At 35.0% G+C, this 532,857-nt stretch overlaps 11 protein-coding genes across 33 annotated transcripts in view; 6 read left to right on the plus strand and 5 right to left on the minus strand.

The window, feature by feature from the left end:
• The window catches only part of LOC136026510 (ubiquitin-conjugating enzyme E2 J1-like), a 27,715-nt gene extending 450 nt beyond the window's left edge, over positions 1 to 27,265 (minus strand). The window contains exons 1-5 of one of the 2 annotated variants that reach the window (XM_065703141.1): positions 27,140 to 27,265; positions 20,155 to 20,360; positions 18,075 to 18,265; positions 3,652 to 3,757; positions 1 to 356 (exon numbers count right to left, since the gene is read on the minus strand). The exon at positions 1 to 356 is cut by the window's left edge and continues 450 nt beyond it. In XM_065703141.1, the coding sequence (XP_065559213.1) occupies positions 1 to 356; positions 3,652 to 3,757; positions 18,075 to 18,265; positions 20,155 to 20,360; positions 27,140 to 27,164 (884 nt within the window). In that variant the 5' untranslated portion in view covers positions 27,165 to 27,265. Of the gene's footprint in view, positions 357 to 3,639; positions 3,758 to 18,074; positions 18,266 to 20,154; positions 20,361 to 27,139 lie in introns of both variants that reach the window. The other variant, XM_065703140.1, reaches the window with a different exon arrangement.
• Positions 27,266 to 33,444: 6,179 nt separating this feature from the next.
• LOC136026511 (probable ATP-dependent RNA helicase pitchoune) lies at positions 33,445 to 78,802 on the minus strand. 2 transcript variants are annotated; one of them, XM_065703142.1, is made up of 11 exons: positions 78,674 to 78,802; positions 75,564 to 75,659; positions 72,846 to 72,905; positions 63,963 to 64,070; positions 53,926 to 54,186; positions 51,200 to 51,349; positions 46,869 to 47,033; positions 46,258 to 46,398; positions 42,764 to 43,077; positions 38,949 to 39,297; positions 33,445 to 33,883 (listed from the first exon to the last, which is right to left on the minus strand). In XM_065703142.1, the coding sequence occupies exons 2-11, from the start codon at positions 75,649 to 75,651 to the stop codon at positions 33,735 to 33,737; spliced, it is 1,785 nt and encodes a 594-aa protein (XP_065559214.1). In that variant the 5' UTR covers positions 75,652 to 75,659; positions 78,674 to 78,802; the 3' UTR covers positions 33,445 to 33,734. The 2 variants fall into 2 exon arrangements, with proteins under 2 accessions (XP_065559214.1, XP_065559215.1); XM_065703143.1 differs by having other exon boundaries at positions 33,536 to 33,883; positions 63,963 to 64,067.
• Positions 78,803 to 86,826: 8,024 nt separating this feature from the next.
• Positions 86,827 to 126,094, minus strand: LOC136026519 (carboxypeptidase B-like). The gene is made up of 7 exons (XM_065703161.1): positions 126,032 to 126,094; positions 118,744 to 119,090; positions 108,529 to 108,765; positions 100,588 to 100,684; positions 98,297 to 98,443; positions 94,576 to 95,208; positions 86,827 to 87,071 (listed from the first exon to the last, which is right to left on the minus strand). The coding sequence occupies exons 2-7, from the start codon at positions 118,873 to 118,875 to the stop codon at positions 86,902 to 86,904; spliced, it is 1,416 nt and encodes a 471-aa protein (XP_065559233.1). The 5' UTR covers positions 118,876 to 119,090; positions 126,032 to 126,094; the 3' UTR covers positions 86,827 to 86,901.
• Positions 107,012 to 429,604, plus strand: LOC136026520 (annexin A7-like). Of its 11 annotated transcripts, none has more exons than XM_065703164.1 (9): positions 107,012 to 107,072; positions 403,931 to 404,179; positions 414,444 to 414,635; positions 418,229 to 418,469; positions 420,750 to 420,829; positions 423,241 to 423,313; positions 426,707 to 426,874; positions 428,517 to 428,692; positions 429,414 to 429,604. In XM_065703164.1, the coding sequence occupies exons 2-9, from the start codon at positions 403,970 to 403,972 to the stop codon at positions 429,474 to 429,476; spliced, it is 1,203 nt and encodes a 400-aa protein (XP_065559236.1). In that variant the 5' UTR covers positions 107,012 to 107,072; positions 403,931 to 403,969; the 3' UTR covers positions 429,477 to 429,604. The 11 variants fall into 11 exon arrangements, with proteins under 11 accessions (XP_065559236.1, XP_065559237.1, XP_065559242.1 ...); XM_065703165.1 differs by lacking the exon at positions 107,012 to 107,072 and adding an exon at positions 389,513 to 389,686; XM_065703170.1 differs by lacking the exon at positions 107,012 to 107,072 and adding an exon at positions 389,586 to 389,605.
• LOC136026512 (abasic site processing protein HMCES-like) lies at positions 146,456 to 189,738 on the plus strand. 2 transcript variants are annotated; one of them, XM_065703144.1, is made up of 5 exons: positions 146,537 to 146,587; positions 158,025 to 158,140; positions 164,337 to 164,574; positions 172,523 to 172,723; positions 186,126 to 189,738. In XM_065703144.1, the coding sequence occupies exons 1-5, from the start codon at positions 146,552 to 146,554 to the stop codon at positions 186,510 to 186,512; spliced, it is 978 nt and encodes a 325-aa protein (XP_065559216.1). In that variant the 5' UTR covers positions 146,537 to 146,551; the 3' UTR covers positions 186,513 to 189,738. The 2 variants fall into 2 exon arrangements, with proteins under 2 accessions (XP_065559217.1, XP_065559216.1); XM_065703145.1 differs by lacking the exon at positions 158,025 to 158,140 and having other exon boundaries at positions 146,456 to 146,587.
• On the plus strand, positions 194,814 to 225,925 carry LOC136026513 (proteasome subunit alpha type-4-like). The gene is made up of 6 exons (XM_065703146.1): positions 194,814 to 194,920; positions 201,385 to 201,590; positions 206,513 to 206,679; positions 217,768 to 217,898; positions 220,136 to 220,259; positions 225,721 to 225,925. Exons 1-6 carry the CDS (start codon positions 194,918 to 194,920, stop codon positions 225,873 to 225,875), a joined length of 786 nt encoding a protein of 261 aa, XP_065559218.1. The 5' UTR covers positions 194,814 to 194,917; the 3' UTR covers positions 225,876 to 225,925.
• Positions 228,068 to 239,197, minus strand: LOC136026518 (nuclear receptor 2C2-associated protein-like). Its single transcript, XM_065703160.1, has 3 exons — positions 239,105 to 239,197; positions 230,928 to 231,018; positions 228,068 to 228,351 (listed from the first exon to the last, which is right to left on the minus strand). Exons 1-3 carry the CDS (start codon positions 239,140 to 239,142, stop codon positions 228,076 to 228,078), a joined length of 405 nt encoding a protein of 134 aa, XP_065559232.1. The 5' UTR covers positions 239,143 to 239,197; the 3' UTR covers positions 228,068 to 228,075.
• LOC136026515 (methylated-DNA--protein-cysteine methyltransferase-like) lies at positions 238,946 to 269,948 on the plus strand. Of its 3 annotated transcripts, XR_010617327.1 has the most exons (6): positions 239,205 to 239,353; positions 244,726 to 244,893; positions 247,840 to 247,979; positions 250,595 to 250,693; positions 265,441 to 265,576; positions 269,652 to 269,770. XR_010617327.1 is itself a non-coding variant. In XM_065703150.1 (5 exons), exons 1-5 carry the CDS (start codon positions 238,992 to 238,994, stop codon positions 269,822 to 269,824), a joined length of 618 nt encoding a protein of 205 aa, XP_065559222.1. In that variant the 5' UTR covers positions 238,946 to 238,991; the 3' UTR covers positions 269,825 to 269,948. The 3 variants fall into 3 exon arrangements, 2 of the variants coding, with proteins under 2 accessions (XP_065559222.1, XP_065559221.1); XM_065703150.1 differs by lacking the exons at positions 239,205 to 239,353; positions 265,441 to 265,576 and adding an exon at positions 238,946 to 239,029 and having other exon boundaries at positions 269,652 to 269,948; XM_065703149.1 differs by lacking the exon at positions 265,441 to 265,576 and having other exon boundaries at positions 239,206 to 239,353; positions 269,652 to 269,948.
• Positions 287,100 to 346,759, plus strand: LOC136026516 (uncharacterized). 8 transcript variants are annotated; one of them, XM_065703156.1, is made up of 7 exons: positions 287,150 to 287,255; positions 292,718 to 292,878; positions 315,063 to 315,212; positions 324,621 to 324,723; positions 328,041 to 328,094; positions 331,842 to 331,925; positions 345,456 to 346,759. In XM_065703156.1, the coding sequence occupies exons 5-7, from the start codon at positions 328,092 to 328,094 to the stop codon at positions 345,984 to 345,986; spliced, it is 618 nt and encodes a 205-aa protein (XP_065559228.1). In that variant the 5' UTR covers positions 287,150 to 287,255; positions 292,718 to 292,878; positions 315,063 to 315,212; positions 324,621 to 324,723; positions 328,041 to 328,091; the 3' UTR covers positions 345,987 to 346,759. The 8 variants fall into 8 exon arrangements, with proteins under 8 accessions (XP_065559223.1, XP_065559224.1, XP_065559225.1 ...); XM_065703151.1 differs by lacking the exon at positions 292,718 to 292,878 and having other exon boundaries at positions 287,100 to 287,255; XM_065703152.1 differs by lacking the exon at positions 292,718 to 292,878 and having other exon boundaries at positions 287,100 to 287,255; positions 315,063 to 315,196.
• LOC136026514 (large ribosomal subunit protein uL18-like) lies at positions 350,634 to 386,554 on the minus strand. Its single transcript, XM_065703147.1, has 6 exons — positions 386,496 to 386,554; positions 383,524 to 383,844; positions 379,139 to 379,341; positions 369,794 to 369,950; positions 355,617 to 355,711; positions 350,634 to 350,802 (listed from the first exon to the last, which is right to left on the minus strand). Exons 1-6 carry the CDS (start codon positions 386,496 to 386,498, stop codon positions 350,685 to 350,687), a joined length of 897 nt encoding a protein of 298 aa, XP_065559219.1. The 5' UTR covers positions 386,499 to 386,554; the 3' UTR covers positions 350,634 to 350,684.
• A 57,581-nt stretch (positions 429,605 to 487,185) lies between the features above and the next one.
• LOC136026522 (annexin A7-like) overlaps positions 487,186 to 532,857 on the plus strand; it is a 216,870-nt gene continuing 171,198 nt past the window's right edge. Inside the window, exons 1-2 of the mRNA XM_065703180.1 lie at positions 487,186 to 487,402; positions 504,334 to 504,582. Of these exons, the coding sequence (XP_065559252.1) occupies positions 504,373 to 504,582 (210 nt within the window). The 5' untranslated portion in view covers positions 487,186 to 487,402; positions 504,334 to 504,372. The remainder of the gene's footprint in view (positions 487,403 to 504,333; positions 504,583 to 532,857) is intronic.

Raw genomic sequence — 532,857 nt, forward strand, 5'->3', positions numbered from 1 at the left:
ATAAAAAACCACAAAATTTTGTCAATAAGTCCCGAACGCACTTGTTCACTAACATTTTGATGTCCATTTTCAAACATAACTGGTTGAGGTAGATAGATAGCATTTCGTTGTCGCAGCTCAGGTTCGCTGGTACCAGCTAGATCATGACCATCTTCAGCCCTCGGTTCAGGATCAGCACCTTCTAAACCAATCACAGAAAAGGCATTAGTAGAAAGGCCACCAGCAACAGCTTTTCCCGGCACTGTTTCTTCACTAAAGCTGGTAGCAGTAGACTCATCTACACCCTCTGATGACGCTTGAGATACATGATTGGCAACGATTGAGGTTGTGGCACTGTCTGATGGTGATGGTTTAACCTTAATAGAACACCACACATAAATTGTCACCTACTAATATTAATTATAGAACAAAAGATAATGTCACGCAGTAATAAGGAGACATAAGACGAAGTGGATGAAATAAACTCAAATGTGGGTAAGTTATAAAGGAAAGATGGGTTCAAAATACCTTGGATAGTCTCTTTGCACTGTTGTTACCCTAAAATAAGAAACACCTACCAAACATAGAGTAAAAGGATAGAATAGAAAAAAACGTGCAAGCATACGGGGCTATCAAAACATGAAGGGCTATCAAATAAACTCAAATGTGGGTAAGTTATAAAGGAAAGATGGGTTCAAAATACCTTGGATAGTCTCTTTGCACTGTTGTTACCCTAAAATAAGAAACACCTACCAAACATAGAGTAAAAGGATAGAATAGAAAAAAACGTGCAAGCATACGGGGCTATCAAAACATGAAGGGCTATCAAATAAACTCAAATGTGGGTAAGTTATAAAGGAAAGATGGGTTCAAAATACCTTGGATAGTCTCTTTGCACTGATGTTACCCTAAAATAAGAAACACCTACCAAACATAGAGTAAAAGGATAGAATAGAAAAAAACGTGCAAGCATACGGGGCTACCAAACATGAAGGGCTATCAAATAAACTCAAATGTGGGTAAGTTATAAAGGAAAGATGGGTTCAAAATACCTTGGATAGTCTCTTTGCACTGTTGTTACTAAATTGTATTATTACATTTTTAATACTAATTTTTAATACTAATTAATTAATTTACATTTTAATTAATAAATAAATTAATAAATTAATTTATTAATAATTAATTATTAATAAATTAATTAATTTATTAATTTATTAATTAATTAATTAATTAATTAATTTATTAATTTATTAATTATTTTTTAATTAATAAATTAATAAATTAATTTTAATACATTTTTAATACTAATTAATTGTTAATACTAAATTGTATTAAAATGACGGTTTTGTTTAGTAATTGATAGTCTGTTTGCGACATTTCTTTGCTTTCGTAGCCTGATGTTTTGAAAACAGAACTTTATAGGCTACTAGATTACCCATCGTGCATTGCTGCGATCTTAAAAGAATGGAAATTCTAGAAAAATTTCATCTTGTCGGAAACAACCCACCAAGTAAAACTACCCCAGTGGAAAATAGTCCCTTCTAAAATTTCCCCCTGCCACATGAAGAATTCCTAAGTGCATTAATAACATTCACTAGTAATCGCGATTGCAAAATCCAACCGTTAAAACTAAGAAGTATTTGATAACTTTCACCCGCGAACCATTCTTCTCTCATAAAATTCCCCCTCCCCTCAAAGAAAGTTCCACCCGAAAAAATCATACCCATCTCCCCTGTGAAAAATTCCCTTTTAATGGGGTAATCAGCTCCATAAGTCGAGAAAAACAACAATGCACTGAATCGATAAATACAAACGTCGATTTTTTCCAAGTCGCGCTTTTCATAATAGAGCCAATAAAACAATCAAACAGGCATCAATAAGAAAACATTCAGCAATCGTATAAAACATCAAACATTCCATTCTGAGTGAAGTTCTCTTTTATCCTACATTTAAATAAATTTCCAAATTAACTTATTTTAATTACACGCAAAGAATCTTCGCCGCCGGGCCCTCAGCATGGCACGTGACAGGCTACTATATATGGATTCTCATTGTCCCTTGTGTTCTAACCACAGACAGTGCTGGGCCCCGGCGGTTTCGCCACCAGGCCCCATCATGGCACGCTTCTATATATGGATTCTCATTGTCCCTTGTGTTCTAACCACAGACAGTGCTGGGTCCCGGTGACTTTGCCACCGGCCCCCGCGGGTGGATTCTCATTGTCCCTTGTGTTCTAACCGCAGACAGTGCTGGGTCCCGGCGGCTTCGCCACTAGGCTTCTATATATGGATTCTCATTGTACCTTGTGTTCTAACCACAGGCAGTGCTGGGTCCCGGCGGCTTTGCCACCGGACCCCGCGGGCCCCAGCATGGCACGCGGCAGGCTTCTATATATGGATTCTCATTGTCCCTTGTGTTCTGGGTCCCGGAAACGCTATGTCATTTTTGGATCGAATTGATGACATAAATTGGTTTGGTTTTCTGTTTTAAGGTTTTCGAATTGCTTTAATCCATTGTCAAAATATGTAGAAATATTTGAGCAATCGCTAGTTTTTTTACATTTTAAGTAATTTAGTAATAATTTCTTTTTGACGTTAATTGACACTTTGACAAATTTTCTTTGAGCAGCAAGCATTCTAAACTTCAACAATTTCTACTAAACTTCAAACTTTAGGTTTTCTGTTTTAAGGTTTTCAAATTGCTTTAATCCATTGTCAAAACATATTGAAATATTTGTGCAATCACCATTTTTTACATTTTAAGCAATTTAATAAAATTTAAAAAGAGCTTCGATTTTTTGAGCTCGTGTAACGGTAATAACGGTAATGTAACAGACGGACACTACATTTTTTTCTCAGAGGGGTCGGAGTTGGACAGTCACCTGGTGATAAAATAAACACGGTTTGATCTATATTTGTAGAATTAAAATTTACATTCCTGAAATTTATGGAATATGGTGGTATTATAACTTCTTCAAGAGGAAATCCTCTTATTTCCTTCTGCTACAGGAAAGAATTTCAAAATAATTCTGATATATTCAGGCAATACTACCTTTCAGTGTATCATCCCATGAGCCATACAAGAAGTCTCTGTAAGGAGTGCTTAAGGAACCTTACTATCTTAATGGGTGGTGAACTAACAAGTACTTATTATTAGCGATTCCCGCGCCTCAGCTTAATTGAGACCAGAGGCCAGTGTCGTATCAAGGACTTTTTCGGAGGAGAGGGGTTAAAATATTTTTGGGGAGAGGTGGGGGGAGAACGAAAAAACATTAAAAACGCATCAAACATGTGTTTATATTCATATTTTTTACGATTTTACGAGTCAAAAAACATTTCGGGGAGTGGGATTCAAAACTCCTAACCTCCCCTGGATACTCTCTTGCCAGAGACAGAGGACATCAAATCCCTTCTTCCGCTATTATCAAGAAGACTTAGACGATGTAGCCTTGAAATTATTCTACAGTTGTCAGGACACTAATGGTCGCTAACACACTAAAGACATCTTAGCTGAAGTACTGACATGGATTAACCTTGCAAAAAGGGACTTATGAGAGCTGTTTTAGGAACTATTGGGGACCTTCTCTAGTCTTAGGGACTTTAGGGACCTTGTGAAAGCCCTGCAATAGCAACCGCCAATATAAGAAAAGAGCAAACTAACTTTCATTCCTACTTGCATGCCCAGAACTTTAGCTTCTTCTGAATTCCTTGATGAGTCTGGTTGATCACGCAACAACTGATGACAAGGTCCACAGAGACTGCATGACCAGGATAGAGATCTGAAAACATTTTTTTAAGTAATTTAAAGCAGTCTAGATTAATTACCAGATGAATGTTTAAAAACTATCTTAATAATTAAATAACTAAAGTAATAATTTCTGCGACAATTTTTAAGGATAACATAGCAGTGGAATGCAATAACGGTTGGTGATTCTAAAACATTTGTATATTTTCAGGCATACACAGGCACAAATGGCGTTGAAGAAAGGCAGATTACCCTCCAATTTGTTTAACCTCAAAATAGTCGCTATAGCTCCAAATTTGTGATCGAAAGATCCAATCGCAGCTTCAAGGATCAATTGTATATGCTGAGGCATAGGGAGCAAATACATGAGAGACGCCTGACTATAGTCATCTATGAAAAAGAAAATTGATTATATCAGTCATATTCACCGATATCAGTCATGATGTGTTCAAATCGGGATTATGTCTAAAATTTGTCCCTATTGCAAGGCCTTGAAATTCAATGGTGAAACAATGGGAATGTGTTGCGCCTAAATAAAAGTTAAACTTCTTGAACTGGCTGCACCACCAGAGCCATTGAAGACTTTGCTTACTGGAACTACGTCAGAATCTAAGCGTTTTTTATCACAGATCAGAAAATATAACTCATGTTTCCAAATGACGTCGTTTGGTGCCCAAATCGAAAATCCAGATCAATTTATGCCTACTTTCAAAATAAAAGGGCAAATTTATCACAGAGCAGGGTCCCTTCTACCATTCTCAGGCGAGAATCATAAATTTTTACAACTGTACTTCATCAGTGATAGAAATTCTGAATTGAATGCACGTTGCGAAATTTTTCCCGACGTTGAAAGGACAATCGTTTCCGAATTGCAACATCTTTTCCACGAAAATAATAATTTAGTGCGTCTGTTCAAAATAGCCATCGATGTGATGCCTACTGATACGTATAAAATTGTTATTTCCGTAGACAAAACGCCTCCTGGCCAACATGTGCGTAGATACAATGCTCCAACTATCGATGAAGTGGCAATCGTTATGGTCGGTGATCAGTTTTTACCTCGAGATATTATTCTTCATAAGCGAAACGCTCAGTTGGTAAGAATTGCTGAAACTCATCGATGCTACGATGCCCTACAATATCCTATCATTTTTTGGGATGGAGCCGTAGGCTATCACTTTAATATTAAATTGATAAATCCAGCCACTAACAAAGAAATGAATAAGAAATGCAGCGCAATGCATTATTATTCCTATAGACTAATGATTCGGCAGGATGAAGACAATTATATTTTAAAATGCCGTCAATTGTTTCACCAATACATCGTTGACATGTATGCAAAAATTGAATTAGAACGTATGCTATTTATCCGTCTGAATCAGACCAAACTCCGCTCTGAACAATACATTCATTTGCGAGATGCAGTTGTAAATGACGGTAATACCACAACCGTTGGAAGATTAACGATTTTACCTTCGTCATATGACTCTGGCTGAGATTACAGAGTCAAACCACCGACCTTCCGCTCCAAACCAAATAACCAGCGATACCCGGAATCAAACCCCTATCTATGGCTGAATTAAATTTTATGGCTCAACTGGGTTGTTTCAATTGCTTAAAATAAAACTATACACTCTTTGAAAGAGAGATGTTCAACTGTGTGATAAATATTTTACCTTAGCTGGAAAAATAACGTTTATAACATCTTCTAACAACACTTTTTTGTGAAATTTTACTTGAATTGCAATTGTTATTGAAAATAATTAATTTGTTTAATTTACTAGCTGACAAATCGATTTTGTTTTGTTAATTACTTTGCTATTTAAACTTAAACTATTTAAATTTAAACTTAACTATTTAACCTTTTAGTTCATCCACACTATAAACATTTTAAAACAGAAGAGAAGAGTCGATTCGTTTAAACGCCCAGTACTCCCTTCGAATTCCGATCTGGACACTTTTTTTTCAACTTCTTCAAGACGAGGTGTTTGTTACGTAAAATGGTTTGTTTACTTCAGGATGTAAATGTACGTAACGTAATACGGTTTGATTACTTTTGCAAATGATTTTTTTGGATGTTTTGCTTAAAAACCTAAGGATGTAGGGGAAAACCTTCGGGGCCTCCTCCCGCCAAATCAAATTTTTTTGGTTCTTACATATTAGGGGTTTTATTACTTATGAAAATGTTTTCTTTGGATGTTATGCTTAAAAAGCTAAGAAGGCCAGGAAAAAACCTTCAGGGCCCGCTAGTCAAAATACAAATGTAGATATTACATCATAGTTTCTATGATGGTTTAAAAACCCGCGAGGGCGCAGAAAAACCTTCAGGGCCCCCCGCCCGCCAAATCAAGATTTCTTAGGTTTTTACGTTATAGGACTTGTTAAGAGTTCAAGATCTGCTAGCCAAATGCAAACGTACGCGTTACGCAATAGTTTCTTTGATTGTTTAAAAAACTACGGGGACTAGGAAAAACCTTCAGGGGTCGCTAGTCAACAAGGGAGTGTTTACTCTAAAACATTATTTTTACTTTTAGACATTTTTTCAAGACATTTCAAGATACTTTTGGGACTTTTTTCTTTAACACTTATTTCAAGACGTTTAAAGACATTTCAAGAAGTTTTTAAGTCATTTTTCTTCAAGTTTTCAGTCTTAAGTAATAAGGAGTGTTTACCAGTATTAAGGATGACGCATTCTCGCGTAACTTGTTTCTTCAGAGCCTGTGGAGAATCCCTACTTGTAACTGAGGAGGGCTAACACGCCGGATGTCACGTAATAACAATGCACACGTGTGATGTTACATTGAATTTTAAGTTTTCTCTTCAGTATTTCATCTTTCTTTCAACGCGTTTTTTTCTTCACAGGGTTTTACTCAGGAAACATTTATATTCATAATATTTTGTCCGCATTGGGAACTGAAAGAGACTTTCCCTCAATGGAATGGAGTGCTAGACATTTGGACCAAGCTTTTCTAATATTTTAGTTAGGGGAACACTTTCCAATGGAAAATTTTGAAAAATCTATGGATCGCATATTTCCCATGTTTGCAATAATTAACATGCAGGGGGCGATTAATCGATATTGCTTACATTTAACAAGCACTGGCTTGTTCAGTAATACTTTAGGGGATAATATCATATAGTATTGAGGATTGTTCTTAGAATATTTTTGAGTAATAGAGTCTCTTACTCTATTGGAGCTTGAATGCACAATAAGAGGTGAAATAAAAGAAAGAGTATCATTATGGCTAGAATAGAGTACACTTTCGTATATAAACATAAGATCGTACACTTTCGTATAAGAAAAGTCTATCTTTTCCTGTTCATTACACAGAATTTTACACTTAAATTAGTGGCAATCTTGAAAAAGCATACCTATGTACGTACATGGGCTGCAAGATTGTTAAATTGCATTAGTTAAATGAATTGAAATTTTATCCCGGAAAGAATAAAAGCTTTTTTGTAGATACAAGTTTTATTAATAAAAGCAAACTTACAGGCACTATTAAAACACTTTACTTTTAGGAAACGAATTTTACACTCAAATTAGAGGCAATTTTGAACGAGCATACATATGTAAACAGGCGACAAGATGCTTACATTCCGTTAATGAAATATATTGAAGTTTTATCCTGGAAAAAGAAATCTAAAGAATGAAGGCTTTTTTGTAGATAAAAGTTTTAACAATAAAAACAAATTTTCAAGCATGATTAAAACACCTCTTTCTAAAGACAATGAAATCAATATTATAGAGGAAGGAGGGAGATTTTTTCAACTAGAAAGTCGTTCAGTCAAGGATTATGAACACAAATGCAGAGAAATTTGGCATAAGTACATACCCAACATCAAAAATATAATGCTGCATAAAAACAATTCATTTTAACAAATAAATCTATATCAATCGAAAAGCGGGGTTAACTTATCAGAGGCAAATTCAAGGGGGCACAGAACACGTGACTTAATTCTATATTTTGTTGTTATTTATGTTGTTTTCTTGCAATTCCGGACTTGCCACACTTTGGCAAGCATTATCACACATATGGCGTTTTTCGGGAATTTTTCTGCAAAAATATCCGATTACACTACAACCGAACGGTTAAACTTAATGAAAGATCTAAACCAGCGGGGCACAATGTATCACCCCAATGATACCTTCTGGCGCACATTATCACACTTAAGGGTTTCTCAATCTTTTGCCAACAAAAACAACTTTATAAACTAAAAATGACCATTGTCTTTATTCAAACAGTGGAAACTTGCCAAGTCATTGTTAGATTGCAACGTTTAAGGGTAATTCCCAGCTTGTGACACTCAATGGCTGACACACGGCACCCTCGGGCAACCGTTATGACACATATGGCATTTTCCAGGAATATTCCTGCAAAAATATCCGTTTTTTCTAGAACCAATCGTTTAAGCTTAGTGAAAAATCCCCAATAGCGTTTCTTCTGGTGACTCCTGGCAATGACTCCTGGCAATTGAGGTCAGCATAGCACAATGTACCAGACCAATGACGCTGTCGGGCACATATCACACATAAGGGGTTTTCAACCTATTCCCACAAAAATAACTCAGGGGTTTTTCAATGTTTTTTGTGAAAAATACTTTATAAACTAAAAATGATGATTGTTGTTCATTTGAACGGCGGAAACTTGCCAACTCATTGTTAGATTGTGATGTTCCATGGCAATTCCCAGGCTGAGACACACTGCACCCTCTCGCAAGCATTATAACAAATATGGCATTTTTCGGGAATTATACTGCAAAAATATCCGTTTAAACAAAAATCAACAGTTTAAATTTAATGACAAATCCACAATAGCGATTCTTTTGATGACTCCTAGCAACTGAGGTGAGCATGGTTTACAATGTCTAACATCTCACACACTCTGATGCGTATTATTACGGCTAAGAGTTTTTCAACCTTTTCCCCATAAAAATAACTTTATAAACTAAAAATAAGCCTTTGTTTTATTTTAACAGCGGAAACTTGCAAATTTATTGCTATATTGCGATGTTCCATAGCAATTCCCAGCCTGTGAAACTCAATGGCTGACATACGGCATCTTCTGGCTAGCTTTATTACACATATGGTATTTTTCAGGTATTTTCCTGCAAAAATATCTGTTTACTCTAGAATCGATTTAACCCTATAGATGCAATTGTCGTAGAAAAACAATACTCTATTCTTCGAGTTTAGACTGCCATCTTGCCGTAAAAAATAATGCTTTTAGCAGCATCTTTCGATGGGGCGATTGATGCCATTGGGAATCTGCTGTGTGACGCGTGGCCTAAACAGTGAGTCACCAAACCAAAGGATAAGACAAACGAATGAAAAGGTAAGCAATTTCTAAGCTAGAAACTGGAAATAAAATGAAAAGGTGGGAGATTCCTTGTATGCCATATGTGCATAAAATATATACAATTTACAATTGCCGCAGTTGAAATTCACGAAGTGTGCAAGAATTTGGATCAGTAGCAAGATACACTTCCTTATGTTGTAAAAATACAACACCGGACGATCGTGGCTCAAAATTGTGAAACGAATAACTAATTTTTGTATTCTTTCTAGATGCAGAATCTTATGACAGACTAAGAAAACGAGCTCAAAATCGCTAAATTGACGCAGAAGAGGCTGCCAAGTATATTTTTGACATTCCAGAAGACATGTTGTCGGACTTGTCCGACGATGATGATGATGAAGATCCAGACTTCCTGTCTCCAGAAGATCTTATCGATCTACTGGACAATCGCCACTTCTTTTCGGAACAAGATGACGTGGAGGCTAACACTGAACCCAGTGACAATGACTCGGTGGAAACTCCACCCTCCAGTCAGCAACAGCAACCGGGAACAGCAAGTACTGGAAAATCAAAGAAGAAATCGAAAGTCTAAGAAAAATTCGGCTGGAGAAAAGTAGAGATATAAAAAGTTGATCTGTCTTGGAAAGGATAGCCTCGCCAAGTTCCAGGCATCTTGGAGACTCCACTGAGATACTTACACAAATTCTTTGACGATGAACTTCTTGAGCTGATAGTTGAACAAAGTAACGTCTTTGCACCTCAAACTGAGGTATGCAGCCTCTGCTTCACTGCCGAAAAGCTAAAAGTTTTCACGAGCATTATTCTATTTTTGGGGTGATAAGAGTTCCCTATCATCAAATGACTGGGAAGCAGCTACCAGATACCCTCAAATTGCCGACAAGATGGGCCGACAAAGATTTGACAAAATCAAACGTTTCCTTCACTTCAACGACAACAGTAAAGCTAAGAAACCTGGAGGACAAGGATTTGACAAGCTATACAAGATTTGACCCGTCCTGGGTCATATCCGTTCCAAGTTTCTTGAAGTCTCTCCCGAGGAACACCATTCAATTGACGAGCAAATGATTCCTTTCAAGGGGCGAAGCAACCTGAGACAATATCTGCCGAAAAAGCCGTCGAAGTGGGGAATAAAAGTTTTCACAAGAGCTGGTGTGTCAGGTTTGTACATGATTTTGAAGTTTATCAAAGGAAGGACACTCTTGTTGAAGATGACATAGAGCAAGATCTTGGCGTCGGAGGCAACATAGTTTTACGTCTGATGAGTACCTTGCCAGAGAAAATGAACTGCAAGATTGACTTTGACAACTGATTTTCGAGCTTGAACTCATGAGTTTGCTCAAAATCAAATGATTCCCTTGTATTGGTACGTTGAACAAAGCGCGACTGAGGGGCTACCCGCTCCTCACAGATGGTGAAATGAAGAAACGAGAGAAACATGAGATTACAGGACTGACATTCATCTCGGCGTTATTGTAGTGAAATGGTTAGATAACAACACGGTTTTCTTGGCTTCGACGTATGCAGGAATAACACCGAAGGATACGTCCAGACGCTGGAACGTCAAGGATAAATCCAGGGTTGAAGTTTCAAGGCCAGCCATTGTTTATGAGTACAACCGTCATATGGGTGGCATAGATTTAGCAGACATGCTGGTGGAGATGTGTCGAACTCATCTTCAGACACGGAAATGGTATATAAGAATCTTATGGTGGCTTATTGACACAGCAGTCTGCAATAGCTGGCTTCTTTTCAGGTCAGACGTCAAAGCGCTGACTTTAAGGAGAGACGAACCGATGATCTTGAGAGCCTTCAGGTCTGAAGTTTCTGCAGGGTTGTATGCCTCGGTGCGTGTGATGCCCCAACTTAAACGTGGTAGACCATCCTCAGATGTCGAAGTAAGTCCCAGCTCCATTCGAAGTCACAACCGAATCCGACCGGCAATATCTGCTCAAGCCGATGGACTTGATCACTGGCCAAAAAAGACTGACAAGCAGAGTCACTGCAAAGAGTGCAAATCAGGATATACCACCTATGAATGCAGAAAATGTGACCTTCCACTGTGCCTTATTGCCAAAAGCAATTGTTTTAAAGCATTTCGCACCAAGTGAAAATACCCCCTTTTTATATACTTGAGAGGCTAATTTTGTAATTTTACAACGTGGTCTAAAATTGACAATTTTGAATAAATCATACAAAAAAAAATTTTGTCAGTAGTCTGACCTAGAGATCACATGGGATGCACTGGAGATTTTTCCTGGTATTTGTTCTTATACTGGCCTGAATAGGGTTAAACTTCATGAAAAATTCCCAATAGCGTTTCTTCTTATTACTCTTGGCATTTGAGGCCAGCGTGGTACAATATACCAACCCCGATGAAACTTTCTGGCGCACATTATCGAGCCTCTGGAAATGTTATTCTCGCCTATCCACCATTTTGATGGTAGAAATTCTTGGGGACTCTAAAGAAATTTAACACTTTACTGTCATGACAACGGACGTATACATTTCAAATAAGGTCCCCATTACTGTTTTTTCCATAGTTCAAATACTGTTTTTTATCAGCATTCAATGCTACAATAACTTTATCATAAACAAGCACGTTCTTCAAATATTTTCTCTTCACTTCTTAAAGTAATATGCAATTGTTTATCTTTCCACTGTACAAATGATACTGCTCGAAAACATACAATAAACAAGCTATTGCCGATGATGAACCATTGATTACCATGTGGCAGCCCCATACAAAATCTTGGAATCAGCGAAAGGTTGAGAATGTTACAGGAATGGTGATGTCTATCAAACGGATGCCAAGGGAGCAGGCACATATTTCCACGGTGGCGTGAATTGGCATGGTGTATCACGAGGGGATGGCTTGAGAAAACAGAAACCAATCGATTTAAAGCATAATATTTATCATGAAAATATCTGAAAGATGTGTTCTAAAAAACATCTCTACAAAAAATTTTAAGAAGGACTTTTTCTTATATTTTGAACAAGTTTATATCATTCTCTAAAAAAAAACATCTATAAAATTCTCTAAGTAGCACTATTTTCCTATGTTTTGAACAAGTTTATAACATTGTCTAAGAGAACATCTCTACAAATTCTCTAAAAAGGACTGTTTCCTATGTTTTGAACAAGTTCATATCATTATCTAAGAAAATATCTCGAAAATTCTCCCAAAATGTAGCTCATCTCTCTAACTTTGATTAAAAAAAAACCTGCCAACCCAACTTAGACTCCAGTAGATCCCCTATGAGTCCGGTGGTCGTACTTATATCTCTGAAACTTCATTTTCTTCCCTCTCTGACTTTCAAATAAAAATCCTAAACATTAGAGTTGTAAGCGGTTCCTAAAAATAATAGAACATAACAAAGTAATAAAATAAAAAATTTGTATTGAATTAATGGCATGTGTTTTTATTGAATAGTAATAGTTTTATTGAATAAATGGCGTGTTTCAATTCATCTTAGTTTCCTTGTTGATATTGTCTGTCAATGCCCTTTTTATTTTACTTGCCGTTTCACTGTCTATTAAGACACTATTTTTACAGTTTGCAGTTTCAGTACATGGATAATATAAGCATTATGACGCTGGTTCTGTAGTAGGCTTGTCTTCTTTTGAATAGTAATACCAGAAAGATGGTGACAGGATCTATCAAAGGTAATATATTAATAGCAGCAGTACCAAGAAGTTGGTCTTCGTCATCAACTAGAAGTTTTAGGTTATAATTTTCTTTGAGCACTATCATCTCTAGAAATGCTACTCGGGCTATCCACCATTTTGATGGTAGAAGTTCTCGGGGAATCCAAAGGAATTTTACACCTTATTATCATGACAACGCGTGCATACATTTATAATAAGATCCCCATTAATGTTTGCTTCATACTTCTAATATTTCTTTTTATCAGCATTTAATGCTACGATAACTTTATCAGAAATGCAAACTTTCTTGAAATATTTCATTTTTAATTTTTAAAGTAAAATGTAACTGTTTATCTTTCCAATGTGCAAATGATACAGCTCGCAAGCGTACAATAAACTAGCTATTGTCGATGACGAAACACAGATTGCCATGAGGCAGTCGCATGCAAAATCCTGGATAAGCGAAAGGTTGAGAATGTCATAGGAATGATAATATGTATGATAGGGATACTATGGGAGCAGGCAAATATCACCACGGTAACGAGAATTGGCATGGTGTATCACGAGGGGGTGGCTTGAGAAAACAGGAACCAATGGATTTAAAGCATAACTTTAATCATGTACATTTCGCCTTGGAACATTTCATCTGTAATTTTTAAAGTAAGATGTAAATGTTTATCTTTCTAATGTACTAATGAAATGATACTGTACAATGTACCATGTACAAATGATATTGCTTGAAAACACACAAGAAACTAGCTATTGTCGATGACGAAACATAGATTACCATGGGACAGCCACATAAAAAATCCTGGAATCAGCAAAAGGTTGAGAATATCATAGGAATGATAAGATGAATCATAGGAATGCCAGGGGAGCAGGCATATATCGCCACGGTGGAGAAAATGGACATGGTGTATCACGAGGGGGTGGCTTGAGAAAACGAGAACCAATGGATTCAAAGCATATTTTTTTTACCATAAAAATATTTGACAGATACCTTAGGAATGATACCACAGAAATGCCATGGAATAACCAAATATTGCCAAGGTGGCGTGAATTGCTATGGAACATCGTAATCTAACAATCAAATGGCAAATTTCTGCTGTTCAAATAAAAACAATGTTCATTTTTATAAAGTTAGTTTTGTGGGAAAAAGGTTGAAAAGTCCTTAGGTATGATAATGTGCACCAGAGGGTGTCATCAGGGTTGGTACATTGTGCCACGCTGGCCTCAATTGCCAAAAGTCATCAGAAGAAACACTATTCGGGATTGTTAATTGAGCTTAAGTGATCCATTCTAATGTACACGGATATTTTTGAAGGTAAATGCCCAAAAATGCCATATGTTTGACAATGCTTTCCAGACGGTGCCTTGTGTCAGCTATTGAGTTTCACAGGCTGGTAGTTGTCATGGAACATCATAATCTAGTAATGGAATGCTAAGTTTCCTCTGTTCAAATAAAAACAATGGTCATCTTAGTTTATAAAGTTATTTTTGTGGAAAAATGTCGAAAAATCTTTAGTTGTGACAATGTGCGCCAGAGGTGGCCATATGGTAGCCATTGTGTGCTACGCTGACTTCAATCACCAGGAGTCATCAGAAGAATCACAATTGGGAATTTTCATTTAGTATAAACGATCGATTCTAGTGTAAACGGATTTTTTTGCACCAAAAAGCCCGAAAAATATCATATGTGTGATAATGCTTGCCAGAGGTTGTTGTGTGTCAGCCATTGAGTGTCATAGGCTAGGAATTGCCATGGTATATCACAATCTAACAATGAATAGGCAAGTTTCCGCTGTTCAAATTAAAAAAATCATTATTTTTTTTTTAGTTTATAAAGTTATTTTTGCTGAAAAAAGATTGAAAAACCCTTAAGTGTGATAATACGTAAAAGGATCTTCCCTTGGAGAAATTTACCCTTCCGAAATTTCAGCTTTAAATTAACCTTAGACACTACTAGATGGTGACCTTTACTTTTAACAGCACTTCTATATACCCTAGTATCTTGTTTTGATCCTGCCAGTCTTTGGTGTACAATAAAATAATCTATAAGGTTTGCTGTCTTACCATCACGTGAATACCACGTCAACTTATAGGCCATTTTATGACCAAACACCGTATTGGTTATAACTAGGTTGTTATACCTACAAAATTGCAGAAGTATGTAGCCATTACTATTTTCTTTTCCTAAACCAAATTTACATAGGCTAGGATACCATCTATCCCTATTTCTACCGACCTGGACATTAAAATCTCCTAGCAAAAACACCATATTTCTACCTGGTATCCTTTCTATTTGTTCCTCTAACTGTAAGTAAAACTCATCTGAGTCACTACTATTTCCGTCAGTTGGTTCAACAGGGGCATACACTACTATAACTGATACCCTGAAATTTTTAGTCATAAAATGAGCAATTAGTATTCTATTATTAATACCTTCCCAGCCTAAACAAGACTTAGCAGCTTCCTTATTCATCTTGAGCCCTACTCCCTGTCTCTCCCTGTCCAATCCTTCCTAATACAAGACTTAATGCTCGTAGAGCTTCAAATACCCAACTTGACTTGTGTCCCCAAATGCTGACAATGAGGTACAAAAACTCTTGCGTTCCCTATTTTGTTTCGCATTTTAATAATTGATTTAACTTTGTAACTATGTTTATCCCTTAACATTTATTTTATCATTCTAATTGGTCTGACGTGTTTATGCAAGCATCCTTCCTACCTGAGTAAACAAATTCTATGTCACCTAATTTTACACTTTCTACCTCTGGGATATGAGTTTCTGAAACTCCTAATAAATCCAGTTCAAACCGTCTGATTTCGTCAGTCAAAATGTCGATACGATAGTCATTTTTTAACATCGTAACATTCCAAGTTCCAATTTTCAAGTTCTTTAGATCATTGAAATTATTTTGGCCTCAGGAAAAGCAATTATCCTGGATACCAGTGCAGGACGGGGACCAACACATCTTCTAAAGTCTACACCGAAGCGCTTAAGCGGGCTTAGAACTGGACAGCAAGAAGTCCCTGGGACCTCCAGTAAGTTGGAGGCTTTGTGCAATCCTGGGCCCATCTTGGTTACAACATGGTTTTCAGCACTTGGCGATGCTCTTCTATCTACAAGAGTCGAAATCCTGCACAGACAGTCCCAAGCCTATTACCTCCGACTCATTATATATTCATACCTACAAATATTATGCTACTATAATATTATGCTACACATACTTCATAAAATTAGGATGATTTTATTGTAAGATAGGTCGCAACATACGACTTGGACCTCTATAATGCAGTTTAAGCATTATGGATGTTATAATTAAAAAAAAATTGTACTTAAATGTAATATTGATCTAGATATCTTGGTAAATACACCATAGGTTGCTGGTTTTCCATCCAACTTATACCTTCCAAACAAGATCGCTCAAAGAAAACCCTCCTCCACAAAAAATACCAAATATTGGTAAAATTTTTGGTTAGAAAAAAAAACAATGGTCCAGTAGCCCCCCTCCCCCAAAGGTGTATCTTAACTTGTGTGTATCTATACAAATACAAATGAATAATTCACTTCAAATTCATTCCTAGAAACATTCAGTACAAAAAATAATATTTACGAGAAAAATCCCAAAAAGATAAAAGGTTCTCACGCTCCTTTTATGTAGTAATTAAGCGGTTTCTGTTTCTAGGCGTTTACGGATAATGGTACTGTACCGGATAAGGATGGGACCATAGCCACAGTATTGATGGCAACCATTATAATGAACCAGAAAAATACCAGATACCAGAAAAATAATGAAGAATCTTTGAATGTAGCAACATTAATTAAGCATTTTTTAGTGCGTTCGGAAGAGTCTCATTCAAGAGGAGAGACAAAGGAGGAGAGACAAAGGAAAGTCTTGCGACTTCTAGACGGTCGGGTCTAATGCCCTCCATCCGCAGTCTCTACCTTATCACATCAAACAGTTCGTGGTAACGAACTATAGTAAGGAGCGACCCGGCTCAATAGTAACCGAAACTCTAAAAAACGGAATTTTTATAACAATAGTTACATCACAAGAATCTATTTTAATGCTGATTGTAAATATATAAGGTTCATTAAGTGTAGAATTGCCCATCAAAAGTTATGAGCCTGAGAAAATTTGCCTTATTTTAGAAAATAGGGGGAAACACCCCTTAAAAGTCATAGAATCTTAACGAAAATCACTCCTATCTACAAAAATGTGGAATTTTGCATTTTTTGCCACAAGACAAATCACGGATGCGTGTTTATTTTTTTGTTTTTTTGTTGTTTTTTTCCAGGGGTGATCGTATCGACCCAGTGGTCCAAGAATGTCGTGACAGGGCTGATTTTGACGGAAATTAGAAGTTCTGTGCCCTTTATAAGTGACCAAAAAAATAAACTTTGACCTGTTTTTACAAATAGTAATGGTTATTGGTAAGTGTACAGACGCTTTCAGGGGATTTTTTTGGTTGTGGGGGACGGTTTGAAGGGAGGGGTAACGTGGGGGGAACTTTCCATGGAGAAAATTTTTAATGGGGGAAGAAAATTTCCATGAAGGGGGGCAGGATTTTTTAGCATTCTTCTCAAAGAACAATGAAAAAGTAAATATGAAAAGTTTTTTCAACTGAAAGTAAGGAGTAGCATTACAACTAAAAACGAACAGAAATTATAATCGCATTAACATATGAGGGGTTCTCCTCCTTCTAATACCTCGCTCTTTACGCTAAAGTAATTTTATTAAATTCAACTATTTATTCTACGGCCTCTGTGATTCAGGGGTCATTCTGAAGGAATTAGGACAAAATTTAAGCTCTTGTAAAGAGCGAGGCATTTTTTATTGTTTTAAAATGTAGAGTTGAGAGAAAGAGTCAAATTTTCGCATAAAGAGCGGGGCATTGAGGGGAAAACAACCCCTTTCATATACGGAGTAATTTCTGTTCGTTTCAAGTTTTAATATTGCTCCTTACTTTCAGTTAAAAAAAAACTTATCTATAAAAAAAAAAAAAACCATCTATTCTGGGTGGGGGGAGAGGGGAAGACTTCAACAATGAATGGCAAAAAAAATACTAAAGTTATATGGATAACGATAAAATTACAGGACAAATCTACAGTTTTGCAAAGAAGCGGTTAGGCATGGACAAAAATCTGTCACTTTGAGTATGATTGATTTAAATAATTAAAAAAATCCAATAATGAGAAAATATTGACTGAGGCTTCGACTGAGATAAGAGTGACTTACTAAAGTAACTATGAGAAACTGAAGAAAAACCGAATGAAAGAAACCATAAGAAGCTAAAAAAAACTATAGATGAAAATAAGAACTGAAATATTAAGAAAAATTAATGAAGACTAAGAATAACTTATCCTAAAATAAGACATACTTGACTGCAAGTTTGTGTCTTTCTTCTTTTGGAAAATCCAACGAGCCGAGAGCCCCTCGACCTAAGCTTGGCATAAACCCAATGATGGCTAGTAGGGCAGTTCGTATTGACCAAGACGGAAGCCAAGATTCAGGATGGTAGCCTGATATGCTAAGGCAGATTTTCTTATTTACTTCAAACCTTCCATTAGGCTAAAATTTATAGAATTATTAAGACATGCATGACTTGACCTAGAGGTAACTTTAACAACATAGGTTAATTTAAGCACAAGTTACCTTTCAGTTCAATATTTCATGGGCTAATCTAATGACACATTTCTATTTAATCATCTAAATTTGGCCCCAAAAGTACTTGAAATACCATGTTTTTAACTGCTCTATACAGAAATATCACCCTGAACCTTGGTTATTGTATTTTTTATGTCGTCACTGCATCCACTATCTTTACTAATAATACTATCCCGGTAAGTGAAGCTATTTAGGAGTATTTCTGGTTTTAAACTGTAAAACACTAGATGATACATTGATGGACATCTGATGACACATTTCAAATTAATTAGGGGAAGGAGAGGAAGAAAATCAAAAATATGTGAACACATTCCACTCTTATTGTATGAAAACGAGAAGATGATGTTACAAGACGAAAATAATACCCTCTGTTACTGCTATCTTCAAAAAGTGATTTATCCTATTCAACTGCTTTAATAAAAAAAAGATTTTTTTTTTAATCTCGTCCAGTGACAAGATTAAAAACTTCTGCTTACTAGATTTACTTCAGACTGAATTGACATTTTTTTTTTTTTTTTTTTTTTTTTTTTTTTTTTTTTTTTTTTTTTTTTTTTTTTTTCTGAAATGCAGACTATGAGGAGTCTTTCCACTTTAGGGAAGTATCTGTCAAAAAAGGCAATTATTAAAAAACTCCAATTCTCTTAAAGGGAGTTATAATTTTTTGCCATTTCTTTGGGGTGATTTTTCACCCCAAGAAACCAATGAGACTTTCACAAAAAAAGTATTGCGGTATTTCCTGGAATCCGAAATAAAGAATGAATTCCAGGAAAAACAACAAGATTTCCTCTTAGCAGAATTTCTGCATACAAATAAATTGGGATACTTATAAACTAAAGGTAAATAGAACATTTTTAAGCCACTCCTTATAATACTGGACAATTTAATATTATAAAAATGCTTCTTGGTACCAAGACAAGAACTGCAAGAGCAAAACAAGTTTTGTTGCCAATTATGTTGTCATCATATTCTAGATTGGATTCCAATAAATTAGGTGAGAAAACTCACTAACAGTGGTATCAATTAAGAAAATTTAGGTTTTCAGGGTAAATTTAGTTTTTTTTTTAAACTAGGGAACGGCAAATTCGACATTTAGTTAATTTTTCAATGAAAAAAAACTAAAAAAGGCATTTTTTAAGATACAAATATGTAAAATAGCATCGTGTTGCAAATCCTTTGAGAGTTTTCACACTGCAAGACAAGAAATTTTTAAAGGCGATTTTCGGGGCGGGTTCTTAATCCTGGACCTCATTTCTTGCTTTTGTGGTGTTTTTTTTTTCATATTATTCATTTGAAGTCTAGGTTTTTTTTTTTTTTTTTTTTTTTTTTTTTTTTTTTTTTTTTTACATACACAACAACTTTGTTGAGCCAGTTTATCCCGAAATTGGAAATTTGCCCAAGAGAGAATAGAACTAATCTTATATAATTTTTTTATTAATGGTTTTTTCACTATTTTAAATTTGACATTATTTGGCAGTAGTGGCATCAATTTTTGACACAATTTTGACAACTATTGATATAATTTGACAATTTTTACGTCAATTTTTCTACAACTTTGACATTACTGGTTTTTTTGACAATGTAATGTTATGTAATAGCTTTAAACTTCCATATGTTTCTTATTTAATTTAGATACCTAGATAAAATATAATTCTGTTAACGACATATTGTAAAATAAAAAATCAGAAGAATTGAACAAATGATTTTTATATATTTATCTTTAAGTTGGAATATTTACTTTGATTTTAACGTTATTTAATTTCCAATTTTGTTTAATTCATGAAAAAAAAACTTACTGTCAGGAAAATGATGTTTGGTGGTTTGCATGGGTAGTCTGCAGGAATCAGTATTCTGCCATGATATATTCCACCTTCAAAATCAGAGTCTGGGGGTCCTCTTATAGTGAAGTGCCATTCAAACAAATTTTCCTCTAATGGCTGAGCATGATATTCATACGTTGGCTCCCTCAATTCTAGAGCCTCCCTCATCAATCGTTTCACAGCTATTAAAAAATTAACACTTATTTATAAACAATTAACAGACTTTAAATTAGATTAGAACACTGAAACGCAAGCATAATAACACAAGCTCTGGTGTACTAATCATAAAAATAAAATTAAGGTATGCATAAGGGAACTTATGTAGGGGGAGAAGAAGGGGGGCTGTTCAGACTTCAAAAACAAGGTGGATTAAACAAAACTATGAACATTTTGCGAATACTTTGCATTTAAAGGGGGGTGGAATACAGGTCTGATGCCTCCTCTAACATGAAATCTTCTCCTACTTATTAATGTAGATGATCTGTAAACAACCAAAAAATTCTTTCACCTTCATCATTTTCTGACTGTGATATTAATTCGTAATAATGTCTGTACCTAGTGAGATACAGCTAACAGCAGATTCTAAAAACAACAGGAGAGTATTAGCTCAAATATAGGGCTGTCAAAAAGTCCCTAAATTCGAGTGAAGGTCCCTATTGGTTCCTTACATTGATAAAGGTCCCCAAAGTTCCTTTTCTTGCTTTAGTTTAAAGCTCCGTATCCCGAAGGCTACCAATACCTGTAAGTATACGATTTTCAGTATTTTTGTTTTGATTGAGATTCTTGGAACCTATTTTGGCTTGTCAAGAAAGACAAAACTTATTTTAACATAGTCTACAGCGTTACTGTTTGGAGAGAGCAGACTTATTAGTAGCAAAAAGGAGTGACACCTTTTACCTCTGGAATCAACAGTCTAGGAGGTGGCGGGGTTCCGTTGGCATAGTTAATCACTTGAAAAACTCTCTTCTGGGTGTCACTATTACACACAGAGGGGGGAATAAGAGAAAGGCTAAAATCACAAAATAAAAAGGAGCCAGTGTTAAAAACCCAGTTTCTTCCATGATTTTGAGCTTACATATGTTTCTTGAACTATTAGACTCCTTCCTACTGCCCATTTTTATTTAAATACATTTTTCTGGTAATAGTCCATATATTTTTCTTCTACCTCAATTCTTTTTAAGGTTTAGAGTTTGAAGCTTCAGTTTGAATAAGAATGGGAAGATAGAAATTCAAGGATACTGGTTTGAAAGAGAAAGATGTGATGGGACACCAAATGAAACAGTGGTGTAGAGCCATTCCGGCAGATGTGTTCTCTTTCTACTCTTCTATCTGCAATACATCACTTGTCTGCCATAAGGTTCCTATGCTTTACTGCAGCACGTCAGAACTGCTGGACATAAGAAGAATGTTACCATAAAGCTGACACCGAATCAGCTTTGTCTCTTGGCAGCATCTTCCATGGAGAGCAGCGAACTGGTAAAACTACCTGTGCACCTAGGTGCTTATGTAGTGCGGGATGAAACAACAGTTGAAGGAATTACATAGGCTCTGAAGATGATTGAGTCTGACTATTCTGGGAAATCCACAGACAGAATGATAGACGAATTTGGATAAATGCTCAGAAATACAGCGGTCAAAAACTTCAGGCGAAATTAGTTAGCTTATTTAACCGAAGCTCTTGGACCTCATTTCTGGAAGTTGAACCGTGATGGAAGTCAGCAACAGTTATTATGTTGTCAAGTTTGACAAAACCACAAACTCAGAAAGTAAGAAAAAGCTTAAAATGAGGATCGGATTCTGCTCCAAAAAGATGAAACGAGTGGTAGAAAGACATTTGAAAAATGCGTTTATAGTGGAACCGTGATGGAAGTCAGCAACAGTTATTATGTTGTCAAGTGTGACAAAACCACAAACTCAGAAAGTAAGAAAAAGCTTAAAATGAGGATCGGATTCTGCTCCAAAAAGATGAAACGAGTGGTAGAAAGACATTTGAAAACTGCGTTTATAGGATATGCATAAGATGAAGACTTGTAGTCAGAAATAGTTAGAACGATCTATGAAAAACGTTTATCTATCTTTAAACTTCTAGCACTTACTGACGGTCTGAACATGAACAAAACATTTCTGCTGATTAACAGGGAAAAACGCGAATTTACAGGTAGTAAAGGTCTCCTTTACTAGGTCTCCTCTACAAGAGTAGATGTCAGCTTTTAGTTTACTGTTTATTTAAATTAATTTTCCAAGCTCTACAAGTTATGGAAAGACCACCTAATCAATGATAAAAAGTTTGGCTGCACAAATTAAAAAAGTTAATGGGGGACAACATGAGCTGATTCTTCATGGCATCAAATCCCCTTAATATGAGAATACAAGTGAAGTCAGGTCCAAGCCAATAGAGAGGCATAAAAAAGCTAATAAAGTCATTTATTTTGCTAATATGCTTGGTAGTACAACTTTAAATTGTTTTCACTAACACAGACTATAAGACTACATTTCACCTCTCATTGTGTAGGCTCTGGTTCAAGGACCATTCTTTTTTCCCCTATTCAAGAATACCCTTACCTTCCCTTGATACTTCCATGTAATATATGGAAATCAGCAGTATATAAAAAAATGGAACAGGGCAGGAGAGAACCACTGTTGCTCCTGCACCAGAATCAATGCATTATTTAAAATTTATAAATATCATATATATGTCAGGTGCTCCCAAAATAAATTTCATATAATAAACAAAATAAATCTGGTAGATTAAAAAAAATCATGTTTTCTATTGAATGTTAATCCTTTAATCAAAAACCGGATTGAAAAATGCTTTTCAGTACATTATGACATGGGAAATATTGCCACTTGACAATTTCTTTATGATCCTTCCTTTTAAATTTGACACTACAGGCCATGGTTCATTATTTACTAGGTTGCACCTTCTGATGTAACTATAACCTAAGTTTTGATAAATCAAACTTGAGCTCAATTAAACTATATCCTATATATAAAAAAAAAGGAAAACTTAAGAAAATAAACATGATCTTATCTAAAAAAAAAATGATAAAACTTTAACAAAACATGATCTGATAAAATGTGAACAAAAATGAGTCATTTATTTTTTTATACTTTCGTCTTTATAAAAGAGAGAAGTCATTGCCAAAGGGAGAAGAAACTCATATTTGTATAAATTCTTTTCAGCTAGCCTCTAACTGCTCCTAAATACTTTATGATCCAGGAAAACATCAAAAAAACTGTCTGGCAAATTAGAATAATATTCATATTATATCAGAAGAAATTTGGAGCTTTAACCCTATAGTAGATCAAAATGGTATTCTTGGAGTGGATTTGGCTTGTCATTAGTCTAAACTAATCATGGCAAAAATAAAATAAAAATATTTGCTTTGCAATACTGCTGCTGCCATGCCATCTATGACTGTTTCAAACTTCCAGGAACATTGCTACTGCATTGGCTTATTTTCTGCCAAAATGGATTATTCTGATGTTGGCTGGGGTAAACATTCTTCTAACTGACTTGTGGCTTGTATCATTTTGATCTTCTTTTTCGGCATTAACTGTTTTTTGGAAATAAATTATTTTCATTAATAATCCTTATGTCACTTGATTCCAATAATTTCCATGTCATAAAACAAAACTTTAATCCCTGTATGCACAGAATGCAGGAGCCACAGTCACTTTACTGCACAAATTCTTCAGTTAAAACACCAAATCAAGTGCAGTAGAATTTTCAAACTCTTGGATACATGCAGTTTGAGCTTAACACCTTTCAGTGAGAAATCTATTCAAGAACTGAATCATATTACCATAGGTGAAGGTACAGCATATTTACTGTTAGGATAAAGGTGCAAATTAGTTTCCTCTGATAAAAACAACTTATTTTGTAGTGTAGGCCTATATTCTTCTGTCTATTGGGCTTTAAAGTTTCACAGATACTGTCCAATTAATGTAGAATATAAACAAATCACATCTTGCAGTATAGACTCAGGAGTCTATTGCTAGTACATCTGCACACTACACTACAGTGAAACTAATCTCTATCCAAATCTATGAACTGGAATAAATAGTGGAATATGAACTACCTAACTTTGGTATAGTCCTCAGCTTGGTCTGGATTTTGGGTAAAAGGCTACCCCTACCCTCAATCCTGCAGCCCACCCCTGAATCTCTTTTGGTCCCCAAAAGGCTTGATGCATCAAGTCTAAGGGATGCAAAGAATTCCATCAACCTTTCTTGATTTCATAAGGGAATTTTCACAGGAAATTATTTTTATATTCAGATAGAGAATTAAAAAACGATTTCAACTAAAAAAGATTTCAGTGAAGATGTTTAAAGTCAAATAGCAAAGGCCCAGGGTGTCTTTTTAATAGTTGAAATTTTGAACAAATAAGTCCATAAAGCTTTGGAAGATTTAATAATGACAATGGTCAAATATTGTTCTGAAATGTGGGCACTCCACAAAAAACAGATGGGATTTGTTAGATGTTTTTCAGAGGAAATGTCTATGGCTTTTTTTACATACCTGCTTGACTAAACATGTTTCAAACAGTAAGCTGCATAAAAAATGTGGTTCAATGAATGAATGATACTTTAACAACAAACAAACTTTCACAACATCAAACTGCTAAATTTGCAATTTTCTGTCAGGTACATTATAACAAAAAAAGCATATAACATTGTTCTATTACTGAAAATCCTTAAGTTGGCATACATAACTTGGGTTAACTATTGGGTTCTAGTTTGGTAGTTGATCTTTCCAGAAGAAAACTATAAAATTAATTACTGCAATTTTGAAATTATAAAAAATCCTACTTATACCATTCAGTATCTCACTTTAATTACCTCTCAACTCTAATGGGTAAAAATATCCCCTCAATTATGCATTCTCTGTTAATTTTCTGAAGTTTGCTGTGGCTTTCAAATAAAGGTAGTACCATTAGATTCTCCATTTTGTAATATTTCTTAATATTATGGTTGCTGCTCTGACAATGTATCTCTCCCTTCTCCTGTGGTCTGGTATTGCCCCAATAATGAGCTAGCCTATTTCCTACATTACCTTTAACAGATCTCTTTGTACAATATTAATTCTTTAATGAAACAGGTTTGTGTGATTTTTATTGGATAGCATTTAATTTTATCTGAGTAAGAGAAATGGAATTATGAATAAAAACTTTGAAAACTTTTTTAAGAATTAGATTAGTATATCACAGAAATATCTTCCTGTGATATACTTTAGTCTGTAGACCCATTCCCAAAAGTACATTTTCATAGCATAAACCCCTTCCAAGATAGCTTGTTATTGCAATTAACAAGGTAATTGTTAATTGTTCAGAAGACACTCAATAGGTGAGAGAATACATTAGACTTGCCATAATTTATCCTATATATTTGCACATTAGGGAGGGTGGGGGTAAAGTGTTTGGACAGCATGAAGTATGAAAACAATTTATAATACTATATAATAATAATAAAAGAATAAGTACTTATATAATAATAATTATACAAAATTAGTTGGGTATCAAAAGGATATATCTCCATAATTATAAATAACTAGAAGAGCAAAAAAAAAACCCTGAAAACTTCTTTATTTCCCCTCTGATAACCATAAGAAAAAAACTGATTATTATGTAAGATCAATATATATCAATCCATTTTTGTTTTATGATTATTGGACAGGAAATAAAAAATTTGTGAGGCTCTTTTCTACTCTTCTAAAAATTTACAATTATAGAGCCATGTCCTTTTGATACCTGACAGATGATGACTAGCCTACAATACATCCTGTTGTCTATCACTTGTCTTTGTGGCTATCTAATCTTATATTCAGATCAAAAACTTAAGTGTGTTCTGAATAATTAACAAGTACCATAAAAAATAGGTAAATATATGACTGTTCATATCATTGTCATAACCTACCAATAAAGTGAACATACCACTCAATACCCTTTTTATGCTCTTTATGAATATAATAATCACTTCTATTGCAAAATTCATAATTAATCAGTTTTTGAGCTCTTAAAAGTGAAAAATTTTCAAATAATGTATGAGCTATCAGTCATTTTCTGACAAAAAAGTACCACATTTTCTTAGTGCTGTTTTCTCAGTTGTTTTTTACAAAATAATATTATATTTTCTCAGAGCCAGAATTATTTATAATAAAGTTAGTTTAGGTTAGGTCAAAAAGTGCTTAAATTTGAATTTGCAATAGAAGAATTTTCACTTATATAACACACATATTTTTAAAGGTCATCAAAGGTCAGGGCCCTCTAGAGGGAGATGGAGCAGTGGTAGTTGCTTTAAAATACCTTCCTGGGACATACTTTAGTTTGTTGATTCATCCCTGAAAGTTTCATTTTCCTAACCTAAACCCTTTCTGAGATAGCAAGAAGTCAGTTAACTAGAATTTTACCAAAATTATTATATTTGTAGAGCATAAAAAAGGCTTCAATTGGTATGTTCGCTTTATTGGTAAGTCAATAATATGAACAGTCATATATTTCCAAAAAAAAATAGCTGCTTCTAACCAGAGCCTAGACCATAGTATGTTTTAGAAAATCCATGAAAAATACATAATTTGGGCTACATGTTCAACCACTAGAGGGGAGGGGTAAATTAAAGTGAACCATTCTTATGAATGATATAGCCTATGCTAAGTAAGCTTAAGTAATTTTTTGAAGTGGTAATCAGAATTTTTGATTTTTCCTTCTGAAGGGCCTAATCATTATACTAGAACCTATATTTTTCAATCAGGGAGGGAACAAAATTCATGTAGGGTATGCATATAGGCTAAAAAATAAAGCAGGATTTTAGGACTTTTCAAAGCAGTTTCCACAATTTTACAGTGTCTCCCTATATGGGAGATCTGAAGCAATGGAAATATAATGAACGCTGGGCGTACGATTGTTTACTGAAGCAGTGTAATATTTCTACCTCTGATTATATTTCTAATGTCAATACTTACAAGGAATTTTCAAGTTGTAACCCATGTCGCGCTACGCCAGTTTAAAATTTTAGCAGAGAAAATGAATTCCTTAATTTGACGCCAGGTTAAGAAACAACTGAGTTCCAGAACCTAATCTTTGACAAATTCGAATCTATAATCAATAAGTAAAAAAAAGACTATTTGTAATTAATTTGATATTCTAGATTACATGAATACGATTTTTGTATTTTTAATTAATTTTCTAGGATATGCCAAGTATTTCAGCGGAAAAAACGATAAGGTAAATAATTAGTATGGAAACTTAACGCGGAAAAAAATTAAATAGCAGAATTTCACATTTACTTTTGCTACTTAAGATCAATAACTTCTGAATCGACGAGTGACTAATTACGAATGATCAGGGGGGGGGGGCAATTCATGCCTTATCCAGATTTTCAGAGGTTGGTTGTACTGATAAAATCATATCAACGAAGTTCCTTTATATTTCGGAATCCTTTGCATTGAATGTGTTAAAGCATCTTAAAAGTCTTGGTGGTTTCTGCCCAAGTTTCTGTGTCATAGAGTAGGACTGAGCCGACAGACGCATGAAATATCCGCATCTTTGTAAGACGGCTGACTGTTGAGATAGTTGTGGATTGATGAAAATAGTTTTTGTTTTGCTCCAGCAAATGTTGAGGACAAGCTCGCTAGCTTTCTCTCTCATAATTTTCAGTGCTGCTCAATGTTCTTCAAGGGTATTTGTCATTAATACTAGATCGCTAGCGAAGTCATCAGCGCTTAAAAGTCTGTTACCGAACTTCAAGCCAAAGTTCAGTCGGATAGTGGCACTCGTAAATACGTAGTCAATGACGCAATTAAATAGTTCAGGACCCATGGCACATCCTTGATGAACTCCAGTAAGAATATAGACAGGTTTAACTGTAATTACAGAAGGAGAACAAAAAGAATTTCAGACATTCACCGGCAAATGCCTCTAGTAATCAAGCCGGCACATCCAATGATAATATCAAATTTAACTCAATATCAAGTTCATCACTAATTTATTATGTCCAATAGATCCTATCCAATTTTGACAACGAGTCAAAATTGAAAGTGAAAAACAAAGAAATATCCGGTTAGAAGACAAGCTGCAGGGAGGTTTTCTGCCGTCGAAAAAAAATCTCTTTGTCTTAGTTCAAAAGTTGACTTTTTTGCCGTAGGCCAAGTTTCTAACGTCACCACCTAGAAAGGAGCAAATGATAAACTCTAATTTCTTTAGGAATGAGAGAACTTTTAATGTTTAAGAGGTACATCTGATACCATTTCTCTACCACAGTTCCATGTGCGAAAAACCGAATGATAAACTCAGCTGAATCACGAACAGAAATGGGTAGAAATAATAGATGGCAGCACTTTCGGTCCTTACTTTTTATTTCTGTAATTTTTATATTTGTCACTCAAAGAAGATATATTGGCTGTGGGGCCGGGTAACTGCCGCATATATTTAACACTTATAGATTTTAGTCCATCTTCAATATAAAATTGGTGCCTGCCTTCTAGAACAGAGCTTTCAACTCGAAAGCAGAAACATGGTTTGATGAAACGAAGGCTTCACTACATAACTTCAGGTAGTTCTCTCTCACATAGGCTATAAAACTCTAAGTCACTTCACACACTATATGCTCTTGCTTACTCTTGGATTGGTGTATTGTATTTTGATAAGCATCCCCGACAATGTGCCTTGAAAGTTTCAAAATTTTAGCATCAGCCATTCCCGGAATATTGCAGACCTACTTTTGGTAATCTGGATGTTTTGATTAAGTTTTATGTTCCCTTAATTTTCCCTGAAAGTTTTAACTTAATATCCTATGCAGTGACTGAGACATTGCATCTACGAGTCATTTGAAAACCTGAGTGTACTTCAACTACTTTGATTTAGTTTAATACTAGCGGTAATAGCACTCATAGTAGTAGCAGTATCTGTTGCTGAACGAGTAGAAGTAGTGGTTGCAGTCATACACACAAATACAGTAGTAGAAATTGCAGTCGTCAGTAGTGGCTCTCGCTAGTAATCACAGTAATTCTTAGTCCTAAGAAGCTTCACTCGCAGTCACAACTAGCCTTGGTTGTGAGCACTCATGGTGGGAGTCACAAGCAGCCACAGTAATAAGTAGTTGTATTCACTATTCTCTACGGTTGCAGTCATAATTATTTAACGACACAAGAAATAACAGCTGGAGTCTTAGTCGTCGTCACAATTGGGTCCCATTGCAAGTAGTTGTAAACACAATAGCAAGTAGCCACAGCCACAGTAGTCTCTAGTCCCTCGCATATTGGTGGATTCCCGAGTCTCTTAGTGCGGTGGATATGCAAAGCTTAATAGCCGCCTGTGAGAAAGCTACAAAATATGGGAAATCACCTGCCTTCAAGATATTAGACAAAAACAAGGTTTTTTAACTGAAAGCAAGGAGCGATATTAAAACTTAAAACGAACAGAAATTATTCTGTATATGAAAGGAGCTTTCCCCTCCTCAACGCCCAGCTCTTTAAGCTAAAATGTTTAATTGCTTTAAAAAGTAGAATTGTGAGAAAGAGTCAAACTTGGGAGTCAAACAAACAGACCTTTATAATATAATTCATAAAACTCTCAAAAGTTGTGGATCACCTTTACGCTAAACACCTCCTACATGGAATCTCTTTACTTCTTTCCCCCCTTGATCTACTTTCCCAAATGGTTTTCAAAAAATTTATAGTTCCTACCTCGTTTTCAACTAGCCGTCTAACTCCTGTCCCCATACCATTTTGGGTTCCAAAAAAGAATAGGGTGCACTCATGCACTGTTGTCAGTTTCGATTGATGCTGATAAATCGGGAGAGCCACTTTTTCTAGTGAGCCATGATAGTAATTGTGCTTTTTGATTCGATAATTCACGCACATATCCTTTTGATATTGAACAGTCTAAGCGCGGGTCAGTACTTGTGTTATTCATTCTTTGTATGACATGTATACTCATTTAACTGTCATATTTAATCTGCGTAGCAGAATGATTACAGATATGATCATAGCTGTTTGCCGTGGAGTATGGCAAGGTGCCCTTACATCCCCAACCACTTTTTATAACTGAATTCTGGACGAAGAGTCTCAAGCGGCTTCCACTTATTTTTTACAAGGGATAGATGCATCTCTTATTGCTCATGCGGATGATGTATTCAGCTCCAGCTGAACGGTACTGGCGTTTGAGAATTTTTTTTTCTCAAATTCTGAGTCGAGAATATTCAAAAATAAATCGCAAGTTTAACGCTGAAAAGTCACAAGTTTAACTGCTCAAATGGGACAAGGTCCCGAAGGTTATAAAGTCGAGAGTATTGGTTGCTCCTAAACCGAAAATGAAATATCTTGGCCTCCAAATCGGTGACTCTCTAAGAGCAACTAGAAACTAGAAAGGGCGCCGGAGGTCCAGTGCCTACAATAGCACGGTAAACTTTGTTTTAATAGTCGGCTACTAGCTTTAATCACCAGCTACTCCCAAAGCCGACGGAACTACTGCAAAGAAAATTCCACAAAATGAGACCTGTAACGATCTTTTGCGAGAAGCAAGAAACTGAGCTCTCAATTTTAGCGAGGGGTAGAGGTGTCAAAAATAAACACCAAGTGTTCATAAATATACACAATATACTTATGCGCAAAAATTAAATCTCTAAATTGTAGCACATAAAGCATAAATGACGAATTTTGAAGAAAAAATATAATGCATATCAAAACATTATACAACACTATTTCAATCCTCAGTTTGCAATCGTCTTATCTGTGCGATTGTATTATCTATTTTAATCTTTGGTTGTGACAAACCCCATCCCTCTTGGTTTCTGCTCATTCTGAGTTTAACTCAATTATTTATTTAATTCCTGTTCGTTTTGAGTTTGTATAACTCGATCCAAATCACCAAAAATTATAAATACCCTTCCAAATTTTTTGTACCTTGCACCTTTTTGGCGTACATTTTCGGCAATGGAGTGAAAGCAACTTCGGCAAATATATTTCCGGTATGCTAAATATCTCTTCGACCTTCCGCTTGGGCAAATAATGCTTGGGTCAATAGGAGATACGGTATTATAGACCCTAATGCTTCCATTGGGAGATGTATTGAAGCCTACAATACCGGAATATCACTGGACATCGGTGTTCCCTATCAAAACAGCAAATGCATCGCGTCTCTGTTTGTTGTTGTTTTTTGTGTGTAATTATTGTTCCTGTTATGTATACTGTGTAATTACTTGGTTAATTATTGTGCTCTTGTGCTTATTTAATGAATTTAAATTTTGTTTTATTTTTCATTTTCCATCTTTTTCATTTCTTTGTTTTTCTCCTCTCTTATACTCCGTTTGTTATTGTGTTTATATCGGGTCATAAATAAATTCAATTCAATTGCAGTAACAAGCACAAATAGTCAAAGTCGAAAGAAGTCACAATCGTTAAGAGTTATAGTTACGACTAACCACAGTAGTAAAATTAGTTACGACTAACCACAGTAGTAGTCGTAGTCAAAATAGTCTATGCAAAAAAAAGGCGTTAAAATAGTCATTTTCAAAGAAATAGCTTAGGCCTTATGACATAGGTAGTAGTCTATCTTCTCCTTGTCACTAGAATAGAAAAACTTATACCGGGGTCTCACAATAGTCACATCTGTTGAAATATTCCTTGATTTCAATTGCTGCACTTGTGCTAAAGAGGCAGAAATGGAAATGGCAACTTAAATAGCATCAAAACGCCAACAATGAGAGAATTCTGAAATGCTAAATTAATTGGCATAAAATAAAATCAGGATCAGCTATTATTTCGGTCATTGTTGGTATTACCTGAACAATTGTTTTGGGTCATGAAATTATTGTTAATAGATGCGTTTTGACTTTTTGAACATCTTTTCTCTCTTGCAAAACTACCGCAAACTCACCGTTATGGAGTTATTATATATTTGCACGTTGAGGGGTGGGTAAAGCATAGCATATATTAAATACAGCAATGGTTAGTTTAGGTATTTAATATATGCTATGCTTTACCCCCCCCCCCACCCCTAATGTGCAAATATATAGCCAAAATTTGTTTCTAAATTATTACAGATTCGCGATTTCAAATATCCGATCAACGAAAACGGAAATGATTGTAATTCTGTATGTGTAAATACAAGAATATTTGGGCCGGAACAACTCCATAACAGTGAGTTTGCGATAGTTTTGCAAGAGAGAAAAGATGTTCAAAAAGTCAAAATGCATCTATTCACAATAGTTTCATGACCTCAAACAATTGTTAAGGTAAAACCAACATTGACCATTATTTCTATCATAATTAACATTTAGTTTAGTCTTATGCCTCTCGCAAGTTTCTTTTCATGGGTAACTCCAATCTCGTTATATCACTACTGTCAGGTTTTTCTACTTCTTGTATATTTTCTTAGCTAAATAATCTGGCTAAAACGTAGAAAAATATGAACAAGATGTGGTGAGATATCAAAGAGATATGTTACATATTGTGATGATAATTCTTGGGATAAATACGTTAAATGAAGGGCCTCACGAGAAAGGTTGAGAGTAACTGCGTTGTACATTAGGTCAAGGTTTGCCACCTTTTAAATTCTTCTAATTCTGAGCTTTTAAGTTGTTGCCATTAGATATAACAATGTTTTGGATTTTTTTCATTTATTATGTTTCTGTTAGAAAATACTTTTTTCAGTTTGAGTCTACCTGAGAATCCAAATTCAAACGGTTTTCAATTAGAAAACAAGAATTTTCAATTAGAAAACAAGAAATTTCTTATTATCTTCAGCCAGGTTCATTATAAAGGTCAAAGAGCATGCATAACTTACAAGAGTGGGAACTAGCAAGAGTGTCGACGAAAAACACACAACGCCATCCTGCGTTTGAAGAAACTTGAACATTTTTTTGTCTTCAGTGCGAATAGTTAATTTAATCTGTGCAGTTGGTAAAATTAGTAAAGTAACAAGCGCCTGATCTAAGTTCCTGACAGAAAAACGGTTACCAAGTTTAAAAGAAATGCCAATTGTTGCCAAAGGCTAGATGGCATTTACAATTTTTTTGCGGAAACTAGCGCCTGTTTCCATTCTTATCAATTACCCATACTCTTTAATACGAATAACCGCTGTTTCATATTTTTAGAATTTCAAAAATTGCACTTCAAATCTTCACTCTGATTGGTCAACAGTAAAGTTTATGCTTACAAGGTACACAATGTTCAACTCAGTAGATTAAAAAGGGGTGTAGATACCATCCTACAGTAGTAGATACCGCCCTATAGTAGTATAGATACGATAACACAGTAGTTTTACATAATTTTTATTATAACCAACAGTTTGGCTATAATGTGACTTGAATATATGGTCTTTGCTAGGTAATGTTAGATTGAATTAGTCATTGCTTCCTTCAGATACCATTGTCCAGCTGCTTTTATCAACTAATGATGTTGATAATAATGATTATCAACTGTTTACACCATTCATGACAAGATAGTTCAAAGCATAATTTTGAATAAATTAGAAACAGCACTTGCATGACCTATGAAGGACCTTCACAGAGAATTTTTTTTCGGCCGTTTATTCTTAAAAAAAAATCGGATAAATAAATCACCTAGAAAACTGTCTATTTTTCTTATCTTTCCCTTCAACTTGTCGATACATTGAGGTTTTCTTGAATTTCTTTTCTTGTTTGTACTGTCCAAAACCACCACCTCCTTGACGTTTCCTTGGTCGAGCCCCTTTGCTACTGTGAACATCTATAATTTAAAATGAAACATTTATTAGTGCTGGAAAAAGACAGGTAGAATAGACTAAAAGGTGCTTTAACGAAGACCAAAAAACCTGATCTCAATTAACAGTGTTGCCAGATACCTGGTATTAGGTATAGCAGCGATAAAAGCGAAAATGCACCAAAGCATCATTTTTGAGCGAAATTATGCTAAAGGTAAAACTTTCATAAAAATTTGCTTTAGACACGTAGTGGATTGAAAAACTTCATGCAAAGTAATAAATAAAAAAGGTCAAATCAGGAAAAAGTGGTCTTAAAAATATTAACAGGAATTAGTAACCAGATTCAAGAAAGATAGACAAAATTGTGTACTTAAGCCCCCCAAAAGACAATGTATGCATAAACATAATATGTAAGTAACAGTCTAAACGGGGATAAATCCTTGTATTAGACAGTAAAAAAAAAAAAAAAAAAAAAAAAAAAAAAAAAAAAAAAACTTGATATTTCGATCACATAAACAATGACCTGTCTTCAGCAGATATTCGAAATCGACTATCTTTAAAATTCCTACCACATATACAAAACATAAATAAGAACATAAATTAAAAACATCATTTAATTTAATGAAACTTTTAAAAAAATTAAAATTTTTTTAGAATAATAAAATTCTCTTTCAATAAACCAATTTTTTTAGATATTTCACTATACAACAGATAAATTGTGGGGATGTACTTTTTAAAGACATCTGGAATCAGCATTTCATCCACAACATGCTTTTCCTCATAATAGAAAGCCCCAGGGACCAGCTCGAACAATATACCAAAGCATCCTCTTCGGAAAGCAGGCAAGTGTACCGTCCTCCTTACAACTTTTATCAGTCGCAGAAGCCAATTAGCCCTTCAAATTCAACTTCAAAACTTCTGTCCACAAACTACCTGACCGTGCTTATAAAAATTACAACGTTGAAAAATTCTCTCCCTCCTCACTCCATATCAGCGTCATTTGTCTTCTACCAAAAACTTAGTCTCATTTTTCAAATTTACATGTATATCGATGGGCCCTCTACCTTTATCTCAGATGAAGGGTAACACAAAATTTTCCGAAATAAAACGCATTTTTCTTTCTTTGTTTAGTCAACTAACGAGAATAAACAAGAAGCCGTCCAAACACTGAAACTGAAACATTTCTTTAGTGTCTAGGTACTTCTTATTCAGATTACCAAATGAAACTTATTTTTTCCATTGCCCATCCCCCCAGAATTAACTAGAACATCTAAAACATTTCTCCCGACTAAAGTAATTTTTCATAAGCTGCCTTAAATCCCCTATCACTCTGTAACAGAACCATACTCAATCAAAAATAAATCACTTGAACTAGTCAGTAATTTTTTAATGGCAAAAACTGAGAATAACGTTATTCGCAGCCCAAACAATACCCTAAAGAAGCCAATTAATTTTTTTACAGCTGAACAGCTTTCGTATCTCCTCAATTTCTGCTTCATAATGAAGGATTAACAATATTTTCGACTGAAAACCCTTTTCTTCAAACAAATTCTTCACTTGACCTAAGGTGTATCTGAAAAATTGTGAATATTGCTAAAAACACATTCTAGCCCCCCCCCAGATTTGGGAAAAGACCTTGTTACTTCTATGTGCTAAAATGGATATGGATAGATTAGTCAATGATTCCCCCAAGCAGCGAAATTAACGCTTACTCCTGTTTGATGAATGATTTCTTTTACTTTACTAAAAAAGCCCCCCTCCAACATTTTGTAGATTGGCGCCATCGATGTTGCCTGAAGTAAATAGTCGTAAATCTTCATGTATAATTTATTCATGATTAATTCCCTTCCGTACCACGTCCTTCTTCGCTGGCCTCCTTTAAAGACATCTTATCAAAATTTTGAAATAGCCATTTGTTGAAAATGGTCTAAAGGTCAGATTTCTTAAAAACGGTCAAACAACTGTGCCTCTAAGGATGACATACCATCCCTCTCCCCTGAGGCACGGGCTGTAAGTTAAGCACGTTTCCCAATCTTTATAAATAGTTAATTATTGCAAGTGGGAGGGGGAGGAGGACAAGTTTGATCCTGGGTCTCCGAGAACACTTGGGGCAACAAGACAAATTTCAGGGAGTGTTGAAGACTGTATTGAAAAGTGGTGAGAGGGCGACCACCAGCGCAATTTTGGTCTTGTGAATAGCACTATTAAATTTAATTGTGTTTGTCTGGTATATCACACAAGGATAAGACTTTCGGCAAAGCTCTTCTATCGGTCGAATCAAACGCTTGCTCATAATCTATAAAGCTGATAGGGTAAAAACCAATATTATTATATATTAAACATTCAGTTTAGTTTCACTAATTCTTCCCAGTCATCTTGACTTTTATTTTCCATCGATGCTTTCTAAAATGAAAGCACACTGTCCAAAAATACATGCAGTTTTCACTAAAACATAAATAACGCAGTAGGCTTTCGTAGGTTTATGGTTAGGGGAGGTGGATAGCAGAAAAACACCCCTCTGTAGCAATCCTTATTCCTCTTAAGTTAAATATTAGTATCTCTTACTTTATGTTTGATGTGCTTGCTCATTTTAATTTCTTTTCGTTTTTATTTATTCTTTGACGATAATTTATGGTCATTTGAACTAATTAGCATTGATTTTACAGAATTTCAGGAAAGGAGATATTAATCATTCGATTCTATTTTAATTTATCCAAACTAATAGGATAACTGCTTAATCATATAACTCCATTTTACAAAACAGAAAACAATAATTTATACTTTTATAATAATTTAAACAAGTTTTATCTGGATTTTTTTTTCGTACGTTGCGATTATACGTCACCATCACTCAACGACATCTTAATGTTAGACTTTTACTTAGGAACTCATTAATCATTATTATTTTACCTCTTTTTGATTCATTTATTTTTACTTTTGCCGCAACAATTTAACGTACACTAGGTGTTAACTCAGACAGGATTTTATTCCGCTTTCATATTTTATATTCGGCTAAGTTATTCCTAGGAAAAATACATATTTATTTCTGCCTCTGACACTTTTTTACAAAGAGATTTTAAAGTTTCAAAAACTGTACAAAGAGATTTTAAAGTTTCAAAAACCAGATATGTTAAAATAGGAAGCGACTATCAACGGTATAAATAATAGTGAATCCATTTAAATCTTGCATGATGAACAAACAAAACCTTGCTCACTAAATCCTACTATTTGTACGATAAAGCAGACATCACAGCTCCACATATGATTTTATGAATCTCATTTACTATCTATTTTTTTTTTATTTAAACTTAGCACCGATCATTCAATTAAAAACAAGTTTTAATCTTAACTACCCCTGAACTGTTTATAACCTTCTTCAAGGGCTTGACGCACGTAGTATTTTTGGGGAACTGATTTCAACAGAGCGGTACAAATACAATAACCTTTGCGCAAGATTTTCAAAATCAAACATCATGGATGATATGTTATATCATTAAAATATGTCAGTGAATTAAAATTTTTTTCATTATTGAATTATGACGTTAATTTATTATTAAATATCTAATTATTATTATTAACTGGTTCTTCTGATTTTACTGGTGAAGAGAAGGAAACGATGGAGGTTTTTTTAATAATCACGATGAAAATTGCCACCGTTTTTGTGATCAGCACCAAAAGCTGAAAAAAACTTTTTAAGACCAAATTGACGCTATTTTCTTTACAAATCAGTAGAGAAAAAGTTACATATGACCCTTTAATTCAAATTCCATTAATTTACGAAATAGTTTATCTGATGCCTATAATAGTGAAAATCAGTACCTTTTTTGACAGTAACTTTTTACCTTTTCCGTACCTTAACCTCTTTCGTTTAGCTGGCTTGATGAGTTGAAACTTTAACAGCATTTCTTTTAGGAGGGCAGGGTGGGTTTCAAATTTGAAGCCGCTGGGAAGGAGATATTTTTTTATTATTTAAAATATCGTATAGGATAGATAAGATATGGCAGCATATTTGAAAGCAAAAAAGTACGGCCATGAGCACAAAAAAGCACAAACCGTATGAACGGGCTTCAGCAATCTCTACTCTTCAAAATTCTTATTATAACGAAAACAGTAAAACGAAACACTATATTACTTAATAAAACAAGGATTTTCTCTTAATGCACATGATTTCTAGATCCGTCGTTATTCTACAGATAAAATGTGACGACGCACTATTTAAGACATTTAGAATTATCAACTCAGTTTTTCGAATATACCTTCTCTTAAAAGCCCCTAGCACCAGCTCAAGTCATGCACCATATCATCCTCATCTTTGCAAAGCGGGCAGTAAATTAATTAAAGACGCAAATGTATTCAACGCAAATTCCAAATGGTTCATTTCATTTGGTCATTTTGAGAGTCTTGAAAGGTGTTTTATGAAACATACATAGTGGAAATCGCTAGACAAGCACTTAGAAAGTTGGCAGAATTCTTGCATGGTCAATGCAAGATTGACCAATTCAAGTTGAAGGAATTCAGGCCTCAATGTGAAATATAGAAATTCAAAGTCTCCATTTCGATATCCTAATTTGCCTTCGACTGCCCCTTTTCACTTTTCCCCACGATTAAGATTTTTTACTTTTGTTCTTATTATTATTATTACTGTTTTTCTTATTATTATTCTCACTAGGCTCGTACTTGTAAAATTGGCAGAAGAGGGTTTAATGTTTGGACGAAAAATACCTTCTCAGCTCCTTCGACCAGGAAGTTTCCCGACTAGATTTGTGTCACTCAGAACATAAACCATATTTGAAAATTTCTATTTCTTAAGACTAACCATTGGCTAACTTCTTTTTTTCTATAATTGCTTTTGTCTAACTTATTGCACGGGATATTACCTTAAGCTCTATTTTTTTGCTGGTAATAGACTACTGTAGACTCTGCTTATTGGCACTAATTGCAAGGCAATTACCCCTAAGCTGCATATCCAACTATCTTTTATTTTCCATGACTCAAATCTGACAGTCTTTTTGGCAAGGAAACAAGAAATAGCCCTACTTAAAGCAGAGGTTCAATGTATTTGAGCAAGGGGGAAGACGGAAGAGAACTTACTTAAGTCAACAGCTGGTGGTACTTTAAAGCCAAATGAGTTAGCAACTTTAACTAAATCCAATGTGTTGACGTCATAGATGTGTTTCAAACTATGCGAATCGTAGGCTCTAATGTACGATTTGAATGCATCCTTGGCAGACATATGCAAAAAATAATTTTTGGTAATTAATTTCTCCAGTTGAGGTTGAATGTCAGCTATTTTTGACCAGGAAAAATCAAACTCATTCAATGGGACCCTTTCTTGCTTCAAGTAGCGGAGGAAACCAAGCTCTTCTGGTCGGAGGATAAGGAGAGCATGCCCTTTTCCACCTTGCCCACGGGCGGTTCGGCCAACACGGTGAATATATTCCTAGAAAAAAACTGTAAAGTTGCTTAAGTCTAATAGCCATTAAGAGTGAAAATTTTGAATAACAATATCACTACCCTAATGAGGAAAGATAGGGATGTCTTCTCACCTGACTTTAATTGCGAGAAAACACACAATTAATTGTAAAAAAGGCAATCGGCGTTATCTAAGTGCTGAAAACTCTAAAGAAATTCCAGGCACCGAGGGATAAACTCTCCTAACATTAAATCTAAGAGGTGTAGTTATTTCACATCGACATGAACTTGCAAATTCTTGGAGCTATTGAATGTAGCACAAAAATCAGTCCATTAATATAACATGCACATCCTGTTTGGCATTTTGCCAATCCTATTATGACAGCCTGACAAAGAAAAAAGTGATACAATACAGAAGAGATCAGTACAAATCATCTAAGGAGGTCCCGACTGTCTTACTCTTTTAACCAATAATCATTTGGACCTCAATCACTTTTAGTCTGCCGTAAGAAACTCCCCGGTATTTGGCCTAACCCCCGTCCCCTCTAGCCCATCTATAAGAACTTCCAATTCTTAGATCCCAACTCCCCAGAGAAGCAGAAGTGTACGTTCCAAAACTGAACCGGTTGACTCCAGGTCGTGACCTCCAGTGAACCAGCTCAGTTTTGGAGACTCCCTTGCAGCCAGCTCAGTTTGGAAGACTCCCTTGCAGCCGGCTCAGTTTTGGAGACTCCCTTGCAGCCGGCTCAGTTTGGAAGACTCCCTTGCAGCCGGCTCAGTTTGGAAGACTCCATTGCAGCCGGCTCAGTTTTGGAGACTCCCTTGCAGCCGGCTCAGTTTGGAAGACTCCCTTGCAGCCGGCTCAGTTTGGAAGACTCCCTTGCAGTCGGCTCAGTTTGGAAGACTCCCTTGCAGCATAATGACGTCTTACATTTTCCTTCTTTTTTTGCCACGTTTTACTTAACTCGCTGACTCTGTCTTCAAAATTTGAAATGTTTATTTCGATCCCTTCCTTTCATCCGATTTGGCTCAAAATTTATATACAAATTTGCTTTACCTAATATTTTAATATTCTGATATATCTGAATATCAAAAATATTTATTTATTCTTTATACAATTATTGCTTTATGTTTATCTTATTTCTATACATTCTCAAGGTAAGGCGCACATGGAAAGGAAAGTCTCCTCGATTATTGGTATGAATATCTCCCTTAAAATAATTGAAGAATAATTGCCTAAAATACACTTTTTCTATTCACCCCTCCCCCTCTCACATGAAAAATACTGTAGCCCTTATTCATCTGGAGGTTAGACTGTAACGGCATCCTTAAAAAGCTGACAGGTTCCGAATAAAACTACAAATAAGATACTTAACTTGCTTTTACTTTTTATTCTAGAAGACCTTTTAAAAGGTAGCAGAGGTTACAAGAAGGCGGCAGACAAATCCTTATCAAGGCAGCTAATGGCACAAATGCGAGGTAATCTGCTAACCGAGAGTTCAGAAGTTCACAAAATAGTGAACTTAATTGGCCAGAAAGAGAAAACTGATTAAAAAATAGAAATATTTGTTCTAAGCAGTTTTACTAGCCCCCCCCCCCCCCCAACAGGAAATAAGAATCAAACTGAGCATAGCAGATACAAAACTAAAAAAAACATGTGTTGGGTTTTTTTTTTGTCAATCAATGAACAAACTAAATGAATTCTGTACTTATCTGGTAGTAGTATTTCAACTATATGTAAAGGTGGTTCTGCTCTTCCATAACAAGATGTAGGGGGCTCTGCTAATGTTATGGCCGAAAAATTCTTTTTATCAGGCATACCATGTAATATCAACCGATGGCGTAAATCCTTTGCTCTTCACCATTACGTGAGATGTCACCTATTAAATAGCCTATTGCTGTACATCGCACATTTTTTTCTTTTCCTCAGTGTTAGTATACTTTTTACAACATAAATAATGTATTTTAATTTTTATAATTTTTTCTTCTCAGTATATCTGTAGACACTTGTGCAGTATATCTAAAAGTACGTAGAGTGCATGTGAAGAATATATCAGGGTATATTCATCAGGTGTATTACGTAAGCTGTATTACATCAAGGGTGCATTACGATCAGGGTATATTCATCTCTAGTAGTTAAATCACCAAGTTAAAGGAGTTATTAAGGTTTTATAGATATTGAAGTCAAGGCTGGGCACTTCATTATGTCTAACTTACGCTGGGTTTTATCTGATTATACTTGCCTTTCCCCCCAAACAAAAATAAACATCACATTAGCAGCTAATGAACATCAAAACAAGGTCTTAGACAATTAAATACTCTACTTGATGTACTGTTAATACTGAATGTAAAATTATTATTAATATTAGTCCATATTAAAATCAGTTAATTAAAATTAAACACTGAAAATATTATTGATAATCCGAAATATAATACAACAAAATACGGAGAATACAAAGAAAAGAAGAATAGGACAAATTATTCTCACGAAATATTGAAAATAACCGAAATTGATATATAAGATATAAAAAAATGAAGAAAAAGCGCAATGTGCGCAAAAGTGCTGCTTACTTACAGCACAACAGTACATAAATATAACGCAACAAATGCATCATAATAGACCTCAAACCTTTTTTTTTTTACTGGGGTTTGCCATGGATGGGTGGTTCAAGTATTGATCTTCCATTAATCATATACATTCAACGAGACAAATACATCATCTTCACAAATACAAAATCTTCCGGAAAAATACATTAAACGAGATGAGGAGTGAGGTTATAATGAACAACCCAATTGATAACTGGTATATCTCGATTTCTAGCAGCCAAATCAGTAAAGAAATTCTGTTTATATAATTGTCAAAACAATAGATATCTTTTTTTGATTGATCACATCTTCTTTTGAATTTGGACATCCGAATTCTTTCTTTTCCAGCTACGTAGGCATAAGAGTTTTGTCAATAATATACACTTGGACATGAGCAAAAAGAAAAAAAAAATCATCGGATGGGTGCTCTGATACCCTTGAATAGCTACATCATTATAAGTCATAAGGCTTCAATATTTTATTTTTCCCAGAGCTACCTCAACAGGTTTCAATGTTTTATTCTTTCTAAAAAGCTATTTCAAAATTGGGGGGCGGGGTTTATTTGATTAAAAATTCAAAGTTCTAGTGTCTCATTTAAGACTGAAAAGTGATCCAAGGACAAAAAGCCCCACGGCCACACCAAGTGTCAGTGATTCCATTGGTGGCTTTGAGAAACTTGGACATAGATGGTCGGCCCAGTGGCTCCCGTTCGCAGAGCAATTGGCCGCAAATCGTGAAACCTGGTCCAAAGAGGTCAAAAGGACCCTGGATGCCGGGCGAGAGGGAAACGCCTGACTACCACCACAACCACAAGTATATATTCAAGGATAAAAAATAAAAAAAATCACCCAGACTTAAAATTATCCACTACACACGAGTACCAAAGCAAAAAAAGAAGAAAAACATACTCTTGGATCATCGGGTGGGTCATATTGAACAATCCAATCCACAGCGGGGATATCTAGACCTCTAGCAGCCACATCAGTACACAGCAAAATTCCAGTTTCAGCATTACAAAATTGGAAGAACGTTGTTGTACGCTTCGTTTGCTTTTGCTTGCCATGAATACACATAACTGGCAAGTCAATATAATTAAAAAGTTCATGGTGATATTTTACAGAGAGGCATGAGCTGAAGAAAACCATCACTTTCTTCTTCCTGTTCTTCTTTAAGAATGAAAAAAGTAAAAGCAGTCGCTTTTCGGAAGGACACACTACATAGCCTGGAAGTAAATAAAACAAAGTTAGCAAATGACACCCTCCTTTATGGGCCCTGATCTCCTTTATAAGGCATACACCATTTGCGAGGATATGTACCAAGAACCTGTCGAATAATTTTTGCTTTCTATTGAAGAGTATACATCCAATCTTGATGGTGAATGTAAAAAAAAAAAAAAAAAAAAAACGTACAATACAAAGTGGCAGAAAAATAGCTACAACGAATTGATTTTTAAAAAGGTTTGCTCAAGGAAATGCCCCTTTCTTATTTATTTTGGTAAAAAAAAAAAAATCATAAAATACAGTGAGAAAAAATAGCTATAACGAATTGATTTTCAAAACGGCTTGCTCAAGGAAATGCCCCTTTCTTATTTATTTTGGTAATAAATAACATGCAATACAGTGAGAAAAAATAGCTATAACGAATTGATTTTCAAAACGGCTTGCTCAAGGAAATGCCCCTTTCTTATTTATTTTGGTAATAAAAAACATGCAATACAGTGAGAAAAAAATAGCTATAACGAATTTTCAAAACGGCTTGCTCAAGGAAATGCCCCTTTCTTATTTATTTTAGTGAAAAAAAAAAAAAAAAAAAACAACGTGCAATACAAAGTGGAAAAAAATAGCCTGAACGAATTAATTTTCAAAAAGGCTTGCTCAAGGAAATGTACCTTTGTTATTTATTTTAGTAATTATTTCAGTAAAAGATTTAAAAAACGTACAATACAGTGGCAAAAAATAGCTACAACGAAATGATTTTCAAAAAGGCTTGCTCAAGGAAATGCCCCTTTCTTATTTATTTTAGGAATTGAAAATAACTTGGTTTTTTTTTTGCCGTCACGAGAAAATTTCAAGAAACTCGGTGCTGACAGGTACCGAGACAGTTCCTTAAAACGTCAGAAATGTATCTCAAAGAAAAAAAATCCTGTAAGTTCACTGAAAAAGTAACTTAGCAGCAAACTATATTGAAGTTCTTCAAGGGTCCAACCCAAGATAGAGTATTTGCATTTTACTCCACTTCAAACTGACAGGTTTTTTAAGAAGTTTGGTCTGTTTTTAAGTGTGCTTCTCTTACTTACTTACATCAGTAACAATTTAAAAATGTTTTGCAAAAACAGGAAATTTCTATTACAGCTCAGCGTTGCTAATTCGTTCAGTATGCGTTGATTTTTGAATTAAAAAAAAGGAATAGTTTTAGGAAAAGTCAAAGTCATGGCCAATTGTAGAAAAAGCCAACACAGATCGTCCAAGTAAGTGGGCATCAAGTCAAAATTAATTTTACCCCTTTGATTGAATCAAAATATTGGAAATACTTTCTTGAAGAATTGGGAGAAACTATCCTATATTTTAAAGATAATTTAGCAACAAACTGCGATCAAACATCTGAGATGTACAAACCAAGATGAGCATTTTATAGGAATTTCATCTTTGTCAACGACTTTTAAAAATACAACAACGAATTACATAGAAAAATACACAATTACTTTATTATAAATATTATTTTATACATTAAAGTATATTAAGTACACAATTATACAAAAGGATTAATAAGCATAAACAACTGTACAAAGTTTTAGCATCTCTGTATAGAGGAGATTGTCTTATACTATAAAAACTTTAGAAGAGACCCACTTTACAAAGCTCAACCTAATAAGACTGGAGAGTTAAAACTATTTGTAGCTTCTCTGTTTTATTGTGAATTATTGTTCTTTTATCAAATACGGTTATAAATTCACATAACAGCTAAGTACGAAGTACAATATCTCTCAAAAATACCCACTTTCTATTTTTTTGCCAATATGTAGCCATATTTTTGGCCTACATCGATCTCTCAAATGGTTTCCTCTTTCCATTTTTGGTTTCTATTTTTTGCCAATATATTAGTAATTTTTATGCCGATATCGATCTTTCAAATGGTTTCCACTTTCCATTTGTGTTTTCCCTTTTTTGCCAATATATCGGCACATTTTTTGCCAATATCGATCCTTCAAATTGTTTCCACTTTCAATTTGTGATTTCCATTTGTTGCCAATACATCGGCAAATTTTTGGCCTACATCGAACTCTCAAATGGTTTCCACTTTCCATTTTTGCCAATATATCGGCAATTTTTTCGCCAATAGCAATCTTTCAAATGGTTTCCACTTTCAGTTTGTGATTTCCATTTTTTACAGATAAATATTGGCTCGTTCAAGATTATTTTTCATTACTTCATATGGAATTTTTTCGCAGTGAAATGGGTTTTCTATAAGCAAAACGACTACAATAAAAAGGTTGGAGTTGAGATAAATATTGGCTCTTTCAAGATTTATATAGTTAGAATTACCCTTTCTATCCGAGAAAAAACTAGCTCAGGGGCACCCGGAACTTTGAAGAACTTCTTTCTCTTTTTCCAATGATTACCAAATACGTGGCCGATAAGGCATTCACTCGAAGTTGGTAAGCCCAGAAAGTATTTCAACTTCATAGCGCAATAGAATTTTTAGAGGAAATAATTGTCAGAAACACCTCCCAGAACGATTCCTCCAACTCAAATTAACTAGGCTATGCCTTAGAGCAGTATAATCTGTGACGAAATCTATAAGAACCTTGGGAAGAGATACGGAACGCCCTAAAAAGAATTGCAGAGGACGAAAGACGTTTTTGCTATTAAAAAAAAAAAAAAAAAGAAAAAAAACGCAGAATATTACAAAATAATTTGAATTTGATAATTTGAAGCAAAAAGTCGACTTTCTAGTGACCTTTGAACGGACCATAGAAAACAGTAAAGTTTCATTTAGATCATATGGATAATTGTAAAGAAATCAATCAAATTGCAAGATATTCGCCAGAAAAAAGTTTGATGTAAAATTAATCAATTTAAATTCTTTGATTTCTTTTCTTTCTTTAAGACACATAAGTAAGAATTGGTTTAAATTTCTCTGATTTAATGATTAATTAATAAATTGATCAATGACTGATCAGATTGATTAAAACTTCAGAAGTCAAATTTAACCTCTTAAACTAATTAAACAAACAACCTCTTAAACAACTTAGTCAATTTATAATTTAGACCCATTTATAATTTGACATTGAAGCTTAAGTCAAATTTTGCTAAATCATGCCCTTTAATAAATTGTAAAGAAAACAGGAAAACAGTGCGGATAGTTTTAAGAAGTTAGAAAACGCACGGAAAGTGGTACAAACCTTGTTCTAGGCCTTCTACCGTTGCTTTGTCATGGTTATCATCGACGCCCACAAATATGGGTTCCTTTTTTAGAGCTAGCCGGGTTAATGCTTCGGTTTTTTCCGTTGAGGTAGCACTGAAAAGCATTGTCTGACGTCTTTCTGTAAACAAAAGCAGATAAGAAACATATTTTTCCTTATTGACTTGTAAAACTGGAAACAAGAACATTGTTTACAAAACAGATTTCGAAAAAATAGAAATAGGGTGCAGAAGAACCAAGGGGGCAAATAGAGAAAAAAGAGGAGGATATAGAGGAGTAAAGAGATAAAGAGAGAGGGAGAAACAAAAAGAGGAATAGAGAGGGACAAAGAGAAGAAGAAAAAGGGACAAAGAGAAGAAGAGAGGGAAGAAGAGTGGAAGAGAGGGAGACAAAGACGAAGAGAAAGGGAGAGGAAGAGAAAAGGTGAGCACAAAAGCAGGATAAAAAAGACTTGGTTATATGTAAAAAAAAAAAAAAAAGCAAATTAAATGGTAACCAAGAGTACCGTATTTACTCGTAACCAAATGGAAATGTAAGGGTAACCAAATGGCAACCTTAATTGTAACGGTAACTAAAAGAATTCGTACTTACTTGGAAGAAGATTAATAATTTGCTTCATCTCCTCTTCGAAACCAACTTCAAGAATTCTGTCAGCTTCATCAATAATCAGAGATTGCAAATTTTTAAACATAAAGTCTGGCGTGTTTTGGAGATGGTCCAGTAGTCGTCCAGGAGTAGCCACTAAAATGTTGACTCCTATAATCAAAATAAATTGATAATTTAAAAGTCAATCCGTAATCAAAAATAAAATGGGGGCCACGAATAATAACTAAACAAATTAAAGGACCTGGATTCTATAGAAATGTAGAATGAATTCAATAGAAATGAGACTCCAAACCAGGGATTTGCAGAGGAGTTTATTTGCATAACCCAACACCACCCAAACCCTATCCACGGGAGTCGAAGTTTCAAATACTGGATGAAAGGAAACTATTTTTTTCGTTTCCTAATATAGTATAAGTTTCGTATATATAATTTTATCTATTTTTGTATTTATGTTATATACAATAATTAGTTATTGCTGTTGTCAGGCCATTCTCTTGCCAGATATGATTTAAATCCATTGTAGGGTAGGAATCGCTCTCTGTCAGGAGTACAAACTGAACCACAAGCGCCCACCTTAGTCTACACCCTGTGTGATAGGCGTTTCCAAATAATGCTCAAGTTAAGAGAGTCCATCCTTTCCCCCAAAAGACACTGTTCACTATCCCCTCCACCTGCACCAGTCAGTATCATCACCCACCATAAAAATCAATTACTACCACGAAAAAGGAGGACGAACATTCATTCTAATTCTTTTACGTCTTTTATTGTCAGTAATTTTGACCATTAATTCGTAAAAAAAAAACAAGCGTCATTTAGTCTGGCTTCAATTACGAGTATAATCGCTGTTTTGGTAAAAAATTATTCTGATTCTAGACGGCAGGGGACACATCAGCCTTTCCTTCCTCTAACACTGCCAGTGCGTTCGCACATCCAATCCAACTTGTCAGTTTAACATTTATTTTATTTTCACTATGTGATTTTACACGATTTTTTTTTCCATTTTTGAATTTTTGATTACTAACGACATCACTTACTCTCAGTGTATAGTTGGCGTCATTGTCAAATTTACTTATGTTCAAAGATTTTCATTTTAAGCTTTAAATCTGACGTGCGTGGGATCAAGAAAATGTCTTCTTGTTTAGAATAGTATGGAGACGGTTTGCATAATCTCCTCTCGGAATGGAATGCAAGCTATAGGGTGTAGCAGCAGTTGAGTTCAAGCACTTGATCTCGTATCGCCAAACTGAGGTCAAGCCCATGACACCACTACGGGGCATAATTCTTTTTTATCAATTTTGTTCTTTTATCTACATTTACAGAGAGCCACGTGCTAGTTTATTTAACTTGGTTTAGAAATTAAGTATATTTGACTTTCCTTTTTTAAAGGTGTCTTCAAGTTTAAGGTATATGTTTGTTCTGGAACAAACGATTTTGTGACAAGCCTGAAGTCGCAAAATAATATAATTTTATTTTAATAATATAACTAATATAATATAATTATAGTGAACATTAACTAGTCATTGAAGTAAGTATTAACTAGTCACAGACCTATCCATCCACCAAGCCAGAATTATCATGTTACTTCTGAACCATCTAGAATTATTATGAACCTTCTTAGAAAGTTCTAAGTTTGATTAAAAAAAACTAATAAGAAATTTGACTTCTTTTCAACCAATTGTCAACGTACCTTTTTTATAAAAAAAAACCATGTACAACAGAGTTTCAAATTTAATCTGGTAGATAGATAAAACTGAACCTCAGCTATGGAATGATAACAAAATTTTTGCCTTTCTTTGTATATTAAAACCATGAATGAGCAGTCAAATAGCATACCAAATTTTGCAGAGGGATTATAAACCTTAAGGAAGATGTCTTGTCAAAATCGGTAAGTTAGGATAAGGTAGTAAAGTTATTTTCAGGGGTTTAACATCCACTCAGTTTCACCAAACATACTACCCGTCTTTAATACGTACCCGTCTACCCGATTCTTTAATATTGAAGCTGTAAAGCATAAGAAAAAAAATGTTGATAAGAATTTTCCATTTCCAAAAAAAAAACAATAGTTGAACTGAAGAAATTTAAAGAATCGAAGTCTCAAAAATTAAGACCAACTGAAAAACGAAACTTGGTTTTATGGATATTGGTGACTTTTATAACTTCAAACTAAATTTTACATTAAAATCTTCGTTTTTGAATTGAAAAACGAATTAAAAAAAAACTAAACTAAATAAAAATAAATCAATAAACGAAATCGATAAAAATCAATTTTTAGATAATTCAATATTTATTTTCGATAGTGGCTATCAAGCAAAACTTTGTGCTCGTTTAGGCAGAGGGCTGAAACTGCCTTCCCATGGTTATCATAGCCGCTAAATTATACCATGACATTGTTACAAGATTATACCTCGTATTTGTTAGGAATAAGATAGTATTAGATCCTTTTAACACAGTACCTTTTTCAAACTTTAGCTTTTTGCAATTACATTAACAATTGACCTGTCACTCTTTACTTACTTATACAAACATTCATTTCTTTACTGTTACTGAGAAAATCACTGAGCAAGCGACCTGAGTGATAACAGGTATATTATATTATATTATATTATATATATATATATATATATATATATATATATATATATATATATATATATATATATATATATATATATATATATATATATATATATATATATATATATATATATATATATATATATATATATGTATATACATGAACTTTGATTGTTTGCCCTCCTTGTTGAATGAAAAACGCCGAAGAGCTCCCGCAAATAGAGCAGGCGCAGGACTGTTATATCCCCGACCCGTTTTCTATAAATTAGTTATTAAGTTCTTTAAAAAAAAAACATACTCAATAGTTTTATTGGTAAACTTCTAAATTAAAAAATCCCTGAATTTACAAAACTAATTAGTAGAATTTATGCTGATTTTAAACTTCAATTTTTATTTTTATTTACTGTTGACCCCGTTAAATTGGACGAATCTTCTTTAAGATGGATTAAAATAACTGTATTATACAAAGGCTTTTCGAATAAAAAATTATAACTGTAACTGACAATTTGAAAAACTTACAATATTCAGTTAAATGTCCTAGCAGTCCAACATTTTATCTAAGACAAGCAAATCCGGGACATTTTGGCAACTTTCCCAGACACAAAAAATAACTCAAACTTTTTTACATGCAGACCAATGGTCCGCGTAGGCAGGCACCGCTTCTCTCCCTTCGGTTTGTAGTGCTAGACGTGGTTGACGGCAAATTATCCAAGGCTTCCCTTGATTTATCCCCTAGTATTTCAAGATACCCATTTGGAGCTGGGTTGACTCTGGCTGAGCACAAGGCCCATTCACAATGAGAATCAATTAATGTCAGATTTAGGTAGCAATCCTTAAATTCAGTATCATCCCATTTTTTTTTGGGCATAAGGTCACCACTAAAAGATCTATCTCACATGGATCCTTGAGACGTCAGCGACGGGCAACGTGATCTTTAGTAATAGTCAATTTTGTACAGGATTTTTTTTTAAATACTAAAAACAAGGAGCAGTCAATTTTAAATTTGACAATAAAAAATAATTCACTAATATTTCGACGGATGAGAATTTTGTAATATTCCCAAGGTTGACTTGACAGTTAAACAAGGAACGACAGCCTCAGCGTTAGAACCTGAGTCCTGAATGTAACAGGAACTACGAATTACCAGCAGTACGAAGTACTTGAATGCAATCAAACCAGCTTACCAGCAGTACGAAGTACTTGAATGCAATCAAACCAGCTTACCAGCTACCAGCTTACCCGCAGTACGAAGTACTTGAATGCAATCAAACCAGCTCACCAGCTTACCAGCTACGAAGTACTTGAATGCAATCAAACCAGCTTACCAGCTACCAGCTTACCAGCTACGAAGTACTTGAATGCAATCAAATACGCCTAGCGGTCTTGAGACGTAAACGTATGACGTTTGAGACGTAAACAGAGTGCAACATGATCTCTAATCGATATGACTTGATATAAGATTCTACAAGCATCACAGCTGATTTCTTAGTCTTCCCGAGACTGAAATGACAGCTAAAGAAGGAATTACAACTTCAGCTGTAGAATTGCTTCAGGAATTCAGCTGTTCTGGAGTTCAGGAATTCAACAGCTTCAGGAATTCAGCGGTAGAACCTGTATGTAACAGGAACTATGAAGTACCTACAGAAGACTTGAAAACCAATCAGATACACCTGGTGGTCTTTTTCTCAGCAACATAAAATAATCGCTTCAAACCTAGTTTAAACATATAAATAATCACAAACCTTTCCCAAGTTTTTGGGATTCAGATGCTCTATTAGCTCCGCCCATAATAAGGCCATATGTATGATTATGATGACTCATTAACTCCTTTAGTACACCAAATGACTGCATAGCCAATTCGCGGGTTGGAGATATTATAATGACACCGGTGCCTAAAAAAGAGCAGTACATGAATTATAAAAGAACTCAAATGATACAAAACAAAGCACTGCGTCTCATAGGAGAATTTCAAAACTGTCAGAATACTGCGGAGTGTTTTAGAAAGAATGATATTTTGAACATAGGCAAGCTACGTGATTACCAGCTAGCGATTATTTTTTTTCAAAGTGCAAATAAGGTAAGCCCTGAGTACTTTTATGATTTTTTTATAACTAACTCGTTTTATCGCCCTTCCCGGAATTCGGAGGATTTGACTCATGAGAGAAGAAATACAACGAGAGCAGGATTTGTTCTCAGGAATATAGATGTCAGCGTCTGGAATGACCTTCCAGAATCGGTCAGAGCGGCAGTAAGTCTGGCATCATTCAAGGCAATGGTTAAGTTCCATTTTTTAAAAAGGAATGAAGTGTGATAAGAGGAAAGGGTATTTATTTATTTAGTATTTAATATTAATTATTTTGTTTTTTTACCCCCCCCCAGGATTTTTTTTCTTATTTTTTTGTGGGTGGGGGAAAGAAATGAATAAATGATTTAGCAGATTCATGGTGGTTAGAATTGCGGCCACAGTCAGGACTCTTATGTCTTAAGAGTGGCTGTTAATGGTAAATTGTTTGTTTAATTTATATGTTTTGGATGAAAATAAAAAAATGTCCTATGTCTATGACATATTACAACGACACTAGTAAGAGAGAATTCAAAGAGTGCAAGGAAAAGATAATAAGAAAAAGAGAGTGAAACCTAAATATTTAAAGAAAAAGAAAAATTTTCAGGCATTGAAGGGACATGGGGCGTCATTCAATGTTTCAATTGCTAGGTCTTTTTTTTACAAGGACAGGTGGAAAGCATGTTGCCCAACTTTAAAGAGGCAAGAATAGAACCACCTGGCCCAAAATACTTATTCCCATGACCAGGATTCTAATGTAGATGTCCAGTGCCACAACGTGGGATCCTAACGACTCAACAACTACGACGTAGTGATACTTAAAACGTATAATAAACTGTTCTAATAGCTCGGCCACTGTGAATGTAGTGAAATGCAAATTTAATTCCGATAGTGGAAAAAGGCTTCAATAAGGATGAAACTTTAATGATTCTAGCCAGAAATCTCAACCCCCCGCTCAAATCCTTGACTTTCTCAAATCTATGAGTATTTCTTGTTTGAACCACCAAATTTATTTGTTTTTTATTATTGCCTATCCCTAGAAGAAAACATCTCGCGTACGTGCCTGAGTGTAAGCCAAGTATGGTGCAAATTTGGCTTACTGTAATGAAGTATGTGTTTCAGCCTTCAGGCTGTGAGATCCTACACGAGAAGAAATGTCAGCAGCGAAGTTAAATAAAAAACCTTGCAGCATTCATTCAGTGTGGAATTGGATTTCGATCGTGCTGCTTCTCAGACGGCAAGGTTAAGACCGGGGCGGTAAGCTGTATCGTTCCATATCAGTTTATTCTTATTATCATCTTATCTGTATTATGAAATATCAGTTTAATAATAAATTATAGGCTTTGTCTACTACCTTTGGTGATTGAATGATGAATATGGAGGGCTAGACACCCACTTGGCCGTCCCTGGTCTGTTAGGACCAGGAGCTACTTTAATATGGTAGCAATCAATTGGCTAAGGGATACTTTCAGTTTTAAGTTTGATAACCTAGAGGAGTGGCTTTATACTAAGGGGAAGTGTTCAAAGCCGGAAAACCCGGTGTGTATTCATGTGCCCACGTTGTTCTCAAAGGAAAGTTATTATTGAGGTACATATATCTTGAGAAATACATTGTTTAACGAAGAAATTGCATTGCACTATTACTTCCAGCTCAAGAACTTGCGTAAGTGTATATTTACTACCATTTAATGGTAGTATATATTAAATGGTACCATTTAAACCCTTTAGAAGTTGGGTAATTGAGTAATAAATACGGGGCTGTGATACAACAATCTTGAATCGCATGCTGTAAATACAAATCTTACTATTTAAGGGAGAATCATGGATTTAGTCATGAAGGCCATTACATTACCTTATTCAACAAATGTAACGTTTAAACTTTTTTTCTAGACTCCTATGTTCATAATAATCAAAAGAATATAAAAATTCTAGTTTTTTTTTGTATTCCTAAAAACAATTAATTAACCAGATCTTCAAAGCATCAATTGTTTTAGTGCGCTAAAAAAAAAAAAAAAAAAAAAAACAATCATTAAAAAACGCCAAACGGAACACACCCAATATCACCATTATAAAAACTCACCATTTCTAGGCATGAACTTCAGTTTGTAAATCAGTTCCACTGCAGGTATTAAAAAGGCCAAAGTTTTCCCTGAACCTGTTTTGGCTTTGCCTACCAAATCACAGGCTTCTAACATATAATGATTAACAAACTCACATTAACCCATCGTCTATAATTAACTCACCATTTCTAGGCATAAACTTCAGTTTGTAAATCAGTTCCACTGCAGGCATTAAAAAGGCCAAAGTTTTCCCTGAGCCTGTTTTAGCCTTGCCCACCAAATCACGGCCTTCTAACATATAATAATTAACAAACTCACATTAACCAATCGTCTATAATTAACTCACCATTTCTAGGCATAAACTTCAGTTTGTAAATCAGTTCCACTGCAGGTATCAAAAAGGCCAAAGTTTTCCCTGAACCTGTTTTAGCCTTGCCCACCAAATCACGACCTTCTAACAGATGAGGAATGGACTTAGCTTGAATTTCGGTCATCTGGTTGAAACCCATATCTTCAATTGCTTTCAAAGTTGGTTCAGAAATCTTGTCCGACAGGGAAGAAAAACTGCGATCTGATAATATACTGACGCCAGTGCTTGTGCCAGGTACTAGAAAAAGTAACAAATAGCTATTTAATCTTCGGGTCTAAATTCAGAACTTTAGGGATATTCTTCGATTTTTTAATTAATATCACTTTTTTAGCTTACTTTACTAATTGTTTAGCTAGCTTTAGCTCGTTTGTTAATTCAGCTAAGGTGTCCCTAAAAGGATCTTACTTTGGCATCAATAATAGGGCTAAATATGTTGAAGCATTCAGCAATACGGACAGTTAGCTATAAAACTAAACAAACATTTTTAAAATTGATGAAGAACCTGGACAGAAATAAAAAAAAATTGACACAAAAGAAACACCAATTTATTTTTCAAGTATAGAACAGACTCTAGTGGCTAATTTGCCACTCTAAAATGAACAAACTTTTTAATATTTCAAATATGAACCCAAAAATTAAGAAATATAGATTTAGGTTCAAAATTAAAAAACCCTATTCAAAAATTGCTCTAAAAGGAAAATCAAAGTTTTGCAGTTGAAAATTTTCGATAAATTAAAAACTGGACAACGAAAAAGAAAAAAAAGAAAAAGGGAATAAAGACGATACTCAAGAGACACATATTCAGAACTTCAATAACTTCAATTTTATTTTTACTGGCAGTTTCTTTCCTCATTCACCGTAAATAAACTCCTTTGTTTATTACTACTACTACTAACTCACCGTAGCACCAAGCCGCCTTAGTCCCTCACAGCTAAGCACACTCCACCTCCAACCCAATCTATTTAACGCCTCCCTCTTTACACCCTCTCAGGATATTCCCATTTCCTTTAAATCTTAATTTATGGCATCATCCCACCCCAGACGAGGACGACCTACTTTCCGTATAGCCCCAGACGGTTGGCCAAAAAGGACAATCTTCGGCAATATGTCATCCTTCATCTGCAGAACGTGGCCTAGCCATCTCAACCTTTCTCTCATTATAGCCCTAGACAGTGGGATAGAACTTCATTTTTCGCATTGCCTGCTGTTTGAAATACGATCAGTAAAAGTAATTTTCAAAAGACAAAAAAAAACCTTAGAATTCATCTTGCAGGATACTAAAGTTAAAATCGTCAAAATTTGAGTGGCCACTGAGCGCACCCTCCTACACTACATACTTCCTCCATTGAGGCAACAACTTCCTTTAAAAAATTTTTCTCAGTCTCTTCGCCCCCATTCACAATTATCCAGCTTCTCGTTTTAACCCCAGGAGGATGCCACCAAGTTCAGTTCTTGAGAGCCTACCGTCCTTAGCAGAAGGCATAACCAGGATCAGAGTCTCAATCATTAATCATTTTTCGTTTTTATTTTTACAACTATTTTTAGGTAAAAAAAAAAAAAAAAAACTAGACAAAAGAGGAAAATCAAGTTTTCCAGTTTATTTTTTTTTTTTGTGGGGATAAGTTACAAAACAGACAAAAAGGTCAAATAAAGACAGAGATTTAAAATGTCCAATACGAGAGATTTCAAATGTAAACGGTATCTGCAGAGTTCTTGCACTATCTACTCCCTGAGCCAGTGAGAACCCTGAACAACAGAACTCAACACATGTAGATATAAATATGGCAAATTTTCGCCAGCTACATACAAAATGATTGGTCTGGGAGTCGGAGTTTTGGAAACATATTAAACGCACCCACAATCTCCTACTAAAATCGATGCGTAACACTCTTCTCATTATTGACGTTAATTAAACCAGATTTCCGGGCATAAATGAAAAAAGATATTGACGAGGCAATCTTGTTTCTGAGGAATATCAAATAAATGTGATACCTCCCAAGTATTATAGCTCGGAGTCAGAACAATCATATTTAATATTCCAGGATTCACAGTTTGGAGTTTGAATCATAGTCGATTATAGCTCATAACCGACTTCAAGCCCTGGTCTTAAAGGCCTCAGTCCTATACTATCAAACTTGCAAAACGCAAATTTTGCGTTTTGCCCACAATGCCGTGCATAACCCCCTTAGTACTTCTCTTTTACCTAGTGATCATTTACCTCCCCCCCCACCCCGAACTCGCCCTCCACGTTTTGCTTCAAGAAAAATCCCCCCTCTTGCCGCAATAAGTTTCCACTGAAAGATATAGAAGAACATTCGTCCCTTACATAGTTCAAATTTTAGATCAATATCCCCCCCCCTTCTCACTCAACTTTTATCTTAGAGTTTTAGTGTTTATTTTTCAATTGCGTACTTTGTAATGCTTGCTAGATAAACATTTGTTTAATTTTGTTTTCCCCTGTTTTAACTTTACGAGTTTTTATCGATTGACTTTTTATTGATTGTAAATCTACAATTTTGTACTGACACTAAAGTGCGAATTCGGCCCTTTTTGGGCTTGTGATAGCCGTTTTTTTTAAATAAAATCTTATCTTATCAAACAAAAACCTTCGAAACAACGCAACTTTGATTTATACATATCTAACTTTCTAAGGTTCTTCATAACCACAGCCCACTGTGCAAAAAGTGAGGTAGCTAATGCTACCTCAATATTTAGACCTGGTATTTTACCAGACCAGACCAGGTTACCAGACCAGGTCTGGTAACAATGCTACTTTCCAGTTTTCATGACCTGGTGAAATTTGTCGATAGGTTTTGTCTAAAAACACCATTTTTACATACAAAAATACTTGTGCTGCTGTAGAGTTAGCAGCTTTTGGAATTCTATCGAATTCTGTTCGAAGCTTTGGAAATTTTTCGATTCTGAATCGAAGCTTTGGAAATTTTTCCATACCTGGCCACAGCCTATTAACAACTTAATCAACATGCCAAGTTTTACTAAATGTTTATCCCTAGATAAAATAAATATCCCTAGTTGTGACTCCAACTCTTTGCCTTGCATTGTAAATTCCTTGAAAAAAAGAATTGTGCCTATCTTACACATAATACTACCATTAGAACAGATCTGATTTGGTTTTTAAAATAACTGAAAAGAGAGCAGGACAAAAACAAAGGATGTCAGGTCTGACATCGAAAAATTCATAAACAATTGACAAGGTAAAAACTATTCCAGGTAAAAACAAGGTATAAATATAATTGAAGAGAGAGCAGGACAAACACAAAAATGCCAGGTCTGACATCGAAAAATGCATACACAATTGACAAGGTAAAAACTATTCCATGTAAAAACAAGGTACAAATATAATTGAAGAGAGAGCAGGACTAACACAAAAATGCCAGGTCTGACATCGAAAAATTCATACACAATTGACAAGGTAAAAACTATTCCAGGTAAAAACAAGATACAAATATAATTGAAGAGAGAGCAGGACAAACACAAAAATGCCAGGTCTGACATCGAAAAATGCATGCACAATTGACAAGGTAAAAACTATTCCAGGTAAAAACAAGGTACAAATATAATTGAAGAGAGAGCAGGACTAACACAAAAATGCCAGGTCTGACATCGAAAAATTCATATACAATTGACAAGGTAAAAACTATTCCAGGTAAAAACAAGGTATAAATATAATTGAAGAGAGAGCAGGACAAACACAAAAATGCCAGGTCTGACATCGAAAAATTCATACACAATTGACAAGGTAAAAACTAGTCCAGGTAAAAACAAGATATAAATATAATTGAAGAGAGCAGGAAAAACACAAAAAATGCCAGGTCTCACATCGAAAAATTCATGCACAATTGACAAGGTAAAAACTATTCCAGGTAAAAACAAGGTACAAATATAATTGAAAAGAGATTAGGACTAACACAAAAATGCCAGGTCTGACATCGAAAAATTCATATACAATTGACAAGGTAAAAACTATTCCAGGTAAAAACAAGGTATAAATATAATTGAAGAGAGAGCAGGACAAACACAAAAATGCCTTATCTCACATCGAAAAATTCATGCACAATTGACAAGGTAAAAACTATTCCAGGCAAAAACAAGGTACAAATATAGTTGAAGAGAGAGCAGGACTAACACAAAAATGCCAGGTCTGACATCGAAAAATTCATGCACAATTGACAAGGTAAAAACTATTCCAGGTAAAAACAAGGTACAAATATAATTGAAGAGAGAGCAGGACTAACACAAAAATGCCAGGTCTGACATCGAAAAATTCATATACAATTGACAAGGTAAAACTAGTCCAGGTAAAAACAAGATATAAATATAATTAAAGAGAGAGCAGGAAAAACACAAAAATGTCAGGTCTGACATCAAAAAATTCATACACAATTGACAAGGTAAAAACTATTCCAGGTAAAAACAAGGTACAAATATAATTGAAGAGAGAGCAGGACTAACACAAAAATGCCAGGTCTGACATCGAAAAATTCATAAACAATTGACAAGGTAAAAACTATTCCAGGTAAAAACAAGGTACAAATATAATTGAAGAGAGAGCAGGACTAACACAAAAATGCCAGGTCTGACATCGAAAAATTCATATACAATTGACAAGGTAAAACTAGTCCAGGTAAAAACAAGATATAAATATAATTAAAGAGAGAGCAGGAAAAACACAAAAATGTCAGGTCTGACATCGAAAAATTCATACACAATTGACAAGGTAAAAACTAGTTCAGGTAAAAACAAGGTGTAAATATAATTGAAAAGAGATTAGGACAAACACAAAAATACCATGTCTCACATCAAGGAATTCATACACAATTTACAAGGTAAAAACTAGTCCAGGTAAAAACAAGGTACAAATATAATTGAAGAGAGAGCAGGACTAACACAAAAATGCCAGGTCTCACATCGAAAAATTCATATACAATTAACAAGGTAAAACTAGTCCAGGTAAAAACAAGATATAAATATAATTAAAGAGAGAGCAGGACAAACACAAAAATGCCAGATCTCACATCGAAAAATTCATGCACAATTGACAAGGTAAAAACTATTCCAGGCAAAAACAAGGTACAAATATAATTGAAGAGAGAGCAGGACTAACACAAAAATGCCAGGTCTGACATCGAAAAATTCATGCACAATTGACAAGGTAAAAACTATTCCAGGTAAAAACAAGGTACAAATATAATTGAAGAGAGAGCAGGACTAACACAAAAATGCCAGGTCTCACATCGAAAAATTCATATACAATTGACAAGGTAAAAACTAGTCCAGGTAAAAACAAGATATAAATATAATTAAAGAGAGAGCAGGAAAAACACAAAAATGTCAGGTCTGACATCGAAAAATTCATACACAATTGACAAGGTAAAAACTAGTCCAGGTAAAAACAAGGTGTAAATATAATTGAAAAGAGATTAGGACAAACACAAAAATACCATGTCTCACATCAAGGAATTCATACACAATTTACAAGGTAAAAACTAGTCCAGGTAAAAACAAGGTATAAATATAATTGAAGAGAGAGCAGGACAAACACAAAAATGCCAGGTCTCACATCGAAAAATTCATATACAATTGACAAGGTAAAACTAGTCCAGGTAAAAACAAGATATAAATATAATTAAAGAGAGAGCAGGACAAACACAAAAATGCCAGATCTCACATCGAAAAATTCATGCACAATTGACAAGGTAAAAACTATTCCAGGCAAAAACAAGGTACAAATATAATTGAAGAGAGAGCAGGACAAACACAAAAATGCCAGGTCTGACATCGAAAAATTCATGCACAATTGACAAGGTAAAAACTATTCCAGGTAAAAACAAGGTACAAATATAATTGAAGAGAGAGCAGGACTAACACAAAAATGCCAGGTCTCACATCGAAAAATTCATACCTTGTGTAAATATAATTGAAAAGAGATTAGGACAAACACAAAAATACCATGTCTCACATCAAGAAATTCATACACAATTTACAAGGTAAAAACTAGTCCAGGTAAAAACAAGGTATAAATATAACTGAAGAGAGAGCAGGACAAAAACAAAAATGCCAGGTCTGACATCGAAAAATTCATGTACAATTGACAAGGAAAAACTAGTCTTACGCAGTCCCTTGTCAGTGAGCTCTTGAAAACTGTTTGCCCAGGGTTCTGGCTTGGCTTTTTGCGCTGCTGATTGACAATACAATACTAAAAATAATCTTCATATGTTTTTCACAATTCAAAAGCATGGTCAAGTGGCAAATACGAACCCACTACAAAAATTTTGTTTGCACGAACCTAATTGATAAAGACAAGTTTGTAACGATGAAACTAGGATTTATGCCCTTACTCTCCCCCCAACAAAAAAATCAGATTTTTTTTTTAACATTCCAAATATTCCTGGAATGTTCACCTTATTTACCTGCATAGTGTTCTTACATGCGCATTCCCTCCTTTTCTCTAAATATGAGACCTCCGAACTAAAGCAATATGCAAATGCCTGTCAGGGATCTTTGTTATATCGTCAATTGGGCATTAAAAGAACAAATCTCCATAACTGTACATTTTGAGAAGAGCAAAAAAACTCATAACTTTACTTCCCCTCCGACAGCCGTAAAAGAAAAAAGGATAAATCCAGTTTTTTATTTTAAGGTTATCACATCAATCCGTTTTTGTTTTAAGGTTATCAGAGGGAAAATGAAAAAAAAAATTGTGAAATTTCTTTTCTGATCTTCTGAACATTTACAATTATGGAGATGTCCTTTTCATACCCGACCGACGATATTTTGAGAGCCAAGTTTTGTAAAAATTATGAACTAACTACGATGTACGGATGTAATTTTCTGCTGACATAATGACCACTGACATTCTTTCTTTTAGACACAAGCAATAGATGAGACATATATGGAACGGTAAGCCCTCTGAATTCATACCTTTCTTACCCCCCCCACCTCGAAAAAAGAAAATCATGTGTGTGGGGCTCTTTCCCAAATTTTTCTGTGATTTTCACGTTATTCACCTGCTTCCGGATTTTCCACCAACATCACCCTCCCTCATTCCCTGGTATGGGGCCGTGATATAAATACATATATATGTAACTATCACTAATTCGTTGTATGTTCAGAATCTACTCTCCAGAAGCTGTATATATATATATATATATATATATATATATATATATATATATATATATATATATATATATATATATATATATATATATATATATATATATATATATATATATATATATATATATATATATATATATATATATATATATATATATATATATATATATATATAACTTGAAAGTAACCCATATAAAATAACTTTGCCTTATTTTTGTTTATTTTTACTGAAAAATAAATTGTGTCTTATGTTGCATGTAATATTAATAGAATAAACTAACTTGGTTTTGAATATAGCTGTGGATGGAGCAGGGCCAGAAAGCCCTCTCCCTTCAATTGGAGTAAAAAAAAAAAACTTTCTGTGCATATTGCTTAGGCTTCTATAACAGAGCTGAAAATATTGAGGCATATGGAAATACGGTAAAGTTTATTACAAGAATTAAAATTGGTATTTTAAAAATCTTTGACAGACCTGAGCAAATAGAAAGAAGAAAAAAAGGGTATATACATATAGAAGCAATAAGATCCTGACGGACGATTTGAAGCCCAAATGTGGATTCTTTAAAGGACATTTTGTACAATATTCTCTTATGCAAAAAGCTTGATTTTTTATACTATTCCTCAACTAAATAGCATATTTTAGTTTAGGCCTCTGAGGATACCTATATGCTATAATAGTTTTATTCTCCAAACTACAGAATTAACATATTAAAGCTAATATATTAATTTAGAATAATTATATTTTAATTACAATTAGTCCATAATTAAACCATATAAATTATTTCGACAAAATTTCAAATATAGAATTCATCATCATTATATCAAAAAGCCAAAATCATTGAAATTTTCAACAGCAACAAAATCCAAACAAAGAAATTGCCAAAAAAAATTAATGCATAGTATCAATTAAAGCTTTCATTATCATCAATGAAAACAATAAACATACCAAGTTTTATCAAAATCTGAGTCCTTGGGTGCCATGGCCTGGCTTAATATAAAGTAAGAAAACGACCAAAATTCTTTTTTTTAAGGCCAAATGAGAATACTGAAAAAACACAAAGCGCAAATTTCGAGAGGACAACCGCCTCTCTTCAGAGCAAACAAAATAATAAATTCAATGAAAATGCCAAAGAAAAAAAAATCAACAAAACAAATGGAGTAAGTCACTGTGAAAAAATCAAAAACCAATGAAAAACCAAATCAAAGATTAATCAAATTCAATAAAAGGGAAAAATTATGAATTAAAACTAAATCCCTAACAACCACAAAGCAATTCATTCACCAATACCCACGATTAGCAAAAAATCCAAAAATTAAAACTGCCAGTGACAGCATCTAGATCTGCTCTCAATATCCTAAGAAACCCCAACTTTGGAACACTGGGCATTCACCTACATCAAACCAAAGAAAACCTAAACAGCCTTTGGAGATTAGGCTTTGCTATTAAATTTCAATATATACCAAGTCATCTAGGTAAAGAAGGAAATGAAAAATCACACAAGGTAGCAAAGCAAGGAGCAAAAACCCTAATGGAAATAGTGAAACCCTCTAACTATAAGGGATATAACTAGATTACGACTGAAAACATTACCTAAATTAAAGCCACCAAATTTATCCCCCTTTCCAACCAGGATACAATCAGTTTGGTTTCATGGTCTGTGTACAAATACAGCCAACTTCAACCACTATTCCTTCACATATAAAGTACAGCAGCCAATTAGAAAAGTTGCCAATAGCCCATTTTGCAGGTAATGCAAGGACATGAAGAAACCCCTGAACACATTAATGAAAAAATACTGAAAGGAAAACAAGTGAATCTCTTGGATTTGAAAATTAAACTAGGACTGAGTTTAAACCCACTGATTGATGTCAAAACTTTAGCCTATTCTCCAAAAAGAGATTTTTTCATACATGCCTTTAAACTGTTAATAGATCAAAACCTACAACATCATATATAGCAAATTGGATAAATTCTACAATGATGTTACCACATATTTTAACCTAATTAGCTGATCTACATGTTTACATATTCATCCATATTTTGAATATTCATAAGCAGTGTTTACAATAACGCCATATAGTAAAGTAATTTTTGCGACTAGAGAAACTACATAGTAAGGCAACATCTCATTCAGCCACAATTGAGTTGTCCCAAGAAGGAGCCTAGGAATTCATCATGAAAAAGAAGAACAATTCAAAGATTGGGATATTGTCAACCCGACTCAGAAAAAAAAGCGGTAAATGATCTGATTTTCAGGACACATGCCTCGATTATCTGCAGTTGATTGATTGACGGATACTAGCAAACAACTTCACTTTGTGTGTTTTTTCAGTATTCTCGTTTGGCCTTTAACAAAAAATCAAAGCCATTTTTGGCCTTTAAAAAAAAACATTTTTGATCGTTTTCTCTCTTTAAATTATGGCAGGCCAATGTGGTTTAAGAAATTATCTTTGGCCTGACTTAGTTTCTATAGAATAACCCACTGGTATTTTCCATTCCAGGAACCCATGAAAGCAATGAATTAATTACGAATACTTTGTTATTATTAGCAATCATAAAGTGATGTGGATTATACCAGAGTAAGGATAATTTACTAGATATGAAACCGGCACACTAACGACAAAAAGAAAAAAACCTCAACACCATTTAACGTTTGGCAACGCTTGACTTTTTTTTAGTGTAATAATAGAAATTTTAAGTCTTCTAGTTGGTAAAATAAGAGTGTCCTGACAGAAAAACGATTACAAAGCTTGAAACAAAACTAAATTTTACCAAAGATGGCTTTGATTTTTTTTACCGACTCTTGTAAGTTTCCACTCTTATAAGTTACCGATACTCTTTGGATTATACCTTAATTTCCCGTTCAACTTACATTCTTCGCGTAGTCTTTCATTTCCTTTACTAGTCTCCTCTATGCAAGATTCTTCTTTCACTTCTTCCCTTTGTCTTTTCACTTTTGGCTGTACAGTATCAACAACTTCTGAAAATAATTAAAGCTTACAATGGACCTTTTAACGTAAAAAAAAACAACAATGCACGCTCCTCCTCCATCCCAATCCAAGCCACACTCTTTATACCCTTTCAAGAAGTTCCCATTTCCCTTAAATCTTTCCCTGCGACCTCCACTTATCCAAACCAAGGACGACTGCTTTTCGTTTAGCCCTAGACAGTTGGTCAAAAAGGACAATCTTTGGTAATCTGTCATCTTTCATCCACATAACGTGCTATAGTCATCTCAACCTTTCTCTCATTATAGCCCTAGAAATCGATTGAACCAGACTTTTCATACACACTTTAGTTTGAAATACGGTCAGGCAGTGAGGTACCCAAAACAATCAATCCATAAGCAACTTCTTTAGAAACATCAAAGCAAATCTTCCTCCATTTTTCAGAGCACCCATACTTGACTATTGCCATCATTTTAGCTGATGACAGTGGTTAGAGTAATATAATTGTATAATAATATAATTAGATTTATAATTATGTTACTCATTTACATTACGTAACATTGCTATTCTGCTTGAAGGCCGTGTCTGGGTTTTTAATACTTCTGAGATATTTGCCGAAACTATTCACTAAGCAGTCCTCATATCAAATGATTAGCAGGGCATTGCTAGTTCCGTCATGGCTCAATCCTCTTATTCCAGGTTGTCTGCTGATTAACCCTTTGAGAACAGCTTAGCAAAACAGTATTAGTAATCACATCAAAGTGCAATGTATGACATAATTGAAGTTATAAAACCAAATGATGACGCAATTTAATTTATAATACCAAATGACATAATAATGCCAAGTATGACGTAAATAAGCTCTATGACTAGACGAGCATGATGTATACATGATGAATAAAAAAAAAAAAAAAAAAAAAAAAAAAAAAAAAAAAAAAAAAAAAAAAAAAAAAAAAAAAAAAAAAAAAAAAAAAAAAAAAAAACAGGTCATCTAACTATTTTTGATTATGCAAACTTAGTGTACAAATGAATGGTTAACAATAATCTTCTGAGGAACTAATTGAAGTGAAATAATTTACACAATGGACTTGCTTAAAACAAAGATACTGGTGTTATTTTTATAAATCCTATTCATAATAACCAGATTAAAAGATTTGTAAATCACTCCTTCTCACAACAAAAGACAAATTAGTCTGGTCCATCCAAAACAGAGCAAACTGCATTATCAACCATGGATAGAACTGAAAAATCAAATTTTTGAATGTTCATTTCATTAATTTTTATTATTTTTTGACGTCAGCTCGTTGCTTTGTACTTACAACGTGGCTCTTTGTGCTTAGTAGGATTTGTTTTTCATTTATACTTTTTTTTCAACTTTGAAAACAGCTTGGTGGAGATCTTGACTCATTGAAAAACGAGCTATTGGGCTATGACTGTTCAGAAATGGGTCATTATCCATTAGGCAATTATCGAGGGTTTTATTCTGATTCAACCCCACCCCCTAACTCAAATCCAAAAAGTGTTGTTACTGTCTTGTAGTAGCCCTAAAAAATAAAAGAAGAATCAAACCAAAAAAAATATAATACAAATATATATATGAAAAAAAAAATGGTTTAAACACATAAAACCTAATTCATCATAAGACAAAGCTAAAGCTTTTGGACCTACACATTACATTCAATTTGTATAAAGAGTAAGCACCATTTAGGAGTTGGTTAGGAGAACTTTTGGAAAACAGTAACTTTAATTTTTCTGATACAAGTTCGTTCGTTTTTCTCTTTTTCTTTACTTGCATAGCGTTTCCACCTCTTTGTTTTTTTCAGTGATATCATCTCTTTTGTTACTTTCTTATATATTTTAGCTGTTTGGTTTAATTCTTTCGTCTTGTTTTTTCCTTGTGCTGCATTGCGTCTCATCTCTTTTGTTATTTTTGTACATGTTTTTGTTAATTAGTCTACGTTTTTTTTTTAGAAAGGCTACCAGACATGAAGCCAAAATATTTACTGTCTGAACTAAAAATTCTACCCCTTATTTAAACATTTTTATTACATCTTCTTCATAAACTTCAATGTTACATTAAAACCACTCATGAAAACATTGCTCAAAAGATGAAATTCGATGTATCTTACAATGGCATCTAAAGACTTCACTAGGTGGTGAACCCTCAAGAGTCACAACAATAGCTGTGACGCAGAAAGGGATCTCCCTCTTATTATTTTTTCCAGTCTATTTCTTTGGAAGTGGGGGTCATAAATAATTAGAAAGGGGCCCATTTAAACGAAAATTGTAGAAGAAACCGGAAGAAGAAAAAATTAATTAATGAAAATCCATGTAATTGATTTCATTTAATTTCTGAGTGAAAAGAATTAAAGCGTTTACTATTCCTTTTGTTTGAGAAGTATTCTTTTGCTTTTTCCTATGAGTTTATTGCGTGGTAGGAGATTCTGGAGTTTTCCTCTCCTTAACTTAATGTTTCCTAGTTCTTCTAGCCCCCTCAGGGAAGGGGACCAATCATCTAATTGGTTATCGGAAGCTGATATTCCTATTGTTATATCTGATATCCAATGATGATAGCCTGAATGATACCATGATTACTGCCTCAGAGTCCCCAGTCTCCAAAACTGATACCGAGCCAAATGATGATTTTCAGACGGTGGGTAGAAAACGTAAAAATAAATAGCTTTCTATGAGTCCTTCTGAAATAATTGGAATCTCAAACTCAGTCCCAGCTATGGAAATAAAGGACAAACCCATTATCCTTTTTAATCCAACAGTAAAAGACCAATCTTTTTCTATCAAAAATACTGCTAACATTAGAATGAATCTTTTCAAAACTTTTTATCGCAGCTTCGCTGTGAATGTAAAAGGAGATGGTTCACTAACAGTTATGTTCCTAGACAGAAATGAAGCCTGTAAAGCGCTTACCCAATATAAAATTGGCAATATCTCTGTTACATCAGAATGGTGGAAACCACCTCTGAAATATTCAAAGAAAATAGTGTTATATAGCATACCATTGGAACTGTCAACTGATGACTTGAAAGATGGTCTTATGAACAACAAGGGGGGAATGCAGGAGGTTCTTTAAGTTCATCGTATAGGCAAGCCAGATTCTAAGGAACTAAGGAGCAGTAAGAGGGTTATCTTTATCTTACCTGTCAGTTCCCAATTTGACTCGGTTTTCCTTTTTGGTCAGCTAAAAGTTCATAAAATATACCAAGAAAAGCCTCTCCAATGCTCAAAATTTTTTAGGCCTGGTCACTCAACTAAGCACTGTTCTTCATCTGAACTAGGGTGCCCTAATTGCCTTGGTAATCACTCCTTGTCTACCGAAAGTATGTGTACTGAAGTTTCTAAATGTACATATTGTGATGGTAGTCATCAATCAACATATCACAATTTATGTCTTAAATATGTTCAACGAGCTTAAGTTTTAAGGATTGCTCATCAAGAAAAGGTTCCTTTCCCTGTAGCTGCAATGGAGCTCGCCAAGCTGTCCAAAGTACCATCGGGTCAAAGAGCTAATGAGGCTAAGGAAGTGAATTTAGCCCTTCTTCCAAACCCCTGGCTACAGGTCCCCAAAAACAACCAAAATCAGGCACTTCTGCCTCCTATTGAGACATCTTGACCTAAGTTGGTTAAGGAACAACTCAATGTTGCCGAAGCAAGTCCAGCCCCCCACAATCCTAGAACTAATCCTAAATCTTGTTCTGAAAGAGTGGCAGCTTTTTCTAATATTTCTACTCAAACCAACACTATGCAAGATAGAGAAGGACCTCATATTATAAATTTAATTAAATATGTTGCATCAGTGGACCAAATCTTCCAATCAAATTTGACCAAAGACAAAAAACTTGTACAACAAAAGAAATTGCAGAATACCACTTTTCCGATTCTATTTTCAATGAAATAGGAACAGAATTATTATCAATTCTCTCAAAGTATCATACATGTCACCTATTCAACTTTTCCTGTAAGCTAAGCTGCAGAACCTACAATGGAATTGCGTCTCTTTAAATTCAAATAAACCTGCAGATCTTATTCAATGTGCAAATGATAATGGAATTGGGATTATTCGCCTACAAGAAACTAATCTTCATCAGTTCAAGGAAATCAAAATGCCTGGGTACAAGTGCTAGAGGAAAGATAGATCAACTAATAGAAAGGGAGGGGGTGTTGCGATCTCTGTTCATGATTCAATCCAACATTCCCCTCAACCCTTAACTATCTACAGGGATGAAACAGATGTTGTAGGTATAATAATTACCTTAGCCAATGATAACCATCCTACCATAAAATCACTGTATAATCCATGTCGGAACAAGGACATACAAATTATCTTGGAATCAGAACCATCAGGTAATAATACCGTTATTTCTGGTGATTTTTAATGCCCATAGCCCTCTCTGGGAACAATCAGCTGGTAGCAAAAAAGCGGGAAGAGGAATCGAGTACATTTTGTCTAATCTTCCAGACACTTTGATTTTCACTCCATTTAACTTTCAGATCAGACATAATAATCATCTAACTATTTCTCAACTATAGATTAGCTTCTAGGTCCTTCTTCATATTATGATCTAGTTCAGATGGTAAAGGTGTCGTCTCTGCAATCTGATCAATCTGAAATTTTACATCATTTCAAGATTTATACTATTCTCCAAAACCCCACATACCTATATTTAATAACTCCAAAGGTAATTGGTCCCTTTTTCGTGAGACATTAAAGGAAGTAGATTTCCCTTTGTTTCTTCCAATTCTGACATTAATTACATTGAGTCTAATTTGAAATCAATCCTGCTGGAGTCAGCTAATTGGCAATTCCAATGACTAGGGTGCATTTTTACAATGGCTCCAGAAGATCCAACAGCTGGTGGAATGATGAGTGTAGGGTTGCAGTTCTGGCGAAAAAAGAAAGGGTCGTAAAATGTTTCAAAAGCACCCATCTCAGTCAACAGCAATTTCTTATAAGCAGTCATGTGCTAAGGTGAAACTAGTTTGTGGGAGAGCTAAACAGGGTACTAATTAGTGGAAAGCAGCCTATTGATGACCGTAGATATGATATCGTTCAAGATGGTTATCCTATTGTCTCAGATAAAAAGAAGGCAGATATGTTTACTAATATCTTTAAAATGATTGCTCAGATTTTCATTCCATCCGCCCTCCTTTTTGCAATCTGCCTCTTACCTGTTCATATAAAGGCACCCTGATGAAACATTTTTCCCAAGATGAATTCTGTAGAGCACTTAACTCTCTTAATATCAAGTTTTCCACAGGTCATGATGGTATTTATATGAAGTGGATTCTTGAGTCCCCAAAGGTGGTTCATATAGTCCTCTTAAGTCTTTATAATCTATTTGGTCAAGCCAAAAGTTTCCACACGCTTGGAAGATTGCTCAGGTATTTCCAGCTTTAAAACCTACTTACTCATCTAGTGATGTCAAGTCTTACCGTCCTATATCGGTATTACCTGCCATTAGTAAAGTTCTGGAAAGGCTTTTCTTATCAAGATATGATTGGTTTTCTGAAGCCAACAATCTCTTTCCTAGTGAACAAACAGGTTTCAGAAAAGTACATAGCTATTTAGACAACATTATCCGGCTAGAAATTGATGTTTGCAACTCTTTAAAATAAGACATGTCACAATGGCTGTTCTGTTCGACTGGTCAGATGCCTATGGAAATGTAGTTCACAACAAATTATTGGAACTTTACTTCCCTTGGCTTCCCTTATTCTTGCATAAGCTTTATGAAGTCTTTTCTAACTGATAGATGTTTTTATGTTCAAGTAAATCAGTCTAGTTGTGAGTTAAGTTCCATCACAAGAGGTCTTCCTCAAGGTGCAATATTGAGTCCTCTTCTATTCAACTTGTATGTTTCTGAATTGCATGTATCTCATGCATCGTTTTGTCTTTAAGCAGATGATTTGATTATTTCGAAGCCTGGAAGGGATATTGGCCTTCTTTAAAGTCTTATTCAACAGGATATAAGATTAGTCCAGAGATTCTCTTTAAGCCATTATATAATCATGGTACTACAAATCTTCCTAATCCACCGACAATTTTCTTAAGGGAGATCCCATATTGCAATTCAGTGAAGGTACTTGGTTTATTTATGGATTCTAAAATGCAGTGGCATGAACATATTAGTTGTTTGAAATCTCTCTTTGAAATCGTTCTACTGTTTCCCAACTAGTAGTGATACACGACTACATCCAGTCTGCCCTGGACCGTGGGATTCCAATAGATATTATCCTAATCGATCTACTTAAGGCCTTCGACCGAATATCCTTACGAAAACTCATCCACTGCCTAGAAGTCTTTGGAATCAAGGGACAGCTAAAAAATTGGCTCTCAGCATACTTGAATGATAGAAAAATAGCAGTCAAGGTTGAAGACACACTATCCACATGGACAGATGCAACCAGTGGAGTCCCACAAGGTAGTGTTCTCGGCCCAGTCTTGTTCATCATGTACATAGACATTTGCATAAATGTCACTTCCCAAACCAACTTCGGCCTGTTTGCAGACGATACGAAGCTCCTGGGAGAAGCTAGTGCATCATCACAAATCCAAAGCGAATTTGACGCCCTGACGGAGAAGCTCGAAGTATGGCAACTTTCACCAAATGTAGCAAAATGCTCTGTCGTCCATCTTGGCCGCCAAAATCCGAAGTACTCATATAAAATTAAAGGTATCGACCTGACAAAATCTACCTGTGAAAAGGACCTAGGTGTAATTCTGAGCTTGGACCTCAAACCAGAAAAGCATATTGGCCTGGTTGTGCGTAAAGCATCAAATACTCTCTGACTACTCACTCACTCCCTACGATACCTTGACATTCACTCAAAGATCTCAGCATACACAAGCTACGTCAGGCCACAGCTTGAATACGCCACTGTCATCTGGTCGCCATATCCCAAAAAGGATATTGACAGAATAGAACGAGTCCAGAAACACTTTGTAAAAGAACTTCAAGGGTTCAGAAACCTTCCGTATGACGAAGCTCTAAGAAGGCTCACTCTCCATAAACTTGAGACAAGAAGAACGATCTTAGACTTAAAAACCCCCTTCCAGATAGTTCATGAGAATTTTGGGAACGTAAAAGACAAGCTTGTTCAAATAACTCCCCAAAGCAACACAAGATCGCACAGTCTGCAATTGGAGCCTATGAAGATGAAGATTGCAAGATCTAATTCTTACCATCATTCTTTCATACCCCAGGTCATCAGGATCTGGAACAAACTACCATTCCCAGTCGAAAAGATGAAATCACTGGAAGTCTTCTCCAATAGCCTAAACATAAACATACCATATCTCAATACTTTCAACGTAGGAAGACTTTAAATGACAATCGTGCCGCAGTCGATCCGCTCTTCGCCCTGCCATAACATTTTTCTTTTAAAAAGGTGTCAGTTATGTGGAAATTTTGTATAGAGAAGCGTGAGGAATAAAATTATTTATTTATTTATACTAATTATATATTCATTCAAATCTAGAATATGGGATTCAATTTTTCTCAGCTCTTTCCTCATTCTCATTTAAAATCCTTGAATCTTTACAAAACCCTCCTATTTGAATAGCTTCGGGTGTGTATAAGCATACTACTCTGTCTAAGTTGAAAATATTATCAGGATTGGTGTCCCTAAGTGAAAGAAACTAGTCTAAGGATTAAATATTTCTCGCAAATCCAGGCTTAAGGAACCAAGCATGCTGTATATGCACAAACCTTTGCTGGGAAGTCAGCCTGTCCCAATGCCCATTCATCATGGAATAAATTTAAACTAGAATCAACACTTTCCTTATGCATATCCCTTTACTGAGTCCCCTCCATGAGAAATGAGTCCACCAGGTTGCCAGGTAGAAATTATCTTTATCAATAAAGACTTGATTCCTAATTATGAGATACAGACTATTTTAGCTGATCAGATCTCAAAGGCGTACCCTAACTATAGAAAAATACATACAGATGGATCTGTCCAGAGGGAGACAGCTGGAGCAGGAGCATGTATCTCATCCCTGAATTTGAACATCTATTCTCCTCTCCCATTGGGATGTTCTATCTTGTCTGCTGAATTATGTGCTATTTGCCAGGCCTTGGATGCGCTTATAAATTATAAAATAGAATCTGAAAATATACTCTGTCTCTCTGACTCCAAATCAGCCTACTGATTGCCCACCCTATTGGCCTTAAACTACTGGGGACATGTAGCTCAGGTACCCGCACTTCCCACAATCAATAACAGTGTACTATTGTATATAATTGCATGTGTTCATTGTTTGCTGACGGGAGGAGAATAGTACTTCCAGTGGCTAGTTTTTCTGAAGAAGAAGTCAAGAGGTGAAAGGACTTGTTGTTAGTCCATATAACTCCCTACAATTTTTGGAACTGAATGCCTTCCTAACCAGCCTAAAATGATAAGAGGCCATCCAGTTTCTTTTCCCTTAAGGCAAGTTTTGAGGTCACAATTTTGCTAAAGATAGTGGAAAGGTCCAATAAATATATCTCCAGGAAGGATTTGATTGATGCAGCCCTAGATGAAACAGCCCAAAATTGCGCACCAAATTTTGATGTTACCAGATGTTTCCTTAAATTTTTTTTTTTTACTAATTATAAGAACTAATCTGAATACACCCTTACAATTAAAAAGTTAAAACTTCCAACATGGGGATCCAGTGATAGGTTACAATTTTGGTTGTAAAAACAGCATATATTCAAGATATATACTCATCCTGAAATACAAGAACAGGTTAGAAAGAACACTTTGAAGATGGGAGTTATAAAATAGAAAGCAATTCAATTGCGTCATACCTTCATTTGAAACTACTTCTACACCTTCCTGATCATCCCTTTCTTCATTTGTAGGTTTATCTAAAATTATAAGGAAACAAAAAAGGTATTAAATAGAAAAATAACTTAATGAGCATACAGCGTAGTATATATTAGCCAAAGGTATTCTTATCTTTTTGTTAATAAAAAAAAAAAACTTTAATGTGCAAAAAGGCTGAACCCAATTAGTCATCATAATCCAGGAGGATTTAAGAGCAAGGAAATTTATGTAACCCCTGACTAATTGGGTTGACTGATGACTAATTGGGTTCAACCCAATTAGTTGTCATAATCCAGGAGGATTTGAGAGCAAGGAAATTTGTGTAAAAACGTGACAAAACATTGCATAGACACTAAACAAGGGTTGAAACTAGAATTGCACAGACAATTACGTGGAGACAGTCTTAGGATCAAAACCTTTCTTCTTTTCTGCAATAAAAAACAAACTACATTAAAAGCCGAATAGTTGATCAATTGACTATAAATTACATGAAAATAACCAGTATCTTCAAGTTGGAGACTTGATGTGAACATAAATTTTCCTATTTGCATAGCAAACATAAAATATGTTATTCTATATGAATTTAGTGAACATTATTTTATTATCAATCACAATACATAAATTAGGGATTAAACAACATGATTAGACAACCAACTGCGTTTAGCAAAAAATTAGCTGTTTCTGATACACCTAATTACATAAAAGAAAGCTCAGTTAAAGCAAGTACTTTACATACTTATAAAAACACCTACTAATATCTGAAATATCAACAATGAAAAGGTCTAACTATTAGCCAAAAGATCTTAAAATCACCTCTCTGCATAGCAAATCTATAAGCATGTAAGGTCTACATCAAAGGTCGTTTGGTACATATTCCAGCAGAAACATCTGCCAGCACTCTTTTCATTTTATATCCCCTGAATATTAATCTAGATCTAACTATTACATCTATTAATCTACATTAATACTACATCTACATGAATAATAATCTACATCAAAAGGTCGTTTGGTACCTATACCAGCAGAAACATCTGCCAGCACTTTTTCATTTTTGATCCCCTGAATATTAATCTACATCTAATTATTACATGTATTAATCTACATTAATACTACATCTACATGAACAACAATCTACATCAAAAGGTCGTTTGGTACATATGCCAAGACTCTTTTCATTTTTGATCCCCTGAATATTGATATACAACTATTTATTACATCTATTAATCTACATTAATACTACATCTACATGAATAATAATCTACATCAGAAGGTTGTATGGTACATATGCCAGCAGAAACGTCTGCCGGCACTCTTCATTTTTGATCCCCTAAAAATTAACCTACATCTAATTATTACATCTATTAATCTACATTAATACTACATGTACATGAATAATAATCTACATCAAAAGGGCATTTGGTACAAATGCCAGCAGAAACATGTGCCAGCACTCTTTTCATTTTTGATCCCCTGAACATTGCTGGAAGCTCCCCTGCAGAAGACCCTAGCTTTGATGGAGAGACACCATTAGCCAGTACCTCTTAATGATTTGATTTGATCTACAAGAAACAGTCATGCTTGCTCAAGGCAGTTCTGATTGGAGGTGAAGAGTCACATTTCTCTCTATGCTGGACCATCAGCAGGGGCGTTAAATCAAATTAATAAGAACCAAACATTTTTGTAACTTCACAGATGGCAAGTTGTGCATTAAACATCACACCAGAAATATAATATATATAACAGACAGTAGCATAAAGTTTCTCCAAAAATGATACAACATCAAAGTGTACTAATTTGGGAAGGTTCCTAAGCCATAAGAGCAATAGGTTCAGTTGCTATTTGGCTTTCCATTGGATCAGATCATAGCATTTATCATTGCATGTGCACAAGGGTGGAGTCATGAAGAGTGGCTTAGGTTAATGTGTTTCAAAAATCTTTAATGTAGAGTATAAGACTTTTTGCTACAGTTCATTATTTCTATTATAGCCTTTTTCTGCTGTGAATAAACATATTTTCTTATTTCCTGAGGTCCAGCAATTATCAGTGTGAAATTTCAACATTGCTGGTGATCTTTTCATCAAAGGGTTTCAAAATTTCAATGAAGTGTGAGATCTTTATGTAAAAATAACATAATCCTTTTTACAATGTTTACTAGAAACACAAAGGAAAAAACCTTTTGGCTTTTTCTTAGCTAGGTCAGAAACAAAAATAACACCAAACATGTACAAGTCATTGTCAGTGAAGACACAGCAGCCATTTTACTCTTTTTATAGGTTTTGTTATGACAAATTACACCATAAACATTGCATATTCAACAAGTATTATATTTGCAAACTAGGATGCAGCAACTTAATATGAATTTCATTGGAAGCAGCAGCTCAAAAGCTTTCATAGTCTTATAAGCAAAAATTTTTTTTTTATAAGCTTGGGCCACATGAAGAAGATTTTTAGTACTGTTAAAATTAAATTTACCTGCTCTTTATGCTAATAATCTTTTTTTATAGAAGCTTCATTGTTATTATTAACTTTTATTGGAAAGAATATGGTTTTTTATGTTAATTTAGTATGTTGCAATTTAAACACTCATGCTGACAATTTCATATCCTTGAACAGTAATTGACTTCTGTAAATTATGGGAAAACAGCCAGAAATTGAATTAGTTCCAATTCAAAAAATAAATATATAGTAATTGAACTCACTTGACTTGTTTTTAACCACTCTCATCTTATTTTTCTCATGTTTTTTCAGCTTCCTCATAAGAATAGCAGAACTTGTGGGCTGTTTCATATTGATATCTAAAAATACAAAATATATTTACAAAGTAAAACTCTTTAAAAATATAAATGATAGATTAGATTGCTTAGTCAGGTGTCTAATCAGTCATAATCTTTCCAAATAAACCAATTACTTGAGCCCTTTAATACAATGGTTTGTTTATCATTTTTTTGTCAGAATAAAATGGTTACAAAAACCATGAAACTGCCCCAAAACAAACCTAAATTCTTCCATATCTCATCCCTAAAGTCCAATTACTTAACATTACTTACACCCCTCCCACTTATCCCTCTTAGCAGTGCAATATGTATCCTACTTTCTATATGTATCTCTTTACCAATAGCAAAACTCCTTCATGTTTTATTATTTTACAGCAAAACAAACAAATAAAAAATTTGGATGATTGTTTTAAATCAGTTCAACAATTTTTGGCAGTTGTTTTGTACTGGTACACAATACGAAATGAGATGTTCCTTTAAGACCTCAAGATAGAAAGATCTTCAATAAATTTAGAAAGAGTTTGAAAAGATGCAATGAGTTGTGAGTTCACCTTCTACCAACCAAAGTAATCTAAAAGCCTGTAAATTCACCCAGACCTAGTACTAACAAGATAACTCCTTTCCCCCATATTGGATTTATCCTTAAGGTTTTTGATACTCTAAAGTTAGCAGTTAAGATATCCATGGGAATCAAACCCCTTCAGAGGATTTTGTGAAAGCCTTTATGAGTTATGATTAATCCAATATCCATAGTATAAGCCAAAACACTCCACTTCAGGGATGGGCAATGACCAGGACAGGCAATGGCCAGATGATGAGTGAAATAGCAGTAGCACATCAGCCCCTAATTATACCACTACCCTCAGCATTACTACAAGCATAGTCTTATCAATACCTCTTCCCAGAGTCTAGGCTCTGAAACCTTCATAAAGGTTTCCTTTACCAAAGTCAACTAAGCTACTTTAAAAGACATAAAAAACATTTTTAGAATTTTACCACCAATTCAGGCTGCACCTTGTAGCCTATGATGATAAGTGACCTTTTCAACAGTTAAATCACTGTAAGTTTGTTTTATACCCCTTAAAAAGTGGATTATTCCTCCATTGAATTTGTCCAAAATTTTTCTAGCCTAATAAATATGTCAATAGCTTGAATAGTTTAATCATAAACAACATTAATGATTTAACTGCACTGATGGTCAAGAATAGAGCCTAAAAATGGACTAACACTTTAACTTTGAGCTAAAACACAGAAAATGGGATACTGCCCAATCTTTGACATTAGATTTTAAAGTTTGAACAAAGGTTACCCAAATTATAGACAATTGTGAATACATTAAATCTAGGGTTAGTGTTGTGAAGCAGAATAATTGTGTTTAAAGAGTCTAGGATGTAGGAGTAACTTTGGCTTATATTTATATGTAAAAATAATCTTAAATTTTAGTCAGCAAATCCTAGCTAGCCAATTCCTGTCCATAATCAGGACTGGATAAAAGGCAATTGGTCCTACATTACCATCAAAATGAACACAAAAAAAAAAATCTAAATTATATCTATTTAAAATTTGCATTGCTGGATGATATTTATTAATACATTTATTATTATATAATATTATTTTTATATATATAGACACACTTTATGATGTAGAAAACTGAAACCTGTAAAAGTTTGTGTCAAATGGATTGAAGGTAATTGGATAGTCCTATTAAAAAAATGAGCTACATGCATTAACATCTTTACATATGTTAACTATACATATGTTATACATGTATCTGCATGCTTAACTAGTTGTTCAACAATACCAGCCATTGGTGGTTGTATAGCTAGTATCAGGTGTAAATTGTTTCTTATATTTTTATTTTTAAGTTCTTCTCATTGGTATAACTATTTTGGAACTATTTTTGGAAAAGTTGTATTTTGGAACTACAAATACTAATTGTTTAACAGCCCACTAGGGGGAGGAGTAGAGATAGGTATTTCAATATACCTCCCAGGGACATACTTTAGTTTATAGAACCATCCCTGATTGCACATTAGGAAGTTGGGGATAAAGTGAAGTGCTTTTAGAAATGATGTAGACTAAATAAATATGTTTTTAATTTTTCAGAATCTTAAAGTGTTTCCTTCACAAAAGCTCCAACTGTGAACTGACATCTAGATTTTTACAGCTTACTAGATTGTAGATATAAAAGGCCTATACCTAGACTATCTAAATTCTGTTAAAAATGTTTCACCTAAATTTTGATATTTCAATTTTGTTGTCATTGGCTTTTAGGAAATTTATTCCTCTTACATCAGTAGAAATATCAGACATGACCTTTGGGTTTTTTTTCTCTAAATTTAACTAGGCCTAAATATTATCTAAAAATACTTGGGCCTCATTTGGAGCAGAAGCTCTAGTTTACAAAGTTTCCCTTTTATAGCACAAAGAATGGTATAAGCCTAAGGTTTTACAAGTACATGAGGAAAACAAGTACAAGTAGCCTACATAATGTTAAGAAAACAATTCTTAGTTCATAATATGTAGAATTATCCTAGGAAGTATATATCTGAGGGGGAAAACCAGTAAATTTACAGTTGGTTATATAATTTAGCTAGGATGAAAGCAAAAACATCATTTGATGCCTTTTTAAGGCTTTTCTATAATCTAATAATTGCTTCTAGGGCTAATTCCATCTGGAGCCCTTAAAGGAACCCCAAGGTATTTCATTTTTGTAACTATACAGAGAGGTTATCAATGTTAGTTGCAGCATTGAAAAGTGGTTAATAACACATCATGTCTCTACTTCAGTTGTAAAACATGGACTAACGTAAATTTGAGGGGGAAAATTTGGGACTGCTTTTTAAATTTCCAGATCATCCGATTCAACTGTATGTACACTTGCAGAAACAAATTTATTGACACATTAATCCTAGCAAGATTTTGGGACAAATATCACATCTCATTTTAGAATTTGATTCCATCCAGATAATACACGGAGAGCAAAAATCAAGATACAGGAAAAAGACCTTCACTGACTCCAAATTAAGACACACCTATAAAGAAGCTTAAAAATTCCTCTTTAAGTACGATTAAGACTGATAAACAATGCAGCTGCTAATATTCGATTTGAAAAAGTTCTTTTTCTCCTCTTTTTCTTCTAACAATGTTTACTAACGCCCAGACTTTCCTATTGCACACGGAATACGTCATTTTCAGCCTCAGAAAAATTATGTTTTCTAGCAAAATTCTTGTTTGTAAGAACCAAAGACAAAAAATTTATGTAATGAACATCGACGCCATACCTTACGGTGATGAATAGCTGTTATTAGAGGAGATTGTAGTGTACCGCTAATTTATTCTATTAGGGAGGAGTTTCAAATGTTTTCAAAACAACCCAAGTATAACATCCCTAAATTTGCTTAGCCTCCAAATCTAATCAGCTCTTAACGGCTAATCCAATTACTAACAGTGCTCGGAAAACTGTTTGAAGAGATGCTGCATAGTAGGTTAGAGTGGTTTGTGGAAATTGAAAGAACTACATAATTCCCAGGCTGGCTTTTTTAAAGGGCAGAATACTGTAGATAATATAATCTAACTTCAAGCAGCAGTATGAGACGCCATTAATAGGGTTGAGGTTGTGATAGTAGTATTAGTTAACTTTGTATCTGCTTTTGGCCATGTTTGCTAGAACTTCATTTGCCAGATTCTAAAACGGATGAATTTTTCTGTTGAATTTATCGAGTTTCTTTTTGTTATTTATCACAAAGAAGCTATTAAGTTCGGTTACAAAACGAGCTACCCAGTATTTCAGCATCGTATTTTGGGCTCCCACAGGGTCCAAAAACAGTCCACTTTATTTATTAGTTATAAAAGAGCTTCCGTTTAGCAGTAATTCAGTTTCCAAGCTTGAATTTGGTTCTTTGCTTGGTTCTATGGTTAGCAGGTAGAGACATTAATAGTATCGCAGCTAGTGTTAATTTATTATTAAAGTAGTTAGTCTCTGACGCATTTTCACTACCTATCTCCAAGTCTAAGACAAAGAAATCATGTATGCACACAATACCCTTTTTTATTAGTTATAAAAGAGCTTCAGTTCAGCAGTGATTCAATTTCCAAGCTTGAATTTGCAGATGACTTGGTTCTATGGTTAGCAGGTAGAGACATTAATAGTATCGCAACTAATGCTAATTTATTATTAAAGTAATTAGTCTCTGACGTATTTTCATTACCAATCTCAAAGTCTAAGACAAAGGAATCATGTTTCAAAATAAGAAGTATGTCATGCCACCAAATTTTTTCCTCAAAAATGTGGAAATTCAATAAAAATTCCTTTTTAATTACGACTGAAACAGATGAACAATACAGCCGCTTTTTCACTTAAAATGCGATTTTGTTAATTTCTTTCTCTTCTAATACAGTGTTTACTTGCACCTAGCGTTTCAGTATTGCATATTTTATATGTCATTTTCGACCTCAGAAGTACTATGTTCCCCAGCAAAATTGTTGTTTGCAAGAACCACAGGCAAAAATTATATATACTAGACAAGGATGCAACACCATTTTTTTATTTCGTCGACGAAAAGCCGATTTTTGGAGGAAATGACAGCGCGCTCCCGATTTATCTTATTAGGGAGGAGTTTCAAATTTGTTCAAAATACCACCATTAAAATATCCTTAAATTTATTTCATCTCCAAATCTCATCAATTCCAACCAGCCAATCTCACTACTACAAGTGCTAGGAAAACTTTTTGAAGAAATGCTGCATAAAAGGCTAGAGGTTTGTGGAAATTCATAGAATTCTACCTAATTCTCAAGCTGGCTTTTGTAAGGGGTGGAATACTGTAGATAACTTAATTCTACTTGAAGCAGCTGTAAAAGACACAGTAAATAGTGGTGAGGTTGTGGTAGCAGTATTATTTGACATTGCTGCTTCTGACCATGTTTGCTAGAATCTCGTTTGTCAAATTTTAAAACGGATGGATTTTTCTGTTGAAGTCTTAAAGTCCCTTTTTAATTATTATTCAAATAGAAGCCATAAAGTTTGGTTGCAAAATGAGCTATCCAGTATTTCAGCATCGAATTTTGGGCTCCCACATGGGTCCACACTAAATCCTCTTCTTTTTTTTATTAGTTTTAAGTGAGCAACAGATTAGCAGTGATTCAGTTTCCAAGCTTGAATTTGCAGATGACTTGGTTCTATGGTAAGCAGGTAGCGACATAAATAATATCGCAAACAATATTAATTTAGTATTAAAGGAGTTAGTCTCTGCTGAATTTTCACCAGCTATCTCCAAGTCTTAGACAAAAGCAATCCTATTCCAAAACAAGAAGTAAATCGTGCCATCAAATTTATTCTTCAACAATATGGAAATTCAATAGGTTGTAGCTTCTTAATTTTTAGGAGTAAGCCTGAATCCAAACTGATTTGACAAAATCAAATCAAATGTTTCAAAAATTCATGTATGTAAAGATTACTTATCCTTAAGCGACTGGCAGGGTCAATGTGGGTGAATTCCCAAAAAATACTCTTTGATTTTTATAAGAGATGTATTTGTTTTAAGATTAAGTATACCATTGAAACATTTGGATAATGTACTAAAACCAATCTTGTCAGATTAGAAACAATTCAAAATATGGCAAGCAAAATTTCACTAGTGCTTCATGCTCAATGCTCCTCTAACAAAGTGAAGCCCTAAACTTGTCTGCCATCTATTTTAAAATGACTGAATATGATGATTATCATATATTACAGAGATATAAGCAAACTGTCATGAGCTTGATATTTTTAAGCTTACATTTGCCAATAATTGTATCTCGTGTAGTTTGACATTTATAAGGTCATGGAAAACATTTAACGAGGTTGTCTCATTTTGGAAGCTTGACTACCCTGTTTTGGTTATTTTTATGTCCCTCCAGGATGGCAAATTCATCTCCAAGTGTTTTACTAGAGTTAATTCCCTTGCAAAATTTAATTTACCTGCCAATCCAAATTCAGGCACTTTTTCATAAGAAAATGATCACTTTGTATCCAAATTTATCTCTCTCTAAATTTATAATCCAATCAAGCCCAATTTGAGGGCCCAACCCTTCAGAGTCATATTCAAACCAAGAGTTCCTTAAAAAAATACCCCTTCCATCCTTATTCCATCAAGGGTAGATAATATTCTTTGCTATAGAATTGAAAGCAACTCTTTGATCCTGAGAAATCTGGAGTTTATTTTGTGTAAACGAAGTGATTTGTACTGCAGAATTTGTGGTTCTATTCCGGAGTCTCCAAACCACGTGATTTTTGAATGCAAATTCATCCAGTACGAATCAACCAATATTAGGAAAATCTTCACTGCGACAAACCTCCAGTCTGAAATCAACGTGTTGCTGGTCTCAAGCCTACCAGGTAATGCTGAAAGACAACTATACAGAAGTATAGTCATCTTCCTGCAACACAACAATATCATTGCGTCCTTACCTTAGACCTTAGATCCTCCTGGGCCACCATAGGCGCCCAGGCTATCTGCAAGAAGCCACCAGTCATTCCTCATGTGCACTGCAGCAAGAACATCTTCCCACGTCGGCTGAAGGGAAATATTTATGTTTGGCAGGTCCATCTGATAGGTGCACTTGAGTGTATTGCACGGCCTGCCTCTTCTTCTTCTTCCTTTGGATTGTCTCTGGAACTTCACTTTTGTTACCCAGGATTCATCCATACGAACTACATGCCCCAGATATTTCCACTGACGTTTCCTAATTACATTTTTCACTATGGGTTGTCCGGTCATCCATTTCACCTTTTCATTAGAGATATTTTGTGACCAATGGATGTTTAACATTCTCCGAAGACATGCATTCTCGAAAGCTCGAATTCGCCTATCTTGTGCAATATTCATATGCCAGGTTTCAGAAGCATATAACAGGGTGGGGATGACGTTGCTACTGAATAGACGAAGCTTGAGTTGGAGGGAGAAAATCTGCGAATCTCAACCGGTTTCAGTCAATTGAATTTACCGGAGGCCTTCTCGATGCGGCATGATATATCTTTTTCATTAGAACCTGTATTACTCACTATGCTCCCAAGGTATTTAAAATCTAGAACCTACTCAATGTGCTGGTTATTGTATCTCAGGTGTAAAGGTGAATCCGTTACTGATGTACTTTTTGTTTTGTCAGCATTGATTCTTAGTACCATAAATCAGCCTCTGTCCGCACAGCTTCTAGTAATTCTTGTAGTCTTTGTTTACAGGGCTCAATGAGCGTGATATGGTCGGCAAAGTCTAAATCATTAATTTGGTGTTCTACATTTAATTGTATGCTTCTCGTGTCAGTGCTACAGAGCAAACAGTCAATAGCTAGGGCAAACAGGAAAGGTGACAAGACACAGCCTTTTTAAACACCAGAAAGGACACAAAAGTGTTTTGTTCTTCCTTCTGTCCTCTTAACACAACATTCAGAGTCTTCGTATAGAGCCATTATGAGGACTACCAACTTCTCAGGGAACCCCTAAAAGGTTAGTAGTTTCCATAGAGTCTCATGATGCAGCGAGTCAAAGGTATTTTCAAAGTCTATAAATGCCATGTACATTTTGTTTTGCCACTCTCTAGTATCATCTATTAAAATCCATAGAGTGAAGATCAAATTTGTACAGGAACGTCCTGGTCTATAGCCATGTTGCTTTTCTCTCAAGTACTTGTCGAGTGGAGTCTGCATTCTTTGGAGGATTATTAGTGCAAGACGTTTACCAGGTATGAATGACAGACTAATGCCTCTCTAATTCCCAGGTAGTGCTTAATTACCTTTTTTGAATAGTTTTATGAGTGTGCTGCGTTTTCAATCTGTTGGTGCCTTTTGTGTCACCCAAATTTTTCGGAATAAGGACAACCATATAGACATTCATGAACTATTGGATGCCTTTGCCAACTTCGTCGTGATCCGATCTTTGCCTGGTGTCTTGCTGTTTTTTAATTTTGTTACGACTGTCTGTAATTTGCCACGAGTTTAGGGTTCTGTATTGATTTCAAGCTTGAGGAAAGCTATAGAGGTTACGTCTAAAAGCTTATCAGACGGTGGTCCATTCAAAGCTTTTCAAAATGGTTTACCCATGTCTCATCAATAGCTGATCGCTCGGTGATGAGAATGCCATCAGAATTTCTTACAGGTCCATCTTGAATCGGTTTCTTGCCTATTATTTCCTTCATTAGTTCATAAAAGACGCTAGAGCCCCCTCTCTTTATTGTATCTTCAGCTAGTATTAATTTTTACTCAGTGTCGTTTCTCTTATCTGCCCGTGCACTTTCCTTGATTTCTTTGTCGATCCATTCTTTGTCGAGCCATTTCCTATTAATGAGACAATGATCAATTTGGTTTCTTATTCAACAATCAGGTGAAGTCCAGGAGTATTTATGGATATCTGGACGAGGAGGAAAAATACTTCCCCTTACCACCAGATCATGTAAAAGAGCATGTGTCGACCAAGTTTTCACTCTTAGGTTAATAATTAAGAAGCCCCTTCATTGTCAAACACCTTTGGTCCTCAGTTTTATCGATTATGAGCAAGCAATTCTTGCACCAAGACAGACCCATTGGTTGTCCCTTCAGGCCTGCATAAAGACGCTTATTGAGCACCAGATTGCTCTTACTCATTACTTCATAGAAACCACGTTTGACGACCCAACTATAACAAATGACTTTATCTTGTCATCTTTACAAAGCAAGTTGACAAAGCCATACCTTGAATTTATGGACTACTCTCTTGGCCTCTCTAATGATTTCAACACCGTTTTCAATCTAAGCTTCCACTTCTTCATTCCCTAAAGGCAAGTGTCAGAAAACTTGTGAATGATGTTGCATCTAACTTCATCGAACTAGACTATATTCGCAATTTTTCTTGTTTACCGAACTGAATCCTTACCTTTCAAGTGAGTATTTGCCTTTAAGCCAGACACATGTGGAAATAGCTGCAACCGATTCAGTGCAAGAACTTGTAGATGATCAAGAGCCAAATGATAATATTGATCTCTTTTACCAGTCTTGTCAAAGCTATTACATAGTCCTAACCAAGCAGATTCAAGACCGTTTCAAGTTTAAAGACGAAATTTTAGACATTTTGGCATTGGTTGAACCAAGGAATGCAAGAAATTTGAAGCAAAAACCTCAAAGGCCACCATTTTCAAGATTTCTGGTTCTAACACGAAAGTGTTGCATCCAAAAAACGGACTAAGAATGGAGATCTCCGGCAATGACCTATGTCACTGAGCTTCATCTGAGAGATCCCAAATTGAAGACCTGTCAGTTGAGCAGTACTGGATGAAGATACTTAGCCTGAAGACTCGCAGTGGTGAAATCAAGTACCCAGAATTGCGGAAGTGAATATCACTGATCTTTTCGTTACCTTTTAGTAATGTACCAGCTGAGCGTTTGTTTAGTCTCCTGAAATTAATCAACACAAACATCCGAAATAGTTTCGAGAACGTCAAACTAGTCTCGCTTATTTGAGTCAGTTACTGGTTAAAAAACGAAGATAAAACTTCATCAACTGTCATCATAACGAAAGTTGTTGCTGGCGTCAAGACAAAAGAAAGCGATACGTGCGATGAAATGCGTGAGATGAATCTTACTTGAACTTTTTTATGTGTTCTCGATTGTGTAAAAGATTTATGTTTATCGTTTTCTGAAGTAAAAAAAAAACAATTGTTTGATTCTACGTTACGGTTTTCGGATAGATTGTATGGAAATCTAAGGCAAAATATCTCTTTTTTCTAGGCAGAAAAATAAGGAGAAATCAGATCTAAAGACAAGGAATTGTAGGGAAAATTGATATAAAAATAGGAAAAATTGAAACCGAAAAGTGGAAGCCCTATGCATAACATATATTGTGTTTTTCATTTTTTTTTTCATTTTTGAGTGATGGATGATAAGGCTATTATTCAATTGATAGAGCTGAATGTTCACAGGTTTTTAAAGCGAATAATAGATATAGCGTACTTGCAGCAAATTAACTAAGAAAAGTTCAAAGCTCCCACAAAATACAAGTTTTCAAGAAAATTTTCAGCGAGGATGGAATTATTTTGGAGGAGGGGATATTTTGCAGGAGGAACTTTCATGGGGGGTATTATCAATGGAGAAGAAATTGGATTTCCCGGCATTCTTTAAAAAATTAAATACAAAAGAAGTTTTTCAAGTGAAAGTAAGGAGTAATATTAAAACTTGAGACAAACTGAAATCAATCTGTATATAAGGGAGGATGCCCCCTCCTCATTACATCACTCTTAATGTTAGAGTTTGGATTTTTGTCTCATTTCTTTCACAATGACTCCTGAAAGACAAGGGCCATTTAATCAGAATAAGAAATTTTCTACAGTACTAAAACAACTTCAGCGTGAAAAAACGAGGTAAGGAGGAGGGGGAATCCCTCTCATATACGGAATAATTTCTGTTCATTTTAAATTGTATTCCTGCTCCTTACTTTCAGTGGATAAGAATAATTTTTTCTATTAATTTAAATTATTGTACAACCTGTGCTTAATCGGTCGATCAGCTTCATCTTGGGAGCACAAGCAGAAATAATTACCAGCTTTATTTGAGAAAGCGCAGAATGGGCCTTAAGCATACGTTTATTCTTGGGTACACACTCCAGAATATCCTCTGCACTTGCTTGCTAACGCCTAGGAGAACGCCTTCTTACTGTCTCATGTATTTTCCAGAGAAGAACATATCATAATTGTTAACAGACATTGATCACATCCAGTCAATCTACTTTCAGAAAGATGGATTTTTCTATTTTATAGTACTGGAGAGCTATTGCTTCACACTCGGGAAACCTGGCTGTGTCTCAGGATCTATTGTGTGTTCATTCTAAAAGGCAAGAAGAAATGTTTGGTTTGTTGTCAGAAATAGTGTTCGGGCAAGTTCAAGTTTTTACGGAGATAGGTGATTAATCTCTCAGCCTACTCTTCTCCTTTCCCAAAGACCCGATAGGACATGTACCCCCTGCAGATAGAATTCAAAAACGAAGACTGAAAACCATCCTACAAGAAAAACCTTTAAAATCCAGTATATCCTAGTCAGAGAATTCAAGTATGATGAAAAAAATAGACAAAAGAACTGAGCAAGAATGAGGTTTTTTGTTGACAACTATTGGCTTGACGCTGTGCCGAGTTTGTAACGACATTAATGAGGGATTGCATTTTTCATTAATTAGTATTCCACAATAGATTCAAATAGCACCAATTTATTCAAGCAAAAAATTTAAATAAATTATTAAATTAATAAAAGTGATGACTAGAAATGTTACGTAACAAGTTCATTTGCACATGCCTTGATGGCGTTCCATGTTTCTTCTGCAGTTGGGAGTATATATTTTGGTGGCAGTAAAAAACCATAGTAGCCTTTATCTCGCAGTTCCAGCGTGTAAGCGTACTTAATTCCAGCAACTCCTTTTGCCCAGTCATTGGAGGACCCTGAAATAAAAAAAAAATTATTCAGATCACTCGTGAACTTAAAGCTTATTATATTTTACCTGTAACACTTTCAAACAGCTATTGGTAACGAACTGTAAGTAAGAAGCGACCCAGCTCAATGGTAACCGAAACTCTAAAAAAAGGAATTTTTATACCAATAGATGCATGAAAATAATTAGATTTGTATGCTGATTCCAAATAGATAAGTCTAATTAAGTTTAGTCTTACTCATAAAAAGTTACATGCCTGAGAATATGTGACTTATTTTTGGAAAAAGAGGTAAACACCCCCTAATAGTCTTAGAATTTTAATGAAAATCACACCATCAGATTCAGCGTATTAGAAAACCCAACTGCAGAGGTTTCAGGCTTCTATCTGTAAAAATGTGGACTTCTTTACTTTTTGCCAGAAAAAAGATCACGGATGAGTGTTTATTTGTTTTTTTTTTCTCCCTTTTTTCTCTTCCCAGGGGTGATCGTATCGACCCAGTGGTCCTAGAATATCGCAAGAAGAGTCGCTCGAACGGAAATTAAAAGTTCTAGTACCATTTTTAAGTGACTAAAAATTGGAAGGAAACTAGGCCCCCTCCCACGCTAATATTTCCCCATAGATACCCGATTAAAATTTTGAGATAGCCATTTGTTCAACATAGTCGAAATATCTAATAACTACGTCGTTGAGGATGACTCGATCCCCACAATCACCGGGGCAAGGGCTTCAAATTGTGAGATTTATCCATTGTTTACATAGGGTATTGGTTATTGGGAAGTATACAGACGTTTTCAAGAGGATTTCTTCTTGTGAGTGGTCGCAGGGAGAATATTAAGTCGGAGGATCCTTCCATAGAGGAATTTTCAAGGAGGAAGGGAATTTTTCATGAAGAGTGTGCCAGATTTCCCAGCATGATTTAAAAACGATCAGAAGTTAAACAAAAACACGTTTTTTCAACTGAGAGTAAGAAGCAACATTAAACATAAAAGGAACAGAAAATATTACTTATATGACGAGGGTTACCGCTCCTCAATAGCTTGCTCTCAAGTTTTTTTTTAGCTTTTAAAAGAGGCTATTATTCTAATTAAACAGCCTTTGTTATTCTTAAGAATCATTTCCTATAAGAATCATTCTTATATAACTGGAACAAATGTCAAACTGAGGTTATTATTAGTTGAAAAAAGCAAAATTAAAATGCAAATTTTGCTTTAATTATTCATGTACGGTGAGCAGTCTTTGAAACCTGTATTAATTTAAAAACATTCAGAAATTATTAAAAAAACTAAGATTTTTGTTAACTGAAAGTAGGGAGAGACATTAAAACTTAAACGAACGGAAATTATTCCGTATATGAAAGGAGCTGCCTCCTCCTCTGCATCCCACTCTTTACGTTAAAGTTTGACTTTCTCTCACAGCTCAACTTTTTAAAACAATAAAAAACTTTAGCGTAAAGAGCGGGGCGTTGAGGAGGGGACAGTTCTTTTCATATACGAAATAATTTCTGTTAGTTTTAAGTTTTAATGTTGCTCCCTACTTAAACTTTGTTGTTGTTTTTTATATTTAATAGTCACGAGAATTATTAGTTCTTGTCACAAGAATCCTTCAGTGGTGTATGAGATAAGTCAATTAAAGTAACTAAAGCTATGTAGACAAATAATATTGATGTAGGTAAGTTTGGAAGTGAGGTTAGTAGAATTTTTGGTTTTTGAATTAGGGGTTGGACAATGTTATGTCCTATATCCGTCTATATAAATTATTTTGGTGAGCATTGTCCTAAGAAACGTGGTAAAGGCCACGGGAAAACATAATATCAAATAGGAGTGAAAGTTTCTGTTATACCTAAATTATGCAGGTGACGTAAGTGTCATGCTAGCAACATGAATGAAATTTCGGAGTTTCTGTAAGTTTAGAGGGCAAAAAATAGGCTATATGGCAGTAAGAAGACTAAGTCACTGGGCCAAAAAATAAATGAGGTAAAGAGATGATGTTAGATAACTGAGAAAATCAATCACATGGATAGCCTCACTTACCTGGGAAGCATTATTAGTAAAGACGGTGAATACCGGGAAGAAGTAAATAGTAAAATGCCCAAATAGTAGAAGTAAATAGTAGTTGCAAATAGTTCCCTTATGGGACTGATCGATCTTTTGTGTGTCGTCGAGCCGAAATGAGCAAGTATTTTTGAAAATGGAAAGCCTGTTAGTTGTTAAGAATGCAAAAGTTCAAAATTTTGTTCAGAACCAGCACAAAAAGGAAAAGATATTGTAGCTTCTAACTCTGAGGTGTCTTAATCTTTACATGTTTTTATTTTTTTTTCGCAAAATTTTGACCAAAGAAAAGGCACACAATTAAGTGTTATCTGTGGTTTTTGGAAAACATCTTGCACCTAGACGAGAATATCAAAAGCAACAATAATGACAGGGGTTAAGCATGACTCCTAAACGCGGGGTATCGGAAGGCTAAGAGAGATATGTTAAAGTTTTTTTTCAAGGGAATTTCCTCAGGACGACTTAACGTATTCGTTCGGCTGAACGTAAATGAAAAAAGAAACTTTTTAGCCATCCATCTGAAGCCAAACGAAAAGCAGGCTATCCCCGAATAACATGTGAATAACTCATAAGGAAGATTTTAAAGGAAATTAAAGCTTCATGGGAGGGTTAAAAGAGTAAAATTTGAATAGGTGTCGAGAGGAGGTGGGACTTCAGTGAGTTGTTGTAATTATGCAATTATGCTGTAGTGTAGCAAAGGTAATTATGTGATATATTCTACTTTAGATTGAACAAGAATAGGGATATATAAAATTCTTGAGTTTAGAAACTAAATTATGATGTGTAGGCTCATATAAAACTTGTTTAAAGTAGCCTATTACTCCCAAATGTGAAATAACTTGTTTTTTATTTTTGCAAGTTCGTGCTGATTTTAGCTGATATTAAACCTCCAAAACCATTCTTTGACTGCATCACTTTCTTTTTAAGTGCTTGCCTAAACGGTGAAACTATTTATAATGCAACATAATTTTCTTCTTTGTATCAAAATATAAGTTTCCCTAAGATTCCTAAAATGTGGAAGAGCTTTTTAACACTTTACGGGGTTCTTCCCAAAGGTTTCATGGTTTCTTCACAAACATTAGGCTGCTTCACACGATGCAACCTTCATCAGAAATATTTGCTGGTTGTTTGCGCAACAAAACTCTCCTAGTTTCAACCATCACTGCGAACCGATACTTTTCTCTAGTTTTACACCATAGCGTAACCAACCCCAAATATCCAAAGATATCATCGGAAACAAATTCATCTAACTAAATCATGAACTAAATAGGCTGGCATATTTAAGATGTAGAAAGAGGGACACAACGATACTTTTCAAATTAGTCTTAAACTCTGCTCTTTAGGTGGAGCAGAACCCCTCCCCCTCTCTCTCTCCCTCTCTCTCTCTCTCTCTCTCTCCCTCTCTCTCTCTCTCTCTCTCTCTCTCTCTCTCTCTCTCTCTCTCTATTCTTCTCTCTTTTTCATGCAGAAGTAATAAATACAAAGACCTGCAAACCATTTTTGTCGATGTTACCAAATGGGAACATATTAATATCTTTTTTTATTTTGCTGAAAGAAAGTTGCTGAATGACTGAACAACTAAACAATTACGGCTGTGTAAGCTTTAGTTTTCTTTGTTTTATCAAACAGTTCGTGAAACTGATTCAAAGTAAAAAGCGATACTTGCTAATAATAATCGAAACTCGAAAAAGTTTTTATGGCAATATAAACTTTAAAGTTTTACTGCTAATTGAAACCATCAACTGTAATCGACTTTTAGTGTGTAAAATCATCAAGTTCAAAGCGGCTCATCAAAAGTTAAGAACCCGAGAAACTTTGCTTGGTTTCAAACAATTCGTCGTAACGAACCGTAGTAAGGAGCGACCCGGCTCAATGGTAACCAGAACTCTAAAAAACGGAATTTTGATACCAATAGCTATCAAAAGAATTGTATTTTAATGCTGATATTAAATATATAAGTTTCATCAAGTTTAGTCTTACCCATCAAAAGTTACGAGCCTAAGAAAATTTGCCTTATTTTAGAAAATAGGCGAAAACACCCCCTAAAAGTCATAGAATCACACCGTCACATTCAGCGTATCAGAGAACCCTAATGTAGAAGTTTCAAGCTCCTATCCGCAAAAATGAGGAATTTTGTATTTTTTGCCAGAAGGCAGATCACTGATGCGTGTTTATTTGTTTGTTTGTTTTTTTGTGTTTTTTTTCCCAGGGGTGATCGCATCGACCCTGTGGTCCTAGAATGTCGCAAGAGGGCTCATTCTAATGCAAATGGAAAGTTCTAGTACCCTTTTTCAGCGACCAAAAAATTGGAGGGCACCTAGGCCCCCTCCCACGCTAATTATTTTCTCGAAGTCACCGGATCAAAATTCTGAGAAAGCCATTTTTATTCAGCATAGTCAAAAAATCTTACAACTATGTCTTTGAGGACGACTTACTCCCCCATAGTTCCCTTGGGAGGGTCTACAAGTTACAAACTTTAACCAGTGCTTACATATAGTAATGGTTATTGGGAAGTGTGCAGACTTTTTCAGAAGGATTTTTTGGTTGGGGGAGGGGTTGGGAAGAGGGGGATATGTTGGGGGAGCTTTCCATGGAGGAATTTGTCATGGGGTAAGAAAATTTCCATGAAGGGGGCGCAGGATTTTCCAGTATTATTTAAGAAAATGAAAAAATAAATATGAAGAAGTTTTTTCAACTGAAAGTAAGGAGCAGCATCAAAACTTAAAACGAACAGAAATTATTACGCATATGAAGGGTTCACCTCCTCCTAATACCTCGCTCTTTACGCTAAATTATTTTTAGTAATTTCAATTATTTATTCTACGGCCTTTGCGATTCAGGGGTCATTCTTAAAGAATTGGGATAAAATTTTAGCTTTAGTGTAAAGAGCGAGGTACTGACGAGGGGGTGAACCTCCTCAAATACATAATAAAAACAGGTAAAATGCAGAAGTTCGTTACGTAAGCTAATTTGCAAGTTACGTATATCTTTTACTAATAAAAACGTTCGTAAAAAATTCAAAGTTCTAGTTGCCTTTTAAGTAACCAAACAATTGGAGGGAAACTAGGCCTCCTCTCCCGCTCCTTTTTTCTCAAAATTATTCGATCAAAACTATGAGAAAGCTATTTAGCAAAAAAAATTGCAAATTTCGGTTTAATTATTCATCTGCGGAGAGCCAAAATCAAAACATGCATTAATTCAAAAACGTTCAGAAATTAAATATAAAAAAAAACAATTTTTTTTAACTGAAAGTAAGCAGCGACATTAAAACTTAAAACGAACAGAAATTACTTCGTATATGAAAGGGGCTGCTTCATCCTCAACGCCCCGCTCTTTACGCTAAAGTTTTTTACTGTTTTAAAATTAGAGTTGAGAGAAAGTGTCAAACTTTAGCGTAAAGAGTAGGGCGTTGAGAAGGGAGCAGCCCCTTTCATATACGAAGTAATTGCTGTGCGTTTTAAGTTTTAATGTCGCTCCTTACTTTCAGTTAAAAAAACTTGTTTTCTTTTAATTTAATTCGACAAAAGAGCAAAACATCCCCAAACGAAAAATTTTGACACAAAATCACCAATGAATGTCATGTCAATGTCAATGTCAAAAGCTCTATCACCCCTCTTAATTAACAAAAGAAATTGCACCTCGGCGAAGTATCTTTTTCTGCTATTTTGTAGCACCAAACAACAATGGCACCAAATCTTCCATTTGGCTCAAAAAGGGCCAAAAAGCTTGCGAGCGGGAATTCTGATACTTCAAATTTAAAACTACTAAAAAGTTATACAAAGAGCCTCTTAGTTTCAGAAGCGCTTTCGCCTAACGTTGGCAGATTTGGTCCCGAAAGATACACGTAGTCTCTACAAAGTAAACGGTTAATATTCAGATTTATTTTAAAGCTTCATTTAACCAAGTGGATCCATTTCAGGATTAATCAAGTTATTCGCAGTGAGTTATTTCGGCATACCAGCTATAATGGAGAATTGATAATGGATATGTGTGTAGGTGAAGGGAGGTGGAGGAGTATGCCTGAAGGTGAAGGGAGGGGGAAGAGTATACCTGAAGCCTTAAAAAAGGAGAAAAGTTTGTTTAAAATAAACCTGCGAGTTCTTCTTCAGTTATTTAAAATTCCTGTTTTTCACCACATGCATTCTGTATTTCTTTCGTAATGATAATCGTTTTTTATTGATAATTATTTCTCCTTTGCCATTTAAAAGGGGACCTAATGTGGAGTATTTTGTTGGTATGACCCTTAATTTGAAACTGCGATGCGATGTACGATAAGTTCATTGCTATTATCCCTGGAGAAATGAAAAGCCAATTCGTTAAAACAGAAACAACCACAATGAAAAAGTTCCTGGTCAAGATCTAATTTATTAACCAAACTATTTAATTATATGTTATTTTCAAATGCGCCAACTAAATTTTGTATAAGGGAAAGAGGTCTCATTGGAGCAACTCCCACAATAATAGATCTGTTTTCCGAATTTTAAGCTTTACCTTAGCTGTACATGGGGCTTTAACGTGTTTAAATTTCAACACTTCTTTTTTAATGTCCTTGCATGATGGATGACTATGGGGAAGGTTTTCATTGTGTGTTATTATTGTTTAATCAACAAGGCACTATCCTCTTGCTAATTTTTCTACAGATCATGAATGATGAGTGGCACTTCTGCATTTTTATTTCTCCCTGTATTTCTAGCCAAAGAACTTTGAAAGGATAGATGACGCCGTTGTCTGTTATTATTCAGATTTATTATTGTATTTATTGGGCAATAAATCTATTTATAGAATTGGTTTTTACCTTCATGAGAAATATTTTTATTTCTCCAGGTTTAATCTGGTACTGGAAATAACTTTTGCCTCAATTCTAAGAAATATTTACCCCCTTCATTTATCGATCATATCCCCCTCCTCCCAAATACTCATATGAATGAGCTTCCACCGATATTTGAAAATTGCTTACCCAAAAATGTGCTTTTTAACATTTCAAAAAACCTCACTCCTCATGGAAATGGAGACCTAGTTTTCTGTAGCAGGGAGGAAAAGTAGGTTCAATACTATTGTGTATTTTTACCTTCACTTGCGACTTTTTTTGTGAATTTTGTCACCAAAGGCACAGTAAAAGATGTTGTTCGTGGTGTCAACAATCATGTGGCTGGACTGGAGTGTCCAGGAATAAAGAATGATGACATTGTTCCTTATTTTCTGTGGCGACAAGTTATTTTAATTTATAAGCCTGATTAGTTTTAAAACCTCATGTAAAAACTTTCAAGCCGAAAAAGAGAAATAATTTAGATTCCATCCGGTTGGTTTTTCTGTCTGAAAATTTAAACAGCTAAATAAAAAGGAAAAAAAAGATTTTTGCCTCAATTTTTTTCAAGTAAGAACCAATTTTGTGTTGGAAATTCAAATACTAATTTTTTTTTGTATATTTTTTTCGGGTAAATAAGAAAAATGAATAAACTTTTTACCTGAAGCTATATATAGTAACCCAGGGGTAGTTCCTATTCTAAAGTTTGTACCATGGACAGAACGAAGGGCCTCTGCACCAATCTTTGCCAAACGTTTAAGGTCAGCAATATCCTCAGGAGTGTTCTTCGTGTATCCCCATGGAAGTAGCCACATCTGTGAATAAGAATGGATAGCAAAGTAAGCAGTAAATTTTCCAGACTCTGTATTCTTTAGAATGTACTCAGACAAAGATTTAGTTTCTGGCTCTGAAAATGCAGTAGAGCCAGCATAAGTTTCGGAACAAGAATGAATAGAACTTCCACCTTCCCTCCAATGGAAGTCCCAGTTGCGATTTCCGTCCACGCCTAAACATTCAAATAGTTTTCGATAGGACGCAACTGTGCGTCCTTTCTTTTGTTTCACGGAACGGGCCATTTTCCCTGTTTCCTGAAAGATTTTTGAGGCCCTTGATCCTGATCGAGTTTTACGCCACAGTCGATTTGTAGTTCTTGAGTATTCGTAGCCATCTGGATTTGTAGATGGGACGATGATCCAGTCAAAGTTTTCTCTTACGGCAGTGTTGTTTTCGTGAAATAGCTGATTTATTATGTATGTTGCTGTTGCAGGGGTTATCCACTCACGTGCATGAATACCTACGAATTAAAAATAGAATTTTAAGTTAATTTAACTTTGAACTTAAAAAATAGTAATTTTTGTGGGTATTTTATTATCACTAAATACATTCGCGTCATTAATTATTGAGTCCAAAGAATTTGTAAATGTTCAATCCTACTTTTAGTCGATAAGTGGACTATTCACGATAGCCTACGACTATGGTAACACGCACGCGCTGGTATTCATTTGTCTTAAGATAATCTACGGAAGCTATATCTTGTAAATATTTATTCCACACGTCTAAATTATTTTTTCATAACACCAGTATAGTGAATTATAGATTCTAAAAAAAAAAAAAAAAAAAAAAAAAAAAAAAAAAAAAAAAAAAAAAAAAAATCAGATCTACTGTCAATTTGAAGAAAAAGAAGAAAAACAAATAATAAGAAAATAGTTGAAGGAGTCAAGCAGAGGCGATCCTGGTGGAGTACTCCTGAAACACAAAAACTGGCAGCATTAACTGAAAGGCCTACTCCAAACAGTGCGGCTGAAAGAAGGTCAAAGTTGGCAACTAGACATCGTTTTGTGCGGCTAAGAAGCAGAAAATCATCAGCATAAGCAACGTGACTAATGCCCAAACTATTATTGCAAAGAACTGACGGTTGAAGACGTCGGAGATACGAAGCTAAAACACACTTAAATAAGCACGGAGACAACAAGGCACCTTTCGTAACGCCTTTTTAACAGACCGCCAACGGCGCCAATGATACAGTTAGGTTTAAGACTTTTACAGTTAGGGAAGGAGGCAGTATCCATACTCATCTTTGAATGGATTCTTGTTCGTTTCAATCTTGATTTGCACTTTTATTAAAGCTTTATTCGTATTAAGGTTTATTTATTCATTTATGTTAGTACATATTGTATGTTTGTTTGCTATGATTGTTTATTAAGTTTCAGATCGTTTTAGGTTTCATTTATGCTACAATAGTAAAAATTTTTTGGTTTCGTTTTAAGTTTTATTTACATATTCAATTTTAGCTGAACCCGTTTTAAGATTTGTTTATTCATTTATGTTAGTGCAACAGAAGAATAAAAACGAAAGCAACACGAAACAGCAAGAATGGAACAACAAGAACAGTGAAAGAAGAAATAAGAAAACTAGAAACAATATTTAAAAAAAAATAAAACCAAATACAATTGACGCCCCACTAGCCTACTGATATATTTTAAAGAAATAACTTATTCCTCTTCAGATCATTTGAAACTTCAGAAGAAAATATTCCTTTTCAGGTTACTTATGAAAAGGAATATATTGTAAGAAATATCGAATCATTGGCGCAATGATTCGAGAATAAATGTACGTATTTAGTCTTAATTTATTTAGAAGATACATTTCTAACACTTAAACATCATACACGCTTTTTATGGCACTTGGCATTCACCAAGTGACATATAGCGATCGCTAATTCTGTTGGTCTGTCCGTCTATCGGTCTGTCAGTCGGTCCCGGTTTTGCTAGTTTAGGCACTTCCAGATAAGCTAGGACGATGAAATTTCGCAGGCGTATCAGGAACCAGACTAGACTAAATTAGAAATGGTCGTTTCCAGATTTGACCATCTGAGGGGGGGGAGTGGGGTATGGTTAATCCGGAAAAATTAGAAAAAATGAGATATTTTTAACTTACGAACGGGTGATCAGATCTAAATGAAATTTGAAACTTAGAAGGATATCGTGCTTAAGAGCTCTTATTTTAAATCCTGACCAGATCCGGTCACGTTGGGGGGATTTGGAGGGGAGAACTTAAAATCTTGGAAAACGCTTAAAGTGGAGGGACCAGGATGAAACTTGGTGAGAAAAATAAGCACAAGTCCTAGATACGTAATTGACATAACTGGAACGGATCTGCTCTCTTTGGGTGAGTTGGGGGGAGGGTTAATTCTGAAAAATTAGATAAAATGAGGTATTTTTAACTTACGAAGGAGTAATCGGATCTTAATGAAATTTGATATTTAGAAGGATCTTGTGCTTCAGAGCTCTTATTTTTAATTCCGGCCAGATCCAATGACATTGGGGGGGAGTTGAAGGGGGAAACTGGAAATCTTTGATAACGTGAATATTGAGGTATCTTTATCTTACGAATGGGTGATAGGATCTTAGTAAACTTGGTATATAGAAAGATCTTATGTCTCAGATTCTCTATTTTCAATTTAAATCGGATACGGGGACATAGGGGTTGGAGGGGGAAACAGAAATCTTGGAAACCGGAAATCTTGAAAAACACTTAGAGTGGAGAGATCGGGATGAAACTTGATGAAAAGAATAAGCACAAGTTTTAGATACGTATATTGACATAATTGGAGCGGGTTTGCTCTCTTTTGGGGAATTGGGAGGAGGGGGGGTGTTAATTCGGAAAAATTAGAAAAACTGAGGTATTTTTAACTTGAGAACGGGTGACCGGATCTTAATGCACTCATGTCTCAGAGCTTTTATTTTAAATCCCGACTGGATCTGGTAACATTGGGGGGAATCGGAGGGGAAAACGAAAATCTTAGAAAACGCTTAGAGTGGAGAGGTCGGGATGAAACGTGGTGGGTAGAATAAGAACATGTCATATATACGTTATTGACGTAACCGGACTGAATCTGCTCTCTTGGGGAGTTAGGGGGTCCAGTGCTTTGGCGAGTTTGGTGCTTCTGGACGTGCTAGGACGCCGAAAATTCGTAGGCGTGTCAGGGACCTGTAAAAATTGACTTTATAAAGTAATTTTCCCCGATTCAATCATCTAGGGGGCTGAAGGGAGAGGAAAACTAGAAAAAATAAGGTATTTCTAGCTTACGGGTCGGTGATCGGATCTTAATAAATTTTGATATTAAGAAGGACCTCGTGTCTCAGAGCTCTTATTTTAAATCCCTATCGGCATTAAGCCTCTGATTTTCCTTTTAAATCAATCTATTGATTCTTAGAATTTTGTCAGAGCTCATGCCATATGGATGCCATATGACATGAGCTCATGTCATACGAGCTCTTAGCTCTTGTTTTAGAATAGCAACATTCTTTCTCTACCCCCCTGGATACATAATTGCCGATAAGTCTAAAACAGAAATTAGAGGACTTTCTACGGAAAATTACCTGCTTCAATGAAAATAGCCTGTTTAGCTTTTGGAGACTTGATTTTAAGTGCCTTAAGAGGTCTTCCCTCACTTGATGTCCCATAAACTTCAACTGATGCAACATCATCATTAGCCTCAGCAACAAAATCCAGATAGTTGTAGATCTCTGCAAGTATAGGATATATCATAGAAGGTTTTACGTCATTGAAGTCACTGTATTAAAAAAGTGAGGAAGAATCCCATTTTTGTTTTTGCCTTATTTTCACATATTTTCTTCTTTTTGCACAAAACAGCTGTAAGCAGGATCATGTCAATGATTTAGTTTCGGAGAGGATGGGGCTTACCAAGAGAGAGAAAAAGACGGGGTTTACCTCCCGTTGGTTTTGAATGGTAGGTTTTGAAACCCACCTCCCGTGGGTTTTGAGTGGTCCAAAATAATTTTTTTTTACCTGGATTTTAAAGACCCTCTTTCGTATATGAGGAATGTTTTTAAGTTTTTAAGAAAAACATTTTTGTTTACCTGAAATTTAAAGAACAATTTACGAGTCAGATAAGTTGGAGATAAGTAAGTAGTTGGAGATAAGTAAGTAGATAAGTAAGTCAGATAAGTTTGAGAGGGGCTCACACTGGGGAGCCTCCTCTCCTTGGATATAGACTTGGCTGTGGGTGGCATATCCAAATTCTTCTATTGCTTGTTTGCTTGTTGTTGGGCTTAGCTCAATTTTACGGTAGACGATTACATTATCTAGATGAAACTAAAGGTCTAATGTTTAAATCATTTAAATTGTATATTCCTTGTTAAAGTGAAGGAAACTGAATGCAACCAAAGCGAACTGAATTACGCTTCATATAGCGATTTAATAGTGAACATAAAAGACATATTTGGTCAATAGAGAATCCAATCACAGAAATACAGTTACACAAAATAAACCAGTAAACTTGTAAATCTAACTATAGAAACTATAAAAAATAATATATAATAGGAAGGAAAGCCCATCTACTTATTTTGTTCACCAGACAGCCATGAATCAAATTTGTTGGGTTCAATTGGTTTCAAATCAAATTGGCTTCATATAGGCAATTTCGTGTAATAACACCGAACAAAAACCTGTTTTTGTTGAATTATAAGTAGTTCAGGTAATTGCAGGTAATATATATTATAGCTAAAAACCTAATCTTACGAAGCTGTAAACATCTTTTAGCGTTGGGGTCAGGGTTTGACAATGGTATTACCAAACAATATAGGCCACTTACTTATTTAGACTTTGGACTTCCAACGGCGGTTGGCGCATAAGGTGGCAACGATTCTTCTCCAGAATGACGTCTCAAGCGTCTTCAGCCAAAGTTCATCAAGGGATGCTCTTGAGAGCGCTGCGTCTTTTTCTAGGCATCGTCCAAATATAGCCTTCTGTCGTCCGCGCTGTCGAGCTCCTGGAGGAGTCCAACACCAAACATCATGAGGCAAACGATTGCTGTTAATTCCAATTTTGTGTCCACAACATTGCCACCGACTGCTTATAAGTTTATGAATAACGAGTGGCTGTTTAGTCTTCTCTCTAATGAATGAGTTGGTAATTTTGTCCATCCAGTTGATTCTGAGAAGCCGTCGAAGACAATTATTTTCAAAACTTTGGATTCTTTTCTCTAGCTGTTTTGTCAGCGCCCGGCTTTCAGAACAATGCATTAGCACTGACAAGACATTACTATTGAAGAGCCTCAATTTGAGCTTCAAAGAGAAAGTGGCACTTCTACAAATATTTCCTAACTTATCAAAGACAGTTCCTGTGAAAGCGATACGTGTGACATTTTCATGCTCATGGCTTCCATCTGTACTCGCTAGACTCCCAGGCTATCTAAATATCTCTAATTCTTCATTTTCCTTTGCTTTAATTGTCAGAAGCTCAGCAGGTAGTTTATCACATTATTGCGCATGATTTTCATCTTTTGCTTGCTTATTGCCAAACCTATTCGTTCACATACTTTTGAGAGTCATTTATGTTATACTGAAGCTCCTCTGTGTTATACGTGAGAAAGGAGCGTTATATCATCTGCGAAATCTGCATCAAATAAAGTGTAATATTCATATGGGTCACTAACGAGAATGAAAATTGACGCTGGTGTTGTCAATATAATTATTAACGCCATCCAGCTTTTGGTGTTTCTTGGCATTTTACCTGCGCTACTCAGACCTTTGAACAGCATGAAGAAAAGTTAAGTAAAGATAAGACCTCAAATAACAAATAAACTTAATTCAAAATAGTCAAATAAATAAAATAAAGATATAAGAATAGTGAAACTGCATCAAAATACCTTCGATACTGTGGTAGCTCTCCCAGTTCATTTTCTGGCCTGTTCCGTCTTTAAAACCTGCAATATTCTCATCAGCCTTTTGTTGGTCAATTTCTTGCTAGAAGACACAGATTGTTCAAAAATTCACAAGAAACTTACTTCAAAAAGATTTTGAGGTTGCAGAAAAACTTATAAAAATTCTTCTTGGTATTATCATTGAAAAAAAAGTCCTTACCCAGGATTGTGAAAATACATTTTGACCCTCTTCCCTCATATTTTCGTGAAGTGACACTCCTAGAATAGAACCTGACCTTCAATAAATGAAAATTTGGAATTTATACTGATTTACACTAGTGATAATTCACAGTTTTTCTGCAGATTCTTAAAAAAGTAACACAATGAATATAAACAAATTTTCGATGCATTTTTAAAGCCTTTTTCAAGCCCTCTCGAAAAAATCCTTTTTAAAACCCTCCTCCCCAAAAAAAAAGAGAGTAGCCAGAGTCAATTTTTTCTCAGATAATCTGAAGAGAGTGTATAATGCTCCTGATAATTCCATTCTAGCTGAAAATTCCACCCAGAAAATTTCTTGCGGATGAACTCGGGTGAAAAATTCTTCTTAGCGCAGTTTCATCTGAAATTTTTTTTTATTTCTGATTGTTTTTAAATAAATGCTGGTAATGCCCTCCTCCATAGAAATTGTTCCAACAAAACGTCAGCAATAAACTATTTCCCAGCAAAGGTCTTTTTTTGGAAGGGGGAGGGGTAAAAGAGAAACTTCAAAAAGCGCATCAAAAATGTGAAATTGATATCTACTCCCTTGTGATTCCTGGGAATATTTCTCGTCTACGCTGTTATTATGAAAGTAAAGAGTAACATTAAACCCCAAAATGAGCAGAATTTATTTTGTATAGTAGGGGGACTGCCCCTTCCTCATCCATATTTCAGCCTCATGGTCAAAGAAACTTATTTTCATCAGGGCAATTTTCCGAGGGGATATTTTCGGCAGGGGATATTTTCCACGGGGTTATTTCCAGGGGGGAGGTTATTTTTAACCGACAAAATTTTTGTGGGGGTATTTCCCTGGGAGGGGGATAGACACTGGCCACCTTTTATGTAACCTCATGAGTGTCATTTGCCTTTCAAAACTTAAATACCTCTTAGTTCACACTTCTAATAGGCTAATAGATTACCCACTTGATCTGAAGATCAAAGAAAAAACTCTCCTTTCCCTCAAACACAAAATACTAATTTATCTAACCCCCTCAAAAAAATTCCTGTACTTTTCAACTCGATTCTTGGACCTGAGACAAAATAAGGTATAATTGCCAACATATGTATAAAATTTGTCACGTTTTGATGAAGTCTACGGGATGCTTATAATCTTTATCAGGTTTAATCGGCTGCCTTTAAGCTTCACTTTCTTTCGATTATCTGAGAAAAAATGATTCTAGCTATAAAATTACTCCGTAAAAACAGTTACTGTAAATAACTTTAAAACAGGGTCGTATCCAAGATTTTTTTTTCGGGGAGGAGGGTTTAAAAAAGGATTTTTTTTCGAGGGGGTTTAAAAAAAAGGTTTTAAAAACGCACCAAAAATTTGTTTGTATTCATTTGTTACGTTTTTAAGGATCGGAAAAAACATTTCTATGGGGAGTGGGGTCAAACCCTCCAACCCCATTGGATACGGCCATGCATTGCATGATTATTTTTAAAGTAGTTTTGGCTGGGTATTTAGGACCCCCTACCAATTTTAAAGAGTTGGAATTAATTTGATATTCAAAAAAGTCTTATATCCCTCTCTCTAAGTTTTTCTGCAACCTTAAAATCTTTCTTAAGTAAGCTTAAATGTGCTGTTTTTCTTTGAGCTTCAGATCAAGTGGGTAATCTATCATTATAAGTAGATGTGTGAACTAGAAGGTGTTTTGGTTTTGAAAGGCGAATGACACTCATGGGGAGACATGAAAGATGGCTAGCGCTTACCCCCCCCCCCAGAAAATACCCCCTACGGAATTAATACCCCATAAAATACCCCTGCTGAAAATACATACCTCTGCAAAAAAACGTGTGGAAAATAACCCCCCACGGATAATGCCCCGCCCTGCAAAAGGTGGCCCCCTGAAAATACCCCCATGGAAATTAACCCCCACGTGGATGACTGGTCTCCAATCCCATTGGACCTTGTTAAAAAGACTAGAACTCTCAATTTCTGTTCTAATGACAATGCTCCGAAGTTTCTGTGACCATAAGGTGGAGATACGGATGAGAAAGGAGAAGTCCCTCTCCTATAGGGGATAAATTCTGCTCATTTTATGGTTTAATGTTACTCTTTACTTTCATAATAACAGCGTAGACCAGATATATTCCCAGAAATCAGAAGGGAGTTGATATCAATTTCACATCTTTGATGCGTTTTTTAAAGTTTCTTTTGTACACCCCCCCCCCTCAAAAAAAAGAAATAACTTTGCTGGAAAATACTAATTTTCTGACTTTTTGCTGGAAAAATTTTCCACGGAGGAGGGGATACCGGCATGATTTTAGAAACAATCAGAAATTAAAGTATTTTTCAAATGAAAGTCCACTAAGAGGAATTTTTCATCCGGGTTCATCCGCAAGAAATTTTCTGGGTGGAATTTTCAGTTAGAATAGAATTATCTTGGGGGATTTCCCTGGTGGGGAGTGTGTTTTACGTGAAAATAACTTTCCACAGAGGAATTTTTTGTAGGGGGGAGAAATTTTTTATGAAGGGGGAGCGGGATTTCCTGGTATTTTTTGAAAAGGATCAGAAATTAAATTTCAAAATAAGTTTTTCAATTGAAAGTAAGGAGCAACATCAAAAATTAAAACGAACAGGAATTATTACGTATACGAAATTGGTTGCCCCTCTTTAACGCCTTGCTCTTTAAACTAAAGTTTTAAATTTTGTCCTAATTCTTTAAGAAAGATTCCTGAAATACAACGGTCGTTTGATTAGAATAACAACCTTTTTCAAAAAATTCTATAAAATTTTATATGAAGTTCTTTTGATAATCTTTTTGATAAGGCAAAAAGAGGAAAACTAAAAATAAGAAAAAAAGTCTTACTGCATTGGACCCAACAAGCAGAAGCTCTAGCCAGATGGCAAGATGGCAAGATAGACAAGTTCTTTCCTTTCTTTTTAAGGGAGGTTTTGCTGACCTTTTTATTCAATAAGATTCAAGTTTGAGTCAAAATTAGCAAAAAAAAAGTAAAACCGGCACTTCATTAGGTTTAAGAAAAACTGATGTCAGTTTTTGCACAAACTCTCCGAAATCCTTTGGGAGGAGGGTGGCCTTTCTACCCCATGTAATACTTTTCAAGACAAGGGCAAAACTAAAGTTAATGAATTATTAGTAACCTTGAAATCTACAATCTAAGGCCCATTTTTTCTGTTTGTTAAGTATTTCTAAGCAAATAGACGATTTAACTGAAACTTGCCACGTATGACCCCATTTGATAGGAACAATTAACTAAATCTACAGGCTTTGAAATCCATACTACCCACAGTAGTGCCCATATTAGTCTATTTGATAAATCTATCAAACAGTTCGTGGTAACGAACTGTAGTAAGGAGCGACCCGGCTCAATAGTAACCAAAACTCTAAAAAATGGAATTTTGATACCAATAGCTACATCAGAAGAATCGCATTTTAATGCTGGTTTTAAATATATAAGTTTCATCAAGTTTAGTCTTACCCATCAAAAGTTACGAGCCTGAGAAAACTTGCGTTATTTTAGAAAATAGGGGGAAATGCCCCCTAAATGTCATAGAATCTTAACGAAAATCACACCATCAGATTCAGCGTATCAGAGAACCCTACTGTAGAAGTTTCGAGCTCCTATCTACAAAAATGTGGAATTTTGCATTTTTTGCCAGAAGGCAGATCACGGATGCGTGTTTATTTGTTTTTTTGTTTCTTTTTGTTTTTTTTCCCCAGGGGTGATCGTATCGACCCAGTTGTCCTAGAATGTTGCACTAGGGCTCATTCTAACGGAAATGAAAAGTTCTAGTGCCCTTTTTAAGTGACCAAAAAAATTGGAGGGCACCTAGGCCCCCTCCCACGCTAATTATTTTCCCAAAGTCAACGGATCAAAATTCTGAGATAGCCATTTTATTCAGCGTAGTCGAAAAACCTTATAACTATGTCTTTGGGGACGACTTACTCCCCAACAGTCCCCGTGGGAGGGGCAACAAGTTACAAACTTTGACCTGTGCTTACATATAGTAATGGTTATTGGGAAGTATACAGGCGTTTTCAGGAGGATTTTTTTGGTTTGGGGGAGGGGTTGAGAAGAGGGGGATATGCTGGGGGAACTTTCCTTCGAGAATTTGTAATGGGAGAAGAAAATTTCCATGAAGGGAGAGCAGGATTTACTAGCATTATTTAAAAAAAAACAATTAAAAAATAAAAGTGAAAAAGCTTTTTCAGCTGGAAGTAAGGAACAGCAATAGAACTTAAAACAAACAGAAATTATTACCCATATGAGGGGCTCACCTCCTTCTAATACCTCGCTCTTTACGCTAAAGTATTTTCAGTAATTTCAACTACTTATTCTACGGCTTTTGTGATTCAGGGGGTCATTCTTAATGAATTGGGATAAAATTTAAGCTTTAGTGTAAAGAGCGAGGTACTGACGATGGGGCGAATCCCCTCATATATGTAATAAAAACATGAGAATACAAAAGTTCTTTACGTAAGCTAATTTATAAGTTACGTAAATCTTTTACCAATAAAAAGATTCGTAAAAAATTAAAAGTTCTAGTTGCCTTTTTAATTAACCAAAAAATCGGGGGGCAACTAGGCTTCGTCACCCGCTCTTGTTTTCTCAAAATCATTCGATCAAAATTATGAGAAAGCCATTGAGTCAAAAAAAAAATGCAAATTTCGTTTTGATTATTCCTCTGCGGAGAGCCAAAATCAAAACATGCATTGATTCAAAAACGTTCAGATATTAAATAAAAAAAAACAAGTTTTTTTAACTGAAAGTAAGGAGCGACATTAAAACTTAAAACGCACAGAAATTACTTCGTATATGAAAGAGGCTGCTTCCTCATCAACGCCCCGCTCTTTACGCTAAAATTTTTTACTGTTTTAAAAAGAAGAATTGAGAGAAAGAGTCAAACTTTAGCGTAAAGAGCGGGGCGTTGATGAGGAAGCAGCCTCTTTCATATACGAAGTAATTTCTGTGCGTTTTAAGTTTTAATGTCGCTCCTTACTTTCAGTTAAAAAAACTTGTTTTTTTTATTTAATCCTTTAAAGAAGGACAATTCCCAGATCCATTGAAGCTAGCGAAAATTGTCCCGTTGCCAGAAGCGGAATTGCTTACTGACATCTCAAACAGGGGACCCATTCCGATTTTGCCACTTTTGTCATAAATTTATGAAAAAGCAATGCATAAAATACTTTATGAGTACTTAATGAAATGTGGATTTTTATCAGAGACACAATTTGGATTCAGGACAGCTCATTCAACGACTGTCTATGCTCTGGAGGACCTGATGGATGCTGTTAATAGTGAACTAGATAAAAGGAATTTGTTTATGTTGATTTTTATAGATCTTAAAAAAAGCTTTTGATACAGTAAATTTTAGCATTTTATTGAAAAGATTACATTGCCTAGGAATAAAGGATGATTGTTTTAAATGGTTTGGATGTTACTTGAGTGGAAAGTTTTTAAGAGTGATATTAGATTGATCGGTATCTAAATTTTATCCAATTAATTGTGGAGTTCCGCAGGGCTCAGTCTTAGGTCCGTTATTATACCTTATATATTGTGATGGTGTGTGATTTTACATACCACGAGCCAAAATCACTCCATCAGGTTCAAAAATATGCACCCAGAGCATATTTTTATAGGCATTAAAAATGCCTATTTTGGATGATGAATGATCAAGATTGTGAAGAGAAGCGGATTTAATGAGAGTAGGCTATCCAGAATATTTCAGACCTGAGTAATTGTTTGAAATATTGTACTTTTTTTCTCTTTTTTTTCTTTTCTTTTTTTTGTGTATTTAATGAGTTACTATTACTGATGATTAATGTAACAGAAATGTAGTCGCTATTACAGGCCAGGGTAAAATTCTAGTTTAATTGACTTCTTGCTATCTCAGAAAGGGTTTAGTTTAGGAAAATGAAACTTTCAGGGATGAATCTACAGACTAAAGTATGTCCTGGAAGGTATTTTGAAGCAACTATCTCCACTCCTTCTCCCTCTAGTGGGCCCTGACCTTTGATGACCTTTAAAAATACGTCTGTTATAAAAGTGAAACCTTGCAAAATAGATCTTTTGCTTAATTGAAATACAGCAAACTTGTTTTAAGCTTCATAACTTTGCTCAATTCCATTTCATAAGGTTTTAAAGATATGCAAATATACTTCCTAAATTTTGGAAAAAAATTGATATGGCTCAAAATTATACTCAGATAACAGGAATTGCATTTTGAGAACTAGAGGCAGAGAAAAAGCAACTAGTAACTGAAAATTAAGGTAAAATGTTGTTTTGTCAAAATTTCAATAGGTGATCTGTCAAGTAGGCAAATTTCAGGACCCTCTATAGGGAGAAGGAGTGGAGGTGGGTACTTTAAAATACCTTCCTGGGACATACTTTAGCCTGTAGACCCATCCCTGAAAGTTTCATTTTCCTAACCTAAACCCTTTCCGAGATAGCAAGAAGTCAATTAACTAGAATTTCACCCAGGCCAGAACGGCCTTTTTGTGACTAATTGGTATGTATGTGATATAAAGGTTTTAAATAAAATCTACCTACCTACCTACCTATCTTTTAAGCGTAGTATATCTCATCATTGTGACCCATAAAGAATGTATCTGACATTTTCACTTGTCTAAAATAACTACCGAAAATCGTTAGCTAAGCCACTCCCATGAGGACAACGTAGATCAAGAGTATAAAATGTTTGCTGAACATACATACCGTTCTGATCATCGCTTTGAGAACCGCTTAGCAATTAATTTTTTTTTGAAATTGTCCCTGAAACGCGAAAACATGACACACAAACCATAAGAGTGACAGTGACAAAACCATTATACTGTCACTTTACTGTGTGTTTGCTTCCCACTTACGATTTTGAGCAATGCTTAAGTCACACCATAGTTGTACCTGTTGAGAAAAAAGCCAATATTTTCAAAAATATATGAATGCTTCGCTTTTCTCAATTTTAGCGTCATAGCTATACTATGGTAGCAGGAAACTAAAATGGAAAGGGACTGTTTCGAAAAGGAATTGTTTCCTATGTATTTCCTGCTAACACCACATCTTCGTAGCTCTAGCCAGATTCATTTTACAGATACGAAAACTGTTGTTCCGAAATCCCGTCTTTTCTAATTAAAAAAAAAAAAATATTCCCTTAGTTTTTTTGATGGGTTAACCACAAATTTTGTACTTTCAAGTAATTAAATATTCTACTTGAGTAATTACGAGCGTGATATATTATTCGGGCTCTAAGCTAGTCATGCATGATTTTAAATTAGTCAAAAATTATGACCATAGTATAACCCAGGCATAACTAATTGATCATTGCTTGTTGACAGTCCAAAGAACCGATAAAATTAAAGGGCAAGGGCATGTTTCAACTGCCAAATTTGAGAAACAACTAAACTAAATCTCCTTCTAGAAGTATACCCGACTTTAAGTTTTAATGGCCTGGTGGCTGCCATGAAAATGGTCATAAAACCAAATATTCAAGAAAACTACTGTTGGTGATCCTTTGAGTGAGAGGGCAAATATTTACAGGAGAAGTATAGCCTAAGCGTTGGCTAGTGTTTTTTTTTCTTCACTCAGTCCCTAATTAAGAAAAACAATTATATTATAAGGGAATCTGAAACTATTCAAAGAAAAAATTTCTTGGAAGTAAGCAATATAATACCCCAAGGTTGATCTATTACATGGTGACATGGCTTCTTCTAAAAGGGAACCCAGAATTACCTGAATATCAGGAATCAGGACGTCGTATTTTAAATTTTCAGTCTTCCTCAAAAAGTTGTTCAGTGTTTCTTCAGCTTCAGGAGCCACTAAGACATCAACTGCCTCTTGCTTCGGGTCCTCTTCACCATCAGCTTCGGCTATATATTTGGGGTCGGACCAAAATTGGATGCCTTCATTGTCTTCCAAAGGCAAGAGCAAACTTGTCTCGTTAATTGCATCCACTTGTATTCTAATTACCTTCAAGCGAAAAAATAATAGGTAAGTTGATGCTTAACTACCTAAATTCAAATGTTTTTTAACGGTACAATGAACTACCCCCTTCCAATAGATGGTGTGTAATTCTTCCTTTTTGATATATTGTATGTATGACTGTGAACGAATATCCCACGACACGGTAATATAGCTTTTAAAACATGGAGCCTATGTTAAAAGATTACGATCATTCTCGACCAAATAGCTATCTCAGAATATAATTCAATAATATTTTGGCTTTAGTCAGGCTAACATTGTTGCTTTGCTTAAAAAGACCAAAGAACTATGGGCGCCCATAAGGGTGACGGAAAGCGCCAGCCCCCCTGGTTTAATGACGCTGCCTTATATTTTTATGTTTTTGTCTTGAGATTTCTATTATAGAGCAGTGGAAGTGGTGATTAGACTATGCAAGCCCCTCCCATAAAATTCAGCTTACTGTCGCCCATGTCCAGAACTTTGAATTTTTGTCCAGAAGACCCCCTCCTGATATTTAGGTATCACTGGTTCCATGCGATCATCTTTCGACAAAAAAAGGAAATCGTGGCCAAAACCACCCTCAGGAACTAACCCTTGTTTTGGGGCATGCTTTCCCCATTTCCAAATTTGTGTAGATTTTCTTGTGCTGAGTTAATTTCTAATCAATACATTCAACAGATTTGGAATCAGCGTAAAAGCAGATTCTTTTTATACATTTGATGTAATCAAAATTTCTTTGTTTAAAGTTTCTGTCGGTATTTGTAGAGGTTGCTCTTTACTTACGATTCTTTAGTACAAATACAAACTATTTATAGACATGATTTTTTTATTAAATAATTTTTTGTAATTTAACCTTTTATAACTCTAAATTTTTTTGTGCAATATTAACACATTTTCGAAAAAAAGTTTAAATGAAATAATTGTGCATTGTTTGTCATATATATTTTTTTTTGGTCGGGAACGCATAGAATTCCACAGGAGAAACCTCGAATTTTAACCAGCTTGTGGGAGTACAAGGAAAAAATATAATTGGGTGTTTTGATTTATCTTTAAAGTTTGCATTAGAAAATCTTTCGTAAACAATTTTTTTTCTCATTTCAGATGAAAAAAAAACCGCCTGGTCAGTTTAGTTTCTCGTAAATATGAAATAATGGTCAAGGCCCTATAAAAAATAAGGATACTTTTTTCCTAGAGATTAAACGACTTGGCTAGAAGACAAATAGATTCAGCGTTGAGGTGCTGGCACAAAGACTTCGTACACCACTGATCCCCGTCCCCATACCAAATAATTGGGCAAACTAGGGTTCGAACCCTTTCCCTCTCGAAAAAAGGATCCTAAATCCAACGCATCAATCCACTCGGCTAGGACGGCATTGGACATTGTCCGTCACGTTTCAATCCAAAATCAATCCAATTCTTTCATCCCTTTGTTCCATACCTTAGTTTTTGCCTTAGAAATGACGCATGGACGGATGATAGATAGACTTATCTATCATCAAATTGACTGACATTATTAATATACAATCCTGATAAGGGGTTAATGCCAGATTTGCCTCTCACTCACTTGGTCTATCTGTCTTGGCTTTTTCTACAATTAGCCATGGCTTTATGCACAAAACTACTTGATTTTAAAACATCCTTATGAACGTCCTTATAGACTTTCTTAGAATTAAAGATATTCGTTCTGGTGTATTTTGGGACACAAGGAGCTTTTGCAATAAAGAGGGCCTTTAGAATGGTTTATATACAGAGGTGAAGACTAACAGTAGTTAGTCCTGTCTTTGCTTTACTCAAGTCTTTTACGCTTTAGATTGTAAGTATAGCGAGTTCCGTTCTATTTCTTATTTTTTTATAATGTTAAATCATATCTAAGGGGTTAAACCAAATTCAGAAATAATATTATTATTAGCTTAATTCAATCAGGAACATGTTAATCTTGCCCTATTAAAAAATGTTCTCGCTTTTCAGTCATAATAATGATATTTAAGTTTAGCTTATACCTGAACAAGAATTTGGTCGACCTTTCAGTATTTGTGAAATATGAGTATTTGTGAAACTTTTAATTTTAAATGAATAACTTAAATTAAAAGTAAAACCCTTCGTTGTCCAATAAAACTCTTAGTTTTCTATATTTGTAATGATGTCTTTCATATTTTGTTACTGTTTTTGTACATTTACGTCTCTCTCTCACTTATTTTAACTTTTTCCCTTGAGGCCAGTGTATTGTGTAGTCAGGTCTCATCGATAATTTTGGACGTTGTGATCTTCTCCTTGAAATTATGTCCCTTTTCGCTTCCAACAATTATTAAAGAGATTTCATGAAAAGTATTATCTAAAGTTATATTTACCACTTAATTATATTAGAATTTAGATTCAGGTAGAAGCTAGTTGTCTACTTCTTCTAACAAACTGGGAGATTTTAATTTTCCAAAGAGGAGGCGAATTTGCCCACTATATGGTATCTCGGGGGATGAACTGGGACCTTTTCTTTTAGGGGCAGTATTTTGCCAATATAAGGGGAAATTTGCTTATGGATGGAAATGATGGTTCTAGTTGTTTGCCCCATCGAAAAATAACCTCCAAGAAAAATGCCCCCCCCTGGAAAATACCCCCCCGTGGAAAATAAGGCTTTCCAAATTTGAGAATTTTGTTTAAGTTTTTTTCGTAGGGGGAAGGGATTTTGGTATTTGTGCATTATGTGCCACTCAGTCAAGTTTACACTGTGTAAAACTCGAGAATAAACCGGTTTCTTCGTTAATTTGTTTCAGCTTAGCGCGAGAAAAGACAAAGACAAGTGACAGAATAGATGGAAAATATACAATTTGGGCTATATATTTTCATATAAGGAGGAGGGGGGTAAAGTGGTTGGATAATTTTAAGTCAGAAAACAATTCTCACTTCATAATAGGCAGATTATAGTTTCCTCACTTCAAACTGTCCAAATACCTCCCCCCCCTACTTTATCGATATAGAAAATGTAGTCCCAAGAAAACAAGACGAATTTACAGGGTGACCCAAAAAGATCCGTACCCATATTTTATTCGATAAAAAAAAAATCCATTTTTTAACAAATATCCTTTCTGTTGCAGGACATGAAAATTGAACCTTTGGATGATCGTTTGCAGCTGTAGTCGCCCCAAAAATGTTTTGGACCAATCAACAGAAGATATTCTCCCTGGAGACCTATTTTGCGACAAAATCATACCAGAGTGTGCAAATTCAGTTTCGAAAACTTGTTTCATTGTCGCAACTTTCCACCAAAATCACGATTGTTAGTTGAGTTACAAAGTTCAGTGAGCATGGGACTGTAGTAGACTTATTTTTTAAGCCACAGGGGGAACTTTTTCAGGCAGGAAAGAGAGTGCAAAGTAAAAAAGAAAACATTTCCATAGTGAGGGACTACACTGTCTAATTAAACGTGAGAACACGCCACAGTCACTCCCTTGTCATTCTGAGTTCTTGGCTGTGTCTACGCACTGATTTTCTAGGGCTACGTCCTACTGAGTCCCTTACTGCAGCAATTTTTTCTTCTGTCCTTGCACTCCCTTGTCATTCCGAGTTCTTGGCTGCATCTATGCACTGATTTCCTAGGGCTACATCCTACTGAGTCCGTCACTGCAGCATTATTTTCCTCTTTTTCCAGCCTGAATAAGTTCCCCCTGTGGCTTTAGAACATAAGTCCACAACTATTTTGGAGACATTCGTCCAAAATAGGTCGCAAAATAAGTTGCGACAATGGAACAAGTTTTTGAAACTGAATTTGTACACTCTGGTATGATTTTGTCGCAAAATAGGTCTCCAGGGAGAATACCTTCTGCTGATTGGTCCAAAACATTTTTGGAGCAACTATAGCTGCAAACGATCACCCAAAGGTTCACCTTTCATGTCCTGCAACAGAAAGGATATTTGTTAAAAAATGGATATTTTATCGAATAAAATATGGGTAAGGATCTTTTTGGGTCATCCTGTATAAGGCTCCCAATGGTCTTTCAATAGCCATGATGTCATGGTATACAGTAAAAATTCGGTAAACAGCTATCTTAATTTTCAGTAAAGTGCTAGTTTTTGGAATTCTACAGATATTACAAAATATCATGATCCAAAAAGCTATTGTGTGAAAATTGAAAGCTATTGTGTTAAAAGATGTTCCCGAAAGAAATTCAAACTTTAGCGCAAAAAGTGAGGGGGTTTTGAGGAGTTTTTAAATAATTCAAGGGAATCTGGCTACGCCTCCATGCAAAAATCATTTATCTCGACAGATTAATTCTCTAGACAGTTCAATACAGATAACAATTTATTTCGTAAAATTACCCTTAACATTTTCACGAGTAAAATTAAGTCGGTGATGAGAAAGTAAGACATAAGAAGAATCCTGTATAAGAATTCAGGATAATTCCCCCAGTGTAAAACTTCCCCTGAAAAATTAAACCCTGAAAACTTCCCTCCCCATGAAGAATAATCTTTTTTTAAATCCCACCAACAGATAGTTCGACCCCCCAAAAAATGTGTGGATACTTTGCAATAACCAATACTATACGTAAACAATGGGCAATTGTAACTTAAAGACCTTTCCCAAGGGGATGTGGGAGGGTCATGATACCCACAAAAGCATAGCTATTCAACCTTTCGGATGTGTTGGACAAAATAACTATCCCTCCAATTTTTCGATCACTTAAAAAGGACACTATAACTTTTAATTTCCGTCCAAATGAGCCCTCTAACAATATTTTAGGACTACTGGGTTGATACGATCATCCCTGGGTTAGAAAAAATAAACTCGCATCCATGATCGATTTTCCGGCAAAAAATACAAAATTAAATATTTTTTTCAGATAGGTGCTTGAAACCTCTACAGTGGAGTTCTCTTACATCCTGAATCTAATGGTATGATTTCCATTAAGAGTTAATGATTTTTAGGAGATGTTTCAATGGTTGTGGCAGAAAATTTACCAGGGGAGGGGAGGGCAGACGCCAAAATAGCAATGGTTGCCGGGTGACAGTTTAGGTGGTTTAGGACACCAAATTATGATTTTATCCCAAACGGGGCCAATTTACAATCAATTTAAAATCATGAGAAGCTATTTCATTTAAAAGTATCAATAAGTAAATTTTAGGCTTCCAAATTGCAAAAGAAGTATTGGCACGCAGTGCAGTACTGGATTTAACCAAGTTGATCCACTTTGTTTGTAATGAAATTAGGCTAAGTTTGGCGATACGCAATTGCGTATCAGCTACAACAACGGGGGAGGGTGGGTCATTGTTTAGTCATGTGGGGTGAGTTCAGTTAGTCATGAGACAGGGTAGATTCTAGTGGACACACTGCTTACTTTTTGTACAGCTTCAGATAAATGTTGAAATAGGTATGGGGGGTGGAGTAGGAATTAATTTAAATATGTTTCTTTACAGCTAAAATGTTACGTTCCCGTATCTACTAGTACAGAGGTGGAAAAGACAAGGCAGGTCATCATCAGCCCTGCCAGGAAATTTCTCTCGGGTGGCAAATACTGCAATGAACCTACTTTCAAGTAATTTCAAATTACCAATTCGAATTTCAAATTCAAATTACCACCATCCCTTTTTTCTCAAAATTGTTCGATCACAACTCTGAGAAATCCAATTAGAAAAAAAATTATATGCAAATTCTGTTGTAATTATTTACGTAAGATGAGATAAAATCAAAACATGCATTAATTCAAGAACGCCAAGAAATTAATTAAATTTTTTTAACTGAAAGTAAGGAGCAACATTAAAACTTAAAAGGAACATAAATTATTCTATATATGAAAGGGGCTGTCCCCTTCTCAACGTCCCGCTATTTACGCTAAAGTTAGGCTCTTTGTCACAGTTCTACTTTTTAAAACAATAAAAAAACGTGTTGGTTTTAATTTAGTTTCCCCATTTAATTTATGATCCCCGTTTGCACTTGTTTCGTAATGCAAATATTCCTCTTGCTCAGCATTCAATTTTACTACAACGGTATCATCTACACAGGTCTTATTGAACTATTTCATCTTCACCTTTTTACAAAAAAATAAGATTTAGATGTTTATCCTTCCCATGCAGAAATAATACTGAAACAAATCTAGCTAGTCACGCACGATTACATCTCACTTGCCTATAAATAATGGGATGATGTAAGAACCATGCCCTTACTCGAGGGAACACCCTTGCAGGTTTTTAGACATAACAAGCAAACCCTGTGACTTAACATCCAACGAAATCAAAGAAAATCCAAAGGCCCTCGTATGTTTTAAATCATAACACCAAGGAAATCTTGATTTAGCTGGGTCTTGTAGGTTTTTGAATGAATCAAAGAAACTATTGGGTAGCAATGTTAAAAATCCTGGAGAAAAGAAGCCATGAAGGTTTTTTTAAGAGCAAAGAAACTATTAGGTAGCTTTTGCATCTTGACTAGCGGATCCTGAAGGTTTTTTCCCTGGCTTTTTAAGTTTTTTTTTTTTAATAATCAGAGAATCTATTAGGTAACAAGCGAAAGTTACCTAATAGTTTCTCTAATCCCTATTACGTAATTATCACCTGCGTCACCCTATTGCGTAAAATGCATCTGTGTCTTGAAGAAGTTTAAAGAAAGATGTCTGGATCGGGATTCGAGGAGATAGGGGCCTATTGGTGTCAAAATTCACTTTTTTAGAGTTTCGGTTGCTATTGAGCCGGGTAGCTCCTTACTTACAGTTCGTTACCAAGAACTGTTTGATATAATGTTAACAACTAGTTTTGTACTGAATCAATTGTTAAGTAGAACTCTGTTCTATTCAGTTTTATTTGAATCATTTTGATGAATCTTTGAGAGAAGAGAATGAAATGAGGAAATAGAACTCTCCTAGACTTAAATTTTGCGTATTACTTGAGTATTCTAGACGGAAATGTTAGCAAATTCAGTAATTTTTGAGTTTTTAAATTTCAGAATGCAGAAACATGTTTAAAAATGAATTTTTTTTAAAGAAGACTAAGTCGCTAAGACTGGGAATAAGTGAAGATGAAGAGGTAATAATGGGTAACTAGAAGATTATCAAGTGGATATATTCAACTTGCCTTGGTAATATTATTAGTAAAAATGGTGGATACAGTGACCCAGGGTGCTTTTTCACCACTGAAACATGTCCAAGGTTGGAATATCGTAAGTTATAGTTGTGGTCAAATATGGTTTCGAAACGTAGGTGTCCCGAAAACTGGAGAAAGATTTATTAGATGTTTTCCAGAGGAATTGGAACTATGTGTAGCTGTGTTGGTTTAGGGTGACTTGGTGCTGCAGTGTATTTCTAGTAGTAGTAGTTGTTGTAGTTATTATTAATTTTTTTGACAAATGTAAGTTTTGTCAATTTATTTAGCAATCAATAAACTTAATAAACTTGTCATCTGTATAGAGGCTCGTTCGAATGTGAACCAGAACTGATAAGCACAAACCACTGAGCCCGAGTTTGTTTGAAGCATCAAACAGTTCGTAGTAATTAGCTGTAAGAAAGAAGTGACAAGGCCTAATATTTAGCCAAACTGTAAAAAATGGAATTTTAATAGCAATTTCTACATCAAAAGAACTGACTTTTTGTGTTGATTCTAAATATATTCAATAGAAAAACATTTTTTTTCAAATGAAAGTAAAGAGCAATATTAATACTTAAAATGAACAGAAATTATTGCGTATATGAGGAGGTTTACTTCCTTGTTAATACCTTGCTGTTTACACTAAAGTTCAAATTTTGTTTCAATTCTTTAAGAATGACCCCTGAATCGCAAATTCCGTTTAATTAGAATAAATAGCACTCTTGAAAGTACTAAGAAACTTTAGCGTAAAGAGCAAGGTATTTACGACGATGGGGGAACCCCTTCATATACGCAACAATTTCTGTTTGTAACAAGTTTTAATGTTGCTCCTTACTTTCAGCTGAAAAAACTTATTCTTTAATTTAATTTCTGATCGTTTTTTAAATAATACTAGGAAAGCAGGCACCCCCTTAATGGAAAATTCCCTTCCCCATGAAAAATTTCTGCATGGAAAGATCCTTCCAAATAAACCCCTCCCCATCCCTTTCTCCCAGAAAAATCCACCCTGAAAACGCCTGTATGCTTCGCAGTATCCTATATTATATTATGAAAAGAGAAACCACCAATGCAACAGCACAAACATATTGAAAAAAAAAAGATACAGAAGGAGGAAGACTGTTTTCCTAAATTAGTGATTAATATAGACCAGCACTTGAACGAAGCCTTAACCCTACTCATCCATACAATCACATAGGTCAAACAGCTTAGCCATACACAATCAACCACAAAGAATAATCCATGGACAGGCAGTCATGTCGTCAATAAGTATAAGTCGTCATTTACCAAACAATAAAACAATAAAGACAAATAATTCAGAGGCAACAACCCAACACAAGGGCTCATCAGGAGAATACACTTGCCTATAGGGTTTCGGCACTTTAAATTCTCTACCCAGTCAAGTGTTGTACCTACCACAGAATATCCATGGCATCAAACGATGTGCAAAGTTCACAACTTGCAGCCCTTTCCTCTGGGACTGTGGGGGATTAAGTAATCCTTAAAGACATAGTTATTAGTTTTTCGACTAGGCTGAATAATATAGATGTCACAAAATCTTGATCAGGTGACTTTGGGGAAAAAATGAGCATAAGAAGGTCCCTTCTAATTTTTTGGTCACTTAAAAAGGGCATATAAATTTTATTTTCCGTTAGAATTAGCCCTCTTGCGATATTCTAAGGTTACCGTGTCGATACGATCACCCCTGAAAAAAAAAATAAACACGCGTCTTTGATCTTTCTTTTGGGAAAAAATACAAAATTCCATATTTTTGCAGATAGGAGCTTAAAACTTCTACAGAAGAGTTTTCTGGTACACTAAACCTGAGGGTGTGATTATAATTAAGATAAAATGAGATTTTTAAGAGTTGTTCATTAAGATTCTTGTTTTTTTATTTCAGTACTATTCTTTTAATATCTTTTTTTCGAAAATAAGACAAAATTTATCAGGTTCGTAACTTTTGATATGTAGGACTAGACTTGACTAAATATTTGATATCAACTTGAAAATCTGATTGTTGTGATGTATCTTTTAGTATCAAAACTCCGTTTTTTAAAGTTTCGGTAACTATTGAGCTGGATCGCTCCTTGCTTACAGTTCCTTACCAAAAACTATTTGATAAAGTTCATTAACTTTAATGTTACCCGTCAAACACTACCCTGAGAAAATATGCCTAGTTTTTTAAAAGGGGGGGGGCTAAAAATTAAGTGATTTTTATAAAAATCACACCATCAAATTTAGCCCATCAGAAAACATCTGTAGAGGTTTCAAGTTCCTATCTACGAAAATGTGGTATTTTATAGTTTTTGCCAGAAGAAAAATTACGGATACTTGTTTATTTCTTGTTGTTTTTGTCCATTTTTTCCCAGAGGTGATCTTCTCCAGCCAGTCGTCATAGAAGATTGAGAGAGGGCTCATTTGAACGGAAATCAGAAGTTCTAGTTCTCTTTTCAAGTGAATGGGGTAGGAAAGGGGATTCCCTAAGATTGATTTGAAAACAGTCAGAAATTAAAAAGAAAAAAAAATAGATTATTCAACTGAAAATGAGAAGTAGCATATAAACTCAAAACGAACAAAAATTACTTCGTATGAGAGGGTAGGGCTACATTTTCCTAACCCTCGATCTTTCCACGAAAGTCATAAAGTTCTTTAATAATATTTCACATAAGAATTCAATGGCCCTTGTGTTTGAGTAGCCTTTCTTAAAGAATTGGGGGGGGGGGAGTTCAAACTTTAGCGCAAAGAGCGAGTACTCAGGAAACCTTGTTTACCTATGCAGTGTCGGAAAAATGTTTCCACACAGTTTTATTGGTTGATTTTCGTCAGTAAAACGGTAAGTTAAAGTGAAGCTTAGCTTACTATGTTTCCAGAGTCTGAGAACATGCGCGACATAACTTAAATAAAATGACAAATAGTATAAAGTGTTACCTTGTATCCAGTAAAATCTGCAATAATCTCATCATCAGTATCGATGTCATCAATTACAAAACTTTGGATCGGCAGAAAAATACTGCTTATAAAATAAAAAACATAAGCCAACAAAAAGCATAGTCTTGTCATTTTTACGAGTAGTTCCGCATTGTAGTTCTGTTTTTCAATATTTACTCTAGATGTAGTGGTATAACTTGTTTTTCTTCAATGGCAAGTTTACCAGTTTCTCTTTTCGTAACAATAACAATAAGGTCACTGTGCCACATAAAAAAAGAGGGTTGCGGTCAATTGCTACTATAATAAATGTTACATTCGATCCTTCGGTTTGATTTACAACGATCAACCTAGGGAAAAAAGGATTAGGGAAAAAAGGACTAGGGAAAAAAGGACCAATATGTGATTAGGCTAAAGAGTTACCTGTTTCCAAAAACGCAAACAACAGTTAGCATGCGCTCTGCGTTTCGAAATCGGGTGCTCAAAACCTCATAATTAGATTTTAATTCATATTGTAATATAGTAAATCCTCATAAAAGCCACCAAAAATTATTTGCAGTATTTAAAAGAATTTTTATTTAACTTAAAGCTGGTTATTAATCTGGGCTGCAGCAACTACAAACACACATTTGTACCCGGAATAGTTTTATTTTACACTGAAAAAAAAATTTACCGATCGGATACGCTGGATGATTCAAAAGGTGCTATGTAAAGAATGTACCAATATTTAATATAAAAGCAATAGTCACGGTAGTGAATGGTCTATTTTGAAAAAATAGTTTTGATTGGGGAAGTAAATGATGTTCCTCTTTTGTTGCTACGATGGCTAGTTCAGAAAAGGAATCTTGTACCAAAATAACCTTCATTTCTTTTACTTTCATCAAGGTCTCTCCCTTTGGAGGGGTACGGGAGAGGAAGGGATTCTCATCCTTTTTAATATATTTTACATTACTAAAACGAAAATGTTGCAAAGTAAGGTGTAAGTATTTCCGTTCATGGCTTAATGACGTGTGGTGGAATGTGCCGCGCGTCGTGCTCTGAAGCATTTACCAGATGGCAAATAGTGGACAACACCTTGGGTTACGCTTATCTGAAAACTTAACCTGGTGTCTGATTATTTGGTTTAATGATAATGATGAGTACCCCGAATTACCAAATTTGCAATTTAGCATTTTTTTTTTTTTTTTTAGCCATGAATTGACTCTTTTCCCTTCCATTTCCAAAAGTAAATCAATTCCTAATAGCCTCTGTTTAGTCACCACTATCACTCACCAAACAACTTTGCAATTAATTTAAGTAATTAAATTAATTACCGAATTGCTAAACGGATAAAAAAACAAACAAATTGATATTCCTTTAAAGAAGCTTAAATTAGAAGGATTAAAAAATGTTCTAGGAGTATGAAAAGACTTCTTATAATAGAGCCGAAAAGGGTAAATTTGTCCAAACTCTAACGCAATAGTAACCCTAAGCTCTTCATAGGCGAATTAAGTAGACGCATGTAAGAAGTATCATAGGTAGCGATGTACGGCTGCCTAAGTAAAGAGTGGTAAGACTTTTACTGTATTAGATAAAAGAAAGCTTTTGTCAACTGAAAGTAAGGATTAACATTATAACTTAAAACGAACAAGAAATTATTAAATATATTAAGGGGTTTCCCCTTCTTCAACATCTCTCTCTTTACGCTAAAGCCTTTTAAGAACTTTTAAAAAAGCTTATTGAACTAATTAAAGGTCCCTTGTGTTTCAAGATTCATAGTTAAACAATTGGAACAAAACGTCACACTTTAGCGTAGAAAGCAAGGTTTTAAAGAGGGGGCAACCCCCTTATATATATATATATATATATATATATATATATATATATATATATATATATATATATATATATATATATATATATATATATATATATATATATATATATATATATATACTAGCTGTTGGGAGGGCGCTTCGCGCCCACCCCCCAAGCCCCCCCGCTCACGTCATTACGCGCCATATTAGTTACGCGCCATTGTAGTTGTGTCCCTGTGTCCCACCTGTGAATATAGATAGATATATATATGTTTTTAACTACGTAAAACTTGCGATTATACAACATTTTTCGATGTCCCGTTGTCTGTGCATATAAATAGATTGTGGTTTACCGACTCTTGAACATGCAACATAAAATTGTCCATGGGAAAAACAATCCGTATTCAGATCTATACCTCATTATTCTAATGATTGCCCTTCAGCTTTGTTGATGGTGATCGCTAATCGAACATTCCCTGTGTCCCTGTCGTCATTTATATATCCCCCTGTGCCCCCGGCATCCCCGTTGTAGTTGTGTCCCTGAGTCCCGGTCGTCATTTATATTCCCAGTATCCCGGTAGTCATTTGTGTCCCAGTGTCCCAGTCTGCAATTTCTCTTTGAGCGTCCCGGTCGTCATTTATATTCCCTGTGTCCCGGTGTCTCGGTAGTCATTTGTGTCCCGGTGTCCCGGTTTGTAATTTATCTTTGAGTGTCCCGGTCGTCATTTATATCTCCCGGTCGTTATTTGTGTCCCAGTGTCCCAGTCTGTAATTTCTCTTTGAGTGTCCCGGTCGTCATTTATATTCCCTGTGACCCGGTTTTTAGCTTTCTTTTTCACCTTTATTTTTCAGTTTTTTCCTTTTTTTAGTTTTTTTTTCTTTTTCAGTTTTTAGTTTTTTTTTTAGTTTTTTTAGTTTATTTATTAGTTTTTAGTTGTTTTTTTTTTAGTTTTTTTGTAGTTTTTACCTTTTTTTAGTTTTTTTTTGTTTTTTTTTCTTTTTTAGTTTTTTACCTTTTTTTTAGTTTTTTTTAGTTTCTTAGCTTTTTTAGTTTTTTTAGTATTTTCTTTTTAGTTTTTTTGTAGTTGTTACCTTTTTTAATTTTTTTTTCTTCTTTTGTATTAATGCTAAAGCCAAGGTTCGAACCTGGAACCTCTCGGACCTAGAACCTGGAACATAACGCTTTACCAACTCAGCTACTTCGGCTTGAATACATTCGTTTTTGAATTGGTATATGATAAATAATTCAGACGTCATATGCGGACATACAGACAGACACACAAACAAACAGCTTATTTTTATATATATAGATATCGTTTCAAGTTTTAATGTTGCTCCTTACTTTCAGTTGAGAAAATTATTTTTTTTTCATTTGATTTCTTACCTTTTTTTGAATAATATTGGGAAATCCAGCTTCCCCTAAATAGAAAATCTCTACCCCCACGACCAATTTTCCCTGTACAGAACCTCCTCCATAAAGTCGCTAGAAAATCCCCCCCGTAGAGTATCTGTATACATCTAAATAGTCAATATTTTTGTAAACAATGGTCAAAGTACACAGGCTCAACCCCAATCCTCGGGGGGCTATGGGAGGTCAAGTCATCCTCAAAGACATAGCTATTAGATCTTTTGAGTATGCTGAATAAAATACTACGAATATTAACTACTACTACTGTGACTAGTACTCCTATGGCTACTAATATTACGAATGCACCCACTACCGATACCATTATTATGACTACTACGGCAACGACTATTACTGCTCCAGCTACTACTAGACGCTAATCGTGGTCGTTCCTTGCGTCGAGCACTCGCCCGTCTTTATGGTCTATTTTGTGACCACTCCGTTTTATTGTGTTGCGAAAGCAATACTTTGGTTTTGTCGTTTTTTTTGTTTTTTTTTCTTAGCGCCCCGATTTCAGCTTATTCCTAGAAAGTGGTAAGGATCTAACCTCTGCGGTTTTACGGATAGTGTGGACCTTAAGCCAGATTGATGAATATGACTTCGCATTTTGGCAACCTTCATAGAACTCTTGCCTGTGGCTAAAAAGGATAGTTTTTGCTTGTGTTTCTAAGCAATTCTGTTCGTGATTTTAGCTGAATTTATCATTCGGTTTTTCGCACTTGGGATTGCGGTAGAGAAATGGTATCACATGTGCCTCAGAAACTTTAAAAGTTCTCTCATTGCTAAAGAAATTAGATTTTATCCTTTGCTCCTTTCTAAGTAATGTCGTTAGAAACTTTGAAGTTCTCTCATTGCTAAAGAAATTAGATTTTATCCTTTGCTCCTTTCTAAGTAATGTCGTTAGAAACTTTGCCTACGGCAAAAAAGTCATCTTTTGAACTAAGACATATATTTTTTTTGAAGGCAGTCGATAGCTCTTGATTAGCTGAATAAAGTATATGCCATCCATTTTTTGGTAGAAAAATTCCTTCGCGAAATATACCAGTTTGAAAGTTTAAAGGGAATGACAACTTCAGTAGTAAGATACACACTGAAACCAAAAATAGGCCGATACCAATTGTGAGACATATAGGGAAATTTTAAGCAACAGTCGGCTGTTAGCTCATAATCATCTTCGGCAATGAGGGGTTCACAACTTTTGCTATTTGGTGTATCTATTATTTTTTTCCAATGTATTTGATGGTAAGACCAATTTGGTTCCAGTGGTAAGATATGTAGGAGAATTGTAAGTAATAATTGGCTCTTAGGCTACAATTATCTTCAGTGATCAGGCGTTTGCAACTTTTGCGAGTTGGTGTACTTAGTGCTTATTTTAAGATTCTTACAGATTAACAACTTCAGCGTTTAATCGAAGCGAGGAAACAAAGCCAAAGTGTTGCTCTCACAACACTACTCGGCAAAGCCGAACAAAGGTTGCCACAACTCCTCACGTTGCCCATGCAACGTAGATCTTATTTATGTCTGGTCTTTATCCTCTGCTCCAGAAGAAGCATCTAAAATCAATTTGAGTGAAGTACTCTCGGCATCTAAAGTACCTACTTTATCTGCCTCGTTCTTACCGTAATCACGTCATTGTTAGTAAATACGGTGATACAGCTATTACTGAGTCATTTGAAAGATTAAATACTACTACAACTAATAAAATTACAACATCTACAACTACTACCATGACTACTTTCATTACAACTACTGTCATTACTGCTTCTAAGAACACCGCTACTTCGACTACTACGCCTACTACTAATTATTACTGCGACAGCTACTATTGTGACTACTACTGCTGTATCTACTACTACTGCGACTACTACTACTATGACTACTAATACTACGACTACTATTACTATGACCATTAATACTTTGATTATTGCTAGTTTTTCCCAGTTTCCGTTAAAATTAGTAATTTCTAAGAGAAATTCAGCTTATATCCGAAATTTGCGATTCTCTTTTTTAGTTATTGTCTTTTTATCCTCTTTTTTGCTTCTTCAGAAGCTTAGCAATGCTCACAAGACAAATTTTTGAAGAAAATTTCTTAGAGAATTTTTAAGAAAAATTTTACCTTCTTTTTTTCTGACAGTACTTGCACTCAGTAAAAAAACTAAACTTAATAATATGAACTTTGAGGTGGGATAGTAATACACCATTAGAAATATTTCTCAGTCTATATTTTGGTCATCAGTCTAGGCTTAAAAAGATTTACAAATGACCTTTTGAATGTTAAATTGTTTTTACTGGTTATGCGTATGCCTACGATGATAACCCTTATGCTACTATGCCCTATGAAGAATACAAGAATATGCATAAGCTGTGTCGAGCTGTCAACAAAAAAATTGCGAGTAAAAAAAAGGGTGTCTTCACATCCAAATATTCAACAGGACAGAGGCGAATTTAGATTACAAATCCATTTGAGAAAGAAAGAATTTTCCTCGTAGGGATCTACATGAGGCTTTTGGTTTTAAAGATCGTACTATTAGAGCAAAAAATTTCAACGACAAGAACCATTTTATCTATGCAGACTTTGCTCCCGGCTTCTCCTCGGAAAAACATCGAGACTCGGCAATACCAATGTCGCCCTCTTACGTATTCTTGGACGAAAAACCAGTCACGAGGACATTCACCATTACAATACACAGCACCTTAAATAAATCCCAGACTCTATTGGTAACAACCAATCTTTATGATGTAACATCCAAGGAAATCCTGAAGTAAAGAAACTGGCTCTCCTATGTTTTTTAAAGAATTAAATAAAAAAAAAAGTTTTTCAACTGAATGTAAGGAGCGACATTAAAACTTAAAACGAACAGAAACTATTCCGTATATGAAAGGGGTTGTTCCCTCCTCAACGCCTTGCTCTTAACGCTAAAGTTTGACTGTTTCTCACAACTCTACTTTTTAAAACAATAAAAAAATTTATAAATTCCACATTTTTGTAGATAGTAGCTTGAAACACTACTATAGGGTTCTCTGATACGTTGAATCTGATAGCGTGATTTTCGTTCAGATTGTTTGACTTTTAGGGGGTGTTTCCCTCTATTTTCTAAAGTGAGGCAAATTTAAACTTGATGAAACATATATTTAGAATCAACGTAAAAATGCGATTCTTTTGATGTAACTATTGGTATCAAAATTCTAGTTTTTAAAGTTTCGGTTTTTATTGAGCCGGGTCGCTCTTTACTACAGTTCGTTACCGCGAACTGCTTGATTAAGGAATCTATCAGGTAACAAGCAAACCCTATGATGTAACACCCTGGGAAATCTATAGTAAAGAAGCACTGGCTCCCTTAGGCTTTTCAAAGAATCAAAGAAACTATTAGGTAACAAGTAAACCCTATGACGTAACTTCCAAGGAAATCTTGATTTTGTGGGGCCCTCATAGGTATTTTAGAGAATTTAGGTTAGAAAACATTCCCCATGAAGTAACATGCATCGGCTGGCTGTCGTGGGGATGACAGGATAGGGGATGCGTTTCAACCTAGGGATGTTGAGGAATGACGGGATAGGGATGTTTAGGGATATTTTGGAATCTAAAAAGAGAATGATACTCTTATCCAAGAAGATATCTTGGAAATCTGCCATATCCTCTGCCATAGCTTAGGATTTTTAATTATTTTTGAAGCCTTTTATATTTTTCATATGAATCTTCTAATTTTGAGGTTTATTGAGCTTGGGTTGCCAGAGTAATCGAACTCCCTCAATACAATGCCTATGTTTATGTCAGATTAGCAAATATACCATACAAAAATACTAGGGTGAGTAGACTAAATTTGTTTAAAAAAAATTATAAATCATTGGGACTAAAAATGCGGAAAGAATGCGAGCAGAAATTGGCTTTTAAAGAAAGTGCATATTATTGACAGGAATCTAGTTATTTTTTAAGTTTAACAGTGAAATTATTTGATTGTAACACATGCCATTGGCCCAAAATTATGTTCAAAATATTATTGCACAATGAATTACGGTTCTTCTTAGAGGCTAACGTAAATTTCAAAGGTATTTGAGTATTTGTGTAAAATGTCTTTCCTTAGAAGTAAACCTGTCAGCGTAGAGCACGTGTCATTGTTAAAATAAAAGTAACAGATTTTCACTATTAGTTGTATCACAAAGTTTGACTAAATTACTACTAACTGTTTTAACCAATTCAACCAGTTAACAGCTACAAACTTTCGATTTAGCAGATTTCAAGCAAATGAAAGAATAAAGTCACGCAATCACACCTGCAAATTAATATTTTTCTCTAAGATATTCCAGCAATTAAACCTTTTTATTAGTTATTTGCATGTGGCAATTAAGCCAAGGTATATATGGTATTATTAGGGCTGAGTGTATTGGCTAATATTCTTTTTCTTGCATTAATTGAAACAACAAATAACTTTTCACGAAAAGGGTTTTGCAAAGAAAAGTAACCTATATATTAAACCAATACGGAGAGAAAAAATCAGATAAACATTCAAGCTAAAAACGAACATGAATCATCGTTGTTGTTCCTGAAAACAAAATTACTTTTGTTACGCTGATTCGTTCCTGAAATATATCCTTTTAACGACCTGGATGCATAGAGTATCTTTTGATTTAGTTGAAAATTGTCCTTTTAATCCCAATATAGTCCTTTTGATCACCTGGGTCCAAGTACTATCTTTTCATTCAGTTAAACATCCTTCTTAAAAATTATCTGTAAGGTTCAGCTTAATAAGCCATTCCTGACATTTAAAGATAATAACTTTTGACGACCTGAATGCACATCGTTTTTCTTATTTACTCCCAAATCACTGAAAGTTTAAACTTAATACAATTAGTTGCTCCTGAGCTATTGTAAATACGCCCTTTTGATTACCATGTGCACACAGTTACTATTGAATTCGCTCAATATCTCCCACAACATTTTCTTAAACTATCAGCCTAGAAGACAAAACTTTTCTTTAAAAATTGAAATTATGTCCTTTTGATAACAGTCTGAGGCTGTTGTCTTTCTATTTGGCTCAACATCCCCCTAAACGTTCCCTGAAAGTTTTGAGGTAATACCCTTAGATGTTTCTGAGATATTGCATATACATCCTTTTGACCACCTAGATGTACATAGTGTCCTTTTATTTAGTTCAATATCCTTCTTAATATTCGCCGAAAGTTTCAACTTTGATCCCTTTAGTCGTTCCTGAGATACTGAAGACACAGTCTTTTGACAACCTGTATGCCCATAATACCTGTTGATTTGGTTCAATATGTCATAAAAGTTGCGGTCTAACGCATTTAGTCGTTTGTGAGAGAATGTTGGTCCGCCTTTTCGAAAATCTGGCTGCGCATTGTGTCTTTTGATTTGGTTTACTATCCTCACTGATATGCAGCGAAAGTTTCAACCTAATACCCCTAGCTCTTCCTCATATATTATGCACACTCCTTTTAACAATCTGGAAACGCACGGTGTTTTTGTGTGTGCTGTTGCATTGGTGATTTCTTTTTTTATTATATAAGTTTCATTAAGTTTAATATTACCCATCCAAGGTTACGATACTGTAAAAATTTGACTTATTTTCGAGAAAAGAGGGAAAAACCCCATTTAGTCATAGAATCTTAAAGAAGATCACACCATTAGATTCAACATGTTAGAGAACCCTGCTAAAGAAAGTTTCAAGCTCATATCTGCAAAAATGCAGAATTATGCATTTTTGGCCAGAAGAGAGATCACGGAAGTAATACCCCCTCTTTGCTTTCTATGACAGCCCTATCCATCCATTCCAAGATTGCCCTACTTTTAATGATAACCCTATCCCATCATTCTATGACAGCCGACATTTGCAAGCTACGTCATGGAGAATGTTTTCTAAGAGATACTGATGTCTGTTACACAATAGGGGATGTTTATTTGGTTGCTATGTAGTGTGGTTTGGAGTGTCACATAATAGGGATGTTAGAGACTTTTAGCCGAGCGAGGAAGTCCCGGTCGTAACTTAGGAAGGCACACACGCGGGTGTTACGTAATGACAGAGCAAACGTGGTGTTACGTAATGACGGTAACATACGTAGATATTACGCAATCTTGTATGACTTGATAGATTTATTTGGGGTGAGGCTGCTATTCAGTCTCTGACCTGTTAAGCATTCTCTTAAAAGGATTAATAACCAGTTTATGAACAAGCGTGGAAAAAGGATTATATTCTGAATCAATTAGAGACTAAATTTATTCTGTTGTAACAAAATATTACCTGAATGAATTCGACCGGCTAATAATAGCCTAACGCGTGTCCGTACATGCCTTGATGTATTTTTTGTTCATTTACTAGCCAAGATTGATCGGAAGATTAAATAATGGAATTTTCTATGACAAATTGAAGAAAAAGGAAAAGAAAAATCGAAGCTTTTATAATAGTAGTGCTGGACTGAGATTGATTAAAGCTGCTTACCGTGGTTAAGTTTAAAGCTTAGATAAAGCTTTTTAAGGTAGGCGATTTGCAATTTTTGGTTCCCCTTCAACGCCTTTTTGTTGCTGTATTTAGTATTAAGAATGGTTGGAAAAAGGAAGAAGGTCAAACGAGGAGAAGAAGCTATGGTGAATATATCGGTATCGGATAATTCAATTTTGAATGACTCCAGCTCGCCCTATTCAAGAGGAGTAGAAAATATTTCACTTAGGTCGTTAGCTAGCAATATTAGCACAATTTTGGCCACAATTCAGTCAAATACTGAAATTCTGAATGATTTATGTGGATCAGTTAGGTCCATCGAATCTCGATTATCACACCTTGAGAATTCTGTTGCTACCTCCCAAAAGGAAGTCTCCGAATTAAAACCTAGAATAGCTACTGTTGAAAGTGTCTCAAAAATGATAAAAAGTAATTTATCTCTATTAGCGGAAGAAAATGTTCGTTTAACATCTGAGTTATCTTTATTGAAAGGGAGAACTATGAGAATAGAAAGCAGAGATACTGAAAAAAATTTATTGCTTTGGAATGTCCCAGTTAATGATGAAGAATCAGCTAAAAAAATCTTTTAAAAAGTAATGACTGATGGAATCGGCTTGAATTTGGATTTTGAATATTCAGTGGTAGACATTAACCGTGAAAAACAATTTATCAAAGTGGAAGTTGCAAGAAAAGAAGCCCAAATTCTTATATTGAAAAACGCTAGGATGTTGGAAAACAAGTCAATTTTAGAGCATTCTAATATCTTTGTGATGGATGATGCTCCGCAATCGGTCCGAGAAGTTCAAAGAAAATTATTTGCTGTGAGGTTAAAATTACTCAACAGTGGATTTAATCGTGGGGATTTTTGGGTGACGAAATCGATCCCGCCACTTTTGTGTATACGCCAGTGTCGAATCACTGAGCCTCTAAAAGTGACTGCTGACAAAGTAAATAAGGATTTTATGGATTCAGTTTTGGCGCATATCCCTAATAGAGCTGACATTCATAGGGGTGGATTTGGAAGTTCTATGGAAAAGTGAAATTTTTTCCTTTTTTCCTTTTTTTTCAGTTATTTTCTGTATTTGATTTGTTTGAAGGTTGGGTTGGACGCGCGAAGGGATAATTTGAAAGAAATGAAGGGTAGTAACAAAATTACGAGTGAAGAAAGTTTTTTGTGTGTTTTTTTCTTTTTTGTTCATTTAGTTGTGGTTTGGAGAGAGTGTTTGCTTGGTTGCTGCATTTTGGTACTTACAGTGTCTGTGGATTCCCGTGTTGTTTTTTCTTTCGTATTTCATGTTGAATTATCTATGAGTTTTAGTGCTTTTATTTTTCAGTGGGGGAGGCATGGGGGGTACTCCTTGGCGTAAGGTTAATGCACAATAATGTCAAGCTCATGGGATCCCTGCATCTAGACTGGAAGAATTTGAAAGAAAATCAGCCCTCTTTAGTAATGTATTCCAAACGCCTCTAGCCCATGATAATAATGAAATTTTAAACTCTATTTTAGTCCCCCCCCCCAAATAAATATTTGTTTTCTCGTGAAATACATCATAAAAACCAAAATATGAGGAGAATATCTTTTTGGAACTGTCAATGTTGGAGGAGTGGGCAAGGTGCGATTGAAAATTTTTTATTTGAATCGGGCACGGATATTCTTGGGGTTTGTGAAACATTTTTAGATGAAAACTCGGCAAATACAATTAATATTAGCGATTTCCAATTCTTTCATGTAAGCAGAAATAAAAAAAAACAATGTGGCTTAGCAATACTAGTTAAAAATTATATTCCGGCGCGACTGAGAGAAGAATTTCTATATCTGAATACTGAGATGGTTTTTGAAAGCTGTATTGTTGAATGTTTTTTACCAAATAATGAAAAAAATTTAATTGCTGTAATTTATCGTCCTCCCTCATCCAGCATGGCAGACTTTATTGATAAATTTGAAATATGTTAAGCGTGATATCAAATCTTCGAATGTATTTTTTTATCCTTGGGGACTTCAATATTGACTTAATGGGATGCCTCCCATCAAGCCTGCAAAGGATTGACCGACATGTCCTTCAGTTTTTAGAATGTAACCTTTCACATGGTATGAGCTCAGTATGTTTTATTCCGACATGAATTACAAATTCATCTTTTTCACTGATTGATAACATTTTTGCACCTTATCCATGTGAGGCTACATTCGGGGTTATGGAAGATGCGTCTGATCATTGTATTTTAATATCTGACTTCAGAGCGCAAAAGATAGCCAATAAAGAAAACCCTATGAAAAGGAGAAATTTTTCAAAAGTAAATATGAATGAACTGAAATCTAGTCTAAGCGATATAGATTGGAGTGAAGTTACTAGCGAGAATGATTCAAATACATCTTTGGATGTATTTTATCGAATTCTGAACGAAAAACTGAATGTTCATTGTCCATTAGAGCTACATACCGGAAAAGAAACTCGCCCAAAAAACCTTGGATAAGTTTATCGCTTTTAAGATCTATTAAGGAAAAAAATTGACTCTATAAGATAAAAATGAATTACCCCTCAGCTCATAATGTACAGCAATTCAAAAATTATAAAAAATTTGCTGGTTAAAATTCTTAGAACAAGTGAACAAATTTATTATGAAAATTCATTTAAAAAATCGGATTCACCTCGGACTACATGGAAATTAATCAAGGAAAAAATTGGAATTAATACTAAGACATCACATCCTGAAGTGATCATAAATGAAATTGGTGTTGAATTGAATGGGAAGGATGTTGTTGCAGATTATTTTGTAATTACTTTTCCCATTTTAGTGCTATTGCTGATCTGAAATCCCCTGAATCTTTATTTGGTTCATATAAAGATTATCTACCGTCATCCGAAAATTCTAGTATGTTCCTGGCCCCTGTTACTTTCGGTGAATTCCAGAAACTAATCACGAATTTAAAGAATTCTGGGTGCTTTTGTTCATTGCCCTGCGAGATTTAAAAATCTGTCAGAAACCCAAACCTTATATATTTTTCTCAATATACTTAATCTTAAACAATTGAAGGACGTGCATACAGCAATGTGGTATTATGATATCCAATCCTCAGCAAATTATTTCCATGATTTGGGTATAATTGGGACTCCCACTTCTCCTGCCCACTGCATCCGCTCCAAGAAGTATCGCCTTCCGCCAATCAAATCAGAAAGAGCTAGATTCTCAATCAGATACCAGATTCCTCATATTGCAAATAAACTTAACTTAGTAGAAATGTCCCGTAGTTTCACAAGTCGATTTTCTTTGAAAAAACATATTTCAAAATTAATTCTTTGCCTGGATGTCGGGATTGATTAATAATAGATTTTAGTATGTATTTTGCTGTGGTATTCTTGCGCTAGGGTGGCCTCCTCTATGACCTCCTACCTTGTATGTTTTTTTTCTCTTGTATGTTTTTTTTGTCTTAGTTTTTTCTCTCTCTCTTTTTGGAATTATTAGTATGACGAGACGTTGTGTTTTTTTATGCATTTGTGCTGCCCCAGCCTTACGAGCTCTGCTCTTTGTTTGGGCATAATATTATTTTTGTATATTTTTAATTTAAATTAATAAATATTGATTGATTGATTGATTGAGGTCATCTTACGTGAGGAAGTCCTGGTCGTAACTTAGGAAAGCAGGCACGCGGGTGTTACCTAATGACAGAGCAAACGTGGTGTTACGTAATGACGGTACATACGTGGATGTTACGCAATCTTGTATGACTTGATAGATTTATTTGGGGTGAGGTCATCTTACGTGACTTGGCAGATTTACTGGGAATAACATAATGGCAGCACACAAATGAGACGCTATGTATTGACGATTGGACGTAGGATGCTACATAATACTTTAAGAGATATTTTTGATTGGAATTTCATTTTCTTTCAAAGCAATTTTTCTTAGGGATCTCATCGTCTTTCAAGGCGTTTTTATCAGGGAACATTTATTAACTGAAGACTTTTGCCCACATTAGGCTTTGAAAGAGATTCCCCCTCAAGTAGCCCTAGACAGCCGGACCAGCAATCTATTCCTAAAATTTTGATTCGGCTAAAACCTATTGCACGCAAGTAGAATCTCCAGTTTGTGCATACTTGAATGACTAAATGAATTGCGTGTTCTCATGTGATTGCAATAATTGACACGCAGAGAGAAAAACCTATTACTAGAAATTGCTTAAATTTGATATGCACCAGCTAGTTAAGTAATGCTTTAAAGAGCGGTAGCTCGTAATATTACGGGTTGCTCTTAGCGAAAATAGTCTTCTATCCTATTGGAACTTGAAAGCTCTATCAGAAATAATATTAAAGTGAGAGTATAATTATGGCTAGAATATACCTTCATACAAGATGAAAAATATTTCCTTCCTTTTCCATACACAGAAGTTTACACTTATGTTAAAGGGTATTTTCTTGCATGAGCATACCAACGTGCAAGGGCTACAAGCTTCTAAAATTGCATAAGTGAAATATATTAAAGCTGACCAATGTGCAAGGGCTACAAGCGTCTAAAATTGCATAAAATTGAAATATATTAAAGTTTAATCGTGGAACAAGAAATCTAAAGGACACAGATTTTTATACAGACAAATTTTAAAATTAAAAATAAATTTTACGAAGCATTATTAAAAAAAAACTAAAAAGTAGTTAAACTCAACAATGGAAAATTAAACCTAAAAAAAGCTTATAATGGATAAAATATAAGCAAAAAGAGCTATGAATTAAAGAAAGGTGAGGATCCTAGCAAGGAATTCCAGAGTGAGAGATTCTATTAGTGGTAAATTTTATCCAGGTTAATAGCTATTTCTTAGAACTATTAATAAGAATCCCACGTGTCTTTGAGCCACGCCTATGCTTATTCAAGCAACCATAACAACATGTAGCCAGCCCACCTATCAAGCAACTCCAGAGGGGGGAGTGTTGTTATTATATATAAATTCAAGCAACACTAAGAGGTATTTGTGAGAGGCCCTGGCAAAAATCCATTATTTCTTTTGACTGAGTGATAGATTTCCGTCTCCTCACCGCCAAAGAATTCGCTTAACACTTCCCATCTTGACTTTAAGCTGTAGAACATGCTATTCCAAGCAATTTAGACTACCATATTAATAATGTGGCTGGCCCGTAAAACACAAAATAAAGCAATTCAAACTCGAAAATAGAAAAATAACAAAACATGAAAAAAGCTTATGAAGGATAAATTATAAGCTAAAGGACCATGAAATGCAGAAAAGTTGGGGTACTACTAACCAATTCCAGAGAGGAGGGTTTATATTAGAGGTAAACTCAAACCAAATTCAAATGTTTTTGATGGCTTTTAATAAAAATTCCTCGTTCCTTTAAGCCAAGACTAAGCATTCCTGGTTGGCAAGCACACAATTTTTACGATCCAAAATCAGCCAGTAAAAAGTTTCTTGAAAAAAAACTAACACACAACAAGTTCCATGACCAAAATCAGTTTCACAAGGATAAAAATCAATGTACAAGTTTCAAGAAGAGAAAAATCAAGGTACAGCAAGTTTTATGAACAAAATCAGTACGTAACAGGTTCCTCAAAATAAATCTGCATGCAACAAGTTCAATGAACAAAATAAGTTTCACAAGGAGAAAAACAGATCTAACAGTTTCACGAAGAGAAAAATCAACATGCAATATATTTCACGAACAAAATCAGCAACAAACTGGCTCTGCGAACATAAATAAACACACAACAAATTCCATTAACAATATCAGTTCGACGAGAAAAAAGATCAATGCACAAGTTTCAAGAAGAGGAAGATTAACATGCAACAAATTTCATGGACAAAAATCAGCAAGCAAAAAGCTCCATGAACAACAATTAACACGAAACAGATTCCATAAACAAAATCAGTTTCATGTGGGAAAAAGTTCACTTGTTTCACGGAAAATAAATCAAAATGCAACGAGTTTCAGGAATAAAAATCAGCACGCAACAAGTTCCTGAAAAAACAATCAACAAGCAATAAGTTCCATGAATAAAATAAGTTTCACAAAAAAAAATAATGTAAATGTTTCACGAGGAGATATCAACATGCAAGAAGTTTCACGGACAAAAGTGAGCGCACAAAAAGTTCCTAGTCCATGGACTTTCCAAAAGGTCCATGACTGATTTTTTCTTTAATTTTTTAAACTGATTTTGTTATAGGAACTTGTTTCGTGTTGATTTCTATTCGTGGAGCTTTTTGCATGTTAATTTTTGTTCTTGAAACTTGTTGCTTGTTTATTTTTCTCTTCTTGAAACTTGTACATTGATTTTTTTCCTCTTAAAACTGATTTTGTTCAAGGAACTCGTTGCATGTGGAATTTTGTACATTAATTTTGCTCCTTGTAAAACTGATTTTGTTCATGGAACTTGTTATGTGTTGATTTTGCTCTTAGAACTTTTTGCGTGCTCACTTTTGCCCATAAGACTTCTTGCATGTTTATTTCTCCTCGTGAAACTTTTAAATTAATTTTTTTGTGAAACTTATTTTGTTCAAGGAACTTATTGCTTGTTGATTGTTTTTTCGGGAACTTGTTGCGTTTTGATTTATTTTCCGTGAAACTTGTGATTTTTTTTCCACATGAAAGTGATATTGTTCATGGAACTTGTTTCGTTTTAATTGTTGTTCATGGAACTTTTTGCTTGCTGATTTTTGTTCATGAAATTTGTTGCCTGTTAATTTTCCTGTTCTTGAAACTTGTACATTGATTTTTTTTTCCATATGAAACTGATTTTGTTCATGGAACTTGTATTGTGTTAGTTGTTGTCCCTGGAATTTTTTCCATGCTGATTTTTGTTCATGAAACTTGTTGGATGTTAATTTTTCTCTTCTTGAAACTTGTGCATTGATCTTTTTTCTCTTCGAACTGATATTGTTAATGGAATTTGTTGTGTGTTTATTTATGTTCGCAGAGCCAGTTTGTTGCTGATTTTGTTCTGTTTAAAAGTTTTCCAAGCTTTTTTTATTTAAGACCCTCTCCTGTTTATCCCCATTGAATACTAGCAACAGTGACTTTATGCGTTTACTAGCCAAAAGGAAATGGCTTATTTTATCATAGTTTCCAATGGGAATAAAAGCTTTTAATTTCAGATTAGTGACCATGAATGGTGTCCATACCCCGAAAATTCTGACGTTGTGGAACTCACATACGACTTCACCAGTAAGTATAGAAACTTTTCCCCTATTTTAGATGATTACTTTTTTGTCTTCTACAAGGTCAGCTTTCTTGAATCTCGTGGCTTTTATGCATTAGACCTACCACCCTGTGAATTTATTTCTTTCTCTCTATCCCTATCGTTTTTTTAACCCTTTTTTTCTTTACGCGTGTCTTCATCTCTTTCTGTCTCTTCTCTCTCTGTAGTTCTATCTCTCGTAGGAATTAAAATAGATTTGATACTATTTAAAAGCAAAAAAATGTTTTCAGCTTGAATATTTTTTGTTAAGTGTTTGTTTTTTATTGTCTTTGTTTCCCATTCAAGAATTCTTATTTACGCTTCAATTTGTACGTTTAATTGACGAAGATATTAGCAATGGTAGAGAGACAAAGAAACGCGCAGACACTGAAACACAAAGTCAGACAAATGAGTCAGACATTGACTTTGTGTCTGACTTTGCCTGACATAAAGTCAGACAAATGAAGAAAGAGAGTCAAACACACAAATAACACCAATACAGACACAGAGACATGCAAACAGGCGCTCAGTTATTCAGCCATGGTGGGATGAAGACCAAAAACAGACAAAAACAAAAAGTAAGACACCCAAACAAACAAAGTCAGACATACAAGCAAAACACAAAGACAAACACAGAGACATGCAAACAGACGCTCAGTAGCATAAGCATGGAGGGAGAGAGACAACAAACAGACATGATAATACAAATAAATACGGAAATACACACAGTGTCAGACATAAAAAACACAAAGACAGACACAGAGACATGAAAACAGACGCTTAGTCACCCAGGCACACTGGAAGAGAGACAAAAATCACAAACAAAAACATAAATTAAAACACGCAAACACAGATTCACACACACGCAAAGTCAGACACACAAAAAAAAAACACAAAGATAGATAAAGAGAGATGCATACAGACGCTCAGTAACACCAACAAGGACGGAGAGAGACAAAAAACAGACATGAGCAGACAAACTCAGACAAATGTACACAAAGATTCAGACTTACAAAACACAAAGACATACAAAGAGAGATGCAATAGATGCTCAGTCAAACAGGCACGATGAAAAAAAGACAAGAAAAACACACGCACATAGAAAATCTCTGTTGTGTGCCTATTTTTCTTCTTGAACCTTGTTACATGTTTATTTTCTCTAAGTGAAACTTGTACATTAATTTTTTTTTCTTAAAACAGGTTTTGTTCATGGAGCCTGGTGAGGGTGGATTTTTGTTCTTGGAACCTGTTGTATTCTGATTTTGGTTTGTGTAATGTGTTGTATTTTAATTTTTCCTTCTTGAAACTTGTACATTGACTTTGCTCCTTGTAACACTGATTTTGTTCATGGAGCTTTTTGCGGGCTTATTTTTGTTCGAGAAATTTCTTGATGTTGATTTTTCTCTTTGTGAAACTTTTACATTAATTTTTCTCCTCGTAAAACTGATGGTGTTCATGGAACTTGATGCATGTTAATTTTTTTCCATGAAACTTGAAAATTATTTTTTCCACATGAAACTGATTTTTTTCATGGAACTTGTTTCGTGTTAATTGTTGTTCGTGGAACTTTATGCATGCTCATTTTTGTTCATGAGTTTTGGTTGCATGTTAATTTTTTTCTTCTTGAAACTTGTATATTGATCTTTTCCTCTTAAAAATGATTTTGTTCAAGGAACTCGGTGCGTGTGGAATTTTGTTCGTGGAGCCTGTTAAATTCTGATTTTTGTTTGTGTAACATGTTAAAGGTTGATTTTTTCATCGTGAAATTTGTACATTGATTTTGCTCCTTGTAAAAATGACTTTGTTCTTAGAGCTTGTTACGTGTTGATTTTGTTCTTGGAACTTTTTGCCACTGATTTTTGTTCATGAAAGTTCTTGCATGTTAATTCTTCTCTTCGTGAAACATTTACGTTAATTTTTCTCCTCGTGAAACTGATTATGTTCATGGAACTTGCTGTGTGTTGACTGTTGCTCGAGGAACTTATTGCGGGCTGATTTTTGTTTTTAAAACTTGTTGCATATTTATTTTTTTTCATGTAAACTTGCAAATTAATTTTTCCAAATGAAACTGATTTTGTTCATGGAACTTGTTTCGTATTAATTGTTTTTCGTGGAACTTTATGCATGCTGATTTTTTGTTCTTGAAACTTGCTGCTTGTTAATATTTCTCTTCTTGAAATTGTACATTGATTTCACGCTGTGTAAAACTGATTTTGTTCATTGAACTTGTTACGCGTTGATTTTATTTTGGAGCTTTTTGCTTGCTGATTTTTATTCGTGAAACTTGTTGTATATCAAATTTTCTCTTCTTGAAACTTTTACATTATTTTTTCTCGTCGTGAAACTGATTTTGTTCATTGAACTTGCTGCGTGTTGATTATTTTTTGAGGCACTTGTTGCATGTTGATTTTTTCCCGTGAAACTTGTGAATTATTGTTTTCACTTTAAACTAATTTTGTTCATGGAACTTGTTTCGTGTTAATTGTTGCTCGTGGAACTTTTATATACTGATTTTTGTTAATGAAAATTGTTAAATGCTAATTTTTCTCTTCTTTAAACTTGTATATTGATTTTTTCTCCTCTTAAAACTGATCTTGTTCATGGAACTTGGTGCATTTGGATCTTTGTTCTTGGAACCTGTTACATTCTGATTTTAGCTTGTGTAACATATTGTATGTTGTTAGTTTCTTCTTGAAACTGGTACATTAATTTCGTTTCTTGTGCAACTGATTTTGTTCATGGATCTTGTTACGTGTTGATTTGGTTCTTAGAAAATTTTACGTGCTGCCTTTTGTTCTTGATACTTCTTGCATGTTTAATTTGTCTTTTCGTGAAACTTTTACATTAATTTTTATCCTTGTGAAAGTGATCTTTTTCATGGAACTTGTAGCGTGTTGATTGTTGTTCGAGGAACTTTTTGCCTGCTAATTTTTATTCTTGAAACTTGTTGTATGTTGATTTGTTTTCCGTGAAACTTGTGTAATATTTTTTTATATAAAACTGATTTTGTTATAGGAACTTGTTTCGTGTTAATTGCTATTCGTGGGACTTTTTGCATGCTGATTTTTGTTCTTGAAACTTGTTGCTTGTTAATTTTTCTCTTCTTGAAACTTGTAAATTGATTTTTTCCCTCTTAAAACTGATTTTGTTCTAGGAACTCGGTGCCAGTGGAATTTTGTACATTAGTTTTGCTCCTCGTAAAATTGATTTTGTTCATGGAACTTGTTACATGTTGATTTTGTTCTTAGAACTTTTTGCATGCTCATATTTGCCCGTAAACTTCTTGCATGTTGATTTCTCGTCGTGAAACTTTTACATTAATTTTTTTTGTGAAACTGATTTTTTCATGGAACTTATTGCTTGTTGATTGTTTTTTCAGGAACTTGCTGTGTTTTGATTTATTTTCCGTGAGAATTGTGATTTTTTTTCCACATGAAACTGATTTTGTTCATGGAACTTGTTTCGTGTTAATTGTTGTTAATGGAAGTTTATAAATCAGTAAAGAAAAAAATTAATGTAAAAGTTTCAAGAAGAGAAATTTGACATGCAAGAAGTTTCACGAACAAAAATCAGCACGCAAAAAGTTCCAAAACAAAATCAACGCGTAACAAGTTCCATGAACAAAATCAGTTTTATAAGGAGAGGAATCAATTTACAAGTTTCAAGAAGAGAAAAATTAACAAGCAACAAGTTTCAAGAACAAAAATCAGCATGCAAAAAGTTCCTCGAGCAACAGTCAACACACAGCAAGCTCCATGAACATAATCAGTTTCACGAGGAGAAAAATTAACGTAAAAGTTTCACGAAGAGAAAAATTAAAATGCAAGAAGTTTCATGAACAAAAATCAGCACGCAAAAGTTCCAAGAACAAAATCAATACGTAACAAGCTCTAAGAACAAAGTCATTTTTACAAGGAGCAAAATCAATGTACAAATTTCACGATGAAAAAATCAATCTATAGCATGTTACACAAACAAAAATCAGAATTTAACAGGTTCCACGAAAAAATTCCACACGCACCGAGTTCCTTGAACAAAATCAGTTTTAAGAAAAAAAAATCAATGTACAAGTTTCAAGAAGAGAAAAATTAACATGGAGCAAAAACCCATGAACAAAAATGAGTCTGCAAAAAGTTCCACGAACAACAATTAACACGAAACAAGTTCCATGAACAAAATCAGTTTCATTTGTAAAAAATAATTTGCAAGTTTCATGGAAAAAAAATCAACATGCATGAAGTTTCAAGAAAAAATATCAGGACCCAACAAGCTCCTCAAAAAAGAATCAACACGCAACAAGTTCCATGAACAACATCAGTTTCACGAGGAGAAAAATTAATGTAAAAGTTTCACAAAGAGAAAAATCAACATCAAGAAATTTCTCGAACAAAAATAAGCCCGCAAAAAGTTCCAAGAACAAAATCAACACGTAAAAAGCTCCATGAATAAAATAAGTTTTACAAGGAGCAAAGTCAGTGTACAAGTTTCACGAAGAAAAAATTAAAGTACAACATGTTACACAAACAAAATCAGAATGCAACAGGTTCTAAGAACAAAAATCCACCCTCACCAGGCTCCATTAAGAGCAGAAAAAATTAATGTACAAGTTTCTCTTTGAGAAAATCAACATGCAACAAGGTTCAAGAAGAAAATCGGCACACTACAGAGTGTTTCTGTGTGTATGTGTTTTCTTGTCTTTCTGTCATCGTGCCTGTTTGACTGAGCATCTATTTGCATCTCGCTTTGTATGTCTTTGTGTTTTGTAAGTCTGAATCTTTGTGTACATTTGTCTGGGTTTGTGTGCTCATGTCTGTTTTCTGTCTCTCTCCCTCCTTGTCGGTGTTACTGAGCGTATGTATGCATGTCTCTTTGTCTATCTTTGTGTTTTTTTGTGTGTCTGACTTTGTGTGTTTGGGTTTCTTACTTTTTATTTTTTGCGTGTGGTTTTTATCTGTATCCAAAAGCCACAAAAGTATGTGATTTACATAGTTTCGGGTATAAATTGGGCTTGTGGCTATTATAACAAACCTCTTCCATTTTCCATATCGAGATTTTCTCAGAAAAGTAGGCATGCTGCAGTTCTCAAACATAACTGTTCCCTGATCTTTATTTGATCAAACAGCTGGCGTAATGAAGTTTAAGAAAAGGTATAAGTAATAGCAATAGATATATCAGAAGAATTGGCTTTTTCTGGTAATTATTTAAAAAAAACATTTCCCACCAAACAAGTTTTTTAAAGAAAAGTAAAGAGGTCTACCATGCCAAAAATGAGTAAAAATCAATTAAAATAATCTTTCAAGTGTAACGGCTTAAATGAAACTTGAAGGGAATATTTAGGAAATGCTACCCTAAATCAAATAGGTCTATTTGCATTCAAGTTGTCAAAAGGGCATATCTGCAATATTTCAGGAGTAGCTATGGATATTAATTTAAAACTTTCAGGGTATACTAAGGGATAGTGTTGAACAGTATCAAAAGGTACTATATATATCCTAGCTCTAACATGTGCGTATCAGCAATATCTTATAACGACTTAAGATATCAATTTTAAAATTTCAGAGAATTCTTAGAAAAATAATGAGCTAGATCAAAATATTATATAGGTATCCTGGTTTTCAAAAGGGTATATTTGAAGTATCTCAAAATCAACTAAGGAATCAATTTGACACTTGTAGGGAATATCTAGGAAAAATGTCAGAGAATAATTAGAGAACGTTGAAGTAAATCAAAAGACACTATTTGTATCAAAATTATCAAATAGATGTATCTACAATATCCTATGAACGGCTATAAACATTAAGATAAAAGTTTCAGGATTGAAGCTTTTGATGTGTTTTGAGATAATCAAAACACATTATGTCCATCGAGGTTATCAAAAGGAGGTATTAGCAAAATGTTAGGAACGGCTAAGGATACAATTTGAAACTTTCTGGGAATTTCTAGGAGGATATTAAAGTAAATTATAAGGCACAATGTGTATTCAGTTTGTCAATAGTACACATTTGCAATTTTAGGGGCTTTTTGGAGGTATTAAGTTGAAAATTTCATAGAACAGTGAGAAGAATACTTAACAAGATCGAAAAACGCTATGTGCGTCATTTTGGTCAATAGGGCATGCAACCAATGTCTCAGAAACTTCTAAGGTGAGTATGTTAAATATTTCAAAGGACAGTCACTAGGTTGTTGAAAAAAAAAAAAAATCAAAAGACGCTCTGTGAGTAGTAATGGTAGCCGTAATGAAAGTAGCAGTGGTAGCAGTATTAGTAGTAGCATTTACACATTGCCTTGTCGTCAATTGGTATTCCCCTTTATGCATTCTTTGAAAGTTTCAACTTTATACCCAAGCCCATTTTTGAGATACGCCCTTTTGACAATTTTCATGCACATAGTATTTTTTTGATTTAGTTTAAATTTCCGCCAAATATTCACTCAAATTTTCACCTTCGTAAGCAAAGCTTTAATAGTACTAGTACAATAGTAGGAGCAGTAGTACCAGCACTAGTTGTATTAGTAGTACTTCTAACAGTACTAGCAGCAGTACTTTTAGCCTTTGTAGAATGTACATGTTTCTTTTTGTAAATTGAACGTCTCCCTCATGATATTCTGAAAGTTTCATCTTGACACAGTAAGCCATTCTAAAAATCTTGCTCAGACGCTTTGATGACAATCTGTATGCACGTAGTATGTTTGGATATATCTCAATTTTTCCCTCATCATTTTGTCAGATCGTCGGTTTCAAGCAGAAACCATGTATCTCTCTTTTTCAAAATTTTCCAGAAGGTGAAAAAAATATAATAAATTTTTCTCGTTAGTAGTTGTATGTTGGAACGTTTACATTAGATAGCAAACTTTTTATGACGGATCTTTTGGGACGAACCAAGACAACTCAACTAAAAAAGTTCTGACAGAAGCACCAACGCGTGGTTTCCACTTGACAAAATTTCTAAAAGCCTTAGGGCATAGTGTCAAAAGAAAAACGCGTATCTCAGGAAACAATACAATTCAGTTAAACTGTTTTTGTTAAAAACTCGAATACAAAAGGTACAGATTTTAAATATCTCGGCCATCGGCTATTCTTCAGACGATTCGTCTTCTTCTCTCGCTTCTTTATCTTCATCAATCTCAAGAAGGACCTCTTTCACACCCTTAGAAGTTTTCAAAAGTTTGTATTCATGATGGAAAGGCTGTGGGATCACTTTTTCTAGCAAACAGCCACAAGGTCTTTCTTTTCACTTCCGAAACAGATATTTCCTCAGCGTAACTTGCCTTTAGCGCTTGCTTTTTACGGCCAAACTCAGCTTGCCTTCCATCTATTTCCTTGAAGCCAGTGTGAAACTTTACAACTGACGACTTTCTTGTGAACTTTACCGATCTCAGTTTATTCCACGGAATTTTAAGTTTGTTTATATCCCGCATTGCAGATGGGATGATGGCGTCTTGAGCTGCCTTCCAGTTTACAAAGTCTTTGAACGTCAGTACCTCAACAATATAGGGAGCTCGATTTCTCCTTGCAGTTTAAGCAGAGTCATCCATTGACTTGGCGGGTAAACTGTGATTTCTCTTCGACTGTTTTCAATCACAGAATTCATGCTGTCCACATTCATTAGCGAATGACCAGAAAGAAGGAAATTCAGCTCAATTATCTGTATGCTTTTACACTGCTAAAGAGTTGAAAAAAGCATCGGAGGCATTTAGCGGTTTCTGTTTTGACCACCGCAGCAGTCACAGGACAGGCTTACTGTCTTGACAGTACCTTTACTATCAACTTCTCTAATCCACCGTGAAAGACAAGTTGCCATTTTTTTGCCCCTCGGTTTCCGTTCGTCTGCTCCAAGAAGAAGCAGTATCCATTCTTAGTCATTTTCTCGTCAACTGTAAAATTGTAGCAAGCATATTTTCGAGAGAATCCAATAAACTTTCCTTCTCTGTTTGGTGTGCTAAGTACTTTTTCTATATCAAAGCAAGCATTAACTTGAAACTGGTCAGCTTCAGCACGTTGGCAGGTGGCTTCCATATAGTGCCTGGTTTTTCTTTTTCTCTATTATGTGGTTTGTGTAATCCAACTTTTTAGTTTCTGTGATATTCTGGGCAGACTGCACCATTTCACAGAGCACACACTTATCATTCCTCATTTTATGGAAGCTGAAGTCAAACTCATTGAGGGTTTTAATGAAGGCTCCACGCAAAAGGACAGGTTTTTTAATCACAACAGTGTTTGGTGTACAGCCTGAAAAGGTTCGACTTATTTTTGAAGTTTTGAGGCAGATACTTCTTGGTTGTAGAAGAACGGCAGCAATGAGATTCCACATCAGGTGAGTCTTTTATCCAATTTCTTTCATGCCTATAGACATCCCTGGGTATCTTATTTGGAGGGTCTGATTTCTTATTCTTTCTTCGAGAAAATCCCAGATCATCGTTCTTAGCTGCGTTTCTGACAATAAACTCCCCAAGACCAAGGGTTGCACGAAAGAATTTCAGACAAACTTTCTTCTTGTTTCCATTGTCATGGGGCATAAAGAACCTAACAGTGTTTTTTCTTCTTGTACCTGCTTTTAGAGTCTGCTCTCAAACAGATTCACAATGAAAGTGAGCACACAATCAATCTTTCTGTCTTTTTGTATTGCCTTAATAGCTTCCAATAGGACACAAAGATTTTACTTTTTTTTTCATCTGAGAAAGTTTTACAAAACTAACACCTTAATTTGCCTGAAAAACAAGGGTTTGGCCTCATTTCTCTTGCATTAGTTTTTCCTCAACCTTTTCTTGGCTCTCTTTCATATTCTTTTTCTTAAGCTCTCGAAATTTTTCTTCCCATGCTTTTCTTTGCGCCCTTGTTTGAAGTGAAAGACCTCCCTCACTTTCTGAATCAGATTCAGACACTTGGTCTTGAAAAGGAGCTTCTTCCTCGTCTGAGACTGCCTCTCTGGATTAAGGCTTCCAGCTGGTACCTTCACCACTAGAAAGACTAACTTCAGGCATTTCTAATACTGGTTGCTGATATAAATCCTTCAAAACGGACTGAACAGCCTTGGGTTTTGGTTCAGAGCTCTTTGGTACCAGTTGAGGCACCTCAGCTTCGTCGTCACTACTAGGAATATGTCGGATCCTGAATAATTAGAGCTTAAATCTTTGTCAGTCCCCATCAGAGTCTTCAGCTTCGCCTCTGTCTCTTTCTTTTTGACGTCATAGCCACTGAAGAAAAAAGATAACTTACAATCAAATTCAAGTAAACAAAACACAAATGTAACATGCTACGAAACCAATTTTATCATTAAGGGATTCAAATTTCTCTGAGCAAGAACTCTAAAAGCGACGAAATGCCCCATTTCTAGCAGGATATATAATACAGTCTATACTATGAACCTAGAATTTTATTCTAGGCTGACCTGTCAGATATACAAAAGCTATAGTATTATTTATTATTATCAGTATTATTTTGAATTAAAATGGAATAGTTGTGTTGAAGTTCTACCAAGGTATTCACGCTCGGTTCTTCCATTATAATGGAAAATAATCCAATATATTTGATAGTTGCGAAATATATTGGATAGTACATCGGAAGAGCGGAGAGATTTAAATGTGCTTTATGCTTGTACATTTGTCGGTACCCCATCTAGATGTTTGTGAACATAGAAATATTACTATTTATAGTGTTTTTATTATTTGTTTCCCTATTATTACTATATACTATTGGGTGCTTTTCCTTTTTCCTAATCAACACGCTTGCCTAAAAATGTGTTAATTAACGTTAGCAATTCAGTAGGAACAATAATTATATTACATATGATTGTGTTATTGTTGTTTCACTGCTAACGACTCTTTTCTTCTGGAGGCAACTTATGTCGTGCGGAGGAAGCTACGAGATATGTGGTTTCTGCTTGACAGCCTCCTATTTTAATCCAAGGTGCGGGGTTTCCAGCTTGGTTGTATCTCCCTAACTATGAGTCGGAGGCGATCGAGACACGCACCGTTCGACGCAGAATCTTTCGTCGAGTAGAACTATGTCAAAAAGTGGAAATCACAAATTTGACCGTACGTGGTTTCCGCTTGACACCGACGAGATGTTCATTTCAATATCATCAGCCTTGGTAGTACTTGTTACAGAAGCAGCAGTTATAGCTATAGTAGTGGTTGTAGTATTAGTGATAGCAGTAGTGGTAGTGGTGGTAGTTGTACTATCAGCTTGCAAATATTGCCTTTTCGATCAACTGATCATCTCCTTTATTATTTCCAGAATGTTCCATATTAACATACCCAGTTATTCCTAATTTATATCCCTCTGACTCCTTTTACGGGAATAACATCTTTTGACTTAGTATAAAACTCCCCTCAACATTTTCTGAAAGGTTCATCTGGATTCCCGTTGCCATTTTGAAAGGAAAAGCCAATCATGTTTGATTTTCTCAGTAGCGTATACTGTATGTAAAGAATATTCAAATTTCTAGTTTACAGCTCTTATTTTGAGGGCAATCGTGTAGTTGACATCTCCAAATACTAAGTTACTTAACGTTTTAACCATGCTGAAAAAATGACTGTTTCAAAATTTTGATTGTATGTGTTTGGGAAAAAAATGGTCTTGGGGGCTAGTGGCCATTCAGTCAGTTTTTGTCTTTAATTTTTGATCTAACAAGCTCCTTTTGTGGTTTCTACTACAACTACTTCTATACGAATTGCCTTAGTGTAAAAAAAGTAATAAACAAGTAATACATTGCACTCACATCGCTTTTCACTTATGCAATGGTATTGTGCTGGTTATCATAACATTACCTCAAAAAAGTTATAGGTCTTAAAAAATTATTGCTACTTCTGCCTATTCTTCGTTGTTATCCAGCTAGATTTTTATTTACACTTTTATTCAACGTTGTTATTGAATACTAGATTTTGCTAATATTTGTCTTGTCGATATTAAGATATATCCCAGAATTTACTGACTTTGCAAATATTGGCAACAAGACTAAACTTTGAAAATTTGAAGACTCGACATGCTTCTTGGTCAGAATGTGTGGAAGAATCTCTTGGTATTGCTTTTAATTTCTTATAAAAATATAACTAGTATAAACTTTATATAAAAACATAACTAGTCCATAGAATTTCTAATGTTTTCAATTGAAGAATGTATTTTGTGGTTTACTGTTAGGGCTTGGCTTAAGGTAAGTTGGTAATTCATCCTGGAAAGTAAAATCAGCTAGCAAAAAAAAATGGAGTAAAATTCGGATTTGACGACTTATCGTTACCTTGGAAAGGAGTTAGCATAGGAAAATTAGACTCTAGTTATGAGTCCAGGGCCAAAAACATTCTGAAAAAGTATTCCCAAGGTTCCATCTTAAACCTCTTCTTATCTCTAGGTCTTAGAAATTTCTTTATTTGATTGACAAATATAGCCTATCTGTTGTTGTTCTACTATACCTGTTGAAATTTTGACCAAAAAAGCTTTTTATCTGAATCTTTGGCTTGGCTATCAGCTTCTTTTTCTCTGGTTTTAAGCTAGTCCTGAAAAATGCTATTCCTATTATTTGAGTAGAGCCTATTTACACAGACTATTTATCTAATCTCTTAAATTGAAAATAACCAAAGCTATGAATCTAAAGAAAGCTCTTGTACTTCATTTAAGCAGAAGATTTGATTTTCAAGGTTTCACTTTCATAACATAAGACTTTAAAAGGTCATCAAAGGTCACTGCCATCTAGAAAGAGAAAGGTGTAGAGATAGGTACTTCAACATACCTTCCCAGGACATACTTTAGTCTATAGACCCATTCCTGAAAGTCTCATTTTTCTAACCCAACCCCTTCAAATATAGTGAAAAGTAGCTAAACTAGAATTATAAAAAATAGTATGGTTCTAGATTGAACTGCACAATGGTAGGGCTGTTGTCAAGATTGGTTCAATATAAGCTAGGCCTACACAAGATTCTATAACTGACATAGGGACAAAGTGAATAGCCCTTAAAGGGGGCCCAAAATATTTCTTAATTTTGCCATCCCAACACACTACCTGAAAATGGAATTTCCCCTAGAATCTATTACTATTTTTAGAAGGAGCATTAAAAAAGAATCAAATGATATATTTACTCTCATCCTAGCTAAATCACACAAAAAGAAAAATTACCATAAATTTGCCCCCTCCTTTCCCTGATGGTCTCATTAATATATTTTTCTGTTATCTCAAGGTAGTCATATGTTATAGCTCCAAGTCTGGAATTTATCTCTGTTTATGATTGAATGTGTAATTTACCATTCATCATTAGATGTTTTTAACCACTTTTTAAACCCCCTATCTTGCAAGGGTATCTTTTTTGTATAATTACAAAAATTAAGAAACCTTTTGGGGCCACTTCAGGGGCTTAAAACAGAATTTCTTGGGAAATCTATTATTATACTTGATAAGAGCATGAAAAAGGATTTATGGATGGATTCAATTTCCTATTAGCTAAATTATATGAAAAAAATGCTGCACGTTTCTTGTGGTAACAGAATGGTGTCATTAATGTATAATTATCTTAATGTAGTCATATGTAACAGCACCTATAATAAACCACTTATCTTCTCAGTCTGGAATTTATCTCTATATTTGATTGAGTATGTAATTTACCACTTTTCATTTGAAATGATTTTAAAAAGTAGATAGCTATGAAAGGTCTAAAGGAAACATACTTAATAAATGAAAGTAGTACCATTAGACTGCTTATTTTATGATCTTTCAAAATATCATGATTATTTTCCTGACAATGTAATCCATCCCCTTGATAGCCCTATATATATCAAGCCCTATATATCAAGTTGATTTGGGAATGTCTTCAAAACTTGACAATTATGAATTGAGCTTCCCCCAATTACCCAAGCTGGCTTCAGTGCTAGATTCACATGCAACAGTTATTGTCTCAAAGGTTCCAGACGTCTTATCTGACCCTCTTAAGCAAAAAGCTGCTATAGACCAAATTACTGGACATGAATTAGTACATAGCATAAAGCCCATCAATGACAAGTGGTATAAATATGGACAAGCCAGCTATGGAGGACTTCTGCTCGTCAATCCAGAACATAATCTAAAGTACTACAACAAAAGTGGTTTCCAAGTGGTTTTTTGGTATATCCTGTAATATTTCTACCAAAGTTGACATTATGGTACTTGGAAGCCAACACGGTATCATAGATGCTAAGAGATTGGGCCTATCTAAGTCTGTGAAAATCGAGTTTTTGGATTCTATTGCACAATCTACGTTTTTCAAGCATGGCCTCAGAGTGGGCTATGAAATTTTTCCTGTTTACGAGTTCAAGGACCTACCCAAATGCTGTTTTAAATGCCAATCACTAGACCATCTACAGTACTCCTGTCCCAGCGTTCTCCCGAAATGTGCTCGTTGTGAAGGGCCACACATTTCAACAAAAGACGAGCCATGCATTGCTGATCCCAATTGTGCAAATTGCAGCCAAAAACACCCTTCCTATAGCTTTTCCTGCCCTGTTATTAAGAATCAAATAAAGTGCAAATCCACCTTTCAACCATGAGTGCATCAATCTCAGTTATTTCATTCAATATAAATGGCACCAAAGATAAGGATTCTGTTATTGATGAGTTGTATGGTTCCTACGATTTGGTATGTTTCCAGGAGCATCTTCTCACTGCTTCAAGTTTGAATTTTTTGCATTGAAGTCAGCATCCTACTGCATTCCTGATTCCAGCAAAAGCTACTTGCGGTCACCCTTCCGGTGGACTAGCCTGTGTCTTTAAACAGGATATTCATCTACCCTTCCCAGTACTCTTCTACTCCAACGAATTTTTTTTGGCTGTGCGTGTTGGCAGTATTGTATTTATAAACTCTTATCTCCCATATGAAGGATACTCGATCAGATCCTTAACTAAATTCGGGAAGGTGTGTGGTCTGCTTAAGAATCTTATGAATCAGGTACTGTTAAACTCTCTACAGTATACAATAATTGGGGACCTAAACACTGATATTAATAGATCTTCTGTGAGAAGGGAACTGCTTTTTGAGTGTCTTCCTTCATACCGTGTTGTGCCCAAATCCCACAATTTTTCATATGTTCATCATTCTGGAAGCACAAGTGATATTGACCATATTATTTGCTCGCCTGGTATTATCTCTTCTTCTGCTTCTGTTCATGTTAACGAGCAAGATACTGACCACATGCCAATTTCAGCGACATTTACAATCGATATTGATCTATCAGAAATCAATTGCTTGCAAGAAAAATCGAAGTGGTTTGAAAAAAGTAATTGGAGCAAAGCCAATATACCACACTACATCTCTACCTTGACAACCCTTCTTTCTAACATACGTGTTCCATATCATCTTCTTCAGCGCCAGGTACCTACGAATGGTAAAGCCGATATTGACTATTATTATAAGCAACTTATGATGTGTATGAAAAGGGCAGAAGAAGCTGCCATACCTCGACAACGTATTCATAAAAAACACAAAAACCTATCTGGTCAATTGACCCTTGTTTAAAGTCGATAAAAAATAAAGCAAAATTATGGCTCCAGATATGGAATGAGTGTGGTTGGCCAATTTCTGGGTGTGTCGCTGATATCAAACGTAAAACTAAAACCAATTATAAACGTTATCTTAGGTCGGCACGTTACCGTGGTATGGATTTCCCTGTATGTAGGGAGGATTGGCAAAAAGTGATCAATTCTGACAAGATAAATGATGAAACTATGACAAGTAACTGCCTTCCAACTTCAGCTTGGTATAAACATTATTCTTTTATTTTTTCAGTGATTAATTATTCAGTGCATTCTGTGTATACTCGCCTTCTTACCCCCCTCTTTAGTACAACGTTTTTGCAACGCCATATAGTGCCCATATCTTTTTCTTCTGTAATTAATGCTGTTAAAAGTTTAAAATCTAATTCAATTGATAAGGATGGTATTTCTAAGATGTATATGCTGATTGAATGCACCCCCCTTATATATCACTTTCAGCTTCTTTTTCAAATGTGTCTATGTACTTCATACGTACCTGAGAGTTTTCTGTGTGGCACTGTTTTGTCAATTTTAAAAAGGGGAAAGTCACCAATTGATTGTTCTTGCTATCGACCTATTACTGTATCTTGTAATATTAGTAAGGTTTTTGAATATATCCTTCTACCATTTTTGACTAAAAATATTATTGAGGATGAGAACCAATTTGGTTTTCAGAGTGGGGTTGGTTGTCAGCATGCGCATAAGATTCTGTCTTCTCTATTGGCCGATATTTCTTCCAAGGGAAATGGTCTTTATATTCGTGCTTTGGATCTTTCGAAAGCGTTTGATAGTGTGGTCCATAGTCAGCTCATTTTTTCTTTGTATAATTCTGGGGTCAATCTCTCTATTATAATGCTTCTTAGGTTTTGGTATTCAAATTCGTTTCTTCAATTAGGATCTGCACCAGACACTATTATAAGAATGCAAAGAGGTGTTAGGCAGGGTGGTGTTCTGTCCCCTACGCTTTTTAAGATTTGTATTTCTAGTGTGCTGGCTAAGATTTCAGGTACATATATTTCTGGTCTTGCGGATGTTTCTTATCTTGTGTATGCTGACGACTTGCTTCTGATTAGCCGTTACAAAAAGGGTCTTTCCAATATGATCTCTATAGTTTCTGATGCTTTCTCTGATTTTGGCCTTTCAATTAGTATAGATAAATGTGAGTTTCTTCCCTATAACTGTATTAATGCTACTCCCCTTCGCTGTAATAACTTCACTATCCCTCTTGTTGATTGTATTCGTTGGCTTGGTATCTCTATTAGTAATAATTTTTCGAGCTTACGTCAGCGTACTGTTTGTGATATAAGTAAAAAGATTCAGATTGGTTATGCAAAAATTGTTGCAAATAGAGGGAAGTATAATAGACGTGCGCTGGCTAAACTTTATTCTACTTTCTGTGATCATTCTGTCCTTTATGCTTCAGGTCTTTTCCCCCTTCTTAATAATGGTAATTTAAAAAGAATTCGGATAAATTATTTCAAGTTTTGCAAATTTCTTTTGTATCTTCCTCCTTGGACAAAAAACTGGACTCTTGTTAAAAAATTCTCAGTTCCTGATATAACTTTGAATTTGGAGATTCTTCACAGAAAACTCTCTAGTACAGCTTCTGCGCGCCTATCCCCTCACCACCGTCTTATCCGTTTTTTTCGTTGACTATTTGTGTTTATTGTTTTTCTTTTTGTGCTTTTTTTATATTTATTCTTACTCCACCATATTTACCTTATGTATCGTGTGGGTGAAAAATAAAATTAATTAATTAATTAATAGCCCTTGGAATATATAAAAACAAACTAAAAGAAAATGCTAAAGCAATGGAATTCCCACTTTATATAATATGCATTATGTTTCTATTGTTCAAATTAGGGCTATTGTGTCTCCTTTTAGTTTTATTTTTATGATTAGAAGATTGTTTGACATTATTTCTGCTCATTTTTGGTTTAATGGAGCTCCTTACTTTTCTCTGAAAAACATTTTTTGTAACAAAATTTTTATATCAGTTTTTTCTGTTTGTTTTTCATTAACATAGTCTTTTTCATTGAAAAAAAATGTAAATCTTTTAATTTTTTTTTTTTAGTCCATAGATTGACTTACTATTTGTATGTTGAAGAAAATTGTTCAGTAGTTTTTAGTAACAAACACACTTTTGAAAATCTTGATGCAATTAGTATTGTTAAATTTAGTTTTATGCCTTCTCAGGTTTAAATGAAAAATAAAACTCAATACCATTCCCAAAAAATTGTATCTTTGCTCTTTCACAATCTGTACAGAGTTATACTCTTTTGAATTGGTGAAATTGTAAGAGGAGAAGTTGTAATAATAGTAGCCCTGAAAGTTTAAACTTAATAGCCTCATTCATTCTTAGGATATTGCTGAGATGTCTTATTGGCAACCAGCATAAGCAGTGTGCCTTTTGATTTAGTTTTAAAGCTTAATGGACAAATTACATAACTATGGGGGGTTGATATATGCAATAACCCTAGAGACATAGTAAATGGACCATTTGACTATGTTGAACAAAATGGCTGTCTCAAATTTTTTTTGAATACGTTCAGAAAATTAATGGGCTTGGGAAGAGAGCTGCTTGCCCTCCAATCACTTTTGACTATTGAATAGGGAAGTAGGTGGAACTTTTAAGTTCCAATCAGATCATCTCCTTTAAAAATTTCTACTTTATGGCTATCTATGATAGTGCTGTACTGCCTGTAATATTGCATGTATGCCCTTTTGAAAATTTGTATGCATATAGTTTTTATTTATTTGAAATTCCCCCTAAACATTCCAGTCAATTAGTCATTGCTATTACATTACTGATATGCCATTACTTAATACTCATAGCAGTTGCAGTAGAAGCAGTAGTTGTATTATTAGTGGCAGTAATAGTAGTAGCAGCAGTATTAATAGCAATAGTAGTATGCACATGTTGCCTTCTGGTCAGTTGAACATCCCCCTCATGATACCTCAGAAGTTTCATCTTGATACAGTAAGTCATTCCAAAGATATTGTTGATGTACCCTTTTGATGTCTTTTTGTCTTAAATTTCTTAGCCTTATAAGTAGTTGCAATAGAAGTAGTAGCAGTTAATGTAGCAGTGATAGTAGTATTAGTAGTTGCATGCACATATTACCTTTCAGTCAACTGTTCTTCCTCTTTAACCATTCTCTGAAAGTTCCAACTTAATACCCAAATCAATTCTTGAAATACACCCTTTTGACAATTAGTATGTACATAGTGTTTTTGGATTTAGCTCAGATTATGCCTCAATATTCTGTAAAATTGTCACCTTCATATGCTTATTCTCATTAGTACTAGTATCATAATAGTACTTTTAGTAGAAGGAGCAGTAGTAGTAGTAATAGTGTTGTATTAGTAGTAGTAGTAGTAAGAGTAGTAGCAGCAGTATTATCATTCATAGTAGTATGTCAATGTTGCCTTTTGGTCAGTTGAACATCCTCATGATGCCCTGGAAATTTCATCTTTATATGGTAAACCATTCCAAAAATATTGCTGATACGCCTTTTTGGCAATCTGTATGAACATACTATGTCTTGATTTAGTTCAGGTTTCCCCTCAATGTTCCATCAGATGTTCATTTCAACATTTTCAGCCTTGTTGACATGGTATTCACGTGATGGTAAGACAGCAAACCTTACTGATTATGTTATTGTAAACAGAAGACCAGCAGGATCAATACAAGATACTAAGGTGTATAGGAGTACTGTTATTGATGTTAAAAGTAAATATCACCATCTAGTAGTGTCTAAGGTTAATTTAAAGCTGAAATTTCGGAAGGGTAACTACCTCCCAGAAAGTTATGATGTTAGTAGACTCCAGGATGAAAATTTGAGAAAAAACTTCCACGAACAGTTGAATGCTAAACTTGAGAGTTTAAAATTTGACAATGTGGAAGATGGATGGAATAATTTCAGAAAAACAATTTGAGAAGTTGCTGATGGTGTCCTAGGGAAGAGTGCTAAGACTGCAACTAGGAATATTAGTGAAAAAGCTTTAGGTTTAATAGAGAGTAGAAGGGGTTTGTATAAGAATTATCTGAGTGATAGGTTGTATGAAAGCAAAAGGAATGTAAAGAAAGTGGAGAAAGCGTTAAAATATGAACTAAGGAGATGTGAAGTGGAGGCCATGGATAAAATTGCTAAGGATCTGGAAGATGTGGCTAGACGGCATAATAGTAAAATATTATACTGGCATGCTAATAAATTGAAAGGGAGTAGCCAATCCGGACTAGTCCCAGTTAAAAATAGAAATGGGGCCACAATTAGTGATAAGGAAAAAGTTAAAGAAAGATGGGTGGAACATTTTGAGAATGTGCTAAACCAAGATACAGTTGCAGGAAAAGATATAGATGAAAATGAAAAGGTTTGTGATACCTTGGATGTGAAGGAAGATTTGTTTAGTGAGGAAGAATTAGCAACAGTACTAAAAGGATTAAAAAATAATAAGGCTCCAGGTGCTGATAGTATGATTGATGAGTTTCTTAAATATGGTGGCTCTGAGGTTAGGAATAAGCTACTGAGGATTATGAACATAATTTTTGAAAAAGGGGAAGTACCCAAGGATTTTAGCAAAACCTTAATTAAACCACTGTATAAGAAAGGTGACAAGAGGGAGTGTCGTAATTATCGAGGCATTAGTCTGGTCTCTGTAGATAGCAAATTACTGAGTAATATGATACTTTTTAGACTGAGAGATGATGTAGACAAAGTTTTAAGGGAAGAACAATGCGGTTTTAGAAAAGGTAGAGGATGTTTCTACCAAGTTTTCACTCTTAGGCTAATAATTGAGAAGTCCCTTCATTGTCAAACACCTTTGGTCCTCAGTTTTATCGATTATGAGCAGGCTTTTGATTCTGTTGATAGAAGAGCGTTAACAAAGGTCTTATTGTTATATGGTATACCAGAAAAATACATTAAAGTGATTTGTGCTATGTACGAGAATAATACTGCTCTGGTTAAGGTAAGAAATGAGGTTAGCAACTGGTTTTGTATCAAATCAGGAGTTAAGCAGGGTTGTGTTCTATCCCCCTTTATATGGATCATTTTGATGGACTTCGTCTTAAGGAGCACAGGAAAGGCAATTGGAGACCATGGAATCAAATGGGGAGGAAAAACGCTCCTGGACTTAATTTCTTTTTTCATTATACCCTCTATGATCCATTTGTTAAGTTCTAATTTCTTTTAACTCTCTTTGTATGTCCTATTCCTACCCTATAATGATATCCTGCTTTTTCTTACCAAAAAGCATTGTTTTCATAGTTCTACCAGCGTAGTAAAAATTCACAAAACAACTGGGGAGGGGCAATATTTTTTTTTATCTTTAAATTAACCATAGGCAGCAAAAGGACGCTGCCTAAGTAAAGAGCAATATTTGCACAGTGCGTTATTTTTTTCTGACCGAAGTATTGTGTATAGGAGTTGTTGTAGAAACTTCGAAAGAAGCTCAGTCGATTGGAAATAGAAATTTCTAGTGCCCATTTAAGTGTCAAAAGTGAATGGAGGGTAACTGGCCCCCTCAGAGCCTTTATTTCTCCAAACACATCCTATCAAAAATTTTAGATAGTCATTTTGTAAAGCATAGTTTAAAGCTCCAGTAACTACGTCTTTGGGGATGTCACCCCCCCCCCACATACCTCAGGGCAAGTGCAATAAATTGTGCTAGTTACACATTACTTACAAGGCTTTAATGAAAGGAATGATCATATAAGCTTCAGAGGGACCTCATTTGATTGGAAATTGGAAGTTCTGGTGCCCTTTTTAAGAGTCAAAAGTGATCAGAGACCAACTAGCCCCCAACACCCCGTTTTCCCCAAATGCAACCAACCAAAATTTGTGATAGTCGTTTTGTTCAAAATAGTACAAAGACCATATAACGATCCCCTCAGAGTTTACATAAACCCCCATAGCCTGGGGCAAGGGTTGTAAGCTATATACCCAGGGGCATATAAGGTTTCCATGGAAGATATGGTCATATTAAGTTTGAAGGAAGCTCATTCGATTGGAAATAGAAAGTTCTAGTGCCTAGTCAGATCTAATTGGAAACAAAATAGTCCCCAAACCTTCTTTTCCACAAATACATCTCATCAAAATTTTTAGATATACACCTTGATCAAAGTAGCCCAAATATTATATAAAAATACTTCTAGTGTTGACACAACCTCCAGAGCCTGGAGGCAAGGGATGTAGATTATGCCCTGTGGGCAAAAAAGATTTTTTTTAATGGAAGGGGTGATTGTACAGATCTTGTAGAAGATCTTGTAGAATTTCTAGTTCTCTTTTAAAGAGTCAAAGGTGATCAAAGGGCGACTAGTCCCCCACAGCCTCTTTTCCACAAATACCTCCAATCAAAATTTTAAGATAGCCATTTCATTCAAATTAGTCCAAAGATCATATAGCAATGCCTTCAAGGTATAACTTACAACTTTTGCCCAGGGGCAAAAGTTATGAGTTATACCCCTGGAGCACAGAAGTTTTTATATTGAAATCAAAAGTTCTAATGTCATTTTAAGAGACAAATGTGACTGAACCCCCCCCCCCCCCTATGCCCATCATTTCCTAAAACACACTAAATCTAAATTTTGAGACAACTATAAATAATTTCTTAGACCCCACTGATTTTCCTTTTATGAAAATTAAGCAAAGAGGAAAACGGTTTTAATTTCGACAAAGCAGTGAACAAAAAATAAAATATAAAAGCAAAACTACACTTTAACTAATAAAATTAGAATACTCCGAATATTTCGAGCCCACGTCCAGGAGCCTTTCTCAACAACAACAAAAATTACAAACGACAAAAAAGAAGAATTTTTTTAAGACATAACATAAAAAAAAGGAAGGGAATTAGTTTTTACAATTGAAAATGAAACAGAGAAAAAGTTACCGTTTCTGGATATTTGGATCCTTAGAAATAATGATGATTCTTAGAATGAATAAAAATAATAGCTTTTTCAATTTACCGTAAACCAACTAACAACAACCGTTATTTGTCTTTTGCATCAAATCACCCGGTCTAAGCAAAAAGGGCAATTATTTCTTTAGTTGATAGAGAGTTAAAATTAGCTTCACCAGAATGAGTAGTGAATTAGTTTTTATTAAGGAAGTTCTAGTAGGAAATGGATATCCCAAAAATGTGATTTCTCAAATAATTGAAAAAAAGAAAAAAAAAGTTAATGGAACCTGTAATATCAGAAGAAAATGGGTCAACTCAAAAAACAAATTGCATAACTTTGCCTCATATCCCAATGTTGTCACAGAAATTAAGGAGAGAATTAAAAAAACATAATAGAAAAACAGCTTTTAAATTAGGACAAAATATAAGCTCATGGCTAAATAGTGGAAAAGATAAAGTTCCAAGAAATACGCAAAACGGGGTATACAAAATTCCAGGCTCTTGTGGTAAATTTTATGTAGGTAGGACACAGCAGAATTTATAAAATAGGCTACAGCAACACAAAAATATTATGCCATAGATTGCTCGCTAAGACATAATAAAAATCATGAAACATTTGAATCCGCTATAGCGGAACACGTGTATAATCTTTCTTATCACATTATTTTATTTGATCGGACAAGAATTGTTGACATGTTTGCAGTATTTTTACAAAGTTTAAGAGAAATTATAGAAATAAACACAATTATCTATGGGGATATTAGTATTAACAGGGATGAAGGGGGATTTTAAGATAAATTCAATTTATAATAGTTTAATTAAAGACCAGTTAAAAACTTCAACGAGTATTGATTTACATAATTGTCCTGAAACAAGTGATAACATTGCGAACGAAAGTCAAAGCAAGGTCAATGCTGTGAGAAGTCAACGGACTGCGACTAAACTAGCAAATAAAAAAAATCCATTCAATTTATAATTCATAAATTTGTTTTATTAACCTGTAAGATTCTTTTTGGACCTGGGGTTGGGTGAACTTCTTTGTAAATATAATTTTCACTTTTAATAGATTCACATTTATACACCAGTTGTTACAGAAGAAAGGAACCCATGCTTTCATTATAAACATTTGCTTTGGTTTTGTCTAAAGTTATTACCATCGGTGCTGGGAGTTTTGTTTATAATGTGAGTTGTTCTTATTTATTTATTGTTTATATTTTTTGTGGTGTTTTAGTGGTCGTGTTTTTTTTTTGTCTTATGTCCTAAAAAAAAAAATTTCTTCTTTTTTTGTCATTTGTAATTTTTTTTTCCGTTGATAAAGGCTCCCGGACGTGGGGCCGAAATATTTGGAGTATTTTTATTTTTTTAGTTAAATTGTAGTTTTGTTTTTATATTTTATTTTTTGTTCACTGCTTTGTCGAAATTAAAACCCGTTTTCTCTTTGTTTAATTTTTCGAGACAACTATTTTGCTCAGCATAGTTAAAAGGTCCTGTAATTATGTCATTGGGCTGTCAACCCAACAGCCCTCAGGGCAAAGACTGTTAGTTAGATAATTTGTGCATTGTTTATATATATAGCATATGTTATTCAGAAAGGCGGATCAAAATTCTGAGATAGCCATTTTGTTCCGCATGGTCGAAAATCATAATAACTGTCTTTGGGGATGAATTACTCCCCCACAGTTCCTGGGGGAAGGGCTGCAAGTTACACACTTTGACCAGTGTTTACATACAGTAATGGCTATTGGGAAGTGTACAGACGTTTTCACAGGGGTTTTTTGATTTGGGGGTGGGTTGAGGGGAGGGGGATATGTGGGAGGATCTTTCCTTGGAGGAATGTGTCATGGGGGAAGAGAAATTCAATGAAAAGGGCGCGGGATTTTCTAGCATTACTATATAAAAACATTGAATAAATACACATGAAAAAGTTTTTTCAATTGAAAGTAAGGAGTAGCATTAAAAATTAAAGCGAACAGAGATTATTACGCATATGAGGGGTTCTAAGAATACTTTAGCATAAAGAGCGAGGTATTGAGGAGGAGATAAATACCTCGCTCTTTATGCTAAAGTATTTTTAGTAATTTCTACTATTTATTCTTCGGCCTTTCTGATTCAGGGATCATTCTTAAAGAATTGGGACAACACTTGAGATTTAGTGTAAAGAGTGAGGTATTAACGAGGGGACAAAGCCCCTCATATACATAATAAAAATATAAGAATATAAAAGTTTGTTACGTAAGTTAATTCTTAAGTTACGTGTATTTTTTACTAATAAAAACGTTCGTTAAAAATTAAAAGTTCTAGTTGCCTTTTTAAGCAACCGAAAAATTGGAGGGCAACTAGGCCTCCTTCCCCACGCCTTATTTCTCAAAATCGTCTGACCAAACTAAGAGAAAGCCATTTAGCCAAAAAAAAGAATTAATATGTAAATTTCATTTTAATAATTAATGTGCGGAGAGCCAAAATCAAACGTTCAGAAATTAAGTAAAAAAACTAGTTTTTTAACTGCAATTAAGGAGCGACATTAAAACCTAAAACGAACAGAAATTACTCCGTATATGAAATGGGTTGTCCCCTCTGCAATCCCTCGCTCTTTACACTAAAGTTTGGCTCTTTGCCACAATTCTACTTTTTAAAACAATTAAAAACTTCAGCGTAAAGAGCGAGGGATCGCGAAGGGGACAACCCATTTCATATACGGAGTAATTTCTGTTCGTTTTAAGTTTTAATGTCGCTCCTTACTTTCAGTTAAAAAAAACTAGTTTTTTTTTATTTAATCCACATTTAGGACTTATACTACTATCACTGCTAACAAATCATTGCAGCATCAAGCTCTCAGAGGCTAACGTAACTACAGACACTATTTCTACACTCATTCTATTCTCTCCCCCCCCCCACCTATAAAATTCTGTAGCTACGCCTCTTTATTATATATATATATATATATATATATATATATATATATATATATATATATATATATATATATATATAGTGCATAAAATCAAGTGAATTGATCAAGTAAAGTATTATTTTCCAGAGATGAGGTATCATCATGTATGCAGATGAAACTTAAGTTCTTCCAGGCATCGGCGTTTGCTCAATGTTTTGTATAATAAATTTGACAATGCAGTTTCTGGATATCAAATATTTTCTCAGCAAAATCTGCTAGCCCAAATTATTCCAAAAACAAATATTCATGGTATTTTCTGAACTCCCATTGGGCTAAAGAAATGGTCAAGGTAGATTTAGAAGAACAAAAAAAAAGATCAACAATAAAATAGGTGGGTTTGATTCATGATATCCTATATTAGAAAATCATCCAATTGCAAGAGGTGAAAAATTTTATGTAGTTTTTGGTTAAAGGAGAATTTTTCGGTAAACAAAAATGTGGTCCCTAACAAATTCATAAGATGATTATTTTTTTAACCTTACCTTATTCTTTATATAGGCAAAAAAGGTTGGTTCCATGTGATACATCTGCCAGTGACAACTTCAAAGTTTGATTGAGGATCCTTTACTTTGTATTTTCTCCATTTATTTGTTATGGAAACCGATATAGACAAGTAATTTTGTAACATGTTTTAAAAAAGTGCAAATCTTAATGTTAAAGTTATGGAACTATTATCTGAATTTAAAAAGAATATTATGTTGGATTTATCCCAATTCATCACTGCCAAGATACCTTTTCTCATATAAGTGTAATAATATATACTTTTGAAAATGTTTTTACCTAGAATAGGGACCATGATCAGCATTATAGAAGAAATGCGGATAATATAACTCAAGGAGTCCAGGAGGATTTTCTAAGCATCTGCTGTAATTAGTTATTATAGTCTGCATGTTTGGGATATACTGCCTGACTGTACAAAATGCTCTTAGTTTTCTGGCTTTCAAGTAACAGAGAAAGAAGTTTGTTTTATCTTGGGGTTAATATGGTGAACATGCTGCTCTAGGCTGCTATTGGGTCCAAATCATTGTTCTTCATTTTTTATTGTATTTGTTCAGTTTCTAGTATTGAGTCATTGTAACTGAATAGGCCAATTCACCTTTCAAACTTCGTTGCTTTATCTGACAGTCCTGATGTGTTTATTGTTTGTTTCATCAGCAAAAGTATCTCTATCTTATTTTGTAAATGTATCTCTATCTTGAGGTTGTCATTGGGTTCAAATTAGTATTCTTTATTTTTTCCTTTGTTTGTTCAAATTCTAGTATTGAGTAATTGTAACTGAATAACCCTCTTCCCCTTTCAAACTTCGTTGCTTTATCTGATAGTCGAGATGTTTTTATTGTTTGTTTTATCTGTAAATGTATCTCTGTTTGATTTGGAGTGGACTGTAATTTACTCTTTAGACAGGTTTATTAGAATTTATGTCAGATTGTAAGCTGTGGTAGGCTATATTTGCCCAGGAAATGGAATGAATTGTGAATTCTTGTCCTCAGCAATTTCGATGCTATGAAACAGCTACTTAATTTGAAAACATAAAGATAGACTAAGTAGGACCTACAACAATGAGCAAGGAATCCTTTGCATTCAATTTAGTTTTATTTGAAGCATATGAAAATACCAAGGACAACAAATTGATTTAAGTGGAAACTGACGCAACTATATGTGTCTTTAAAAATTAGGATTAATCAGTAGTTAAATTTTTTAATCCAAAATACCTGCATATGTACCTATTGCAGTTTTAGCAGTAGTGGGAACCTAATTTAACAAAAGGAAACATGGGCGAAAAATCAGCAAAAAATAAGCTATAAGCATATTCAGAACATATTTAACATACATATTTAACAAACATATTAACAAAAAGAAACATGGGTGAAAAATCAGCAACAAAATAACTATAAACATATTCAGAACGTATTAACATACATATTTAACAAATATATTTAAACTATCTAACAAAAAGAAACATGGTTGAAAAATCAGCTACAAATAAGCTGTAAACATGTTCAGAACATATTAACATAGCCTATATATTTAACAAACATATTAATAAACATATTTAAGCTATTTAACAAAAAGAAGCATGGTTGAAAAATCAGCTACATATAAGCTATAAACATATGTCACCAAAAAACTGAAGAAGGTGTAGCTTTCTTTGAAACTATTTGTCTTTGGGAATCAGTTGATTGTTATTGTTCAATCCTTATGGATTAGTTTTCCTTATTTATTTTCCCGGTTTTGTGTTGCAACACTAACAAAAATGTGTTAGTGTCGTAAAACCTTCCTAGTTTTGATTCAACAAAAAAAAGGCTTAGAACAAGCCTAAAATTGGTCAGGGGGCAAAAAATGCTTTTATTTCGACGTCCTTGGAATCAGTGCTGTTCCTAGGGTTGGGAGCGCCCAGGCAAAATTAACTATGGCACTCTCATCTCGACTTGAACACAGATAAAAAGCCCCGGATGACCCCCTCCCCCTCCTCAGTCATGGCACCCAGGCAGCTTGCCCCAATCGTTCCTCCCTTGACTCTTCGTGGGACTGCGTGGCAACAGGACAAAAATATGGTACTGATCTAAAACCTTCCTAGTTTTGATTCTACCAAAAGAAAAAGTCTTAGAACATCGCAGCTTTTAGCTAGAATAAGCCTAAAATTGGGCAGGGAAAAAATTCTTTTATTTTGATGTCCTTGGAATCAGGGCTGTTCCATGGGCTAGTAACATCCGGCAAAATTAATTAGGGCACCCTCGTCTCGGGTTGAAAACAGATTTTAAAAAATCAGATGACCCCCCCCCCCCCCCCAACTAAGCAGCTTGTCCCAATCGCTGCTCCCTTTGAACGGCTCTGCTTCTGACCGTATCATAGCAGTGACATAAATATAGAACTGTCCTAAAACTATCATTGTTTTGATTCTACCAAAGGAAAAAGTCATAGAACATTGTGGCTTACAGCTAGAATAACCATTAAATTCGTCAGAGGGCAAAAAATTCTTTTATATTCATTGGAATCAGGGCTGCTCCTAGGGTTAGTCGCGCCTGGGCAAAGTTGATTAAGGCGACCCCTCCCTACTCTAACACAAATAAAAAAAAAAGCCCCAGCTGGCTTGAACGGCTCTCCTTGGAGCTTCAAGGGAACTAAGAGGGACTTACCCTACAAGGGCTTTGATGCAGAAAAAAGAGTAATCAGCATTTGAAACAGTACTAACTGTATTGTCATTTTATCTTTAGTCAAGGTTGTATCTCTGACTGGAAAAAATTCTATGTCTTAATTTCCAGCAGAACTATCATTTGTCATTGTGATGGATTTTGTCTTAAGGAATACAACAAAGACTATTAGAGAACATTACAATAAATGGGGAGATAGAAGTCTCCTAATTTTGACAATGCAAAACCATTGAGCCTACAGGGTTAATAAAATATGAAAAATGGATGAGCTTTAGGAGGCTTAGCAAGTACAAAAGTAGGTCTGAAAAATAAAGTAAAGAAGGCTTTTAGTAGGGCTGAAGAGGTGACAATAGGTGCCGAGAAAATTAACAAAATGGATAGCCATAGTCACCTAAGTAGTTTTATTAGTAGCAGCGAGAAGATTTCAAAAATACAGCATCCAAGACAAAGTGTATTTTCCAAGTCAATTCCAAGATTAACATTAGGAATCACAGTGCATAAAGTTTGAAACGAAGACCAACATTGCCACAATCTTTTTTTCCAAGAAAGTAGTTTCAGATACTTGCAGTAGAATCTTGTTTGCTTTAGGGTATAATTTTAGACTCCAACATTAGAATTCCATTTTAACATTACTAACTTAAGATTTTGAAAGGATTGGGCACTCTAAGGATACTCAAGTATATTTGACCGTAAATTTTTCTATCCTGCATAATTTTTTTTTGTAGGCCAAATATTTTTCAAATCTTCTGCACTTCTTCACTTGTGCATAATTATTTCATCAGTAACCTCCCTTCAGTTGTTTTTCCTCGTACCTACTATTTTAAACAATAATTCATGATCTGTACTTGATATATCTGGGTCCAAAATCTAAGATCCAATTTCAATATTAGTATCTTTACCTTTGATCCCTATGTGTTGGTAATCTTGCCTGAGACATGGGTCTGTTTTTCTGTTTGACATGCAATAGGTATTCAAGGCAATAGGTATACATATAGGTATTTTAGGTTTGGACATAATTTTTCTTTATGTAAGAATTGTGCATTGTAGTTTAATACACATCATGCTTTGTTGAATGTACAAGAATCTAAAAGAGTTGTCGAATTTTAAAGGAGCCTAAAACATTTATAAATCAATGTGCACCTTTATTTTAAACATTTTATTATATTATCTCTGTATTACATTTATTAAATTATAATTCATTATATTATTTATTCTATTATTATATTGTAATTAATATTATATTATCAAGAAGGCTGATTTTCAGTTTTTACTTTAGTACATTAGACCCAGCTACTATCTGTAAAGCATGTGCGTACAAGGACAAAAATGGTAAATATGTCAAAGCTGATTGGTACACTGGAGATAATTCACCTAACTTTAATCCTTCAGTGAATTTGGCCCCGACAATGGTTTGCCCTATTCTTGTCTCCAGAAAGCATTTTATTCCTGATTCTAGCTCCACAGAATTCATTGTTAAACCAATGATTTGGGGGCTGATTCCCCCTTGGCATAAAGTAAGTTAATTCATTATTTCTTTACAGTAGAATGAACGGCCCTGTAGGTGGGCTTTGACTAAGATTATAGCCAAAACAGTCAATATTCAGCAGAGGTATTTGAATCTTTCAAAAACCAAGGTCATAATATAGTTTCAAAGAATGTTTTATGCATCTAGATGCAACGGATTCAATGTAATTCAGAATCAAACCGAACAGTAGGAATTTAAAAGTAATAGTAAGTATTCATAATTAAATAAACAATATAGGCTAAATTTGTAGGCCATAATTAGAAAATATAGGCCATAATTAACATTATCATATTAGTAAGAAATAGCTAATTAAAGCTACTGCTGTTGTGATCCATGTTACTTATCTGTTAATCGCTGTGAATTATGTGTTAATTGATGTAATATTAATTATGATAGTAATCACACATTAAAAAATAACTGTCCTGACAGATCAGATGAGTTTAAACTCAATGAGATCAATTAACCCCAGAAGGCTATACTTTAGTTTCCTTCAGGCAATTTTTCTAATACCTACAACAGTTCTAATACTTAAAGAAGAATTTGTTAAAAAGAAAAAGATCTTTTTCAGAGAAGCATTTGATTGTATTTACTACTTACACATTGAAACAAGGAACTTGGAACCCACACATTGGAATATGTAGGCATAAGACGTGGAGCTCTGGATTCGTTTAGCTCATATAGTATTTCCAAATTTATAAGGAAGAAGGTCCAGTTTTGGATATATTTCCTATTTGGAGTTGTGTTGTATAGAGCCGGGGAGGGAGTGGTGTAGAAAGGTCTTTTGACATCCAGGACGGAATTTTAACTTGATACCCCCTTTCCCCTTTTTCTTTTACTTCTTCCCCTAACTTGTGTAACATTGAATTAACAAAATTCATTTATAGCGTTCAATTTATGAAAACTAAAATGTCAAATGTAAAATAAATTGTATGTTGTAAAGAATTTGCATGTAAACATTTTCATATAGACAACTTAATACCTAATAAAGTATAACAAAACACAGTATTTTTAAACAGTAGTTCTATTAACATGATTATGACATGAATGTTATAATTATTATGGTTATTATGTATGGTGAAATGATTAATGAGCTATTAAAGAGTGTGTTAAAAAAATAGCTAATGAAAGCTACTACTGCTGTGATCCATGTTAAGTCGAATAGGAGATAGTAATAAAACTATTTTTAAAGTAATATTCTTTAACATAACAAACTGACTAGCTAACAGGAGAAATAGAAGAAAAAGAGCTGTTTTTTTAGCAATTTTCGTCACTCCCCACAAAAATGACACCAGGGTTGTCCGCCCCTCTGCACCCCCTTTTTGCGTCACCGGTGGCGTAATTGACAGAGAGTTTTGTGGTCGCACAGATTTAAGAACTTAACGCTCAGTAGCTGATTTAGTTATTAAGTGGTACTATAACTATTTTGACAGTTCTATATGTTTAAAACGTGATATATTCACACATGGATTTAATCACGCCTGGTTGCCATGTCTTTCGTTTGAAAAATTGGCAGTTGTTAATTATGTAGTATAAACACAATTTAGTAATTTTGACATCAGAAATTATTGTAAAGATATTTTTATTATGCTTTAACGAACCAAAGCGAGTATGATTTTCACTTTTTATGGCAAAATTTTGTCACAAAAACTATAAAAAATTCAAATTTTGTTCTCAGCTATGAGATCTCAACTTATAGCATAGAAGTATTGACTTGTAATGGACTACATCCATGGTGCCCGGTTGCCATGTCTTTCGTTTGAAAAATTGGCAGTTACTATTATGCTTTAACGAACCAAAGGGAGGATGATTTTCACTTTTTATGACAAAATTATGTCACAAAAATAGTAAAAAGTTCAAATTCCGTTCGCAGCTACGAGATCTCAACTTATAGCATAGAAGTATTGACTTGTAATGGACTACATCCATGGTGCCCGGTTGCCATGTCTTTCGTTTGAAAAATTGGCAGTTACTATTATGCTTTAACGAACCAAAGGGAGGATGATTTTCACTTTTTATGACAAAATTATGTCACAAAAATAGTAAAAAGTTCAAATTCCGTTCGCAGCTACGAGATCTCAACTTATAGAATAGAAGTATTGACTTGTAATGGACTACATCCATGGTGCCCGGTTGCCATGTCTTTCGTTTGAAAAATTGGCAGTTACTATTATGCTTTAACGAACCAAAGGGAGGATGATTTTCACTTTTTATGACAAAATTTTGTCATAAAAACTGTAAAAAGTTCAAATTTCGTTCTCAGCTATGAGACCTCAACTTATAGCATAGAAGTATTGACTTGTAATGGACTACATCCATGGTGCCCGGTTGCCATGTCTTTCGTTTGAAAAATTGGCAGTTATTATTATGCTTTAACGAACCAAAGGGAGGATGATTTTCACTTTTTATGACAAAATTTTGTCATAAAAACTGTAAAAAGTTCAAATTTCGTTCTCAGCTATGAGACCTCAACTTAGAGCATAGAAGTATTGACTTGTAATGGACTACATCCATGGTGCCCGGTTGCCATGTCTTTCGTTTGAAAAATTGGCAGTTACTATTATGCTTTAACGAACCAAAGGGAGGATGATTTTCACTTTTTATAACAAAATTTTGTCATAAAAACTGTAAAAAGTTCAAATTTCGTTCTCAGCTATGAGACCTCAACTTATAGCATAGAAGTATTGACTTGTAATGGACTACATCCATGGTGCCCGGTTGCCATGTCTTTCGTTTGAAAAATTGGCAGTTACTATTATGCTTTAACGAACCAAAGGGAGGATGATTTTCACTTTTTATGACAAAATTATGTCACAAAAATAGTAAAAAGTTCAAATTCCGTTCGCAGCTACGAGATCTCAACTTATAGCATAGAAGCATTGACTTGTAATGGACCACATGCATAGCATGTAGTCCATACATGCAGTCCATGTATGTCCATACGTATGTCCGTATGTCCATACATGGACTATACATGTAGTCCATACATACATCCATGTAGTCCACAACTTATAGCATAGAAGTATTGACTTGTATTGGACTACATCCAATATGTGTTTATGTAAGCTCCCTGTACTACTTCGTCCATGCCACTATCAAAGGTTTTCTGTGGCTTATGGTTTGAGGATATGGTATATCGTTTAGGGAATAGGGTATATGACAGTGGTTTCCAAACTTTATGTTAATACGTCTCCCTTAAAAATACTTAATCATTTTGCGGCCCCCCTGAAGTTCTCATAAAATAAAACACGAACATTTTTACTCTTCTAAAATTTATTCATGCAAACTAGTGGTAAGTGACATTTTATTATTGTTTTTAATGAGATGGATGTGCTTGTCTATTAGCACAAAGTTTATCAAATCTTTGGTGTTTGTGATGATATAGCTACTCGTAGCTCTTTCTTGAACTAAGCGGGTTCAATATTTGGATTTCAATGAAGTCAAGTCAGAAAAGCCCGTTTTGCATAAATATGATATTGCGAACGGTAGCAGTACTTTCAAAGCTTTGTGACAAAGCTTTGACAAAGTGTTACATTCTGTGGTGAAGATTCAACCAGAATAAAACCAGAGATACAGTCTAAGATTTATGTTTTAATGTAGCATCATAGAATAATCCAATCAATTTTTCCTTTTCAATACTTGTCAATCAAAATTCATTGTCTTCTTTGTCGATAAATGGATTCTGTATTCACACAAGCTGTGTAAAACCAAGATCATTGAATTACCGAATTCGAAAGTTGAAGCAACAAACCATTCAAGTGTTACACAGAGATTTTGTTTGTTTCTATGTTATCTTGAGCGTAACGTGAAGCCATGTCAATCTTATTTTTTTTTTTTTTTTTTTGCAAAGTTGATTTCCATAGCTCATAATTTTAATAAATGCTTTCACTTTGTATTTTTGTATAAGCAAATGCATTTGCGGTCCTTGCATTGATTTATTAAGAACGCTCAATTTTTCAAAAATGTCAACCAAATATGTAAGTACAACAACAAAATTATCATCCCTAAGCATATTGCCGTCTTCATTATGATTTCCCTCGAGAAACATAGCAATTTTTTCTTTGAGTCAAGTTCCCTTTGAATCATTTTTGCACAAGATAGCCAGTGCACTTCACAATAGTACAGAAGTGACGTGTAATTAGCTCGCAGTGCGATATAAGAATAAGATATGTGAGCTTGGCATATCTTCACACAGTTTTGCGAACAACCTTGCTTTTAATGGGCTGTTTTTAATGTAATTTATAACTTTCGTTACTTTTGTAAAACATTGTGAAGTTGCTCGCATATAGTTTTTGATACGAGAGCTGTTCTGTGGAGCATGCAGTTCGTCCAGAGAACCTCGGTTGTTTTCATTTTAACTAGTGTTTGAAGGTCAGTTTTGTGTTCCGCGTCAGTACATAGCCCAATGCAATTATTCCTCATTATGTTGTTCTCATTGAAAAATCTGTCAGTTAGTTGAAAAATTTCATTGGATGTGGATCCGTCGGGAATTGTTCTGCAAAGTAAGATATCATCAATTATATTCAACATATATCTAATTGTATGACGATATATGTATGTATATATGACGATATATATGATATTGTCAACATATGAAACGTATGCAGTTTAATAGGCGTCTTTAGCTAGATCAATAGCTTTATCTACTTGTATGGAGAATTTTGAACAACGCATCCGACAAACTTTTAAAGATTTTCAGATAGATCATTAATTCTTCTGCCAATTGTATTAGCAACAAGCGGTATTTTTCGAAGCTGATTCGAATAAGATTGGCCGAACGTTGTTTTGACCATATCAATGCGCTCCTGAGAAAACTAAAGTTTCTGCTATTGTGTGGGTTTTATTTACATTGTGCGACTCTGTACAACGCTGGGCATGATGCTAGTAAGGTATTTGATGGAACATGAACAGTTTTTTTAAAATTTTGCTTGTTTTTATATATCTCATCCAAATTCCTTTTAAAAACACTCTTGGGGCTTACCAACATACTCAAAATGAATCGTTTCAAGGTGCCGTTTCAGTTTGCCGGGTCTCAACATCAGCAGCCAAAATTTTGGAACACAAAAACACATTGGTTTTTTTCACATTATCGTTAATAATATTAGTAAATCCGAACGATAGCTAGGATAAGTCGTATTTCCTTGTCTTCAGATATGTAATGAAAGAAAGAGGTGATATCGAACTCTCAGCTGCCATTTTTGGAGATGTCCAATAGTTTATAAGTGACTTTGACCTTTTGGATATAAACACTCAAATAAAAGACAACTCCAGGAACTGGTCATTGGTCCCTAGGGCCTAGATGTAGCTCCTGGAGAACGTCGAGTTTCATAATAAATATCACTGATTATTGACAGAACAACATAGTGTTAAACTTTGAAACACAAAGAATTCTGAAAAATGCACTGTGTACTAAAGAAAAAAGAAAAATATTATTCATTTGTATTGAGAGAAAGAAGAGGGTTTTTTTATAATTTTATCGAAATGACGGAACTGAAACAGAATCTTTTATTTCGACGGAATACTGCTCCATTATTTTCGCTCTAGCGTATTCTAAGATCAAGATTTCTAAGATCATCCCAGGTCAGTGCCATTTGGAGAGGGACAGGGTTGAAGTACATAATTGTGAAGAGCTACTAATCTCCCTTTACATATCAAACCCCCAAATCTCCGGCATAGGAGCACATTTATTTTTTATATATTTACCATAAATGATTGTGTTACCTTTCACAGCCTAGTTGCAATATCGCTGTTTATAATTTTTTCCCAGAACCACCAACCCAATGAACGGCTCTGTGTACAGTTACAATTAGGCTAAATTAGCTTAGAAAAAAAGAGGTATGTGTACAGTTACAATTAGGCTAACTTAGCTTAGAAAAAAATGAGGTAAAAATAAGGTATTTTTAACTTACGAATGGGTGATCGGATCTTAATGAATTTTGATATTTAGATGGGCATTGTGTCTCTGAGCTCGAATTTTAAATCCCGACTGGCATTAAGCCTCTGATTTTCCTTTTAAATCAATCTATTGATTCTTAGAATTTTGCTAGAGCTCATGCCATATGAGCTCTTGGCTCTTGTTAATAAGGATGCCATGTCTTGCGTTTGGCTATGCTGACAAAAAAGGTGTCAGGGTATTATGCGGATATCTTATCTTGATTTGGGCGGTAAAAATTTTATTTTGTAGGAATGTTGATGAAGATACGGGCGGAAGGTATATAGTTTATATGGTGCAGATAACACCAGTTATTTTTATGTCTGATTCTCTATTATTACCACTTTTTCTAGACGGCTAGTGGATGTTCACCTACTCGTGTATTGCGACACATTTGTTTTAGCAACTCTCACAACAGTTTTAAAATTTAGAAAAAATTAAATTAAAATTAAGATAATTTGCCCAATATTGTCACAAGTAATTTTGATATCCTCTTTATTATAGGCTTAATTTATCCAATTTTTCTGGAACCAGGGAACGCTGCTTTTTGTAATTTGGTTAAAAATATCAGATAAAGGCTATAACGATTTGCCAATAGGAGTCTACGAGCCTGCTCGTACGAAGCTTAATCGTAGTCGTACTTTGGCTCCAGGCACCTTTGTTTTGACGAAGCATTGTCTCTTGGACCGACTCTTATCCAAGACATCTCTATTGACACGGGCTTTGTTCAATGGAGAAGTCTAGATCGGTCAAAAGAAACAACACTTCATGCGTTCACCGCTTCAAATGGAGCCTGTGTTAATTCAGAAGTCTGGTGCAGCACTTGGTCCAAGAGACAATGTTTCATGCCAATAGAGTGGAAACACAACCTGGCAAACTACGAGTATGACTAAACTAAGTGAGAATAATTTCTTAACAACTGTAAGGTGGACATACACTACGAGCATGACCAAACTACGTGTGAATAATCTCTTAACAGCTGCAAGAGGGATGAGTCTATTATGTTGCGAATTTTATCGCCAACGTCTGAACCTGAAATAATGGGGGAAGTAAGAGGATTGAAAACACTGGAGGCCTTTCACGCGCCTTTTTCTTTGTTTTTTTTTACTGCACATTGGTGCAGTATGCTCCCCCCCCCAATAAGCTGGAGATTAAACTGTAATTCGGTAAGTAACTTTAAAACTGTTGCTCTTTTTAAGCTTTAAATTTGCTCTTTACTTCGACCAGATTGAACAATTGAAGATTGTTTGCTGCACTAAGTTTTTCAAAGAGTCACCAATATATGGCTTGTCCTCGAAACAAATTTTTTCTTTCGTTTCGGGAGAATAAAATTTCAAAACTCCCTTTTGTTAAATTTTAATTCGAGGGCCTTTTATTTAAATATCGTTTGCATCATAGACCATTTCCTGATTTTCATTTGTCATCCAAGATCGAAAAACGAAGATTCTCGAATTAGTAAGTAGCCTGTTAGCACGTTTGGCAATGTCACAGTTACTGTATGTTTGATGAAATGAAGATGGTAGCAAACTTAAAAGCTAATTTTTCGAAACGAAGAAGGGCTGCGAAATACTTATAGAATTCTCATATTGGCGTAAATTAAATCTAGAATCGGCGTATTTACAATTTGTCTTTTTGATGAATTCTAATATTAAATGTAAAAATTTATTTGTCGAAAGAAAAGTTTTTGACAGCTACTTAGGTTTGCACTAAGGGTATTTACATTTGTCCTTTTATTGGTTGAATCCTGTTTGTTATTATTTTAATATAAATTTATAAAGAGTTAAAGTAAAGTGGAAAATCGCGCCAAATCATAGAATCTTTTCTTTGGATGGGAGGGCGGTAGGTCCAATACCCTTTTTACCAATATATTATTCTGTCTCCGAGAGAACTGTACTCTAACCTTGCATTTTGACCATTTTTTGAGAGTATTCAATTAGTAAAAACTGAATTTGACCTTCAGCACCTGAGGTTGGATAGTAACTTCTTATCGAAATAAAACTTTTTTCAGGGGACTCAAAAGGATCATGGATTGACAACAAACAACTGCAGGGTTGAAACAATTCAGAGCAAAAAGCTTTATAGCACTCCTCTCAAGAAAGGAAAGCGTTGTGTTGTTCTCTGTGATGGTTTTTATGAATGGAAGGCCAAAAAACCTGGTGACAAGGGGCCAAAACAGCCGTATTTCATCTGTTTTCCACAACCAAAATCGGTATATTTTTGTGTATTTATTTTTTCAGTGCCTACTTTTTGATGCGTAGAATTTAGTAACTTATTAAATAATCGCATTGGCTGTCTTAGTATTTATCTTTTTTTTCTTTTAATTAATTAAAAGTGAGAGACACTTTTTGGATAGAAATCCAATGCTACTTTCAAATCCGCTTTAGAGTTTTTAAAATCACCCACAGCTTTTTTGCAACAACAGCTTGATTTTTTCTCTGGGGGAATATCTGATCTTTTCTTTATTTCAAACACAGATCATCTTTTGGGGGGTTGGGGTGTAACAAGGGTGTCGAAATGAGACAAAAGAATACTTTTGTTTGCTGTTTTTATTATATGGGAGGGTGTGTATTACAACATTGAAAAGATTCTGCTGGGTAACAAAATTCTTAAGCTGGATTTGACAGGTAATAGCTAGTTGATAGTACTTTGATGAAATATTTTTTAGTTCAAATTATGTTCCGTAACATTGACTTCTTTTAATCCACAAGCCATGGATGGTTCAAAATAAAATATGATTACATATTTAGAACTCTCTAGAAACCCTTTCTAAAAGGTGAAATGTCCAAAAGCCTAAATTTCGCAGAAAAAAAACTTCAAAAATTTTGCCAAAATTACTGGTGATGGAGCAATATGGAACCTTTTTTTTTAATCTACTAAAGTACTACTAAAGAGACTACTAAAGTGCCATTGTTTAAATCAAAGTTGCATAATTTTCTTTTAAATCATTAGTAATTATTTATTCAAATCAGTCCGATATCTTAATAGTAGTTTTAGTTAATAAGAAATAGAAATTTTACCATATCAATTCAACCTTTAGGAAATCTGGTTCAAGAGTATTGCCAGTAGCAGTATTGACACAGAATATTATTTGAGCGTCTTCCGAATTTTAGCCGTGGAAAAGGGAGTTTCTTATATCTTTTTTTTTCCATTAGACAGACGAAAAATGTTGTTGTTTTTTTTCATTTTGAAGAGGAGGATTTAGTTATGTATTAAGAAACGTTCTCCGCTTATTCTGTTGAATTTTTTACCTAGAAACTCTTAGTAATTTATTTCCCTTGGTTGGCCAATCTTTACCAAGTATAGAATAAAGAACACTAATTGCTTTTGGACACAGTAATAATCTCTGAAGACAGAGAGAGGAAAGGGGGAACGTACAAGGGCTTAATTAGAAAGGAGATCTTTTCTTTATTATCTTTCTCTTTACTAAGAAGCGAAATTTTAGGCCTGTTACTTCCATCGAAGAAAAATGTATCGTAACTATTTTGCCAATACAAACAAAAAGACGTCCTTAGTAAAAAAAAAAAAAAAAAAAAAAAAAAACAGTTACAATCTAAACACAATGCAGACTATAAAAAATTTCTCAAGAAGTTGAAGTGCAACAAAAAATATCAAGCAAACTGTTAAAAATTACGAAATAAAAGTGGAATGATTAGGAGAAAAGAATAAATGATTAGTAGAAATGTAGAATAAAAGATTAAAAGAAATCAAAATATGAAATTTGATTGCTGCTGTCCTATCCAAAAACTATAAGCATGTACCTATTGCCTGATAATTTGTTTCACCAGTAGAAAACTTTAAAAACCAAGAAAGTTATGAGATTAATGGGAAGTCAGCCCCCCCCCCCCTCCGTTCGCGTTCTTGTCTAGTCTTCAAGCGTGGTTGAAAGGACAAAAATCTTAACAATTTTCCTGACAAAATAACACATTTTTTTTTCGAAAATATTTCTATGTTTAAAAAAAGTATAAATATAATTGTATTATAGGCCAAAGAAGGCCTTATAGTACAGTACCGTATTCAATATGTCCTATCACAAAAGTAATAATAAACAAATTTAACTGACTGTCCTTTCTTCACCACTTCGTTAACATATTTAAGAACTTGAAAAACTAAATTTTGGCACATTTGGCCAAATAAATTAAATAAAATGAAAATGTCCTAAATAAACAAGAGCAACTTAATTTGATATTGTAATCGTGCATTTTTTTTTATAGTGGTTTTGCGTGTTGTTGATAATTTCTTTGGATTTTTTCGTTATTTAGCTTAGTGGTTTTGTTTCTAAACTACACATTGTCTTTAGATTTTCTTTTTTTCCTTTTTTTCAGGGGTAGCCTTGTAGTTCACACATGGGAAATATATGGAACATATTTTCTTCTTTCAGTTCCACTTGAATGTCCTTGTATATTATTTTTTTTACTCTGTTCGTTGCACATTTGATGATGCTTTGATTACCTCAATTTAAATTTACAAAAACAAAAACAAAAAAAAACAGAAGAATGTTGAAAATCTGAAAGCCTGTAAAATCATTACCGATTATACCGGATGGTTAATATGTCTATGAAATAGTAGCGCTATAAAAGTAAAAATAAGCCGAACACACTATTTCTCAAGTGAAAATACCTCTAAGCAGTATTTTTTTTTTTGCAGAAATAGGTTTGAAAACTGCTTTTATTCGATGCGTTCAATTGTCGCAGATGCTAAATGTCGCAAATGCGACATTGATCAAAATGACTGGGATAGGCATCACAAGAAACGGAACTAGAATATATATTCTTTGTTCTTCTTGAAGTTCTTCTTCGATCCTTTATTCTTTGTTTGATGGAGAAGATATTCTTTTTCATCTCAAAGGCCTTGCCACATGGATCGCAGATTGGCAATCTCTTCAACAGTATTATATATATGTATATATATATATATATATATATATATATATATATATATATATATATATATATATATATATATATATATATATAAATCACCAATGCAACAGCACAAACACATTAAAAAAAAAGGACAGAAGGAGGAAAGGAAGACTGTTTTCCTACATTAGTGATTATATACAATACAATGACATAGGTCAAACAGCATAGCCATACACAATCAACCATAAAGAATAATCCATGGACAGGCAGTCATGTCGTCAGTAAGTATAAGTCGTCATTTACCAAACAATAAGAAAAAAATGACAAACAATTCAGAGGCAACAACCCAACACAAGGGCTCATTAGGAGAATACACACTTGCCTATAGGGTTTCGGCACTTTAAATTCTCTACCCAGGCAAGTGGCGTGCCTACCATAAATTCCCTATAGTATCCCTGTGTTAGGTTTTACCCCGAAAATATATGCCTGTGAAAAAACAATCAAATGTAGAACAACCAAGTAACACCAATATATATATATATATATATATATATATATATATATATATATATATATATATATATAGCTTTTGTACTGCAAGGATCCTCTGGGAAGGATTACCTCTACTTTTGCAGAAACTCCTGCAACAGGTAAATCTTTAATTGCCAGTTTTGGTCGTAGTTCAATCACTGAAGTATTTAATAAGACAGCAAAATTTTCTGAATACTAGTCAGTGGATAAAATAAAAAATCTCTTTGAGTAGGTTGTACCATTTATAAGGAAAATGAAAATACTGAAATATTTAGAAGTGAATAAAACTTTTAATTTAGGCAATGACTTAAATAAGAAAAAAAAAACAAGAATACCTTGGTTATCCGTTCAAAAATCTGGATCAGCGAAAAAAATTAATAAGGTCTTATTTATAGATGACAAACTGTATGTGTAGTTCCGTAAGTACATCCATTTTCGTCTCATGGCAAGGGGATCAAGTTGAAACTTTTTTTTTGGGTGGGAAGGTGTAAGAGTACTTATGATTGTGTGTTTGTGGCAATTGTACAAAATGTTTTTCTCTTGCCCATAATGGGTCTTCTTTTTTGACTGTGTTCTGTGGATAGTTATTATATACTTATATATATAGTATTTTTAAACAAATACAACGTAGAAACAATAGGGAAAGTTTTTTCAAGACAATGGAAATTATTTATGTAGATATTTCGGCCCTATGTCCAAGGGCCGTCTTCAGCACAATACAATACTATATATATATATAAAAGAACTTACATCAAATTGTGAGAATTAAAACTGAATATAAAAACACTTATTAAAACAATTTTTTTTAAAAATATAGCCCTAGCATCCTTACTTCAGCGAAGTTCAACCAGGACTGGCGAAAAGAATGAAATGAAGAAATATAAACTCATTCAAACTAAAGAGAATAAAATGATTAGATGCAATTTCTTAAAGCTAATCTTGCTTGTTTAGCAGCCTGTCTCAAAGGCCTTTTCGTAGTTGGTTCAGTACTATTATAAATTGGTTTAGTAAAATATTTTGTTAGATCATTTTTAATTAAATTTGAGTATAAAGAATTTAGTGAGTATTCCCCCAAGTCCCTGTTCAAAGAAATATTTTTATTGATTTTGAGATTAATTTCAATTGATTCTCGAACCACCTGTTTTATTCCCAAATCATTACTAATGAGTGAAGAGTTTTCAAAAAGTATTATGTGGGACGGATTATTAAAAATATGCCAACCTAGAGCAGAATCAAAGGAATTGTTGGAACCATTTGAAATTAAGGCCTTGTCTATGTCATTTTTATGCTGATGTAACCTTTTGTCTAGATTCTGATGGGTCCTGCCGACATAGTATTTTCCGCAATCACAGGGTATTGATAGACCCCTCTTTGGCGAGTAACTGGGGTCTTATCTTTACCCGAATTTAAGAAATTGATGATTTTAAAATTATTAGTAAAAACTACGTACAGATTATTTTTTGTGCAAATATTTTTTAATTTTGTTGTAATCTTTGGGATATACGGAAGATAGACAATATTTGAGGGCTTATCAATAGCCTCACATTGTGAAGTATCTTCTTCGATTTTACAAGAATGTCTTTTTATTCTACGGCTAATTATTTTATTTACAAAAGGAATGGGGTATCCATTACCAAAAAGAATATCTCTGATAAAATTTATTTCTGCATTTATATATGAATGGGAGCAAATATTTAGGGCACGATCAATGAGGGAAATTACAACTGCTCTTTTAACTTGTGGGGGGTGATTTGAATTAAAGTGAAGATATCTATTGTTTTGTGTTGGCTTTCGATATATAGTAAAATCCAGTTCATCAGCTTTACGAATAATTAATACATCTAAAAACGGTAGTTTATTTTCAATTTCAACTTCAAGGGTGAACTGCAAATTTCGGTCATAAGTGTTAAGATGATCTAAGAAGCCCCGAAGTTCAGCTTCCCCATAATTCCAAAGTGAAATTACGTCATCCATATAACGACCCCAATAGACATGTTTTAGAAAATAAGAATTCAATGCCCAATTCTCAAGATTCTCGACGTAAATATTTGCTAGTAGCCCGGATAAAGGTGCCCCCATGGGTAATCCATTTTTTTGCTGATAAAAAGAATCGCGAAATTGAAAATACATAGAAAACTTATTACAAATTTTAACAAGAGTCATTAAAACTTCACAATCAATTCCTGTCGCTGAAGTCTCGATCAAGTGGTAATTTTCTTCTATTTTGTTTTTTAATAATTCCTCTGAAATAGTTACATCTATATTTGTGTACATGGAAACAATGTCGAAACTACTAACTATTGTGTTTTCTGAAATACTTGTGTTGCTAAGTTTTTTAATCAAATCTGCCGAGTTATGAATATAGGAATTTTGAGAATACAATAAAGGTTTGAAAGCTGCACAAAGCCATTTTCCAATATTGGCAGCGGGAGCTTTAGTACAAGCCACAATAGGTCTTAAGGGAATACCCTGTTTATGTATTTTTTGTAAACCGTAGAGTTTAGGACAGAAACTACCACGGGGAAAAAATTTATTGTATAGTTGTGGGGTGATTTTACCATTTTGTTTTAGCTGCTTTAATTCATTTATAATATTATTAGTGAACTGATCAGTAGGATCATGAGTTATTGTTTGATATGTAATTGTGTCATTTAAATGCGAAAAAATTTTGTTGTCATAGTCTGTTGTATTCATGACAACAAGTGAATTGCTTTTGTCTGCTTTAGTTATTATAATAGAAGGATCTTTTCGGAGATTAGATAGTATTTTTATGTCATGCAGATTTTCCGGTGTGGAATTAGTAGGAGGCTTAAACTTTTTTTGGCTATTATAGAGGATATTTATTAGACCAGATCTAACTTCATCCGGGTTAGAGACAGAAGGATAGTGTTTATGCAAAGCGGACTCTAGAGAGGAAACTATATCTGCCACAGGAACCTGTTTCGGTAGAAAAGAAAATTTTGGACCTTTTTCTAGTGTTTCGATTTCCTGGGGTTCCAATGTTTTAGAAGAGAGGTTAACGATAGCAGGCCCAGGAGTGAATCTTGGAGAATAAATACGGTTTCTCATCGAAGATTCATTTCGTAAGCCCTCTAATTTTTTATAGAGGCGTTCCTTGGACAAGCGAAAATCGTGGCTAAACAAATTCCTTTCTAATCTAACAACTTGAGCAAAATCAACGGTGGACAGGTTTTCCAGCAAAAAAGTTTCCAACGATTTTCTCTCTGAAGAAATAATATGTCGTTTCTGTTTTTTGTCCTTAATAATATGGACTAGGGTTTTTAACTGTAGTGTATGGGCAAATTGCGCTTCTTTTCGGGTATTTAAATGTAATTTATATCTTAAAGACTTGGGAATAAGGTTTTCCTTTCTACAGGATTCTAAAAATTTTTGTTGATTGATAATATTAGCATGTTTTTTACCTAGACTAATAAAATAAAAGATATCATAGGTCAACTGCTCCCCATAAGCTAGACGAAAATAGCGACGAAGACCACACTGCCTTTCCATAACAAACAAATACAACGTAGAAACAATAGGGAAAGTTTTTTCAAGACAATGGAAATTATTTATGTAGATATTTCGGCCCTATGTCCAAGGGCCGTCTTCAGCACAATACAATACTATATATATATATAAAAGAACTTACATCAAATTGTGAGAATTAAAACTGAATATAAAAACACTTATTAAAACAATTTTTTTTTTAAAATATAGCCCTAGCATCCTTACTTCAGCGAAGTTCAACCAGGACTGGCGAAAAGAATGAAATGAAGAAATATAAACTCATTCAAACTAAAGAGAATAAAATGATTAGATGCAATTTCTTAAAGCTAATCTTGCTTGTTTAGCAGCCTGTCTCAAAGGCCTTTTCGTAGTTGGTTCAGTACTATTATAAATTGGTTTAGTAAAATATTTTGTTAGATCATTTTTAATTAAATTTGAGTATAAAGAATTTAGTGAGTATTCCCCCAAGTCCCTGTTCAAAGAAATATTTTTATTGATTTTGAGATTAATTTCAATTGATTCTCGAACCACCTGTTTTATTCCCAAATCATTACTAATGAGTGAAGAGTTTTCAAAAAGTATTATGTGGGACGGATTATTAAAAATATGCCAACCTAGAGCAGAATCAAAGGAATTGTTGGAACCATTTGAAATTAAGGCCTTGTCTATGTCATTTTTATGCTGATGTAACCTTTTGTCTAGATTCTGATGGGTCCTGCCGACATAGTATTTTCCGCAATCACAGGGTATTTGATAGACCCCTCTTTGGCGAGTAACTGGGGTCTTATCTTTACCCGAATTTAAGAAATTGATGATTTTAAAATTATTAGTAAAAACTACGTACAGATTATTTTTTGTGCAAATATTTTTTAATTTTGTTGTAATCTTTGGGATATACGGAAGATAGACAATATTTGAGGGCTTATCAATAGCCTCACATTGTGAAGTATCTTCTTCGATTTTACAAGAATGTCTTTTTATTCTACGGCTAATTATTTTATTTACAAAAGGAATGGGGTATCCATTACCAAAAAGAATATCTCTGATAAAATTTATTTCTGCATTTATATATGAATGGGAGCAAATATTTAGGGCACGATCAATGAGGGAAATTACAACTGCTCTTTTAACTTGTGGGGGGTGATTTGAATTAAAGTGAAGATATCTATTGTTTTGTGTTGGCTTTCGATATATAGTAAAATCCAGTTCATCAGCTTTACGAATAATTAATACATCTAAAAACGGTAGTTTATTTTCAATTTCAACTTCAAGGGTGAACTGCAAATTTCGGTCATAAGTGTTAAGATGATCTAAGAAGCCCCGAAGTTCACCGACATTGTTTCCATGTACACAAATATAGATGTAACTATTTCAGAGGAATTATTAAAAAACAAAATAGAAGAAAATTACCACTTGATCGAGACTTCAGCGACAGGAATTGATTGTGAAGTTTTAATGACTCTTGTTAAAATTTGTAATAAGTTTTCTATGTATTTTCAATTTCGCGATTCTTTTTATCAGCAAAAAAATGGATTACCCATGGGGGCACCTTTATCCGGGCTACTAGCAAATATTTACGTCGAGAATCTTGAGAATTGGGCATTGAATTCTTATTTTCTAAAACATGTCTATTGGGGTCGTTATATGGATGACGTAATTTCACTTTGGAATTATGGGGAAGCTGAACTTCGGGGCTTCTTAGATCATCTTAACACTTATGACCGAAATTTGCAGTTCACCCTTGAAGTTGAAATTGAAAATAAACTACCGTTTTTAGATGTATTAATTATTCGTAAAGCTGATGAACTGGATTTTACTATATATCGAAAGCCAACACAAAACAATAGATATCTTCACTTTAATTCAAATCACCCCCCACAAGTTAAAAGAGCAGTTGTAATTTCCCTCATTGATCGTGCCCTAAATATTTGCTCCCATTCATATATAAATGCAGAAATAAATTTTATCAGAGATATTCTTTTTGGTAATGGATACCCCATTCCTTTTGTAAATAAAATAATTAGCCGTAGAATAAAAAGACATTCTTGTAAAATCGAAGAAGATACTTCACAATGTGAGGCTATTGATAAGCCCTCAAATATTGTCTATCTTCCGTATATCCCAAAGATTACAACAAAATTAAAAAATATTTGCACAAAAAATAATCTGTACGTAGTTTTTACTAATAATTTTAAAATCATCAATTTCTTAAATTCGGGTAAAGATAAGACCCCAGTTACTCGCCAAAGAGGGGTCTATCAAATACCCTGTGATTGCGGAAAATACTATGTCGGCAGGACCCATCAGAATCTAGACAAAAGGTTACATCAGCATAAAAATGACATAGACAAGGCCTTAATTTCAAATGGTTCCAACAATTCCTTTGATTCTGCTCTAGGTTGGCATATTTTTAATAATCCGTCCCACATAATACTTTTTGAAAACTCTTCACTCATTAGTAATGATTTGGGAATAAAACAGGTGGTTCGAGAATCAATTGAAATTAATCTCAAAATCAATAAAAATATTTCTTTGAACAGGGACTTGGGGGAATACTCACTAAATTCTTTATACTCAAATTTAATTAAAAATGATCTAACAAAATATTTTACTAAACCAATTTATAATAGTACTGAACCAACTACGAAAAGGCCTTTGAGACAGGCTGCTAAACAAGCAAGATTAGCTTTAAGAAATTGCATCTAATCATTTTATTCTCTTTAGTTTGAATGAGTTTATATTTCTTCATTTCATTCTTTTCGCCAGTCCTGGTTGAACTTCGCTGAAGTAAGGATGCTAGGGCTATATTTTTAAAAAAAAATTGTTTTAATAAGTGTTTTTATATTCAGTTTTAATTCTCACAATTTGATGTAAGTTCTTTTATATATATATATATAGTATTGTATTGTGCTGAAGACGGCCCTTGGACATAGGGCCGAAATATCTACATAAATAATTTCCATTGTCTTGAAAAAACTTTCCCTATTGTTTCTACGTTGTATTTGTTTGTTATGGAAAGGCAGTGTGGTCTTCGTCGCTATTTTCGTCTAGCTTATGGGGAGCAGTTGACCTATGATATCTTTTATTTTATTAGTCTAGGTAAAAAACATGCTAATATTATCAATCAACAAAAATTTTTAGAATCCTGTAGAAAGGAAAACCTTATTCCCAAGTCTTTAAGATATAAATTACATTTAAATACCCGAAAAGAAGCGCAATTTGCCCATACACTACAGTTAAAAACCCTAGTCCATATTATTAAGGACAAAAAACAGAAACGACATATTATTTCTTCAGAGAGAAAATCGTTGGAAACTTTTTTGCTGGAAAACCTGTCCACCGTTGATTTTGCTCAAGTTGTTAGATTAGAAAGGAATTTGTTTAGCCACGATTTTCGCTTGTCCAAGGAACGCCTCTATAAAAAATTAGAGGGCTTACGAAATGAATCTTCGATGAGAAACCGTATTTATTCTCCAAGATTCACTCCTGGGCCTGCTATCGTTAACCTCTCTTCTAAAACATTGGAACCCCAGGAAATCGAAACACTAGAAAAAGGTCCAAAATTTTCTTTTCTACCGAAACAGGTTCCTGTGGCAGATATAGTTTCCTCTCTAGAGTCCGCTTTGCATAAACACTATCCTTCTGTCTCTAACCCGGATGAAGTTAGATCTGGTCTAATAAATATCCTCTATAATAGCCAAAAAAAAGTTTAAGCCTCCTACTAATTCCACACCGGAAAATCTGCATGACATAAAAATACTATCTAATCTCCGAAAAGATCCTTCTATTATAATAACTAAAGCAGACAAAAGCAATTCACTTGTTGTCATGAATACAACAGACTATGACAACAAAATTTTTTCGCATTTAAATGACACAATTACATATCAAACAATAACTCATGATCCTACTGATCAGTTCACTAATAATATTATAAATGAATTAAAGCAGCTAAAACAAAATGGTAAAATCACCCCACAACTATACAATAAATTTTTTCCCCGTGGTAGTTTCTGTCCTAAACTCTACGGTTTACCAAAAATACATAAACAGGGTATTCCCTTAAGACCTATTGTGGCTTGTACTAAAGCTCCCGCTGCCAATATTGGAAAATGGCTTTGTGCAGCTTTCAAACCTTTATTGTATTCTCAAAATTCCTATATTCATAACTCGGCAGATTTGATTAAAAAACTTAGCAACACAAGTATTTCAGAAAACACAATAGTTAGTAGTTTCGACATTGTTTCCATGTACACAAATATAGATGTAACTATTTCAGAGGAATTATTAAAAAACAAAATAGAAGAAAATTACCACTTGATCGAGACTTCAGCGACAGGAATTGATTGTGAAGTTTTAATGACTCTTGTTAAAATTTGTAATAAGTTTTCTATGTATTTTCAATTTCGCGATTCTTTTTATCAGCAAAAAAATGGATTACCCATGGGGGCACCTTTATCCGGGCTACTAGCAAATATTTACGTCGAGAATCTTGAGAATTGGGCATTGAATTCTTATTTTCTAAAACATGTCTATTGGGGTCGTTATATGGATGACGTAATTTCACTTTGGAATTATGGGGAAGCTGAACTTCGGGGCTTCTTAGATCATCTTAACACTTATGACCGAAATTTGCAGTTCACCCTTGAAGTTGAAATTGAAAATAAACTACCGTTTTTAGATGTATTAATTATTCGTAAAGCTGATGAACTGGATTTTACTATATATCGAAAGCCAACACAAAACAATAGATATCTTCACTTTAATTCAAATCACCCCCCACAAGTTAAAAGAGCAGTTGTAATTTCCCTCATTGATCGTGCCCTAAATATTTGCTCCCATTCATATATAAATGCAGAAATAAATTTTATCAGAGATATTCTTTTTGGTAATGGATACCCCATTCCTTTTGTAAATAAAATAATTAGCCGTAGAATAAAAAGACATTCTTGTAAAATCGAAGAAGATACTTCACAATGTGAGGCTATTGATAAGCCCTCAAATATTGTCTATCTTCCGTATATCCCAAAGATTACAACAAAATTAAAAAATATTTGCACAAAAAATAATCTGTACGTAGTTTTTACTAATAATTTTAAAATCATCAATTTCTTAAATTCGGGTAAAGATAAGACCCCAGTTACTCGCCAAAGAGGGGTCTATCAAATACCCTGTGATTGCGGAAAATACTATGTCGGCAGGACCCATCAGAATCTAGACAAAAGGTTACATCAGCATAAAAATGACATAGACAAGGCCTTAATTTCAAATGGTTCCAACAATTCCTTTGATTCTGCTCTAGGTTGGCATATTTTTAATAATCCGTCCCACATAATACTTTTTGAAAACTCTTCACTCATTAGTAATGATTTGGGAATAAAACAGGTGGTTCGAGAATCAATTGAAATTAATCTCAAAATCAATAAAAATATTTCTTTGAACAGGGACTTGGGGGAATACTCACTAAATTCTTTATACTCAAATTTAATTAAAAATGATCTAACAAAATATTTTACTAAACCAATTTATAATAGTACTGAACCAACTACGAAAAGGCCTTTGAGACAGGCTGCTAAACAAGCAAGATTAGCTTTAAGAAATTGCATCTAATCATTTTATTCTCTTTAGTTTGAATGAGTTTATATTTCTTCATTTCATTCTTTTCGCCAGTCCTGGTTGAACTTCGCTGAAGTAAGGATGCTAGGGCTATATTTTTAAAAAAAAATTGTTTTAATAAGTGTTTTTATATTCAGTTTTAATTCTCACAATTTGATGTAAGTTCTTTTATATATATATATATAGTATTGTATTGTGCTGAAGACGGCCCTTGGACATAGGGCCGAAATATCTACATAAATAATTTCCATTGTCTTGAAAAAACTTTCCCTATTGTTTCTACGTTGTATTTGTTTGTTATGGAAAGGCAGTGTGGTCTTCGTCGCTATTTTTTTATAGTATTTTCCTTTTTTGTTTTTTGTTTTCAGAGTATCTTGGGTGCGAAATCGAAATGTTCAGGCTTCATCATTTATTTAGTTTAAATTTTAGTAAAGTTTGACCCGTTGCTATCCATTGTTGGATATATATATATATATATATATATATATATATATATATATATATTATATATATATATATATATATATATATATATTATATAAGTGGATTTGGAGTAAAAGCAAGGTAAATTTGCAGTATACAACATAATTTAGCAATGATAAAAGTGAATGTGTCACTGGATACCTTTTTTCTGCTCTTTCAAAATTCAATAATCACTTCTGGGGCTATTACATCTTGACCCCTTAAGGGAGCCCCAAAAAGTATCTTATCTTTTAAGTTATCTTATTTATTTTCTTATGTCTTATTTCTACCCTGCTAAGTTTTTCCAGGTAAAACCGAATAGCAGGAGACATGGGAAGGCAAAGCTAAATAATTTTGATTTGAACGAATCTAAACATTTTGAGATGGCTGAATTATTTGTAAATTAACGAAGTTGCTAAAATTTAAAAAATTCAATGGATTAAATTTAATATTTCTAAGTTATATATGACAAAGTTTTATTTTTAGAATATACATAAGCCCGACGACTATATTTGAAGCCTGGTTCTTTTTTGGCAGTAATCGTACCTTCATTGCATTTTTTCCTCTATTTTGATTATCGTTGTGTCGAGAGAAAAAATTTATATAACGATTCCACCCAGTTAAATTTTTCAGATAAAAATAGAAGAACACGAGACATGGGAGGGTAAAGTTGAAGAATTTTGGTCAGCTGAGAAAGGTTGGACTGGACCGAAGCCATTCATGATGGCTGGGCTTTTTGATAAATGGATTGATCCATCAAACAAAAAGCCTGTGTACAGTTTTACTGTAGTTACAATGGAGTCAAATCCTCTTGTTTCTTGGATACATGAACGAATGCCTGCGATTTTGGAGTCAGATGAACAAGTTCAAACCTGGCTGGATTATGTAAATATTGATGAAAGTGATGCTCTTTCGTCGTTGATACCTCCGTCTAACTTGTATATCCATCCTGTCTCGCCGTTGGTAAATAGCGTCAAAAACCAAGATCCAAGTCTTAACAGGGAGATTGAATTGAAGTAAGTGTTCATGGTTTGGGTATCATCTTGATTGCAATTTGTACCCAAACAATTTTCGGCAGTACCAGGCACGACTGTAGTCAATACCGTACAGGGGTTGAATATCAAATTTTAATCCTTTAAAATTGCATAACTCCGAAAGTAGTTATTTAAATTCTCATTTTTTTTTTTTAATTCAGTAAATATCTTGTTTCTACCGGTATGTTTTTGGTTATTGGAGCCGCCTTATTATTATTGAACAAGCTCTGCTAAGCCTGGATAAGAGATTCATGTCGTTGATGCGGAGAGGCTAGTCTTATTTCCCTTGTATTTTTGATAATGCTCATGCTTAACGCTTTTTACGTACAAGGGACTGTGCGTAACAAAAAATTATATTGACTTGTTTAGTTTCAATGCCTAAATTAAACAGTTTTTTGTAAAGTTTATCGTACGTTGGTTACATAAGGCTTATCGATTAATCACAAAACTTTCCTTAACCCTAGGTGCATTAAATTTTTTTTTTTTTTTTGGTTAAATAAAGACAACGAAAATACTGACATGGCATCTGATGAAATCTCGAACTTGTCCTTTAATTGCAGCAGTTTCGGCGACTCCTGCTGTCATCTTGCAGATGGTGTCGCAATTTTCTATTTGGTTAAATAAAGAGCATGAAAATAGTGACACGACATATACCAAAATCTCAGTCTCGTTCGGTAAATGCAGTGTTTTTACTGACTCGTGCGGTGATTTTACCTATCAAACTCAAAACGTACATTATGCTAATTATTGATAAAAAGCAGTCGGTAAAATTCCTGCCCCTCCCCACAAGATTTAGGCTAGTAACGATCCTGCTTCTCACACATAGCAGATGCTGAAAAGCACAGAAGATCTATATCAAATCAGCTTTTTCTACGTATTCCAGTGCAAACGACGAGACTAGAAAACAACGAGTTGATTAGAAAACGTGTATTTTGTTTATTTTTAACAGATGCACTTTTCGACAACCCATTCGAAAGGTTTCAACCATGGCGTTGGACCGTCATGAAGCATGAACTTTGGCGAGAACACGACGAAGTATGATGGAAAACGCAAAGTGACGGTCTTTGTGCGAAAAACAGCCGGGGAACTTTGGGTAATATATAACAATCAAACAGCAAAATAGAGATTAGTCTACCATCTTTTACCACATTTACTACTTTATTACTTCTCCCATGAAATTCTAATCTCATTCTTATGGCCTCTCTTAATCCTTTCTTATGACCTTTTCCCACTTTTCCTCTCTTTCTCTCTCTCTCTCTCTTCCTCCTCTTCCTGTTTTCTTTTAGTCTCAGAAGGATGACCAAAAAGCGCAGTCTTTAACAATTGGTTATTCATAGGTAAAAATTGGTCTAGCCATCTTTATACAATACAATTTTGGGTAATATATAACAATCAAATAGCAAAATAGAGATTGGTCTACCATCTTTAAACAACCTCCAACGTGATTTTGTATTTTCAACATTGACCCGTTTTGAAAATTTTTAACTCATTTCAATTCTTTTTATTTTAACCTACTATAACTCACTGCAGTGCCAAGCCACCTAAGGGCGACATAGCTGTGCATGCTCTTCCGTCACCCCGATCGATTCAAACCTCCAATCTTTAACAATTGGTTATTCGTAGGTAAAAATTGGTCTAGCCATCTTTACCTTTCTTTCATGACAGCCCTACATAGTGGGATCAAGAGAACAATTACCTCTTATGTCAAAGGAAAAAGTTTCAAAAGCGTTTTAACTTCATCATGTTACGTGAAACTGTAAGATTTTTCGTCTCCACTTTTTAGTTATTCACGGTGCTACCTCCATTTTTAATAATCGACTAAAAAGGTGTAAAAAAGGACTGTTTTTCTGTAAATATTCTGTTTTACTGAGTATGTTAAGTCTGTGGGTGAGAATATTCTATTCTCGATCTTTAGTTGTTTGAGTCTACTTCTTAGATACAGGTTTCCGACCTCTTTTTGTTTCACAACAGTATCTTATTAAAGAGGTATGCAGATGCTAGACTCTGTCTTGGATCGAATCTGGAGCTCAAATTTTAACAATACAGAGCGCTCTGACACTGAAAGTGGTGTCTACGCTAAGCTAAAGATTGGACATCATTTTTGAAAAATGGTGTAAAGTTCTTATATGAGAGAATCTGTACTTGGGTGAAAACTTTAGTTTTTTCACCTGACAATATTTTGCTGAGTGTCACAACAGAAAATATAATATTCAAAGGACCTATGATGGAGCTCCAGTACCAAATGCTTGTTAAAAAGATCTGTAATCACACATTCTGTTGATTTTAGAATTGTGGTATTGTGATTTGCCACGATGTTTTGAAATTGTGTGATATGTTTTTTCACATTGTGATAGTCACTGAGCATTGCAGAAAGCTCTTGCTGTTTTTACGTGCCTCGAGCTTGCTGTTAACGCCACATAACGACGTTCCAAAACTTCTATAATATTGAACACTGTTTCAAGAATGGGTTTGATAACTGGCGATTCGTGTGGAAAAGCCTTTCTTACTCAATTTTCTACATGGGTTGACAGTTATCTAATCAAATTATGTCTTAAAAGGACGTTCAGCACTGTCAAATTTTGGAATTTTGGACTCGTTCCAAGATTTTGTTCAGCTTCTAAATGCTGCTTATGCCTATTTTTGACCGCAATGTATAAGTTGTACAGTGTAAAGACGCTATTTAACTTGGACTAGAGCCATAAAACATTAGTTTGAAAAAAAATTTCTTGTTTTTAATCGTTGTCTGATTTGGATTATGGTTATTAGATAGGAGTTTGAAGACGACAGCAGTACACTTTGACTGAGATGATTGTTGATTTGAAAATTGACATCGATGCAGTAAATATGGATGGAGATGAAAATTTCCTTAACAATCTCGTATTACAGCATACCAAAGACCAACGATTTCATGATTTGATCATTTATTGCCAATATCAGTTTTCATTTTTTTTCATTTTTTCTAGAGAAAAGAAAATCAAAACTGAACCAAAAATGGAGAAAGAGGTGTAATCTGGAATGAGCTCTATTTTTAGATCTGTTTAAATGAGTTTCTTTTTGTCTTTATGTATTTGAGAAAATTAGTTAAGAACAAGTTTAGATTGGTCGCAGGAAGTCTTAAATGAAAGTAATGTTGAGAAAATTAGTTCTTTGACAATGTAATTTCGTGTTAATTTTATATTTCTTATGCTTGTATAAACTGATGTTTGATTGTTTGTTCACGTTTTCATGTATTTTTTTTTTTAGAAAAGATTAACGTTGTGGCCTCAGGTCCAATTTGGCTCTCTATTTCATGAATCCATTTTTTCTTTTTCTTCTTTAAGCTTTGATGTAAATGAGGTATGTAAAAGGTGCTGATTTTGGACCATGAAGTCCAAGGTATTGAGATGTGACATACAATCTGAATCAATAAATGCTTTTATTGTGTGAATTCTGCCAAAAAGTATTTAAAGTAACGGCATCCCTTACATTTTAAATATTCCTGGTAGTTCTTACTCAGTTTTCTAGGGGTGTGGAGATATAAGCCCCTAATATGTATGTGAGGATTTTTCCCAGGGGTTTGGATTTTGAAAATTTCGGAATTTGAAACTACCCTTTCGGATTCCATCCAACCAGTCTTAGCAGAAGATATTTTCCCTCCTACCCTTTGCGGTTAGGTATGTCCCTAACACCTGTTGAAAACTTCATATCATTCTAGACTCGGCATCTTCAACCAATAATCCAAGCTACCTACAAGGTATAATCAGAAGGGAGCTTGCCTCTCTTTCGTTCAAAATCTAAATTTACTATAGTTTATTGTAGTTCTGCTACGTCATACACATATTACTGGAATGCTGTCTTTTCATTTTTTTACTTTTTTCCAGATTTTATGCATGTTTTAAAGCTGATTATTTTGGGGGGCAAATCTAGTGTGTACTTAAACTGGATCGCGTCAGTTTAAAAGCATTATGAATGAAGGTATTTTATGGCCTATCGAAAACATGAGATACGGCGATGGAATGCAACAAAAAGAAAGAAAAAAGGCACACATACAAAAACAGGAGTAAATATGTACAAACTAAAAACACGAATAAACCAGAATTTTCAAAAAAGTAGACCGCTCCAAGAGTGGCAAATCCCTTTCGAGGAAATCTTACATACAAATTATCAAGCTGCACAATCGGGTTTAGGACTCCTTAATACTATTTCAGTTCGGTGTGACAAGACCATATCGAAAGACTCGGGAGAAACTTCCTGAAACTCTTATGTGATACATATTGCAAAATATATGTTTACAGCTCCATCTCAATATTGCCAACTTTATGGTTGGCCTAATCTCGTCTCTCCTGTCTTTTTTGGCTCTCAGGTTAATTCGAAATTTTAATGTGTTTTAAAATTATTTTTCCTTAACCTTGGAAACAGCTGGGAAATGGTCCTTGATAACATTCAAAAACATGGATTTTTTTTTAAAGTTTTACTACTTGGAAAAGTGAAGTTACCGTGAAGTATAATATAGTTGTTGTTGCTGTGAAGTTACAGTAGTTTCATAGGAAAGCGAAGTTACCGTGAAGTATAATATAGTTGTTGTTGCTGAGAAGTTACAGTTGTTTCATAGGAAAGTGAAGTTACCGTGTAGCCGAAGCGTCGTGTAATACAGTTTTGTTGGTTGCTATTGGCATATCTTCTATTTACTTATGCTTTAATACAGATACTGTTTGTCACAATGTTTGTCACTTATAAAATAAGTAAACTTAGGGCAACATAAATCACGAAACTAGATGTAAGGATATGAGATGAAAAAGAGAAAGAAAAATATTTTTGGAAAGAAACAATAGACAAACTTGTTAATATGTTTTGACAGGCTTCCCAGTAACAAATTGATCTTTTTAAATTGTAGGATAAAAACACAATTGTTGTGCTACCGACCATTATACTTGAAAATTTTGTAGTGAGGAATTCAATTATGCTGTTCTTTTGTTATTATAATGTGTCCTTAGATCTGTAGTAATGCAGTATCAACTGAATATTGATGATCTAGCGCCTTTTTTAAGTCAGAAATAGATCTTGCTACAACAAATACACCTTTTGTACGAAACAGTAATTTTGACGAAATAGGGCCAAAACTAGGTGTTCTCCCCTTAAGCCGTCCAAAGGTCAGAGCGTTATTTCAAATGTGGAAATATAAAAAGCGCAATGTGACATGGTGGCCGGCATTTACCCTTCCCCCCTCCGAAGCATACAACTCCGTGGAGAACATAGAAAATAATGGAGTCTAATAGAATAGGATGTAATTTTTTTCATGAAAAAGACTATGTCAATGAAAAACGAACAGAAATTAATTAAAAAGTATTTTTCCACAAAACAAGTTTGCCAAAGAAAAGTAAAGAACTCCCTTACCCCAAATATATGTAGAAATAAATTCAAATAATTTTCCAAGCTTAAAAATACCGTAAATCACCATCAATAAATAAATAAAACCCAAAACAAACAAAAATTACAATTAATAACCGAGTCAAACTCAAAACGAGCAAAAATTAAAAAGAATAGGGCTGACAACCCCCAAGCCTTCTCATGACCAGAACATAATTTGCAATTTATTGAAAACAAAATAAATTTTAAATATTTTCACGTTGTTGAATTTAATAAACAAAGAGGTATTAAGACTTTAAAGAATAATTATAAGAATATGTATATTAAACTGACAATCGACGGTTATCATTTTTTTTTTTTTTGCAAAGTGCAAATTATGTTCTGGTCTAGAGAAGACATGGGTGTTGTCAGCCCTACTCCTTTCAATTGTTGCTCGTTTAACTAGGTTATCTATTATAATTTTTGTTCGTTTTGTGTTTCATTTTTTATTAATGGTGATTTGTGGTAGTTTAAATTTGGATGATAAGAATAATTAACTCGTAAAATTTGACAACGCTTTCGTCTGTAAAAACTTAAACAATAAGAATTTCTCGGTTCACAAAGCCACCTATGCTTTCAAACGAAAAACAACCTTCTTAAACTTTCTGGTGTCATATGTTTTTAGCTTAATTTTAATGATTTTTTACGCACATTTTTTTCTTCTTGTATTTTACCTTGACGCCCGCTACTGCCAAAAATTGCAGAAGTTCATATGGAAGTCTTTTCAACAAAAATGGATTTGCGTTTTTTTTTCTATGTTTTTAAGATACTTATGGTGTGTAAATTTCTCTTTTTTTTTCATTTTCCCCAGCCCTTCTCAACGAAACTAAATAAAAACACGATTCAAAGAGAATTTCTAAGTTTGCAAAACACAACTTTCCGAAGGGGGGGGGGGGTATTTTCTGGGGAGTAAACGCCTAGAAACATTTGATGGTTGACCTATCAGTCAAAAATTGAGTCATGATACCCTATGATCAAGCCCTTGCTAAATTGAATTTATCTCCACTTAAAATCCGGCTAGAATACCTTATTCAGCAATTTGGAAAATCCGTCCAAGCCAATAAGAGCCATCAATCAATACTACCCGAACCAGCCCCTCCCAATAGTCGAACTCGGTTACAAAATAAACTTCTACCCCCTAAAGTATGAACTAATCGTTACTACAACTCATTTGTGCCTTTCTTCACATCAATTTTCAATGCTGAGTTGTAGTGTGTGATTTTTGTTAAAATGTATGATTTTCTTTAAAAAAAAACTGAATTTAGCTATGCTACAATAGTTTTTAAATATACCGATCTCTATCGATCGATTGGTTTAGTCAGAATTAGAGGTATCCGCTGTTGTTCTCGAGACATTTTCTATTTTATAACCCACACAAACACATTATAACTGGACTTTGACCAGTTTTGTATACCAATAAGTGAACGACTCTTCCAGAGCCATGAGGGTTGTCACAAAAAGCCCACCATGAGAGATTTGATGGCCAAAAAACCACAATTGGAGCTCAAGAAATATTTGGAGGCATATTTATCAAAACAATTCGTTGCTTCTCATGATCATCTTGAGAAATTTCACTTAAACCTTTTGTATTTCTATAGATAATTAGCTCTTTACTCAACCTTATTTAGAGCGGTGTATTTTGCAGACCAAAATGCTCTAAGTGAACGACTTTTCCAGAGCTATGAAGTTTGTCATGAAGAGCCCACCATGAGAGATGAGATGATCAAACAGCAGCAACATCAGCTCGAAAAATATACCTAGACATATTTTCCAAAACAATTTGCTGCTTCTCCTGAATATTTTGAAAAATTCACTTAACACCTTTGGTATTTTTACAGCTAATTAGTTCTTTACTCAACCAAATTTAGAGCGATGTGTCTTGTCATAAAATCGCCACTACCCAAAAATAATATCACAAGGCTGACCAAGATATACAAACAACTGTGTTGTCACTCACACACCCTCTCTTAGCCTCTAAACTGGTTGACGGCCATTCACGTTTCAGTCGAAACAATATGTGTTTTGAACAGCCGGGTTTGTTTGTTAAAACATTTACAAACATATCGATATTTATGGGGGTGTCGAAAGCTCTAAGGTTGAATAAGTGTAATTAATACTTACCAGGGTAAGCTTTTCCTCAAGCAATACTATAAGCAAACGAATACTAGCTTTTTTGCAAAACAAAATGTAAACTGATGTTTTTAAATTGCAGGATAATGTCTAAGACTGATGAAAGAAATAGGATTAACGCTATTAATCCCTTTTGTAATTTTGTAGGCATTAATCGAATCTATATACCCTTTTCAGAGTGGAAGGGAAGGGTTTAGAGCATTGAGGTCCTTTGGGAGTATGAAAGATTAGAAAGATAGGGAATCATTTTAGTGACTAGTCCTCTTAACTTTTTATTTAATGTCTATTGGTATTATTGATGGGAAACCGTTTCGAAGGGTAATATCTAAGCAGCCCTCTCCTAAGCAACAAAAGATGTCCAACCCTCGGCAAAGTTTTCAATCAAAGTGGGTTGCACCAAATAAGCTCAAGCATTCAATTTATCCAGTGTAAGGAATCATACATTTGAATGTACTTACATACTTAGATTTTTAGTCATATCATAAGGAAACAAATTAAGATCATTTTCCGTAGTAATTAAATTAATATTAATTTGAAAATCTTGTGTAGTAGTATTATGGTCCCCTATATTGAGTAACAATGAAATTCCTTTAAAGAACCACAAGAAATTGATTAATTTAAAATAGACAACATTCTTTATTTACATTTAGCAAAGTAACACATTATTCTCGTGCGACAAAATTAACGAACAAATTTATTAGGCGATCTTTGCAGTGTGGAATTTCGTACTCTTGTTCGTTTTTGCAGGAAAAAAATTCTACGTTACGTACGTATTGGCAACACCAATAATTTTACTTGTATAGAATATAGCCAGCGCATACTGACAGGCATTTCTTTAAAAGAGCCCTTGACTGAATTTTATCAAAAGTACATAAAATGGTAATTGATTTCTGATAAGTGTTCTTTTTCCGTTTTAGAAAAGGGAATTTATGATAAAACAGGTTAAAGTATAATGTCAGGAATACATTTGAAGGAAGCCCCTCAGCTAGCCCACTTGAAAAAAAATCATAAATGGCCTAATTACTTATCTGAGTAAATTCTATTTCAGCTACTTTTCGATATTTTGGAAAGGGCATAGGTTAGGAAAAATGAAACTTTCAGGAATGGGTCTACAGACTAAAGTAGGCCTATGTCTTGGGAAAGTATTTTGAAGTAGCATACATACCTCCACTCCTTCCCCTAGAGGGTAGTGACCTTTAAAATCATTGAAGATCCAATGCTTGAAATTATTAATTTATTGACTTAAATAGAAGCAGGGTTCTTAATAACCAAAATGATTAAGGGAGAGAATGGATTTACCAGCTGGCTGGTCATTTTGGTAAAATTCTAGTTAATTGGCTTCTTGCTATCTTGGAAAGGGTTTAGGTTAGAAAAATGAAACTTTCAGGGATGGGTCTACAGGCTAAAGTATGTCCCAGGAAGGCATTTTAAAGTACCCACCTCTACTCCTTCTCCCTCTAGAGGACCCTTAAGTTTGCCTACATGACAGGTTTATACCTATTGAAATTTTGACAAAACAACATTTTACCTTAATTTTGAGTTACTAGTGGCTTTTTCTCTGCCTTTAGTTCTGAAAATGCAATTCCTGTTATTTGGGTAGAATTTGGAGCCATATCAATGTTGTTTTTTTTTTAATTTAGGAGATGTATTTGCATATCTTTAAAACCTTATAAAATGGAATTGAGCAAAGTTATGAAGTTGAGAACAATTTTGTTGTACTTCAATTAAGCTGAAGATCTATTTTGCTAGGTTTCTTTTTTATAACACATATATTCTTAAAGGTCATCAAAGGTCAGGGCTTTCTAGAGGGAGAAGGAGTGGAGGTAGTTGCTTCAAAATACCTTCCTGTGACATACATTAGTCTGTAGATTAATCCCTGAAAGTTTCATTTTCCTAACCTAAACCCTTTCTGAGATAGCAAGAAGTCAATTAACTAGAATTTTACTGTCATTTTTACTGACTGTTTTTGTCAATAATTAGCATATTGTCTGTTTTGACTACAATATGAAAACACTGAATGAGTTGGTAAAACTGCTTCATTTACCAACTGAGAGTCAGATTTCAGAACATATCATGTCACTTTTTAATGCTCTTTATTTAACCAAATAGAAAATTGTGGCACCTTCTGTAAACCCACAGCAGGAGCTTGTAAAACTGCTACATTTACTGACCAAATTTGAGCTTTCTGTAGTTTGAACTTCCAAAATGTCAGTATGTTCATGGTCTTTATTTAAACTAACAAAGAATTTTATCAGAGTTGAAAAAATCATGCCACTTTGCATCATGATTTAACTGACTAATTATTTTTTTTTACTAAGTAACCAAAAAGGATTTAGGGATCCTCCCGATACATGATATTCCTGTCTAGAAAGACCTCTTTTTGGAAATGCCAGTTATCCTATTTTGATGTACATATCCTTTTGGTGTTTCAGTTTTATTTGCATATTAACAAAAAGCTGATTTTCTTCTGATTCTAAAAATGTAACTGTTATTGCTTGACATTTATTCTATATAAATCACAAATATTAAATATATTTTTCTTTCAAATTGCTTGTCAAAACAGAGACCACATTTTGTATTTATGATGGCAAATTGCTCCCTCTTTGCTGGCTCCATTAAGAGGCAATTGGGTCTACACTTGTATTGTATCATGCTATTGTTATATAGAGGAATTCCAAAAACCATCTCTGTTTTTCTGGAATGCCAAAGGAAAGTGATCTTTTCCAAAAAGAGGTTTTCTATCCTATACTAATTTAGGAAATGTATTTATACACTAGAGGGGTGGGGGTAAAGTTCTAACTTACCTCTACAGACTTGCAACCTGAATTCAAATTTAACATTCATTTACATAAGACATTAACTTTACAACTCCTCCCTCCCTTGCTCAAGCTTCAAATGTGTGACCAAGATTAGGCTCTACTATTGTCAATGAGTATATTTGAAATGTATATTGTGTGTGTTGTATGTGGTTAATATATTCAAGCTAATCACATGCTTGTTAAGAAGATTTTGATGCATCCAATAGTGGACAAACCACTTTATGTGCTATGATAAAAATTTTAGGATTATTTAGCTATACACTCCTGTATTTACACCTGCTGTATAGAATTGTAAAGAAGATTACAAGTTACCAGTACTGATTGCAATGGTTAAGAGGGTATGTATCTGATCTAAATTGTAAATGCTAGTTTGTTTACATTATAAAACTTGAATATCTGTGGCCTGTCTGAATTTATATCTATTGTCTTTGTGTTGTGCATTGAAGAGATCAATGCAATAGTATTCTACTTAGCAATGCTGAAGCTACTTAGTGGAACCTGGCTCACAATCCCTATGTGAACACCATGTAATTGAGATATTAAATTGAAAGGTCAAGTATTTGAAGTTAATGGTGACTGCTTGGACTGTTTTGTTCTGCCATATTTACCAAAAAATATGCTGACAGGCTTCTTCTGTTGCATGGCAAGAGGTACATCATCTTTGTAGAATGTACTCAAGGTCTGGGGCTTCTGTACATCTAAAGAACAAATTTGACCAGCATCTACCTTTTCTCTGTTACTTTTAAGTTCTATGAAATTGTCTTCAACCTGAAAATTAGGATTCCTATTGCATCCTTCATGTTCATCTGCTAGATCTGATTAATCTTCTTCCTCTGCTAGTTACTTGTGGCTACTCATTTGGATTTCTGAAAAAGTAAGGACTAAAATGGAAAGGCAAAGTTGGGTAAAAATATTCACCTTCTTTGCAACAAATGCTTTTGGACCAGTAGGAACCTTATTTCTTGCTAAAAAGGTTGAAAGACCATTGTTATCTGTATATAAGAAAAGATAAATTATGGAAGCTGTACAACTATTGTTTATCTATTGAATGTTGGACATTCAGGCCCTAAAAATGTTAGACTATTCAGGTAGCTAAGAAATAAACGTACCTCTATAGTTGGAATTGTACTTAAATGAACTTTACCCCTACCTCTGCAAAGGATAAAAAACCAGTATCCATTAAAAGAACAAAAATTATGTAAGACTCAAATCTTCACATCTTTTTACCAAATAGGAAAATCTAAACTATGCATCAAAATGGTTATTATTAAAATTATTTATGATCAAACACTTGAAATTATTAGTTTATTCACTTAAATAGAAGCAGGGTTGTTAGTAGCCAAATTGTTTAGTAGGGAGGGGGAGAAGGTATTTTACCAGCTGGCTGGTCATTTTTACTGACTGTTTTTTTGTCAATAATTAGCATAATGTATGTTTTGATTACAATATGTAAAATCACCGAATGAGTAGGTAAAACTGCTTCATTTACCAACTGAGATTCAGATTTCAGAAAATATCATGTAACCTTTTTAACACCCTTTATTTAACCAATTAGAAAATTGTGGCACCATCTGTAAACCCACAGCAGGAGTTGGTAAAACTGCTACATTTACTGACCAAATTTGAACTTTCTGTAGATGACATGTCAGTATTTTCATGGTCTTTGTTTGACCAAACAAAGAATTTTATCAGAGTTGAAAAAATCATGGCACTTAGCATCATGATTTTAGTGACTAATTTTTTTTCCAAGTGACCAAAAAAGATTGGGGGGTCCCTCTTATACATGATAGTCCTGGCTAGAAGGACCTCTTTTTGGAAATACCAGTTATCCCATTTTGATGCATATATCCTTTTGGCGTTTCAGTTTTATTTGTATATTAACAGAAAGCTGATTTTCTTCTGATTCTAAAAATGTAACTGTTATTGCTTGACATTTATTCCATATAAATCACAAATATTAATTTTTTTTTTCAATTGTTTGTCAAAACAGAGACCACATTTTGTATTTATGCTGACAAATTACTCCCACTTGGCTGGCTCCAGTAAGAGACAATTGGGTCTACACTTGCATTGCATCATGCTATAGTCAAAAAGGGGAATTCCAAAAAACCATCTCTATTTTTCTGGAATGCCAAAGAAAAGTGGTCTTCCCTAAATAGAGGTTTTCTACCCTATACCAATTTAGGGTATGTATGTACACATTAGGGGAATGGGGTAAAGTTCAAACCTACCTCTATGGAATTGCATCTTGAATTCATGTTTAACATTCATTTGCATAAGAAATTAACTTTACACTGCAACCCCCCTATTTTGCAAATATATAGCCTGAATTGGTATATATGGGGATGGGAATAAAGCCCATTTCCAATGCAAATGAATGTTAAATTTGGATTCGGGATGTAATTCTCAATAGAGTTTTATTCTCGAACAGTCAATTTAACTACCCAAAAGTTATCATCAGTCATTGTCTGATGATTAGGACTAAACCAATTGGGTGCTTGGCTACAATCTTAGAACACATCTGGTCTTTCAACATTTGAGTTTAGTCAAAAGTTACCTTTACACCCTAGCCTATTTAAATAGACTACAATCATTCTGTTGCAACTTATTGCAAAGTTTTGAAAAAAAAGACCTCATGAGGTTACTTAATTGATTGCCCTATAGTCATAATAATCATGCTAAATTAAATGAAAATACTTATATATTAAGAAAAAATATGTCAACAAATTATCACTCTTTTATCTAACAATAAGGAAGAAGTAGCCTACATCAGTTTTTAAACTAATTGTAAACCGCTTGTAGGAATCTTGGAAAGTTATATTATATATTTTAGCCCACAGAAAAAATTCCAGTGAATTTCATGATCTATCTGTTATTTTTGTTGGACTCTAGTTATACCTTAATTACCTTAACTTGCGCTTCAGTTCAAAATTAAGGCCCATACTGGAACTGGTATGCTCTGATACTTTAATACTTGTATAGTGTTTTCTGGACTAGACTTCTCAACAGTCTTCTTTGTCAGATCAAAGAAGACTGAAAGCGCTGGACGATTGTCTTGTAAACTTGATTTTAAAAATATCTGGTATCTGTTGAACTATTGGTCCAAAAAGTGTTTATTAATCTTTTTAATGCATACTGGACAATAACCCAAGATTAGACTTTAGGTACAATATAACTTCTTCTGGATCATCATCACTTACATGACCAATCAAAACATCCATAAATAATATGGTATTGGAAAAGTCAGCACTGAAGTTAAAGTCTGATGTGCTACTTGAGCTTTATTTTGAGTGTGTTTTCTAATTTGGGGTTTTATCTGAAGATCTAGTGCTAATACTAGGCCTAGGATATGTATCAATTGTAGTAGGCTCTGATTATCTTAATTTTCTAGAAACTAATACTTTTCTTGGCTTTTATGGGTAACTAGTTATGGAAAAGTTCCAAAGCTGTCAGTACCTGAATTTGACAGAATTTCAAAAGCTGCCAACACTTTAACAATGCAGCTTGTGTTTTGACAGTTTCTCTTTGAGCAAAAAGAATTTTTGTATGTAAAAATATATTTTCAGAAAAAATCTGCCAACAAACTTGAAAACTGCCAAGTATCATTGCTTCTTTGCTACTCAACTTTTTGCACAGCAATGGGTAACTTTGTCTGCTATTTTTGTTACTTTTGTTGTGGACCCTGCTACATTTCGTTCTGTGTTTCAGCTGCAAAATTTTGTATTGTGTCACTTGATTTTTCAGGTCTACTGTTCCAATTGTCCAGTTGTTCATATTGGTCTTGAGGTGCTGTTACAGCTCTTATTGGGAATGATTAGAGCAGTATTTGGCAGTTTCTTTAGCACTTATTCTGAATTTAATGGTTTTACACCAGTTAAAGCAAAACCCAACTTTTTAATTTTTACCTTTTTTTCAAGTTCTAGGAAAGGTTTATTTTTCAGAAGCTTTAAAATATTTTCTTTTGGGAGGAATTCTGTTTTGCTTCCAGCTGCAGTTTGCTGCTTTCCCAAAATGCTATGCCAAAGTTTCTTCATAGGTCTATAAAAGGCAATACCCAGTGGCTGTGTTATTTATATAACAGTTATTAAGTGGTTTGTGTTATTTGGTATTAAGTGGCTGTGTTATTTATTGTATGCAGTAAGACAAACAAACAAAATATTTATTTATTTTTACACTTTTTCAGTACTAATGTGGAGAAACTTAAAGAAAAATTGTCCCAAATGGCGAGATTTGACCCCTGAGTAGACTTAGCCCCGGGGAGCAGGATTGTGAAAAAAAAAAATTTTAAAATAATGCTGAAACAAACTAATTGCTCTTTGTTCAGTTGTGCTGTGGTCCTGGAGGCCCTCCTTCTGTCAATGTACCACAAAGTGCCAGAGCTTTATATACAGTACATTATATTAGGCACATGCCATTATTTGTAATAGCAAACATTGGGAAAACATACCCCAAGATTCCTCTATCTATGTTTATGCCAGACTTAAGTATTGATGGTTTATGCCTTGTTTTCAATTTTTTTTTCAGGCCAGGAGGTATGATACAAGAACAACAATATTTTCTCCTGAGGGTCGCCTCTACCAAGTTGAGTATGCTATGGAAGCAATTGGCCACGCTGGAACATGTCTGGGAATTTTAGCACAGGATGGAATAGTTTTAGCTGCTGAAAAAAGGAATACCCACAAACTATTGGACGAAATCATGTTCTCTGAGAAGATCTATAAGCTAAATGAGTAATAGCAATATATTCCTTTTATATTTATAAACTATTCTTTAACCTAAAATTCAATTTCTAGTCTAGCCATGCGTGGGTGAAATTTTTCTTTGAGGGGGGGGGGCTGACGCTTGAAATAAACCTCAATAAAAGTAAACTGAAGTGCAAAAAAACTTGGTACTTGAGGTTCTTGATGCAATTTCGCTACTTATCACATCTAACATCATTGTAAATTTTGATGCAATTACATGCTTTCTTGAAGTAGAAGCCTTAAAAGCAAAAATTTCGTAAATATCAATGTTTTTCTTGAGACTTTTATGCTGGGAAAATATTGTTTTTTTTCTTCAAAATGCTTTTTTTTTCAGTGCACACATGGATTATCTTTTTTTGGGGGGGGGGGATTTTGAAGAAAATTATATTTGATTTCCAAACGAAAAATGGGTTCTTCAAAATCTTTCCGAAATTGTAATGTTTGTTAATGCACAAATATTAACACAAAATACTAATCCTTCAGTTTTGCTAATGTTAATTTCCAGAGAATTTTTTGAGAACCCATTTTTTCTGTTCAGAAAATTTTGAGGATAGTGGAAAAAAACTGATTAAAATATCTCCTTAATTGTTCCTCTATGTGAGCAAAAATGAGAATGAATTTGCATTTTGAAATTTCATTTAAATTTATAGACTAAAGCATATCTTCAAAAATTTTTCTTCAAAATGCCTTTTTTGGTCAGTGCGTTATCTTTTAGAGATGGGATGTCTAATGAAACACGAAATAAATTTAAAAAATACACTGAAATTTAAAAAATTGGGTCATTTTAGACTCTTAAATATACTTCTGCTAAACGTTAAACGAAAGAGTATTGTGGAACTGATACGAGAAGAAGATTTATTATTGTCGTATATTATTTGTTATTTTGTTATATCATTTATTATTTTTTATTATTGTATTATGTCATTATTAGTATGGGCTGACTCAACAAACCAAGTCTCAGGGGTGAGGCCATGAAAGTCCATGGACTCCACACTTGCAGACAAAACCTAATTATTGGTGGTTGGTTGAATATTTAGTTTTCCAATTCTTACCACATATTTTACCAGCTGTTGAACATTACCACCCCTAACGATAGTCTTCAATTAAATGTCTAGACTGTGAAATTAACTGGTATTTAATCCCAGTTGCATATTCTTCGCATGACATTGATGTGTCATGAGGAAACAATATCCCAATTGATGATCACCAATTTTTTTCCAAGCAATGTGCAAACAACTTTGCTTACTGACACTGAACCTTAATCATACTACAGAGGGGGCTCTTGATAAGTTTTTAGAAATAACTTTTTTGGGGTCAAATTTACGTTATAAAATCGTATTTTATATCTTTTAGTCTTTTAAATCTTTAATTGGTATTTAATTTATTTTGTATAAAAGAAAGAAAAAGGTATAAAAGAAAGAAAGAAAATCATAAAAGAAAGAAACCGCTGGGTCGATACGATTACTCATGGGAAAAACAAACAAATAAACATGCATTCATTATCTTTCTTCTGGCAGAAAATAGAAAATTTCACATTTTTTTCAGATAGGCGCTTGAAATTTCTACAGTAGGGTTATCTGATCGTGTTATTTCGAACTGTGCATTTTAATTAAAAAATCGTAAGTCTCATTGACCCTTCAGATAACAAGAAGATTTATTATTGTCGTCAATATTATGGGCTTACTCAACAAACCATGTCTCAGGGGCTAGGCCATGAAAGTCCATTGACTCCACACTTGCAGACAAAAACTTAATTATTGGTGGGGGCTGAATATTTACTTTCCTAATTCTTACCACATATTTTACCAGCTGTTGAACATTACCACCCCTAACTAATTATTGGTGGGGGCTGAATATTTACTTTCCTAATTCTTACCACATTTTTTACCAGCTGTTGAACATTACCACCCCTAACTATAATCTTCAATTAAATATTTAGACCGAGAAATCAACTGGCATTTGATCCCGGTTGAATATTCTTTTATTGGTTGCCTTCTTGTTTCAATGACCATCACTCAGGGCGAACTGGGAAATTAGCCCTTCCAAGAAGAAACTCTAGCACTTTAACATATATTTAATAGGAACTAGAAAATGGAAACCTAAAGAAGGGGTGCCATATGCTGTCAAAATGGAAAATAGAAACTTAAAGAAGGGGTGTCATATGCCATCAAAAAGATGGTGAAAATAAGAAAAGAGACTAGACCTTGATGTGATGGATACAGTGTAAGATTATATCCGGAATTATGTTTTAAAATGTATTATTACTAGAAATCTTTTAAAAAGGTAAAGGATACGGCATTAGACTTTACAGTCCGTACCGGCGGTGCTGATCTCCGTTTCTTGGCCCTTCAGCCAGGAAGTGCAATGGGGGGTTGGGGGCCAGCCATCCTCTGCTTTCGCACACCCTTCCTGTTTACCTTCCCCAGATTTCTCCAGGTACCCATTTAGAGCTGGGTCGACTCTGGCTAAGCTTACAGAGTCACGGCACTGACCCCCGTCCCAAACTGAAGAATTGGGTACACTGGGATTCGAACCCACGTCCTCTCAGACAAAGGATCCCGAATCCAGCGCACCAACCCACTCGGCCAGAAATCTTTTAGAAATATATCAAATGTGGAAATCATAGTTCCTGCCTAATATGTAAAAAAAACTTTCTTTTGATATTTGTTTTTCTTTCTTTTTTTATGTGTCACCTGTACAATTTACGTTTTGTATAAAAAGGTGTACAAAATTTTCCTGCATTTTTTTTTTTTACATAAAATGGTGGCTAGAGAGTTGATCAAACACTTCGTGGTAACGAACTGTAAGTAAGGAATGACTCGCCTTAATAGTAACCGAAACTCTAAAAAACGCAATTTTGATACCAAAAGAGACATCAAAAGAATCAGATTTTTATGTTGATTTCAAATTCGTAAACTTGCCTAATTTTCAAATTTAAAAATTGCCTTACTGTCGGAAAAAGAAGGAAACAACCCTAAAATTCCTAGAATCATAATGAAAATCACACCATCAGATTCAGCATATCAGAGAACCCTACTGTAGAGGTTTGAAGCTCCTATCTGCAAAAATTTTGGAATTTTGTTTTTTTTCCAGAAGAAAGATCATGGAATTGTACTTAATTTTTTTTCCAGGGGTGATTGTATCAACCCAGAGGTCTTAGAATATCGTGAAAATACTCATTCGAACGGACGTAGAAAGTTCTAGCGCCCTTTTAAAGTGACCAAAAAAATTGATTGGTAACTAGACACTTTCACGCTCATTTTTTATTGAAGTCATCTGATCAGAATGTTGAGATAGCCATTTTGTTCAGCATGGTCTAAAAATTAAGAACTATGTCTATGAGTATGATTTTATCCCCCACAGTCCCTGGGGAAAGGGCTGTAAGCTATGAACTTTACCCATTGTTTACATATAGTATTGTTTACACATTGTTTACAAATTGCTAAAAATACTTAAGCGTAAAGAGCAAGGTATTGGTGAGGGAGCAAAACCTCTCATATACGTGATAATTTCTGTTCGTTTTGAGTTTTAATGTTGCTCTGTGCTTTCAGTTGAAAAAACTTGTTTTTTCTATTTAACAGGGATTAGAAAGTGCAATGATATTGCAGGATAACCTAACAGAACTAGACAAATTTGACACAAGCTTCATTTAATTAGTTAACTCTGGCTGAGCTGATAGTTTCACGCCTCTTACCTCTGTTCCAAACCATATAACCGGCAACACCAGGATTCGAATACCTGTTTTCACGGACAAATGAATCCAAGTCTAGAGTGCCAACCACTCGGCTAGGATGGAGTTTTTTATCAACACATTCTCCACATAAAACAGCTATGGGGCTAAGTTAGCATTCAGAACATAGGCTAGTTAGAACAAATGTCAGGAAATATTTTTGGCCCAGTTTGAAATAGAACGGAAAACAGAAATAACTATTCATTTTCATCAATTTTTTTTTAAATTGACTTTACAGTTTCCCAGTTTGTTGTTGATGCTGTTACTTGTTTTAATTTTAATTTTTTAGATAAATTTGAACTGCATTTATGATTGCTAAAATTCTATAAAACTAGAAAATTTAGTAAAATTTTATGATAAATTGATACTTCTTATGCTGACTTAAAATTCAAAGCTGACTAAAAATGTGAAAATGATAATACAGACTTAAAGCTATCATTAATCTGGTATAAGATCACTTAAAACGAATACAAAATGACAAAGGGTAAATAAATAACCATCTGCTCTACTTTTTTGCCTCTAATCCTGATCAGATAAAAGAACAGATTGTTTATCTATTTTTATGGGCCATCAACACAAACAAAAAGTGTAAGCTCTATTCAAAACAGTTAAATGATGGAAAAATTTAAATACCTCTAACAGGGGAAATAATTGGTTATCCCAAAAAGTAAACACCCCCTACCCTATAAAATGTGATTTGATTGTTTTATTTATTTTATGGTAAACGCAAAAAATAAGAATTTATAAACTTCTTCAATCTAACAAGAAAAAGAAACATAATTTTTGAAAAATACAATTCTAAAAAAGTCCATTAGCCCCGTAACTGGACAGAGCCATTGGAAAATTATATTTATTCCCATTCAGGTTGACTATTTTAAGTCTTGTATCGGCAGGGGTGGATACAGAACAATCATTTGGGGGGCACTGATAAAAATCTGGCTCCCCATCGGTATTTTTCGCCCTTATGACCCTGTACTCAGACCATTGACTCTTTAATTGGTGGAATTTTGCTATTTGGGGGAAGGGGTCGCTTGCCCCTAAACCACCCTGAATATACCCTGTATACCAATTTGGTCAAAGCACCGACAATTCAATTTTATTTAGCCTCCTAGTTTGTATATCTTTGTCCTCCTTTGATTAGAAAACTATGGTGAGCATAACGCCCTATTTTTTTTTCCAGAGATATGGCCTGTAGTGTGGCAGGAATAACATCAGATGCCAATGTCCTGACAAATGAGCTAAGAATGATTGCTCAGAGGTACTTGCTCCATTATGGAGAATCAATCCCCTGTGAGCAGCTTGTTTCCTCTCTCTGTGATGTAAAACAGGCGTACACACAGTATGGAGGTGAGCCTTATTTGACTCCAGTATGGTGCAATAGTTAACGCAAATATTATTCATATTAATGTCATCGATGCGTCACTGTGTTATTAAATTGGGTGTAGAAGAATTCAATATGGGGAATCAACTGCTATTAAAACTATCGATACTACTATTATTATGATACTATCGATACTACTATTACTACTATCATGAATTAATATTATTCATATTAATGTCATCGATGCGTCACTGTGTTATTAAATTGGGGGTAGGAGAATTCAATATGGGGAATCAACTACTATTAAAACTATCGATACTACTATTATTATGATACTATCGATACTAATATTACTACTATTATGAATTAATATTATTCATATTAATGTCATCGATGCGTCACTATGTTATTAAATTGGGGGTGGAGAATTCAATATGGGGAATCAACTACTATTAAAACTATCGATACTACTATTATTATGATACTATGGATACTAATATTGCTACTATTATGAATTAATATTATTCATGTTAATGTCATCGATGCGTCACTGTGTTATTAAATTGGGGGTAGGAGAATTCAATATGGGGAATCAACTACTATTAAAACTATCGATACTACTATTATTATGATACTATCGATACTACTATTACTACTATTATGAATTAATATTATTCATATTAATGTCATCGATGCGTCACCGTGTTATTCAATTGGAGGTAGGAGAGGGGGGATCTTTGTTATTTAGCTGAAATTTACCCCCCCCCCCTCCTTGAGAGGTTACAGATGTTACACTCAGTACGAAAGTGAGAATTCAATATCGATAATCAACTTCTATTAATACTATCGATACTACTTTCATTGATTCATCAGTAAGTGTTGAAATTTGGAAAGGGGTCTTCCCTTTGCTATTTAGTAAAAATTTCTTCCCACCCTTGTTGATCTTAAGTTACATCCAGTATGAAGGCGAAAATTCAATATAGTGTACCAGCTACCACTAATATTATCAATACTAATGTCGTTGGGGTATCACTATGTATTGAAATTTGGGTGGAGAGTCTTCCCTTTGCATTGTAGCTGAAATATCTTCCCTCCTTTGGGGGTGTAAAGCAAGTACACCCAGTATGAAGATGAGAACTCGGTAAAATGTATTACGTACCTTTAATATTAACAGGACTAATGCCATTTAAGCATCACCGTGTAATGGAATTGGGGAGGAACTTTCCTTTATTTTACTTTGCTGATATTTCTTCTCTACATTTGGAATTTAAAGCAAGCATGCACCCAGTATAAAAATGGCAACTCAGTATGGTGCACCAGCTACCACTAATATCATCAATACTAATGTCATTGGGGTATCACTACGTATTGAAATTTGGGTGGAGAGTCTTCCCTTTGCATTGTAGCTGAAATATCTTCCCTCCTTTGGGGATGTAAAGCAAGTACACCCAGTATGAAGGTGAGAACTCGGTAAAATGTATTACGTACCTTTAATATTAACAGGACTAATGCCATTTAAGCATCACTGTGTAATGGAATTGGGGAGGGGCTTTCCTTTGCTGATATTTCTTCTCTACATTTGGAATGTAAAGCAAACATGCACCCGGTAGTAAAATGTTAACTCAGTACGGTGCACCAGCTATCACTAATATCATCAATACCAATGTCGTTGGGGTATCTCTATGTATTGAAATTTGGGTGGAGAGTCTTCCCTTTGCATTGTAGCTGAAATATCTTCCCTCCTTTGGGGGTTTAAAGCAAGTACACCCAGTATGAAGGTGAGAACTCGGTAAAATGTATTACGTACCTTTAATATTAACAGGACTAATGCCATTTAAGCATCACTGTGTAATGGAATTGGGGAGGGGCTTTCCTTTGCTGATATTTCTTCTCTACATTTGGAATGTAAAGCAAACATGCACCCGGTAGTAAAATGGCAACTCAGTATGGTGCACCAGCTATCACTAATATCATCAATACCAATGTCGTTGCGGTATCTCTATGTATTGAAATTTGGGTGGAGAGTCTTCCCTTTGCATTGTAGCTGAAATATCTTCTCTCCTTTGGGGGTTTAAAGCAAGTACACCCAGTATGAAGGTGAGAACTCGGTAAAATGTATTACGTACCTTTAATATTAACAGGACTAATGCCATTTAAGCATCACTGTGTAATGGAATTGGGGAGGGGCTTTCCTTTGCTGATATTTCTTCTCTACATTTGGAATGTAAAGCAAACATGCACTCGGTAGTAAAATGGCAACTCAGTATGGTGCACCAGCTATCACTAATATCATCAATACCAATGTCGTTGCGGTATCTCTATGTATTGAAATTTGGGTGGAGAGTCTTCCCTTTGCATTGTAGCTGAAATATCTTCCCTCCTTTGGGGGTTTAAAGCAAGTACACCCAGTATGAAGGTGAGAACTCGGTAAAATGTATTACGTACCTTTAATATTAACAGGACTAATGCCATTTAAGCATCACTGTGTAATGGAATTGGGGAGGGGCTTTCCTTTGCTGATATTTCTTCTCTACATTTGGAATGTAAAGCAAACATGCACCCGGTAGTAAAATGGCAACTCAGTACGGTGCACCAGCTATCACTAATATCATCAATACCAATGTCGTTGGGGTATCTCTATGTATTGAAATTTGGGTGGAGAGTCTTCCCTTTGCATTGTAGCTGAAATATCTTCCCTCCTTTGGGGGTTTAAAGCAGGTACACCCAGTATGAAGGTGAGAACTCGGTAAAATGTATTACGTACCTTTAATATTAACAGGACTAATGCCATTTAAGCATCATTGTGTAATGGAATTGGGGAGGGGCTTTCCTTTGCTGATATTTCTTCTCTACATTTGGAATGTAAAGCAAACATGCACCCGGTAGTAAAATGGCAACTCAGTATGGTGCACCAGCTATCACTAATATCATCAATACCAATGTCGTTGCGGTATCTCTATGTATTGAAATTTGGGTGGAGAGTCTTCCCTTTGCATTGTAGCTGAAATATCTTCCCTCCTTTGGGGGTTTAAAGCAAGTACACCCAGTATGAAGGTGAGAACTCGGTAAAATGTATTACGTACCTTTAATATTAACAGGACTAATGCCATTTAAGCATCACTGTGTAATGGAATTGGGGAGGGGCTTTCCTTTGCTGATATTTCTTCTCTACATTTGGAATGTAAAGCAAACATGCACCCGGTAGTAAAATGGCAACTCAGTATGGTGTACCAGCTATCACTAATATCATCAATACCAATGTCGTTGGGGTATCTCTCTGTATTGAAATTTGGGTGGAGAGTCTTCCCTTTGCATTGTAGCTGAAATATCTTCCCTCCTTTGGGGGTTTAAAGCAAGTACACCCAGTATGAAGGTGAGAACTCGGTAAAATGTATTACGTACCTTTAATATTAACAGGACTAATGCCATTTAAGCATCACTGTGTAATGGAATTGGGGAGGGGCTTTCCTTTGCTGATATTTCTTCTCTACATTTGGAATGTAAAGCAAACATGCACCCGGTAGTAAAATGGCAACTCAGTACGGTGCACCAGCTATCACTAATATCATCAATACCAATGTCGTTGGGGTATCTCTATGTATTGAAATTTGGGTGGAGAGTCTTCCCTTTGCATTGTAGCTGAAATATCTTCCCTCCTTTGGGGATGTAAAGCAAGTACACCCAGTATGAAGGTGAGAACTCGGTAAAATGTATTACGTACCTTTAATATTAACAGGACTAATGCCATTTAAGCATCACTGTGTAATGGAATTGGGGAGGGGCTTTCCTTTATTTTACGTTGCTGATATTTCTTCTCTACATTTGGAATGTAAAGCAAACATGCACCCGGTAGTAAAATGGCAACTCAGTATGGTGCACCAGCTATCACTAATATCATCAATACCAATGTCGTTGCGGTATCTCTATGTATTGAAATTTGGGTGGAGAGTCTTCCCTTTGCATTGTAGCTGAAATATCTTCCCTCCTTTGGGGGTTTAAAGCAAGTACACCCAGTATGAAAATGAGAAATCGGTAAAATGTATTACGTACCTTTAATATTAACAGGACTAATGCCATTTAAGCATCACTGTGTAATGGAATTGGGGAGGGGCTTTCCTTTGCTGATATTTCTTCTCTACATTTGGAATGTAAAGCAAACATGCACCCGGTAGTAAAATGGCAACTCAGTATGGTGCACCAGCTATCACTGATATCATCAATACCAATGTCGTTGCGGTATCTCTATGTATTGAAATTTGGGTGGAGAGTCTTCCCTTTGCATTGTAGCTGAAATATCTTCCCTCCTTTGGGGGGTGTAAAGCAAGTACACCCAGTATGAAGGTGAGAACTCGGTAAAATGTATTACGTACCTTTAATATTAGCAGGACTAATGCCATAGTCCTGTGGGGAGGGGCTTTCCTTTGCTGATATTTCTTCTCTACATTTGGAATGTAAAGCAAACATGCACCCGGTAGTAAAATGGCAACTCAGTATGGTGCACCAGCTATCACTAATATCATCAATACTAATGTCATTGGGGTATCACTACGTATTGAAATTTGGGTGGAGAGTCTTCCCTTTGCATTGTAGCTGAAATATCTTCCCTCCTTTGGGGATGTAAAGCAAGTACACCCAGTATGAAGGTGAGAACTCGGTAAAATGTATTACGTACCTTTAATATTAACAGGACTAATGCCATTTAAGCATCACTGTGTAATGGAATTGGGGAGGGGCTTTCCTTTATTTTACTTTGCTGATATTTCTTCTCTACATTTGGAATGTAAAGCAAGCATGCACCCGGTAGTAAAATGGCAACTCAGTATGGTGCACCAGCTATCACTAATATCATCAATACCAATGTCGTTGCGGTATCTCTATGTATTGAAATTTGGGTGGAGAGTCTTCCCTTTGCATTGTAGCTGAAATATCTTCCCTCCTTTGGGGGTTTAAAGCAAGTACACCCAGTATGAAAATGAGAACTCGGTAAAATGTATTACGTACCTTTAATATTAACAGGACTAATGCCATTTAAGCATCACTGTGTAATGGAATTGGGGAGGGGCTTTCCTTTGCTGATATTTCTTCTCTACATTTGGAATGTAAAGCAAACATGCACCCGGTAGTAAAATGGCAACTCAGTATGGTGCACCAGCTATCACTGATATCATCAATACCAATGTCGTTGCGGTATCTCTATGTATTGAAATTTGGGTGGAGAGTCTTCCCTTTGCATTGTAGCTGAAATATCTTCCCTCCTTTGGGGGGTGTAAAGCAAGTACACCCAGTATGAAGGTGAGAACTCGGTAAAATGTATTACGTACCTTTAATATTAACAGGACTAATGCCATAGTCCTGTGGGGAGGGGCTTTCCTTTGCTGATATTTCTTCTCTACATTTGGAATGTAAAGCAAACATGCACCCGGTAGTAAAATGGCAACTCAGTATGGTGCACCAGCTATCACTAATATCATCAATACCAATGTCGTTGCGGTATCTCTATGTATTGAAATTTGGGTGGAGAGTCTTCCCTTTGCATTGTAGCTGAAATATCTTCCCTCCTTTGGGGGGTGTAAAGCAAGTACACCCAGTTTGAAGGTGGGAAGTCGGTAAAATGTATTATGTACCTTTAATATTATCAGGACTAATGTCGTTTAAACATCACTGTGTAATGGAAATGGGGAGGGGCTTCCCTTTATTTTACGTAGCTGATATTTCTTCTCTACATTTGGAATGTAAAGCAAACATGCACCCGGTAGTAAAATGGCAACTCAGTACGGTGCACCAGCTATCACTAATATCATCAATACCAATGTCGTTGGGGTATCTCTATGTATTCAAATTTGGGTGGAGAGTCTTCCCTTTGCATTGTAGCTGAAATATCTTCCCTCCTTTGGGGGTGTAAAGCAAGTACACCCAGTATGAAGGTGAGAACTCGGTAAAATGTATTACGTACCTTTAATATTAACAGGACTAATGCCATTTAAGCATCACTGTGTAATGGAATTGGGGAGGGGCTTTCCTTTGCTGATATTTCTTCTCTACATTTGGAATTTAAAGCAAGCATGCACCCAGTATAAAAATGGCAACTCAGTATGGTGCACCAGCTACCACTAATATCATCAATACTAATGTCATTGGGGTATCACTACGTATTGAAATTTGGGTGGAGAGTCTTCCCTTTGCATTGTAGCTGAAATATCTTCCCTCCTTTGGGGGGTGTAAAGCAAGTACACCCAGTATGAAGGTGAGAACTCGGTAAAATGTATTACGTACCTTTAATATTAACAGGACTAATGCCATTTAAGCATCACTGTGTTATGGAATTGGGGAGGGGCTTTCCTTTGCTGATATTTCTTCTCTATATTTGGAATGTAAAGCAAACATGCACCCGGTAGTAAAATGGCAACTCAGTACGGTGCACCAGCTATCACTAATATCATCAATACCAATGTCGTTGCGGTATCTCTATGTATTGAAATTTGGGTGGAGAGTCTTCCCTTTGCATTGTAGCTGAAATATCTTCCCTCCTTTGGGGGTTTAAAGCAAGTACACCCAGTATGAAGGTGAGAACTCGGTAAAATGTATTACGTACCTTTAATATTAACAGGACTAATGCCATTTAAGCATCACTGTGTAATGGAATTGGGGAGGGGCTTTCCTTTGCTGATATTTCTTCTCTACATTTGGAATGTAAAGCGAACATGCACCCGGTAGTAAAATGGCAACTCAGTATGGTGCACCAGCTATCACTAATATCATCAATACCAATGTCGTTGGGGTATCTCTATGTATTGAAATTTGGGGGGTGTAAAGCAAGTACACCCAGTATGAAGGTGAGAACTCGGTAAAATGTATTACGTACCTTTAATATTAACAGGACTAATGCCATTTAAGCATCACTGTGTAATGGAATTGGGGAGGGGCTTTCCTTTATTTTACGTTGCTGATATTTCTTAACTACATTTCGAATGTAAAGCAAGCATGCGCCCGGTAGTAAAATGGCAACTCAGTATGGTGCACCAGCTATCACTAATATCATCAATACCAATGTCGTTGGGGTATCACTATGTATTGAAATTTGGGCGGAAAGTCTTCCCTTTGCTATGTGGCTGAAATTTCTTCCCTCTCTTTATGATGTAAAGTAGGCAGACACGCTGTGTAGTGGTAAATGAATAAATAAATAGTTTTATTTAAAATGATTAATCACAAGCTTAAATGGCCGAATTGTGAAGTAAATATAAAGATTGAAAATAACATGGTCAAATGCTATAGTAAACATATGGTCAGTGGCCAAATTTACGTTCTTGTGAAATACAAATAAATATTTAATTTATACAATAAATACAATAAACATTTATACAATAATTATACAAATATACAATAATTATTAAAATTATTAAATTATTAATTAATTAATTATTATCATTAAAATTAATTATTAATTATTAAATTAAAATTATTAAATTAAATTAAAATAATTAAAATTAATTAATATAAATTAATTATTAATTATTAAAATTATACAATAATTTATACAATAAATACAATAAATATTTAATTTAACGTCTTCGATGCACTGTCAGTCCAAAAACAAAGTGTTGCAAAATCAATACTTGCCCATTCTAATGAAATCTTAATGTGGGTCGGCTCATTCAAAGTCTATTTGAAACGTTGTTTTTATCTCATGGAAAAATGCTCTACTAAAGTACTAGAAGTAGAAATAACCCTAGAATGAAGAATTAGATAAGAAAGGGGGGGAGTAAATTGGTATACAGCATATAAAAGAGAAAACATAGTACTCATTGCGTTCCTTATTAAAGTATTCAAGAATCTTATTGAATCGTAAGATTCATCGTTTTTTTTCTCGGAAGCAGACCTGCTTTCGAATCTGCTAAATCTGCAGATTTAGTTGAATTCTCAGCTTTTCAGCTTTGATTGCATGCAAGTATTCCTAGCGATCAAAGTTTAATTTAAAGAAGATGGCGGCATGTTCGCAGCTTTGTTAAAAAATTCGCATTGCAATTGGACATTTGTACTTCAGTTTACGACTGATTTGACTTGCCATCGGTTTGACGTGTTATTTCCAAAGTTATTTCTCCTGGCAATCAAACTGCTTTCTTTCACTTCACTGACGTATGCCTAGTTTTCTATTTAAAGAAAGCATGAAGACTCCTTCCAGCTCTCTCTTAGATTGTTTATAAAGAACCCTCCCCCAGAGGAAAATATAAAATACTGGAAAAAGCCGCTTTTTTCCAATTACTTTCAATTTCTAGCGTTTCCCATCCTCGATTGCTTTCCGTCTCCCCATGTCTATGCTATCCTTCCATCAAAATGTCTTCAAATTACTTCAAATGTCTTCAAATTTAAAATGTGTGTTATATTGCTAAATTTCGCTTTGTGAACGTTTCTTTCACTGGGTAATTTTTGTTGATCTTAACATACAATATATCCTAAAATATTCATTTGTACCTGAAAAAGTAAAATTTTTGTTTCTCTTTAATGTTTATGTGTACTGGGTGCGTGAGTGGCTATTGCGCAATCGTAGTTTCACAGGGGGAGATAGAGAAAAAGAAATTGCGAAGGAACTGTTCAAGAAATGCTTGTTTTCTATAAAAACTGCTTCCCTGCAAGGGTTAGGCCACTTGCATGTTCTAATAGTAATTGTGTGATCAGAATTTTCTGCTTATGGTTAGAGTCTCGTATTGCTTTCCATGTATACTTCATAAGATGCCACAACACCTGCCATATCTGTCCATGGTTAATTGTGTATTCTTTACGGTTGATTGTGTATGGCTGTGCTGTTTGACCTATGTAATTGGATGGATGAGTAGGGTTAAGGCCTCATTCAAGCACTGATCTATGTTAATTGCTAAAGTAGGAAAACAGTCTACCTTTCTCCTTGTCTTTTTTTTTATGATGTATGTTTATTTCTGTGTTTGTGCTGTTGTATTGGTGATTTCTTTTTTAATTATACTCATTATGTTTAGTGTTCCTTATTATGTTTACTCTGGCTATTTTAGCTGTCTGGGTTAAGGTTGCTCTGCTTTACTACTGTTACTTGCAGAACTATTTCAAATATATCTCAAGATGGCCTTGACATTTACCAAGGGAAAATTGAAAACATACACAATTAGTGGAATATTGTTAAAACAGTAAGTTATCTCAAGGAAACCTTAAATAATCTGTGACATTTTTCTTCCTAAGTTCGTGTCGTTTCATCGTTAAGCACACAGAACCGCCTAATTAAGAGAGAATGTGGGCACAAATTCAGGAAAAATTATGATAATGATAAAAAACATACACAATCAGTGGAATTTTGTTAAAAACTTGGGAAGCTTTACGGAGCTGAACCTATCTCTCTTCTCTCCTGTTCATTATAGTTAACTCTTGTTCTTGGGCCCTAATTGGGAACCCCCTCATTAAATACTCTGGTATGTTTCCGGATGACAGACCTTGACGTGGATCATCATTCTTAATCTATTGTTAGTCATTTCATTGTCTGAGAGTTTAGATTTTGTTTTTGCGGAATGGGGTGGGGATATTTTTTATCCGATAGTTTTACCAATTGTGTTTCCTTCAGCTTATAGAAACTTGTTGACGGTTTTGTATGCAAAAAGCGAAGTATATAAATACAGCTTGCGAATTCCTTCATTTAAGAAATAACTATGGACGACTGTGGTATTTAAAAGTTTCTTTTATGCTTGTTCTGAATTCTGAGGCGGTGTTAATTTTTTTTATTTTGTTTGTTACCAATTTTTGCTGCTGTGAACCAGCAAAAAATGGTTAGTAGCAACTGAGACAGTGGAGACTTAAGCCTTCCCTGCAAACCAAAAAATTTTGGTTGTATATTTCTATTGAAACCAAAAATTTTGGTTGTATGCTTCTATTGAAACCAAAAATTAATGCAGTTAAGCTGATTCAATTTTGAATAATTGTGAGATTAACTCCACACTTTGCAACAGCACTAAGAATAACTAGAGCTCAGAAAATAAAACCGCAAATTAACTTCTAAAGACACAAAAAAGACGACATATTTATAAGAAAACAAAAATTAACGCCACATGAAAAAAAATTCAGCTAATGGTATCTACTGCCATAAATACACAAAACCAAAATGCTACAGAATCAAAATCAAAAACCAAAGATGTTGAAATATGAGTATATACCGATATACCAAGATAAATTACCGAAATATCAATCGGTTTGAAGCGCCGCAGTCCACCGAATTTTTGTCCCGAATCAAACTCCTCTATAGGTGGTTGAAAACTTCCCCCTCTGAGAAAAGCTCAAATTTTCCATTTCTTATGTCCTAATGCATAGACTTTTAAATAAGGCTGCACATTTTGATTGTTCTCACCTTTTTCAGTTGAAATAGTTACAGTTTAGCTAAGAAAAAAGTTACAATCAAGTTGTAGTTACTTAAAGAATTTCATTTAGTCAAAAAGATAGCTATAATTGCTCTAAAGCGGCTAAGCTTCATCAATAAATTGCCGCTCTAAATGAACAAATATCATGCAATCTATATCCAATGTTCCTTGTGACAAATAGGAAATATGACCAGTGGCTAATGAGCCATTACATGAATTAGATGAATTTTTCTTACTTTCTAATTGATAGTTGAAAAGACCTCAGTTACGCGCTTTATTTTTGGGGCATGATGATTTGAGAACTGAAAGTAATTTATTTAAATTGTTTTATATTTAAGTCTTATTTGAAGATTGAATTTACATTTTTATTTTGTGTAAAACCTTGAAATCGACCTAAGGGAAACTTTCAGTCCCCGTATTACCGCTATCACGATTGAAAGTCGTATCTGCAACTTTATCACTTCTAAAATGACTACTTAAGTCTTTAGCTAAGCTCTTGTCAAAGGGAGGATCAGATCATTTGCATATGCAGACTAGAAGAACCAATATGGGCTTGAACGCACGTTGTTATGCTCATCCTCCCCTTGAGAGCAGCTTAACTGATAGTTTTTGGCAATTTTCTTAGAAGTATAAAAATGTTAAATACACTTTAGGCATGACCGTGATGATGAACGCTAATTTTGTGCTTTAATAATTTAATATGTTATAAATTAATTAATTTAATTAACTAATTGTGAACTTATTAAGGTAAGCGGCCGTTTGGAGTATCATTTCTTTACATTGGTTGGGACAAACATTATGGGTTTCAGCTCTATCAATCCGATCCCAGTGGAAATTATGGTGGCTGGAAAGCAACTTGTATTGGAAACAATAGCAGCGTGAGTTTTTTCGCCTTCTTTTGCAAACGCTCTCGTCTGTTTAATGACAAGTACTACTACCATTACTAAGAACTTACCGCAGCACTAAGCCGCCTGAGGCCAACACAACTACGCACGCAACTCCTCCATCTTAACCTGTTCCAAGCCTCCCTCTTTACACCCTCCCAGGAACTTCCCATTTCCCTTAAATCTTTCTTTACGACATCCTCCCATACCAACCGCAGACGATTTGCTTTCCATTTAGCCTTAGACGATTGTCCGAAAGGGAACATTCTTTGGCAACCTGTCATTCTTCATCTGCAGAACGTGCCCTAGCCATCTCAAACTTTCTCTCTTTAAAGCTCTAGAAAGTGGGATTGAACCACACTTTTCGTACAGTCTACTGTTTGAAATACGGTTAGTCAGTCGGATACCGAAAAACAATTCTTAGGCAGTTTCTTTGAATTATTGTCATATTACGTGGTTTACGATAATATAATGTTTTAATCGTCTTGAAAACTTTTTTCATTTATCTGAAAAATTCATCTATTTAACTTTCACGCTTCCAAAAATTTCAAGAAGCTGGTGAGCCATTTCTAAAACTTGGGAAATTTTGAAAATTCCAAAGCGTACTGGCGTTGAATTATCCTTAAAAATATCATTGGTTTTTTGCTGAAGAACCTTCAGGTTTTGGTTGTATTGGTTTGTTTTGTCCAGTTCTTGGACACAAGTTCGTTGTTGGCGGTGAGAAAATATCATTTATCGTGGCCACGCAAATATATTCGTCAATCCATTCCGCCAAAGGATCCCCGACTCATACCTAACTGTAGACGCCTTGAGATTCGAAAGAAGTGTCACCGTAAAAAAAGAAAACGTATATTAAAAAAGCCTACTAAAAACTTAACAGTCCAACGAACTAAAAGAAGAAGACTTATAAAAGCTCAAAATAGAAAAATGGGAGACTGAAAACTGAGAAACTATTCAGTTTCTTGACTTCACAGTTGATGGTATGCACAATACTCAACTTAGTATTTTGAATCTTTTCAGGGTTGTTTTATCTACCCGAGAACCCATACCCTCAACCCTCCCTATTGTTGGGACTATCGTTCAGAAAAAGGGGCTTTTAAAGGTAGGGAAAAACGACAAACACAGAGGAACTTTACTTTTATTTCAACACTCTGTACGGAACTTTGTCAGTTTCAATCATTACATCAAATACATTTGATGTAATGAGGGTTTGTTATATCAAATAACAGAGAACCATTTAAGATTAAGAGATTAAGAGCATAATAGAGAAACAGATTAAAGGTTAGGGTACTTGTCTGTTATAGCGCCTGTGTTAAATTCTTAATCCTTTGACGCTTTGTAGAAACGGTTTCTGCATTAGTTTCTTTCAGCTTAGCGTGAGACAAGACACAGAGAAGCGACAGAATAGATGGGAAATATGTAGTTTGGGCTATATATTTGCACAATAGGGGGATGGGGGGTGTAATGCATTAGGATGGTGTGAAGTTAGAAAATAATTCTTATTTTATAATATGCAAATTAATTATACCTAGCACATTTTGCATGCAGACCCGCTATACTTTTACCCCCACCCTAATCTGCAAATATATAGCCCAAATTTGTTTCTAAAGTAATATATTTTCATTCTCTTTCAATACAGATCGCAAACTCATTGAAAAACAGTTCTGCTTAGCTTCTGTATACATAGGCGCTATATATATATATATATATATATATATATATATATATATATATATATATATATATATATATATATATATATATATATATATATATATATATATATATATATATATATATATATATATATATATATATATGTATATGTATACATATTTTTTTTATATTTTATAGAGAGCGTATCCAGGAATTTTTTCTGGGGGGAGGATACTAAACAACTTTGGAATGTGCATAAAAAATTTGTCAGTATTAATTTTGTCGCGCTTTTACAAGTCGGACTAAACTCGGGGGGGGGGGTCAAACCCAGTAACCCCCCCCCCCCCCTGGGTACGGCCTTGATATTTATATATAGATATGTATGTTTATGCATATTTTCCACTCTTTCCCTTTCTGTTTTGTATCTTTTCTCTCTTTCCCTCTCTTTCTCTCTCTTTCTCTCTCTCTCTCTTTCTCTCTCTCTCTTCGGGTCTTTATCCCTCTTTCTTCACTTTTATTACAAGTATGACGCTGAAACATTTTTGGTTTATCTATTGATGTATATATTTTTTCAGGCTGCAGTTAGCATCTTGAAACAAGAGTACAAAGAAGGCGAGAGCACACTCAGTGAGGCTCTAGCACTTGCTATTAAAGTTTTTGCCAAGACACTAGACATGACCAAACTGTCGTCGGAAAAGCGTATGTCTTTTTACAATTCAATTCGCTGTATCGCATAGGGTTTCTATTTGCTATCAAATTATGCACACGATTTCCACTAGGCAACCCTGTTTATAGACGTTTTGAGATTCTTGTATCGTCTTCATACTCTTATTACGGTCTAAGTCCAGAAATGCTATACCTACCTCAAAATTATTACCATTTTTCCTCCCTACACTCACTTTTGTCTCATTTCAAACTTTTTTTTGTCTCCTTTGTTCTATTTAAATTCAAGGTTATTAAGATTGACAACACAGAGAGAATTTATTACTTCTGATTGGTATGTTTTAAGTATTAGGGTGTTAACATAGAGAAACAGATAATAGATGTAAAAACAATTGTGATTCAAAAACTTTTCGTTCTTTCTACTGGTTTAAGTTTTTATAAAAGGTAACCAATCAGGTAGATTTTCAATGATTTAAATTATAGTAAAATTGTAATTGCTTTAATTAATTTGATTGGTCGTTTTGGATTTAATTAACTAAAATTTATATTATGCTTTAATTTTAATTAATTGATCATATTGGCTTAAGTTTTCACACAGGAGAACCTATAAGATAGAATTAAACTAATTATACAATACTGAAATATTGATTAAATTCATGTATTTATTTGACAATTTAATTAATTTAATTAAGTAAAATTTATATTATACTAACGTTTTAATTGATGAATTATACTGCTTAAGTTTTTACAGAGAAGAACGAATCTGGCAGAATTTCAAATAATTATATTAAATTTTATAACTAATTATAACTAAAATTTTAACTAATCTAACTATTTAATTTTTGTTTAACTACCTAAATTTATATTATACTAGAATTTTAATTCATCAATTGAATTGTTATAAAATTTTACAAGGAGGTTGTAAAACCAATCATGCTTGAAAAGGCAGGACTGGTTGTTATTCTAAATATAAAAACAACAAAAGATCTAAAGCCGAACTGGCCTACCAAGACAAGACAAAGAGAGATAAGTCTTAAGAAAAAACAAAACAAGGGGTCTGTGGCCATTAGACGACGAATATTTAGCCTGTATTAAACTAGGCATCTTCAGCGTTAAGAACAAAAATAATCTAAAACATAAGAATTTAAAAAAGAAAAGGGTCAAAATCGAGAGTCAAAAAGAAGGAAACTAAAACGATATTGCATGATGAACATAGCGTAGGCAATATACAATTAGGAAACTGCCCCATTAACACACAAAAGCAACTGGAAAAATATAAGAAAATAAATTGAATAAATTTTTTTTATTCTATTGGGAAATGATCTTTTTGTTGGCATCCAACCCTTCTATTCTTTTTGATCTTGCATTTAGTTTAGTCCCCTGGTTATTTTGCACTACCTGTTTACGATTGTTAACTATGGGCCCATTTTCAGGGCACGATCTACGAGAGATATTACGACACCTCTTTTAACTTGTGGGGGTGGTTGATTCAAAATGTAAATATCTATTGTTTTGTGTTGGTTTTCTGTAAATAGTAAAATTTAGTTCATCTAAGTTACGAATAATTAGAACATCTAGGAATGAGATTTTATTTGGAATTTCAATTTCTAATGTAAACTGTAAATTCCTATCATACGTATTAAGGTGATCTAAAAAAAACCTAAGTTCATTTTCCCCATAGTTCCAAAGTGAAATTACGTTATCCATGTAACGTCCCCAAAAGATATGATTAAAAAATATGAATTTAATGCCCAATTTTCAATGTGCTCTACATAAATATTCGCCAGTAACCCGGAAAGAGGCGCACCCATGGGTAAGCCATTTATTTGTTGGTAGAAAGAATTACGGAATTAGAAATGCATTGAATACTTGTTACAGAGCTTAACCAAGGTCATTAAAACGTCGCAATCTAATCCTGTTGCTGAAACTTCTATTAAATCATAATTTTCATTTATTTTATTTTCTAATAATTTCTTGGATTCTGCTACATTAATATTTGTATACATAGATACAACGTCAAAGCTACTGATAATTGTGTTTTCTGAAATATTTACGTTTTTGAGTTTTTCAATTAAATCGACCGAATTACATATATAAGATTTTTGAGAAAAAGGCTTGAAGGCTGTACATAACCATTTTCCAATGTTGGAGGCGGGGCTTTCGTACAAGCTACAATTGGCCTTAAAGGAATGCCTTGCTTATGTAATTTTGGTAAACCATAAAATTTTGGACAAAAGCTGCCTCGGGGAAAAAATTTGTTATATAGTTGTGGAGTAAATTTACCATTTTGTTTTAGATCTTTAAATTCTTTTATAATTTTGTTAGCAAACTGATCAGTATGGTCGTGGGTTATAGTTTTATATGTAGTTTTGTCATTTAGATGTGCATAAATTTTTGTGTCGTAATCTTTCGTATCCATGACAACCAAAGAATTGCTTTTATCTGCTTTAGTTATAATAATGGACGGATCTTTGCGGAGATTGGATAGAATTCTTAGGTCACGCAACTTATCTGGTTTTATATTGGCGGGAGGATTAGCCTTTTTTTATTATTGTAAAGTGTATCAATAAGACAAGCCCTAGCTTCGTCTGGGTTGGCAATAGATGAATAAAATTTGTGCAAAGACGACTCTAGAGAGGAAATCAAATCCGCCACAGGATCTTGTTTTGGAAGAAAAGAGAATTTTGGACCTTTTTCGAGAGTTTGAATTTCCAATGGTTCAAGCGTTCTAGAGGACAAGTTAACCACAGCCGGTCCAGGAGTGAATCTTGGGCATAAATAGAGTTATTTATCGATGATTCCTTTCGTAGGTTTTCCTATTTTTCCATAAGTCGTTCCCTTGATAAGCGGAAATCATGACTAAATAAATTTCTTTCCAATCCAGCAACTTGGTTAAAATCAGCAGAAGACAAATTTTCGAATAAAAACTTTTCTAGAGATTTCCTTTCAGAGGAAATAATTTATCTTTTTTGTTTTTTATCTTTAATAATGTATATTAATGTTTTTAATTGTAATTTATGAGCAAATCGCTCTTCTTTTCGGGTATTTAAGTGTAATCTGAATCTTAAAGACTTGGGAATAAGATTTTCAATTTTGCAAGATACCAAGAATTTTTTGGTGAATAATATTAGCATGTTTTTTGTCTAAACTAATGAAGTAAACTATATCATTGGTCAACTGCTCCCCATAAGCGAGACGTAAATAACGACGAAGACCACACTGCCTTTCCATCACAAACACCAAAAACAAGGAGAACAATAGGGAATTTTTTAAGACAGTGGGAAACAAATTAGAATGAATATTTCGAGAAGTAGTTCGAGAAGCAATGGAAATCAGACTTAAGATTAATAATAATATTTCCTTAAATAGGGATTTAGGAGAAGATTCACTGAATGCTTTATGCACAAATTTAATTAAAAATGACCTTACGAAATATTTTAAAAGACTAATATATATTAACACAGAACCTGTCACGAATAGACCTATAAGATCAGCAGCGAAAAAAGCTAGGCTGGCATTAAAAACCTGTTTTTAAATCATTTTCTTTCCTTTCATTGAATTGCGTCGTTTCATAGCAATTTATTTTTCAGTCCTGGTTGAACTTCGCTGAGGTAAGGATGCTGGGACTGTTTTGAAAAACTGTTTTATTGATTTTATACTCTTGTAAGTTGTTTTTTCTTATTTGAATTGCTGAGGACGGCCCTTGGACATAGGGCCGAAATATTCATTCTAATTTGTTTCCCACTGTCTTAAATAATTCCCTATTGTTCTTCTTGTTTTTGGTGTTTGTGATGGAAAGGCAGTGTGGTCTTCGTCGTTATTTAAAGGATAAAATATAAGCAAGAAGAACCATGAATTAAAGAAAGGTGGGAACCCTAGCAAAACTGGAAATCTTGGAAAACGCTTAGAGTATAGAGATCGGGATGAAACTTGGTGGGAAAAATGAGCACATGTCCTAGATACGTTATTGACATAACTCGACTGGATCCACTCTCTTTGGGGGAGTAGGGGGATTTGCTAGTTTGTGCACTTCCAGATAAGCTAGGACGATGGAAGTTGGCAGGCGTATCAGGAACCAGACAAGATTAAATTAGAAATAGTCTCTTCCCCGATTCTACCATCTGGGGGGGGGGGGGAGTGAGTGTACGAGATAGTTGAGACGAATTTTATTTTCCGATAAAACAAGTGGAAGGACGGTTAATTCGGAAGTATTTTTAACTTACGAGCGGGTTATCGGATCTTAAAGAAGTTTGATATTTAGAAGGACCTTGTGTCTCGGAGCTCTTATTTTAAATCCCGACTGGATCCGGTGACATTGGGGGGAGTTGGAGGGGGAAACCGGAAATCTTGGAAAACGCTTAGAGTAGAGAGATCGCAATGAAACTTGGTGGGAAGAAGCTCTTGGCTCTTCCGACCTCGTCACAAGTGCCATATGAGCTCTTGGCTCTTGTTTTTAATGTCGTGACATTCCAAGTTCCAATTTTCATATTCTTTATTTCTTTGAAGTTATTATGGCCTCAAGAGAAGTGAAAGCACCAGAATAGTGCAGGACGGGGACTAACACATCTTCTTGAGCAATCACATCCAAAGTGGCCACTGTGGCCACTGCAGAAGATATTTGTAAAAACGGGATAATATAGATCGAATTTTCTTCAGATGCTATGAAAAAATTCAACAATGGGACCAAGAAGAAGACATCTGGGTCGAAAAAAGCGTTGTAAAGTCTGCCCTGGGTTGTTTTGTAAAACTGGCCTTTAACTCGAGCAAGCAGCCCGTACGATTTTCTAAGCTTCTCTTTCAACGCCGAACAAATGTTTTAGTAACATGAAAGGATTCCATAGATAAAACGTCATATTTGCGAATGTGGTGTTCGTTTATTTTGCGTATATGGCCACTTGCCTGGGTAGGGAATTTAAAGTGCCGAAACCCTATAGGCAAGTGTGTATTCTCCTGATGAGCCTTTGTGTTGGGTTGACGCCTCTTGTCTTTTTATAGTTTTTAATATTTGGTATATGACGACTTATGCTTACTTACGGTACGACTGCCTGTCCATGGATTATTCTGTACTGTTGATTACTGAGTACTGATCTATATTAATTACTAAGCAGGAAAACAGTCTTCCTTTCTCCTTCTGTCTTTCTTTTTTGTTTGTATGGTTAATTTTTTTATGGTGTGTATTTGTGCTGTTGCATTGGTGATTACTTTTTTCATTATATATATATATATATATATATTTGTTTTTTAACTATTTGATTTCATATTATATCATCTCAGCTGTTTACAGTTTCAGACATAAGATTTTGATATGATGTCGATTAGTTCGAGTTACTTCCAATGGCTTTCACACGAAATTTTAGTAAATTTGTTGTTTTTGTAGTTTTAATAGATTTGTGTATAAATGCGAAATCGAATATCACCCTGCAGTGGTAAGATCTAAAACAATTTGGGTGAGCCTTAAAATATTTTCTTGCCTTTCCTAAATTATATATTTTTCCAGTTGAGATTGCAACACTGACTCGCAATGATGGTAAAACGGAAGTGCGTATATTGAATAACAAAGAAGTTGAAGAATTGATTGCTGCACACGAAGAACTCGAAAAGGTTGCTGAAGCTGCAAAGAAGGAAAAAGAGAGGGAACGTGCTGCTCAGTAGATTTGATACTTTTTTATGATTATTTTCCTTCAATTACAATTTTCAAATTACTCAATTTAATATAACAACTCGTAAACACCTAGCGAGTCAATAATGACCATTCTTTGTTCCACAGAGAGTAGCTGCCAAATTATTTATGGGAATGAGACCCATTCCTCATTTAACACTTCTAGGAAGGTTTCCCTTCTTTGAAAACTGAAAAATGTTATTCTATGTCTCTTAAATCCTTTTCTGGTTATCAAAAATTCTGTTGAGAAGAGAGCGTAATATGGCTACTATAAGCCATCCTCCCCGCTCGTTAAATTTCAGGGTAGCTCTAGCTAGTGCTATTGTTTCTCTTTGAATAAACACTAGGGCTGGTTGTGTGACTGCCTCCTCTAAAAGGCGAAAAGGGTAATATCTATCCCTGATAAAGCTAAATTCGAAGACGAAGTGCAGATTCTTGTAGTATCTTAAATAAACTTGTAGCTCATTGCAACTATTTTTAATCTACGAAAATCGACAATCATTCAATTAAAATTCATTTGGATAGAATTGCTTGCCATTGTCGAAACCTTTTGAAATATTCTTCATTCAAGATAAACGTTACTAACAATTATAGTCGGATAATTACCATGTGTAGGTGTGATCGATCAATAACATTGGCTGTTTTTAAGTCTTGACTTTTGCCTCACCAGTTGTGACCTTGTGTCATCAGGAGTCTAGCGTGAACATTATTTAAAACAATATCTGATTGCGTAGGTTAAGTTGATGAGTCTCTTTTGATGCGTGAAAGTGTAAACATCTAAGAGCTAAAGGATAAACCCTATTTTTTTTTTTCATTGTATACTAAGTGCTATTGCTTTCATTGGTGTGTAAATTTAATTGCAATCTATGCTCCTTGATTTACAAGTTACCAGTATCTTTCTTTTAAAGAAGCACAGTCTTGAAATTCCTACCCTCCCCTTTTCGTGGGGAGAAGAGATCAACCAATATTTAATTGTGTGCTGGTTGTATTTGATCGGTTTCCGTTAGTTATTCAGCTAATATGTTAACTTCAACGATATGTTAAACCTGACATTCACTTGAATAATGCCCTCAAAATTGGATAATTTCAATGATTTGAAAGAGTTGTTCAGGTTGACATGTCAACTTGACAACTATATAAACATGACAACTATATATATGAACATGTCAGGTTGACAACTATATAAATGTTAACTTGAATTGTTCACCTGAATGTTACGTCTAAATGATAATTTCAACCTGATAAGTTAGCTTGAAGGAAGATAAATGTTAACCTGATATGAAATGCACAACTAGCCAGACATATAAAATCCAAATAATTTTATCATTCTTTTCTAATTCTATCATAAAGTTTGCTGTCACCTCGTGAAATATGATTTATAAATTAAATAGCAGCAAGGCCTGTCGGAAGAAAGGCGTAAAAAACAACATAACAAATATTTTTTAGTTAAGATGTAAAAGAGAACTTGTTCTGTCCCCTTCCAACACCAAATGTTGAGTTGCATCCCCCCAACCCCAATAAAATTGCCACGAAAATGTCAATTCGATTGCCATGCCGTGAGACAAAACAGAGAAGAGTTACCAAAGTCGTAACTTAACTCCTTTACAAAGAGGTAAGATCCCCCTTCTTTTATATTAAATTCTTTATCCATCTGACCGCATGAAATAGTCTAATATCATCCAAAATGCATACTTTCCCTATAAAAGAACATATTCCCAACATTTTACTTTTCTCCGACATAAGCATAACGTCGACGTAAGCATAACGGATATAAGCGTAACGTCGTAACTGAACTCTTGATCCAGAGATTGCGAGTCAGATGCTCAATCATTTGAGTTAGACAGGCTCGGTATTTGGTTAACACTTTTAATGCATGAATATATACAAATAAACGGGTTTTTCGAAAACATGTTTTCTCTAGAGTTACATTCACTTGCTACACATTTTGACAATTTCCTAGACCAAATTCTCTTTCAATTTGAGAAAAATGACAGTATGTAGACATATAAATCACGGGTAGCTTTAATTGAGAGAGTAAAAAATAAACTAAAATGCCCGAATTATTTGGCTTCGCTTTTGTAAGCCAAAATACACAAAATAAGACTAATTTTGTAATGTATTTATCACTGTCTGAAAGTTCTACCCGTTATTTATACTGTATTTATAAATTTTATAAAAGAGAGGATTGATTATTTATTCCAGTTTATTCCCAAGTAAATTCATTTTATAAATAATAATTCGTCCAAAAAAGTCGGTACTCTTCTCTATTATCAGCTTGAAACTTTTTGATTTTATCTCAGGTATCTCAAAATGTTGCAAAGAATTATTATCCTTGGGATAGAATCGACATTCCTCGCTTTCAGCTGTCAATACACACTCTTGCCCAGCAAACCCTCCTTGAAATTGAATCTCCATTGCTTTCAAACACACTGGACTCTCGAATTCGACCCATACCCATTGAGGTAGACCCTAAAAAACAAATGTATCAGCATAATCAATTTCATCTACATAACCACAAATATATACCTGTTTGACAATAAGCGGAATCCAGGCATGCATCTTTGATGCCTAAAAATTTCACTGTAGTGAATAGAACACTTAGAAAAGTTGAATCCTCGATCATTTAGCAGATTATTAAGCGACTATTAAGGAGGTAGGGATTAAAAACCACTAGTGCCAAGAATAATGTAGTATCTAGCAAGTCTACGAAAAAGTAGAAAATTTGATATTGATATAATTAATCTGGAACATAATTTGGTTACAAGAATTATTTTAAGGTAAGAATCTTGCCTACTCAAATTAGACCTAAGTTAGTTTCGAAAAAACGTGGCAGGTTCAATAAGTTAGTTGATTTAAGTCTATTAGGTCTACAGGTGAAATAGTTTTTTGTTTACCCTCTTCAATATCTTAAGGTACCTGAAAAGATAAGTATTCAGCAGTTTAGGATAGGATAAAAAGAAAGAACATCATTTATACTATGCGACACTGGGGATTTTTGACCTTAGCACCCATTTCCACTATTTGGTTGTTTGGTACTATTGGTATATTTGGTATTTTGGTTTTTGTATTTTGGTACTTTTTGGTGTATTTGGTTTTTGTTGTTTGGTACTATTTGGTTGTAATGTTTGTTAACAAAAGTAGAAACGCTGTACAAAAGAAACAAAGAAAATGGAAAACTTAGAAAATGTGATTTTTTGACTAGTCAGCATGAGAAGGTAGAGATTAACAACTACTAGCCCCATGAACGACATGGTGCTTAGCCTCTTCATTAAAAAAGTAGAATACCTCAAAGAAAATTGGATAATAGATACAGTTAATCAATCTCTAATTTAAAGACATCTTCCACCGGGAACAGGCTAGTTGGCCATTGACAGTAATCTAAGTCACTGACTCAGTAAACTGAAAACAAAATTCAAATATTCCAAATTTATAACCTTAGATATGACCGAATCTAGAATTTAGGGGGGGGGGTTACGAAAATACTTATTATCGTTACTTTTATACGAGGCAGGACAAATATTTCAAGAGGAGTGGTCAAACCAGGTAACCCCCCATCCGCTGGGTATGACAGATAAGCCAAGGAAATAAACATGGTCCATTATTGTTTGTTATTTTTAGTAAAAATACATCCAATCACCTTAGATGGCTACATTCTTAAACGCTTACCAGTTTTTCAGTGTTTGATTCGATAACAACATAGCTCTTATGAGTAAAAAACCAGATGGACTAGCCAAATTGAAATTGTCTTTAATTGAAAAACCGTTTTCTCCAGATTGTCTTGGCTACTATAGCCTACTTTTCATTTTATCCCAAGAAAGCAAAATAAAGACAAGACTTGCATCCATTCTGAGTAGGTTACTTAACGATCAGAACCATCCAAGAATCAGTTTTTTTCCGTTTTCTATGACATGGGTAGACAATATCTCATAGTTAAGAGGATGGAGGGATGAGCATCTGGACTTAAGTGTCCCAGAACAATTATATTTTTAATATGTTTTTCGATACATTTTTATTTTTAATTTAATGATTCGCCAGTTATTTTTTTCCGTTTTCTCCAAAATAATAACAATCTACATACGTGGCTTCCTCTATGTTCGGCTTGTATAAAAAATGGGACAAACTTCGAAAATTTTACTGCAGACGTTTGCTCCGACGTTGGAATTTTGCCAAAATTGTCTTTGAAAGAAAATAAATAGGAATATTGCAGGCTAATTTTCATCCAACTGATAGAGGGTGATAGTCGTGTGCTGTGGAGCAAAGCTAGCTTCGCTTTCTGCTGGTATTTAAGACAAGCAAACTCGGATCTAGTGAGACATGGACCGACTTGGAAAGTGAATTGAGTGGAAAGCATTTTTAACTATTTGTTTTTAGAACCAAATTTAAATATTATCCTCATGGCATAAGAGGTTGTGTAACTTGCAAGTTTGGGAACTGGCGCTAGAGTCGACAAAATGCCCTCAACGTCATCTAGCGTTTGGCGACACTTGGCATAGGAATAATTAATTTAATTTGTGTAGTTGGTAAAGTTAGTGCAATAATAAGTGTTTGATTTCAGTTGCTGACGAAAAATCGATTATAAACCTTGAAAAAATGCCAACTGTCGCCAAACACTAGATGGCATTGATTTTTTTTTGCTGAAACTAGCGTCACTTTCCATCTTATGAGCTACCCATAATCTCTGCTTATGGCTTAAAAAGCCTATGACTTTCACTGTTTTCTTTATTTTGTAAATCAAAAACTCAATGAAATGAATTGATCTTTTGAAAGTCTTGCGGAATAATAACTGACTGATTAATGATGCCTCATTATTGAGATAAATTAATTAGAAATATTGAAGCATGATGAGCTTTCAAATAATGTGCTTTTTTTATATTCAAGACAATTTCCACTAGACATTCTTATAAAGGACGATCCGCAACTTTCATCCACGACTTGTCCCGAATATTCCTCTTAAATTTGTCAAAGATTCAAATAAATATGGGGCAAGTACCTACGGAATATATATAATCTCTGAGTCATGAACAAAGTCAACAATAGATTAGTACCTGATCAGAATTCCAACAAGTATCATCTTTGTCATCAAACAGATATTGTTTACCATATTCTTTTGTATTCCTTTCCAAGACGGAACTAACCCTATAATAAGTTAGAAATAGATAAATTAATAATAAAATAATTACTATAATTATAGTATTAAATAAATAAACTAAAATAATAAGTTTGGAATAAAGGAAAAGTAAAAAAAATTATTGGCTTTATATAAACTTAAAGAAATAAACTATAGCAATGTCCCCTACAAGTCGCCTTGGCTAGGGGATTCAGCATAGACGAGAAATAAAACGAAAAACTGTCTGATCACAGAAGACAGCTCTACAAAACAGGAAAAAAACTAATCAAAAAGAGCCAACAGGTTTAAAAAAAAAAAATCAAAACCTAACCAGGAACATCTAACAACCCTGTTTTCACTGTGATTTCCGTCTAGAGTAAAATGAATACAGAAGCTTAATTATATACGCTGTTATATGCTGCAAATATAATGTATACACTTATAAGCAGGATCGTATCCAGTAATTTTTATTATGGGGGGAGGGGGGTTACAAAAAACTTTTAAAACGCACCAAAATTCGTTTGTAATAATTTTTGTTACGTTTTTTACGGGTCGAGCAAACGTTTCGGGGGGGGGGGGTTGATCCCCCCTGGATCCGGCTTTGCATATAGATCTATATTATGTAAGTGCTATACATGAATACTGTATATCCATTACTGTATCTGCTATTATAAACTAGGTTTATAATTCATCATAGATTGGCAGCGGTAATCCAAAAACCGTCATGTGACACTTTCTGGTAAAATTAGATTTGCAGCCTTTATTGCTTCAATAAATTAAAGAGGTTCTATCGATTGGTCCAATCCGTTTCTTCTAGGTCTTGGTCTCTAACTTATTTATTACATTTACTCATTTATTATATTTATTTACATTTTTATTATATTTATTTCTATTTACATGCAATATTATTTACATTATATTTTACATTTTTAATATTTTTTATAGTTATTTACTCACAAGGTACTTATTGCCTACTTTTTTTGTACAAAATGTGCCAAAAACTCTTTTCTCGCTAAAACAAAATTGTACTGAAATTAAACTGACATATCTTGATCGCCTAAAAAGCTTCCTTGCACAAATAACTGGTTCTTAATGACATTTCGCTAAGGCTTTTCTTTCGCTAAGAAGTCTCCAGTTTTATCTAGTGCTAACTTATTTTTGTCCAGTCTGTGGATATGAGGAGAATAGCTTAATTAAATTTGTGGGGTTTGGTAGGAAATCAAATGGATTGAGGGTGGAAGTTTTTACAGGGTGGTCTCAATTATATTAAGTAATGGAATTGTTATAGGGATTAAAAGGTTGGGAAGGCTTGGTCCTCTGGATATGATATTGGGACCTCTTCCTTTGAATTATTTTTATAGTTTTAATTCAAGAGTGTATTTGTGCTGTCAAGTTTTTGTTGTTATATATCGTTATTAGTTAAGTTGTATGTTTTGTTGTTGTGAATTTCATATTAACCTTTAAGACCACCAAAAGGTCCTAAAGGCTTTTAGTGGTAGTAAATATCATGTCATACCCCTTTTGAGCTACCTAGGCTTATCTGCATTCTGCTTATTCATGAAACGACCTAGCTTTAAAAACCTTCTTTCTTAAAACATTTCCTTAAACCTTTCTTTCTTTTAAACCTTTTTCTTAAACCTTCTTCTTTAAAAATATTTCTTATTAATTATATCAAGCAAATATAATACAAAAAACAATAAGAAATTATTTTAAGGCAACGCAAATTGTTTTTTCTAAATGAATATTATGGCTCTATATCAAAGGGTATCAGCAAAGCAAAAATGAATATAAAAGAGGACGTGCAATAAAGTACGTGACCATTAAAACTGAAAAAGCCAAAATCAAAAATTTATTTAAGCAAATATTTCTTCTCATGGAATTCTTCTCAGATTAAACGCAAATAGCTCTGACTTAGTAAAAGAACGTTTCTCTCATATATTCTATTTTTCTGATCTCAGCATCTAAAATAAATGAACGTAGAAAGTTTGAGAAGAGCTCATTCGGTCACAAATTCTGAGATCTGATACCTTTTTTAAACAGCGAAGCAGTCAGATTGCATTCAGCTGCAATACGTCACGTTTGTGTCTCAATACACCCCTAAGATCCAGTGTGGTATCAGGTGATAATTTTGAAATAGGCATTTTAATGAGAACTAGTCAAAATGGTCCAGAGGCACTACGACACGTGCCGGTCTCAAACAAAGGCCCCAAATAAATTATCCATGGTTATTAAAAACGCAGTATTCGGGCATCAAAGGTGCGTAAAGAAATTCGATATAAAAAATTCCATTTTTGAACTATTTTTACAAATGAGGAAGGGAAATTTTAGGAATTCTGGAAAATCACCTAACAATCTTGGGAACCAAAAAAATAAATACGGGGAATAGATACCTAATAAAACTGAGCGTCCTGAGTTTAAAAATAATAGCTACGAATTAGCAAGACAAGTCATAAAAAATACAAAATGTCATTTAGGCTTAGTACATTCTGTATTCTAGTGCTCGAAATTGCATGCTTTAAAACATAGGTTCGATTCAAAAAACAAAACTTAAATGGAGTTAGAATTAACCAAAATAAGCGGGATATTCTGCTAGTTTTAATATCAAATTAATCATCGTTAGGGAACTAATTACCGTTATTTGAAACTGAGGAGCTTTTATAATACAAAACTTCCAAACAACTTTTTGAAAATTATTAGATAGATAATTGAGCTATCACAATCAGTTACGTCTATTTTAGAGTTTTTCTACATTGTATTGTATTTGATCAACCATAATGGTCTTCTGAGACTTAGCCAATCTATTTGAAGAAAGAAGCTTAAGGGAAATCTTTAATTTTTTCGCGATTAGCTTTTAAATGAAGTCTGACAAATTCTAATAACGCCACTGCCTGAATCCTAGCAGTAACAGTAAAACCATCAGCGCATCATTAGCTCTATTTTCAGGCCATTTACATCCAACGTGGTGTTCGACACGAGTTGGACAATTTATCGTTTTGACTGCCGTGATCAACGCGGGTATGAGTCTTCTCAGAACCCGTGTTCAACCATGCTATTCTGGCACGTTATAATTTTGAAGAACCTGTGCCCAACACATATGGTAAGGATCTATGTCAGGTTATGGCTGTTTGTCCCTAACTACAGGATTTGAAAAAAAAAGGAATTATTTTCTAATAATGTGGTGCCAGTTAGTGGTTAGTTTCGAAAAAAGATGGTTTTAGGGGGCAGAGGGGGCGATTGCCACAGGCACAGAAATATTAGGGGGCGCAAAAATTTCAGATCATTAACCTTACCGTTGAAATCATTTTGTAATTTTTAAAATTTCATTTTTATTAAAATAAAATACAGGGTGCACTTAATAGATGAAAATGATTAACTAATTTTTCCTAGTTAATAAAAATTAGTTAAAAATTAAATCAAAAATAACAATAATTAAAATAATTAATAATAACTAAATAATTTAAATAATAAATTAAAAATAATTAAAATATAACTTGTTAACTAATTAATAAGCTGAAAATAATTTTGTTTATAAAAGAAAATTTTGTTATAATTGGCATGAAAATTCTATGGGGGAAAGGGAGAGGGGAAGGGGGCTAATCATTATATAGCCCCAGGCACAAGAGAGGACAAACCGCCACTGAGTTTTAATAAGGGGATCAAATGACTGTGGGACAATAAAACCATAGCAAAATATATAAAATATTTTTAAATATATATTTTTTATATATATTTTTTATATATGTATTTTTTATATATAAATATATCCTTTATATATATATATATATATATATATATATATATATATATATATATATATATATATATATATATATATATATATATATATATATATATATATATATATATATATATATATATATATATATATATATATATATATATATATATATATATATATATATATATATATATATATATATATATATATATATATATATATATATATATATATATATATATAATATATAATATATATTTAATATATAAAAAATACTTAATAGTCCGTAAGATGAAAAAGCTCTAAATTTTGGCTTTAATGCCAATTCGTTTTCATGGAGAACCTGAAAACGATTTTTGTCGAACTTGCTCAAAACACGCTTCTAACCCGGTACTTGAAAACATAACTCTTGATTCCGATTGATTAACAAAATAACGCTACCCAGGAGGGGGCAGTTGAAAATAAAGCGACAACCAAGTGATTTTCTGAAGTATAATTTTAATGTTTGTGTTGCAGCAATAAAACTAAGTGTAATAGATATAAATTAAGAATCTACAGTTTGCCAAAATTCAAATCTCTGCATCAAATTGTGTTTTTATAGCAGGGGCATTTCTGGGAATCGGCAACTATTTTCTACACATTGTCAAATGAAAGCATGATATAACAAAATCCAGAAGCAATTTCTTTAAAAACAACTCTTGGCTGACCCGCCCCCAAAAAAGCAGATCTACTTTCATCTTCAATGTGTTATGTTTTTACTTAAAAATCAAAAATAGCTTTATTTATTAAACTTCTTATATTTTTTTTTCTAGGTAAATTAAGAAATATAAAATTCAGAAAGCAATCTTACAACACTAAGGTTTTTCTATTTGTGCAGAAACATCAAAACGAGATAAAAATGAATTTTACATCCGACTTTGTTTTAAAAAAAAAGCTCATACCAGCCAATCTTTCTTAATTTGAGTATTTATCACAAGTAATTAATCTTTTAGGTTAAAAGATTATTTAATAAAGCATGATTGAATTTGTATTTATTTGTGAAGAGATAGCAGGTGGTAGGGAGGTCTTTTGGATAGTAGGGAAATATGGAGATAGGAGGTACAGGCAGGATTGTTGGGATTTTTTTTCATGGGGGGATATTGTCAAAGAGATTGATCTTTTTTTTGTATGTTTTTTCTTTTTTTGTTAGCTCTATTTTTTGTTAGTGTATTACTTTATTTTTTGGTGGGTTTAGAAAATGGTTAATTTTTACTACTGCACGCCAACAAAAACGTATGTTTTTCCATCAGTACAGTAGATGTGTAATGTAAAGAGTTATAATTGTGTTTATTAATAAAGTATCGTATCGTAAGTACAAGCAAAAAAAAAGCCCAAATTAACTTGACGTCAATCTTTCACCAATTTAAAAAAAAAAAGTAAAATCAAATTTGATTTTAGATATTATTTCCTACGATTTTCACTAATTTCATTCCTTTTTAACAATTCTTTTCGGACATTAATCTTTACCATTTGTGACAAAGCCATTATAGTTTTTTTTTTTAGAAATTCATATTTGTAGATGAAGAAAAGCTTGTAGAATAAGAAGAAAAAAAGAGATTTCCTTCCGTAGAAGAAAACGATAATATTTTTACATCTACTACGGTTCTATTCTAAATTATAATTTAAACCGTGTACATTTTATCTAAAAAAAAACCTATCTCAGTACAAACACGCCTGAGCTCAAAAGAGAAATGTAAAGACATGCCAGCTTCGTGGTTGTGTTTCCCTCAAGGTATGCCCCTTCTTGAGGAAGGAGACGCTGTAAGATGCAGATTTGAAGGGTATTCTCCAGAGTTTTCAGACAAGACTTTTTATGCGTTGTTTTCAAAGCTTATTTTTTACCCCTACAAAAATATAAAAATTTGTACAATTCCATGTTAAAGATAAATAGTTTTTCGGCATTTTGGGTCTTTCTAAGTAGGAAACTACATAAAGTAACTATAGTCTCTTTATAGTAGGAAAATACAAGCCGTCAAAATTGTTTTTCTATACGAATTTGAAGCTTTTTTTCGCAGTGATTCCTTATAAAGTGACGAGTGATTCACATCAGAACTTTAATGACTTAGAAAAACCTCTTTGAAAGAACTTTAATGGTTCTTTTATGACTCACCGGAGAATATACTGAGAATAAATTGAACAATTTTTGGACGATAATTTCATCTTTAATACTATTTAGTTCTGAACTAACAAGCATTCAGGTATTATTCAGTTAACTTATTGTCTTTAATACCCCTTAGCATTGTCGAACACAAACAAGGCAAAAATATGATAAAATATGATAATTTTTCTTGCGCTTCAACAGCGCAAGACTGCAGTACTAAGGCATGTTAAATACAGTTTATGATCCAATTTTGGCATTTCAGACCCAATCTGAACCTCTAATTCGTAGGTTTTACGATTTGTCTAGTTCGGTTCAGAAGTTAATATGTCTAAGTGTGTTTAGAATATGTATAAACCTTGAAAAACCGTTGGCCTATAATCATTCAAGGATATTATTGCAATGGAATATTCTGGAAGCTTCCAGGACACTAATTCACAAAAGTTTAACGAGGGGACAAGGTTTTGGTTTCTCTTGATTGCTTCTGAAGATCTTTTTTTTTTAATTTAAGGGGCGATTAACCCCTGTTCCAGATTGTTGGATAGCCCTTGGAGGTTCAAGTCATTTCCAGATGACTTACCAAGCAGTCAACTCTAAAGAACCCCTTTGACTTTATTACAGATCAAAATTTGGAAGAAAATTTACCTAATTTTCACGTTACTTTGTGGGTTCTTCTAATACAACCAGTCCTTAGTGGGGTAGGTAGGAAATTCTTAACAGTCCTAAATTTAAATAACGAGACTTCGTGACATATTGAAACCTGACTTATGTCTACAAAAGTTTGCTGGAACAGAAATATGTGAGCTGTAATGGCAATTACAGCAGTGGGGCAATCCCCCCTCACCATTCGTTAGGTACCCCTAGGGTCGAATTGACGTAATTATTCATTGAGCAAGAGCTAACTGAAACCATTGACCTTAATGGTTTGGTTGAAACATTTGTCAAAATGACAGCCGTGCGACAAGAAAATTCGATTCTCTTTTGTTTTTGGGTTCGCAAAGTTAAACATTTAAAACATAACTTATTTATGTTAAACACATACATTTTTCTCTTCTGAACTATTTGAAGAGACAAGAGAGCCAGGGGGCGTCATTTTGGGAGCGGGCAAAGGGGGACAATTGCCCCCTAATAATGTGGAGGATAAATATTATATATCCCGTGCCCCTTGATCATCCAGATATGGACCCCTCTTGCCCCCCCTCCCCCAATAAAAATAACAGAGACTCACCCCTGGGGGAAGACTTGTTCTTTCCTAGGAAAGAACCCAAGGCTTAAATGATCCATTAGAGAATTATTTTGTAATCTGCTTGTACTTTGCTCAATTTTGCCACATAACTTTGCTCAATTCTGATTTGTAAGGTTTTGAAGATTTTAAAATCAACTCAAAGGTGGATCTAGAGCATCGCTTGAGGGGGGGGGGGGGGATGTGAGAAGGACGTCAATAGTTGATCAAATTGAAAAATGTATTTTAAAAAAGACTGAAAAACAAAAACAAACAGATTGAGGGCCCCAAAGAAAATCTTGGGGTGAGGAGCATTGTCACAAGAGTGTCAACAATTGACCAAATTGACCCACTGGATCCGCAAGTGAATCTGCTAATTTCATTCAGGAAAAAGACCTTGATCTGCCTTTAAATTCTGTTGAATAACAGGAATTGAATTTTAAAACTTAGAGCTGGTCGAGAGATTGACATCCCAATACTAAGGTAAAACGGTTTTTAAGAATTTAGATAGGTATAGACCTGTCATGTGTGCAATTTGAAGCCCTAAAAATCAAGAAAGGTTAAAGATAGTACTTTGGTAATAACTTTTTGTGGTATATTTAAGGCCCTGGTTTTTTCTTAGAAGTTTCATTCCCCTAACTCAGCTACTGTCCAAGATAGAAAAAGCCCCTCAGCTTGAGCTTTTAGCTGTATTTGAGATCATACCTCAAATAACGGATGCTACATACATATTTAATATCCGTATTACATAAATATTTTATAAAAACATATGTTACAGACATTTGTAACAAAGACATGGTATAAAGGCAAATATTACCCAAGAAGAAACCAATTAGTGCCAATTTGCGCAGAACTTTTGTGTCTTAACGCCATCTATAAAACAGAGGTAGTATTTTAACCATTGATGTTTATTGAGAACCTTGTGATCCAAGGACAAAGAAGGTAAAAATATTAAATTTATTGAAGATGCCATTCATTTATTCCATAAAATGCTTAAACAATTTAAATTTAACTTACTTGGTAGTGGTTTTCAATTGCCTAGAAAGATTCTCCATTTTTTGTTAGTTTAATGCCATCTATGCATGAACCAATTCAAAAATTCAATTTTTTGTTTAAATAGTTTTTATGCTAGATTTTATGAATGGGTGTTATCATACTTGACATTTTGGGTTTTAGTAAAGGATCTTCAGAAGCATCCAGTATGCTTCATTATCTTAGGCCTAGTAGGACCTTCGAATGTATTTCTAAATGTCATGTGATTTTACGGTAATTTTATGTTAAAAAATGATTTGACTTTATTTCTGCTCCTTTTTGGTTTAATGTAGCTTCTTGCTTTTGTTTGAAAAACTTATTTAATAGAAAAGGTTTTTTTTAAGTTAATGACAAAAAGACGATTTTCTGTTGTTTGTAAGTTTGGAAAGCTGAACATTTAGAACATGACTTAATTGCATTAAATACCTGGACATTTCAGGCTGAACTATTTGAACCTATAATGGTACTTCTGTAATAGTTTTTCAAATCAACCTAAAATTAATTTGTGTTGTCGTCCATTTTTTGCTTTATATTACATCCCCTATCAAAGGATTTCCAGACGCCTGTAGTCTACTTCATAATCTTAGACCTGATAGGAACTGCAAATATATCCCTAAATGTGATGTGGCAAACTAACTAACTACTTTCAAAGATACGAGTTTAAATACACATATTGTTCTGTGTATTCCAAGTGCTACGCAAGTTCCAGATGAGGAAAGTTATAAAAACTGGAGCTCATCTTTAAGTTAGTACTACATGAGTTTTAGCTGAATGAGTACTCACTGCAAGATTTAATTATAAGCGGTATAAAATCATGCATAAACATATTTTGCCTCTTTAGATCTAACTTTTTGGTCTTACCTTGCTGATTAATAATATTGCCCAGTGTGTACACAAATATGATAATAAAGCATAGAAATAAAAGCTCACAGACTTTTCACAGGCATATACCTAACAAATTTGTGAGAAATTGGAGCAAAGACATACTTTTGGCCATACCTTCAGTATATGAACTGGATTTCTCAAGCCTGACAAACAACGGAAACGATATATCTATATCTATATCTATATAATATCTATATCTATATATATCTATATAATAGATATATCTATTTTGATGCTGAGTTTCAGCTCATAGCAATTAAACGGAAACGATATATCTATATCTATATCTATATAATATCTATATCTATATATATCTATATCTATATAATAGATATATCTATTTTGATGCTGAGTTTCAGCTCATAGCAATTAAACGGAAACGATATATCTATATCTATATAATATCTATATATATCTATATCTATATAATAGATATATCTATTTTGATGCTGAGTTTCAGCTCATAGCAATTAAACGGAAACGATATATCTATATCTATATAATATCTATATATATCTATATCTATATAATAGATATATCTATTTTGATGCTGAGTTTCAGCTCATAGCAATTAAACGGAAACGATATATCTATATCTATATAATATCTATATATATCTGTATCTATATCTATATAATAGATATTCTATTTTGATGCAGAGTTTCAGCTCATAGCAATTAATCAGATCGAAAGCCATTAACTTTAAGAAAAGCAGCTACCTGTGACAAAGTTCTCGAGTTGTGCTCGAAATAAAGCGAAGACCGAGCACGCATTGCTTCGGGTGTTTGACTTGACGTCGCCGTAAACTGCTTTCTTCTGATCTATTTCAGGCATAATCCTCCTTTTCCATATTTTCAGGGCTTTTTGGTAGGGTGGAAGTTGGGGTCCTAAAAAGACAGTGGAAGGAGCTTCTACTGTGAGAGAATGAGCCAGGTGAAGGAAAATGACAGTTCTGGTGTTCTGTAACTTGGTGACTATTATCAAGGATGGTGTTGGAGATCCTGCTTTTACTGATCTACCCGTGATAATGAAAGTTATATGTCTTTACCTTACACTAGCACTTCAGCTTAACGCTAGTTTTAAGTATTGTAAATTGAACCAGAAAGGATTTCTAATGTTATGCATGCGAAATGCCAAATTCTGTGTGCAGAAGCCTCGAAAGTTCCTGCACAGTTGATTTGAAAGGCTAAACCACTTTTTTTTAACTGTCTAACTTTATGGCTCCCAAATATTTTACTGTGATTATTCTTACCCTTATTTTAATGACCGAAAAAGATTTTTCGTGCAGTTTGAAGGGAATTAACACATATATTCTTTGGTTCTCTAACATTTTGTCATGAAATAATTTGGTTGTCGTTTTTTTCCATAGATTTTTCTGTCTTTACCAAGACCATCATAGGTGAATATATCATTAATTTCTTTTCCATCGGACAAACTTTCATTATTGTTTCTTTTCATCATATAAACTTTTTTTTTTTTTTTCTTGTCATCGGATAAACTATTATTGTTCTCTCTTGTCATCCGATTGACTTTTGTTGTTTTATGTTCTTTTTTGTCATTGGACAAATTTTCGTCGTTTTCATTTGCCTTTGCACAGATGGTCATTGATTTTTATTATCATCAAAAATGCCATATTGTTACTATTCGTCAACGGACAAAGTGACAATCTGTCATTAGACAAAATTCCGCTGTTTTTCTCTCATTGAACAAATAATCCTTAGTTAGGTTTCAACATGTTCTTGAGGACTTCCTCTGCTGGTCTTTAGACTGACTAGACTTGCTTACAAGGTGTTTTCTTGGGGGATTCACAGGCAAATATCTAAGGGCTCAGAGAGAGTAAACCCAATTTTTTTAACGGCTATCTAATAAAGTATGAATGATTTTGCTGATTAGAAAATATTCTTCAATGAATAAAAAAATAGAAAATCCCACATGCTATCCAGCAATCATTGAAGAATTGTATCGGGTTTGCTAGGGCAGCACTTATTCTCCATGTTGTGTAGTAGTTGTGCTGTATGAACTTTCCAGACCTTCCAGATTAGAAAGTGTTCTTCAAGGGATAAAAGAACAGAAATTCTCACATGCTATCCAGCAACCATTGAAGAATTGTATCTAGTTTGCTTAGGCAGCACTAATTCCCCATGTTATGTAGTAGTTGTGCTGTATGAACTTCCCAGACCTTCCAGATTAGAAAGTATTGTTCATTGGATAACAAAAACAGAAAATCCTAAATCCCACATGCTATCCAGCAACCATTGAAGAATCGTATCAAGTTTACTTAGGCAGCACTAATTCTCCATGTTATGTAGTAGTTGTGCTGTACGAACTTGTATCAAGTTTGCTTAGACAGCACTAACTCTCCATGTTATGTAGTAGTTGTGCTGTATGAACTTTGTATCAAGTTTGCTTAGGCAGCACTAATCATCCATGTTATGTAGTAGTTGTGCTGTATGAACTTTGTATCAAGTTTGCTTAGGCAGCACTAATTCTCCATGTTATGTAGTAGTTGTGCTGTATGAACTTTGTATCTAGTTTACTTAGGCAGCACTAATTCTCCATGTTATGTAGTAGTTGTGCTGTACGAACTTGTATCAAGTTTGCTTAGGCAGCACTAACTCTCCATGTTATGTAGTAGTTGTGCTGTACGAACTTGTATCAAGTTTGCTTAGGCAGCACTAATTCTCCATGTTATGTAGTAGTTGTGCTGTACGAACTTGTATCAAGTTTGCTTAGGCAGCACTAATTCTCCATGTTATGTAGTAGTTGTGCTGTACGAACTTGTATCAAGTTTGCTTAGGCAGCACTAACTCTCCATGTTATGTAGTAGTTGTGCTGTATGAACTTTGTATCAAGTTTACTTAGGCAGCACTAATTCTCCATGTTATGTAGTAGTTGTGCTGTACGAACTTGTATCAAGTTTGCTTAGGCAGCACTAACTCTCCATGTTATGTAGTAGTTGTGCTGTATGAACTTTGTATCAAGTTTGCTTAGGCAGCACTTATTATCCATGTTATGTAGTAGTCGTGCTTTATAAACTTTCCAGATTATCAGAGCAGCACTAATGCTCCATGTTATGTAGTAGTTGTGCTGTATGAACTTTGCATCAAGTTTGCTTAGGCAGCACTAATTCTCCATGTTATGTAGTAGTTGTGCTGTATGAACTTTGTATCAGGTTTACTTAGGCAGCACTAATTCTCCATGTTATGTAGTAGTTGTGCTGTACGAAATTGTATCAAGTTTGCTTAGGCAGCACTAACTCTCCATGTTATATAGTAGTTGTGCTGTATGAACTTTGTATCAAGTTTGCTTAGGCAGCACTTATTATCCATGTTATGTAGTAGTCGTGCTTTATAAACTTTCCAGATTATCAGAGCAGCACTAATGCTCCATGTTATGTAGTAGTTGTGCTGTATGAACTTTGCATCAAGTTTGCTTAGGCAGCACTAATTCTCCATGTTATGTAGTAGTTGTGCTGTATGAACTTTGTATCAAGTTTACTTAGGCAGCACTAATTCTCCATGTTATGTAGTAGTTGTGCTGTACGAAATTGTATCAAGTTTGCTTAGGCAGCACTAACTCTCCATGTTATGTAGTAGTTGTGCTGTATGAACTTTGTATCAAGTTTGCTTAGGCAGCACTAATTCTCCATGTTATGTAGTAGTTGTGCTGTATGAACTTTGTATCAGGTTTACTTAGGCAGCACTAATTCTCCATGTTATGTAGTAGTTGTGCTGTACGAAATTGTATCAAGTTTGCTTAGGCAGCACTAACTCTCCATGTTATGTAGTAGTTGTGCTGTATGAACTTTGTATCAAGTTTGCTTAGGCAGCACTAATTCTCCATGTTATGTAGTAGTTGTGCTGTATGAACTTTGTATCAGGTTTACTTAGGCAGCACTAATTCTCCATGTTATGTAGTAGTTGTGCTGTACGAAATTGTATCAAGTTTGCTTAGGCAGCACTAACTCTCCATGTTATGTAGTAGTTGTGCTGTATGAACTTTGTATCAAGTTTGCTTAGGCAGCACTAATTATCCATGTTATGTAGTAGTTGTGCTGTATGAAATTTGCAGATTTACTCGCTTTCAACCCTAGTGCCAACACAAATTGCGTCGATTTACTGTGTAACATGTGAGTTATGGAAATTTGGCGTGAAAGCATCTTCTTCTCAAAATGTTTTTCTATAGTATTAGTCCAAAGGTAGGAATTTAAATACTTCGGCACGTGAGACTGAACAATCGCAAGATCGTATTAGGGTAATTTAAAACTGGAACCCATTCCTCTTTATTATCGGGAGTCGTCTTAATCACAAACAGTTGAAAAAAATAAACAACATGCAAAGAAAAAGATTCTTCTTCATGCTAAATTAAAATTAAATTATATTTTTAGGCCTTGTGCTGTGTTTAGGTTGATAGATCGAATCTTAGATGACGGATCCGGACTATCCTCGTCAAGTCATTCGTTAGGGGCTTGTCATGAACATCCGTCAAGAGATTTCATTCTCCTTTATATTTCATACTCCGTTCGACACTTTCATACTCTCAGGGTAATTGCCAAAATTCGCTTACTAAGCTCTCATCAAAGGGAGGATCACCAGGAATATGAAGTGAATCTAAGTTCGATTGAAAATACACTACCCCGATGATTTTCCCTTTGAGAACAGCATAGCAAAGAGTATCCCTCAATACCGTTTTAAGGGTTAAATAATATCTGTATTTTTCAGGTATTTTATGTGCCCAGATAACTTCATTATGGTACTCAATTGCAACACAAAGGATGTATTGTATAAAACACCTCTTGGACCTCTGTTAATGAAAGCCTGCAAGAAAGGGATTCACTGCCTTAACTTTATGGAAGAAAATATTGATGAGTCATACTCACTAGATTTTACGTAAGATTTTTTAGTTATTTTTTTTACATTTTCTTAGTATTTCTTTTGGTAAAATTTTACAATACATTGCTTGGTACCTTTCTTATGAAACCAAGAAAAAGATCTATAGCCTTAATTTTATAGAAAAAACATTGATGAGTCATGCGTGCTATATTTTAGGCATGATTTTCTGAGTTAATTTTATTAGTTTTTCTCCGTTTAATTTTCTTAAGATTCTGTATGTGACAGATATTCAATAAATTTGTATAAAAATTAAATTATCTTCAGAAATTAAATTATAATCCAAGTTCTTTTTTAATTGTTAGAAGTAATTGGAATTGCATTTGTTTATTTTTTTGTCATTTTCTTAGAAAAGGAGGTGTAAAAGGGGTTGAACCACGCATTTTATATAGCTGGATAAGACGAACTATGATTGAGTTGGCCCTTTGTCAAGTCGTTTAAGCTATTTAATTTTATTCAATTTCACACATTCAATTTTATTTTATTTGATTTTAAATATATAAAAATATACAAAATTTCATTTGTATCAACTTCTATCACTTCCGTACAAAAGAGGCTGAATTGCCTTTTCTATTTATATCGTTGACCTAAGGAGGGTTGAGGTGATTGAGGTTGATAGGATTAAGGGTTGAATATAAAAATGTTGAGTGGCATGGGTTTTTGAGTTAAACAGGGCTTGAGTAAAATGAATGTTTAGATGCACGGGGTTAAATTAAAGGGGGTTTGATTTAAACAGGGACTGAGTTGAACAAGCGCAAATAGGTTGTAATTGAGCGAAATCTCGCTGCACGGGAACCACTGCCTAAACACAACACATTTTGGGAAATATTTTCTCTTTGTTAAGAGTTGCTGGGGAAAGAATGAAGCAGTTTCTAACTAGTCACACTTCCCGGTGTCCGTTTATAAAAGCCCCCTAATCTGTAAAATTGATATTTTCTCAAAAACGTGGTAAATTTATACTGTTAACGTCGTCGACTATATTATGACTTGACTTGATTTATTGACAAAATAAAAGACAATACACACACTTATTCCCGTAATGCCAATATACCAGAAGCTATAAATGGCCGTTACGGGAATTTGAGAAATCAATCATTCGATAAAAATATCATAAAATATTTGACAAAAATATCATAGAACAACAAGTAAACTTTTTCAAGTAAATTAAACAGAAAAACTAAAGAAACAAACAGAGACTAAACAACAGAAAATGTAAACAATTTTTTCCTCTTCTTAATGAGATATTTTTATTGAGCAAGATTAGTGATGTCGATTCTTGAATATATTTGGGCAATATACGAGTATCCCAAATATATGAAGAAATAAATCATTTCACAAGATTATCGCATCAAACGGAACACATACCTTATTCACAAAACATTAAACGGAAAAACTAAACAAACAACTTTAATCTACTTAATAAGATATCTTTTTTACATTCTTCAGAACGAATTTTATATATTTTTGGAGCGAAATTGATTCCTTTGTATAGTTAGGCAATATATTCCATACCTCTACACCAACATATCTGAATGAGAGTGCACCTCTATGACTGTGGCATATTTCTGATATGAGTAAAATTATTTTTAGATGTGATTGTTGGGTATAAATGATATTCTGAAGCTTTTGAAACGTATTAAGTAGTCTTAGTCGTCGAAGTGGTGCTAAAGAACTAATACATGAGTAAACTAAACTTGCAACTTGGAGCATAGCTAGTTTTTACTGTTTTAGAAAGTAGACTTAAGAGAAAGAGTCAAACTTTAGCGTAAAGAGTGGGGCGTTGATGAGGAAGCAGCCCCTTTCACATACGAAGTAATTTCTTTTCGTTTTAAGTTTTAATGTCGCTCCTTACTTTCCATTAAACAAAAACTTGTTTTTTTTTTATTTAATCACTAACAAAGACACACTGACGGAACATGAGAAAAACAAGTAGGACTAAAATGGCCACCCATAAAAAAAAAAAACGAAAAAAAAAACAACAAAAACAGAAACACTAATATGTTTAATTTTTAAATAATCATTCTTTCATCCATTTCACTAAGGGTTAGGGAATGCCATGTGCGCCCATTAGCCGAATTTTAGGCCACCGATTGAATGCCACTGACGACAGGCCAGATCGACTGCCATCAGCGTTCTCCTGACTTTGAATTAATTTGAGCCAATTGTTTATTGTGTCAGCCATAATTTCGGAGCTTTTCTTTTCTCGGGTGGGTAAGGATTTCGAGTTCCCTGCTTAGAGACCCAGTGCAATTTTCGAAGTTAAGCAAACAAGTGCCTACACAAATAGTTTGCAAAAAATTCCTTGTGATTCCAGAGTGAGTGTTTATTCAGCACTAGTTCTTGTAGCACATCCATTGAATTGACAATTGTCTTTGGAACAGACACCAGACATAATTCCAGGTAGGAAGTTGAGGTTTAAGCACCACTCTATTTCAAGACACCTTGGTATAGCTATCTGCCTTAATAAATGACTCGGTTTCTCATTGGACATCTATTTTTTTAGTCACACATTATGTAAAACGGAAGGATAATTGTCTTCTTTAGAAAAAAAACGGGGTTAGTTTCCTTGCTAAGCAACATGAAATAAAGAACAGGCATAGACGTAAGAATTAACCAATGAACAAAGATCATTTCATTCCAGTTAAAATGTCATCACTTCCGACGAAACTGACTAAATTACATCTTCTAGTCATATTGCTGATTTAAAAAGGGTGGGACAGAATGAATATAATTTGATTACAAGTTGATTCAATCGGTGTTTGGTTAAGTGGAGGTTGAGAGACATGAAGGTTGATAAATTAAGACCGTACTTCCAGTTTGATATCTTGGCCCCTTGCACGAGTTGAATGTCCACTTTTTCCGAGGTAACATGAGTAGAGTTTAGTCTTCCATATTCTCTTATATAATTATTTTTAAATGTTTTTAATTTAATATTGTTTTTTCTAGCTGTGACGTTACATGGAGATTTGACGAAGAAAACTGGATTCAAGAACTAGTTGGAAAATGGCTTTCAACATATTTTAGAAGTCCTAAAGATGTTGATTTCATCGATATGAGCCACTGCTTTTGTTTCTCTTTGCCTGAAGGTATATTGAGTCTCTAATCCTTAAGTCTCTTAAGTCTCTTAAGTCTCAATCCTTAAGTCTCAAGGTATTGAGTCTCTAATCCTTAAGCCAAGGTTTGACATGAGATCCTTTAGAAGCTAGTTTTTACGTCGCTAGAAACAAGATTCCAATTTCGTGTTGGTAGCTTGTCTTCGTATGGGAAAAATATTTTATATGACGTGAAGCGTGCGACTGACGCGTCACACCATATTAGCCAAAGACAGTCAATGACCTGTTGTTAGTTTGAAGAGAAGTAGGTCGAAGTTTGAAGAGAGGAATTGGAAATATTGCTTTAGATTGTATCAACTTGGAATTTGCAGATTAATCTAACGCTGTAGGTAGCTGTTACCATGACATCTTGTAATAAGAAATCACATATATAGTTATTGCGGTGCACATTGGCTCTCTTTATGGTCTATACCACTTTGAAGTGTTTTGTCTATATGTTACCATGAATATCCGAAATTGGTGAATGTCGGCATTCACCGGTGAATGTCCGAAATATCTTTTTTTCTCTTTGGAGTTAGTCAGCGTTGCTAGTAAACTTTTTTAGTTTAATGCAAGGTTTGATGATGACATTTTAGGCTGTAACCTAAACTCTAAGAAAAATGGAATTTTGATAAATATAGAAACCTCAAGAGAGTTGTTTTTTTATGCTGATTCCAAATGTATAAAATTCATCAAATTTAATATTGCCCAGAAATAGTTGTGAGCCTGAGAAAATTTGCTTGATTTCTGAAAAAAGGGGAGAAACATCCTTAAAAAGGTAAGGAATCTTAATGAAAACCCCACCATGAGATTCAGTATATCAGGAATCTCTTCTGTAGAGATTTCAAGCTCTCATCTACGAAAACGTGGAATTATTATGTTTTTCTTTGCCAGAAGAAAGATCACGTACGGATGCACGTTTATGTGCAACAGTTGAAAAGTCTAATAACTATGCCTTTGGGGATGACATGACCCCCACAGCCTATGGGGTATTAGCTGCAAGTAATAAAATTTGCCCATTGTTTACACACAGTATTTGTTATTTAGAAGTTTAGAGTTTAGAGAAATTTTCGGGGGGAGGGATTTTCTGCGGTGGAGTTTTTCATGGAGGATTTCCTTTGAGAAGGGAAGTTTCCAAGGTATAGTTTCAAGGGGAAATTTTACAAGGGAATTTGCCTGAATTCCTGTATGAAATTCTTTGTATTTATCTTACTTTTTCTTTGCCGGCTCAATTTTACACTAGGAGAAGTTCCGGAGGAATTGTCCAGGGGAAATTTCGAGCGGGTTGGAATTATCTGGGATATTTTTCCGCGAGGGTGGGATTCTCCTCTCTTCGGGAAAACTCCACCATGGGGGAATTTTCTGTGGGAGAAATTCTCCATTACAATTATTCTGCATTATAGATTTTCCGGTGTGAGACAGGGTATTTCCTGGAAAAACTATCCGCGGGTGGCGGATTTTTGGCATGACTTGAAAAATGATCAGAAATCAGGCAAAAGAAATCAAAATAGCCTTTTTCAAATTAAAGTAGGCCAAAGCAAATTTTCCAGGCTTAATTGTTCGCGGGAAATTTTCAGGGAGGAGGATTTTCATTGAGGATGGAATCATTTGGAGGAGTTTTCTAGGCGAGGTGACTTTACTTGGAAGGAGCTTTTCGTGGAGAAATTTTTCATGGTGGGATTTTCCATCGAGGAGGCTGGCTGATTTCTCGGTTGAAAGGTTTTGAAGCTGAAAATAAAAAGAAACATTAAAATTTAAACAAACAGAAACTATTATGTATATGAAGGGCTGCCCACTTCTCAATATCTCCCTCTCTAAGCTAAAGCTTGACTTTTTGTTCCAATTCTTTAAGAACGACTGAAACAACAGGGCTATTTAGTTAGACTAGATGCCTTTTTAAGGTCCTAAAAACTTTATCTTATAGAGCGAGGTATTGGGAAGGGGGCAGCCCCCTCATATCTGTAATAATTTATGCTTGTTTCAAATTTTAACGTTTTCACTTGTTTTCGATTGAAAAACCTTGTTTTTTTATTATTTAATCTATAAACGAGTCTGTTTTGACCTTGCATCAAGTGCGTATTATGTATTACCAACGCATACTACGTGTCTGTCTGTCGCTAGTACGTTGTGTGTCTATTATACACATATAAATATGTAAATACACATGATAAATGGTATATGAGAGAAAAAAAAAGAAAAATAAGAGAAAGGTGGAGAATCACAAATGAAACAATATCGAAATTCATAGCCTATTGCAAGCGTAATAATAAGCACAAATAAAAACACGATTTACTGCTTTAAAATGCAAAACCGTTCATGGGTGCTCATTGATTTATGGGTGCTAAAATTGGTGCTCATTGATTCATTTATTATATACTTCAATTTGAGAAGCTATAATAAAGTATGAAGATATAGAATGTATACAATAGCATTTTCTTGTTTATTCTAATTCACCATTGACACAAGTTTGGATTATCAAGAATTATAATATTTGTCCATTTTTTGTTCAAGAATTTTTGCTATTCCAGTTGAGTAACTTTCCATCCTTTCTTCTCTATATCCTTAGCTGTTATCCTGTTTAATAAACTTTTATTTGATTAAATTTTCAGATTCTTTCTACAAAAGAGTATATTTGGAGCTATACAAAGGAACAAAGTTTGGAAATATTATTAGTTACAAAGAATTAGCGTCAGTCGCTGGAAATAAAGGTAAAAGTATTATTTCTATAGCTGTTATTCGATGTAAGTTTTTTTTTACCTACGCATAAACCTCAAGCTTATATTCATTTTCAACCTAATTTTGCCATCTGTGGAAGCAATTGGTCAGCTTCAGCATCCGGAAGTCAAAGAAAAATGTATACAATACAGATGTCTAACTGAGGGATCTTTTAAGCTGGGTGTTGGTGCTCGTCTGTCTTCAGTTTCTTCCAAAAAAGCTCTCAATGACTGTTACTTGTAAAAAGCAGGCTTATTCAGAACACTTAAAACTCAAGTAATCCAAGCGAATTAAATGCAACTTATGAAACAATCATTACTTTCTTTGTGTTGATTTCTTAAACAATTTGTCTTTACATGTATGTCACCGTCATCGAGAAGAGTTTCAAGGCACGCTTAATGCTTAAAACGCCTTTTTAACATTGCAGTACGTTGCCAACGTGGTACAATTTAACCGTTTTGGTACGATTTAGAGGTCTTGGTACAATGCGGGACATTTGAAATTTATCCGGCAATTTCCAGTTTCCCAGGCAATTCCGGCAATTATAAATTTCTCAGGACTTTTTGGTTTGACTTGCCCTTTTCTTTCTTGGATACCTGTTCAAGTTTTATTTCATCAGAAATTCTCTTCCTGTTACGTTAAATTTTTGATCTGCAGTTCAAATGGTTCAAATTGTCATGTGATGGAATTTTAGTCGGAAAATCGGTACAGTTTTCTTCAAAGCACCAGCAACGTTACATTGTAGCATAGATCCGATGTATGTCCGTTTTATATACTTTTTGTCTTTATATACCTTTTGTCTTTATAGATCCGATGCATGCCTCTTTTATATACCTTTTGTCTTTACATACCTTTTGTCTTGAATTAAAATCAAGTAGTTGAGGGCATCAAGCCATGGCTAATTGTAGAAAAACCCAAGACAGATAGTCCGAGTGAGTGAGAGGCAAATCTGGCATAAGCGCTTTTTAGGATTGTATATAAATGATGTCAGTTCATTTGTTGATAGATCGTCCATCCATACGTCATTACTAGAGCAAAACTAAGGTAGATGCTTCGTCGTTTATTGTTACTGGAACCATGAGGTGTTAACAGTTCAACATTCTCAACTTGAATCTTACCAAGACAATTTCGAAGAAGCTGTTAAGAAAAAGATCAAAGGAATAGCAAATGCATTCAGTGCAGTTGCTACTTTTCCAGATATCTATTTAGAAAAGCTAAAATTGGAACATGCTTCTTTTGTTTCTGTCGTTGATAGCACACAAAAAGACCTAGAAAATCTCCCAAGTGGTCTGCGTAATGAAATTGAAAAAAGAGTACATGATAGCCTGTGCAGGATTCCTCCCTCGGGGCTAGACTCTTCAATCGTAGAAGACATAGTATCCCAAATCTATTATGCTTTTTTAGTGGAATATTCAGCAAAATTTCTCGCTTTGGACAAATTGCTGTCTGGACTAAAAAATCAAATCGGGTCATTGGAAGACTGAATTGAGGTAATTGAATCAAAAATAGATGACATAGACCAGAAGACAAGAATGGGCACGCTTATTTTTAGTGGGGTAAAGCAAATACAAGGAGGTAGTGTTGAGACGGCGGTTAAACAAATTGTCAGTGATAAAATCAGATTTACAGAGATTACAAACTCACGCATATTGAAAACTCATCGATTCCAATCTGCATCTGATACAGCCTCCAACGTGCCTCCCGTAATTGCTGTGTTTAGTAATACAGACGCTACAAAAACCGTGTTCTTGGCTAAATCTAAGTTAGCGCAAACAGTGTCTAAGTACCTTACTAAAAACCGGAAGCAGCTGCTTGACCTGCCTCGCAATAAGCACGGTCCGAAGAACGCGTGGTCAGTGGAAGGAATGATCTTTGTTAAACACGGTCCAAATATAAGAAAACACTGGGGTGCTAGTGACCTTATCGGTCAAGGATCAACAACTTAAAATTTTTATTTATTCGGATTAGTTTTGATTCTCATGCACATCTTTTGTTAATGTTTCTTTCTCTCTTTTTTGTTTCCATTTTTCCTTTTGCTAATTTTACTCTTAAAATTATATTTACTTATTAATATTTACTCTTAAAATTTCATTGCATTTACTGTTTGTTCTCCTTAATCAATATTTTTTTAATCTGTTTGTTCATGTCAGGGTGTCACAATCTTTTGAAAAATTTTGAAAAAATAGGCTAGTTCTAGATGATATGTTTTCGAACTTGAGGGGTCGGATTGTAAAGAGGGTCTAATAAAATCTGCAAAGAATAGTTCATATGTTCAACTTGAGAGTCTTTTTCAACGGGATGCTAATAAAGGTCACTCTTTACTTTTTTTAGAACTGTCAAGGGTTTAGATAGGCTAAATCGTCGCTGCTGTCGGCAATAGAGTGTCTCAAATCCCAACTTTTGTTTTTAGGGCTATGTGAAATTTTCGTAAATGGTGAGAACGTGAATGTAATGGATTTTTCTATTCCATGGTATAAAGTTGAATATAAACTTTAAACTCTGGCCTGAAGTTAAAGTTTAAACCTTATTTATTGAAACACAGACTTCTGGCCCAGAAAAGTTGTTATTGGGAATAGTATATAAAGTACCATCATTTTTGGATAAAGATTTTATAGATGCATTGGAAGAAAACACCTTTGAGAATTTAAATTAAGAAGGAAACTTATTAGAAACCCTGCTAGTACTGCAAAAGTAGACCTAAGTAGCCAATTTAGCCTGTTTGAAACATCTCACAAGCCAACACGCTATAGAAAACACCTTTGATAATTTAAATGAATAAGAAAACTTATTGGAAATTCTGCTGGTACTGCAAAAGTAGACATAAGTAGACACACACACACACACATATATATATATATATATATATATATATATATATATATATATATATATATATATATATATATATATATATATATATATATATACACAGGTGGGACACAGGGAAACAACTATTCCATTAGGTACGTTAATGTCCCACTGGGCTCTAAAGTTAGTCACTTTTTGCACGCATGAATAGTTTTTCAATTAAAGAATGTATCGTCTTTTATGGCCGTTGCCGTTGTTCGGACAAATTTTCAAAGAAACTTCATAATTGCCGAATGAAAATTAATATATATATATATATATATATATATATATATATATATATATATATATATATATATATATATATATATATATATATATATATATATATATATATATATATATATATATATATATCATGTTCTGGTCTTCAGAGGACAGGGCGGTTGTCAGCCCAGCTCAAGATGGTTTTTTGGCGTAATTCAAAGAATATACAAACCGGTTTCCAAGAATTTTGCGAATTTCAAGAATGATGCTTTGTCTGGTATTGCGCAATCATTCACCTTCTCGGTTGTACAAAACAGTGAGCATAAGCGGGCCCATATCCTAATTTTCGAGAATTTCTTGGCAAGCTTCCGAGAATTTCATGAATGATGCATTATCTGGTATTGCTTAGTCATTTATGTTGACAGTGAAACAATACAACACGCTCTCTACAGCCCTCGCGTCTGGTCCTTTGAAATAACAACTTTTGGTTCTAAGCAGCTTGCCATTAATTTTGTGAAATTTATGTTTCATGCATGAATCGAACCTGAGACCCATTATTTACTACGGTAAAGGAACGAAACGTTACTCTACTGGGCTAACAAGTCATTGATGATATTATGTTCTTAGAAATTCAAGACAATCAATGTATTGTTTCTGGGACACTAGCCAACTGATTTTAAGCGTCACAATATAGTAACCAGTTATTTGTGCAATCGATTTCTCAATTGAATTTTCGGTAAGTGTTATCAGTGATCTGTGTCTGGGAACTTTTTTTTGGCATCATTCCTAGAAATTGCATAGCACAGTGATTTGAGTTGCTTGCTGGACAGACATATTCTTTTGAAGGTTATTGAAACTTGTTTCGATCTCCAAAAAATTGTAGTGACTATAACCAGCTTGGTGTCATCTTTGTAATTTAATGGTCCCGAGCACAGGAGTTTTCTATTACAGGGGCTTGCGCAGAAGTTTGGGTCCCCATATTCATATCCAGGGCCACATCAAATTTGCACTTTTACTTTGAAAGTAGGCATAAAATGACCTGGATCTTCGATTTGGTACCAGAAAAAGTAATTTAGAAACATAAGTTATATTTCCTGATGTTTGATAAAAAAAAACGGTTCGATTCCGACATATATCCAGTAAGCAAAGTCTTAAATGGCTCTGATGGTGCATCCAGTTGAGGAAGTTTAACTTTTCTGAGGTGCAACACATTCCCATTGCTTCGTCATTAAATTTCAAGGCCTTGCAATAGGGGCAAATTTCAGACAAAGTCCCGATTTGAACATCTCGACTTAAGCTATAATCATCGGATGGGCAGTACCTGAATGCCATTGCCTCCAATTTTTTTGGTCACTTGAAGAGGGCACTATCATCTTTTAATTTCCCTTAAAATGAGCCCTCTCGTGATATTCTAGGGTAGATACGACCACCCCTGAAAAAAAAACGCGCATCCGTGATCTATCTTCTGGCAAAAATTACAAAATTCCACCCTTTGCAGATGGCAGCTTGAAACCTCTAGAGTGAAGTTCTCTGGTACGCTGACTCTGATGGTGTGATTTTCATTAAGATTCTTCAACTTTTAGGGGATGTTTCCCGTTTTTCCTTTTTTTCTCAGGAAACATTTATTAAATATAGTTTTTTGTTCATATTAAGTCTCGGAAGGGATTTCCCCTCAATAGAATGGAGTTCTAACCAGTTGGATCATGAAACTGTTTCTAATATTTTGATTCGGGTAACACATTGTACATGATAATCTATAGCACGAAGGAGAATCCCCTGTTCGCGCATACAAGAATAATTAAATGGTTCGCATGTTTCCAACTCTTTCCATATGAGAGCACAAGTATTCCCAATGCTATTGATTTTCGCTATATTAGATGTACCTGTTTGCTACTTTCTATTAATGTTCTAACGTGACCTAGACAGGTTAAGTTATATAGCAGAAGTTACATAGCGTTGGCGTTACATTTGTCATTACGTAAGTGATTAAGTATTGAAGTTTTGCGTTAAAACAAGAGTTCTAAGGGACACGGACTTTTGTACATAAAAATTTTATTTATAAAAACAAATTTACAAAGCATTGTTAAAACACGAAAAAAGAACAACAATGGAACAAACGAAACCTGAAAAAACCTGACATAGGATAAAATGTTAGCAAAAAGAACCACAAATTAAACAAAGGTTGGTGTCCTAGCAAACAACTCCAGGGAGGTAGATATCAGAGGTAAATTTAAGCCCTATTAAGAGCTATTTCTGAGTGCTTATTTCTTGAGTGCTTTGCGTTTCTGCGTTTCTTTGTGCCAAGACTATGCATATTCACGCCACCATGACAATATGTCGCCGGCCCACCCCCTAGCAAGCAATTCCAGAAGGGGGGTTTGTTAAAAGAGATAAATTTAAGCTTTATTAAGAGCTATTCTTGAGATATTTTAATGAAAAGGACACGTTTCTTTGAGCCAAGACTATGCATAGTCACACCACCTTGACATGTGGCTGGCCCACACCCTAGAAAGCAATTCCAGGGGGTTTGTTATTAGAAATAAATTTAATCCGTATTAAGAGCTATTTTTGAGGGCTTTTAATGAAAATGTCACGCTCCCTTAACTCAAAGCTATACATATTCACGCCACCGTGACAAAATGTGGCTAGCCAATTCCAGAGGGGGAGGTTGTTCTTAGAAATAAGTTTAAGCAATATTAAGAGGTATTTCTGAGAAGTCCTAATGAAAGTCTCTGGTTTCTTTCGACTGAGTGTTAGATTCCAGTCCTGCCTCCATCGCCGAAAAATCCATTTAACACCTCCCACCTTAACTTGAAGCTGTAGAACTTGTTAGTCCAAGCACTTTACGCCACCATGGTAATATATGGATGCCTCATGGCACCCATGTGGTGGGTATTATCATTCCTAAGACATTTTTACCAGAAAATTCGTGATAAAAATATGATGTAAATTCAATCGTTCATGTTTTTGCAAATCAACCTTAGCTTGAAACACCATCTGAATTCAAACCTCTGTGTCAGACTATTAGTGACCCTCTGACACCCTCTCATCATTCTTAAGACATTTTCCAGATATGTTCATGATAAAATCATGTATTAAACTCAACGTTTCGGGTTTTCGCAACTCAACACTCTGTGATACACCGTCTCAATTGATAAAACAGTGCCAAACTATCACATCCCCTCTCTATCACCCTCTGGCACCACCCTCATCATTCCTAAAGCGTTCTCCAGATATTTCTTGATAAAAATCATGCATTAAACCCAAGGGATTATTTTTCCACAAGCATACCTCCCATGATACACCACCTTTGTGTCACGCTATGACTCCCCCTTTAGCACTCTCCAGCACCCCTTCAACATTCCTAAATATTTTCCAGACATTGTCTCGTTATAAATATGTTTTAAACTCAATGGTTCATGTTTTTTCTGGCCAACCCTCTGTGATACACCATCTCAATCCACGTCAATTTGCCACACTAGCACTTCCCTCCTCTAGAACCCTTCGGTACCCCCTCACCATTCCTGATATTTTTCAGATATTTTATGGAATTTATCAGGAATGATGGATGGCACACCACTTAACCTAACCTATTGTGTTTAGGTTAGGCTAACCTAACTTAGTAGCACGTAAGGAAAAGGCTATTCAACCACATTGTTTTCCTAGCTGTGAAAATAGGTCAGTCGCATGTACCCGGGGTGGGACATGTTGGTTGTGGGTGCTTGAGTTAGCTGTAGGTGGGTCGTGGGTACCCATGCTGTTGGACGGGTTACTTTTAATAGTCAAGTGTCTGTTTTTTTGTGTTTGTGTGTTTGACTCCCTGTTTTTGTGTGTTTTTTGTCACTCTCTCTCACTGTGCCTGTGTGTTTTGCTGTGTGTTTGCATATCTATGTGTTTTTGGGTGTTTTTTGTGTGTCTGACTCTGCATGTTTGTATTTTTTTCTCTCTCAACGTGACTGTGTGTTTAACTGTGTTTGCCTGTCTCTCTGTCTATCTTTGTGTCTTTGTGTGTCTGACTGCGTGTTTGTTTGTGTTTTTTTGTCTTTTTCTCATCGTAAATGTGTGTTTTGTAGTTTTTTTGCATATCTCTGTGTCTATCTTTGTGTATTCGTGTGTCTGACTCTGTATGTTTGCCTGTATTTTTTGTCTGTATCTCTCACCGTGACTTTGTTTTTAATTGTGTTTGCCTGTCTCTGTGTCTATCTTTGTGTGTCTAACTCTGTGCATCTGTTTGTGTGTCTTTTTGTCTCTCTCTCGCCGTGCCTGTGTGTTTGGCTGTGTCTTTGCCTGTCTATGTGTCTATCTTTTTGTGTTTGTTTGTTTGACTTCCTGTTTTTGTGTGTGTTTTTTGCCACTCTATCTCACTGTTTCGGTGTGTTTGGCTGTGTGTTTGAATATCTCTATGTTTTGTGTGTGTGTTTGCGTGTCTGAATCTGTATGTTTGCGTATATTTTTCTCTCTCTCTCTCTCACCGTGACTGTGTGTTTAACTGAGTTAGTATGTCTCTTTGTCTGTCTTGGAGTCATTGTGTGTCTGACTCTGTGTGTTTGTATGTTTTTGTATCTCTCTCATCGTGACTGTGTGTATGGTTGTGTGTCTGCATATCTCTGTGTCTATTCCGTGTGTTTGTGTGTCTGACTGTAGGTTTGCGTGTATTTTTTTCTCTTTCTCTCTCACCGTGACTGTGTGTTTAACTGTATTTGCCTGCCTCTGTGTCTATCTTGTGTCTGACTGCGTGTTTGTGTGTATGTTTTTGTCTCTCTCTCTCTCTCTCTCTCTCTCTCTCTCTCTCTCTCTCTCTCTCTCTCTCTCTCTCTCTCTCTCTCTGTGCCTGTTTGTTTGGCTGTGTTTTTGCCTGTCTCCGTGTCTATCTTTGTTTCTTTGTGTCTTTGACTTCCTGTTTTTGTGTGTGTGTTTTTGTCACTATCTCTAAGTGTGCCTGTGTGTTTGCATATCTCTATTAATTTCTGTGTGTTTGTGTGCCTGACTCTGAAAGCATGTTTGCGTATTTTTTGTCTCTTTCTCACCGTGAATTCGTGTTTAACTGTGTTTGCCCGTCTCTGTGTCTATCTTCGTGTCTTTGTGTGTCTGACTCTGCGTGTTTGTTTGTGTGTTTTTTGTCTCTTTCTCATCGTAACTGTGTGTTTGGTTGTTTGTTTGCATATCTCTTTGTCAATTTTTGCGTGTTTTTGTGTCTCACTTTGTATGTTTGCGTGTAGTTTTTGTCCCTCTCTCACATTAGCTGTGTGTTTAACTGTATTTGTCTGTCTCTGTGTCTATCTTTCTGTGTCTAACTCTGTGCATTTGTTTGTGTGTATTTCTCTCTCTCTCTCTCTCTCTCTCTCTCTCTCTCTCTCTCTCTCTCTCTCTCTCGTGTTTTTTTGTCTCTCCATCTCACTGTGCGGGTGTATTTGGCTGTGTGTTTGTATATTTCTGTGTTTTTTTGTGTGTTTGTGCGTCTGACTCTGCTTGTTTGCGAATGTTTTTTGTCTCTCTCCTCACCCTGACTGTGTGTTTAACTGTGTTTGTCTGTCTCTGTGTCTATTTTTGGGTCTTTGTGTGTCTGACTCCGTGTGCTTGTGTTTTTTTTGTCTCTCTCTCATCGTGACTGTGTATGGTTGCGTGTATGCATATCTCTGCGTCTAGTTTGTGTGTTTGTGTGTCTGACTCTGTATTTTTGCGTGTATTTTTTGTCTCTTTATCTCACCGTGACTGTGTTTTAACTTTCTCTTATTTGCCTGTCCCTTTGTCTATCTTGTGTCTGACTCTGCGTGTTTGTGTGTGTGTGTTTTTTGTCTGTCTCTCACTGTGTCTGTTTGTTTGGCTTTGTTTTTGGCTGTCTCCGTGTCTGTATTTTTGCGTTTGTCTGTCTGACTCTGTGTGCTTGTGTGTGTCATAGTGTTTGTCTCTCTCATTGCTGCTGTGTGTTTGACTATGTGTTTTTCTGTCTCTTTGTCTATCTTTGCGTTTTTGACTCTGTCTGTTTGTTTGTGTGTTTTTTCTCTCTCCCGTGCCCTTGTGTTTGACTGTATGTTTGCCTGTCTCTATGTCTGTCTTCGTTTGTTTATGTTTCTGACTCTGTGTATTTATGTTCTTTTTCTGGTCTCTCTCACCGTGCCTGTGTCCTTGATTATGTTTTGGCCTGTGTTTGTGTTTTTTTTCTCACGCTCCTGTGTGTTTGACTGTGCATCTGCCTATCTCTCATGTCTATCTTTTTTGTCGCATGACTCTGTGTGTTTATTCAGGTGTTTCTGTTTATTTCTCACCGTGCCTGTTCGTTTGAGTGTGTTTTTCTCTGTCTCTATGTCTAGCTTTGTGTGTTTTTATGTCTGACTCTGTGTGTTTGTGTGTTCTTTTATCTCTCCTCGTCATGCATTTGTGTTTGAGTATGTGTTTGCTTGTCCCTGTGTCTATATTCGTATGTTTGTGTGTCAGACTCTGTGTGTTTGTGTGTGTTTTTGCCTCTTTCTCACCTTGCCTCTGTGGTTGACAGTCTCTGTCATCTATATGTGTTTGATCCTGTGTGTTTATTTTTGTGTTTTTGTCTCTATCTTGGCCTCTGTGTCTTAGTGTGTTTGCCCGTCTCTGTGTATGTCCTTTTGTGTTTGTGTGTGTCTGACTCTTTGTTTGTATTTTTTGAAGTCTCTCTCTTACCGTGCTTAAGAGTTTGAGTGTGTGTTTCCCTGTCTCTGTGTCTATCTTTGTGTATTTTTGTGTCAATCTGTGTGTTTTTGCGTGTATTTTTGTCTCTTTCTCGCCTTGTTTGTATCTTTGACTGTGTATTTGCCTGTTTCTGTGTCTATCTTTGTGTTTTTGTGTGTCAGACTCCGTGTTTGAGTGCTCTCTCTCTCTCCTCTCTCTCTCTCTCTCTCTCTCTCTCTCTCTCTCTCTCTCTCTCTCTCTCTCTCTCTGACTCTGTGATTGAATGTGTGTTTGTTTGTCTCTGTGTCTATTTTTGTCTGTTTCTGTGTCTTGCTCTGTGTGTTTATGTGTTTGTTTTTGGTCTCTCTCACTGTGCCTGTGTGTTTTACAGTGTTTTTGCCTGTCTCTCTGTCTAAATTTGTGTGTTTGTGTGTCTGACTTTGTATATTTGTGTGTATGGGTTTTTGTCTCTCTCTCGTTATGTCTGTTTGTTTGAATGTTCTGTGTCTATCTTTGTGTGTCTGACTGTGCGTTTTTGTGTTTTTTTCTGTCTTACCTTATCGCTGTGTTTACATGTTCCTGTGTCTTTCCTTGTGTGTTTTTGTGTGTCTGACTATGTTTTTGTTGTTTTTGACTCTCTCTCAGCTTGCGTGTGTGTTTGACTGTCTATTTGCCTGTCTCTGTGTCTATTTTTGTGTGTTTGTGCGTCAGACTCTGTGCTTGTGTGTATTTTTGGCTTCTTTCTCTCTATGACTCCGTGTTTGAGTGTTTGTTTGCTTGTCTCTGTGTCTATTTTGTGTGTTTTTGTGTCTGATTCTGGCACTTTGTGTTTAGATGTTTTTGTCTCTCTCTCACCGTACCTGTGTGTTTACATGTCTCTGTGTCTATCTTTGTGTGTTTGTGTGTCTGAGTATGTGTGTTTGTGTATGTGTTTTTTACCTGTCTCTTGCGGTACTTGTTTGTGTGCCTGTTTCTGTTTAAGTCCTTGTATGTTTGTGTGTGTGTCTGAATCACACTGTGTTTTTTTTTGTTTCTCTATCACCTTGCGTTTGGGCTTGACTGTGTATTTGTCTGTCTCTGTGTCTATCTTTGTGTGTTTGTGCGTCTTACTCTGTGTTTGGGTGTGTTTCTCGCTTCTTTCTCTCTCTCTCTCTGACTCTGTGCTTGAGTGTGTCTTTGCTTGTCTCTGTTTCAATCTTTGTGTTTTTATTTGTCTGTTTCTGTGTCTTTTGTGTATGTGTTTGTGTCTCCTCTCACCGTGCCTGTGTGTTTACACGTCTCTGTGTCTATCTATATCTGTTTGTGTGTCTGACTCTGTGTGTTTGTGTGTGTATATTCTCTCTCTGTCTCTCTCTCTCTCTCTCTGCCTCTCTCTCTCTGTCTCTGTCTGTCTCTCTCTCTCTCTCTCTCTCTCTCTCTCTCTCTCTCTCTCTCTCTCTCTCTTACTGTACCTGTGATTCTGACTGTCTCTGTGTCTATCTTTGTGTGTTTATGTCCTTCACTCTGTTTGTTTATGTATGTGTTTTTTGTCTCTCTCTATCTGTGCTTATGTGTCTCAGTGTATATGCCTGTTTATGTGTCTTTCCTTGTGTTTTTGTGCGTGTCTGACTCTTTGTATGTATTTTTTCTGTGTCTCTTTCTCTCAGCGTGCTTATGCGCTTTTTTTTTTTATCTTTTTTCACTCTGTCTGTTTATGCGTGTATTTTTTTGTCTCTCACATTATGTGTGTGTTTGACTTTGAATTTGCCTGTCTCTGTGTCTATCTTTCTGTGTTTGTGTATCTAACTCTGTGTGTCTCTCTGTGTTTGTGTGTATTTATGTTTTGTGTTCTATGTGTCTATGTGTGTGTGTCTGTAGATTTTACAAAAATCTGTCTCGTCTCTCTCTGACTGGTAAGAAAACCCTGCTAACCTATGTCATAATCTAGTAGATCCCTATATGAGCCTGATGGGAGTACATTTGTTCCTGAAATTTTTTTTCTTGCATCTCTGACTTTTGAATAAACATTCGAAACGTTGGAGTTGTTATCGTACCCTCAAAGATAACGAAAACAAGACAGAGTAATGCAATACAATATTTTTGTTGAAATAATGGGATGTGGAATCTCAGAAAGAATGGATGCCTTAGATCGATCCCATAAAATAATTTATCATGTTTTCTCTTGAGATGTCACATTTCCATTTTGGGGTCAAAACAACTTTTAACAACTGCTTCATACATTTCATCGTTGATAATATCGAGTTCATAGATTGCATCTGTTGGTAAACCAATGATGGTAGCAGTATTGTTCGCTGGTTGTTTTGTTTCTCATCGATTTATCGTTGTATTCCTTGGTGATATTGTCTGTAAAAGCCCTTCCTATTTTACTTGTAGTTTCATTGTCTATTTCTATAACATTTTTATATAGGTTGCAGTTTTGGCAGTTCGATAAGACATGGGAAATAACATTGGTGGTGGAGTAGGCTTGTCATTTTCTTGTCTTCTTTCAAATGCTAATGCTAGTAAAATGGTGTTAGGATCTATGAATGGGTTTTATTTTACCTGCAGCAGTAGTAAGAAGATTGCCTTCGTCATCAACCAAAAGTTTTAGGTTCGAATTCTCTTTGCTTGTTATCAACTCTGGAGATCTCGTTATCGCACATCCACCACCACTAGTTATGTTTAATTTTTTTTGGTATTCTAATGGAATTTAACGCCTTACTGTCGATGACCAGCCATAGATTACCACGGAGGTAGCCATATGCAAAATACATAGAATTGGCAAAAGGTTCAAAATACCTTAAGTTTGATAGTGCACGCCATTGGGGTGTCATCGGGGGAGGGAGAAGGGACACACATTTTACCATATTGGTGTGAATTGACTCGGTGTAAAAGGAGGGGATGGCTGGCCAAGACACGAAGCAATGGACTTTAAGCATAATTTTATCATGAGAAATATCTGAGAAGATGATGGTATGAATTACCATGGAGGGCATCACGTTAAGGGATGGTATGCAAAAACACGAACCGTTGGATTTAATGCATAATTTTTAACAGGAAAATATATAGAATAATGTCCTAATAATGATGAGTGGTTGCTAGAGGGGCAGTCATAGTGTAGCAAGGCGGCAAGAATTGACATGTTGTACAACGTTGAGGCTGACTTGCAAAAAAAAGAACTATTGGATTTAAATCGTAAATTTGCAAAAAATATCTGGAAATTTTCCTGGGAATGATGAGGAGAGTGTCAGAGGGTGCTATAGGGGGGCAGTGATAGTTTGGCATAGTGGCGTGAATTAAAATAATGTATAAAGGAGGGTTGGCTTGTGAAAAAATGAACCATTGGATTTAAATACTATTTTTAACAAAAAAAATATCTGAAAGTGTCTTAGGAATTATAAGAGGGTGTTTGAGGGTGCTAGAGGGGGCAATGATAGTGTTCAAGAGCTGTATGAATTGAGAGGGTTATCACGGGGGGTTGGCTTGTGAAAATATGAACTATTGAGTTTAATGCGTGATTTTTAACGAGAAAATTCATGGAAAAGGTATTAGGAATGATGAGGGGGGTTAGAAGGTGCCAGAAGGTATGTAATAGTGTGAAACAGTAGTATGAATTGTGATGGTGTATCGCGGAATGTTGAGTTGTGAAAACATGAACCATTGAGTATAATGCATGATTTCTATAAAGAAAATATTTAGAAAATTTGTTTAGGAATTAGAGGAGGATACCAGAGGGAGATAGAGGAGGGACTCTGATAGCATGGCACAGTGGTGTGAATTGATGAATGATGTATCACAGAGTGTTGAGTTGTGGAAACACGAACCGTTGGGTTTAATGCATGATTTTATCATGGACATATCTGGAAACTGTCTTAGGAATGATGAGGTGGGGTGTGTCAGAGGGTGCCAGAAGGTCAGTAATAGTGTGACCTGGAGGTGTGAATTTAGATGGTGTGTCACATTGGGACTGGTTTGCAAAAATATGAACCATTAGATTTAAATCACAGTTTTATCGTGAAAAGTTGTGGTAAAAATGTCTTAGGAATAATAATATTTTCTCAGTTGTTTCTCAATATTTTTAACCACTATGACCCAGATATAAAGTTCACCCTTGAACTTGAAAATAACCAAAAATTACACTTCTTAGACGTTCTCATTACAAAACGAAAAACTAGGTGTGACTTGAGCGTATACAGAAGACCAACTCATAAGGATAGATATTTGAGATATCACTCCTATAATCACCCTATAGTCAAAAATTCTGTAGTCTATTCATTGGTTGATAGATCATTTATAGTGTGCTCCTCTGATTTTGAGTTGAAGGCTGAACTTGATCATATAAAATATGTTTCGATAGGTAACTGATACCCCCCAAAAATACTTGAAAGGATTATTTCTAAAAGAAAGATAAGTGAAAAAACCAAGAGCTCTGCCCCTAAGATTAAAGGAGATAAACTTATTTTTTGTCATTGCCTTATATTAAGGGTATTGCTGACAATTTGAGCTCCAAAATCGCTAAGCCTGACTTTAAGGTGTTTTTTCCTTCTGGAAGGACTATCTCCTCCTTCCTGAACAAAGGCAAGGGTAAGATTACTTCAGATCCACCAGGGGTGTATGAGATTCCGTGCAGCTGCGGTGATACCTATCTAGGTCGTAGCATCCGATTAAAAGAACATTCTGATTCCATTGATGTCTGCCTTAAAAAGACAAATCTTAAGGAGGAAGATAGTTTTTCTGCATTGGCCCATCATATTTTGAAAACCCTTCTCACTCCATTACGTTTGATCAGGTCCAATTTATTGCTATTGTTCAACAAGTTTTAAAGCAGAAAATCAGAGAAGCTCTGGAAATTGCTAAAAATAAACTAGACATTAATCAATGTTGAGTTCCACATTAGTGAAATTTGGGAACCCATCACACATTGACTGAAAACTCACAAAAAAAACAGCCATCTCCTGCAGGCCAAACCTCTTTAAAATCTACTGGGATAGCGGCCATCAATGCCTCTACCATAATTTGGGTCATGTCACAACAATAATTCCAGGTTCAGCTCATTATTGGCGTTTTCAGTGATTTTAATTTCTGGCAGCAGATTTGAATTTGAACCTGATGATGACAGGCACAGGTACTGTTGAAATGATCGTTTGAAGAAAATCAATCACCTGACATCCATAGCTTAGGTAAGCTTAATACCATCTATCGTTACTATCACAGGGGTGCCATGGGGCAGCCGTATATTGCCATAGTGGTGTAAAAGAAATGAGGAGTCTTCATTAGGACCTCTAAAATATACCTTATAATATAAGGGGCGGATCCATTGGGGCCGGGGGCCTTAGCCCCCCAAGATTTTCCTGGCGCCCTCATTCGCATCCCGTTCTTTTTCTTTTCTTTTACTCTTTTTATAAATACACTTGTCAATTTGATCAATTATTCGTAGGTGATTTACCCAATTAACAACATAAAGCAAAGCAATGTAAAGAGGAAAGTTGAAACTTAAAACGAACAAAAATTAGTTATCTTCAGCCGGTTCAGTATGGATATCTGCAAAGTTGGCATAAAAATCTTTGATTGCTACAAAGACTTTTCTACGAACATGGAACTTTCCCCTATTTCATGAAAATAGAAACACCTGTTGAAGATAATTCAGCACGTTTCATAAACGTTTCATAAACGTGGTAACACAGTTATAGCTATTTGTCTATTCACAATGACATATTGAAAAGTAGCCCTGTAGCTAAAAGTTCAAAATGGATAAAAATAAAACATCTGGACACGAGCATAGAATGGATAAGAGCCGAAGGCTAATGGCTGAATGTGCAAGGGGATCGAAGGATATTTCCAGATATTTTGGTAAAATATCCGAAAATACCCGGAAATCGAAAGGTAAGTTTTAACTAATAATAAACTCTTCCACCCTCGAAAAATCCTTAATTTTAGTTTTGTAACTAATTAAATAGCGAATGGGTCAATAGGGTTTTCGTGTGAATAAATCTATCTATTTTTTTAATTATATTGCTAATTTGGTTGAAATTAGATGAATGAAATTTAGGCCAGGAACAGATACATGAGGTTGGAGGGGGCGACCCTCCTACTAAGACACTTCTGGCACACTTATTCCGTTCTTTTTTCTTTATTAATCTTTTTAAAAATAAACTTTTTAATTTGGTGCCCACCTCGAGTCACATTGATGGCCTTGGTTCAGCAGCCTCCTTACCCAAGATTTTACTCTTGATCTGTTGGAGATTCAGACATGAAACTGCTCGCGCGATCAGTTTTCGAATCATTTCGTAGTAAAGTTATAAGATAGACCTCGTTATCACGAAAAATTAATCATATAATTAAACTTGCTTGCTAGATCTTCATCTTCATAATGTCTTTTCTTTTTTCTTTTTTTTTTGGCAGATTTGTTTTATTTTCTTTCTTGAAAGCCCGTCGATTTTGGGTATGATGTCTGGACTTCAATGATGGGGATATGACAAGGCAACTTACAACATTAATGTATGTTAGTAATTCTTTTGAACTGCCCCTGTTCATTCCCCACTCAAAAATTTTTTTTATTTTAGTTTTGTGCCTAATTAAATAACGAATGGCCCAATAGGGCTTTCGTGTGATAAATTTGTCTATCTATTTATTTTAACTATATTGCTAATTTGGTTGAAATTAGATAAATGAAAGATTTGAAAGCAATTTAGGCCAGGAACAGAGCCATGGGGTAGGTGGGGTGACCCTTCCCCCAAGATATCTCTGGCGCCCTTATTCTGTTCTTTCTTTTAATCATTTTTAAATAAACTTTTTAATTTGGTGCCCACCTCGAGTCACATTGGCGCCCTTGTTCCAGTACCCCCAAGATTTTTTCTAGATCTGCCCCTGCTTAATATTGCTTAAATTTATTGCTATTAACAACTCCCCCTTTTCTGAAATTGCTTGCTAAGAGGGCTATCCACATATTTTCGCGGTGGCGTGAATTCGCATAGCCTTGGCTCAATTAAACCTGGCATTTTCATTAGAAGCTCTCAGAAATAGCTCCTAATATGGATTATATTTATCTTTAATAACAAGTTCCCCTGAAATTGCTTGATAGGGGGTTGGGCCAGCCACGTATTGTCATGGTAGCGTGAATATGCATAGTCTTGGCTCAAAGAAACGGAGCATTTTCATTAAAAGCTCTCAGAAATAGCTCTTAATAGGGCTTAAAATTATCTCCAATAACAGTCCCCCCTCCCTCTGAAATTGCTTACTAAGGGGATGGCCCAGCCACATATTGTCACGGTGGCGAAAACATGCGTAATCTTGGCTCAAGGAAACCCGGCATTTTCATAAATAGCTATTAATAGGGCTTAAATTTACATTTAATATCAACGCCCCCTCTCGAATTCATTGCTAGGACCCCCTAGGGCTCTCATGCAATGGCAGATAAGGACTCTCGTAGGATCCAGGAATAAAGATGTTGGGAAATGGCTCGATAGGGTTGTTGTGGAAGGTATTATGACGTCACTATTTATATTCATCCAGTTCGCCAAAAGACCGTACTTGCATTATGCCAGCAACACCTAAGAGCATCAACTTAAAACTGTCATGCTATGTTAAACGGAATCATAAGACACTGCGTGCTAAAGAGCACTTTCTATCTCAGAATTCAAATTACTAACTAAAGTATGTAAGAAGGAGGAAGTCCCTTTTGAATGGAATAAAGGTGTTATTGTGAAATTAATTGGAAAAGGAATAAAGATGATATATGGTAGATTGTAGAATGAAGCGGACTCTACAATAGGGAACGAACAGCATGGCTTTTGTCCAAATCGTTCGCTGTCATTGGGATTTAGCTTACATGTGCTATTAGAACAGTCGAATTAATGGCAAGTGTATGTTATTTTAGTCTACATAGACTTTTTGGAAGCTTTCGACTTCGTAAACCGAGAGGCTATGTGGAAAGTTTATAGCTTATGGAATAACTCAAAACATAATTAAAGCCTTGTATATTACACAAGTGTGTGCAGTACAGATGGAGAGTGATATGTAGTAGTGGCTTCAAGTCGAGGTCAGCGTTTGTCAGTGATTTTTGCCATCAACAATTTTGTTCGCAGTACTTATTGGCTCTGTGATTCGATCTTGCTAAGTTAGCTGAAGTATTCAACTAAGTCTTGAGCGTCAAATTAATTTATATTTTGTAGTTTATTTTTGTAATTGATAATAAACTTTCAATTGATAATAAGCCCCATTGAAGTTAACTTTGAACTTGAACCACATGATTACGGGTTGGCCAACGATATTTCTGTTGCTGCTTACTGCCAGGATGACATTCTACATAATCTGAAAGAAGCAGTGGCGGAAGCTGCGCTTACTGGCCTAAAAAAAAGTAGATAAAACAAAAAGTATGTCAAATGGACTTATAATAACCCCGGCTAAAGAATCTCAGTACTAGGGCGCTGATATTGATGAGGTAAGAAAATTCAAATATCGTGTTAGCAAAGTGATCAAAGATTGGAACTGTGACGGAGAATTCATGCTGCGTATTGCTTATGCAGGTTTAGCATTTTCTCAGTTGAGTAACGTTTGGAAATCCAGAAACTGCTCCCAGAAGCTGAAACTCTGCCTATTTGGAAGTAATGGGCTCTCTGTGGTTATGTATGGATATCGGTCTAGGAGCCTTTCAAAGAATGCAGAGTAACAATTACTTGGCTTTGGAAACAATTACCTATGTAAAATCCTTACAGTCCACCATTAGAGTGGTAAATGCCCAGATAAGAACAAGTACTGAAAAGCCACTGGTGACGATCTAGACCAGAATAAGGAGATGGAGATGCTGGGGGTACATGATTCGCATGATTGGAGGATGCCTTCCGCACGATATATGGTGTTGGCACCCCATCCGCTCTTTGAAAAGCGGGAAGGCAGTGCAAAACACTAGGTTTGTTTCTAGAGAAAGAGGTAACACTTCTTTTAACTACCTTGTATAAGATCTAGTCCAAGATTGACTGAACTGAAGGTCCACTGCTGCTGCCTTTTGCACCTCAAGGCATGGGAAGGTAATTCTAAATGAAAAGGAGAAATGTATGATGGAGCTTGAGATACCAGATAAAGAAGGTAAGGGCCCTAAGCCTCCTCGTCTTGTGTACGAGCTGGTTTTCATCATTAATGAAATTAGATAAATAAATAACGGAAGTGCCCTCCATATGGATGTTTTTTTTCATAATTATTCTAAAGTTTTAAAAGATTTTTTTTATTTAGCTACTATAGACTTTTTTATCTTCCTAGGAGCAGTCCGTGCAGTTGGTACGGCAATGGCTAAGAATCCAATACCCCTCATAATTCCCTGTCATAGGGTCATTAGATCAGATGGTAGTTTTGGTAACTATTCTTCTGGAAAAAGGAACCCTATCAAAAAGTGTCTGCTTAAATATGAAGAAAAGGGACTTAAGGATGAATGAATGAGTTTACTTGTAGGATGGCAAAAAGTGCCTGCCAAGAGACATATTCATCTAGGCTAAGATATCAGTACTTATTTTTCGTATAAAATTATATTACTTGTATTGAATTAATTTTGTACTTTCACGTCTTTTGTCTTTATTTATATCTTCAATACTCAGGGCATGAAACATAAAGTTACTAAATGAAGCTTATTATAATTTCAAGTTCTGAATAGGATTTTACTGATCAAATTCTGAAGATGAACTAGTTTGAATTTTATTTGACAGCGCAGAGGGCGAATTTATTATTCTTTGTGTCATTTGTGATATCTTTTTGGTTACTTAAAAAGTGTAAATTAGGTCGTTCGATATTTTGAAGAACCACCTTATTTCGTCCACTATGAATTATTTTAGTTCGTGCAGCTCCAAATAAAACCAGAAAAAAAGAAAAAATAAAATAAAAGTTCTCACCAACTTTTCCGGAAAAAAATATTTAGCTTCTGGTTTGGTATGAGATGTTAAGATATTCAGATTTAATGTAGCTTACATCAATAGAAAGCGTAAATTTTGTTTTCTGTTAAAATAGAGCAGACTTTTCTCTTTAAGGTTCATTAAATTTCCAAGATTCTCTTTTATATTTTAAAGGTTCCCTAACGTTCTTTTTTAAGGTCCCCTAAAATATTTAAGTACGCAAGCTTTGAAAACATTAAAAATCAGCTCAAAAGAACCCATTGAACAGTTTAACGCTTTGGAAGTATGCTTTCGCACTAACTACCTTGATTGAAATCTTTCCGAACAGAGGTTGCTCATTATATACTGTCCACACATTGATTAGACGGTATTTTATTTAACAATTAGTAAGAGATTATAGGCTTCCTTAGTTTTAAACTAACCTCTCGTTAACTTTTCAAACTGTTGACACGCCTTAAAGTCCCCCATTCTTTTATAGTAAAATAGCACCGGAAACTCTATGTGTTGCTGAGCCAATTCTCTAATGGACCCTATGTCTTTGAGTCAGTCAGCCGACGCAGATACTCGCAAACTGACATTTTAGGTTTTGGGACATCTCCAAACTTCAAATGTTCATTCGAACCAACATTCTTTCAATAATCTGTGATTGATAGTTCGATATGCGCAGCGCTGGGGATGAAAAATATGGTGCCATTCTCCTCTAACATAATATCAAATTTGTGTTTCTTAGGTGGACGCAGGATAAGCGTAAACTTCGAGATACATTGAATTGTTTTCATCAAGATCGCATTATTTTTTCTGGGCAAATTAACCTCTATTTCCGAAACTATGCAATTTTTTTGCTAATAGTATTTGATGAATTCCTCTAAATTGAACAAAATTGTTAATGTTAGTAGTAAAAGCCTCCATGCTTTATACAAAATAGATGGGCCAAAACCTTCCCAAGTGTACAAATACGGCATTTGTAATGGGTGTATGATGCCTGAAATCTGGTTAATGTTGACATTCACCGGTGAATGTTTGAAATTCCTCTGCTTGGTGTCAATTATCTTTGCGAGTCAGCGTTTTCAGTCTTATGCAAGCTATGATGGTGAAAGTTAAAGTTAGGTTATGTTAGTTTAGATTAGGATATATTTGGTTCTAAATATCAGAAATGGGAAAACCTAAACTGGGTAATGGGTGAACCTAAATGGGTAACCTAACTTAAGCTAACCTAAACCAACATAACGTAGTCTTACCAAACCTGATCTAATCTAACCTAATGTGTCATCATCATGCCTTGCATTAAATTTAAAAAACTGACTGCCAACACCGACTAAATCCCAGGAGAAAAAAAATATCAGGAATCTACCAGTGAATGTCGACGTATACAAAATCAAATAAAAACAAGAAGAAGAAGAAATCGATTACTGTACTAACTCTTGTTATAGCAACAATATTTACGGATAAAAATAAACCATGAATTAGTAACAAATATAAAAATCACTGCAGGATAAAAGCTCATAACACAGAAGCATAAAAATACAAAGTTTTGAACAAGACGGAGCGAAAAAGAGAAAAAAATAAAAATAAACAAACAACAACAACATAAGTAAAAAATAACATAAAATGCGAAATAAATAATACAGAATATCACTCATGGGCAGTCATATTCACTTTTTCATTGTGTTTAGCTATTACTCTAGCTACTGCAATGTTCGGGTAAGCAATTTTAAACTGACGGACAATTTTTGTGTTGCTTTTCCAGGGTGGAAGGTGGAGTAAATATTTTGCAAAACTGAAGAAGAGTGAACGTACTTTAGTTCGGTTAGCATTAGTTAACAGTTTCCAAAAGGGGGAAATATATAGATTGTAAGGGAGAGCTATTGCATTGAAAAGGCTAGCTAGCAAATGCCGGTTGAATCTGAACTTGCAGGAAATTATTGACGCATAAGAGGCGGAAATGTGGCGGGTTAGATGTTCAATAACGAGGTACTGGGTGTGACGTATAGATGAACCTATAGGGAGACCCAATACACGATGTGATCGAAAGGTTGAGACGAAGAATTTCCAAGTTTGATTGTATTTAGTCGATCGTTCTTCCAGTTCACTGTTTCTGATTTGGAAGAATTGAAATGTGATCAAACTTAAGGTATTCTGCTTGGAGGATAGAAAAAACTTCACTGACTCGTAGCAGGGTACGACTAAGATTAAGAACATCATCGGCAAAACAAATTAGTGAAAAGTCATGGAATCTTAACGAAAATCACACTATCAGATTCAGCGTATCAAAGAATCCTACTATAGAGAGTTCAAGCTCCTAGCTGAAAAAATGTGGAATTTTGTATTTTTTGCCAGAAGAAAGATCATAGAGGTGTGTTTATTTGTTGTTGATTTTCCTCGAAGTTGATCGTATTGCCCCAGTGGTCCTAGAATATCGAGAGAGGGCTCATTTGAACGGGCATTAAAAATTGTACTGCCCCCTTTGAGTAACAAAAGATTGGAAGGCAACTGAGCCCCCTCCTACGTCCGTCGTTTCCTTAAGATTATCTGATCAAAAGAGATAGCCATTTTTTGAGATTTGAGATAGCCATTTTTTTTTTCAGTATAGTTAAAAGATCAAATAATCGTGTCTTTTGGTGTTAAAATGACCCCTCATAGTCAATGAGGAGAAAACCATAAGTTATGAAATTCGCCCACTGTTTGCGTAGAGCATTTGTTATTGGGAAATATACGGACTTTTTTGGGGTGGGGGTGTGTGCCTGGGGTGTGTGTTGACTGTTTACTAAAACTGAGACACAGGTGCCGTTTAATTAGAATTGGAAGCTTTTTTAAAAGTGCTTACAGCTTTAGCGTAAACAGCATGGAATTGACCATAGGTAATCGTTCATATATGGAATAAATCTGACAAAATTAAAATGCAAATTTGTTTCAATTTTTCATATACAGTGAGCCAGATTCAAACCTGCATTAGTTGAAAAACTTTCAGAATTAAATAAAAAAAGTTGTTTATCTGAAAGTAAGATGCGGCATTAAAACTTAAAACGAACAGAAATTATTCTGTATTAGAAAGGGGCTGTCCCCTCCTCAACGCCTCGCTCCTTACGGTAAAATTTGTATTGTTTTAAAAGGTAGAGTTGCAACAAACAGTCAAAATTAAGGGAAAAACCGAGGTGTTGAGGAGGAGCAACCCCCCTCATTTACGTAATAATTTCTGTTCGTTTTAATTTTTAATGTCGCTACTTTCTTTCAGTTAAAAAAAACCTTTGTTTTTTTATTTAATTTTCAGTAAAGCGCAAATGATGATCTAGTCAAACAGTTCGTGGTATTGAACTATAGTAAGGAGCGACCCGGCTCAATAGTAACCGTACCTCTAAAAAACGGAATTTTGATACCAATAGTTACATTAAAAGAATTGCATTTTAACGCTGTTTTTAATTTTTTTCTGGTTTTATTTGGAGCTACACGAACTAAAATAATTCATAATGGACGATATAAGGTGATTCTTCAAAACATCGAACGACTTAATTTACACTTTTTAAGTAACCAAAAAGATATCACAAATGACAAAAAGAATAATAAATTCGCCCTCTGCGCTGTCAAATAAAATTCAAACTTGTTCATCTCCAGAATTTGATCAGTAAAATCCTATTCAGAACTTGAAATTATAATAAGCTTCATTTAGTAACTTTATGTTTCATGCCCTGAGTATTGAAGATATAGATAAAGACAAAAGACGTGAAAGTACAAAATTAATTCAATACAAGTAATATAATTTTATACAAAATATATGTACTGATATCTTAGCCTAGATGAATATGTCTCTTGGCAGGCACTTTTTGCCATCCTACAAGTAAACTCATTCATTCATCCTTAAGTCCCCTTTCTTCATATTTAAGCAGAAACTTCTTGATAGGGTTCCTTTTTCCAGAAGAATAGTTACCAAAACTACCATCTGATCTAATGACCCTGTGACAGGGAATTGTGAGGGGTATTGGATTCATAGCCATTGCCGTACCAACTGCACGAACTGCTCCTAGGAAGATAAAAAAGTCTATAGTAGCTAAATAAAAAAATCTTTCAAAACTTTAAAATAATTACGCTTTCTAATCAATGTGTGTAGAGCATATACATTGGTACCTCTGTTCGTATAAATATTTCAATAAGGTAGTCAGTGCAACAGCGTACTTCCAAAGCTGTCAAACTTTTCAATAAGACTTCTCTTGAGCAGATTTTTAAATGTTCTCCAAGCTGGTATACTAGAAAATTTTAAGGAACCTTAAAAAAAGAGTCTTATGGAGTCTTTATGATATTTAAGAAAACCTTAAATATTTAATGAACATAAAAAAGAAAATTCTGCTCCGTTTGAACAAAAAACATGTCTAAACTTTCTAGTGATGCAAAACACATTAAATCTGAATACCTCTACATCTTGCACAAAACTAGAGAAGTTATCTCTAGAAACTAAAAAAGAAATTTTCTAAGATTTCCAGAAAGGTATGTGTTGACTTTTAGTTTTTTGTGTTTTATTCTGAGTCTAACAAACTAAAAAAAAATATAATGGATGATATAGAGTGATTCTTTAAGGACGATATAGAGTGATTCTTTAAAGTGTCGAACGACCTTTATTGCGCTTTTGAAGTAACAAAAAAGGTATCTCATTTGCCACGAAGCTATAAGATAGAGAATAATAAATTCGCCCTCTGCGCTATCAAATAAAATTAAAACTTGATCTTATTCAGAACTTGAAGTTATAATAAGCTTCATTTAGTAACTTTATGTTTCATGCCCTGTGTATTGAAGAGATAGATAAAAACAAAAGACGTGAAAGTATAAAACCAATTCAATACAAGTAATATAACGTTATACAAAATATAAGTACTGATATCTTAGCCTAGATGGATGTGCCTCTTGGAAGGCACTTTTTTGCTATCCTGTAAGTAAAATCATTCACTTATCCTCGAGATCCCTTTCTTCGAATTCAAGAAAACACTTCTTGATAGGGTTCCTTTTTTCCGGGAAGATAGTTACCAAAAGTACCATCTGATCTAGTGACCCTATGACAGGGAATTATGAGGTGTATTGGATTCTTAGCCATCACCGCACCAACTGTTACGAGCTGCTCCTAGAAAAACAAAAACTCTATAATAGCGAAAAAAAATCTTTCAAATCTCTAAAACGATTATCAAAAATATAAAAAAAAATCAATAAGGTGGGCACCACCTTTATTTAGCTATCTAACTTAATTATTAATAAAAACGGCTCTTGCACTAGAGGGGAAGGGGCTTACGTACCTTACCTACTTTCTCTCGAATATAAAGCTCCATCATAACTCTTTCCTTTTTTGTCTAATTCCCGTGTTCTTTATATTATCTCCAAGTTCCTACAATATCCGTATATACTTTATTATTTATTCAAGCTCCTATCTACAAAAATGTGGAATTTTGCATTTTTTGCCAGAAGACAAATCACGGGTGCGTGTTTATTTGTTTGTTTTTTTTTGTTTTTTTTTTCCCCAGGGGTCATCGTATCGACCAAGTGGTCCTAGAATGTCGCAAGAGGGCTCATTCTAACGGAAATGAAAAGTTCTAGTGCCCTTTTTAAGTGACCAAAAAAATTGGAGGGCATCTAGGCCCCCTCCCACGCTCATTTTTTCCCAAAGTCAACGGATCAAAATTTTGAGATAGCCATTTTGTTTAGCATAGTCGAAAATCATAATAACTATGTTTTTGGGGATGACTTACTCCCCCACAGTCCCTGGGGGAGGGGTTGCAAGTTCCAAACTTCAACCAGTGTTTACATATAATAATGGTTATTGGGAAGTGTACAGACGTTTTCAGGGGGATTTTTTTGGTTTTGGGGGTAGGGTTGAGGGAGGGGGCTATGTGGGAGGATCTTTCCTTGGAGAAATATGCCATGGGGGAAAAAAATTCAATGAAAAGGTTGCAGGACGAATCTGGTCACGTTAGAAAAAAAAAAACGTCAAATTAAGAGCTTAATATACAATGCTGGGTGTTCGGAGCCTCTCTATTATGGAGTATAATTTTAAAATAACACAACTATACGAGCGATAAAACATATATACTACAGCCATAACTCAACTAACGAAAGAACTGCTAAGAGATAACACAACTATAAAGCGAAAACAGGTGAAAACTAACGGGAAAATAAACGAACTAAGAGGTGGAAGGGGCCCAGAGAAAAAAGGAGAGGGAATTTTCAAAATTTTTCAATTTTGAGCCTAACTTCCGCAAAGGAGTAATAATGTCAGAAGCCCCGAAATACCGAATTATTTTCTTTTCAAACAGTTCGTGGTAAGGAACTGTAGTAAGGGGCGACCCGGCTCAATAGTAAACGAAACTCTAAAAAACGGAATTTTGATGCTAAAAGATACATCAAAAGAATCGAATTTTTACGCTGATTCTAAATATATAAGTTTCAATTAATTTAGTCTTTGTCATCAAAAGTTACGAGCCTGAGAAAATTTGCCCCATTTTGGAAAAAAGGGGGAAACATCCCCTCAAAGTCATAGAATCTTAACGAAAATCACACTATCGCATTCGGTATATCAGAGAACTCTATAGCAAAAATTTCAAGCTCCTATCTAAAAAATGTGGAATTTTGTATTTTTTGCCAGAAGACAAATCACGGGTGCGTGTTTATTTGTTTGTTTGTTTTTTTTGTTTTTTTTTCCCAGGGGTCATCTTATCGACCAAGTGGTCCTAGAATGTCGCAAGAGGGCTCATTCTAACGAAAATGAAAAGTTCTAGTGCCCTTTTTAAGTGACCAAAAAATTGGAGGGCAAATAGGCCCCCTCCCATGCTCATTTTTTTCCAAAAGTCAACAGATTAAAATTTTAAGATAGCCATATTGTTCAGCATAGTCGAAAACCATAATAACTATGTCTTTGGGAATGACTTACTCCCCCACAATCCCTGAGGGAGGGGCTGCAAGTTACAAACTTTGACCAGTGTTTACATATAGTAATGGTTATTGGGAAGTGTACAGACGTTTTCATGGGGATTTTTTGGTTTGGGGGTGGGGTTGATGGGAGAGGGCTTTGTGGGAGGATCTTTCCTTTGAGGAATATGTCATGGGGGAAGAAAAATTCAATGAAAAGGGCGCAGGATTTTCTAGCATTACTATAAAAAAAAACAATGAAAAAAAAAATATGAAAACGTTTTTTCAAATGAAAGTAAGGAATAGCATTGAAATTTAAAAGGAACAGAGATTATTACGCATATGAGGGGTTCTAAAAATACTTTAGCATAAAGAGCGAGGTATTTAGGAGGAGATAAATACCTCGCTCTTTATGCTAAAATATTTTTAGTGATTTCAACTATTTATTCTACGGCCTTTTTGATTCAGGGGTCATTCTTAAAGAATTGGGACAAAACTTAGGATTTGGTGTAAAGAGCGAGATATTAACGAGGGTACAAACCCCCTCGTACACATAATAAAAATATAAGAATATAAAAGTTTGTTATGTAAGTTAATTCTTAAGTTACGTATATTTTTTACTAATAAAAACGTTCGTTGAATATTAAAAGTTTTAGTAGCCTTTTTAAGTAACCGAAAAATTGGAGGGCAGCTAGGCCTCCTTCCCCACCCCTTATTTCTCAAAATCGTCTGATCAAAACTAAGAGAAAGCCATTTAGCCAAAAAAAATTAATATACTAATTTCATTTCAATGATTTATGTGCGGAGAGCCAAAATCAAACATGCATTAATTCAAAAACGTTCAAAAATCTAATAAAAAAAACTAGTTTTTTTAACTGAAAGTAAGGAGCGACATTAAAACTTAAAACGAACAGAAACTACTCCGTATATGAAATGGGTTGTCCCCTCCGCAGTCCCTCGCTCTTTACGCTAAAGTTTTTAATTGTTTTAAAAAGTAGAATTGTGGCAAAGAGTCAAACTTTAGCGTAAAGAGCGAGGGACTGCGGAGGGGACAACCCATTTCATATACGGAGTACTTCATGAAACTTCATATTTAGAAGGACCTCGTAACTCAGACCTCTTATTTAAAATCTCAACCGGATCAAGTGTAATTGGGGGGAGGGGGCAGTTGGGGGACCGGATATCTTAGAAAATACTTAAAGCGGTGAGATCAGGATGAAATTGGATGGGAAGAATAGAAACCTGTCTAAGATACGTGACTGACATAACCGGACCGGATCTGCTCTCTTTGGTGGAATTGGGGGGGGAGGGTAATTTTGAAAATTGAGGTATTTGTAACTTACGAAAGGGTGACCAGATCTTAATGAAATTTGATATTTAGAAGGATCTTGTGCTTTAAAGTTCTAATTTTAAATTCCGACCAGATCCTGTGACATTGGGGGAGTTGGAGGGGGGAAACCAGAATTCTTGGAAAGCGTGAAAATTGGGTATTTTTATCTTACGAATAGATGATCGGATCTTAATGAAATTTGATTTTTAGAAGGAATTCATGTGTCAGAGCTCTTACTTCAAATCCCGACCAGATCTTTTGGCATTGGGGGGAGTTAGAGGGGGAAATCTTGGAAAAAACACTTGGAGTGGAGGAATCGGGATGAAGCTTGGTGGATAGAATAAACAAATGTCCTTGATACGTGATTGACAGATTCGTACTGGATTCGCTCTCTTTGGGGGAGTTGGGGGAGGGGTTCAGTGATTTGGCGAGTTTGGTGTTTCTGGACGTGCTAGGACGATTAAAATTGGTAGGCGTGTCAGGGAGCTTCACAATTTGACTTGATAAAATCGTTTTCCCAAATTCGACCATCTGGGGGATAAAGGGAGAGGAAAAATTGGAAAAAATTAGGTATTTATAACTTACGAGTGGTTGATCGGATCTTAACGAATTTTGATATTTAGAAGGACATCGTGACTCAGAGCTCTTATTTTAAATCCTGACCGGCATTAAGCCTCTTATTTTCCTTTTAAATCAATCTATTGATTCATAGAATTTTGTTAGAGCTCATACCATATGATCTCTTGGATCTCAGCTCTTCTCGCCTCGTCACAAGTGCCATATGAGCTCTTAGCTCTTGTTTGTCTTATATTTGAACTATTTTTAACAAAATGGTTATCTCACAATTTTTATCGAATGTGTTTGGGGGAAAAGGGTGGGGGAGTAGTTTCCCTTCAATTACTTTTGGCTCCTAATAGGGGTACTAGAACGATCTCAGCTTATTCCTGGAAACTGGTAAGGGTCTAACCTGTGCGGTTTTTACGGAAAGTGTGGACCTCTGGCCGGATTGATGAATATAACATTATATTTTGGAAAGCTCCGCAGAACTCTTGCCTGGGGCCAAAAAGGATGGTTTTTGCTTGTCCACGAGCCAGAGCCTATGGTGTGCGAAGTGAAGTGGAGTTATATAGCCTATGTCAGAGAGGAGTATCTGAAGATGTGCAGCCAAGCTTTTGTTTCATCAAACCATGTTTCTGCTTTCGAGTGGAAAGCTCCGTTCTAGCAGGCAGGCACCACTTTCAAATTGAAGATGGACTAAAATCTATAAGTGTTAAATATATGCGGCAGTTACCCGGCCCAACAGCCAATATATCTTCTTTGAGTGATAAATAGAAAAATTTACAGAAACAAAAATTTGGTGTTTTCCCACGGGTCCCAAAGTGCTGCCATCTATTATTTCTACCAATTTCTGTTCATGATTTCAGCTGAGTTTATCATTTGGTTTTTCGGACTTGCGGTAGAGAAATGGTATCAGATGTGCCTAATCAACTTTAAAAGTTCTCTCATTGCTAAAGAAATTGGAGCTTATCCTTTGCTCCTTTCTAAGTGGTGACGTTAGAAAGTTGGCCTACGGCAAAAAAAATCAACTTTTGAACTAAGACAGATAGAATTTTTTCGACGGCAATCGATAGCTCTTGATGAGATGATCAAAGTCTGTGACAGCCATTTTTTGGTACAAAAATTCCTTCATGAGGTATACCAGTTTGAAAGTTTCAAGGGGTTGACAACATCAGTAGTAAGGTACACACTGGAACGAAATCTAGGCTGATACAAATTGTGAGACATATAGACGACCTGTAAGCAATAGTCGGCTGTTAGGTAATAATCACCTTCGGCAATGAGGGGTTAATGACTTTTGCTAGTTGGTGTATCTATTATTTGTTTCCAGTGTATTGGATGGTAAAACCAATTTGGTTTCGGTGGTAAGACATGTAGGAGACTTGTAAGTAATAATCTGCTGTTAGGCTACAATCAACTTCAGAGATGAGGGGTTTGCAACTCTGCTAGTTGGTGTACCCATTTATTTGTTTCCGGTGAACTTGATGCCTATCACGGGAGAGGGACTTATAAGTAAGAATCAGTTCACTTTGGGTGAAAAACGGCTGTTAGCTCATACTCATCTTAGGCAATGAGGGGTTCGCCACTTTTTCTAGTCGGTGTACCTATTATTTGTTTCTGGTGTATTTGATGGATAAACCAATTTGGTTCCAGTGGTAAGACATGTAGGGGACTTGTAAGTAATAATCGGCTTTTGGGCTACAATCATCTTCAGCGATTAGGAGTTTGCAACTATTCCTAGTTGGTGTACCGATTTAGTTGTTTCCGGTGAACTTGATGTCTATCACGGAAGAGGGACTTGTAAGTAAGAATTTGTTCACTTTGTGCTAGAAATTTGTGCAAATTGGTGCACATTGTATTCGATCTCTTTAAATCTAACAGAATTAAGTGTTTACGCAAAGGGTACAAACAATAACGTAAAACAATGAGGTAGTTTCGTAATGATTAGTGTCACCTATGGTATTTTAATCCTGAAAGCTACGGATAGCTTTATAATACCAACTAGATTATATAAGATATTGTTCCAAGTTTTCATCCGTCACGATGTCTACGATTGAAAAGGATGAAGTTCAACTGGCTGCAAAGTCAATTTAGTCCCTTCTTTCGATACTATTTTGTTGTTGTTTTTTTTCAACGCTGAGGAATAGCCTTTGATCATGTGATTACTGATTGATAGCGAGGAAACAAAACCAAAGTGTTGCTCTCGCAACACTTTAGTCGGCGAAGCCGGACAAAGGTTGCCGCAACACTTCACGTTGCCCGGGCAACGTAGGTCTAGTTTTAAATGGAATTAAGTGCCTCTCAGGCACTTCCATATGAAGTGCCTCTCAGGAAAAATAACGTATAAATAAGAAAGCACTGAAGCCTTGTGGCAAACGTTGCCTATGATTGATTTGGTATTTCCGTGCTTGTGTATTGCAATGACTTTCATCATTGTAGGGTATCTACTCAGGTATTAAATCTGTAATTCATTTTCGTTCCTCGTACATCTATTTATTTTTCTGTTTCCTATGCAATCCCAGATCAACTGGACGAATGACTGATTACTTAGGCCTTGAGGGCAAAAGACAGGGGGAGGGTAGCTGGGGATTGAGATAGAAATCGATTGTTGTGTTGATTATCAGGTGGTTGAACATTAGGGGAAAGAGGTAACAATCAATATTTTAAGAGCACCCGTCACGGAATAGAGTTGCATGCCCTAATTTAATTGGGTTTCTACATTTAGTATTTTTTGAGCTGGGATTATTTCCTATAGGTAGGCTAATCCCTAGGTCCGGATCTTTGTCTAAGGCCGAATCCTCTTTCTAACTTCTTGGCTACCAACGAAGCATGCAATCGCTTTGTATTTTCATTCCTTATCTACCTTTTCACTTCTTATTGCTAATCTTGCCTTATTTAAAAACAGCAATCCAGAATTATATATATATTAAAAGGCTGGAAATCCAAGATAGTCATTAATAAGCTACCGTTCCGGTCTTTTATTCCTTTAATACCCATGTTACAGGTCGGAGTCATTTCCAGACAAAAACCTGGCAGCTTGATAAACACAGTATTATCAATGGTTTTTTCGTCAAGGTCAGAAGGAGAGTAATATCTATTATTTTATGCTTATAAAATAAAATAAGGTCCATCACATTTTCAACTTCCTCAGAGGAAGCATCATTTTTTTTCTTTATAAATAACTTTAAATGGTTTCGTCTTCTTTCTTTTATTTTTACCTGGTATATTTGATGACACCTTTATATATATGACACCGGTTATTATGTTACACCGGTTATATGTTACCGGTGACACCATATATGATGACACCATATATGTGACACCTTTATGATGATTGCTTTGACTGTTCTCACTGAAGGAGTTTTTTGTGTTCGATGTTTTTATCAAAGCGACTCATTAGCCTTACCACTGATAACTCGGGATGAGATGAACGATACTCCCCTTAAATGTGGTCAGCAAACCATCTTCATTTCTTCTTCATCTTTAGAAGAAAAAACTAAAAGAAAAAAGGCACATTGTCGTCAAAATTACTTAACGATTTTTTTTTACCTCACTTAATTTTACTATGCTTTCACAATTATAGTTTTGAATTGTTCAGTCCATCTATTGTTTTTACCGTCTATAGTTAATGGATGTTTTATCATTAATGCTTTTATAATTTTGATCATTAGTATTTTATTCAATTGTTCGTTTTAAAGGCCTTATTTGTATGGGAGGTTCAGGTAGACTGGTGGTGGTGGTTCTGTTCAGCTATTTTTTATTAAACGAATTATTACTCATACCAGTGACAACTCTGGATCGGGAAAACCACGAACCTTAAAAAGTCACTGGACAAGCAGTCTCTATTTCTTTGTTCTTATTTATAGGTAAAATTATAAATAAAAGAAGATAAATATTACATTTTGAACGTCCTGAAAGGAAGCAACCTTCTTTTTTCAAACAGTTCGTAGTAACGAACGGTAGTAAGGAGCGACCCGGCTCAATAGTAACCGAAACTCTAAAAATGTGAAATTTTGATACCAATAGTTACATCAAAAGAATCGTATTTTAATGTTGATTTTAAATATAATAGTTTCATCAAGTTTAGTCTTGCCTATCAAAAGTTACGAACCTGAGAAAATTTGCCATATTTTAGAAAATAGGGGGTAACGCCCCCTAAAATTCATAGAATCTTTACAAAATCACATCGTCGCATTCAGCGTATCAGAGAACCCCACTGCAGAAGTTTCAAGTACCTATCTACAAAAACATGGATATTGGTATTTTATGCCGGAAGACCGATCACGGGTGGGTGTTTATTTTTTTTTCCAGGGGTGATCGTATCGACCCAGTGGTCCTAAACGTTGCAAGAGGGCTCATTCTAACGGGAATTAAAAGTTCTAGTGCTCTTTTTAAGTTACAAAAAATTGGAGGGCATTTAGACCCCCTCCCACGCTCATTTTTCCCCAATGTTACCGGATGAAAATTCTGAGATAGCCATTTTATTCACCATAGTCTAAAAACCTAATAATTATGTCTTTGGGAACGACTTACTTCCCCACAGTCCCCGTGGGAAGGGCTAAAAGTTACAAACTTTGACCAGTGTTTACATATAGCAATGGTTACTGGGAAGTGTACAGAGGATCTTTCCATGGAGGAATTTGCCATGGGGGAAGAGAATTTCAATGAAGGGAGCGCAGGATTTTCTAGCACTATTTAAAAAAATAATGAAAAAACAAATATGAAAAGTTTTTTCAACTGAAAGTAAGAAGCAGCATTAAAACTTAAAACGAACAAAAATTATTACGCATATGAGGAGGTCACCTCTTCGCAATACCTCGCTCTTTACGCTAAAGAATTTTTAGGAACTTCAACTATTTACTCTACGGCCTTTGTGATTCAGGGGTCATTCTTAAGGATTTGGGACAAAGCTTATGCTTTAGTGTAAAAAGCAAGATACTGACGAGGGGTGAACCCCCTCATATACGTAATAAAAACATGCAAATATAGAAGTTCGTTTCGTAAGTTAACTCTTAAGTTACGTATATTTTTTACCAATGAAAACGTTCGTAAAAAATTAAAAGTTCTATTTGCCTTTTTAAGTAATCAAAACAGTGGAGGGCAACCTCCTCCCCCGCTCCTTTTTTTTAAAATCTTCCGATTAAAACTATGAGAAAACAATTTAGCCCAAAAAATTGATATGCAAATTTCGTTTTAATTTTCCCTCTGCGGAGAGCCAAAATCAAAACATGCATTCGTTCAAAAACATTCAGAAATTAAATAAAAAAGTAAGGAGTAAGGAGCGACATTAAAACTTAAAACGAATACAAATTACTCCGTATATGTAAGAGGATTTTCCTCCTCAACGTCACGCTCTTTATTCTAAAGTTTTTTTTACTGTTTTAAGAAGTAGAGTTAAGAGAGTCAAACTTTAGCATAAAGAGCTGGGAGAGTTGAGGAGGAAAATCCTCTTGCATATACGGAGTAATTTATGTTCGTTTTAAGTTTTAATGTCGCTCCTGACAGTAAAAAAACTTGTTTTTTTATTTAATCTCTCACTAATGGGTGCCAATTGGTGAGAAGGGGGTCACCTCTAGATTTTTAGCCTCCCTCCCTTGAATTCTTTTTTCTTTTCTTTTGTCTAACCGTCTAACCGGAAAAAAATTGATTCTGTGGTATGTTCATTGAAAAAAAAAACGAGAAAGTAAACAAAAATCATCCCTAAATAAAAAACACATTTCTCCTATCTCCATAAGAAAATTGAGAACAAATACTTGCCCCTCCCCCTTACATTTCTTATGAATTAGCGCAGCTGCCTTTGCTATTTTCTTTTTCGAAAATAACATCGTTAGATTTAGCCTATTCCCTTTCTTTTGCCAGGCATAGTTATGAGAGCTATTTGGTGTTTCTTTTTTCATTTAACTGTCCGTTTTAAAGAGGTTCTCTCCTGGATTGGCAACTGAGGTACTATATAGGCTATGATTTGTTTTTGCTAAGCAGCTCCGAACTTGTAGATCTTCCCCTACCCTAAAAGTGCCAGGTAAGCTAATTTCTTTTCCTGTTCTCTGTGGGAAGAGGCATGTTATGGAACGAGAAAATTGACCAAGTGAATGGATTCACTTATCTGGGTAATATTACTAGTAAAGATGACAGAGGCAGTAAAAATACAAAAAGTAAAAAGCCAGGGAGCAAGATTTTCCTTTTTGTTCTGCTTCTTTTTGTAGTTGAAAAAAGTTCGAAAAGTTGCTAAATGGCTTTCTCTTGATTTTGATCAGACGATTTTGAGAAATAAGGGGTGGGGAAGAAGGCGTAGTTGACCTCCAATTTTTCGGTTACTTAAAAAGGCAACTAGAACTTTTAATTTTTAACGAACGTTTTTATTAGTAAAAAATATACGTAACTTAAGAATTAACTTACGTAACAAACTTTTATGTTCTTATATTTTTATTATGTATATGAGGGGGTTTGTCCCCTCGTTAATAGCTCGCTCTTTATACTAAATCTTAGGTTTTGCCCAATTCTTTAAGAATGACCTCTGAATCAGAAAGGCCGTAGAATAAGTAGTTGAAATTACTAAAAATACTTTAGCATAAAGAGTGATGTATTCATCTCCTCCTAAATACCTCGCTCTTTATGCTAAAGTATTTTTTAGAACCCCTCATATGCTTAATAATCTCTGTTCGTTTTAAGTTTTAATGCTACTCCTTACTTTCAATTGAAAAAACTTTTTCATGTTTATTTTTTCATTGTTTTTTTTTGTAGTAATGCTAGAAAATCCTGCGCCCTTTTCATTGAGTTTCTCTTCCCCCATGACATATTCCTCCAAGGAAAGATCCTCCCACATAGCCCCCTCCCCTCAACCCATCCTCCCAAACCCAAAAGAATCCCCCTGAAAACGTCTGTACACTTCCCACTAGCCATTACTGTATGTAAACACTAGTCAAGGTTTGTAACTTGCAGCCCCTCCCTCAGAGACTGTGGGGGAGTAAGTCATCCCCAAAGACTTAGTTATTATGGTTTTCGACTATGCGGAACAAAATGGATATCTCAAAATTTTGATCCGTTGACTTTGGGAAAAAATGAGCGTGGGAGGGGGCCTAGGTGCCCTCCAATTTATTTGGTCTCTTAAAAATGGCACTAGGACTTTTCATTTCCATTAGAATGAGCCCTCTTGTGACATTCTATGACCACTTGGTCGATACGATCACCCCTGGGAAAAAGAAAAGAAAACAAGAAACACAAACAAACAAATAAACACGCACCCGTAATCTGTCTTCTGGAAAAAAAATACGAAATTCCACATTTTTGTATATAGGAGCTTGAAACTTTTGCTATAGGGTTCTCTGATACACTGAATACGGTGTTGTGATTTTCGTTAAGATTCTATGACTTTTAGGGGGTGTTTTCCCCTATTTTCCGAAATAAGGTAAATTTTTTTTAGGCTCGTAACTTTTGATGACAAAGACTAAATTCGATGAAACTTATATATTTAAAATCAGCATGAAAATCCGATTCTTTTGTTGTATCTTTTAGCATCAAAATTCCAATTTTTAGAGTTTCTTTTACTATTGAGCCGGGTCGCTCCTTGCTACAGTTACCACAAACTATTTGAAAGAGAATTACATGGTTCACTTTGAAGTGCTAATCAAGGCTGCATCCAGGAGGTTACTAGGTCCAAACCCCACCCCACCCCACCTCCTGGGTTTTTGTCTGAATCTTAAAAAAGTGACAAAAATGCATCTAAACGAATTTTGAAGTGTTTTGTATAGTTTTTATTGTACTCCCCCCTCTAAGAAATGGCCACCACCCCTTCCTAAGAAAATGCCGTATACGCCCTTCCATCTAATCGTTCCATAACTAATGTGTGAACATGGTCACTAAGAACCCCATCGTTAAGTCAAGGTTAACTATACAGCTGATTAAGTCTATAATTAATTGTTCTAAAATTAAGCTTCCAGTGGAAGTTACGAGGACAGATTGTTCCCATAGATTTTTCTTTGAATCGTAAGTATGAATTTGCGTGACGGCACAATTTTCGGAGTCAACTCAGCGGAACAAAATATTACGAGCACCAAAATGTGTTGCGGTTTTTGAGTGTCAAATATTCTGCGAGAACAGTCCTGTATACTATTTGAAAAATCTTTTCTCATTCTGTTGCTCAGTTTGGTTATGATTTTTGATAGGGAAGGATTATAAGAGAATAGTTAATGGAAGGTTTCATAGTAGTGTTTCCAGGTGAGAGAATTCTGATTTATTACTTCATAAACAATCTTCAGCTAAAACTTTTATTTTAAAGACGAAGAATAAAAATTTGTGGCTATTAAAAGCATGTTTGGCTGATAAAATTTTTTAGTTTTGTCATGAGAGTTCCTATTTTCGTTTTTTATTACAACGAAGTGTACAATGGATTTTGGGACGTATTTTCATGTTTGTGAATTTGGTTACATATTGAAAAGCGTCTGAGCCATCAGATCGAGTAGGTGCGGGGCCCAGTTGGAGTTTTTGCAGTTGGGATACATTTATATATATATATATATATATATATATATATATATATATATATATATATATATATATATATATATATATATATATATATATATATATATATATATATATACATATATATATATATAAATTTACACCACATTTCCAAGTAACCCTTAGCAAAGCTATTTGTGTTTTGCAATATTTCTTCCAAGAGATATGTAGGGTTACGACTGATCTAATCAAACAGTTCGAACTGTAAGTAAGGAGTAAAGAAAGGTAAAAGATACGGCATTAGACTTTACAGTCCTTACCGGCGGTGCTGATCTCCGTTTCTTGGCCCTTCAGCCAGGAAGTGCAATGGGGGGGCTGGGGGCCAACCATCTTGTGCTTTCGCACACCCTTCCTGTTTACCTTCCCCAGATTTCTCCAGGTACCCATTTAGAGCTGGGTCGACTCTAAGCTTACAGAGTCACGCCACTGACCCGCGTCCCAAACTGAACAATTGGGTACACTGGGAAGTAAGGAGTGACCCGGCTCAATAATAACCGAAACTCTACAAAACGGTGTTTTGATACCAATAGATGTAACGAAAGAATCAAATTTTTATTCTAGGTTTAAATTTATAAATTTCATCAAGTTTAGTATTACCTATCAAAGGTTATGAGCCTGAGAAAATTTTCTTGATTTTTGAAAAGAGGGAGAAACATCACTTAAAAGTCAAGTGATCTTAATGAAAATCACACCATCAGATTTAGCGTATCAGAGAACCCTACTGTATGGGTTTCAAGCTCCCATCTGCAAAAATGTAGAATTATGTATTTTTTTGCCAGAAAAAACATCACGGATATGTTTATTTGTTTCTTTGTGGTTTTTTAGGGGTGATCATACCGACCCAATGGTACTAGAATTTCGGGAGATGGCTAAGAATTAAAAAGTAAAAAATTTAAAAATTTTAAAAATTAAAAAGTAAAAATTAAAAGTTCTGGTTTTCTTTTTCAGTTACCGAAAAAATTGGAGGGCAACTAGGCCCCCTCCCCTACCCCTTTTTTACAAAATCGTCCGATCAAAATTTTGAGATAGCAATTTTGTTTATCATAGTCGAAACGCCCAATAACTATGTCTTTAGGTATAACATATCCCCCCGCAACCCCAGGGAAAAGATTTTTCAGTTATAAAATTTACCCATTGTTTTCGCATAATATTTGTTATTCGGATGGCTGCATACATTTTTGGCGGGGGGGGGGGGTACAATAATTTTCTGATGTTTTCCAAGATAGAGTTTTCCATGGGGAGGAAAGTTTCCATGGAGTGAACTTGTCTGGGGGAATTATACAGTGCAGGAATTTGCCAGAATTCTTGTACAATTTTATTTTATATGTCTTGCTTTCTCTTTTCCGTCTCAATTATACGCGTGGAGTGTTAAAGAATAATTGTCCAGGGTACATTTTCACCGGGATTGAATTGTCTAGAGGGTTTTTCATGGGGAGGGGGTTTTTCGTGGAGGCGGGGCCAGTTTTTCTGGCCTTATTTAAAAAACGATCAAAAATTAAATTTTTAAAACATTTTTTTTTTCAACTGAAAGTATGGAATAACATCAAAACTGAGAACGAACAGAAATTATTACGTATATGAAGGGAGATGCCCCCTCCTCAACACCTTGCTTTTTACACTAAAGTTTGAATTTTGTCCCAATTCTTTAAAAATGAATGTTGAAACACAAAGGCCGTTTGATAAGAACAATAAGACGCTTTTCTAAAGGTACTAAAAAACTTTAGCGTAAAGAGTGAGGTGTTGAGGAGGGAGCAACTCCCTTCATATACGTAATAATTTCTGTTCGTTTTAAGTTTTAATGTTTCTTCTTACTTTCAGTTGAAAAAACTTGTTTTTTTATTTAATAGTTTAAAAAATATGAAAAGTGTTCTTAACATCTTCAGTGGAATGTAAAAAGTACATATGGTTCAAAATTATCTTCAGGGGTTTGTGATGTGTGTGCCATTAAACTGATTTGTGATACATTTTTTCAGCTATTTCGAAGCTGAAAAAATTACGACTATTTACGGTTCGATCATCGCTTACGTCGAATTCGTTGAATTGCTTACTTTGAAGCTAAAGCAAAACATGAGTTCCAGTTTTGTATTTATTTGTGAAACTCTTTAGAGACCAAATGAAGTCCTATAACAGGCCAAACAAATTTATTTTAGAAATTATTGATGCAGTAACGCAGTTTGACCGAGGAGGCAATAGTCCCCAAATAAATATTCTTTGTTAGCTACTTCTCTTGCGGGATAATGGAGGACTTTGCAGTGAATATACACAGTTGAAGGATCCCAATGACTTATAACTAACACTTTCGTAGTTTACGGCATCTTTGTAGGTTATCACTTGTTTTTACGCCAAAGTTTGTTGGCATAGAAGATTGTAATAATTTTGTTTTTCTACCATAATATTTTTTTCTGCACTTTTATTTTTGATTCGTTCTGATTCTCGCTGTTTTCCAACAGCACAGTTCTTTGTTCTTCAATGTCATTTTAACGCTTCCCAATATTCGCTTTCGCATGTCTGCTAACCCTACAACTCTTGGTCTTCATTCTTATTTTGCACACGTTCTGATTCCTATTAACTGCCTATTTAGTTGTTCTCGCTGTCGTATATCTTCTAACCACGCATTTCATTGTTCTTCAATGTCATTTTAACGATTCCCAATATTCGCTTTCGCATGTCTGCTAACCCTACAACTCTTGGTCTTCATTCTTATTTTGCACACGTTCTGATTCCTACTAACTGCCTATTTAGTTGTTCTCGCTGTCGTATATCTTCTAACCACGAATTTCCTTTTTCTTGTTTTGGATTATGATTTGTTCCACTCCTCATTGTCTCATGTCTTGTAACTGCATATATTTTTACTTTTCCCTTTCGTTTGTGAGTCGTTGTGATTCTCGCTCTACTTTTATTTTAACTGCATGTATCGTTATTCTTCAATTTCCTTTATGACTTGTTCTATTTGCTGGTTTCAATAATATTCTAAATACATATTTCTTTGTTTTTTATGTTCGTTTACCATTGCTTCAGAAATTTTTTCAGTACCTTTTGTCTTAGCTGCTTGGATTAATCTTGTCACTTTGGATGGTCTAGGCTGTTTAATTATTACTCGTACATTTACATTTCTTAGATCATTCTCTTGATCTGATCTCATTTGATGATTCAATTTGCTAATTTTGAGCTTACGTTTCTGTCCTCTTTTTTCTTTGTTGTCCTCAATTTGTGGCTATGTTAGTTTCCGTTTGTGTTCCCTAGATATCATGGAACTGCTGAAAATGCATTTTGAAATTTACATCACCGAATATGGGCACATGAGTTAACATATTTCTAAATTTTCCTTCTGTAAACTCTTCAAAAACGGTTTTAAAATCTATTTTCCTTGCGTTCAAAGCATTTGAACTGTAAGCTCGATGAATATTAAGTGGTTGGCCACTTCCGAAGAAAACATGCTAAAAAAATAAAATAGAATTATTCGATTCCTTATTTTAAATTATTTGCATATATCATGGCCACTTTTCTTTTAATGCAGTCTCCCCTCGGTGAGAATCTGAGATGTATCCCTAATAATATATTTCCCTGTTGATTGAGTCTCGTGATGCGTCATGGGATCTTTGTTGAAACAGGTTGCTGCAGTCCATGAAATTTAGTCCATGCACTCCATGAACTCCATGGACTTTAGTTCATGTTTAGTTCAAGTTTAGTCCAAATTTACTTTAGTAACTTTAGTTCAAATTTAGCCAATGCATGAAGTTCATGCATTTAGTTTAGGACTTTAGTTCAAATTTAGTTCATGCAGTCCATGAACTCCATGAAATTTAGTTTTGCCTGGGCGAGAACAATAGTATAATGAATATAAATACTATCTGAAATGAGGCTGAAAATTGGATAACAAATGAGGGAAATACAATAATCTGATTAATAGAAATATCATGCATAATATAAAGCAAGAGTTACATTGTTTTTAATTTTTTTCTTTGGATGTTTTTGAATTCCTGGGGTTGCATCTGGTTTCATTAAAGGGGGAGGGGGCATTGTCGGTGAAGTGACCATGATCTTTGGAAAGAGTATAGTATAAGGAATCTATTGGTGGTAATTTTGCCAAAAACTCTACTGTTACAATCAACTGTCCATTACTTAAGTTTGCCTATTACTGCCCATTATAAAGTAAGAGTGGCATTTTTTTAATTTTTCGTTTAGTTTTTCTTATATATATCCCAAGGGCTACGTCCGGTTTCTTTAAGGGGGAGGATAAATTGCAGGGGGAGTGAGCATGGTATTTGGAAAGAGTTTAGTATAAGGAATCTACTGGTGGCAACTTTACCAAAAACTATTTTTGCAATCATCTGCCCATTACTAGCCTCTTTTATTCTTGAAATATCCGGAAACGTACTTTATATCCCATTCCAATCAACCCTGTACTTAGGCAGTCACTCTTAAAGGAATTGTATAAAAATAAATAAAAAAAATGGCGCAAGGAGAGAGGGATCATAAGAAGGGGGCAGGCCCCCTCTTATCTTTGCTTTGTATATAATTTTATCAAGTTTCAAATGAATAAACTTAGTTAAATGAAGCTTTATTATAGTAGTAGTATAGTAGTAGTAGTAGTATTAATTTATTAACCAAAAGAAATAACACAGACAAAATCAATCGGTAGCACACCAAAAGTGTTGCTTGCGAGGGTGTGTTACTAACAAAAAAGAATAAAAAATAGAAGAGAAAAAAAACAAAAGAAAACAAAAAAAACAATGAGTTAATCTAAATTGAGCAGAAAGGTGAAACCGTGTACCGAGAAAAAAATTACATAAATAATTCATACACAATCAAACAACATAATATCATGATCCCGAAGCAAAAAAAAAAGAAAAGAAAAAAACAATAAACAATTATTTCCAATATTAAATCAATCAATCTCAATCTAATTCAAAGGTATACCTACCAAGAAACCCCACACGCAGCACGGCTTTAAATTGTAAACGTATATAGTAAGCATTTATTTTGTGTCGACTAAGTGTATATTTGGAAAGAGTGACCCAACATGCGATTTTATGACCATTGAAACTGGAAAGCTTAATACCCGCTTTTTTGATAACTTTAAATCGATCGTTAAGCTCCGAATTTTTCATTTGATAGCCTTTTGTCCTCTTTTAGCAAAAATTGTTGTTTTGCAGCACAAATTGGCGGGAAATGCTATTTTAATGCGGCACAATCGTTTTGCTACTCAAAAAGGACGCTGGAACTTTCAATTTTCGCTTGACTGAGCCTGTGGCCACTAGTCTAAAACTACTGATTCAATAAAATTATCCCTGGAAAAAGCAAAAAGCGCAGATAGGTAAGAATAAACGCGCTTCCGGGATCACGCTTCTTCGAAAATAAACAAATTTTCGCATTATTTAGTTGGTGCTTGAAATCTAGGAGACAGAATTACCAGGTATGCTGGTAATATATATATATATATATATATATATATATATATATATATATATATATATATATATATATATATATATATATATATATATATATATACTAGCTGTTGGGGTGGTGCTCCGCGCCCCCCCCAAGCCCCCCGCGGGCGTAATTCGTTACGCGCCATATTAGTTACGCGCCATTGTAGTTGTGTCCCTGTGTCCCACCTGTGAATAGAGATATATATGTATATATATATATATATATATATATATATATATATATATATATATATATATATATATATATATATATATATATATATATATATATATATATGCATGCAATGCATGTTTATAGCATACCGGCAAATCCTGCCTCCTGCGTGGATATGTCATATTCATAAGTACTACATTCTTATGTTTTTTGGTCATCGGGAATGTGTTTTGAGCGAAGGGGTGGTAAGTGGTGTAGGTATGTACACGCTACCATCGTGCGTATATAGGTCTTTTTTACCAGGTATATTTATCTGTTTAGGAACCTTATTGAATTAAATAATAGTTAGCAATCTAATCGCTCTTTTTTGATGACTATATAACGCAGCGCCCGTCACGCATCTTATCTTATAAATCCATTTTAAGTTATATTTTTAGCTACAAACAGAGCAGATGTTCTCGCTATTATCGAAGGTTTACTTAGTAGCACCAGAATAAAAAAAAGTAAGTGCACGTTAGCAATTTGAAATAAATACTCAAACTATTGAAAGCCGTTATTTTTTAGGGTTTTTGTTTACTTTCAACGGTACATGCTAACAGTACAGATTCAAATCACAGCGGGTTTTGTGGTTAATATGGGTATGTAAATGATTTAATAGATTATACTTTTGTGTAATTTGTACATCCTGTGTCCACCTACCTATTTTTCTATAATGGTTTTACATACTTCCTTCCTTTATCAAACAGTTCGTGGTAACGAACTGTAGTAAGGAGCGACCCGGCTCAATAGTAACCAAAACTCTAAAAAATGGAATTTTGATACCAATAGCTACATAAAAAGAATCGCATTTTAATGCTGGTTTTAAATATATAAGTTTCATCAAGTTTAGTCTTACCCATCAAAAGTTACGAGCCTGAGAAAATTTGCGTTATTTTAGAAAATAGGGGGAAACGCCCCCTAAAAGACATAGAATCTTAACGAAAATCACACCATCAAATTCAGCGTATCAGAGAACCCTACTGTAGAAGTTTCGAGCTCCTATCTACAAAAATGTGGAATTTTGCATTTTTTGCCAGAAGGCGGATCACGGATGCGTGTTTATTTGTTTTTTTGTTTTTTTTTGTTTTTTTTTTCCAGGGGTGATCGTATCGACCCAGTTGTCCTAGAATGTTGCAAGAGGGCTCATTCTAACGGAAATGAAAAGTTCTAGTGCCCTTTTTAAGTGACCAAAAAAATTGGAGGGCACCTAGGCCCCCTCCCACGCTAATTATTTTCCCAAAGTCAACGGATCAAAATTCTGAGATAGCCATTTTATTCAGCGTAGTCGAAAAACCTTATAACTATGTCTTTGGGGACGACTTACTCCCCCACAGTCCCCGTGGGAGGGGCAACAAGTTACAAACTTTGACCTGTGCTTACATATAGTAATGGTTATTGGGAAGTATACAGGCGTTTTCAGGAGGATTTTTTTTGTTTGGGGGAGGGGTTGAGAAGAGGGGGATATGCTGGGGGAACTTTCCTTCGAGAATTTGTAATGGGAGAAGAAAATTTCCATGAAGGGAGAGCAGGATTTACTAGCATTATTTAAAAAAAAAAAACAATTAAAAAATAAAAGTGAAAAAGCTTTTTCAGCTGGAAGTAAGGAACAGCAATAAAACTTAAAACAAACAGAAATTATTACCCATATGAGGGGCTCACCTCCTTCTAATACCTCGCTCTTTACGCTAAAGTATTTTCGGTAATTTCAACTACTTATTCTACGGCTTTTGTGATTCAGGGGGTCATTCTTAATGAATTGGGATAAAATTTAAGCTTTAGTGTAAAGAGCGAGGTACTGACGATGGGGCGAATCCCCTCATATATGTAATAAAAACATGAGAATACAAAAGTTCTTTACGTAAGCTAATTTATAAGTTACGTAAATCTTTTACCAATAAAAAGATTCGTAAAAAATTAAAAGTTCTAGTTGCCTTTTTGATTAACCAAAAAATCGGGGGGCAACTAGGCTTCGTCCCCCGCTCTTTTTTTCTCAAAATCATTCGATCAAAATTATGAGAAAGCCATTGAGCCAAAAACAAAAAAAAATGCAAATTTCGTTTTGATTATTCCTCTGCGGAGAGCCAAAATCAAAACATGCATTGATTCAAAAACGTTCAGAAATTAAATAAAAAAAACAAGTTTTTTCAACTGAAAGTAAGGAGTGACATCAAAACTTAAAACGCACAGAAATTACTTCGTATATGAAAGAGGCTGCTTCCTCATCAACGCCCCGCTCTTTACGCTAAAGTTTTTTACTGTTTTAGAAAGAAGAATTGAGAGAAAGAGTCAAACTTTAGCGTAAAGCGCGGGGCGTTGATGAGGAAGCAGCCTCTTTCATATACGAAGTAATTTCTGTGCGTTTTAAGTTTTGATGTCACTCCTTACTTTCAGTTGAAAAAACTTGTTTTTTTTATTTAATTAATATAAGAGCGTGTTTGAGAGGTATTGCCTTGGGATCACTCAGCTAAAATTTGCACCTGCTTTAGCCAAGATAGAGCCCACTCTAAAAAATATGGACACGAGGGGTACGAGCTAAGCATGGTACGGTTTGCCACAAGTGGTTGTCCTTTTTTAACATTCTATCATAGACTGATTTGATATTCGAATTTCTAGTACCAGGTATGTGCACAAACGGGCAGAGGCGCCATTTGGGCCAAATCTTGGGGTTGGCATAAACTACATCTTGCCCCCCCCCCCCGACTCACTTCGTATCGCGTAATCATCTAGGAAGTGGGCATTTGACAGAACTCGAGAATTTTATTATGTATATTACCTACTTTCAAAGTTTACAATGATTAATAGCAAATAGCGTAATTACCCCAAGGGTCGTCAAGTAATTACGCTCTTAGGTTAATACGCGTGTAGTAATTTCAAATCAATTGGACAGAATGGATTATGTTGGTCATAATGGATTATTATGGCCAGCAAAGGGCCCTTTGTGGTGGAAGCTTGGCCCCCCTGGAAAATCTGGGGTGGGAATTTGCCCACCCCTGACCCCCCCCCCAAATGGTGCCTCTAAAAACGGGGGGGGGGTGGGTGTTCGGGGGGAGATGCTGTTATTATTATTGCAACGCCTCGTCCAAAATAAATTCTTGAGTGCTTGCCCCTCCTGTGACCCTAATATGGCCTTTATGTTATTCCTAGAACTACTCCAAAGTACTTTACTCCATGCTCCCTAATTAAATCCCGTCTGAGGTCATGTTCTTTGTCACATGGAGAACTTTTATTTTGGTCAGCATTCCCTTTACCAAATTCCTCATGGATTTCAACTCAGTTTGTCATAAATTCGTAGAATGGAAACTTAGAGGCTACTATTATCTACTTCTTTTTTAGCATTATTACTACTACTATTTTTATTAATATTATTATTGTTAATACTACTATGGGCATACTCATATAGCCGAAAAGCAGGCCACAAAGGCCCATTGCCTCAATCAATCAATCAATGAATTTATTGATACTAAAAGAAAAAACTATTACAAAAGTAAAGCAATTACTAGGCCCAAGAAGCTTTGCTTGTAATGGACCAAGCAAATGTAATGGACCTCTACACGCAAATTAAATAAAGAAAGACAAGTTTTTCAACTGATAGTAACGAGCAAACTTAAAACGAACATAAATTATTACGTATAGAAGGGGGGTCGCTTCCTTCTATTACCTCGCTCTTCATACTAATTTTTTTTTAGTACATTTAGAAAACCTTCTTATTATTCTAATTAAACGACCCTTATCTTTCAGGAGGCGTTCTTTAAAAAAATGTGGTAGAAAAGTCAAACTTTAGCGTAAAGAATGAGGTACTAAGAAGGGGGCAACCCCTTCGCATACTTAATGATTCTTGTTCGTCTTAAGTTTTTGATGTTGCTTTTTGCTTTCAGTTGAAAAAAAAATCTTCCAAACAATTCAGTTCCAGTGAAAATTTACCCCATACTATTACCGTTAACATCTCCATATATAAAATTGAGTCAGCAAAATTTTGATCAAATGACTTTGAGGAAAAAAGAAGAGTTGGAGGGGGGAGCTAGTTGCCTTCCCATCCTTTTAGTCACTTAAAAAGAGCACCAGAACTGATAATTTCCGTCCGAATCAGCCCTTTGCCAATATTCTAGGACTATTGGCTCGATAAACCCCTGGGAGAAAAAAAAAGATAAACGCCCACCCACGATCTTTCTCCTGGCAACAATATTCATAATTCAACATTTTTGCAGATAGTAGCTTGAAACTTCTACAAAAGTGTTCTTGGATATGTTGAATCTGACGGTGTGATTTTCATTAAGATTCCTTGACATTTAGGGACTGGTTCCCCCCTTTTTCAAAAATCAAGCAAATTTTATCAGACTCGTAGTTTTTAATGGGTAAACTTCTACAAAAGTGTTCTTGGATATATTGAATCTGACGGTGTGATTTTCATTAAGATTCCTTGACTTTTAGGGAGTGGTTCCCCCTTTTTCAAAAATCAAGCAAATTTTATCAGACTCGTAGTTTTTAATGGGTAATATTAATATTAAATTTAATGAATTTTATACTATTGGAATCAGGATTATAAGCCAATTCTTTTGATGATCTATTGTGATCAAAATTCCATTTCTTAGAGTTTTAGTTACTATTGGGCCAAATGGTTCCTTATTTACATTAAATAAAAAAAAAACAAGTTTTTTTAAATGGAAGTAAGGAGCAACATTAAAACTTAAAACGAACAAAAATTACTCCATATATGAAAGGGGCTTTTCCTCCTCAACGCCCCGCTGTTTACGCTAGAGTTTGACTCTTTCTCTTAACTCTATTTTTAAAACAGTAAGAAACTTTAGCGTAAAGAGCGGGACGTTGAGGAAGAAAATCCCCTTTCATACACGGAGTAATTTCTGTTCGTTTTAAGTTTTAATGTTGCTCCTTACTTTCATTTAAAAAAAAACTTGTTTTTTTATTTAATTTCTGGACGTTTTTGAATTAATGCATGTTTTGATCTTGGCTCTCCCTACATAAATAATTAAAACGAAATTTGCATATTAATTAATTGCAATTAATTGGAAGATTTTGGGAAAAAAGGAGCGAGGGAGGAGGCCTAGTTGCCCTCCAATTTTTTGATTACTTAAAAAAGCAAATAAAACTTTTAATTTTTTACAAACGTTTTCATTGGTAAAAAATATACGCAACTTACGAAATAACTTACGTAACGAACTTCTATATTCGTATGTTTTTATTGCGTGTATGAGGGGGGGTTCAACCCTCGTCGATACCTCGCTCTTTACACTAAAGCTTAAATTTTGTCCCAATTCCTTAAGAATGACCTCTGAATTACAAAGGCCGTAGAATAAATAGTTGAAATTACTAAAAGTACTTTAGCGTAAAGAGTGAGGTATAACGAGGAGATAAGCCCATCATATGCGTAATAATTTTTGTTCGTTTTAAGTTTTAATGCTGCTCCTTGCTTTCAGTAGAAAACACTTTTCATATTTATTTGTTCATTGTTTTTTCAAATAATGCTAGAAAATCCTGCGGCCCCTTCATTGAAATTCTCTTCCCCCATGAGAAGTTTCTCCATGGAAATATCCTCCCGTGTAACCCCTCCCCTCAACTCTCCTCCCTATACAAAAAAATCCCCCTGAAAACGTCTGTACACTTCCCAGTAACCATCACTATATGTAAACACAGGTCAAAGTTTGTAACTTGCAGCCTATTCCACGGGGACTGCGGGGGAGAAAGTCGTCCCTAAAGATATAATTATTAGGTTTTTCGACTATGGTGAATAAAATGGCTATATCAGAATTTGGATTCGGCGACTTCTGGGGAAAATGAGCATGGGAGGGGGCCTAGATGACTTTCAATTTTTTGTCACTTGAAAAGGGCACTAGAACTTTTAATTTCCGTTAGAATAAGCCCTCTCGCGACATTCTAGGACCACTCAGTCGATACGATCACCCCTGGGGAAAAAAACAACAAAAAAAACAAATAAACACGCATCCGTGATCTGTCTTCTGGCAAAAAAAGTGAAATTCCACATTTTTGTAGATAATAGCTTGAAACTTTTACAATAAGGTTCTCTGATACGCTGAATTTGATGGTGTGATTTTCGTTTGTGTTATTTTCTGGCCAATCTTAGCATTTATTTTATGTTAAACAGCTTCATAACCATGATTTTTATGTGATTGGTCATAACCATCATAACAACAATCATAACCATGATTAAACCAAAGATTTAAAGAACATGATTTAACGATCTAGAGAACATGAAATTTGGAACTTGGAATGTTCCGACGTTAAAAAATATCAATCGTATTGACATTTTGACTGACGAATTCATACGATTCGAACTGGACCTATTACGAGTTTCAGATACTCGTATCCCAGGAGTGAAAGGCATGAAATTAGTCGATATAGAATTTCTTTACTCAGGAAAAAAGGATGGGGTACATAGACAGAGGGTAGGGCTCATGATAAATAAGGAAGCTGTTAAGTCTTTTTCAGGCTGGAAAGGTATTAATAATAGAATACTAATTGCAAACATCAGAAACAAGAAGAACAATAGGGAATCCTCTTTACAAGACACTGGAAATCTAAATGGAAGTGAAATTTCGGCCCTATGTCCAAGGGCCGTCCTCAGCAAAACATAAATATATAAGAAGAAAAGCTTACAACAAGATACAACCAATAAAACAAAAATGAATCTTTTTCTTGTATTTTTTTTTATTAATTTAAGAAAAGGAAATAGGGCCGAATTGTCCATTCTAGTTAGATATCCACTGTCTTGAGAAAACAATTCCTTTTTTTTCTTCTTTTTGATGATAACTGATTTCGGGAAATCAGTTATAGTAGTATATGCCTCGGTTGAACCGACTGACAGAGATGCTAGTGACTCATATGAACTTGACTTACAGTTACAGGAGTAAATAGACAGGGCCCCAGGTAGAACTATCGTGTTTTCACTAGGAGATTTTAACGCCCAGGACGGTAGAAATAGGGATAGATGGTATCCTAGCCTAGGTAATTTTGGTGTAGGAAAAGAAAACAGTAATAGCTACAGACTTCTGCAATTTCGCAGGTATAACGATCTAGTTATAACTAATACGGTGTTTTGTCATAAAAATGGCCCATAAGTTGACATGGTATTCAGGTGATGGTAAGACAGCAAATCTCATTGAATACGTTGTAGTAAACTGAAGAATGGCAGGATAAATACAAGATACAAAATAGGATTGTTGTTATGGATGTTAAAAGTAAAGATCACCATCTAGCAGAGCCTAGGGTTAATTTAGAAATTTCGGAAGTGTAACTACCTCCCAGGAAGTTATGATGTTGGTAGACACTAGGATGAGAATTTGAGAGAAAATTTCTAGGAACAAGAGCAAAATAAACTTGAGAGTATAAAATTTGACAATGTGGAAGATGGTTGGAACAATTTTAGAAAAATAATTCATGAAGTTGCTGATGGTATCTAAGGGAAGAATGTTAAGACTGCAGCTAGGAATATTAGTGAAAAAGGCTTGTGTTTAATAAAGAGGAGAAGGGGTTTGTACAAGAATTTTCTGAGTGATCGATCAAATGAAAACAAAGGGAATGTAAAAAAAAGTGGAGAAAGCATCAAAATGTGAACAAGGTGTGAAGTGGAGGCCATGGATAACATTGTCGAAGATCTGGTAGATGCAACTAGACGCCATAATAGTAAAATATTGTACTGGCATGCTAATAAATTGAGAGGGAAATGTGAATCTTGACTTGTCTCAGTTAAAGGTGGGGAAGGGGCCACAATTAGAGTTAAGGAATGAGTTAAAGAGAGATGGGCGGAACATTTTGAGAGTGTGGTAAACCGAGATACAGTTGCCGGAAAAGATATAGGGGAAAACCAAAAAGTTTGTGATACCTCGGATGTGAAGCAAGATTTGTTTTGTGAGGAAGAATTAGCGACAGTACTAAAAGGATTAAAAATAATAAGGCTCCTGGGGCTGATAGTGTGGAAAATGAGTTTCTTAAATATGGTGGCTCTGAGGTTAGAAATAAATTACTGAAGATTGTGAAATGATTTTTGAAAAAGGGGAAGTACCTAACTATTTTAAGGAAACCTTAATTAAACCACTGCATAAGAAAGGTGATAAGAGTGAGTGTCAAAATTATCGAGGCATTAGTCTGGTCTCTATGGGTAGTCAATTGCTTAGTAATACGATACTTTCTAGACTGAGAGATACTATAGACAAAGTTTTAAGAGAAGGACAGAGCGGTTTTAGAAAAGGTAGAGGATTTGTCGGCCAAATTTTTACTATTAAGTTAATAATTGAGAAGTGCCTTAGTTATCAAACTCCTTTGGTCCTCAGTCTTATAGATTATGAGCAAGCATTCGATTCTATTGATAGAAGAGTCTTAGCATAGGTTTATTCTTACATGGTATACCAGATAAATACATTAAAGTGATAAGTGCAATGCACGAGAATAATACTGCTGCGGTTGAGGTAGGAAATGAGGATAGCAGCTGATTTCGTATTTAATCAGGAGTTAAGCAGGGTTGTTTTCTATCCCCCTTTATATGGGTCATTTTGATGGACTTTGTCTTAAGGAGCACAGGAAAGGCAATGGGAGACCACGGAATCAAATGGGGAGGAAAGACTCTCCTGGACTTAGATTATGCTGATGATTTAAGCATCCTAGATGAAAGTGTGAGGAAAATGAATGAACTTTTAGAGGTTTTGCGAGTTCAGGGTGCTAAAGCAGGTTTGAGAATTAATGTTAAGAAGACTAAGTCACTAATGCTAGGAATGAGTGAAGATGAAAAGGTGACATTGCGTAACGAAAAGAGGTGGGCAGCTTCACTTACCTTTGTAGTATTATGTGTTTTTTTCAAAATTATAAAAAGTTTGGAAGAATAGGAAGATAAGTTTGCAAACCAAGATTAGGATATTGAAAGTTAGTGATGACAGTGGTCAAATATGGCTAGAAGTTTGGGTGCTATGAAAAGAGGATAAGGGTCTACTAGATATTTTCAGAGAAATTGCCTACAGATTATTTTGGGTACCCGACTGACTGATCGTATTTCAAACTGTAGGCTGTACGAAAAGTTGGGTTCAATCCCGCTGTCTTGGGCTCTTATGAAAGAATTGTTGAGAAGGCTAGGGCACGTTCTGCGGATGAAGGATGACATATTGCCGAAGATTGTCCTTTTCTGCCAACCGTCTAGGGCTAAACGGAAAGCAGGTCATCTCCGTCTGGCGTGGGAGGATGACATAAAGAAAGATTTAAAAGAAATAGGAACTTCTTGAGGGTTGCAAAGAGGGAGGCTTTGAATAGATGGGGATGGAGGAGAGCGTGCCTAGCTGTGTTGGCCTTAGGTGACTTAGTACTGCGGTGAGTTGTTAGTAGTTGTAGTAGTAGTAATAAACCAAAAATATTGTATGTTTTTGGCTTACGTTTGTTGTTAAATAAAAAAGAAACAAGTTTTTTTCCAACTAGAAGTAAAGAATAGCATTAAAACTTAAAACGAACATACATTATTACGTATATCTTCTAAAGATCTTTTCTTTCGTTCATATGAGTCATTTGAGAAGTGCTCAACTTGTGACTTTTCATTTTCGTAAAAATAGTTTCGACCTCTTTGGCTGTTCTGTTACTATGCCTTACAAAATTAGTTCTACAAATATTACTAATTTAAGTTACGTGGGAGAAACTTTCCATGGAGAAATTTCTCGTTAGGAAGGGAATTTTCCATGCAGGAGGAGCTGGATTTTCCAAAATCGTTTAAAAACGATCACAAATTAAATAAAAAACAATGTTTTTCCAACTGAAAGTAAGAAGCAGCATTAAAACTCAAGACAAACAGAAAATATTACATGTATGAGAGGGTGTCGCCTCTGCTCTAAAGCTCACTCTTACACTAAGCATTCTTTTTTAACTTTTAAAAGAGGTTAATATTCTAATTAAACAGCCTTTGTGATTCAGGAGTCATTCTTAAAAAATTGAACCAAAAATCAAACTTGTCAAGGTTAGTATTAGTTTAAAAAAAAATTAAAATTAATATACAAAATTTGTTTTGATTATTCATGTACGGTGGGGCAAATTCAAAACCTGTCTGCAATAATTCAAAAATGTTCAGAAATTAAATTAATAAACAGTTGTTTTTTTATCCGAAAGTAAGGAGCGACATTAAAATTTAAAACGAACAGAAATTAATCCGTATATAAAAGTGATGTCTGCTCTTCAACGCCCCGTTCTTTACGCTAAAGTTTTTTATTGTTTTAAAAAGTAGAATTGTGAGAAGGAGTCAAACTTTAGCGTAAAGAGTGGGGCTTGAGGAGAGGTACGGAATAATTCCTGTTCATTTTAAGCTTTAATGTCGCTCCTTACTTTCAGATAAAAAATAACTTGTTTTTTTATACTTAATTACATCTAAGAGTAGCCTTACATAGACTCTCATCAAAAGATTCGTACACGGAGTAAGCAAGTGACACCCCCCTACCCTGTTACTACGTTGCCAATGGCATTTCCCTTAATATTTTTTTTTAGACAGTTTCTCTGTGTTCGTAGCAAAAAGATAAAGGAAATAGGGCAGTGATTAGATAAAAATGAAACGTGATACAGCATTGTTAAAGAGTTCGTGGTAACAAACTGTGTGTAAGGAGCAATGCGGCTCAATAGTAAACGGAACTCTAAGAATAAGAGACTTGACAATAATAGATCCATTAAAAGAATCGAATTTTGATGCTTATTTAAAAAATGAAGTTCCTATGTACAAAAACGTGGAATTTTGCATTTTTTGCCAAAAGAAAGATCACAGATGCATGTTTTTTCGTTTGTTGTTTTTTTTTCTTCTTCCAAGAATCATCATATTGAACCAGTGATCACAGAAGATCGAGAGATAGCTCTTTTAATCGGAAATCAAAAGTTCTAGTGCGCTTTTTATGTAACCAAAAACGTCGAAGGGCAGCTAGCGTAATGTATACGTAATAATATCTGTTCTTTTTAAGTTTTAATGTTGCCCCAGCCTCTTTATAAAATCAATTTAAAAAAGTTTTCCTACAAAACAAGTTTTTCAAAGAAAAATAAAGCGCTCCATCAAGTCAAAAATGAATCTTTTTACTTCGAAAATTGAATTTCTTGACTTTAAACGTAGCCATGATGAATGGATCTTCATTTCCAAAGACAGGGACATTGTTTCTTGCGTTTAAAAACTTTCAGTTGCTCTTTAAGTCAATTTAGCGTTTGCTTTTTGACCTCTGTGTCAGCTTTTTGACCTCTGTGTTTGCTTTTTGACCTCTGTGTCAGTGTGTAGAAACAATGAAGGTCGTGACACAGATATAGATACTGTGCAGTTACTTAAATGGTATAATCTCTAAAAAGAATTATGGATCATGCTGAGGCTTGAAGCGAGTTTTTGGCAAGATTTATAAGCATAAAAGCTATAATTAAATACCTCAAAAGGTCATGGTGTTGTGCCCTCGAATTATGTGGCTCTTATAAGTTTAATTTGTATGTATTTGAGTAAAACTATAGGCAATCAGAGGCAAGTAACTAGCCCATTTCATCGTTGGACAATAATTGGGGAGGGGGGGAGTGGTAGTGGTAATTTATTGTACTAGCAGTTGTTTCTTTCCACTGGTTCTTCCTAGGGGTTTGCATTTTTGTATATATTTATTATCACAACAAAGGCTCCATGCCTTTTAAAGAATAGTGTATAAAATTAATAAAAGACTAAGTGATTATTTTTGTAAAACTTATTAAATCAATTCAAAATTGAAAAAATATTATGTATATGCATATATATATATATATATATATATATATATATATATATATATATATATATATATTATGTGTGTGTATGTGTGTGTGTGTGTCTAGGGCTTAAACAGGCAATCAAATGTATACTTGAAACCCAACTGCTTTAATTTGTTCTTCTTAATGTGTCTGCATAATTGCTTTGATGATATTTCACCAAGTTATTTTTATATTGAAAAAAAAGGTCTTTCAAGCTACTGAAACTCAAGTAATACCATTCAAAGAAAAAGAAAAAATGCCCTTGTTGGAAGTCACAAAAGATTAAGCTAAGTAAATTCTTGGATGGTTAACCGCATGGGAATGTTCGGGGGTTGTTGACTTTTTGTCACATCAACTCGGAAAAGACGGTAATCATCAATACTGAGGAAAAAATGTTTACATGTATAATTTTAGGTTTTATGTTCTCTAACGAATAACCTTACCTTGACTAAACATAGTAAATTAGTGGCATTTCAATTTGATTACTGCGCCACTGCGGTGTCAAACACCACATACATAGTTTGTCTCTTTCTCTCAACTCTACTTTTTAAACAGTAAAAAACTTTAGCGTAAAGAGCGGGGCGTTGAGGAGGGAGCAGCTCCTTTCATATACGAAGTAATTTCTGTTGGTTTTAAGTTTTAATGTCGCTCCTTATTTTCAGTTAAAAAACTTGTTTTTTATTATTATTTTTTTTTAAATTAACGTTTGGTGTTTAGTCTTCAAGTTTCTTATTGATACCCTATCCCAACTTCAATTTCAGTCATGAATTAACTATCTAAACTGTTTTCATTACATTTATAAGTTTAATTAAGTAGCACTATTTTGAGTTTTTGGGTGAAAAACGATGACACCAAGGTGGTGCTCAAATCAAATTTGTATAGGGCTAACTGATAGTAATCAATAGTGGCAATACAATAATAATAATAATAACAATAATAATAATAATAATAATAATAATAATAATAATATTAATAATAATAATAATAATAATAATAATAATAACAATAATAACATAATAATAATAATAATAATAATAATAATAATAATAATAATAATAATAATAATAATAATAATAATAATAATAATAATAATAATAATAATAATAATAACAATAATAATAATAATAATAATAATAATAATAATAATAATAATAATAATAATAATAATAATAATAATAATAATAATAATAATAACAATAATAACATAATAATAATAATAATAATAATAATAATAATAATAATAATAATAATAATAATAATAATAATAATAATAATAATAATAATAATAATAATAATAACAATAATAATAATAATAATAATAATAATAATAATAATAATAATAATAATAATAATAATAATAATAATAATAATAATAATAACAATAATAACATAATAATAATAATAATAATAATAATAATAATAATAATAATACTAATAATAATAATAACAGATAATAATATAAAATAAGGATATAATAATCAGGTAATAATAACGATGGTTATTTTTAAGGATAAGGATGATCTTAAAATGTCAGACAAAAGTTTAATTTTGCTTAGCTTAACCCAAGGGTCGTGTGCTAGTTGGGCTCGCCTATACACCAAGGGTATTAAAGTGTAGGACATAATAGGAAGCTGGCTTGGAGGCTAAAGATGCTGAGTCTGATACTGAGAAGACAAGAAAAGGATTTTTGGCGTGCCGTTGTGTACACCTACGAAATATAATCTTTCGCTCCTAGTTTATCAAGTGAATCATTTAATCGTTTTGAAATTAAGTCTCATATGGTAATCTATTTTAAGATCAGGGCTACCCATTAGGGCTGAGATTAAGATACTGAAGGGTTGGCAAGTCCCAAAAATCATTTATAGCGGGTGGCACGCCATGCAGGGTACAAAGTTTTGCTATACATGGCGTGAAGTGCACCATGTTTTACGCGCATGGCGGATTTTTACCACGTTTGGTGGAATAAGCGGAGCCTAGAGATATACCCCAGGTGGTGGAGACTGGACAGCCATTTGAAAAATATTATGATAAAAACATCACCAGCCAGTTCGTAAACAAAACAAAATGAAAATTCATACGAAATTGTTAAATACTTTAGCACATTGCAATGACTCAATAGTTGATTGATAAGGAAAAATAATTTGGGTGTGGTCAGTCAATGGGCGTTCTCTTTGAGGGGCTATACACTAACGAAATTCTCATGTACACCAAGTGACGGATTCCATGCATGGCAAAAATGTGTCTAAGCCTGTGAAAAAGTGCCCCCTGTATGGGAGAATAAGAGGACCTAGGAGAATCATGTAGAACGAATGGGGGAGTTTAAGAAGCCTTTTGTTCGGCTACATGATATAAACTTTGCAGAAGAGTGGAATAACTGAATAGTTAGTTATTCCTCTAGATTTTAGGTTGTTTTACTGAACAAGGATCATCTATTTATGGAATGATCTCTTTTGGCCGTTAAATGAGGTTATGGGCCACCACCCCTAATCTTATTAGTTGTAATCTGGGTTTGTTTTATTTTTTATTCACTGCAATTATTTGAAAAAGCTTTCAGGCAGATGTCAATGTTACAAGAACTGATAACAAAAGTAAACAAACAAGGTAAACAAACAAAAAAGTAAACAAACAAAAGTGAACAAGTAAAGTAAACAAACACAAAAGTAAACATACGAAAATAAACAAACAAGCCATACTCACGATGAGACCAAATGGCCGCTCATTTATCAAACTGGCGTGGCTTTCATGCCAGTATCCTATTTTAGATTCTAGCCACGATGGCTTCGTGTACCCAAAGTTAAATAGTATAAAATCCTTTAGGATTTTATACCAAGCCAATGAAGGGCCAACTAACAAATTTGAAAACAGACTTTTTGAGTTACTCTGGCACAGAAAGAATTAGAAGTATAAATAGCCTACTCAACGAGAGTTGAGTCCAACGAGGGTTGAGTTAATCCAGGGTGATTTCAATGGGATTGAGTTTAGCGGGATTGGAGACGAAATTAATGGCTTTTGGGGAAAAGACAGCAAAAGGTCTGTGATTAGAAGCCTGCCGCGTAACTCAACAGTTTTATATAATTTTAAAGAATTTAAGAGCCTGTAACACAGGCCGTATTTGAAACTTAGCTTTGAATTCGTATTTCGACTCCTGTATAGCTTAAATAAAGATTTTTAGGAAATCTTCAAGAATTCAACCGAGATTTAAGATATAAAAAATAGCTAAGACTTTCGAGGTGAAATCTTCGGGGAGTTACGGAAGGTGAAAGGAGAAGTGGAAAATATGAGTTAGGGGGATATGGAGGGATGTTTACATAGTTTTTTTTAATATTTATAAATATTGTTTTCTTTTTATGCATTCTATTTTCTTTCATGCATATAGAAAGTGGGGGAACATAAATGAGCATTGAAAACTAAATTTATTATTTTCGACCAATACAGAGTCTTCAACATCACCAAAAAGACCCAGGAGAGATGATGAATAAATTTTTGAAAAGTTTTTTGATGAAGAAGACATGCAATCTTATGGTCTAATTGATTGTGAAATACTAGACAATCTTTTGGATATGGTTGAGACCATCCGTAACCCTCAGGAGTTCGTTAGATCACCCGTTGAAAACTTAGGATAAAATTGAATTTATTCCCCCCCCCCACCTTGAGTGTCTGTGTGTGTTTGTGTTTGTTGTGTATGTCAAATTTTGAGATACCCATTTCGCTCAGCATAGTTAAAAGACCCAAGAAATATGCCACTGGGGAAGACATGAACCCCCAGAGCCCTTCGGAAGAGAGCTATAAGTAATCCAATTTGCCCATTGTCTGTATACATGATCCGTTATTGGGAAAAATACGGATTTTTTTGGGGGGGGGGGGAATTACCAGTGAGGGAAATTTTCTGTGGAAAGGAGTTTTTACTGGGAAAACTTTTCCCGTGAGAATTATTAATGGATGAAGGAGGGAAGGAGCGTAGCTCCTGCATCTTTATTGGGGGAGGGGCAAGAAGGGTCCAAATCTATATTTCTTATCCAAATTATTTGAGGCAACTGGCCCTTTGCCCTCCCCCTAAACCGCGCCATTGGAGAAATTGAAGGGCCCATATTTTCCAGCAGCTGTTCTTAAGGAATTTTTGAATAAAAATCAAACTTTATCGTAAAGAGCGATGAGTTGACGAGAGGGTAGCCCCCTGACGTGCAGAATATTACTTGTTTGTCTTTAATTTTAATTTTGCTCCATAATTTCAGTTGAAAAATTTCTTTTTTATTTAATTTCATTTAGGCTCGTTCGCTCATTGCTGCTAGCAATACAAATAGAAAAATTGTATCATCCTGTTGTTCATTTCCTGTTTACTAATCAGATTGGTCAGAAATCAGAATTAAATACAAGGATTTTTTGCGGTCAAACAACAACCAAATTCCAAATTATGCTTCTACATTTTGTGAGTTTATTCAACCGTAGCGAACAATAGGTTTTAAAACTGTAACGGATTGATTACAAAACAGCTCAAGAACTTTTTGCGGTCATTAAACATCCAAATTGTACTCTTTGGTGCTCAGAGTGAAAAGAGCCACCCCATGTCGTCAGCTAATATGCCTTGCAACTTTTTCGCCTTTAATTCGCACAACGTCTTTTCAAACCCGTTATGATCTTCTTTTAGGAGATATTTTCTTTTATAAAGTTACCCAATTTTTTGATGGGTCCTAAGTTTTGGTTAGTATTTACTTGATTCGCTCTTTATTTGCAGTTTGTTACGTAACAGAGACGTAGCTCTGGCATTTTTATTGGGGGGAAGTCATGAGGGGGTCCATATCCGGATAGTCAAGGGGGATAGCCTATATAAACATTTCTTCTCCAAATTTTTGGGGATCAACTGCCCCCCTTGTCCCCTCCCCGATACTACGACCCCCGTTTCCTTATGACATATCTAAAATTATCATCGTTATCTTTATCGTTGCTATCGTCTTAGATGTCGCTGCCACGATCGTCATCATCTACCAATAAAGTCTTTAAATAAGGAGAAATGGGATAGTAATGGGGGAGCAGATCTCCTGTAGCGCCGCAGTGAGTTTGACCTTGGGTTAGTAATACGGGACACAGAGATCGGACCTTGCTGCAACAATTCACTGCAGGGGCGACGCAGGGACCTTAGTAGTTAAGAAGCTTCGGTAGTCCGATTATAAAGACGGTAGATACTTCGGATCTGTCAATGTATGGCAGATATTTTATATTTTGGACGGTTAAAAACAAGTGTCTGTGCTGTTTCTATGTCCCTCCAGTGATGAGAAGGTAAACTATTCTCACTGAAAACTTTCGAGGAATAATCCTGAAATTTTGAGAATATAAATCCGGTAATGGAAATCCGAAATGTATAAACCTTAAAATGAAACCTGTCGTCATGATAACAAACCCTGCTGGCCGAAGATCTGAGCTGGTGATCATAGCAAGAAAAGTAAGGGGAGGGAGGTACAGACAGTCTATATTTGGACCACAGTTTAGATACCATTATACAGTTATGAAAACTCGATTTATTTTTGGGACACAGTGCGCGGTAGCGATGTTAGCGGCTGGAGACAGGAAACTGGTATTAGTATCTAATTGGTAACAGGAAACTGGTATTGGTATCTAAGTTGTGTATGCAACAAAACAAAATTGCGTTTCCGCCTATGGTGTTGTAGTACGATCAACGCGTCGGAGTGCGGGCTTGGAGGAGGTGCCAAGTTCAGAGCTCTGTGCCAAAAGCTTCTCATGGGCAAGATAGGAGTTTTCATAACTGTATTGGTATCTAAGCTGTGATTTGGACATGATAGAGGCGTTTGGGCCCTTCTTCGATGGAGCATATTTGTCGATGTGGGAAAATAATACAGAGTTTGCCAACAAAAATCGGATCTCAAATAATTGGCCTCGAAAAAGGGCCAGTATTCAAACCATTTTTTTAATTGGCTTGTATATTTTCTTACTTATACTTAGTTTTATTTTAGGTAAATGATTTTATTGTTTGCAAAATACTGAAAGTATTTTGCAAGTTTCTCAAATTAAAAGTTAGCGTAAATAAAACTCAGATTAAGCCCCTTTAAACAAGGATCTCCTAGCATGAAGCCTAAGGAACGTTGTGGCCTTGCTCGCATGTTAAATGATTTTTGATGTTCTGTATGGATGCTTTTCCTGAGCCTGCCAAAAAAATTTCATGGACAAGATCTCGTAAAAGAAAGAGCCTATTCGTGGAAATTAACCAGGGCTTCTATTCATGAAGCATACCATAAAATTTTTCTATTGAATTGTTTTATTTCATGAAAACTCCCACGATAAGTTCCCATAGAGAACACGAAATGATGCAATGACATTTGTATACAACGCCTTTCAGAGATATGTGACCACACCCTCATGCACATATGTTGGTTCTTATTGACGATTAAATAAAAAAAAAACAGAAAATTTTTCCACTAAAATCAAGAAGCAACAGTAAAACTTAAACCAAACAGAAATTATTACGTACATTAGGGGGGCTGCTCCTCCTCAACATCTCGCTCTTTAAGTTATTTTTTTTTTAATAATTTTAGAAAAGCATCTTATTGTTCTAATTAAACGACCCTTGTGTTTCAGCAGTCCTTCTTAAAGAATAGAACTCCTCACGGATATATTCTCTAGACAATTCAATCCTAGTGAAAATTTATCCCGGAAATTGCCCTTTACATGTCTACGCGTAAAATTGAGTAGGCAAAGAGAAAGCAAGACAGAAGAATAATTCCCCCTGAAAAATTCACCCCCTTGAAACTTCCCTCCCCAAAGAAAATTCTCGCCGTGAAAAATTTCCCAGTAAAGAATTCGTCCCTCCTTAAAATGTATGTATGGCTCCCAATATGAAATACTATACGCAAACAATGGGCAAATTTTATAGCTTAAAGACTTTTCCCTAGGGAACTGAGGGGGGGGGGGTGTCATAAATCTCCAAAGGCATAGTTATCCGGCCTTTCGACTATACTTAACAAAATGGCCATTTCAAAATTTTGATCGGACGATTTTGAGAAAAGGGGCGGGGAGGGAGCCTAGTTGCCCTCCAATCTTTTCTGTCACTTAAATAGGGCACTAGAACTTTTGATTTCTAGTCGTATTAGTCTTCTTCTGATATTCTAGGACCACTGGCTCGATATGATCCCCCCTGGAAAAAAGAAATAAGTATACATCCGTGATCTTTCTTCTGGCAAAAAGTACAAAATTCCACGTTTTTGCAGATAAGAGCTTGAAAACTTTACAGTAGGGTTCTCTGATCCACTGAATCTTATTTCATCAAGATTGCATGTATTTTAGTGTTTTTTTTTTCCTTTTTTTAAAACCACGCAAAGTTTCTCAGGCTCGTAGCCTTTGATGAATAACACCAAAATTTAATGAAACTTGTATATTTGAAATCAGCAACATAAGCCGATTTTTTATATATCCATTGATATCAAAATTCCAATTTTCTGAGTTTTGGTTACTATTGAGACGGGTTGCTCCTTACTTACAGTTTGCTACAACGAGCTGGTTGACTAGAAGATGGATTATTCAGAATAATCCGTATTCAGAATAAAAAGAAGAACTTTACACGTATTTAATGCAACCTTTCATTGATAATCGATTGAGTTAAAAATAAATTGCAACTTTTAGACATACTATTAAAAGTCATTTATCGTGATTGTGTAAAAAAAAAGTCAGAAAAAAAACTAGACAATTTTAGGCATAAGTTAAGTAATTCATAATGATTTAGAGGCCAGAAGTTCTGAACTAGGGGATAGACCATCCTCTAGGAGTAATGGATAGCCAAAAGCCCTTATTGAGAATTGCGATTTACCTCTATATGATGTTTTTGTTTTTATGGAAGAAGTGAGAGAGATTAAAAAACTAAACAAATCATTTGGAAATTGCAGAGCCTATAAGGTAAATTTTCTATCAGTTGCTCAATATATATCATACTTGGGAGCCAATTGGGAGGGCAGAGGGCACTTGACACCCACAATTTTAAAGAATATTATTTTTTTCTAGTTTCATTACAAACAGGTAGGAAAAATCCTTCCCTATCTAGAAAACCTAGAAGATCTTCGTAGTCTTCAGAAAAAATTTCGCCCTAGGTTTTACAAAATAGTTTCACTGTAGCATTTTAAAAGTTTTAAAATTTCTTGCCTTCCTAATTACAATTTTCAACATTCATACCGATGCATAAAACACCTAATCCTTCTAAATTTGTATAAAATATCGAATTATTCTATATTAAGTCGTTCTCTTATGTGTAATAGCCAACTTTCATAAAAAGTTTTGCTCTCCTAATTGATAGGTACCATATTTTACTGTTGCATTTCTTCTGTTTTTTGAAACAAGATAAATTAAAATGATTCTTATTGGATTATTTAATATAATATTTTAGATCAGGAACTTCAAAACACCTAATTAGAGGGAATATAAGCATAAGCTTTAACAAAAGTATCCCCGACTTGTTGTGACCACCCTCTGTTACCTTTATTTGGTTTGTTTCAATTTTATAAAAATGATATCGGGACGCTCCTTGTAGATTATTTCGGTATTTGAGGTTCTTGCAGTACTTGCCATAATGGTATAAGAACGGGAAAATTGTACAAAATCCTAAAGCTTCATGGGGGGCTATAGGAATCTTTTATTTAAAAGTTTGAGCCATTTTTCAGTCTTGCACGCGAAAACATTTTGCATGTTTTGTACCTAATTTAGCTCCCATCTTCAGAAATGTGGAATTTCGCCTTTTTTGACAAAAGAAAGATCACAGATGGGTGTTTATCTCCCCTCCAGGGATGATCGTATCAAACCAACGGTCCTAAAATGTCGGAAGAGGGCTCATTTGAATGGAAATTAAAATGCCCTTTTTAATTGACCAAAAAGATTGGAGTGCAGCTAGCCCTCCTCCTACGCTTCTTTTTTGCCAAAGTTGTCTGATTAAAATTTTGAGATAGCCATATTGTTCAAAATAGTTAAAATGTACAATAACTATACCTTTGGAGATATCTTGATCCTCCTCCCCCAAAGCCCCTGGAGAAAGGTCCTTAAGTTATGAAATCTTCCCATTGTTTAAGTATGGAATGTCACATTGAGAAGCTTGCATACATTTTTCGGATGGTGGAAAGGGCAAATTTTCTGCTGAGTGGATTTTCTACGGTGAGACATTTTCATCGGGAGGAAAGTTTCCCGGGGGGTAAAGTTTTCAGGCACCATTTCACACTGGGGGAATTTGCCACAATTTCTACACGAATTTTTTGTCTTACTTTCTCTTTGCTGATTAGATTTTATATGTGGAAATGTTAATAGTAATTGCCAGGGGATTTTTTTTTTTTTTTTTTTTTTTAACCGAGAATGAATTGTCTAGAGGATCTTTCCATGGATGGTTAGCCGGATTTCTGGGCATTATAAAAAACATCAGAAATTAAATTTAAAAAAAATTCAATTAAGGAGAAACACTAAAACTTGAAACAATGAGAAATTATTTTGCGTATTAGGGGCGCTGCTCCCTCTTCAATACCTCGCCCTTTTCGCTAAAGTTTGACTTTTCGTCCCAATTCTTTAAGAACGACTCCTTAACCAGATGGTCCGTTAACTAGAACAATAAGAAGCTTTTTTAAAAGTATTAAAAACTTTAGCGTGAAGAGCAAGGTATTGAGGAGGGGCCAAATAGGCTCATATATGCCATGATTTTTGTTTGTTTTCAGCTGAAAAAACTTTTCATTTATTTAATATTCTATAGGGGCTGAATCAGCTCAAAAGTTCCACTCTTTTAGACTGTTTGAGAATTTTTTAAAAAAACCTTCGTCTTCTTAAAAGTTATTTCTTTTTTTGTTTTTGTACATGTTTTTTCTGTTTTTTTTTTCAATGGAGGCTTTTTAATGTATTTACTTTATTTAATCTGATAATTCCTTAAATATTATACTTTTTAGTCTGTAACTAGGTTAATTTTTTCTTTGAGTAAGTCACTCATATGTCTCGCCCCTTATTTACATGCCAATGGACCTTTGGGGGAAAGTATAGCGCATTACTGTATGTGTGTTTCACTGAATAATCCTTAGCTCAGAGAAAATAATAGAAACACAATGCCCTTTAGAAAATGTATCCATACCATTAATAATATATTTTTTTTTCTAGTGATTCATGGGAAGGATAGCTGGTACCGGAGCAGTACTTGTGCGTGATCGAGCGAAACGAAAAAAAATACCCAAGAATCTCAACGACGAGGTCTCCTATGCTTACAAGCAGTTTAAGAATAGATATAACGCCCCGTATGTAAAACCTCGTGTATGTCTTATCATTTTTTATGTTGAAAGGGGAAGGTGGAGATCCCTTTTCTGGGTACGTCCCTAAATAGAAGGTTAAATAAAGCATCTGCCAAAAGCCATGTATATAAACAGTTTAAAAACGAATATGAAACCCGTTTTAAACCCACCTTCGTGTGTTATTAACTATAATTATGTTATAAACTAAACAAAATGTGATTACGTAGAATTGTATGGAAGAAGGGGGGGGGGGTGATCCACTCTCTGGGTAAATTTATTCATTATGAATGTAACACAAGTTCTTTGATAAAAAGCTGTTTCCGCCCTTTGTAACAAGTAGTTTATTTACCATTTTAACTTTCATTTACCAGTTTTGCCGTTAAAAAAAAGGTAAGTTGGAAGTAAATATATACATTGGGTTTTTGCTTCATGGGAGTGGTAGTGTTTCTCAAAACCGCAGATTAAAGGCCCGAATGGTGGACATAATTTTGATATTTTTGGAGTTTTTGGAAAAGCCTAATTGGGTTTTTGATTGCCCTCACTTCACTCGTCTGGCACCTCGGGCCTTCGGCCATCAAAAGTCAAAGTTAATTTATGTCATAAAATGGCACTAAGTGCAACATCTTGCCGTGGTTCCTTAAAGTTTTGAAATACAGGTTGGGGTATGTAACAACACGATAAAATTAGCCCTTTTTGAAGTGAAAAAAAAACCATTAGTCGAAGAGAAAGTAGGCTATATTTAGTTTATTCATTCAAATTTCGTGACACTCTTCTTAGAGGATAATTTAAAAGTAATGAAAAGCCGTCCTGGCCAAGTGGGTTGGTGCAATGGATTCGGGATCCCTTGTCTGAGAGGACGCGGGTTCGAATCCCAGTGTACCCAATTCTTCAGTTTGGGACGGGGGTCAGTAGCGTGACTCTGTAAGCTTAGCCAGAGTCGACCCAGCTCTAAATGGGTACCTGGAGAAATCTGGGGAAGGTAAACAGGAAGGGTGTGCGAAAGCACAGGATGGCTGGCCCCCAACCCGCCATTACACTTCCTGGCTGAAAAGCCAAGAAACGGAGAACAGCATCGCCGGTACGGACTGTAAAGTCTAATGCCGTATCCTTTACCTTTAAAGAAAAATGACAAAAATCCAAACACCGTTGACTCATTATGTTCACGTTTCTTGTAATATTAATTACAAACGCTAATAGTCCAGGTCCCAGGTGTTGAAAATGTGAAACATACCACGACAGAATGGGGCAGGTACGAGAATTGCCCCCCCCCCCTAAATCCACTATGTTGATTTGAAAAATACCAATGGTACTTGTTTGCGAAGGATGGAACACTCCGAAACTTGACATTTATTCTATTTTAGTGTTTCATGCAAGAAAATACATATTCGAGAAAGTTCGAGGTGCAGTTTTCCGCTCAATTACGAGATAGAAATGCTTAGAGGTCATAGAATGCCTTCACAACGAACTAACACAATTAGTTAGAAACATTAGCAGCAATGGCGCTGGTAAAGAAACTAAACACAGTCAGAATTAACACTATTTATTTAATACTCACATTCCCAAATTCATTCCGGTTTTCTTCCTAGTATCACTCCATTTCAAGTCACGCACAGTTATTCCTCATCTGATTAAGCCTCAGCCTCCCAGCATTTCTCACAACAAGAGCACAAAATATCGCAGCCTATATCTACACATGGACATTTTTGTCCACATGATTTACACTTGCAAAATGGCGAAGATTTCTGAATATAGGATGGCCGAGCAGGAAGGGTTGATTTAATGGGTGCTATGCATCTGTCCTTCATTTTCCATCCAAAGTCGAGAGGAGAAAGATACGAGGGGCGAGGGATAAGGGCCTGTAGCATAATGGACCACTGTTAAATGTACCTTTAGTATGTAAGGCAAAGGAATCGTTGGTTGGAGACAGGGTCTTCAGCGTTTCCTGGCGAGGGAGCAAGTGAACGTGGAGGTCATTCAAACATGAAAATTCATCTGGTTTTCTGTATGAGGCAATCAAAATCTCGCAGCACAACTTCATAAGATCCTTCTCACTTACTGATATCGACTTTAGAAATATAAATAAAAGCAAGGTAGCCCAAGTATGGGATTGAAAATTGGGTTTTGACCGAGACAAGGTCAAAACCCTTCAGAACCAATATTAGCGAAAATGAAGTGAAACTTTCATGGACATTAAGCTTACCCTCCTCAGCTTTGTCATCAGTGACCAGACTCGAAGGAGCAGAACTAGCCTGAGAAAACGGGTTTAAGTACACAATTTATTACCTTCCAAGTTTTGCAAATATTATTGCCACACGTAGAAACATTATTTAGCCACACAGGTTACTAATTACAATCCACAGCTAACAGATGCATGGAATGATAAAGTGGGGTGCTGGCAACAAGTAACCCGCGTGGGAGCCGAAGACTGAATCAAATGTGGTTAATCAGAAATGACCGTCTGCCTTTCAGCGTGGACAAAACAGAAAGGCTAGTGAACTTGAACAATCCACAGGGCTTAATCGGGGTCTTGTCAATGCATTGATAAGATAATTGTGAATTGAAATTTAAAAAATAAACTACATACAGACAAATATCAGAAATATAATAAGTAATCATCAGTAATCTTCACTATATAAAAACATAATAATACCGTCAGACTGACAAACAAATCTTGAATGAACACATGTTCTAGGTATACCTTGCAGATCTGCAAATGAATTCACAACGGTTTTCATGGAAATCTGCAAATGGTTACTGTTCAGTTAAATCTGAATAAATATCACATTATTTTATTTCGGAGAAGGTGGAGAAAATAACAATATAATTTTAAAAACAGTAATTATTTGTCAATACGTACTTTGCTGCTCATTTTCGTATCACGTAAAGCATATATCGAAATTTATTAATTAAACGAAACACATTCAATAATCCGGTTTCATTGCTACAAAGAAAATTGAATGCTGATAGAATACATCGGACTTATAAATTTGGGATATGTATTTGCAAGTTACGGGAGTTGGGGTAAAGTTAGGTTTATTTAGGCTAGGGGCGCTGTCTAAAAACTTTAATTCCACCCCAACCCCTAATGAGCAACTATGTAGCTCAAATTATGTTATTATATAACTTAAAGGTTACATGAAGGTTATATTTCATTAGGATTAATCTGAATTCACTTCATGGTCGTGTTTCGTTTAATCAACAAGTACCAAAAAACGTGATATTTCAGAATTCAAAGTGATTTGTTGATGCTGAGGAAAAAAGAGCAAGATTGGAAAAGTGGGGACCCAAATTGTACATTTTCTCTTCAGTCCCAATGACTTTACAACACCTCGTTTTTAGCCGCAATAGTATTGCGAAGTCAGCAAACCTGACAAGAAACACTTTCTCAAGACTTAGATTAAAGCCAAACACTTGTGAGCTGCTTAATATAAAGCTGCCAGGAAAATAAACAAGAGCTAAGAGCTCATATGGCACTTGTGACGAGGCGAGAAGAGCTAAGAGCCAAGAGATCATATGGTATGAGCTCTAACAAAATTCTAAGAATCAATAGATTGATTTAAAAGGAAAATAAGAGGCTTAATGCCGGTCAGGGTTTAAAATAAGAGCTCTGAGTCACGATGTCCTTCTAAATATCAAAATTCATTAAGATCCGATCACCCACTCGTAAGTAATAAATACCTAATTTTTTCTAATTTTTCCTCTCCCTTTAGCCCCCCAGATGGTCGAATCTGGGAAAACGACTTTATCAAGTCAAATTGTGCAGCTCCCTGACACGCCTACCAATTTGCATCGTCCTAGCACGTCCAGAAGCACCAAACTCGCCAAATCACTGACCCCCTCCCTCCAACTCCCCAAAGAGAGCGAATCCAGTACGATTCTGTCAATCACGTATCAAGGACATTTTTTTATTCTATCCACCAAGCTTCATCCCGATTCATCCACTCCAAGTGTTTTCCCAAGATATCCCGCTCAAACTCCCCCCAATGTCAAAAGATCTGGTCGGGATTTGAAGTAAGAGCTCTGAGACATGAATTCCTTCTAAAAATAAAACTTCATTAAGATCCGATCATCTATTCGTAAGATAAAAATACCCCAATTTTCACGTTTTCCAAGAATTCCGGTTTCCTCCTCCAACTCCCCTCAATGTCACAGGATCTGGTCGGAATTTAAAATAGGAACTTTAAAGCACAGGATCCTTCTAAATATAAATTTCATTAAGATCTGGTCACCCTTTCGTAAGTTACAAATACCTCAATTTTCAAAATTACCCCCCCCCCAATTCCACCAAAGAGAGCAGATCCGGTCCGGTTATGTCAGTCACGTATCTTAGACAGGTTTCTATTCTTCCCATCCAGTTTCATCCTGATCTCACCGCTTTAAGTATTTTCTAAGATTTCCGGTCCCCAACCGCATTTCATGAAGATCCGATCACTCCTTCGTAAGTTAAAAATACATCATTTTTTCTTATTTTTCAGAATTACCCCCCCCCCCCCAATAGAGCGGATCCGTTCCAATTATGTAAATCACGTATGTAAGACTTCTGCTTATTTTTCCCACCAAGTTTCATCACGATCCCTCCAATCTAAGCGTTTTCCATGATTTTAGGTTCCCCCACCCCAAACTTCCCCCAATGTCACCAGATCCGGTCAGGATTTAAAATAAGAGCTTTGAGACACGATATCCTTCTAAATATCAAATTTCATTGAGATCCGATCACCTGTTCGTAAGTTAAAAATACCTCATTTTTTCTAATTTTTCAGAATTAACCCCTCCCCCAACTACCCCAGAGAGAGCGGATCGGTTCCGGTTATGTCAATCATGTATCTAGGACTCATGATTATTTTTTCCACCAAGTTTCATCCCAATCCCTCCACTCTAAGTGTTTTCCAAGTTTTAGGTTTCCCCCTCCGAACCCCACCCCCAATGTCACCAGATCCGGTCAGGTTTAAAAAAGAGCTTTGAGCCACGATATCCTTCTAAATATCAAATTTCATTGAGATCCGATCACCCGTTCGTAAGTTAAAAATACCTCATTTTTCTAATTTTTCAGAAATAACCCCCCCAACTACCCCAAAGAGAGCGGATCCGTTCCATTTATGTCAATCATCTATCTAGGACTTGTGTTTATTTTTCCCACCAAGTTTCATCCCGATCCCTCCACTCTAAGTGTTTTCCAAGTTTTAGGTTTCCCCCTCCCACCCCCCCCACCCCCCAATGTCACCAGATCCGGTCGGGATTTAAAATAAGAGCTCTAAGACACGATATCTTTCTAAACATCAAATTTCATTGAGATCCGATCACCCGTTCGTAACTTAGAAATACCTCATTTTTTCTAATTTTTCGGAATTAACCCCCCCCCCCCAACTACCCCAAAGAGAGCGGATCCATTCCGATTATGTCAATCATGTATCTGGGACTTGTGCTTATTTTTTCCATCAAGTTTCATCCCGATCCCTTCACTCTAAGTGTTTTCCAAGATTTTAGGTTTCCCCCCTCCAACTCTCCCCAATGTCATCAGATCCGGTCGGGATTTAAAATAAGAGCTTTTAGACACAATGTCATTCCAAACATCAAATTTCATTAAGATCCCATCAGCCGCTCATAAGTTAAAAATACTTCATTTCTTCTATTTTTTCCGAATTAACCGGCCTGCCACTCCCCCCCAGATGGTCAAATCGGGAAAACGACTATTTTTAATTTAATCTGGTCCGGTCCCTGATACGCTGGCCAAATTTCATCGTCCTAGCTTACCTGGAAGTGCCTAAAGTAGCAAAACCGGGACCGACAGACAGACAGACCGACAGACCGACAGAATTTGCGATTGCTATATGTCACTTGGTTAATACCAAGTGCCATAAAAAGGGCATTATTCCGAGAGATTATTCATTTATTAAGATACATTAATATAATTTAGCATGGCTACCCTGAACCTTGGTTATTTTTAACCGTGATTGAAAAGAAGAAGAATGAAAGCAAATAAAGCAGCGAAAAACTTTTCTTGAAGCCGAAAGGAGACTGTTTTAGGCTCCAAAGAAGAAGAAGAACTAGACAATTACTTCAAAAACCCATTTTGAAGCCGTGGCTTACACTTCACTTGGTTGCAGCTATTGCCGCAGCCATGATCATGCCTTGAAATAGTGATAAAATCATGATCACAAACAAATTATGACCATAGGCACATCTAGCCATGTATTGCCACCTTATTAGCTTTTCATACAGCTAAATTATGTTCTGTATCTGGTAGTAAAAAAAGCTGATTATATCAAAGAAAGTAAAACTAACTAAATCAAGGATTTGACATTCTTACCTTCTTTGCTTCTAATATAATTAGGTTGCATATTTGCATGACTGAACATTGTACGGAAACGGTACATTTGCGAAGGAAGTATAATATAATTACTGAGTCGTGACTAAGAATGTCATTTATAGTCATTCAGATTTTTAGCTCAACAACTAAGGCTGCATACTTTCACTTGTAGGCAATATTGCATTTGTGCGTAAATACAACATCGTTTTTTTTTTGTAATATCAGACAGTTCGTGCGTCGGGCCAACAGTAACCGAAATCCTAAAAAAAGAAGTTTGATTAATGTATCAAAGGAAAATTTTGCTCCTAACAGAACTTATTAATCTTTCCCTTGAATGTGGAGTAAATCTGTATCCAGGAAGAGACTGCTAGGGGGTTTGAATCCCCCCTGAAAATGTTTGTCCAATTCGTAAAAACGTAACAAAAATGATTATAAACGAATTTTTTATGCATTTTTAAAGTTTTTTTGGTAAGCTCCCAGTGAAATCTTTCAAAAGACTATACTTTCCTGTCTCATTGTTTTGCATAATTTTAAGCATTTCCTTCATAATTGTGAGTTTGGCTTCCAAATGAAGCTCTCAATCACAACATGCGGGTATAACCCTTTTTTAATTTTGTACATTCTGCTTTAGATTTAGGATTAATTTCTGCTGCGATATTCTTGGAAGTTATTAAGGCCTTTTGTTTCTTAGCCCAAAAAATTATTTCGTTAAAGATGTCTCATTTTGGTATAAAAGGGAACATATTTTCTTGGCATAAGTCTTATTTGAATTGCAGATTAATTTTGTTGATCTTTTATTCCGCTCACCCTCAGAAGTGAATTATCGCGTCCCTCAGGGATCAGTTTTAGGGCCTGTTCTATTTTGTTTACATAGATGATGTTTTTATGTGATAAAAAAAAACAGAAACCAAAGAACTGCTGAAAATCTTCTCTCCTTGAACATTCCCATGGTCATAGGGATAACTATTCGCCTTCATCTTCTTCTGATGTCCTTGTTTATTTTCCTGACTAGAACACAATTGGCACTTTGGGGAGTTGGGAACCAGGGCTTTGGTTAAATGTAGTAAATTTGTTTGACAGAGTAATTCTATGGTTTGAGGCTAGTTATATTACGCATATTCTTCCTGAGTCAAGTTTTTGATGTTTTAGAGTGTTATTCCTATTTTCCATCATTTATTTGAAATCGACCTGTCAAAGATCTAAAAATTGGAAGGTTTGATTTTTGGACATTCTTATTGATGAAAACCTATCTTCCAAACTTCGCATTTATTTGACTGAAATGAAGATATGCGGGAGTCTTGACAAAAGGGAAGTTCAAAACATACTTCTCCTGGATCAATTCTTGAAGTTTTTTTTCACTGCTTGATTCAGTCTTGTGTTTCTTATTTCCCAATAGTATGGATTTCAACTTTTGCTTCTCTTTTAAAGCCGCTTTCTTAGGTTTACAATAAAGCTAGAGACCTCATCTAGGAACCTTATCGCTCAGAAGTTATCCCTTCACTGGAATTAGAATCGCTATGTTCTTCGAGTGTAATTTTCAATTTTTCTCTGCCTCGTAATGACTCCCCCACCCCCAAAAATTTGCCGTCTGTTAACTGTAATCAAAATAATTATGATCTTTGTAATACAAGGAACCATATTTAAATTCTTTTACTCGCTCTGTAGGTCAGACTTAAATCCTGAAATGATGCCTAATTAAGCTCGAAGGCGCCACTCTTTTACCTTGTTCATAAAAATTGTAAAAAAAAATGTAAAAATTTAGAAGCCACTTTTTTCTTTTTGTTTGTGGAAGATTCGTTGGAGCCTATTTAATGTATTTAACCGACTTGATTTATCAATCTAATGCTATTCCTTGTATTCCATGTATTTTTTTTCTTTTTGTAAGTGTCTTTTCTCTAAGTAAGTTACTTGTGTGTCTTCCCTGTTTTTACAGGTCAGAGAGTCTTGGAGGGGGGAGATCAGCATAGGTCTTAAAGTAATCCCATCTCTTAGAAAATTTATGCGATAACGTGGAAGAAAGCCATTGAAAACACAATCTATAAACATGATACTGCCGCTTTGTAACCCAACTTGTAAGAACAAATGTAAAGAATACAGCATTGTACTTTACAACCCCTACTGGAGATGTTGATATCCGTTTAGTGGCCCTTCATCCAGGAAGTGCAACGGGGGGCTGGGGGCTAGCCATCCTGGGCTTTTGCACATCTTTCATATTTACCTTCCCCAGATCTCTCCAAGTATCCCTTTAGAGCTCGGTCAACCCTGGCTAGCTTTAAATGACTGCACCACTGACCTGGGTTCAAAACCATATAACTAGTGACACTAGGACTTGAGCCCCTGTCCTCACGAGCAAAGGATTACAAGTCTAACGCGAAAAACACTTGGCCTACCTGAGTGGTCGTGGCGCGGAAATAGCAGCTTATTCGAGAAACACCATTTTAAAGACCTCCTCTGTTGTGTTGAAAGAAGACTGATAGAGCTGATGCGATAAAATCTGATCATCTCTGGACTAGTGGGATTTCGTAGTGTTTTTTTTTAAGTACATTTCATTTTTTCACTTTTTCTCCTAAACTCTAACTTTTACATATTGCTTTCTTGTTGGGTAATAAACAAATAGTATGGTAATAATAAAACCATAGTAATAATAATATCCAGTAATCAGTAACCTACTTTAGAGTCCTATTATGCTCATCACCTAAACAAGGGTGTATCCGGGATCTTGAAAGCAAGGGCATATCTGGGATCTTTCTTTAGAGGCCGATTTTTTTTTCGGGGGGAGGGAGGATGCAAAAAATAAAAAAAACGTATCAGAAATTTGTTTGTATCCAATTTTGTTGCGCTATTGGGAGTCATACAAAATGTCAGGGGGGGGGTGGTTCAAGCCCTGTACCTCCTGGATACGGCCTTCTTTATTGGCATTGTTGCTCAAAATTAGAGCCAGGATATCCTGACTATTTCTCTTATTTTATGATCTGGTCCAGTGAGCTTTGCTTAAGTTCCATAGTCTAGTATTTTTGATTTAATGTATTTTTTTTGCTTCTTCTTTTTTGCTTTGTTGTCTTTTTTGTTCTTTTTTTTTTGTTTTCGCTTTGTCTTTTGCTAAATTGTGTGTTTTTTTTTCAGTGATCACCTTTGTTTTCATACCCGTTTGTAAGCCTTGATGTTATTACCTGAGCATACAGTGCCCCATATGGGAAAGATCCTACCCCTCGAAAGAAACCCCAATGTACGTGTCTAACGGTATATACCATTTTGACGACGTTTGGCACTCTACCTAAATTGCATAAATCTTAAATTTGGAACTGTATTAAAACTGGCTTCTACACATGCAAAAAATTAGCTAGTTACGGTGTACATCTTGATATTTCTGCTTTTTTATGGCTCTTGGTATTAACCAAGTGACATATAGCAATCGCAAATTCTGTCGGTCTGTCTGTCGGTCCCGGTCTTGCTACTTTAGGCACTTCGAGGTAAGCTTGGACGATGAAATTTGGCAGGCGTATCAGGAACCGGACCAGATTAAATTAAAAATAGTCGTTTTCCCGATTTGACCATCTGGAGGGGGAGTGGAGGGCCCGTTAATTCGGAAAAAATAAAAAATTTGAAGTATTTTTAACTTACTTAATGTTGATTCAGCGTCATTGGGGGGGGGGGGGGCTGGAAATCTTAGAAAATGCTTAAAGCTCAGAGATCAAGACTAAACTGGATAGGAAGAATAAAAACCTGTCTAAGATACATGACTGATATAACCGGACTGGATCTGCTCTCTTTGGTGGAGTTGGGAGGGGGGTGGTAATTTTGAAAATTGAGGTATTTGAAACTTACAAAAGGATGACCAGATCTTAATAAAATTTGATATTTAGAAGGATCTTGTGCTTTAAAGCTCTAATTCTAAATTCCGACCAGATCCCATGACATTGGGGGGAGTTAGAGGGGGAAACTGGAATTCTTGGGAAAGGTAAAATTGGGGTATTTTTATCTTACGAATAGGTGATCGGATCTTAATGAAATTTGATATTTAGAAGGAATTTGTGTCTCAAAGCTCCCATTTCAAATCCCAACCAGATCTTTTGAAACTGGGGGGAGTTGGAGGGGAAAATCTTGGAAAACACTTGGAGTGGAGGAATCGGGATGAAGCTTGGTGGATAGAATAAGCAAATGTCCTTGACACGTGATTGACGTGACCGTACTGGACTCACTCTCTTTGGGGGAGTTGGGGGGAGAGGTTCAGTGATTTGGCGAGTTTGATGCTTCTGGAGGTGCTAGGACGATAAAAATTGGTAGGCGTGTCAGGGAGCTGCACAAATTGACTTGATAAAGTCGTTTTCCCAGATTCGACCATCTGGGGGGCTAAAGGGAGAGGAAAAATTAGAAAAAATTAGGTATTTATAACTTACGAGTGGATGATCGGATCTTAATGAATTTTGATATTTAGAAGGACAGCGTGACTCAGAGTTCTTATTTTAAATCTTGACCGGCATTAAGCCTCTGATTTCCCTTTAAATTAATCTATTGATTCTTAAAATTTTGTTAGAGCTCATACCGTATGAGCTCTTGGCTCTTAGCTCTTCTTGCCTCGTCAAAAGTGCCATATGAGCTCTTAGCTCTTGTTTTCTTCTTTTCTTGTTTTGAAAACCTTGGCCTTTTTCAACCTATGGTCAATAATTGTTTTTGTGTTTAAATCAAATCTCATCCAAACCTCGCACATTTTTTTAAAATTAGGTGTTACTGATTATCTTCTAAAATTTAGTCTTTGATCTAATCTAATTACCACAGTACAACATGAATCCATTCGTATGCGCTCCTGCACCCTACGGTCATAAAAAATTCTAACTCTAAAAAAAAAAATCGGATATGAGATGCAGAGCGTAAATTTTTGTAAATAAAAATCTCAGCGACAATATACAAAAAATACCTAAAAGTGTTGAAGCTAATATACACTTCAGTCATTTTAGCCAAAAATTAATAAACAAAAGTTCTTTTTGAAACTTTTAAAGACACTTTTCCCTCCAAATCTATAGCTAAGCACAATAATTAACTTTTTTTTCTTTCCTACTACCCAGAAAAACAATAATGTTTTAAGCTTGGAAAAGAGAACAGGCCATTGGGATTTTCTATGATGAATCCTAGTGGGATTTTCTATGATGCTATAAAACAACGTTTAAACAATATATATATATATATATATATATATATATATATATATATATATATATATAAATAGCACAAAACCGTATAAAATCACATACATAACCAAACCCAAATAACCGAATAGCATGCCTAAAATCACATAAAACCATATAAAATCGTAGAAAAGCTGAAAAATCACACACCCAAAATCACATAAAACCGTACAAAACCAAAATCACATACATAACCATGCCCAAATAACCAAATAACATACCCAAAATCACATAAAACCGTATAAAACTGTTGAAAAGCTGAAAAATAACACTCCCACAAAACCGTATAAGACCAAAGTCACATGCATAACCATACCCAAATAACCGAATAACTTACCTAAAATCACATAAAACCGTATAAAATTGTAGAAAAGCTGAAAAATAACGCACCCAAAATCACATAAAACCGTACAAAACCAAAATCACATACATAACCATGCCCAAATAACCAAATAACATGCCCAAAAATCGCATAAAATCGTAGAAGAGCTGAAAAATAACGTACCCAAAATCGAATAAAACCGTATGGAACCAAAATCACATACATAACCATACCCAAATAACCAAATAACATACCCAAAATCGCATAAAACCGTAGAAAACCGTAAAAAGCAGAAAAATAACATACCTAAAATTCCATAGAACTGTATAAAACCAAAATATCATATATAACCATGCCCAAATAACCAAATAACATACCCAAAATCTCATAAGATTGTAAAAAACCATAGAAGAGCTGAAACATCACATACCCAAAATCGCATAAAACCGTATAAAAGCAAATTACATATATAACCATACCCAAACAACAGAATATTATACCCAAAATCACATAAAACCGTAGAGGAGCATAAAAATAACATATCCAAAATCGCATAATACCCTATAAAGCCGTAGGAAAGCAGACAAATAACATGCCCAAAACCGCACAGGGAATATAAACCTCAAGATAGCAAAACGGATCATGATTTTAAATTATAAGCAACTTACGGATCCATATATGTATATAAAGTAAGCATACAATACACCAGGCAATAAATGTAAAATATTTATTATAAAACCTTATGCACAAACTACCATTATAGTTCCAAAATCTGATTATGGTTTTAATCCACCATGATTAACTCCAATAATTTCAATGCGCGCAAATACGTACATTGTTAACAGATCAACTTACTCGATCTCTGGGAGCTGGAGACCCCAAGGAAATCGACTTAGAAAATCTGCTTAGTGCTGATGTTTTTGCATATTAGTCAGCTTATAAGTTTATATATTTGTTTCAGTTAAAGTTTTGTATTTTGTTCCTTTTTTTGTTTGTTATGTTTGAGCTGTGTTACATTTATGTTTTTTCTCTTTTCAGTTTGCGTAAGCATCTTATATTTTGCGTTCTACTTAAGCTTTTGCTAATATAATGGTAATCTATGTTTTTTTCTTATTCGGCTATTCTTTATTTATTTATTTTCCACTAATTTGATCTCTCTGTAGATTTTGTTATGGTTTAATATTGTTCTTGTTATTCTCTATACTACAATTTCCTTTAAGCATACAATTATGCTTAATTTATATAATTTATATTTTATATATTTATATGATATATATATATACATATATATATATATATATATATATATATATATATATATATATATATATATATATATATATATATATATATATATATATATATATATATACATATATATATATATATATATATATATATATATATATATATATATATATATATATATATATATATATATATATATATATATATATATATATATATATATAAGTGGCTGTTTTCAGTATTTAGAGCCCTTATCCCTGGGACTGCACTGATTATGCTGTCCCCGAGGGGTTGAATTTGTTGTATAACAAACCGTCTTTCGAATTAACGTAGCATAAAGGTTTGCCATGGTAATTCTTTCTTTTGCTCTACACTAATTATATATATATATATATATATATATATATATTAATGCTTTTTTCTTGAATTTCTTGAATTTAATTTCTTGAATTAACATCTATTGTTTGATTTTATTTATATTTAGTTACCATTTCACCGCTGCTTTGAAAAGGGCTTAATTTTATTTTAGTGGCGTTTTTACGGTTTTGTTTTTATGGCACTTGATATTTACCAAGTGACATATAGCGATCGCAATTTCTGTCGAGCTGTCTGTCTGTCGGTCCCGGTCTTGTTAGTTCGGGCACTTCCAGATAAGCTAGGACGATGAAAGTTGGCAGGCGTATCAGGGACCAGACCAGATCAAATTAAAAGAGTTGCTTTCCCGATTCGACCATCTGGGGGGGTGGGAAGACGGTTAATTTGGAAAAATTAGAAAAAATGAGGTCTTTTTAACTTACGAACAGGTTATCATTTCCTAATGAAATTTGATATTTAGAAGGATCTCGTGTCTCAGAGTTCTTATCTTAAATTCCGACCGAATACGCTCTCTTTGGGGTAGTTGGGGGGATTTTCAGGGCTTTAGCGAGTTCGAGGCTTTTGGACATGCTAGGACGATGAAAATTGGTAGGCAAGTCATTGACCTGCACAGATTAACTTGATAACAGTCGTTTCCCCGATTTAACAATCTGGGGGGGCTGGAGGGAGGGGAAATCGTGAAAAATGAGGTATTTCTATCTCACAAATGGGTGACTGGATCTCAATGAAACTTGATATATAGAAAGATGTCGTGTCTCAGATGCTCCATTTTCAATTTGGATCGGATCCAGGGACATTGGGGGCTGGAGGGGTTAAACGGAAATCTTGGAAACTGGAAAGTTTGGAAAACGCTTAGAGTGGAGAGACCAGGATGAAACTTGATGGGAAGAATAAGCACCAGTTCTAGATACGCTATTAACATAACCGGACCAATTCCGATCTCTTTAAGGGAGATGGGATGATTTTTAGGACTTTGGCGAGTTGAAGAATAACCACAAGCTCTAGATGCGTGATTGACATAGCCAGATCGGGTCCGCTCTATTTGGGGGAGTTAAGGGGTCAAAGTTAAGTCAAGTCCAAGTCCTTTTAAGCTAAGTCCTTTTTTAAGATAAGTCCAGTGCTTTTGCAAGATCGGTGCTTCTGTACGTGCTAGGACCAGAAAATTGTTAGGAGTTTCAGGGACCTGCACAAATTGACTTGATAACAGTCATTTTCCCGGACTCGACCATCTGGGAGGCTGAAGGCCCTTGGCTCTCCCGACATCGTCACAAGCGCCATATGAACTCTTGGTTCTTGTTATTTATTTTAGAGGTTGTGTTTTTAAGGTCCCTTTTTTCATTTTTACACTTAGGACGGTCGAGAAGTGGTCCCGGCTGAAATATTTGCACTTTCATTTTCAGTGGCTCTAAATATCCTCTTTTCTTCTTCTTTTCGAGTGTTTTTTTCCTATATCTTTCCATGCTTAGCCAGTGTGGTTTCTTTCCACTGGCTAAGCCAGCTTAGCCGGTGGAAATTATTTACAGGGAAAGAAAATAAGCCAAAATAAAATCCCGATTATAATATTTTTCTACAGAATTAGTTTTAAGAAATTCTTTTACTCCTCACATAATCTTTAAAAGATGACTAATTTCGACTTTTAACTTAAAAAAAAAACCTAATTTTGAGTTTACTTATCTAGCCCCTTTGTGGAAATTCATCCAGGGAATAGCAAGGTTTTTTTATTTCTCAACTAAGAAAATGCTTTCAAAAAAGCAAAGGGCTTGTTTTGTGAATTTTTATTTTGTTGTTTCATTTGTTTATTTCATTTTCTTATTTACAGTTTTATTTTATGATATTTTCTTTTCTCAAAATGTTTCATAAGAAAAAAATTAACATGACTTAATTTTAGAAAAAAAATAAGTAATTAACTTGCAAACAAATTTTTGTATAAAAATGGGAATTATACAAGTTGTATCAAATAAGATAAGGCTGAAAAAAGTAAACGAAAATAAAAAAAATAAAATAAAGAAATGGCGGAATCTGCTATTGTGATCAACTGACATAAATTTTTGTGAAAGGAAGGAACAAAGGGCTTTTGAAACTTTTAACTTTTAGTCAAGACTTGCTCAAATTTAAAGCTGGGATGTTTTACTTTTATGGGAGCAGGGTTTTTATGGGAAATGCTTGGCATAAATTGATTCTCAGACGGATTTTCTAGGTTATGCTAGGTATTTTTTCTACTTCCAGATTTAATGAAACTGCCAAATTCAACAGATTAATTTTCATAGAACTCTATATGCCAAATCGTCATACACATAGGAGTTAATTTAAGACAAAATAAAAAAAACTGTGAAAAACAGATAAATTCTGAGTAGTATCCGAAATAACTGTAAATATTATAAGTTTTTTGCAATTCCAGGGCAAGCGACAGAGATCTGTTTCTGTCTATGTGCCCTTGTCAAAATAATGTATAAGTTAAATGACATGCAAAAAAAATTAAGTTTTAGACAATTACAAAAATAATATGAATTCTCAAGCCACTATTTCCTCTATTTTCTCTTTATTTTGTCAAGCACTGAAGAGTTCTTTACAGCAATTTCACTTAGAGGTGAATTCTCCTTTTATACCCCCCCTGTGCAGAGGTGTATGCCTGTATACTAATAGTGAATTAAACAAACTGTAAATATAAACATCTCTGTATTTTCATCCTTATGTACAGGCTGCTATCATAAAGAAACAGAGAACTTTATCAAAAAAACATAATAATGTGACTCAAAAACATTTCGTTAATTTTGATGGGTTAAAATTTCTCACAGTAGAGTCATTTTGTAAGAATTAAACTCTTTTTATTTCCTTCGTTGTTTATTTCTGGCTTAAGATCTCAAACAGGAAGTATTAGGTTTAAGGTGGGTTATAGTAGGGTCTTTGTTCTTGAGTATTAGGTGACACTATTTGTCTCGTGTTAAATTAATTTATATTCTTTCAAGTCATAAAATTTAGTATTTCAAAACGGTTTAGTAAATACCAAAAGCGTTTGAGATTACCCTCATTTGAGAGAATTAACTAAAATTTTGGCTCTTTATTTTTCTGCGGGGTTGCTTCGATCGAAAGGTCTTGAAAAAACAAAAAAAAAAGGTGGTCATCATTAATGTATTAATTTTAAGGAATATCCTATTTTATATATTCCCTCCTATGCTATTTATTGATTTATAATACCTATGTTCTATATCTTTATAGCCTGGACCTAAAACAGAAGCACAGCTTGCCACTGACCAAGAAAGAGCTTCCAAAGCTTTCAATAAATGGTTTGAAAAGTATAAGGTACTAACTTTTCAATTTTCTACTCACCTGCTACAATAGAACAGCTGCTACTACTAAGAACTTATTGTAGCACCAAGCCATCGAAGGCCAACACATAAGCACGCTCTCCTCCTCCAACCCAATCTGTTCAAATGTTACTCCTTTAATCCCTCCCCCATGAAGTTCCAACTTCCTTTAAATCTATTCTTATAATTTTTTGCCACCCCATCTGAAGTAAAGTTGCCACTTGTAGCACTTAAGTGCCATATAAGCACTATTTCATTATGTGTAGCACTGTGGTACGTGCTCAGGGCTACTACATGTACCACAAGAGAACTATTCTAGTACCATTACTGTCAATTTCTCAACTGCAGCAACGACAATTTATGTGTAGCACGCAAATTTGGGTAATTATAGCAATTTAGGAACTGAACGTGGTGGCAACCTTAATCTGAAGACGTCCTGCTTTTCGTAGGTCCGATGAGTAGCTAAAAAACACAATTTATGAAAAACCTATTATCTCTAAAACACATCCTATCCACTTTAAGCTTTTTTCATTATAACCCTAAAAAGAGGGATTCAGTCACCTTTTTGTACTGCTTTTTGTTTGAATAATACCATTGATTGTTGCGTCACAACGCCTGATGCTGTTATGCTGAAAGTATGCAACCACAGCTTCGAATCAAGAAAATTGAGTTTTAAAATGTCAACTGTAAGAGGGTGCTTGCATTCAGGAATCATATATGTCTGGTGGCACGTGCCAAGAGCGGTGAAAGTGTGCCAGACGTGATGGAATTGAGCGACTCACATGGTGCTCTGAGATCAGTAAAAAAGATTTAGTTTTCAATTTTGTACAAAAAAAAATCAATTTCTTTGTTTTGAAATTATGTTGTTTTTTGTTTAAAAAAAAATATCAAGGCCGCTTTCTTTAGCAAGTAGGAGCTATCTACTGAGACATCAAAAGAACACATAATTTCTGCCATATTCTTACAATACTAATTAGTAAGGGTGACAACCCTGTTTATTTTCATTTAGTTATGGTGAGGTTAATAAACTAATATCAGATTTGTAACTTTGAGATTGGGTTGTCAGCAAGCCTTTGGTTATTTTCCAGTCATTTAAGATGTTGCATGGTTATTCACTATTTTTATTTAAAAACGCAATTTTATAAAAACAAAAAACAAAAAATAAAGTTGTTCTCAATTTATTTTGATTGTTTATGTTATTATGACTGCAAAAATGGTTTTAAAATTATTGTTTGATATCAATGTCCTGTTTTCGTACTTAGTTATCCATGTATACATAAGTCATAGGAATTCAAACGTAGGAATTATTCTTTTGAGGGAAGGAGTAATTCTATCAAAACATTTAGTTATATTAATTCATTAAATTAATATTTATCTTTAAGCTGTGTTTTCGGTAAATGAGTGTAATTTATCATCTCTTGGTAATTGCACAGCATAAAGATTGATTTTTTTTTTTTTTTACTTTTGACTTTTTTTTCTTGATCCTCAAAAATTACTGGATTGAAAAAAATATTTTTAAATTTAAAATGATAAAGTGACTACTGTGTATCCTCTATGTCTACATTCTAGAAAATTGTAGAAAACCCTATTCACATTATTATATTTTCACATTATTCAATTATATATTACATTATTAATAGAATATTAAAATATTTAAGTATTTCAAGTGCTTTTGTACCTGTTAATACAGAATATAAATTGGATGTACTATGGTTCTTGAAATCCTTTATTTTTAGTTTACTTTAAACTATATGAATCTGAACATACTCTCGAACATCTGTTCGAACTTTGCTATTTGGCTGTCTCAATCAACTAACTACCTGAGCATTGTACCAAGACTTATTAAAAACGCAAGTACGCCTGACAAGACCTGAACAACGTACATGCATGGGTTCTGTTATGACTTTTCAGATGTATATGCATAGTAAAGTATCAGTTATCCCTGAGTGTGTTATGCAGTCGTTGAGTTATCCTTGTTCAAACAGCTCGTAGTAATGGATTGTAAGTAAGGAGCGACCGGGCTCAATAGTAACCAAAATTCTAAAAGACGGAATTTTGATACCAGTGAACATATAAAAAGAAATGAATTTATATGCTGATTTTAAATATATAAGATTTATCAAGTTTAGTCTTACCCATCAAAGGTTACGAGTCTGAGAAAATGAGCCTGATTTTCAAAAAGGGAGCAAACAGCCCCTACCCTAGAGGGTTTCAAGCTCTTATCTACAAAAATGTGGAATTTTGTACTTTTTGCCAGAAGAAAGATCACAGCTGCGGGTTTTTATTTTCCAGGGGCGATTGTATCAACCCTAGAACATCATGAGATGGTTCATTCTAACGAGAATTAAAAGTTCTAATGCCGTTTTTAAGCGACCAAAAAATTGGAGGGCAACTAGGCCCCCTCCTACGCCCCATTTGTCCCAATATGGTCCAATCAAAATTATGTGATCGCTATTTTGTTCATCATAGTTGAAAGGCCTATTATTTATGTCTTTGAACATAAAATGACCCCCCATCCACAGCCTCTGGGGAAAGGTCTTTAAGTTATAAAACTTGCCCATTGTTGACGTAAAGTGTTTGTTATCGGAAAGTATGTATAAATTTTTCCTGTGGGGAGTGAAGGATGAATTTTTTGCTTAGGGGACTGTGCACGGGGAGAATATTCCATGGATAGTGAATTTTCCAGGGAATGAACTTTTCAGGGGAAATTATATATATATATATATATATATATATATATATATATATATATATATATATATATATATATATATATATATATATATATATATATATATCAAATCCAAATCTTAATTTGTTCAGTTCTTCCTTATACATACGATTTATGGTTGATGTTTAATGAAGCATTTCCCGGGTTTCCTCACAAAGCTGATCAATGACTGATGCTTGATATCCAATCTCCTTTTTGGCAAAAGCTTCTGAGAAAGCTTTTATTTGGGGGAAGTCATAGGCAATGAAAATAGAAAATTAAAAAGACAGAAATCTCAAAAATGTTATCCGAGGGGTCACCAACTTTAAAAAGCGGTTCAGTCTGTTTTGCTTGCCATGCCTGAAGGAAGTTCGCCTCATATGACTAGGTATTCACATGTACATATGCTCTAAGGTGTATACATGGTGCTGAAACTCGGGTGACCGTTTGGCATCAGAATGGGTTTAGTAATGCCAGTGACAATACGAGCCACCGATAAGTGACAAGACTGAAAACAACCACTAGCGCCTCTGCCTTAGGTTCCCATTAAGTGTTTGTTTCTTTGATAATTCCCAGGAAATCCACCTAGGATTTTCAAATTCGTCTTCAAAATTTGCCTAAAACTTACCACCTCCGGTTAGAGATTAGCTGTTGGGAAACTGTTTTTGCTGTCAGACTTCAAACCAAAACTCATCCACATATTAATTTTACAATTTCTGTGATAATTCCCAGGAAATTTATTCAAGATTTTTGGACTTGCCTGGGAAATTTACATAAGAATTTATCACCTCTTGTCAAAGCTTATTTCTAGAGAAGGAAATTTAGATAGAATTTTTAAATTTATCTGGGAAATTTGCCTATAATTTACCACCTCCTGTCAAAGCTTACTTCTAGAGAAACTTTATTCTGCTTGTCAGAGTTCAAATTTTAATCCATCAACTTACTGAGAACTGTCTGAGACAGTTCCCAAGAAATTTATCTGGGATTTTAGATTCCCTTGGAAAATTTACTTAATATTTACTGCCCACTGTCAGAGCTTATCTCTAGAGAAATTTGTCTCTACTTCTTGGAGTCAAAACCTATATTATTCCGCTTATTAATTTACTGTTTCTACAATAGTTCCCAGGAAATTTACCTAAGACTTTTGAATTTACCTTGGAAATTTGTCCATAATTTACCACTTCCTGTCTGAGCTAACCCTTAGAGAAACTTTTTTCTGCTTGTCAGAGCTTACATCTAGAGAAACTTTTTTTTGGTTTCTCAGAGTCAAAGCTTAGATTATACCGCGTATTAAATTTCCTGCTTATACAATTGTTCACAGGAGCTTTTCACAGGACTTTCAAATTTAACTTGGAAATATGCCTAAATTTACCGCCTCTTGTCAGTGCTTACCTCTAGAGAAACTTTTTTCGGTTTCTCAGAGTCAAAGCTTAGATTATACTGCGTATTAAATTTCCTGTTTATACAATTGTTCACAGGAGCTTTCCACAGGACTTTCAAATTTAACTGGGGAATTTGCCTAAATTTACCGCCTCCTGTCAGTTCTTACCTCTAGAGAAGCTTTTTTCAGTTTCTCAGAGTCAAAGCTTAGATTATACCATGTATTAAATTTTCTGTTTATACAATTGTTCACAGGTGCTTTCCACAGGACTTTCAAATTTAACTGGGAAATTTGCCTAAATTTACTGCCTCCTGTCAGTGCTTACCTCTAGAGAAACTTTTTTCGGTTTCTCAGAGTCAAAGCTTAGATTATACCATGTATTAAATTTCCTGTTTTTACAATTGTTCACGGGTGCTTTCCGCAGGACTTTCAAATTTAACTGGGAAATTTGTCTAAATTTACTGCCTCCTGTCAGTGCTTACCTCTAGAGAAACTTTTTTCGGTTTCTCAGAGTCAAAGCTTAGATTATACCATGTATTAAATTTCCTGTTTATACAATTGTTCACAGGTGCTTCCCACAGGACTTTCAAATTTAACTGGGAAATTTGCCTAAATTTACTGCCTCCTGTCAGTGCTTACCTCTAGAGAAACTTTTTTCGGTTTCTCAGAGTCAAAGCTTAGATTATACCATGTATTAAATTTCCTGTTTATACAATTGTTCGAAGGTGCTTTCCACAGGACTTTCAAATTTAACTGGGAAATTTGCCTAAATTTACCTCCTCCTGTCAGTGCTTACCTCTAGAGAAACTTTTTTCGGTTTCTCTGAGTCAAAGCTTAGATTATACCATGTATTAAATTTCCTGTTTATACAATTGTTCACAGGTGCTTTCCACAGGACTTTCAAATTTAACTGGGAAATTTGCCTAAATTTACTGCCTCCTGTCAATGCTTACCTCTAGAGAAACTTTTTTCGGTTTCTCAGAGTCAAAGCTTAGATTATACCATGTATTAAATTTCCTGTTTATACAATTGTTCACAGGTGCTTTCCACAGGACTTTCAAATTTAACTGGGGAATTTGCCTAAATTTACCGCCTCCTGTCAGTTCTTACCTCTAGAGAAGCTTTTTTCAGTTTCTCAGAGTCAAAGCTTAGATTATACCGCGTATTAAATTTCCTGTTTATACAATTGTTCACAGGAGCTTTCCACAGGACTTTTAAATTTAACTGGGAAATTTGCCTAAATTTACCACCTCCTATCAGAGCTTACATCAAGAGAAACTTTTTTCTACTTGTCAGAGTTCAAAGATTCATCCACTTATTAAATTTATTGCTTCTGTTATAATTCTCAGGAAATATGTGAACTATCTGCTCTAGTTATATTTTAAATTATATTCAGCATAAATCTTATTTCACTTATTGAATGTCTAAACACTAACGGTAATTTGGTAATTTTGTTAACTCACGTTTCAAAATTTCAATATTTTAATAAGTGAATCCATGAGAATATTTTGATGGTAAGATTAGAACGTGATAGGTTTTTGCTTAACCACACAATTCCGGGAGATTTAATCTTAAGTGTTTAACGTTTTCTTAATTTGAATTTTTGTCTAAATAGCTGGAGTCTTCATAATAGGGATCATCAGAACTTACAGGAGAGAAAGTAGAAATATAAATGGAAAAAAATTAGACAGGGAAGACAAACGGCTGAATAGCGAAAAAAAAAAGAACGGAAGTCCAAAAATTGTGATTTTTTCTTCCTCAGAGCCTCTTAATTGCTCTATAATCAGACACGTACGTTGGAGGGTATCGGTATTTTACCCCCACCACCACCAGAAATATTAATTTTATCGACCTCCTTGCAAATTACCGTTTTAAGATGTTTTTGAATTTTTGAATCCCCTTCCCCCATATTCTCACAAAAAAGCTCAAAATGTGTCTGTCTTTATTGACCAACTTAGAGAAACCAATTAAAGCTCGTTTTTATGGAGTGGAGGATGCTTAGAAATAATTTGCATATACCCTTGAATTTCAAGAGTCACACATATTTGTGTATGATAAAAATGATAAAGATACTTCAGAACCTTTGATGGCACACAGGGCGTTGGATCAATATTTGAGTTGTTTGGTCTTTTTGTAGGGGAGGTAGTAAGCCTGTCGCTCATATTGCCAAGCAGTGCACTGATCCATAGTACTACCACGGTGTTTATAGGTATTTGAGATCAGAATGAAACTTTGATCCGTTTAATGCATAAATTATTTTTTAAATTAATTTTAAAGAGTTTTGATTTGCATGAAAAGGCTAGCTTATTACTTACCATTTATTACCATGAATGGTAAAATGCCAACTTCATTGGCAAGAACGTATCCAGGATTTATTTTCAGGGGAGGTGCAAAAAAAAAGTAAAAACACATGGACAATTTGGTTATATTCATTTTTATTTCGTTTTTACGAGTCCAGCAAACATTTCGGGGGGATCAAACCCACCTACACTCCTGGATAAGGCCTTGTTCATTGGATGTAGCACATTCGGAAGCACAATATGATATCTTGGGGGGTGGTAATTCAACTGAAGTTATGTAACTAAGGCCGTATCTAGAGGAAGAGAGCTTTGCCCCCCCCCCCTCTACATTCTTTTTTGTCAGAATCGTAAAAACGGAACAAAAAAGCATTAAAAAACTTTGATGTGTTTTTCTTATATTTTATAAACACACCGTCCCCTAAAAACTCCCCAAAACACATCCTGGATACGGCCTTGTATGTGACAGTTCCTCTAAAAACGATACTTACAGCCAGTCCCCTCAGGCTCAGCAAACTCTTACGATTGAACTGTTTCGTTTTCATTGACCTCAATTAGTTCTTAAGATACTTAGAAAAGTCTTCTTTTTTTCAAAAATGTATTGTATCTTGTTCAAGATCTTCTGAGAATAAAATAGAATTATTAATAAAATAGAATATATTAGTAATTTACATTAATATATAATATTATTAATATAATATTTTTATTAATACTATTTTTTATTAATTACTAAAAAATATACTATTTTTATTAATATAGAATATATTAATAAAATGGAATTATTAATAAAATAGTGTCTATTAGGCAAAGAAAGAATACTGTCATTTACGACGAACTGATTACTCATTACGGTCGGAAATATATAACACATTTTTCAACTTTTCTTTCCTCATGTAGAATTAATGCTATGTAACAAAACGCCTTTTAAATTATAATTTACTAATGTAAGCTATAAAACATAACCTTTTTTGAATTACTAGTTACTGGATTTTGACAGTTGTGACTTCACTAATTCTACGAATCCCCCCCCCTCTAAAAAAATATACTGAATAACTCCAATCGACGAAATCTCAACCCCCTGTATTGTAGTACTGATTATCTGTAAAAAAAAAAAAAAAAAAAAAAAAAAAAAAAAAAAAAAAAAAAAAAAAAAAAAAAAAAAAAAAAAAAAAAAAAAAAAATTCAAGTAGGATATGTAGGATTTTATTTCGGAAAGGTACAAATTCGAATTTCACCAAGATCCCGAAATTATACGGAGAGTTTAAGCAACCACGAACAGCATTTCAAAGGTTTCCAGATTTTTGCTAGGAAGGAACGGATTTAAACTCCCCCTACCCTGCGTACAAACCTCTATCATTCCCATTAGCCAATCGTCAGTTTTCTTAGATCTGGTTTCTTGGAAGCAAAAAGTAACATTTGGTTTCAAGGTTTTTCCCTTGGTAAATTGATTGAAAATTCCTGTATTTTTAAAATCAAAAAGAAAATTATTTCGAAACCAAAAGTCTTGCGACATTTATGGTTCGTTAAGTCTCTTAATTGGTTTTACCACATGTCTAGGTCTCCTAAACTAATTAAATTTGACAAGTAAGATCAAATATCATAAAAATAAAAAAAATCAGCTAATATATTTTAAAGGCTTAATTTAATAACTTTCTCAAAATATATGCATAAAATAAAGCTTTGAATGAACGTTATCGTGGAAATAGACACGGACGTCTCACCCAGCATCTATGCTAGTTTCCTGGGAATTAATTCAATCAAAATGCTCCCTTCTCCGTCGGCCCTGCAGCAGCGGGAATCGAACCCAAGACTCGACGTCAAACAATTAAAGGTAACGGGAACCGTAAGTAAGGAGTGACCTGGGCAAATAGTTACCAAAACTCTAAACAAATGAGTTTTAATGCCGATATATAAATTATATAATATATAAACAAAAACTAACTAAAACGACAAGCGATAGTTGAAGACGAACAACCCTAAAAGAAAGAGACCCGCAGGTATTGACGCATTTGTGGATGGTACCCATCCAAAAACGTGATTTTTCGGGTTGTTCAAGGTGGGAACTGTAAACCACCAAAGAATGGTTTTCATCAAACTTGGTATTTCAGTTTGACTTCATTTGAATAAGTTCCATGCTATTTTTAAATTCACTTCATTTTTAAAATTATTGTTCAGTTGAACCTGAAAGAAAATCATAATTTTTAAATCGGTGTAATACGGTATATGTTTATCACAAGACTAATCTTTAAGAGCATGTGTTTTTTTTTAATTTTAGCTTCTACATGTTGTGCTTCACTCTTTAGTTACAGCTTTCCAATACCCTCCCCAACCCCGCCCTGTCCAGCAAATATATATGGAATGCAGTAGGCAAACTCTTTTGTCTATCGATAATTCGGGAAATAGTTCAGGAATGATCCTAAATGATTAAAATTATCGGAAAACCATTAAGATCAACATACTATTGTAATAAATAAGACCAGATTGAGTACGTATAATAAATAGTGTCTCTCATCCATCAAAATCCAAATCCAAAGGTGTCTTAGCTTGCTGATTGTAAATCCAACAATGCAATATAGATGTCTAAAGCGAAAACACGTTAAATGCACAAGTCATAGATTATTGTATTTTAGTCGTACCAAGATTATCAATTTGAATGACTCCCAGGTCCCTAGGTAGGGTTCCTGGGCCCAGGATCCCACTTATCGAGCTGCTTATCCCCAAACTAACTGTGCACACATAAATAAGCTGCGCCTTTTTAACCTCATGATCGTTCAAGTATAATTAGGAAAGAGTTATAAACATTTAAAGCACTGAAATAACTAAGATTGCAGTATGCCTGTCCTAAACCAAAACATAAACATTTCACAAATGATTTTCAATTTCCGCTGAAAATTGCATTAAAGCGTTCCTTGCTGAATGCTTAACAAACTTTACTACTACTGCTACTAATAATAATAACTCACTGCAGCACCAAGCCGCCTGAGGCCAACACAGCTACGCATGCTCCTCCTCGAACCTAATCTATTTAAAGCCTCCCTCTTTACACCCTCCCATGAAGTTCCCATTTCCTTTAAATCTTTATTTATGACATCCTCCCAACCCAGACAAGGACGACCTGCTTTCCGTGTAGCCCCAGACGGTTTGCCAAAAAGGACAATCTTCGGTAATCTGTCATCCTTCATCTTTAGGCTAAGTTTAAATTTTATCAGTATAAAATCAAATGTCACTAAGTTCACATTCTACAAAACTTCATTCCGTTCCGTACCACCCTATTCCCTGTACCCTCCTCGATAACCCTTTCCCAAGCCCTCAACCTTGCACAGGTAAAACGATGGTCTTATAGAGATCATTCAGCGAGTTGTCCAAAATAATTAAATATTAATTACTAAGAATTTTTAAGATGGATCGTTTCATTTACACTAAAAGTTGAGATCTAAGGATTTCCAAAAGGTCTGAACACAATGAGGCTAATATTATAACGTAATTGTTCAAAATCAAAGCACATTGAAGAGATACATTTCAATAACCGTCCCAATGTATTGGGACGGTCCAATATATTGGATCCTAAATCCCCCTTAACTTCGTACATATAAACAGGATCAGAGCCGTATTCAGCGGAGAGGTTACCAAGTTTTAGTACCCCCCCCCCTAATGTTTGTCTGGCCCGTAAAAAAGTAACGGAAATGCATAAAAATATATTTGTCATGCGTTTTAAAACTTTTTTGTGAACCCTCTCCCCAAAATACCCTCCCCTCCTGAACAAGAATCTTTGATATGGCTCTGGATAGGAACTTCCTCTTTGAAACGTGTTCAATCTGGAATTAAAAAAAGAATAATCTTAAATGAATAAATTTTCGTCAATAAAACACAGCAATATGATAGTCCTAATTCATAACCTACTAAGCACGCATATCATAAATGTTGCTCGATATCCACCAAAATTGGCATTTAATGGGTTCAAAACCTCTTAATGTCTGAAGCTAATCTCAAGATATATTCACTCAAAACACCCCTCCCCCCCATCCCAGTTGACATGCCTGCTCTTTCATTAAGTCTTAGTCTGAAGGTAATATCTATCAGTAAAAAAAACTAATAAAATAAAAGCAAATCAAAATACAACAGATGCCCCCCTGCCAGTTGAAATTCTTGATCTTTCGTTAAATCTTATGAAACATTTATAGTGAATTATGACAGAATAATTTCTTTTTTTCTTTTTTTTTACAATTCAAACATGAGTTAATACCCGTGTACTAAACATTAATGTAGGTTACTATTTTGACGCCCAGAAATTACTAGAGCAAGCAAAAATCTTGCCATAAAGCATAATTACGTTCGTGACGAAATCTTTGTCTAAAATTATCTAGCTGAAAACCCAGGATATCCTAATTAATTCCTTTTGAACACCAGATGGGCTGTCATGACTTTTTTAAAGTGACACAAATGAAATTTATTTAAATATTAGGGGTGTGAAACACATTTTCCAAATGGCTTAAAGTTTTTTTAAATCCCATAAATGAATAGTACAAACAGGGTCGAGGAAATAATCCAAAACACACAAATATTAAATTAGTATGCACTACTTAGGAGCTTGCAATACTGGCAACAGTTCAGGGGGCATTGTCTCAAGATTTTCTCCCCTCCTAGATACCGAAAAACAAATTTCAGGTATTTTTATCTTAAAATGACCTTATTTAGCACGTACATTGAAAAAATGTAAAAGCAACCATATTTGGAACATAATGTTTGCCCCTCCCCTAATGTCCAGGAACTGACACCACTAGTTTGCAAGCATCATCAGCAACAAATATTCTAAATATCTTGAGGCCAGAAATGGAAAGAAACATGAAAGCAAAAGCCTACACTTTCAGAAAACAATATCAAGCATGCGATGGATTGACAACTCTCTAAGATCATGTACATAAGGTGGCGCTTGCCAAGTATGGCAGAACTATGCCAAGCGTTTTCGACAGTATGCTAAGTATTTGGGGACTGTGCGAAGCGTAGCAGAACTGTACGACACACGTGGTGTTCCGGGATGTACACCAGGTGTCTTAGGGTGCACCATAAAACACAACCATGATGCCCCATGAGAAATGACACTTTTGGTCAACCACTACTTTTGCTAACAACTCACCGCAACATCAAGCCGCCTAAGACCAACACAGCTATGCACGTTCCTCTTCCATCTTAATCTTTTCAAAACCTCCCTCTTAACAATTTCCCAGGATCTTCCCATTTTCCTTACTAGATCCTCCCAATCCAACCAAGGAGGATCCGCTTTTCGTTTAGCCCTACACGGTTAGCAACAAAGAACAATCCTTGGCAATCTGTCATCCTTCATCCAATGAACGTGCCCTAGCCTTCCTCTTCCACAAAAACGAAATTTCACTGTGTACTTGCGATGCGCCGCTCTCATCTTCATGTTAATGAAGATTGAGCAGTGAGCCACCATTTAAAAATTAGGCCCTTTTTAAGAATTTTAAAACTACTTTACTACTTTTAAAAATTAGAGGTGTCCCCACTAATTAATTTTTTATGAAGCTCTAAAGAATAAAAATGCGAATTTGTTCGGCCTATTCATGTTAAAGCTTTCAATGAAGCCACAATAATTTTTTCATCAAAGAATCTGCTCGTGTCTGCTGTTAATACGCATTTCACTGCTATAGGAAAATAGCATTGGCTTCAAACCTCGGAGATCCACCTTAAGCTTGTCATTAGTAACCAAAACTGTGAAGTCCATACATGTGGAAACATCATGCGTATGTGTTAAATATTTTTATGCTAATTATGGGAGTATACCATTTAATGAATTTGGAGCTACCTATCGAAACTTAGTGACATAATTTGTATGTTGAAAAACAAAGAGAGGGCAGCATCGCCAAAAATGAAGGGTTGTTTAAGAAAATTAGGCCCTTAGCCTAGGTTTGGCATGTCTGAGAACCCTACAACAGTTGTTTCAGTTCCCTATCTACGAAACTCATTGGTTTCGTGTTGCTGGTTTGTTGCGTTTTTTTCTGGATATCGTCATATCGAACTAGCGGTTGAGTGTTTGTCAAGAAGGCTCATTCAAATTGCATGCTATAGCTCTACTAGTACATTTTATATGGGCATTAGAAGGGATGAATTAAAAAAAAGTCTCCCTTAAGCTTTTTTTGTCTATTAACATCAATTTTGTCCCGGATAGGGCCAAAACACTACTGATCGTATATACTGAGATAATGAATCAAATTTAAATTACCAGAGAGCTTTCTTTAAAATCTTCAAGACTCAGTGGACAAATTACCATCATGTGGCTTATTTTGTCTCTAAACAATATGAACCACCGTTATAAGTAATACCTGCACACTACCTAGAAAAGAGTCAATGAGTCTTTCTGCAGAAAGGGGGGGGGGACTGAAGCTTCATAATATTAATTTGTTGGTCAAGATTTTCCAGCTAAACGTTATAGGTATTTTTTTTTATCAATCTGGAATGGGGGAGGGGTCAATTACCCGTTACCTTAGATTCATTTCAAATAATATATCTAGACTAACAGTTAAGAAAAGATGTTTAGAGGGGGGCTCTTATTTTAATATTGGAAAGTTTTCAATGTAAAATGAATTTTTCGATTTGCATACCATCTAGGAAGTGGGAAGGGGGAGGGGGGATAAGGAGAATCCTCAAGAAAAAAAAATTGTGTAGAGGGTCTTGTTCTTTGAAAAATTAAAATGATCTGAAATATGTTTTTTTTTACATTTAGGTCCTGTTCCAGAAACTTTTTAGGTGTTCATTTTTTTAAGAGGGTAGAGTATCGAGCCAACAATTGCAGAAAATATAAAATCTCTCAATGTAAAGACGTTTTTTTATTCTTGTGCCCTTAATAGTGGCGAATAGTCCGTGCCTCAAAAAACACCCGTTCTCATAATTGTGTGCCCTGTGGCAAGAGCTGTGGCCCGAATTATGGCAAATCGTTGTAAGATATTGTAACTGTAAGACAGCCGATCAGTTTCAGGTGACGAAGAGCCTTGTAAAAATCTATAAATTCTCAGAAGTTATGCAAAGAGAAATTTATAGCTTAAAAATACTAAAAAGTTACAAATAAATATATGCGATAATTTGAGGAATAATACCCTTACTAACTCGAATATTTTTACTTAGGAATCCACTAAAGATGTTACCATCGCAAAGAAAGCGGCTAATCCACCTATGGGTTTCATATACATCGGATTAGCCGTTGCAGCCATAGGAATTATCATCAGCTTCGTTGGTTTGGGTGACAGAAGCTTCCGAACTGAAGAATTACGACTAATCGGTCCTCTCATGACTGCTCTTGGTTTCGCTATTATCTTCATCAGGTCGGTGCTCTGCTGTGTCGTGCACTGGACGAATTCCAAGTTTGAGCAAGAGAACGTCATTCCAGAAGTGATTGTTCATCAGCATCTGCAACCCCAAGAGCTCAAGTTTAAGCCAAGGCTTAGAAAAATCAGCAGCGACGATGAACTGGAACATTTCTCGATCCCTATGTCGAATGAGAGTTTGATGTATCACGGCCTTGTACGAAGTGATGGTGAACCCTTAAGCCTTGATTACGAAGCAGTTACAAAACGAAGGGAGTTGATCCTCGATCCTAATGGAATCAATAACAGAAATAGTATAATGGTACCCAATGGGATACCCTCACCACCTTGAAGTATATACCACGGGTTGATGAATGTGATTAATACCTATATACCAAGGGCGGTCAAATGCACTTAATTTGATAAGTTCAGATATTTGAGAGCCACAAGTCATTATGAACTTGAATTTTTTCTTATTTACCTTTTATATCATGAAGAAAAAGAAACTCCGCCAACTCGTTTGCCGGGCAACACATTGAACGTTAAAGTACCCCAGGTGGCCCGTGAGCTGTAGTTTGGCTATCCCTGCTATATATCACATTGCTGACTAAAGTATGACTTTTAATTTATCACATAAAGTAATTGCTTATCATTCGCTTGTGTGGAAACGTGTTATTCATTGCCAATCTTAATTATGTCGAAAATGTTATTGATAATCTGAGGGACTTGCTCTTCGCTTAATACGGAACTTGCCTAAGTACTTTATATGAATTGTGATATTGTTATATAGTTTGTTGTTATTAAATAATTGTGAACATGGTGAATTTTGTGTGGTATGATTTGTGATTAACCCCTAATTGTTTTTTATCTACCCAAGAGTGCACAAATAAAAAAGAATAGTTATTTGGTTTAGACTTTGACCGACAACAGTAACAGCATCGGACAAGTAACTATTTTTGATGACCAATTTGAATTTTTAAATGACTTCTATATCGTATGGTTATAGGTCAAGAGTCTTAGATACACTGTCTAAAAGGTTCAAGATGTTCAAACGAAAATTTTATGTGTATCCTTTTTACAATTTTAAATATTGTTTTTACTTAACATTAAAGGAGTATTCGATAATTGCTACTCTTGTTTCCCTCTAAAAACATAAGAGTGGATGGATTGTACGGTTACAATAAGAAGTTATGTGAACAGTTAGGTCTAAGGGGGTATTTGCCCCTCCTCAAGTCTAGAAATTTTCTTACAATTTCTTTTATATTTAGCTCTTAGTGTGTTTCCCTTTAATTTGCCTTTTTTAAATGAGCTCCAGCTTATGTTCCCGTTCATGCTCAAAATTGATTGTGGTTTAGCCTGTAAGCTTATTTCTTGAAAATGACATATTTGCAAATCTTCCAGAAGTTCATATTGGATATTGCTAAGGTGCTACTGATAGAATTTTTCGGAGTCAGGGTGGCTGGTTACAAGGCACCAAAATCTTATTTCTTTCTTTTTTATTGCAAGACATTTCTTAGTGAAATTATATGTCTCAAAATTGTCTAAGAAAAAACAGCAAAAAATAATAAAATAGCAAATAATAAACAGCATAAAACAGCTGATCGCAAGTGATACTAAGCGTTTTCCCAGGAAATCTGATCACTGAAAAATCAGCTCTGTTTCCACCAGTGACGTATTTTTTTTGGGAGGGGGGGTGCATGTGCTACCTAGATTTGTTAGCTTTCCCTTTCCAATATTCTGAAATGCGGAAACGTGTTATTCATCGTCAATCTTTATAGATTGGCTTGTCATGCTTACCGACTTATGTGGATAATGTTGCTGTTGGAATACCTTCATTAAAAAAGAAAAATAAATAAATGCTTGGGAGGAGGTGGCAATGGATTTTGCCAACTAGCGAGCCATTTTTACCTTCTGATTTGATTTTTGAAAAATGCTTTTTTTTGTATTTTCATGGAAAATGTTGAAAGTTTGCCCCCTCCCTAGATTTTAGAAAATACATTTTACCCACCCCCCTCTCCCTAAAAAAAAATACATAATGCTTCTATATGAGAGCTTGTGCCGTATGTTGAATGCCCGAAAAAGGGTAACGAATTCTGAAATAATTTTTAATGATTTCGAGTCAAAATATTACGTTTTTGGACCGATAAAATATTAATGGAGGCAGTACACCATATGCGTTTCAAGCGATTACCAAGGTTATGTTGCGAAAAACAACAGAGTTCTCACCAATCAATAAGACCTGACTTTTATTTGCGCTACTAGGTCAAATTCCTGTGTAAGTACAAAGCTTAGTGTTTTCCACGTAACTGAAATTATATTGGCGTGAAAATGACCCCTTTTCTCAGTTATATTACGGCTAAGTTATCTAGTGCATGCCAAAATCAAATCATGAATCTAAGCTTCTGGAAAAAAAAAGTTTTTATAGATCTCCAAATATCGATTTATTGTTACTTTGAGTTTATATATTGGATTTAGGCAATGGTGTAATCATGCAATATTTTTCAATGATATTCTATTGATCTAACTTTCTACTTCACCAAGTTTTTGTTATATTTTGTAATTAATTGATTTTTCTTTTCTAAATTCCTTTAGCATGCAATTTTAAAAGAGATATTCCATTTGATGCGACGGTGGTTGGCGAGTTTTGTCATCAAGAGTTTAGGAACTGTTGGGACTGAGCCATTTCTGCTTTTAATCATGTTAATATTTGTGTAGTTGTTTTCTCTTCTTCCTATTCTACATTTTCTTTGAATATTTCTACTCTTCTTAATTTTTATTACTTTATTATTTCTTCCTTTTTCAATCTCTTATTTATTTCGGCCTATTTTTCCCCTTCTCTACATGTAATTTAACACATTTTTAGTAGTTGAATTTTTCAATTCTTCTTTAAATTATCATTTCATAATGTTCTGTGATCTTTCTAATAGGTTGTATTCAATAGCACAGCACTAAAATATGGCCCACTTCCATTTTGCTGAGTGGCATGTGTGATTGGCGCGGTTGAGCATTGCCCAAAACCGTTAATAAAATGAATATATTCACAAGCGAGAGGGTGACCGGCGTTTACCCCCTGGAAAATAAGACTCCAAATTTGAGAATTTTATTTGAGTTTTATTTCTTCATTTCCGAAGGAGGAAAAAATTTTAGTACATGCGTAAACTTGTGGCGCATAATACACAAGTGCCAAAATTCATTCCCCCTACAGAAAAAAAAACTAATACAATTCTCAAATTTGGAAATCCACGGGGGGTATTTCCCGAGGGGGGAGTAAACGCCTATAACCAAGTGAGAGACACGTTTAATATAGAACAAGTTTATTCCGCAGTCCGTCTCCTCAACTCACTATTGCAACAGGTCCCTTTCTGTTCCCCCAAAAGCCGGAAAATCTTCAAAAGCTTTCACTTCTGCTTCATTTGACCGGAATAAACGTTTACAGCATGAAAAGATGTTAGAAGGATTTCCCCTCAAAAGCATTGCCAGTTATCAATAAAATTTTTAATTTAGCGGCACAAAGTAAGCAATCGAGGGCTGCCTTTACTCTTTAGGGGCACTAGAAGATGAGTCGCCTCGCCCAGCATCTGTAATTTCACCAACAGAGGTTTCCATGAGGCACGGTCATATGCAACCCAGCGTTGCCAATACGGTTGTACCGTATCGCTTTCTTACAATTTAGAAATCCTGGTACAATACGGTAGATTTGAATATTTAGTGGGTATATTTTAGTACAGTGTGATTGTACTCACCCAGTAATTTTTTAGAATTTTCGAAGCTCCCCCATTCACCTATTTGGGGTGTTAGCCAAGGTAAAAGGAATTTCTTCGAATACATATACGAAACAAAAAGAAAATCTTGGCAAATTTCATACGAAAATATATTACTTTGTTCTAGTATTTTTAAACATGGAATGGAATCTACTGATGCAGAATACTACAATTGTACCACAAAGAATCTTTGGGGGTACATTTTTGGTCGAAAAACCGGTATAATTTGTCTCAGAGCGTTGACAACGCTGGTGCAACAGCTTATACATGGTAGATCAAGTCACTGTATCCCAGCCGACCGAAGAGACAGAAGCCTTAAAGCGGCTCTTAGGTCATTTTTTACCACTATGCACCAATCCCTCTTCTGTCCTCCAGATCAACGCTTCAAGTTTCGAGCTGTGTTTTAATAGCGGACTTTGAGGCGCATCGACCCTCTTCGCGCGTTAGACGAGTGGCTGTGTCTAAAATTTCCAAGACTGGGCACTGTTGTTTATAGCGCTCATGAATCTCTTTATTGGTTGATCCTTCCTGCCGTTGAACGCGAAGAATACGACAGAGACAATAGTGATCAAAGACAATTGGTTTTCTTTTTTGTCAAAAGAGATTTGTCTTTATGTCTACCATGTGCATCGAAAGCAAGAGACCAACCGGTAAATGGTAAGCCATCTGTCAAGAGGGTTAACTAACCATATAGTTTATTTATCATTTGGGCTAATAACCTGACACACTAATCAGACACTAATTTTATGAATCACACCAACTGCCTTAATTTATTTACTTCTTATTCACAGTAAAAAAAAAGCACAGAAACGCCACACACAAGATGGCGTTGTAGTGACACTGGCGAGTTTCAACTCACAAATTGTATATACGCTTTGGATCATGCTCAAATAGCATGAAAAGTTGGCAAAAGTCGGATCTTCGACAATTTAATACAACAAGGTTGTAAAAAAAAAACACTTTCGCATCAGCATCAAGCAACTTCATTTATTAGAAATACAATTCGTGTTTTCATATTTCGAAACCTCTCCCACCCCTTAACAGTCGAACCTGTACACAATTAGATGCTATATTTCTTTCCCACTGTTCAGCAAGTTCATTTTTACAAAAAAACTTATCTCGACAGCCTGTAAAACCTACTCAAACCCTTCTTAAGAAAATTACCAATTTAAAATCTGCAAAACACCCCTATATATAACACAAAAAAGATCTTGACAAAAAAAAAGAATAAAAGAAAATGAGGCAACCACTTATATTTTTCAAAAAAGAAAAATAAAATATCAAGAGGTTTATTCGGCCTCCCCTTGGATCTGTTCTAGGACCTCTTTCTTCTTTGCGGCCACCCTTTCCTTCCTCTGCTCGAGTGTAAGCTTTTTGGGGTTGAACCTCTTCTTAGCCACTTTACTCCTATAAAAGAACACAACAATTTAGAAACCAGAATTTTCGCTTCAAAATGCATAAAAATCATAAACTTGAATTTTAAGAAATCTATGACAAATTAGTGACGAACCTCCAGTAATACAGAGTTCAAAAAAGCACAGTTATAGAGCACAACAATAGATTAAATAAAAAATAACTACTGGCTAACTAGTGACGAACCTCCAGTAATACAGAGTTCAAAAAGCATAGTTATAGAGCACAACAATACATTAAACATAAATAACAGTTTAATACGCAGTAAAGGCCGCATGGACCAGGTGTTAATCTTGATAATTCCTTACAAACAAAAGCATAAAAAAGACAAAGATAACGAAAAAATATTGGAGAAAACCCTTTCCAAATATGACCGGAGATAAACAATAGTGAACATAATCGGGTTGTTATAACATGATGTTGAGACAGTAATTTTATGTACTTAATACGCTGTTATGATTACAGACAAATTAATTGATCAGGAGATAATATAAATTAAAAGAAAATAAGATAGAACTAATAGTGGCGTAAAGCTTACAAGAGAGCAAAGAAAAAAAGAGGGTTTATTTCAACTATACAGTTGACAATGTACGATTTATGCGCTATTTATTTTTACTTAACATTTTTATCCATTCCTTTGTTTAATATTCTACATTATATTTTCAATATTTTTTTTTTTAATTGAAAATTAACCCCTTTGTTAATCTATGTTTATTCATGTATCCATTTCTTTGGTTTGTGTCATACGAATAAACCAATGTACACGAATAAGCCAAGCCAAATTTCATCGTCCTAGCTTACCTGGAAGTGCCTAAAGTAGCGAAACGGGGACAGACCGACAGAATTTGCGATCGCTATATGTCACTTGGTTAATACCAAGTGCCATAAAAAAATATGTTACTCGTTTTCAAACTCTTATGATAGCATCCCATCATAGTTTTCAGATTAGCTATTGGCTTATAAGACTTACCGACATTCACGACATTATATTTTCAATATTTTTTTTTTTAATTGACTCCTTTGTTAATCTATGTTTATTCATGTATCCATTTCTTTGGTTTGTGTCATACGAATACAAATAATAGATACTTTAAAATCGATCTCTGTAATAAGAAACACCCAGAATCAAAACACATTCCCTGTCAAAAGAAATTTTGAGGAACAGCGCTTTGAAGTCTCAAGATAGTATTGAAAAATATAGCTAATGGTGTTAAGTATGGACATGGCAAAAAGTGCTTGTACCACAAAACAAAACCTTAATTGCCCAACGCTTGCTTTCTGCAGTGTTTTGATTCTGGATGATGGTATAAACGGCCATAGCTTTAATCTATTCAGCCCTATCCCAATCCAATTTTAGCAGAATTTTGATGTACAAACTCAATTTTAATTTACACAAAAAAAGGCCGCAAATGAACATAGCTTCTACTCAAATATAAATATCATGGTTGTTAAATTGATTACATTTTACTATTATATAAAATGAGTTGTTAAATTGGTTGTTAAAATGAGTTGTTAAATTGTTGTTTTACATTTACAATTATACATTACATTTACAATTTAACAACTCATAAAATGAGTTGTTAAATTGTTAATGGTTGTTAAATTGATTAATGGTTGTTATAGTGACTTATTAAATTGTTATTTTACATTTACAATTCACATTACATTTCGAATTTAATTACATTACAATTTAACAACTCATGAAATGAGTTGTTAAATTGTTAATGGTTGTTAAATTGATTACATTTTACTATTATATAAAATAAGTTGTTAAATTGGTTAATTGGTTGTTAAAATGAGTTGTTAAATTGTTGTTTTACATTTACAATTATACATTACATTTACAATTTGACAACTCATAAAATGAGTTGTTAAATTGTTAATGGTTGTTAAATTGATTAATTGGTTGTTAAAATGACTTGTTAAATTGGTATTTTACATTTACAATTTACATTACATTTACAATTTAATTACATTACAATTACAATTTAACAACTCATGAAACGAGTTGTTGAATTGTTAATGGTTGTTAAATTGATTACATTTTACTATTAAATAAAATGAGTTGTTAAATTGGTTAATTGGTTGTTAAAATGAGTTGTTAAATTGTTGTTTTACATTTACAATTATACATTACATTTACAATTTGACAACTCATAAAATGAGTTGTTAAATTGTTAATGGTTGTTAAATTGATTAATTGGTTGTTAAAATGACATGTTAAATTGGTATTTTACATTTACAATTTACATTACATTTACAATTTAATTACATTACAATTACAATTTAACAACTCATGAAACGAGTTGTTGAATTGTTAATGGTTGTTAAATTGATTACATTTTACTATTAAATAAAATGAGTTGTTAAATTGGTTGTTAAAATGAGTTGTTAAATTGTTGTTTTACATTTACAATTATACATTACATTTACAATTTGACAACTCATAAAATGAGTTGTTAAATTGTTAATGGTTGTTAAATTGATTAATTGGTTGTTAAAATGACTTGTTAAATTGGTATTTTACATTTACAATTTAATTACATTACAATTACAATTTAACAACTCATGAAACGAGTTGTTGAATTGTTAATGGTTGTTAAATTGATTACATTTTACTATTAAATAAAATGAGTTGTTAAATTGGTTGTTAAAATGAGTTGTTAAATTGTTGTTTTAGATTTACAATTATACATTACATTTACAATTTAACAACTCATAAAATGAGTTGTTAAATTGCTAATGGTTGTTAAATTGATTAATTGGTTGTTAAAATGACTTGTTAAATTGGTATTTTACATTTACAATTTACATTACATTTACAATTTAATTACATTACAATTTAACAACTCATGAAACGAGTTGTTGAATTGTTAATGGTTGTTAAATTGATTACATTTTACTATTATATAAAATGAGTAAATAAAAAGCTCCCTTATTCTCTACAATAAAAACATGCTAACACCAGACTGTCAATTGTATGTAAATATTACAATACACTTATTTACAATACACTTACAACACATTTACAACACACTTATTTACAATACACTAAAACACTGGAATTAAAATTAAGGACATACAGGTAATGTACAAATGACGACAAGTGTCGGTCAATCAAATTAACAGGTGGCAAGCTTAGCCTGTGATCGGGAGGCAAGGTGGCATAGGGCCAAGTGACAAGCTAAGCCACCCGATCGAGAAAACAATAATACCAGGCTTCCATAATATATTTGACACGCAGTCGGGCACAGATTAGTTTCAGACATTTCATCGCCAGGCATTCCTTAATTAAGTGTCGGTAGGCATGTTAACCCGAGATGATCTTCATAATTAACATACTAAAAGGCTCCTAAAATAATTTTGAACGCTTGATTTTGGATACCGTCGAGCTTGTACTCTGGGTCGAGGTGAAACTAGGGCGCCACGACGGTCAGCCGAATTTTACATTTGGCCCAATGTAAGTGAAAAAATACACCTTAGATGCTAGAGAGGAATCGCGAATTGAAGCAATAGGGCAAATGATTGTGATAACAAGACACACTTTTGAACTATGGCCGTGACATGGGAATGTCATTTCAGGTCGTTTCCAAACAAACACAAAGGTTTTTAGCCTTTTTGACAACAATAAGTCCGATATCCAACAGGTGGCAGTTGACGTCCTAAAATTTATTTCGTAAGCCTTGTTTTCAGGCCACCCACATCCAATACAGAGTCCGACGCTGGTTGTGCAGATTATCGACAACATGGTCCCTTTCCCACGCTCATTTCCCCCCTCCCCCCTCGTTTTACGTTGAAAGATCTTTCCTTGGAAGAATTTTTCATTGGAGAAGGGAATTTGCCATTCAGAGGGCACCGGAAATCCCAGCATTATACATAAAACGATCATTTAAGAAATTAAATTAAAAAAAAAAACCGGTTTTTTCAACTGAAAGTAAGGAGCAACTTTAAAACTTAAAACAAACAGAAATTATTACGTATATGACGGGGTTTGCCCCCCCCCCAAGTCAATACCTCGCTCTTTACTCGAAAGTGTTTTTTAGTACTTTGAAAGAGCTACCTTTTTGAGCTTAACAGCCTTTGTGATTTAGGGGGTATTCTTAAAGAACTGGAACCAAATGCAAATTTTAGCGTAAAGAGTGAGGTATTAACGGACAAAACCCCTCATATAAGTAATAAGTTCTGTTCGTTTTAAGTTTTAATGGTGCTCCTTACTTTTGGTAAAAAAAAATATATTTTTATGTAATGGCAGAAACAGCGTTTCAACCCGAGCCCACTTTCCACTATATGATGTACATCTCAGAGCTCCACATGCATGATTTCTTTGGCCATGCCCCCTTTTCCATGTATAAACAGTGCCAAATCTGCCACACAGTTCCATCATACTTGGCACAAGTCACCTGGTGAACATGATTTCTGGATCATGAAAGCTAGCGACTCTTCGGTTCCACTATACCCGAATTTTTTGGGATTTTCCCAAAAGATAATCGTGTTCTCAGAAATATCCAGGAAAACGGCCGTAAGCGAGCATTAACAATTTGTACTTTGTGTTCATATACGTGTATTTACGAAATTTCATAAAATTTCTGGAAAACCCAAAACGCATTTGTATAACAAAAACACTGAGTAATAAAGTAAATTAGAATACATAGTTCCGTTTATCAACTCTTTGGATAGATAAAAAGAAAGAGTGAGTGAGAGGGGAGGGAAGAAAAAGAGAAAGGGGTTAAGAGAGACGGGGGAGAGGAGGTGTAAATAGGAAGTGAGAGTAGAGAGAAAGTGGGAGAGAGAGAGAGAAAAAAACATACCTGTCTTTCACAATAGGTTTATGCTCAGGGTCAGCACGTATAGCAGCATGGGCTTTCTTGTACAACTCTTCAACAGCATCAGCATTTACACCAGCCTTGAAAATTCAACAATCTTGTTATCAATTGATAGCTGAGATTGAGCTAGACCTAATATCTATTACACGAATTAACGACGCTTCTTTACCATAGTTTTTCTTTTGCGCCGGCTGTGCTGCAGCTGAAATCGAACCCCGAACCCTGTATTGGCACAAAGAAATCAATCTACTGAGGCATCAGAGGCGATTGAGTTTCAAACATTGCCAAACTACATTTTTCAAATTTGTATTGCTTTTTTTTTATCTAAGCAAACTTAGATTATTCTCCTTAGGAAATCTAAGTAACCTCGTAAACTTTTGGTTCAGTGAATAGATAGGTCATAAACTAATGTCTCCAATGATATTAACATCTTATCCTTTCGGGACAAGCTACAGCTGTTGACTTGCCGCAAAAATCGCATTTTTCATAAACTTAAACACACTCGCCTTTCTAATGGGCTACCAGAAATCATGCAGGAACTTTCACAGAATTTGACTTTATTCTATATCTAATTGAAAGAGCCAACAGACACCATTGAACGACTACCCCTTGGAGTACCCCCCCCCCCTAAAGGGGTAAATAAAAAGAGACAGCCGACTCTCAGACAATGCTTCGCAGTTGGTACCACAATCCTATTAGTATTTCATATTATTTGTTATTATAATTACCCCCAAGGTCTCTCACAAATTTATCTTATGGCTAAAATCAATTTTTCTCATGTAGCCTTTTTTATTCAAATAATAAAAAAAATAGCCATATTTTCTTCCTGTCATTTTAAATCGTAGCCACTTCAAGGCAAAAAAGAAAAGAGCCTAATTTTACCTAAGTCATTTTTGTCAAAAGTTCATGACAGGACACACACAAAGATAATTTTTACATTTGAATCCTCCAAGCAGGTGTTTAAGCCAAAAGCTGTTCACCAGAAAGCTAGTTGCAGTAAGTATTCATAACATTTATACATTTATTATAGCGGTATTTATTGTGTCATTCTGCTTTGTGTGGTGGGCCGTGGACCTGGGTATTGGATCTTCAACTAGTTTTAGTTTTACTTATGTCGTAAATATTGATAGGGTCACCAAAATCACGAGCTCTGCCTCTCCGTTGTTATACGTACTATCTGGCACGTACGCAGGGGGGGGGGGGGGTGGCTTCGGCCCCCCCCCCACCCGAAATTTTTTGAAATGCATAATTTCCCCATGGTTTCTTGGGATTTCTGGCAAAAGTAGGACATTTGTTAAGAATCTAGATATATGTGTGAAGCCTTTTTTGGGGGATTTTACAGCATGCAATTATCCGGTCAAGTCACTGCCCAATTATTAACCATTTTTTGTCAAAATTTTACCCTCTTTGAAGTAATTAGCAATTGTACTGTTATTTTGTTTTGTAAAGTGAGTTTGCTTTCCAGAGCAAAATAGAAGTATCCTTGACATTAGGGCGTTTATCCCCCCTTTTCAGGATAAAGTACAGCTTTTAATGGATCAATTTTGGAAACTATTATTTTTCATTAAAATCTACGTTTTTGCAATAGAACTATCCCCCACAGCACCCAAATTGCACAATTAACCCTAAAATTTCCCTTTCAGTGCGATATAACAGATTAATCACTGGTTCTAAATCGCTATGAACATAATGTGAGCCTAAAACGTACTTTTGAGGCTTCAGTCTTCTTCCCCCCATCCGCCACAATACTACAGATTAAAGTTAATCTGTATTTTCCGATATACGTGGTTTTTGCATTACTGACTAAAAAAAGTGCTACTTTATATCTGCTATTTCGAAGGTTTTGCCCCCCCCCCCCCGAAAAAAATTCCTGCGTACGTGCCTGCGTATTATATTAATAAATTGAATTAAAGTAATTAAAATTAAGCAACTTGGAAAATGTGGCTCAAATTCAAAGTTAACACAACTTCCGTTTGTTTAGACAACCAATAACCTCTTCATGGTGTGCGTGTGACTCAACCCAATCAAACACAAATTGAACTCAATCCTCATTCAACCAACCCTGTTTAACTCACACTATTGAGCCTATCCTGTTGCAGGGGTTTGATCGACAGAGGGTTGAGTTTAATTAAATGGGAAACTTACATCATGAATTGAAGGCAAATAATTCTGATATTCGAAATGCAAATATTTCTCCAGAGTCAACCCAAATTAAAAAATAACTATCAATTTGTACAAAATAAAAACAGCATAAAAACTTAACTATTTATGACATGGCAACTTTTTGATCGTTTTGACGCTTAAATCATAATATCCCAAAAATCTATAAAAACATCAGACAAAGCTATGTAGGAACATCAAATAAACCCTAATGCAATCATCTGTTATTATTTTGACACCCAAAATCCGAAGATCGAAGGCAAAAGATGACAAAAATTTTTATTGTAAAAGAATGAAATTTTATTATTAAATCAGTACCAACCCAAAGCAGCAAATTACAGCTATTCTGGCCATAATGGAGAAAAGAAAACTTAAAATACATAAAACCATGAAGTTCGTTTTTGACGTTTTTGCAACTTTTTGATCGTTTTGACGCTTAAATCATAATATACCAAAAATCTATAAAAACATCAGACAAAGCTATGTAGGGACATCAAATAAACCCTAATGCAATCATCTGTTATTATTTTGACACCCAAAATCCGAAGATCGAAGGCAAAAGAAGGCAAAAATTTTTATTGTAAAAGAATGAAATTTTATTATTAATAATAATAAAATAATAACATCATGGTTTTGACGCTTAAATCATAATATCCCAAAAATCTATAAAAACATCAGACAAAGCTATGTAGGAACATCAAATAAACCCTAATGCAATCATCTTTTATTATTTTGACACCCAAAATCCGAAGATCGAAGGCAAAAGATGACAAAAATTTTTATTGTAAAAGAATGAAATTTTATTATTAAATCAGTACCAACTCAAAGCAGCAAATTACAGCTATTCTGGCCATAATGGAGAAAAGAAAACTTAAAATACATAAAACCATGAAGTTCGTTTTTGACGTTTTGAAGTTGAACTGATGTTTTGAGTTTTCAACGTTTTGACGTTCACACACTCGAATCCAAAATCCAGTCTGACAGAGAGAAACTAGATACAGTTGCATAGAAACGTCAACACAATCTTAATGAAGTTGATTCTTGTTACTTCGATGGTCAAAATTCAAAGACGGAAAATTAACGGCGATCAAAATTTTTTAATATTTCTCCAGAACACACCCAAATAAAAATTACAGGTAGTCTGGCCAGAATGGAGAAACGTTAAATTAAAGCACATAGCTATCGTGTCTTAGCTCATTTTCTTTCGTTTTTTTTATCAAAAAACGGTGCGATTTTTGGACAATTACAACGTTATCTAAAAAAGAAACACTGGACAGGGCTACATAGGAATCAAATACTAAAAGTTGTGCCCTGGTGAAGCAAAATACTGTTATTTCCAAAGTAAAAATTCGCCGAAAAAACCTGGGTTATCAAAATCTTTAATATTTATCTAGAACTCACACAAATCAATAAATTACGATCTGACTAGAATGAAAAAAAAAAACTTGCAAATATATAAAATCATGAAAGTTCGGTTTTGCTAAATGCAGAGTGCAAGTTTTAGACATAAAGAAATTGGATATGGAATCGGACACAGATACATGCAAACGTCGACACAACTATAACAAAGCTGATTTTAGTATTTTGATAGCCAAAATTCGCAACAAAAAGCTCATGGCTATCAACATTTTTAATATTTCTCCAGAACCCACCCAAATCAGCAAATTACAGCTAATCTGGCCAGATTGGAGAAACGTCAAATTAAAGCACATAGCTATCGTGTCTTGGCTCGTTTTTTTTATATCAAAAAACGATGGAATTCTTAGATAATTAGAATATTATCTAAAAGATAACACTGGACAAGGCTACACAGAAATCAAATACTAAAAGTTGTGCCCTGGTATAGCAAAATGCAAGTTTTTGTAAAGAGAAAAATTCGTCGAAAAAAGCAGGGTTATCGAAATCTTTAATATTTCTCCAGAACTCACATAAATTAATAAATTACGATTTGGCTAGAATGGAAAAAACTTAAAAGTATACAAAATCATGAAAGTGAAACTCGTGATTCACTTTGTCGGGAAATATATACAACCTACAGGCTGCTTCCCAAGCCTATTCATTTGATGAATCAGCATGAAAACTAGGTTATGACAACGTTGTTTCCATGTGAAGGAAAACTGTACAAGAAATTGAACAAAAGAACAAAGATAAATTAAGTTAAATTGTCAGGATAATAAAAGATAAATTGCCGGGAAATACATACAACTCATGGGCTGCTTCCCGAGCCTGCTCATAAGATGAATTAGCATTAATTCGAATGAAACTCGTGGCTATCAACATTTTTTAATATTTCTCCAGAGCCCACCCAAATCAGCAAATTACAGCTAATCTGGCCAGAATGGAGAAACATTAAATTAAAGCACATAGCTATCGTGTCTTAGCTCCTATTTTATAAAAAAAAATGGTGTGATTTTTAGTCAATTACAAAATTATCTTAAAAAAAAAAAAAACACTGGACAAGGCTACATAGAAATCAAATACTAAATGTTGTGCACTGGTGAAGCAAAGTGCTGTTATTTCCAAAGTAAAAAATTCATAAACAAAAAACAGGGCTATAAAAATCTTAAATATTTCTTCAGAACTCACACTAATAAATTACGATCTGACTAGAATGGAAAAAAACTTGCAAGTATATAAAATCATGAACGTTCGGTTTTTGTTAAATGCAGAGTGCAAGATTTAGACAAAAAAAAATTGGAGATGTTATCGGACACGGAGGCATGGAAACGTCGAAACAACTATAACGAAGCTGATTTTTGTTATTTTGATTTAAAATGAAATAGTTGTGGGCATCAAGTCACGGCTAATTGCAGAAAAAGCCAAGATAGTCCAATTGAGTGAGAAGAAAAACCTGGCATTAATTCCCCCCTTATTAGGATTGCATAAAAAGGAGGTTAGTTCATTTGTTAATAGATACGTCTATCTATTATCCGTCCATGCATCATTGCAAGGGCAGTAGAACCAAGGTAGATATTCATAGAGCTAATATATTGATAGAACTTATAGTTTTCCAAATATTTGATTAATTTGGCTTGGGTAAACGGCGGAAGTACGTGGGTGCCTCTCTTATTGGACCAATACACGGTTTGTTATCTTTTAGCAAGTCACGCCTGCCAAGAGTTACAGGCAGGTTAACCCAGAATTTAAAATTGACATAGGACCATTAGATCGCCCGGAATGACAGGTAAACAAGAGACGCTTACCTATGGTCTTACCTAATAACCTATGGCAAAATTCGCCACAAAATTCAAAGACGGAAAACTCGTGGCTATCAACACTTTTCAATACTTCTCCAAAACCCACCCAAATCAGCAAATTACAGCTAATCTGTCCAGAATGGAGAAACTTTAAATTAAAGCACAGAGCTATCGTGTCTCGGCTCGTTTTTTAAAATCAAAACAGTGCGTTTTTTAGACAATTGGAACGTTATCTAAAAAACAATCAAAAAGGCTACATAGAAATCAAATGCTATGTTGTGCCCTGGTGAAGCAAAATGTTGTTATTTGCAAAGTAAAAAATTCGTCGAAAAAACCAGGGTTATCATAATCTTTAATATTTCTCCAGAACTCACATAAATTCATAAATTACGATTTGGCTATAATTGAAAAAAAACTTGCAAGTATATAAATCACGAAAGTTCGGTTTTGATAAATGTACGGTACAATTTTACAAAACGAAATCGAAGACGGAATCGGACACGTATGCATGGAAACGTCGACACAACTATAACGAAGCTGATTTTTGTTATTTTGATAGCCGAAATTCGCCAAAAATTCAAAGGCGAAAAACTCATGGCTAACAAACTTTTTTAATATTTCTCCAGAACCCACCCAAATCAGCAAACTACAGCTAATCTGGCCAGAATGGAGAAACTTTAAATTAAAGCACATAGCAATCGTGTCTTGGCTCTTTTTTTCTTATCAAAAAACGGTGCGATTTTTAGACAATTAGAATGTTATCTAAAAAAAAAAAACACTGGACAAGGCTACATAGAAATCAAATGCTAAATGCTGTGCCATGGTAAAGCAAATGCTGTTATTTCCAAAGAAAAAAATTCGTAGAAAAAAACCAGGGCTATCAAAATGTTTAATATTTCTCCAGAACTCACATAAATTAATAAATTACGATTTGGCTATAATTGAAAAAAAAAACTTACAAGTATATAAATCACGAAAGTTCGGTTTTGATAAATGTACGGTGCAATTTTACAAAACGAAATCGAAGACGGAATCGGAGACGTATGCATGGAAACGTCGACACAACTATAACGAAGCTGATTTTTGTTATTTTGATAGCCGAAATTCGCCAAAAATTCAAAGGCGAAAAACTCATGGCTAACAAACTTTTTTAATATTTCTCCAGAACCCACCCAAATCAGCAAACTACAGCTAATCTGGCCAGAATGGAGAAACTTTAAATTAAAGCACATAGCAATCGTGTCTTGGCTCTTTTTTTCTTATCAAAAAACGGTGCGATTTTTAGACAATTAGAATGTTATCTAAAAAAAAAAAACACTGGACAAGGCTACATAGAAATCAAATGCTAAATGCTGTGCCATGGTAAAGCAAATGCTGTTATTTCCAAAGAAAAAAATTCGTAGAAAAAAACCAGGGCTATCAAAATGTTTAATATTTCTCCAGAACTCACATAAATTAATAAATTACGATTTGGCTATAATTGAAAAAAAAAAACAAGTATATAAATCACGAAAGTTCGGTTTTGATAAATGTACGGTGCAATTTTACAAAACGAAATCGAAGACGGAATCGGACACGTATGCATGGAAACGTCGACACAACTATAACGAAGCTGATTTTTGTTATTTTGATAGCCGAAATTCGCCAAAAATTCAAAGGCGAAAAACTCATGGCTAACAAACTTTTTTAATATTTCTCCAGAACCCACCCAAATCAGCAAACTACAGCTAATCTGGCCAGAATGGAGAAACTTTAAATTAAAGCACATAGCAATCGTGTCTTGGCTCTTTTTTTCTTATCAAAAAACGGTGCGATTTTTAGACAATTAGAATGTTATCTAAAAAAAAAAAACACTGGACAAGGCTACATAGAAATCAAATGCTAAATGCTGTGCCATGGTAAAGCAAATGCTGTTATTTCCAAAGAAAAAAATTCGTAGAAAAAAACCAGGGCTATCAAAATGTTTAATATTTCTCCAGAACTCACATAAATTAATAAATTACGATTTGGCTATAATTGAAAAAAAAAACTTACAAGTATATAAATCACGAAAGTTCGGTTTTGATAAATGTACGGTGCAATTTTACAAAACGAAATCGAAGACGGAATCGGACACGTATGCATGGAAACGTCGACACAACTATAACGAAGCTGATTTTTGTTATTTTGATAGCCGAAATTCGCCAAAAATTCAAAGGCGAAAAACTCATGGCTAACAACCTTTTTTAATATTTCTCCAGAACCCACCCAAATCAACAAACTACAGCTAATCTGGCCAGAATGGAAAAACTTTAAATTAAAGTACATAGCAATTGTGTCTTGGCTCTTTTTTCCTTATCAAAAAACGGTGCGATTTTTAGACAATTAGAATTTTATCTAAAAAAAAACAAAACACTGAACAAGGCTACATAGAAATCAAATGCTAAATGCTGTGCCATGGTAAAGCAAATGCTGTTATTTCCAAAGAAAAAAATTCGTAGAAAAAAACCAGGGCTATCAAAATGTTTAATATTTCTCCAGAACTCACATAAATTAATAAATTACGATTTGGCTATAATTGAAAAAAAAAACTTACAAGTATATAAATCACGAAAGTTCGGTTTTGATAAATGTACGGTGCAATTTTACAAAACGAAATCGAAGACGGAATCGGACACGTATGCATGGAAACGTCGACACAACTATAACGAAGCTGATTTTTGTTATTTTGATAGCCGAAATTCGCCAAAAATTCAAAGGCGAAAAACTCATGGCTAACAACCTTTTTTAATATTTCTCCAGAACCCACCCAAATCAACAAACTACAGCTAATCTGGCCAGAATGGAAAAACTTTAAATTAAAGTACATAGCAATCGTGTCTTGGCTCTTTTTTCCTTATCAAAAAACGGTGCGATTTTTAGACAATTAGAATTTTATCTAAAAAAAAACAAAACACTGAACAAGGCTACATAGAAATCAAATGCTAAATGCTGTGCCATGGTAAAGCAAATGCTGTTATTTCCAAAGAAAAAAATTCGTAGAAAAAAACCAGGGCTATCAAAATGTTTAATATTTCTCCAGAACTCACATAAATTAATAAATTACGATTTGGCTATAATTGAAAAAAAAAACTTACAAGTATATAAATCACGAAAGTTCGGTTTTGATAAATGTACGGTGCAATTTTACAAAACGAAATCGAAGACGGAATCGGACACGTATGCATGGAAACGTCGACACAACTATAACGAAGCTGATTTTTGTTATTTTGATAGCCGAAATTCGCCAAAAATTCAAAGGCGAAAAACTCATGGCTAACAACCTTTTTTAATATTTCTCCAGAACCCACCCAAATCAACAAACTACAGCTAATCTGGCCAGAATGGAAAAACTTTAAATTAAAGTACATAGCAATCGTGTCTTGGCTCTTTTTTCCTTATCAAAAAACGGTGCGATTTTTAGACAATTAGAATTTTATCTAAAAAAAACAAAACACTGAACAAGGCTACATAGAAATCAAATGCTAAATGCTGTGCCATGGTAAAGCAAATGCTGTTATTTCCAAAGAAAAAAATTCGTAGAAAAAAACCAGGGCTATCAAAATGTTTAATATTTCTCCAGAACTCACATAAATTAATAAATTACGATTTGGCTATAATTGAAAAAAAAACTTGCAAGTATATAAATCACGAAAGTTCGGTTTTAATAAATGTACGGTGCAATTTTACAAAACGAAAGCGAAGACGGAATCGGACATGTATGCATGGAAACGTCGACACAACTATAACGAAGCTGATTTTTGTTATTTTGATAGCCGAAATTCGCCAAAAATTCAAAAGCGAAAAACTCATGGCTAACAACCTTTTATAATATTTCTCCAGAACCCACCCAAATCAGCAAACTACAGCTAATCTGGCCAGAATGGAGAAACTTTAAATTAAAGGACACAGCTATCATGTCTTGGCTCTTTTTGTTTCTTATCAAAAAACGGTGCGATTCTTAGACAATTAGAAATGGACAAGGCTACATAGAAATCAAACACTAAAAGTTGTGCAAAAACACTGGACAAGGCTACATAGCAGGAAAAACCAGGGTTATAGTAATCTTTAATATTTCTCCAGAACTGACACAAATTAATAAATTACGATTTGGCTATAATGGAAAAAAACTTGCAAGTATATAAATCACGAAAGTTCGGTTTTGATAAATGTACGGTGCAATTTTACAAAACGAAATCGAAGACGGAATCGGACACGTATGCATGGAAACGTCGACACAACTATAACGAAGCTGATTTTTGTTATTTTGATAGCCGAAATTCGCCAAAAATTCAAAGGCGAAAAACTCATGACTAACAACCTTTTTTAATATTTCTCCAGAATCCACCCAAATCAGCAAACTACAGCTAATCTGGCCAGAATGAAGAAACTTTAAATTAAAGCACATAGCAATCGTGTCTTGGCTCTTTTTTTCTTATCAAAAAACGGTGCGATTTTTAGACAATTAGAATGTTATCTAAAAAAAACACTGAACAAGGCTACATAGAAATCAAATGCTAAATGCTGTGCCATGGTAAAGCAAATGCTGTTATTTCCAAAGAAAAAAATTCGTAGAAAAAAACCAAGGCTATCAAAATGTTTAATATTTCTCCAGAACTCACATAAATTAATAAATTACGATTTGGCTATAATTGAAAAAAAACTTGCAAGTATATAAATCACGAAAGTTCGGTTTTGATAAATGTACGGTGCAATTTTACAAAACGATATCGAAGACGGAATCGGACACGTATGCATGGAAACGTCGACACAACTATAACGAAGCTGATTTTTGTTATTTTGATAGCCGAAATTCGCCAAAAATTCAAAGGCGAAAAACTCATGACTAACAAACTTTTTTAATATTTCTCCAGAACCCACCCAAATCAGCAAACTACAGCTAATCTGGCCAGAATTGAGAAACTTTAAATTAAAGCACATAGCAATCGTGTCTTGGCTCTTTTTTTCTTATCAAAAAACGGTGCGATTTTTAGACAATTAGAATGTTATCTAAAAAAAAAAAAAAAAAAAAAAAAAACACTGAATAAGGCTACATAGAAATCAAATGCTAAATGTTGTGCCATGGTAAAGCAAATGCTGTTATTTCAAAAGAAAAAAATTCGTAGAAAAAAACCAGGGCTATCGAAATCTTTAATATTTCTCCAGAACTCACATAAATTCATAAATTACGATCTGACTAGAATCGAAGAAATCTTGCAAGTATATAAAATCATGAATATTCGGTTTTGTCTAAATGCACGGTGTAAGTTTTACACAGAAAGAAATCGGACAGGGATGCATGGAAACGTCGACACAACTATAACAAAGCTGATTTTTGTTATTTTGATAGCTAAAATTCCCCGCAAAATTCAAATTCAAAATCAGCAAATTACAGCTAATCTGGCCAGAATCCAGAAACTTTAAATTAAAGTACATAGTTATCATGTCTTCGCTCGTTTTTTTCAAAAACCAGAACGATTTTTAGACAAATACAAATTATTTAAAAAAAAAGAAAAAAAAAAGAAAGCTACATAGAGATCGGAAGCTGTAATCAGATAATATGGTTATTATAAAAAATTGACATATACGTCACTGAGCTCCAAATTTCTAGTTAAGGTAAAAAAAAAAAATACTTTGGAAGAAGCTATTTAGAAACACTGGCTAGACTCTTACAAAATACCTGGTTTTTTGGCAGTCAAAATTAATTCCAAAAATCTAAAGCAAAGAAATCACGACTATAAATTTTTCTACTATTTCTCCAGAACCCATCCAAAGCATCAAATTACACCTGATCTGGTCAGACTGGAGAACACATAAATGAAAATATTACGAATTGGCTTTTTTGTGAATGGGCAGTTCGATTTTTTGAAAATTTCAAAATTTACGTCACCGAAACCAAAAACTTCATTGAATATAGAATGTACATTGGACCCAGATGGAAACGTGTTAAACAATTGTTGTTTCTCAGCCTTACCAACCATAAATATCAGTATTTGAAATCTCAAATATAATATTTTATAAGGTTAAAAACACTGGAAAAGGCTATTTAGAAACCCTGACCCGATCTTGAAGGAATATCTATTGCTATTTTGACAGCCAAAACTCGATACAAAAGTCGAAGACGAAAAAAAATGTGTATCAAAATTCTAATATTTTTCCAGAGCCCACCTAAATCAACAAATTACAGCTTATCTGACAAAAACTGAGAAAATATACATAAAAGTGTATAAGTATTACGAATTGATAAGATTTTGGTAAATGCACGTATTTTTAGATTATTTTCACATTAGTATAAAACCCCAAAAAATTATTGAAGACACAAAGAGCATTGAACAAGGCAATATAGAAACATCAACGCAACCATGACGAAATTTACTGTTATTCTAATAGCCAGAATTTGTCCAAAAAGCCAAAGACAAAAAAATCGTGGCTATTAAAATTCTATTTTTCTCCTGGACCCACATTAGCAAATCTGGCCAGAATGGAGAAAATATACATAAATATCATGACTTGGATCGGTTTTAGAAAATCCAGTGTGGTTTTTTTTAGATAATTTTGACAATTATACCAAATATTCTTTTTTGAATTAAAAAAAGGGAATAGTTGTGGGAAAAATCAAAGTCATGGCCAATTCTAGAAAAAGCCAAGACAGATTGTCCAATTAAGTGGGCATCAAGTCAAGGTTAATTTTACCCCTTTGATTGCCGTTGTTACTGTCTCCCATTTATGCTACACCTATCCGCGCATGCATGTCACTACATAATGCCAAACTAGAGTCAACCTTGTTGGAGGGTCTCCCCAGGGAACACACGCTAGTTGACAGTAGTTTACTTGAAAATTGTCAACTATACTTAAAAATTTTCCTCTCATGCATGTCACTCCACAATGCCGAACTAAAGTCAGGTAAATACAAAAGTCCATTGAAAACAGAAAGAGCATTGAACAAGGCTAAAAATAAACATCAACACAATCGCGACGAAATTTGTTGTTGTTATTCTAACAGCCAAAATTGTGAAAGCCAAATCCCGATTCTCAAAATTTCGATATTCCTCCAGGACTCACCGAAAATAGCAAATTACAACCAATTTGACTAGAAGGGAGAAAACACACAAAATAGTGCATTAAAATCATGACTTCGTTATCAAATATTTATCATGTTATCATGACTATAATATTTAATATAAAATATTATGCCTTTGTTATCAAGTGTATCATTATCAAATAATCAGGACAAAAAAGTAGAAAGATTTCTTCAGGAAACAAACACATATCGTAAAAACTGGCTCAAATCCAAGTCTATGTGAAAATTTGTTATTTTGACAACCAGAAATCATCTTAAAAATTGAAGGCAAGAAACATGGCTGTCAAAAGGTTAATATTTCTCCAGAACCCACCCAAATTAACAAATTACAATTAATCTGGCCAGAATGGATGAACTGCAAAGTATTTCTACAGATATGCCAAGTTTCTGTTGCGTGTCCCTCTGTGGCACAGCAATGGCGACATCTCCATGAAATACAAGGTCACCAACCCTTCCATGGCCATAGAGAAAAGAATCTCCAAATTCAGTGCCAATATTTTAAGAGCGAACCACCCCTGGACTAGTGTTATTTTATAATGTTTGTAGTTGAAGTGTATTTAAATTTTTTCTTCTTTTTTATACTCCGTCTTTTCCGTTTTTGACGGGTAACAAATTAACAATAATAATAGTACTTAAATATCATAACTCGGTTTTGATAAATACACAGAGCAATTTTCATATAATTTGAACATCAGCAAAATTGGGTCCCAAGAATATGTTGAAGACAGAAAGAATACTGAATATGACTATACAGAAACATGGACTCAACAAAAAAGAAATTAATTGATGTTATTATGACAGCAAAATCCTGGTCCTCAAAATTCAATATTCCTCCAGGGCTTACCTAGAATAGCAAATTACAACTAATTTAATCAGAAGGAAAATAACATAGATCGCATTAAAAACAATTACTGCTCGTTTTTATCAAAATGATCAAGACAACCCCTTCAAATCAAGAAAGCTTTTCAGAGGATGAATATATACAAAGAAAATCTGACTTAAAACCAAGTCTGAGTAACGTGAAACTGTCATTTTGACAACCAGAAATCGCCTTAGAAATCGGCAAAAAAAAAAAAACAAAAAAAAACGGGCAGTCAAAATGTTAATATTTCTCCAGAACCCACCCAAATTAACAAATTATGGTGAATCTAGCCAGAATGGAGAAACAAATGGCATAGCAAATTGGACACCGAAAACACCGAAAAATAACCATAAAAACAGTTTATTGATTTAAATGATACTAATGTTATACGGTATATATAACGTTAGCTCAAACTTTAGGCTAGGTAACGTTAAGTTAGGCGAGTTGCCGTTCACTCTCTGAAAGGTCGGAATTTCATAATTTCAATCACTCTATTTTTTTTGGGGGGGGGGAGTTCGTTTATTGTTCGATTAAACAGATTCTCCATCAATTCTGATAACTTTAACAATTATTTCTTGTCCTAAACTAATTTCTATTCCTTTACAGCATTTGGCTTTTGACCTTTTCTAATGGCTTCCGGCCACCAATTTTGGTAACTTTCAACCTATTTTTTTTTTATCCCTAAAAGCTTTCCACAAAATACTCAAATAGCGCTATAAGCTTCAACATTCAGGTATATAAAATTTAAATTATACAATATAAAAGAACATATTTAACACAGACTGATTAAATAAAATTAGTGAATATCACATGAAATAAAGAAACTAGAACCGGAGCATCATACCTTGATATATTGGGAGAACTGTCTTTTGAAAGCATCTTCATCTTCATCTGCTAAATTCTTCATGTATTCAGCAACGTGCAACCCGAAGATGTGCTTGCGGTGAACTTCTGAATCAAAATGCTTTTCTTCAGCATCATAACCAGGAAAACGTTTGGTGCTAAATTAAATAGAATAGTATCAAGAGGAGGATCAAACGTTGGTAAATCAAGTAGGGCAGTCCAAGACACACTCCTCGATTCAGGAAGGGAAAGAGCACTGAAGAATGACGTTTCAAGGAAAACGTTTGGTGCTATATTTAATAGACTAGGATCAAGAGGAGGATCAGACGTTGCTAAACCAAGTATGGCAGAGGATGACACAGTCTTCAATTAAGGAAGGGAAAGAGCATTGAAGAATGACGTTTCAAGGAAAACGTTTGGTGCTAAATTAAAAAGACTAGGATCAAGAGGAGGATCGAACGTTGGTAAACCAAGTGGAGCAGTCCAAGACACAGTCCTCGATTCAGGAAGGTAAAGAGCACTGAAGAATGACGTTTCAAGGAAAACGTTTGGTGCTATATTTAATAGACTAGGATCAAGAGGAGGATCAGACGTTGCTAAACCAAGTATGGCAGAGGATGACAAAGTCTTCAATTAAGGAAGGGAAAGAGCATTGAAGAATGAAGTTTCAAGGAAAACCTTTGGTGCTAAATTAAAAAGACTAGGATCAAGAGGAGGATCAAACGTTGGTAAACCAAGTGGAGCAGTCCAAGACACAGTCCTCGATTCAGGAAGGGAAAGAGCACTGAAGAATGACGTTTCAAGGAAAACGTTTGGTGCTATATTTAATAGACTAGGATCAAGAGGAGGATCAGACGTTGCTAAACCAAGTATGGCAGAGAATGACACAGTCTTCAATTAAGGAAGGGAAAGAGCATTGAAGAATGACGTTTCAAGGAAAACGTTTGGTGCTATATTTAATAGACTAGGATCAAGAGGAGGATCAGACGTTGCTAAACCAAGTATGGCAGAGAATGACACAGTCTTCAATTAAGGAAGGGAAAGAGCATTGAAGAATAACGATTCAAGGAAAACGTTTGGTGCTATATTTAATAGACTAGGATCAAGAGGAGGATCAGACGTTGCTAAACCAAGTATGGCAGAGAATGACACAGTCTTCAATTAAGGAAGGGAAAGAGCATTGAAGAATGACGTTTCAAGGAAAACGTTTGGTGCTAAATTAAAAAGACTAGGATCAAGAGGAGGATCAAACGTCGCTAAACCAAGTAGGACAGTCCAAGACACAGTCCTGGATTAAGGAAGGGAAAGAGCACTGAAGAATGACTTTAGACTGAAGAACTAAGCATTGTTTTTACGCATTTCCTAGAGAGCGTTTTCGAATACGAGGAATGTACTTTCTAGAGAGCGTTACCAAATTACGTACTAAGTATTTTCTTGATACCTTTTTTTATTTTCTCGACGTAAGGACAGAGAGTACTTGAGAACAGTAGGCTACTATAGAAGGAACTTTGCAAATCCTGAGACAATAAAATGACGTTTTGGTAGTGTATTCCTTTGTCTTTGCGTCTGACTCTTTCAGTCTCCCTCTCCTTCTACCATTCCATTTACCTAAAGCTTGGTAAATGCTCAACATTAATAAAAATAAATTAAATACCCCGAAAATTAGCTATGAATTGACAGAGGGATTAAGTTTTCTAGTGAGCTGATTTTACTTCTAACAACCCCAAAGTAGTCTCAGAAAAGAGTATCTAATATTTATGAAAACAGGAGATAAACAAACCCATCCCACAACAAACTTTATGACAGATCTATCTATTCATTACATTATCGTGTTTTTTTCAATTTATGGACTCGACCCCACCCCACCCCCAATTAATGAAAATTGGGGGGAGAGGTTTCCCGAAAACTTTTAAATTTAAAATACTATCCTAAATACTAAATACGGTGTAAAATACTCACAATCACGTGGGGGAGGGCGGGGGTTGCTTTACGCGGGAAAATTTTTCTTCAATTTCCATTTTTAAGATAACAGCAACGCACGCGGGTGTATAAATAATAATAACAATATCAATAACTACATAGTTAACAATAATGACAGTAAAGGGAAGCATAAAGACACAATAAGGCTCACAAATGTAAGAAAAAAAAGAAGAAAACAAGTGATGCCAGTTAGTGAAAGGCAAAGAACAAAAAATATGTTGTAACTTTATATTTACCCCCGAAGACCTAACTAATAACCACGCGTAGTGAATATAAATTTTTTTTGGAAATATTCTCAAACAGAAGTGTCATCTTTATTCCTTTAATCAGTATTAAGCATGGTTCATAATTTATGACCATCAATAAATTAAAGAGAAGCCGAAATAAGTCCACTCCATACGTAGAGAAATTACCATAAACAGGAGTTAGGCCAACGCTCCCTAGGTAATAGTACTAAAAAGTACTAATGAATGCAGACTGACAGTTTGACACGTGTATCTCAGCAATTCGGATTTATCAACTTTATAAAAAATAGGTATAAATAAAACTTCTTTTCAGTAAGAGTTCAAGGTGAACTCTTTCTTTAGAACCCGTTCTTTAGAGTTCAAGGTAAATGCATCTATCTCAAAATCGGATATTTATGAACGAAATCAAATGAGTAAGCTTCCTCAGTGATCTTATGGATATTGAATTTTAATCCCAGTGAAGCTAGTAGGATTTTGAAAAATTTTGCAAAAGATTGGTTTTAATTAAAACTTGTCTGACTGGTTAATTCCAATTCCATTGCTGGATAAAAAGATAAAAAAGGAATTAATAAGAACTTTGATTGATCGATATTTCTGAAGGAAAAAGAGAGAAAAGAGTAAATAAAGAGAGTTTTTAACTTTGGGAACGGTAGTATTACGCGATAATCAGCGAGCAGAAGTGGGGAGTTTTCTTGTCACAAGGGTCGTTGTACCTGCCGGGAGTGGATTCTCCCTTAAACTGCGGGGATCAGGTAGAAAGAAACTACGCTTCCCTCGCTTATTATTTAATTTCCATCGCTCATGATTTAATTTACATTCAAGATTGCAATCACTGTGAGCGCGCTATAATTAGTTAACATGCACGGAAGTGATGAGGACAATTTGCACTATTCTCCGGTGTTAAATTTTGCTCAGCAAAATGTTGAAAAAGGAATTGATGATTAAGAAGTTTGGTACAGAATCTTTTGACGTCGATGATATTGTGAATGCGAAGAAGTGACTTGGGGGAAGCTATATCCAGATGCTTTATTTCAGAAGCGAACTGGATTGAAAGCGTCACTAAGTCATTTAGGAGACATACTGGATTTTATCAAGAAGGGCAATACAGATGATTTCGACATCCCGGTATTTTGTATATTAAACTCTAGTGAAGTCCCATTGATACCAGCTACTGCTTATTCTGCTCTCTTTTCGGGAGTAAACAAGCTGCGTATCCAGCTAAAAACTATTTCTAATCAGTTTGATGTGTTTTCCAATCATTTCCCGCCATTACCACAGCCTGGAGCCTCGAAACCTGCCGACAACCACTCTACTATTGTTGTCTCTAAATTGCCACCATCTATTGGAGATCCGACAAGCCGCAAAGACTTTATCGATCAATTAAGTGGTCATAATTCGGTTGCTAGTATTCGGCCGGTGGGAGATAAAATGTTCGTGAACATTGAAAAATCGATAGCTTCCGAATTCTGTGAGTCTGTAGTCTCGGGTATTGGCACTAAGATTCTGCAGAAACGTTACCTTGGAATAATAAAAGGAATCCCGCTGTCATTTAATGCTTCCGAATTCAAAATGCACTCAGGAGTCGTTGACGCAAACCGAATTGGTTTGTCCCAAACTGTCAAACTATACTTTTCAGATTCGTTTGCAAAACGTGACGCTATGAAGAATGGAGTAAAAATAGGTTACGAAATTTTCAGAATTTATGATTTCGTAAGTGTACCGCGATGTTGCTTTAAGTGCAGGTCTCCTGATCACTTTATCAACGATTGTACCAGTCAGGTGGAAAAATGTGCACGCTGCGCCGAAAATCACATTTTTTCGAAAGATGCGCCCTATACAAATAGACCTAAATGTGCAAACTGCGGCGATTCTCATACTTCATTTAGTCTATTATGTCCAGTGCTCAAGTCTCGTGTATTGCGACCGCTATGAAAAAATGATGTCACAAAAATTCTCGGTTATTTCGTACAATATAAATGGAACACGTCAAAAAGAGCATATCATTGACGAACTTTCGATTAACTATGACATCGTTTGTCTTCAAGAGCATCTTTTATCTTCAAATCATTCCAACTTGTTGAAACGGAGTGCAAACCATATTACTTTTGTGAATGCTGCAAGATCTACGTTTGGTAGACCTTCCGGAGGCCTCGCCTATATTCTGAGACGTAGCTCCTTTTCATCCACGACGCCTGTGCTGTTCCATAGTGACGAAAACCTCTTGGCCGTGCAAATTGCCGATTTAATACTTATAAATGTGTATTTTCCTTGTGATCGTAAGTCGGTTCAATCACTGAACAAGTTTGCCAAGACCTGTAGTGTTTTGAAAAAAGTGACAGAATCCGCATCATCTCTCGGTTATCAATTTGTTGTTGCCGGGGATTTTAATGCTGATTTACTGAATTCAAATATTCGGTCTGATATGGTTTTCGAGTCTTTATCTGAGTTTAAGCTAGTGGATAAGAATCTTCTGTTTTCTTACATCCATCATTCTGGGAGCCTGACTAATATTGATCATGTGCTTTGCTCTCCTAACTTATCTGTTTCGACTGTTTCTGTACATGAAATAGAAAGCGATATAGACCACCTACCAATTTCCTTCATGCTTAGTATTTCTCTGTCGCAAGATAGTTCTAACAGACGTGGGAATCGTAGATGAGTTACCAGACGAAATTGGAATAAGGCTAATTGGGCTCTTTATATTTCTACCCTTACAGCTTTTTTGTCTAGGATAAAAGTTCCTTTTCAGCTACTTAAGGTTGGATCTAAATTTGTAAATGATAAGAATTTTCTGAATAAATATTATTTTTATATTATATCATGCATGAAGGAAGCTGAGAGGGTGGCTGTTCCCGAAGAACGTGTTAAATTTAATACGCGGAAGCCTGAACGGTCTTGGGATCCGGGTCTAAAATCAGTGAAAAATAAAGCCAAATTTTGGCTACGTATTTGGGTTTCTTGCGAACGACCACGTAGCGGTGTAGTATTTCAGCTTAAAAAGAAAACTAAATTAGAGTATAAAAAGTATTTACGGTCTGCAAAATCTAAAATTTGCAAATTCCCGTCAAGTAATTTCGATTCGAAAAATATGGTAAATTCAAATAAAATCGATGACTCTTCATCAACAAGTAGCCCAATTAGTCCTGCTGCTTGGTGCAAATATATCGACCGGATTTTCAACACTATAAACCATTTTGTTTATGCTACTTTTATGAGGTTTCTTATTTCTGCGCTTCCCATATCACTCCGCCAGAACCAGATCCTCCCAGTTAATTTAGTTTTGGTGGCACAAGCCATAAAAAAGCTTAGGTCTAGCTCTATTGATTGTGATGGTATAAGTGTCAAACACCTAAATGTTGATTGTCCAGCTCTAGTCCAACATTTACAACTTCTGTTTCAGATGTGCTTATGAACCTCGGTTGTGCCTGAAAGTTTTTTATGTGGAACAGTTACTCCGATCCTGAAAAGAGGAAAGATTCCGACTGAGTGTGCATCTTACAGGCCAATAACGGTTTCCTGTAATATAAACAAAATTTTTGAGTATCTTCTCCTCCCATCAGTTAATTCTTCGGCATATTTTGGTGAAAATCAGATTGGGTTTTCAGCTGGGGTAGGTTGCCAGCAGGCTCATCGAATTTTGGCTACTGTTCTTACTGAGGCTACTAAAAAGGGATTCGAGTTATATTTATGTGCTTTGGATCTCTCCAAAGCCTTTGACACTGTTACGCATTCTCAAGCTATCTTTTCCCTTTTTAGTCACAGTATCAACATATAGGTAATTTTTCTTCTTAGATAATGGTATTCAAATTCCTTTTTGCGGATTAAAATGGATATGAGGGTTTCAGATAGTAAAATTCCAATACGACGTGGGGTCCGGCAAGGTGCTGTCCTCTCCCCCTCTATTTTCAAACTTTGTATATCATGTGTCCTTTCCTCTATCCCACCTACTTGCATCCTTAATTCTGTAAATATTTCTTATCTTGCCTATGCGGATGATATTCTTTTGATCAGTGGGACTAAAAAAGGGCTCTCTTTGTCTGTTTCAACAGTAGCATCTAAACTTCATGCGATTGGACTTTCTCTTTATCTTTCAAAGTGTGAATATCTTTCATTTAATAGCAATATCACTACTCCTCTGATCTGTGGATCTTTTTCTATCCCGTCGGTTTCTTCATTTCGGTGGCTGGGAATTAACGTTAGTAAAACTCTCACTGTTGCTGATTGCAAGAAGAAAATCCAATTAAGTTACTCTAAAATTGTTGCTAACCGAGATAGATACAATAGAAAGTCTCTTGCTAAATTATATTCGGTTTTTACAGATCATTCGGTTTTGTTTCTTTCTGGTATTTACCCTATTTTTCATAAAAAAGATATCAGTTCAATTCGTTCTTATTATTTCCGGTTTTCCCGTTTTCTATTGTATCTGCCTCCATGGTATAGGAATAGGAGCCTCATATCTATTTATAGTTTCCCGGATATTGGGTCGAAGCTCACAGAGCTTGCTGGCAAAATACCCCAGTCTACTTATAAGTATCTGCCCGCCCACGGAGGCCTTACTCGTTTGCTTTAGTTTCTTGTTTTTTTCTGTTTTGTGTAGCGTTTGTTTTGTTTCTTTTATTGATACTCCACTTTGATTTTTGTTGTGGGTCAAAAATAAATTATTATTATTATTAGTAAAGAGCAAACGAACTGCTGGTTTTAAACTCGGCCGTCCTGGCCGAGTAGATTGGTGCGCTGGACTCAGGATCCTTTGTCTGAGTGGATGCGGGTTCGAATCCCAGTGTACCCAACTGTTCGTTTGAGACGGGGGTCAGTGGCATGACTCTGTAAGCTTAGCCAGAGTCGGCCCAGCTCTAAATGGGTACCCGGAGAAATCTGGGGAAGGTAAACAGGAAGGGTGTACGAAGCACAGGATGGTTGGCCCCCAGCCCCCCATTGCCCTTCCTGGCTGAAAGGTCAAGAAACGGAGATCAGCACCGCCGGTACGGACTGTAAATTCTAATGCAGTATCCTTTACCTTTTTTTAAAGTTTAGGGGGCGTTAGCCTTACTTCTGTTTAAGGCAGTTCCTGTCCTTTTTAAGTTTGAAAATATTGTTATATACATATATAAATTTTGGGATTGAAACTACTATATGTGAAACGAAAATGAAGAGAAGGCCTTATGATAGTCAGAAAAAAAAATAGATTAAATTCTTTACTTTCCACGAGCAGTTCAAACAGGATCTGATTTTAGGAACTGGTCAAGTGAAAATTCACACAACCATATACGTCTAATAACTACAGAGACCAGGAATCTAATTTAAAAAAAAAGAACTATTTATGTAATTTTTGGCTGTAGTAATTAAAAAAAGCAAAAAAAACGTGGATAAAAATACGCAAGAAATAATATCAAATAGCCAAAGAAGGTGTTACTTTCCTTCAAAGATGTAGTAGTCTTCAAGAACCAACACACTATAAGCCGAATTTAACCCCCCCCCCCCTCAACAATTTTTTTATTCCACTCGTAAAGACGCTACAAAAATGCAAATAAACAAATTTCTATGCAAAAAAAAAAAAAAAAACAAGAGCTAAGAGCCCATATGGCACTTGTGACGAGGCGAGAAGAGCTAAGAGACAAGAGATCATATGGTATGAGGTCTAACAAAATTCTATGAATCAATAGATTGACTTAAAAAGGAAAATAAGAGGCTTAATGCCGGTCAGGATTTAAAATAAGAGCTCTGAGTCACGATGTCCTTCTAAATATCAAAATTCATTAAGACCCGATCACCCAATCGTAAGTTGTAAATACCTTATTTTTCAAATTTTTCCTCTCCCTTTAGCCCCAGGTGATCGAATCTGGGAAAACGACTTTAACAAGTCAAATTGTTCAGCTCCCTGACACGCCTACCAATTTTAATTGTCCTAGCACGTCCAGAAACACCAAACTCGCCAAATCACTGAACCCCTCCCCCGAACTCCCCCAAAGAGAGCGAATCCAGTACGATTCTGTCAATCACGTATCAAGGACATTTGTTTATTCTATCCACCAAGCTTCATCCCGATTCCTCCACTCCAAGTGTTTTTCCAAGATTTGATCCGGTTGAGATTTAAAATAAGAGATCTGAGTTACGAGGTCCTTCTAAATATGAAGTTTCATCAAGATTCGATCACTCCTTCGTAAGTTAAAAATACCTAATTTTTCTTATTTTTCAGAATTAGCCCTCCCCCCCCCCAATAGACCGGATCCGTTCCAATTATGTAAATCACGTATGTAAGACTTCTGCTCTTATTTTTCCCACGAAGTTTCATCCCGATCCCTCCAATCTAAGCGTTTTCCATGATTTTAGGTTCCCACCCCAAACTTCCCCCAATGTCACCAGATACGGTCAGGATTTAAAAGAAGAGCTTTGAGACACGATATCCTTCTAAATATCAAATTTCATTGAGATCCGATCACCCGTTCGTAAGTTAAAAACACCTCTTTTTCTAATTTTTCAGAATTAACCCATCCCCCAACTATCCCAAAGAGAGCGGATCCGTTCCGGTTATGTCAATCATGTATCTAGGAGTTTGTGCTTATTTTTCCCACCAATTTTCGTCCCGATTCCTCCACTCTATGTGTTTTCCAAGATTTTAGATTTCCCCCTCCCATATCCCCCCAATGTCACCAGATCCGGTCGGGATTTAAAATAACAGCTCTGAGACACGATATCCTTCCAAACATCAAATTTCATTAAGATCTGATCAACAGTTCGTAAGTTAAAAATACTTCTATCTTTTCCGAATTAACCCCCCCCCCCCAGATGGTCAAATTGGGAAAACGACTATTTCTAATTTAAGCTGGTTCCGTCCCTGGTACGCCTGCCAAATTTCATCGTCCGAGCTTACCTGGAAGTGCCTAAAGTAGCAAAACCGGGACCGACAGACTGACAGAATTGGCAATTGCTATGTCACTTGATTAATACCAAGTGCCATAAAAACTGTACCTCACCCACCACCAACAAAAATCCTGAACAAACCCTTGGCTTTTATTCATTTTTATACGATTTTCCCACCCAAACAACATTTTTTGTTTCATTTAAAGATCCTAAATATCTGGATTGTATACAACTATGCAGTTGACAACTGCCTTGCTTACCTGTGGGGAATGTCAATACCGCCATCCACTGCTCCTTTCAGAGCACCAAAGATCTTTGCACCTGTGGTAGTACGAGCTAAACCAACATCTAAATAAGCTCTAAACGCACCCGGCCCATCCTCAACATCTTCAACTGAGAAATCACCGCCATCTACGTTGGTGTTTCCTTCATAGACACTATCCAATTTGAATTTTTTCAACAACTAAAAAGGTAATAATAAATAATACTACAAGGAAAGAATAAAACATCAGGGAGAAAAGAAGCAGACATAGTGGTATTTAAAACAAGATACAAATGGTAAAGAGGAAAGAATGAAAAAAAAAATCAAGAAAAAAAGAGGCAGACATACTGGAATTTAAAAATCTATACAAATGGTAAAGAGGAAAGAATAAAAAAAAATCAAGAAAAAAAGAAGCAGATGAAGTGGCATTTAAGAATCGAATTGCAATTTTCTGAATTGACTATTAGATTTCAAAATCTAACATGAATAAATAAACTTTATGAAATATTCAAAGTCCTCGGGAATTTCCCTCACTCCCCAGTCAACTTAAACTAACCTAGGAATAATAAATGAATTTTATGAGATGTTCAAAAGTTCTCAGGACCTTCCTAACTCCCCAGTCATTAGGTTTTGCCACAGTTCGTTCTTACCCATAATATAAGGTTATTGTTGGGAAGCTACCTCTAAAAGAAGAAAGACAAATCCTATTTTATCAATAATTTAGATCATTTCTAAGTAAGATCTAGTCTTTTACAACAACAAAAATTACCCTAATGTTCCCTGCAGTACTCCTAATCAGAAAAAAAATCAAACATTTAACAAAGCATATATATATCTGACTTTCATATTTTGCAATGAAAACAGATAAATATGTTTGAAATTCTCAATGAGAGAGAAGATCTTGGCAGGCAATTGCCCCACCCTGTGCTCGCTAAATCGACACTACGGCAGGAAAGTAACATATTTGCGTTTATTTGGACTCATTTTTTTTAAGTTGGTTAAATAATTGCATTTCAGATACGACCACACTTCAGGGACAAGTACTACTTATTAGTGGAGTAGCTAAAATTGATTTTATAGCGCTAATTTGTAAATTGCAGAACCATATTTAGGACATTGGTAGAAACAATTGTCAGAAAAATGATAATATTTCTATACCAAAGCATTGATACTTAAAGGAAAAACCATAAAATGTAATATCATTGTTTCTTGTTGTCAGTAGTAATGCATTGTGTATTGGGTAACACTAGATTTAGTCCAGAGTTAAAATTATATCAGTTTAACCATTAATATTTTTTTTTATTTAATTACTATTTAATTACACTGAATTATTTGCTGAATTAGATTAGTTCAAACATTCTTATTGTTATTTTATTTAATTAAAATTATATTCAATTAATTGCTTAATTTACATTAAATTATTTGCTAAATCATTTTTTGAATTTAATTAGTTTATCTTTTTTCATTTAAAAGGGAGAGGATGTAGCACTAGAGTTTTTAGTCCAAACTGGCGTCGCTGATCTCAGTCTTGAGACCTTTTTTTCTAGAAGTGCAAATGGGGGGGGGGGCTGCCATCCCATGCTTTCACACATTCTTCCTATTTAACTTCCATAGATTTATCTAGGTGTCCATTTAAAGCTGGGATGACTCTGGCTGAGCTTCACACCACTGACCCCATTTAAACCAAATAACACGCCACACCAGGACTCCAACACCTGCCCTTACAAGCACAGGATTGGTAATTTTCATGGCCTAGTGAAATTTGTTGGCAAATTTGGCAGCTTTTAGATTCTGTCAAATTCTGCTACTTGCAGCTTTTGAACTTTTTCTATACCTGGTTACAGATAAAATAGCAAAAATGGTGATAATTTTATATAGTCTATTGTGCCAACCACTCGACGAAAAAGGCCTGGGACTTTTAAGATATAATCCTACTTTGGTCCTCCCATCATCCTTCTGAAATTTGATGTTGAGGTGGCTTGGTTAGAAGGGGAAACAGGCCCACTTTGCTCCTCTAATCATGAGGTTACCTAAACTGCTACTTAAAGTTAGGGATGAGGGGAGAGGGGTTGTTGGAAGGCATTGGTCTGTTTTGTTCCTCCAAAGTTATAGAAGCAATTTTAATAATGGGCATCCATAGAGCTGTGCAACCAAAATAAGAAGCAAAGAAAGCATGCAAGATATATTTTTCAGCAAGACTACAGCCGTTAATGCATCAAAAGGACAAGATACTTATACCATTGGACGCATTAGTCATAGACCGCCATGGAAAAAGTAGGGTAGCATAGTAGCCATACTACTTGATGGTTTTCATAGCCTAGTGAAATTTGTTGGCAAATTTTAGATCCTGTCAAATTCTGCAGCTTTTGAGCTTTTTCTATACCTGGTTACAGATAAAATAGAGAAAATAGTGATAATTTTATATAGCAAAAATTTATATCGAAATTTTTTTTATCAGTCCTGGTTAAACTTCATTGAAGTAAGGATGCTGAGGCTGTTTTAAAAAGTTTTTTTTTTAAACATTTTTGTTTTAATTTTCGCATTTTAATTTAAGTTTATATATATATATATATATATATATATATATATATATATATATATCTATATATATAAAAATAAGTTGTCTGTGTGTGGATCTGTGGATGGATCAGGTGACGTCATGTTTGTACGCATATGACGTCTGAATTATTTCACACTAATACAACAGAAGAAAAAAACTAAAAAAGGTAAAAACTACAAAAAAAACTAAAAAGAAAAAAAAACTAAAAAAGCTAAAAAACTAAAAAAAAATAAAAAAAGGTAAAAATCTAATAACTAAAAAAAACTGAAAAAAATAAAAAAAGGCAAAAACTACAAAAAAATAAAAACTAATAAAAAAACTAAAAAAAGGTAAAAAACTAAAAAAAAACTAAAAACTAAAAAAGAAAAAAACTAAAAAAAAGGAAAAAACTGAAAAATATTTTTTTTTTTTTTTTTTTGTGTTTGTGCTGTAGCATTGGTGATTTCTCTATATATATATATATATATATATATATATATATATATATATATATATATATATATATATATATATATATATATATATATATATGGGTGATTGTATGGATGAGTAGGGTTTAGGCCTCATTCAAGTGCTGATCTATATTAATCACTAATGTAGGAAAACAGTCTTCCTTTTCTCCTTCTGTCTTTTTTTTTTAATGTGTTTGTGCTGTTGCATTGGTGATTTCTCTTTTCATTAATTATATATATATATATATATATATATATATATATATATATATATATATATATATATATTCTGGTGTTGTGCTGAAAACGGCCCTTGGACATAGGGCCAAAATATTCACTGAATTGAATTCCACTCTCTTTAGGAAATTTCCCTATTGTTTTTAAGCTGTTTTTGTCTGGTTACAGATCTATTATTTCTGCCTTTCTGTGAAAAGTTTCTTGTGGTTGTTTCAGTATTGTCAATATAAATTCACACAAGATTTTTTTTTTAATTTTAGAAATTAGACATTTTCATTATATCAAAAAGTTGGAGAAATTTGTCCAAGTGGGCATGGTACACAATTTGTTTTAACTGTAAGTAGTTTAAGGTTAATGAGATTCTGAGTTGTTCATATTATTTGCATTATCATTGTTACCATTATTATTATGAATGCAAGCATTAGGTGTTATTTTTTGTGGCATCATGATGGGATTCCGCGTACAGTTATTGGTGTTGTTCTGCTATGTGTTATTGTATTGTTATATGTCACTCTTATTGTTATGAAACATTGTTGCTGTTATATATACTATTATTACAGCTAAAAGTGTTTGTTTGTTGTGTTGTTTTTGCCATAGCCTCATGAGGCTTTTGTAGCAATAAATATTTATATCCATACTAGAATCTATAAATATACATGTTTAACAGCTACATTTATTACAAGATATAACCAGGACACATTAAGTAAATAAAAGTGTCTGTAAAACGGCTTTCGAGCATAGGAGTATCTACAAAAAAAAATAATAAAATAAAAGCTCAAAACATCACAACACCAGCCATCCAATTCTCTCTTTCTTTCTTTTGTTTTGTGTTATTATGTTTGTTATCTATTAACCAAGAGGATTATAATGCTTCCTGATTTTGCAACTAAAAAAGAAGAAAAAAATCTCTTAAGTTAACATCAATATTTTGTTGACGTCGGAGGCCTAAAAAAGCGGGGCTTTTTGTTTTTATCAATATTGTATGGGTATTGGAAGTACTAATTGAATAATCTGAGGAAAACCCACTAGAAGATAAAATAAGCCTATATTTGACTCCTGATGCTGTTTTACAAAAGAGTTTAAGAAATTCTTTGAAGAAAAACAAAGCTTTAACTCAATGTTTCCAAAACTTACCCTTCTTGCCAAAAGAAGACCAGTGCAGTAAGCAGCAGCATAATTGGTCAAACCAACTTTAATGCCATATCTAGGTAGCTCATGAGCATATGCTGCACAAACAATAACATCTCCTTCAATCCGGGCATAGGCAATTTGACAGACAATATCCTTGTTAGTGAAGCGAACAACCATTCGGTACTTTGGAGTGTTGTATTTGTTTTTATCTTGGATGACAAGACGGCGACGAGCATAGTAGTCTGTTTTTCCTTCACGTCGCCTCCTGAATTTGACTTGAAAACGCTTGAAGTAGGCCTTGTTCTTGACTACCTTGACAAATCCCTAAAACAAATTAAAAAGTTAAATTCAAATTTGCATTTGAACATCTTCAGCTAGATTTTAATTTCAAGCAAAGTCATCTGTCTTTTCATCTAACTACACACAAGGCGAATTTCTCCAAAGATTTGCCAAAAGAAAATATATTGGGTTTAACAATGAATTCCCCCCTCCGACCCCTTCCTAAAAATCAAACATTTCTTTACTACCTTGACAAATCCCTAAAACAAATTAAAAAATTAAATTCAAATTTGCATTTGAACATCTTCAGCTAAATTTTAATACCAAGTTAAGTCATCTGTCTTTCCATCTAACTACACACAGGGTGAATTTGTTCAAAGATTTGCTGAATGAAAATATATTGGGTTGAACAATGAATTCCCCCCTCCAACGCCTTCCTAAAATCAATCATTCTCTTTTTGTAGGAGTCAGAAGTGAATACTAACCAGAACTAACCTTTAGTATGATTTAAATTATAGTGTGAGAACTAGAGTCTTGGAGCAGAGAGCATGATAATGTGCCATCTTTTGGCCCCAAACATAATGTCTAACTATTTTTCACCTTTTTCTTTTCATGTCAAAGAATATAATTTACAGCAATATTTAACACCAAAGGGGAATAAAGGCCCAGTCTTTAGAACGGGAGGGTATCTGAGCATTTTACCTGAGATCTAAGGGGTAAACTTTTGCTTGACTTTTTTGGAACCGCTGTCAAAATTTTCCTTCAAAACAGGATAACATGACTCAGTCATGACTTGGAACAACATCTTTTGAAGCCCTTGTTTTATTTTAACAAAGCAGAATTTGGACACAATAGCCAATACATCCACACAAGAAAAGAATATTCAATTCAATCAGTTTCCTGTTTCCAACAAAAAATGAACTCCCAACAATTTATTAGCTATATAATGTTCAAACTGTCATTACTTAGTTTTTTTGCAAATAAAAAAGTTGGGATCAACACCAATGCATCAAGATACATTTGATCCTCTCTAAAATGGTAGCCACATTGACTTTTCTTGATAAAACTAAGTTAAAAAATGGCAGCTAAAATTATATTGACAAAACTATGTTCCAAGTGTCAAAAATTCTTGCCTGATGAAGTGGATTACCAGACCAACTAAAATGTTCCTTCAGCAGAATTCAAACGTAAATATTGACCTCTATCATAAGATTCATTTCTTTTGAGAATATCTTGTAGTAAGTTTGAAGACATTTTTGACAGACAACAAAAGGCCCTGTCGAAATATAGGTGACAGACAGAACTTTGCTAAACATGTAAAACAGACAAAGAACAATTGATGTCGAAATTGAAGGGTCTTCTGACAAAAACATAGTTGTCGAATTTATGGGTACTTCCTCAGCAACAAGATTTTGATGATCATTATTTATAATATTTCAAACGAAAAAAAAATTTTTTTTTTTTACCATAGCTTTACTGATTTGATGCTAGATGCTAGGTTTTTTCATCTTCTGAGGAACTGCTGCTTAGCCTCATACTATGTTCATATTTTTAAGCCTTCACTTGGTGCATCACTTCACCCTGATTCATTTATAACTTAATAAATTTGAAGTAGAGCATCTCTTAGTAAATTTTACATTTGTTTTCTTTCAAACAGATCCCAAGCTGTAAAAAAAAAAAAAAAAAATTATGTCAGAAACCCTCCCTAATGAGTGTGGAATTCGTCAGGACTTTGTTAGGGCCATTCTTACATGTAGTATTTATTAATAAAATTGGTAAGATTCCCTCAAAGGTGTTAATATGTAGATGACCATCTGATCCTTGAAGTATGTCATAGAACTATCAAAAATGACCCCATCTAAACCCTACCCACGTTTTGGAGCAAGCTAAGAATTTACACATGAAAGTAAATTCAGATAAATTATCCGATATAATGACAACAAACTTCTCAAAATTCTTGAAACCCACTTCCATTTTCTTAGATAGACCTTATCCCACCCAAAATGCCAACAAAAACATTAAACTCCTCAGTGTCACAACCTTCTAATAATCTTATGTAGGACATGCATATTTCAAGAATTCTGAACTTTCCAGACAAAGAATAGTCAAAACTAAAAAAAAATTTCAAAATGGATCAAAATTGTAGATTAGCACTGAAATGACCAAAGGTTGACAACACTCTCACTGTGAACAACAAAGAAATCTTTGCTGGACCATTAAAGCTGAGAGGCAATGGGCCATTCTTGATAGCATTTATAGAGACCTATATCACACATTATATTATAGAAACCTAGGTCACACAATTACACTCCATATGATTGGTTGGCTTTCCCTCTACAGAGAGAAAGAGTGGAGATGCGTACTTTGAAATAAATTCCCAGGATATACTTTAACCTGTAGACCCATACCCAAAAGTTACATTTTCCTAACCTAAGCCCCTTTCTGAGATAGCAATAAGTCACTTAACTAGAATTTTACCTTTTAAAGTTCGCTACCCTCTAGAGAGGAGTGGAGGTAGATACTTCAAAATGCCTACCTAGGACCTAGCCTACTTTAGCCTGTGGACCCACCCCTCAAAGTTTCATTTTCCTAAACTAACCCCTTCCTGAGAGCCAAAAGTAGCATGTCTAGCATTTTACCAGACTAAATAATATATATTAAGATAATAAAAGTGCAAAGAGAATTATTCAACTAACCATTTTAAAATGTGATTGGTTTAAAATGTGATTGGTTTACAAGTAAAAAGGAAACGACGAGATTTTTCTTCGGTGATTGATCATGATAATGACAAAAGATATAAAGAAATGTGATCATAGTGTAAGTAATCGGGCATATCGTTAGTTGGCACAGGGATTTATTGGGCTACCCTCCCCAGGGGTAAATTTAAACATTGCGTAAATAACAGATATTACTCTCAAAAATATTGCTATTGTATGCTATATACTTGCTTACTGCATGCTAAACCTTCATTTCGGGCTGGCGTTGAGAGCGTTCTAAGACTTCTTCAAGAACGGGAATAAGCAACAAGGTTCTGTCCATCAGACACCACAATATTAGCTTGGTCCAGGAAGTTCCCTTTACTGCAATTTCAGTGGAACTCAGGCCTTCCTCTAGAGTGCTTTCAGCCACTGTGGGCTGGTTATAAATTGGAAAGAACCCCTGCCAGAGTATCGGTTCCAACTTAAATGAAAAATGTATAATTGAACGTTTTGCCAGTTTTAACATGAGAAGAACAAAGCGTGTATCAATCATTGGGATCTTCAGAACAATCTTATCCGATGTCTTGAATAATAATGAAACATAATTATTAGAGGGTTTAACAGTCATAACTGGCCAATTAAAAATAATCTGACTCCCCCCCCCCTAAAAAAGAAATCATTCTACTGGTAGGGTGAATGGTGTTAATCAAGATAAGGCTTAAAGCATTTTGTTAAAATCTCATGTGTTTAAGCTATGCAGAAAACTAAAATAAAAAAAGATACTTTGGGAAGAACAGTTACAACGTCATATTAAAAAAACTGAAAAGAAATATTGCTAAACACTACTTGTAGGAATAGTATTGTAGGTACCTCATAGTAAATAGTTCACAAATGTAATGTGCTAGAACAAAAGTTTCTGAGTTTTTAGGGCAGTTCTAGCAAGATTCTTGAAAATACTTTCCTTTTCGGTCGTTTGTTTCGAAAACTCCTGGAAAGCAAAAACCAGAAAGTAATAAGCTAAAAAGACTTTTTTAGCATGAGAACTTGTAGAATACGTCTTTTTATCATAAGATTTAAATATATTTAACATGTATGTAAATATTTCAAACAATCGGCTTCGTGGGTGATGCAAAACCAACTTACCCGAGCGTTACAACTAGCACTTCATATTAGAATTTACTTCCATATTTCGAATTTATGACCACTATCCAGCTTACCTATAATTTGGCATAAGAGCTCACACTCTTCTTTCATGCCCAAATTTATATTAAAATTGTCATTTCTAACCAGTGTTGCCAGATCGGACGGAGAGAATTATGCTTCTTTGAGCCCAAAATTATGCTTTTTTGGATAGATTCATAATACGCTTCTATATTTTCCCAGGTTTTACGAAAAAGTTGATCAGTTAAGACAATTCGATTTCTGTCTTATCTTAATAAAGGTTCTGAATAAAATATAATCTGATAATAATAGCCTAATAATTTATTTTTAGCCCGCTAAGGGAACAAAAACGGGGTATAAACAAAGGAGGCAAAGAAAAGGTAAAATAGCATAAAAAATAAGTAAAAACGCTTTTATTTATGTCCAGGGAAAGGATCTTGGTTCACAATTTGGTTTACGTTTTTGTCTTTTCTCGCAAGTCGTCTTTCTTCTCGAAACGGTTGGCGGCATTTGAAAAACATAGTGTCTTACATCATCATCAAAATTTTACTACAGATACATTAAAGAAAAGAAGAAAAACTGCGGTTCGTATTCAATGATCTTCTTCATCTTCGCTTTCGGATTCGACTGCTTGACCAGGGGGCAGGGTGGCTACATAAAGGTTCCCGGAACTATTGAGCTTGATCTGATTGTTTGTAGGGACATGTTTGTAGCAAACTGTATCTTTTGTTCTTAGTCGCAATTTTTTGACCAGCACGGTTTCAATACTATCTTTCTTCTACCTATTCCGCTTTTTTGTCTTGACATCACTGATCCAAGAAAAAATTCTTCTTGAGTCTGCGTTCGAATGCGGTAGAGAGAGCACCCTCTCGGTGAATTCTGCCCGATCTGGAAAAAACTCTTTCGTTGGTAAAGTGTCTCATTTCGCGTATTTTTCTCCACATCAAGTCTGTAGTAATTTTGCTCATATCTATCTTTTCGGAGTCACTAAAAGCATATGGCAGCTTGCGCCACTGGGAGTCAATATCTGTGAGTCTCGGCATGAGACTTGGAAATGGGTTTACTACGATACCTAGTGACCTAGTGCATTTGGTAGATTAGAAAACAATATCTGATCAGCATAAGCTTTTTACAAAATCTTTTGGAGTTTCGGCGATAGTTTGGTGTCTAGCTAGTATCGGCCGGTGTGTAGTAGATATCAACCAATTTTTGAACCATGAATCATTGCCTATGGTTGAAAGGGCTAGGCCTAATTGCACAGCAAAATTCTTTCACCGTTCACCACCGACGACAACAACATCAAACCATCAACATATTTCAAATATCATCAATATCATAATAATCATATCATCAACATATCAATATCACAAAATGTCTTATCATCAACATATCTCAAAATTTCATCAAACAATCATCTTCACCAATTCAATCCAATAAATCACCCCATGTCTAAATTCAAATATCTTGCGTGGGCTTTTCTTTGCCATAGACCACAAAATCAGAACAAAAAAATATCAGATGGTTTGTAGTCTGTCGCTGTGCCGAAAATTTTACTTTAGTTTGGTCGAAAAACTCGATAAACCATCTTTGGCGTTCGTTTTATTGATGTGACGTTATGAGTTGTTCTACATCATCTTAGATTATGCTACAATTATGCTATCTTAAGGAGGATTATGCTTGGATGCTTTTGGTTCCTAATTATGCTACGTTCCACATAATTATGCTACATCTGGCAACACTGTCTCCAACGTCACATTCCACAATTCGTCCATATTTACTCTGCGAAAAGCGAAAGTGCTTGCCGCCGCAAAAACCCGAATAGTAGTAATTACTGTCTGTCTTCGTGAATATCCTGAAAATTGTTCTGTTATATTTGTTTTAATAGATGGCAGTTTTCATGAAAAATTTAAAATGAGCACTGTGTTCAGATGACTCACTGATAAGCAGTGAGAAGGAGGATTAAATTCGTCATCATCCTGATAAGGATCATCCAAATATTTTATAAATAATTTCAGCACTGAGAAAATGTAGTATTATTTGTTGAAAACAGTACAGGGAAAACATAGTATTATTTTGTTGGAACTGACAGATAACTTGTACTTTTATTGAAAACTTGTCATTTTTAAGACCTCAAAAAGTGCTTAAATTTGAATTTGTAGTAGAAGCAATTATTATATTTGTAAAGAACATAGCAAAAGACATCAAGGGGTATGTTTGCTTCATTGTTAAGTTGGTTATATAAATTGTCATAATTTTTGAAAGTTTGTCATTTTTAATACTTTCAGATATTTTAAATTTGACTCAGATTTAGCATTAAGTAAGAGAATTGTCATGTAAAATTTTGATTTATAAACAACTAATTTTGGATATATAATTAGATGGTATGTATCAAAATAAGTATAAAAATCTTTATTGACAATTTCAGGCCAATATCATGGACAAATATGTGCAACCCCATGTGCAATTTTGAGACTCATCTATACCAGCTAGAAAAAAACATAATTATTTGCCTTTCTTTATAAACAGTTTTTCAAAAATCTATTCTTCTAAAATGATCAATCCTATATCTAAGGAAGTATTTTGACTTATATGCTTAGTCTTAAGTATATACTTATACAAACCTTTATTAAACTTCTAAAAAGTTTGGCCTTTATTTTAATGTTTTAGGATAAACAGAGGAGGTGATATGTCATGTAATGCAGAGCTTTAATTTGATTAAAATAGGCAGTAAAGAAGCCACCATTTGCTCACCAAAATCCAAAACATAAATTAATAATTTTTGCACTTCTCATACATTTACTTTCCATTATACAAATCCCCTAAAAAACAACAATGTTGCAAAAACAGCCCTCTTCACAAAAAAGTAAATTCAAAAACCAAAACAGGTAGCCAAAAAAAGTAATGATATCAATTTCTTCACTCCAGTGACATAGCAAGACTTGAAAACAAAATTTTGACAATGAAAAGAAGTAAATATTTTGCTTTTCAGACCTGTTGTGAGAGTACAATCCTGAAAAATCATTTTTACTGCCTAAAGAAGTTAGGATTTTAAATTTCCCATCCTTGTTATTATGAAATGAAGATTTTTGCCTCCCAGTTGGCTTTTGTGGTAATACAGACAGAATCCCTTGATAAACCAAAATTTAATTAAATACTTTTTGGTGGTATGCATCATTAAAAAATTCTAACAGAGAATGCACAAGGTAGCTAAAACCTTGTTTCAAACTTGTTTGAAAAAAGAAACGATCTTAATAATTAAAAACTTATTAAAAAGTCAACTATTAAAAACCTCTTACAAAAAAAAATAACTATTATCCCAAACCAGAGCAAGTGGTCCTAACTACAAATCCACCACTACATCATGGGGTGCCCTCCCCCTGGATCTGCCATTGAATGGAGCTAGCTCTGTCAACAGCAAGAATGATACTGAAGGAAAGTGTGTTGATTCCTGTACCTTTACTAAATCCTGATTTATATAGCTTCTAAGTTAATTAAATTCGAAAAGAAATTCTACTTTGACTTAACATTCTACTTTAAAAACTTTGTGTGATAAAATTGGCTCCAGCAATTCAAAAGACATGATGGTAAATAATATGAATTCTACATTAGAGTACTTAAATTTTTTACTTTTAAAATGTGAACATGCTTACTGATGTGTCTTTTTATGCTCTATCCTGATAAAAAAAGTACATTGTATTCACATTCACCTTTACTTAGGTAGTAGTTTTGTACTGTGTATGATTCCAATTGTTTCCTTTGGAAACTCTATTTTTGACCCTTAAATCGGCACCATGTTCCTTATTATTTACAGATAGAAACTACTGCCTAAAACTTAGAAAGCTAAGTTTTACTACCAAAAACTTAGAAAGCTACTTTAAAATAACCATAAATACTTACTCATCTAAATCATAAGAGTGCAGCATTGATAGATAGACTATCTACTAGGGTCTGCCCTAGGAATGATGCATGGATTGATAATAGATAGACTTATCTATCAACAAATGGTTCGACATCATTTTCATACAATCCTAATAAGGGATTATGCCAGATTCGCCTCTCAATCAATCAGACTATCTGTCTGGGTTTTTTCGAGAATTAGCCATGGGTCAATGCCCACAACTACTTGGTTTGAATTCAAATAATTTGAATTGAAACTGAGTAGTTTTGGGCATCAAGCCATGACTAATTGTAGAAAAAGCAAAGAAAGGTAGTATGAGTGAGTGAGAGGCAAATCTGGCATAAGCCCTTATTAGGATTGTATGAAAAATGATGTCAGTTCATTTGTTGATAGATAAGTCTATATATCATCAATCCATGAATAATTTTATCATGTGTCATTGCTTCACCCCTTCCCCCTACAAGTGATATTAACATAGAGCTCACTATAGATATTCACCTTTTTTTAAATAGCACCTCTCTTTTCTTCCTGATAATTGATTATTGCATTTGCTGCAAAATAATAAAGAAGAAAAGTGTCACACTATTTGAATAGGCTTATATAGTTTGAGAGATTTTGAAATCATCCGTGAGAGGCAAGAGGGGGTAAAATGAAGCAAAATTGAGTGAATGAGTTGTAACAAGAGTGGCACAATGACAAAATGCATGGGAAATATGAATTTGGGCTGTATTATTTAAGTTTAGAGGGATGGGGGTAAATTATAATGCAATTGCAGTCAAAATGTGTAAAATACTATTATAGGGCAAATTAGGAAGTCAGATTTGTTTTCCTTAGCATGTTTCCTTGTCAACAGTCCTAATTCTAGGCTTATACCTAAATCTAAATATTTCCATGATAAATGGTTGCATTCCCACATCATAAAAATACAAATATTTTCTTAAATATAAAAGATTCTTGGGGATATTTTGGTTCTTCAAGAAGGAGATTAAAATTTGTTTATTCTGGAAGACAGTCTATTCTATGACTACATCTAAAGGAATCACTACAATACCAAAAACATAATATCATCAAATTCACCAGTCAACATTCTTTCCAACTATAATGATGGTTGCTTCAGTGACAATTTTACCATCACCCTTCCTTAAACAGGGCAAGATGATGCCTAAGCCATTAACTCATGTAGTTACAGAACTATATAAAAACAATACCTTGAGCTTTGTTAATGGTGATTGCAAATGCTAATCGAATTGGGAATTGCAATCTTTTAAATTGAAGAGGCAGATCCGTTGGAATCATGGGAATGCAAGGAATAAGAACAGCCTCACCCTCAAAAGGCCCTGTCAAGATTGTGGCCTCTATTAGGTTTTCCATTGTTTTTTTTTTACGGCAAGTCGCGTGCCATTGCAAAGCTTTGGTGGGTTGATATTTCTTAAAAGTATTATTGGTACGCCTATTTTTAGTTGTAGCACGTGTGGTGGAAACCCTGAAAGATCCACGGAATTTAAAAATTCAGATGGATAATTAACCACTTCATTTGGTTCCAAAACTGTGTCGACTGACTTGTAAAGGACTGCCTGGTCTCGAATTTGGTCAAAACAATATTGTTGATTCCGTGGACGTCTATATTTTTGGGTGCAAGAATTGCTCTTTCACTTAGCCATTTATTATTTTTATAATTGTTGAGAATATTCGGAAATACTTTTTCAATCAATTCATTTTTGGACGTCACTAAATTACAGAAATCAGCAGGTAGTTGTATACGTCCTGAAATTGAGTCTACTGTGAGCTTTCCGTTTCCAATTGCCAGCAATTGATCTGAAAATGTTTGACCAGAGTCATCGTTTTGCAATCGGACACGCATATTTGTAGTTAATTTTAATGTTTTTACGTGTGCCCATAAATTAGAATTTTTCAGGCAAGCATTCATTTCGTCTGCAGGAGTTGATCTAGGTATTATAGGTAATGTTTGCCTGAAATCTCCCGCAAGCAATATTAATGTGCTGCCAAAGGGTTTTGACTTCCCTCGCAAATCTTTCAAGCATTGATCCAGAGCCTCGAGCGATTTTTTGTGTGCCATTGTGCACTCATCCCAAATAATAAGTTTGCATTGCTGCAATACTTTGCCCATCCCAGATGATTTGGAAATATTGCACGTGGGAGTTTCTGTAGAATGCAAATTCAGAGGCAATTTCAAAGCGGAATGAGCAGTTCTTCCACCAGGCAGCAATGTTGCGGCTATTCCGGACGACGCAATTGCCAACGCTATATCATTTTTTGATCGGATTGATGCCAGAATCAGTTTTATCACAAACGTTTTACCAGTACCTCCTGGCGCATCCAAAAAGAAAATTTCTCCAACGTTGTTATCGACACAATGCATTATCGTATCATAAATGTCTTTGTTCCGACTTTAACTTGGAAATGTTATTTTGTACATACGACGATAGATCACTCGTACTGTAACTTTGTTCACGATCCAATTCCACACATGTCGAAACAGCAGCGATACGGTTAGTTGAAGGCATTCCCAAATCCTGAAGAGGTTTGTTTGCCATACGTACGCACAAATCTTCTATAATAACTAAAGTGTAGTTATAAATTTCTGATGTAAAATCAAAAGTCATATCTGACGTCTCTAACTGTTTTCGATGGAGTATATCTTCGGACATTTTTGACTTATATTTTTCCCATAACTCTGTAGGAGCTGATGGAGAGCAAGTTGTTAAAATGATGCCAAACAATGCACGAATTTGACTTGGAGTTGACGTTTCGCACGCGTCATTGATGCAGTTATCCCAGTGTTGGTCATTCTCCAATAAATTCAGAGCTTGGCATGCACTACGGTAAGTGTCATGTATAGTACCGTTTACAGTTCTCAAATACTCAAAGGATGTCGGAGCGGGTACAATGTTGATTGGGGTGAACAGTGTAGAGTCTTCCTATCGTGGTATCTTTGAAGATGTTAGGCTGGCCGTCGACTGACTTACCCTGTTTTCGACGTTCAAATACTTTATTTTTAGTATTCCACGTGTAATACAAAGGCACTTCAGTATACAGCAGTTTTTTTTGCAAAAGAATCATTTTTGCAAAGCGAAAAGAAACCAGTTAACTTTGTATCCGGTGGATTCAGGGCTCTTTGTTGCACGTTGGTTTCCAAGAAATAAACACGTTGACCATTCTGTAAATGTACCGCTAATTGAACAACAGCTGGACTACGTTCATGTATCGGAAATGAAAGAATTCGCCAAACAGCTTCATTACTGCTTATGTATCTTCCAGCCTGATATTGTACGATTTCGTCGATATCTTTGATTTCGGGCTGCAAGCCAAAAACTGCCATGTCACTGCCTTTGTTGACGTATTTACATATGTATTTGATTGCCTTTGCGGAGTTACAGTATTCAACGTTTATGTGTGCATTAAATGTTTTTGATAATAATTGGGAATATGGAACAACCCACTGGTTATCTACTTCGATGGTGGTACCGTTACGCTTCTTTATTATTGCTGTTTTACCGCCATCTTCAGTAGATCTTCTTCTATATTGTGGGTAACCATCATTGCCAGTAATTGTGTTGGATACTAAAAGTCGAGGATATTGCTTTGTGCACCTTCCTTTGGCCATGCATGGTGAATTTTCGTTCAGTGCACTGCAAGGTCCATGTATCATATTTTTTACAATAATATCATGTAACCCCTTATCGACATTTTCATCAGGTATTTCAGCGGAAATCACATCTTCAATTTCGTTCGAAGTAATTTTTTTATGTAGCCAGATTAGTATATGTGCGTGTGGCAAACCTCGTTTTTGCCATTTCACTGAGTACATCCAGCATCGCACTGACCCAAACACTTCAAAATGTAGTTTATCAGTGATTTCAACTTTTGCCGGAAGACACGGGCCGTAATATCATGTCTATGAACCGCCGATTGTCCTTGAAGTAAAAGCTGCAGTATCTCGTCCCAAGATTGATTACATGTAAATGTAATAAATAAATCTGGACGACCATAGAGACGAACATACGCAATAGCATCTTGAGCATATTCATGCATATGACGGGGACTGCCAGCATATGACGAAGGTAAAATTGTTAATCTTCCATCGTTTGTGGTATTACCATCATTTATAACTGCATCTCGCAAATGAATGTATTGTTCAGAGCGGAGCTTGGTCTGATTCAGGCGGATATATAGCAAACGTTCTGATTCAATTTTAGCATACATATCAACGACGAATTGGTGAAACAATTGACGGCATTTTAAAATGTAATTTTCTTCATCCTGCCGTATCATTAGTCTATAGGAATAATAATGAATTGCACTGCATTTCTTATTCATTTCTTTGTTAGTGGCTGGATTCATCAATTTAATATTAAAGTGATAGCCGTCGGCTCCATCCCAAAAAATGATAGGATATTGTAGGGCATCGTAGCATCGATGAGTTTCAGCAATTCTTAACAACTGAGCGTTTCGCTTATGAAGAATAATATCTCGAGGTAAAAACTGATCACCGACCATAACGATTGCCACTTCGTCGATAGTTGGAGCATTGTATCTAGGCACATGTTGTCCAGGAGGCGTTATGTCAGCGGAAATAACGATTTTATGCGTATCAGTAGGCATCAAATCGATGGCTGTTTTGAACAGACGCACTAAATTATTATTTTCGTGGAAAAGATGTTGCAATTGGGAAACGATTGTCCTTTCAACGTTGGGAGAAATTTCGCAACGTGCATTCAATTCAGAATTTCTATCACTGATGAAATACAATTGTAAAAATTTATGATTCTCGCCTGAGAATGATAGAAGGGACCCTGCTCTATGATAAATTTGCCCTTTTACTTTGAAAGTAGACATAAATTGATCTGTATTTTCGATTTGGGCTCCAAACGACGTCATTTGGAAACATGAGTTATATTTTCTGATTTGTGACAAAAAACCCTTAGATTCTGACGTAGTTCCAGTAAGGAAAGTCTTCAATGGCTCTGGTAGTGCAGCCAATAGAGGAAGTTTAACTTTTCCTGAGGCGCAACACATTCCCATTGTTTCACCATTGAATTTCAAGGCCTTGCAATAGGGACAAATTTTAGACATAGTCCCGATTTGAACACATCTACTCAAGCTATAATCATCGACTGGGCTGTACCTGAATGCCAGGCAATAACTTTCAGGTTGCTCTGATTCCTCGGCACGCTTTCTTCTCTTACTTTCTCTATCAGCAGCAAGCCTGATTTCTTGCTGTTCTTGTGATTCCTCCGCACGCCTTCTTTTTTCACTTTCTCTTTTAGCAGCAAGTCTGGTTTCATGTTGCTCTGGTAGTTCCTCGGCATGCCTTCTTTTTTCACTTTCCCTTTTAGCAGCAAGTCTGGTTTCATGTTGCTCTGGTAGTTCCTCGGCACGCCTTCTTTTTTCACGTTCTCTTTTAGCAGCAAGTCTGGTTTCGCGTTGCTCTGGTAGTTCCTCGGCACGCTTTCTGTTCTTTCTTTCTCTATCAGCCTCAAGCCTGTTTCCTTGCTGTTCTTTTGATTCCTCGGCACGCTTTCTTTTCTTACTTTCTCTTTCAGCCTCAAGCCTGTTTCCTTGCTGTTCTTTTGATTCCTCGGCATGCTTTCTTTTCTTACTTTCTCTATCAGCAGCAAGTTTTTTGGCATAGACTCTTTGAGCATCTTCCTCGGCTATTGCCATTGTAAGTTCATCAGTCATTTTAAAGTTAAACGTTAATAGATTTCTGCGTGAACGCATGTCTTAAATATCTTTAATGACGTCACCGTCATAGCAAAAATGATGACAACTAACTTCATGACGTCAGTCAACATACAAACATGACGTAACCCGACAGACAGACCCACACATCCACAGACAACTTATTTTTATATATATGGATATAATGATGGAATTCTAACTTTACAATGTGTTTAAAGTTTCTACTAGTTGAATTTTTCTGTTTTCTTTCATTTAAATTTCATAATAAAATGTTAAGCAATGCCGACATGTATTTGGATATTTGTATGTATGGATCTATATGAACTAACACAACTGTATTAATCAAATTTGAAATTTATTGTGAAAAATGATTAAAAGATTTTCAAATTTATCAGTATAGGTGTAGAAAATGATTGTCATCACAATATCCACATTTTTGAAATCTGCCTCTTTTTTGAAGATTTTACAACAAGTATTTTCAGGCATTCTTAAAATGTATCACTAATTTAGTTTTTCGAAACACTGGCACTTCTTGGTTTTGACTATATAGCTTGTCCTGGATACCCTCGAAAAGAAAAGAAAATTCAAAAAGAAAATAAGTAATTTAAATATAAAGATCCTCCAGAGCCATTGCTGGTGCATAGGGTGTCAAATTGACATTTCTGTTACTAAATGTATTTACAGAGACGAGTAGCTAGCTTGTTGCCCGACCTTTCTGCAGCAGGGATTTAACCCTGGACCCTGTATTGCCAGCAGAGACATGACATAGCAAAACATTATTAGTAAAATTTGAAATTTATTATGAAAAATAACTGAAAAGCTTCCAAATTTATCAGTGCAAGTGGAGAGAATGATTCTCATCACAATTTCCACAGCTTTGAAATCTTCCTCTTTTTTGGAAGATTTGGTAGACAAATATTTTGCCACAAGTCTGCCCATGCATTCTGGAAATACATCACTAAATCAATCATCCAAATCATTGGCAATTCTTGGTTTTCAATGTCTAGCTTGTCTTGAATACCCTCAAAAAGAAAACAAATTTTGAAAAGAAAATAGATAATTGAAATATAAAAATCTTCCAGAGCCATTGCTGGTAAATAGGGTATCGAATTGATGGTTCAGTTGCTTTGTGTTTTACAGGGACGAGTAGCTAACTTGTTGTCCAACCTTATTGCAGCAGGTATTCAACCCTGGGCCTTGTATTGCCAAGCAGAGATATGATATAACACAACTTTATTATTGCGATTTGAAATTTATTATGAAAAATAATTAAAAGGGTTTCAAATTTATCAGTGCAGGTGTACAAACTGATTCCAATCATAGTTTACACACCTTTGAAATCTGCCTTTTTTTGGAAGATTTGGCAGACAATTATTTTAGCACAAGCCTGCAGAGGGATTTTTGAAATGCATCCCTAATTTATTTAGGAATAACGGTTCAAACCGTCTCGATTGCCATCACTTGACTATTTAGCTTGTCTTGGATACCCTCGAAATGAAAAAAGAATTATCAGATGTAAATCCAGTGGACATGCCAACCAATCAGTTAGGCATCTTTGTCCAATATATTTCACAGGAAATGATTCATCACAATGATCACTGAAAGGTCTTTCAATAATGTAATGGGGTCCAATCTTCTAGAAAGTAAAGATCACGTGAATTAGACTGTTCTGCAACAAGGGAACAACTTGATTCTTTAGCTTTTTGAGACATTTATCTCTGTAGCTTGAAATATCATTTCAAACATTGAAATTTGGCTGATGTAGCTGTTGCCTTTATGTTAAGTGTATGTTCTCATCATACCAGTAAGCACAGTGATGTTGGTTAATATCAACTGGCAGATCAAAAAATGCTGCATTACTACACACAATGTTATCCAAAATTGCTATATCATATATATAACCAGTATATAAACCTATTACATATACGATCTGCCTACTTTTCAATTACCCCGTACATTATCTAGGGCTATATCTGGCCCCATTGGGAGGGAAGATTGGGTGAAATTATTGTGGTAGCAACCATTGACAAAGATTATTAAGTTGGGGATTGAATGTTACTACTCTTTTGTTATTACTGTGTTTCTTTCCGAGGAGACAATTGAACAGATTGTTATTTAAAGCCGTGCCAGTTTCTTGGTCATATATTTGCTTTCAGGGTCACCTCTCAGAAACATTGTGTCCAGAATTTTTAGCTCTTCCTGGAAGCTACTGGATTACAGATAAAATCTACCTGTCAAAAAACCTTCAACACGAGGGAGCTTTTCTCCTTGATTTCCTTGTTTGTTATTCCCATTTATTTAAATGTAGCCTAAAGAGTTCAGTTCAGTTAATGATGAAGGAAAACATTTTTCACCATCTCAAAATCAAGACATTTATCTCAAAACAAGCCCCTCCCACTGATATAAATTCTTGTTGGTAATCATCTATGCTATTCACAAAGTGATTGCTGGTGTTTGGTGATAATGGAGACAAGTTTCTAATATTAACGTTTACAAAGAAGTTGTTCAAGCCAATTATCTGCCAAACAAGGAATAACAGTACAAATAATAACAGGTTTAATGTAGAAATCATCAAGCCAAAACTTTTTTTTAATGAAGATTGCCAGACAAGATCTGTCCATATTTTTAGGCTTATAGGTAGTTATGAGAGAGGGGAGGGGGGCTGTCATTGAGATTTGAATTTTTTTTTAAGATCTTTCTTATAATTTCTCAAAATTTTCATTTTTGGAAATTGTGCACTGCATCTAACCAGTTTTAAAACCCAGTTAATCATGTTAACACATTAGAACTATTATTTTTTAGACTTCGGCTTATGGCCTTAGCTGGATAGCTGGAGTTTGACCTATGATAAGGGAAGGGATATGGATTTCCCTTGAGGGAGGTGGTCATTATCATAGCCAATTTCTTTTAGACCTCAAGGCAATTTACCAGTTACTGGTCTTAAAATATTGTTTGACTTTAAAGAGAGATTGTCAGACTTATAGTTTACTTAAATTCAAGAAAGATATACATCATAAAGAACAGGCTGACATACTGGAGATTAAGAAAACTAAATATTTGTTTTAAAAACAATATTGCAATCTCATTTTCATTTCTGCCAAGTGAACATTGCCAGTGAAGCACCTATCAAACAGTTCGTGGTAACGAACTGTAGTAAGGAGCGATCCGGCTCAATAGTAACCAAAACTCTAAAAAATTGAATTTTGATATAAATAGCTACATCAAAAGAATCGCATTTTAATGCTGATTTTAAATATATAAGTTTCATCAAGTTTAGTCTTAGCCATCAAAAGTTACGAGCCTGAGAAAATTTGCCTTATTTAGGAAAATAGGGGGAAACACCCCCTAAAAGTCGTAGGATCTTAACGAAAATGACACCATCAGATTCAGCGTATCAGAGAACCCTACTGTAGAAGTTTCAAGCTCCTATCTACAAAAATGTGGAATTTTGCATTTTTTGCCAGAAGACAAATCACGGGTGCGTGTTTATTTGTTTGTTTTTTTGTTTTTTTGTTGTTTTTTTTTCCCAGGGGTCACTGTATCGACAAAGTGGTCCTAGAATGTCGCAATAGGACTCATTCTAACGGAAATGAAAAGTTCTAGTGCCCTTTTTAAGTGACCAAAAAAATTGGAGGGCATCGAGGCCCCCTCCCACGCTCATTTTTTTCCCAAAGTCAACGGATCAAAATTTTGAGATAGCCATTTTGTTTGGCATAGTCGAAAATCTTAATAACTATGTTTTTGGGGATGACTTACTCCCCCACAGTCCCTGGGGGAGGGGTTGCAAGTTACAAACTTCAACCAGTGTTTACATATAATAATGGTTATTGGGAAGTGTACAGACGTTTTCAGGGGGATTTTTTTGGTTTTGGGGGTAGGGTTGAGGGAGGGGGCTATGTGGGAGGATCTTTCCTTGGAGAAATATGCCATGGTTGAAAAAAATTCAATGAAAAGGGCGCAGGATTTTCTAGCATTACTATAAAAAAAACAATGAAAAAATAAACATGAAAACGTTTTTTCAAATGAAAGTAAGGAATAGCATTGAAATTTAAAACAAACAGAGATTGTTACGCATATGAAGGGCTCTAAAAATACTTTTGCATAAAGAGCGAGGTATTTAGGAGGAGATAAATACCTCGCTCTTTATGCTAAAATATTTTTAGTGATTTCAACTATTTATTCAACGGCCTATTTGATTCAGGGGTCATTCTTAAAGAATTGGAACAAAACTTACGATTTAGTGTAAAGAGCGAGGTATTAACGAGGGTACAAACCCCCTCGTACACATAATAAAAATATAAGAATATAAAAGTTTGTTACGTAAGTTAATTCTTAAGTTACGTATATTTTTTACTAATAAAAACGTTCATTGAATATTAAAAGTTATAGTAGCCTTTTTAAGTAACCGAAAAATTGGAGGGCAGCTAGGCCTCCTTCCCCACCCCTTATTTCTCAAAATCGTCTGATCAAAACTAAGAGAAAGCCATTTAGCCAAAAAAAAATTAATATACTAATTTCATTTCAATAATTTATGTGCGGAGAGCCAAAATCAAACATGCATTAATTCAAAAACGTTCAGAAATTAAATAAAAAAAACTAGTTTTTTAACTGAAAGTAAGGAGCGACATTAAAACTTAAAACGAACAGAAATTACTCCGTATATGAAATGGGTTGTCCCCTCCGCAGTCCCACGCTCTTTACGCTAAAGTTTTAGTTGTTTTAAAAAGTAGAATTGTGGCAAAGAGTCAAACTTTAGCGTAAAGAGCGTGGGACTGCGGAGGGGACAACCCATTTCATATACGGAGTAATTTCTGTTCGTTTTAAGTTTTAATGTCGCTCCTTACTTTCAGTTAAAAAACTAGTTTTTTTTATTTAATCAGCAACTAACGAATTATTCAAGGAATTGTTTGACAAAATAGATGCAAGCCAGTAAATGGACCTAAGAGCTATTTTAACAAGTATAAAGTTCCTTATTCTTCCTTTTTCAGAGAACCAACTCCGTTCCTTGAGGAAAAGAGATGAAAAAGTTCCTTCAATTTTACCAATAGCTCTATCCATAACCCCAGGACAGATTTACCTCTCCATAGCCACCCCTCCCTCCCTAAACCTTGTCTTTCCCATTAAACTTCAACAAAAATCCTCGTCTTACCAAATAAAATTTTTCACAGCAATATACCAAAGAACTTTTTTCTTCCACAGAACTCAGGAATTAAATAATTGAATATCCTTCTCCTCTTCCCTCTTTTTACCATTCATTTAATTGAAATTAAGTAAATTGACTCATTTAAGTAAATTGTATTAATGTATTTAAATAATTTTATTAAATTTAATTTTACTTAATTTTTTTATTTATCTGAGTAACTTTAGTACATTTTAATTTATTTTAATTAAGTAAATTTAATTAAAATTTAATAAAAGTCAAGTTTAATTAAAGTAAACTTTTTGGACATTCTATTTGTGTGGTCTGTAGTTTGATCATTTTATGTATGACAGACAAGGGTTATTTAGAAGATAAAGGATATTATAGGCTAATGTGAGCTTTATCACTAGGGTGAGCACTTTCCCCCACCCCTGCTATTTTTTCATGGATGGAAAAATATGTATGTTGGGAAAATAGGCTAGGACCAGCATTCTCTTGTAACTAGTTAACTAAAATTCGAGAGGATAGACACAATTTAGAATTGGCAGGCTGCACTTTTTCTTCTACATAAGCTTTGATATGTGTATTTTATGGAATAATTGGAACTTGAACTTCTTGAAAAAAATTATGTATATATAATATATAAATGAAGTGACATTCTGTCTGATGGTACATCAACCTTACTATGCAATCCAAGACAAAAGGCACAGATTGCTGATTTTCGGTATTATTTCTCTCCATAACAATACATGTCCTCACTCAGCTCATCAACAAAAGACATCCCATAGTATTTTCTATCAAAAGTGTTTGAGGACTCACCATACAATCAAGACTTAGCCCCTAGTGAGTTTCAATCCCTAGTTGAAAAAATTGTGGGCTGGAAACCTTAATGGTTTCATGCCTGGTGAATTGAAGAACTGATGGATGATGAACTTAAAGAAACTGCTTATGATTGGTCCAAGAGCTTGCTAGCAACTGAAAACATAATTACAAGTGCTTAGATTTTAGTAGTGCCTAGCTGGACAAGCAATCTAAGAATCAAAAATAGTATGCACTCTTATTTTTACTTTTTCCATTGCAATTATAAAAGTTTTTTGTGCAAAAGCATTCTTTACTTTCCAAATGGTCTTCATATTTTGCTTTTAACTAACCTAGTGTTTAAGGTTTGTTTATTTTTTCTGTTTTTTTTTTTTTACCGGATATGACTGCAATAATCAAATTTGGTTTTATTAGAATAAGTGATAAACTTTTTGAAATAAGTCTTATGTTACCACAGAAAATAAAAATAAAAACTGTCAATATCTGACAGCAATTTATCAGCAATAGATGACGAAAGTGCTAATTAAATATTTCTAGTTTAATGGTATCCTGCCGTAAGAGGTGTACTGCCTTATGTCAAAAATTCCGTTATTTTTCTACTTGTTCAAAAAAAAAAAAAAAAAAAAAAAAAAAAAAAAAAAAAAAAAGATTTAGAGGTTGACTCCTTATTCTTAGTTTTTCTTTATTTCGAATTAATTGAAATTATTTCAGAAATATTTTGAACTTGTTTCAAAAATAACCTTGTGGACAATGGATAAAAAGAGTGAAAGTGAAGGCAAACTAAATGTTGATGTCACTGAATCTGACAGCAGACTGGAGGACGTGCAATATGACTTCCCACCTTCTTATGATCAAGTTATGGATCAACCGTCCAACATCAGTCGCAAAATTGGATGGTGTGTTGATGTTGACAGTGCTGAATGTCCTAGTTTTCAGACATCAGCCACTCCTTGTATGGATGTGAGTTTTTCAAGCTCTTTTTACCTATAAATTACTAAAAAAATCTCAAACTGTATATCTCACTTTTTCTTTGGAAATATAATCCCTTATATTTTTCTACTAATATATACATGGTTGAGCAACGACTGGAACAAATGAAGGGAAAACATTATTTAAGATTAACAAAAAATTGTTAATTTTTTCATAATCACCAGCTTTTACGAAAATATATTTGTTATTAAAAGAAACTTCTAACTGTCAAATATTTCTTCGGATTGATAGATATATACTTTATTATACCTAAAAACAACTAATAAAAGCGACATCATTTTGCAAAAACTAAACAACCACATAGAAGACAAAAGGACTGTGGATGCCTTTATCTTCTAACCCCCTCTTAACTTAGAATTATACAGAAAATAAAGACAAAAAAAGAAATTATTATTTCTTCAAAAAAAGAGAAGGGTAGTAAATGTTTTAAAATCAAATATACAAAAGAAAATAATGTTTTTGTTAAAAAAACATATTATAGCGCAATGGAGAGGCAGTCTGTAATAGATAGCTTAGCTAGGAAGAGGTTTTAAGCCCCCCGAAAAGCCCAACAAAACAAACAAAAACCAGAAGAATTATCTATTAATCAGAATCCAATGCAATGCTATGTCGTTTACCAGGCTTCAATTCTCCCAAGGGGGGCCATTACTTAAGGTTACCGTACAGCATCGTTTGTAGTCACAGTCTTGGTTAGGTAAACTCGTGAAAGGTCAATCCTGGTATCACAATGAGGCCATGCAAGCATGGTTTTCCTTTCGCCGATAGGAATGGAGGAAGGAGCTTATACATACACACACACACACACACACACATATATATATATATATATATATATATATATATATATATATATATATATATATACTAGCTGTTGGGGTGGCGCTTCGCGCCACCCCAACACCTAGTTGGTGGGGGCGCTTCGCGCAACCCCCCCCAAGCCCCCCCGCGCGCGCAAGTCGTTACGCGCCATATAAGTTACGCGCCATTGTAGTTGCGTCCCTGTGTCCCACCTGTGAATACAGATAGATATATATATATATATTTTCAACTACGTAAAACTTGCGAATGTACAACATTCTTGGCTGTCCCATTGTCTGTGCATATAAATAGATTGTCAGGTTTACCGACTCTTGAACATGCAACATATAATTGTCCATGGGAAAAACAATCTGAGTTCAGATCTATACCTCATTATTCTTATGATTGCCCTTGAGCTTTGTTGATGGTGATTGCTAATCGAACATTCCCTGTGTCCCTGTCGTCATTTATATATCCCCCTGTGCCCCCCGGCGTCCCCGTTGTGTCCCGTGGATTCATTCTAAAACCGAATCATGGCTAGAAGAAACAAAGGCTTAGCCGAGCAGTTGCAAATAGCCTTGTGTGGCTTAGATTGTAAAACTGATATATCTAGCTGAAGGACAGGTAAAAAATATTATGTTGGTCCCCAGGCAAGAACCTTACGCCGCGTTCCGAAATGCAATACCATGTTCATCCGTCTCGCCTACGGTACACACTCTCCGTTAAACTGCAGAGGTTAGACCTTTATCACTTTTTTGCAATAACCTGAAATTAAAAAAGTAAAAAATAAATAAAACTGAATAAACCGAAGTCTTTCGCCTGCAACATAATTATCTTATATATAAGAGGAGGGGCTGCTGCCACATAACCCACTCCTTTTTACCCTAAGGTGTAACTTTTTTTCTATCTTTCAAAAATCGATGGGACACGGGCAACGTGAAAAAAAAAGAAAAAAAATTATTGTGCCACTTTGAGTATGATACTTATACTTATTTGCATTTCTTTCAAATAATAAAAGCTTCCAGTTAGAATGTTTTGAAAGCCAGTCAATCATTAAAACATTCGTTCAGCATTTACCAAACTTAAGCGATAATAGCGGGAGCAGAGGTGGCTGCTGTCTCTAATTATTTTGCTCTTCAATGTGCCTCTTGATTTTTTTGTAACATTAAATTCTTCTGCTTTGTGATATCAACTATCGTTATCATTAGCGAATAGCTTTACAACCTGTAAAAACCTTTAAACATAATTTTGTTAGGATTGCTGTTAGCTCATTACGATAAAAGTTAGATAAAACTTCATATCCGTCTGAATCATCAACTACAAAATTTTAAGTATGAGCTAGTTCTGAATATCTATTTCAAAGTGCTAATATATCATGTTTGAAAAAAAGGTAAAATTTACAAATTTATTAATAACTAGCTGTTGGGGTGGCGCTTCGTGCCACCCCAACACCTAGTTGGTGGGGGCACTTCGCGCCCTCCCCAAGCCCCCCCCCCCCCCGCGCGCGCAAGTCGTTACGCGCCATATTAGTTACGCGCCATTGTAGTTGTGTCCCTGTGTCCCACCTGTGAGTATATATATATATATATATATATATATATATATATATATATATATATATATATATATATATATATATATATATATATATATATATATATATATATATATATATATATATATATATATATATATATATATATATATATATATATATATATATATATATATATATATTTTTAACTGCGTAAAAATTGCGAATGTACAACATTCTTGGCTGTCCCATTGTCTGTGCATATAAATAGATTGTCTGGTTTACCGACTCTTGAACATGCAACATATAATTGTCCATGGGAAAAACAATCTGTATTCAGATCTATACCTCATTATTCTAATGATTGCCCTTGAGCTTTGTTGATGGTGATTGCTAATCGAACATTCCCTGTGTCCCTGTCGTCATTTATATATCCCCCTGTGCCCCCCGGCGTCCCCGTTGTTATTGTTTCCCTTTGTCCCGGTCGTCATTTGTGTCCCGGTGTCCCAGTCTGTAATTTCTCTTTGAGTGTCGCGGTCGTCATTTATATTCCCTGTGTCCCGGTGTCCCGGTCGTCATTTTTGTCCCGGTCGTCATTTGTGTTCCGGTGTCTCGGTCTGTAATTTCTCTTTGAGTGTCCTGGTCGTCATTTATATTCCCTGTGTCCCGGTCGTCATTTGTGTCCCGGTGCTTTGTTGATGGAGATTGCTAATCGAACATTCCCTGTGTCCCGGTCGCTTTCTCTTTGAGTGTCCCGGTCGTCATTTATATTCCCTATATCCCGGTTTCCCGGTCGTCATTTGTGTCCCGATGTCCCGGTGTGTAATTTCGTCAATCAACAAACATGACGTCAGTCGACACACAAACATGACGTCACTTGACACACAGACAACTTATTTTTATATAGATAGATGTCCCGGTGTCCCGGTCGTGATTTGTGTCCCGATGTCCCGGTGTGTAATTTCGTCAATCAACAAACATGACGTCAGTTGACACACAAACATGACGTCACTCGACACACACACATACAACTTATCTATCTATCTTCTATCTATCTATATATCTATCTATCTATCTATCTATATAAAAATAAGTTGTCTGTCTGTGGATCAGGTGACGTCATGTTTCTGTGTCGGCTGACGTCATGAAATTAGTTGTCGTCATTTTTGTTATGACGATGCTTAATGTATTGTAAAACACATTAATTTGGTTAATAATATACCATTTAAAACACCAAATTGAACATGATAGAGTAGTCACTCGGTGAGAGAGGGTGTCAGAACGGAGAATGAAGGTCCCAGGTTCAAATCCTGGTTAGGCTAAAAAAGGAAAAAAACTAAAAACTAAAAAAAACCTGAAAAACTAAAAAAAGGCAAAAACTACAAAAAAAAACTAAAAACTAATAAAAAAAATAAAAAAGGTAAAAAACTAAAAAAACTAAAAATTAAAAAAAAACTAAAAAAAAAGGAAAAAACTGAAAAATAAGCTAAAATAAAGGTAAAAACCAATAAAAAACTAAAAAGAAAAAAGGAAAAAAAAAAAAAAATTTTCATCTAAAAAACTAAAAAAAACTAAAAAAGGTAAAAACTAAAAGAACTAAAAAAGAAAAAAATAAATATAAAATGACGACCGGGACAACGGGACAGGGAATGGTCGATTAGCAATCACCATCAACAAAGCTCAAGGGCAATCATTAGAATCATGAGGTATAGATCTGAATACGGATTGTTTTCCCATGGACCATTATATGTTGCATGTTCAAGAGTCGGTAAACCTGACAATCTATTTATATGCACAGACAATGGGACAGCAAAGAATGTTGTATATTCGCAAGTTTTACGTAGTTAAAAACATATATATATAATATATATATATATATATATATATATATATATATATATATATATATATATATATATATATATATATATATATATATATACTAGCTGTTGGGGTGGCGCTTCGCGCCACCCCAACACCTAGTTGGTGGGAGCGCTTCGCCCCCCCCCCAAGCCCCCCCAAGCGCCATATTAGTTACGCGCCATTGTAGTTGTGTCCCTATGTCCCGGTCGTCATTTGTGTCCCGGTGTCCCAGTCTGTGATTTCTCTTTGAGTGTCCCGGTGTCCCAGTCTGTGATTTCTCTTTGAGTGTCCCGGTCGTCATTTTTTCTTTTTTTCTTCTATTTTTCAGTTTTTTCCTTTCTTTTAGTTTTTTTTTATTTTTTTTTTAGTTTTTAGTTTTTTTAGTTTTTTAGCTTTTTTATTTTTTTCATTAGTTTTTAGTTTTTTTTGTAGTTTTTGCCTTTTTTTAGTTTTTTCAGTTTTTTTTTTAGTTTTTAGTTTTTTACCTTTTTTAGCCTAACCAGGATTTGAACCTGGGACCTTCATTCTCCGTTCTGACACCCTCTCTCACCGAGTGACTACTCCAGCATGTTCATTTTGGTGTTTTAAATGGTATATTATTAACCAAATTAATGCGTTTTACAATATACTAAGCCATTGTCTGTGCATATAAATACCCATTGTCTGTGCATATATACCCATTGTCTGTGCATATAAATAGATTGTCAGGTTTACCGACTCTTGAACATGCAACATATAATGGTCCATGGGAAAACAATCCGTATTCAGATCTATACCTCATGATTCTAATGATTGCCCTTGAGCTTTGTTGATGGTGATTGCTAATCGACCATTCCCTGAGTCGCCATCGTCATTTATATATCCCCCTGTGCACCCCGGCGTCCCCTTTGTAGTTATGTCCCTGTGTCCCGGTCGTCGTCATTTATACTCCCTGTGTCCCGGTGCTTTGTTGATTGCTAATCGAACATTCCTTTGGTCCCGGTCGCTTTCTCTTTGAGTGTCGTCATTTATTTAGATTGTCAGGTTTACCGACTCTTGAACATGCAACATATAATTGTCCATGGGAAAAACAATCCATATTCAGATCTATACCTCATGATTCTAATGATTGCCCTTGAGATTTGTTGATGGTGATTGCTAATTGAACATTCCCTGTGTCCCGGTCGTCATTTATATTCCCAGTATTCCGGTCGTCATTTGTGTCCCAGTGTTCCCCTTTTAGTTTTTTTTTTTATTGGTTTTGACCTTTTTTTAGGTTTTTTAGTTTTTTTCTTTTTTCTTTTTAGTTTTTTTTGAAGTTTTTATCTTTTTAGTTTTTTTTATTTTTATTTATATTTTTTTAGTTTTCTTTTTCTCCTTTATTTTTCAGTTTTTTTCCTTTTTTAGTTCTTTTAGTTTTTACCTTTTTTAGTTTTTTTTTAGTTTTTTAGATGAAAATTTTTTTTAGTTTTTTTCCTTTTTTACTTTTTAGTTTTTTATTGGTTTTTACCTTTTTTTTTTTAGCTAAAAACAATCCATATTCAGATCTATACCTCATGATTCTAATGATTGCCCTTGAGATTTGTTGATGGTGATTGCTAATTGAACATTCCTGTGTCCCGGTCGTCATTTATATTCCCAGTATTCCGGTCGTCATTTGTGTCCCAGTGTTCCCCTTTTAGTTTTTTTTTATTGGTTTTGACCTTTTTTTAGGTTTTTTAGTTTTTTTCTTTTTTCTTTTTAGTTTTTTTTGAAGTTTTTATCTTTTTAGTTTTTTTATTTTTATTTATATTTTTTTAGTTTTCTTTTTCTCCTTTATTTTTCAGTTTTTTTCCTTTTTTAGTTCTTTTAGTTTTTACCTTTTTTAGTTTTTTTTTAGTTTTTTAGATGAAATTTTTTTTTAGTTTTTTTCCTTTTTTTCTTTTTAGTTTTTTATTTGTTTTTACTTTTTTTTTTAGCTTTTTTAGTTTTTTTTTCGTTTTTTCTTTTTACTTTTTTTTTTAGTTTTTATCTTTTTTATTTTTTTTTATTTTTATTCTTAATTTTATTAGGTTTCTTTTTCTCTTCTATTTTTCAGTTTTTTCCTTTTTTTAAGTTTTTTTTTTAGTTTTTAGTTTTTTTAGTTTGTTTTTCCTTTTGTTCTTTTTAGTTTTTTATTGGTTTTTACCTTTTTTTTTAGCTTTTTTAGTTTTTTTCGTTTTTTCTTTTTACTTTTTTTTTAGTTTTTATCTTTTTTATTTTTTTTTTATTTTATTCTTAATTTTATTAGTTTTCTTTTTCTCTTCTATTTTTCAGTTTTTTCCTTTTTTTAAGTTTTTTTTTAGTTTTTAGTTTTTTTAGTTTTTTAGTTTTTTTAGTTTTTTTAGTTTTTTAGCTTTTTATTTTTTTTATTAGTTTTTAGTTTTTTTTGTAGTTTTTGCCTTTTTTTAGTTTTTTCAGTTTTTTTTTTAGTTTTTAGTTTTTTACCTTTTTTGTGGATCGTCACCTGATCCACAGATCCACAGATCCACACACAGACAACTTATTTTTATATATATAGATAGATATCTATATTCACAGGTGGGACATAGGGACACAACTACAATGGCGCGTAACTAATATGGCGCGTAACGACTTATGCGCGCGGGGGGGCTTGGGGGGGGGGGGCGAAGCGCCCCCACCAACTATATGTTATATAATATATATAAATAAGTTGTCTGTGTGTGTGGGTCTGTCTGTCGGGTGACGTCATGTTTGTGTGTCGACTGACGTCATGGTTTCAAGTGACGAAATTACAGACCGGGACATCGGGACACAAATGACGACCGGGACACCGGCACATAGGGAATATAAATGACGACATTCAAAGAGAAAGCGACCGGGACAAAAGGAATGTTCGATTAGCAATCACCATCAACAAAGCACCGGGACACAAATGACGACCGGGACACAGGGAGTATAAATGACGACCAGGACATAAGTAAAAAAAAACTAAAAAAACTAAAAAAAAAAGGTAAAAACTACAAAAAAACTAAAAAAAAAAAAACTAATAAAAAAACTAAAAAAGCTAAAAAACTAAAAAAACTAAAAAGAAAAAAAATAAAAAAGGAAAAAAATGACGACCGGGACGCGGGACACAAGGAATATAAAGGACGCCCGGGACACTCAAAGAGAAATCACAGACTGGGACATCTGGACACAAATGACGACCGGGACACAGGGAATATAAATGACGACCGGGACACAACTACAAAGGGGACGCCGGGGGGCACAGGGGGATATATAAATGACGACGGCGACACAGGGAATGGTCGATTAGCAATCACCATCAACAAAGCTCAAGGGCAATCATTAGAATCATGAGGTATAGATCTGAATACGGATTGTTTTCCCATGGACCATTATATGTTGCATGTTCAAGGGTCGGTAAACCTGACAATCTATTTATATGCACAGACAATACAAGCTTTATGTATTTCCCCGAACATTGTCTCTATACAATGTTCGTTGCTCTATTCTGTTATACAAAACATTGTTGTTATACCATTGTCTTATCAAACAGTTCGTGGTAACGAACTGTTTGAAGGAGCGACCCGACTCAATAGTAACCAAAACTCTGAAAAACGGAATTTTGATACCAATAGCTACGTCAAAAGAATCATGCTGATTATAAATATATAAGTTTGATCAAGTTTAGTCTTACCCATCAAAAGTTACGAGCCTGAGAAAATTTGCCTTATTTTAGAAAATAGTCGAACAACACCCCTTAAAAGTCATGTAATCATAACGAAAGTCACACCATCGTATTCAGCGTATCAGAGAACCATACTGTAGACGTCTCAAGCTCCTATCTACAAAAATGTGGAATTTCGTAGTTTTTGCCAGAAGACCGATCACGGGTGCGTGTTTATTTATATTTTTTTTTTCTTCCTTTTCCCCAGGGATGATGGTATCGACCCAGTGGTCCTAGAATTTCGCGAAAGGGCTCATTCTAACGGATATCAAAAGTTCTATTGCCTTTTTTAAGTGACCAAAAAACTAGGAGGGCACCTTGGCCCCCTCCCTCACTCATTTTTTCCCCAAAGTCAACAAATCAAAATTTAGAGATAGCCATTGTGTTTAAAATAGTCAAAAGCTAATAAATATGTCTTTGGGGACAATTTACTCCCTCACAGTCCCCAGAGGAGGGGCTGTAAGTTACAAACTTTGACCAGTGTATACATATAGTAATGATCGTTGGGAAGTGCACCGACATTTTCAGGGGGATTTTTTTGTATTTTTGGGGAAGGGGCTACGTGGGAAGATCTTTCCATGGAGGAATTCGTCGTGGGGGGAGAGAAATTCCATGAAGGGGGCCTAGGAGTTTTTCTAGCATCATTTAAAACAAAAACAATAAAAAATATTAAAAGTGTTTTCAACTGAAAGTAAGGAGCAGCATTAAAACTTAAAACGAACAGAAATTATTACGCATATGAGGGGTTCATCTCCTCATAAATACCTCGCTGTTTACACTAAAGTATTTTTAGTAATTTCAACTATTTTTTCTACTACCTTTGTGATTCAAGGGTCATTCTTAAAGAATTGGGGCAAAATTTGAGCTTTAGTGTAAAGAGCGAGGTATTAACAAGGTGGCAAACCCTCTCATATACGTAATAAAAATATACGAATATAGAAGCTCCTTACGGAAGTTAATTCGTAAGTTACGCATACTTTTTACTAATAAAAACGTTCGTAAAAATTAAAAGTTCAAGATAGCTTTTTAAGTAACCAAAAGATTGGAGGGCAACTAGGCCTCCTCACCCCCACCCCTTTTTTGTCAAAATCGTCCGATCAAAACTAAGAGAAAGCCAATGAGCCGAAAAAATTAATATGCAAATTTATTTTAATTATTCATGTGCGGAGAGCCAAAATCAAAACATGCATTAATTCAAAAACGTTCAGAAATTAAATGAAAAAAAAAACAAGTTTTTTTTAACTGAATGTAAGGAGTGACATTCAAACTTAAAACGAACAGAAATTCCTCCTTATGTAAAAGGGGCTGATCCCTCCTCAACGCCCCGCTCTTTATGCTAAAGTTTTTTACTGTTTTAAAAAGTAGAGTTGAGCGAAAGAGTCAAACTTTAGCGTAAAGAGTGGGGCGCTGAGGAGGGAACAGCCCCTTTTACACAAGAAGGAATTCCTGTTCGTTTTAAGTCCTAGTGTCGCTCCTTGCTTTCAATTAAAAAAAACTTGTTGTTTTTAATACAATTTACAATGGCTTTCGGATGTAGAGCCGAAATATTTTGTTTTTTATTGTTATTTTTGTGTCAAGAATTTGTCATCGTCTTATATGAGAAATATTATGTTGAATATTATCCGTTTTTAGTAAATGTTGTCTCAATTGTCCATAAAGAGACAGTGCGGTCCAATGCTGTTATTTCGTCAAAATTCTGTGGGGGAGAGGAAATTTGGAGCCAATTTTCCCAAAATAAGTAAAAATAACTGAAAACTGAAAATGAGCCATATATTGCCATAAAGGGAAATATATACTAATGAAAACTGACCTGTTTCTCTGGATGCTTGAATTGTGCAGACTCATCTCAGTTTTGGCAAGATTTCTGCTAAAACTATGCTTCAGCTGGGGAGCAAAATGAGGTTTGGGGAAAACTTGGGTCAGGAGGGGGCAGTTACCCCTCCCCTCGCCTCTTAGAAAATTACGTCCCTGGTGTGTTCTAAGAAGCTGTTTTATTTTTAGTATGCTTTTATGTAACGATATACGTCTATAAAATAGTAGTAAGTGGTTGCAACATCACATTGACTTTGTGATGAAGCTTATGCATTTCACCGAATATTGTCTTTACGCTTCTTTTTATCAGTTAAATTGTTATTGTACTCATTATTGTTATCATACTTTATGCTTATATATCATATGTGCTTCTTATTACTTTAAACGCCATTATTTTTTCCTTAGGTGTTATCTAATTAAGCGGTAAGATTCAGATTCTTGTGCTATTCACTGTCATATGTTAGTAGAAACAAAAAGCTAACATGCCTGCTTTACCTGGTTCTTGTCTAATGTGCTCCTATATGCTTTCATTGCAGAGAATTGAAGCTCTTAGCCCGACACTACTTCCGGCTGTACCCTTTGACCCAGACGAAGACTGTCAAATGCTTAAGAGCTTTTCGAAGGGCATTTTTGGAACAGATGAGAAAGCTGTCATTGGTGTCATGGGGAAGAGAACTTGGAAGCAGAGATTAGATGTATGTGAAGCGTATCAAAATAGATATGGAAAGGTAAATATATCTTCAGCTTCGTGTTAACTGTCTACCAAATTACTTTGAGGATTTTGGGAAGGTCTGGAAGCCAAGGTTACCTGCCTGAGATGTGAAAACTTGAACTTGAAACAAGGGCAAGTATTCTCTACTTCACTGTGCATCTGGGACTCAGATATTTGTGGGAATTTGTTTAACCATAAGTCTCAACAGATTCATGATGGCTGAGCTTCCAAAGTCAAACCACTTACCCCTACCCCTAGGCAAAGGGTTGGAAGTGCTGGACTTTAACCCCTGCTCCAAAGGTCGTAGAATTATGTCCTCTGAGATGTAGGGAGAAATATTGTGATTTATAAGTTTTTTTTCTCTGGTATAAGCAGCTTTCTCATTTAGACCCTGAGTGGTCAAGAATCCATTCCTGCTAATACCAATTTTGTAGCTGAAAATTCATGCAGTCGCAGCCAGCTCAGTCTATTTCAAGAACAAATAATCAGTAAATCCAAGTGACAATATCTCTGACGTCACAAGCCAGCCGCTTAATGCATGCGATTTTGATAAGACTTTTGTGTCAGAGACAAGAATTTTGCATGCCGTAGTTGCTCTTAATTTGCTGAAAGTCAGAATAAGTGTTGATGAAATATCTAACGATGAAATGGCAGGATTCTACTGTTAAGAAGTGTTGAATTTAGCAAAAACGCTGCTCGCATGTCTATGTCGTAAAGCTGGTAGATTGCAAGAAAGGAGAGGAAAAGCAGCTGAAAAGCATTAAAATGCGTTTAAAAATACCAATAACGTTTTAAAATACCAATTTTATTGCATAAATACTTAATGAACCCTTGTATATAATGATTTAATTCTCACTATTTTCAAATGCTTTCAATGGTTGGGAAGATAGGTGGCTTCCTGGGATACTAAGGAACAAACGAGGTCTAGATCTATTCGTTTAAAGTAGCAGTAAGAAACTTCATGGTGTCAAGTAGAGTGTATTTTACTATCTATTTTTGTATTTATGCTTCTTTTTTTTCTAGAAATGGCGTTTATATGACAAGATTTTTTAATTCAGATTGTGGTTATTTTTGAACTATAAAGGCATAAAAAACTTTTGCCAGCATAGAGAAATAGTGAGACTACTTTTTGAAAATTATGAGACCAAAAACTTTTTTTCTCTCTGGCATGAAATTTAGGCGAGGAGATCCAGTAAGGTTGTACAGAGACAGGGCTACTAGTCCATAGCTGTACGTTCTAGATGAAATAAGGATATAGAGAGTAACCTAATACTACTTAATACTTAAAATACTACTACTATAAATTTTTTTTTTCATTTTCGTTAATCATTACTTCAGATATTTTTCAACGCCTTTTGCCCTAGCTTCTTAGATTGGTTTTGTCGCATTTGATGCTCTAGGTTGTTTATTTTCACCTATGTGAACCTATATTTCTCAGGTTGTCCTTTTGATCTGGTCTCATTTGACAGTCTAGTTAGTTTATTTTAAGCAACTGTTAATTTAAGTTTTTGTCCTCTGGGTATTATAAAACTGCTGAAAACGCCTTTTGCAAAAAGGCTCATTACAATTGGTATTTTATGCTTAGCTATGTTTCTTGTGTAATTTTGTCTGCACCATAGACACTAAAAACGATACAACCACTAATGAGACAAATACGACGTATTCATACTCTTGAAATGTGCTCCTAAATATCACGTCACTCATTGGTTGTTTTTTTCCCCTAAACTAAGGTTCTTAACGAATTTTCTCAACTCGTGACCTATATAGATCTTGTTTAGGCCAGAAAATCCCAGGATTTCAATTTTCTAAAAATATATATGGAGGCTTTTTCGAGAAAAAATGCACACATAAATAAATACATATGGTATTATTGTTCGTTTAAAGAGAGGCCTGGCCCCGTCATGGCTATGCGACAGGCTTGTCTATTTTGATTCTCATTATCGCTTATCTTGTAACCGCAGGCAATGAGAGCCTCTTCTTGATATCATTGCGTCACCATAGGGTCGATACGACCACCATGGAAAAACACCAATTCTTCCTTTTAGTAGTAGTAGTAGTAGAACAATTTTATTAGAAATAAACATTTCTTAATGTTTGGTAAGCCAGTTTAAAAAAAAAAATATGTAAATGATTTAAGCCGGGTCCCAAGAATGGCTACCCGGCATGCTTCTATATATTGATTCTTATCGTTGCTTGTCGTCAAACTGTGAGTCTCTCCTTGATGTCATGGCGTCACCATTGGTTTGTTACAACCACCATCGGATAAAAACAATTCTTCCAATAAGTTGTGGACTTTTTAGATCGTTTTAATGGCCATAAATGTCAATATGCCAGTTAAAATAAAAAAAAAAACAACAACTATGTAGCCGATTTTAAAGCCAGGCACTCGGCATGTGGCAGGCTCGTATATATTGATTCATGTTGCAAGTAGCAAACTCCAAATGAATCACCTTTGTTTACTACTATTTCCAAGAAAAAATGGAGGACTCCCCAGAGTCTATAAAGTTAAAGGGTCCCAAGGACTTGTAATAAACAGTTGCGTTGTTTGTGGCATCTTTGTAGGTTTGTACTGGTTTTTGTGCCTTATTTTGTTGACGTCAAAGATTGTTCGTCTAACGTAATGTTTCCTTCTTCTTCACTTTCATTTGTCTCGTTCTGATTTTGGCTGTCGCTTATCTTCTAACAGAACAATTCTTTTTGTTCTTCAATCCATTTCTGACACGTTCAGATACTCTTTTTCATGCTGTTGCTTGTAATTCTCACTGCGACTCATCTTCTAATCGCATATGTCTTTGTCTTCGCCGTGGTATATCTTCTAGCTGCATATTTTTTTTTTTTTGCACTTTCATTTCTAATTCGTTTTACTCCTTATTTTCGCATATTTCTTTTTTCTACACTTTCATTTGTAATTCATTCTACTCCTTGTTTACTGTAACCACACATTTTTTTATTCTTCACTTTTCACTTATTTTAATTCTTGCTGCCGCTTATCTTCGAACCGGTTGTATCTTTATTCTTCACTTTTGTCTTTGAATCGTTGTAATTGTCCCTGACGCAAATATTTTGACTGTATATTTCGAACCGGTTGTATCTTTATTCTTCACTTTTGTCTTTGACTCTTTGTAATTGTCCCTGACGCAAATATTTTGACTGTATATGTTTGTTTTTCATGTAATTTATTTTTTTGAAATGTACTCATAAACTTGACATCTATCGTATGATTTTTCTTGTCAATCATACGCTTCTTGTGTAATTTTGCCTGCATAATAGACAATAAAAACGGCACAGCCACTACTGAGGCAAATATGACGTACGTTTGCTTTCCCAATGTATTCAGAAATATGACGTCACTCAGATGAAACTTTTTCTAAAGTTAAGGCTATTAAATAATTTTCTCAAACTTCTGTATATCGATCGCTTTTTTAAGCTAGAAAATCTCATGATAGAAATATTTCTGAAAAAAGCTGTTTTCCAGAAAATAATATGTAAATAAATAAATACTTACACAATTATTGCTTGTTTAAAGAGATTGTATATTTCTTTGTTTGTAAATGTATTTACGAGTATATACAATCCACTATGCGCAAAATAAACCTTTTCTTATTTTAGAGTTTCACGAAAAAGCTGTCTTCATCGTTGGCTCGGGTTCTCATAATGAGACCACAATTGTACCTCGCCTATGATCTTTACGAGGCCATTCATCACACAGAAACAAGGTCAAGTTCGAACTCTGACGGTTCAACCTATTCTGAAACAGTTCATAGTCCTTTGCATAGAAACATAATTGAGATAATTTGTTCCAGAAGCCCAGAGGAATTAAAGGATTTAAAGATTCGATACGAGAATGAATGTAAATAATGATTGTGTATTGAAATCTGTCCTGGTTTGAAACTAGTTTTGATCTAAAAGTGAGTGTCTGCGCGAGTATATTGGCTATAATTGAAGAGATGATAAAATGTAAAGCTTTAAAGAAAAATACGCAAATCATGATTTTCTGGAAAGTGATGTCATGGGATGGAATAGGTATTGTCATAAATTGCTACCGAAACCAAATTGAAATTAGCCTGAATTTCGTGGGTCTAACTGTTTAGATAGGGGGTGGGGGTAAATTTGGCTATTTAATAACCAATTTGTATAATTAAAGAGATAATAAAATGTAAAGCTTTAAAAAAATACGCAAATCATGATTTTCTGGAAAGTGATGTCATGGGATGGAATAGGTATTGTCATAAATTGCTACCGAAACCAAATTGAAATTAGCCTGAATTTCGTGGGCCTAACTGTTTAGATAGGGGGTGGGGTAAATTTGGCTATTTAATAACCAATTTGTATAACTAAAGAGATAATAAAATGTAAGGCTTTAAAAAAAAATACGCAAATCATGATTTTCCGGAAAGTGATGTCATGGGATGGAATAGGTATTGCATAAATTGCTACCGAAACCAAATTGAAATTAGCCTGAATTTGGGGGGCCTGACTGTTTAGATAGGGGGTGAGGGTAAATTTGGCTATTTAATAACCAATTTGTATAATTGAAGAAATCATAAAATGTCTGATCTTTAAAAAGAATACGAGCATCACTTGTAACAAGCTGAATGTTGAGCAACAGTTTGAGCAGTAGGTTGACCCACGGGAAAACTAATGGAAAATTGGCAACTGGAAATTTGCTCAGTAGTAGGAAGAAGAAGATGAAATTAGGGAAAATAGTAAGAGGAAAAGTGTAAACAAATGCATATATCCGTAAAAACTAATTAATGTGTATAATAACATAACCATTGATAAATTTTTGATTTAAATACTTATTAGCCACTAGGTCATTCGGAAAAACAAATTATTGCCATAATAATGGGAATATTTAAAATAGACTAATAACGGCTAAAGTTTCTTAATAAGGCAGCGAAAATAATTAATATAAAAATATTTTAAGGATATAAATATTTAGGTTTCGTATGCGGGAGCCCTTATCAGCAAAAAAAATAGCTTAAAATATATATATAAATAAATCACAACAAACGCTAAGCAATAAAACGAAAAACAGAAGAAAAATACTTACATTTTGGCAAAATCCAGTACGTAAAGAACCAAAGTGCAAATAATTTTGCAATGATACCTTGCGTATCATTTACACAGGACTTCAGGGCCATACTCAGCCCATTTCAGAAGAGATCTGTTTTGAAGGGAAATTGTGAGAAATTTAAACTAGGGCATAGGAATTGGGAGGTTTGACCTGTAAAACATCTTTATTTACCTCAAAAAGAAGATTTTTCAAAACCTGCTCCGTCTCTCTCCCAATAGACTTTACATACATTTTGTATTTATCATAGGCGTATTAAGCCATTATTATCCATGATTTAAAATAACCTTTCCTTAGAAGCGAAGTTTACCTGCCACTTTGATGAAACTCTTATTTCACAAATTCATCAAATTCTTATTTCACAAGACCTGTTTTGAACTTAAAGCTCAGGATGGAAAATTGTAAAAATTTTGGAAATCTTCATTTAAAATGGTATGAACTCAATTAAAAATGGGTTAAATGGATGGGGTGATCTAGATGGGGCCTAGAACCCGTGTTCACATTGTGAAAAAGTAGAAAATGAGACCAAATTTGATTGTATTGTATCAGATTAACGACGCTTCTTGAATACCAAGGTCCCTGCATTGGCCCTGCAGTGCATTGCTGCAGCATGATTAGATCTCTGGGTCCCGTATTACCAAGCTAAGGTCAAACCCATTGCCCCACCACAGGATGCCCAAATTTGATTTCCAAGGACTAGTTTTCATTTTGAATATAGGGACGGAAAATGTTCAAAATGTGCAATATCTGACATGTAAAATGAACTGGAAATGATGTAAATTGAATGGTGTGATCTAGGTGAGTTGGAATCGGCAATTAATATAATACTTCTGGCCCTCTATGTTCTGAAAATGAATCCCCCTCCCCCCTAATTTTTGTAAATCGACCCCACTGCTTAATTAACATCTGTATTTTTAATTGCATTTTTAAAAATTACAATTATAATTTTATTTCTATTTCTCCTTCCTTTTTCAAGTTAGATGATAGTATTTATTTTTTTTTTGCTGCCAATTCAAGCTTCCAAATTTTGAACTTAAAGGCATATTATTATTTCAGTGAAATCAAAGAATGACCTAATAAAGGAAATAAAGAAGTATACATCGGGGAAGCTGTCAATGCTGCTTAATATGTTACTTGTAAGTTATATTTTATAAATTATTCTTTAAGTGTTTGTATTTTTTATTGATTGTTAGGACCGCTATGGTCAACATTTACTACTACTACTAACAACTCATTGCAGCACCAAGCCATCTGAGGCCGACACAGCTACACACTCTCCCACTCTACCCCAATCTATTCAAATGTCCTTCTTTACACCCTCCTGCTTACTTCCAATTTCCCTTACATCTTTCTTTAAAGGGTCTGCTTTTTCTTTGACCCTAGATGGTGGACTGACAAGGAAGATGTTTGGCAGTCTATCATCATTCATTCAGTGATCATACCTTAGTTAATTCAACCTTTCTCTCATTTTAGTCCTAGAAAGTGGGATTGAGCCACACTTGGGGTTGAATATTCATAAAATGATAAATGCTAGTATTAATGTGTAAACTGTGATATCTATAAAATGGCTGCTGTATGGGACTGTTATGAAATATAATACTTTTGGACTTGGCGGGGAGGAGGCTAAAAAACTTGCTTTTATATTTATTTTCCACTTATGTTGTAGATTCTTTGCCACGTTATAGTATTATCTTTAAATGTTGCAATGTTGTTTTTTCGAATTTAGGAGAAGATCAAAAGGGGATTGGAGGGTCGTGTGGATTGGAAGGGAGAATATGGAGCATTCTATTTCTTAAACATTGTGGCCAATGTGTCTACTTTATTCCTAGTGGGTATTCGGTTGCACCGTGGGAACAGCTAGTGGCGGTCCTAGGCTTGTGCAGGAGTGGAGCTGCCCTCCTTGCCCAGATACTCTAGAAATCTTAAATTAAATTCTTTTTATGTCATATACAAAGTATACCTGCGGTATACCTCCCCATCTCCCCAAATTATGAAGCCTAAAACCGCTAATGGGAATAGCCATCTACTTTTTTTTCCTTCTTCTAGTTAACTATAAAAAAATCATTTTATAAATACTCAAACACTATTGCCAACGTAAAACGGTTATTTGGCCTAAGAAGCTTGGCTTGTTGTGGGCCGCACAATACAATAATAAACACTGAAGTAACCGTAAACATTACGCTAAATCACACAATTCATATAATATAAAGATGAAGGAGAATAAACACTTAAATAAGGTAAAACAAAAACTTAGAAAAGATAGGTAGTAATAATAATAATAACAATAAGCAGAAATCATGAAAGTAGAGAAAACAGGAAATAAGACCCAGTTTACATTAGAACATGAAACGAAAAGATAAAAAAAGGACAAGGATTATAGCAGTTAGGAAAATTCGTGGAAGTAATTTAAAAGGAAGAGGAGAGAGAGATATCAATGAGAATGAAATTCCAAAAAAAAGAAAAACGATAAACAATAGGAAAAGAGAAGGGGGAAAAACGAGAGAGAAAAGTTACTAGACTTGAAAGCCCCGCGGAGAAACTGCCTTTGCGGAGAGAGATAGAAGGACAGCAGAATGGATGGAGTTCCATAGTTGAATAGATTGATAAACAGGAGACCTCTGAGCTGCTGTTGATGATCATTTAGATAAAGCAAATCTGCGAGAAGAATTATGCAAAGAAGAAAAGTACCTGCATGAGCGGGACTGTGAGAAAAATTGTTGCAGAAACTGTGGAATTATACCAAGAAAAGCTGAATGCGCTAAATAAGGATTATTTTTACCCACAATACGATCTAGCGGAGCTATTCCAGTATAACTCTATAGATGAAGAAGAAGGGTATAGTTGAAGAAGAAGAACTGTAGCCTTCACCGCCCTATTTTGGGCTCTTGTAAAGTAAGCACAGAAGAGATTTGTTAGTACCTCCCCCGACAGAGCAACATTAGGAAAGATGAGGAAAAATAAAAGTCAAAAAGAGAGAACGTAACATCTGGAGAAAAAATGAGTTATCTCGATGTAATGGTAAAAGAATACGGTATTAGGCTTTGTATTCCCTACCGGTGGTGCCGATCTCCGTTTCATTGGCTTTCATCCAGGAAGTGTAATTGTGGGGGGGGGGGGGCAGCCATTCCGTGCCTTCGCACACCCTTCCAAGTCAAGCAACACAAAAATAAAACGTGGAGCATTAGTATAGATCGGGTCCGAAAAAGTAATAATGGAAAAAAAAAGTCGAAAACAAGTGATAACAAAATAAAATTAAGGGGTAAATTGCTGGATAAAAGATAAACTTTGGTAAAAATATAAACCCAATGCCAGAAACGGGAAAGGAGAGCTTAAAGTGTATGGAATAGGTGAATAAGTTAATTACGAAAATATTTGTGAAAACGAGGAAAACTTTTATTGTATTCATAAAAGATTTGAATGAAGAGTTTAGCCCTCCTCCCGAACTTTCTGTGACTAACTCTTTGAATGAACCCATTGCTGATTTCGCATCGGTCCATTTCGTTTCTTTGCTTCTGTTTTTTTTTTTTTTTGTGTTTTATTTTTGCAGACAGAAACACGAGATTTCGTCGGAATAAATGAGCAAAAAGTTCAAGTGGATGTTCAAAGACTTAATCAGTGTGGTAAGTTCTTTTTTTAATGATTCAGGCAAGTTTTACTCTGTTTAATTTTTATTGAACCGATTATCATAATAAACACGTACGGAACGGTTCAAGTGAACGCCTTCAGTCGAGTTGTCGACGCCTTCAGTCCCCTAAAGTAGAGTTGAAATCGTAAGGTTTTAAAGACGTTCCCCATAATTTTTATATTTTTTATGTTTTGACTTTTTTTCCTCGCTTCGATAAATTTTGATCGCCATAAAGGCCTATTTCTCCGATGTAATTAATTAATTAGTTTAGGTATAAGTGATCCACACAATGTATCTATCAATAGTGGTAGGATCACAATGAGAAAAAAAAGCACAAAAGAAAATATGGAATGTAAGAACCGGATAAGACTGCAATGACCGGATGAACATTTATAAGTAGTACCTGGGATTTTTTCTGTGCCGTCTCTTCAATTTTAAAATTTTTTGAAAACACTTAAATTACCCACAATAAATCAGTTTTTTTTTAGTCCAAGGTCGTAGACAAAATGAACTTTATTAAATTTAAGTAATTTCCCGGGATTCTTTTTAAGTCACAATTCTTAATAATAAGGAAACAATCTGAAGTATAAAGGGTTGGATTATTCACAGAAGGGTGAGTTGCCATTCTTATTAATAGGTAAATGACCTGAAGCATGAACAAGGGATATGGATGAGTAAAGGGACGAGTTACCATTCCTGTTGTCATTTCTGTTTTACTGTCTCCGGTTTGTAACAATCTGTACGTAGCCAATCTTTTTTTTTTCCTTCTAAAACTGTTAACAGTCCACTGACGTGAACTCGGGAAAATGTCAGTAATAGAGACATGAAGCTGTTGGATTCAATCTACAAGTAACATAGAGAAATTATTACATTGTAAGGTCATGAAAGCCGCGCCATTGTTGGGTAGAAACTCAAAGTTTTCTACAGTAAGGCAATGGCCAGTATAAAAAAAAGTAGATGAAGCAGAAAACAATGTTAGGGGGACATAATTTTTGGAGTGGATAATAAGAAGCAGCTTGTCAGGAGATACAGGGTATTAACTACCAAGAAAAGCAACTACTCAAAATCTTGTCAAAACTCTAGAAATAGTAATATTAAAAAGGGTAGATTACCTTTCACCTTAACCTTTTTGCATCTTTATAATAGTACCTTGTGTACATTGTAGATGATGAAAAGAATTTGAATAGCAAAGCTTACGAAGCTTTGCAGCAGAAAGATCAACTCTAGATCTATAAAAGAGCCTGAATATGACCAAATTATCCATTGCTTTTGAAACATCTGAGGGGAAAATATAAATACTATTTGTCTTCGAAGGACTATCACGAGCACAGAAGTAGAAGAACACATCAAGAAGAAGGTGGAATCTTATACGTATGCTGACAACTCGCCCACAGCTGAAAAGCAAACTGATTGTCAATTACATTTACACTCCTAGCTTAGCACAACCTGGTGCTTTTTAGATGGTGCTTTTTTCCTCACTGGTGCTTTTTAAGATTCTAATGGCAAATCGGAAAAGCCAAATCTATTGGATCAAAAGCGGCTCTTACTCCACATGTTGTGTGAAAAACCCACTATGAAGACAGTGTTTAGACAGGGCCATGAAGACAAATGAAAGAGATATAGGTATGATATGGTGTACTAAGGTGTAGTTCCAAAAAGCTGGAAAGAAAGCGATTATATAAAGAAAGCACTGAATAGTCATTCGTTGACAAAATCAAGAACTGTCTTTATACTAAGCAGACGGTGGAAGTTATTTACTAGTTAGGGCCTTGTGAAGTTTAAGTCTATGCTAGATGCATCGATGTTTGTTTGGAAAAGAATTCGGTGGGCAGATTTTAAGTTATTTTTTATCAACATTATCCTTAAGGTTACTTGAAAACAAAAAGTTTCAAAAATAGTCTTTAATTCAGGTTTCAAAACACTAAAAAAAGGTTTTTGTTGTTTTTATCAGTAGGCTATTATCACTTTGTACTTTTTGAGAAATGTAAGGCCATAGCGAGTTGGTCAGAGAAGTGAACCCAGATCACTTTCGAGAACTTTTGTTATAGCAATCTTGAATCTTCTGTTTTTGCTTTATAATTGGTATTGATTATGATGGCTCATAAGAGTTTCTAGTATTAAAAAGTCAGTGGTAATATAGTGGTCAATGTCCCAGCCTTTCACGTGAGAGACAGGGTTCGATTTCCCACCCTCTTTAGTTTTCCACGTTGGTAGAGGAACAAGTAAATATTCCTTTCTGTTAATATTACCACTGTCATACCCAAATTTTGTGGGACACAAGGGTAAGTGTTGTTGTTAGGTCTTTTGGGTGTCCAGGTACAGTCCATTTTATCCAGGGATATGCATCCCAAAATGCAACCCATCAGGACATCTATCAGAAAAGATGGTCAGATCTCAACCAAACTTGATGGGAAGCAAAACGTATCTCCTAGTTCTGTTCTTCGGCGATCTGTACCCACCCGGCCTTTTAACTTAGGGGTGGGGGAGAAGAGCAACTTTTAAATTATTGTTATCCTGATATCTAGCGGAATGGGTTTTTGGACTTCAGGCAAACCGGATTGGAAGCAAGAATAATAGTCTTAAAATCTAATAGTTGTAGGGTACCATACCTTTATATGTGACTGTAGTGGGAAGGATGTTAATTTGTGTCACTGCCAGAATTTGCTTTCAGGATTCAAACAAACATGGTGGAAGTAAGAGCACATTAACACGTTTAGCACGTTAACACGTATAGCACGTTTGTGTAAGAGCACAAACATGGTGGGAATAAGAGCACAAAATATAATACATTTTCACTCTTAAGACTTTTAATATCAGTTAAATTTTGCTGTTCTCTTTATTTTGTAACTCGATTAATTTCATGAAGTGAGCACTGCTTTTGAAAACATGACTGAACAAAAACTGGGATATAATTATTGATGCCAGTTTATTGCTTCAATTCAACTAGGACAATAAACGCGTATTCAGTTTCCTTATAATTTACTTTTTAATAGGATTTTCCTGATTTTCCACTAAATAGTCGTATAAGCCAGCAGCACTCTCCATTGGAGAGAACTTCCATTGCTATGAATATTTGTCTAATATGTTTCGGTATGGTACATACGACACTTATTGTACATTTACGTATTGGCGATGTACATGCTACAATTATGCACCTACCCGATAAGATACCGGTGATACCCGATAAGATACATGCGACACTTATTGTACATTTACGTATTGGCGATGTACATGCTACAATTACGCACCTACCCGATAAGATACCGGTGATACCCGATAAGATACATACGACACTTATTGTACATTTACGTATTGGCGATGTACATGCTACAATTATGCACCTACCCGATAAGAATCCGGTGATTATACCCAGTTTTTTTTCCTTTAGATGGAAGTGTTGAAGATAAGCTGTTTATCATCAATCTGTTTGGAATGAACAGCGTTCCCTATGTGAAGCGTGTTGCCGAAGTTTTTCAGGTACATACTAGGACTCACATTTCTGAACTAATAGGATTATATTTTTCTAAGAACAACAAGGAAGCGCTGTTGGCCTTGTGTAAGTTTATTCCTTTGTTTATGTGAAATTTTTACCTTCAGGAACTAATATATGCTTAAAAATATGACAATTACTTTGGATATAAAAGAGAGAACGTGTCAAACTGCTCTTTGCTTATAAATTTGAATATAACCTTAGATGTGGGCGCACCCACTAATCTTGCCTTGCAGCGGTGAGGGACTAATGAGTAATGGCTTTCACTCCCTTTTTACCAATGTAGTTAAGTATTTAAAAAAAAACAATATTTACGCAAAAAAAGTTGTTACAAGTAGTAAATTTGCCTTTTTTTATATAAAAGAAACAAAATAGACTATTTTCGGCGAAAACTGGCAGAAAATTTGGCAAAAAAAAGATTTTTGGAGTAATAAAACCTGGAGTAAAAAAGTCGTTTATGTGGATCTATGTGCATCTCTATTCCAAATATCATTACCCTCTGTACTTTTGTTTACTTTGTCTATGAGAGGGAAATGAAGTACCTTTTTGCACTCCCGTGGATGTTTTTGACCATCGATACCCTTCTCGAACATAGTATTGAGCACACTCAAGAAAGAGCTTTTTGAACACGTCTTCGGGATTCCCAAAGATCAATTGCTAGAATAGTCGTGCTACTTAGTCCGTGTGGAAGGGAGAAAAGCAGGTCAACCACGTTCGGCTACTTTGAGACCATTAAACAGTTAAGTAAAATATTTCCTTGGATATGGCCAAAGCAGAAACAAGATTCTGAACCCTCCCACCCTAAGAAGTCGTCTATGTTTATATATATGTAACCGTGCTCCAAATCTCACAAGCAAGTGTAATCTATATATTTTTCCCTATCCATGGGAGGGCCAATGAAGTAGCACTTTGCGCTCCCGTGGATGATTTTGACCAACGGTAACCTTCACGAACATAGTGTTGAGCACACCTATGAAAGAGCTCCTTGAACAAGTCCGCGGGATTCCCACAGATTAATTGCGAGAATAATCATGTTACTTAGTCTGTATGGCGAAGAGAAAAGCAGGACGACCTAGTTCGGCTACTTTAATCAAACAAATGTGACGACATAATAACAAACGTGCGAGAGGCCGAGGTTCTGACCATAGTTAGCAGAGGGAGGTGACAAAAAGCCAAATTCTTGTTTTATGCAAAGCACTTATTGTGTGAATTAAACTATTTGATTTCTTGTGTTGGTGTTTATGTGTAATTTCTTGGGTGTAAAGGCCCATCCACAACAAGATTTTACTGGTATTGAGAATTGGCTTGTGCTAGTTTGAGCCAATCTGATTGCTTAAAATTAGCAGTAATATCGCTTACGAGTTCATCGACTTGTACTTTCGTTTGCCAAGGCATTGTAGGAACATAGAAACACTGTACCCACCTTCAAGAGGTGATACCCCACGCTAAGTGTTCGAAAAAGAGTTTAGTCAGATGCCACACTTCTACTTGGTATGGTCTTTCTCTAGACGTCTTCCTGAAAAGGAAATTTGCAAGTTGCTTTAAGTTTTTGGCACCAGGGTTCTATTAAAGATGTCAAAAAAAAAATAATAGTACTTGAATTTTCCTTTAGTAGCTGAATTTCACTTCGCGCAACGGTAAAATTTATCTTAATATGCGCAAATATATAGGATTCATGCCCGAATCAGAGTTGATGATTTTGTTTCAGATGAATGCATGATCGATAGAGGCTCTTATTATGCTGATGCTTTAAGACAGGCTATGACGAAACGAGACATGGATACTATACTACGGATCGTTGCAACAACATGCGAAACAGATTTAGGAAGAATAAAAAATCTTTACAACCAAAGATACCAGAAAACGTTGGAAGAAGGCATTCACGTAAGTCAGGTTTCTTGTTTTGATCATTTAAGCTGTAAAATGCGTAAACAGTATATCAAACAGTTCGTGATAACGAACTGTACATAAGGAGTGACAGGGAACAGGAGTAATCGAAAATTTAATAAAACTAATGAAAAAAACGAAGGACATCAAAAGGATTCATTTATTATGCTGATTCAAAACATAAAAAAATCATCTAGTTTAAAGTTGCTCCTGGATCAGACCGAGAACAGATCATATCAGACCGACATCAGATCAGATCAAACACAAATTGGAAAACCAAGTAGAAATTTACAGTATTTAAAATAGCAAACTCGATGTTCAGTATTTATGTATTTGTATATTTTTTTTTCTTAGTGCAATGTCTTGCCACTATTTCTCATTTTTTTTTGTGTTTTTGATAGATATTTTTTTATGTGAATAAGTTACTCCAATGTCCTAAATATATATGCTCATTTTTCTCAAAATTTTCTTATATACAAGTAAATTTTAATTTCCTTTTAAATACAACATAATACAATTTCTTTGTGTGTATGCCAGTATAAACGACATTTATAAATTGATTTGAAAATAATTTCGTAAGGGGAGGTTTGAAAATAAAATAAAATGCACGTAAAGCATTAATTATCTTGAAATAGGAGCTTCTGAGCCAATCATGAATGGGAGTGCGAAGAACCCTCCCCTGAGTGCGGGTAGAATTATGGTTCCTTTTTTCTTACAGAAACATGCTTCGGGTACAACCAAGCACATACTACTTGCCTTTTGTGGAAACCCAAGGAGTTAACAGAAGAAAAGAAGTGCTAATGAATGCTGTGAAATTCCTCTCTAATGCTAGTCACTACGGAACCTGTAATTTTGTAGATGTCTATATAATCTTAGTCAAAAATTAAAGTTGAGTATTATCTTTTGAAATATCTGATAAATTTTATTCTCAGGGTTTGCGATTGTTTATTATTGTTTTGTTTTTTAAGCAGATAGTTTTAAGATAGTTTTTTTTTAAGCAAATGTATAAAACATTTATACAAAATCCTTTTAAAACTTCATGAGAACTGTATTATTTCATGAAATCTTAAAAAGAACGAAGAAAAAAATAAAAAAAAGGAATGAAGTCTTTCATTCTTAAAAAAAAAAGAATGAAATATTTCCAAAAGCTACAATTTCAGAAGAGCTGATTCGTGTTTTCAGTCCTAAACTGAATACGAATAATTTTCATAGAAATTTTAAATGACACAAAATGATATTCATGGAGTGGTGAATAAAAAGAAAGAATACGGCATTGTATATTACAGTCCCTACTGGCGGCACTGATGTTCTTTTCTGATGTTGGCACTGATGTTGGCGGCACTGATGCTCAGCCAGAAAGTGCAATTGGGGGTTGAAAGCCAGCTATTCTGTGCTTTTGCACACCGTAGAGTGGATAGTACAAAATTATATTTTCCTCTGAAACACTACCAAAATATTTTTTTCGTGTAGGAAAACGTACCCTGTGGTAAAGTGAGGTAAACTTCCCTATCTTTGTAGTTTGTATAGACATATTACTGTGTTGAGTGCTTGTATGCAAGCTATTTGGGTTACTAATATGCAATGAAATTCTGTCAAAAGTTTCGTTCCCTCGAGGTAGTTTAGCTTTTAAAAAGGACTAGGGTGTTGTCATTCCCTGTCAGCCTTATAAGCTACTTTTAGATGCTGATGCAGGAAGCGAATCTCAGTTATTGGTAGCCAAGAAGTCCACCTCGCATTTGATCCACGAATATATTTTGTGTCCTGCATATAATAGGGGGTCAGTTCTTCGATAATAAGAGCATATTGTGATATATATGGTAACCTCGTGGACCGGGTTTACATCCTTAGTCTGAGTGATATTTATGTTGTTTTTTTTTACCGATTATAAGGAAATGAGACAAGGGTCTGTTGTTTCACCAGATTTTTTCAGCAACACAATAATAGAGGAGAATTGCAAATTGAGTGTTCATGAGTAAGTCTGAGATTGTACTTTTTAATTGAAAAAATTCGACTGATGTATTTAACAGTCTTGGTGAAACTACCATTAAGCCAATGTCTTCATTAGCTTTTTCGGTCCTACCCATGGGAACTTGCGTGTGAGATACCTGCTCTTTCTTATTCACGACCAAAAATATTATTCACGCCTTATTGTAGCATTGTGGCAAATAAACTCCATTTTAATCGCAATATTTTAACTATTTTATAATTATATATAATATTATATACTAATATACAGGGTTGAAACAACTGAGACACTTGGGAGATACATAGAACATATAAATTTGGGTTGTATATTTGCATATTAGGGGGCTGGGTGTTAAGTTTAGCGGGGCTGCATGCAAAATGTAGCCTAATCTAACCAAAATATTAAATACATATTTATTAAAATATAGCTACAATGTAGTTTTCCGCAAAGCTAATTGTCTCCGTATACAAACAGCAATAAACCGGTTATTGTCTGATTTTATAAATCCGAATTCTCGGGTATGTAATTGATAATAGATAAGTACCTTTGATACAATGCATTCTGGGCGGCCTTCCATAATTCTCTGTTGTATTTTCCATAATTTTGTTACTAAAGTATTATATTTTCACTGCATTTTGGAATATTTCATTAAGATTAACCTACCTTCACTTCTTTGGTGTTGTCGCTATCTTCGTTCTGGGACAAGAGCAAATGTAGCAATATTTATTTCTAGGGCTAACAAATAAAACTGTTTTAACGTATTAGTAAAAAATAACGGCGTGATTAGCTTTGACATTGTAGTCGTGTCCTTTCGTCCTTTTATCCCCTTTCGGTATCTAAAATTACTCTAGTATATGGCATATCGTCTTCTGAAATTCTGCCATCACATAAAGCCAGGTCTCGAGCCTCTTGCCGTTTACTTGAATCATTTTATTCAAATCTTCTTTCCATTTCTGAAAGAGAAAATAATATATAGTACTTAGGCAAGACAAATTAAATATAATATATATATCGAACAATTCTTGTTAGCGAACTGTAAGTAAGGAGCGAAGCGGCTTAAGAGTAATCGAAAGCCAAAAAACGGAATTTTGACATCAATAAATAAATAAAAAGAATTGGCTTATTATTTCGATTCTAAATATATGAAATTCATTAAGCTTAGTGTTACCCATAAAAGGTTATAAGCCTAGGAAATTAGGGGGAAACACCACCTAAAAGTCAAAGAATCTTAATGAAAAGCACATCACCAGATTCTGTGTATCAGAGAACCCTTCGTAGGGGTTTCAAGCTCCTATCTGAAAAGATGGGGAATTTTGTATTTTGCCAGAAGAAAGATAACTGTTGCGTTTTTATTTGTTACTAAATAAAAAAATAACAGATTTTTTCAACTGAAAGTAAGGAGCAACATTCAAACTTAAAATGAACAGAAACTATAACGTACACGAGGGGGTTCTCCCTTTCGTCAATACATCGCTGTTTGCACTTAAGTTCGAATTTCGTTCAACTCTTTAAGAATGACCCCTGAATCACAAAGGCCGTTTAATTAGAACAAATAGCTCTTTTGAAAGTATTAAAAAAAAAACTTAACGTCATACTATATACAATATATGATGGTATGATGAAAATATAATGCTTCAGTACCAAAATTGTGGAAACTGCAACAAAGAATTATGTAAATCGAAAGTACCAAAATTTGTTTTTTTTTTTTTTTTCATTTGATTCCTAAATGGATTGATCTAGAACAAGGTAAATTGAATAATAAAGTTAAAGTATGCACATATTTATCATATAATATAAAATAAAATTAACTTACCTTCGGAACCATCCCAACTTTCGCCTTTTAATGATCGCTGCCAGTTTCTTATTCCCATTATCCTTTTTCACTTAATTTCAATCTGACAAAAAGTCAAATGAAATGATCAGCTCAATATTATTCAACTGTCTAGTATGAAGCAGGCAAATACTGCAATAAAACCTGTTTCAACCCCATACCACCCACATAATTCAGTCTCCTGACGATTAACGGAAAACGAGCAATTACACACCCTCTAAAATACGATGTTTTTCTGTTTTTCAAGAAGTTTATAATGCTTTTATAAGACCGATTCGAGAAATATTGCAATTTGCGCCTGATAATCATCTAGACCAGGAAGTGGTGTATACTGTTCTATTTTGATCCAGGATAAGACATGCAAGATCAGTGCTTCCACTTTTTTTTCTGAAAATCAGTAACGACTCCAAAAAAGTCGGGAGATTATCGGGAGTTTTTTTTTTAAGTCGGGGAAAAAATCAGGAGGTTTTAAACAGCTGTTTTGTCTCACATACCAGTTGTATTGGTGGTAGAAATGTCATTAATAGAGAGACAGAATAAAGTAGAATCGAAAATATGTTTTAGAGTCTTAAGTCCGTTCTTCACCTCCCGGAACTTCCGGAATCTGGGCTTCCAGATTATTCTTTGACGTCTTCTTCTTCTTGCATCTCGAATATGAACCGGTCCGAAAGTATATCAAAATCATCCGGAAAAAAGGGACTTTTGAACTTCCAGATTTCCGGAATTTTGAAGTATCGCAGAAGAAATTCAAAAAAAATCTCAGAAAATCTGGGAACCTAGATTCCGGAAGGTGAAGACTTATTATTACTCCAAAATCAGCTATCAACAAGGAACAATGTTTCTTTCATACAAAACTTATGCAAACTAAATGGTTTTATTGAAAGTCATCTAAAACTACTTCTTCACATAATTAGAACTAGAATTACGAATACGAGTAACAGAACTCAGGCAGAATTTTCACTGTATCACAAAGCAGCTAAAACTACTTGATCACATAACTTGAACTAGAATTATGAATACGAATCACAGTCAGAATTTTCACTAGATCACACTACAGCTAATCCTGATCGTCAACGGTATTGTTTGCTCTTTCTGGGGCCAGACGAGCTCGCGCTAAAGAAGCCGATTTCAAGATAGCGGCACTAGCTTCAGTAGCGGTTGCGGAAGCAACTACGCCTTTCAGTAACTGCCTCATGCTCCCATCTACGACCAGAGACTGAGGTGTCACCTTAAGCCTACTCATGCCAAGTTTAGTCTGAAGTGTTGAACTAATCGTAACTGTCGACAGGCAGTTACGTTTGTCTGTTTTGACGTCCTTCAAAGTACTAAACAGTCTCTCCACTATTACGTTCGAAAACGGTAGAGCGTATAGGTACTCAACGACAAGCCTCAGGTTACCAAACTTTGGTTTGCCGTTAGAGTATTTCTGGGCAAATATAAGCTTCCGGTAGTCGGTTACTGAGAGAGAACTGGCATCTTCGCCATTTGGCTGTCTTACAGAGCTCTGCTCTCTCCACTCTCTGTCTATCAGACTTTTGGACCAGAAGGGTAAGCTATATTTCGCCAAAAATGGTGCCAGGCTAGGAAGATTCAGATCCTGAGCCTGAACAGGGTCAAGTAGTTCTGAGAAGGCGAAAATGTCCGAGTCGAAAGAGAAGCGGTTTTTAATCTGGACCACCACTTCTTTGTAAAATTCTCTCGCGGTAGAATAAACCTTGTCAACTTCGTCGGGATTGGCATTTCGTCCATCACTAGACGCAAGAAGGCCAGTCATTGCTGCTTCGGCATCTAAGCCGAGGTAGACCTTTCGCAGATCTACATAACAGGCTTCGTCTTCAACATCAATTTTCATGATGTCTGTACAGCTCCTTACTGCGCGAGCATTCATAAAGTTTTCCAACAGAGTTTCCACCAATTGAATGACTTCGATTTTCAGTTGGTAGAAAATAGGCGCCTGGGACTGGAAAAGGGTATTGAATTCGTTCAAAAGTCCCAGCGCGTAGTCCACGAACATCATGACGATCATCATAAATGGATTTTTCAGGGCACTCAGAACTAACTCACTGCCGTGAGTCGGATCTTCAAAATGGGCACTGGTAAAATACAAGATTAGGGCATTCCACTGCTCTAGAATTCGGTGGACACAGTTCTGTAGCGAAAGCCATCTTGTTTGACCTGGTGCCAATATCTTGTGGACCGCAGTCTCTGAAAACAATTAAAATTCTTTCAGGGCAGCTGTAAGCTTGGCACTCATATTGAAATGATTGTACACATGACGGCACAGGTCTTCTAGAGTCTTTGTCAGTTTCTTGCAGGCGTATGAGGCGCACAGATGAATGGAATGACAACTGCACTTCACTATTAATACCCAAGGGTAGCTTCTTTGGATCAGAGTCACCACTGAGTTGTTTCAACCCATCATGGCGTTCGTGGTATCACTACAGAACCCGACCCAATTCCGTAAAGGCACTTCACTTACTCTTAAAAACTCCAAAGTTTCCTCCAGTTTGGTGAAAATGGAAACTGCTGATCCGTTTAAGCACTCCACAAAATCAATGACATCGATATCCGTTTCCATTTTGTTGTTACAAAAGAAAACACATACAGCGAGCTGTTTAGCGGTTCCCACATCCGTCGTTTCGTCAATGACCAAAGAAAAAGGTCTCACCTTCATTTCTTCAACAACTTTTTGCTTGTAGTAAGGACCGAGTCCCTGACGAACAACATTCACAACTTTTTGTTTCCCGAGACGCACTTTATCAAGGACCGATTTTGGTGGCATCGCTTTCAGCAGGGGAATCAACTGGTCCGAAAGGGAAAATGGCAGGTTGTTGCTGACCAGAAATGAAGCAATTTTAGCTTCAGTCTCAAGCAAAGACGGAAACTCGTCATGAACCATGTACACTGAAATAGCAGGAGGAATAGCTTTTGGGGTCACTGTGTTTTTAACATGCACAGAAGTACGGGCATGGGCAGTGAGATCTGTTTTACCCTTTTTGTAGGAAAGCTCAGCGTTGCACCACAAACAGATAGCAACTTCAGATCCGTGCTTCTTCGAAAGCCAGAATTTAAATGTATCTTCCATCTCCCAGGATTTCACATACTTTTGCTCGTAACGTTTTCCACTGTTCTTTTTCTTTCGGGGCTTGGGGCTTGGTTCCACAATTATCAATTCCTCATCTGAGCCACTACTGCTGGGAACAATTTCGATTTTCTTTTCAATTTTCCTTCTTTTTATATCCTGAGCTTCATTGGAGTCAGAAGAATCAGCGTCTGACATTTCTCATGAGCCTGGAAAGTATTGTTTGTTACTGGACATACTGCAACATGTATTTGTTTAGGCTCATGTGCACTTATAACAGAAGTTTGTTTTCTCGGAATACCAGTCATTGGTCAAATATTAAATAGTACAGATATTCAAGGAGTCTGGCGAAGACCGGATCTACAAGACGCAATTGTCTGGATCAAATATAAAATTTCTGGGATCTCATCGAGACCTTTGGTCTTGTTATGTTATATTTTGAGAGAACCCTGCAAGTCAGGAGTGTTGATAGTGAGATTTATAGTCAGAGCGCATTGCAGTGGACACGTGCTGTACTTTTGACATGTATATAAGACTTATATACATGACAAAAGTACAGCACGTGTCCACTGCAATGCGCTCTGACTATAAATAATATATATATATATATATATATATATATATATATATATATATATATATATATATATATATATATATATATATATATATATATATATATATATATATATATATATATATATATATATATATATATATATATATATACATGTCTTATATACATGACGAAAGTACAGCACGTGTCCACTGCAATGCGCTCTGACTATAAATCTCACTATCAACACTCCTGACTTGCAGGGTTCTCTCAAAATATAACATAACAAGACCAAAGGTTTCGATGAGATCCCATAAATTCTATATTTGATCCAGACAATTGCGTCTTGTAGATCCGGTCTTCGCCAGACTCCTTGAATATCTGTACTATTTAATATTTGACCAATGACTGGTCTTCCGAGAAAACAAAGTTCAGGTTTGGATTCAGCATATGGTTTTTACCCTATCTTTGATCAAAGCTTCCTGCCTTGCTTCTACCAAATATCCGTTTTCGGCCGGATTCCCGGTGAACTACTTGTCCAGCAAAAACTAAACCTCAAAATAAATTAAGTACATCCCCCTAATCTTATATCGAAACTCTAATCAACTTCAGATAAACTTTAAACTTAAAAAAAAAATCAGGTTTTGGCCGATTCCGGGCGAACTATTTGCCCGGCGAGCCCTATTTGCTCTCCTTACCACTATATCGAACCTCTTATTAACTTTAAATTTTACTTTTTAAAATTTTCCGGTTTAGGCTTAGTTCCAGGCGAACTGTATGTCCGGGTAGAAAATAATTGTCATATATGGATTCAGTATATTTTCTTACCCCTAAACTGAACATTTAATCAACTATAAATAAAACTTTTAATTTTTTTTCCGGCTTTGGCCGGATTCCGGGCAAACTAATCGTCCGGGTAGTTGATGATTGTCATACAGCATGTCTTCTTACCCGTTTAACCGAGCCTTTAATCGACTTCAAATAAAACTTTTACTTTTAACAAATTTTCCGGGTTTTGCCGGATTCCGGACGAACTAATTGTCCGGCGAGAAAATAAGTTTCAGATATGGATTCAGCATGTTTTATATGGACTATCTCATTGGCTTTTTAAAACATTTGTTTCGTTCCTTATTTTGAAACCCCTCCCCCACCCTAGATATGGGGCTACAGGGCTCATCTACGAGCTTGGCCTGTACTTTGACCCAATTGATCCTCATACCAAATTTGAAGAAAGTATCTCTACCCCATCGAGAGTTATCGTGCTAACAGACGGACGGACGGACAACTTTTGCCTAGATATGGGGACAACTGTAGCCCCATACCCTAGATATGGGGCTACAGGGCTCATCTACGAACTTGGTCTGTACTTTGACCCAATTGATCCTCATACCAAATTTGAAGAAAGTATCTCTACCCCATCGAGAGTTATCGTGCTAACAGACGGACGGACGGACAACTTTTGCGATGTCATAGATATCCCTCCACTTACGTGTTGGGATCCCAAAAACCATAACAGTTCGCTTTGGGGCTCAAATTGAAAAAAAATTATTGGTTTTCTCCGTACGTTAAAATCCATTTTCTTGAATAAGTAAGGAACTAATATTTTCCTTTTTACTAAAGTGATTTTGTTTTATCTTCCTTTTGTTTATATTTTTTTAATGAGAGAGCTGTTAGTTAAAACGACTAATATTTTGGAAAGTTTGAACATTGAAAGTTTAAGGTGGTTTGAATCATTAATATTCTTCAGGAGTATAGGCCTATAGTTATCAGAAGTATTTCTTATGAGCGCAAATGGGCGGTAGGCCACAAACCCTATTCAAAATTCACGCCACAAAAGGTAAGCCATCACTTTAACACAACTGATGAAAACAAGACTCATTATAACACTTGTTCTCACAATGTTTCTAATTTTAACAGCTGTCTAGCCTTGGAACTTGGAGAGTAGGCTACCAACAGACAATGATTTATTTAATTTTGGCCCACTTGTTAATTTCAGCAGAGTTATACAAAACAATCTAAAAGGAATGATATGAAACACAACAAGAGCTAGTAGCTCGTATGCCACTTGCAAGGCTGGTTCAGAAAATGAAATACAGAATTTGCTTTTCGATCTGATCATTTGAAACCAAAACCCTTGAGATAAAAATGACCATGAACTTGGAAATCACGAGAATGTATCGTTTTGTAAAAAGTATTTTATTTTTGGATTTGGCTGTAATGATGCGTACTTTTCTGTAAATGATTTATCCAGAGCATCTGTTTTTTATTCCCACGAAGTTACATCCTGATCTCTCCAGTCTAAGCTGGTCACGTATCCTCCCCCCTCCAAAATAGTTGTCGGATCCGGTCCGGACATGAAAAAGATCACCAAAGACATGTCCTCTGTTCAATTATTAAGTTTCACTCGAATCTGATCACCCGTTCCAAATTTTCGCATGACTCAATATTGCGGACTCCCCCTTCCTCCACTCCCCCTACGACTATCGGACCGAGTAAATTTTTATTTACAAGTCAGTTTGATCGGGTCCCTGATACGCCAATCCCACCATTCTAACCGTTTTTCGAGATTTCCGGTCTCCCCAAAACAGAACAAAATAACACACTTTGAAGAGCAAAATAATACACTTTTAATACACTTTGAACACTGTGACATAAAATTTAGACATATCGGCACTTTGAAAACAGATTTGTCCCTTTGAAAACAGATTTGGTATGGCTGGCTTTGGCCTACATCTTAAAATCCATCCTCCTATCCTCCTATATTGTGAAGCAGAGCAAAATAACACTAGACAGTAGCGCCAAGACCTGGAAAAAGTGAGACACACTCGAACAGCAGCCACACTAGCACCACTAGCGATAGTGAACGTCCCTACTGAAACTCAATCGGTCTTGCACCAGCACTGGCTCCAATAACTTCATATTTTGAACAAAGCAAAAAAAAAAGATACGACCTCCCCAGTTTCCTCGACGTGTGCAGACCGTATATTACCTTTACTAGAAATTTCTAAACCCGCATGTTTGTCTCGCTTTAAATGTCGCAAGCGTAGTGGGCGGCGCTATGAGTATGGCCCGTTTGCAAAGCAAGGAAAGCATAGTTCTTGACCCTACTCCCTAGTGTTATTTTGCTCTGTTGTGACTTGTGAAGCCGATTTCGCCGACACTCGAAATCGTTATTTTGATATAGGCTAGGCTAGTAGTCTGGCGAATACCGGATATCTATAAGACCCGTAAGAATAGTGTATTCGAATTTGTACTATAGAATCCTTGAACTGGCAACAGGCTAAGAATTGGTTTCAAGTTAAAACATGTTATTTTGGTAAAGAAACAGATCATAGAAGCAGAAAAGCCGCCTACCCCCTAGGACAGGTCAGTAGCCAACTTCTTGGGTTGCCCACGTGCAGGGATGTATAATTGTCCAGTTCCAGTAAACTTGGTACTTACCCTAAAAAAAATCCTGTCACGTAAGGTAAGCCACGTCCTTATTGCACACAAATTATCCAGTGGAAATGAACTATCTGAGTTGACTGATCAGATCAGATGAAGTTTTGAACTGAGAATCAAATCAAATCAACCCTTTTTCGAACACAACAATGGTCTCTCACGGGACAAGCTGCCGACTAGGTCATTAATTAGGGTTCGCAGTTGACTTCCGCGAATCAAACGCGGCCGGCGGCTTTGAAATCCCCCTTTTACGGGCAACAAAGACATATTTTGCAGTCTGCCATACAATCAAGAAAGATCAGAAATTTCAAGTTGGACAGAGCTCAATTCAACAGAAATCGGGAGATTATCGGGAGGAAATTTCAGTCGGGAGATTTTCCAAAAAGTCGGGAGATCTCCCGATAAATCGGGAGGAGTGGAAGCACTGTGCAAGATTATTAGTATTTCTGAAAAAAATCAAGGTACTCAAGAGCAGTGCTGCAACAAGTACTCCAAATTTTTACTTAAACATAAAGTATTAAGTACTCATTGTTTTTTTTACTTAAATATCAAGTAATAAGTATTTTCCAAATTCTTCCTTACATATCAAATATCAAGTACCTGCCAAAATTGTACTTAAGTAATACTTCAAGTATTTATTCTATAGATATATATATAATTGATATAAAGCCCATGCTACCTTTTTTTAAAGCCATTCTGAAGGCTTCTTAGCCCCTTCCCTTGCTTATAAAATGTCCCCTGTCATTCCTCTTTTGGAAATCTTAATCAAGAACCAGAATTTCCGTTTTATCGTTTTTAACCGTTTCCCTTGTTCGGCTGGTACACACCCAATGAAGTCCAAGAAAATAATCTTAACCAATTTTCAACACAACGGCTTGAAAGGAAAGGACTCAATATATTTAAGTGTAGTCAAAAAACTCTTGATTGGATCAGACACATCACATGACAGGATTAACACAGTGTACGTAGAGTTGAACTTCTGGCGATTAGGCGATTAGTGTTCAGTCAAATCTGGCACGTTTGAAAAAATACAGGGTTATTCTGAAACATGTCGGAATGGTGGAAAATACTGAAAATAGAAAAATAAAGTTTGGATTGGCTTTAAAACAGATAAAAGGTAATAAAGTAGTTCATTCTCTGATTCAATAAGTAAAAACCTTAGCAACAAAAAAACTCAAATTTAAAAGTAAGGAGCCAAGTGAGTCAGTTGTAGATTTTTTTAACAAGAGAAATTAAAGCTCAATAATCAAAAATCAATTGATGACATGTTCGCCCTCTGCACCTTTACAAGAAAAGTGCCTCAAGTTTTCAAGTTAAATTTCAGACACGCTATGAAAATGTATGGCATCTAAATCCTTTGGCTGATTTTCACTTCAGCAAGCCGCATGGTGTTTAGTCAATTCAGATGGTCGGTAAAACTCCCTACAAACCTATATTACAAAATCACGGGCCTGCAGCAAGTCCGTTGATTCAGACGCATTCCATACGGCTGGTCAAACTGCAGAATGAATGAATGAATCAATGAATGAACTTCATTATCCGTAAAGGTATAAAAAAACACAAAGTACGGAGTGTTATAAATAAACAAAAACAAAAACGATAAAAAGCAAGAAAAAATTCAAACTAACAAAAGACAACATGGACTGATTAACCAGTATCAATATGGAGAAAAGGCTGCAAAGGGTCGTAAACGTGAATTAAGTAGATAGTCTTTTTTACATAAATCATCACTGGAAGACCGAATCCAAGAAGGCATGTCTATTAAACAAAATCGAGCAATTATTTTTCTGTTTTGGTGCCATCTAGGAAGCCGGAGAAGGATATTGCAATATCTGAAATAAGCCGCATGCCAGATAAAAACAAAAGCACAGGGGCGCAATAAGCGTTATAAATCATGCACAAACCGTTGCGGCTGTAATGGCTTTTGTTTGGGGATATTTTTCCGTAAGCGACGCGTAGGTTTTTCACCGCTTGATTCAGTAGGGATGAAAAGGTAATGGAAAGTGTTGGACTGAAACACAGACCAAGCCAACTAACTAAAGAAGAACATGGCAGAATTGCAGTCCCAGCAACGAATTGAGCGACCGCATAAAATTAAAACAAAACAAATAAAACAAAAGCAAATTAAAACAAATATACTCGTGTTTAAACGCATTAACTGACAGTCCAATCTTAGATTGCTCATTGGTTAATAAAGTAAAATTGGAAACCAATCCACGGCGAGTCCGGGCAACAAAGAAGAACGTCGTCTGTATATGCAACAGAAGACAAACCAATATTACCGTTAGAAACAGAACTTTTAAGGGGACGCAGGCACGATGCAAGCACGCATTTAAATACACTAGAAGACAATACGGCAGAAGTTGCAACCTATCTATTTCTAGCAGCAGTTTTTCATACCATAAAGTGGCAAAAACCATGAGACTAAGTCGAAAATCTTCTGAGAAAAAAGGAATAAAACAAGAGCTAAGAGCTCATACGGCACTTGTGACGAGGTCGGAAGAGTCAAGAGCTCATATGGCATGAGCTCTAGCAAAATTATAAGAATCAATAGATTAATTTAAAAGAAAAATCAGAGGCTTAATGTTGGTCCGCATTTAAAACAAGAGCTCTGAGATACAAGGTCCTTTTAAATATTAAAATTCATTAAGATCTGACCACCCACTCACAAGTTAAAAATACCTCATTTTTCTAATTTTTACTCTCCCTTCAACCCCCCCCCCTAAGATGGTTGAATCGGGGAAATCAACTTTATCAAGTCAATTTGTGCAGGTCCCTGACACGCCTACCAATTATCATTGTCCTAGCACGTCCAGAAATACGAACTCCCCTAAGCACTGGACCCCCCTAACTACCCCAAAGAGAGTGGATCCAGTCCAGTTTCGTCAATTACGTATCTACGACATTTGCTTATTCTACCCACCAAGTTTCATCCCGATCTCTCCACTCTAAATGTTTTCCAAGATTTCCAGTTTCCCCCTCCAACTCTCACCCAATGTCACCAGAAATGGTCTGGGTTCAAAATAAGAGATCTGAGACATGAGTTCCTTCTTAATATCAAATTCAAAATACCTCACGAACGGTCATCCGCTCTTAAGTTAAAAATCCCTCAATTTTTGTAACTTTTCCGAATTAACACCCCCTCCAACTCCCCCAAAGAGAGCAAATCCATTTCGGTTATGTCAATCACGTATCTAGGACTTGTGCTTATTCTTCCCACCAAGTTTCATCCTGATCAATCCACTCTAAGCGTTTTCGAAGATTCCCAGTCGCCCCCCCAAATCCCCCCCAATGACACTGGATCCGGTCAGGATTTAAAACACGAGATCTGAGTTACGAGGTCCTTCTAGTATGAAATTTCATCCGATGAAATTCAAGATCCGATCACTCCTTCGTAAGTTAAAAATACCTAATTTTTTCTAATTTTTCAGAATTACTCCCCCCCCCCCAACTCTCCAAAAGATAGTGAATTCGTTCTGTTTATGTCAATCACGTATTTAGGACTTGTGCTTATTTTTCCCACTAAGTTTCATCCCGATCCCTCCACTTTAAGCATTTTTCAAGATTTTTGGTTTCCCCCTCCGATGTCACCTGATCCGGTCGAAATTTAATGTAAGAGCTCTGAGACATGATATCCTCCTAAATATCAAATTTAATTAAGAGCAGATCTAATTTTTCCAAATTAACTGTCCTCCCACTCCCCCCCCCCAGATGGTCGAATCGGGGAAACAACTATTTCAGATTTAATCTGATCTGGTCCCTGATACACCTGCCAAATATCATCGTCCTAGCTCATCTGGAAGTGCTTAAACTGTGACAGACCGACAGACCTACAGAATTTGCGATCACTGTATGTAACTTGGTAAATACCGAGTGCCATACAAAGTAATTTTCTCTGGGAATGGAATATTTGGTCGAAGGTTGGCTTCAGTATGACTTATTTTGGAAAAGGGTTATTTCCAGGCTTTGGGCAAGCCATGGGTGGAAGTAGTTATAGGCCCTACTAAACTGAAGGAAAACTCGACTTTCTTAAAACTTGAAACCCCCTCCCCCTCGCTCTATTTTAGATAGGGCTTGTGATATCAGAGCTCGATATGAGCCCTGATCCTAGTCATCTTTGGTCTAGCTTTCATTTGGATCCGTTGCTCCATTCGCAAGGTATACTAAATTAAACCAAAAGCTTCACTGAGATTCATCAATCTCTCGCAAGCTACACTGAACTAAATGAAAAACTCAACTTTTCATTAAGCTTGGGTCTCCGTCCCAGAACTCAATGCATACCATACTCTTAGGCATCTTTATTCAATTTTCGTCGAAATTCATCCCCATATGCAAGTTACAATGAATGAAATAAAAAGCTAGAATAAAAAAATAGAATATAATAAAGAGATATATAAATATAATAAAACCTGATAAAATAGACTAAAACCTAGAATATAATAAAACCATTTTATTTAATTCTAACATAGCCATATGCTTCCATGTTCTTTGACCTGTTTGAAATTTATATTAGCCACATTCCACAATTCGTCCGTATTTACTCTGCGAAAAGTGCTTGTAGCCGCAAAACACGAATAGTAGTCATTCCTGTCCGTCTTCGTGAATATCGTGAAAACTGCTCTGTTATATTCCCCGTGCTCGTTTACTTGTCCAATGGGATTTTTACTTATCGGGGTTTAACCCCTAAAAGATAGCAGCAAATACTTGTCTGGCCACGTGTCACTTGAAACGGCAATAATAATTGCGAGAATAACAACATTGGTCACGTTTAAAATAGCCTATATTATTGCTTTAAGGCAGGACGGACTCTCAAAGAATCTTCCTATACCTCCCATGTTAAACATTTGGATTTTGCCTGACGTTCCTGAATTAGTGATTTTGGCGATTATTATGTCAATAGAAGTAAAAAAATCTGGTGAATATTTTGGCCTAATCAAATCGTAAAGCCGACAATTATTTTTTTTTATAATTCCAAAATAATTATAAAACCTGTTTCGGGTTTGCATTCTAGATTGCTATGCTTGACATTGTTGTTGTGGGGTATCAAAAAATAGAGCAAAAAATTTTCTATTCAAAAATCAGAAACTTATTTCTATAATATATACCTCCTGGCTGCAGTCCCTTCAAATACTTTACATATTTGTGTTCCGAAATCAAAAATTCCCTTCAAAAGGTTAGATTGAGCTGTAATCGGAGCATCTAAGAATGCATGAATCAAACAGTTCGTGGTAACGAACTGTAGTAAGGAGCGACCCGGCTCAATAGTAACCAAAACTCTAAAAAATTGAATTTTGATATCAATAGCTACATCAAAAGAATCGTATTTTAATGCTGATTTTAAATATATAAGTTTCATCAAGTTTAGTCTTACCCATCAAAAGTTACGAGCCTGAGAAAATTTGCCCTATTTAGGAAAATAGGGGAAACAAAACCCCTAAAAGTCGTAGGATCTTAGCGAAAATGACACCATCAGATTCAGCGTATCAGAGAACCCTACTGTAGAAGTTTCAAGCTCCTATCTACAAAAATGTGGAATTTTGTATTTTTTGCCAGAAGACAAATCACGGGTGCGTGTTTATTTGTTTTTTTTTTTTTTTTTTTTTTTTTTTTTTTTTTTTTTTTTTTTTTTTTTTTTCTTTCTTTTCCCCAGGGGTCATCGTATCGACCAAGTGGTCCTAGAATGTCGCAAGAGGGCTCATTCTAACGGAAATGAAAAGTTCTAGTGCCCTTTTTCAGTGACCAAAAAAATTGGAGGGCATCTAGGCCCCCTCCCACGCTCATTTTTTTCCCAAAGTCAACGGATCAAAATTTTGAGATAGCCATTTTGTTCAGCATAGTTGAAAACCATAATAACTATGTCTTTGGGGATGACTTACTCCCCAACATTCCCTGGGGGAGGGGCTGCAAGTTACAAACTTTGACCAGTGTTTACATATAGTAATGGTTATTGGGAAGTGTACAGACGTTTTCAGGGGGATTTTATTTTGTTTGGGGGTGGGGCTGAGGAGAGGGGGCTATGTTGGAGGATCTTTCCTTGGAGGAATCTGTCATGGGGGAAGAAAAATTCAATGAAAAGGGCGCAGGATTCTCTAGCATTACTATAAGAAAACAATGAAAAATAAACATGAAAACGTTTTTTCAAATGAAAGGAAGAAGCAGCATTGAAACTTAAAACGAACAGAGATTATTACGCATATGAGGGGTTCTAAAAATACTTTTGCATAAAGAGCGAGGTATTTAGGAGGAGATAATTACCTCGCTCTTTATGCTAAAGTATTTTTAGTAATTTCAACTATTTATTCTACGGCCTTTCTGATTCAGGGGTCATTCTTAAAGAATTGGGACAAAACTTACGATTTAGTGTAAAGAACGAGGTATTAATGAGGGTACAAACCCCCTCATATACATAATAATAATTAAAGAATATAAAAGTTTGTTACGTAAGTTAATTCTAAAGTTACGTATATTTTTTGCTAATAAAAAAATTCGTTAAAATTAAAATTAATAGTTGCCTTTTTATGTAACGGAAAAATTGCATGGCAACTAGGCCTCCTTCCCCATCCCATATTTCTCAAAATCGTATGATCAAAACTAAGAGAAAGCCATTTAGCCAAAAAAGGAATTAATATGCAAATTTCATTTGAATAGTTTACGTGTGGAGTGTCAAAATCAAACATGCATTAATTCAAAAACGTTCAGAAATTACATAAAAAAAAACTCGTTTTTTTAACTGAAAGTAAGGAGCGACATTAAAACTTAAAACGAACAGAAATTACTCCGTATATGAAATAGATTGTTCCCTCCGCAATCCCTCGCTCTTTACGCTAAAGTTTGACTCTTTGCCACAATTCTGCTTTTTAAAACAATTAAAAGCTTTAGCGTAAAGAGCGAGGGATTGCGGAGGGAACAATCTATTTCATATACGGAGTAATTTCTGTTCGTTTTAAGTTTTAATGTCGCTCCTTACTTTCAGTTAAAAAAACTAGTTTTTTTTATGTAATTACACCAAGGGACTAACCACTCGGATTGTTCAGGAGCGATTCAGTCAAGCATTAATCAGTTGTAACCTGTTTAAACAGAGTCTAGAGAAGAAGTAGGGTGCAGACACCAAACTGCCGGTTAATAAATATATAAGAAAATTGTATTGTATAAATAATTAAGGATAAGCTACGTCTAATCCTAGAGATAAATAAAACACAGCACAAGGGCCGAATAAGAAGCAAAGGTTTTATTTTAAAAATAATGATTTATCATTTTGGCTATTATTGTACCGTTAAAATAAATTCAGGACAAATTTATATATTGTAGTATAAGTACAATTTTGCAAAATCTTCTACTGAAATAAGAATTAAAGATATATAAAACGAGCTAATTAATAACTAATGTGAACGAAGCAAAATGTCCCCAGAGTATTTATATTTGTTATAGCAAGACTCGAGTGTTGCTGTAGAACTACCAAAGCAAACTACAAAAGCAGTCAATGACCAGTCTCGAGTCCAAGGCCTTTCCAAGAAACAAGTCAACCCCTTAGTAAATAAACCCCGATAAAAATGGCCACAACCCTAATAAAATTCTTATATAATTCTTGTTACTGACCACAGTAACATGGAAAAAAAGAAATAAGCGAGGGCTCAATTTGCCAAATGTACAGGCCCATCGTGAAAAGTTGAAATTAAATTATTGCGCTAGAGGCAGACCGCGTTTACCAAAATATTTGTTAGAAGACTTAACGGTTGCTTCGGTTCACGACGAATCAGGTTCCAAAGAAATTGGAACGAATTCCCCTTTTGCGTTGAAAGTTATCACTTCCGGAAGAAATTTGGGGTTAGACCTTCTAAAAGGCTCACGCTGGAATGTGGATCTACCTCACCTGTTTGAGAATTATGAAAAGCTCGTGATTCGCCACATGTAAGTTTTTTCTTTGTCTTTCATTTTAGATCATTGATTTACTGTTATCAAAATTATTAGGATGGGGAATTATTCTGGGTTACAATTAATACAACTTGTAAGTTAGTAATTCTTGATAATTGTCTTTTCTGCTATAGAGAAAGAATGTTCAATAACTTTTAAAGATATTTTCATACCAAAACAACATAACGCTCCAACGGTATCTCCTTAGGTTGGTTTAATTTCACTATTGTTGGCTTTACCAACAATTTAAAGCTTATACTGAATAATCGGCAGTTGTTTCGCTATTTCTTTAGCAATCTCAACTTAGTACTCATGTTCTGGTTTTCCTCTTGTCATATTTCACGGGTTATCTATCACATTACGCTCGAACTACGGTTTAGATAAGACAAGATTTATTTCTACAAAACAACTATCACAAGCCCAAAGGGGCCAAATTCACACTTTAGTGTCAATAAAAAAAAAAAAAAAAATGGTGAATGTCAATCAGTAACAAATATCAAACCAGTTTAAACTCATAAAATTGCAATCAGTAAAAAAGTCAAACGATAAGAAGTCGTGAATTAAAACCGGGAAAACAAATTTAAACAGAATCAAAATTTAGTTTAACTAGCAAGAACTGTAAAGTTTGCAATTGCAAAATAAGCATTAAAACTACAAGTTGAAAGTGGAGTGAGAAGAGGGGAAAGTTACTAATTTAAAATTTCAACTATGTGAAGGATGAACGTTCTTCTATATCTTTCAGTGGGACAAGAAGGGAGATTTTTGTTGAAATAGAACGTGAGGCAGTGGTGGATGCAGGGGGGTGCCCTCCCCCTGACATAGTAGTAGATTTGTAGTTGAGACCGCTTGTTCCGGTTCTGTTTGGGACGATTTTTTTTTGTATTTGGTTAATAATAGTCGAGTTTTTAGTAAGTTTTTAATTATTAAGGCTATTTCTTTTTGCAAATATGTTTAAACAAGGTTTCAGTTACTTTTTGCAGTCTCTGTTAGATTTTTATTAATACCACATGTCCCCAAAAAGTATTTAATTAAATTTAAGTTTATCAAGGGAATCTGTCCGTATTACCACAAATGCCAACTGGGAGGCGGAAATCTTCATTAGTAACGAGGGGAGATTGAAAATTCTGACTTAATCTGCTGCTAAATGCAACATTAAGAAATCATTATATTTCTATTTCTTTGTTCTATTTTTCCTGCTACACTATCAAACGAACTAATCACTAATCAACAATTAGTTAAAAAAGAATGTATGATACCAAAAAATGGTACTAATTTTATGTTGAGAATACAAAGTTTAACTAACTCGCTATAGTCGCCAGAAGTGCAAATGCTAAAAATTATGCAGAAAAGATTAAATATATTATTTTTTTTGTAGAGGGTGAACAACCTTTTAATTGTTTTTATGGCGAGGTTGCTCGTATAAACTTACTTTGTTTGTATCAATAATAATTATAATAATAATTTATTTATTACCCGCTTGTTTTGACAAATTAAGCGGAGTAAAAACATTAAGGAAAAAAAAAAAAATAACACAAACAATACAATTAATACAGTCTAATCAAAGGGTGGTAAGGGCCCAAGCGTTGACAGGCATCAGCACCTAATCTAGCGTAGAGTTTTTTTTATAAACAAAAATAATATCAGTGGCACAAAACTTTCTGATAATCTTCTGATTTCTATAAGAACGCGGCAGATACAATAAATATTTACAATAACGAAAATACAGAACTCTTATACCCTGCAAATCTTTATTATTAAACAACGGGCGCAAACCAGAAAGAAACAATATAGAATGATCGCAATATGTAGAATAAAGTCTGGATAAAGCCTTTCGTGAAAATCTGCCTCGGTTCGGGACAATTTTTGCGTACCCTTTTTTAAGTTTACTTTTAATATCATTTAGCCCACAAGATCGAAAAGCCGATACAAATACTAATACCAAGCCACCGAATCGAAGAAACGAGCTTAACTGAAAAATAACCACAATCAAGATCACTTCTTTGATGCTTAGCATTAAAAACTAAATATTCAAATTTTTCAGTATTAAGTTTGAGGTCGATTTCCTCAAAAGACTTAGAAACAAGCTGGGTCGACTTAATTAGGCTAGATTTAGTGCGACTGATCAAAAGTAAATCATCTGCATATGCAACATACGAAAGATCAGTTAGGCCTAAAAAGCATGATGGATTAATACGTGGCAAAACAGAATAAAGACAAGCATTAAAAAGATAAGGGGATAAGACGCCTCCTTGCCTAAGACCAGATCGGATGGGGATATTACCAACGTAGGTGTCACCTGACTTGAGTCGAACATATGAGTTTGCATACCAAAAACGAAAAGTTGATATAATAGACACATTTGCACCAAGTCTGATTAAAGAATACCAAAGTTGGCTATGACATATTGAATCAAAAGCTTTTTAAACATCGAGATGTACAAAAATGAACCTCAAAACCATTTTTATGCGCTTCAAGTAATAGTGAAACTATAGCACGATGAGCATGTTGGCATCCTACATACGGCTTAAAGCCAAACTGATTAGACATATAATCTACATTAGTCAGGAGATCAGGGAGCAAAACATATTCAAATACTTTACTTAAATTACAAGCAACCGTAATAGGCCTATATGAAGCGCAACTAGTCGGGCCCTTACCACGTTTCAAAATTGACGTAATGTTACCAACTAAAAAAGAATCAGGGACTAAAGAAGAGCATAAACACATCTGAAAAAGTAACTGCAAGTGATAAACTAATTCCTCCGAATCGGTGTTGAGATGAAAAGCACTGATGCCGTCTATATCATAAGATTTCGATTTAAGTCTCTCTACACTTCTTTTGACACGGTCAACACTAACGGGAGGTACATGACCTTGAATGATTTTCTTAGGCAACAGATTAGAACAGAGCTTGGCAAAACGAAAATGAACCGCATATATCACTGTATCGAAAATGTTACTATAGTGATTGTATAGTGATTGATCCATGATACATTAGGGATTCGGTCGGCCGTAGGCGGTCTATCAAACTTCGCGACATTGATCACTTTTTTCCACTGGCTAGGAGACTTAGGAAATTCGGCACCATTGTACCTAATTTTTCGAAGATAGCGTTTAAAATCAAGCTTTGTTCTTTGTTTAATATAGAAAACATTACCCCTTAAAGGGCGGCCGCAAGCTATCCAAATTTTTAGCCACAATTTAGCCCGATTTTTATTGTTTTGAGCTCTGGGTCATTCTTCCAAATTGAACTTCTTGTTTGTGTTCTAAAGCGACATAGGAGAACAGCTACCTCTTTAAGCACGATACAATGTAGCTATAATAAATATTGAGCTGAATTCTGGCTTGTGGGGACCCAATGCTAGTACACAACAGATTAAAAGAGACTTTAATCGTTGATAGGAGGCTAACAAGCGTATAAAATAAAGAGGCCAGTCAGCTTTGTTCCATTCTCTTTTAGAAATCCATTTTCTAGAATTGGGACGAAGGTTCTTCTCAGCAGTAGCATTAAGGGTAACAGTGAGGGATAGGGGGAGATGGTCATAATCACGCTCATCCTGATCAACATGGACTTCGCCACAGATTAGACCAGAAGAAACGATACAATGGTCAATGTCCGAAAGTGAGCCACTATTATGGACATAGGAATGGGAGGCATCTTTCTTCAAATTTTGTAACTATTCGGTAGGGAATACAAAAGAAGCTCAGTCCACACTGATGAAGAGTTAATATTACAGTTCATATCACCAATTAATAACCAATCCAGTCCATAACTCTCAATGCCATTCAAAAGACTTTTTATTAATGCGGAAGATTTTGTAAATTTAGTTGGACTTCAGAGGGATTTCTGGTCGCAGGGGAGATAAACATTAATGAAGACAAGGTTGGCAAGACGAATAGCAATATAACAATCACTATCGTGATAGCATAAAGGCGGTGGTGAAAACAGCGTCTTTTTTATTAAACATCCTAGGCCAACTGATGGTCTGCCAGAGGTTTTGCGTGCACTTCTGGAAAAAACTGAGTGTTCGTTACTTCTCTGTAGGGAGTTTAAGCTCACTAAAGGTAGGATATGCTCCTGGAGGAATAAAATATCAAAATTTTCTAATTTCTGATCTAAAGAAACGTCTTTATCCTTAGTACCGTTAGTATTGAACGAACGTATAGTGAAGTTAGTCTTAGCACTCATTTTCTAGTATAGGACGATCGTTTCGACAGAAGTTCACGAAGAATTCAGCATTTCATTGAGAATGACACATGATTGCCTTGACAGTTCGCACATTTTGGTGTAGCCTGGCACGGAGAATCAGGCGAGGATTCATGTTGCCCTGCGCAACGGGAGCAGCATTTTTCTTTATCACAATTTGATTTTAAGCGATTTGGTGATTGACAATTATAACAGCATTTGGGTGGGCGTTGGTGTTCGTAAACTCGATATATCTCATACCCAATCTTTATACCAGGCCGAAGTGCATTAGTGAGCGCAACAGCGTTTTCAAAAAACACTCTAACAGCCAAAGAATTGCCTATTCGTTTCGCATGAGTAATATTGTTGCAATCAATTAACATTCCCTCGCCAAAATTGGTCGGTATACCCTTAATAATTCCAATATATTTCGTTTCTTTTTCTTTTACTCATTACATTGGAACGGCATTGCAAAAGTTCCTTGCAGCAATCTTGTCAATTCGTACCACCAGCTTATCAACAGAGGGCTTAATGCTATGAATACATTCATGACCTGGAATAGAGTCTATTATTTCGCGACGCTTTGCAGGATTATCTAATTCAGATGGGACTTTAGAAATAACAACGGTCGTCAGATCGGGATTCAGTGACTGAGCGCCAGGGCTGCTAAGAGGGGGGAATTTAAGATCATACGACGAAATCTTCTCGCGAATTCGCTTAAGTTCCGAATCAATGCTTACAAGCTTTGAGGCAAAGCTAGAATAAGCCACAGCAGGAATAACAGGAACCTCGGTAGGTAAAACAATCACGTATGTAGGCAAAGACAAATTTTCACTGTCGCATTTCTGGAAGATTTCCATCATGCCCTTATTGTAACGGTAATTAGCTTGATCACCTTGGCATCTTTGCACGCGTTCACCCTCGTAAACATGAGACCAAAGTTCTATTTTAGCCGCCATAATAGACTTCTCATCGAAAAACCCAACAGCATGGTTAGCAATAACTTCATCACTTACTCCTTTTTTAAGATTAGATTGCACGAAATTCAACACCGACGAATGTATATATTCCGTCATAATGGTATAACCAACAAATATGGTCAATAAGCCAAAGTCCAAAATCAAATCAGTTTATTACTCACCATGCTGTCAAACAACTAACATCCGATTAAATTAGTTTCAAAATAATCCTTTAAAAAGTAACTGAATTCGTTATTTTCGTCAAACTAAAATAGACCGGTTTTACTCACAGTTCATAAATATCCAATTCAAACCAAATCCTTTTACTTTGAAATCCGAATCAATTGACCTTAATTTCAATAGAACTCATCAGATTTTATATTAAATAAAAATCCATTTCCACTACCTACCTACGACTTAGAAATTGTTTTAACCCCCTTTAAATTGCTGGGTTTTCTTTGTCCACAAGTTTATCAGAGCAACTTTTTATATGCCCCCCCCCGAAAAAAAAATCCTGGATTTGCCCCTGACGTGGCGGTTGGGTAAATGTTCACTAGGGAAAAGAGAAGTAGTACAAGCCTTATGCACGGTAATGTTGGCAAAACACAAGGAAATTTGTACTCTCATTTCCTTAAGAGTGACTAGATAGGTGACTTAAGGGTGACAATTCATTAGACATGCCAGGATGGCAAACAGAGAAACAGAAAAAATGTATTAATTCAAAAATGTTCACAAATAGAAAAAACCTGTTTCTTAACTGAAAGTAAGGAGCGACATTAATGCTTAAAACAAGCAGAAATTACTCTGTATATTAAAAGGGTTTTTCCCTCCTCAATGGCCCACTCCTTACGCTAAAGTTTTTAGCTGTTTTAAAAAGAAAACTTGAGAAAAAGAGTGAAACTTTAGCGTAAAGAGCAAGGCGTTGAGGATGGAAAAGCCCCTTTGATATACGGAGTAATTCCAGTTCGTTAATGTCGCTCCTTAATTTCAGTTTAAAAACTTTTTTTTCATTTTATTTCCAACATAAAGCGAACTTTCAAACAGGTTATTTCAAACAGTTACTACAGAAATGTAGTAAGGAGCGACCCGGCTCAATAGCAACCAAAACTCTAAAAACAGAATTTTGATACCAAAAAATACATCACAAGAATCACACTTTTATGTTGATTTTGAATATGTAAGTTTCATCATCAAGTTTAGTCTTACCCATCTAAAGTTACGAGCCTGAAAAAATTTACCTTATTAAAAGAAAATGGGGGGAAACACCCCCTAAAAGTAATTTAATCTTGAAGAAATTTACACCATCAGATTCAGCGTACCAGAGTACCTTACTGTACAAGTTTGAAACTCCTATCTACAAAAAATGTAGAATTTTGTATATTTTGCCAGAACACAAAATCCCGGATGCGTGTTTATTTATTTATTTTTCATTTTGTTTCCATGGGTGATCGTATCGACCCAGTGTTCCTCAAATTTTGCGAGATGGCTCATTAGAATGGAAATGAAAAGTTCTAGCGTTCTTTCTAAGTGACCAAAAACATTGGAAGGCACCTAGGCCCCCTCCCACGCTCATTTTTTCCAAAAGTCGTCCGACCAAAATCCTGATATAGCCATTTTATTCAGCGTAGTTAAAACCTTATAACTATGTCTTTCGGGACGACTTACTCCCCCACAGTCCCCGTGGGAGAAGCTGCAAGTTACAAACTTTGACTAGTGTTTGCACAGAGTCATGATTACTGGGAAGTGTACAGACGTTTACAGTGGGATTTTTTGGTTGGAAGGAGGGGTTGAGAAGAGAGGGTTATAAGGGGAAAACTTTCTGGTAGAATTTGTTATGGGGAAGAAACATTTCCATGAAGGGGAGGGGGCAGGATTTTCTAGCATGATTTAAAAAAACAATGAAAAAATAAACATGAAAAAGTGTTTTCAACTGAAAGTAAGGACCAGCGTTAAAACTTAAAACGAACAAAAAATATTACACATATAAGGGTTTCATTTCCTCCTAATCTCTCACTCTTTACGCTAAAGTATTTTTAGTAATTTCAACTATTTATTCTACGGCCTTTGTGATTCAGGGGTCATTCTTAAGGATTTAGGCTTTAATTTAAGCTTTAGTGTAATGAGCGAGGTATTGAAAAGTGGGCAACCACGGGGTGAGATCCGGTGACTTTAGGAAAATAATTAGAGTGGGAGGGGGCCTAGGTGACCTCCAATTTTTAGGATCAAACAGTTCGTGGTAACGAACTGTAGTAAGGAGCGACCCGGCTCAATAGTAACCAAAACTCTAAAAAATGGAATTTTGATACCAATAGCTACATCAAAAGAATCGCATTTTAATGCTGGTTTTAAATATATAAGTTTCATCAAGTTTAATCTTACCCATCAAAAGTTACGAGCCTAAGAAAATTTGCGTTATTTTAGAAAATAGGGGGAAACACCCCCTAAGAGTCATAGAATCTTAACGAAAATCACACCATCAGATTCAGCGTATCAGAGAACCTTACTGTAGAAGTTTCGAGCTCCTATCTACAAAAATGTGGAATTTTGCATTTTTTGCCAGAAGGCAGATCACGGATGCGTGTTTATTTGTTTTTTTTTTTCCCCAGGGGTGATCGTATCGACCCAGTTGTCCTAGAATGTTGCAAGAGGGCTCATTCTAACGGAAATGAAAAGTTCTAGTGCCCTTTTTAAGAGACCAAAAAAATTTGAGGGCACCTAGGACCCCTCCCACGCTAATTATTTTCCCAAAGTCAGCGGATCAAAATTCTGAGATAGCCATTTTATTCAACGTAGTCGAAAAACTTTATAACTATGTCTTTGGGGACGACTTACTCCCCCACAGTCCCCATGGGAGGGGCAACAAGTTACAAACTTTGACCTGTGCTTACATATAGTAATGGTTATTGGGAAGTATACAGGCGTTTTCATGAGGATTTTTTGGTTGGGGGGAGGGGTTGAGAAGAGGGGGATACGCTGGGGGAACTTTCCATCGAGAATTTGTCATGGGAGAAGAAAATTTCCATGAAGGGAGAGCAGGATTTACTAGCATTATTAAAAAAAAACAATTAAAAAATAGATGTGAAAAAGCTTTTTCAGCTGGAAGTAAGGAACAGCAATAAAACTTAAAACAAACAGAAATTATTACCCATATGAGGGGCTCACCTCCTTCTATTACCTCGCTCTTTACGCTAAAGTATTTTTAGTAATTTCAACTATTTATTCTACGGCTTTTCTGATTCAGGGGTCATTCTTAATGAATTGGAATAAATTTTAAGCTTTAGTGTAAAGAGCGAGGTACTGACGATGGGTCGAATCCCCTCGTATATGTAATAAAAACATGAGAATACAAAAGTTCAATACGTAAGCTAATTGATAAGTTACGTAAATCTTTTACCAATAAAAAGAGTCGTAAAAAATTAAAAGTTCTAGTTGCCTTTTTAATTGACCAAAAAATCGGAGGGCAACTAGGCTTCGTCCCCCGCTCTTTTTTTTCTCAAAATCATTCGATCAAAATTATGAGAAAGCCATTTAGCCAAAAAAAAAAAAAAAAAAAAAAAAAAAAAAAAAAAAGAAAAAATGCAAATTTCGTTTTGATTATTCCTCTGCGGAGAACCAAAATCAAAACATGCATTGATTCAAAAACGTTCAGAAATTAAATAAAAAAACAAGTTTTTTTAACTGAAAGTAAGGAGCGAGATTAAAACTTAAAACGCACAGAAATTACTTCGTATATGAAAGAGGCTGCTTCCTCATCAACGTCCCGCTCTTTATGTTAAAGTTTTTTACTGTTTTAAAAAGAAGAATTGAGAGAAAGAGTCAAACTTTAGCGTAAAGAGCGGGACGTTGATGAGGAAGCAGCCTCTTTCATATACGAAGTAATTTCTGTGCGTTTTAAGTTTTAATGTCGCTCCTTACTTTCAGTTAAAAAAACTTGTTTTTTTTATTTAATCAGTTAAAAAGGGCACTATATACTTCATTTTTTATATATAATTCACTTATACATAACTTCATTTCCGTTGGAATTAGCCTGCTCGCAACATTCTAGGACAACTGGTTCGATAAGATCACTCCTGGAAAAAAATCCACATTTTTGCAGATAAGAGCTTGAAATTCCCACGGTAGGGTTCCCTGATATGCTGAATCGGATGGGTGTAATTTTGGTTTCATTACTTTTAGCGGGTGTTTCCCTCTATTTTCTAAAATAAGGCAATTTTTTTTAGACTCGTAATTTTAGATGGGTAAAACTGATATATTTAAAGTCAGCATTAAAATGCGATTTTGTTCATGTAGCTACTGATATCAAAAATCAGTTTTTTAGAGTTTACCCACCTAAACTTTGTAAAATGCTTAATTTTCTCAGAAAAATATTTAATTTCTCCGTGTTTTCCTGGTATTTCTTTCGTAAGAGTTGAATCCCCCTCCTCCCCAAAAAATTTCGAATAATAATTTCTCTAATTTTCTCCTCGAATAATAGTTCTTTTGCAAATAAATATTCCTATTTACTTGCCAAATTACGAAGAACAACAATGCAATAATCGTAATTTTCAGTGAGAAACCCCTTGAGTTTAATGACGGCAGTGAAATCTGATAACCTTGAGTTTTTGTCTCATTTGCCGCGATTGAAAAAGAACTGAACAGAGAATATCATGACAGTGTCCGAAAGCTTGTAGGCCTTTTTTGCGTCAACCAAAGAGACTCTCGAGCTCAACCACTCGGTGCGGTTGAGCTCAACCGCTGTTTTTGCGTGAAACAGTGACAAACCAGGACTTGGTTATTATATATATATATATATATATATATATATATATATATATATATATATATATATATATATATATATATATATATATATATATATATATATATATATATATATATATATATATATATATATATATATATTCTATTTTAACACTGTTATCAAGTATTTCAGCTGGAAATTGATGTATTTATTTCCGTTTAGAGGGGATAATGTTGCTTAAGAGATGATATGGTGAACGCAGAGGTTGTTGTTGATGGAGTCAGTGGATTAATATGTTCTTATATATATATATATATATATATATATATATATATATATATATATATATATATATATATATATATACTAGCTGTTGGGGTGGCGCTTCGCGCCACCCCAACACCTAGTTGGTGGGGGCGCTTCGCGCCCCCCCCCAAGCCCCCCCGCGCGCGTAAGTCGTTACGCGCCATAATAGTTACGCGCCATTGTAGTTGTGTCCCTATGTCCCACCTGTGAATATAGATAGATATATATATATATGGTTTTAACTACGTAAAACTTGCGAATATACAACATTCTTTGCTGTCCCATTGTCTTTGCATATAAATAGATTGTCAGGTTTACCGACTCTTGAACATGCAACATATAATGGTCCATGGGAAAACAATCTGTATTCAGATCTATACCTCATGATTCTAATGATTGCCCTTGAGCTTTGTTGATGGTGATTGCTAATCGACCATTCCCTGTCCCGGTGTCCCGGTCGTCATTTACATCCCCCTGTTTCCTCCGGTGTCCCCGTTGTAGTTGTGTCCCTGTGTCCCGGTCGTCATTTATATTCCCTGTGTCCCGGTCGTCATTTGTATCCCGGTGTCCCGGTCTGTATATACATTCGTTTTTTAGTTTTGTTTTTCTCCTTTATTTTTTTCCTTTTTTTTTCTTTTTTAGCTTATTTAGATTTTTAGATTTTTTAGTTTTTTTATTAGTTTTTAGTTTTTTTTTTCTTTTTAGTTTTTTTGTCCCGGTCGTCATTTATATCCCCCTGTTTCCCCCGGTGTCCCCGTTGTAGTTGTGTCCCTGTGTCCCGGTCGTCATTTATATTCCCTGTGTCCCGGTCGTCATTTGTATCCCGGTGTACCGGTCTGTATATACATTCGTTTTTTAGTTTTGTTTTTCTCCTTTATTTTTTTCCTTTTTTTTCTTTTTTAGTTTATTTAGATTTTTAGATTTTTTAGTTTTTTTATTAGTTTTTAGTTTTTTTTTTCTTTTTAGTTTTTTTGTAGTTTTTACCTTCTTTTTAGTTTTGTTAATTTTTTTTTTACTTATGTCCTGGTCGTCATTTATACTCCCTATGTCCCGGTGCTTTGTTGATTGCTAATCGAACATTCCTTTTGTCCTGGTCGCTTTCTCTTTGAGTGTCGTCAATTATTTTTTTCTTTTTTAGTTCTTTTAGTTTTTACCTTTTTTAGTTTTTTTAGTTTTTTAGATGAAAATTTTTTTTAGTTTTTTCCTTTTTTTCTTTTTAGTTTTTATTGGTTTTTACCTTTATGTTAGCTTATTTTTCAGTTTTTTCCTTTTTTTTTAGTTTTTTTTTATTTTTTATTTTTTTTAGTTTTTTACCTTTTTTAGTTTTTTTAGTTTTTTTAGTTTTTTTAGTTTTTTAGCTTTTTTACTTTTTTTATTAGTTTTTAGTTTTTTTGTAGTTTTTGCCTTTTTTTAGTTTTTTCAGTTTTTTTTTTAGTTTTTTATTGGTTTTTACCTTTATTTTAGCTTATTTTTCAGTTTTTTCCTTTTTTTTAGTTTTTTTTTAGTTTTTAGTTTTTTTAGTTTTTTACCTTTTTTTAGTTTTTTTAGTTTTTTTAGTTTTTTAGCTTTTTTATTTTTTTTATTAGTTTTTAGTTTTTTTTGTAGTTTTTGCCTTTTTTTTAGTTTTTTTAGTTTTTTAGCTTTTTTATTAGTTTTTAGTTTTTTTTGTAGTTTTTGCCTTTTTTTAGTTTGACAACTTATTTTTATATATATAGATAGTTTTTTTTTTTACTTATGTCCTGGTCGTCATTTATACTCCCTGTGTCCCGGTGCTTTGTTGATTGCTAATCGAACATTCCTTTTGTCCTGGTCGCTTTCTCTTTGAGTGTCGTCATTTATTAGTTTTTTCCTTTTTTTCTTTTTAGTTTTTTATTGGTTTTTACCTTTATTTTAGCTTATTTTTCAGTTTTTTCCTTTTTTTTAGTTTTTTTTTATTTTTTATTTTTTTTAGTTTTTTACCTTTTTTTAGTTTTTTTAGTTTTTTTAGTTTTTTAGCTTTTTTACTTTTTTTATTAGTTTTTAGTTTTTTTTTGTAGTTTTTGCCTTTTTTTAGTTTTTTCAGTTTTTTTTTTAGTTTTTTATTGGTTTTTACCTTTATTGTTTTTTTTAGTTTTTTAGCTTTTTTATTTTTTTTATTAGTTTTTAGTTTTTTTTGTAGTTTTTGCCTTTTTTTAGTTTTTTCAGTTTTGACGTCACCTGATCCAGTTTTTTCAGGTGACGTCACCTGACACATCCATCCACACATCCACAGACAACTTATTTTTATATATATAGATATATATATGTATATATATATATATATATATATATATATATATATATGTATATATATATATATATATATATATATATATATATATATATATATATATATATATATAAACCCTATATAGGCCAGTGTATTCTCCTGATGAGCCCTTATGTTGGGTGTTGCCTCTGAATTATTTGTCTATATTATTTTTTCTATTGTTTGGTAAATGACGACTTATACTTATTGACGACATGACTGCCTGTCCATGGATTATTCTTTATGGTTGATTGTGTGTGGCTATTCTGTTTGACCTATGTGATTGTATGGATGAGTAGGGTTAAGGCCTCATTCAAATGCTTGTCTATATTAATCACTAGTTTAGGAAAACAGTCTTCCTTTTCTCCTTCTGTCTCTCTCTTTTTTCTTTTTTTTTGTGTTTGTGCTGTTGCATTGGTGATTTCTCTTTTCATGATATATATATATATATATATATATATATATATATATATATATATATATATATATATATATATATATATATATAGATCAGGGGGGAGCAGAAACAAGCCCTGGTGGCTTATTTCTCTGGGCTGGGGCGGGCCTTTTTTTTCGCGGGCTTGGGGCGGGAAACTGGGCTTATTGTTTTTTAATTTGGCTTATTTTGGGCTTTTTCTACTCAAAAGAATAACGTTTCTTTTTTATAATTTTTTTTCAAGTTCATTCTTTTACAAAACTTTCGAGGAAAGAAAGCGAACGGATTTAAGGAAAAGTTTATCTATACCCTACGATTCACTAAAAAACAAGAAGAAGCTAAGTAAAGTGAGTAAAAAAGAACTATTTATTACGGTAGATTACTAGTTACAACTATTGAATAGAGAAATTTCAAACAGTTCGTGGTAACGAACTGTAGTAAGGAGCGACCCGGCTCAATAGTAAACGAAACTCTAAAAAACGGAATTTTGATGCTAAAAGATACATAAAAAAATCGGATTTTCATGCTGATTTTAAATATATAAGTTTCATCAAAAGTTACGAGCCTGAGAAAATTTGCCTTATTTTGGAAAATAGGGGAGACACCCCCTAAAAGTCAAAGGAAACGAAACTCACACCATCGAAACGAAAATCACACCATCGCATTCAGCGTATAGGGAACCCTATAGAAAAAATTTCAAGCTCCTATCTACAAAAATATGGAACTTAGTTTTTTTTTTTTTTTTTTTTTTTCCAGGGGCCATCGTATTGACCATGTGGTCCTAGAATGTCGCAAGAGGACTCATTCTAACGGAAATGAAAAGTTCTAGTGGCCTTTTTAAGTGACCAGAAAAATTGGAGGGCACTTAGGCCCCCTCCCACGCTCATTTTTTCCCCAAAGTCAACGGATCAAAATTTTGAGATTGCCATTTTGTTCCACATAATCGAGAACCATAAAACTATGTCTTTGGGGATGAATTACTCCCCCACAGTCCCTGGGGGAGGGGCTACAAGTTACAAACTTCGACCATTGTTTACGTACAGTAATGGTTATTGGGAAGTGTACATACGTTTTCAGGGGGATTTTTTTTGGTTTGGGGGTGGGGTTGAGGGGAGGGGGCTATGTGGGAGGATCTTTTCTTGGAGAAATATGTCATGGGGAAGAGTGATTCAATGAAAAGGGCGCAGGATTTTCTAGCATTACTATAAAAAAAAACAATGAAAAAATAAACATGAAAAAAAATTTCAATTGAAAGTTAGGAGTAACATTAAAACTTAAACGAACAGATATTATTACGCATATGAGGGGTTCTAAAATACTTTAGCATATATAGCGGGGTATTTAGGAGGAGATAAATATCTCGTTCTTTATGCTGAAGTATTTCTAGTAATTTCAACTATTTATTCTATGGCCTTTCTGATTCAGGGGTCATTCTTAAAGAATTGGGACAATAGTTGAGATTTAGTTTAAAGAGAGAGGTATTGACATTATGTATTATGTATATGAGGGGATAAACCCCCTCATATACATAATAAAAATATAAGAATATAAAAGTTTGCTACTTAAGTTAATTCTTGAGTTACGTATATTTTTTACTAACAAAACGTTCGTTAAAAATCAAAAGTTCTAGTTGCCTTTTTAAGTAGCCGAAAAATTGGAGGGCAACTAGGCCTCCTTCCCCACCTCTTATTTCTCAAAATCGTCTGATCAAAACCAAGAGAAAGCCATTTAGCCAAAAAAAAAATGAATATGCAAATTTCATTTTAATAATTTATGTGCGGAGAGCCACAATGAAACATGTATTAATTCAAAAACGTTCAGAAATTAAATAACAAAAACTAGTTTTTTTTTAACTGAAAGTAAGGAGCGACATTGAAACTTAAAACGAACAGAAATTACTCCGTATATGAAATGAGTTGTCACCTCCGCAATCCTTCGGTCTTTACGCTAAAGTTTGACTCTTTGCCACAATTCTACTATTTAAAACAATCAAAAACTTTTGCGTAAAGAGCGATGGATTGCGGAGGGAACAACTCATTTCATATACGGAGTAACTTCTGTTCGGTTTAAGTTTCAATGTTGCTCCTTACTTTCAGTTAAAAAAATTAGTTTTTTTTATTTAATCATCTACAAAATGTAAGACGCGAAATACGATACTGTGTTTGAAACAGATGGAGATAGACTTCATAACCCCCAAACACTTTCCAAAAAAAGTTGAAAATCCAACGAAAAAGCTTAATATTTCACGTTTTCCTGATTATTCTAGCAAATAATATTGAAAATAAGATACGAAATTATTTTTAATAGGAATTTTTTCAGTTTGCACCTCGAGGTATAAATAGGAATTGAATAAGAAACCATCGGTTTCTTTAAAAAGAAAAAGCAATGTCGGAATTCTTCAAATTCTATGAAAATTAGGAGTCTTCGGACTGGAGCCTGATTGGTAAAAGAAACCGATTGATAAGATGCATCTCAAAACCAAAATGCTGTATTACAAAATAATCAGCTTTTGATATGCATATTTTTCCTAAGGTGATGACACTGAATTTTTAAATTGCAATTAGCTTTTAAGTTGTTGTAGCATTTTTTTTTTTTTTGTCGAAAGCTGTACATTATATTTCATTTCTCAGAAATTATTTTTAATTTTTTTTTTTGCTTAGAAAATGTACCAAAAGTATTGAGAGCTTTTCAATCATTACGTTGATTCTCTTGAAGTTTTTTTTCCTTTGTGATACAGAATTTCAAGCTTCAATTATTTTCTTTTTTTGCATTTTACCACTCTATCCAAAGAAGTAATTAAGCCTGTGTATTTCTAATTGTGATATTTTGGTCATAATTCTGTTTTGCTCACTAAAATTATTTTGCTTATTGAAGAGATCTTATTGCGTTTTCTGTTACTCGCGAATTTTTTGTTTTTGTATTACGATGTCAATGCACTAAGAATTAGCTGAAAGCCGCGTTCATTAAAACTAGGTGACAAGAAAAAAAAGAAGGTTTTCAGTGAAAAGTCTTGTCTTAAATAGCCATAAAAGTTCAAAATACTTAGCTGCCACGTAGCTTAAGGTAATTTTTAGATTATAATCTTGCTTCAAAATAGGTTTCTAAAGAGATAAACATAAAGAAAATATAATATTTAGTGACAAATTAAAAAAATTTATCCCTTAGTAGGGAGATAGGGCATGGGGAAGTGGCTTTATTTTTATAGGGCTATAGCTTTCGCAAGGGTATGGAGAGGCGGCAACTCTGTTGAAAGGTGTAAATTTGGAGGGAAAACTAAAACTGTAAGGAATACTAACATATTAAGATTTGCCTCGAGGGCTCGGCTGGGAAATAGCCCCTTTGTCTTTTTTATTTTGCTTTCATCTAAAATAGCAGCAGTTATAATTAAATCGTCCAACCTTGATCCTACATTTGAGCACATGTTCTTTGATTTCAAAAGTCTCGAGTTTGAGAATTCCATGGACGAATTTGTTTCCAAGTAGACAGTTTCACTTTTGCACCATAAGTTTTTCAAAGCAAAGGCTTAGCTTCAGAAAAAAAAACCCGAGTTCAAAATATTAAGCTGCCATACAGCTTAAGGAAATTCTTTTATACTTCAAACTTAGAAGCGGCAAAAAAGTCAAGTATTTCCGTCTGCTGGGTAGGTTTATCCTTCTTCCCTGCGAATGTTGAGGGGAGATAAACAAAATCACGACTCTTCCTGAAGTTTAAAGAAAAAACGATGAGAATAGCTTTCGGACTGAAGGTTCAGCATTAATGTTGCATCCAGATGTAGAATTCTCTGTGGAAAGAGCTTTCGGACACGCTCACTATAAAGTGAAGTCTCAAAAGTGGATTATTTCGATAAAATTTTTGGGGGCTTGTTCGGGCTTATTTTGAAAATCCCAGGTTTTTTTTTACGCTGACAATGTGGCAACAGTGAACCAGGTTGTCATAAAAAGTGTTTTAGGGTGAAACAATTGACTGGCTGAACTCTGATTTAACCAGAACTGTCATTGTTTTTAACTGTAGGGTTTTACCATTTATAATTATATTACCATTATAATTTTCAGGTCAAACTCTAGTTTGGCTACTGTTTGCTACCGTAGAAATGGGTTAGGTCAGGAAACTGGAACTTTCAGTAATGAATCCAGGGCGAAAAATTGGTAAAACTCTAGTTGAGCTACTTTTCACTATCTTGAAAAGGGAATAGGTTAGAAGAATGAAACTCAGTTATTAATCCAGGGTCAAAAACATACTCTGGAAAGGTACTGCCAAGCTTCTATGTTAACCCTTTTCTGATTTCTAAGTCTTAGAAAATTGTTTACTCAAAAGGTCTATACCTAAGCTATTGAAATTTTGACAAAACAAGATTTACCTTAATTTTCAATTGTCAGTTTCTTTTACTCTGGCTTTAGCTCTTAAAATGTAGTTCCTTTTATTTGAGTAGCATTTTAAGCCATATCACTGTTGTTGTTTTTTTTTAATTCAGGAAATGTATTTTCATATCTTTAAAACCTTATAAAGTGGGATTGAGGAAAGTTGTGAAACTGAAACCAGTTTCTTTGTACTACATGTAAGCAGACCTTCCTAGGACCCATCCCTAAGAGTTTTTTGTCTTGAATCTAACCCCTTGGTGCTCTTTTACACATTGTATAAATTGTGAAGAAATGCCTGGCCCCTTATTTAACAGAATTGGCTAAAAGTCATCAAAGTATGTTATATAAAAATACACCTGATACAGTTTATTTCTTTGGAGATGACAAAGAATAGCATTAAAGCTGAGTATTTGCTTTGCCAGAAATGTGTCCCTGGCCGGACGCTCCTCCAGAAATTATACTGCCTGTTCAATTCTTTTTCAATCGCGGCAAATCACACAAACACTCAAGGTTATCAGATTTCACTGCTGTAATTAAACTCAAGGGGTTTCTCACTGAAAATTACGATTATTGTATTCTCATTCTTCGTAATTCGACAAGCAAATAGGAATATTTATTTGGAAAAGAACTATTATTCGAGGAGAAAATTAGAGAAATTATTATTCTAGATTTTTTTTTTGGAGGAGGGGGGTTCAACTCTTACGAAAGAAATACCAGGAAAACACAGGAAAATTAAACATTTCGCTGAGAAAATTAAGCATTATACAAATTGAAGCGTGGGTGAATCCCTCGCCTGCGTGTGTGCCTGTGGTCTGGTCATCATTATTTGCCAGGACGCGGTATAACAATGTGGAAATTACAAATAAAAAGTACATGTTTTCGGGTTTTTACTTCATGCAGACCTATTTAGAAAAATATAATTTAAATAATTGCTCGCTGCGAAGTGACCAATTTATTTCATTTTATCAAACAGTTTGTGGTAACAAACTGTACTAAGGAGCGACCCGGCTTAAAAGTAACCAAAACTCTTAAAAAACGAATTTTTGATACCAATAGCTACATGAACAAAATCACATTTTAATTCAGACTTTAAATATATGAGATACCTATCTAAAATTACGAGTCTAAGAAAAATTGCCTTATTTTAGAAAATAGAGTGAAACACCCGATAAAAGTAATAAAACCTAAATTACACCCATCCGAATCAGCCTATCAGGGAACCCTACCGTGGAAGTGTTAAGATTCTACCAGCAAAAATACGAATTTTTTTTTTCCAGGGGTGATTATATCGAACCAGTTGTCTTAGAATGTTGCGAGCGGGCTCATTCCAACGGATATGAAGCTATATTTAAGGGAATTATATATAAAAATGAAGTATATAGTACCCTTTTTAAGTTATCTAAAAAAATTGGAGGGCACCTAGGCCTCCTCCCACACTAATTATTTTCCCACAGTCACCCGATTAAAATTCTGAGATAGCCATTTTATTCAGCATAGTCGAAAAACCTTATAACTGTGTCTTTGGGGACGACTTACTCCACCAGAATCCCCGTGGAAGGGGCTACAAGTTACAAACTTTGATCAGTGTTTATATAGTAATGGTTATTGGAAAATGTACAGACGTTTTCAGGAGGATTTTTGGTTGGGGGGGGGGGTTCAGAACAGGGGGTTATGTTGGGGGAACTTTCTATGGAGGGATTTGTCATGGGGGAAGAAAATTTCCTTGAAGGGAGCGCAGGATTTTCTAGCCTTACTTCAAAATAGAACAATACTACAATAAATATGAAACAGTTTTTTCAACTGAAAGTAAGGAGCAGCATTAAAATTTAACACTAACAGAATACAGAAGTTCGAGCAACATTAAAACTTAAAACGAATATAAATTACTTCGTATGTGAAAGGGGCTGCTCCCTCCACAACGCCCCGCTCTTTATGCTAAAGTTTGACTCTTTCTCTCAACTCTACTTTTTAAAACAGTAAAAACCTCTAGCGTAAAGAGCGGGGCGTTGAGGAGGGAGCAGCCTCTTTCATATACGAAGTGATTTCTGTTCGTTTAAGTTTTAATGTCGCTCCTTACTTTCAGTTAAAAAAAACTTGTTCTTTTTATTTAGCTTATCCATACGGGTTCATTAAAAAATATTCTAAGGTTCGATTGTTGCTTGAGTATTTGTATATCTGAATTTGTATTCGGATAAGACTGTAGTGACACATGATAACTACCCATACCTAGCACAGTTGGATTTATATAAACGGTTCTCGTATCTCCATACTTCTTGGCAACCTTCCGTCGACAATTTCTAGTAACAGTGCCTCAAAATAATTTTTTTTTTAGATTTGGCCGCATTTTGTTAGACCAGAATTCACGGTCACGACCAATCTTTTCATAATATAATTCCTCTTCCCCCAAAAATATTACAAAGTATACAAAATCAATGTCACAACATTCCAATTGCATTTGAATTTGGTAATAGTAGTCATGTGTTCTTTTCAGTTTTATTTCACTATTAACTTTCTTTTCTAGACATGTATTTTTTTTAAGCGCTATCCACTCTTCCAATGTAAGCCCTTTTGCTGTCAAAGGGCACTTCACCTCCAAAAGAGCCTTCTCACCCTAAGGAAAAATTACTATCCCGTCCGGACTGGCCCCTATTGCCATTATACATGCTCCATTGCCTTTGTTTGGCGGTTTCTGGGATACAGCAACTGCCGAACTAATGAACCCACAGTCTTCAACCGCCTTTTACAAACAGCACCAGCTACGGAAGCTGTAATTCTGTTTTTTCTGTATTCTATCCAGCTATTATCGATAGAATTTCTCTGAAGCCTAGTGGCTTTTTCGATACTGAGGATTTCTGTTGCAGTACATTGTAGACGAGTCAAAAAATCTGTTTTTGCAATTTCGAGCGCACTGCAATCAAGATCCGGAGCAGTTGCGTTCGAGCCGTAGTTTTTGTCTGCTCCGGTTGGCTCCCTGATTTCTTTTGAAGGGAGTTTTGTGGAAGCATTAGTGAAAAGGTGCTTTTTAGCAGACAGTTTTTTACGTCGAGCAGTAGTCATGGCCCGCTGTTGTGCAAGTTTTTTCAACTGCCTACTTGGTGTAGATCCTACAGTTCTTCGAAATATTTCAAGGCAAGCTGAGTGACCTTTCGTAAATCGGATTCCTGCTGCTTTAACAAGGGTGGTATATCGCGCACTTTGGCTAACCATGATGTTTTTGCCACCTATAAGCCTTGCAACTATGCTCATAAAATATTCTGCCAGGTTGCTCGTGTTATTTCCTATCAGTAGACGAGCCCTTCTGGTCAGCGTATCAAAGGCTGAATACACATGGCTGAGAAAGATGTTGCTAGGGGTGTCTTCAGGATTGACCTGTAGAATTTTCCCGGAGAACCAGCAGCGTGTAGGACAAAATCTATGGTCGCCACGGAAAAAATTTAGAGGAATTGCCTTCAGCGCACTGATGAGATCCTTCACGCTTTTCTTCTCTGTGGTGGCACATACAATTGCATTTCAGGCAAAATCACACATTTTCTTTATTATTGCGGCACTAAGAAATCTTCTGCATTCGGCATTTTCATGCTGCTTCTTATATAGTTTGTTTTTCAAGCATTTGCACGCATGATTAGCACACTCAATTTTTTCTACATTTCTGCCATATGGTACCCTTGCTATAATTTCAGAATGGGTACTCGAATCGCCGTCGGCAATAAATCTAGTATATCTTAGATTGTGCATGGATGTTGCTATTCGGAATGCGTCAACAAATATATCTGACTCCATACCTGTACTGGGCCCCTGCCAGTTCATAAAACATGTATGTTCAGGAACAGATCTATTTACTTGATGCCTGTATTTCACGCAAGTACAGCAATATTTGTTCCTAATTCCTAGATTTAAGAGTTTCTTCGAATAGAAACCTATCACCACTCCACAGCCTGAGAGTGCACGATATCTATTCCCATAACTTCGTGTACACCAGCTTCCATCAACTATAACACATGTCTCTACAGCTCCATTTGGGTGAATTTTCTCACCTGCTTCCAGTGCCATCCTTCACTCGGTTTTCCCATTTTCGATAAGATAGTCATAGAGAACTTTTTCCAATTCTACGCAAATTTCTTTCGCAAATTTCGTAAAGACTTTTTGAGACGGGGTATTTATTCCAATGGTAGAGAAAAGTTCTTGAACCTGGGCGTGAGTCATTCCACCATTTATTGCACCAACCAATACCTGTTTGTTGACACTTACTGTTCCTGTTTCTGTTTTGTGTTTCTTTTTGATAGTATTCACACTATCAAAATCAGTTCTTTTCCGTTTTTTGACTACGCTTTTCGTTGAGTCTTTTTTTCAAGCCTTCGAGGAGCAAGGGGTTTTTCTGTGTGAATTGTGGCTTCTTCATGACATGATTCGCATTTGAAGATGAGTCTTGAGCGCAATCCAGCTGTATATTCTTTAGAAAACATCATATTTGAAACCAAATTGATGTCTTGGCACCTGTAAATAAAATGCTAATTGGTTGTTAGGAAGTAAAATAGTAAAGTAGCGATTTTATTGTTTTGTTAGAAAGGAAAGTGCTATAGCTTCAAAAAGGATAGGTAGTATGTAGAGTAGTGAGCGATGTAGGGTAATTAAAATATGAAATAAAATATAAAATAGAGCTAGAAATGGGTGAGAAGTGGAAATTATACGATCTAACCGAAAGTTTGTTGTATTTTATTGTCAGATTAAACCACCCAATTTTATTTATGTATGTAAACAAGCCGAAAACTGTCCTGGAACTACCAATCAGGAAAGCCAAGTATTTCTAAACTTTACAAAATCCTTTGGGGCATGACAAGAAATGCCCTCTAAATAGACCCGTGTCGATTTACAGAAATTCCAAGGAAAATTACTAACCAAATTCCAAGAAAAATTAAGTCTCACTTGACTCCCTAAAATCAAATTCAAAGTAAAAATCCGTGCCCCAAATTCAGTTGCATCTCAACTATCATTTAAATTTTTATTCGAGTAATCCACAAAGTTCTTTTATGAGTTAGGAGGATCAAATTAGCTAGTTTGTTTCTCAAATCCTTTAAAGCCTTTGCAGACATTCTTTCATAACCTTTATCCGTACTTTTTAATGATTAGATAAAAATCAAGTATTTTAAATGAAAGTAAGGAGCAATATTAAAACTTAGAACGAACAGAAATTATCCCGTATATGAAAGAGGCTGTTTCCTCCTCAACGCCCCACTCTTTACCCTAAGGTTTGACTCTTCCTCTCAACTCTACTGTTTAATACTGTAAAAACTTTAGCGTAAAGAGCGGGGCGTTGAGGAGGGAACAGCCCCTTTCATATACTGGGTAATTTCTGTTCGCTTTAAGTTTTAATGTTACTCCTTCCTTTCATTAAAAAAAAATTCGTTTTTTTATTTAATTTCTGAACGTTTTTTAGTTAATCCATGTTTTGATTTCGGCTCTGCGCAGATGAATAATTAAAACGAAATTTGCATTTTTATTTTTTTGGCTAAACGGCTTTCTCATAGTTTTGATCGAACGATTTTGAGAAAAATGAGCGGGGAAGGAAGCCCAGCTGCTCTCCAATTTTTCGCTACTTAAAAAGGCAACTAGAGCTTTTAGTTTTTTACGATGGTTTTCATTAGTAAAGATATACGTAACTTACGAATTAGCTTACCTAACGAACTTCTATATTCGCAGGTATCTATTACGTATATAAGGGGGGCTCGCCCACTTGTCAATACCTCGCTCATTACACTAAAGCTTTAATTTTGTCCTAAATCCTTAAGAATGACCCCTGAATCACAAAGGCCGTAGAATAAATAGTTGAAATTACTAAAAATACATTAGCGTAAAGAGAGAGAGATTAGAAGGAAATGAACCCCTTGTATGTGTAATATTTTTTGTTCATTTTAAGTTTTACCGCTGGTCCTTACTTTCAGTTAAAAACACTTTTTCATATTTATTTTTTCATTGTTTTTTTTAAATCATGCTTGAAAATCCTGCCCCCTCCCCTTCATGGAAATTTTTCCTCCCCATGACAAATTCCTCCATGGAAAGTTTCCCCCACATAACCCCCTCTTCTCAACCGCTCCTTCCAACCAAAAAATCCCACCGAAAACGTCTGTACACTTCCCAATAATCATTACTATGTGCAAACACTGGTCAAAGTTTTTAACTTGCAGCTTCTCCCACGGGGACTTTGGGGGAGTAAGTCGTCCTGAAAGACATAGTTATAAGGTTTTTCAACTATGCTGAATAAATGGCTATTTCAGGATTTTGATCGGACGACGTTTGGAAAAAATGAGCGTGGGAGGGGGCCTAGGTGCCCTCCAATTTGTTTGGTCACTTAGAAAGGGCACTAGAACTTTTCATTTCCATTTGAATGAGCCCTCTCGCAAAATTTTAAGACCACTGGGTCGGTACAATCACCCTTGGAAAAAAGAATTAAATAAATAAACACGCATCTGGGATTTGTGTTTTGGCAAAATATACAAAATTCTACATTCTTGTAGATAGGAGCTTGAAACTTGTACAATAAGGTTCTGTGATACGCTGAATCTGATGGTGTTATTTTCTTTAAGATTAAATGACTTTTAGGGGGGTTCCCACTTTTTAGAAAATAAGGTAAATTTTCTCAGGCTCGTAACTTTTGATGGATAAGACTAAACTTGATGATGAAACTCACATATTTAAAATCAGCATAAAAGTGTGATTCTTGAGATGTAACTCTTGATATCAAAATTCTGTTTTTTAGAGCTTTGGTTACTATTGGGCCGGGTCGCTCCTTACTACATTTCGTTACCACGAACCACGAACTGTTCGAAATTACCTCTACTGGTAAGTTCGCTTTATGTTGGAAATAAAATGATAAAAAGAAGTTTTTTTAACTGAAAGTAAGGAGCAAAATTAACGAACAGAAATTCCTCCAGATATCAAAGGGGCTTTCCCTCCCTCAACACCTTGCTCTTTACGCTAAAGTTTGACTCTTTTTCTCAAGTTTACTTTTTAAAATAGTAAAAAACTTTAGCGTAAGGAGCAGAGCGTTGAGAAGGGAAAACGCTTTTAATATACAGAGTAATTTCTGCTTGTTTTAAGTTTTAATGTCGCTCCTTACTTTAGTTAAAAAACTTGTTTTTTTTTCATTTTATTTCTGAACGTTTTTGGATTAATACATTTTTTTGTGTTTTTTTTTTCTGTTTCTCTGTTTGCCATTCTGGCATGTCCAATGGATTGTGGGACAGAATAGAGGCAGTTCAAAAAACATGTCTAAGAATTATTTTCAAACAGGGTAAAGGGCCTTACATTTCCCTTCTTCGGAGAGCAAATCTAGTCACCCTTAAGGGAAATGAGAGTACAAATTTCCTTATTATTTTGCCAGCAATATCGTGCATAACCCTTGTACTACTTTTCTTTTCCCTAGTGAATATTTACCCCCCCCGCCACGTCAGGGGCGGATCTAGGATTTTTTTTTTTGGGGGGGGGGTGTACATGAAAGGTTACTCCGATAAATTTGTGGACAAAGAAATACCAGCAATTTAAAGGGAACTGCAATAATTTCTAAGTCGTGGGTAGGCAGTGGACATGGACTTTAATTTAATGTAAAATCTGATGAGTTCTATCGATATTAAAGTCAATTAGAAATATTGATACAAAAAAAGTAGGTTTTTAAGAATCACCTCGCCATAAAAACAATTAAAAGGTTGTTCACCCTCTACAAAAAAATAATATATTTAATCTTTTCTGCATAATTTTTAGCATTTGCACTTCTGGCGACTATAGCGAGTTACTTAAACTTTGTATTGTCAAAAAAAAAAATTAGTACCATATTTTGGTATCATACATTCTTTGGAAGTAATTGTTGATTAAACATTAAGTAATTATTCGTTTGATGGTGTAGCAGGAAAAATAGAACAAAGAAATACAAATATAATGCTTTCTTAATGTTGCTATTAGCAGCGGATTAAGTCAAAATTTTAAATCTCCCCTTCTTACGAATGAAGATTTTCGCCTCCCAGTTGGCATTTGTTGTAATACGGACAGATTCTCTTGATAAACTTAAATTTATTAAATACTTTTTGGGGACATGTGTCATTAATAAAAATCTAATAGAGACTGCAAAAAGTAACTGAAACCTTGTTTGCAAAAAGAAACAGCCTTAATAATTAAAAACTTACTAAAAACTCGGCTATTAAAAACCCAATAGAAAAAAAATTCGTCCCTAAAAGAACCAGAGCAAGCGGTCCCAACCACAAATCTACTACTATTTCAGGGGAGGGTTCCCCCTGCATTCGCCACTGCCCCACGTTCTAATTCAACAAAAATCCCCCTTCTTGCCCCAATAAGAGTTTCCACTGAAATATATAGAAGAACGTTCATCCTTCACATAGTTGAAATTTTAAATTACTAACCCTCCCCTCTTATCGCTCCACTTTTAACTTGTAGTTTTAATGCTTATTTTGCAACTGCAAACTTTACAATTCTTGCAAGGTAAACTAAATTGTCATTTTGTTTAAGTTTGTTTTCCCGGTTTTAATTTACGACTTTTTATGGTTTGACTTTTTTTACTGATTGCAATTTTATGGGTTTAAACTGGTTTGATATTTATTACTGATTGGCATTCACCATTTTTTCAAATTTTTTTATTGACACTAAAGTGTGAATTTGGCCTTTTTGGGCTTGTGATAGCCGTTTTGTAGAAATAAATCTTGTCTTGTCTAAACCGTAGTTTGAAAATAATGTGATAGATAACCCGTGAAATATGACAAGAGAAGAGCCAGAACTTGAGTACGAAGATGAGATTGCTAAAGAAATAGCGAAACAACTACCGATTATTCTATATAAGCTTTAAATTGTTGGTAAAACCAACAATAGTGAAATTAAACCAACCTAAGTAGATACCATCGGAGCGTTCTGTTGTTTTGGGATGAAAATAATTTTAAAAGTTATCGAACATTCTTTCTCTATAGCAGAAAAGACAATTATCAAGAATTAATAAGGTACAAGTTGTATTAATTGCAACCAAGAATAATTCCCCATCCTAATAATTTTGATAGCAGTAAATCAATGACGTAAAATGAAAGACAAAGAAAAAACTTACATGTGGCGAATCACGAGCTTTTCATAATTCTCAAAAAGGTAAGGCAGATCCACAATCCAGCGTGAGCCTTTTAGAAGGTCTGACCCCAAATTTCTTCCTTAAGTGATAACTTTCAACACAAAAGGGGAATTTGTTCCAATTCCTTCGGAACTTGATTCGTCGTGAACTGAAGCATCCGTTAAGTCTTCTAACAAATATTTTGGTGAACGCGGTCTGCCTCTAGTCCGATAATTAAATTTCAACTTTTCACGATGGGCCTGCACATTTGGCAAATTGAGCCCTCGCATATTTCTTTTTTTCCCATGTTACTGTGGTCAATAACAAGAACTGTATAAGAATTTTATTAGGGCTTTGACCATTTTTATCGGGGTTCACTTACTAAGGGGTTGAATTGTTTCTTGGAAAGGCCTTGAAATTGAGATTGATCATTGACTGATTTAGTAAGGGTAATTTTTATTGGGATTTATTTACCAAGGGGTTGGATTGTTTCTTGGAAAGGCCTTGGACTTGAGACTAGTCATTGACTGCTTTTGTAGTTTGCTTTGGTAGTTCTACAGCAAGACTCGGGTCTCGCTATAACAAATTTAAATATTCTGGGGACATTTTGTTTCGTTCATTAGTTATTTTGTTTCATTCATTAGTTATTAATTAGCTTGTTTTATATATTTTTAATTCTTATTTCAGTACAAAGATTATGCAAAATTGTACTTACACTACAATACATAAATTTGTCCTGAATTTATTTTAATGGTACAATAATAACCAAAACGATAGATCAATCTTTTGAAATAAAACCATTGCTTCTTATTCGGCCCTTGTGCTGTGTTCAATTTATCTCTAGGATTAGACGCAGCTTATCCTTAATTATTTATACAATACAAATTTCTTATATGTTCATTAATCGGCAGTTTGGTGTCTGCACCTTACTTCTTCTCTAGACTCTGTTTAAACAGGTTAGAACTAAATAATGCTTGACTGAATCGCTCCTGAACAATCCGAGTGGTTAGCCCCTTGGTGTAATTTTTGCATTCTTAGATGCTCCGATTACAGCTCAATCTAATCTTTTGAGGGGAAATTTTGATTTCGGAACACAAATATGTAAAGTATTTGAAGGGACTGCAGCCAGGAGGTATATATTATAGAAAAAAGCTTCTTGTTGATGAATAGAAAATTTTTTGCTCTATTTTTTGATACCCCACAACAACAATGTCAAGCATAGCAATCTAGAATGCAAACCCGAAACAGGTTTTACAATTATTTTTGAATTATATAAAAAAATAATTGTCGGCTTTAAGATTTGATTAGGCCAAAATATTCACCAGATTTTTTTACTTCTATTGACATAAAAACCGCCAAAATCACTAATTCAGGATCTTCAGGCAAACTCCAAATGTTTAACATGGGAGGTATAGGAAGATTCTTTGCGAGTCCGTCCTGCCTTAAATGAGTGTTCGCAAAACAAATAGCAAATGTAAATTTGCTTTTTTATTATGACTAGAATATCACAAAGTTAAGCAATAGCATTGCTTGTTGTATCTTAAGGAAATACAACCCCAGATGGAGTTTTGTTGATACCAGTCTTAAAATTAATTTGTCGAAATAAAATACAGTGTTTATGGGCAGTAGAGAAAATGACAACAACCAGGAATAGAGTTTTTTTTCAATATTTCTTTTTTCAAATAATACTTCTCTGGCCACATTTGTGTTCCTTGCTAAGTTGTTGGTACTCTAGGTTGGGAATCCTCTGTCCAAGGGGTACAGGTTTAATTCCTGGCATTGCTAGTTTATTTGGTTTTCACCAGCTAAGCATTCACCATGCTAGTTTGCATCTTATGTAAATGCCATCCCTGCTGCAGCTTTGTTGACACCTGCCTTACAATAACTTGTCTAAGTAAAATATAATGTGTGTAGAAGATTAGTGAAAATGGCTGGAAATCCATCTTGGCTTTTTTTCAATATATTTTTTTAAGTAGTTGTTTTATTCTGGTCATAGTGGTGTTCGTGGCTAAGTGGAAAGCACTCTTAGTTAGAAATCCTTTGTCCATGGGGTATAGGTTTGATTCCTGGTATTGCCAGTTTATTTGTTTTGAAGGGGGGTCAGTGATGTTAGACTGATTTAAACCAGTTCCAAATGGGCAAATGAAGAAATATGGGAAAGGTAAACAGGGAGGGTGTACAAAAGCACAATATTTCTGGCCCCCAGCCCTTCACTGCAATTCTTGGCCAAAGGGTCACAAACTGAAAATTAGCACTGCCAGTTTAAACCTTGACGTGTCAGTGCTGCCATACTTACTTACTTACTTGCATATTGGTGTTGAGTTTGCACACATTTTATCTTCATTGATTTCCAAAATCATTTAGATAATCAGCTAACAGTCTCAAAGCACAATTAGTATTGAATAGTTTTTTTGGGCCTTGCTGACTTTCCCTTTATAGCAAAGGTTTATTGGTGTGAATAATGTAGATATTTTGAATTAATCAATCATTAAGAAGTTCCTTTTAGTTTTATCAAGTTTTTGGCTAATAAACCTTTTTAATTACCTTAAAATATTTGTTCAGTTCCTTTACCATTGGCTTCCCTTTATATTACCCTTGGTAATGATTGAAATATATTGTGGTCACTAAAAATTCTGATAATCCAATCTATTTTACCATCTTAAGGTTGTTTACAAAGGTGTAAGAAAATATTTAAGTACTGACTTAACTACAGACAACTTCTAGATATACTAAAATGTAAGCAAGATGGTCCTTACTCTGGCCATATCTGTGGAAGTACTAATGAGAGTGTGGGTCATTTGATGTATGTGTAGAATTGAGTGAAATGAGAAATGAAGTGTAGGTTTGATGAGAGACGGCTGGTGAATGTGGTGAGTGATGAAGGTTTTGCAAGATTTTAAAATTTTGGACAAATTCTCATGTTGACAATAGAGCACAGAAGTAAAATTTTGTATTTTTTTCTTTGTTTCTGTTATGTTAGACAATGTTGAATATTCTAAAGTGAATTTTAATGGGTAAATTCTCTTTTTGTTTTGAATTGTCATGGTCCTAGGACTTTAGTGCAATAAAACTTACTAATGTTTATTCACTTTCTTTAAACAAACACAAGGTCTATGTCTTCTAGCTTTAACAAAGTCAAATGTAATTTTGAAACCAGGGATTTCAAAGTAGGTCAAATGAACCTCTGGTAAAAATGAGCAATTTGTGACACATCTGGATTAAAAATGAAGTCTTTTAGAAAACTAAGAAGACAAATGAATGAAGAAAAGTACCTTATATCATAATTATTGGGTAATCAGTGGTGTGATTCTGTAAGCTTAGCCAGAGTCGACCCAGCTCTAAATGGGTACCTGGAGGAATCTGGGGAAGGTAAACAGGAAGGGTGTGCGAAAGCACAGGATGGCTGGCCGCCAACCCCCCATTGCACTTCCTGGCTGAAGGGCCAAGAAACGGAGATCAGCACCACTGGTACGGACTGTAAAGTCTAATGCCGTATCCTTTACCTTATTTACCTTTGCCTTATAATAGAAATGAACAAAGCTTCAATTAAGAATCTGTTTTGTTTAAACAGACAGAAGGGACAAACCTCCAAGCTTTGACAAATACAATCTCACTTTGGGGCTCCTATCTTTACAAAGGGGACTTCCTATGGATTTTTTCTATCCAACTAAAACCAAAAAGTCATACAAGTGACCTTCCAATTACCCTACATAGCAATTTTTTCCCTCTGTTTAGGGTAGCTCAACAAAGCCAAAGTCTTACCATTTAGGACTTTTTATAGATGATTTTGCTTTAACAGTATGAATACAACATTTTCCAAGATATTACCTGAACAATATAACCAAATATTCCCCTAATTTAGCCCCTTCCTATCTTTTCAAATACACCAGAGTATGTTAGATCATTTTTCAATTCGCTCTTACCTCAAATTAATGTGAAATATATCAAATCCAGAGGAAATTAAGCCAGTGCTAAATCATTTAATTATAATAGAATGACACTCTTAACCATTATTTAAGAATTAACGACGATTCTTGACTACTTATGTCCCTGCGTCGACACTCTTAACACTTTACGAATGTTTTATTTTTGAAATTTTTTGCCCAATCCGACAAGTCAAAAGAGTGTATTTGTGAAGCAGTTTGTTTGAGCTCAACCATGTGTATTTTTTTTTCCATTTTTGCGTAAAATTTCAAGCTAAACCAAGCTAAAACCAAAAATTTTGGTTAAACTAAAGTTAAACCAGCTGGTTGACGCAAAAAAGGCCTTATTTCACAGAGAATGCTGCATCCAGATGCAGGGTTAATTCTGAATACTCAGTCCAAAAGCTGTTTTCGTCATTTGTTCTTTGAAGTTCAAGTCCCTAATCAACAGTAACTCAGTAGTAGGGGAAGAAACAGAAATCAACCATGAAACAGCTTCCATGTAGCTCCAAATCACTTTGCTACTAGGCCTACTGCAAATTAAAGTACTGGACATTCTTTTGCTCTGTCTGATGGAGGAGCAATTTTTTCTCTTACAATTGTCAAAACTTTGATTTTGGATAGCTTAGGTCAGACACTGGGTATATCTAGCATTTACTATAGTCTTTGGTAGGCCTATGCCTAACAATACGTAAGGCCCATGACTTTCTTATGATGGCAATCAAGATCAAAGGTCATCACTAGATTCAAGGATCGAATTTTCTCTGGCCCTTGAAATCTAGTGGTCATGTAAATTGGGTAATCATTAGATTTGTAACATAGTGCATACCCACTTATGCACTGCATATATCTCTGTATATATGCACTAATATACATATATATATTATATTTAATATATATAAATATATATATATATATATATATATATATATATATATATATATATATATATATATATATATATATATATATATATATATATATATATACATATTATATATAATATATAATTATGTATAGGTACTATATATTTATATATATAATATATTATATATGTATCTAGTGCATATACAATATATGCACTAAATATATCTCTAAAGAAAATAAAATGTAAATGTCTCTAGAACCATCTAGTAGGCTAATAGAATTGAGATTTTCTATTACCAAGCTACTGCTAAGAGTCAGAAACACAAAGAATTGAGATTAGAAGGCAGTTGCGTTTATAGGCCTTGATTAGTTAAGACCGATTAGATTTGTCATCCATTTTACCACCTTTTAGCTGAATTCTTTTGTTTTGCATTTGCTTTGCTAAAAAGTAGTCTTAAAAAGCACCAAATTTAGAGAGTTATTTTAATATTTTTCTTGCTGATCAGAACAATTGTCTTTACAATTCCTTCTGTTTAAAGCATTTTAGAGAGATTATAAGTGCACCATGGGCATATTGCAGTCTCAAGTGAGCTTGTGGAAAACAAATAGAACACTTAAAAAGTGCCAAGTTTAGAGAGTTATGTTAATATTTTTCTTGCTGATCAGAACAATTGTCTTTACAATTCCTTCTGTTTAAAGCATTTTAGAGAGATTTTAAGTGCACCATGGGCATATTGCAGTCTCAATTGGGCTTGTGGAAAACAAATAGAACACTTAAAAAGTGCCAAGTTTAGAGAGTTATGTTAATATTTTTCTTGCTGATCAGAACAATTGTCCGTACAATTCCTTCTGTTCAAAGCATTTTAGAGAGATTATAAGTGCACCACGGGCATATTGCAGTCTCAAATGAGCTTGTGGAAAACAAATAGAAAATATAATTTTTCTTATTTTCTATTATTTCAAGACTAGAATATCTCAAAACTAAGCTTTCATATTGCTTATTGTATCTTAAGTAAATACAATTCCTGATGGAGTCTAAATAAAATGCACATTGTTTATAGGCAGCAACTGTGAATTGAGTTTTTTTCAATATTTTCTTTTTTCAAACAATTGTTGTTCTGTGGTCACATTTGTGTTCCTTCCTAAGTGGCTGGCTCTCTAGCTGTAGAATCCTTGGTCCAAAGGACACAGGTTTAATTCCTGGCATTACCAGTTTATTTGGTTTTGGACAGGGATAAGTGACGTGTTTCTGTTAGCTCAGCTAGAATTGGCCCAACTTTAAAAGGTTACCTAAAGAAATGTGCAGGAAGGCATGCAAAAGCATAGGATGGATGGCCCCTAGCTTCCTATTGTACTTCCTGGCTAAAGGAACACCTGGTCCTTTACTGGCCTACTGACTTAGCCATATAAGCTTTCTTTTAAACTTATTAAACATAAGTACAAATGAAGAAATGCCAGTAGGGTAGTTGTTCCTTTTCAATGAATTGTTGATGCATAGACAAGAGTGTGGGTCATGAGAGATGGCTGGTGAATGTAACAGGGATGAATGTTTTGCAAGTTCTAAAAATTTAGGGCAATTGCTCAGGTTGGCAACTGAGCAAAAAAGTAAAATTTTGTGAATGCTTTTTCTTTGTGACTTATACTTATGTAATGTCAAGTATTTTATAGTTAATCTTTATTGTTTTGTTTTAATTGCAATGACCCAAGGACTTTAGTGTAATTAAACCAACTTACATCCATTCATCTTCTTCAAACAGACAGGAGTTCTATGTTTCCTAGCTTCAATAAATTTATATGCACAAGGGTTACAAAGTAGGTCAAAACTTGCAAATGGAACTGTGGTGCAACTAATTATTTTGTAAGGAATGTATATCAAGTTGAAGATTAAAAAAACAATCATTTAGAATTCAAACAAGACAAATAAATAAAAGTATCCCTTTACAACCATTTAATGAATTGTCGCAAATGTAGGTCGCTCGTAAGATTGAAATGAACAAAGTTTCAATTATGAATCTGTTTTCTTTCAACAGACTGAAGGAGCAAACCTCTAAGCTTTGCCAAATTCAATCTCACTTTTGGACTCTTTTCAATGGGAACTTTCTCTGAATTTTTTTTGACCAACTAAATACAGTAGGTATAAATTCAAATTCAAATTCATTTTATTTAAAAAACATTCGACGGACAGAGCCGATTATTAGTTTTTATTGTCATACACACACAAAAATTCGTCTACAAGTCAAAATTAACATTCACAAAGTTAATAATATATACAATTAACAATAATAATTGTCACATACACACGAAAATAAGTCAACAAATATACACAAAATTATAATAATACAATTAACAACAATAATCCGGATTAAAAAGTCGATCCAGCATTAAACAACTTAACAAACGAGGGCACAAAACTAAGCTCATAACGAGCATGTGACACAGTCACAGGTTGAAGTTTTGGTACAGGCTCTGCAACGGCCCTGAGTGGCCTTACCCGTGCCGGTTGATGTTGGGGAGGAAGGATATTTCGGTGTATAGGGCTGGACAAAATTTTATTACCAAAGGATAGGGCTAGTTTTAAACGACGAGATTGAAGGGTTTGAAGTTGAAACTGATTAAGGAGGGATATGTACGGTATTTTTGGGGCTTTTGAGATTACTAGGAGGGCACGGTATTGCACCCTCTCAACCCGGTCCGACTGTTCCCTAGTCAGCCCGAAATGCCATACAGGGCAACAGTATTCAAGTGTGGAACGTATAAAAGAGAAATAGATGCGTAGGAGGTGTGGTGCAGGGATTCCATGGCGAGCCAACAACTTTAGAGACCTGATGGCCAAATTAGCTTTTTTTAACATGCCATCAACATGTTTATTCCACTTCAGATCTGAAGTGATATGGACGCCGAGCAGTTTAATTTCGGTCACGTGACTGGCGCTGGGAATAGGTGGATTAAAAACTGGCGCAGATTTTAAAAAAGAAAATGTTAAAATTACAGATTTATCAAAGTTGACAGTCATTTTGTCCACCTTTGCCTCTTGACATATATCTTTCATTAATGAACCTGCTCTGCTTGGTAGGTTTTTCCGACAACATTGAATGAGCGACAGATCGTCGACATACTTCCAGCGATCGTCCAGTGTTGTTGCCAAATCATTTATTATAACAAGAAACAAAAGTGGTCCCAAGAGGGTACCTTGGGGAACTCCACAAAAAATGGGCAGTGGGTCGGAGTAGGTGGACTTATATTTTGTCCGTTGACATCTACCAGAAAGAAAACTAGCAATTAAACGTACAAGGAATGAATCTACACCTAGTCCAAGAAGTTTTTTTACAAGAATTTTGTGGCAAATTAAATCAAAAGCTTTTCTTAGATCTATTGCAATAAGATTAATCCAAGAATCTGGTTCATCGAGTTTTTGCAAAATACTGTCAATTATACTTACTAAGTAATGAGATGTAGATGTGTTTGGCATATTTCCAAACTGCCTTGGATCAATTTTGTCCAGAATACGGTCTTTCAGCCATGCTGCAACAAAACTTTCATACACTTTGCTAAAAATGGGTGTCATAGTGATCGGTCGGACACCCGAAAAATCATTGGGCGCATCTTTTTTTGGTATTGGTGTAATGAACCCATTTTTCCAAATTGATGGATACTCACCTGTTTTTGTCACCTGATTAAAAAGGAGTGTTAGGGGGCCACTAAGATAATCTGGAAATGCTTTGATGAGATCAATGGGAATATCTACAGGGGTAATGCTTGTTCTTTTAAGCCTTTTTAATTTGAAAAACACCTGGGACTCTGATATCAAAGGGAAATCAAAAGACTCAGGAGGAGGGGTGGGTATTCCCACGCTCAGCAAAGGCGGGAGGGATTGCACAATGTTACCCAGATGTTTATTAAGGGAGTTGGCTGTTACGACGTCATCTTCATCAATGCCAAAATCGACTCCTTTTTCCACCTTGCCCGTCATCCTTTTGATTCGGTTGTACCACTGGCTTGGTTTGGACTCGAACAGACAGTCATTGTTCGAGTGTTATTTTGGTAAAGAAACAGATCATAGAAGCAGAAAAGCCGCCTACCCCCTAGGACAGGTCAGTAGCCTACTTCTTGGGTTGCCCACGTGCAGGGATGTATAATTGTCCAGTTCCAGTAAACTTGGTACTTACCCTAAAAAAAATCCTGTCACGTAAGGTAAGCCACGTCCTTATTGTACACAAATTATCCAGTGGAAATGAACTATCTGAGTTGACGGATCAGATCAGATGAAGTTATGAACTGAGAATCAAATCAAATCCACCCTTTTTCGAACACAACAATGGTCTCTCACGGGACAAGCTGCCGACTGGTCATTAATAAGGGTTCGCAGTTGACTTCCGCGAATCAAACGCGGCCGGCGGCTTTGAAATCCCACTTTTACGGGCAACAAAGACATATTTTGCATTCTGCCAGACAATCAAGAAAGATCAGAAATTTCAAGTTGGACAGAGCTCAATTCAACAGAAATCGGGAGATTATCGGGAGGAAATTTCAGTCGGGAGATTTTCCAAAAAGTCGGGAGATCTCCCGATAAATCGGGAGGAGTGGAAGCACTGTCGCCAATGTCTTTTTTTAGTTTCTTCTGAAAAACCTCAGATAAATGCTGCACCTTGTGTTTGTTTACTTGTCCGATTACTAATCCGATTAATCCAAGCGTTTTTAAAGACGCATATGACGTCAGAGGTTAGTCGGATTATCTCCTCGAACGCTCAGGATTACTTGTCCGTGGGCTGGCAATTTATAACCCAAATAAAAAGATTATTTGAGGATTATGACGTCAGTCTTGTATATTTTTAAAATGGGATGACCATGTGCATGTGACTCCCCTGAGATGGATTTTGTAGATAAGCTATATTTATAGTCGAGTAAATATGATTAATATTTCTAAGGAAGCCTATCAAGTCCCTTGGGAAGAGGGTGGGATTAAGGTTCTATTTGCAATTGAACTGTCTAATGAGTTCGAATTGAACTGTCTAAAGATTAAAGCTTGAAGAAGTCAATTTATAAAGGGACGCGATTTATCCACAGTTTTTGATTGTGCAGAAGAGAGCGGGAATGAATAGGAAGAGCCGTATTGGTACCGACCGACCTAGTGCCTTAAACTGCTGGGGACAGGTAGCTCAGGTACTCGCACTTCCCACAATCAATAACAGTGTATTATTGTTCATAATCGTATATATCCATTGTTTGCAGACTGGAGGAGAATAGTGCTTCCAGTGGCCAGTTTTTCTGAAGAAGTCAAAGAGGTGAAAGGACTTGTCGTTAGTCCATATACCTCCCTACCATTTTTGGAACTGGAACTGATGACTCCCCTGAGATGGGTTTTGTAGAGAAGCTATATTTATAGTGGAGTAAATATGATTAATATTTCTAAGGAAGCCTATCAAGTCCCTTGGGAAGAGGGTGGGATTCAAGTTCTATTTGCAATTGAACTGTCTAATGAGTTTGAAAGTTCAGTTCAGAAATTTCAGATGGAATATACTGACAAGACTGATTATATGCAGAGAGCATACTAATACAGTCATATTGGAGATTACTTCAGATTTAGGAGTTTGTAAGTAGCATAATCTTGTCTGTGGTTATAAAATATTAAGATTTTCTAGAGAGCTGCACAGAACAAAGTTTTTTTTATCAGTTAGAAAGGTGTGTTATTAGGAATAGAGCTCGGGAATGCACATTTCCTATTACCATCGTTTCTTATTTTACCCTAAATATTCAATTTAAACAATCTTAATTTCAGATTTATTTTTTCCCTCTACTCATTACTTTTCCTAATCACTCTCTAAGATAACAAAAAGTAGCTTTTCTAAGAGTTTACGCTATTTAAAATTTTATGATTAAATCACTAATGGGACAGCTAAGAAATAGCCTAGACATAGACCTACATTTAGAATTAATTTCATCCTGAATCCTAAAATTCTAGTTGTGTGATGACTTTTTGCTATCTTGAAAAGGGGAAAATGAAACATTCTGGGATGGGTCTACAGGCTAAAGCATATCCCAGGAAGATATTTTAAAGTACCCACTTCCACTACTTCTCCCTTTAGAGGGCCCTTAGTTCTTAATTATTCTGGCCTTAGACAACTCCTGTTGATTGAGCAAACTTTAAGCCATAATACTGTTTTTTTCTAATTCTATAAATAATATTTTATGCCACCACATTATAGGTTAAATATATGGCTTATATTATTTATTCTCCATGATTTTTTGTTTTATTTGATTTCATTGATGTCAGTTGCTTTCTGTTAAAAATACATTTATTTTTTTTACATCAAGCTTCTTCTTTTGTGAAAAAATTTGAACTGTTTTTCTTTTTACATGTTGTATAAAATGTAAAGGAATACCTGGCCCTTCATTTCACAGATTCAACTAAAAGTATTTGAGGCATCTTACATCAAAATTCATTTGACAAATTTTAATGTTTTTTTTCTTTAGATGACATGGGACACCATTAAAGTTTTGCATTTGCTTTGCTAAAAATTGTCTTAAAAAATGCCAAGTTTAGAGAGTTATGTGGATATTTTTCTTGCTGATGAGTATAATTGTTTTTAAAATTCCTTCTGTTTAAATCCTCTTAGAGAGATTCTGAGCCAACCATGGGTATATTGTTGTCACAAATGATTTTTCTCAAATGGGCTTGTGGAAAACAAATATAACATATAATTTCTCTTTTTTTCATTATTTCAAGACTAGAATATCACAAAACTAAGCATTCATATTGCTGATTGTACCTTAAGTAAATACAATCTCTGATGGAGTTTTGTTGATACCTGTTTAAAGATTTATTTGTCTTAATAAAATACATATTGTTTGTGGGACAGCAAGTAGCAACTATGACATGAGTTGTTTTTTTTCAATATTTTCTTTTTCCAAATAATTTTTGTTCTCTAGTGACATTTGTGTTCCTTTCTAAGTGGCTGGCACTCTAGGTTGAGAATCCTTTATCCAAAGGGCACAGGTTTAATTCCTGGCATTAGCAGTTTATTGGTTTGTGACAAAGGTCAGTGATGTAACTCTGTAAGTTCAGCCAGAATTGGCCCAAACTTAAGAGGTTACCTAGAGAAATCTGGGGCCAGTAAGCAGGAAGGGCATGCACAAGCATAGGATGACTGGCCTCTAGCTTCCTATTGCACTTCATGACTAAAGGATCACCTGGTCTTTTACTGGGCTTCTGACTTAGCCAAAGAAGCTTTCTTTTAAACCAATTAAACATAAGTACAAAGGAAGAAATGCCAGTAAGCTAGTCCTTCCTTTTTATACCACTTGATGCCTTTTTTTATGCTCTTTACAAATATAATAAGTGCTTCTACTGCAAATTCAGATTTATGCACTTTTTCACCTCTTGACCTCTTAAGAATGACCTATAAATGGGGTAATTACAAATCTGTAATAGTTTAGAAACAAATTTGGGCTATATATTTGCACATCAGGGGGTGGGGGTAAAGCATAGCATATATTATATATGTAAACTAACCATTGCTGTTTTTTTTAATGCGTTTGTTCACATCAAATTTTGATTAAAAGAGAAATCAATCAGTGCAACAGCACACACATAAAAAAAAACTCCAGTCATGGTTACTTTACATATTTAATATATGCTACACTTTACTCCCCTTTTCAGAGCGTGCTCCCTTTTCAGAGCATTAAGACAATTTATCACAACAAGAAATATCCAAAGCATCTTGAATGGAATGACTTAAAAGGCAAAAGACAACCACAATTTGTTCACAAGGCCTTAATGCTATGTAAAGTTCTGCTTCACATATGAAGCAGAATGCTATGTGAAGTTTATAGATTCATCCCTGAAAGTTTCATTTTCCTAACCTAAACCCTTTCTGAGATAGCAAGAAGTCAATTAACTAGAATTTTACCAAAGTAGGTACTTCAAAATACCTTCCTGGGACATACTTTAGCCTGTAGAAACATACCTGAGTTTCATTTTCCTAGCCTAACCTCTTTAAAAGATAGCCGAAAGTAGCTAAAATAAAATTTTACTCCTATGATTAAATAGCAATCTCAACAAATATAGACTATATAAAAGGCTATAGGTATTGGCCTAGTCATTATAATTTTTTTTTCACTAAAAATTATAGGATGTTTGGAAACTAGGCCAGTTTTTTATATAGTAGCCTAACACTTGACTAACTCACCAATGTGATAGCTGCCTCCCTAAGAACCAGCCTTTTTAATAACAAAAAAAAATTTCTTCTGACTCCTTACGAAGCTTAGCCTAGGCAAGACAGGCCTAGAACACTAGAAACCCTTTAGATACTAAGGAATATGCATAAGATTACTTACAGGTCACTGAAAAGCTAAACCGGTTTATCCATTTAAAAAACATGTAGCATTGATGTCACTTGTCCTCAATAATCTTTTATTTGGGGGTTAGAAAGTCCCACGGACAAGTAATCCTGAGCGTTCGAGGGGGTAATCCGACTAGCCTCGGACGTCATGTGCGTCTCATAAAACGCTTGGATTAGTCAGATTAGTCATCAGACAAGTAAACGAACACGGGATTGTTTTAATAGATGACAGTTTTCATGAAAAATTTAAAATGAGCAACTGTGTTCAGATGACTCACTGATAAGCAATGAGAAGGAGGATTAAATTCGTCATCATCCTGATAAGGATCATCCAAATATTTCCAAAGATCATCCCAATATTTCACAGGAATTGTATTTTCAAAACTAAAGGCAGAGAAAAAGCAACTAGTAACTGGAAATTAAGGTAAAATATTGTTTTGTCAAAATTTCAATAGGTATAGACCTGTCATGTAGGCAAATTTCAGGGCCCTCTAGAGGGAGAAGGAGTGGAGGTGGGTACTTTAGAAAACCTTCCCAGGACATGCTTTGGCCTGTAGACCCATCCCTGAATATTTCATTTTCCTAACCTAAGCCCTTTCTGAGATAGCAGGAAGTCAATTAACTAGAATTTATGGTATCTTAAAAAGTAATTAATCTTTATGATTAAAGCTCTCAGGATTGCATTTAGACTCAATTTGGATAATATAGGCTAGATTTATGGCATGGGAAGGTTTTTAAGTATCCACCTTCTTCACTTCCCTATCAATTTGGCAATGAACTTAGAACAAACTTAGATAACCTATCCTGTAAAAGTAGGCCTTAACTTCCAGCAATAGACCCAGGGGCAGATCCAGGATTTTCTCTAGGGGGGGGGCATAATAGGTTACTTTGATTAACTTGCAAACAGAGAAATACCCCTAATGTAAATGAGGATAAAATTATAGCAGTTCACATCACTGGCCTACTAATAAAATGAACATATCATTTGATGCCTTTTTTTATGGTCCTTACAAATATAATAATTGCTTCTACCTTAAATTCAAATTTAAGAACTTTTTAACCTAACCTAAACTAACCTTATTATGAATAATTTTAGCCCTGAAAAGATGTAGTATTATTTTGTTGAAAACAGTGTAGAGAAAACATAGTATTATTTTGTTAGAAATTTAGAGGGTTTCAATCTGTAGAGGTTTCTAATTATTCAATTGAAATATTAAGTCTTGATATTTTTGTTGGGCAACAATATCAAAATTATAAATTTGACTCAGATTTAGCATTAAGTAAGAGGATTGTCATGTAAAATTTTTAATTTATAAACAACTAATTGTGGATATATAACTAAATGGCATGTATCAAAATAAGCATAAAAATCTTCATTGACAATTTTGGACCATTTTATGGACAAATATGTGCAACCCCTATACAAAAACATAACTTATTTTGTGACTGGTTGGTATTGAGAAGGTTATAAATTCTGAAGTAATATTGCAGTTGTATTCTCTTTCTGTGGTTAACTGAAGTTGGGTGAATTTCCAATTTTTATCAACATTTTATTATTAAAACTTTGAAAAAAAAATCAATGCCATTCTACTGATTCAAAACAAGAATTTCAAAACTCATCTATACCAGCTAAAAAAAGCATAATTATTTGCCTTTCTTTATAAACAATTTTTCAAAAATCTATTCTTCTAAAATGAATACTCCAACATCTAAAGAAGTATTTTGACTTATATGCTTAGTTTTATGTATAAACTTATACAAACGTTTATTAAACTCCTAAAGAGTTTGGCCTGTATTTTAAGGTTTTAGGATGAACAGAGGAGGTAATATGTCATGTAATGCAGAGCTTTAATCTGATTAAAATAGGCAATAAAGTAGCCACTATTTGCTCACCAAAATCCAAAACTTAAATTAATAATTTTTGCACTTCTCATACATTTACTTTCTTTTATGCAAATCCCCTAAAAAACAATGTCGTAAAAACCAGACCTCTTTACAAAAAAGTAAATTCAAATTTGTCTCTGAATCAATCAGGCTATCTGTCTGTGCTTTTTTGACAATTAACCATGGGTTGATGCCCACAACTAATTGGCTTTAATTCAAATAATTTGAATTAAAACTGAGTAATTGTGGGCATCAAGCCATGACTAGTTGTAGAAAAAGCAAAGAAAGGTAGTATGAGTAAGTGAGAGGCAAATCTGGCATAAGCACTTATTAGGATTCTAAAAAAATGATGTCAGTTAATTTGTTGATATATAAGTCTGTCTGTCATCAATCCTTGCATAGTTTTGTCATGTGTCATTGTTTCACCTCTTTCCCCTATAAGTGATAGTAACATAGAGCTCACTATAGATATTTACCTTCTTTTATTTTTAGATAGCACCTCTCTTTTCTTCCTGATGACTGATTATTGCATTTGCTGCAAAATAATAAAGAAGAAAAATGTCACACTGTTTGAATAAGCTTATATAGTTTGAGAAATTTTGAAATCATCCATCAGAGGCAAGAGGGGGTAAAATGAAGCAAAATTCTTTAGAAATGAGATAAAAAAGTATTTATGGTTGTTTTGAAAATTTTTGTTTTGATTTTTTTTTTTTTTCGGCTGTTTAGGCTGTTTTAGGCTACTTTGGTCTACTTTTGCAGTATTAGTAGTTTCTAATAAGTTTTCTTCTTCATTTAAATTCTTAAAGGTGTTCTCTATAGGGTGTTGGCTTGTGAGATGTTTCAAACAGGCTAAATTGGCTACTTAGGTCTACTGGTAGATGTTTCAAACAGGCTAAATTGGCTACTTAGGTCTACTTTTGCAGTATTAGCAGTCTCTAATAAGTTTTCTTATTCATTTAAATTCTCAAAGGTGTTCTGTAAAGGGTTTTGGCTTGTGAGATGTTTCAAACAGGCTAAATTGGCTACTTAGGTCTACTTCTGCAGTATTAGCAGAGTTTTTAATAAGTTTTCTTCTGCATTTGAATTCTCAAAGGTGTTTTCTATAGGGTTTTGGCTTGTGAGATGTTTCAAACAGGCTAAATTGGCTACTTAGGTCTACTTTTGCAGTATTAGCAGTTTCTAATAAGTTTTCTTCTTCATTTAAATTCTCAAAGGTGTTCTCTATAGGGTGTTGGCTTGTGAGATGTTTCAAACAGGCTAAATTGGCTACTTAGGTCTACTTTTGCAGTATTAGCAGAGTTTCTAATAAGTCTTCTTATTCATTTAAATTCTCAAAGGTGTTTTCTATAGGGTTCTGGCTTGTGAGATGTTTCAAACTGGCTAAATTGGCTGCTTAGGTCTACTTTTGCAGTACCAGCAGAGTTTCTAATAAGTTTTCTTATTCATTTAAATTCTCAAAGGCGTTTTCTATAGGGTGTTGGCTTGTGAGATGTTTCAAACAGGCTAAATTGGCTACTTAGGTCTACTTTTGCAGTACTAGCAGGGTTTCTAATAAGTTTCCTTCTTATTTAAATTCTTAAAGGTGTTTTCTATAAGGTGTGGCTTGTGAGGTGTTGCAATCAGGCCAAATGGGTTATTTATTAGTTAATTATTAGTTAACATGCTAGGTTGTGGAAGAGGACAATAGAGCTATTTTGTGTTTTCTTTATTTTTTGGTATATATTAAAAGGAAAGTTGTACTTTATTACAATATTAATTAGCTGCAATAGTTAATTAATTATTAGTTTGCATGCTAGGTTTTAGCAGAGGACAACAGAGCTTGTATGTGTTATTTTTGACCTTTACTTTATAGTCTAAATTAAAGTTAATCAATCAATCAATCAATCAATTTATTGATACTAAAAGAAAAAACTAATACAAAAGTAAAGTGGTTACTAGGCCCAAGAAGCTTTGCTTGTAATGGACCACAGAGAACAAGAATAAAACACTATTATAAAATATATACAAAAAAAAAAAAAAAACAAAAAAAAACACTGGAACAAGACAAGGACATTGAATAGATAGGATATTTAACAGATAGAAGATTTAGAAGGAGATTAACATATAGCTGAAAATGATTTTAAAAGAAGAGAAGAGACATACAAATTAGGAAAGGATTAATAAAGAGAGAAAAATTATTGAATTGGAAATACCCGACGAAATAATGCCTTTGCAGAAAGAAAAAGAGGGACATCCGAAGGGATGGAGTTCCATAATAGAATTGATTGATATACTGGAGACCTCTGGCTTGCTGTAGAAGATCGTTTTGGTAAAATAAATCGTCGAGAAGAATTACGTAAAGAAGAAAAGTACCTACCTGAGCCTGTCCGTGAGAAAAACTGCTGTAGGGGCGGTGGGAGAGTACCTAGAAAAGCAGAATGCGCAAAATAAAGGGTACTTTTACCTATAATATGATCCAGCGGAGCTATTCCAGTATCATTATAAAGATCAGAGGAAGGGTAAAGCCGAGGGAGAAGAAAAGTAGCCTTCACTGCCCTATTTTGGGCTCTTTGAAGTGAGCAGAGAAGAGATTTATTAGTATTACCCCAGACAGAGCAGCAATAAGAAAGGTAAGGATAAATAAAAGCATAATAAAGAGAAACCATAATATCAGGAGGAAGAAATGAGTTAATCCGGTGCAACATTGAAGACTGGCGGAGGATTAAGGAACGGGTGTGAGTTATATGCGGTTTGAAAGAAAGAAAACAGTCAAGATACACACCAAGAAATTTCACCACAGTAGCTTGTGGTATAATATCATTCCCAAAAGTCAGGGTGATTGGCTCCTGTACGTCTCGCATACGGTAAGGGGTCCTGAAGTTGACAATGGCACTCTTTCGGCTGTTAAGAGCCATACCATTTGACCAGCACCAATCCTTTACTTTATCAAGAAGACCTTGAGCCATAGAAAGTAAAGTTGCAATTTACTGCAACTATTTATTAGTTGCATTAGTTAGTTAATTATTAGATAATCATGCTAGGTTTTGGTAGAGGACAACAGATAGGGGAATGCCCTACAGATAGGTAGAGTAGCTCCATAGGAGGCTTATACCAAGTAGAACCTTGTCCCAGTGGGGTCCATAATAGAAACTGGGAAACCCTCCCCCGGGGGTCATAATTACAGGTGGAGGAGGAAGAAGGCCCCTCAAATATGCACTCAACATGGCCCACTGCCGTGTTCACACGTCAGATGAGTTACAAACCTTCTCCCAGTAATGGGTTAAATTGCATGGTGAAGCAGAACACCATTGCGGGAGGATCCTCTATAGGAGGACAACTGCAGCAGGGCGTAAGATCCAGATTTATGGACAGCGGCCTCTGTAAAGGGCTCCATCGACCCTTTTGGGGTACCTGCAAAACAGGGAAACCTGCTGTCCATTTTTCCCACTTGAGGAGTGGTGCCCCTTGAGGAAGTTACAGCCTAGTAAACAACACAGCACTCGTACGGGATTCTGATTATTGGATATTTTTCTGGGCTTGGTTTGTTTTGATGGGCGTTTTCGGGCTGAAAAACCTCTTCCTAGTTAATTTATCTACTATGGGCTGCCTCCCCGTAGTAGCATAATATCTGTAGGCATGAATATATAATGAGTTGGAGGTAATAGGCTTGGGACTGTCTGTGCAGGATTTCGACTCTTGTTGATAGAAGAGCATCACCAAGTGCTAAGAACCATGTTGTGACCAAGATGGGCCCAGGATTGCACAAAGCCTCCAACTTACTGGAGGTCCCAGGGACTTCTTGCTGTCCGGTTCTAAGCCGGCTTAAGCGCTCCGGTGTAGACTTGAGAAGATATGTTGGTCCCCATCCTGCACAGGTATCAGGGATCACTGCTTTTCTTGAGGCCAAAATAATTTCAAAAATTTAAAGAACATGCAAATTGGAACTTGGAATGTTACAACGTTAAAAAATGAATATCGCATCGACATTTTGACTGACGAATTCAGACGGTTTGAACTGGATTGATTAGGAGTTTCAGAAACTCATATCCCAGGGGTAGGAAGCATGAAATTAGGTGACATAAAATTTGTTTACTCAGGCAGGAAGGATGGGGTACATAGACAGGGAGTAGGGCTCATGATGATTAAGGAAGCTGCTAAGTCTTGTTTAGGCGGGGAAGGTATTAATAATAGAATACTAATTGCTCATTTTATGACTAAAAAGTTTAGGGTATCAGTTATAGTAGTACATGCCCCCATTGGACCAACTGATGGATATACTAGTGACTCAGATGAATTTTACTTACAGTTACAGGAGCAAATAGACAGGGTACCAGGTAGAAATATGGTGTTTTTGCTAGGAGATTTTAATGCCCAGCTTGGTAGAAATAGGGATAGATGGTATCCTAGCCTAGGTAAATTTGGTGTAGGAAAAGAAAACAGTAATGGCTATAGGCTTTTGTAATTTTGTAGGTATAACAACCTAGTTATAACCAATACGGTGTTTGGTCACAAAATGACCCATAAGTTGACATGGTATTCACGTGATGGTAAGACAGCAAACCTTATTGATTCATCTAGTAGTGTCTAAGGTTAATTTAAAGCTAAAATTTCGGAAGGGTAACTCCCTCCCGGAAAGTTATGATGTTGGTAGACTTCAGGATGAAAATTTGAGAAAAAAATTCCAGGAACAGTTGAGTACTAAACTTAAGAATTGAAAATTTGACAATGTGGAAGATGGATGGAATAATTTCAGAAAAACAATTTGTGAAGTTGCTGATGGTGTCCTAGGGAAGAGTGCTAAGACTGCAACTAGGAATATTAGTGAAAAAGTTTTAGGTTTAATAGAGAGTAGAAGGGGTTTGTATAAGAATTTTCTGAGTGATAGGTCGTATGAAAACAAAAGGAATGTAAAGAAAGTGGAGAAAGTATTAAAATATGAACTAAGAAGATGTGAAGTGGATGCGATGGATAAAATTGATGAGGATCTGGAAGATGCGGCTAGACGGCATAATAGTAAAATATTATACTGGCATGTTAATAAATTTAAAGGGAGTAGCCAATCCGGACTAGTCCCAGTTAAAGATAGAAATGGGGCCACAATTAGTGATAAGGAAAGAGTTAAAGAAAGATGGGTGGAACATTTTGAGAATGTGCTAAACCGAGATACAGTTGCAGGAAAAGATATAGATGAAAATGAAAAAGTTTGTGATACCTTAGATGTGAAGGAAGATTTGTTTAGTGAGGAAGAATTAGCGACAGTACTAAAAGGATTAAAAAATAATAAGGCCCCAGGTGCTGATAGTATGATTAATGAGTTTCTTAAATATGGTGCCTCTGAGGTTAGGAATAAGCTACTGAAGATTATGAACATGATTTTTGAAAAAGGGGAAGTACCCAATGATTTTAGGAAAACCTTAATTAAACCACTGTATAAGAAAGGTGACAAGAGTGAGTGTCGTAATTATCGAGGCATTAGTCTGGTCTCTATAGGTAGCAAATTACTGAGTAATATGATACTTTTTAGACTGAGACATGCTGTGGACAAAGTTTTAAGGGAAGAACAATGCGGTTTTAGAAAGGGTAGAGGATGTGTCGACCATGTTTTCACTCTTAGGTTAATAATTGAGAAGTCCCTTTGTTGTCAAACACCTTTGGTCCTCAGTTTTATCGATTATGAGCAAGCTTTCGATTCTGTTGATAGAACAGCGTTAACAAAGGTCTTGTCGTTATATAGTATACCTGAAAAATACATTAAAGTGATTTGCGATATGTACGAGAATAATACTGCTGCCGTTAAGGTAGGAAATGAGGTTAGCAATTGGTTTTGTATTAAATCAGGAGTTAAGCAGGGTTGTGTTCTATCCCCCTTTATATGGATCATTTTGATGGACTTCGTCTTAAGGAGCACAGGAAAGGCAATTGGAGACCATGGAATCAAATGGGGAGAAACAACGCTCCTGGACTTAGATTATGCTGATGATTTAAGCATATTAGATGAAAGTGTGAGCAAAATGAATGAATTTTTTGAGGTTTGACGAGTTCAGGGTGCTAAAATAGGCTTGAAAATTAATGTTAAGAAGACTAAATCACTAAGGCTAGGAATAAGTGAAGATTAACAGGTGACATTAGGTAACGAAAAGATTGATCAGGTTGGGAGCTTCAGTTACCTTGGTAGTATTATTAGTAAAGAAGGTGGGAGCAGTGAAGATGTTTAAAGTAGAATAGCTAAGGCCCAGGGTTTTTTTTCACAGTTAAAAAAAGTTTGGAAGATTAGAAAGAGAAGTCTACAAACCAAGATTAGAATATTGGAAGCTACAGTGATGACAGTGGTCAAATATGGCTCTGAAGCATGGGCACTCCGAAAAGTAGATGAAAATTTACTAGATGTTTTCTAGAGAAATTGCCTACGGATTGTTCTGGGTACCCGGCTGACTGACCGTATTTCAAACAGTAGGTTGTACGAAAAGTGTGGTTCAATCCCGCTTTCTGGGGTTATAATGAAAGAAAGGTTGAGATGGCTAGGCCACGTTCTACGGATGAAGGATGACAGATTACCGAAGTTTGTCCTTTTTGGCCAACCGTCTGGGGCTACACGGAAAGCAGGTCGCCCTTGTCTGGGTTGGGAGGATGTCATAAATAAAGATTTAAAGGAAATCTGAACTTCCTGGGAGGGTGTAAAGAGGGAGGCTTTAAATAGATTAGGTTGGAGGAGGAGCGTGCGTAGCTGTGTTGGCCTCAGGCGGCTTGGTGCTGCAGTGAGTTATTAGTAGTAGTAGTATTTTTTAATAAGAAACATAGTGTCAATTTGAGAATCACTTTAAGGGCTCAAGGTAAGATTTGCAAACTAGGCAATTACTGCAGACTATTTGTAAAAGTTTCAGCACATCTATTGGTATACTCATCTTCTATCTAAGTAAGTACAAAATCCACAGCTTTGAAATCTGCCTCTTTTTTGAAGATCTTGCAGACAAATATTTTGCAACAAGTCTCTGCAGGCATTCTTGAAATGCATCACTAATTAAGTTTTCCAAAACACTGGCGCTTTTTGGTTTTGACTATATAGCTTGTCTTGGATACCCTCGAAAAGAAAACAAAATTTAAAAAGAAAATAAATAATTTAAATATAAAGATCCTCCAGAGCCATTGCTGGTGCATAGGGTGTCAAATTGACATTTCTGTTACTATGTGTTTTTACATAGACAAGTAGCTAGCTTGTTGCCCGACCTTGCTGCTGCAGGGATTGAACCCTGGGCCCTGTATTGCCAAGCAGAGATTCAGCAAAACAGACAAACAACAAAACTTAATTAGTAAAATTTGAAATTTATTATGAAAAATAAAAGCTTCCAAATTTATCAGTGCAAGTGGAGAGAATGATTGTCATCACAATTTCCACAGCTTTGAAATCTTCCTCTTTTTTGGAAGATTTGATTGACAAATATTTTGCCACAAGTCTGCCCATGCATTCTGGAAATACATCGCTAAGTTATCATCAAAATCATTATCAATTCTTGGTTTTGACTATAGGGTTCTGGCTTGTGAGATGTTTCAAACTGGCTAAATTGGCTGCTTAGGTCTACTTTTGCAGTACCAGTAGAGTTTCTAATAAGTTTCCTTCTTATTTAAATTCTTAAAGGTGTTTTCTATAAGGGTGGCTTGTGAGGTGTTGCAATCAGGCCAAATGGGTTATTTATTAGTTAATTATTAGTTAACATGCTAGGTTGTGGAAGAGGACAATAGAGCTATTTTGTGTTTTCTTTATTTTATGGTATATATTAAAAGGAAAGTTGTACTTTATTACAATATTAATTAGCTGCAATAGTTAATTAATTATTAGTTTGCATGCTAGGTTTTAGCAGAGGACAACAGAGCTTGTATGTGTTATTTTTGACCTTTACTTTATAGTCTAAATTAAAGTAAAGTTGCAATTTACTGCAACTATTTATTAGTTGCATTAGTTAGTTAATTATTAGATAATCATGCTAGGTTTTGGTAGAGGACAACAGATAGGGGAATGCCCTACAGATAGGTAGAGTAGCTCCATAGGAGGCTTATACCAAGTAGAACCTTGTCCCAGTGGGGTCCATAATAGAAACTGGGAAACCCTCCCCTGGGGGTCATAATTACAGGTGGAGGAGGAAGAAGGCCCCTCAAATATACACTCAACATGGCCCACTGCCGTGTTCACACGTCAGATGAGTTACAAACCTTCTCCCAGTAATGGGTTAAATTGCATGGTGAAGCAGAACACCATTGCGGGAGGATCCTCTATAGGAGGACAACTGCGGCAGGGCGTAAGATCCAGATTTATGGACAGCGGCCTCTGTAAAGGGCTCCATCGACCCTTTCGGGGTACCTGCAAAACAGGGAAACTTGCTGTCCATTTTTCCCACTTGAGGAGTGGCGACCCTCGAGGAAATTATAGCCTAGTAAACAACACAGCACTCGTACGGCATTCTGATTATTGGATATTTTTCTGGGCTTGGTTTGTTTTGATGGGCGTTTTCGGGCTGAAAAACCTCTTCCTAGTTAATTTATCTACTATGGGCTGCCTCCCCGTAGTAGCATAATATCTGTAGGCATGAATATATAATGAGTTGGAGGTAATAGGCTTGGGACTGTCTGTGCAGGATTTCGACTCTTGTTGATAGAAGAGCATCACCAAGTGCTAAGAACCATGTTGTGACCAAGATGGGCCCAGGATTGCACAAAGCCTCCAACTTACTGGAGGTCCCAGGGACTTCTTGCTGTCCGGTCCTAAGCCGGCTTAAGCGCTTCGGTGTAGACTTGAGAAGATATGTTGGTCCCCATCCTGCACTGGTATCCGGGATCACTGCTTTTCTTGAGGCCAAAATAATTTCAAAAATTTAAAGAACATGCAAATTGGAACTTGGAATGTTACGACGTTAAAAAATGAATATCGCATCGACATTTTGACTGACGAATTCAGACGGTTTGAACTGGATTTATTAGGAGTTTCAGAAACTCATATCCCAGGGATAGGAAGCATGAAATTAGGTGACATAAAATTTGTTTACTCAGGCAGGAAGGATGGGGTACATAGACAGGGAGTAGGGCTCATGATGAATAAGGAAGCTGCTAAGTCTTGTTTAGGCGGGGAAGGTATTAATAATAGAATACTAATTGCTCATTTTATGACTAAAAAGTTTAGGGTATCAGTTATAGTAGTACATGCCCCCATTGGACCAACTGATGGATATACTAGTGACTCAGATGAATTTTACTTACAGTTACAGGAGCAAATAGACAGGGTACCAGGTAGAAATATGGTGTTTTTGCTAGGAGATTTTAATGCCCAGGTTGGTAGAAATAGGGATAGATGGTATCCTAGCCTAGGTAAATTTGGTGTAGGAAAAGAAAACAGTAATGGCTATAGGCTTTTGTAATTTTGTAGGTATAACAACCTAGTTATAACCAATACGGTGTTTGGTCACAAAATGACCCATAAGTTGACATGGTATTCACGTGATGGTAAGACAGCAAACCTTATTGATTCATCTAGTAGTGTCTAAGGTTAATTTAAAGCTAAAATTTCGGAAGGGTAACTCCCTCCCAGAAAGTTATGATGTTGGTAGACTTCAGGATGAAAATTTGAGAAAAAAATTCCAGGAACAGTTGAGTACTAAACTTAAGAATTGAAAATTTGACAATGTGGAAGATGGATGGAATAATTTCAGAAAAACAATTTGTGAAGTTGCTGATGGTGTCCTAGGGAAGAGTGTTAAGACTTCAACTAGGAATATTAGTGAAAAAGTTTTAGGTTTAATAGAGAGTAGAAGGGGTTTGTATAAGAATTTTCTGAGTGATAGGTCGTATGAAAACAAAAGGAATGTAAAGAAAGTGGAGAAAGCATTAAAATATGAACTAAGAAGATGTGAAGTGGAGGCGATGGATAAAATTGATGAGGATCTGGAAGATGCGGCTAGACGGCATAATAGTAAAATATTATACTGGCATGTTAATAAATTTAAAGGGAGTAGCCAATCCGGACTAGACCCAGTTAAAGATAGAAATGGGGCCACAATTAGTGATAAGGAAAGAGTTAAAGAAAGATGGGTGGAACATTTTGAGAATGTGCTAAACCGAGATACAGTTGCAGGAAAAGATATAGATGTAAATGAAAAAGTTTGTGATACCTTAGATGTGAAGGAAGATTTGTTTAGTGAGGAAGAATTAGCGACAGTACTAAAAGGATTAAAAAATAATAAGGCCCCAGGTGCTGATAGTATGATTAATGAGTTTCTTAAATATGGTGCCTCTGAGGTTAGGAATAAGCTACTGAAGATTATGAACATGATTTTTGAAAAAGGGGAAGTACCCAATGATTTTAGGAAAACCTTAATTAAACCACTGTATAAGAAAGGTGACAAGAGTGAGTGTCGTAATTATCGAGGCATTAGTCTGGTCTCTATAGGTAGCAAATTACTGAGTAATATGATACTTTTTAGACTGAGACATGCTGTGGACAAAGTTTTAAGAGAAGAACAATGCGGTTTTAGACAGGGTAGAGGATGTGTCGACCATGTTTTCACTCTTAGGTTAATAATTGAGAAGTCCCTTTGTTGTCAAACACCTTTGGTCCTCAGTTTTATCGATTATGAGCAAGCTTTCGATTCTGTTGATAGAACAGCGTTAACAAAGGTCTTGTCGTTATATGGTATACCTGAAAAATACATTAAAGTGATTTGCGATATGTACGAGAATAATACTGCTGCCGTTAAGGTAGGAAATGAGGTTAGCAACTGGTTTTGTATTAAATCAGGAGTTAAGCAGGGTTGTGTTCTATCCCCCTTTATATGGATCATTTTGATGGACTTGGTCTTAAGGAGCACAGGAAAGGCAATTGGAGACCATGGAATCAAATGGGGAGAAAGAACGCTCCTGGACTTAGATTATGCTGATGATTTAAGCATATTAGATGAAAGTGTGAGCAAAATGAATGAATTTTTAGAGGTTTTACGAGTTCAGGGTGCTAAAATAGGCTTGAAAATTAATGTTAAGAAGACTAAATCACTAAGGCTAGGAATAAGTGAAGATTAACAGGTGACATTAGGTAACGAAAAGATTGATCAGGTTGGGAGCTTCTGTTACCTTGGTAGTATTATTAGTAAAGATGGTGGGAGCAGTGAAGATGTTAAAAGTAGAATAGCTAAGGCCCAGGGTGTTTTTTCACAGTTAAAAAAAGTTTGGAAGAATAGAAAGAGAAGTCTACAAACCAAGATTAGAATATTGGAAGCTACAGTGATGACAGTGGTCAAATATGGCTCTGAAGCATGGGCACTCCGAAAAGTAGATGAAAATTTACTAGATGTTTTCTGGAGAAATTGCCTACGGATTGTTCTGGGTACCCGACTGACTGACCGTATTTCAAACAGTAGGTTGTACGAAAAGTGTGGTTCAATCTCGCTTTCTGGGGTTATAATGAAAGAAAGGTTGAGATGGCTAGGCCACGTTCTACGGATGAAGGATGACAGATTACCGAAGTTTGTCCTTTTTGGCCAACCGTCTGGGGCTACACGGAAAGCAGGTCGCCCTTGTCTGGGTTGGGAGGATGTCATAAATAAAGATTTAAAGGAAATCTGAACTTCCTGGGAGGGTGTAAAGAGGGAGGCTTTAAATAGATTAGGTTGGAGGAGGAGCGTGCGTAGCTGTGTTGGCCTCAGGCGGCTTGGTGCTGCAGTGAGTTATTAGTAGTAGTAGTAGTAGTATTTTTTAATAAGAAACATAGTGTCAATTTGAGAATCACTTTAAGGGCTCAAGGTAAGATTTGCAAACTAGGCAATTACTGTAGACTATTTGTAAAAGTTTCAGCACATCTATTGGTATACTCATCTTCTATCTAACTAAGTACAAAATCCACAGCTTTGAAATCTGCCTCTTTTTTGAAGATCTCGCAGACAAATATTTTGCAACAAGTCTCTGCAGGCATTCTTGAAATGCATCACTAATTAAGTTTTCCAAAACACTGGCGCTTTTTGGTTTTGACTATATAGCTTGTCTTGGATACCCTCGAAAAGAAAACAAAAAAAAAGAAAATAAATAATTTAAATATAAAGATCCTCCAGAGCCATTGCTGGTGCATAGGGTGTCAAATTGACATTTCTGTTACTATGTGTTTTTACATAGACAAGTAGCTAGCTTGTTGCCCGACCTTGCTGCTGCAGGGATTGAACCCTGGGCCCTGTATTGCCAAGCAGAGATTCAGCAAAACAGACAAACAACAAAACTTAATTAGTAAAATTTGAAATTTATTATGAAAAATAATTAAAAAGCTTCCAAATTTATCAGTGCAAGTGGAGAGAATGATTGTCATCACAATTTCCACAGCTTTGAAATCTTCCTCTTTGTTGGAAGATTTGATTGACAAATATTTTGCCACAAGTCTGCCCATGCATTCTGGAAATACATCGCTAAGTTATCATCAAAATCATTATCAATTCTTGGTTTTGGCTTTATAGCTTGTTGGATACCCTCAAAAAGAAAACAAAAATTTGAAAAGAAAATAGATAATTTAAATATAAAAATCCTCCAGAGCCATTGCTAGTGAATAGGGTGTCGAATTGATGATTCAGTTGCTGTGTGTTTATAGGGACAAGTAGCTAGCTTGTTGTCCAACCTTATTGCAGCTTGCTGTTGCAAACTTGTTGCAAACTTGCTGTTGCAGGTATTGAACCCTGGGCCTTGTATTGCCAAGCAGAGATATGAAATAACACGACTTTATTAATGCAATTTGGAATTTATTATGAAAAATAATTAAAAGACTTTCAAATTTATTAGTGCAGGTGTACAAACTGATTCCCTAATTTATTTTTCCAAATCACTTGACTATTTAGCTTGTCTTGAATACCCTCAAAAAGGAAAAAGAGATTTTTATCAAAAGCCATGCCAGTTTCTCGGGTGTATATTTGCCTTTAGGGCCGCCTCTCAGAAATATTGTCTCCAGAATTTTTTAGCTCTGCCTGGAAACTACAGGATTACAGATAAAATCTACCTGTCAATAAACCTTCAACATGAGGGAGCTTTTCTCTTTAATTTCCTTGTTTGTTATTCCCATGTATTTAAATGTAGCCTAAAGAGTTCAGTTCAGTTAATGGTGAAGTAAAAGATTTTTCACCATCTCAAAATCATTTATCTCAAAACAAGCCCCTCACACTGATATATATTCTTATTGGTAATCATCTATGCTACTCTTAAGATTATTTTCACAAAGTGATTGTAGTTGTTTGATGATAATGGGGACAAGTTTCTAATATTAACATAATTTGTTAATACTGTTAAAATCTGTCCGTAATGTTAGGCTCATTGGTAGTTATGTATTGAGAGAGGGGGGGGGGCAGTTAATCATGCTGACACATTGAAACTATTCTTTTTTTAGACTTTGGCTTATGATCTTAGCTGGAGTTTGACCTATGATAAAGGAAAGGATATGGATTTTCCTTGAGGGAGGTGGTCATTATCGTAGCCAATTTCTTTTAGACCTCAAAGCAATTTACCAGTTACCGGGTCCTTAAAATATTGTTTGACTTTAAAAAGAGATAGTCAGACTTATATTTTACTTAAATTCAATAAAGACATACATTGTAAAGAACAGGCTGACATACTGGAGACTTAGAAAACTAAATATTTGTTTTAAAAACAATATTGCAATCTCATTTTCATTTCTGCCAAGTGAACATTGCCAGTGAAGCACCTATCAGCAACTAACGAATTATTCAAGGAAGTGTTTGACAGAATAGATGCAATCTAGTAAATGGACCTAAGAGCTATTTTAATAAAGATAAAGTCCCTTATTCCTCCTTGTTCGGAGAACCAGCTCTGTTCCTTGAGGAAAAAAGACGAAAAAGTTCCTTCAGTTTTACCTTCAATTTATATATATAGATAGGTAAAATAGGTAACCCTTTATCCTAACTCTGTCCATAATCTCAGGAAGGATTTACCTCTCCATAGCGACCCCTCCCTCCCTAGAACTTGTCTCCCCCATTAAACTTCAACAAAAATCCTCGTCTTAACAAATACAATTTTTCACAGCAATATACCAAAGAACTTTTTTTCTTCCACAGAATTTAGGAATTAAATAATTGAATCGCCTTCTCCTCTTCCCTCTTTTTACCATTCATTTAATTGAAATTAAGTAAATTTAACTTATTTAAGTAAATTTTATTAATGTATTTGAATACTTTTATTAATTTTTTTATTTATCTGAGTAACGTTTGTTCATTTCAATTTATTTTAATTAAGTAAATTTAATTAAAATTTAATAAAAGTCAAGTTTAATTAAAGTAAAATTTTGGACATTCTATTTGCGTGGTCGGAAGTTTGATCATTTTATGTATGACAGAAAAGGGCTATTTAGAAGATAAAGAATATTATAGGCTAGTGTGAGCTTTGTCACTAGAATGAGCCCCCCCTCCTGCAATTTTTTCATGGATGAAAAAATATGTATGTTGAAAAAATGGGGAAAGGCTAGCATTCTCTTGTAACGAGTGAACTAAAATTTCAGAGAATAGACACAATTTAGAATTGGCAGGGTGGACTTTTTCTTTTATATAAGCTTTGATATGTGTATTTTATGAGATAATTGCAACTTGAATTTGTTGAAATAAAAATTATGCATACATTATATATAAATGCAGTGACATTCTGAACCTTACTATGCAATCAAAGACAAAAGGCACAAATTGTTGATCATTGGTATTATTTCTATCCACAACAATACACATCCTCACTCAGCTTCATTAACAAAAGACATGCCATAGTATTTTATATCAAAAGTATTTGAGGACCCACCATGCAATCAAGACTTAGCCCCTAGTGAGTTTCAATCTCTAGTTGAAAAAATTGTGGGCTGGAAACCTTAATGGTTTTATGCCTGGTGAATTGAAGAACTGATGGATGATGAACTTAAAGAAACTACGTATGATTGGTCCAAGAGCTTGCTAGCAACTGAAAACATAATTACAAGTGCTTAGATTTTAGTAGTGACTAGCTGGACAAGCAACATAAGCATCAATAATAGTATGCACTCTTATTTTTACTTTTTTCATTGCAATTATGAAAGTTTTTTGTGCAAAAACGTTCTTTACTTTCCAAGTGGCCTTCATATTTTGCTTTTAACTATCCTTGTGTTTAAGGTTTGTTTATTGTTTCTGTCTGTTTTGTTTTTTTTACTGGAAATGACTGCCATAATCAAATTTGGTTTTATTAGCATAAGTGATAAACTTTTTGAAATAAGTCTTATGTTACCACAAAAAAAAAAAAAAACTCAATATCTGACAGCAATTTATCAGCAATAGATGACGAAAGATCGAATTAGATATATCTAGTTTAATGGTATCCTGCCAGTAAGAGGTGTACTGCCTTATGTCAACAAATTCTGTCATTTTTCCACTTGTTCAACAACAACAAAAACAGATTTAGAGGTTGACTCCTTTTTCTTAGTTTTCCTTTATTTCGAATTAATTGAAATTATTTCAGAAATATTTTGAACTTGTTTCAAAAATAACGTTGTGGACAATGGATAAAAAGAGTGAAAGTGAAAGCAAACTAAATGGTGATGTCACTGAATCTGACAGCAGACTGGAGGACGTGCAATATGACTTGCCACCTTCTTATGATCAAGTTATGGATCAACCGTCCAACAGCAATGGCGAAATTGGATTGTGTGTTGAGGTTGACAGTGCTGAATGTCCTAGCTTTCAGACATCAGCCACTCCTTGTATGGATGTGAGTTTTTCAAGCTCTTTTTATTTATAAATTACTTATAAAAATTTCAAATGTATATCTCACTTTTTCTTTGGAAATATAGTCCCTGATATTTTTCTAATAAATTTTCTATGCATGGTTGTGTGTTTTCTATACATGGTTGAGCAACTATACAACAACTATACTATGTATTTTCTATACATGGCTGAACAACGACTGGAACAGATGAAGGGGAAACACTATTTAAGATTAAAAAAAAAATTGTTAATGCTTTCATAATCACCAGCTTTTACGAAAATATATTTGTTATTAAAAGACACTTCTAACTGTCAAATATTTCTTCAGATTGATAGATATATTACTTTATTATACCTAAGAACAACTAATAAAAGCAACATCATTTTGCAAAAACTAAACAACCACATAAAAGACAAAAGGACTGTAAATGCCTTTATCTTTTAACCCCTCTTAACTTAGAATTATACAAAAAATAAAAACAAAAAAGAAATTTCTATTTCTTCCAAAAAAGAAAAGGGTTGTAAATATTTTAAAATCAAACATACAAAGGAAAATTATGTGTTTGTTTTTAAAAAATATATTATAGAAGAATGTATTAACAGTCTGTAATAGATAGCTTAGCTAGGAAGAGGTTTAAAGCCCCCCGAAAAGCCCACCAAAACAAACAAAAACAAGAGCTAAGAGTTCATATGGCACTTGTGACGAGGCCAGAAGAGCTAAGAGCAAAGAGCTAATATGGTATGAGCTCAAACAAAATTCTAAGAATCAATAGATCGATTTAAAAGGAAAATCAGAGGCTTAATGTCGGTCGGGATTTAAAATAAAAGCTCTGAGTAACGATGTCCTTCTAAATATCAAAATTCATTAAAATCCGATCACCCACTCGTAGGTTATAAATACCTCATTTTTTCTTATAATTCCTCTCCCTTTAGCCCTCAAGATGGTCGAATCTGGGAAAACGACTTTATCAAGTCAATTTGTGCAGCTCCCTGACACGCCTACCAATTTTCATCGTCCTAGGACGTCCAGAAGCACGAAACTCGCCAAAGCACTGCACCCCTTCCCCCAACTCCCCCAAAGAGAGCGAATCCAGTTCCGTTACGTCAATCACATATCTACGACATTTGCTTATTCTATCCACCAAGCTTCATCCCGATTCCTCCACTCTAAGCTTTTTCTAAGATTCCGAATTCCCCCTCCAACTCTTCCCAATGTCAACAGATCTGGTTGGGATTTGAAATAAGAGCTCTGAGTTATGAATCCCTTCTAAATATCAAATTTCATTAAGAATCCGGTCACCTGTTCTTAAGTAAAAAATACCTCAGTTTTTCTAATTTTTCTAAATTAACACCCCCCAGCTCCTCCAAAGAGAATGGATCAGTTCCAATTATGTCACTCACGTATCTAGAAATTGTGCTTATTCTTCCCATCGTGTTTCATCCCGATCTCTCCACTCTAAGTGTTTTCCAAGATTTCTATTTCCCTCCTCCAATTCCCTATGTCCCCGGATCCAATTCGAGTCGAAAATAGAGCATCTGAGACATAAGATCCTTCTATATATCAAGTTTCATTAAGGTCCGATCAGCTATTCGTAAGATAAAAACACCCCAATTTTCATGTTTTCCAAGAATTTTGGTTTCCTCCTCCATCTCCCCCCAATGTAACAGAATCTATATATATATATATATATATATATGTATATATATATATATATATATATATATATATATATATATATATATATATATATATATATATATATACATATATATATATACATATATATATATATATATATATATATATATATATATATATATATATATATATATATATATATATATATATATATATATATATATACATATATATATATATATATATATATATACATATGTATATATATATATATATATATATATATATATATATATATATATATATATATATATATATATATATATATATATATATATATATATATATATATATATATGTTTTTAACTACGTAATACTTGCGAATATTCAACATTCTTCGCTGTCCCATTGTCTGTGCATATAAACAGATTGTCAGGTTTACCGATTCTTGAACATGCAACATATAATGGTACATGGGAAAACAATCCATATTCAGATCTATACCTCATGATTCTAATGATTGCCCTTGAGCTTTGTTGATGGTGATTGCTAATCGACCATTCCCTGTGTCGCCGTCGTCATTTATATATCCCTCTGTGCCCCCCGGCGTCCCCGTTGTAGTTGTGTCCCTGTGTCCCGGTCGTCGTTTATATTCCCGGTGTCCCGGGATACTATATATATATATATATATATATATATATATATATATATATATATATATATATATATATATATATATATATATATATATATATATATATATATATATATTTATATATATACATATACATATATATATATATCTATATATATATATATATATATATATATATATATATATATATATATATATATATATATATATATATATATATATATACTAGCTGTTGGGGTGGTGCTTCGCGCCACCCCAACACCTAGTTGGTGGGGCGCTTCGCGCCCCCCCAAGCCCCCCCGCGCGCGTAAGTCGTTACGCGCCACATTAGTTACGCGCCATTGTAGTTGTGTCCCTGTGTTCCACCTGTAAATAGAGATAGATATAAATATATGTTTTTAACTACGTAAAACATGCGAATATACAACATTCTTCGCTGTCCCATTGTCTGTGCATATAAATAGATTGTCAGGTTTATTGACTCTTGAACATGCAACATATAATTGTCCATGGGAAAAACAATCCGTATTCAGATCTATACCTCATTATTCTAATGATGTGTCCCTGTGTCCCGGTCGTCATTTATATTCCCTGTGTCCCGGTCGTCATTTGTGTCCCCGGTATATTCCCTGTGTCCCGGTGTCCCGGTCGTCATTTGTGTCCCGGTGTCCCGTTCTGTAATTTCTATTCGAACAATCCTTGTGTCCCGGTCGTCATTTATATATCCCGCCTGTGCCCCTGGCGTCCCCGTTGTAGTTGTGTCCCTGTGTCCCGGTCGTCATTTATATTCCCTGTGTCCCGGTCGTGATTTGTGTCCGGGTGTCCCAGTCTGTAATTTCTCTTTGAGGTTCCCGGTCGTCACTTATATTCCCCCTGTCTCGGTCGTTATTTGTGTCCCGGTCTGTAATTTCTCTTTGAGTGTTTTTTCTTTTTATTTTTTTATTATTTTTTATTTTTTTTATTTTTTCAGTTTTCTTTTTCTTCTTTATTTTTCAGCGTCACTATGAAGTACATATCGACGAACCTTTGTTTTTTTTTTTAACTTAAATCTGGTAGGCATTGATGACCTTATCCAAGTCAAAATCCCAAACCCAATCATCATCGCTATCATTTTCAGTTTTGATATGTTTTGACTCTCGCTGTCCAGGTGGATTTTCATCTAACTGCGCGTGAACAAATGTCTTAAATACCATTAATGACGTCACCGTCAAAGCAAAAATGACGACAACTAATTTCATGACGTCAGCCGACACAGAAACATTACGTCACCTGATCCTCAGACAGACAGACAGACAACTTATTTTTATATATATAGATATATATATATATATATATATATATATATATATATATATATATATATATATATATATATATATATATATATATATATATATATATATATATGTTTTTAACTACGTAAAACTTGCGAATATACAACATTCTTTGCTGTCCCATTGTCTGTGCATATAAATAGATTGTCAGGTTTACCGACTCTTGAACATGCAACATATAATGGTCCATGGGAAAACAATCCGTATTCAGATCTATACCTAATGATTCCAATGATTGCCCTTCAGCTTTGTTGATGATGATTGCTAATCGACCATTCCCTGTGTCGCCGTCGTCATTTATATATCCCCTTGTGCCCCCCGGCGTCCCCGTTGTAGTTGTGTCCCTGTGTCCCGGTCGTTTATATTCCCTGTGTCCCGGTCGTCATTTGTGTCCCGGTGTCCCAGTCTGTGATTTCTCTTCGAGTGTCCCGGGCGTCATTTATATTTCTTGTGTCCCGGTGTTCCGGTCGTCATTTTTGTTCCCGTGTCCCGTTCTGTATATACGTTCGTTTTTGAATAGGTCTTTTTTTAGTTTTTAGTTTTTTACCTTTTTTTTAGTTATACCTCATGATTCTAATGATTGCCCTTGAGCTTTGTTGATGGTGATTGCTAATCGAACATTCCCTGTGTCCCCGTCGTCATTTATATATCCCCCTGTGCCCCCGGCGTCCCCGTTGTAGTTGCGTCCCTGTGTCCCGGTCGTCATTTATATTCCCTGTGTCCCGGTCGTCATTTGTATCCCGGTGTCCCGGTCTGTATATACATTCGTTTTTAAAATGGTATATGATGAAATAAATTTGTGTATTTTTCCCCTTTTTTTTATTTTTGGTTCTTTCTTGGTTTTTACTTTTTTTTTAGTTTTTTTATTTTTTCTTTTTATTTTTTTTTATTTTTTTTTTAGTTTTGTTTTTCTCCTTTATTTTTCGTTTTTTTCCTTTTTTTCTTTTTTTTTCTTTTTTAGTTTTTTTGTTTTTTAAGCTTTTTTGTTTTTTTTTATTAGTTTTTCTTTTTTTTTCATTTTAGTTTTTTTGTAGTTTTTACCTTTTTTAGTTTTTTTTTAGCTTTTTTTTTACTTATGTCCTGGTCGTCATTTATACTCCCTGTGTCCCGGTCGTCATTTGTGTCCCGGTGCTTTGTTGATGGTGATTGCTAATCGAACATTCCTTGTGTCCCGGTCGCTTTCTCTTTGAGTGTCCCGGTCGTCATTTATATTCCCTACTAGCTGTTGGGGTGGCATTCGCGCCACCCCAACACCTAGATTGTGGGGGCGCTTCACCCCAAGCCCCCCCGCGCGCGTAAGTCGTTACGCGCCATATTAGTTACGCGCCATTGTAGTTGTGTCTCTATGGGTGTCCCAAATGTCATTTATATTCCCTATGTGCCGGTCTCCCGGTCTTTAATTTTGTCAGTCGAAAACAAACATGTAATTTTGTCAGTCAACACACAAACATGACGTCACCCGACAGACCCACACACACGCAGACAACTTATTTTTATATATATACTAGCTGTTGGGGTGGCGCTTCGCGCCACCCCAACACCTAGTTGGTGGGGCGCTTCGCGCCCTCCCAAGCCCCCCCGCGCGCGTAAGTCGTTACGCGCCATATTAGTTACGCGCCATTGTAGTTGTGTCCCTGTGTCCCACCTGTGAATATAGATAGATTTATATATGTGTTTCAAACTACGTAAAAATTGCGAATATACAATATTCTTGGCTTTCCCATTGTCTGTGCATATACAAAGCCGCATGTACTAATAATGACGTCATATGCAAACGCTCTTTTTACAAACAAACAAACATGCATACACACAACTCGTTTTTATATAGATAGATAGATAGATAGATACAATACAAATTAACTGCGTAAAACTTGCGAATTTACAACATTCTTCGCTGTCCAATTGTTGCTGCATATAAATAGATTGTCAGGTTTACCGACCCTCGAACATGCAACGTACAATTGTCCATGGGAAAAACAATCAGTATTAAGATCTATACCACATTTTTCTAATTATTGACCTTGAGCTTTGTTAATGGTGATTACAAATGCTAATCGAATTGGGAATTGCAATCTTTTAAATTGAAAGGCAGATCCGTTGGAATCATGGGAATGCGAGGAATAAGAATAGCCTCACCCTCAAAAGGCCCTGTCAAGATTGTGGCCTCTATTAGGTTTTCCATTGTTTTTTTTTTACGGAAAGTCGCATGCCATTGCAAAGCTTTGGTGGGTTGATATTTCTCAAAAGTATTATTGGTACGCCTATTTTTAGTTGTAGCACGTGTGGTGGAAACCCTGAAAGATCCACGGAATTTAAAAATTCAGATGGATAATTAACCGCTTCATTTGGTTCCAAAACTGTGTCGACTGACTTGTAAAGGACTGCCTGGTCTCGAATCCTGGTCAAAACAATATTGTTGATTTCGTGGACGTCTATATTTTTGGGTGCGAGAATCGCTCTTTCACTTAGCCATTTATTATTTTTATAATTTTTTAGAATATTCGGAACTACTTTTTCAATCAATTCATTTTTGGACGTCACTAAATTACAGAAATCAGCAGGTAGTTGTATACGTCCTGAAATTGAGTCTACTGCGAGCTTTCCGTTTCCAATTGCCAGCAATTGATCTGAAAATGTTTGACCAGAGTCATCGTTTTGCAATCGGACACGCATATTTGTAGTTAATTTTAATGTTTTTACGTGTGCCCATAAATTAGAATTTTTCAGGCAAGCATTCATTTCGTCTGCAGGAGTTGATCTAGGTATTATAGGTAATGTTTGCCTGATATCTCCCGCAAGCAATATTAATGTGCTGCCAAAGGGTTTCGACTTCCCTCTCAAATCTTTCAAGCATTGATCCAGAGCCTCGAGCGATTTTTTGTGTGCCATTGTGCACTCATCCCAAATAATAAGTTTGCATTGCTGCAATACTTTATACATCCCAGATGATTTGGAAATATTGCACGTGGGAGTTTCTGTAGAATGCAAATTCAGAGGCAATTTCAAAGCGGAATGAGCAGTTCTTCCACCAGGCAGCAATGTTGCGGCTATTCCGGACGACGTAATTGCCAACGCTATATCATTTTTTTTATCGAATTGATGCCGGAATCAGTTTTATCACAAACGTTTTACCAGTACCTCCTGGCGCATCCAAAAAGAAAATTTCTCCAACGTTGTTATCGACACAATGCATTATCGTAATGCATTACGATAATGTAATGCAGCATGCCAGGTGAATGCCAGGTGAAGGCATTCCCAAATCCTGAAGAGGTTTGTTTGCCATACGTACGCACAAATCTTCTATAATAACTAAAGTGTAGTTATAAATTTCTGATGTAAAATCAAAAGTCATATCTGACGTCTCTAACTGTTTTCGATGGAATATATCTTCGGACATTTTTGACTTATATTTTTCCCATAACTCTATAGGAGCTGGTGGAGAGCAAGTTGTTCAAATGATGCCAAACAATGCACGAATTTGACTTGGGGTTGACGTTTCGCACGCGTCATTGATGCAGTTATCCCAGTGTTGGTCATTCTCCAATAAATTCAGAGCTTGGCATGCACTACGGTAAGTGTCATGTATAGTACCGTTTACAGTTCTCAAATACTCAAAGGATGTCGGACCGGGTACATTCACCAAAAGCAGGCGTAAAAAGAAGCATTCATGTTGATTGGGGTGAACGGTGAGTCTTCCTATCGTGGTATCTTTGAAGATGGTAGGTTGGCCGTCCACTGACTTACCCTGTTTTCGACGTTCAAATACTTTATTTTTAGTATTCCACGTGTAATACGAAGGCACTTCAGTATACAGCAGTTTTTTTGCAAAAGAATCATTTTTGCAAAGCGAAAAAAAGCTGTTAATGTTGTATCCGGTGGATTCAGGGCTCTTTGTTGCACGTTGGTTTCCGTGAAATAAACACGTTGACCATTCTGTAAATGTACCACTAAGTGAACAACAGCTGGACTACGTTCATGTATCGGAAATGAAAGAATTCGCCAAACAGCTTCATTACTGCTTATGTATCTTCCAGCCTGATATTGTACGATTTCGTCGAAATCTTTGATTTCGGGCTGCAAGCCAAAAACTGCCATGTCACTGCCTTTGTTGACGTATTTACATATGTATTTGATTGCCTTTACGGAGTTACAGTATTCAACGTTTATGTGTGCATTAAATGTTTTTGATAATAATGAGGAATATGGAACAACCCACTGGTTATCTACTTCGATGGTGGTACCGTTACGCTTCTTTATTATTGCTGTTTTACCGCCATCTTCAGTAGATCTTCTTCTATATTGTGGGTAACCATCATTGCCAGTAATTGTGTTTGATACTAAAATTCGAGGATATTGCTTTGTGCACCTTCCTTTGGCCATGCATGGTGAATTTTCGTTCAGTGCACCGCAAGGTCCATGTATCATATTTTTTACAATAATATCATGTAACCCCTTATCGACATTTTTATCAGGTATTTCAGCGGAAATCACATCATCAATTTCGTTCGAAGTAATTTTTCTATGTAGCCAGATTAGTATATGTGCGTGTGGCAAACCTCGTTTTTGCCATTCCACTGAGTACATCCAGCATCGCACTGACCCAAACACTTTAAGTTTTACTATGTAGTTTATCTGTGTCGTGTGTCGTTTATCTGGGTCATGTTTCTGTGTCGACTGACGTCATGAAGTTAGTTGTCGTCATTTTTGCTATGACGGTGACGTCATTAAAGATATTTAATCATGAAGTTAGTTGTCGTCATTTTTGCTATGACGGTGACGTCATTAAAGATATTTAAGACATATATGTTCACGTATTAATGTTTTATTATTAATGTTTAATAATGTTTACCTATTAATGTTTAAGTTTAAAATGACTGATGAACTTACAATGGCAAAAGCCGATGAAGATGCTCAAAGAGTCTATGCCAAAAAACTTGCTGCTGATAGAGAAAGTCAGAAAAGAAAGCGTGCCGAGGAATCAAAAGAACAGCAAGGAAACAGGCTTGAGGCTGATAGAGAAAGAAAGAACAGAAAGCGTGCCGAGGAATCAAAAGAACAGCAAGGAAACAGGCTTGAGGCTGATAGAGAAAGAAAGAACAGAAAGCGTGCCGAGGAACTACCAGAGCAACGCGAAAGCAGACTTGCTGCTAAAAGAGAAAGTGAAAAAAGAAGGCGTGCCGAGGAATCACAAGAACAGCAAGAAATCAGGATTGCTGCTGATAGAGAAAGTAAGAAAAGAAAGCGTGCCGAGGAATCACAAGAACAGCAAGAAATCAGGCTTGCTGCTGATAGAGAAAGTAAGAAAAGAAAGCGTGCCGAGGAATCAGAGCAACCTGAAAGTTATCGCCTGGCATTCAGGTACAACCCAGTCGATGATTATAGCTTGAGTAGATCTGTTCAAATCGGAACAATGTCTAAAATTTGTCCCTATTGCAAGGCCTTGAAATTCAATGGTGAAACAATGGGAATGTGTTGCGCCTCAGGAAAAGTTAAACTTCCTCTATTGGCTGCACCACCACAGCCATTGAAGACTTTCCTTACTGGAACTACGTAAGAATCTAAGCGTTTTTTGTCAAAAATCAGAAAATACAACTCATGTTTCCAAATGACGTCGTTTGGGGCCCAAATCGAAAATCCAGATCAATTTATGTCTACTTTCAAAGTAAAAGGGCAAATTTATCATAGAGCAGGGTCCCTTTTACCATTCTCAGGCGAGAATCATAAATTTTTACAATTGTACTTCATCCGTGATAGAAATTCTGAATTGAATGCACATTGCGAAATTTCTCCCAATGTTGAAGGACAATTGTTTCCCAATTACAACATCTTTTCCACGAAAATAATCCATTAGTGCGTCTGTTCAAAACAGTCATCGATTGGATGCCTACTGATACGCATAAAATTGTTATTTCCGCTGACAAAACGCCTCCTGGCCAACATGTGCGTAGATACAATGCTCCAACTATCGACGAAGTGGCAATCGTTATGGTCGGTGATCAGTTTTTACCTCGAGATATTATTCGTCATAAGCGAAACGCTCAGTTGTTAAGAATTGCTGAAACTCATCGATGCTACGATGCCCTACAATATCCTATCATTTTTTGGGATGGAGCCGACGGCTATCACTTTAATATTAAATTGATGAATCCAGCCACTAACAAAGAAATGAATAAGAAATGCAGTGCAATGCATTATTATTCCTATAGACTAATGATTTGGCAGGATGAAGAAAATTATATTTTAAAATGCCGTGAATTGTTTCACCAATTTGTCGTTGATATGTATGCTAAAATTGAATCAGAACGTTTGCTATATATCCGCCTGAATCAGACCAAGCTCCGCTCTGAACAATACATTCATTTGCGAGATGCAGTTATAAATGACGGTAATACCACAAACGTTGGAAGATTAACAATTTTACCTTCGTCACATGCTGGCAGTCCCCGTCATATGCATGACTATGCTCAAGATGCTATTGCGTATGTTCGTCTCTATGGTCGTCCAGATTTATTTATTACATTTACATGTAATCAATCTTGGGACGAGATACTGCAGTGCTTGAAAGATTTGAGAGGGAAGTCGAAACCCTTTGGCAGCACATTAATATTGCTTGCGGGAGATTTCAGGCAAACATTACCTATAATACCTAGATCAACTCCTGCAGACGAAATGAATGCTTGCCTGAAAAATTCTAATTTATGGGCACACGTAAAAATATACTACAAATATGCGTGTCCGATTGCAAAACGATGACTCTGGTCAAACATTTTCAGATCAATTGCTGGGAATTGGAAACGGAAAGCTCCCAGTAGACTCAATTTCAGGACGTATACATATACGTATACGTATTGGTAAAGCGTTATGTTCCAGGTTCTAGGTTCCAGGTTCGAACCTTGGCTTTAGTATTAATACAAAAGAAGAAAAAAAAATAAAAAAGATAAAAACTACAAAAAGAACTAAAAGAAAATACTAAAAAAAACTAAAAAAGCTAAAAAACTAAAAAAAACTAAAAAGGGTAAAAAACTAAAAACTAAAAAAAGGTAAAAACTACAAAAAATCTAAAAAGAAAACAAACTAAAAACTAATAAAAAACTGAAAAAGAAAAAAAACTAAACAAAGGAAAAAAACTGCCAAATAAAGGAGAAAAAGAAAACTAAAAAAAATATGACAACAAAAGCGAGAATAATGAGGACTTTTTTCCCAAGACAGTGAATCAACAAAACCTATTTGAATATTTCGGCCCTATATCTAAGGGCCGTCTTCAGCAAAGAATAAATAAAAAACAATAAAACACTTAATAAAAATTCCCAGTTAAAAATCCATTTTTTTAAAATAGCCTTGGCATCATTACTTCTTAACGAAAAGTTCAGCCAGTCTTGGCTGAACGTCCTGAAATTGAGTCTACTGGGAGCTTTCCGTTTCTAATTGCCAGCAATTGATCTCAAAATGTTTGACCAGAGTCATCGTTTTGCAATCGGACACGCATATTTGTAGTTAATTGTAATGTTTTTACGTGTGCCCATAAATTTGAATTTTTCAGGCAAGCATTCATTTCATCTGCAGGTAATGTTTGCCTGAAATCTCCCGCAAGCAATATTAATGTGCTGCCAAAGGGTTTCGAGTTCCCTCGCAAATCTTTCAAACATTGATCCATAGCCTCGAGCAATTTTTTGTGTGCCATTGTCCACTCGTCCCAAATAATAAGTTTGCATGGCTGTAATACTTTACCCATCCCAGATGATTTGGAAATATTGCACGTGGGAGTTTCTGTAGAATGCAAATTCAGAGGCAATTTCAAGGCGGAATGAGCAGTTCTTCCAACAGGCAGCAAAGTTGCGGCTATTCCGGATGACGCAATTGCCAACGCTATATCATTTTTTGATCGAATTGATGCCAGAATCAGTTTTATCACAAACGTTTTACCAGTACCTCCTGGCGCATCCGAAAAGAAAATTTTTCCAATGTTGTTATCGACACAATGCATTATCGTATCATAAATGTCTTTTTGTTCCGACGTTAACTTGGAAATGTTATTTTGTAGTTACGACAATAGATCACTCGTACTGTAACTTTGTTCACGATCCAATTCTACACATGTCGAAACAGCAGCGGTACGATTAGGTGAAGGCATTCCAAAATCCTGAAGAGGTTTGTTTGCCATATACGCACGAATCTTCTATAATAACTAAAGTGTAGTTATAAATTTCTAATGTAAAATCAAAAGTCATATCTGACGGCTTTAACCGTTTTCGATGGAGTATATCTTCGGACATATATGATTTATATTTTTCCCATAACTCTGTAGGAGCTGATGTAGAGCAAGTTGTTAGTATGATGCCAAACAATGTACGATTAGGTGAAGGCATTCCCAAATCCTGAAGAGGTTTGTTTGCCATATACGCACGAATCTTCTATAATAACTTAAGTGTAGTTATAAATTTGTAATGTAAAATCAAAAGTCATATCTGACGGCTCTAACCGGTTTCGATGGAGTATATCTTCGGACATTTTTGATTTATATTTTTCCCATAACTCTGTAGGAGCTGATGGAGAGCATGATGTTAGTATGATGCCAAACAATGCACGAATTTGACTTGGAGTTGACGTTTCGCACGCGGCATTGCCTAGTTTTGGTCATTCTCCATAAATTCAGAGCTTGGCATGCACTACGGTAAGTGTTATGTATAGTACCGTTTACAGTTCTCAAATGCTCAAAGGACGTCGGACCGGGTACCTTCACCAAAAGCAGGCGTAGAAAGAACCATTCATGTTGATTGGGGTGAACGGTGTTGAGTCTTCCTATCGTGGTATCTTTGTGGTACCCTGTTTTCGTGGTACCCTGTTTTCGACGTTCAAATACTTAATTTTTAGTATTCCACGTGTAATACGAAGACACTTCAGTATACAGCAGTGTTTTTGCAAAAGAATCGTTTTTGCATAGCGAAAAGAAAGCAGTTAACTTTGTATCTGGTGGGTTCAGGGCTCTTTGTTTAACGTTTGATTCCGAAAAATAAACACATTGACCATTCTGTAAATGTACCGCTAAGTGAACAACAGCTGGACTACGTTCATGTATCGGAAATGAAAGAATTCGCCAAACACCTTCATTACTGCTTATGTATCTTTCAGCCTGATATTGGACGATTTCGTCGATATCTTTGATTTCCGACTGCAAGCCAAAAACTGCCATGCCACTGCCTTTGTTGACGTATTTACATATGTATTTGATTGCCTTTACGGAGTTACAGTATTCAACGTTTATGTGTGCATTAAATGTTTTTGATAATAATGGGGAATATGGAACAACCCACTGATTATCTACTTCGATGGTGGCACCGTTACGTTTCTTTATTATTGCTGTTTTACCGCCATCTTCAGTAGATCTTCTTCTATATTGTGGGTAACCATCATTGCCAGTAATTGTGTTGGATACTAAAAGTCGAGGATATTGCTTTGTGCACCTTCCTTTGACCATGCATGGTGAATTTTCGTTCAGTGCACCACAAGGTCCATGTATCATATTTTTTACAACAATATCATATAACCCTTTATCGACATTTTCATCAGGTATTTCAGCGGAAATTACATCATCAATTTCGTTAGAATTAATTTTATAATGTAGCCAGATTAGTATATGTGCGTGTGGCAAACCTCGTTTTTGTCATTCCACTGAGTACATCCAGCATCGCACTGACCCAAACACTTCAAGTTCTACTATGTAGTTTATCAGTGATTTCAACTTTTGCCGGAAGACACGGGCCGTAATGTCATGTCTATGAACCGCCGATTGCCCTTGAAGTAAAAGCTGCTGTATCTCGTCCCAAGATTGATTACATGTAAATGTAATAAATAAATCTAGACGACCATAGAGACGAACATACGCAGTAGCATCTTGAGCATATTCATGCATATGACGGGGACTGCCAGCATATGACGAAGGTAAAATCGTTAATCTTCCAACGTTTGTGGTATTACCGTCATTTACAACTGCATCTAGCAAATGAATGTATTGTTCAGAGCGCAGCTTGGTCTGATTCAGACGGATAAATAGCAAACGTTCTGATTCAATTTTTGCATACATATCAACGACGTATTGGTGAAACAATTGACGGCATTTTAAAATATAATTGTCTTCATCCTGCCTAATCATTAGTCTACAGGAATAATAATGCATTGCACTGCATTTCTTATTCATTTCTTTGTTAGTGGCTGGATTCATCAATTTAATATTAAAGTGATAGTTGTCGGCTCCATCCCAAAAAATGATAGGATATTGTAGGGCATCGTAGCATCGATGAATTTCTGCAATTCTTACCAACTGAGCGTTTTGCTTATGAAGAATCATATCTCGAGGTAAAAACTGATCACCGACCATAACGATTGCCACTTCGTCGATAGTTGGAGCATTGTATCTACGCACATGTTGGCCAGGAGGCGTTTTGTCAGCGGAAATAACAATTTTATGCGTATCAGTAGGCATCAAATCGATGGCTGTTTTGAACAGACGCACTAAATTATTATTTTCGTGGAAAAGATGTTGCAATTGGGAAACGATTGTCCTTTCAACGTTGGGAGGAATTTCACAACGTGCATTCAATTCAGAATTTCTATCACTGATGAAGTACAATTGTAAAAATTTATGATTCTCGCCTGAGAATGGTAGAAGAGACCCTGCTCTGTGATAAATTTGCCCTTTTACTTTGAAAGTAGGCATAAATTGATCTGGATTTTCGATTTGGGCACCAAATGACGTCATTTGGAAATCATGAGTTATATTTTCTGATCTTTGATAAAAAAAACGCTTAGATTCTGACGTAGTTCCAGTAAGCAAAGTCTCCAATGGCTCTGGTGGTGCAGCCAATAGAGGAAGTTCAACTTTTCCTGAGGCGCAACACACTCCCATTGTTTCACCATTGAATTTCAAGGCCTTGCAATAGGGACAAATTTTAGACATAGTCCCGATTAGACATAGACATAGTCCCGATAGACATAGAGAACACATCTACTCAAGCTATAATCATCGACTGGGCTGTACCTGAATGCCAGGCGATAACTTTCAGGTTGCTCTGATTCCTCGGCACGCTTCTTCTCTTACTTTCTCATCAGCAGCAAGCCTGATTTCTTGCTGTTCTTGTGATTCCTCGGCACGCTTTGTTTTTTCACTTTCTCTTTTAGCTGCAAGTCTGGTTTCGCGTCGCTCTTTTGATTCCTCGGCACGCTTTCTGTTCTTACTTTCTCTAACAGCCGCAAGCCTGGTTTCTTGCTGTTCTTGTAATTCCTCTGCACGCCTTCTGTTTTACTTTCTCATTTAGCATCAAGTCTGGTTTCCTGTTACTCTTGTGATTCCTCGGCACGCTTTCTTTTCTTACTTTCTCTATCAGCAGCAAGTTTTTTGGCATAGACTTTTTGAGCAGCTTCCTCGGCTGTTGACTTTGTAGGTCATTTCTTCAGTCATTTTACAATTAAACATTTTTTTCGTTAGTTTTTTTTAGTTTTTCTTTCTTTTTTAGTTTTTTTCTTCTTTTGTATTAATGGTAAAGCCAAGGCTCGAACCTGGAACCTCTCGGACCTAGAACCTGGAACATAACGCTTTACCAACTCAGCTACTTCGGCTTGAATACATTTACCTTTTTTAGTTTTTTTTTTTCGTTTTCTTTTTCTCCTTTATTTGTCGGTTTTTTTCCTTTTTTCTTTTATTTTCTTTTTCAGTTTTTAGTTTTTTTTTCTTTTTTTTTACTTTTTTTTTACTTTTTTTAGTATTCTCTTTTTAGTGTTTTTTTGTAGTTTTATCTTTTTTAGTTTTTTTCTTCTTTTGTATTAATGCTTTGTATTAATTTTGTATTAATCCACATTTTTCTAATGATTGACCTTGAGCTTTGTTAATGGTGATTGCAAATGCTAATCGAATTGGGAATTGCAATCTTTTAAATTGAAAAGGCAGATCCGTTGGAATCTTGGGAATGCGAGGAATAAGAATAGCCTCACCCTCAAAAGGCCCTGTCAAGATTGTGGCCTCTATTAGGTTTTCCATTGTTTTTTTTACGGCAGGTCGAGTGCCATAGCAAAGCTTTGGTGGGTTTATATTTCTTAAAAGTATTATTGGTAGGCCTATTTTTAGTTGTAGCACGTGTGGTGGAAACCCTGAGAATAATATCTCGAGGTAAAAACTGATCACCGACCATAACGATGGCCACTTTTTCGATAGTTGGAGCATTGTATCTACGCACATGTTGGCCAGGAGGCGTTTTGTCAGCGGAAATAACAATTTTATGCGTATAAGTAGGCATCAAATCGATGGCTGTTTTGAACAGACGCACTAAATTATTATTTTCGTGGAAAAGATGTTGTAATTGGGAAACGATTGTCCTTTCAATGTTGGGAGAAATTTCGCAACGTGCATTCAATTCAGAATTTCTATCACTGATGAAGTACAATTGTAAAAATTTATGATTCTCGCCTGAGAATGGTAGAAGAGACCCTGCTCTATGATAAATTTGCCCTTTTACTTTGAAAGTAGACATAAATTGATCTAGATTTTCAATTTGGGCTCCAAACGACGTCATTTGGAAACATGAGTTGTATTTTCTGATTCATTTATATTCCTTATGTCCCGGTGTCCCGGTCGTCATTTATATCCCCCTGTTTTATATCCCGTTTATTTTTCAGTTTTTTCCTTTTTTTAGTTTTTTTTTTACTTTTTTAGTTCTTTTAGTTTTTACATTTTTTAGTTTTTTTTAGTTTTTTAGATGAATTTTTTTTTTTTAGTTTTTTACCTTTTTTTCTTTTTAATTTTTATTGGTTTTTACCTTTTTTTAGCTTTTTATCTTTTTTATTTTTTTTATTTTTATTTTTAATTTTATTAGTATTCTTTTTCTCTTCTATTTTTCATTTTTCCTTTTTTTTAGTTTTTTTTAGTTTTTAGTTTTTCAAGTTTTTTCCTTTTTTTAGTTTCTTTAGTTTTTTTAGTTTTTCGGCTTTTTTTTAATTTTAGTTTTTAGTTTTTTTTGTAGTTTTTGCCTTTTTTTAGTTTTTTCAGTTTTTTTTTAGTTTTTAGTTTTTTACCTTTTTTAGCCTAACCAGGATTTGAACCTGGGACCTTCATTCTCCGTTCTGACACCCTCTCTTACCAAGTGATTACTCCAGCATGTTCATTTTGGTGTTTTAAATGGTATATTATTAACCAAATTAATGTGTTTTACAATATACTAAGCATCGTCATAACAAAAATGACGGCAACTAATTTCATGACGTCAGCCGAAACATGACGTCACCTGATCCACAGACCCACAGACAGACAGACAACTTATTTTTATATATATAGAAGATAGATAGAAGATATATATATCTATCTATCTATATAAAAATAAGTTGTCTGTGTGTGGATCTGTGGATCAGGTGACGTCATGTTTCGGCTGACGTCATGAAATTAGTTGCCATCATTTTTGCTTTGAAGGTGACGTCATTCACGTTATATAAGACATATGTTCGCGTAGAATTCTATTAATGTTTAAGTTTACAATGACTGATGAAGATGCTCAAAGAGTCTATGCCAAAAAACTTGCTGCTGATAGAGAAAGTCAGAAAAGAAAGCGTGCCGAGGAACTACCAGAGCAACGCGAAAGCAGACTTGCTGCTAAAAGAGAAAGTGAAAAAAGAAGGCGTGCCGAGGAATCAAAAGACCAGCAGGGAAACAGGCTTGAGGCTGATAGAGAAAGAAAGAACAGAAAGCATGCCGAGGAACTACCAGAGCAACGCAGAAGCAGACTTGCTGCTAAAAGAGAAAGTGAAAAAAGAAGGCGTGCCGAGGAATCAAAAGACCAGCAGGGAAACAGGCTTGAGGCTGATAGAGAAAGAAAGAACAGAAAGCATGCCGAGGAACTACCAGAGCAACGCAGAAGCAGACTTGCTGCTAAAAGAGAAAGTGAAAAAAGAAGGCGTGCCGAGGAACTACCAGAGCAACGCAGAAGCAGACTTGCTGCTAAAAGAGAAAGTGAAAAAAGAAGGCGTGCCGAGGAATCAAAAGACCAGCAGGGAAACAGGCTTGCTGCTGATAGAGAAAGTAAGAAAAGAAAGCGTGCCGAGGAATCAGAGCAATCTGAAAGTTATCGCCTGGCATTCAGGTACAACCCAGTCGATGATTATAGCTTGAGTAGATGTGTTCAAATCGGGACAATGTCTAAAATTTGTCCCTATTGCAAGGCCTTGAAATTCAATGGTGAAACAATGGGAATGTGTTGCGCCTCAGGAAAAGTTAAACTTCCTCTATTGGCTGCACCACCAGAGCCATTGAAGACTTTCCTTACTGGAACTACGTCAGAATCTAAGCTTTTTTTGTCAAAAATCAGACAATACAACTCATGTTTCCAAATGACGTCGTTTCGAGCCCAAATCGAAAATCCAGATCAATTTATGTCTACTTTCAAAGTAAAAGGGCAAATTTATCATAAAGCAGGGTCCCTTCTACCATTCTCAGGCGAGAATCATAAATTTTTACAATTGTACTTCATCAGTGATAGAAATTCTGAATTGAATGCACGTTGCGAAATTTCTCCCAACGTTGAAAGGACAATCGTTTCCCAATTGCAACATCTTTTCCACGAAAATAATAATTTAGTGCGTCTGTTCAAAACAGCCATCGATTTGATGCCTACTGATACTCATAAAATTGTTATTTCCGCTGACAAAACGCCTCCTGGCCAACATGTGCGTAGATACAATGCTCCGACTATCGACGAAGTGGCAATCGTTATGGTCGGTGATCAGTTTTTACCTCGAGATATTATTCTACATAAGCGAAACGCTCAGTTGTTAAGAATTGCTGAAACTCATCGATGCTACGATGCCCTACAATATCCTATCATTTTTTGGGATGGAGCCGACGGCTATCACTTTAATATTAAATTGATGAATCCAGCCACTAACAAAGAAATGAATAAGAAATGCAGTGCCTATATTATTCCTATAGACTAATGATTCGGCAGGATGAAGATAATTATATTTTAAAATGCCGTGAATTGTTTCACCAATTTGTCGTGGATATGTATGCTAAAATTGAATCAGAACGTTTGCTATATATCCGCCTGAATCAGACCAAGCTCCGCTCTGAACAATACATTCATTTGCGAGATGCAGTTATAAATGACGGTAATACCACAAACGTTGGAAGATTAACAATTTTACCTTCGTCATATGCTGGCAGTCCCCGTCATATGCATGAATATGCTCAAGATGCTATTGCGTATGTTCGTCTCTATGGTCGTCCAAATTTATTTATTACATTTACATGTAATCAATCTTGGGACGAGATACTGCAGCTTTTACTTCAAGGACAATCGGCGGTTCAGAGGCATGACATTACGGCACGTGTCTTCCGGCAAAAGTTGAAATCACTGATAAACTACCTTGTAAAACATGAAGTGTTTGGGTCAGTGCGATGCTGGATGTACTCAGTGGAATGGCAAAAACGAGGTTTGCCACACGCACATATACTAATCTGGCTACATAAAAAAATTACTTCAAACGAAATTGATGATGTGATTTCCGCTGAAATACCTGATAAAAATGTCGATAAGGGGTTACATGATATTATTTAAAAAAATATGATACATGGACCTTGCGGTGCACTGAACGAAAATTCACGGCCAAAGGAAGGTGCACAAAGCAATATCCTCGACTTTTAGTACCCAAAACAATTACTGGCAATGATGGTTACCCACAATATAGAAGAAGATCTACTGAAGATGGCGGTAAAACAGCAATAATAAAGAAGCGTAACGGTACCACCATCGAAGTAGATAACCAGTGGGTTGTTCCATATTCCTCATTATTATCAAAAACATTTAATGCACACATAAACGTTGAATACTGTAACTCCGTAAAGGCAATCAAATACATATGTAAATACGTCAACAAAGGCAGTGACATGGCAGTTTTTGGCTTGCAGCCCGAAATCAAAGATTTCGACGAAATCGTACAATATCAGGCTGGAAGATACATAAGCAGTAATGAAGCTGTTTGGCGAATTCTTTCATTTCCGATACATGAACGTAGTCCAGCTGTTGTTCACTTAGCGGTACATTTACAGAATGGTCAACGTGTTTATTTCACGGAAACCAACGTGCAACAAAGAGCCCTGAATCCACCGGATACAACATTAACAGCTTTTTTTCGCTTTGCAAAAATGATTCTTTTGCAAAAAAACTGCTGTATACTGAAGTGCCTTCGTATTACACGTGGAATACTAAAAATAAAGTATTTGAACGTCGAAAACAGGGTAAGTCAGTGGACGGCCAACCTACCATCTTCAAAGATAATAAAGAAGCGTAACGGTAAACGAAACGAAAGCGTAACGAAAGCAATAATAAAGAAGCGTAACGGTACCACCATCGAAGTAGATAACCAGTGGGTTGTTCCATATTCCCCTTTATTATCAAAACATTTAATGCACACATAAACGTTGAATACTGTAACTCCGTAAAGGCAATCAAATACATATGTAAATACGTCAACAAAGGCAGTGACATGGCAGTTTTTGGCTTGCAGCCCGAAATCAAAGATTTCGACGAAATCGTACAATATCAGGCTGGAAGATACATAAGCAGTAATGAAGCTGTTTGGCGAATTCTTTCATTTCCGATACATGAACGTAGTCCAGCTGTTGTTCACTTAGCGGTACATTTACAGAATGGTCAACGTGTTTATTTAACGGAAACCAACGTGCAACAAAGAGTCCTGAATCCACCGGATACAACATTAACAGCTTTTTTTTCGCTTTGCAAAAATGATTCTTTTGCAAAAAAACTGCTGTATACTGAAGTCCCTTCGTATTACACGTGGAATACTAAAAATAAAGTATTTGAACGTCGAAAACAGGGTAAGTCAGTCGACGGCCAACCTACCATCTTCAAAGATACCACGATAGGAAGACTCTACACCGTTCACCCCAATCAACATGAATGCTTCTTTCTACGCCTGCTTTTGGTGAATGTACCCGGTCCGACATCCTTTGAGTATTTGAGGACTGTAAATGGTACTATACATGACACTTACCGTAGTGCATGCCAAGCTCTGAATTTATTGGAGAATGACCAACACTGGGATAACTGCATCAATGACGCGTGCGAAACGTCAACCCCAAGTCAAATTCGTGCATTGTTTGGCATCATTTTAACAACTTGCTCTCCATCAGCTCCTACAGATTTATGGGAAAAATATAAGTCAAAAATGTCCGAAGATATACTTCATCGAAAACAGTTAGAGACGTCAGACATGACTTTTGATTTTACATCAGAAATTTATAACTACACTTTAGTTGTTATAGAAGATTTGTGCATAAGTATGGTAAACAAACCTCTTCAGGATTTGGGAATGCCTTCACCTAACCATATCGCTGCTGTTTCGACATGTGTAGAATTGGATCGTGAACAAAGTTACAGTACGAGTGATCTTTTGTCGTATGTACAAAATAACATTTCCAAGTTAACGTCGGAACAAAAAGACATTTATGATACGATAATGCATTGTGTCGATAACAACGTTGGAGAAATTTTCTTTTTGGATGCGCCAGGAGGTACTGGTAAAACGTTTGTGATAAAACTGATTCTGGCATCAATTCGATCTAAAAATGATATAGCGTTGGCAATTGCGTCGTCCGGAATAGCCGCAACATTGCTGCCTGGTGGAAGAACTGCTCATTCCGCTTTGAACTTGCATTCTACAGAAACTCCCACGTGCAATATTTCCAAATCATCTGGGATGGGTAAAGTATTGCAGCAATGCAAACTTATTATTTGGGATGAGTGCACAATGGCACACAAAAAATCGCTCGAGGCTCTGGATCAATGCTTGAAAGATTTGCGAGGGAAGTCGAAACCCTTTGGCAGCACCTTAATATTGCTTGCGGGAGATTTCAGGCAAACATTACCTATAATACCTAGATCAACTCCTGCAGACGAAATGAATGCTTGCCTGAAAAATTCTAATTTATGGGCACACGTAAAAACATTAAAATTAACTACAAATATGCGTGTCCGATTGCAAAACGATGACTCTGGTCAAACATTTTCAGATCAATTGTTGGCAATGGGAAACGGAAAGCTCCCAGTAGACTCAATTTCAGGACGTATACAACTACCTGCTGATTTCTGTAATTTAGTGACGTCCAAAAATGAATTGATTGAAAAAGTATTTCCGAATATTCTAAAAAATTATAAAAATAATAAATGGCTAAGTGAAAGAGCGATTTTCGCACCCAAAAATATAGACGTCCACGAAATCAACAATATTGTTTTGACCAAGATTCAAGACCAGGCAGTCCTTTACAAGTCAGTCGACACAGTTTTGGAACCAAATGAAGCGGTTAATTATCCATCTGAATTTTTAAATTCCATAGATCTTTCAGGGTTTCCACCACACGTGCTACAACTAAAAATAGGCGTACCAATAATACTTTTAAGAAATATAAACCCACCAAAGCTTTGCAATGGCACTCGACTTGCCGTAAAAAAAAAACAATGGAAAACCTAATAGAGGCCACAATCCTGACAGGGCCTTTTGAGGGTGAGGCTGTTCTTATTCCTCGCATTCCCATGATTCCAACAGATCTGCCTTTTCAATTTAAAAGATTGCAATTCCCAATTCGATTAGCATTTGCAATCACCATTAACAAAGCTCAAGGTCAATCATTAGAAAAATGTGGTATTGATCTTAATACTGATTGTTTTTCCCATGGACAATTGTACGTTGCATGTTCGAGGGTCGGTAAACCTGACAATCTATTTATATGCAGCGAGAATTGGACAGCGAAGAATGTTGTATATTCGCAAGTTTTACGCAGTTAATTTGTATTTCGGAACCAAATGAAGCGGTTAATTATCCATCTGAATTTTTAAATTCCATAGATCCTTCAGGGTGTCCACCACACCTGCTACAACTAAAAATAGGCGTACCAATAATACTTTTAAGAAATATCAACCCACCAAAGCTTTGCAATGGCACGCGACTTGCCGTAAAAAAAAAACAATGGAAAACCTAATAGATGCCACAATCTTGACAGGGCCTTATGAGGGTGAGGCTGTTCTTATTCCTGGCATTCCCATGATTCCAACGGATCTGCTTTTTCAATTTAAAAGATTGCAATTCCCAATTCGATTAGCATTTGCAACCACCATCAACAAAGCTCAAGGGCAATCACTAGAAAAATGCGGTATAGATCTTAATACAGATTGCTTTACCAATGTACAATTGTATGTTGCATCTTTGAGGGTCGGTAAACCTGACAATCTATTTATACGCACAGACAATGGGACAGCGAAGACTGTTGTATATTCACAAGTTTTACGTAGTTAATTTGTATTGTATCTATCTATCTATCTATCTATATAAAAACGAGTTGTGTGTATGCATGTTTGTTTGTTTGTAAAAAGAGCGTTTGCATATGACGTCATTATTAGTACATACGGCTTTGTATATGGACAGACAATGGGAAAGCCAAGAATGTTGTATATTCGCAATTTTTACGTAGTTTGAAACACATATATAAATCTATCTATATTCACAGGTGGGACACAGGGACACAACTACAATGGCGCGTAACTAATATGGCGCGTAACGACTTACGCGCGCGGGGGGGCTTGGGGGGGTGCGAAGCGCCCCTCCAACTAGGTGTTGGGATGGCGCGAAGCGCCACCCCAAAAGCTAGTATATATATATATATATATATATATATATATATATATATATATATATATATATATATATATATATATATATATATATATCTATCTATATTCACAGGTGGGACATAGGGACACAACTACAATGGCGCGTAACTAATATGGCGCGTAACGACTTACGCGCGCGGGGGGCTTGGGAGGGTGGGGCGAAGCGCCCCCACCAACTAGGTGTTATATATATATATATATATATATATATATATATATATATATATATATATATATATATATATATATATATATATATATATGTTTTTAACTACGTAAAACTTGCGAATATACAACATTCTTTGCTGTCCCATTGTCTGTGCATATAAATAGATTGTCAGGTTTACCGACTCTTGAACATGCAACATATAATGGTCCATGGGAAAACAATCCGTATTCAGATCTATACCTCATGATTCTAATGATTGCCCTTGAGCTTTGTTGATGGTGATTGCTAATCGACCATTCCCTGAGTCGCCATCGTCATTTATATATCCCCCTGTGCACCCCGGCGTCCCCTTTGTAGTTATGTCCCTGTGTCCCGGTCGTCGTCATTTATACTCCCTGTGTCCCGGTGCTTTGTTGATTGCTAATCGAACATTCCTTTTGTCCCGGTCGCTTTCTCTTTGAGTGTCGTCATTTATTTAGATTATCAGGTTGACCGACTCTTGAACATGCAACATATAATTGTCCATGGGAAAAGCAATCCATATTCAGATCTATACCTCATGATTCTAATGATTGCCCTTGAGCTTTGTTGATGGTGATTCTTAATCGACCATTCCCTGTGTCACCATCGTCATTTATATATCCCCCTGTGCCCCCCGGTGTCCCCTTTGTAGTTTTGTCCCTGTGTCCCGGTCGTCATTTATATTCCCTGTGTCCCGGTCGTCATTTGTGTCCCGGTGTCCCAGTCTGTGATTTCTCTTTGAGTGTCCCGGGCGTCATTTATATTCCTTGTGTCCCGGTGTCCCGGTCGTCATTTATATCCCCCTGTGCCCCCCGGTGTCCCCGTTGTAGTTGTGTCCCTGTGTCCCGGTTCAAATGAAGGTCCCAGGTTCAAATCCTGGTTAGGCTAAAAAAGGTAAAAAACTAAAAACTAAAAAAAAAACTGAAAAAACTAAAAAAAGGCAAAAACTACAAAAAAAACTAATGTGTAAAAACTAATAAAAAAAATAAAAAAGCCGAAAAACTAAAAAAACTAAAGAAACTAAAAAAAGGAAAAAAACTTAAAAAACTAAAAACAAACTAAAAAAAAAGAAAAAAACTGAAAAATAGAAGAGAAAAAGAAAACTAATAAAATTAAAAATAAAAAAAATAAAAAAGATAAAAACTAAAAAAAAAGTAAAAAGAAAAAACGAAAAAAAACTAAAAAAGCTAAAAAAAGGTAAAAACCAATAAAAAACTAAAAAGAAAAAAACGTAAAAAACTAAAAAAAAATTTCATCTAAAAAACTAAAAAAAAACTAAAAAAGGTAAAAACTAAAAGAACTAAAAAAGAAAAAAAAACTAAAAAAAGGAAAAAAGAAAAAACGAAAAAAAAACTAAAAAAGCTAAAAAAAAGGTAAAAACCAATAAAAAACTAAAAAGAAAAAAAGGTAAAAAACTAAAAAAAATTTCATCTAAAAAACTAAAAAAAACTAAAAAAGTTAAAAACTAAAAGAACTAAAAAAGAAAAAAAAACTAAAAAAAGGAAAAAAACTGAAAAATAAAGGAGAAAAAGAAAACTAAAAAAATATAAATAAAAATAAAAAAAGTAAAAAAAAAACTAAAAAGAAAAAAGAAAAAAACTAAAAAACCTAACGATGCTTAGTATATTGTAAAACACATTAATTTGGTTAATAATATACCATTTAAAACACCTACTGATAGAGAAAGTAAGAAAAGAAAGCGTGCCGAGGAATCACAAGAACAGCAAGAAATCAGGCTTGCTGCTGATAGAGAAAGTAAGAAAAGAAAGCGTACCGAGGAATCAGAGCAACCTGAAAGTTATATCCTGGCATTCAGGTACAACCCAGTCGATGATTATAGCTTGAGTAGATGTGTTCAAATCGGGACAATGTCTAAAATTTGTCCCTATTGCAAGGCCTTGAAATTCAATGGTGAAACAATGGGAATGTGTTGCGCCTCAGGAAAAGTTAAACTTCCTCTATTGGCTGCACCACCAGAGCCATTGAAGACTTTCCTTACTGGAACTACGTCAGAATCTAAGCGTTTTTTGTCACAAATCAGAAAATACAACTCATGTTTCCAAATGACTTCGTTTGGAGCCCAAATCGAAAATCCAGATCAATTTATGTCTACTTTCAAAGTAAAAGGGCAAATTTATCATAGAGCAGGGTCCCTTCTACCATTCTCAGGCGAGAATCATAAATTTTTACAATTGTACTTAATCAGTGATAGAAATTCTGAATTGAATGCACGTTGCGAAATTTCTCCCAACGTTGAAAGGACAATCGTTCCCCAATTGCAACATCTTTTCCACGAAAATAATAATTTAGTGCGTCTGTTCAAAACAGCCATCGATTTGATGCCTACTGATACGCATAAAATTGTTATTTCCGCTGACAAAACGCCTCCTGGCCAACATGTGCGTAGATACAATGCTCCAACTATCGACGAAGTGGCAATCGTTATGGTCGGTGATCAGTTTTTACCTCGAGATATTATTCTTCATAAGCGAAACGCTCAGTTGTTAAGAATTGCTGAAACTCATCGATGCTACGATGCCCTACAATATTCTATCATTTTTTGGGATGGAGCCGACGGCTATCACTTTAATGCTGACAAAACGCCTCCTGGCCAACATGTGCGTAGATACAATGCTCCAACTATCGACGAAGTGGCAATCGTTATTGTCAGTGATCAGTTTTTACCTCGAGATATTATTCTTCATAAGCGAAACGCTCAGTTGTTAAGAATTGCTGAAACTCATCGATGCTGTCAATTGTCGCTGCATATAAATAGATTGTCAGGTTTACCGACCCTCGAACATGCAACGTACAATTGTCCATGGGAAAAACAATCAGTATTAAGATCTATACCACATCTTTCTAATGATTGACCTTGAGCTTTGTTAATGGTGATTGCAAATGCTAATCGAATTGGGAATTGCAATCTTTTAAATTGAAAAGGCAGATCCGTTGGAATCATGGGAATGCGAGGAATAAGAACAGCCTCACCCTCAAAAGGCCCTGTCAAGATTGTGGCCTCTATTATGTTTTCCATTGTTTTTTTTACGCCAAGTCGCGTGCCATTGCAAAGCTTTGGTAGGTTGATATTTCTTAAAAGTATTATTGCTACGCCTATTTTTAGTTGTAGCACGTGTGGTGGAAACCTTGAAAGATCTATGAAATTTAAAAATTCAGATGGATAATTAACCGCTTCATTTGGTTCCAAAACTGTGTCGACTGACTTGTAAAGGACTGACTGGTTTCGAATCTTGGTCAAAACAATATTGTTAATTTCGTGGACGTCTATATTTTTGGGTGCGAGAATCGCTCTTTCACTTAGCCATTTATTATTTTTATAATTTTTTAGAATATTCGGAAATACTTTTTCAATCAATTCATTTTTGGACGTCACTAAATTACAGAAATCAGCAGGTAGTTGTATACGTTCTGAAATGGAGTCTACTGGGAGCTTTCCGTTTCCAATTGCCAGCAATTGATCTGAAAATGTTTGACCCAGAGTCATCGTTTTGCAATCGGACACGCATATTTGTAGTTAATTTTAATATTTTTACGTGTGCCCATAAATTAGAATTTTTCAGGCAAGCATTCATTTCGTCTGCAGGAGTTGATCTAGGTATTATAGGTAATGTTTGCCTGAAATCTCCCGCAAGCAATATTAATGTGCTGCCAAAGGGTTTCGACTTCCCTCTCAAATCTTTCAAGCATTGATCCAGAGCCTCGAGCGATTTTTTGTGTGCCATTGTGCACTCATCCCAAATAATAAGTTTGCATTGCTGCAATACTTTACCCATCTCAGATGATTTGGAAATATTGCACGTGGGAGTTTCTGTAGAATGTAAATTCAGAGGCAATTTCAAAGCGGAATGAGCAGTTCTTCCACCAGGCAGCAATGTTGCGGCTATTCCGGACGACGCAATTGCCAACGCTATATCATTTTTTGATCGAATTGATGCCAGAATCAGTTTTATCACAAACGTTTTACCAGTACCTCCTGGCGCATCCAAAAAGAAAATTTCTCCAACGTTGTTATCGACACAATGCATTATCGTAATGCATTACGATAATGTAATGCAGCATGCCAGGTGAATACCAGGTGAAGGCATTCCCAAATCCTGAAGAGGTTTGTTTGCCATACATACGCACAAATCTTCTATAATAACTAAAGTGTAGTTATAAATTTCTTATGTAAAATCAAAAGTCATATCTGACGTCTCTAACTGTTTTCGATGGAGTATATCTTCGGACATTTTTTACGTATATTTTTCCCATAACTCTCTAGGAGCTGATGGAGAGCAAGTTGTTAAAATGATGCCAAACAATGCACGAATTTGACTTGGGGTTGACGTTTCGCACGCGTCATTGATGCAGTTATCCCAGTGTTGGTCATTCTCCAATAAATTCAGAGCTTGGCATGCACTACGGTAAGTGTCATGTATAGTACCGTTTACAGTTCTCAAATACTCAAAAGATGTCGGACCGGGTACATTCCCCAAAAGCAGGCGTAGAAAGAAGCATTCATGTTGATTGGGGTGAACGGTGTAGAGTCTTCCTATCGTGGTATCTTTGAAGATGGTAGGTTGGCCGTCGACTGACTTACCCTGTTTTCGACGTTCAAATACTTTATTTTTAGTATTCCACGTGTAATACGAAGGCACTTTTCTTTTTTTTTTTATACGAAGGCACAGTTTTTTTTTGCAAAAGAATCATTTTTGCAAAGCGAAAAAAAGCTGTAGATGT

This window comes from Artemia franciscana, chromosome 4 (assembly GCF_032884065.1).
Source record: "Artemia franciscana chromosome 4, ASM3288406v1, whole genome shotgun sequence".
Taxonomy (NCBI): domain Eukaryota; kingdom Metazoa; phylum Arthropoda; class Branchiopoda; order Anostraca; family Artemiidae; genus Artemia; species Artemia franciscana.

Coding starts and splice junctions, on each gene's coding strand:
- LOC136026511 (XM_065703142.1), bottom strand. CDS start 75,651: ATGAAACAGCCCACAAGTTCTGCTATTCTTATGAGGAAGCTGAAAAAA. Junction 54,187..63,962: donor TGAAAGACTACGCGAAGAAT/GTAAGTTGAACG, acceptor TACTTTTTCTAG/TACCTGGCACAAGCACTGGC. Junction 46,399..46,868: donor AATTATTAATCTTCTTCCAA/GTAAGTACGAAT, acceptor TTTTGTTTACAG/AAAGACGTCAGACAATGCTT.
- LOC136026516 (XM_065703151.1), top strand. Junction 331,926..345,455: donor AATGGTTTGAAAAGTATAAG/GTACTAACTTTT, acceptor ATTTTTACTTAG/GAATCCACTAAAGATGTTAC.
- LOC136026512 (XM_065703144.1), top strand. CDS start 146,552: ATGCTTCTTGGTCAGAATGTGTGGAAGAATCTCTTG. Junction 146,588..158,024: donor ATGTGTGGAAGAATCTCTTG/GTATTGCTTTTA, acceptor CACTTTTAATAG/ATTCACATTTATACACCAGT. Junction 158,141..164,336: donor CTGGGAGTTTTGTTTATAAT/GTGAGTTGTTCT, acceptor TTTTTACTTTAG/TACATTAGACCCAGCTACTA.
- LOC136026513 (XM_065703146.1), top strand. Junction 201,591..206,512: donor AAGATCTATAAGCTAAATGA/GTAATAGCAATA, acceptor TTTTTTTTCCAG/AGATATGGCCTGTAGTGTGG. Junction 206,680..217,767: donor GGCGTACACACAGTATGGAG/GTGAGCCTTATT, acceptor GAACTTATTAAG/GTAAGCGGCCGTTTGGAGTA.
- LOC136026520 (XM_065703162.1), top strand. Junction 420,830..423,240: donor TGCTGCTTAATATGTTACTT/GTAAGTTATATT, acceptor TTATTTTTGCAG/ACAGAAACACGAGATTTCGT. Junction 428,693..429,413: donor CGTTGGAAGAAGGCATTCAC/GTAAGTCAGGTT, acceptor TTTTTCTTACAG/AAACATGCTTCGGGTACAAC.
- LOC136026514 (XM_065703147.1), bottom strand. Junction 379,342..383,523: donor GTCTTCTTTTGGCAAGAAGG/GTAAGTTTTGGA, acceptor TTACCTTTTTAG/TTGTTGAAAAAATTCAAATT. Junction 355,712..369,793: donor AGTTCTCCCAATATATCAAG/GTATGATGCTCC, acceptor TGAATTTTCAAG/GCTGGTGTAAATGCTGATGC.
- LOC136026519 (XM_065703161.1), bottom strand. CDS start 118,875: ATGACAAGACTATGCTTTTTGTTGGCTTATGTTTTTTATTTTATAAGC. Junction 108,766..118,743: donor CAGATTTTACTGGATACAAG/GTAACACTTTAT, acceptor TTTCGCTTGAAG/GTAATTAGAATACAAGTGGA. Junction 100,685..108,528: donor TCCTGATTCCTGATATTCAG/GTAATTCTGGGT, acceptor TGTGTCTTCTAG/CAAGAAATTGACCAACAAAA.
- LOC136026518 (XM_065703160.1), bottom strand. CDS start 239,142: ATGGAGAATCTTTCTAGGCAATTGAAAACCACTACCAA. Junction 231,019..239,104: donor CAATTGAAAACCACTACCAA/GTAAGTTAAATT, acceptor AACTTATTATAG/GGTTAGTTCCGTCTTGGAAA. Junction 228,352..230,927: donor CTTGTTGGAATTCTGATCAG/GTACTAATCTAT, acceptor TTTGTTTTTTAG/GGTCTACCTCAATGGGTATG.
- LOC136026515 (XM_065703149.1), top strand. CDS start 239,229: ATGGGTGTTATCATACTTGACATTTTGGGTTTTAGTAAAGGATCTTCA. Junction 244,894..247,839: donor TCATACTCACTAGATTTTAC/GTAAGATTTTTT, acceptor TGTTTTTTCTAG/CTGTGACGTTACATGGAGAT. Junction 250,694..269,651: donor GTCAGTCGCTGGAAATAAAG/GTAAAAGTATTA, acceptor TTATCTTCCTAG/GAGCAGTCCGTGCAGTTGGT.